Genomic DNA, 479056 nt, shown 5'->3' on the forward strand with positions numbered 1-479056 from the left:
TCTGTGCCTCCGTTTCCCCATCTGTAAAATGGAACCGTGATACAGCTGTGAGGAGTGCCTCAGAGAGAGGATGTTTAATTCGGCCAAGACATGGTTTACTCGCCTGTGCACGAGTCACAAGTGGGACAAGGCAAGGAGGGAAGACAAGAATGTGTTCGCTAGGCTAGGAGGGAGGAGGAGAAGCTTCAGCTGATCCGGTGAAGCCTATCTGCTTGTTAACGTGAGTAAACTGATTTGATCACGGGCAGCTGGTGGGAGGGCTCCCTGGGCTTTCGGCCCTAGGAAGGCTAAGAAGAGGCCTCAAAAGAAATCGGTTTGGGAGTTCCTGTTGTGGCTCAGTGTGTTACACACCCAGCTAGTATCCATGAAGATGAGCGTTCGATCCCTGGCCTCACTCAGTAGGTTAAGGATCCCGCATTGCTATGGCTGTGGTGTAGGTCGGCAGCAGCAGCTCCAGTTTGACCCTTATCCTGGGAAGTAACATGTGCTGCAGGTACGACTCAAAAAAGAAATGGGTTTGTTTTCAAGGATTCTCCAGGAAGCTACGAGGGTTGAGCTGTGTTGGCCATGTGGCAAGCTGCCTTCCACCCCACCGCCTCTGGATTTCAGCCAGATCCTGCTTCCTCGTTAGAATTTGTCACCAGCCACCTCACAGTCATTGGGAAGATTAAATGCGTAAGATGCTGACAGCGGGGCCGGGCCGTCTGCAGGCAGTGAGTGCTCTGTGTACGCATCAGCCGCCACGGCTGCTGTTCTTGTGGCTACTCTGGGGAGAGGAGACGGGACAGTGGACGGAGTATCTGTTGGGGATGGGGGAGGGGAGGCTTCCAGGTTGGATGTGAGGCCTGCGATTGGCAGGGGTGACAGCAGAAGAGGCGGAGGCGAAGGGAGTCGGGACGAGTGTTTGTGGGCCAGAGCCAGCCCTTGAGCGTGGGAAGTGTTCCTGCCCCTGCGAGAGACGGACGACGCCCTGAGCTGCCCCCACCAGGGTCCCTGCTCAATTCAATTGCAGCAGAAGCTTTACGGTCCCAGCCACCAGGGAGGTGAGACCCTGTGCCCGTTTTGCAGATGCTTAGAGAAATTAGGGACAGGCTCTTTCCAGCGCCGTGCCCTTCCCCTCCCAGGGGCCTTAGAGAGGGACATCTGCCCCTCTGGGGGCTTGCCTGATGCATCGGGATCGGGAAGGGGGGCTGGGAGGAGGGCAGTCGATGGAAGGACCTTTTGCAGGCAGCATCCTGAGCCTGGGCAGCGGGGCACACTGGCCTCCAGTCTTTATTTGGGGGTTAGAACTCCCAAAGGGCTGGGGCAGGATTTAGAGGAAAGTAGCACCTCTTTCTGCCGGGGTCTGAGGAAAACCGGGGTGCGCTTGGGGGCCCACAGCCCGTGCGCCCCACCAACTTCCTCTTCCTCCCTGGCTGGGCCTCATGGAGCCCCCTGCGTACAAGAGGCAGGCTGGGGTTCCAACATCCCCAGGGAAGGAGAAAACCTTTGGCAGCCAAAAGACCCTTGGAAATATTCCAAGTGCAAGAGAATGACCTTGCTCGCTTCTCAGAGGCATGCATGCTACCTGGTCCCCAAGGAGACACTGAGATGGAGTTCAGAGAGCATGAGGCCCATCAGGGGTGACACCAGCAAAGACAAAGGGACCAGAAGCAGGACCCAGCAGGGACTAAGTCTTGGTCAACCAAGAGCCAAGACCCATGGAAGGGGTCCCATCCCATCTAGCTCCCACCGGCTGGGCACCGGGAAGGGCCTGGCTGCAGCTGGAACACTATAGCTGGAGGCCATCAGCTGCTTGTGTGCCTCAGAGGTGGCTTCTTGCAGAAGGACCCCAGGGGCACCGCCAAGGTCGAGGATTCACTGGCACCATAACTGCACGTGTTGGGAAGCCCCGCCCATGTTTCCTTCAAAGTGGACAGATTAGAGTTGTGACTGGAAAGCAAAGTTGAATCTTCCTGGTGCCAGCGATGTACCCCCCAGGCATGCATGTTTGCATAGAATCCCCTCTCTCAAGAACATGTTCCAAGGCTGCTTAATGTCTCCCTCATTGCGCTCACAGTCTGGGGTTCCAGAGGCCCCTCAAGGACAAGGATAAGATGGGAAGATGTTGTAACATGGTCAAGGCCACTGCTTAGTGGAGGCAGCTCAGGGCCCTCCTCCAGGGACAGGGCAGGTGTTGGGGGGTCCACCGAGGCCCAGCATGCAGAATGCAAAGCATGGGAGCATCAAACATGCAATTCCCAGGACCTTCCTTGAAATCGTCCCCCAGACAAGTCCCAGCCTGGAGCCTGGGCCTCTGCACTTTTAACATAGCTCCTGGGTGGAAGTGGTGCCCCTGACATGGGGGGACAGCCACAGGGCTCTGAGCCTGCAGAGCCTCCCTGTCCTGTGCGCAGCGGGGAAGGACCGTGGGCCTGTGAAAACCAATCCTGTCCTTGTGGGCCCTGAGGGTGTCAGAAACAAGGAAGAGGGAGCCTCTTTGGGTTTGCATGTTTTATTAAGATAATCAGTTGATTCTTAAGTTATTTCTTTGTTAATCAGAAAGCATCTCTGTGGAGAGAACAAGCACAGTCTGCGTAGATACGTAAAATATATCAGTCACTTTGCCTCCCCCGAACGTGAGCTCCGAGTCACCCCTCAGCCCCCGACGAGGAAGCTAAAGCCCCAGCCTCTGCTCCACATTGCAGGGGGCGGCCTGGGGAGTGGTGGGGGCGGCCCCATCCACTGGATCCATTCAGCTCTGACAGCAGCTCCTTGGCCACATCAGGGTCTTCTGGGGCATTCGTCCTGGGCAGCCCCGAGCATCCTGGCTTATCCTCTCCCTCTCCCGACCTGCATGTGTAAGGGGCGCCCAGCAGCACTGGTCCTGGAAGAGTCATCACAGGAGGGGCAGGAGGCCTGAGTGAGGGTGCCCCCCCCCCACGGAATCTCTTTAAGCTGTCAGCTGCTGGGGATCTTGGCGTAGGGGCTGTGGTCATTTCTGAGCCCTTCCATGCCTCCCTGGGCACCTGGCTCGAGCGCTCTGGCGAACAGGGATGAGGCTCTGGACACAATGCTCAAAGGCCTCAGTGCAGACAGCTCTGCCCTTCATCCCGCACACTGGGGCTCAGGCCCTGGGCAGCTCAGGCTGGTCCATCCCAGGCTGCTCCCCACGCTTCCAACACTAGCCACGGCATCAGTGTCCACTGTCCGACAGAGGCTGCCAAGCCACGGCTCTGGGTGTTCAGCTGCACACAGTTCAAAGTCCGGCTCCGGAAACAGCCCTCTCCAGGAGCATGTGGTGGTGCCTGGATGACACCCCTCTGCCCTCACATGCAGCCTGGGAGCTGGGGCAGCGGGGTGGGGGGCCCAGGTGCTAAAGAGCACCCACCTCCAGCCAAGGCTGGGACACCTCCCTCCTGCCAGCACTCAGGGTGTCCCCCGCTTCAAGGGCAGCCAAGGACACACGTCTCCTTCTCTCCCTGCCCATGTCTCCTCTCCCTGCCCATCGGGACAGCCACTGCCTACCCACCAGGTGCTCCTCGTGGGCCAGCAGCCAGGCCCCCGCTGCCTCATGCTGTGTAGGTGCTAATAAGATAGTTGTGTTGATTAGTTGGCCATGCAGACCAGACAGGATGCTGCCGGGGGAGCGGGCCAGGCAGTCGGCCAGGCCTCCCACCTCCCTCCGGCCCCAGCTTCCGGCCCACCGATCGTGATTGCAGAGTCCGTCCTCCGGCAGCAGGGCTGGCCACCCATCAGAGCGCGGCAGGGCCCAGGAGGCTGGGTCCAGGGCACTGGCACAGCTGCAGCTGCACGCTGGCCGTGAACCAGCGGCGGGGCCGGCCCAGGCTGAGGTGCAGGGTGGTGCGGAAGGAGCTGCTGGCGTGCTTGGGGAAGATGATGGTGGTGCTGCGGAAGTGCAGCGCGCGGGGCCGGGGCTCCAGGGTCAGCTGGCTGCGGTAGCTGCGCCAAGTGCAGTTGGGCGCTGCCACGATCGTCTCGCTGTAGGCGGTGACCGTGGGCACCGGAGCATAGAAGACCTTGTCCCGGAAGTGCTTCTCTGAGGCATACTTGACCTCCGAGTTGCAGCTGAGGAGGGCGGGAGGATGCGGGTGAGCCCAGGACCCCCACGTGAACAACATGGACCGCCCAGGCTCTTCGGAAATGCCAAGGTCAAAAGGACAAAGAAGGGCTGAGGGACCGAGCCGGCCTGGAGGAGACTCAAGAGGCATGATGACTAAGTGCCACTCGTGACCCTGGCTGGATCCTGAACTGGCATAAAAATAGGCCCTAAAAGGACATTTGGGGGCCATGGGTGGAATCTGACTGGGCAGTGGTGGTGTTTGCACTTTAGCTGTCCCAGTTTTGGCAAGTGGACTGTCATTATGGGAGAGGATGTCCCTGTTCTTAGGAAGGACACCAGCTGGAGTATTTCAGGGTTCAAGGTCAGCGTGTCACCAACATCCCAAATGGTTCAGAAAAAAATGTTTCGTGTCTGGAGAATGAGATCGCGAGCAAATATTCAAGCCAACAGGGCAAGACGAGAAGAACCAATGAATCTATTTTATGGGAGGTCCCTTGTATTCTTTTTTGTTGTTGTTGTTTTTGTTTTTGTTTTTTAGGGTCGTACCCATGGCATTTGTAAGTTCCCAGGCCGGGGGCCAAATCAAAGCTGCAGCTTCAGGCCTACGCCACAGACACAGCAATGTGGTATCCACGACATGTCTGCAGCCTACACCACAGCTCGTGGCAACGCTGGATCCTTAACCCACTGACCGAGGCCAAGGATCAAACCCGAGTCCTCATGGATACTAGCCGGGTTTGTAACCTGCTGAGCCACAACGGGAACTCTGTTCCTTGTACTCTTCCTGTGATTTTTCCATAAATTTGAAATTTTATCAAAATAAATTTCTCCCAAAGTAGCCTCAGCACCTCAAGATAAGTGACCCACTCCCGAGGGACCTACCGCGCCTTGTCCCCCAGCTCTGCTCCCAGAGAACTGCACTGGAAGGAAGAGCTCCAGGGAGGGGGCGGGGACTTCACCTGTCCCATCCTGACCGCACCCTGCAGGTGATCCATCTGGGAAGGGAAGCCGTGGTCCTCAGGGCCCAGGCAGCTCTTGCCACTCCTGCTGGGACCTCTGATAATAAAAACTAAAAAGGAGAGCTTGTTGGGAAGAGAAACCTATAAAGTGGACCTGTTTTTTTCCGGGGACCATATCCAGAGCCAGAGGAGCAGGAGGCAGTGCGCGTCACCTCCTGGCTGCCCAGGATGACATGGACAAATCCATCCTGAGAGCCCCGTGGGTACGCGGGTGAGACCCAAAGACCCGAGACTCCATCTTCTGGAAGCCTGACCCCCAGAAGGCTTCTCAGGAGGGCAGATGGCTGGAGGAAAGCTGTGGATGGGAAACGCCTGAACACAGAAGGCCAGGTGCCACCTGAGATGCCTCCACGTGGGAGGGCACCTAATACACAAGTGGGCTCCTTGGGAGATAAAGGTGCGAAATTACAGTCACCTGGATGCAGTGTTCACACACTCTGAGGGAAACACTGAGTGGGAAAGAGGGTCCTGGTTTGCCCATAGAGTTTGGTTACAGATCCCTAAAAACCTGGCAGGACGGGAGGGGAGAGGGAGTTGCATTAGGTGTGTGAGGGGTTATGTTGATTGTTTTCCAAACTCTCTGGGTGATTGGATTTGAAATAAAAATCAGGAGTTTCCTGATGGCTCTGCAGGTTAAGGATTTAGCATTGTCACTGCTGTGGCTCAGGCCACTGCTATGGTGTGGGTTCGATCCCTGGCCCTGGGACTTCCAGGTGCCTCAGGCACAGTCAAAAAAAAAAAAAAAAAAAAAGTAAAATAATAAAATTAAATCAGCCCGGTTGGAGGTGAAGGTTAGTGTGCAAATAAATGGCCGAATGTGAGCCTGGGACGGGGGATGGGGGACAGGGGACAGGGGACAGGGAAGGCTGCCTGGGAACAGAGTCTCTTCGAATCATGGCTGTGCCTCCTCAGGGTGCGGTGCCCAGAGGGGCTGCCTAAGGGAGGGGAGCCCCCTAGCCTGGCCTCCCCTACCCTCTAGGGGGTCAGGACCAGCCCCTGCCCCACCCCCACCCGGCCAAGCAGCCCCACTCACCGGATCTCGTGTGTGGGTTCAGGGTTCACTTCGATGCTCTCCCCAAAGAACACAGGCAGCATCCGGGGCCTCATCTCTCGAGCCAGGGCACTTGGGGGGAGGGCAGGGGGCTATGGGGAGAGTCAGGGACACAGGGTCACAAGAGCAGCCTTTCACCACTGCAGCCTCAGCTCTCTGCCGGGCAAAAGGGTCACCCTGCACCCTCCAGCCCCAGCTTAGTCTGCTTTGTGGGAACCATCAAGAAGCCCACCCCAGCAGTTCCCACTGTGGTGCAACAGGATCAGTGGCATCTCCGCAGAACCCGGACACAGGTTCGATCCCTAGTCCAGCACAGTGGGTTAAAGGATCTGGCACTGACAGTGTAGGTTGCAATTTCAGCTCAGATCTGATCCCCGGCCTGGGAAACTCCATATGCCATGGAGCGGCCAAAAAAGAAAACGGAGGAAAAAAAAGAAAAGAATAAATAAATAAATAAATAAAAAAGCCCATGCCTGTATCCTTCTGTGGAATCCAAGCACTCAGATGCCTATGGCGCCCCACCATGCCTGCCCCCCAGTTCCCAGGCATCGCAATAAGGGGACATGGTAATGGCCTCTTTCTATACTGCTCAGCGCACACCAAGCCCCCCTTGGTGACAGGCAGGTCAAAGCTCTTGGAGGGGCTGTAAAATGCACTCGTCCTTGGAAAGGGTGCAGCTCAGGGCTGGAGGCAACTCCTCGAGGGGGAGGGAGGGGATTCCTGCCACACCTGTGCTGTGACACATCTGCAGGGGGAGGGAACACAGGTGGGAACATCTCAGGAAGGAGGGTGTGGGCACTGGGTTTTGCCCAGCACCTATTTGTGCCTCCTCAAGGACAAGGATAGGTTTAGGCATGGGCCTGTGACTTGAGTTGAACCGAAGAGGCCTGCCCAGGTTTTCTGAGTTATGGGGAAAGCCACCTTGAGGTACCTAATCATGTGGTGGTTGGGCCGGGGGAGGGGGGGCAACTTGACACCACTTGAGTAAAACCTATCCAGAAGTGAAGTAATATGGAGGAGAGCAGGGGTCAAAGATGGCAAAAGGTCAAGTCTTGCCAATACCGACAGCCTGGATCAATCCATGCCTGAAGCCAACTTAGTCGTGAGCCCCAGCAAATTCACTTTGTGGCTCAAGACAACTTAAGTTACTTTTCTATCACTTGCAACCAGAAGACTTTCATCAAGGTGGAAAAAGAGAATACTGTGATTAAAGGCAGCTATCTATAGCCCCCTTGGGAAAGAGCCCCTTCAGGTATATGCAGAGAAATTGCTTCCTGCTCCCCCTTCCAAGTCAATCCCTGAAGTCCACACCTTGGGGCAACAAAGAGTCAAAGACCACTGCCACCCAGTTCTCCTCTCAGGGAAGTGGCAGGAGATCCCCCATCCTACCCTGCAGTCCACCCCTCAACCCCAGGTTCAGCCCCAAGCCACTCTGAGCTGAGGTAGGAGAAGCTCTTTATCCCAGACTTAGCCCTCTGGGCTTCTTCTCCCCTCCCACACTGTCCCAGGAAAACCTTCAGCACCCAACCATCCTCCAGTGACACTAAATCCACAGGAGGACCCAGAAAAGCAAGCATTTTGAAGGAGAAATCTGACACGTGACCGGACCAGGAGCCTCTCCAGAACCTTCTAAAGTAGCACTTGGCAGAATCCTCAGCATTCGCCGTGACTTCTTCCCATCAGATAAGGCTCTACCCTGACCGCAAGCCCGGACTTGAGCTGGGGAACCTCACGTCTGCAAATCAGCCCTCAGTTTTTCCTTCTTTTTTATGTCCTGTGTGGGCTCGCAAATACCAACCCATCATCAGCCAGTCCCAGCTCTCGGCCTCCACCCACACAGCGGGAAGCATACATCCCAGCCCCCTGGGGGATAGGGGCACATGACAAGTTCAGCCTGTGATGCGTGTCACCTCCAGACCAAGGATTTCACTGCCAGTGCAAGACCCTTTAGAGTTCCCTCTTCCTTTGGAGGCATCATTCACGATGGTGGCTACTTCGCCAGCATTTGACCCTCAGTTCCTCCCAGAGGCAGACCGCCCAGGCTCCACATCATGGTCAAGCCATGATGACCATTCAGTGAGAGCCGGAAGGAAACCTCTACTGTCTGACCGACGTGACTGCTTTGGAGATGTTTGTTACATAGCATCACATAGTGAAACTAACCTATGCAAGTACAGCAGCTGCCCCATGCAAGGCCACTTATTGCCCTGCCTCTGCTCAATCACCAAGTGCTCAATCAGCTCAGGAGACGTGGGGTGTGGGTCCCTCATCCACCTCGTTCACAGGGCCTTCCTTGTCCTCACCTAGATCACAGCAGCTGATGTTTTTTAAGTTTTATCTGCAGCAGGCACTTCTCTGAGCACACCATATTTTCACTCATTCAATCATGGGAGGGAGCTGTTACTGGTATCCCCATTTCATAGATGTGAAACTAAGGCTCAGAGTGGCTAAGTAACTTGCCTGAGGCCACACAGCTAGGAAGAGGCAGAGCTGGGTGGTTTTTCGTTGCTGCTGTTGTCTTGCTTTTTGGGTTTTTTTTGGCTGCCCCGTGGCATATGGAGTTCCAGGCCAGGGATCAGATCCAAGCTATAGTTGCAACCTAAGCCACAGCTGTGGCAATGCTGGATCCTTAACCCACTGTGCTGGGCTGGGAATGGAACCTGCATCCCAGTGCACCCAAGATGCCACCAATCCTGTTGGGCCACAGCGGGAACTCCCAGAGCTGGAGTTTAAACCTTGGTGGTCTGGCCACAGACTCTTGACCCTCACCCATGCTCCTCTGTTCCCTCTCCTACCCACAGGACTTGCACTGCAGCTCCAAGTCCTGTCCTGTCATCTCCTGCTCAGAGCAGGCTTGCCCTCATACACAGGATCAGGGAACTACCCACACAGGACTCTGCCCGTCTTTCACCAGCCTTGGCCATGCCCCAGGCTGCCTCTGCGCCTTGGTGTATGCTGTTCCCTCTCTCAGAAATGTCTTTCTGATCCTTCTCACTTGGTCCTAGTGCAACAACTCAGTCCCCAGCTCCCTGTCTTCCCAGTCATCTTCTGCGGGGTCCCTGGAGATCCCACCTGCTGGCCTCTATGGCCGTGACCCCTTTGTGTGTCTGTCACCCCCAGACTGTGAGCTCCTTAAGACTCAGGACCTGATGACCTCCTTGGCTCCAGGGCCTGGTACCTCGCAGACCCCATGCTAGCCAAAGGAAGGACCTCATGAGCAAAGCAGCACCCTGCCCCCCAATCTGTGAGCCCCCCAGGCCAGGTCCACACCTGTCTTCAAATTTGGTATCAGCCTATGGACATGGTCACCACAGCCTCAGATGGTGTCCCCAGTACAGGGACAGAGGAAGGACCACAAGAAGAGAAGATCCGAGACTTGGAGAAAGAAGGGGGGTCCCCACAGGCCCCCAGCAGCTGTCCTCAAGGTGGCCCCCTCTCTCCCTTGCTGGGCGTGGCAGGTGGAAGAATGACCTGAAAGCTGTGCACATCCTAGTCCCTGGAATCCAGAAACGTGTGACCATATAGGGCAAAAGGGACTCTGCCAACGTGGTTAAGGACCTTGAGATAGAAGACTGTCCTGGATGTTCCTGTGGGCTCGATGTCATCACAAAGTCCTTGTAAGTGAACAGGAGGAGGCAGGAGGGTTGGCGGCAGAGAGAGACTGAAGATTATGCTGCTGCCATAGGGAGGGAGGAAGGGGCCGCAGGCCAAGGAGTGTGGGCAGCGTCTAGAAGGTGGACAAGGCAAGGCTTCTCCCCTAGAGCACCGAGAAAGGACGTCTTTGCCAAGATCCTGGATTTTAGCCCGTGAGACATAGTTTAGATTCCTAACCTTCGGAACCATAAGATATTAAATATGGGTTGTTTTAAGTCATTATGTACGCGGCCATTTGTTACAGGGGTGATAGGAAGCTCATGCACGGTGGGGCCGGGGCAAACAACTCCCCTCTTAGGGCTGCAGCCTCCTGTCCCCATAGTGGGGCAACAGGAGCACACACCCCCCTACCCCCCACACCAGGTACAGTTAGGACTGAGTGATTCAAAGTGTATAAGCGTGTGGACAGTGCCGGGCATGGAGCGAGCACTGTGTACAAGTCGGCTTCTATCATGAGCACGGTTCACAAAGGTTCAAGGGGTGGGGATGGGGGTCCTCTGGGGAGAGTATAATCCACACCCTTGACCTTGAGACAACCCTGTTCCTACCTTCCAGAGGCAAGCACATATCATTTCAGGAGATTTAAATTTAAAAGAAAATAGTGACAAGATTCAGGCACTTCCCGCGGCTTCTGTGGCTCTATTAAATCCCCACTGACCTCAGGTGTAAAAGCCCACAAGCTGATGTTCATACAGGATCATACTCTCTCCCCAAAGACTATCTGAAGTACAGCATGTTCTCACATGTGTGCAGGGGTTTGCTGAGCACCTACTATGCGCTGGTCACCATGTGGGTTGGATGAGGCACGGTGCCTTTCAGGGCTCTTCTTGCTCAAGAAGGGGGTGACATGTGGACATGAAGAGGAGAGAGGATGATGCAAGCATGTGAGAGCATGTGAACATGGATGCTAAGGTTTTCGGGTGTCTCTTCTCTCCCAACAGGTACAAGGGCTGGAGGGAGGGACGGGCCGCCTGCTACCGGTTTTTATCACCCCCCACCCCCGAGGAAGAATAATTCCCAAGCTCAGGAGTAGGGAGGATTTCCTTGGGAGGCAAAGCATTCCGTGCAGAGCTGGGTACCACCATCCCTCTCAGGTCCACCCAAACCTCCCACCACAGCTCGAGGGCACATTCAGGGCCCCCTTCCAGCCAGATCTCACTCTACAACTGACTAGCTGCCAGCAGAGGAGACAAGGCTGACCTCACAGGCTGGGCCAAGAAGCTGGAGCTCTGGGCACAATTTTCCAAAGAGCCCCTGGTGGAAAAAACATCTAGAATCCACCCCCTGGGATAGGGGAAGCAGCTGAAAACCCAGATGCAGGCTGGCATCCAGGGGCCTGGGCGACAGAACAGCTCCGGAAGTCATTGCTGAGGCCCAAGGCCGGACGCAGTGTGGGAGATGGTGGAAGCTCCTGGCTGCCCCACAGCCACGGATATTGCTCAGAGCCCAGCCTTGCAGCTGCAGCGCTATCTTTTTTTCTTTTCTTTCCTTTTTTCTTTTTTTTGCTTCTTAGGGCCACACCCACAGCTTATGGAGGTTCCCAGGCTAGTCATCGAATCGGAGCTGTGGCTGCCAGCCACAGCCACATCAGATCTAAGCCACATCTGTGACCTACACCACAGATCACAGCAACACCGGATCTTTAACCCACTGGGTGAGGCCAGGGATCGAACCCACAACCTCATGGTTCCTAGTCAGATTCATTTCCACTGCGCCATGATGGGAACTCCTGCAGCGCTATCTTAACATCAAAATGGCTGGGAGCAGGCCTGGAAGGCACACTGCTGACCTCACAAAAGCAGTCCCAGAGCCACACTGGACAGATGCTTCTCAGAGATGGGGTCACATTCTGATTGGAGCCACCAGGGTGGGGGCAGGCCAAAGAGGGGGCTCAGGCTCCCGCCCAGGGGACCCCCTGCTGCTGCTGCACATGCTAGCCTGGTCTGGGCCATCTGTAGCAAAGGAAGCCCCCAGGCACACTTCTCCTCCCCACCCCCCAATCCTGGGGCAGCCGCACCCCAGCTCATTTCCCCAAAGGCCCGGGTTCTTGTTCTTCTCTGAAAAGGACCTAGCAAGAGACATCACCTCCAGCCACCTGCTCACTGTGCCTCAGTTGGCTTATCTGTGCCGTGAGGCTGTGCCATTGGTGAGGCCCACAGCCCAGATTCCCAGGGTGCAGGCTGGGCAGTGTCCTCGGGCCCCCTGGGGGGCAGGAGCAGGGGCAGATCAGCTGAGTCCCTGGTGCAGAGATGTAGAGAGCTGAAGGCCAGACCCCTGTCTCCCAGACACTGTGCCCCACACCTGGGGTGGCAACACAGCTGGACCAGCCTCCAGCTTCCAGCCCCTTCTAGGGACCCGGAGAGCCCTGTTCCAGCCTGGCTCCTTAGAGGCAGCCGGACCCAGGGAACAGTGGGCAGCAGGCTGCCCTCCGCCCCCAGGCCCCACCCACCTCACCCACTGAGTCATGTGCCTTCCCCAGGGTAAATACAGGATGGCTGCAAGTAAAGATACATTGTGCACTCTGCAGAGCTCCCCCTTTCTGGCTGAGGTACAGGGCTCAGCCCAGAGGACGGCAGAGGAAGATAAGCCCTTGCTGTGAGAGTTCCGTGCCACCCCGAGACGGCCCAGCCTGACCCAGGGTCTCTGCTGGGCTGGCAGGGACAGGTAGAGACAATACGGTGGTGTTCGTGCCCCAGCCTGGGTGACGCACAGTGCCCCCCGCCACCTGCCACAGCGTGGGATGTGTCTGAAGCCCACACTGGGACCCTCAGAGCCTCCAGTTTTCCCTTCAGTCAGGAAGTATCAAGCTCCCCCTCCATGGAGGGTGAGAGGCAGGAGGAAGGGCCAGGGAGACCACACACTGGTACAGGGGAGAGACACCCTCACCAAAGCCACAGGGAGCCTTTGTAAGGACTGTCCATCCGTCTATCCATCCATTTATCCATCCACCCATCCACTCTTCTGTCTATGCATCTGGCCCTTCTCAAAGCCACTGACCTTACTGGCAAGAGATGGCTTTTGCTGCGATTGAAATTAAACTTAACTTCACTGTGCATTGAGATTAGAGACCAAAAGTTTCCATGCTGGGCTAAGGTTGACGCTGAACTTCACCTACGAAGCCATGAGAAAAGCGACCCAAGGAGGGCCATTTAAGCCTCAAGAATTCTCATCTTTCTTTCTTTCCTTTCTTTTCTTTTCTTTCTTTCTTTCTTTTCTTCAGCATATGGAAATTCCCAGGCTACGGGTCAAATCAGAGCTGCAGTTGCCAGCCTATGCCATTGCCACAGCAATGCGGGATCTGAGCTGCACCTGCAACCTACACCACCACTCACAGCAACACCGGATCCTTAACCCACTGAGCAAGGCCAGGAATTGAACCTGTGGTCGTCATGGATACTAGGTGAGTTCTTAACCTGTTGATCCACAACAGGAACTCCTCTCATCCTTCTTATGAAAGGCCTTGGTGGCAAATCAGGGTAGGGAGGGGGGAACTCCAAAAGGCTCTTTGCCCATCCCCAACATGGTACTACAGAGGAGGTGACCGGGGCCAGGCTGAGGGAGCCCAGGAGACCCCAAATGGCACAGGCCTGGAGTCTAAAACTCAAAGCAATGAAGCTGAGCAAACACAGTACCAGAGATTGGAGACAGGGCTGAAGGACTGAGCTACTCCCCAAGACCATCAGACAGGTGGACCCAAGTGAGCAGGATGGTGGTGGGTTGGCTTGTGACCCCCACACAAAGTTATGTTCAGGTCCTAACCCCTAGAACCCATAAAGGGGACTCTGTTTGGAAATAGGGTCTTTTCAGCTGTGATCAAGTTCAGATGAGGTCCCGCTGGGCGGGGTGGCCCTAATTCAACATGGCAGTGTCCTTATAAAAAGAGGGAACTTTAGACATGGGAAACAGAGAAGGAAGAAAGCCACGTGGGATGGAGGCAGAGGCGGAGGGATGCGTCCACAAGCCAAGGGTGGCCAGTCACCACGAGAAGCTGGGACAGACGCATGGGAAGGTCCTTCCCTAGACTTTCAGGGGGAACGGGCCCGGCTGACATCTGGATCTCAGACTTCCAGCCCCTTTGTGACATATCCGTTCCCCCCACCCCAGCAGGGAGGCCAGGAGTCCCCAGGGAAAAAAGGAGAGTCCCTGTCAGTCCCCACCTGGTGGCATTTCCCTAGGAAAGTGGTTCCTGCTTGTTCCCTCATCCCCGGAGTACCTGGCAGGTGTGAGCCTATTTGTCTTCTTTTCACACGAAAGCTACAGGTAGATCGTCTCAGACAGGTGAGCCTTTCACAGAGATGCGGCTGTCAGACGTGTTGCCGAATTTCTGCTGGAGGCCACTTCATCCAGGATCAAGCAGACAGGGGCTGAAAGGAGGCGCCAGGGTTTCTGGCTCCTCGTGGTCTCCCTTTCTGCAAACAGGCTCCACCCTCCTCCACCTGACACACCTGGCTCTCTTCCACCTGCGCTTGCTCAGGCACCTTCGCTGGTCAGGGATACACCTGTGAGCCTGCAAGGGGACCATGCCGGCTGACCCCTGTCTCCTCAGGCCATCTGTCCATCCATTCATCCATCCATTTCTCTTTCCAATTGTCTGTCCTTCTGTCTGTGCATCTATTCATCCATCCTCCATCCATCCATCCATTTATTCATCCTCTGTCCATACCTTCATCCACTCGACCATTCATCCATCCCCCATCCATCCATCTACCTATCCATTTGCCTGTCCATCCACCTATCTACCCATTTATCTCTCCATCCATCCATCCACTCACCTGTCCATCCGTCTATCCATCCATTTATCCATTCATCCACCTGTCCTCTTATCCATCCATATGTCCATCCACCCATCCATTTACCCATCCATCTGACCTTCCATCCTTCCTAATCCTAGGCACTAACTCCCTAAATTCCTAACTCCCTTCCTTCTCTGGCCTCACCCTTGGGAGGTGGGGGTGAGCAGGCATGGTGACAGCCAAGATCCTAAGAGGCAGTTGTAACCAAGATTTCAAAGAGCTGGGCAGCCCCAGGAAATTTTTAAGGATGGGGCAAAGACAACTCACTCCCCACCACGAGTTCTACCTGGACGTGGTCCCCCAAGGGCTCCTCTCAGGATCTGGGTCCAGGGAAGCAGTGCCTCATCCTTAGGGCAACTCTCCAGTGTGCACTCAGAAGCACACTCGATGTATAAACAGACCCTGGGAGATCGGATGGGCTGACAGGAGCAACACACGATGCGGCCCAGGACACTGGATACGAGAAAACCCAGGCCCACACCTGAGGAGGTGACAGCAAAGACTGGCACCTCCTGTCACCACTCCACAGTGGGCCAAGCCCTTCATCAGAGATCAGTGATGTGTCATCAGCTCACCCGCCCCCATGGTGGCTGTACCCTCAAACATGCACCCCAGAGAGCACGACTTGAGATCCCAAATGTCATCTGTGAGCTCCCTGGGGCAGCACAGTGGGACAGGGCTAGTTCCCCAAGCAGCCACATTAACTGGAGGAGCTAGGTGTCTGCCACACGCACTCACTCACCCTTCCTGGGAGCACAACCCTTTCTCCGCAGTGCCCCCTGAGTCCCACAGCTTGGCTGGGCCAGACAGGGAGGAAGGACACGGGCTGCTTCCCCAATCTGGAGCTGGCGGTCCCGGCCCGGGTGCTCGAAGGTGGCACAGACTTGTCTTGTTCACAGCTGTGGCCCTCACCCTGCCTGGCTTAAATATTTGTGGGATAAATGCGGCTGACAGGCAAACTTCTGCTGGCCCGGCAGGCAGCCTGGGCCAGCGGTGCCCTGCAGGAGAGCAGCCTTCCCAACCCCACCCCCCGCCCATGGAGCCAAGCCCTCCACAGAGCCTGTTCTGCATGGGCACCTCTCAGTCAGGTCTCTGATTTGGGTTTCTAATTTAGGGGGTATGGGAGCCCTTGGAGCCTTTTAAAAAATAAAAATAAAACAGTCACAAATACATGTTTAAAAGACCAGATGGAATTTTACTTTCTGCCCTCAGCTTGGTCTGCAAGTCCCTGAGCTGGCCTCTGCCAGCCTCACCGTTGCCACTCAACCTCGCTATCTTGCTCCTGCCTCAGGACCTTTGCACTTGCCATTCTCGTGAACTGACACACTTCAGCCCCAAAACCACAAAGGTCACTCTCTCATTTTTTTCTGGTGTCCATTAAATGTCACTTCCTGGACCACCCTGTCTAAAGGAGCTCCACCCTCACCTACTTTTTGTCATAAGGGCATTTAACAATCCACCTGGTACTCTAGCACATATTTAAGTTGGCGACTGTCTCTCCCACTAGAATGCCAGTTCCAGGAGGGCAGAGACCTTGAGCATCTTGTTCACCGCTATGTCACCCATGGCTTAAAGCGGTGCCTCACATATAGTAAGTGCTCAGTAAGTACTGGTGTGACGAATGAGTCTCAGATCACCATTTGGTGTGGGAATTCCTAGGAACATTACCATCTTGGTTCCAAAGAATGAGCAAGAAAAATTTACGGTCAAGGTAGGGTGGGGGTAGGGGGCTCATAACACCCAGCCTGGTCCTCAGTACCTTTAAAAATGTCTTGGGGTGCAACATCCCAGCCAGCCAGTTACCCTACATCCCTACATCCAGGGGGTACTGTCCGGAAGGTCAGTCCAGTTTATGAAAACAAAGTGGGGGACACTGGGACCTCTCCGAGGGAGTGAAGCGTGAGCAAATTTAACATGCACGTCTAGCATAATAAAGAGGGTGACAAGCTGGTGAGGACCTCAGTGGCCTGGGGGTGGGGACAGAACTACAGCTCACCCCCCTGGCTGGGGCACGTGCTCCCCACTTTGACTGGAAAGGCAGTGCTGGGAACTGGGTGTCAGAGCATAGACACCTACCCCAGGTTGAGACTCAAGAGTCATACAGCGTGACACACAACACAAAGGCGGGCGGGGGGCAATGCGAACCTGGTCCTGTTTGCCACCAGCCTCTTTCTGGGCATTTGAAACCATCGGCTCCAAGATGCAGGAGCGGTTTCTGTCCCTTTGTGCGAGGTCGGCAGCCCATATTTTGCCTCTGTCTGCGCCTGGAATGCGTTCTCAGTGAGTCATCTGCAAGCAGGGCGTCGTTAAACACCAGATTAGCAACCTTTAACAGGAGTTAACCAGGAGGTGGGGCGCCCTGCGTGACAGTAACTTAGGTGACCGGGGCCCCTGCTGCAGGCCCAGGGGCTAAGAAGAGGTTGCCCATGGCAATTGTTTCCTCTCTTCTTATTAAAAACGTCGTCACCATGGAGTTCCCTGGTGGCTCCAGCAGTTAAGGATCTGACATTGCCACTCTGATGGATGGCTCGAGTTGCTGCTGTGGTGTGGGTTCAATCCCTGACCTAGGGACTCCTGCATGCCATGGGTGTGTGTGGGGGGGGGAAGCAACATCTCCAAATCCAGTGGATTCCCAGGCATTTTTTTTTTAATTAAAAAAAAAAAAAAAAACTCACCACTCAGGTAGTTAATTCGCTACACAGTGAAAAGAAGGATGATGTTAGGTTTAAGGGTAGAGACTCCAAAGCCCAATTTCCTGGGTTCGATTCCAGCAGGGCCACTTACCCACCTTGGGCAAATCATTAACCTCTGTGCCTCAGCTTCCACCTCTGGAAAATGGGTGTAATAGAGCACCTACATACTTCATAGGGATACTGTGAACATGAAATGAGTTGATGAAAGGAAAGAGCTCAGAACAGTTCCTAGCACCTGGAAAGGCTATTTAAATACAGATGTCAGGACTTTCGCAGAAACAGTCCCGGATTTTGCCTTGGAGCCAAATTAAAAAGATCAGAGACAGTGCCACTCCATACCTGGCATCTAGTTAGCAAGGAGGGGAAAAAACTAAAATCAACTAGGACAGCCAAGACAAGTAAGCCAGGCACACTGTTCTTATGGCTGCCTCTGGCTGGCCTGGCTGGCAGAAAAAAAGCAGCCAGAAAAACCTTCTATAAGAAGGATTCTGGGTCAGCTGAAGAATAAAGGGGAAGGCTGGTCCCTTGTCCCTTTCCTCCAAGCCCCATTGTGTGGGACACCACAGGGATTTAGTCCCAACGTGAGCAGCCCAAATATCCCCCATTCAATTGTGCCAAGTCCAAGACATTCTTGCAGGAAGGCTGGCGCGTTCAGACAGCAGGATCAAGTTCACTGCAAACGGCCTGGGTCACATCTATCAATCCCTGGAAGTCCCAAATGCCTCTCTCGCCCCCCAGCCTCCCTAAAGAGAAACCAAAGTTCAAATTCAACACATGATTTGGGTCTAAGACACGGAGTTCCCAAACTTCGCAGCACACTAGAATCACCTGGGGAGCTTTGAGAAACCTTGACGCCCTGTCGCAGCTTCTACCAATCAGATGATAATGTCTGGAGATACAAGGTGGGAATGGATATTTTTTAAAGATTCAGAGAGATTTCAGGGCCCACCCAAGTTTGGACTAAGGAGCAAGGGGCACACAAGTGACATTCCTGTCAATAGGCTGGAAGCAGGGGAACCATTTGTTTCTACTATTGGGAGGATTTCCAGCCGGTGGAAGAAGCAGTTGCTGCCCTGTGAAGTGCCAGGCGAGCATTGTGGGGCGGGGGGTGGGGGGGGTGGGCATGAAAGTGGAATTGGGCTGGAGTTGTGCTCGTTTTTTTTCACCCAGCAGGAAAGATGTTAAGGCGCCTGGAGAGCGGGGGAAATGCCCCTGGGATCACAGGCAGCCTCCCGATTTCAACTTGTCCTTTCCTCAAGTGGTCGGAAGGTTCCCCATCACACCCGCTTGGCTCCTGCCCGCCAGGGAAGGGATGGAGGTGGGGAGAACCCACTCTCCGCCCAGCCACCAAGCTGGGCAACCTCCCTAAGTTCACCTGAAGGTCCCACTAAGTCTGACAAGAGGTAATATCGAGTCTCCTGACCTGGGGTTCCAGCCTTCCCCAGGCACCGCCTCAACTCCACGTCAACATCCCTCAACATCTCAGGACGGAAGCATTCCTGAGTTTGGTTAAAAAAAAAAAAAAAAAAAAAAAAGGCTTTCACGTTGGCAGCACCGGAGAACAGTAAATAGGGTTTGGACTAGTCGGGGAACCTGGGTACACTGTTTCCGCCTGGGGTTCCAGCCCACCTAGCCTGGAGCCAACTCTGAGAATTTCGGGCAATCCTCGCTCCCTCCCTCTTTTCCTGCTGACGGTAAGACCCACTCCTTAGAGGCCCACAGCTGGGAGTCAAGTCTCCAGGTGCCCAGGTCAGGCGGGACCACCGCCACCTATGTGCCCTGATCCCCATCGGGGATCGCAGTTGTCACCTGGGTCATCTTCTTGTTGGTGGATTGGGGATTGGAAACCGATCCCGGATCCCAGGGGCACCCCGTCTGGGGGGCTAGTCCTGGTCGCCTTTCCGAATTAAGGCGCGTGCTTACCGCTCTGACCTCGCCGGGTCCCGTGGGCTCCGAGGAGGCGCCGGCGCCCCCCGCGCGGGCGTCGAGGATGCCAGGCGCCTGGGAGTAGAAGGGCGGGCTGGGGCTGGGGCTGGGGGGCAGCCCGGAGTCGGGGCTGTCCAGCAAGCCCTCCCGGCTCTTCTCCTTGAGGCTCTCCTCCATGCCCTGCAGATGCAGGTGGCCCACCATGTCTGGGGGGCGCGGGGCGCAGGCCCCCGGTTCCTTGGGGGGCTCCTCCACCGCGCTCCGGGGCCCGGGGCAGGCGGCGGCGGGGCAAGGGCTGAGGGCCCGGGACCTGCGGGCAGAGCCGAGAGGCGGCGCGTCAGGCCGGGAGCCCCCCAAACCCCTGGCTCCTCCGCCGGCCCCGCTGTGCGCGCCGCGCCCAGGAGGGGCCGGCGGTCCCGCGCCCCGATCCGTGCGCTCGGCCGGCCTCCGCGCCGCGCTGCCACGCCGGGCCTGCCGCCCGCCCGCCGCCACTGGTCGCACTCCAGCCACGCCGGGCCCGGCCTCGCCTCCGCTTCGCGCTCCTGCGGCGCGGCCCGGCCCAGCCCGAGGCGCACGCCGCCGCCGGGCCCTCTCAGCACCTTCCCGGCCGCGCCTCCTTTTCTAGGCACCTCCTCCTCCCTCCCCCCACCCCCGGCCCACCCCGCCCCCCGGCTGCGCGGTGGGCAACCGCCCCGTCCGGCGCCTCCACCCGCCCGCGCCCGGGGGACTGCACAGCCCGGCAACCGTCCGGAATAAATAAATACCCCAGTGGCGGCACCAAGGGGTGACTTTGGGGTCCCCAAGTCATCCCAAGTAACAGTAGTACTGACAGTAATGTCCGATGTGGCCATTCGAGGTTTCCTCCAGCTCACTGAAGTCGGAGTAAAAGAATCTTCAGAAACCTCTAGAAGATCTGTAACTTACAACAGAGGGGGTGGAAACAAGATGCTTAAATGCTCGCCAGGCTTCAAGATTGCTTCCTTAGTCCCTCTCTTTACAGCTGGACGGTGGGCCCCTCGGTTTATTTTCTAAGACACCCACCTAGGCCCTGGGTACTTGTGTCTCCCCCCCCCCCCCCCCATGGATTATCCAACACCAACAGACTGGGCCTTTGGGGTGGAAAGCCTTGGGGGGAAATGGGGCTGCAGGAGGTGACAAGAAACATTTCCTCAGGTCTCCAGCATCTGGCTGTTTCCCCAGCTTGTTCAGAGCAGGTTCTTGCTCATTGACAAAGTTCTCACCCATCTTTCCCAGCCTTTCCTTCCTCCCAAGGGAGAAGTATTTGCTTCTTGAAGACTGACAAAGAGGTCCTTGCATTTCTAGCTCCCACCCACTCACCCATTCAGACACCTGCCCCCACGACCCCCAGGTGATCCAGCCTTTCTTTTTTTCTTTGGTTGCATGGGTGGCATGGGGAAGTACCTGGGCTAGAGATCAAACCCAAGCTACAACAGTGACAATGCCAGATCCTTAACCTCTAGGCCACTGGGGAACTCCTACCCTTCCACTCTGAAAGCCGGGAATCCAGGGGCACCTGCAGATTGTTTTGAAAAAAGCAAGAATGTGGGAGAGGTTCATATTCCAGCCAAGGGAGCAGAGGAGAGGGGAAGGCTTGAGAGTGTGGACAGATACACTAGTTTGGTTTCTCTTTGGTGTCTGCTCTCAGGGCACCACCTTAAAGCAGGTGCATTCTGTCAGGATTGATGAAGCCCCAACTGTGTCCCCAGCCCTGGGTCAACCTCAGAACCACCCAGGAATAAGATAGCCTGGCTCTGGGGTGCCCAGTCTGATGAGGGGTGTAAACTCATCAGTAAGCACCGCTGTGAGGGTCATGGAGGAAATTAACAAGGCACTGCAAGCCACAGTGGTCCGAGGGACAATTTATTGATGGGATTTTCATGGAAGCCAGCTCTGAGAAGGTGACTTTTTTGGAGGGGGGGTGCCCATGGCATACAGACATTCCCAGGCCAGGGATTGAACCGGAACCACTTCAGCGACCTGAGCCACAGCAGTGACAATGATGGATCCTTAACCTGCTGAGCTACCAGGGAACTCCTGAGGAGGTGACATTTTAAGATGAATCTTTAGCAGCCACACTGTGACCTGAAGAAAGAGAGTTAGCCTTCCAGGTGGGGGGAACAGCAAGGACAAAGGTGCTTTCAGTAGCGAGAGTGAGGTACATTCCAGGAAGGGACAGAAGGGAGGGCCAGCTTCCTAAGAGTTCAGGGGAGCCAGAGAGGGGCGTGTTATCAGGAGAATTTACAGCCCATTTCCATATCAACCAGGAAGATGGAAGTCTGCTGTCCAAACAGAATTAACCACAAGTTTGAATATCTGGAGCATTCTGGGGGAAGAAAAAAAAAAAAAAAAAAAAAAAACCCAGAACAACGGACTCCGTTTGCTTCAATTCTTAGGCAAGACAGGGCTTCCTCAGCTGTTGAGCTACTTGACCAGAAATACAGGGCAACTCGTGATCATCTCATGGGACAAAAGTGGGGGGCTGTGCTTTTCAGAACAGGAACACAGTAAGATTCACTTTCCCCAAATGCTCACCCACTCAAACCCACAGAAGAGAGCTTGCTTCAACAGCCTGCACTGCTGGGCAGCCCTGGAGAAATGCCTTGGATGAGAACTGATTAAAGTGAAGCAGGCAGCACCATCAAGCAAGGGCTGGTGGGGTGCTGGGGGAGGCATGGGCCACAGGGCTGCCTCATTGAAGGGTTATCTTGACTTGATTTAAAATGTTGACACTTTTATCACATGGAATTTTTTGCATTAATTTTGATCTTTAAAACACTGCAGTAGGAGTTCCCTCTCTGGCACAATGTGATCGGAGGTGTCTCTGTAGCCCCAGGAAGCAAGTTCAATCCCTGTCGACCTGGTATGGTGGGTTAGGTTAAAGGATCCGGCATTGCCCCAGCTGCAGGGTAGGTTGCAGCTGCTGCTGGGATTTAATCCCTGGCTTGGGAACTCTGTATGCCACAGGGTAGCCAAAGAAGAAAAAAAAAAAAAAAAAAACATTGCAGTAAAATAATATTTGCCATGATTTCCATGTTTGGGACATTGCCTTAAATTTTTGTACTCCAGTTGAACACCCCACGCTCACCCTAATCCTGGCCCCCGTGTGCCATTCACCCTTATCAGGGGTGCCTTCATGACCATGTCCACTTGGGTTCTGGAAGTTTCCCTGCGCCCACACACAACTTCCCCCGAACTGGGCTTCCTCTGTGTAAGAGTGTTGAAGGTGCATATATGTCCAACGGCAGGAAAAACATGACCGAGCTACGCATGTCAGACACCCAGTTAGTGGCCCCCAGGAATGACCCCAGTGACCATGACCTCTGACCTTTTCGGATCCACTGCCCCATGCCGCAGGACTGCCCATTGACTGAAAGCTGGTACTGTAAAAGCTTCTATTTCTCACTATTCCAGATGGTCTGCAAATGTCAAAGAGGGGAATAAAGGCTGAAATTTCCATAAATTAGATTGAGCCAGGGGCCAGCGGGTGGGTGGGCGGCTGTCTTGGCTGGTCTCTGGAGGAAAGGGGGCTTGAATCTCTGTAATGTGAGGCCAGCAGAGTGGCGGGGGCGGGGGGGCAACGCGGGCTTGTCTTTCAAGATCTGAGTGCCTGCTTTGGGCCAAGTGCTTGGCACCAAAGCTGAGACCTGGAGTTCCTGCTGTGGCTCAGCAGGTTAAGAAACCGACTAGTATCCATGAGGATGCAGGTTTAATCCCTGGCTTCACTCAGTGGGTTAAGGATCTGCTGTTGCTGTGGCTGTGGTGTAGGCCAGCAGCTGCAGCTTGGATTTGACTCTTAGCCTGGGTACTTCCCTATGCCGAGGGTGCGGCCCTAAAAAAACAAACAAAAAAAAAGCTTGCAGAGACCTATATGTGGTGCTAAGGGATTTTTACTTCGTCTGCTGGGGAAGGGCGAGTCTCTAGATTGTAGGAATGAGTTGATGCAAGTAGCTTCTGAAGTTGGATTAAAGAGGGGAGAGTGGAGACAGAAATTGGATGGAGAAAGTCAATATTTAACTGAAAAGACGTATTAGGGTGCCCCAACAAGGCGTCTTGAAGCGTGTGTCCCGTGCTAGAGAGGAGAGCATCCCTGTACCATGTACTTTTGGGAAGGAAGACATTCATTGAGGACCTCATGAAGTCACTGGCTTCTAGGAAAAATTCCCCGGGGTGGTCCCAAGCTCCAAGGGGCTCATCAGGCACCCTGGGCATCAGGGGGACTTTCCCAGGCTGCTTTGTGAGGGGGGAGCTCAATGCTGGAGAGAGAAAGGCCAGAGGATTAAGGGGAAGGGCACAGAGAAAAAAAGGCTTTTTCATGGAAAGCCATTAGCCACTTGTTCCAAGAAACTCTGATGAACATTCATGAAGTAGGGCTGTGCATTCAGGGACAGCTGACAAAGTCCCCTGCACACGCACCATCTCGCACTGGAATCCCGCAAACACTCCTGACACTCAGGATGCTTGTGCGTTAGTTACTTCTCTTCTAAAATAAAGCAGATTGTGAAGTTCCCATCGTGGTTCAGTGGTAAAATGCCCAACTAGCATCCATGAAGATGCAGGTTCCATCCCTGGCCTTGCTCAGTGGGCTAAGGATCCAGCATTGCCGTGAGCTGTGGCATAGGTTGCAGAGGTGTCTCGGATCCTGCGTTGCTGTGGCTGTGGTATATGCTGGCAGCTGCAGCTCCAATTAGACCCTTAGCCTGGGAACTTACATATGCTACACATGTGGCCCTATAAAGCAAAAATAAAATAAAATAAAATAAAATAAAAAAATAAAGAAGATCAATCCATGGAGTCTCAGAGAGGTAAGTGACTTGCCTGAGGTCACACAGCTAGTAAGTAGAAAGGCAGAGTGGAGGTCCCGAGGATGGATGTGGCAGAAAGCTGCCAATGGGTCCCAACGTATATAGTGAAATAGGGGAAGCAAGACCGAGGTCCCAATTCTGATAACAAGGTACTTCTGTGACCTGCACAGAAAGTACTGAAGCAACAGCCCATCTGGGGATCATGCTGAAGACCCCAAAGGCCCAGGCTGAGTTGAAAGCAAAGATCTGGAGTTCCCTGATGGCTCATCAGGTTAGGGATCTGGCATTGTTCCTGATGTGGCATGGTCACTGCTGTGGTACAGGGCAAGGAGCTGTGAGTGTGGCCAAATAAATAAGTAATAATAATTTTTTAAAAAGCAAGCAAAGATCCACTCATATGACATAGTGATTGCACATAGATCACCCCCGCCTTGCCACCAGCACTGGAGTTCCCCTGGGACAAGGCTTGGTACTCCTGTGTCCCGCTGGGCTGTGCACACCATACACATCAAGTCTGAGTAATTGTACTTACAAGAGGCACCCAGAAGGGCCCTAGTCACTCACACTGTGGTCCCTGGGGAGGGGGTGGCTGGTTTACTGAATCAGATCTATGTGGCTGCCATAGTTGCTCAATGGTTGACATCATGTTCTGGAAAGATTGGCAGAATTTGGAGAATTACTTTACCTTTAGACATGAGAAAATGGAGACACAGAGAGGGTAAGCATTTTGCCTAAACTCACACAGCAGAGTACATTCTTAAAATCCTCATCAGTCTCTTTCTTGGTTATCATTCAGGAGTCTGTCTATAACAAAGAGCTCTCCCTTTGCACTGGCCAAAGTTAAAATCCACCAAAAAGCCCCCTTCTTCCCCCATTGAGAATGTGGGACTTGCAGACAGGTCAGAAATGCATGCTGTTGTTTCAGAAGCTTCCGGCAGATTCCAAATGGAGGGCTTTTGCTGGCAGGAATTGGGCACACCCCTGGGTAGGGCAATGGGGCCCATGGGGTGCAAGTTCTCACAGCTATAAATACTCACAGCTATAAATACTCCCTGTCCGCCTCCCAGGATCGCTCCCATTCAAAGGAAAAGGGTCTTCCTGCTGTCAGCTTGCTCAGCTGCCTGGGTTTGAATCCTGGCTGTGGGTGATTTGGGAAATTTGCATACCCTCTTGTGCCTAAGTGTCCCCATCCCTTAAGTGGGGATATCAATAAAGGGATTAAATGACGGTTAAATCCACAGGGATTAAACATAACTCGAGTCTACTTCCAGGCGCACCAGTGCCAGGCTGAGCCCTCGGCCCCATGGCAGCGAAAATTCTACAGCTTGCCTGACCCTGCTGTTATTGTTTTTGTTTTTTGGGGTTTTTTTTGCTTCAACAGTATCTTTTTATTTTTTTATTTTTTCCATTATAGCTGGTTTATAGTGTTCTGTCAATTTTCTACTGTACAGCAAGGTGACCCAGTCACACATGCTTGTATACATTCTTTTTCTCACATTATCATGCTCCATCATAATCACTGCACCTCACTTTACTCTCCAGTTAAAGTGACCAAAGTAGTTAACATATTAAATATATACATATATATGTATAATCAATATATCAACATGTAATCACTATATTGAGTATATATAAATATACATGCATATGCATATATGTATTTATTTTTTTTAAGAGAAGGAGGTGAAACATGAGCTAAATCCTTATCTTTTATATATGTAAAGGGCACAGATACCATCTGCCTCTAGGGAATCCAGGAAATAATAGTAGTCAAACATTATTTGGCATCACGTCTGTGACCTACACCACAGCTCATGGCAACACCAGATCCTTAACCCACTGAGCAAGGCCAGGGATCGAACCCGAAACCTCATGGTTCCTGGTCTGATTCGTTAACCACTGAGCAGCGACAGGAACTCCATGATTTTTTTATTTTATTGAAATGTAGTTGATTCACATGGTCGTGTTAATTTCTGCTGTCCAGCAAAGTGATTCAGTTATACATGCGTAATACACATATGTATATATTCTTCATCATATTCTTTTCTATTATGGTTTATCACAGGATGTTGCATACAGTTCCCTGTGCTCTGTAGTACGACCTCGTTGTTTATCCATCCCATATATGATAGTCTGCATCTGCTGACCCCAAACTCCCACTCCATCCCTCCCCCTTGGCAACCACCACTCTGTTCTCTGTGTCTGTGAGTCTGTTTCTCCCATTAGATTTGTTCCCAGGAGCACGGGAGCCAATGGGATAGGATTTCGGTGAAAGGCCCAGTGCGGTACAATGACATTTGGGCTGTGTATCCACAGCCAGTGGGTGCCCTGCCCATCCTCGTTGGCTGGTCTGGCCCAAGAGACTTTTCCGTAGTGCCCTTGCTCTGTCCCCAACAGGAGCCACGGATGTCCCCACCGGGACATAGCCCCACCACTGACTCACCTCTTCATTTTTAGCAAGTCCCCTGTGAGCCTGAGGCTCTGTCTTTGCCGGGCAGCTGTCTGTCTGGGGGTCAGGGCCTCCCCTGGCCTCATTGCCCTCGGGCCTGTGCACCGAGGGCAGAGAACAGTGTCCATGCCTGGGACCAGCCCCTGACAACCTGCCCTGCTAAGAGAGGGAAGTGGGGACAGAATGGGTCCAAAGTGCGTCTGGACTCGAGACTGCGTCCTTCGGCTGACCTCTGAATGCGTGGGTCTGGAACAGCCTCAGGCTTCCCAATGCCATGAGCAAAATAATTAAACCTCTGCTGTCAGGGTCTGTGGGCTGACTTCCCGGCTTGGAATTCCTGCTGCTCTTCCCTGTCTCCTTCCAGAAGGAGGTTGGTTGACTGCATGGCTTCAAAGCCATGTGCACAGGCATCTGCAGCTGAAAGGGTTTGCATGGCTGTTACTGGTTCACACCTTCAGGGTTTAAGGAGCTTTTAGCTGAAGAGGCCTTTTCTGCCAGCTTCTCCCAAGCTTGAGTAAACAGAAAACCTATTTATGTCTTCAGAGCATTTAATTAAGGCAGGGCAGGGATAAAACCAGTGACAGAGTGTAGTAAAAACGCAGACCTTTAAGTCAGGAGAAGGCTGCCCCAGCCCAGATGCATGTTCTTGGGGAAACCAGGTCCCCTTCCCGTTTTTGCTTTAAAGAATAACTTTAGGAGGAGTTCCTGTTAAAAGAATAACTTTAGGAGGAGTTCCTGTTGTGGCTCCGGAGGTTGAGAACCCGACTTGAATCCATGATGATGTGGGTTCGATCCCTGGCCGTGTTCATTGGGTTAAGGATCCGGTGTTCCCACAAGTTGCAGGGTAGGTCACAGATGTGGCATTGCTGTGAGCTGTGGTGTAGGCTGGCAGCTGCAGCTCCCATTCGACCCCTAACCTGGGAACTTCCATATATCATAGGTGTGGCCCAAAAAGAAAAAAAAAAGTAATATAATGAAAGTCCAAATACCCTTCTCCTCCATGCCTTGACTGTTAACATGTTAACACATACGGCCTCTGTCTTTCTCTCTCATGTGTGTGTAATAACCATTTTGTCCTCAACCATTTCAAAGTTAGTGGCAGACATCATGACCCTTAACCCCCAAATGATACCTATAAGAGTACAGGCGATCTCCTACATAACCATCACAGTGTGAGTGAACCAAGAGAACTTAACCTTGGTGCCATGATAATCTATAACCTTGACTTTAATCAAAATCCCCCCAATTATACAACAATGTCTTTGTTTTGGGTTTTTTGTTTTGTTTTTTTTTGTTTTGTTTTTTTGTCTTTTTACCTTTTCTATGCCTGCTCCTGAAGCATATGGAGGTTCCCAGATTAGGGGTCTAATCGGAGCTGTAGCTGCTGGCCTACACCACAGCCACAGCAATGCCAGCTCCAAGCCGCATCTGCTACCTACACCACAGCTCACTGCAACTCCAGATCCTTAATCCACTGAGCGAGGCCGGGGATCAAACCCGCAACCTCATGGTTCCTAATTGGATTCGTTTCTGCTGCACCCCGACAGGAACTCCTACAACAATGTCTTTGAAACTGCTTTCTTTTTCAACCCAGGGCCCCAGCACAAGATATACTTAGTTGTCACTGTTGGGGACAATTCTCCATGGCTCCCCTGTATTTCTGCACATCTGGCAAGCAGAGGCTGGGGCTGCCCTTTGTCTGGACGGTCATTTCAAGGATGTTTGTGAGGAGGGCAGCTTCAAAAGGTAGAGACAGTATCTCCTTCCAAGACAAAGTGTAGGCATGCTTACTGTCCCATATAAGAAAGATAATAACTCCCTGGTCAGGGAGGGGTGAGGGGAGAAGATCAGGCAGGCCTATTGTCCTTTATGAAACATTTGGGCTCAGAGTTCCCATCATGGCTCAGCGGTGACGAACCCAACTATTATCCATAAGGATTCAGGTTTCATCCCTCGCCTTGCTCAGTGGGTTAAGGATCTGGTGTTGCTGCAAGTTGTGGCATAGGTCACAGATGCAGTTCAGATCTGGTGTTTCTGTGGCTGTGGCGTAGGCCGGCAGCTGCAGCTCCCATTCGACCCCTAGCCTGGGAACCTCCATGTGCCTCAGGTGCAGCCCTAAGAAGAAGAAGAAAAAAAAAAATCATTTGGGTTCCTTTGAGCCAGTGTCCCTCCCCTATAACGCAAGGCACTGTATATGCAGGTGTCACCTGGCCTTCTTTAAGTGGCCCCGTGGGACTTGGGGCTTGAGAAAAATGCTGGCATTCTGGCCACTGCTGAGACTGTGGCTAATAACATCCTTTGTCTCTGACCTTCTGCCAGCACCCAGGTGACTGTAGCAGAAGGTTAACTTTCTTCTTTCTTTCTTTCTTTCTCTCTTTTTTTTTTTTTTTGTCTTTTTAGGGCAGCATCTGCAGCATATGAAAGTTCCCAGGCTAGGTGTCGAATCGGAGCTACAGCTGCCAGCCTACACCACAGCCACAGCAACACTGGATCCAAGCTGCATCTGCCACCTACACCACAGCTCACAGCAATGCCAGATTCTTAACCCACTGAGCGAGGCCAGGGATTGAACCCACAGCCTCATGAACAGTAGTTGGGTTCCTAACCTGAGCCACAAAGAGAACTCCCAGGCTAACTTCTAAGCTGGCTGGGAGGGTTAAATCTCAGATCCTTTTAGTCTTTGACAGTCATTTTCAGACTAGAGTAGAGGTCACTTCACACCCTCTGTAGTGGTTTCTCTTTGGCCCTTTATTCTAGAATAATCCTGTGCCTTTCTTTGTCTCTCTAGACATTGATGGTTTCAGGGCATTCAGGCCAGTAGTTTTGGAGGAAGTCCCACGATCTGCATTTGTCCGATTGCTCCCTCGAGATCAGACTTGGGATAAACACTTCCGCAGGAATTTGAGGCTGTTGACCTTGTGGCACCGACAGCAGGAGAGATGTCAGATCAGCCTGTCCCCGTTCCTGACGGGGCTGACGGCGTGTCCCTTGGCTGAGGTGGTGTCCACCCCGATTCTTCATTGTAAAGTTATCTTTCCCCATGTCATCCATCAGGAATCTGTGGGGAGATGTTTTGAGGTCACAGGAATATCGTGTTCCCTGACAAGCCTTAACCTCTGCAAACTTTGGTTGATGCATCTTCGAAGGGCACTGTGCTGGGTGACAGCCCTGGGTACAGTGATAATAATGTTTTCCTCCAGCCACAAAGATGACCCAACCCGCAGAGCCTAAAATATTTCCCACCTGGCCCTTTGGAGAAAAGGTTGCCAACTCCGCCCCCGCCCCCCCACCGCCGCAAGAGTGGCTGGTGGGGCCTGGAGGCGAAATTCTGAGTCTGTGAGGTACCATCAGTAAATCCCCTTTAACATGTTCATCTTTCTCTACCACTTTTGGTACCATTTTTCTAGGGGTTCATGGTTGTCTTGCTCTCAAGCCACCCTTAAAATTAAACACCAGGAGTTCCTGCTGTGGCTCAACAGAAACCAATTCGACTAGCATCCATGAGGATGCAGGTTCGATCCCTGGCCTCACTCAGTGAGTTAAGGATCTGGTGTTGCCCTGAGCTGCGGAGTAGTTTGCAGAAGTGCCTCAGATCCTGAGTGGCTGTGGCGTAGGCCGGTAGCTGCAGCTCCAATTCAACCCCTAGCCTGGGAACTTCCATATGCCATGGGTGTGGCCTTAAAAAGCAAAAAATACATTAAAAATTAAATAAACACAAATATCTTTAGGGTTTGATGTACGTGGAACCAGGGCCCACGCCCAGCTGGCAAAAGCTGTGGAAGCCGCCCCTTCCTCATGCCTCTCACTGGATGAATCTAACCGAGGCAAACCTGGGTTTTCCAAACAGGGCCCACCATCCAATTCGGTTTCAAATTATTTTCTCCAACTAGACAATGTGATGTCACCTCCCCTGGTGGCTATGTCTGCCTGAATCCATAGTGCCAAAACATCACTTCTTGATTTAGAGGGTTTGGAGGATGAAAAAGTTCTTATACTGAGGAAAAAGTCTTCCAAAAACCACTATGGCTTTTCAAGAGCTAGTATGGCAAACACTCATTAACTGGACAGTCGTTCTCAGCTGCCTCTGAATAAGGAAGCAGACAGGACATCTGTGTGTATTAAACAAACAGAAGACCAAGTCTAGCCTGGTTAGAGCCAAAGAGCCCAGGGTAGCTGAGAGACGTCGTGCAGAGGAGAGAAGAAACGCTTCACCAGCTCCTGCCAAACGCCGAGCTATTTCTCTTCACCTCAGAGAGACTGAGGGAAGAAGCAAGGCTACCAGGGGCCCTCCATCCCCGACCCCCCAACCCCAACCCGGAGAGGGTCCTGGGGTGAGCCCACTACAGAACAAGGCAAACAAATACCATTTCTATTCACTCTCCAAGGAAGATACAAGTCTGAGCAGATTTCCTGGTGGTGTGGTTTTCAGCTGAAAAGTGGAGACCAAGGGCATCAAGCAGGAAGCAAAGGAAAGGCTCTGGGTTCTGGGCGTGATGCCAGGGGATCCGGCGAGGCGGGGGCAGAACCTGGGTACAAGATTCCCAGGAGGGCATGGCTATGGGCAGAGGGAAGGCTCAGCCATGCTCCCCATGCCATCATGAGATTCTGAGGGAAAGGGAGAGGGCTTCTTGTCACCACCCCTTCCATCAGTGGTTATTAACTGAGTACCTACTGCATGGGGGATACAGCTGTGGATAAGTCAAACTTGGTTCCCATTCTGGAACCCTCCTATGCTGATGGTAGGTATGTAAGTTAGCACAACCACTATGGAAAACAGTATGGAAGTTCCTCAGAAAACAACAACAACAAAAAATAGAGCCACCATATGGTCCAGCAATCCGACTCCTAGACATGTATGCAGACAAAACAATTCAAAACAATTGTTCATAGCAGCACTATTCACAATAGCAAGACTTGGAAACAATCCAAATGTCCATTGACAGAGGAATGGATAAAGAAAATGTGGTACATATACACAGTGGAATAGTGCTCAGCCATAAAAAAGAAAGAAATAATTCCATTTGCGGCAACATGGATGAAACTAGAGATTCTCATACTATGTGAAAAAGTCAGAAAGAGAAAGACAAATATTGTATGATATCACTTATATGTGATAAAATATGGCAAAAATGGACCTATGTACAAAATAAATACAGACTCATAGACATAGAGAACAGACTTGTGGTTACCAAGGGGGAGGGAGGAGGATATGGGAAGGACTGGGAGTTTGGGGTTAATAGATGCAAACTATTCCATTTAGAATGGATAAGCAATGAGGTCCTGGGAACTCAGGATACAGGGAATTATACCCAGTCTCTTGGGATAGACCATGATGGAAAGGAATATAAAAAATATATGGGTATAACAAAGTCACTTTGCTATACAGCAGAAATTAGCACAACTTATAAATCAGCTGTACTTTAATTAAAAAAAAAAACCTTGGTCTCCATTCTTGCAGAATTTCCAATTGGGATTGGGGGTGGTGGGTAAAGAAGATAATTTCAGAGAGTTATGGATACTACTCAAATACAGTGGGATGATAGGATAGGGAATAACCAGGATGGAGCTGCTATAGATGGGGTGGTGAGGGGCGTCAAGGAAGCTCCTTCAGAGGTGAGTCTGAATGGTGAAAAGGGGCTCTAAGTAGAGCCTGAGGAAGGGCATTCCTCAGAGGGGGAATGGAAAGTGCAAAGGCCCTGAGGCCACCATGAACTCAAGGTGCTCTTTCTAAAGGGAAGAATGTAGAGAGAGACACAGAGAGAGGAGTAGGGGAAAATAACAGAGACTAGAAGACAAGAGAAAGGAGATGGAAGGGGAAAAGTGAAAAAGACCAGTTTTGAAGGACTGGAGGTTAAAGACAGGAAAAGTCATGGAGCGGGTGGGGAAGAAAGCCATTGCCTAAAAAATGAATCAGTGCATTAGGGAGATGGGGTACATGTACAGCCTGCCCGCACTGCCTCTGCTCCTTCATGATCCCTACTTGTCTCTATGTGTGTGGACTTGGCATTTTTGCTGGCTTCATGTGTATTTAGTTCTCATTTCCCCAACTGGATTCTAAACTTCCCAATGGCAGACAGCATGCCTTAGACTTTTTTCCCCTTTCTGTCCAGCACAGTGGGGTTATTAATTATTGTTTGAACAAATGGATAAATGGATGGATAAATGGATGGATGGATGGATGGATGGATGGATGGATGGATGGGTGGATAGATGGATGATGGATGGATGGAGAGATGGATGGCTGATGGATGGCTGTTTAGATAGATGGATTCTCAAACTAGACTGTGTCTGCAATTAGCCATGTTTATATCTTGCCCGGGTTGGATAAATATTTTGCACACATACATACAGTCACATAGAGCACAAGAGTAAGTAAGCACACTCACTTAAAAGAACATCTCTGACATTTCAGCTTTTCTGCAGTAAGGATCAGCAAGTTGGCAAACTGATGCCAGGAGGCTTAAGAAGAGGTTAAGACTATCTGTTACATCAAGGTGACCATGCTGCTTTAGCTAGGCACACAGCTAAGTTTAGCAGAGACAAACAAGAACATGTAGGAAATATCAAAAAGAGGAGGAAGAAGTAGTAAATGTGGCAAGATTGCTAATGCTTACCAGTTTTGAAGTTCCACTCTTCTGCCAGGGGACACAGCTTCACTCTATATACCCCAGGCTTCTGACAGGTGTGGAGTTGCGTTCTGGTCACTGGAAATTGGATGGGAGCCATGTGCACTACATCTGGGCCTGGCCCATAGATCATCTCCTGTGTTCCTTCTCCTTCAGCCAGTGGCTGAATGGAAAGGACTCCAAGGGCCAAAAGGAGGGAAGAGCCACAGGATGGAGGGATCCTGGGTCCATGAGTGACTGCCTGGAGAAGAGCTTGCTAGCTGACACTGTGTAGCCGCTGAGATTTGGGGGTTGTTTGTTACATCAGCTCGTGCTGCCTGTCCTGACTCTCACGGAAGAGATGAGGAAGATGAGAGATAGGGCTCTTCCTTCATTCAGAAGAATCCAGAACTCAGTGGTATCCAGATGCCAACTCTTGGGATAAAGCCCAGGGGCATGAAATGACTCTCCCTGTGACATGGATGTGATGGACAAGCCCAGGGAAAAAAGAACAGAAGGGCTCCATTTCCTACAGGTAACAGGTACCAGAACAGGAGCATATGAAGTCAAGTTACCTGATGTGGAGGCCTACAAATATCATATTTTAAAAACAAGAAAAAAAACTGGAAGATAGAGATAGATGATAGCTAGCTAGCTAGCTAGCTAGGCAGACGCATGATAGGAAAAACGTTTGAGTAGAACTTCATTTTGAAAAATAAATCCAAAATGATAGAAATCAAATATAAGCTAAGTTCATTTCCATTTACTAAAGGATTGTAACTCTGCTCTAATTCTTAGAGCAGATAGATGATCAAGAATGATTTTTTTTCCTTTGGAAAATGTTTCTCCAAAATGTTTTTTTCCCAAGAAAATTGTCTAAAAGCACTATTGACATCTTTCCCTTTGCATTTGACCTTCTTGCAACTCCTGTGGTTCAGAGATGACTTTTTTTTTTTTTTTTTTTTTTTTAAGTTCAAGGGTTTAGTTGCCATTTCCAGAGGCTTCATTCAGTCCTTCCAGATTCAAGTCACTGTCTCACAGGCGAGACATTCCTGGGTGAAACTGGGATCGGCCAGTGTCCTTCAGGTGACCGCAGATACCAGATACTCTCGTCACCAACTTCGCATAGCAGCTGGCTCCCAAGGGCATCTCTTTTTTGTTCCCTACAGGACACACTAAGCAAGTCCTCTGTACCATCTTGCAGGGCAAGCCCCTCCTCGGAGCTTAACTGGCCACCTTGACTTTGGAGCCACTTGCTGATGTGAGCAGAGATTAGCATGCCGAGCCTAATTCTTCTGGGAGGTTCCCAGGCTGCTGTTTACCCTGATTCCTGGCCATCCACCGTATTTCCTACTACTGTTTTTCTAGCCTACTTAGCTATTCATGGGGAAAATATCACAGTGGGTAGGAAGTTTTTGCTCAAAAGCCAAACAAAGAGAAGAAAAACAAGGGCAAAGGGAAGGCAGCGTATTAAAAAAACAGACTTTGAGAAATGCCGACCGCTCTTGTTAGGCAAGTAATTTCCCAGGGTTGCTTAACTGTACAAGGAAACTCAAGAGCTGCAAAAATCATCCAAGCTAAAGAAAACACAGTCGTTTCAGATGGACTTTCTGTACGTTTGCTAGAGTTTGCCCACGGTGAGGCTCCTGGCACCTGCCAGGGTTGAGGGAGGAGACGCTGCTTAGAAGCCAGCTGGACAGAAAGCTGGACATCTGGGAGATTCTCAGTGTCCTTCCTCTTGCTCGGGCTCTGGAAGTGGGTTTTTTGTAGTCACTCTGGGTGCCTAGGTTTCTAATCAAAGAGGAAGTGGAGGGTGAGGAAATGTTTTTCTTGGTAACAACAGCGGGGTTCATCTCACCACTCGGGGCTCTACTCAGATGTCACCTCCTCTGAGAGTTCCCTGACAGCGCAGCGGGTTTAGGATCCAGTGTTGTCACTGCAGCAGCTCGAGTCACTGCTGTGACGTGGGTTCGATCCCTGGCCTAGGACCTTCCACATGCTGTGGGCACAGCCAAAAAAAAATGTCAACGCTGGGTGGATACCATCCTTGACCATTCTGCCTAATCTCCCCCGCACCCCAGTCATTCTATTCTGATACCGTTTTGTGGCCTTCACAGAATGTTTTACCACCTAAAATTATGAGGTTCACTGTTTTGTGTCTCCCATGCCAGCAGGCAACTCTGGGGAGGAAGGAATTTACCTCTTTTATTCACCAGTCAATCTTCAGCATCTGGAAAAAATGTCAAGCACGGAGTAGATAGTCAATAAATGTTTATTGAATTAAACTGAATCCTTAAGTTAGAAACACAGAGGAAGAAATGATAGAAAACATCATTGCATTCCAGAAGGATTGGACTCTACCTCCTGGGAGTTTCTTTACAGAAAAAAAAAATACATATGCATATTTTTTCCATAGGTGATTCAATAAATGCAACTCTTGTGCAAAGCATGGCACGAAATAACCAGGGTTATTGTCAAAATATAATAGGATAATTGTGTAAAGTACTTCATGGAGTGTCTGGTATGTTGTGAGTGTTCAGTGAATACTGGTGCTTAATATTAACTCATACTGAGCTCAAGGTCAACTAAGTTCTGTCTTTTCCCCACGTGCTTTTATAAATTCACATCTTCCACTTCTAGTCCTTCTGGGTTTTTGAGATGTGGTTTGATCTCTGTATAATTCATCTTGTTAGGCTCTGCCAAAAATATTTCATCATTCATCAGACTATTCTTCCAGGCTTCGTATAATTTTTGAGTGTGATCAGCACATCTTTGATGGTCTTGTGAAAATCATTAATAAAAATGTTGAGGGGGATGAGACAAGGGCTGAGTCCTGTGGCATACCATCAGAGACCTTTCTGCAGGTCAGCATCAGCAGCATGTAATCAGCCCTCTTTGGTTCATCACTCTGATGGTTACAAAACCATTTGATCATGTTCTCATTGAGCTCACATTTCTCCATCTTGTTTATGAGGAATAACCTTTGCCATGCATTTCCAAAATGCAGTTATAGCTACAGAATTCCTCTGATTTATCATGCTACCCACCTAGGATAATTTATCAAATAAGTAAAAGGCATTTGTCAGGTATGATTTATTCTAAGTGAACCCATACTGGCTTCCAGAGATCACTCTTTATTTTATAAATTCAAAGTTATCCTATTAGGAACTGTATTAGTCAGCTTAGGCTAAGCTATGCTACAGTAACATATAGCCCCAGATCTCAGTGGCTTACAACAACAAAGGTTTATTGCTCACACTGCATGTCCATCACAGGCTGGCTGAAGTTTTTCTCCACATCACTCTTCATTCTGGGAACCCATGCTGAAGAAGCTATCATTCTTGGGACATGCCAGTCTTGTGGTAGAGAGAAAAGCAAAGTAGAGGACCTCACAGTGGTTCTGAGGGCCTCTGCCCAAGAGCGAGACACATTTCTTGTGCTTACACTCTATTGGCTAAGACAAGTCATGTGATCGAACCTGGTATCAGTGGAGGAGGGATATACAGGGGCATAAAGAGGGGGCCCAGGAGTTCCTGCTGTGGTGCAGTGGGTTAAGGATCCAACTGCAGCGGCTCAGGTTGCTGTAGAGGTACAGGTTTGATCTCCAGCCTAGTGGGTTAAGGATCCAGTGTAGGTCACAGCTGTGGCTCAGATTCAGTTCCTGGCCCAGGAACTTCCATATGCCAAGGGTGTGGCCAAAAAAGTTTTAATTAAAAAAAATAAAGTGGGGGGTCCTTAGGGAGGGGTAGAGATATTTTGAACAATAACACAATCTATCACTCTTATCAAGAGTAGAATTCCCCTCTGACATCTTTATAAAATTAGGATTTTCTCCTAATACTATAGTATCTGGAATTATCAAACTAACAACAGTTGAATCCTGTCATAAATCAACGTTCTGAGCACTCAAGGGAATGACTTCGAGATTTAAGTGAGACTCTGACCTGCTGCGTACACACAGGGGTGGGGACCCAGACGTTATGGCAGGTGAGTTGCTTTCCATTTCTCCACCCACTTGCTGAACCAGAGATCTGAGACTCACCCTCAGCTCTTTTCCTTAACTTCAACTTCAGATCCTGTAGCCTTTCTCCCAAACATCTCTGGGCTCTGTCCCCTTGTCTCCAAGTCTTTGGCAACACCCTAGTTTAAGATCAAATCTCCCCTCCTCTGGACTCATGAAATCACTTCCTAAATGGACTCCTGGTCTTTTCTCTTGATCCCCTAACCCATCTTCCACCAGCTGATTGAGGGACCTTTTGAAATGCAAGGACCACCATGTCCCTCTCTCTTTTTTAAACTTTCATTGTTGCCTCTTTACAAATGGGCTACAATTCAAACTCCTGAGGGGACCGGGTAATGCATAGTAAAGAGCAGGAGTGTCACATCAGCTTCTCTTGGGTTGAAAGCTGGGATGCCCCCTGCTAACCATCTGTGTCATCTCTGGCAACTCTCTCCACCTCTCTGAGCCTCTGTTTCCTCATCTGTAAAATGGCAATACTATCAGTCCATACTTACAGGTTTCTGTGAGCATTAGATAAGATACCACATGGAGAACACTTAGTAAACTCTCAATAAACAGTAACGGGTACTAACATCACAGTTTGAATATCATGAGACCCCATTCTAGCCACTTCCTCTCTACCCTTGTTCTCCTGCTCCTCCCACCCTTGTGCTGCTGTGTGGTCCCCTGAACACACTATGCCGTTTGATGTCTTGGGCCTCTGATAGATGTTCCTTCTGCTGAAACATCCTTCTTGCTAGGAAAACATTGGGAGCATGGCAGGGGGCAGTGTCCAACTCTTAGAGCAGTTTTGCTTGTAACCTCCAGACCCTGGAAGCAACCAAGAGGTCCTTCAGTGACTGAATGAATACAGTGGTCCATCCAGACAATGGAATATTATTCAGCATCAAAAAGAAATGAACCACAAAAGACATGAAGGAAACTCAAAAGCATATTGCTAAGTGAAAGGAGCTATCTGAAAACAAGGCTATATGTGGTCTGATTCCAACCATATGACACTCTGAATAAGGCAATGGAGACAGTAGAGAGATCTGGGGTCATCAGGAATTGGGGGAGGAGAAAAATAGATGGAGCAGAGGGGATTTTTAGGGCAGTGAAGCTATTCTGTGTAACAGTATGAAGGTGGGTACTTAAACTTGTTTTAAAACCCTTAGAACCACACAACAACAAAGAGTGAATCCTAATGTACACTATGGGTGGTAGTTAATAACAACAGGTCAATACTGATTTATCAGTTGTAATAAAGGAACTGAACTAATGCAAGATGTTAATAATAGGGGAGGCAGGTGGGGTACTTTCTGCTCTCTTTTCTGTAAACATAAAACTGCCCTTTTTAATAGTTTATTATTTTTAAAAGATGCCTGCTCTACCTAAGGAGTCTGGGTTTGAATTCTCTCTCTGCTACTAACAATACACGTCAGCATCTAACACTTAGCCTCTCCGAGCCACAGTTTCCTCATCTGTAAAATGGGGATCATAATAGCATCTACCACATAGGGTTGTTGTGAGAAGAGTGAATTGGTATCTCAAATGTACCTAGAGAAAGTTCCCTGGTGGCTCAGTGGTTTAAGGATCTGGCATTGTCACTGCTATAGCTCAGGTTGCAGCTGTGGCATGGGTTCGATCCTTGGCCCATGAACTTTTGCATGCCACAGGTAAGGCCAAAAGAACAGTACCTAGAACAGTAGTGTTGGGTAAGTGCTAAGTGTTATTATTATTGCCATTATCACGTGGCTATAGTAGAAGCATCAATGGCCATCGTAACTTGAATTAATGGGGGAAGAATAGAACTGGTTGGGGTGCCACTCACCCACACCTCAAAGCAGACAGAACCCCAAGATGTCAAGCACTCCCAGTTCTCTCCACCTGAAAAAATGATTAAACATGCACACGATGCCAAGTTCCTTCCAGGCTAAGCCAGTTGAGAACCCCTGATCTCTGGTTCTCTTCACCAGGAGAGTAGAGCTTTTTCAATCCTCCTGAGGAGAAGGTCTGAGGTTAGGGGGCTCCAGCACCCCATTCCCTTCAGCCAAAGAGGGCCGAGCTCTTGGTTACTTCATAGCGACGTTCCCAAAGGATGTTCCTGCAGTGGTGGGAAGGGCAGAACCCCAGGGAGGACTCAGGGTGAGCCGGCTCTGGCACCTCAACCCAAGATGGTGGCTTTGCACCCCTCTTGTCTGCTTCCCCCCGTCACATCTCCTCACAGGCTTCACCCAGCTCCGTGCAGGTGCAATGGGTCTGCTCCCACCTCAGGGCACCCCACAGACTTGGGGCTGCTTCCAGTGGGGGTGGGGGACGGGGTGGGGGTGGGTGAGCAAGGAGGTGGTTTTCACACGTGAACTGCCCAGCCCTTGTGTGTGTGAAACCCAAAGTCGGGGGGTGGGGGGGCAGTTCGCATCCACGGGGGAACCCCCCCTCCCCCCCGCCGTGGGGGCAGCTCCTACGGAGGAATGCTTCCCGTTCCTGTCCTCCTGGGGGCAGGTCTGAGGCTGCATTTCATAAGCAGGTCTGACAGGGCGGACCTCCAGCTGATAAGGACCTGTGTGTCAGTGGTCTCTCCTTGCCTCACTTCTGTTCCCTGGGGCCGCAGCAGTGAACAAACCATCTTCTTGCAAGCCTGAAGCTCTGCTTTAGGGCTGAACCCAGGCTAAGACACTGGCTGTCTTAAGACACTGACACACTGTCAGGTGGTACCAGATCCATCCTCACCTCTTAATGCATATGAATGTGGTGCGTAGACACACACACACACACACACACACACACACACACACCCCACCTCCCAACACAAACCAAACCACATCCACAGGGAAAGGATTTCCCCAGCAAGTGCCTTCAAGAATCAAAGGAACCAGCTCCCCTGGGGCCAGAGTCCCATGTGCCCTGGGCTGTCCACGCGGCCCGAGGCAGTGGGCGTGCAGTCAGCAGGTCACGGAGGTTTCTGGAAGAGAGGTGGGGTGAAGTCTGGCGGAGGAGCCGCAGACGTGCGCCCCTAAATTACGCTATTTTCCTTTTCCCAGCAGAATGAATGCAGCCTCAGACAGATGCTGCCCCGCAGCTGTTTGTGGTGGGGGCCCTGCAGCAGGCCAGTGACTTTGAAAAGGGGGATTGGAATGGAATCTGACAAAGGGACCACTGTCTTTGAGGGAACTTGACATGAGCCCAGCCAGGCTGAGCGGCGGGAGTTTGCACAGCTGCGGCTCGAAGCAAACATGTACTTTGAGCTGACCTGGGCCCGTGGCTTTCGCGCGTTAAACCTGACACTTTCCAGATGGACGGCGCCCTCCCTCTGGCAGCATCCACGGCACGTCCCCGGGTCCACATGCACTCCCGACTCTGCCCTGTCAATGCCACATTGTGCTGGAGACCCCGGGCCTCTCCCGCCCACACCGCACCCCGACCTGAAGGTGGTTCCCCCCAGGCTGAGCTGCAGATTTACCAGCTGGATTTCCAGCTAGTTCAAGTTCAAAGTCAGCTCCACAGCCACTGCCACTCTGACCTCCACTGCTTCTTCACGCCTGGCTCTGGGTTGGGTGGTGAGGGGAGGCCAAGCAGCCTTTCCAGAAAGTTCTTTTCAGCTCGCCTTAGGGTGAACCTCAAGATCTCCAGCACCAGCAAGGGGGCAGCTCAGCTGGAGTTTGGGGGTGCAGGAGGGTATCTGGCCACTGTCTCTCAGTACTGTCTGGGCTGGAAGAAAGCATGTGATACATGGACATGGGCAGCCCAGTGGGGATCCCAGCAGCTCTGGGAGCTGGGGCAGGGGGGTGAGGGGCAAGGGTTGCAAACCCCAGGCACGGCATCCATTCTGGAAGTTACTCCGCTCAGCAGTCCTAACTGGAGGCTGGGGGGCAACAGATGCCCTAGGGCGCTATGCTGAGTGGCAGTGGTGTGTGGGCCACTTGAACATTCTCTTAGGAGGATATAGAACACATCCATCACCCAGAGGGCTCCCTTCTGCCTCCTCTCAGTCAACAACCCCAGAGAACCCTCCAACTGGACTTTTATAGTCACTGATGACTTTTGCATAAAGATGAACTAAGATTCATCTTTATTTTGCCTAAAGTCAGAGGGAGAGAGCACCTTAGTAAGATGTACATGGTGTCATATAATATGGGCTCTGTTGTGTCTGGCTACTTTCATGCAGCATAATATTGTTGGGGTTCACCCATGTTGTTGGTAGCACTAGTGGCTTGTTCTTTTTCCTTACTATATAGTATTCTTTTGTCTGAATACATCATAATTTGCTTAGCCATTTGCCATGAATGTTTGTGTCTCTACACCCCCTAACATTCCTACTTGAAATCCTAACCCTCAATGAGATACGAGGAGGTGGGTCTTTGGGAGATGCTTAGGTTAGGAGGGTGAAGCCCTAATTTTGGGATTAGTGCCCTTAAAAGAAGAGACACAAAGAGTTCCCTGGTGGCTCAGCGGGTTAAGGATCCAGTGTTGTCACTGCTGTGGAACTTCTGCATGCTATAGGTGCAGCCCCCCTCCCCACCAAAAAAGCAAGAAAAACCAGGAGAAGGCTCTCGCCCAGATCCCAATCACACTGGCATCCTGATCTCAGACTTCCAGCCTCCAAAACAGTGAGAAATAACTGTTGAAACCACCCACTCGATGGAATTCTTCTACAGCAGCCCCAACCGAGACAATGACCAGATGAAAATGAGTAGATCTGTCACGTGGTGCATTCAAAATGTTAAGGGATGCCTGCCAAGGTCCAGAGATCGATTATAGAAGTCTATGAGGGAAGCTTGGGAGGAGGTGGCCAGGGCAGAGCACATGTGGGGTTTACAGCCAGCGGTGTTCTGGGCGGGACATGGGGGAGTCCAGCGCAGGCGCACAGCTCTGGAACCTCTTTGGGAATCCCAGCTCTGTCCATTTCCTGACTGAATGGCCCTGGACACTTCATTTACTGTTTTCCCCATAGATGGGCTACAATCAGCACTGACCTTGTAGAGTTGCTGTGACAGTTAAACAGAGTAACATACATCAGGTGCTTCAAATAGTGCCAGGCACAGGCAAGAACACAAATATTGTTATGTTATTACCAGTCCGCTAAGATCTGGCTCAGAGACACAACGAAATGGAGAAAAGTCTTCTTGACTACCCTCCATTTGTTTCATTTGCGCCCTCCCTCCCCTCTTCTCCTTGGCCTTTTCTTCCATTTCTGACACAGTGGAGGGTGAGGCGATGGGGAAGGGGTGGGCTGCCTCAGACCTCGCTGTCTTGTGGATTATTGGAACTGGTCCGTCCTGAGCTGCACCGGTGCTGGCCCCACTGGGAATGCTGATTCAGCAAGACGTTCAACCCTGGAAAGACGTGGACTAGAATCCTCCCCTTTAGCTCTTCTCCTCTGGGAATGAAGTGAGGGTCTTCCGTTCACTTTGGTGGTCGAGATGGACCATTCACAGAAGAGACTTTGAATCTAAATGGGCTGTTTTGAGTCAGAGGAAGTCAAAGAATTAAACTGGGGCAAATCATCTTAATGTCCGGAGAGTTTGATTACAAATTTCTTGAGTAAAGTCTTGCTCCAAACTGATGTCAGGGAAGCACCATCCTGTCATGCCCCTAACACCACTGTCTCAGTTACTGGTTGTCACAATAACGCCAAGTAAAACACAGTCACAACACCTCATCGAGCGGACGGCTGAGTGTCTTGGCTGATTTCAGCTGGCCTTTCGCTCACATGTTTTGAGGTCAGCTGGCTCTTGGCCGGTCTAGATTGACCCTGGTGGGCTAGCCCGGGCACATTCTTCAAGTGGAAACCTGCAAGGCTCCTTGAGGTCTAACCTAGGAACTGCCTCACTATCACATCTGCCTCATTTCTTTTTTTTTTTTTTTCCGTCTTTTTTAGAGCCACACCCACAGCATATGGAGGTTCCCAGGCAAGGGGTCTAATCAGAGCTACAGCTGCCAGCCTACACCACAGCCACAGCAACTCAGGATCTGAGCCATGTCTGTGACCTACACCACAGCTCACAGCAACGCCGGATCCTTAACCCACTGAGCGAGGCCAGGGATCAAACCTGCAACCTCATGGTTCCTATTCGGATTCGTGTCTGCTGCGCCACAACGAGAACTCCCGACATCTGCCTCATTCTATTGGCCAAAGCCCAGAGTTAGAGTAGGAAAACACCACAGAGTTCTAAAGCAAAGGGCACATGACCTAATCACCCAAAGACACCCCACCCACCCCCTGACCTCCTAACACCATCACCTTGGGGGTTAAGTTTTCAGTCAATGAACAAACATTCAGTCCAGAGCACTCATGGTGAAAGGGGGTGTCTGGATCCTTCAAGATTATCATCAAAGAGGATCTTTATTAATTGAGGCGGGAGTTGAGCCTTTTATCTCTATGAACTGCCTGGGAAGAAGGAGGAGGCTCCTTGTAACTCGACACAGTGGTCCTGGGTCCCCCATTGGCTGTGAGACCCCTGGTTATAAGTCCTGAAGCTCTGCTCATTTCATTCCACAGAGTGGATTCCCGGTGTGGGTTGGATCCCTGTCCTTCCAGGGAGACTTTGTCCCTGAGTCCCTGGGAGACCACTATCCCAGCTCCCTGCTCCCACGCCTTTGGATTCTGCAGATCTGATCTCACTTGCATCTCCCTGTGGACCGCTTCAGACAGCACTACTCTCACACTCCACCTGTCCAGCTGCCTCTGTGGCTCTGAATCCTCCCTCTGTGGAGCTGGTGGGAAAAGGGAGCTCTTGGGAGCCCTGGAGAGACATTCTCTGAGCCCTGCCTGAGGACAGCCCCCCACCCCTATCCCACCCCAAGTGTGAGCTGGTGTTTTCTGGGAAAGAAATGTGCAAAGAGAAGTTTGAAGCCGTGGCTCTCAGACTGGGAGAGACCGGGTTGGCTGGCCCGGCGGACACTCCCAGCCACGGGGGAGACACTAAGGAAAGGTCCTGAGAAGCCAGGGTCCAGGCTTGGACAGCCGTGATAGTGAGCTTCTGTAGCTGGGTCGTTGGAAAAAGGCAGCCCGATTAAACACTGAAGTTCTTTCAAGTGTAAGCTGGTGAGATGAATTCCCATGAATTAATACACACTCATGTGCACAGACACATACACACACAGGGGGACAAATTATTGGCAGATAAGAGCCCTGAAGTGGATTGAATTGTGTCCCCAACAAGGACAGGCCCTAATCCCAGGGACCTGTGGATATGACCTTACTTGGAAATAGGGCCTTTGCAGCTGTGATCCAGGGAAGATGGGGTCACCCTGGAGTAGGGAGGGCCTAATTCTCATGCCTGAAGTAGAGAAGGTCAGGAGATAGATGCACAGAGGAGAAGAAGGCCGTGTGCAGGCAGGGCAGAGACTGGAATGCCTGCCAGCTGAGGCCCCCAAGGGTGGCTGGCACCACCAGAAACTGGGGGAAAGGCTGTGTCAGAGCTTCCCAGGAGCCTTCAGAGGGAGTGGACCTCTGATTTCAGACTTCCAGCTTTTGGAACTGTGAAAAAATAGATTTTGTTTTAAGCCACCTCGTTGTGATAATTTTGCTGCCCTATGAGGATAATACAGGGCCTTAGGAAGGGCAGGAAAAGAAAGAAGCCACTCCTATCTCCTGGCTGCCTCTGCTCATTACTGACCTTTGAACAAGTTTATCCCCATTTTGCAGATTAGGAAACTGAGGCACAGGGAGGCTGAAGGCTTGCCCAAGATCACATAATGAGTAAGGGACAGAGCCTAGGTGTGAACCCAGGCTGTTTCCCAGGCTTGCGCTCTAACCATTACCCCACACCACCACCCTCAAATTTGTCATCATAGTGTTTTGCTTCCTGTTGTAGTGATTTTTTTTTTTTTTTAAAGAAAGCAAATCTGTTCATGTCAGTTCTCTCCTTAAAGTCTTCAAAGGTTCCCCGTGGCTTTCAAGCTAGGGTGTCACCTCCATGGCATGACAGGTGAGGCCTTTTGCGATCTGGCCTCTGCTGACCCATTGCTGGTTATTTCTTCTCCCAGTCCTCTAGGCAAGCCTCTGGGCCTTTGCACAGGCTCTTCCCTCATCCTGGCAGTCCCTTTCCATCTGGCTAATTGGTACTGGTCTTTTAAGTTTTGGCCCAAAGGCCACTTCCCTCCTCCACTGCCACCTCCACTGCCCCAACCCTGTCTCCCCCACTTCAGTGAGGCCCCACCCTCCTTACAGTGTTTAGAACTCTGTATCATATCTCGAGCTATCTCTTTGTGACTCCATTTTGCCCATCAGGCTAGCGGCTCTTTAGGGCAAAATAGTAGTTTATCCATCTCTGCACCCCAGGAGGCTGCACGGTTGCTCCAAAAGGTTTGTTGATGCCTGAATCAATGCTCTCCAGTCCCAGCATCCCTCCTGAGTGCTCAGCTGCTCAGAAGGGGCACAGAGTGGAGCTTGACAGAAGCTTGTGGCTGGGAGGGAAAGCTGGCCAATCGCCAAGAGCTCTCCTTGAGGCCCCAGTGGCGGGTCTGCTTTCCCCCTAGGTCTGCTAGAAGCACTGAAACGTGGACTTGTTCCCACTCAGGCTGCAAGAGGAACCACGCCAGTCACAATGTCCATCCTTGGAAAGGATCGCTCCCTGGGGCTGCTGTAACAAGCAACCATGAATGGGGTGGCTCAAGACAGCAGCAGGGATCCTAACAACAGCTCCCTCCGAAGCCCTTTCCATCGAAGTTCAAGGCGCTCCTACCCTATGCCTTGAACTCCCACTCCCAGCTATTATCCAAGAAAGCCAGGCGTGGATGTTCACCCCAAGCTTTGTGTGTGAATGCTGAACAGCAGCTTTATTTGTAACAGCCTGAATCTGGAAACAACCCCAACATCCACCAACAGGTGATGGATAAACAAACGGTGTGGGCTCACACCATGAAGCCAGCAATACAGATGACCTGGGCACACACAGCCAGCAATACTCAGAGTTATCATTCGGGGGAGGATGGGAAGGGGGGATAGCTAGCCACAAAAAGACCATGTAATTCCATTCACGTGAAATTCTAGAACAGACAAGACTACACTTAGGTGGTGGGGGTCAGCCTGGTGGTTCCTTCTGGGGGGATTAACTGGAAGAGGCAGGATGTTCTCTGCGGAGTGGGGGAGGGGATATTCTAGATCCTGACTGGAGTGTTGGTTACCCACGTGTAGACCCCTGTCAGATGCACCCGAGATCTGTGCATTTCATTATAGGTAGATGACACCTCACTTTTTAAAAAGCTCTTCTCAGGAATTCCTGCTGTGGTGCAACCGGATCGGTGGCATCTCTGCAGCACCAGGATGCAGGTTTGATCCTTGGCCTGGCACAGTGTGCTAAAGGATCCGGTGTGGCCACAGCTGCAGTGTAGGTCGCAACTGTGCCTCAGATCTGAATATGCCATGGGGCAGCCAAAAAATAAAAAAAATAAAAAAATGAAAATCTCTCTTCGGAGGGAACCAGAGACTGAAGCTGTGTCCTTAGGGCATGGCTCCTCTCCCTTGATCCTGTGCTCATCACAGCTACGGGCCAAGGTCTGGATGCAGCAGACAAAGCTCTTGGCCTCTGGATCCCCCAAACCCCACGCACCTCCTGGCCCTCACTCCCCTCCCACGCTCTTATTCCATGGCTTTGGGGATACAGTGAACAGACTGGGAGGCAGGAAGTGGGTTCAAATCCTGAGCAGGGTCTGCTGCCTGCTGCCCCAAGTCTCCTGGCATGGCCTCTCCTTCCAGCCTAGGATTGAGCCCCTAGACCACGGGAAGGGCAGATTTTCCCAGCCTGGCACCTACAGAGGGATGCTCTGTGAAATGTGTGTAAAGATGATCGGTGTTAAAATCCTGCTCTCAGTGAATTCACCTTCCTCAGTACAAACCAAAAGGCTGAGCTATTTACTCTACTGTCACTCCTCTAAAAATGAAAATCTGAGTAAGGTCCGTACATGAGTTCCTAGCATCTCACCCATGTGGATTCCCCACACTGAGATGTGCTACAGGGGTCGGAGGTCAGCCTCGCCGGAAGCTGGGTGAAGGCTATGTGGGACTCTCTGTACTTTTTTAGCCACTTTTTGTGGGTCTTAATAAAATGAAGAATAAGAAAATGAGAAGTCATAATAAAATGCAAAAAGAAACAGCAACAGCAGACTCTCTGGGCAGCTGCCATGCCTGCTGTCCAAGGAAGGAATCTTTTATTAGTGTGTGTGCTTACATGTCAGTTTGTCTGTCTAGGGGGTGTGTTTCTCCAAGCTTTCCTCTGTCTAAAAGTACCAATATTTCATGCACATGTGTAACACAGGGTTTCGGAGCAGCAGCTTCCACATTTCTGAATTTTTTTCTTTTTTTGGCCACGCCTTTGGCACGCAGAAGTTCCCCAGGCCAGGGATCAAACCCGAGCTGCAGCAGTGGTCCAAGCCATAGCAGTGACAACACCAGATCCGTAACCCGCTGAGCCACCAGGAAATTCTGACACCACCTGGTTTTGAATCTCATATTGACAGCTTACTATCTGTGTGTTCTTGGGCAAGTTTTTTAATCTTTCAGTGCCTCAGTTTTCTCCTCTGTAAACAGGTGCTCAGTGCCTGCCTCCTTTGGCTGTGATGGGGGTGCATGGACTTCTAATAGTTGTTAAGTGCCTGGCATTTGGCAGGCACTCCATACATGGCATGTACTGCTGAAGCACGATGGTGGCTTCTGGTCAGTCCTCTGGGAGCTGAGCGTGACTCAGTGACATCCTGTGTCCCCAACTTCATTCGAGTCCTCAAGGAACATGAATAAGGAGACTGTCTTATGTGCCTGTGCTAAATTCCCAGAGTCATGACCCCCGTGCCTATAGAATTACCCATAACCCAGCCCACCACACCCTCCTCTGTGTCTGTAGTCTGAAAAAACCTCCAAAAATGTGTGGTTTGGGGGACAGAACACTCAGTGGTGATTTCCAACCTCTTGAAGGCCCCTCTCTACTGGTTTGACTGAATGTGCCCACTTTCTCTCCCCTCACAAAAGTTTCATAGGCATCTGTTTGGGGGTTTTTGGTTTCTGTTTTTTTGGGGGGTGGGGGAGCTGTACCTGTGGCATATGGAAGTTCCCAGGCTAGGGGTTAAAACAGAGCTGCATCTGGGACCTACACCACAGCTCACAGCAACACCAGATCCTTAACCCACTGAGAGGCCAGGGATCGAATTTGCATGCTCATGGATACTAGTCAGATTCTTAACCCACTGAGCCACAACGGGAACTCCAGACCTCTATTTCTTAAAATGAAAATTATTTTGTTTTCAAGCACCTGATAAAGAAGTGGGGGGGGGGGGAGCTGCCACCACATAATCAAGGGAAGACTCACTGATGGAGGGGAGCTGATTAAGGAAGTTTGACCCATTTTAGCAGAACCCAAGCCCCCTGCCCCAGCCCCATATGCAAGGAAAGACCCAGCTCAGAACTGAATCCGTGGTTGTTCCCAGCTTTGGCCCTGCCTGTTCTCCTGAGCCATGGGGCTGTGATTCCAGCCCCAAGCCCCGACTGAGGTGATGGCGGGGGGGAGACTTGGCCTTGGAAGGGCCCCCATCTCCCTTCTCCCTGGTGGCTCCCCGCACAAAGCTTCCTTTGATTCTCCACAGCCTGGTTTTCTGGTTTTTTAACAGGAGGTGGGTTTTTTTTTTTTCTCCTTTGGCAGCGTGGAGCCGAAGTGTTTACACTCGAGGGGAGGGGCCGGGGGTTCTGCTCTCCTTCAGTGCCTGCAGACACTCCCGGAGGAAACGAAGGGAGGGAAAGTCAGAACAGGCTGCCTCCGTTCCGATGCTGCTGGAAAAAGCAGGCCAGGAACAGCATGCTCTCGCTTGGTCTGAGCAGATCTGGGGTGAATCTACCCACAAATCCTGGGACCTGAAAGGGATGGAGACCAGGAGAAGACAGAGTAGCCTGGCAGCAAGGTTCTCCTTCCAGCTCCTCCGCTTACACTGAACCTCAGTGGCCTCATCTGTGAAATGGGGACAAGGATGGTACCTACCACCAGGGCTGCTGAGGGGTTTAATGTGTGCCCCACCCAGGGCCTGCCGCGCAGAGACGGCCCAATAAAGCAATGCTTTCACCCCAGGTGTGAGAATGGGTGCTTCCTGTGTCAATTTTATATTTTACATTTTTTTACCTGTTGCTCTTTTTTTTTTTTTTTTCTTTTTAGGGCCGCACTGTCAGCATATTGAAGTTCCCAGGCTAGGGGTTGAATAGGAGCTGCAGCTGCAGGCCTATGCCAGTCACAGCAGCTGGGGATCTGAGCCATGTCTGCGACCTACACCACAGCTCATGGCAACACCAGATCCTTAACCCACTGAGCAAGGCCAGAGATTGAATCTGAGTCCTCATGGATACTCATCGGGTTCATTACCGCTGAGCCACAATGGGAACTCTGGAAAGGTGTTGCTCTATTATTAGGAACAAAACATTAGAAGCAGGAAGGGACAGAGGGGGAAAAAGGATGGAGAGGAGGAAGGAGGGAGGAAGGAGGAAGGGACCCTCTTCCTGCAGATGCTCATCGGGGGTGCCAGGGGCAGGGGTGTGGGGTCTGGGTGCTGACAGGATGCCCCTTACCATGATGCACTGTGCCACAGTGACATTCCCAGCTTCCTTGAGTTCCCACTGTGGAGGGGGCAGTTCCAAATATCACGAGCAGAAAGGCCACTTTTCCCCCATCTTAAAATAAAGTATACATGACCCGAAATTTACCTTTTAAACCCTTAGGTGTGCAATTCAATAGCACTCATACATCCACCATGGCAGGCATCACCACTGTCTATTTCCAGGACTTTGTCATCGTTCCAAACAGGAACTCTGTCCCTATTTAGCAATAACTCCCCACTTCCCCTTCCCCCAGCCCCTGGAAACCTCTAATGTACTTTCTGTCTCTATGGATTTACATCTTTGGGGTATTTCATAGGAATAGAGTCATATGATATTTGTCCTATTGTGTCTGGCTTCTTTCACGTGACATGAGGTTTTTCAAGGTGCATCCACATGGTAGCCTGTGTTAGGGCTTCTTCCTTTTTTAGGGCTGAATTGTATTCCATGGTATGGGTGGAGCCTCCTTTGTTTACCCAGCCGTCCATCAATGGACACGTGGATTGTTTCTACTTTGGGGCTGTCGTGAAAGAAAGGCTCTACTCCTGAGCCCTACAGCGTTCTCAAATCCCCCAACAGTGTGTTGGTTGGTTTCTCACAATGAACACGAGGATGAGTTTATTTCTTATCCCCAGAGAAAGCTGCCTCTTCATGAATAAGCGTGACATGCCAGGGACAGGGAGTGAGCCAAGAGCTTGGAGAAAACAGGAGAGAGCCACGAAGACAGGTGTCGAGGAGAAGAGAAGGCATGTTGGGGAGTCTGGGGCCTGGGGCTGCCTCGGAGATGTTTATATTCTGAATTCCAAATGCTTGGAATGATTTCTGAATATAAGTTCCCTGGTGGGAGAGGAAGGGAGGTCTTTGAATAAAAGACTCTTGAAAAACATTCAGCTCGCTATCAGAATGGAGGACCAGGAGAGGCCTGGGGGTTGGGAAGAGTGAGGGAGAGGGAAGGGTGGAGATCAAATTTCAGACTGGTTTCAGCTTTATCTTTTTTGCCCTGTGACCCAAAACCGAGTTCCTTGGTGCTAAGAGATTTTATCAACATGGAGCGACCCACTGGATGCTTTACCCTTTAAATCCTCCATCCTCCAAAGAATCCGGGGCCTCATCTATTGATTTTTTCATCCCTCCCACATTCTTTTTCTTTTCTTCTTTTTCTTTTTTAACAGCCGCACCTGTGGCATATGGAAGTTCCTGGGCTAGGAGTTGAATCAGAGCTGCAGCTCGTGGCCTGTGCTGCAGCTCACAGCCACATCATGATCCTTAACCCACTGAGTGAGGCCAGGGATTGAACCCCCATCCTCCTCGGACACTATGTTGGGTTCTCAACCTGCTGAGCCACAACAGGAACTCTTGGATTTCGCTTTTTGAATCAGCATTAGAGTCTGTCTTGGTGTCGTTGAACCAACTCATGCTTATTTTCACAATGAATACCCACTTCATTCCTTCTCTCCTTTGTTGTATGTTCTGTTTCAATAAAACCTTGCAAATTTCCTTTCTTTAATACCCTTGATATGGAGATACTATTTTCTTCTTTTTCCCTCTAGTGAAGTGAAAGATGGAAAACAGTGTCAATGGTACTAATGTGAGCCTTTAAATAAAGAGGATTCAGGTCTCTCTATGATTATCAAGATCTGGGATGACATGGCAGCCATGAAAAAGGAGACGAATGACATTAAACTATAGTTTCTACTTTCTGCTGCCTGATCCCTGTTTTTGTGTGTACGTAAACACTGATTTGAGAATATAATTTTCTATTTTTAAACATCATGAGATTTTTCTTCCAATGATCATTTTGGAAGGCAGCTATGCTCACCACTATACCACCAATGCTCACCAGTGATCATTTTGGACAGATCTGATTTGGTTGGCATCATAGCTTTGCCAGTTACTAAGACACTGTCACTCAACTCTCCTGACATCCTCTTATCTGGTTATCTTTTCCTTCTGCAACATGGACAGACTCTTGTTCCTTCTCCATCATGGTGCTCTTTCTTTCATTTTTTCCAAAGCATTGTCTTAAGTAACCATCATAGTCTCCCTTTCCTTAAAACGCCCCCTCCTCTTACCCAGATCACTTTTTTTTTCTTTTTAGGGCCACACCCGTGGCATATGGAGGTTTCCAGGCTAGGGGTTGAATCAGAGCTGCAGCTGCCAGCCTACACCACAGCCACAGCAATGCAGGATCCAAGCCGCATCTGCAACGTATGCTGCAACTTGCTGCAATATGCATGTACTCCCTCCCCAAGCGGCCTCCTGACTTGCCTCCCTTCTCAGTTTGGGGAGGGCACGGCCCCTTTTCTGGTCTGTCTGCACATGCGTTGGGCATTTCCAGCCTAGGGTGGGAAATGGAGCAGGTCAGGGGTCCTGCATGCCCTGGTCCATTCTCATGAAAGATGTGAGGATGCTGGAGGTGTGGGGTGTGTGGGGGTCTGTGGGCAGCTTCGTGGACTTTCTGGGTGGAATTCGGCTCTGAAAAACCCTTGTTTTTCAATTTCTGGCACCTGAGGTTGTGAAATAATGGCAACAGCAACAACAAAAACTGCTGAAAAGGTGCTTCTGGTTGCTAGGAGGGGCTGCCTGACTCATGAATTGCTGATTAAACCCAATTAGACCTTCAATAATAATAATAATAATAATAATAATGGATGAGAACTTTATGAATGTTACCTCATTGAACTCTCACAACTCAGCGAGGTGGGGGCTATGATTATCCCCACTTAACAGAGGTGGATGCTGAAGCCCTGGAAGGCGGAGGACGCACAGCTGGTTTGAAACACAGGCCTGTCTGATGCGAGCTCCTTGCTCTGCTCTTGACAGCTCCCTCACACTGCCTACCATGGTTTCAGGAAACTGGTCTCAATCTCGGGGGCCAGACCACCAAGCCCATCCAGGAGAATGCACAGCGGTCAGCAGCCTGACCTTCACTCGGAGGGATGAGCCAGTGTGGCAGTTCCCAGCCCAGGGCCCCTCGGCGCCCGCCTGGACGAATGGTCCTGGAAAGTGGTCCACGTCAGATCCCGGGAGCTCTGCATGCAGCTTGGCCCCTTGGGTCCATGCCCTGCCTGGTCTCTGTATTCCCCCACTGGGGTCCATCAGGAGCCGGACCTGACGTCCAAAAGACCCAGGGGCTTGTGTCAAAGACGGGTTCCTCGCTCTCCAAGCCTCTGTTGCCTGACCACATCTTCTGGGGAGGCACACAAAAGTGACGGTCACAAGAACACTGATGGACGGACCCCTGGGGATAAGCTCCACTTGATCATCCTTTTACTTTTTGTTAAAATTGAGATGAAATCCAGTTAATGGGCAGTTGAACAAGTCAGTGGTGTTTAGTACCTTCACAGTGTTATACAACCATAACCAATCTCTAGTTCCAGATCATCATCGCCACTACAAAAGGGGACCCCCGTACCCTCTCCACCCCTCCCCCAGCCCTTGACAATCGCTAATCTGCTTTCTGTCTCTGTGGATTTGCCTGTCCTGGACATTTCATAGATATGGACTCATACAGGCGTTCCCATTGCAGCTCAGCGGGTTAAGAACCCAGCATAGTGTCCATGAGGATGGCCTTGCTCAGTGGGTTAAGGATCCAGCATTGCCACAAGCAATGGTGTAGGTATACACGCGGCTCAGATCCAGCATTGCTGTGGCTGTGGTGTAAGCCTGCAAGTGCAGCTGCAGATTCAACCCCTAGCCTAGGAACTTCCGTATGCTGCAGGTTGCAGCCCTAAAAAGAAAAAAAGAGAGAAAGAGATGGACTCATGCAACCTGTGATCTTTTGTGTCCGGCTTCTTTCACTCAGCATCATGTTTTAGAGGTTCATCTGTGTCGTAGCCTGTGTCAGCGATTCATTCCTCTTTATGGCTGAATCACATACCACTGTGTGGGTGGACCACATTTTGTGTAGTCATTCGTCCATTGATAGGGTGGCTGTATTCACCTTTTGGCTGTTGTGAATAATGCTGCTGTGACATGGATGTGTGTGTGTGAGCACCTGTTCTCAGTTCCTTGGGGCTTAGACCTAGGAGTGGAATTGCTGGGTCACAGGTTGTGTCATCCTGCTATTCCTGTCCACATGCCTGGTGGTCACTCTCTTGCCTGTGTCTCCAACAGCCAACCAAGCAATGCAAAAATCTTGTAAAAGAGGCTGCAAGGTGAAATAGCACACCTGAACAAAAATGTAGGATTTCAGCGTTCCCGTTGTGGCTCAGTGGAAACAAATCTGACTAGCATACATGAGGGTGCAGGTTCGATCCCTGGCCTCGCTCAGTGGGTTAGGGATCCATCATTGCCATAGGATGTGGTGTGGGTCTCAGGTGAGGCTCAGAGCCCATGTTGCTATGGCTGTGGTGTAGGCTAGCAGCTGCAGCTCTGATTCGACCCCTAGCCTGGGAACCTCCATACGTCATGGGTGTGGCCCTAAAAAGACAAAAAAAAAAAAAAAAAGTAGGATTTCATGAAGCGGGTGAAAGTAATGCTGGAAAATGGCCCTCTTCCCACTCACAGCCCCTGGCAAAGGAGGATTTGTCAGGAAGACTGATCAATAATTATAGAAGAGAAAATTGATAAGGATGATGCCATGTGGTGGTCTTAGCAGTGCCCCAGTGGCTCTGGGGACACTGATATCATGCTGGGCACTTTGAAAAGAATCTGCTTTATGGTCTTGCTGTGCTGAAGGGAAGAGCATTTTATTATGCTACCACGTGACGTTGCCAGAAAAATCACCCACACCTCCCAAACCCCCGAATTTTAAGATTCAGTGCATTATTATGATTATCATCTAATAAATATTTAAAACCTTGTTTTGTTTTTCGACATAAAGTCCCAGGCAAAACCTCCTTCCTTGGCTCTTCTCTATTACATCTGGTTCCTGGTTTATGGGGCTTACTCCAAGTAACTTTGATTGCTACCAGTTTTCTTTGGCTAACATGAAACCAACAACAACCATAATAGTAGCTGGACGTTTTGAGTACTTTTTCTGTGTAAAGCCTGATTCCAAGTGCTTAACCTACATCAACTCATTTAAAGCTCAAAGCAATCCTATGAGGCAGGTGTTACTGTTACACCCACTGCACAGATGAGGAGAGAGTGGCTCCGAAAGTCACACAGCTTGAAAGTTGCAGAGCCGGGCTTCCAACCTAGACAGCTCCTGCTCTAAACCTCAAGAACAAAACTGTACATAGTAAATGCCCAATAAATGGGAACTATAGATCTATGTTTAACGTGTTGCTGTGGGTCCCCCCGCAACCCCCAGCACCCCCTCCTGGCACCTGTCTCGTGGGTGCCTCTGAAGGAGGGTTGCCAGATAATACAGGACACTGGGTTTGATTTGAATTTCAGACAAGCAATGAACATCTTTTTAGTATAAGTGTGTCCCAGATGGTGGATATTTGGGTTGTTTCCAGCGTGGCTTTATTAAGCATAAAGGTATAAGTCTGTGCGGATGTATTTCCATTTATCTTGGGTAAATACCTACCAGTGGGATTGCCTCTCCACCAGCTGAGAACAAGAACAAGAGTTCCAGCTGCTCGTGTCTTTATTTTTTTGGCTGTGCCTGTGGCATGCAGAAATTCCCGGGCCAGGGATCAAACCTGTGCCACAGCAGTGACCTGAGCCACAGCAGTGGGAATGCTGGATCCTTAACCTGCTGAACCACCAGGGAACTTCCACATCTTTTAAAATTAGCTGCTTTAGGAAGTGAGAGATGATAGCCCTCTTTGACTTTTGCTCCCATCCGCCTTCTCCCCCAGCCCCTGCCTTGTAGCCCCACTCAATGCAGCAGCAATTTGATACCTGGATTCTTTGATTGTTCCTGGTGGGCTGTGTTTGGGTGGATTCTCACATCCATCCAAACACAGCCCACCAGGAACAATACGAAGAGTAGAGCACAGCCCGGGCAGCTAAGCACAGGAAACATTAAGGAGTCTGCTCTCCAGATGAAGGATGTGTAGAAAGAAAGACCTGGACCTTGATCCTGTGCCATAGCTCAAGGAGCTGCATTCTCCTGGGAGGTAAACCCTGGAGTGAGCCCCAAACAACATGGCTTGAGGATGTGTCAGAAGCTGATCTGTGCTGAGGGAGAAAGGGGAGCCAGAGAAAAAAACGCCCGTGACCCCCTCCCCACCCAGGTGGCAGATTCACGTGTGAGTGGCACTCGCCCTGCTGGCGTTGGCACTGGCCAGCCTCTCCCCAGCCACGGTGGCCTCTCTGTTTTCTTCCGCCCAAAATGAAGCTAGTGTTTACCGAGCATTTAGTACAGCCAGGTCTCTGCTAAGGGCCTCAAAACCAAGATTCCACTTAATCCTCTTCCAGTCCCCAAGACTGATACCACAATTGTGTCCCTGTACAGATGAAAGGAACAGAGGCGCAGCATGTAGTAAATGCCCAAGGTCATCCTTGGCCAAGGTCATCCTGCTGGGGCTGGGCCTTCTGTCTTAAATCTCCTTTCTAAACCACCTCCATATTCTATATGTCCTCCTCACCTTCCTCCCCTGCCCCCTCCTCAATGGAAGTTGTGACCCCTGTTCAACCCATTGTGGTGCAAAGCTTACGTCCAAGAGTTAATGCCACAATGCTATCACAATCAATAGCTTGCCCGTGATCAGTCACTGGGGACAAGAACCCAGGGTCTCGGTGTCTGTGCCTGCAAAGACAGGACCTTTGAGGGTCAGTATTTCTTTTTTTCTTTTTTATTACCATAGTTAATTTACAATGTTTGTCAATTTCTCCTGTAGAAGGTCCAGATTTCTAATCTCACAAGCCTGGGAAGGTAGGATGTCAAAGTCAGATTTCCAACGGGATGAGAGTTGACTTTGCTTTCTCTCAGATTTGGGAATAGAGGCAGCAGAAAAGGCCAGCACTCAGAAATGTGTACTGCATAGAACAAGCCATGTCACAGGGAGCTGGTGGCCTGCCTGCGGGTCCCTCTGGCCGGCCACAAGAAAGCCAGATAAAGGTGGAAGCAGACTTGGGAGCTGGTTAACAGCGCCCATGTCCACACTCCGACCCCCTAGTTTCCACATACATGGGGCCTTATTTCTCTTCTTGGAAACATCCCAGAATCCTCCCAAGCTGGGTTACCGCGTCACATGACATGTCCTGCCTTCATCTGCTCTCCCACAGTTATAACCACGCAGTCCTCCTGTCTGCCTTCTTCAGGTGCCTTGGCTGCTAAATCACTCACCCCACAGTAGCCTGGTTGTGTCGTTTACAAAGGCCAGCCTGCTCGGGGGTCTTTATGCACTGGGTCACCATGAAGCCTTTTACAAGAGAACTGGAAAGAATTTCTTGGAGGGAAAAAGGCTGGGGGCAGAGTCATAGTAAAAACTAGCTGAGGTCCCTCCCCCAACCCCCTCTCCTTTCTTCAATCCTTAGGCAGTTAAATATATAAAAGCACTAAAGACTGCGTGTTTCTGAGAGATCTTTCTTAGTTACGGGCCCAGGGCCAAGGGGCGTGCTGCAAATTTTCCCTTATAAATTACTGCATTATAACATGAAGTCGGGATGGCGGAGCTGCTGGGCTCGCCGGGTCTTCCACGCAGCATTTGTAACTTAAGATTTTATAAAAGGTTGGAGCAAAGGCTTAGTTCATAAGGATTGGCATGCAGCAGAAACTACTCCAACCGCAGGCAAAATGGCCACTCGGAAAAGAAATGGACACCAGGTTTTCAATCCTGCTATCTTTTTTTTTCTTTTCCATTACAGTTTATTCCAAGATATTGAATATAGCTTCCTGTGCTCTAGCAGGTCCTTGTTTTTTGTTTGTTTGCTTGTTTTGTCTTTTTAGGGCCACATGTGCAGCATATGGAAGTTCCCAGGCTAGGGGGTCTAATCGGAACTGCAGTTGCCAGTCTACACCATAGCCACAGCAACGCGGGATCCGAGCCGCATCTGCAACCTACACCACAGCTCCTGGCAACACCGGATCCTTAACCCAATGAGCAACTTGTGTCTTTCTAGTTGGTGAAATAAAATGGGGATTTTGCCAAAGATCAATTCCAACTCTTAAGAATTGAAACTTCTAGCTATTAGGGACTCTATGCGAATTTACTTTTTTGTCTGCAGTGGCCTTGTAAAAAACATTTTTTTTGACCAGGTGAAGGGAAATACTGGTGTCTGTTAATAGCCTTTGTGATGGAAGGAATTGTTATTAAGCACTGTTGATGCTGCTCTAACCTCTCTTGGAGCTGGTTCTCATTTCTCTATGTCTTTCACACAAACTTCTCACTTGGTCTCCTAGGCACCTCCATGGGGTTCCTACAGATTCAGGACATGTGAATTTTGATGCATCACCTCCCTTCTCAAGACTTTTCTTCCCCCTGGATTCTCAGTCCACCAGCTCCAGCGTCTAGTTCAGTCCCAGGTGGTGGTCATTTTACTGCTGAGTGTTGCTTGTTCATCCTTCTCACACCTACGGCCATCTGCTGATTTAGACTCCTGTCATCCTTCCATCACAGATGTCTAATCAGAAGATGTATGCAATTAGCTTACTGTTCTAATAGCAACCTCAAAATCTAAGTGGCTTGACAGCAATGAAAATGTGTTTCTCATGCATGTCAACACAGGATGGTCTTTGCTATTGTGATCTGGGGACCCAGACTCTTTCCATACTATGGCTCCATCCCAGCATCCTCCACTGGATCCTCCTCATCCAGCTGAGAGAGTGGAAAGAGCTTGGAGCTTCTCCAGGTTTTAGGGGCCAGGCCTGGAAGTGCAGGTATCATTCTCGCTCATGGTCCATTGGCCAGAATTAGTCACATGACCCTGCCTATGGGGCAAAGGGTTCTGGAAAATGAAGTCTTGTGGGGGTGGGTTCAGGAAGGAAAGGAGCACAGGGATATAGGGGCTGCTGTCACCAAGCCCTCAAATTCACACTCTGCTCCACAGAGTGACTCATGGAAGATGCCAGGATGGACAAGACACACTTTGGTGGCTTTCTTATCACTTGCTGGACACCAACCCAGTTTCTTTTTTCTTTTTCCTTTTTAAGGCCACACCTGTGGCATATGAAAGTTCCCAGGCTAGGGGTCGAATCTAAACTGCAGCTTCAGTCTACACCACAGCCAAAGCAACATTGAATCTGAGCCACATCTGAGAGCTACACCACAGCTCATGGCAACGCCAGATCCTTAACCCACTGAGCGAGGCCAGGAATCAAACCCGCATCCTCATGGACACTAGATCAGATTCTTAACCTACTAAACCACAATGGGAAGTCCTGACCCAGTTTCTTAAAATGGCATCTCCCAGCCCACGTCCTGCCTCTTTGGTTTCTGTCCCAATATCTCTGATACCTCCTCCCCACCCACCAAGTGTCTCTCAGTCTCTCTTCCCTCACAGCACAGCTGGGCCACCAGCATCCAGGTGATCTTCACTGCCCCACCCACCCTCCCTCTCAGCTACCCCCCCCTCCACCTCACTCATTTGGGGATTCCACCCCCTCATTTTGGGGTTCATCTTAGAAGTGGACCATGACTCTGTGTCTCTCTTCAGAATGAGAGCGCCTGCATCCTGCAAGGCAAGAATGGTGCTTGATTTTCGTAAGATTCCCTTCCTTCTGCCTAGCACCCAAAACCCTTAGTCAATGCTACTAGAGTAAAGGAAGGCCAAGCTAGGGGATGCACAAGCCAGAGCTGCTGAGATGACAAAACAAATGGATCACTGCGTTCAGCATCACCTTCCAGATCCACTCTCACTGCAGGCTCCCGGAGGAATACCCTCTTTGTTCAAGTTTCTGAGATTCTACTTGTCTTCATTTCTAAATGCAAAATTTGAAAGGCTAGTTGCTGTTTGGGGAAACTTGGTGAGGTGGGGAGGGGGAATGTGCTTTTTCTTCTTTGGGGCCTGGGACCTTCAGACTGGAGATGCTGGGATTTGCTGACAGGGCCTGGGATGGCTCTTCCTCCCTCACATTAAGAAGCCAACTACGAGAAACCAACTTGCTTGGCTTGTCTTGCTGAAATCTTGTGGCCTGCAGCCTTTGGAACGGGGTTTATGTATTCGTTTAAATTGGATTCTGGCACTTACTTGTATTTGTTCTCTCCATAAAGACCTTTTTTATTTGGGTCCCAGAGAGCTGTTTACTGCTTAGCACATGTGGCATAAAGAAATGACTGGATTGGAGATGCTTAGTTTGCTCTCCAGGGACTGCAGGCTGGAGGGGAGCCAAGATGGGGCTCTGCCCCCACAGGGCACCTCCTGCCTCCAGACCAGTGGGAAGGGCTCCATCCAGATCAGAACAGCTATTTGCAAACAGAAATGTCCTCAGGCCCCGCCTTCCAGGAGGTTAGAGATGAAGAATGGACACATCTCCAGGAAGATACAATTTCTTAGATACCAACTGGGAGAAGGCTGGATTGCAGTACTAAAAAGTACTTAAAATTTTTCCTAAGTTTATTTTTCATTTAGTTTTTGATTCTAAAGGGTTGAGAAAGGTGAGACTGGGTAAGAGGCATGGTGAGATACAAGTCATTGGCTAAGTTTTAAGATGGTTTTGGCCCAAGAGTGTGGGCAGAAGCTGGATTTGCCAGGGGTCCTGGAAGGGGTAGATGAGTCAAAAGTGGAGGAACGACCATACCATCCAGAAATCATTCTCTCTAGTATTCACCCAAAGGGGATGAAAACTTATGTCCACACGGAAACCGGCATATGGATGTTTAGAGCAGCTTTATGCATAATCGCCAAAATGTAGAAGATACCAAGCTGTCCTTCAGTAGGTGAGAGGGCAGGTAAACTCTGATACATCCAGACAATGGAGTATTATGCAGTGCTACAAAGCTAGCAAGCCATGAACAGACAAGGAGACAACCTAAATGAACATTGCTAAATAAAAGATGTCAATCTGAAAAGGCTACCTACTGGATGATTCCAAGTCTGTGACATTCTGGAAAAGGAAAAACTATGGTGTCCGTAAAAAGATCAGCAGTGACAAAGGGTTAGAAGAGAGGGAGTGATGAGTTGGCTGAGCACAGAGGGTTCATTTGTTTGTTTTGTTTTTTTAGGGCCACATCTGCAGCATATGGAAATTCCCAGGCCAGGGGTCAAATTGGAGCTGTAGCTGCCAGCCTATACCACAGCCACAGCAACATGGGATCCAAGGTGCCTCTGCAACCCACACCACAGTTCATGGCAATGCCAGATCTATAACCCAGTGAGTGAGGCCGTGGATCAAACCCTAGTCTTCATGGATACTAGTCAGGTTCATTACCACTGAGCCACAACGGAAACTCCTAGAGGACTTTTAGGGCAGTGAAAATGCTCTGTATGTGACTATAATGATGGATACAAGTCATTACACACTTTGTCCAAACTCATAGAATATTAGCAAGGATGAAAAGAAACAGGGGAAGTTAATTATAATATATTTAATTTAACCCAAATCATTCAAACTATTATCATTTCAACGTGTAATAAATGTAGACATGTTATTAATGGGCTGCTTTACATGGTGTTTCCATCCTAAGCTTTTGAAATGTAGTGTCTTTCACAGTGTGAATCAAGTACTCAAAAGCCAACTGGGGCCAGAGCTACCATGTTAGTGAGCCAGGGGCAAAGAAATGACTTCTTTAGAAAGTACAAGGCCATATGTGTAAAAAAAGAAAAAAAGAAAAAAAGTCACTTGGTTGGTTTCAGGTCCAAGACTTGTTATATGTTTTTTAAAAATAAACTTTTAAATTTGAAATAACTTTAGACCTACAGAGACGTTGCGTGGCTGTGAATCTTGAACTCCCAAATCTTAACATTTTTGACAGAGTCTAGCATATTCAGGGCACAAGAACTTTGGGGTCTTGAGAGGTCAGCTCTAGGCTGATTCAATGAGTCTGGTGATCTCAATCAAAATTCCCTGCAAATTGTTAGGGGTCCCGAGACTCCATGGAATGTTCTGGAGTTGATGATAACATTGGGAGTTGTAAAATTTCTAACTTCTGATTCATCTTTCTAATTATACCATAACTTCCTCTCTGGGTGAACACTGGCAAACATTGACTCCTAAGGTGTGGCTGGGGAATGGGCAGAGGACAGAGGGCAGCAAAACAGCATCAATGGCTGCCCTCGGGGGGCCTGAAGTGTCTGCTGGCTTCCCACCGACCATGGCAGCAGAGATCGAATGCAACCCCCAATGTAATTTAAAATTTTCTAGTAGCCACATCAAAAAAGTTAAAAGAAGCAGGTGAAATGAATTTTAATAATAGACATTATTTAATGCAGTACATCTGAAATAGTATTTCAAAATGCTACACAAAAATCTCTTAATGAACTATTATTCTTTTTTCTTGTACTAAGTCTGAAGTTTAACTCCTTATGTACAAGTCAATTTGGATGTTACGTTTTTCACGGGGAATTTGCAACTTTTGTTAATTTTACAATTTGTAAAAAAAAAAAAAAAAAAAATTTAATTTCACAAAAATACATGGCTGACAAACTAGAGTCACCTACCAAGGCTGTTCCAAACATACCCAAGAAGATTCCTAATACTGCATTAAGCATCTGTGTTTAAATTTAAACTGGATTGGGAGTTTGGGATTAGCAGATGCAAACTATTGTATACAGAATGGATAAATGACAAAGTCCTACTGCAGAACACAGGGAAGGAACTCTATTCATTATTCTATGATAAACCATCATGGAAAAGAATTTAAAAAATAAATAAATATTGTAGAGAAATAAATAAATATTATGGAAAAATTAAGAAATAGGTTAAAATTAAACTAAAATTCAGTGCCAGAGTTCCTGTTGTGGCAGAGCAGAAACAAATCCAACTAGTAACCATGAGGTTGCAGGTTTGATCCCTGGCCTTGCTCAGCAGCTTAAGGATCTGGCATTGACATGAGCTGTGGTGTAGGTCACAGACATGGCTTGGATCTGCTGTGGCTATGGCTGTCGTGTAGGCCAGCAGCTGTAGCTCCGATTAGACCCCTAGCCTGGGAACTTCCCTATGCCACGAGTGTGGCCCTAAAAAAGGCAAATAAATAAATAAATAAAATTCAGTTCCTCAGTTGAACCAGTCCCATTTCGAGGGCTCACCAGGCCCATGTGGCCAGAGGCTACCATATAGGATCATGGCTATGGCCTCTCCTGTCACCACGAAATGCTATATTCTGCTCCAGCTCCTCTGCCATCTTGCCTCTAAAGCCTCCCCAAGCAGCACTCAGACTTGGTTTTCTCCTCATCCCTCTTCACTTGCTCTGCTCCTTTCCCCCAGACAGGCTCTGCCAATATGGTTGGCTTAGGTCAATGGCTTCCACTTCAGAGATGGAGCCTTGTCTACAGCAGGACTTGCTCTTGTTTTTCTAGATCCCAGTCAACCTTGGCTCTGGTGGAAAAAGGCCCTGATGGAGCCCGTAGGCCTCCACCGGCAGCAGTGGCCCTTGGCAACGCCAGGGGCATTTTCAGCACAGAAGTTGATGAGGGAAACCATTCTCTCCGGTGATCTCTTGGCTTTTTTTCCTATCCCTCACTTTGGCACTTGAACCACAAGCCACGGCTTCCCCGGCAATGGCTCTGAGTGTGTTTGTCTTGGCATCTGGGGGATGAGAGCCCTCTGAGCGTTGGTCCTGCTTCTATTCTTGGTGACTGACAGGGACTCACTCACTGACTTCTGGGTCTTTTCTAAGTGCGTAAATGAGAGTCAACAAATACATCAAAGGAAAAAGGAGTTTTAGAAAATGTATTTGGGAACAATTTCAAATATGAAATAGAGCTTTTGCTCAGCCACAAATACTTTTCCTGGAAAATATGAGCAAAGCCACGAGAAGATTGAGCTTCCTGGCAGGGGCCAGCCCTGACCCGTCTATTTCCTGCCTGGTGGACACTGCACAAAGGGGTTGGTGCTTCGGCAAGATAGGGGTTCCCTACTGTTTTGGAGAAGCTTTACTTCCAGCAGGGCTTGTGGTGCCCTTAAGGTCTTTCAAGCACTGAGGTAGTTTAAAGTTGCCTCATTTATGTGATAGTGGGGGTATGGTGATGGCAGTGGTGAAAGTGCTGGTGATAGTAGTGATGGTGATGATGGAGGTGGAGGTGGGGGTGGGGAGGGTCGTGATGCTGGTGATACTGATGTTGGTAATGTAGCCAAAGATGAAGCCTCTGGACACCTACACCAATTAAGTCTCAGAGAGGAAGGACAGCTTTATTGCTTTGTCGGGCAAAGGAGGACACTTCAGGCTAATGCCTCAAAAACCTACGTCCTGTCTTGAGAGGGGATAGCAAGGGGTTCCTTCATAGGTTTAGCTCAGAAGAGAGTGTTATTTATTAAGGTGTCCATAGCATTCTTTATCAATAGATCATTTCAGAGTCGTCAAATCTGGTGTCAGCCCAGTGATTGTTTCCAGTTCTCTTCCAGGTTATCATCCCTTGACTTTCTCTCTGGAATGAGGATGGCTTACAGGGAATGGGTGTTAGGGAGTGTTTCGATTACAAAAGAAAACACTAGGTACAATATAACTCTAATGTGAAAGTAACAATTGTAAAAGAAAGCAATTAAGCAAGGAAGAGATCACTTGTGAAAAGTCAGACACTAGGTGCAATATAACTCTTAACTAGAAAGTAAACGTTAGTAACAAGTTCGTGGCTAAGGCAGGACCCAACATCATGGAGACTCTTTTAACTAGGTTTTAGCTGTAACAATATGTCCTAATCCTCAACTCTTGAGTCAGCCTTTTGAGACCAAGGGGAGGCCTGGGAGCCTAAAGGAAAGGACTTTTACTTCAAAACACAAAGATTTAGGGTCTGGTACGTGGTTTCGGTAACAGTGGTGAAGGTGATGGTGGTGATAATGGGGGTGGTGGCGGCAGTGTTGATGGTGCTGACGGAGTTGGTAATGAAGGTGGTGGTGAGGTCCACGAATTGTCCACAAAGATAGGTAGTGTCTTTCATGTTTGTATAGCTCCAACTCAGAATTCAGCTCGATAAATGCTTATTGAATGGGAGGGAGATACTGTAATTAAATCATTGGCTAGGAAAAGAGAATTGCTCAGAGGTACCAGCAGACTAAATGGGAAACCAGGCATAGGTCTAGAGCCTTAAGTTAGGAAAGAAAATTAAAGTCTAACCAGGTAAGAGAGAGAGAAGTCGGACATTTACACCCCTGTTCCCAATACCCAGCTGATTCATCCAACCACACTCGGCCTTGAGCAGGGGAAGGACACAGAACACATGGAATTCCAGCTCATGAGGTCATCGCAGCAGTATCTCAGGGTGAAAAGTCATCAGGCAAGCAGCTAGATGCACAATTTGAAGGTTGGTAATTTTCTATGATTACTGAAGGCCCTGGAACGCACACTTAATTTCATCGGTAATTTCTAAATTTTCTAGATTTGTTTATCACGTCCATATTTTTGCTATATCAGTGGACCGTCTATACCAGGGATCAGTGAACTTTTCCATAAAGGGCCAGATGGTCCATATTTTAGGCATTAGGGGCTGGATGATCAACCTTGAAACTACTCAACTCTGCTGCTGTCCTGTTAAAGCCACCAGAGCAATGACGGGCGGACATCATGTGTCAATGATGGGAGTGGCAAAATACCAATAAAACTTTATCGAAAAAAACAGGCTGCAGACTGGATTTGTCCCAGGGCCATAGTTTGCTGAGCCCCAATGCATACTATTATTTACAAAATACATTAAGGACTCACCGTAAGAAAAAAGAGTACAAAAATCTAAAATGTTTTTCGTGTCAGTCCTATAAATGGAAAACCATGCCATGTGTACACAACTACAAAAGTAAATTCAATGAGAGCAAAACAAGGTTATTAAATCCTAATCAGGAGGGTGGACTGGGTAAGATTTGCAGCCTGAGGCCTAACCTTTCTTGTTTTGAAAAAAAAAAAAAAGGAAATTAGAAAGTCTTTGAGCAGCATTAAAGACTCATTAGTGCCAGGTTGGGTTTTTTTTTTTTTCCATGTAAGAATCAGCTGGATTAAAGAGCATTGGAGGGGGATAACTTTCTCATAATGTGACTTAATCTCATTTAAGTCTGTTCAATTTTCCACCTGAAGTCATCTTCTCCCCAGCAATGACTGGTTCTGAGAAACCCCGGTTTCCTTGGTTGTTAAACTCTGACAGTGAGAACCCTGCCTTCCATCTCAAACTCTCAAGGCTGATTGCCTTTCCCAAGAGGCAGGAGGCCCCCAGCAACAGGACAGGTGCCTGAGGGGCAAGTTCTGCCAGGATGTAGGCTCTGCCCTTTCTGATCCTGTGCAGAAAAGGCAAATAAACCCTCCCACTGAGTTATTATCTGAGATGGGCTCTGCTGGGGAGCCCTACTCTAAGGATGACCTGGGACAGACCTGCCCTGGCACCTAGGGGACCACACCAAGTCCAGCCTGACTCACCCGGCTCCGCCCCATTGGCACCTTGCTCTATGGGTCGTGCTGGTGAACCAGCCATCAGCCCATCTCCAGACGGCCAGGGGCTCCGCGTGGGAGGTGGTAACCCAGCAGCAGGGGCTGTAAAGCCTGAGCCCTGGGGACCCAGCTGATCCCAGGGCAGGAGGGACCAGGGGTTTTCCATAGGCAGCCCTGAGGTCTTAAGCTCCAGCCTCTCATAGGTAATAATCGAGGGATGCAAACCAAACAAGGCCCCGGGTAGCCCAGTGGAAGCGTGTTAGCTCAGGAATTATCAGCTGCAATCACCGGGTGGGAGTCAGACACACTTGATTCAGAGACAGACTCAGCTGCTGGGCTCACACGCACTGCACAAACAGGTGGAGGTGGAGGTGGAGACGCGTGGGCACCGGGCCTGACCCCACCCTGCCTGGAGCCTGGGAGGCTCCCTGCAGGCCTTATGGGGCTTGGGAAACCCAGTAGTGAAGATAACAGAGGGCGACAAAGGATGATGGGCATGGGGCCCAAGCAGGGGTCCCGCCTTCTCAGATCCTGGTGCTTCACTCTCATCACCCTCGTGGGACTGGAGAGAACCAAGAGGGGAGCAGGGGCTCTGGAAATGCCTGCCTCCCTCTCTCCCAGGGGGTGGTGTGACCAGGGGCAGCCCCATGCTGGCTTCCAGGGCTCCCCAGTGGGTGACTGAACCTCAGTAGCCCAAGCAGAGATCTGCCTCCTTCCCATCCCCATCTCATGGCCCCTACTTCCCTCTGGCTGCTTCCTGGGTTCACCTTCCATATCCCTGTCCCCTGACACTCAAACCCTTGTCTCAGAATTGTAATGGTTTCATGCCTTATGTTTAAGTCTTTCATTTTCTTTGAGTTGATTTTTATGTATGGTGTATGAGAAGGGTCCAGTATCATTCTTTTTTTTTTTTTTTTTTACAGCCATACCTGCGGCATGTGGCAATCCCCAGGCTAGGGGTTGAATCAGAGCTACAACTGCCAGCCACAGCCATAGCAATGGAAACGCCAGATCCAAGCTTCATCTGCAATGTACACCTAAGCTTGCGGCAATGCTGGGTCATGAACCCACAGAGCAAGGCCAGAGATGGAACCTGCATCCTCATAGATATTGTGCTGAGTTCTTTACCCGCTGAGCCACAACAGAAACTCCCCAGCTTCATTCTTTTGCATGAGGGTGTCCAGTTTTCCCAACAGCATTTATTAAAGAGACTATTCCTGGAGTTCCCACTGTGGCATAGTGAGTTGAGAATCTAACTGCAGCAGCTCCAGTCGCTGCAGAGGCTTGGGTTCGATCCCCAGCCTGGTGCAATGGGTTAAAGAATCCCAATAGTGTAGGTCACAGCTGTGGTTTGGAGTCAATCCCTGGTCAGGGAACGTCCACTGGCTCAGGTGCAGCCATTTTAAAAAAAGAAACTAGGAGTTCCTGTTGTGTCTCAGCAGTAATGAACCCAACTAGTATCCATGAGGACATATGTTCAATCCCTGACCCTGCTCAGTGGGTTAAGAATCCAGCATTGCTGTGAGCTGTGGTGTAGGTGTGAGACACAGCTTGGATCTGGCATTGCTGTTGCTGTGGTGTAGGCTGGCAGCTACAGCTCCGATTTCACCCCAGCCTAGGAGCTTCCATATGTTGCAGGTGTGGCCCTAAAAAAAATTTTTTTAATGAAAATAAAAAAGAGAGACTATTCCTTCCCCATTGTGTGTTCTTGGTTCTCTTGTCAAAGATTATTTGACCATATTTGTGTGGGTTTATTTCTGGGCTCTCTATTCTATTCCATTGGTCTGTGGGTCTGTTTTTATGACAATACCCTACTATTTTGATGACTGTAGTTTTATAATCTAATCTGAAACCAGAAACAGTGATGCCTCCAGCTTTGTTCTCTTTCTCAAGATTGCTTTAGCTACTTGGGGTCTTTTGTGGTTCCACATGAATTTTAAAATTACTTTTTATTTTTTTTCTATGAAAATACCATTAGAATTTTGATAGGGATTGCACTGAATCTTTTGATCGCCTTTGGTGGCATGGATATATTGACGATATTAATTCTTCCAATCCATGAGCTAAAAAGTTTCTGTACAGGAAAGGAAACAACAAAATGAAATGGCAACCTAGGGAATGGGAGAAGATATTTGCAAACCATATAATTGACAGTAAACTAACATTCAAAATATATGTAAGAAACTCATACAACTCAATATCAAAAAACAAAACAAAAACAAAAAAACCCACAAACAACCTGATTAAAATGTGGACAAAAGACCTAAAGAGACATTTTTTCAAAGAAGACATACACATTGCAAACAGGTAAATAAAAAAAGTACATCACTAATTATCAGGGAAATGCAAATCAAAACCACAATGAGATGTCACTCAGACCTATCAGATGGCGATTATCAAGAAGACAAGCAACAACAAGTGATGAGGATGTGGATAAAAGGTAACCCTCCTACACTGTTGGTAGGAATGTAAATTGGTGCAGCCACTATGGAGAACAGTTCTGAGGTGTCTCAAAAATTAAAAATAGAACTATCATAAGATCCAGCAATCCTACTTGTAGATATATATCTAAAGGAAATGAAAACAGTATCTCAAAGAGATATCTGCACCCCTACACTCATTGCAGCCTAATTGACGAGAGCCAAGATATGGAAACGACCTTAGTTTCTGTCAAAAGATAAAGGAGTGGCATATATACACACACGTATAATGGAATATTACTCATCCATAAAAAGGAAATCCAGCCATTTGTGACAACGTGGATGAACATTATGCCAATGCAGAGGACAGGCTAAGTGAAACAAGTCAGACACAGAAAGACAAATACTGTATGATCACACTTACATGTGGAATCTTAAAAAATCGAACTCACAGTGACAGGATAGGATGGTGGCTGCCAGCAGCTGGGGGTGCAGACCCAGGGGTGGGTGGGTTTTGGCCAAAAAACTTTTAGTTCTGAGTAATTTCTGGATAGCTGATGTACAGCATGGTGACTACACTAATATAGTGTATGCTTAAAATGTGCTGAGAGAGTAAATCTTGTGTTCTCACCACATGCTCGAAAAGATAATTACTGGAGGTGATGGGCTGTGTTAATTAGCTTCATGTGGTGATCATTTCACAGTGTATACATATATCAAAGCATCACATTGTACATTTTAAATATACACCATGATTATTCACCAATTATACCTCAACAAAGCTGGAAAAAATAGAATAATTTTTTGGAGTTCCCACTATGGCGCAATGGGATCGGCCGTGTCTTGGGAGTCGCTGGGATGCAGGTTCAATGCCCTGCACAGTGGGTTAGGGATCTGGCATTGCTGCCACTGTAGCTTAAGTCGCAACTGTAACTCTGATCCCTGGCCCAGGAGCTCCATATGCCGTGGGGCAGCCAAAAATTAAAAAAAAAAAAATTTTTTTTTAAAGGAAAAAAAGTAGAGTAATTTCTTAAATCCATAAAAGCTCATACTGTATGAATTTGTTTATATGAAATTCTAGAAAAGGAAAAATCACAGTGACAGAAAGAGATCCAGGGTGGCCTGGGGTTGGAGGTTGGAGATGAAGTTTGACTGTAAAGGGGCACAAGGGAACTTTAGGGGTGATTGGAAAGCTCTAGGTGATGACGCCATTTGGTATACCGTTACCCAAATCTCTCAAACTGTACTCCGAAATAAAGCCCAAGAAAGCTGGGGAGATAAGTCTCAGAGCACAGAGTGGGGCTACAAAGAGAGATGCAGAGTAGGGGCCATTCGTACAATGCACTGGGGAGGAGAGGGCGTGCACCCTAAGATCGCCTACCAGTGCCAGAGCCCCAGAATGGAAGGGCTTGGAGGAGGGCTGGGTGGGCCCCCCTGGACTCTCTCCCTCCCCCCTCACAAGCACCCTCTGTGGTCCCAGAGATGGTAACCACATGCATGTTGCAGGCAGGGCTGGCCCACTGGCTGGGGACTCAGAGCTGGGCACACACAGAGCCCCATTCTTACCTGGAAACCCTACCTGCTGAGATCAGAAGGCTTCTCGGTCCAGCCTGCCTCCCTGGGAAGCGCAAATGGGGCATGGGCCTGCATACCCTCCCAGCCCCCTTCTCTAACAGATTCAAATAAACAAACCTTCTGGGTGTCTCAACTCCTGCAGGGGTCCTCCTAGTGCCCCTGTCTCCCAGACCAGCAGCTCCAGCTCCTTGCTTGCTTTTGGCTCCCACCTCCAGGGAGCTGAAGCTGTCTCCCACCTTAAAACATCTTTTCCTAGGCTTTTAGCTTCCTGACTCTTCTCCCATGTATGCCCTCTTACTCCAGATGTAACAATGTTTTGCTCCCTGCCCCAGGTCCTGGATCATAAGCAGAAGGACACAGAAGAGCAGTATCACCTGGCCTCCGCACCAACACCTGGACCAGAGTCCAAACTCTCAGCTTTATGGCCTAGCATTCCCACTGGCATCCCCACTGTAGCACAACTGGATCAATGGTATCTGCAGTGGCAGGGACATGGGTTCAATCTCAGGCCTGGTGCAGTGGGTTAAGGATCTGATACCGCCGCAGCTGCAGCATAGGTTGCAACTCTGGCTCGGATTCCATCCCTGGTCTGGGAACTCCATATGTTGTGGGACAGCCAAAAAAAACAAAAAGCCCCCAACCCCTGTAACTCCTTGGCTGCCAAACATCCCTATACCTTATGCTTCCTTTCACAATGATGATGAGTATCCACTGAGGGCCAGGATGTCAGAGGACACACCCGCTCCCACCCCTCAAGGTTGAAGCTTGCTCCTGTGGGCAGAGAGAGCTTTGAGGAAGAGGTTGCAGGAGAGGCCTGAGGCCAGGGGAGTACCAGGCAGGGGTGGGAGTTGTGCCGGGGAGGTGGGGGTGGGAGGTGGCAAGGGGATTCAGGCTGCTGTCAGCAGCATCTGCTCTACGTTCTTCTGCAGCTTGGTCTTTCCTTCCAACACTCTTTGAAATAATATTCAAGTTCAGCAAGATGTAGCTCTAGTGACCACCATTCCATACACTTTTCTTTTTTTTTAGCCTTTAAAAATACACATACCACAAATGAGTCTATCTACAAAATATACTCCCAAACATAGAGCACAGACTTGTGGTTGCCAAGGGGGAAGAGGAGGGAGTGGGATGGAGGGGGAGTATGGGGTTAGTAGATGCAAACTATTCCATTTAGAATGGCTAAGCAAGGAGGTCCTACTGTATAGCACAGGGAACTATACCCAGTCTCTTGGGATAGACCATGATGGAAGATACTATGAGATACTAGTAGTACATATATATAAGAGAATATATATATGAGATACTAATACATATATATTCTTTTCCTCATAGGATCTTGACTCAGTCAAGATATGACTTGGTCACTATGCTATACAACAGAAATCGACTCAACACTCTAAATCAGCTAATAAAAAATAAATTAAGGGAGTTCCTATTGTGGCTTAGCAGAAACAAACCCAACTAGAATCTATGAGGACAAGGGTTTGATCCCTGGCCTCGGTCAGTGGGGTTAAGGATCTGGCATTGCCTTGAGCTGTGGTGTAGGTCACAGATGCGGCTCAGATCCCACATTGCTGTGGCTGCAGTATAGGCTGGCAGCTGCAGTTCTCATTCAACCCCTAGCCTGGGAACTTCCCTATGATACAGATGCAGCCCTTGAAGTAGAGAAAAAAAAAAAAAATTTTGTTTTAAATACACATACCATACAATTTGCCACTAGTGGCATTTAGTCCATTCACAATGGTGTGCAGTCACCCATTTGCTCCCTGCCCCAGGTCCTTGGATCATAAGCAGAAGGACATAAAAGCGCAGTATCACCTGGCCTCTATCTAGTTCCAGAACATTCTCACCTCTATCTAGTTCCAGAACATTCTCACCACCACAAAAGAAAGCTCATGCTCATATATCTGGTAAACAGTCACTCCCCATTCGCCCTTTCCCCAGCCCCTGGCAACCACCAAACTACTTTCTTTTTTTTTTTTTGTCTTTTTACTTTCTATCTCTATGGTTTTACCCCTTCTGGACAATTCGTATAAGTGGAATTATATAATATGTGGCCTTTGGAATCTGGCTTATTTCACTTGGCACAACAATTTCAAGGTTCATTCACATGGTAGCCTGTCAGTACTTCATTCCTCTTAATAGCTGGATAATATTCCATGGTATGGATGGAGCAAGTTTTGTTTATCCATCCAGCTCTTGATGGACATTGGGTTGTTCCCACCCTTCGGCTATTGTCAATAATGCTGCTATGGACATTCGGATACAAATTTTTTTTTAGAACACTCATTTTCAGATCTTTTGGACATACATCCAGGAGCAGAACTGCTCCTATGTTTAACCCATTAAGGACCTCCCAGACTCTTTTCTAGCTCAGCAGCACCATTTTACACTCCCCCCCAGCAATGTTCTAATTCCTCTACATCCTCACCAACTCTTGTTATTTTCTACATTTTTCGTCTAGCCGGGACAGGGGTATGGAGCCTAGTAGTCCTTTGTATGAATCTACCAAACGATCATGCCTTTCCTCTGTTGGACATTTAGGGTGTTTCCGATCTGAGCTGCTACAACCACAGTGCAGTGAACACTTTCCCACATGATGGCCTGGCTTGTGTTTCTTCACTTTGGATTAGCCCCTATATCGCTCTCCTTTCAGAAGAACTTTCCTATCCTTTCACATCCTTCCTGCCTGGTGGGTTCAGCGCAAGCCACAGTCTCAGCACCCACCACTTAGACCCACACTGTCCAATCATGCAGCTACTAACATTGTGTGGCTCTTCAGCACTCACACTGCAGCCAGTCCAAACTGAGATGGGCCGTGAACATAAAACACGCACTGGATTTCAAAGATGGAATGTGAAAAAATGTGAACTATCTCATTAATAATAATAATAATAATGTTTTATTTCATTTCATTTTATTTTATTGTCTCTTTAGGCCCGCACCTGTGGCATATGTAAATTCCCAGGCTAGGGGTGGAATTGGAGCTGTAGCTGCCGGCCTACACCACAGCCACAGCAACGCTGCTGGATCTGAGCTGCGTCTGTGACCTACATTGCAGCTCACAGCAATGCCGGATCCATGACCCACTGAGCAAGTTCAGGAATGGAATCTGCGTCCTTATGAACACTAGTCGGGTTCTTTACTGCTAAGCCATGACAGGAACTCCAACAGCAATGTTTTATATCCATTAATAGTGTTCTGTTTCAATCACATGTTGAGACAAAAACGTGTTAAATATGCTGATATATTTATAAATAAAATGTATCTTAAAATTAATGTCACCTGTTTTATCTCACTTTTTAAAAAATATGGCTATTAGGAGTTTCCACTGTGGCTCAGTGCATTAAGAATCCAACGGCAGTGGCTCAGGTCACTGCAGAGGCACAGGTTCAATCCTGGCCTGGCATGGTGGGTTAAAAGGATCCCTTGGAGTAGGTTGCAACTATGGCTCGGATTCAATCCCTGGCCAGGCACTTCTATATGTCATTGGGTGTGGCCATTGAAAAAATGTGGCTACCAGAATTTAAATTTAAGACATATGGCTTGCATTTGTGGCTCACATTTTATTTCTAGTGGACAGCACTGTTCTAGATTATTCATCTGCCTTGTCACGTGTTCCTTTCTTCTTCTTCACCTGGATTGTGAACTTCTTGAGAAACAGGCCAGGTCTCATTCACTTTCCTTTCCTCTAGTGCAGAGCAGCTTTGCAGATGGTGGGAATTTGGGCAGAGGCAGGTCTTTCTAAGAGCCAACTGGACCATGTCCACACTGTTCCAACACCGGCTCTGTCTTTTCTTCACATCCTTCAGGATTTGGGTTGATTTTAGGATAAAGCAAAACTCTTCAATGTGGCTTCCAGGCCCTGTGGTGTCTGGCCCCTGCCCACCTTTCCACACTCCCATCAACCCCTGTGCCCTGATCGCGCTGGGCATCTTTCCTACTCATCCCTGCCACAGGGCCTTTGCACATGCCAGTCTCTCTTCTGGGGATGCCCTTTCTCTCCTTCATCACTTAGTATCTTTTATTCATCCTTTGGATCTGAGCTCAAACAGACTAGACTGATTCTAATCCATGTTCAGAACTACAGGTAGCTCCCCCACACCTGAAAAATCAGTAAACTCTAAAATGCATCTTCTTGATATACAGATGGCCAACAAACATATGAAAAAATGCTCAACATCGCTGATTATAAGAGAAATGCAAATCAAAACTACCATGAGATACCACCTCACACCAGTCAGAATGGCCATCATTAATAAATCCACAAATAACAAGTGCGGGAGGGGCTGTGGAGAAGAGGGAACCCTCCTGCACTGTTGGTGGAAATGTAAACTGGTACAGCCACTATGGAGAACAATTTGGAGATACCTTAGAAATCTATATATAGAACTTCCATATGACCCCACAATCCCACTCTTGGGCATCTATCCGGACAAAACTCTACTTAAAAGAGACACGTGCACCCGCATGTTCATTGCAGCACTATTCACAATAGCCAGGACATGGAAACAACCCATTGACAGATGATTGGATTCAGAAGATGTGGTATAAACTGGAATCTAATATCCAACACAAATGAACATCTCCTCAGAAAAGAAAATCATGGACTTGGAGAAGAGACTTGTGGCTGCCTGATGGGAGGGGGAGGGAGTGGGAGGGATCGGGAGCTTGGGCTTATCAGACACAACTTAGAATAGATTTACAAGGAGATCCTGCTGAATAGCATTGAGAACTATGTCTAGAGACTCATGTTGCAACAGAAGAAAGGGTGGGGGAAAAAATGTAATTGTAATGTATACATGTAAGGATAACCTGACCCCCTTGCTATACAGTGAGAAAATAAAAAAATTATAAAAATAAATAAATAAATAAATAAAATGCATCTTCTTGAGTTAATCTGATGTGCCCTGTGTATCCTTGATCCTGCTGACCATCCATGCTAGCTGGAAGAAGACATGTGAACTGGGGGATGTTATACCTGGTTCTCAAGTGTCTTCAAAACGAAATTTCCGTCCAAGAATAACATTGGTAATAAGATGCCTCTCATCAATTTTACGGGCTGCAAATACCTTCCACTTAGACCCTGAGGTAAGTTACAGGCCTGAGCAGACCCTGAGAAGCTGCCAAAAGATTTCTTAGGTGCTCTTCTAAAAATGTCTTTGTCCTTGACTTTGGGGCTGGCAAAGAGCAGGGGAAACAGCCTGCAGCTTCCAGCTAGGACAAGACCCAGGCTCTGAGGTAGCGGTCAGGGTAAGCAAGCTCACTCTGGGCAGCCAAACAATTGCCACTGTCCAACATTGGGACATCCGAGCCACGGTGGGGATGCGAGCTTCTTTCTGGCCCATCAAGCATGCCAACTTTTAGTAGAATGGATGCCAGATTTCACATGGACACAAAGGAAACTTTTCCCCTGAGGCCTAAGGATACACAGAGGAACTGGTGTCATTTCTGTAACTGAAAGCGAGCAAAAAGGACATCACCCCAAATCAAGTCTTGGGGCAACATTGGGCCACCACAGTGCCCTGTGTCTCTCTCTTTTCACACTCACTAATTCTTTCTTTTTTTTTTTTTCTTTTTCCTCTTTTCTTCTTCATAGGGCCTCGGCCTGTGGCATATGGAAGTTCCCAGGCTAGGGGTCAACTCAGAGCTGCAGCTGCTGGCCTACACCACAGCCACTGCAACACTGGATATCCAAGGTGCACCTGTGACCTACACTGCAGCTCACAGCAATGCCAGGTCCTTAATCCACCGAGTGAGACCAGGGATTGAACCCTAATCCTTACACACACTATGTCAGATTCTTAACCCACTAGTCACAATGGGAAAGCCCACACTCGCTGCTTTTTAAAAATATCTAGTTGAAGCAGAGCATAGACAGAAAAGTGTACAAATTCCCAATGCGTACAGCTCACTGAATTTTTATCAAGTGCACACACCCATGTAACTAGCACCTAGACAGAAGACCAGCACTTTCTGGGCTTTTTTTGTCTTTTTTTTTTAAGGTCCACACCCACAGCATAGGGAGGTTCCCAAGGCTAGATGTCAAGTCAGAGTTAGAGCTGCCGGCCTACATCATAGCCACAGCAGGATCCGAGCTGCATCTGCGACCTACAACACAGCTCACGGCAACGCCAGATCCTTAACCCACAGTTAGGCCAGGATGGAGCCTGAATCCTCACTAGCCAGATTAGTTTCTGCTGAGCAAAGACAAGAATTCCCAAGACCAGAACCTTCTTAGTTCCCCAAATGCCCTCCTTGGGCCCCGACCCAGTTCCTCCATACCCGATAGAACCACCACCATTGCCTCCTAACTACATGGACCTAGACCAGCTTCCAGCTTCTAAACTCCATGCAAAAGGGATGCCCTGCTCAGCATCATGTCCATGAGTCTCCTGCATTGTGTGCAGCAGATGTTTGCTCATCTTATATCCGGCCCCTCAAGAACAGACCCCAGTTGTCCTGTTCACTGGTTGATGGATCTCTGGATGATTCCCAAATTGGGGGCTGTTTCAAAGAGTCCTGCTCTGCACATTCCAGTATGTGATGGGTGAACAGAGGTGCGCATCTATAAGAATGACTGGATCATAGGGTAGGTGTACATCGAACCTTATAAGAAACTGCCCAACAGTTTTCCAAAATGACCACGGCACTTACATTCCCACCTGCACCACAGGAGCGTTCCAGTTGCTCCACTTCCTCACCAGTCGCTTGGTATGACCAGTCCTTTTCATTAAACCAGCCTTTCAGCTGTGCCCTGGTGGGTTTGAATACTCAACATCCGTGGCAGAAAATCCAAGGACTTGAAAAGTTTAGGGGAGACCAAGATCACTTCCTTGGTGTACATGGTGGGGGTAAAGGTGGTTAGAAAGACACATGGGAAAGTTTTTCTTGTGTGTTTGTCTTTAATTATTATTACTTTTCTTTTGGGCGGCACCCATGGCATGCAGCTGCAGCAATGCCCTATCCTTTAACCCACTGCACTGGGCTGGGGATGGAACCCACACCTCTTCAGTGACCCGAGCTGCAGCAGTGACGACACTGGATTCTTAACACGCTGCACCGCCAGGGAGCTCTTTGTCTTTAATTCTTAATTTACTCGAGTGGGTAATATACTCACACAGCTCGGACCTGGACAAGTGTACAAAGGCGTATGATGAATAAGATGTGTCTCTGAGTAAAGCCCAGAGGAGGCCAGCTCCCTGGCTCTGTCTCATCCCCAGGCTCCCAGAGCCCAGGTGGTGGCTGTCTCTCTAGGGAGACCACCCGGGTAGGTCAGGCGAGCTCTCAGTGGGGCACCTTGCCACCATCCCATCCGTCCTGATGGGTTCATGGGAGCCGTCCCAGCCCGAGGAGGGCAGGCTCATTCTCAGCTCATAAACTCCCTCCCTGGCATTTACAGTCAGCGTTTGATCTTTCAAAGGAATCTTCTCGACTGCTCACTGAGTTCCTCATTTCACAGAATTATTAATGGTCTGTGCCACTTACTATGACTCCATCCACTTTATTTAGTTATTTATTTATACAGACATATATTTTTACCAACTTCATTTGGAACCCAGGTGATGAAAACGAAACAGGCATGAGCTCATGAGTCTTGGCAATCGTGGGGGCCTTGGGGACTGTGAGCTGACAGGCGGCCCTGCCTGGGTCAGCTTCTTTGGGGTCCCTTCTTTGGCCAGGGTGGGTGGGAATCTGGGATTCGAGTGCCCAATCAAGAGGCAGGCTGGCAGGGGCTAACAGCCTGGACTTTTGGGGGTGAAGCACATGGACTCGAGTGCATGGATTCCCCACGACCTCTCTGTGCCTCAGTTTCCACATCTGCCAAATGGGACCATCATGAGGAGTAAACAAAATGATGTGTATAAAGAGCTTAGAGCAAAGTCTGGCCCTCAGTTTGGGCCCTATAAGAATTAGCTGCTATTATTAACAATGTGGAGGACAGAGCTAATGAAATCATAGCTCTTAGCCCGCCAACCCTCCCTGTTTACCAGAGATCAAGGACACTGGACTTTCAGTGCTAAGCCTGGGAAAGTCCCAGCAAACCAGGACAAATCAATCACCTGACAGAGCCTTGTCACTGTCTGAACCAGCAGAACCCTTCTCCTTATTTCAACGGAAAAGATTGCTTTGGATGAGGTTGGGAATTAGGGCTTTTCAGTTCCTATCACCAAGAGGACCCAGTACCCCATGGATGCTGCACACAGATGTGTAGGGTGTGCAGTGAACATCCTGGGAAGAGGAATGCTATACATAAGTGACTGCATCTCCTACAGTTGTTGTGCAGTGTACAACATCTACCACTGTATGTGACAGCCCTGACCAGGGCTCACATTCTGGGCATTTGGAGACAGTCAAATATCCACTGTATGATTATGTTTAGTCATTCATTCAACACATCACTCTTGGGCATGTTTTAACTGCCTGGCAATGTTTAGGGCAGTGGAGTAAGAGACACAATCCCTGGTCTCATGAGGAGAAGATACAGAAAATAAACAAGTAAACAAGATAATTTCAGAGTGAGAGCTGCTATGAAGACAAAATGAAATAGATTAATAGGATGGAGAATAACTTGAAGCTGAGAAGGGCGGTATTAATTAGGAAGGCCTCAGGGAAGGTCAAGGGAAGCCTCTCTAAGGAGGGGACATTTGGGCACAGATTTAAAGAATGAGAGGCGCCTAGATCTTGAAGAACCGAGGGAAGGGTGTTCTGTGTGGAGAGACAGCAAGTGCAAAGGCCCTGAGACAGGAATTGCCCCAGACACAGCCCGATCCTGGAGGGTTTTTATAGGATTTATTCTAAGTGTGATGAAAAGCGTCCTGAAGGCATTAGCATTTATGGTCGGCTTGCAATGGTCCCATTACTTGAGCAAGCCAGTGTGGGTCTCTTTTCTTATTTTTTTTTATTTTATTTTTTATTTTATTTATTTATTTATTTTTTTAATTTTTTGTTGTTGTTGTTGTTATTGTTGCTATCTCTTGGTTCTTGGGCCGCTCCCGCGGCATATGGAGGTTCCCAGGCTAGGGGTTGAATCGGAGCTGTAGCCACCGGCCTACGCCAGAGCCACAGCAACGCGGGATCCGAGCCGCGTCTGCAACCTACACCACAGCTCACGGCAACGCCGGATCGTTAACCCACTGAGCAAGGGCAGGGACCGAACCCGCAACCTCATGGTTCCTAGTCGGATTCGTTAACCACTGCACCACGACGGGAACTCCGGTCTCTTTTCTTTGCAACAAAAATAGCTGAAGTAGCACGGTGTGCTGGAATATTAATATCACTCCTCAAAAAAGAATCCATTTTCAGATCAAATGAGGTCACATGGAATCTTCATAAATGAACTATGTCAGATGAGCTCCTTGGAGAATGACCTTCACCATATGGCCTTTCATCCAAGATTATTTCAAGAAATCATCATAGGAATTCTATATTTGCATTTGCTCTAAAATGGTTATAAAAAGCACTGTAACTTGATATTCTTTATATAAAGCCCAATATAAGAAATTTATTTTAGAACTTGGTATCAGAAATAAACCAAAAAAATCTCCGTTTCCTTCTTTCTATAATGAGAGAGATGATACTTCCTGTGTTTCCTTTTTTGACCTGGCTACTGGGAAGCTCAGGGCTAGAAACTGCTAATCCTTTCCTTGGGCCTATCATGCTGTTTCTGTTATACTAACCTTTTAAATTTTATTTGTTAATGATATTCTTTGTTGTAAGCTATCTCCGTCTTTTTATTTGGAGAGAAGTGGGAAGAGATGTAAATAAAGGCTTTATTCATCCCAGGTTTAAGCCTATGCAAAGTCTGGTTGACCTAGTTCCCTAAGACCTAGGACTTGTAAATTCAAACATACCTAAAGAAAAACAAACACGAATTTCATTTCTTACAATTAGCTTGGGGTTAGAAAGGAAAACAAATATATCTCCTGGAATAGTTCATAATTCACCCAGGCCCTGACATTTGCTGCTGTCTGCGGGCTGAGACAAGCCCACTTTATTCCTCACACCGCCTCCCTGGGTGGCGTCTGTGTCCCAGCGCAGTGACGTGACCCTTCTAAGAAAGAACGGCAGACCCAGCAAAGCAGAACAGAAACCATTTTCAATTAAAAAGTCACTCATGCTCAGGCTGACAGATCACCCGAGCTACTTCTGACAGCCTGGTAACCAGTAATTTTTCCACTTTGCAAGGACGATTAAGTTCCTTCAAATGGCAGCAATGTGAACCGGGCCTATTAACAAGCTCCTGTGTCTGTGCGGTTTTGCTGGGCACTTTCTCCAAAGCCAGGGCCAGGCGAGACCCATCACTGTGCCCGCTCATGAGCCCTGTGTGTTCAAGATCACTCACTGAGATGGTGAGGCCATGGGTAGCATTTCCCCTGGCCCAGTAGGGACGTGGACCCCCACCCAGGCTGCCCCTCTCCTGCAGCCTCTCAATTCTCACTCCCAGGAAAGGAAAAAGCACCAGCAGTTCCAGTCACACTCCTAAGGTTGCTGATCTTTTCTCTTAAAAATGCCCCCCTCTGCGAGTTCCTGTTGTAGCTCCGCAGGTTAAGAACCCGACTAGTATCCATTGAGGATGTGGGTTGGATCCCTGGCCTCACTCAGTGGGTTAAGGACCTGGCGTTGCTGCGAGCTGCAGCGTAGTTCGCAGATGCAGCTTGGGTCTGTGTGTAGGCCAACAGTTGCAGCTATGTCTGGGCCTCTAGCCTAGGCACTTCGTGTGTGTTTTTTTTTAATGACTTTTATTTTTCCATTATAGTTGGTTTACAGTATTGTGTCAGTTTCCTACCACACACCAAAGTGATCCAGTCACACACACACACACACACACATACATTCTTTTTCTCACATTATCCTCCATCGTGCTCCATCATAAGTGACTAGGTATAGTTCCCAGTGCTAAACAGCAGGATCTCATTGCTTATCCATTCCAAAGGCAATAGTTTGCACCTATTAACCCCAGATTCCTAGTCCATCCCACCCCCTCCCCCTCCCCCTTGGCAACCACAAGTCTGTTCTCCAAGTCCATGAGTTTCTTTTCTGTGGCAAGGTTTATTTGTGCTGTATATTATATTCCAGACAGAAGTGATATCATATGGCATTTGTCTTTCTCTTTCTGACCTACTTCACTTAGGATGAGTCTTTAGTTCCATCCATGTTGCTGCAAATGGCATTATTTTGTCCTTTTTTATGGCTGAGTAGTATTCCGTTGTGTATATATACCACATCTTCTTAATCCATTCATCTATCAATGGGCATTTAGTTTTTTTCCATATCTTGGCTATCGTGAATAGGGCTGCAGTGAACTTACTAACCTGGGAACTTCCATATGCTGTAGGTGCGGCCCTAAAAAGATATATATTCCAGTATGCAAACCACTGGTGCTTATGAGTTAAAACAGACCAGCCCTTCTCAGAGTGTGGTCCCTACCCTAGCAGCATCTCTTGGGAATTTGACAGAAAGGCAGCTTCTCTAGCCAACCCCAGACTTGCTGAATCAGAAGATCAGGCATGGTCCTGCAATCCGTGTTTTCTTCACAGGCCTCCAGGGGCTACTAATGTGTGCTCAAGTTTGAGCATTGCTGGGATGGAGCAGAACATCACTGGTTCATTCATTTTGGAAGGTTTGAGACTGGTTACGCTAACCCATGCACAGAGCCTGAGATGAGGGTTGAGAAGGGACAGAAAAGACAAAGCCTTAATTCTGGTCTTCAGTCTACTTTACTCCTATTGCTTCTCTCTGCATTTATTAAGAGGAGAAAAAAGCAGGGGAAGTGGGAGGAGGATCTGAAGGGAAGGAGAAGGGGAAGAGGACAGGATATCAAAGAATATGCAGCCACTGAGCTTTAAAACCTCCTCAGACAATAAACAAAAGACAAATGATTAAACAAGAGAATTACAGACATAGCAACTGTTAGGAAGAAAGGGAAAAGGAGGGGAAAGACTGCATTTCATCAAACAGTGGTTCTCACTTAGGGTGAGTGTGGTCCCCTGGGGACACTTGGTTACTCTGGCCTCCCTTCTGCTCTAATTTATGTCTTTTGAATTGTTTGGAAGGAGAATGAAAGGACTGTAAGAGCAAGAGAGGAAGTGGGGAAACTACTGGGAGGCTGTCGCTGTTGCCCAGGTGAGCAGTGATGGTAGCTTTCAGGAGAGGGCTAGGAGAAGATGCTCCTATTTGTTGGGGTCTCCAGGGCAGAGAAGAATAACTTGCAAGTTCATTTCTGAATCCCATGGGCTTAATGCTGAGGGTCTAAATCTAGAACTTGCTAGTTCATCCAAAGCTGCCTTTTGGTGAAAAGTCATAGATTTGCCTGTGCATGACATAGGTGGATAAGAAGCCTGATTTCCTTCTTGGGTTTTCACAATGGAGTAAGAGCCCTGTCCTTTATGCATCTGCTACTCTGGTAGTGGCAGGAAAGATGGAGAACGGAGATTAGAAAGAGAGAATGGTCAAGGTTGCCTGATGCACTGGATGTGGGGGTATAGGAGAGGGTTCCAGATGAGCCCTGAGGGCAGCAGGGGTGAACATGAACCTATAAGGCAGCCCATATGCCACAGACTGATGTCTGGGGTAACAGATGAGCATGGACTGATATCTGCGATAACAGATGAGATGGATAAGACGAAGGAAACTTAATAGTAGATCCCCTTGAAGAGAACTCACTAGAGTCACAGCTCCTGTGAGTCATTCACTCTGTGGGGACCAGGAAACTCAGCCATCCTCACTGGAGCTCAACACTCATTCACAAGGTGACCCTGAGGGAGAACAGGGTCCCCTTCACATGCCAGGGAGGGTGCCAAGAGCACCCTCCTGAGTTTCACCAGCATCCAACACAGACTGGAAAGCCAGCATGGCTGTCTGGCCCCTGCAGAGACCATGGATGAAATCCAGCCATCATCCGTCATCTGTAATATCTGGAGATTAGGAAGCCAGCGAGGGCTGCGTGTGCTTTTCACATTCATCATGCAGCACAACGAGGCCCCCTCTGAAGCCAACAATGGCGCCAGGAGAGCTTTCGTGAAAAGACGTGAGCAATCGAAATTTTCCACTCCTTTCATTGCCCTAAAAATCATACGTATGGGTTCTGGCCCACATTTGAACTTTCCAGAAGAAGGCGATTATTGTTTTTCTCTTTTGTTTTTCTTGGTTACCTGCTGCTCCGTCTCTGGGCTGGGCTGTTTTGGAATTTTTGCAGAAGGATTTCTAAGCACGTGTGACAATTCTGGTTTGCGGTGACGATGGATGTGCTCAGGAGAGAAAGTTCCATGCCAAGTGTGGTCCTCCTTAGCCCAAGCTGGGCATGTGTTGGAATCAAACCACAAAGGATCTCCTACAGACCATCCAGCCGGCTGCCGTTTATCCTCTGTGTCAAGTCGAGCCTGCGTAACTTTCACATTCTCTTCACTCTCATGCCTTGTAGCTCAGAGAGGGTAAAGGACTTTTCTGAGGTTACACAGCAAAACAATTTGCATACCTTCCTTAATTCTAGTCTTTTGCACTAAAGAAGGAGGAATATTTCTTCTCCAAGACCTCAATCAGTTGTTATTTTACAGATGAGTCTGGTAACAATGAGAACACTTCCAAAATGGAATGGATTGCTTTTGACTTAATGAACGCTTCCTTGATAGAGAGCAAGGGTATCACGGAGGGCAGTCAATGGTGTGCTAAAGTTCCTGCAGGTCCCTGGAGGCCATCCTGTGCCTCTCACAGTGCCACCCCCAGTGACATCTCATGGGTACCTTAAGATCATCCATGGTGACAGTAGTTACACCATGGAAATTGGTAAATGCTACAAAGCAAGGTTTTTTGTTTTTTGTTTTTTGTTTTTTGTTTTCTCAGTAGAGGCAGCTGTTCAACTAAATTTTACCAGCACACTGCTAAGACTAACTCATTCATTTACTCATTCAGGCCACAAACCCTGATCAAGCATCTACTGTATGTTTGACACTGGGCTAGATATGGAGTCTCAAAGAACTGATGGAAAGTCTGCTCTTTACAGAGATGCATGATATGGAAACAGAGGTACATAGCCTCCCCCTCACCTTCATTCAGGAGGCTCCTTCATTATTGATAGACAACAACCAAAAGAGTAGAACTAGAAGAGTTCTGTTGTCCTGCACAGCTGTAGGAAGCCACTTAGCTCACCAAATGGGTGTTTCCCCCCAACCTTCTCCTCCTATAACTTACTACAGGAAGAAAGAAAACACAGAGAGCCCTCAGTCAGAGCACTGGGTAATGATGGCGGGCAACTGGACCTGAGGGGAGACAGGTAGCAGGGATGCGTATAATGTCCTGATCTAAGTATCACATTCAGTGAGCACTAATTACATGCCAAGCTCTGTACTGCGTGCTCTCTGTGCTTCATTAGCTCATATGATCTCTACAACAGCCTATAAGGACAATGAAATAGACTATCACTGTAATAGATGTTGCTCCTCCCTCCAATTTCCCCAATCCCCACCCTCACTCCCACTCCCTGCACCCACCATGGAAGAATAATACATTCCCACCCTGTTGAACTTAAGTGTGGCCATGTGACACATTTTAGCCAATGAAATGTGAGTATCAGGATGTGTTTCACTTCCAGGTGAAAGCTTTAAGAGACAGTATGTGCTTTGTCTCATAATACGTTCCCTATTTCAGGAGGCTGGCAATGTTCCAGATTGAAGCTCCACCCATCTGGTCTTGAAGTGAGGTTGAAGTGGGGGAAAACTCTCTACCTCCCAGAAAGGATGTGGGGTAGTAGTGAGATGTAATCCTCTGTTGTAAGTAACTGAGATGTTTAGGGAGGGTCTCGTTTGTTACTGCAGCATAACCCAGCATGTCCTGACTGATACAAGGCAGGTAATAATTCATTTCCCACAATATAGATGAGAAAACTGATACCCAGAGAGTCTCAGGTATATATTTCCCAGCTCACACAGCTAGCAAAGAATAATACTGGAACTTGAACCCAAGGAAGCTGATGCCAAAATCTGCGCTATTAACCATGATGCCATGAAACAGTAGGGAAGGAATCAGCCAATAATTTAGGTCTAACCCTGATTGACATTTTGGGTCCTAGCAAAAAACCCAAAGCTCATTGCCCCGAGTCTCTTTCCAATCCATGATTCCCCAAACCCATGTTTATTTTAAAAGGAATGTATTCCATATGTTTCTAGCCCTCCTTCACTTAAACCACTCTAACTACATTTGGACAGAGTTGGATATTCGGAGAAACTTCTGGGTCATCATTTCTTTTTTCTGCAATAAGAGAAAGTCAGATGTTGCCTAGAGGCAATGTGACCCAAGCAGGCTCCTGAGGGTGAGACAGACAGTAAGTTTTCTCCACCCCCTTCTCCATCCTCTGCAGCTTCAGAAATGACAGGAGAAGAAAGAATATTTTCTGAAAAAATCTAAAGAAGCCAGAAGTGTCACAGATGGCTAAAGGACCATACCTATTTTTCATAGGGCATGGGGAAAGTATAAAATGGCCTGGAGTGGAATCCTTGTTTGTTGATTCCATGAGAGGTACAAGGTCTTTATCCCTGACTGTCTTTTTTTTTTAAATTAATGAATAGTTGATTTACAGTGTTGTGCCAATTTATACTATACAGCATAGTGACCCAGTCATACATTTAATAGGTGGAGGTGGAGGGGGAGGAAGAATATATATATATACACACATTCTTTTTTTATAATAATTTCCTTCATGTTCTATCCCAAAAGATTGGATATAGTTCCCTGTGATGTACAGTAGGACCTCATTGCTTATCCATTTTTTAAACTTTTTGCAAATTTTTTTTTTTTTTTACAGCCGCATATGTAACACATGGCAGTTCCTAGAGCTGGGGGTCAAATCAGAGCTGCAGCTGCTGGCCTGTGCCACAGCCACAGTAACACTGGACTGAGCTGCATCTTCGACCTACACTGCAGCTTGCAGCAACACCAGATACTTAACTAATTGATCGAGGCCGGGGATCAAACCCAGATCCTTACGGATACTCGTTAGATTCTCAACCCACTGAGCCACATCAGGCAATCCGTTTGTCCATTCTAAATGTAATGGTTTTGCGTCTACCAAACCCAAACTCCCCGTCCATCCCACTCCCTCCCCCCACCCCCTTGGCAACCACATGTCTGTTCTTTATATCTGTGAGTCTGTTTCTGTTTCCTGTCTTTTAAAAAAGCAAATGGAAGGTGAGGGATGCTGAGGATCAGATGAAGAACAGACCGCAGCTCTCAGATTGGTTGGTTACAGGGTTGAATGGAAGGCCCTCTAAAGATATATCAACATCCACACCCTTGGAGCCTGGAAAATGACCTTATTTGGAAAAGGGGTCTTTGCCCATATAATTAAGTTAAAGATCTTCGAAAGAGATCATGCTAGATTATCCAGGTGGATCCTAAGAGTTCTTATAAGTGTTCTTATAAGAGAAAGGCCTGGGGAGATTTGAGACAGAGAAGAGGAGAAGGCTGTGTGCAGATGGAGATGGAGGTGGGAGGGGTGCGGCCACAGGCCAGGGAACAGCAGGAGCTGCTGCTGGAGCCTTTGGAAGCAATGCAGCCCAGCTGACACCTCGATTTGGCCCCAACAACCCTGATTTTGGACTTCTGGCTTCCAGGACTATAAGACAACACGTTTCTGTTGTTTTATGCCACCAAGTTTGTGGCAATCTGTTATGGAAGCCCTAGGAAACTAACACTTAGGGCCTCTTTATGTTCTTAAAACTTACTGAGGAGTTCCAAAGAGCTTGTTTTCTGTGTGCCTTGTATCTGTTCATACTCATTGTATTAGAAATTCACACCGAGAATTTTTCTTCTTTCTTTCTTTTTTTTTTTTTTTTTTTTTTTTATGGCCATGCCTGCAGCATATGGAAATTCCCAGGCTACATGTCAAATTGGAGCTGCAGCACCGGCCACAGACAAGACAACACTGGATCTGAGCTGCGTCTGTGAGCTACGCCACAGCTCCTGGTAATGCTGGATCCTTAACCCAGTGAGCGAGGCCAGGGATCAAACCCAAAACCTCATGGACACTATGTTGGGTTCTTAACCCACTGAGCCACAACGGGAATGCCAATCCTGAGAATATTTTTAAATCCATGTGTTAATTCATTTAAAAATAACAATAACCTAACTATTATATGTTGACATAAGGTATTTTTTTCAGAACAAATAAGTTTTCTAAAACAAACCAAAAATAGGCAGGGAGAGGAGTGGTGTTTTTTCACATTTTGCGACTTTAAAGACATCTTTCATTTCTTTTTATGCAAAGAAAATCCAGATTTCTTAAAGCCAAAGATAGCTGGATTCTTATCTCTGCTTCTGCATCCAATCTGTTTCGATATGTTGTTCTGGTTGAAGTATGTGAAAAAAATCCTACCACACATGGATATGTTTTTGAAAGGAATAAAGAAGAATTGTAACAGCCTTTTTAGATCTTTGTGGATGTGCTGTGTGGCCTCTGGAAAGCTCCATCGCACACTCACAAGAGAATGAGAGCAATAGAGGAAATTCTCTTAGTATCATTATAAAAATAGCATTGGGAGTTCCCATCGTGGCACAGTGGTTAACGAATCTGACTAGGAACCATGAGGTTGTGGGTTCGATCCCTGGCCTTGCTCAGTGGGTTAAGGATCCAGCATTGCCGTGGGCTGTGGTGTAGGTTGCAGACATGGCTCGGATCCCGCGTTGCTGTGGCTGTGACGTAGGCCGGTGGCTACAGCTCCGATTCAACCCCTAGCCTGGGAACCTCCATATGCCGCAGGAGTGGCCCAAGAAATGGCAAAAAGACAAAAAAAAAAAAAAATAGCATTGATGTCGTGGCCCTCAGGAAAGGGTTCCCTCAAAAGTTCCTTGGACCACACTTTGAGAATCAATGCCATAGAAGTAGGACATGAAAGGGAAGGAAAGAAAGTAAGACTCTCCTACATAAGCTGGATCAGCCAAGAGAGGAAAATGGTGCTGGTTTGAAGGCAAAGCCCTCCTTGCCCTCCTCCCACGGAAGAGTGCAGGCTTGGAGCCCAGCCACTGGGAAGGGTATTGTTCCTCTAGCAGTTCTGGTAGGGAACGTCCTCAGTATTTGTTTTGGTGCCAAGACTCATGAGCTCTGCAACCTTCTGCTATATGTGGCAGGGCAGCCAAGGTTTCCGAGCCCAGCTGAGACCTGTGTCCCAGGTCAACGTGGCAGCCTGGAGTCCCTACCAAGACAAAACAGGGTGACAACACCTGCCTACTCTCCTCCACAGAATTAGCAAGAGGGCTGCTGAGATGCACAGGTGAAAGGGCATTCAAAAAACATGAAGGTTCCCACACGTAAATGAAGCTCCCATTTTCAATCCACAATAAGGGACACAAAGTTTCATGGTTGATTTTGGTGTTGTTTATCATACCAAACAACACCATACATATACACACACACACACACACACACACACACATTTTTTTTTTTTTTTTTTGGTTGTGCCTGCTGCATATGGAAGTTCCCAGGCCAGGAGTCAAACCTGTACCACAGCAGTGACCCGTGCCACCTCAGTGACAGTACCAGATCCTTACCCTGCTGCACCACAAGAGAACACCTGGTGTTAGTTATTTTGCTTCTCTGGATAAATCACCAAGTAATTTTACCTTGGTTTCCTTATCCATAAAACAAAGCTGGTGATAAGTCATCTTTCTCCTTCCTCTTGCAAGAATCAAATGAGATAAAATATGTTGAAGTGTTTTGAGGAAGACAACAGAGGAATGAAAAGCCCCCCCTCCCTTCTTTTCAGGAACATCTGTGGCGGCCCTAGCGTGTATGTGCATTGATACCCAGGGAGTACCAGGTGCAGAGTTGGAATGTATGCAAATTACATGCAAATAGACACCTCCTACAGACCATGTTCTTCCACCTGGGAGTCCTGGCTTTTACCTAGCAGCATCACAATAACATGCTCTTCCAGAACAATCCGACTCAACCTGGGGGCGCCCAAGACTCCACCCACTTGTAGTTCTGTGCGTGGGTGTCATCAACCCTATTTGTGACATGGGATTCCTGTTGGAAAAACCAGAAGCAAGTTGTGACAAGACAGGGATATCAACCTCAGCTCTGGGGAGTGGTCTCTCTGAAAAAGCATGGAGCAGGAAGGGGAATTAGGGAAGGTAACATGGCGCTGTGCCAAGCCAGCTTGCTGCTCTCTCCTCACACCCAGGATTTATCCTGCTTAGAATTCTGTCTCTGCTAAAACCTGTTCCAGGCTCCAAACCTTCAGCAGCAAAAGCATTAAAGAAGAGGGGAAAACAGGATCACCAGTTTTCCCCCATGGTCAGCTCTCCAGATCTCAGGTTGACAAAGTGGGTCTGGATCCACCTTTTTAACACCCCAACAAGCCCTTTCCCAAATCAGAGCTGCCAATAAGCTTCCATCAAATTAGCATGTAGAAGACTCCAACTCAAGACCTAGTGGAACTGGTCTTGTGAGGTCATCACATTGACTACAAGGAAATCTGATTTTATGGGGGGAGGAGGAAGCTGGTCCTAATGAACAAGTTATTTAGTAAAAGAAAAAAAGAAAGGAAAGGAAAAGAAAAAGATCCATAAAATGCACAGAGGTCAATCCACCCATGAGCCAAGATCCTTCAGACAGAAAACCCAACGGTTTTAGGAAATAACTGGTTACAATTCTTTCAGAGCTTTGACTGTGTACCAGGCACTGTTCTAAATGCCTTATGTGTCTTACCTAATCTAGCCTCTGAGCAGAGAATTTTCATGACTGCAATTAACAAGAATATGATCACAGTGGGACAAGGCACAGAGCAGGGTAGAATCCCCAAAATAAAGAAATTCAAATCATTACAGAAGACAGTCAACATATGAGACCAAAGAGGCAGAGAATCAATAAAATGGAAGATCCTAAAAGCATAGACAAAGATTCAGGAAGAAATGTACAGAGATGAGAAGAACGGGAGAAAGGATGAAAGTTCTCCACTTCCCAAGTAGAAGAGACAGATTTCCCTCAAGGATGGCCCAAAGCAGGATATTTCTGAGAATGTTCCTGCTGTAATGATCAAAGCCAGAAGTTGGTCCTCAAAAAACATTAAAGAAAGTGATGATGGCTAGGAAAGTGGTCCTAACTGACACTATTCAAATGTGATTGCATCAGAAGGATATTCTTACCCTTGCAGATTTTCAAAAAATTAACCACCTAAGTACCATTTCATCCAACATCAGTGGAGAAGGCATCATCAAGAACTTCAAGGACAAAAGAAAGGGGAAAATATTTTTTAAAACTCTTGTCTGTGTCAGAAAACTTTGTATGAAGACCAGAATAGTTTAGACAAAATAAATAATGTAAACTAGGATGAAGTTTGAGGTTAAAATGGTTGATGAAACATATACATCTAACTTTGTTCCCTCCCAAAACCTCACTAAAACTACAAGAAAGGCAGTTTTTGGGGGTTTGGTTTTGGCTTTTTAAAAGCTTAACCCTTCAAGCAGAAAAGGAGAGGGGAGGAGGGAAGAGCAAGAACATTTCGGAAGCTGAGAGGGGATGGATGAGTCATAACTGACTTAGCAGACTCGAAAAAAGCCGAATCCTAAACCAACAATGGGAAAACCTGAGAACTAAAAAACCATGTTTCTCATGGGTGATGTTCAAATGCAGGTATTTGCCATTTAAACATATTAATTATCATTGAAAAAAGAAGTTCACAAATTAAAATCATTCTAGGAATGTGAGATTGAAAAAGCCTACTAAGAGAAAACAAAATCAATTAACCAGCAAGAAAAGCAAAACTGCTATAACAATAAATGTAAATAGTCCAGATTCACCTATCAAAAGCAGTCTCAAACTGGTCATTCACAAGAGACACAAAAAACAAATAGAAAGGCAGGAAATAATGGCAAATGATTTTCAATCAAATTCATATAAAAGAAAAGGGAGTAATACTCAATAATGCAATGTATAAAACAAAATATTTATCAAGATAAAAATTGATTATTATTAAAAAGTTATAGTTTCTAATGAAATCAAGATAAAGATTCATGAACTACCAGCTAAATAACATTAATACAAAATAAACAGCATAAAGACTAGTAGTAATATGGGGATGAATTAGTAAAAAGGAGTACACTACAGATCTGCAAGTTCATGAATAAATAAAAGAAATAAACAATAAATTGGCTGCATAGAATTTGGAGACTTGTTAAACTTATACCATACAACCAAGAATTAGACCCTCTTTTGAGAGTTCATAGTTCTTATACAAAAATTACCCACAAAGAATCAACTTATGCAATAGAAACCAAATACTTTGTATACAAATGTTCAATGCAGCATTATAAAGTAAAAAATTTGGAAACCACCTGCATGTCCCATCTGCATGAGAAGAATAGTTTCTTAATTCATGGTCCAGCAAATGATGAATATTATGGAGCCATATAAGGCCATTTTGAAGACCATATGGAAACCTGGGAAAATATTTGCCGTGCCAAGTTAAAATATCTGCATACAAAATGTTATGGACATTTTTATTTCACAGAAGTGAAACAAAATGTCAAAAAAATTAGCTTTATATAGGGTGATCAGATTATCATTGCTTTACTACATTAATGTTATGGTTATATTGCTTTTCAGTTAAAAATAGATACAACAAGATCAGTCAAAATAAGGCAAAAATCCAGGGAAAAGAAAATAGAACCTCCTTACCTGACCTGATCTTCTCTCAGTAGGTTTTTGAATGTTTTACAACCCCTGACGATGGATAAGGATTTGGCACAAGAGATTATCTGTATTGTCTACCCCTTGGATAGGTCAAAACTTGCTGATAGGAATTGCCACCATGGTGCAGTGGATTAAGAATCTGAGGTGCAACTCAGGTTGCTGTGGAGGTGCAGGTTTGATCCCCTGCCCAGTGCAGTGGGTTAAAGGATCCAGCATTGCTGCAGCTGCAGCATAGATCACGACTGCAGCTCGGATCTGATCCCTGGCCTGGGAACTTCATATGATATGGGACAACCAAAAACGAAAACAACAACAACAACTTGCTCATAAATACTCCCTCTGGGAAAGAAATTAAATAACTTAGTAGATCCCAAACCAACAGGTGCAAAAAAGAGAGATCCATTTCCTCCAATCCAGGGACCCAAATAGCTTGAGGACCCTTCTGAGCTAATATTTTCAGCCTCCCCCTCCGTATCCTTGTGTGTGTGTGTGTTTTGCACATGCACACATAGCACATACTGGAAAGGATCTCTGCTTCTTTGTATCCACAGCCTCTGCCTTGGGGTCTCTGGTCTAATCCCCATCTATGCAATTCTTTTTTGGATTCCATTTGGCAGGCTGGAGAGTTTGATGATGACAGAGGAGGTTCCCTGGAACTGTTGACCTGTTGGGAAAAGAGCACAACTTTCCAGTGAAGGCAATGAAAAATGGTCCTTCTGGAAAAGGGGGCCTGTGAATATTTTGACATTTTCTTACAACGAAATGTTCTCCATAGACAGTGAAGAGGTGAAGGGGTAAGAGAGAGAAAAGAAACAAATGTTTGGCACCCACTGTTTTTTGGAACAATGTTCGAAGCGCTTTCTCTATTCATAAGAAAAATCTACCAATTCTGACAAATCCTTTTTGAAGGTGGACTCGGTTTTTTTGCAAACAGCCTCAAGTAATTCAGAGCTCAGTGTAGTGAATAAGTGTGGTAATTTATCTTGTTAATGATGTCATTATTAAAGCAGGTATAGCTCAATAAGATTGATTTTCATGTGTAATTTACAGGCTGCCTTGAAAAGGAATTTATAAAGTAATTTTAATAACAGTGCCATTGCTAGAATAAGCTTAAAGCAATCCAAGGTATTACTTTGAAGGAAAACACTTGTTTGAGTTAAAAGACTTCATTTATTTGTTCAAAAAGTTTGGATTTATTATTTTATAGGTTATTTCATCCTTTTTAACACAGGAAAACATGCTATTGGTTTTTCCCTAATTTGTTTTGTTTTGTTTTGTTTTTGCTTTTTTAGGGCCACACCTGTGGCGTATGGAAGGTCCCTGACAGCCACAGCAAGGGAAGATCCTGCGCTTCAGCTTGCGGCAACTCCAGGTCCTTAATCCACTGAGTAAGGCCAGGGATCCAACCCCTCATCCTCACTTTACTAGCCAGGTTCATAATCCGCTGAGCCACAGTGGTAACTCCCAGTTTTTCTCCAATTTTTTTTAATGTTTTTTTTATTATTTTTTTATTTTTTTTGGTCTTTTTGTTATTTCTTTGGGCCACTCCCGCGGCATATGGAGGTTCCCAGGCTAGGGGTTGAATCGGAGCTGTAGCCACCGGCCTACGCCAGAGCCACAGCAACGCGGGATCCGAGCCGCGTCTGCAACCTACACCATAGCTCACGGCAACGCCGGATCGTTAACCCACTGAGCAAGCGCAGGGACCGAACCCGCAACCTCATGGTTCCTAGTCGGATTCGTTAACCACTGCACCACGACGGGAACTCCTTTTTCTCCAATTTTAAAAGTGATACATGGAAATCATACATTGAAAAATACAGAAGAGCATAAAGAAGAAAAAAAATGACCTGAATTATTCTCCAGAGAGAGTCATAGTTAAAATGCAGATGTGTATCACTTCGCTTTTTTTTTTTTTTAATTTATAGACTTTTTATTGGGAGAAGAAACTCTGTTTTCACAGACTTCTGCTACCCAGATGGAGAAGGGCTCATGGGAGGTAGAGCTAGGTGATCCCCCTGAAGGAATCACAGAAGGCAGACAGCCATGGTGGCCACGCTTCATGCATCTTGGTCCATCTACCAGTGGGATGACGGGAAATTCTTCCACACCACATTTCGTGCCCCAAATCACGTGACGATCCAGAGCCTACATGGTAAGGGCTTTAATGAATCCCGAATGGAAGGTTCTGGAAAAATGTAATTAGCACAAAATAATCGGGGGTAAAAATTGGTTGTCGGGGGAGTGTCAAGACCATGTTGACCCCTCGAACTTTCTGCAGTGATGGAAGTATTCGACATCTGTGCTGACCAATATGGTAGCCACTTGCCACCTGGGGCTCTTGCAATGTGGCCAGTGAAACTGAAGAACTGGGTTTAAAATTTTATTTGATTTAAATGTAAAAAGCCACTTGTAGCTAGTGGCTATTTTATTAGCACAGCTCTATGCAAATACCCAGGCCAGAGGAATCGAAGAAGAATGTCAGAAAATTATTAGGTTGGGGATTTGCTTTCCTGCTGTAGGTGCCTCCCCTTTCAAGTAACTTGACTATGAAAATGGCCCTTCTGAAAATGTTCCCTTCTGACAGCTTTCAAAGAGCAGAAAGATTTTACTTAGAGCTACTGCTATGGAAAATGTTCATTTGGACTTCACAAACAGTGTTTTCCCCAAGTTGGACTCATTATTGAAGTTTAAACCCATGGAGAGAAGAAACGAAACAAAAGCTTTAAGTGTTTCTAAAAATGTATGCCAGCTCCAGTTCAAACAGACAATTGAAATATCCAAGTGACAAGGATGACACCCAAAGCCGAATATTGATGGCGTTAAATTCTTGTTTTGCATGAATCTTTCTGATTTTCATTATGGAGGTTGCATTTCATTTCCTTTGAAGGAAGAACAATACTGAGAGGAAAAACAAAGCCATGTCTTTCTTTAACCGGATCCGGACCTGTTTTTCTGGGTTTGGGTGGACAACTTAATAAGGAATTCAAAGCTGAAATAATTGAGGCTCAGATCCCAAATTTCAAGCTAGAAACTAGGTTCACCCTAAAACATTTCTTCGTGGGTTGAGGGAATGTAGATGGTGGGTGATGGAGCAAAGCCTCAGAAAACGAACACGGATGGCTTGGTTGAAAGTGGGTGCTGAGTTTAAGTGCAGCTCCTGCTGTTCTTAGAGCCTCTTAATATCCTTTGTTGAATTATCTGTGGTTGGTCTCACTAGCCTCATTATCTTCTGAACATGAAAAACAATAAGGTCAGAAAAGCCACGTGAAATAGACAAGAGAGTCGCATGGATTCTAAACTCAAGAAAAAATTGAATCCAAGCATATGACTTTCCACTTTCTGTGTGTTCTCCTGGGGCCAAAGAGCAAACTAGGGTGTTGATCTGAATCTGCAGGTGGTTATATACAGGAGGGAGGCTGGCAGATGTTTTGTTGGAGGAGGGGATGAAAATGAACTTGGAATAACTGGCTGGCATGGATTTGGAGTCGCTGAAGTCAATAGATTTCTGGTGCCACCTTGGAGGACTTTCCACTGGGCAGTGTGTATTCTGCATGGGGCCACTTCACACAAGGTGACATTCTCTGTTTACAGGGCAGAGGCCAATGTCTCCAGAGCAGCCTGGGCAAAGTCCAGGAAGGCAGGGCTTCAGCTCAGGACACAGGTTTTCCATCCCCAGACCAGCTCAGAGCAAATAAGGAGGTGACCTCTTCGGGGCCCTAAAAACCCACCCTACCCCTTCTGGGGCACCTCCCTGGGGTACTTGATAAAGAGATCCAGAAAATGGGGAGAGAGTTTTCACAGAAGCAGCATCAACTAGTGCAAATGCTAAAGCATACATCTCTAAGCCAAGTTTAGAGCATTAAAATTAATTAGAGAGGGTTTACCCTAGTAATTTGCAAAATTTATTCTCCTAGATATTTAAAGAAACTCCAAACAATAATGCCTTAAATAACATCAACTTATAATAGAAATCTGCAGTCAGGCAATTTAGGATTGCTAAGTTACCCCTTGATGTCAAGGACCCAGACTCCTTCCATCTCATTTCTCTGCCATTCTTTGTACTGGATTTCTTCCTCAAGATTTAAAATGACTGCTTAAGCTCCAGCCATTGCATCCTCATTCAAGAAGACAAGAAGGAATGAACAAATATCAGAGTGCTTTCTCCTTTTAAAAATACTTCCTGAAAACTACATGTAATTCTTCCAATTGAACGTCATTGACTAGAACTTAATCACTCAGCCATATCTGACTGCAAGGAAGGCTGGGAAATGTAGTCTTGATTTCAGATATGCCCAGCTAATAATTAGTTCTTATACTGGCAGAAGTGATACTTTGTTACTTCCAAGGCTATGTTGTGGAAGAGTGCACCTTCCACCTGGTTTTCTTTGGATGTTTGGTTTTGGGAACCAGCTGCCATGCTGTAAGAAAGCCCAAGCAGCCTGGTGGAGAGGCCACGTGTTTAAGTGTTCCAGCTGAAGAAAGTCCCCACTGAGGTTTCAGCCAAAAAGCAGCATCAGCTCATAGAGACTTCAGGTTATTTCAGACTGAGCCATCAAGTCACTGCCAATCTTTAAGTACTCCCAGCTGGAGCCCCAGACATCAAGGGCTAGAGATAAGCTATCTTCCCTTTAATTTCCTGAACCACCAGCTTTGGGGTAGTGTGCTATGCAGCAAAAGTAACTGGCAGAGAGGGCTACAGAGTTTGCCTGTTTTCCAGTAAGTGGGCAAGAGAGGCCTAAAGAGTGTGAAGTGGGTGACTAAAACAGAGAAGGAGGTCACTGCAGTGCCTCGCCCAGGACCCACCTCAATCCCTCCCTCCAAGGGAGAAGGAGCTACCCATCTGGTTACAAGCCCTGACTCAGCTAACAGGCATAACTGATGCTAATCCCTTCTCTGATACCATATCCTATGTGAATAGCACCCCGGGGCAGGTAGGAGACTCCCAGGACATGACCCAGACCTGCTTGGTTATAATTCCATTTAATGTCATAAAAGTATCTACTTCTTATCAAGTGAGCTTGTCAGGGTGTGTCTCTCTGGAATAAAAAGGATGGATTTACTGAGTGTAGGGGAGAAAGGGGAAAGCTTGGATTCACAGGGTGTGAGGGGAAAGGGAAGGACTCGAGGTGGGGACACAAGGAGAAGGCTGTTGCACTGTCCAGCTGAGAGACTGAAGAGTTTCCAAATGTGGGCAGTGTCAGAAAGGAGGTTAGGAAAACATTTAGGAGGTAAAATTGGCAGAGCTTAAGTGTTGGCTGGCTGTGGCAGGGGGTCAGAGGTGGGTGAGGAGTTTGGGATAATTCTGATATTTCTGGTTTGGGTAGGTAGCCATGACGTGAATTTTCAGTATAGAAAAGTTGATGAGTTTGTTTTGGGATAGGTTGAGTTAGGTTCAGCCAGCCAGATGGAGATGGTGTTTGTATGTGCGTGTGCACATGTGCACATGAGCCTGTGTATATTTGGGTGGGATTCTTCATCTGGGAAGGGAGGGGGTCAGATGTCAACATGGTGGCCAGAAACATACTGGCCATCATTTGAAAGAATACATCAAAGGCTTAAAGAAATGAAAGTGTCACTTTCTAGGGTGGCTCAGCACATCCCTAGGCTGCAGGTAGAATTAGGAAAATTAGAAGTTGGGGTGGGAAGGGACAAAACAGGCTGTACTTGATTGACAGCTCTCCCTATCCACACCTCCCTCTCCACACCCCTTGGTAAAGTGACTCTGCAGTTTCTCCCTTCAAGAGGTAGATTCTCATTCCTCTCCCTTTGAGCTGAGCTCAGCCATGTGACTTGTTTTGGCCAACGGGAGGTGATGGAAGTGCTGTTGTTAGTCTGCTGGAGGAGGAAAAACCATATGGAACTGAGTCTGGCCATCTGAACAAGGCCACATTCAACCAGCCAGCCCCCAGCTGACTCACCAGCTGCCCATAGATATGCAGAGATCAGCTAAGCCCAGCCCAAGTCAGCAGAAGTGCCCAGCTTATCAGTGAACTCATAAGTAATAAAAAATGACTGCTACTTCAAACCACAATGTTTTGGAACGTTTTGTTACACGGCTTATGTATAACTGATACAACAACCCTGGGAAATAAGTGGGGGCAAGGTCTGTATCATACATTGTTTACTTGGAAATATTATACACAAAAATGAGAAGCCAGCTAAGGGCACAAGCAGTAGTCATCCTTTCCTTGCCGCCTTCCTTCATACTCCTAGGACTTTGGTGGGACCTCAGAATTGAAAGGACAAAATGGCTAGTGGGGGTTCTAAACCTCAGCACCACTGACATTTTGGGCTGGATGACTCTGTGGTGAGGGCTGTCCGGTGCACTGGAGGTTGCTTAGCAGCATCCCAGCTTCTACCCACTAGATGCCAGTACCATGCCTCCCCCCGCCCCAGTTGTGATAACCAAAAATGTTTCCAGGCATTGAGAGATGTCCCCTCAGGAGTAAATATATCGCCCCCAGCTGAGAGCCACTGGGCTAAAGAATTCCAGAAAAACCATAAGACCAGCCTTCACAGAGCAAACTGGTAAATCAAGGTCCCCAAAAAGAACATCCAGTATGGCTGCTACAAGAGAATTACACATGCATTCACACACTGTTGCATTCACAAGCAATCACTGCATGCCTGCTGCATGATGTACTAGGGGCTAGAGATCTCAGGCCGTGTCTAGGGGGAACTCATAATCTAGTGGGACACAAACAGACAAGTGCAAGCCCTGAGAAGTCTGAAAGAGGCATTTAATGCACATTAGTGGGAGGCATTCAGGGATAACTTCCTGGAGGGAGTGGCTTCTCAGCTGAAAGTTAAGCATTGAGTCACATTTCTCAAGGCTGAAAAGGGGAGTGTTTGATTTTGGTTTTTCGGGTTTTTGTTTTTAATTTTACTAGAGTATAGTTGATTTACAATGCTGTATTAGTTGCAGATGTGCAGCAAAGTGAATAATCAGTTATTCGCTTTGCTGTACAATATTTTTTCCCATATAAGTTATTACATATTGAGTAGATTTCCCTGTGCTACACAGTAGGTCCTGGTTGGTTATCTATTTTATATTTAGTGGTGTGTATATGTTAATCCCATCCCCCTAACTTATTCCTCCCTTCGATTTGTTTTCCAAGAGGGGAGTGTTTGAAGTATGTGAGAAGGTGGCAGAATCTACATGGCAGATTCTGTAGGGAACTGGGTATAACTGGTGTGTGGCGTGAGAGGAGCAGACTGGAGCAGCATCTTCAGGGAAACATGGCATATTCTTCTGGGGCATTATGATGCTTGACCGCTTCCAGCCACGCATCACTTCCCACGAACCTGCCACGGGACAGACAGCAGACACGGGCATCTAAGTCTCTGCAACAGAGCTGAGCCAGGCCCCAGGGAGGGATCCGCCCAGCGGCAGGGTTCAGGCAGAGGACCGAGGAAACAAGGCCCCACTGTGGGCGCTGCCGCCACTCCTACAGGCTGGCACACGGCTGCATCTGTAAGTAGTGAAAAGCGACATTGTGGCTGGGCTGGGCAGGAGGGGCTCTGAGTGCCCCACATCCCTGCCTTCATCCTACCTTGATCCAAAATACCCATCATGCTGAAAGAGAGTCTGACTCCCTTCCAGCCCGGGTCTGTCTCCAGGCAGGTAAACGGAAATGCCATTCATTCAGCAAATATTGACCAAGGGCCTGAGTATACAAGACCCTGTATTAGGTGTGGCTGAGAGTGTAGTCTTGAGGTTTATTAGGAGGCAGGCTGATAGTGCAGGGCATTCAATAGAAAGTTCCAGAAAATGTTTATTGTGCCTCTGCTGTGTGCCAGGCACTGTATTAGGGATCCAATGTTGAACAGACCCAGAAGTTTCCTGGCATCATTGTGTTGACATTCCAGCAAGGGGGACAGAGGGTAAACCAGTAAGTCAGTAAACAGGATCCTTATTAGGTAGCGGTAAGTACCTCTCAGGAGACAATGAAAGGAGATAATTAGGAGGATTTTTTTTTTTTCTTTTTAGGGCTGCACCCATGGCACATGGAAGTTCCCAGGCTAAGGGTTGAATAGGAGCTACAGCTGCTGGCCTGTGCCACAAGCACAGCAACGCCAGATCCGAGCTGCATCTGTGACCTACACCACAGCTCGCGGCAACGCCCGATCCTTAACCCACTGAGCAAGGCCAGGGATCGAACCCGGATCCTCATGGATCCTAGTAGTGTTCATTAACCACTGAGCCACAATGGGAACTCCCAATAATTAGAAAGATTTGAAGGCAAAAGAGTTTTGGAGGGACAGCCAGACAGCCTCTCTGATCAGGTGACAGGTGGGATTTGACCAAGGGGATTCATTCATTCATTCACTCAAACTTATGTTTCCTGGGCACTGCCAGGGGCCAGGCATGGGAATATATCAATGAATGAAACTGACAAGATCCCTGTTCTCATGGAGCCAGCATCCTGGGACTGATAAGAGCTAAAGAAATAACAATCACTCTATGAATAAATTATATTAAATGTTAGAAGGTGGTGAAAGGTGATGAAACAAGAAAACATGGAGCAGGAAAAACAAGATAGCAGTACAAAGGCTAAGGGCTGGGGCAGAAGAGAGCAGAGAAGGGAGGAGCTGGTCAAAGTGAGCCCCCAATGGATGATATCTGAGCCCAGAGTCAAAGATGGAGCCCCATGGATATCTGGGGAAGAGTGTCCCAAGTGAGCCCAGGTGACTCACGGAACTGTGACTCACAAATTGTTTTTAGCCATTAAGCTTGGGGATGCTTGTTACGCAGCAGTAGAGAACAGGAAAGCTAAAATAAGCTCAGTGCCTGGCCCCATACCCACCTCCTCCTGCAGTGCTGGACTATGTCAGCTCTCTGTTGCATGTAACCAAATGCCTCATATTCTCAGGTCAGATATCCTTGACTTCTTTTACATTGAGGACCTTCTCTTTCAACCCACTGCAGCATCTCCTCACTGAGCCCATGTTCCTGACTGTGTTGGCATCTAGCTCCTCCCCACCTCTGGAGTATCCCCCAAAGGCCTGTGCCTCCCTAGCCCCTCATTGCTTCCACTTCTTCCTTTGTGGACCTTTTCCCTGCCCCTTTCAAGGCCCTTGGAGCCCCGGCAACACTACCTCTGTTGGTTGCACTTTGGAAATCTTCAGTCTCACCTCCTTTTCCATTCTCACTGCTCCTCCTTGGGAGCAGCCGTCTTCATCTCTCCCTGGGTTATTGCAACAACATCCCTGTCTCCAACCCTTGCAGCCTGGCTTGAGTCTTTTTTTTTTTTTTTTTTTTTTTTTTTTTGTCTTTTTGCCTTTTCTAGGGCCGCTTCCCGTGGCATATGGAGGTTCCCAGGCTAGGGGTCCAATCGGAGCTGTAGCTAGCAGCCTACACCAGAGCCACAGCAACATGGGATCCGAGCCACATCTACAACCCACACCAGAGCTCACGGCAACGCCGGATCCTTAACCCACTGAGCAAGACCAGGGAGCGATCCCGTAACCTCATGGTTCCTAGTCGGATTCATTAACCACTGCGCCACAATGGGAACTCCTTGAGTCTGTACATTTAAGGCACAAATGTGGATGACTGAAGGGGTACAAATATCAGAGCATCCCTAAGTTCCCCCATGAGAGGTCCTTCCTACTCTTTCCGCCCCCTTCATCCCAATTCCCCAAAGGACTGTGCTACTCTGAAGACACACAGGTGCTCAAGTGGTTCAGGCTTTCCCACTGGTTCTCACATATGCACAAGAGAGCCCCTTGCCTAGAATCCCTTCCCCCACTTTGCCTTGGGGTGTATGCCATCCCCTCATCAGACATCACCACTTACTGTAAAAATCTTCTCTGATATCATGAAGAATCATTCGAGTTCCCTAGTTGGAGCTGCCAGTGCATCTTCATTAAAGTACTGATCATATTGATTTGTCCCTGCTCTTTACTTGTGAGTCTATCCCATTATCAGACTGTGAGCATCCTGAGAACAAAGCTACTGGCTCATCCATCCAAAGCCTAATGCAACATCCAGTATAGGGTAGATTTATCTAAGTGAGAAGTCAGCAAACCACAGGCCACAGGACAAACCCAGCCTGCTCCACTGCCTGTTCTTGTACATGAATGAAGGATGGATTTTACAGATGAACGCCTGTCATCAATTTGGTGATAGGGAACACTAATTTTGAACTCCAACTGGGCAAAATGTTATCCCCCCCCTAAAAAAAATCCTTCTCATTAGTAGATTTGTATCTAAAGCATTGTACTTGATTATGATGATTACATTTTGAATCTTATCAATAAGAAAATTTGTGGAAATTTGTTCTATTATTATATAAGAACCTGCATTGTATCCTAGGTTTGGCTTCATGGCTCTCAAAGTTGAACATATTTACTAGCTGCCTCTTTTACTGACATAGTGTGTTGACTGTGTTGTGAGACTTACATTTTCAAGTGCTACCTGGTCATCTCTGAGCCTCATAGCACCCCAAAGGCCTGAATGCCCCTGTCTCCACCCTGACAGCTGGTCATCAACCTAATGGATTTCACCCCCTATCAATCTATGAAATTATTCAAACCATCCCATCCTCCCATGGAAACCATGAAGCATCTCACCCTCTTGTTGCTATGAAGCCTGACGCCCATATCTCTTGCTGGTTCCCTCTGCCCCTGGTGGTGTGTGGTGTCCTTCTCTCCTTTACCAATGGGGTATCTAAGAGGTCATCAGAACACTGATCCTTGGCCTGAATGAATGAATGAGTGAGTGAATGAATGCATCTGCCTGATTCCATTTCCCTGTCCATCCCCCTTGCACCATCCTGCCTCCCTGTGCCCCACTCCAACTCATCAGGCCCCTCATCCTCCCTCTCTGACACCCAGCCTCAGATTTCACACCTCCTCCTCCTCTTGCCCCTTCTACACCATCACACTTCTCCTGTGTGTCCTCTTGCCTGCAAGAATAAACGACCACATCCTGCCAGCTTATTCTTATAATCTTGAAAGCTCACCTCAGCCCCTCCTTTGCCCAGACCACTTGATCCAAGAAAAAGAAGTGATTTTTTTTTTTTTTTTTTTTTTTTGAGCATCCTGAGGTTGGAAGTATTCGCCGGCTGGTCTGTCTGGATGCTGCATCAACAACCTTCATGCTCTTATGAAAAGCCCTGTATGTGAAGGTGGGCTGGGGGTGCTTTTTTATAAGGCAAGGCTGCCAGTTTCCTTCTTATTAGAAGTCTGATGGGTTTACATGACACCTGAGAAAATAAAGTAAGAACTGTGCCTGGGGCATGTTGATAAAGCAACCTGAAGGGGAAAAAGCCCCACGAATGTGCCTCAATCCCAGGGAAAGAACTTTGGACCCTTTGTGTTTCTTTATAGCCCGCAGCCAACTCAAAAGCAACAAACAGAAAAGTCTCTTCAGCTTCGCTCAGTCTGAGAAAACCCAGTCCACTGCAGTGTTTATTCTGGAGCAAATGTTGAAGGGACTGTTGTCTGAAACTTTGCAAATGTGGGCATTTGTCAAACATCTTCCGTGTCTCCCTGAAAGAGCCAGGGCTGTCCTGCGTAGGGCGTGTTGTGCGTTTGTGTGGGTAAAGCAATTCAAAGATAATCGTCCATGAATGTACCTGAATCATGGGGACAGGACGTTGGACCCTTTGGACTCTGCATGGACGGGTGGGTGGAGGGGGTTCAGGAGCCATGGAGAGAGACACTTCTACCCTTGTTCTCCAGCAAGCCTCTCAAAGCAATTGGCTCTCACATTCAGCAAATATCAGTGAGCAGAGTTGACCAGATGACCCTCTGAGGTTCTGGTAGAGAGAGGCCAGGATAGATGCTGGCTGAAGGTGGCCCAAGCTAGGGATTCTTGTCTAGATTACAAAGAGGGTGAGTGGCATGCAGGGAGCATGGGCTGGATCCCATGCGGAGAGAGGTACCAAGGGCCAGGCAGTAATTATTCAGTGGCCATGGATTCTCTCCCTCCCAGTATGCATGCCCCTTTGCAATGTTTGCAATGTGACTTTGTCCCTCCTCCCCTGCAGAGGGTCTACTTCTTCACCCTCTTGAATCTAGGCTGGACATGTGACTTGCTTTGACCAACAGGATGGGACAGAAGGGACGCCATATTGGAGCCTAGGCCTTAAGAGTCTTTGCAGCTTCCTGGCTTCTCGGAACTCAGCCATGCAAGGAAGCCAATTTAGCCAAGTGGAAGGTGGGAGGCCACGCGATGGAGACCCAAGGCCAGGGCCAGCTACCTGGGAGATCCATGCATGAGGCCATCTTGGACCTTCCAGCCCAGGAGATTGTCCAGCTGAATGCACTTGAGTGAACCCAAATGAAACCAACAGGGAATCTCTGAGCCAACCCCAAAAAGCATGAGAAATTTCTTTTAAGCCATTAAGTTCTAGGAGTGGCCTATTACACAGGTCTAGATAACTGATACAAATGGAGAGTCAATCAGAGAGTGATACACTTCAGACTACTGCTGTCCAATAGACATATACGATAAGCCATTTTTGTAATTCTAAATTTTCTAGGCATCCCATTAAAAGGGGTAAAACGAAACAGGTGAAATTCATTTTAATAATATATCTTATTTACCCCAATGTATCCAAAATAGCATCATCACTTTCAATATATGATCGATATAGAAAATATTACTATTGGGTATTTTCCATTCTTTTTTTTTTTTTTATTCTAAGTCTATGAAACCCAATGTGTACTTTACAGCATGATTCCATTCCAACTAGACACACTTCAAGTGCTCACTGTCACATGTGGCTTGTGGCTGCCACATTGTAAACACAGCTTCCAATGTGAAAGATGGCTTGGAAGGAAAGAGACTAGAGGCAGGATGCCAGTGGGGAGTTCCGAGAGGCTCCGACAGAGATGATCAGGTCTGAACTGGGGCCCACTGGGATGGAAAGGAGGTGAGAGGTTCCAATGACATTCCAGAGATGGAAGTTGATGGCTATAGGAGGTTGAATGGTGGCTCCCCAAAAGATGTGTCCACCAAGAAGCTATGAATGTGACCTTCTTTGGAAAAAGGGTCTTAGCGAATGTGACTAAGTTAAGGACTCAAGATCATCCTGGATGAAGGTGGGCCCTAGAGCCAATGACAAATGTCCTTATAAGAAGAGGAGAGAAGAGAGACACAGAGGGGGGAGGGGAAGGCCACATGCAGATGGAGGCAGAGGGTGGAGGGATGCAGCCCTGGCCAAGGAACTCCCAGAGCCATCAGAAGCTAGAAGAGGCAACAAAGGGCCCTCCTCTTGAGTCTTCAGAGGGAGCACAGCCCTGCAGACACCTTGATTTTGGACTTCTGGCCTCAAGACCTGGGAGGGAAGAAATTTCTGCTGTTTACAGGCCATCAAGTCTATGCTAATTTGTTATTGTAGCTCCCAGGAACCAGACATTGGCCTCTTAGATACAGGTGGTTAGCAGACTCCCAGACTTCAGGGTGGACAAGCGGGTGGAGGGCAACGTCATAGCTGGACCGAGAACCGTGGGGGCAGAGTGACCCGGGGGAGGGGGAGGAGGCAGGGTGGCCATGGAAATAAAAACAGCCAATGTTCAGCCAACACGGGGTATGGCGGGCACTATTTTAACTGCCTTCTTTTTATGAGTTCCATTCGTTCCCTCAAGAGCCCTATGAGGCAGATGCATCTCTAGTTGTCATCATATAGATGACCAAACTGAGTCACAGAAAGAGTACCTCAGCAGAGGTCACCTATCTGGTAGCTGGAGGAGCCTGATTTGAACCCCAGCTATGTAACCTCATTTCTGCAGGTGGCCATGGATAGGGAGGAGGAACCAAGACAGAGGCAAGCAGATCCTGGCTCCCCTTCGGGCTGCCTGCCATAAAGGACAATTGTACCAGTACTGATATTCAGATGTTTTAGGTGGATGAGCTGTCCATCATTTTCCCTGTGTCCACCCACCCAGAGGTCATCTCTGAATGACCAGGAGCACCACAGGACACACAACCTCCACGGCGGCCATCAGAAATCAACACAGTCAGCCCCAAACTGAAAGCCAGGCTGCGTTTTCCATTTCCAAAATGCAGGCTGCTCCCCGGCTTGGCTCCCTCCAGGAAATCCTGTTTGTACTATTTCGGGAAAATTGATGGCTTTTTTTTTCCCTGGGCCTTCCAGAAGCCCGACAGATGGTCTCAGATTTTCACGCCGTCTCCCGGGTGGCGTCTGAGACATCATCTTGATGATTCTTTCTACCGTCAGGCATTTCAACCAATATGCGTTGCTTCAACAAATATTTTTTGAAAGCCCACTGTAGTATGCAAAGTATCGAGCTAGGTCCTGGGAGATGAATCAAAATGTATTTATTGCACTTGTATTATGTTCTGGGGCATGTGGGAGCCAGCAAGATTGTAAGGGAGTTCCTGTGCCATTCTGTTGGGAGGGGGTTGGGGCCCCCCCAAAGAAGCACATTTATGTGCTCAGTGCCTGTTACTCCATTAGACATGCATGCCCTTGGAACACTTCTATAAGCAAGATCAGATTAAAAGAAATAACCATGGGTGGAAGCCTTAAAATGAGAAAGAGTCACAAAAGAACAAGGAGACCATTTGCCTTTGTGAGAGAAGTGTGTTTTATAAAAGAGGGGTTTCTCAAACTTGCTGGAGACTTAACTCCTTATCCTGTGCCCAGGGTGTGTATTGGGGTGGGGGGCACCAAAGAAAGCAGATACGACCCCAAAGGCACAGACTGCTTTGTGGCGAAGATACTATTCCTGCTCTCAAGGTAACTGCATTAGAGGAAAGTCCAATAGAAATGACAAAAGTATTCCATGGCAATTGAGCAATAGACCCTGCATGGATTCTGCCATAATAGCTGTGATCCATTTTTGGCAGAAAGAGGGCTGGTTCTAGGTCCCACAGACCAGATCTCACAGGTGAATGCCAGTGCCACCTGTGCAGGAGACATCACTTAAGTAAATGCTCTGAGCCTCAGTTTTCCTATCTGTAGAATGGGGGCAATAATGGCACCAACCTCATAGAGTTGGGGTTGAACGCGATGATGCTTGCCTCCCTGGCCCACAGAAAGTTCTCTGCTAGCGTCTGCTTGTAGTTGGACAGGTCAAGACTGGTCAAAGGCAACCTCCTCCTTTGGATTCCATCTAGGATCCAGCTTCCTGGGGGAGAGCAAACTTCTGTAGCAGAGTAATACTGTAGTCTAAGGAAAGATGGTTCCTTGACATATGGAACAGACCATAGCCTGTGTTAAATTTCAAGTTCAACAAGCATCCTAGCTCACTTCAACCTGACCCTTTGAACATGATTAGGCAGAAGAGATCAGGAAGTGAGGTGTGCCGGTTGCCTGTGCTGGCCCCATGGGCCCGATCCAGTTCCTGAAGCTGACTCTTCTGCCACCTGCCTCAACGTCAGATTGGCGCCAGGAGATGCAGAAGCTTCTCCCATCTTGCGATCTGCTTTAGGAAACTCCAAAGGGCTTTTGTGTATGTGTGCGCACGCACGCACACAACATGTTAGATTTATTTTTTAAGTGGTTTTCCCCCAAAACGTTAAAATTTTTTTACTGTGAACATATCCAAGCAGAGAGAAGAACAGAAATACATCTACTCTCCAGAGTCAACAATTGTTCACATTTGCACTCTCCCTCTCTCTCTCAATATCTCTCTCATTCCCTCTGACTAAACCATTTTAAAGTAAATTACAGGAGTTCCCATTGTGGCTCAGAGGGTTAAGAACCCAACTAGTGTCCATGAGGATGTGGGTTCAATGTCTGGCTTCACTCTGTGGGTTAAGGATCCAACGTTGCCATGAGCTGTGGTGTGGGTCACAGATGCGGCTCAGATCCCGCATTACTGTGGCTGTGGTGTAGGCTGGCAGCTGCAGCTCCAATTCAGCCCCTAGACTGGAAACTTCTATGTGCTGAAGGTGCGGGCAAATTAAATTACAGTTAAATAATATGGCACTTCAACTTAACACTGTGGCCTGTATCTCTGAGAAGAAATAAAAAGATTCTCCACACATCTGCATTTCCTCTATCATACATAACTTAATTAACAATAATTCCCTAATCACCTAATACCCAGTCCATGTTCAAAATTCCACGATCTCTCACAATTTATCTTCCCCTAAGATTCTTAAATGGGGTCTGGACAAGCAGACACAGCAAATAAGGCTGATCGGCCATTGAGGCTCATTCTGGATCTGATGTTTGCCTGAGCGGCCAGGAACTGTCCACCGGGGTCGACTTTGCGAGGTAATGACAGGCCACACCACACCACAGGCCTGGAGACTCGGAAAGACAGGGGAGGATCATTCTATGTTTCTTTACAACTTTAGTTTCTGGGAAAACCGTATCTTGGCCCAGCCCACTGGCTATGAAACTGGACCCTTTGGTTTCTGTTTTAAATTAGGAAGGTAGAGTCCACAGTAAGGGGTGCTTTTCTTTCCCTGCCCCGTAAGAATCCAAACAAAATTCTTTGGTTATCGACTTTCTTTTCTGTGGCTGAGCGCCCCGGCCCACCACACCCCTCTCTTCCACCACTCCAAATGGCTGCTCCCCAGGCAATATACCCAACATGCAGATACACACACACATACATGCATGCATGCATGTACACACACACAGGAGTGCACACCACACATGCGCTCATGCGTTGCACACAATCACACACACTGAAGGCACACACATGCATGTGTGCATTGCACACCTATACACATACACATACATACAGTGCGGCCACACATGAACACACAGCCACATACACACATGCACATATGCAGGCATGCAGTGAACAATCACACACATTTGTGCACACTTACGCACACATAAACATACATGCATACCTGTGATAGGGATGGAGGAGGCACAGGTAGTTGTAGAAGTCCCAATAGAGGATCATAGATAGAGAGGGAAATCTAGGGGGTGTTGGGAGATCACTGTAACTTAATAAATTGCTCAAAAAAGCCATCAGCACAAGGCAGATTTGCTTGACTAGTGGAGGTGCGAGAATTGCCTCGTCATTGGGTGGGGGATGGGATGAGGCCTGCATTCAGATTCAGATCTACGGAAGGAGTTTGAGGACCGCCCCTCTGATGATTTGAATACACACCTTACCGGATGCCAAGGAGGAGCTACTACTCCCAGAAAGGAAGAGGAGGTCTTTTCTGACCCCCCACTCCTCTTGGAGGATAAAACTGTAGCCCACCAGGTCCTGGGGGCAGAGCCTCCTTGCCTGCCCACTTGCATCTTTCACAAGCGTCCTATCTTAACAAATCTATTTCTTGCCTATCACTGTCTTTTGTGGAATTCCTTCTGTGCGGAGGCTTGAAGAACCTGAACCTCAGTGAATCGCCCAGACACTGGGTGAGTGATTCTAATTTAAAACCGTGGGTTCAGATCCCAATCTGGGTTTAGGCTGGTTCAAGTCCTGGCACATGGGTTCAGGTACCAATCTGTGTTCTGGCTAGGTTCAGGCCTTTAGCACTGTCAGTTTCACCTGTACACACAGGTGAAAACACACACAGGAGTGCACACCATACATTCACACATGCACGATGCACTCATACAGTGCACACACAATCGTAATACTGAACACACACGCACGCGCACCTGTGCACACCTATGCACACACACGCTGAACACACCGGTCCTTCCGGTCAAGGGTGAATGGAAACGCCAGCTCCCAGAACGAGCCTTCCTGCCTCCTCCCTCCTCCCCCAACTCCACCGCCTCCAGGTCTACCCCCAGCCTTTAACAAGCACCCCACACACCCCACCCCCACTCCCTCCCACACGAAGGAAGTTTGCAGCCAACCAACCGCTGCTTGTAAACAAGCTGACCTGGCATGCCCAGCTGGAAGAAACAGAAGTGGGAGGGACTCCCTGGGTTCATGGGCCCCGTGGGTTCCCTGGGCCTCTGCCCTCTCCTGCACCACCCCCCTCACCAGCAGCCCACTAAAAACAAGAGAGAGAATGTAAGTCCCGAGGTGCCACGAAAGTCCCATAAAAGAGGACTCATGAGGCAGACAGTGGGGGTGGGGAAGAGGGTTTAACGAGAGGCCCGGGCTGGGGGCGGGATGGGGGGGGGCGGGTAATGTGGGCAGGGAAAGAAACTTGAGGCTACACTTTTAACAGGAATTTGATTCAAAACAGTAAAGATCTTTCTCTAAATCAGCCTACAGGAAACACTGCAAAGAATAAGTAATTCAGGCGCGTGGCCTAACAGGCGAGGGAGCCTCAGCAGCCTCAGGTATGCTGTGTAATCATCTTGCTCTTAGCGGGGAGGAAACAGGGGGCCCTGCAGGGAGAAGGGCTGCTGGCAGACAGGGACTATTCCAGCCCCTTCCTGAAGCCAAGCCACAAGCAGCTTCCAGCTCTCAACTCCGACAGGTTTGCCCAAGAGCCTGGGCACCCATGGGATCCAAAGCTCCACCACATGGTCAGGAACACATTTAATAAGCACCCAACAGGCACAGGACCCTGAACTGGGCCCTGTGCTTGTGCTTCCAGAAACAGAAGAAACTGCGGTTCAGGCTCACAGAGAACCTATAATTCAATGGGGAGTGGCGGGGGGCACAAAAAATATATAGTTATTCTCTTTATTCCTGGAAGTTCTGTTCATAAAGTCACCACAAACACTGCATTAGCAAGCACCACGCTGTTACCGACCAGGGATCTTGGCCTCCTTAATCAATGGAAATAGGTAAGAGGCCAGAGAAGAAATTTGGGCAAGCCATTATTCAGGGCTGCAGCCGAGAGGAATGAAAACAACAGGTTCCCTTGTGCACTCCCCTGGGCAGGGGTGCGGGGTGGGGTGCTGGTTCCCTATATGGGCTGAGGGTAGGGACAGGCCCAGGGGTCAGACTGGAGATGGGGCTTTGGTGATCTGGTCATATATTTCTTTCTTAGTCAGTTAAAATAAGAAGGCATGTCTTTTTATTTCTTAGTGCCAAGCAGAGCGGAGATCAAGACAAAGGCCCTGCTCTCCTGAGAGGGGCATTCTTGAGGTGGGGTGGGGGACAGGAAATAAACAGGCAAACCAATACATTATATACAGAGGAGGAGAGGTCTGCCATGGATAGAGAACTCAGGGCAGGTTCAGAGCTGAGATTTTTCAGATGAGAATGAGCAAGCCCTCTAGAGCCCTAGGGGAAGAAATTCCAGACAAAGAGAAAAGGAAGTGAAGGGACAAGCATTCTGCATTCATGGAACAGCAAAGCCAGTGGCCTGGAATGAGTGATGCAAGATAAACTTAAAGAGGTAGGCAAGGGCAGACACAGAGAGGAGTTCGGACTTGATGCTAAAAGCAAAAGAAAGCCAGTGGTAAATTTTAAACAGAGGTTGATGCAATTGATGTTTCTGAAAGATCATTCTGGCTACAATGAGTAAAATGGATTATGGGGGGGACTTTGACGGCCATCTTTTGGGGTCAGCAATTTTGAGGCTGATCATGTAGGGCTGGGATACAGGAGTAGAGCAATTCTAAGAGACATCTACCTTCCCCACCTGCTGCCCACCCTCTCCCAGCTGCACATGCCCAGCTCATGAGAATCAGTAGCTGGAACCAAGCCCTCAGGTTACTGCTTTGTTTGGGAGCGAAATAAAGAAAGAAGTGAAACGGCTTGGCCAACTGGGCTCCAGTGGGGCTTGCACAGCTGGGCCCGTGGGAAGCAGGGACACAGCAACTGTGAGGGGTAGCGTCAGCACTCCCTTCCTGGGCCAGGGCTTCCCTGGCGAGGGCACTTTATTACGCGTCCTGCCAATGGGTTTCTGGCAGTGGGAGTCCACTGTCAGAAGGGCTCCAGTCCCACTTAGTGGAGTTAGGTGGAGAGAAAAGTTTGTCTCAGTGTGTTTTGCTTTCATCTGGCAAGGCAGCCTCGGCCTCATAAGGAACCCGAGGTTGTGGAATTAATTACAGCCAATTACCTTGCATATAATACTCAGGTTCCAGCTTGTTGAAAGCCTCTTAGAGGTGGGAGAAATTCACAGGCAAGCAGTCAAGAAAAGGCTTCCTCCCACTAATCTCACGGCTCAGCCTCCTGTGAGTACACCCTTTAACTCCAACATTCTTCTTTAAATGAATATGACCTCCTCAAATCACTGTCTAACCCCACCCCCAATAAGGATGATTGCACTGAACACAAAAATAAGATTCAGACCTGCTTAAGTTTAAATGTTGTCTATATTCGCCTCCTAATATCTGTGCTTAAATGAATGACAGAAGATCTTCAAAATGGACCTAAATCACAAGAATATATAAAAGGTGCCTTGCACCATCAAATAGCCAAGTGATAATAGTCATAAACACTACCATCTGCAAATAATGATAAACGTGTCTTCCTTTCCCTTACTTGATCCCCTTTCTAATATTCCTGTCTTATTGCATTGGCTTATTTGGCTTATCCAGAACATTCAGTAATGCAGCACTACCAGGCATTCTTGTCTTGCTCCTGATTTTTAATGGGAATGCCTCCATGGCTTCACCATTTAATATAATGCCACCTGTGATGCTTATGATAAAACATCTTTATTATATTAAGAAAAATATTTTTGTTCTAAGTAGTTTAAAAAAAAAACTGGTAATTTATCTTTATTTTTTAAATATGAAAGGTAGCAAGAAGGATATATGGTGAGAAAGTATTTCTCTTGCCTTTATCCCCAGACACCCAGTTCCCCTCTTCACAGGCAAACTTTATTAGTTTATTTATTTATTTTATTCTTTTCTTTTTAGGGCCACATATGGAGTTCCCAGGCTAGGGGTCAAATCGGAGCTATAGCTGCCTGCCTACACCACAGCCACAGCAACATGGAGTCCAAGCTGCATCTGTGACCTAGACCATAGCTCACAGCAAAGACGGATCCTTAACCCACTGAGCAAGGCCAGGGATGAAACCTGCATCCTCATGGATACTAGTTGGATTCATTTCTGATGAGCCACAATGGGAACGTCTTCTTTTCTTTCTTTCTTTCTTTTTTTTTTTTAAGTTTTTTTCCATTTTTGGCCACACCCACGGTGTACGGAAACTTCCCAGGCCAGGGATCGAATTTGAGCCACATCTGTGACCTATGCCACAGCTGTAGCAATGTTGGATCTGTAACCCACTGCGCTAGGTCAGGGATCGAATTGGCAATGCCACAGAGAGGAGCCAATTATTAACCCACTGTGTCGCAGCAGGAACGCCTCCTTTTTACTTTTTTAGAGATGTTTTGTGCTTATACAAGTCTCTAGGGTTGCCATAATAAAATGTCACAGAATGGGGGGCTTGAACAACAGAAATGTACTCTCTTACAATTCAGGAGGCTAACGTCTGAGACTAAGGCATGGGCAGGGTTTGTTTTTCCTGAGGCCTCTCTCCTTGGCTTGGAGACAGCTGTCTTCTCACTGTCTTCTCATGGCCTTTGGGCATGTGCATCCCTGGGGGTTTCCTTTTCTTATAAGGATACCAGTCATAATGGTTTGGGCCCCACTCTCATGATCTGCTTTAAATTTACCTCCTTAAAGACCGTTTCTCCCAATACAGTCACCTTAGGGGGTTAGGGCTTCAACATATGAATGGGAAGGGGGTACAATTCAATCCCTAACAACAAACAAATACTAATACGTGTATGTGGAGGGGGCATGTGTGTGTGGGTGTATTCCTTTTTTTCCACCTTTTACATAAATAGCAGTATGCTATTCACATCACGCTTTTTCTTTTTCTTTTTTTTTTTTTCTGTTTCGACTGCCCCACAGCATATGGAATTCCTGGCCCAGGGATCGGATCTGAGTGGCAGTTGCAACCTAAGCCACAGTTGTGGCAATACCAGATCCTTAACCCACTGTGCTAGGCCCAGGGATCAAACCTGCATCCCAGTGCTCCCAAGACACCACCGATCCCATTGCGTCACAGTGGGAACTCCACATCCTGCTTTTTAAATATAACACCGTATCTGGGAAATCTAGCCACACCAGTACATAGAAAGTTTTCTGCTTTTTAATGGAGTGTAATTTATGGAACCAGCCCTTTACGAATGGACTTGAGGTTGTTGCCAATGTCCTGCTTTTAGGGATAAGTTGCCTGTGCAGTCTTATCCATCATCATGCATGTCTCTGTGGGATAAGTTCTAGGAGGCAGGCGTACGTTGGCCATGTTGACAAATGTTAACACCCAGCCTCCCCCGTGTGGGTGAAGCCCCTGGCTTTCCCACCAGCAGCACAGGAACATCCCCGCTGCCTCACCCTGCCCACAGGATGCTCTCTCACGTCCGGTCTCTACCAACCTAATGGTTCCCATTCACCTGTCTCTTCCTTCAGAGGAGGCCAAGAATCTTTTCACAAGTACCTGGGCCATCTGAACAACATTTTCCTGTGGCTTCTGTCCGTGTCCTTTGTCCTTTTCCCAGTGTGTCACTGTCTTCTGCTTATGGATCTGTCTGAGGCGCTGACCCAAGGCAGGGCGCCGTCTTCAGTTTGCAGATCAGGATCTCTTCTCAGCTTTGGTTGAGTTGTTCTGGGTTTTGCTCTGGTTTCTTCCTCAGGACCATCCATCACTCATTACTTGACTCACTTTTCTGTCATTCATCCGTCTCACCTTCTCCGCATGTATCCTTTCCTCCTGGCGCTTAGGGGAGAGCCCCAAACTTATCCTACGTAGGTGTTTTTAGTGACAGGGAATAGGAAATCCCCTTACCAGTGACTCAAACAATCAGGGCCTCTGTGATCTCTGAACAAGAAGGTCAGAGGTAGACCATTTCAGGATTAGCTAATTCGGTGACACAGCAGCTCAGACCAGGTCCTTCCCTTCTCCACCATCTTTGGTGGATGGATGGAGGGTGTAGTTCTAGGCATCACATGCAGAACAGGGACTGTCCAGCAGAAGAGCGGGGCAGGCCTTCCCATGGGACTCTTTAGTAAGAATAAGGGGACTCTCCCCAATAGTCCCCCACAGAGGCCACCTCATGAGTCACTGGCCAGCTGGGCATCCATGACCAAGCTTAAGACAATCATTGATGAGGGGGAATGACACCCTGGTGGTTGGCTTAGACCAACCAAGAGTCACCTCCTGGGGCTTGGAGGGGCCAGGGCCTGCCCCCCTTCCCCCCAAAGCACACAGGGCTCAGGAGAGAGAAGGTAATATAGGTTCTGTTCACATGGAAGAGGTGGAGAGTATGGCTCTTGGCCAACAACCACCAGATTCTGCCATATTCCTGCACATCACTGATTCAAAGTTCTACTCTTTCTATTCTGTTTTCTGCTGCTTCCAGTGTCAATGTCCATTCTTTGGGTATATTTTTAGTTCCCTCAGGATCTTTCTAGGCACACCTGCCTCCTTTACTCTTTCTGCCTCATCTCTGCCCGCTCCCTTTCCTTACAATCCAATGACATTTATCATCTCATGTTTACCTCATTTTAGGATCACATTGCCTTGGCTTATATTGTGAACCCAACATAAAGGCTTTCTACAATTCACTTCCGTTTCCTGCAGTAAATCTTTTTTAAATATGTGTTTTTCTCCTTAGGGGTGAGCTTCCCCATCTTTCCTATTGCAGGATGGTTTCATCCAATATTAGGATTTTTTTTTTTTTCTGGTGCTTTCCTTGGATCAGATGTCGGCTCAGGTCTGGCCTTCGGTGGGCTCTGGCTTTTTGGTCCCCCTCTCAGTCCACCTGGTTGCTATTAGAACCCTCATTTCAGATCCTTAAGCCCAAGCCTTGGCTGTTAAGACCCAAACTGGAGCCAAATTCCCCACGTCTGGCAGCGATTTTCCTGGAGGGGCTCTGCTGGCTGAGGAGGCATCTTCCACTTCTGCCTGGTTGCCTGACGATCCAAAGGGAAATTTATTCATAGATAATTTGAAACAGTCTGAAGTCCTTCCAATGCCAGATAGAGTGCATAAAAAATCCACACGCCCCCAAGGGTAGCATTCCCACCACTATTCCTGTCTTCACCCTTCCTTTCTTCTAACTTGAAGTCCCAGAAACCGATGACCACCATCCGTCTACTACTGCCTGGGGCCAGGTTCCCTGCTGGGGATTCATGTGCCCAACTGGGCAGGGAAGGGAGGTGCCCAGGGAGGAATGGAGTGTAAAATGTCTCTGGTAGCCCCCAGAATGCAGCTGGGGGTGGCTCCCCTCTCCGTGGTCAGAAAAAGCCCTAAGTCATTGAGGTGATCCATGCAACGATGGAACCCACCCACTGCCTTTCTGCTTGGCCCTGCCATCTTGCCTGATGGCGCTATTTATGCTTTTCCCCTTGAGATCGATGGACAGGAGCCAGTTATTCCTCGTTGTCATGACTGTTGCAATTCTTTCTAATTCTGCAGGAGCGAAGAAAGCAAACCGGTCCCTCTGACTCTACACGCCTTTTAGTTTTTGTCTCTCAATAGTGTATTGAAGCATTTCCCCCCTTTTGTTTGTTTGTTGTGCTAACATACTAGAAGAAAAAAATAAGTCACCAGGACCTTTGTTTTTCTCCATATGAATCTCCAGCTGGTTCCTATTCTGGGATCCCATTCCTGCCAGCATAACCAACTTCTGATGGCTTCGCAGGCAAGGCTAGTGGCATTTTTTGTTCCATTTACAAAAAAAAAAAAAAAAAACTCAAACAGAAGCCCCCAAACCACCCCCCACCCCATCCATAATCCATATGCATAAAATCCCAAGGATGTCCCTTGAGTGGCTCTCACAGTCACCAGAAGGACAGAATGCTCACACCCATGACAGCTTGGCGGCAGCTGCAAGCTTGTCATTTGTTCCGTACATCTTGGTGGCGCCCTCCCCAGCCAGGACCATCTTGGCTTAGCGTGGCCCCATCGCTGGGTCGGGTTTGTTTCCTCTTTCCCTTTCCTGTTTCGTGCTGGAGGATTTTTCAGGGCCAGCCGATCAGGCCAGGTCCACCCTGGTGACCTCCGGGGGTACACCTTCTCATGGGAGCTGGTCACTCTGGTGCATGCTTCTCTAGGACCAACTGAAGCGAGAAACTGCCTCTGAGCCAGTCAATTGAACACTTTTTCTCCTCCTTAATCAAGCTCCCAGCCCAGGCCCCCTGGTGAACGTGTATCTCTGCAGAAGGGAGCTCTAAGTGTTGTGCCAAGGGAGCCTGGCTGCAGAGGCTGAGGCAGGGGCTGTAGATGCCCTTCACATGCCCTGAGGGGCTGGCGCAGCCCCCCTCCCTGCTTCGGGTTGCTCAGTGGGTGTGCATCACCAATGATGGATATTTTGATTGACAATGAAAAGCAACATATCTCATTTCCATTCCAGCAAAAATGAACGTCTTTAGAGAATTTATAATGTGTGCATATTCAGATTGCTTTAGGAAGCCAATGCTTTTCTTTGTTTTCGGCTGTGGATTTTTTATTTTACTCTATTTTCCAAAAGTCATTGCCTTGTTTTCTTGTAGCCCCTTATGAGGTGAGCATTAGGAACTGAATGTTTGTGTTCCCCCACAAAAAAAAAAAAAAAAAATTTGTATGTTAAAGTCCTAACTCCCAGTGTGATGTATCTGGAGGCAGGGCCTTGGAGAAGTTATTAGGGTTAGATGAGGGTTGGGCCCCCATGTGTGATTAGTGGCCTTACAAGAGAATAAGAGAGAAATCCATCTCTGTCTCTGTCGCTCTCTCTCCCCGCTGCCCTCAAGTGTAGGCTATATGAACACACAGTGAGAGAGTAGCTGTCTACAAGCCCAGAAACCGGTCCTCACCAGACACAGAATCTGCCAGTGCTTTGATGCTGGACTTCCAGCCTCCAGAACTGAGAGACAAATGTCTGTTGTTGAAATCACCCAGTCTGTGGGATTTTGTTATAGCAGCCTGAGCTGAATAGGACAGTCAGAATGACAGGTTTATGCTCGTTTTACAGATGGAAAAACTGAAGCCTAGAGAGGTTATGGCTTATCCAAGAATATGTCTCCATTTAGCATGAAAGCCAGGATAGAAACACACATTCCCAGTATTTCTAACAGAACTCACTTCCCTGGATCACATGACTCAACTCTATTGAGACGCTGCTGATTAAGGGAAATAACTCCCAACAGGACACTCACTGGTCACCTTCCATGTCCTAGGAGCACCAATCAGCACTTTCCCACCGGTTTTCATCTTCTACAAATTAGAACTCAGAAGATCAGAGAGGTTAAGTAACTGGCTCGAAGTCACACAGCTAATAAGCAATAGGGGTAGGATGTGAATGCATGGGTGTCTGAACTAAGTGACGCTTTCTCCCTGAGCCACCTGGGTTTAATGAGGTGGATGGATTTTGGAGAAAGGAGATGAAAGAAGTCAGAAGAAAAGTAGGCAGTTCAAAAAATCTAATCACTGAGCTTCAGATCTCTGTCTGGAGTTGAAACATCACACCTGCCACACTGAGCCAAGTGGAAATTCTCTACCCAACTTTCCACACCAGTTTTCAAACTGACCCCACACATACTGAAATTCTATCCTATACAAGCATAGTTGTGCGAAGGCATTCAACACCATCAGGGGTTAAAAGAAGTAGAGAATTCTTGGGTTTTCCTTCCTCAGCAACTGGTTCTCAAAGAGGTTTGCTTGTCTTTGTTCTTTTAACAAGAATCTAAAAGGTTGATTATTTCCGTGTTTCATTATGAAGTAATACAGACTGATTTTTCCCTATCTCAATTATAATCATTCTTTATAGTGATACTGTGGTTATGGTACACATGCAAAGTGCTTTCTTATGTTCACACTCATCTCCATTAATTCACACAAGAACCCCAAGAGACAGCGCTTTGCACCCGAGACGTGTATTTGGAGAAGCTGAAGTTTAAAGCCATTCTGGGTGAATCAACGAAGCTGGGATTCAATTCGTGGTCTTATAGCCTCACAAGACCCAGGGGGCCTCCTTCTCCAGGAAATGCTCCAGGATCTGGATAGAGCCAGCTTCCTGTCTTTGCTCCAGAAATGCTTCAGAAATATATTCAAGCATCACTTCTGACCCAGCAGAGAGCTCTGATGCCCTAGACGTGAGGCTGTGAATTGGAATCCAGGACAGGGAAAGGCCCACATCCCGATGCTGACGGCAGTGACTGGGATGTTTCAGCCCCAGCAGGTGGTGCACAGGGTGTGCAAGGCTGAATGGTGGCTCCCAAAAGACGTCTACACTCTAATCCCCAGAACCTGTGAATATGTGACCTTACATGGCAAAGGGGACTTTGCCACTGGGATGCAGTTGAGGATCTTGTGGTGGGAAGATGCTCCCGGATTATTTGGGTGGGCCCAGTGGAGTCACAGAGGTCTTTATGAGAGGAAAGGAGGGGGCCAGAGTCACAGAAGGAGAGGTGACGACAGAAGTGGAAGTTGGAGGGATGTGGCCACGAGCTAAGGAACAAGGGCAGCCTCTCAAAGCTGAAGAGTTAAGGACGGGTTCGCCCTTAGAAGATTCCAGAAGGAACCCTGTGCTGCTGACCCCTTGGTTTTAGCGTCATTTCTGTCTCCTGACTTCCAGACAGGGAAGATAAATTTGTGTTATTCTAAGCCACCAAGTTGTGGCAAGCCATTACAGATGCAGTAGGAAATACACACACATGGTGTTATGGGTTGAGCTCAACCATACTCTCCCATGTCCACTGGTTGAGTCTCCACGGCCCAGGAAACTGACCCATGAAAGGGACAGCCAGTGCCAGCTCCCATCAGGTGACATGTCCCATTCAGAAGTAGAAATATTTCCAGTCCAATCGACCAGCGGCTTGCCGGTGGAGATACAGAGCCCTGCCTTGCAGGCCAGGCCTGGAGGCCAGAAATCAGTCATCTCCCCTCAGGCAACCCTTTCAATCCATTTCACATTCATTCTTACGAGAAAATATTCCCCCCTTGGTTTTTCCACGAATGTGGCAAGGCTTCAGTCCAGGAAACAAAAAAATAAAAGTATCACACGATTTTCAGAACGCCAGAGCAACTAATTAAATCCAAATTTTCACAGAACGTTAAAAGTTGAACACAACTCAAAACATACTTGAGATTCGGAGTGGATTTCAAATGCTTTCTGAGAAGGGAACAACCATGATGTGTGTTGGGGGGAGACTTTTCTTTAGATGGTTCTCCCTAAATATACAGAGGAAGCTAGAATGGAATGGGCCACAAAAGCAAGTGGGAAACTGTGGGGTTTTCGGGGGAAGGGAAGAAAAAAATTCAGGGTTGCCTCTGGATTCTTAGTAATCCCGGGCCTAGACAGACACCGTTGGATGCAATGAGTATCAGGAAATACAGCTTGGAATGCGGAACCCGGGCAATTGGAAACCCGGCATGAATTAGGCAGCGAGGAAGGGGTATCGCTCATTTGCAAAGTGCAAAGTAAAGAAAAGAGAATGCTTTTTTCACACGGGGAGCTGGCTCACAAGAGGCATTGGAGCCGGGGTTTTTCTCTCTGGAAAGAATATCACCAGAGGTTCCTTTTACTTTGGAAAGGAAAAACAAAATTATCATCTCCAGGTGTCTCTCTCCCATGAATGAACGATCTCTCTGGAGAACATTTAACCTTGTAAAAAATCGTGCCCATGGGAGCCAATGTTTAGGAGCTATCATATAGTGTGAATGCTATTGAGCATTTATTAAGACGTACACCAGCTACTATGACCATCTGTGTTTGGGGCAAGTTAGTCAACCTTTCTGTGCCTCAGTTGCCTCATCTGTATAATGGGACTGTGCCTACAACTGCCTCCTGGGGTTGTCGTGGGGACTGGACCAGATAGAGCAGGGGAGAGACTAACAGGGCATGCGTGGCTCACCATGGGGGCTCCAACCTGTTGGCTGTTACTGTCATCAGCTCTCTGGGTCCCCCTCGAAAAGAGAAGAGCCAAGTCATGCACCACCAGCCATAAGCGACCCCTTCTGTTCTTGGCTTTGCTCCCATTCAGCAAACATCATGGAGTGCCCACCGTGTGCCAGGCTGAGGATACCCCGGGGAAGATGCCTCCCACAAGGGGATAAGGTGCCAAGAGTCAATAGTATAGTGTGCCAAGAGGGACCAGCCCGGGAAGGGAGGCCCCGTGCAGCCTGGGGTGGGGGTGGGAATGGCCCATCTGCCTCCCTCCTGTCCTGCTTCTCCTCCTCCGTCCTCTTTTTTCCCCTATTTACTACCTACTTACTGTGTACCTGCCCTGAGGCTGTGGAAAGATGAAAATTACTCATAAAGAAGATAATAATACCCCACGTGTACAAAGCCCTTAGCAATCCCAGGCAATGTTCTCAGTCTTTTGCAGGGATTAATCCATTTAATCCTCACAACAAACCCTCAAAGTAATTACTGTTATCCCTGTCCTTTTACCAACTGCGGCACAGAGAAGTTGAATAACCTGCCCTGGGTCACACAGCCGGGACACTACACTCTATAGCTGAGAAAACACAGGACCCTCTTTGGGGGGCTTACACAAAAGCAGTGAACAGAGGTGACTGTGAGATCAAGGCTCACATGGGCCCCAGGGGCACAGGGCAGGCAGGGGTTACCTCAGGGAAGCTTCTGGAGAGGTGAGAGCCAGGGCTGAGTCTGGAAGTGTGAGTGCGTGTTCAGGAAGAGAGGAGGGGGCGCTCCCAGGAGGGGAAGACTCTTGAGCTTGAAGCTGAGGCATCTGACCCCCTGGCACCCTGGAGTAAACTCAGTCTCTGCCCTGCATTCACTCACAAACACTCATGGGGTGACAGTGTGGGTGTGGCGTTGACAGTACCACGTGCTTTCTCCTGTGAGGGACTCCGGGGGTGCCAGGCTCTGTTCGGGAATAAGTTCAGGGGGATCTTCTGCAGGGGAGGCATACATGATGCTTGTTTCTAAAAAGATGGATGTGGCTGCCTGTGGAGGATGGACAGGAGGAAGACAGAAGTGGGGAGCAGGGGCAATGCTGCCATTTCCAGGGCAGAAGCCCAGGGACTGCACCAAGGATGGTGGAGTGGAGACTGGTGTGGTTGGATGTGGGGCCAGGGGTTCTGAGGAGAAAAGGATGAGGTCTGATAAGGTGGAACTACAGAGCAAGGGAGGATAGGGGGGTGGGGACAGGCAATCTGGATTTTATCCTGATGGAGGTGAGCTGGGAGTATCATGGAAGAAAAATGGCATGAACCACTCTGTATATTAAAAACATCTCTCTGGAGGAATAAACAGTACAAAAACTGTAGATTTTATATGTACTAGGATCTCACTCATATAAAAGTTTAATACACTATAAATGTAGCATTACAAATCAATACAGAAAGAAGGAATTAGTCACTGGTGCTGGGACAATTGGTTAGTTATTTGGGGAAAGAAATAATGTTTACTCCTCAACATCATAAACCAAAATAAGATCCAGATGGGTGAAAGAAGTAAATGCAAAAGAATAATAATAAAGCTCCAAAAACAAGCAGGAAAAAAATCAAGGAAAATACTTATTTGATTTCTGGATGGGATAGAGTTTTTAAGCACCAAACAGTGAAAGAAATCTTGAGATTGATAGATTTGACTACCTTAAAGTAAACCCTCTGAACATCAGATAATGTTATAAATAAAATTTACAAGCAAACACACTGGGGAAGAATATTTGCAACACTGATGATGGATCAATGATCCATATCCTTTGTATATAAAAAGTTCTTAAAAACAAACAAGAAAACAGGCAATCACTGTAACAGAGAACAAGAGACATTTGTAGAAGGGGAGCACATGTTTAGTAGTTGTATGAAAAAGGTTCACCTGTATAATTAAAGATATGAAAACACATACAAGTAAAACAATATTTTTTAAAAGTTTGCCAAACTGAGAAAAATAAATAAATAATAATTTTTAAAAAATAGTGTCAGGGAGGATGAAGAAAAATGGGTACTCAGACTGGTGGGGCTATAATTTGGCCTCTCTGACAGAAAAAAAAAAAAATCTGGTAACAGCAAAAACCCTAAAAATATTCTTACACTTTGGGTCTAATAATTCCATTTCTAGAAATCTGGTCTCAGGAAACAATCAGAGACATAAGCAAAGGTTCATGTAGATGAACTATGCTGAAACATAGTAATGTTAAAAAAGGAGAAATAATTTGATACCTCCCAGAAGGAGAGTAAACGAATAAGGTGTGTTACGTTCATGTGTTCGAAAGTTATATAGCAATTAAAATCAAGTTTCCAAAGAATATCTAAGGACATGAATAAGCCTTAATAACATTATGTGGGAAAACTGAACATCATAAAAATTCTATATGGTCCAGTAATTACATATTGTATAGGCTATTACATAGTATATATAGTATATATAAAATTACACACAGTTTTTCTACTACATATAACTATATAGTATATTATGCTAAATATCACATATTAGATATGTTGAACAACACAGGGGTTGGGGCGCCGGGCCCTCCGTGCAGTTGGAAATTCGCATATAACTTATGTCTGGCCCTCATATCCACCATTCTACAACCTCCTATTTAAACAACCACAGACCCATGTAGAACTGCAGTACGTACCATTGAAAGAAATCTATGCAGTTCAAACCCATGTTGTTCAAGGGTCAACTGTACTATATTATACATATGTTACATAATATGTAGTAGATACTATGTATACATATTAGTGTCTGGTCTACAGGGGGCTGTGTTCTGGCTGGGTTGTTATTGTTATTATTATTGAAACCTCTAGAAGTAGAACCTCCAGAAGCCAGCAAAGCCAACTCCAGGGACATTGATGTGGAGACACTCCCCCAAGCCCCCCCAAACTAGCCCAATCCAGTCTGCACCCAGAGAGCCGCTCAAGATGGCAATGGCCCCAAGAGGAAACCAAGACCTCCAGGGCACCACCTAGTGGTGACATAGCTTATACCCACACATATGCTTAAGCACACCTCTCATTTGCAATTCAAACTCAGGTACATCTTTTCTTTCTTTCTTTCTTTCTTTCTTTTTTTTTTTTAATTTTTGCACCACAGTGGGAATTCCAGGCACATCTTTTAAACCAGCCTCAATGGCTCTAATGAACACCTGAACACCTACTGTGAGTGGGCGTTGTGCTGGTCAGATGGCAGGATTTCAGCATGTGCTTAGTAAAAGGAAATTCTGTTCTTAACTTTCTAATGTAAGAGAAGCAGACACACTGCCAGAGCATAAGGACATTAAAATAAATAAGGGTATTATAGTTCCTGTATTTGGGATTTTCAGAGGACTTTCCTTTGCCAATATTTCCAGTGGACAGGTTTCAATACCTGAGACCTGTGGCCACCCTGTAGCCCATTAACATTTACTTTACTAATCTAAACACCCCTTAAGAGAAGGGGCGATGTATGTATAGTCCATTTCTAGAGCCTCAAATGCAATGCAAGGCACATAATGGAAACTCAATAAACAGTTGGTATTACCGTTCACTTATTATATAAACACAGATCTGTGATTCCATGTGCCAGGGCATATTAGTTACCTCTTACTGTGTAACAAATTACCCCATAATTTAGTAGGTTAAAACAACATTCAGTACTTGTCTCACCCAGTTTGGGAGGGTCAGGAATTTGGGAGTGGCTTAACTGGGGTCCTAGCCCAGGGTCTCTCGTGTGAGTACAGTCAAGATGTTGGCCAGGGCATGGTCATCTGAAGGTTTGACAGGGGCTGGAGGGTCCATTTTCAACTTGGTGCCTTCATGGTTCTGGCAAAATAGTGCTGGCTGTTGGCAGGAGGCCCCAGCTCCTCGCCATCTAGACCTGCCCCCAGAGATGCTTGAGTGTCCTCCTGATGTGGCAGTTGGTTTTCCCAGAGAACATGATCCAAGAGAGAACAAGATGAAAAACGCCTTGTCTTTTGTGACCTGGCTTTGGAAGTCGCACGTTGCCATTTCTGCATTGGTTACACAGCCCGGCCTTATTCAGTGTGGGAGAATATGAGGAGACCAGGGTCCCTGGGGCCATGCTGGAGGCTGGCTGCCACTCAGAGACGACAGTGGGTCCTTCTGTATGTTGTTTCTAATCCTCACAACACTGCTTATATTGCTCTCACTCCAGGGATGAGAAAACATCTCCAGAGTAGTTATGTGTCTTACCCAAGAGCAGGAAGTTCCAAACGATAGACACTGTCTTTCTAGGAGAGGCTCCAGAGGAAGGGAGGAGATGTGGGATGTGGGGAGTGAGGGGTTCGGATTCCAGCTGGACTGCCCAGTGGTGAAACATCGCTTTTCCCTGGCCAAACCGTCTCCCCCTCCACTGGAAAAAGAAAAGTACCAGCTATATACCATAACACCCTGAAATCGTTATGTTAAACCTCTCCCTAGTTTAGATCCTTTCTTGATACCCAACCCATATGTAAAAACTGCATCTTTATAAAGACATGAAGCTCCCTAGGCCAGGGGTTGTGATGCTTGAGAAGTTAAACTTTTAGAAAGGAGATATTATTGGATTTAGGTGTGAAGGTTCTGCCCTGTGGGTGATTCTTTCCCACATTTCAAACAACTGCCTAAATGTATTAAATTAAATTTAACGTAGATGAGCCACTTTAAAAGGAGAAAGCAGCAAGATTTTGGAAGTTAGAATGAAGACCCAGGACACTGAGTTCTGAGGCTCTCTCCCCAGCCAGCCCCATTTCCCATCTCTGAAACTGGAACCACAATCATAACAAGGATAACACCACCACCAATAATAATAATAACACATATTATCTCATGTGTGTTTCCCCATAACCTCGAAAGCCAACGTAATTACTTGCTCTTAATTGTACAGATGAGGGAAATAAGACTCCAAAAAGGGTAAACAGTTTCCTCAAAGTCACATGGCTCATTTTTGAAGCAGAGTTGAGCTAGAACCTGGATGCTCTACCTCTCAATCCTGTGAGAGTTCTCACGGCTCCCAAAATTCAAAAGCCAGCAGAATGATGAACCACAGAGGCGGGGTGCGGGGGGGGGGGGCAAAATTCATTGTCAGGATGTTTGCGATTTCTCATTAGAAGAGTTCACTATTTCTTTCCATTGTTTTTCATTGTGGGTGTTTGGGGATTGGATTTATTTTTCCTGATGTGAATATGAACCACCTCATTCAGATACACCCAAACCTAGCTTCTTGGAACTGCACAGGAAAGCTGCCCTGAACCTGCCCCCACGCCCTCCAGTTTTTCTCTTCTTTTTTTCCAGCTGTGGCTGCAGCCTGAGCCACAGCGCCTGCTCTCCAGCAGCTGGGAAGCCCTATCAGAGGGTACATTTTTGGGAATCCAGCCGGCCAAGGCACTGTATTATTCTATCCTCAGCAGGCGCTTTCCCTAGAAGTCCGGCCAAACCTTTGTAGGCTGCCCTGAAGGTCTAGCGCAGGGCTGGAAGAAACAACTGAACAAGATGAAGGCTAATAAAACAGATTCCATCTTAAAAGATGGCCAAATGCTCCCGGGAATGGCAGAAACTGGGAGCACGGAGATTTCTGACAGATGCCTCTTGAAAGAAAATAGCACATCATCACTGGAGTACAAGGAATTTCCTGGTACAATCATTGGAAAAGTGGAAAGAGGTCCCAAAGCCACAAGCTGGAGGTTAGAAAGAGCAGAAACAGAGAAAGCCAGGAACCTGGGGCCAGCTGCTCAGGGCCACCCAGCCTACTGCTCCCAAGGCTAGTAGCATGCATCCCGGAACCGCACAGGGCTACCTGCTTCTGGAATCATCCGTCAGGGGACTGAGCTAGGTGTGCTTGTGGGTAACACTGGAAAGTTGCTCTCATAGTCTCTCTCAATAAATAGCAGCTTCGTTTACCACCTCTGAGCCTACGTTGTCTGTGCTACCGCGTCTCCACTCTGTGTCTCCTCTGTACCAGTCTGGGATGCCCCTGTGTGAGGTTCTAGCCTCTCAACATAGCGGGCTAAAAGGACTTGTCAACTCCAAACACTCTCTGACATAAACGACAGCAACATCTTCTCAGATCTACCTCTTAGAGTAATGACAATAAAAACAAAAATAAACAAATGGGACCTAACCAAACTTCAAAGTTTCTGACAGCAAAGGAAACCCTAAACAAAATGAAAAGACAACCCACAGAATGGGAGAAAATCTTTGCAAATGAAGCTACTGACAAGGGATTCATCTCCAAAATTTATAAACAACTTCTGCAGCTCCATACCAAAAAAACAAACAACCTCATCAACAAATGGACAGAAGATCTAAACAGACAGTTCTCCAAAGAAGACATACAGATGGCCAAAAAACATGAAAAGATGTTCAACATCACTCATTATTAGAGAAATGCACATCAAAACCACCCTGAGGTACCACCTTACACCAGCCAGAATGGCCATCATCAAAAAGTCTCCAAACAATAAGTGCTAGAGAGGGGGTGGAGAAAAAGGAACCCTATCACACTGTTGGTGGGATTGTAAATTGGTGCAACCACTGTGGAAAACAGTATGGAGATTCCTCAGAAAACTCAAAATAGAACCACCATTTGATCCAGCAATCCCACTCCTGGGCATCTATCCAGAGAAATCCATGACTAGCAAAGACACAGTTACTCTGATGTTCATTGCAGCACTATTTGCAATAGCCAAGACATGGAAACAACCTAAATGCCCATCGACAGAGGAGTGGATCCAGAAGGTGTGGTACATATATACACAATGGAATATTACTCAGCCATTAAAAAGAACGAAATACCAGCATTTTTAGCAACATGGATGGACCTAGAAATGATCATGCTAAGTGAAGTCAGCCATACAATGACACACCAACATCAAATGCTTTCACTGACATGTGGAATCTGAAAAAAGGACAGACGGAACTTCTTTGCAGAACAGATGCTGATTCACAGACATTGAAAAACTTACGGTCTCCGGAGGAGACAGTTTGGGGGGTGCGGGGATGTGCTTGGGTTATGGGATGGAAATCCTGTGAAATTGGATTGTTATGATCATTATACAACTACAGATGTGATAAATTCATTTGAGTAATAAAAATAAAATAAAATAATAAAATAAAAGGACTTGTCAACTGCATCAATCCCCTGACCAAGTTTAATGGTTATGAGTGAGCTCTCCATTTGTGGGGCTCATATTGAAGTTAAAAAGGGCTGGCTGTTCCAGCAATCCCACTCCTGGGCACATATCCAGGGAAGACAAAATAACAATAACCTATAATGGAAAAGAATCTGAAAGAGAATGTGTGTGTTTGTGTGTGTATAACTGAATCATTTTGCTGTATAATTGAAACTAACACAACATTGTAAATCAACTATACTTCAATAAAAAGTTGCTTATTTTAGAGGAAAAAAGGTTTTGGCCAGTATTTATTTTCTATCATTTATTTAACCGATATTTATTGAGCACCTTCTGTATGCCAGGTGCTGGAGAGGAAGCAGTGAAGAAAATGAACAAGATCCCTGCCCTTCTGGAGTGGACATTCTACTGGGGGAAACAGGTAAGATACATAAGATATCAGTCAATTATACACTCTGCTAGAAGAAAAAGTAGAGCAGGAAGCCTGGGTGGTCAGGACGAGGCTCACTGAACAGGTGACACTGGAGTAAAAGATTCAGGTTCAAGAAGTGTGGTAGACGTATCTCAGCCCCAAAGATGTCCACCTCCTAGTCCTGAAACCCATAGATGGCAATGTCAACAGACCTCATGTGGCAAAAGAGACTGTGCAGGTGCAATTTTGTTAAGGATCTTGAGATGGAGAGACAATTCTGGGTTACCTGGGGATGGGGGGCAGCAATGTAATGACAAGGTTACAATGTGTAGATTTGATACACTTGTATATTGCAAAACGATCACTGCCATAGCCTTAGCTGGCTCCTCCATCACATCTCATAATTATGATTTCTTTTTCCTGGTGAGATAATTTAAGACCTACTGTCTTAGCAACTCCAAGTATAAAACAGACTCTTTTTAACTATAATCACCATGCTATACGTTAGATTCCCAGCACTTATTTGTCTTATAACTGGGAGTTTGTGCCCTCTGGCCAACATCTCCCCAATTCCCCTAACCGCCTAGCCCCTGATAACCACCATTCTACCCTGATTCGTAGAATTCATTGTGTTTGGCTTTTTATGATTCCACGTATAAGTGAGATCATGCAGTATTTGTCTCTGTCTGACTTATTATACTTGAGTATAATGCCCTCAAGGTCCATTCATGTGGTCACAAATGACAGGATTTCTTTCTTTCTCATGTCTGAATAATATTCCATGGTATATATACACCACATCTTCTCTAGCCACTCACCCATTGAGGAACAGTTAGGTTGTTTCCATATCCTGGCTTTTGTGAATCATGTATCTCCCGTGTTTTAAGCACAGCATCTAGACACAGGAACTGACCTATGTGAAGAAAAGAAGTTGTTTCCTGTGGCTTCCCCATCTCTGTGATGTTTTCAAAGTTAGTATCCTACCCCATTATATTAGTACTGCTATCAGGATGCCTGAAATTCCACTGTTTGACATTAGTTCCTTTAGATACAATCTGCTATGCACTCATTCACTCATTTAGCAATAAACAAAATAGGTGTGTTTGAGAAAGACAATGAGGCTGAAAAGTTGTAACTAGTGCAGTGGGAAGGAAACCCAGAGAATGGAGTCCCAGAAGCCAGGGAAAGAAAGCATTTTAGGAAGAAGGAGTGATTGACAAATGCTGCTAAACTGGGTAAGGTAAGGACTGAGAATTTACCTTTGGCTTTGGTAATCTGGATGTCACTAGAGACCTTGACAAGAGCTGTTTTTGTAGAGTAATTGAAGCAAATGCCTCATTAGATTAGGTTCAAAAGAGCCTGGGAGTTAAGGCAGTGGAAGCAGTGGATATAGACTTAGACTCCCATGTGCAGGTCTGCAGGTTGTGGACTGCACAACTCAGAGGGGCCCTTAACATGGGCCATGATGTGAATGCTGCTTATTGGAGTTACCCAGCTAGACAGCTCTGTTACAGATGGATCTTTCTGGAATTTTTGCTATAAAGGAATGCAGAGAAGTGGGGCAACAGTAGCAGAGGATGTGGAATCAAGAAAGAATTTTTTTTTAAGATAGGAGCTATAATGGCAAGTTGGTCACCAGTAGGAGTGACTTAGTGGAGATTAACAAATAGATTGAAACCAAATATCCCATAAGATGTAATGACTTATCAGTGACAGATGGGGGGATTACTTGAACACAAACTACAAGCAAACAAAAGTGGAGGAAAGGGAAGAGACCAAAGCCTGGAAGGAGAGAACCAAACTCAAAAGGTTCAAAGATGAACTGCATTGGTCGCCCTGCTTCTACTTTAATATGGGTTAATGTCCTTGGAAAGGGAAAGCTTAACACAAAAGGATGCATCTCTAGTAGCTGAATTCCATGCACAGTGGCACCAGGATAAGAGAGAGAAAATTTGATAGGTATATCAATTAGGAATCCCTTTGGCTGCAAATAACAGAAAACCCAAACTCTCAGTGGACTCAACAGGAAACAAATTTATTTCTTCCTCACTTAAAAGAATCCTGTAAACAGCAGCCAAAGACCAGTATAGTGACTCCATGATGCCATCAGGGACTCGGGTTCTTTCTACATTTCTGTTTGATTCTCCTAGCATGTAGCTTCCATCTTCAAGGTCATCTCATGGTATAAAATGGCTGCTGGAGATCCAGCCATCAAGCCTAACTTCCAGATCATAGGAAGGGAGAAAGAACAAAAGGGGCTCTCTTCCCAGCTGAGTCAGCTCTCCTTAAGAACACTTCTTGGAAGTGCCATGCCACATTTCCAAGTCCACTGATCAGAACTCAGTCACAAGGGCATATAGAGCCACAGGGGAAAACAAGAAATGCATTTTGTGGTTGGGCACATCATCCAGGGCTCTTTTTCTGAGGAACAAGGAAAGAATGGCTATTTAGGCAGGCAACTGGATGTCACTGACTCAGAGAGTTTTCCCAGAGCCATTCAAACGATGCATCATTACTGATACCGAGGTTAACCTCAGGCCAACCACAGGTGGAAGGGAACAGGAGGGCCGTGATCTTGAGCTTGGATAGGATAGAACACTCTCACTGAAGTGTGACAGCTCCATGTGGGTGGAGACATAGCTACTGCTGGGAATCTGTTGGCCCTCACAGACAGGCTTTGAGCTCCCCAGGGCACCCCAAAGCCACATAGGGCTCATGGCATTAACCCTGGGATGCTCAGGGGCTCCTAGATTTTCAGAGTATATGAAACAAAATCCAAGCCACTGGGCCAGCTCCCATGTCCTGATTGGTGCATCTTGCCTCGTCGCAGCCTCTGAGCTTTGACAGAATATGAATTCCTTCCTATTGCCTTAACTTTCCGGCTCTGGAAATGGTGGGTAGATGCTGGGGTCCCAGAACATGCCTTGTGTGACCCAGTATTTCTCGCGGCTGTGGAGCTGACATCAATTCACAGAAATTTTTTTTTTTTTTTTTTGCAACAGGCTTCTCCCTTCCTGTTGAGATGCTCCCCAGATATCACAACGGAAGGAGACCTATGGGTTCAGCCAGGAAGAAAGGGCTGTGGGTAAGTCAGACCTCATGGCTCCTTCAAACACTCAGAGGCAACATTAATCTGGACACTTGGATCAAAGGCCCAGCTCCCCTTGCCAGGCCACTGGTAAACTACATGGCCAGAAAGTGTCTCCGGACGCCGAGACCTACTGCTCCATTTTGTAGGATGAAAGCCCAGGGCTGGGAAGGCTCATGCTTTCCTCGGCAGACTTGCTGTCTTTCTTGCAGCTACAAATTTAGAAGCAGCATTTAATAAGAAAAACAGAAGCCGCAGGAAGAAGGAGGCCCTGGAAACAATATACGTTGCAAAAGCCTTTGCGTCTCAGCTGCTCCCAATTAGAAGACACACGATTGTCTCGAGGGCAGGAATCCAGTGAAGGGCCAGTGGACCAGGAATTAAAGATCAGTGATGACCACATCTGAACCCACTCCCCTCCAGCCCCCTGGAATGCTCTCTGCAAACCAGGGCATGGATGCCCCCCCCACACACACACAGCCCCTCCTCTCCCCGACCTTGGCTGCTTTTTCTTCCTCCCCTCCTGCTCTCTCCTCCTCTTCTCATTCTTTCTTCTCTCTGTCCCATTATCGTTTCTCCCTCCTTTGTCAAGCTGCTTATTCCTCTTAGAAGACATCCCTTAAGCATCGTAGAATGACTGTGTGGCCTGTAAGGTTAAATGCATCTCTGCTTAAGGCATTGCCTGTTGAAGAAAAGAACCTAATTATAACAACAGCCACTGCTTACTGGTTGCTTATTACGTGCTGAGCACTGTCCTCAGCACTGAACAATCATTAGCTCACTTGTTCCCAGAATGATCTCATATAGCAGGTGTTTATGTTACACCTGCTGAATAGAGAAGGTGGCATTTGGATGAGAAGGTTTGCAAGAAAGAGACTGAGTGACTTCTTCCTGTTTTACTGTTTCTGTGGGGGGCTCCTCTTGACAATTCCCATGAGGTCCTCGTAAAGAAGCTCTTTTCCTTCAGAGAGGCTAGTGAAGGCGTGCGCTTGTGATTTATAAGAAGGACAGCAGAACTTCTCATTTTATAGGCAGGCAACAGTGGGCTAAATAGCATGGGATTCTACGTAGATGCAAATGGCCAACCCATTGTCCCACCTGTACCTCTGTCCCAAGTGATTTGGAGTCATGGACTCAGTAGGCATGCGTTTCTTTGGAAGTAACAGAAAGCCCCCAAAAAGTGCTTCATTGATAAAGATATTAATCATCTCCCTTCCTGGGACATCCAGGGGTAGAGTGGTTAGAGTGTTGGTTAATTCCACAGCTTACTGACGGCATTGAGGGCTCAGGTTCTTTCTATCTTTCTTACTGTCATCCTCAATGTCACGCCTCATGGTCTTAAGGTGGCTGCTAAGTCTCCAGGCAGACATCCACACACAACATTTGGAGGTGAAAAAGGGGGGCAGCTCCTCCTTGTATCTCTTTATAGGAGCTACGCATCCTTGCCCAGAAGCCCCCAGGGACTTCTCATACCTCATTGGCCAGAACTGGTCACATGATCTGGTCTAAGCCAGAAACTGGCAAAGGGGATGGAGCCACAAGTTTGCATCAGTGGATCAGGATTTACCCACATCTGGATAGGGGAGGGGTGGGCCTGGAAGAGGCACGGCTGTTAGGTTGAAAACCAATACATTCCTGCTTCTGGACACGTTACCATCTACCCCCTCTCTCTCCCCCTTACAAAGTGTTGTCATGACAGTGACTTCAATATTCAGCTTTTTTGCAGGCTGGGAAAACTACCTGTTCTAAATGCAAAACATGTGAAATTCATCTTTTTCCAATTCTTTTGGTCTTTTGCCTTGACACCCAGAGCTTTGCCTTGCCAGTCTGTATCTGATCAAACACCAAAAATGATACAGTTCAAACAAAAACGAGCCCAAATTCCTGGCTCACTTGATTCAGAGATAACCACGTACAGACTTTCTGGGGTTTTCTGTGATGGATTTTGAGCTCTGCCTGTGTTTAGAAAAGATTGGTGTCACATATAAGCAATGTGGGGTCAGGCAGAGTTTAGGCTGATTCAGCAGTGGGTCTGAAAGGGAGAGGGAGCCAGAGGGAGGTGGGACAAGAGACCGAGATGGACAGATGGACAAGACTGAGAGAGATGGACAGACAGAGAGAGAATGGGTACTGGGCTTCTTCCCATGCAGTGATGTGGAAATATTCCTCCAAAAACAGGGACAGCTGAACCCTTAAGATGCAGAACATTTCATAAAATCCCCAATTGTGTCACCATATCATCCCATAATCAGTCCTAAATCCTAGACCACAGGACCACTTGTGCAAAACCTTGCAACGAGTCCTGAATAGAATTCAGCGTGTTCAGACCCCCACTGCCAAGCCTGGCACTGCTACAAAGTAAGAGTAAGAAAAATAACCCCCACGTGATGAGCCTTCTCATGTGCCAGGCGCTATCCTCTGTGTTTCATACTCCTCACCTCATTTTTTTCTCCCCAAGAATGCTGGGAGATGGGTGTTATTTTTAATGCTTGTTTTTCAGATGCTCTAACAGCTTGGTGAGGCTGTTCTGGGACCTGCCTGAGACGCCCACCTAGTATGTGGCAGAGCCAGGAGTTTAACCCAAGTCCTTCTGCCTCATGATAATTATTTGCTTGTTTTTAAGCTACAAACGCTGTCATGACCATTCTAAGACTCTTACCAGCACTGAATTATTTTGTTAACATGGATGGTGGTGGCAACGGGCAAAGATTATTCTAGAGGCTGATTAATAGCATGATGATGATGATGATGAAAACTCTAACCATCCAGTAAATGGCCACACACGGAAGAAATGCAGAAGACTGTGTGAAGCCACTAGGAAAAGAAAGGAACATGGGAACATTTCTTTGGGGAGAGAACGGTCTTGCTGACAAAGATCTCAAGAATCACTCAGTCCTTGGAGTTCCCTGGTGGCGCAATGGGTTAAGGATCCAGTATTTTCGCTACTGTGGCTCAATTTCACTGCTGTGGTGAAGGTTTAAACCTTGACCCAGCACTTCCACATGCTGCAGGCATGGACAAAAACAAAAAACAAACAAACAAAAAGACTCACTCAATCAACTATACGTACACAAGAGTTCACAGCAGCTTTACTCAAAATAGCCAAAACGTGGGGAGAACTCAAATGTCCATCAATAGATGAACAGATGCCTCTTGGTCTACCCAGATAGCAGAATATTATTTAGCCATAAAAATGGATGAAATTATGATACGTTCTACCATGTAGATGAACCTCAAAAAACATAATGCTGAGGAAAAGCAGCCAGACACAAAAGGTCACAGACTGTATGATTCCACTTCTAGGAAATATCTAGGCAAATTCAAAGAGATAGGGAGCAGGTTGGTGGTCACCAGGGGGTGGGAGGTGGGGTGGAAAGGGATGGAATGCAGAGCAACTATTTGATGGGTACAGAGGTTTCTCTTGGGGTGACAAAAATGTACTGGAACTAGATCAAGGGGATGATTAGACAACATTATGAATGTACTAAATGTCCCGGCATTGTTCCATTGAAAATGGTTAATTGTATGTTATGTGAATTTAACTTCATTGAAAAAAAAAGAAGACAAAGAAAAGAATCAGCCATCCTGGCCTTATAATCATCACATTCTGCTCAGAACATCTGCAAGGGCCACAGCCTCTGTCCTGCCAACAGCTGAGATGAGAGCTGATGCCCCAAAAAGCGCCAGTGCTGCCATCAGTCACGCTTCAGGCAGGGGCTGTCTTGATAAAGTCAGACAGCTATGTGCAGAGGAGCCCAATGCAATCATGCCACATCGCTTTAATAAACCCGGATATAATTCTGATGGCTTAAGGCCTGCAGCACCGGACCAGGGAAGCAGCAAACACCACCACAGAGAGGTCTGACTGTCTATCGGAAAGGCCGGCTGACTCTGGGTCTGCCTTGGGAAACATCTATGAAATCAGTTACTGTTAGAGAAAAATGCAATCATTAGGTCTGAAATCAGCTTTATCCTTCAGGAGGAACAGAGATCATTGAATTGGCCACGTGCTCCCTCTGACATAGGTCACCTTTTAGACAGAGCCTCGTGTGTCCAGATTTGAAAGTTCATTGTGCCGGGCCTGGGGTGGGGGTGGAGGTAGGGGAATCTGGTTTCTGTCTGCTTGGGACTGGGAGGGTGGGGGGCAGGTAGGGAAGAAAGGGGATTGGGCTGCAGTTACAAGGCATGAGCAGTTCCCAGACATGAACATCCAAGGTACCTCTCTCAGAGAAAGAGAAAATTGCTGTGACCCTGAACTTTTCAAAAGCTGGGTGACTCTGTCAGAGTGTGTATGAGAATACTGACATCTCAATGACAAAGCCATCCTGGAGTCTAGCCTCCAGATTTCCGAAGGGGCGAGGGTACATGGGCTTCATCTAGTGGAAGGAAAGGGAGAACTCCAGGCCTCCACGTGAAACAGAGAACTTCTGGAAAGTATCTGGATCTGTCACTTCTGCAGGACCTACCCTCCATCCACCAGGAAGATCATGAGTGCTGTCCAGAAGGACGGCCAGCAAGCTGGCATCACCCCTTTGGAGGTGGTACATGGTGATGTGACAAGAGACAAAAGGCTTCTGACTCCCAAAACTTCTTTCTTTGGTTTGTCTCTCTAGCTAAAATGTCGCTGACTTACCACCCATGCCTGGATCAAGCTGGGCTTCACCTGCTGCTTCCCAAAGCCTTCCCCATGGTCTTCCTTGGCCCTGTCAGCCCCTCTCTGCAGTCCACCACTTATAATAATTTTCTTTCCTCATCTGTGCAAAAGGCATAATTATGGCTTCATTCTTATACTCATTTATCTATTCCCTGGAGGTTTCCCCATCCTGTTCCACTGGCCTCTGCTGATTCACCCTCCCCTCCCTGAAGGCACCCTTACTGCCACTTTCCCCTGTACTGGGACCCCCAGCTTTACCCTTTACCCACAGTAAACATATGGGCCTCTTTCCAGTTAAACACATGTACTGAGAATCACTCTTATCCAAGTATCGAGTTGAAAATTTTCACATTATTTTCACATTTATATGAGAACTTTGGAAGATGTTAATGAATCATGTTTCATCGACAGTGTGGAATATTATGCAGCTGTTAAAAGTATGCGAGGGCCGTGTGTTGACCTGAAGACATAGCTGTTGTATTAAGTTAAAAAACAATCCGCATACCAAAACAGACAGACAGACCAATGGAACAGAATAGAGAATCCGGAAATAAACCCTGACACCTATGGTCAATTAATCTTTGACAAGGGAGGCAAGAACATAAAATTGGAAAAAGAAAGTCTATTCAGCAAGCATTGCTGGGAAACCTGGACAGCAACATGCAAAGCAATGAAACTAGAACACACCCTCACACCATGCACAAAAATAAACTCAAAATGGCTGAAAGACTTAAATATACGACAGGACACCATCAAACTCCTAGAAGTAAACATAGGCAAAACACTCTCTGACATCAACATTATGAATATTTTCTCAGGTCAGTCTCCCAAAGCAATAGAAACTAGAGCAAAAATAAACCCATGGGACCTAATCAAACTGAAGGGCTTTTGCACAGCAAAGGAAACCAAAAAGAAAACAAAAAGACAATTTACAGAATGGGAGAAAATAGTTTCAAATGATGCAACTGACAAGGGCTTAGTCTCTAGAATATATAAACAACTTATACAACCCAACAGCAAAAAAACCAATCAATCAATGGAAAAATGGGCAAAAGACCTGAATAGACATTTCTCCAAAGAAGATATACAGATGGCCAGCAAACACATGAAAAAATGCTCAACATCGCTGATTATAAGAGAAATGCAAATCAAAACTACCATGAGATACCACCTCACACCAGTCAGAATGGCCATCATTAATAAATCCACAAATAACAAGTGCTGGAGGGGCTGTGGAGAAAAGGGAACCCTCCTGCACTGTTGGTGGGAATGTAAACTGGTACAGCCACTATGGAGAACAGTTTGGAGATAACTTAGAAATCTATACATAGAACTTCCATATGACCCCGCAATCCCACTCTTGGGCATCTATCCGGACAAAACTCTACTTAAAAGAGACATGTGCACCCGCATGTTCATTGCAGCACTATTCACAGTAGCCAGGACATGGAAACAACGTAAATGTCCATTGACAGATGATTGGATTCGGAAGATGTGGTGTATATACACAAAGGAATACTACTCAGCCATAAAAAAAAAATGACATAATGCCATTTGCAGCAACATGGATGGAACTAGAGACTCTCATACAGAGTGAAATGAGCCAGAAAGACAAAGACAAATACCATATGATATCACTTATAACTGGAATCTAATATCCAACACAAATGAACATCTCCTCAGAAAAGAAAATCATGGACTTGGAGAAGAGACTTGTGGCTGCCTGATGGGAGGGGGAGGGAGTGGGAGGGATCGGGAGCTTGGGCTTATCAGACACAACTTAGAATAGATTTACAAGGAGATCCTGCTGAATAGCATTGAGAACTTTGTCTAGATACTCATGTTGCAACAGTACAAAGGATGGGGGGAAAAATGTAATTGTAATGTATACATGTAAGGATAACCTGACCCCCTTGCTGTACAGTGGGAAAATAAAAAAAAAAAAAAAAACAATCCGCAGCATATGATCAAGGTTAACCTCATTAATAACAGGTCAATCACATGCACTTCTGATATGAGGTGATGACAATTTTTGTGTGTGCAGCCACACCTGTGGCATACTGAAGTTCCCCAGCCAAGGATCAAACCCGAGCCCAGCAGTGACAAGACCAAATCCTTAACCACCAGGCCACCAGGGGTCTCCAGGTGATGAGAATTTCCCTCTGTGTTCTTCCTCCCCCAAACCTATCACACAGACTAAGCAAGAAAAATAAAGCAAAAGCACATTGAGGGGCATCCTACAAAATAATTGATTGGCCAGTATTCTTCAAAAGTGTCAAGGTCATGAGAGAGACACAAGGACTAAGGAACTGTCCAGATTGAAGGACACTAAGCAGACATCACGACTGAATGCAGTGTGGTGTCCTAGATGGGGATACTGGGGGAAAGTGTTGATATGGGAATGAAAGGTGAGGTTCAGGTAACAGTCAGGTATTAGAGTTGGTCTCTTAGTTTCGACAAATGCACAACAGGAGGAGCTGGGTGAGGATTATATGGAAATTTTCTGCAACTTTTCTGGCAATATAAACCTATTCCCAAATGTAAAGATTTTTCAAAAACAACAGCACGTTGTAATGTGAACAATATCCTCTCATTTGTTTTTAAAAATAAACACCCATAAACATGCCCATGGGTATAAACGTGGCTTAGAAGGACACATGCTAAACTGTTACTACTTGTTACCTGTGGATGGCGGCGGGGGGGGGGGGGGACTGAATGATGAGAGTTAGGGGGTTATTAACATCTTTATATTTCTATGTTACATGAGCTGCTGCAATGAACAACCTGTTTTTATGCCATCTGACCTGTGGCAGAGAGTAAAATATGCAATTTTAAAAAATCTAATAAAGTTTGAGGGGAAATACTTGCTTCCCTGTCTCCAAAAGCAGTAGCAGAAAAATATTTACTGGAGCTTTAACAAGGAGAGCCAAATTACCCCCTCCCCCCACCCCTGAAAGAGTCTGTCTCTCCAGACACACAGTGGTATTTCCACTGGCCCCATTAGGCAGTTAAACTGGATGCCAAATATGAGAACCATTATTACCCAAAGTTTGGCAGCTTGTAAATAATAGCCCTCAGTTGTATCCCACAAAGAATTTTATATATTAAGAGAGGTTTAGGGGAAAATGTCCACTTCACGCTATCCACAAAACCCAAAGGTGTTGACTGTGTTTTTGACTCATGGAAGGCGGGGGGGGGGGGGGGGGGCCCTCTGGCAGGAGGTGGATAGTGCAGGATAAAGCAGGGAAAGTAAAGAGTGACAGGCTCTAAGAAGAAGGTGGAGCGGGAGGGGACCAAAGATTAGGAAGCCACTTATGACTCCTGAGAGGAGAGACTAAGCCAAACTGCAGAGCATCTGGGAAGAGAAAGGGGGCAAAGATTCTCCTGAGGAGAACCCACTGAAAAAGGGTTATAACTCAGAATGTTAAGTTGGGTGGCTGGATACAAGATAAATACACAAACACCAGTAACCATCTTTTATGGTGGCCTCAATCAATCTCACAATGTCAGGAACCAAAAAGATCCATCCACGTCAGCAACAATATTGAGGCATAAAGTTATAGGAAATGCCTGAGGCATAAAGTTACAAGAAATGCACAAGATCTATGTGATGACATTTATAGGTCTTTCCTGGAGAACATGAATAGGCCAGAAAAATGGAAAGACTCATCTTACTCTTTGGGTAAAAAGGCACAATGTTGTAAAGATGTTGATGTCACCTCCACTTTAATCCAGAACTGCAATGCAATTCCAAGCAACCTCCTAAGAGGGTTTTTACAAAAAAAAAAAAAAAAAAACTTGAAAGGCTGATGCTAAAATTCATTGAAAATGGAAAGCCATGAAATTGTATAAAAGAACAGCCCAGGAGATGATGAAATATATTAATCACCAAAAGATGTGATCTTAGTACGTGGAGGTGCAGCTGTTAATTCCTTGCCATTCCAAGCATCTCATCTCCCCCTCTCACTCCCCAAGAGCACCCTCAATACGCAGGGCTTATGTGGGATTGACCTCAACCCCACCTCTAATGTGGGGTCTGATTGGCATAAGCCAGCCTGCATGTCCCATTCTCCAGCCTCGGTTCTGGGTTCGAATCAAATCAAAGAAGAACCACTTAACCTAATTCTGGAGTAGTTGTTCATGTAGACGCTCTTTTTCCTGATGCATGGAGCCTTGGAAGTTCCTGCAGTCAGATCAAGATGGCACCAACTAAGAGGACAGATCTGACAAATGCAGAGAGAGGAAGTAGGTCCTTGCTATGTCATCCAGGCTGTGAGATTTTGCCTTGACCAAAGCTGTGGACTTCTCAATTACAAGTCAATAAATTCATTGAATTGTTTTAATGCATTTAAATTGAATTTTCAATTGTTTCCAACTAAAAATGTCTTCCCTGCTGCAATACAGATTGAACACATGGACAAACATAGAGTGTCCAGAAAAGGATAAGAGAGAGAGAATTTGTGTGTGTGTGCAAGAGAGAGAGATGTCCCAGGGAGGACGTGTGTTTCTTCTGCAAGAGTGGTTCCTTTATTTATTTAGTTTTTTGCTTTTTAGTGCCAAACCCAAGGTGTATGGAAGTTCCCCAGCTAGGGGCTGAATTGTAGCTGAAGCTGCCAGTCTACACCACAGCCACAGACGCACTGGGTCCAAGCTGCATATGTGACCTACGCCATAGCTCCAGCAACGCCGAATCCTTAACCCACTGATCAAGATCAGGGATTGAACCCACATCCTCATAGATCCTAGTCAAATCCATTCCACTGCACCACAATAGGAACTCCAAAGAGTGCCACCCTCATCAGCACCACTTTGGGGATTTCTGAAATGTAGGCTGCAGGCCAGCAGACTTAGGATGTCGAATCTGCATTTGTAATGAGCATCCCAGCCATTTCTTAGGCATGGGGAAGTTGGAGAGCTACCAGAAAAGAAAAGTGTTTCAAACAGTGGGTTCTGATCAATCAGTGGGTTGGGAAATCAATTTAGAAGTTCTGAAGCAGTATTTTTTTAATGAAAGAATTGGTTGGGGTGGGATGGAATTGAACAAAACAGAACATGCAGAGAGTGTCACTGCAGAAAAGCTAAGTACTGTGTATGGAATTTTGTTTCAGTTACACAGATGCCAAGATGAGATCCAGCTGGCATTCAGCATTACCACCACACTTGTTAAAATACCAAAGTGCATTTCTACTTGTTGGTAGACAGCTGTTGCCTGCCCGTGTGCCCTTCTGCTGCCTTGGGACACCTTCTCGCCACCACCTCACTCAGATTCAGCAACAAAAGGGTTAACTTCTGACACAGCAGGAGGTTTCCAAGACCTGGCTCAGCTTTAAAACCAAATTCTGATGGGTCAACCTCCTGGCCTTACCAGATGTTAAATATTTTGACTCTCACCTCTGTACATGTGTGTAAGCGTCATGCACTAGGATATTAAAATGGACCGCGGTTGTTGAGAAAGTTGGAACAGCATGGTCAAGGGCCAAGGGTTCTCAGTGGACCCTGGTCATGAGAGGTTGAGCATGCATCTACCTGGCCAGGCTTCACAAGGCACAGCAAACAAGGAATGGCCTTCGCTTCTTTCTCACATATCTGATCTGAAAACAAACAGTGAGAGGTGTGTAAATACACACACTGAACCCACCATTGGAAGGGCAGGTGGCGAGAACACTGGATCGAACGGGACAATAATGACGTCCAATTTCTGGTCAATCCAGAGGCTGGGAGGAAACCAAGAGAAGATGGGCAAGTAACGCTGTTTCCCTGGTCCATCAAATCCCAGCACTGATGAAAACTTTAAATATATCGGCTCATCGAGGGCTAAATAATAGATCTTATGTTTTGAGATAAGATTCAGCAAGAGCCAGCCATTTCATGAATTCAGCATGGCCAGTATCATTTAAAGCTGAGACTCCTTATAAAGTCCGTTTCCCAAAACGCCACCCAACTTGTGACTCTCTGTCTTCCTCTTCCACTTGCTCACTCTCAACTCTCAGCAGTAGGTTCTGCAGATCAAGATCCACCTCTTTTTTATAATTTTTTAAAATTTTTATTTTTTAATTTTTTTGGTCACACAGGCAGCATGAGGACGCTCCCAGGCCAGGGATCAAACCTGCACCACTGCAGTGATCCAAGCCACTGCAGTGACAACACTGGATCCTTAACCACTAGGCCACCAGGGAACTCCAATCCCCCTCTTTCATCTTCATGTCCAGACTCAAGGAGTCTGGAAATAAGTATACAGCCTTGAAATCATCACCATGATCGATGTCATCAACATACCCATCGCTTCCAAAAAGTTTCCTCCTTCTCGCTTATTTTAGGTGTGTGAAAAAAACACAACGTAAAATGTATCCTCTTAGCAAAATTTTAAGCATACAATATAATGTTTTACCTGCAGGCACTATGGTGTACAAGAGATCTCTAGGACTTATTATTTATTCATCTTGTATAATTGAAACTTCGTGGAGTTCCTGTTGTGGTTCAGAGGGTTAAGAACCCAACATAGTATCCATGAGGATGCAGGTTTGATTCCTGGCCTCACTTGGTGGGTTAAGGATCCAGCGTTGCCACAAGCTGCAGTGTTGCCACACATGCAGCTCAGATCTGGCATTGCTGTGGTGGTGGCATAGGCCTGCAGCTGCAGCTCCGATTCAACCCCTAGCCGGGAACTTCCATATGCCACAGGTGCAGCCATAAGAAGAAAAAAAAAAGAGAAAAGAAAAGAAACGTTGTGCCCTTTGACAAATCCTTCTGGTTCCCTCCTCCCTCCAGCCCCTGGCAACCACTATTCTACAGTCAGCTTCTAAGTCAATTCTTTTTGAGTCTTCATATAGGTGGTATCACGTGGTATATGTGTCCTGTTGAATCTGGCTTATTTCACTTAGGACAATGTCCTCCGGTCTCATCCATGTTGTGGCGAATGACAGGATTTCTGTCTTTCTCATGGCTGAATAATATTTCATGTATGTATCTACCACATCTTCTTGATCCACTGTCAGTGGACATTTATGTTGCTTCCATGCCTCGGTTATAGCAGATAATGCTGCAATGAGCATATAATGAGAATAACGCTGCATCTTTGAGATCCTGATTTCAATCCCTTTGGATATGTACCCAGATGTGGGATTGCTGAATATTTTAAATATTCTGAGGAACCCACATACTATTTTTCATTGTGGCTATACCAACATTTACATTCCCAGCAGTGCACAAAGTTTCCTTGTATCCACATCCTCATCAACATTTGTGGTTTCTTTCTTTTTTTTTTTTTAATAATAATAGACATCCTAATAGGTGTGAGTGGTTTTTCATTATGGTTTCACTTGCCTTTCCTTGATGATTAGTGATGTTGAGCATCTTTTCATGTACCTGTTGGCCATTTGTATATCTTCTTTGGAAAAGAAGCCTTTTCCCTATTTTTAAATCAGGTTATTTGGGGGTTTGCTATCAAGCTATAGGAATTCTTTAGATAGTTTAGATATTAACCCTTTGTCAGAGAGATGGTTTGCAAATACTTTCTCCCAATCTGTAAGTTGTCTTCTCAGTTGGTTGAGTGTTTCCTTTTGTTGCAAGGATCCAGCTGTTGACAGCACTTTAAAAAATGCTTCCCGGAAGACAAGCAGAATGAAGCTTACTGCCTTGCTTAATTTACTCCAGGGAATTCCTCCAACCACATCTCGATTCAGCTATATTCTTCTGCTCCTCAACCTTACGGCTAGGGATTTACTCCATAGGTGTGCTTAAGGTGACTGGTTACCTTTGGGGAGAGGGTCTAGGTGGGGAAGGAATAGGATTGTCAGACACAATACAGGATGCCTGGTTAAAATTGAACTTCAGATCGACAAATTTGTTTTAGCATAAGTGTGTCCCCTGCAATATGTGGGATATACTTAGGCACATAGACACACACAAAAAGATTGTTTAAGGACCTACTGTATGGCACAAGGAAATCTACTCAATACTCCCTAGTGACCTGCAAGGGAAAAGAAACTGAAAAGGAATGGATATATATATATGTAGAACAGAATCACTTTGCTGTACCCCTGAAACTTATACAACATTGTCAGTCAACTATACTCCAATAAAAGTTTTTTAACAGTTATTTACCTGAAATTCAAATTTAACTGGGCATTCGGTATCTTAATTTGCTAAATCAGACATCCTAGGAAGGAGGAAGGAGGGTCTTCGGGAAAAGGAGAGGCATTCACTTTCCATGCTGCACTTTTCTGTACTGTTTCAATTTTCCAGCATTATAAAATATAGGGGGTTTTCTGTTCTTTTATGTAAGCAGAAATTACACGAGACCTGGATCATTTCTGCGGATTTGCCTTCTTCTTAAGACTTCAGATTTTTACACGTTTCTTAATGGTTGAAGACATCTTTTAGGATTAAAAAATTCAGCTTAGTGCAAGTAGAAAAAGAGTGATCGAGAAGCACTTTGCAGATTAATGGATGGGGAGAGGAAAGGGTTAAAGTTAAATATGGAAAGTGACCTGAAAGTCGATGGCTGTTTGAACAGTAAGTAAATGAAAAGAAAATACCAGAATGGGAAGCTGAGCCAAAACATGGCAAGAAGTACAAGTGGAAACAGCAGTGGGAGTCAGCGTCAGGTGGCTGCGTGGAAGAACTCTGCGTCTTATTTTTAACCAGCCCTGACCATTCCCAGGTATTTATTTTAGCATTACTCTTATATGATAAACTACATATCTCTCATTCCTATCATTCTGGTTTTAACACTCTTATTGCACAATCCATCCGCAGAATGTGGACAATACTGAATAATTTACCCTTTGCTTTTGTGACTCTGGAATTCACACATTTATGAATTTAAAATTTTTTGCCCTAGGCTGAAGTAAATATTTTCTCTGTCCTTGACAGCCTGTCAGTCCCCATCAGGCAACCGGAAACTTTCCCCTGCAGGTTGGACAACTGTCCTTCTGTCCGCGGGGATCTGCCAACCCTGAGGCAGACCCCCTGAGGCAACTGGGAAGGTTGGGAGAAGATTTTCCATGAAATCCTCCTGACGTGCCATTTATCTTTCTCAAAGCTTCTTTGGAAAACATCCTTGTGAAAACCAAAAGGAGAGTCATTTTGTAAACTGTGAAATGTGGCACACACCATGCTGCTCAGGAGGAGGCTGCTCTCGCCGTGCCAGGAATTCTGGAAAGTTCTGTCTGCCTCTGGTCGTTTTGTTTTTTCTGTACGCTGGCCCTTGTGGTTGGGAATTCACAACAGCACAAAAGGAGCTTTCTCAGAGTGAAGAGGAATAGCCCAAAGGCCCGGATAACAGATGATGGTAATGAAGCCGGTGGCCACAACAACATGAGGTGCCCGTAAGGTGCCTGTCATTTGGGTCAGGACGCTCACGGCCATGTCCCTGGGAGCTGTGGGGTTGGATGGCCCAGCCTGGGTGCTTCCTGATGAGATCTGAGTCCAGCTTGTCCCCAGCTCTGAGGATGAGGCTCCCTCACATTTCTTCCAGCTCTGATTTTCTTTCTTTTTAAAAAAATAATTTTTTTTTCTGCACTCATGGCATGCAGAAGTTCTTGGGCCAGGGTTGGAACACGAGCCACAGCAGTGACCCAAGCCACAAGAGTGACAATGCCAGATCCTTAACCACTAGGCCACCAGGGAACTCCTCTGGTTTTCCTTCTTCTTTTTGTTTTTTTGTTTTTTTTGCGTAAGTGCAGCATATGGAAGTTCCCAGGCTAGGGATCGAATTGGAGCTGCAGCTGCCAGGACCCAAGCTGCATCTGTGACCTATACTACAGCTCATAACAATGCCAAATCCTTTAACCCACTGAGCAAGGCCAGGAATTGAACTCGAATCCTCATGGATACTAGTCAGGTTCTTAACCCGCCAAGCCACAATGGGAACTCCTGATTTTGCTTCTTAAAAAGACACATTGACTCCGTTCCTTGGAACTCAGAGCTTGGCACAGACGAGGCTGATTCTGCCAGAGACCTCCAGGGGCCCAGAGCTGAGACCCAGCAGGAGGAGGCTCACCTGCCAGACCTTCTGTAGCCCAGCTCACCTGCAGAGGGATCATCCTCTCTAACACTAGGCACACTGGCCCTCTGGTTTCATCATCAAATGACAGGCACTTGAAAAATGATGGAAAATGACCTCTGGGTTGACAGTCAAGACATAGAGAGGAAGGGCAGAACCTGAAGCTAGGTGGCACACGTTCGAATCCTGCCCCATCATTCCTGCCTGTGATCCCAGGGAGGGGCTGGAACTGTTCCAGTTCCATCTGGGAACTGGGGGTAGAACTAACAGTCCCTGTCTCAGAGGGTGACAGATTCTTTGACGGAGGCAGTTGGAGCAACAGCACTTTCTAGGGGCCATGTGGGTGTGAGCTGTCACCATTCTTAAAGTCAAACAGATCACCTTCCTTGGCACACCTCCACAGAAAAAGTCAGAGGAAAGTGGGATGGTTTCCACACTGGGCTCAGCAGAGGAGCACTTCTGGTCTGCTGCAGGGTGAGGAAACTGATTAAAACCCATTATTTCCTTTGGTTCCATTCATGGCTCTCTATCCCCTTCTCCTTGGGAGGCAGCCTCCCACCCTTGGAGGCTAACGAAAGAGCAGGGGAAGACTGTGGTGACCAATTTGTGCCCCATGCAGCTAACGGGGGAGGAGAACAGCCTCGGTGACCCGCACAGGATTTCCACTGTCAATTCACCCAGTGCAGCTCCCAAGGGCTGAATGAGAATGACAGAGAAGCACTGGAACCAGAAACCATGTGTTCTTAAGAAGGGGTTGAATGGGGATGAGACTAAGGTGTGCAATAGTTGTACCCAACATAGGAGGCATTTTGACACCTGCAGACAGAAGCAGGTAAGGAGCATCTATATAATATGGTGGTTGGTTCCAAGCCTAGGTTCTTGAGCCAAAGGCACTGGGTTCAAACCCCAATTCTCCCACCTTCTAATTGCATTATGTTGGGAAAGACTTATCCTCTCCAACAACGCTGCCCGGTAGAACTTCCTGCAGGGGTAGAGACGTTCTGTACCTATGTTGTCAACACAGTAGCTACTCGTCACCTGTGTATGAAACACTTAGATGTTGGCTAGGCCACACTTTAATTAATTCATGCTCACTTTATTTTAATTAATTAATTTTAATTAAGAGAGATGTGTTGTTGTAGCCTCTAGCCACATGGGAATAATTTGCTTTTGTTTTTGGGTTTTGTTTTTTTTTTGCTTTTTTTAGGGCCACACCTGCCGCATATGGAAGTTCCCAGGCTAGGGGTTGAATCAGAGCTATAGCTGCTGGCCTACACCACAGCCACAGCAACGCAGGATCTGAGTCACGTCTGCGACCTGCACCACAGTTCATGGCAATACCGGATCCCCAACCCACTGAGTGCAGCCAGGGATAAACCTGCGTCCTCATGGATACTAATCAGGTTCGTTACCACTGAGCCACAATGGAACTCCAGGGACTAATTTTTTTAATTGAAATATATAGCTGATTTCCAGTGTTGAGTTAGTTTCAGATGGATAGAAAGGTGATTCAGTTATACATATATAACTACTATTTTTCAGATTTTTTTTCCATTATAGGTTATTATGAGATATTGAATATAGTTCCCTGTGCTGTACAGTAGGCCCTTTGTGGGGCAAGGTGAGGAAAGGATTCTCCTCTAGAACTTCCAGAAGGAAAGAGCCCTGCCTCCACTTTAACTCAGTGAAACCCATTTCAGACTTCGGACCTCCAGAACCACAAGATAATAAATTTGTGTTGTCTTAAGCCACTAAGTGTGTGGCAATTTGTTACCGCCGAGGCAGGAAACAAATATAATCACTGGCTTGCTGATTCCGTGAAAAGATTGCCTGTCTGGCCCCGATGAATCTCCAGCAGCGTCCCCTTTGGATTTGACTGGTCAACGTCATGGTTAATCACAAACCTATAAATCAAATGGAGGCGGGGGGGGGGGGGCCTGAAAGACCTCTTATTTAAAATGTCTTTCCTGCAAGAGAAAGATCTGTGTTCCATTATATTTTCAAAGTCCCATTTATGCGTTTTAAGTCAGCTCTTCTCTAAATGGTACAGAGCACATTTCAGCCCCCGGCCCGCACCCCTTAGAGGATTGTGGGGTTAAAATGAACATAAATTGACAGTGGGTATATATTTTCCCTTGGAGTGAAGTATCTCTTTCTTTGCCAAACCGCATCTCCATTTCTGAGGCACCCTCCAAGGAAATAGGGCCATTTTTGGGTACACTGGATGCCGCAGATCTGGAGTGATGACAGAGGGGGGCGCTGTAGCCAGCTCCAGGGAATCTGACCAGACCCTGGGGAAGAGGGAGGGTAAACCCAAGATGACTTCTGACTTTTGGTTATGGACCTCTCCAGCTCCCCCACATCCCTCACCACAGAGGCATTCCTTCTTCTCTCCCCAAAAGTATAACCTGGCTTCCAAGAAACAGGGAAGGAAGATTTTGTACCAGATTCTGCGTGGTCTGATCAAAGATGCTGATGCAAACTTTTCTGACAAAGGAGAAATCATACTGCCACCCTCTCAGGGTGAGTCTCATTTCTAATGTCCATGCTGGAAAGGAGATCCAGGTCCACAATCCCTTACCAGCAAATCTGAAACCCAAATGGGTCTGAACACCAGAGGTTTTCTTATAACTCACTTGGCAGCAAAACTTGAGCTGACTCAAGTTGACATGGTCTTTGTTTATCCAACTTAGCGTGGCTATTCCTACAACTTACTGCAGGAAAAAATGCGGAGTTCTTCCCCAAATCCTGCTGCTGCTGCTGCTGGGGTTTCCATAATATGCAGTATATGTAACAGATTACTTTTCAAAATTCTGAACAATTTCCGATTCCCTAAACACATTTGATTTGGGGTAACACAGAGGTTTAGGATAATGGATTGTGAATTTGCACTAGATTTGCATTTCTCACTGCATTAACATTTTCCCTCTCTTATTACTCCTAGGAACCTAAAATTTTAAAAGCATCTTTTCCCTCGATAATATTTTTAGTTTAAAATAATGTGCAATGATCCAGCAATCCTACTCCTAGGCATTATCTAGACAAAATTATAATCCAAAAAGTTACATTACATGCACCCCTATGCTCCAAGCAGCACTATTAATGATAGAAAAGACATCAAAACAACCTAAATGTCCACTGACAGATGAAAGGACTAATATGGGGTACATATATACATCATGGAATATTACTCAGCCATAAAAAAGAATAAAATAATGCAATTTGCAGCAACATGGATGCAAATAGAGATTATCATACTAAGTGAATTAAGTCAGAAAGACATATAATATCACTTACATGTGAAATATAAGACATAATACAAATGAACATATCTACAAAATATCTACAAAACAGAAACAGACTCACAGACAGAGAACAGGCTTGTGGTTGCCAGGGGGAGGGATGTAGGGGAAAGGTGGATTGGGAGTTTGGAATTAAAAGATGCAAACCATTATATAAATGATGGATAAACAACGAGGCCCTACTGAAGAGCATAAGGAACCCTATTCAATAGCCTGTGATGAACCATAATGGAAAAGAATATGAAAAAGAATGAATATATATATATATATATATATATATATATGCACAACTGAATCACTTTGCTGTACAGCATTAACACAACATTGAAGTCAACTTCAATCAAATTTTTAAAATAAAAAATAAAATGATGTGCAAATTTCAACCTTAGGAAAAGGCACTGTGGGGAGTCTGGACCAACCTGCTTTTCTATCCATGACTCCAACACTTTGCAATGAGGTGCCTGGCCTAAGTCCTCACCCACCCCCAGTGACATTGCTGAGGGGTGGGGGTACTCTAGTCAGTTTAGTCTTTGTTGATGCACCAAGCGCAGCCACCCTATAGCACTCGGCACACTTAACAGCCAGGTTTCCTAGAAACCAAAGGGGAAGGTGCAGTGAGTCTCTGTTCATCAGAAACCAGGCCTGATCCCCAAACCTCTTACATCCATGGATCCTCCAGCAGGTGCCAAATTCTGATCACCTCCATTTAGCCCCAAAGCCTTTTATTTTTTCAACCAACTGGCTGCCTAAAATGTAACAGAAGATAGCCCCTTGAGCTACCCTCAACTCCCCATCAGTCTCTGAGGGACACTCTCGTTTCTCCCAGAAGACAGCTTTCGCTTCCAGCTGTGTGGGAACCCAGGGCTGCCCACAGGAAGCTGAATTTGTGCCATCTGCCTGTGCCAGAAGAACCTTGTTTCTTTGGCACACTCAATTGGGTGTCTTTTTTTTAAATTACTTAATTAATTTTGCCTTTTTTTTTTTTTTAGGGCCGCACCCATGGCATATGGAGATTCACAGACTAGGGGTCTATTTGAAGCTACAGCTGCCGGCCTTCACCACAGCCACAGCAATACCGGATCCAAGCTGGGTCTATGATCTACCCTATAGCTCACAGCAACACCAGATCCTTAACCCACTGATTGAGGCCAAGGATTGAACCCGCAACCTCGTGGTTCCTAGTCAGATTCATTTCTGCTGTGCCACGACAGGAAGTCTCCAAAGATTAAAAATAAAATCTGCCCAGTTGCATTCATTGGGCAAACCAGGAGGGAAAGTTAACTAACCAGATGATTCAGAGAAAAGAGTAGACAGTTGGGTAATAAGTGGAGTCCAGGGTTTCATGCAGAGTCCATGATTCCATCCCAATCAAGTTCACCATGTAGCTATTCAACTAACCAGAGCTCTCCCTAGCTTTACCCTCTTTCCTGTCCCATCTATTCAGAGGGGGGGAAATATTTTCACCAGGACAGAAACTGACTTTGGGCTATCCCAGAAGCTGACCCCAGGTCAGGATTTCAGTGTAGGAAGTTTCTTTGGAAGGTACAAGATGTGGCAATAGGGAATGAGCAAGGAGAGGAAAGAAAGTCAATGCAGGATCTGTCATTTCAAGCTACCACTGTGGGCTCAACCTCCCCAGGAAACCTCTGGGCAATGGTACAAAGCACATGCTCCAGAATAATACCTCCTGGAAGGGACGACTCTTCCTTAAAGCCACAGTCCAGTTAATACAGGTAAAACATTGATAGGAAATAATTAGGAGCAGCTGCAGCTCCAATTCGACCCCTAGCCTGGGAACTTCCATATGCAGCAAGTGTAGCCCTAAAAGGATGGGAGTTTCCATTGTGGCTCAGCAGAAACCAATCTGACTTGTATCCATGAGGACACAGGTTCAATCCTTGGCCTTGCTCAGTGGGTTAAGGATCCAGTGCTGCCGTGAGCTGTGGTGTAGGTCGCAGACGTGGCTCAGATCTGGCGTTGCCGTGAGCTGTGGTGTAGTCTGGCGGCTATAGCTCTGATTCAACCCCCGGCCTGGGAACCTCCATAGGCTGCAGATGCAGCCCTAAAAAGACAAAAAAAATTAAAAATAAATTAAAAATAAATAAAAAGATGAAAGAAAGAGTAAGAGAAAGAGAGAGAAAGACATGAAAAGAAATGAAAAGAAAGAATTATATGAATAAAATTAAACAATACATTCATAAATGCCCAAATTAATGAAGGAAATATGAAATCACCATTTGGCAAACCACACTAGTAATCAATGCAGGCAAGACCACCAATGGATGCTAAAATGGGGCCAAAGTTCGAGCAGAAAAGGAGTATTTGCAAGGTCTCCAAGCATCTCCCCCAAGAGCGCTGTTTCTTACAGAGGAAAAATGGTAACAGTACAAGGGGGAAGTTGCTAGGCGCGACCTCCATCAAGTGACCAAGGTTAACATCACCAGCAAGAAGGCTTCTCCGCATCTGCCTCAGCTCTGTGCCCCAGAGAACCAACCCCAGCACCCCACCCCCACTGCACCATCTCCCCCCCCCACATTCTTGCCCAAAATGTACCTCGTTTTAAAATGTATCTCCTTTTAAATCCCTAAATTTAAATGGAGATACATTTTAAATACACTGAAATTTAAATGCATCTTGGTTTTAAATACAGGAAAACATCAGACAAACCCAAACCAAGGGCCATTCTCAGAAATCAGTGACCTGGGCTTTTCCAAAATGTCAAGGTCAGGCCAGATAAGGAAAGCCAGAGGAACTGTTGCAGGCTGGAGGAGACCAGAGAGGCACCCCCAGCTCACTGCCCTGTGGGATACCAGAAGGGATCTTGGAACAGAAAAAGGACATTAGTGGGAAAACTTATGAAAATCGAGTAAGTTTTGTTGTTTGGCTAATAGTATCATATTAACATCAATTTCCTAGTTTTGCTCTATTTCAAATGTGTAAGATTTCAGCATCAGGGAAGCTGGGTGAGGCGTATAGGGGAACTCTCTGTGCCTTTTTGCAACTTTTCTGTAAGTCTAAAAAAGTTATTCCAAAATAGAAATTTTTTTTTTTAAAAAAAGAAGCTTTAGGCCACTTGAGAGAGGAAAAAGCATCTATACATCGATTGCCCAGAGCCATTGCTTGGGGGCTTCAGGGAACAGGTGGTGATCCCCCAGCACTTCTGGCTTGATGGATGACCTTGTGGTTCAGGCAAGAGGCTTCAGATGGTGGTGAATGGAGGTGAACCAAGCTGATGAGAGATAGAGGTGGAGTTCTGGCAGCAGCATCTACAGATGTTCACTCTGAGAGGCAGCAAGGGGCACCGTAGGGGCTTTGAGATTAGATGCCATCTCTTCAGAGTTCCCACTGCAGCTCAGTGGGTTAAGAACCTGACATAATCTCCATGAGGATGCAGGTTCAATCCCTGGCCTCACTCAGTGGGTTAAGGATCTGGCGTTGCTGTGAACTGTGGTGTAGGTTGAAGACCCAGCTTGGATCCAGTATTGCTGTGGCTGTGTTGTAGACTGGCAGCAGCAGCTCTGATTCAACCCCTAGCCTAGGAACTTCCATATGCTGTGGGTGCAGCCATAAAAAGAAAAGAAAAAAAAAAGTTTCCATCTCTTCCTTCTCTGGTGGCAGAAGAGATCCATTTCCAAATAACCATCCAACACTGCCTCTGCTCTTGCTGGAGGGGCCTGGTGATCTCTGCCCTCCCCAGTGACAGATTTTTCTCACCTTCAGGATGTCTACATCAGTGGGCAGAGAATGGAGTCTTCCTGGTATTTTAGAACAAAACTCAATGTAAAGTTCAGGAGGTAACGACTGGTAAATTTTAAGAAACACACATGCAAAACAAAACCATGTCTTCACAATGCCATTTAAGCATGTAAGTCTGACCCAAATTTAAATGAAATGATTTGTGACAAGGAATCAGTCTTTCTTTCCACTGTACACAAGAGAATCTATCATTCACTTCACTGTAGAATCTACAGAAAGTAGGCACACTCTGCTGTCAGCCTTCCTCAAACAGCATCTACAGGCTTCTGGCTCCCAAAGTTATAGGCTTTTCTTAGGAAAAGTCACCTCTTTGGTGGATCTGATGGTCCATTTATTTTGGAAAAGAGAGGGAGGTCCTTATACACACTCCCAACCTCTGTTTTAAATTATTGCTTCAGGTCTTCCTGCCAAACCTGTCATGTATAAAGGGACTCATGGCTAAGTGTGTAAATAATTTTTAAAATTCCACTGGTAGTGATTTGGAAATAAGAGTGTTTTTTTTTTTTTTCATTTTCTTTTTTCTTTCTTTCTCTCCCCACCTCCCCCCACCCCCCGCCGCCGCTAGGGTTACTAAAGAATTTAACATTGTTTTAATTTGGAACACAAGTTGAGTCTATTAAAACCTCTTGTGCCCTATATATAAGATTCGTGCTTTATATCATCATAAAGCTTTAGAGTATTAAGTAATCGATTTAATTAAACAAGCAATATTTTTGGCCTCAGGCCCCACCCTGGATGTGAAAAGGTTTTATAAATTTCAAAGAATGTGGAGACGTGGGATCAACATTATGGACCTAGAAAATCAAGGTCCTCACTCATGCAAATGTATGGATGTGTCGCCCAGTTTAGGTAAATTTGAGTCTTTTAAATGCTCTCATTTTATCATAGTAGGATTTGACCAAACCAACATCTGCTGGTTTTGCTGCCCAGCATTCATTCTTTTTTGGAAAATCTCCCAATTTCCCTCTAGGAAGTCAGTCCCAACTCTGATAGTATTCAGACGGGGTTCCATGCAGGGATCCAGGGACCCAGGGCCACAGTGATTGGTCTAGCGGGTGGTCATGTGATTCAAGAGGGGCCAATGAGAAGACACTGGGATGTTGACGGGAATGCTAGGACCAAGGAGCTCACTCTGTTTCCTTGAAAGCACTAGATCTGGGGCTACAATCTTTCAATCTCCAGGGGTGAGAGTGCCAAGGACCACCAGGAAGAGCTCAAGGATGGTCTCAACATGGAAAAGATGGGGCCAAGAATTTGAGGGAAAGAGAGAACCAAAAACTGCATCCTGAGGATATTGTCGAGACCCCCGCTTCCAACTGTTCCCTAAAGTCCCAGCAATTGCACACCAGTGAGACCAGAAATTATTTTTAGTGATTCATGCAGTTGGGGTTTCTGTCACTTGCAACCAAATTTGTCTGGGTAATTAACAAAGCAGAGCCCTGGTAAATTTAAAATTAGTACTGAGATGTATGATGTCAACTTCTCTCTTCACCACAGATGCTGCGTGAAGGACTGTGAAGATGCTCTCAGGGCTGGAGGTTAAGGGCCCTGGGGTCTGATGCAGGAGTGACTTTGGACAGTCACTTCCTCATTCTGGGACTCAGTTCCTAAATAAGGAAGTGACATGGATCAGGTGGTCTTTCAAAGGCCACCTCCAGAATGGTCTAATCTGTGATGTTAGGGAATGTAAAGAGAAATCACAGACCTCATGATACCTATACACATGCACGTGTACGCATACACACACACATACACATACAGTGGCATACACATGCACGCATAGACACACAGAGATACATACATGCACACATGCATGCACACATGCATACACACATGCATAAACACACACACAAAGTCTCCTTCCTGATACACTCCTTATTACACAGATTACTCAGTCTTCCTTTGTAGAATCCACTTCTCTCTGGAGTCTAAAGACCTAAGGGTCCATGGGACCCTACAGTGGATCAGGGAAAATGGGGCACAAAAGCAGAGGCACCAACTTGCTTACTGGATTCACACAAAATCCTCAACCCCATTTTAGAACACCAATGGGAAGAGCAGAGAAAGTGGGTACACATCACATTCCACATAAATTTCTGGGATGCTTCTGTAGAAAGCTAAAGAAACTTCAAGAAAAAGAGTTCTCCTTCATGAGCAAGAGAATAATTACAGCAATAGCAGCATGGGTGAGTCAGTATCTTTCCAGGTGTTTTCTGGGTTTTCTACCTCTTTCCATGTTTGTAGAGCCAACTCTAACTCTAATACCTGCTCAGATTTTAAATCATTATGCAAGGAGTTCCCTGGTGGTCCATTGAATTAAGGATCTGGTGTTGTCATTGCAGCAGCTTGGGTAGCTGCTATGACACAGGTTCCATCCCTAGCCCAGGAACTTCCATATGCCTCGGGCATGGACCCCCAAAAAAATCATTATGCATATCAGGATCTCAAAAAATGCAAGTAGGGCATTAGAAAAACCCAACTCCTGATTTAATTTTTTTTTTTTTAGGGCCACACCTGAGGCATATTGAAGTTCCCAGGCTAGGGTCAAATCAGAGTTGCAGCTGCCAGCCTACGCGGCAGCCACAGGAGCACCAGTCCTGAGCCGCATCTATGACTTACACCCCAGTTTTCAGCAATGCTGGATCCTCAACCCATTGAGCGAGGCCAGGGATTGAACCCACATCCTCACAGACACTGTATCATATTCCCACTGAGCCACAACAGAAATTCCCTGATTTTTTAACTGAGGAAAGTGGGGATAGAAGGATACTCTCTCAATTGCATACGCGCATGCGTGTGGACACGCACACACACACACACACACAGAGCAGGTACCAAATGTTGGGTTACATCATGTATTCTGTACTGCAAGGAGCCTTCTGCAAGCTCAGACTGACCCCCTAGCCTGCAGTCCATCCTCACTCACGTCCCCTTAAAGCTCCCTGCTACCCATGCCTCAGGTCTATGGACACTCATACCAGCAAGATGGATTATCCCAGGCTCAGGGCATCTGGACAGGGGGATCTGGGGTAACAGAAGTTGTCCAGGACCAGGGCTGGGATGAGGGTGAGGCAGAAGAGGGCCTCACTCTCAGGCCCACCCTTGTGTTTGTGCTCTCTGGGGGGAGGGCACAGCCAGAGCCAGCTCCCTAAAGCCCAGGCCCAGGGCAGTACCCACCCACCCCCACCCTCTCCCCACCCCAGCCAGGCTTAAAGGCATTGCTGGCCCTCCAGACACCACCACCCTCTACCCTATGACCCTCATAAAACATGGTTTGGAAACTCCATCCCTAAAATATACATGCCAACACTTACCCCCCACTGCATCCCCAAAATACCCTCTCTGGAAGCCCTGTTTTCGGTTTTTTGGGCAGAAGCAGCCCTCCCTCTGTTCTCCCAAACAAAGTGCCTTTTAGAACCGAATGCTCAGAGCACAGTGGCTTCCCGCTACTTGGAAAAATAGAATCTCAGCTTCCTGTGTCACAGCCAGCTTCAAAGGCATGGGGGCAAATCGATTTTTCCAGGGCTTCATTAATTGTCCCGGAGAAGCACTTTCATCTCTTCTGTCCTCTTGTGTTTTCAAAGCTCTGTCTTTCTGGGCACCTCTGTCCACTTTCAGAAAGTGGGGAGGAGCCCTCTGGTGCTCAGGGCTGACACAACCTGAGGTTTCAGGAGGAAGGGATGGGGACCAGGGTGATGCTTGCCAGGCACTGCTCCCACCTAATGCAACTCATCATGGCGCCTGGGGCTTGTAAAATTTTGTCCTTCCCAGGAACATGAAGCTCACTCCTCTGTTCACCTTATTTACCTGCACAGCAGTCAGATGAAGGGATAAGGCATTTCCAACAGCAAGACTGGGTGCAGTCCCCAAACCTTGTGTCCTTCATTCAGGTCTGGCCTACACTGTCAAAACCAAGGGGGGCAGGACTGCACTGCTTGGGGGTCAAGGCAGACACCCCACCTTCCTCTGGCATTTGTTCACAGGCTGTTCTGGGGAAGGCTCAAATTGAGTCAAAGAAGCTGTTTTTCTTTTTTTATGCTTTTTAATGACTGTACCTGTGGCATACAAGTTCCCAGGCTAGGAGTCAAATCAGAGCTACAGCTGCTGGCCTACACCACAGCCATAGCAACACCAGGTCCAAGCCACATCTGCATCCTACACCACAGCTCTCAGCATCACTAGATCCTTTACCCACTGAGCGAGGCCAGGGATCGAATCCATATCCTCACAAAGACTAGCTGGGTTCTTAACCGGCTGAGCCACACTGAGAACTCCAAAGAAGTCATTTTTCTAAGCCAAATACCAAAGTCAAAGATCTAAAACAAAACTGTCCTGTGGTGGTGGAGAAGGGGAGTGATACTTGGCTTGGAAGAGGCTGTGATGAGCAGACCCAGAGAAGACAAAAGAGAAATACCCGGGCGTGAAACGGTCCATATCTTCATTTCACCATTTTTAAGGGAGCAGACAATTATTTCCACTGGAACCCACAGAGGTCTGAGATCCCCAATTTTCCTACAAGGCAGGAAGGAAATTGAGACTTTTAGTTCTGGTTCATTCATTTCAGCTCAGAATCACTCCCTGGCTGGAAAACTCCAGTGGCTTTTCCTGGTTGAATTTCTATGCGTTCATTCCTGCCAGCTCCCCATGAATTTAGCTCCAGATCTTTTTGTTTTTTCCCTTCAGGCCCCAAACAATTGTTGCAAAATTATTCTTCTGAATTTACGATGCCTCCACCTTTCAATAGGCTTCCAGCAGACACTTCGGCTCTGAAAAAAGGACTGTTGTTTCTAGACCTTTGTTAAAATTCCTTTGCCACAATTTATGGACTTAAGGGGAATACTTCTTTAAAAAAATTTTTTATTGAAATACAGTTGACTTACAAGGTCATGTTAATTTCTGCTGTACAGCAATGTGATTCAGTTATACATATACACATATCCATTTCCACATAAATTATCACAGAATACTCAGCAGCGTTCCCTGGGCTACACAGAAGGTCCCTGTTGACCATCCATTCCATATACCCTCGTGTGCATATGAAGGGGAATACATTCTTTATTGAAATCTCCAGTGTACCAGGGACTGTATCCATATTTGTCCCTCAGACTTAAAGATGCTGTGTTCCTTTAGGGAAGGAACAGGATATATATGACTGCCCTGTGGTGGATTATTACATATGCTTCAGATCGGCATATACTCCAAACGCCGAGACCGCAGACACATCCACTCATGGAAACCCATAGGCTGCCAACCACCGGCCTTCATAGCCCCCTATCACCCACCTACATGGGACATATCAACTCCTAAACGGCGGTGTGCTGAGTCGTGGCGCCTGACCCCCTGAAGACAGGTGCATGATGGGAAAGTCATACTTCATTTCATACTGACTCTTCACTTCCTTGTTAAAAATATCAAATAGGAAGAGTCTTTTTAGAGGGAGGGAGGGAAGGAGGTGGAGATGGGGTCAGTCAGGGTAGAGCCCAGATGTGTTCTGCCAACAACTGCTATTTTCTGGAACAGGAGCTTGGCCCCTTCATACTGCTCTGTATATCTGTCAATCATCTTTCTCCACATTGCACGTTCCCTGGCAGCCACCATCTACATACAGTCCTGTCCAATCTTCGGAAACTTCCTTTAAAATATTCTCCCTGTTCTATTTTTTTTTTTTTTTTTTTTTGTCTTTTTTTTTTGTTGTTGTTGTTGTTGCTATTTCTTGGGCCGCTCCCGCGGCATATGGAGGTTCCCAGGCTAGGGGTCGAATCGGAGCTGTAGCCACCGGCCTACGCCAGAGCCACAGCAACGCAGGATCCGAGCCGCGTCTGCAATCTACACCACAGCTCACGGCAACGCCGGATCATTAACCCACTGAGCAAGGGCAGGGACCGAACCCGCCACCTCATGGTTCCTAGTCGGATTCGTTAACCACTGCGCCACGACGGGAACTCCTTTTTTTTTTTTTTTTTTTTTGCTATTTCTTGGGCCGCTCCTTCGGCATATGGTGGTTCCCAGGCTAGGGGTCAAATCGGAGCTGTAGCCGCCGGCCTATGCCAGAGCCACAGCAATGCGGGATCCGAGCCGCGTCTGCAACCTACACCACAGCTCACGGACAACACTGGATCCTTAACCCACTGAGCAAGGGCAGGGACCGAACCCGTAACCTCATGGTTCCTAGTCAGATTCGTTAACCACTGCGCTACGACGGGAACTCCCTCCCTGTTCTATTTAAATGTTAGAAAGTCACAGCTTCCCTGGCCTGGGAAGAGAGAGCTATTTCAAAAGAGTCATATCACCTGTCCTCCAAATATTCAACGTCTCCCCAGCTAGCTATAAAACAAAGTACCTTTGTAGTTTGTACAGTGACAACACATGCACATAGTTGGTCGGCAAGAGATTGGTTGATGTGATTTAATCTGTGTGAATTTCCTTCTCCAGAAAAATGGGCATAAAATGGTTTGCCCAGGAAGTTCCCTAATGGCCCAGTGGGTTGAAGATCCAGCAGTGTCACTGCTGTGGCTCAGGTTCAACCCTTAGCCTGGGAACTTCCACATACCTTGAGGAGGCAACCTCCCCACCCCGCCAAAAAAGGGTTTGCCCTGCCAATCCAGCACTGCAAGGGGGAGCAGAGAGGCCATTTTCGTGACTTTTCATAAACCACTGACCTTCAGGGGGTACCTTTTGTCACTAGCTCAGTCAGAGTGTTGTCCAGGAAGTTACTGCTGCATAATAAATGGACTTCAAGAAAGCTGGGGAATATTTGCTTTTTTAAAGAGGAAAGAAACTATCCACAGACAATACATAAACTAATGAAGGATCTTGATAATCATGTTAAAATTGAGGGAGTTTTGGTCCCAAAGCAATGGAAAACGAATGAAGGATTTTTAGGGTTGTTTTTTTTTTTTAAAGCTTTATGTGTATTTTCTTTTCTCTCAACTAAGTCACGTATTGACCTACCAAAATGAGCTGAGGTTGCATTTTCTTGCAGAGTTAATTCGTTAAAGAAGAGGTGTTGGTAATGTTACAGAGCTGGGGTGTCACATTTTGGTGGTCTTTACAACCTTGGAGGAAGGTCTCAGAAATAAAAGTCACACATTCCAAGGGATCAAAGAGGATAACGTATGGAAAAGTACTTTTTCAAAGTATTAAAACACAATTCAAAAGTAAGTTCTTGTTATTAGTCAAGGTTGGGAGTCCGGAGGGATTCCTTGAATAATTAGCTAATTGGTCTCACATTTCTCACTGTGGATTTTAAATTTTGTTTTTCAGTATTTGGCTCCAAAGGTTTTTAAACTATTCTCTTTCATGGTGTTAATTTTTCCATTGTCTAGACAGTTGGAGAGTCAGACAGGATTATCAGAAGGAAAGAGGCAATTTATGACCAAAAGTCAACCTTCTCAGCCGATGGAATTTACATACTAATGACCACTGCAGCGGCTGTCATAAGAAAACTTTAAAAATGAAAACTTTTCGTGTGTGTGCATTTCTGGAATTTGGCATTGGGTAGACATTCTGCATTTTTAATTCACATAAAAGACCTTCTAATAAAACCACAGAAGAAAGAGATTGATGAGGGTGTACCTAGGGGGTGGAGGGGGGGATCTGGGCTTCATTTTAAAGGATACATCAACCTCCTGAAACCTCATAAGGAATAAAATGAATTCTAACGTCCTTATTAAGATGAAAAGGGACACAAGGAGTCATGTGGCCACATTGCTTTGACAATCAAAAGGCAGAAAATATGTCCATTAGAGTTGGGTCATAAAACCGAGTTGAGAGTAGAAGAAATGTCAGAGGTTACACTATATTATGCATGTGCTCCCTCCCACTTCGCCCTCAAATGGGTGTCCCGTTCCTGTTTGAATATTTCTTTTGATAAGAGATTCATTCACTGACTTCTTAGTTGGAATAACTTCTTTCTACAAACTTAACATCTTCTTTATGGAAGCTTCTATTCCTTAGTCCCAGATCTGGCCTCTGAAGCCAGTAGAAGCCTCCCAGGTAGAATATTCTTTTGCTTCCCTATTTTTAATGAGGATGATCCCTTCAAGGCCACAAGGTGGCTGCTCCACCTCCAGCCTCAAGACTTTGGTTGAAGCAACGCAGAAACCAAAAAAAAAAAAAAAAAAAAATGACAAGGAGGCAGAAACCAAAAAAAAAAAAAGAAAAAAATGACAAGGAGGAGTAGTACTTATATAAGGAAAGCAAAACCATCCTAGATGTCTCCATTAGATTTCCACGTAGAGCTCATTAGCCAGAACTGAGTCCTGCAACCACCTAATATATAGGTTCTTTTTTTTTTTTTTTTTTTTTGCTTTTGCTTTCTCTTAGGGCCACACCCATGACATATGGAAGTTCCCAGGCTAGGGGTCCAATTGGAACTGTAGTTGCTGGCCTACGCTACAGCCACAGCAATGCCAGATCCTTAACCCACCGAGCGAGGCCAGGGATTAAACCTGCCTGCATCCTCATGGATGCTAGTCAGATTCATTTCCACTGAGCCACGATAGGCACTCCCTATAGGTTCTTTATTTAGACAGGGGGTGTTGACAAGAAATGTGACACTGTGTGTCAAGAGCCTTTAAAATGTTCTTAACTTCGATTTGGCCATTTGCTTCCAAGCAGCTATTCTTGGACAAAACTTTGAGGAAAAGGATGTTCGTTCCAACACAAAAACCTAAATACTCAGGAAACTGCTAGAACCAACCAATGACATGAGGTAGGCATTGAAAATTCCTTGCAAGGTTATTAGAAACATGGAGGAGATCTGTAACAGAACTCAGTGAAACATCCATTAAGAAAAGAAGAGATGAATGAACTGTCTACTCAGAAAATTTTCTACTCATATGGCTTATTTATGTATTCATAAATTGAATGGTACTCAGCAACAAAAAAGAAAAAAAAAAAACCTTACTGATTCATGAAGCAGCATAGATGAATCTTAAAAAGATAATGCTGAGCAGAAGATGATAAACATATGGACAAACCAAAAACACAATTTGAAGTTCTAGAACTTCAGAACTAACAAAAATGGACATCACAACAGTGGCTGCCTAGAATGGATAAAGGGGAGCCTGACCAAAAGGGTTCAAGGGGCCTTTCTGGAGAGTTGGAAATATTCCAGATCTTGACTGGGACAGAGGTTACACAGGTGAATACACGTGTAACATTTACCAAGTGTATACATTTGTTAAAATCCAGCACCCTATACCTTTTAAAAGGATACATTTAGTGCTTGCGTCAGCAGCACATATACTAAAATTAGAACTATACGGAGAAGATTAGCATGGCCCCTGTGTAAGAATGACATGCAAATTTGTGAAGCGTTTTGTATTTTTTTTTGCAAACGGTGATAGGGAGGGAGTGGGATGGACAGGGGTTTGGGGTTAGTAGATGCAAACTATTCCATTTAGAATGGCTAAGCAAGGAGGTCCTGCTGTACAGCACAGGGAACTATATTCAGTCTCTTGGGATAGACCATGATAGGAGATAACATGAGAAAAAGAATGTATATATAGAATGTGTATATATGTATGACTGGGTCACTTTGCTATACAGCAGAAAATGACAAAACACTGTAAGTCAACTATTCCTTAAATAAAATAAAATAAATTAAAATGATACATTTATTAAATGTAAATTATAGTGTAATAAAGTTGCTATAAAATAAAATTTAAAACTAAGGGACAAAATCAGGCAATCTTGGAAAAACAGTATTGACTAAATTAAAATAGGCAGAAAAAAAAAAAGCCAGAGGACACAATATCAAAGAGTTCTTGGTATGGGGTTTTATTTGGGGCTGATGGAAATGTTTTGGAATTCGATAGGGGTATTGGTTGCAAACTTATACAACTCAACAGCAAAAAAGCCAATCAACCAATGGAAAAATGGGCAAAAGACCTGAATAGACTGTTCTCCAAGGAAGATATACAGATAGGCAGCAAACACATGAAAAAATGCTCAACATCGCTGATTATAAGAGAAATGCAAATCAAAACTACCATGAGATACCACCTCACTCACACCAGTCAGAATGGCCATCATTAATAAGTCCACAAATAACTGGTGCTGGAGGGGGTGTGGAGAAAAGGGAACCCTCCTGCACTGTTGGTGGGAATGTAAACTGGTACAGCCACTATGGAAAACAGTTTGGAGATAACTTAGAAATCTATACATAGAACTACCATATGACCCCACAATCCCACTCTTGGGCATCTATCCGGACAAAACTCTACTTAAAAGAGACACATGCACCCAGATGTTCACTGCAGCACTATTCACAATAGCCAGGACATGGAAACAACGCAAATGTCCATCGACAGATGATTGGATTAGGAAGATGTGGTGTATATACACAATGGAATACTACTCAGCCATAAAAAAGAATGACATAATGCCATTTGCAGCAACATGGATGGAACTAGAGACTCTCATGCAGAGTGAAATGAGTCAGAAAGACAAAGATAAATACCATATGATTTCACTTATAACTGGAATCTAATATCCAGCACAAATGAACATCTCCTCAGAAAAGAAAATCATGGACTTGGAGAAGAGACTTGTGGTTGCCTGATGGGAGGGGGAGGGAGTGGGAGGGATCTGGAGCTTGGGGTTATCAGATACAACTTAGAATAGATTTACAAGGAGATTCTGCTGAGTAGCATTGAGAACTATGTCTAGATACTCATATTGCAACAGAACAAAGGGTGGGGGGAAAATGTATACATGCAAGGATAACTTGATCCCCATGCTGTACAGTGGGGGGAAAAAAATAAATAAAAATCGAAGGAAAAAAAAAGTATTGGTTGCAAAACATTGTGAATATATGAAATGTCACTGAATTGCTCACCTTAAAATGGTGATTTTGTGCCATGTGAATCTCACTTCAAGTTTTGGTTTTGGCCTCACCCACAGCATGCAGAAGTTCCTGGGCCAGGGATCAAACCTGCGCCACACCAGTGACAACACTGGACCCTTAACCCCCTGAGCCACCAGGGAACTCCTTCACTTCAATTTTTAAAAGTTAATCACAGGAATGGCTAAAGGGAGCAGTGAGAGAGCTGGCTTTACCTATCATTTTTATCATCCTTCCCTTCCACTATGCCCTTTGAATTTCCTACTATGAGCTCGTGTTAACTTTATAATATGAGATGACCAGACAACTGATGATTAAACAGGGACACGCAGGAGTTTCAGAGAGTGGATGCAGAGCTAGCTCCCAAGGGAGATTTGGGCACAAAGGAGATGGATTTAGTGAGAATCTCCTGTTCTCCTGCTTCTTACAGCCGAGCTCCCTGCCACCCATCCCAGCACTGGATTAAGGGACCTGCCCTTACCCATAGGGACCTTCTGCCTCACAAAGGCCACTGGAGAATTTTCTGATGATGTACAAGGTGAGATGTACATTTCAAACATTTTCCAGGGAAAATGGAGATGCAATGGCCTGACTCCCTGCCTGGATATCAATGACCAGGCTGCTCAGTGGGGACTGTCCAAGCTGTGTGTGTCACTGGAGGTCTGAGCAAAGTTGAGGCTCAAGGAGGTTGAGACTCCATTTTTTTTGTTGTTGTTGTCTTTTTAGGGCCTCACCTGCAGCATATGGAAGTTTCCAGGCTAGGAGTCAAATCGGAGCTGCAGCTGCCAGCCTATACCACAGCCACAGCAATGCCAGAAATGAGCCTCATCTGGGAACTACACTGAAGCCCACCACAATGCCGGGTCCTTAACCCACTGAGCAAGGCCAGGGATCAAACCCACATCCTCATGGATATCAGTCAGGTTTATTATTCCCATACTGAGCCACCATGGGAACTCCTCAGCTCCATATTAAGAGATTGGGGGTTGTGCCTTGGATGGTCTTCCTGGGGAGAGTCCTTTGTAAGGGGTCTGTGTGCCTGAGCTCACGACTCCAATCTGGACTCGGTCCAAGCAGCCTTCAGTGGCAATTGGCTCACAGCAGAAACCCAACAGGGAAGCAGGCACCAAAGGCAGCTCTGAATTCCTGACTCTTGAAGGCTTTGGGTGAAGAGGGGGGTACAGCCTTGGTTAGGAACAGCTCAGTCTCAGCAAGCCTTCGCCCTGCGGTAAAATGTGAATTCCTACAAAGGCATATTGTGCGAGCTACGGGAAGTCTTTAAGGAGGCATCAATCTTGTGTCAGCCAGAGATGTTTATCCTGAAGGCCACACCATGTGGCAGAGAGCTGGGGAGTCACAGGCAGCCGTATTCATCCTGGAGCTGGGTGAAGGGGACAGTGAGCCAGGAGGAGGCTGGGGGCACCAGCAGAGCCCACAGGCCAGAGCCATTCATGACCAGCATCCCTGGGCTTATCTGGAGGGATGGATGAGAAGCAAGAAGATAAAGAACAGGAGTCAACTTCATTAGCCAGGGCAGCACCTGAATCGAGGACCAAGCGGGTGGCAGGAAGTGAGGACCTGGGGGCAGTGGGTCAGAGCACTGAGTGAAACCTGTCCATGGCTTACAGAGAAGCACAGGGTGAAAACTATGCATGACAGGGAGCATACGGGCCGCTCCAAGGGCTTTACTCCTGAGTGAAGCCCTGGCAGGTTGGTAAGAAAAATACAGCCTTATGCGCCCCCGCCTCTAAAGACAAAGACACTAGGTTTATCCTCCTGTCAGTGAGCCAGGGCCAAGAAGTAAAACAGAGAGCCATCCCATACACAGAGCCAGCCACTAAGGCAGGTAAAGCAAAGAGCAGGAAGGCCAGTTAGTAAGTCCTGCTTGTGGATGCCTCTGGGCTAATACTGGAGAGTGATGAGACCAAAATATAAATGGAACAAGAAGGGGGATCCTGGCATTGGGACCAGATGCCAAGAGTCAGATGTTTGAGACCTTCTTTCTCCTTCCTCCACCTCCCATGGAGGCACCAAGACAACCGAGGTGCCAGAAGCTCTGAGTTCCAGCGCCATCACTGCCGTCACTGTCACGTGACACTGGGCATTTAACCCTCTGGGGTCCAGGGTCCTCAGTGTTAGAATTCCATGAACATCACATATCTGAGCCTTTCCTAACCCATCAAGGGTCCAAAGGCAGGTGCCGCTGTGATGACCTGTCCTTGGTGCTTGGCGTCTAGTGCTCCCATAGGAGACAAAAGAAACCTCCAAAAAGATCTTTGGTCTTTGCAAAATAAGACGCATGTTTTCTAACTCAAACGCAGCACCTTTCAGCCAGAGAGCGGCCAACAGGCTTGTGTTTTGAGAGCTGGATTTTTCCATTTGGGGGGCACCAAGGTTTCTTTGGAAAGAGAAGTGTCCTCGTTTTACACGCCCGGCTCCAAGTAATATATTGTTTCAGTTTGACTGCTGGTCTCGTTAGCCAAAGCAGACTGAACCACACAAGAGAGGAGAGAGGAGAACAGTGGGGGAAAACAGAGGGACAGAATGGTTGAGGTATTTCCTGAAACGAAATCCAATCTGATTGAACTTAAAAATAGCAGGAAAATCAACACTTCAGTGACTAACTTTTTTAAGTCAGGGTTTGGGGAGTAGAGGGAAAAAACCTCTCCCCTGAAATGCCAAGATCTTATTTGCCAGAATGATGGGCCGGAAGCCAGTGAAAGGAATACAGACTGTCTGTCCTGAATTTTTGGTGGCAACAGGAGAGAGAATGGGGTTTGGATTTTGAGGAGCAAAAAAGGGAAACAGGACTGGGGCTTTCCTGTCTTTCTTGGAGAGGGGAGCAAAAACTCCCAGCTGGGAAGGATTATTCTGTAGTGTTAACAGCTGGAAGGCTGGTTCCCCCCATTAAGAAAGTGTAAGGGGATTCTAAACAGAGGCTAGAGAATGGAAGAGACAGTCAAACCACAGGAGGCTGTGCAGTCCCCAATTTATCCCATCAGATGAACCAAGGGGATGGTGCGACCCTACCATGCCCCCCTCCTCCTCCAGGTGAAACAAAGATGAAACACATCCCCAAGGAGTGGTCAAGAATGAGTAATAGGGTCAAAAATAAGAAAGCAATGGTGGTGATTTTTACTAAGCCTCTGTCTGAAGCTGAAACAATAGGAGAAAAATGTGATTTCACAGCATGCATGAGAGATAAGGTAGGAAGGAGGATTTCAAACAGGAGACGCACATCTCTGTCCGTGTACTGGTTGGAGATGGAGTTCTGGGGGTACCTCTCACCCCTGATAGGGGAAGTGACGATTTGCAAAGGATGGTCCAGCCCCTAAAAAATTGGAGGGGGGAATTAAGAAAATATGAATCCTTTCTGGCTGGGCAGGAACAGACACTGGAAAAATAGGTTGATGAGGGTCAGAGAGCACAACATGGTTATTTGTGTCCTTGATTTTGCATTTCTTTGGAATCTGGGTTGCAGTTACCTTTATCTTGGCATTTGGGGATCTCTCAGAGTGCCACCCCAGGTGGCCTGTGTATTGTCTGTGGGAGCCCAGGCTCCATTCCTTGGCATGTGTTCTGCTCTACTGCATTTATTTTCCTCTAGCAGCTCTCATTTTCCCTCCCGCAGCAAATACTTTCTCCCCTTCCTGACTTCCTACGGCACCTGTTAGCTGCCTCATCCTCTGGGGCACCCAATTCTATTTCATTTGCGCTTTGAGGCACGGTTTGGCTAAGTGTGCTAATTGTTTAATTTATTTCTCACCTGTTCCTTCCTTCTACCCCTCCCCCCAAGGTTACCTCCTGCCCAGCTCTTAAATCTTCTTCTCACCTCCCTCGGTGAGTTCACCTTCCATCAATTCACCCTCTCAAATCTCTCCCCTACATCCGTTCCTGCGCCTTGGATTATAAATTACCCAGGTCTCCCCAAGAGTGTGAACAATGATCCTTGGCCCCGTGTCTTTCCTGGTTTGCACTGTCAACCTTTGCAGAAAAGCCTCAGTTTCCTTATCTCTCTCCTTGGCCCTCATCCCTTACGATGGCCCTTTCTGCTAAAATGATTCTATCTGTGCTTCCTGGAGACGTTCTGGCCACAAAACCCTGGATGCCCAAAGCCAACCTTGGAGTCACCTCATTTTACAAACAAGGAGACAGAAATCCACAGGGGACTAATCCAAGATCACCCCCATATCTGGTGGCATAGTCAGCTCCCACCTGGCATTAGCACGAGCCACAGATGCAGTTATTAATTTTCTAGCAGTGGCATTTTAAAAAGAAAAAAAAAAGGTGAGATTAATAAATTGCATCATTTAACTCAAGATATCCAAAATCTTACCATCTCAACATGAAGTCAACGGAAGTTATAAATGAGGTCATGTTACATGCTTATGTTTGTCCTGAGTGTCTGAAATCCAGTATATGTTTTACACCTGCAGCCTACCCAGATTCGGACGAGCCCCATCGCTTGCGCTCCAGGGTCACGTGTGGCTAGTGGCTGCCAAGTTGGATAGCCCAGCTTTAGACCTCCAGTGCCAGGCATCTGTTCCAGGGCATTCTCCACCATGCCCCATTCAGAGAGGCTCCTGAGGTCTCTGCTGTCACGCCTCCCATGCCTCTTGATTCTGGGCACCACCACCATCTGACTTGCCCGCAGCGAGCCTGACCTTGCATCCCTTGGGTTTTCCTTTGCATCCCTCTTCCTGCTCTGGCTCTCCCTTCCTCTTCACACTCCAAATCCAGGCATCCCTCCAGATAAGTCTACTGGAGTCCATGACGGTAGTAACAGTCTTCTCATAATCATCTTCAAATCACCATCATCAATGTTATATCAAATTGTGCACTGTTCCAAGTGCAATAGTTCATTGAATACTCACAACTACGCCAAGAGGTCGGCATTATGGATTCGTTCCTTTTGCTGCTGTGACAAATGATCCCAAACACAGTGGCTTAAAACAACAGAATGAGATGGCCTTGGATTTTTAGGGTTAGTAGATGCAAACTATTCCATTTAGAATGGATAAGCAAGGGGGTCCTGCTGTACAGCACAGGGAACTATATCCAATCACTTGTGAAAGAACATGATAGATGGTAACATGAGAAAAAGATTGTATATATGTGTGTGGCTAGGTCACTTGCTATGCAGCAGAAATTAACAGAACATTGTAAATCAACTATAATAAAAATTGGAAAAAAAAAAAAAAAAACAATGTATTATCTTGCCATCCCCGTAGTTAGAGGTCAAAGCCCGGTCACACTGGGCTGAAATCAGAGTCAACAGGGTGCCTTCCTTCCCGGAGCCTCTGGGAGGGGATTCATGGCTTTGCCTTTTCCAGATCCTAGAAGCTACCTGCATTGGCCCTCTGTTCTGTGTCCAAGGCCAGCCACAGGGAGTGGCCTTCCCCCATGGCACCACTTGAATCTCCTCTCCTGTCTCCCTCTTCGTTGGTTCCACCTGGACAGTCCAGGATACCACCCCCATCTTCAAGTCAGCTGCAATCTTAATTCCCCTTTGCCATGTGATCTCGGGTCCCCGGGACTAGGACATGGGCATCCTGGGGTGTGGGAGGGGCATTATTCTGCCTCTCACTCTCCATTTTATGGATGAGGAAAGAGAGGTTAAGTGACTCATACAAGGTCACCTAGCTGTAACCCCCACTGACTTTGAAGGCTTTTTTTTTAGGGCTGCACCCTCGGCATACGGAAGTTCACAGGCTAGGGGTCGAATTGGTGTTGCAGCTGCTGGCCTACACCACAGCCACAGCCACAGCCACAGCCATGTGAGATCTGAGCTGCATCTGTGACCTGCACCACAGCCCATGACAATGCCAGATCCTTAACCCACTGGGTGAGGCCAGGGATCAAACCCGAATCCTCATGTATCCTAGTCGGGTTCATTAACTGCTGAGGCACGACAGGAACTCTGAGTTTGATGATTTGACAACTTTCAGACCCAGGCCTTCCCTGTCACTCCCACTGCTGGCATCCTGGTGTGGGATCCTGTACCTTAGGCTTCAGGAGACGCCAATCCACCTGCCAAAGGCTTTCCTTCCGCATCCCAGGATTGTTTACAGCTATTATTTCCTGGGTGCCTTTTGCTGTGTTATTTAAAACCAATGGATTCATTCAGAAAGTGGGAAGGTTCTCAGAAGAATCATTTTTTGAAATATGGTCCCTTGCAAAAATTCAGATGTGAGGTCATGCTCTCCACCCCAACACACACAGGGGGTTCCAGTCCATCTCCTCACCTTTGCCCACCCTGACAAGGGCAGCCTTAATTGAAACATGCCTCAGAAAGGCTAGTTCCAATCAAGGTAACCGTTCTCGCCCCAGCCAAGAAAAACACCAGCTCTTGTTTTCAGATCATTAAGCACTGTCTCCCCAGTAGCTTGGTTTCCTTCGTTTTTATATACAGACTATTCAGAAGGAGAAAGAAAACCTCAAATCCATTCACCCACTACAGCTGAATGTTCCAGAAAGGTCGATTTGGGACAAATCTCCCACAGGCTTCCCCTGACTCTGTAGCCCCTCCCTTGGTTCAGAAGACCCCCGAGCCCCGCAGAGATGGATGAATGATGCACCCCACTCCCCCTCCACCCCCAATGACTGACACTGGCTAATTCCTGGTGAAGGACACAGAGGCCAGTGGAAAGGGAGCCAAGAGCAATCACAGCACTTTCCCTGAATCCACCTACTGGTCTGGTCCTCAGTCCTGCCTCCTTACAGACTGCCCCCAACTTCACTGGAAGATAAAGGTCACAGTGAAAGGTTGAAGGAGCCAGAAGCTGCACCCGCTCAAATTCCTGAAAACTCACAGACCCACCTTCTACTCACTGGAACATAAAAAACAGATTCCATCTTGTGATACTGTGATTTATAATAAGAAATCTGTATTTGCTCTTCGTCCCTGTTCCTGGTACAGAGCTCCGAAAACCCTTGGAATTTCCTAGGTGATAAGAAAGATAAAAGTATGCTTGTCTATTCTTAACCAGCCTCCCTTGACCACAGTTTGTGCTAATGAGGTGACTTTTGGAAAGCCCCAAAGGATAGAGGCTTGTTGCCAAGGGAACCAGCCGTTTGGAGGGGTAGACTGTTCAGTTGCACCTCCTGACCTTTAATCTCCAAAGAGGGGAAAGGGGCTGGAGGGTGAACTGATTGCCACTGGCCAACGATTTCATCACTCATGCCTGTGCAATGGAGCCTCCATAAAAACCCCAAAAGGACGGGATTCAGAGAACTCCGGGCTGGTGAACACTAGGAAGTGCCCGGAGGGTGGGGCACTAGGAGCAGGCAGGGCAGCTCCGAGTCCCCTCCCACAGACCTTGCACTGGGCATCGCTTCCATCTGGCTGCTCCCCAGTTGTACCCTTTTACAATAACCAGTAATCTAGTAAGTAAACTGTTTTCCTGAATTCTGTGAGCTGTTCCAGCAATACTGGAGCTTGAGGAGGGGCTTATGAAAACCTTCGATTTATAGTCAAGGGCACAAGTGACAAACTGGACTTGTGACTGGCATCTGATGCTTGGGGGGGGAGGCGGTCCTGTAGGACTGAGTCCTGCACCTGTGGGACAGGTAGACAGAGTGAGAATTTGAGTTCAATTGTAGGATGCCCAGCAGGTGTCAGAGCTGGAGAACTGCTGGGTGAGGGGCACCCCATCCCCACCTGGTCACAGAAGCATGAGTACTGGGAGGCCACGTCCAGCCCCAGGACCAGGCTGAGCAGCCCTTCCACACCTGCAGGGCCTCCTGCCAGGCTGTGTGCAGTGCTGCTCGCCTGCAATTACCCACGTCACGGGAGACTGCTTGTCTGACAGACGCCTGCAGATGGCCCGGGAAATTCATTTCAGGCCGCGGTTGGAACGGCTTTCTCATCAAATCTGCAATCAGCGCTCTTCACCAGGAGCAAGGTGGGCCCGTTTCAATTTCATCTCCTTTCACTTATTAAATGAAAATAAATGGCAGCCACAAGAGACAAGGTGTGGGAGAGCACTTCTAAGGGTGCCCAGCAAGATCAGGAAGGCAGGTTACAGATTCTTTTCCCCTAGGCCCACCGTGTAGGAGGACCCAGGCCCAGGGGATGCTGTGGAAATCAGCAGATGAGAAAAGACAGCGCCACCCTCTGAGAGAGTATAGATATTAGATGCATGTTCTTTAAGTTAGAAATCCTGCAAATGGGATAAACTTACGTGAAGAAGTGAGCATTAAAAGTTGAAGGGTTTAATGACATGGAATTAGACACAGATATTACACACATATCCATGTCCTGGTTTTGCCATCGTGCTATTGTTATGGAAGATGTCACTACTGGGGAAGCCACACACAGGGTACACGGGGTGGACCATACTATTTTCACAACTTTCTGCAGAGTCTATTATTAGGGCAAGATTTTTAAAAATTGTTTTAAGAGGAAGGGCTTGTCACTGAAAGGGGGGTAGATGGAGGGTATAGGGGAGAGGAAGAGAGAGATTGAGAGCAGAGAGGTAAGAGAGAGCCCTTGCCTATATCACTGGGTAACAGGGGACGCAGTCAGGTGGGGCGCTGGTGGGGAAGCTGGCTGGGGCTGAGGCCTTGGTTTTGACGGGCCCTGCTCTATTCTGCTTCTGACTAGTCTGAATTAAAAGCTATCTCCAAGAAGTGCTGGGAGGGGCAGATTTCTCTTTATTATTTATTCTAGACCTGTACTCAGTGGAAAAATGCTTTCGGAGGCATTCCCTCAGCTCCGGGGCCTGTTTTATTTGGAGAACAATTGGAAATGATGAGCAGCATTAAATGCAAATTCTCCCTGGCAGCTCCTCGATGGAGGCGGGGCAGGATGTATTTCCCCATCTGCGAGCCCACATGCAGGAAAAGTCTGAGGTGCCGGCCTCGGCTCACAGAGTCAACAAGGCAACCGAGCTACTGGGTTTCTCTGTTATTTTCCTCTGAGGAATCAGCATTTTCCAACCTCAAGGTGGGTTATTCCAATGGCTCCCAGCCTGACTTCCAGCAACGCTGATCCTGGAAGATTAGTTCCAAATTCTGCCATCTAAGGCGAAATATTTGAATGTTCTCAGCAGAAACCAGGTTTATTTGACTTTAAAGAACACAGACCATGGTGATGGAGGTTGGTGGGAGTGGAAGGGGGTTGGGTCTCATCATGAGTGGTGGAAAATTTATGCCAGAGCTCCATTTCTCATTTTCTTAAAAAAAAAATTTTTTTTTTTAGCCAAAGAGACATATATTTTCCTGACAACGTGGAACAGAAAGAGGCAGCCATTCCCCAGTGATAACTTTCAGATCATATCCACAAGGTAAATAAAGCATAAATTAACCAATTACAATAAAATACCGGATAAATGCCTTTGACAACTCTGAATTTCCCAGGAAAATGCTTCCAGCTGTGACCCCTGACTTGTGATGCACGGGCTGAACGAGGCCTGAGTTTGCTTATAAAGAATGGAGTTGTGTCTCCATCTTCATGCTGCTAGGGGCCTTCCAACTTCCACTTCAATGGAATCAAAACAAAGCGTTTTAAAAGTCACTAACGAGGCATTCCCGTTGTGGTGCAGCGGAAACGAATCCGACTAGGAACCTTAAGGTTGCAGGTTCAATCCTTGGCCTCACTCAGCAGGTTAAGGATCCAGTGTCGCCATGAGCTGTGGTTTAGGTCGCAGACAGGGCTCAGATCTGATGTGGCTGCGGCTGTGGTGTAGGCCAGCAGCTGTAGCTCCGAATGGACCCCTAGCCTGGGAACCTCCATAATAAAAAGGCAAAAAAAAAAAAAAAAAAAAAAAAAAGTCACTGACAAGCAGGGATAAACCTAGATATTCCCAGGGCATCCCATTATGACACATCAGAAATCTGCTTTTAGAGTTCCCATCATGGCTAGGCGGTGGCGAACCTGACTAGTATCCATGAGGATGCAGTTCAATCCTTGGCCTCACTCAGTGGGTTAAGAATCCAGCTTTGCCATGAGCTGTGGTGCAGGTCTCAGACGTGAATCAGATCCCGTGTTGCTATGGCTGTGGTGTAGGCCGGCAGTTGCAGCTCCAATTTGACCCCTAGCCTGGGAAATTCCTTATGCTGCACCTGTGGCTCTTAAAAAAAAAAAAAAAAAAAGAAGAAGAAGAAGAAGAAGAGAAGAAGTGTTTGGATATAGTTCCTTGTGCTATACAGCAGGACTTCATTGCTTATCCCTCCAAATATAATAGCTCCTGGAAGTGTCAAGCTAGTGTGTTTCTTCTGCACTGCAGTTTCCTTCTGTGACCCCAGAGCTACAGTTAAGTTTTGTTACAAATTATCATCTTAACAAATGCTGGAAGGGTGTGAAGAAAAGAGAAGCTTCCTACACTGTTGATGGGAATGTAAATTAGTACAACCACTATGGAAAACAGTATGGAGATTCCTCAGAAAACTAAATATAGAACTTCCATATGATCCAGAAATCCCACTCCAAACTATAATTCAAAAAGATACATGCACCCCTACATTCATTGCAGCACTATTCAAAATAGCCAAGACATATCCATTGAGAGAGGAATGGATTAGTAAGTATTGGTATATATATGCAATGAAATACTACTCAGCCATAAAAAAGAACAAAATAATGGCATTTGCAGCAACATGGATGCAGCTTGATCCTCATACTAAGTGAAATAAGCCAGAAAGAGAAAGACAAAAACCGTATGATATCACTTATATGTGGAATCTAAAATACGGCACAAACAAACCTATATACAAAACAGAAATGGACTCACAGACATAAAGAATGAACTTGTGGTTTCCAAGGGAGTGGGATGGACTGAGAGCCTGGGGTTAGTAGATGCCAACTGTTCCATTTAGAATGGAAGGACAATGAGGTCCTACTATACAGCACAGGGAAGTCTATCCTGTCTCTTGGAATAGAACATAATGGAAGATAGTTTGAGAAAAAGAATGTATGACTCAGTCACTTTTCTGTACAGCAGAAATTGACACAACATTGTAAATCAATTATACTTTAATAAAAGAATGTTTCACAGAGGAAAAAAAAAAAAAAAACAGCTAGTCCTAGCCATGCTCTGCAGCATCAAAGAGACGGACATGCTGGTCTGATTCGTCATGAGATGGTGAGAAATGATGGTTAAAGAACAGAGTCCCAGTGTGGACAGAACCCCCGGGGTCCACAGGGAAGGATCTGTGGCACCTGCCAGCATTCCTTGGAAAATTCGCAGAAATTAGGGAGAATGAGGAACCTAGTGAAAGACCAGATTTCCTGGGTGAAGTGGATGGGAACTCAAACTGGTCGCTGAGGCACAGAAATACGCTATCCAAACCCAGAAACCTCAGGGACTTCCCTCCTTCCTCCCTGCCCTTCTCTTGTTTTCTTTCCTGTCTTGTTCCAAAAAGGATTTGGGGCAGCTTACGAGGCAACATACAGTGCGTGATGGTGGATTATGAGGAGATGAAGAAACAAAAAGAGATCCAGTCCAAGAATGAGGCTCCTTCAAGACCCTAGCTCAAATGGCCCCACACACTTGAACTAGCAGATGCACAAACATGCCTCAGAGTTTTCCAGAAGCCACGGTAAAAATGAAAATCCGGTTACACAGCCTAACTCAGTGTCCTAATGAAAGGTGGGGTGATTGCTCTGTGCTCTCGGGTGTTCTCAAAGAGGTGACCCGAGATGCCAGGGTTGACAACCCCAAACACCCTAAGTTTGGACACAAGGGTGATTACGGTAGTGCAGCTTCTCCAGCAACCCTGCCGTCATCCCATGTATCTCATTCCCTGCAACTCAGTCAAGCGATAATTACAGATGAATACACAGTGACCCTTAGTCTGCCAAGTCAGGTGAGGTACTTCTAAAGCATCTGCCACACCACAGTTCCCAGAGAGCACTCGGTGCCTTAAATCCATCTAGTGTTAGATTTTAGACTGACTAGAGTAGGGGTCTGCAAATAGCCAGAGGGCTAAATCCCACTAACAACCTGTTTTTATAAATAAAGTTTTATTAGCACACAGTCATGCCCATTCCTGTCATTCATGTACTGTCTGTGGCTGATTTTTCTTTTTTCTTTTTAGGGCTGTACCTGCGGCATATGGAAGTTCCCAGGCTAGGGGTCGAATTGGTGCCACAGCTGCCGACCACAGCCACAGCAATGCCAGATCCAAGCTGCATCTTCGACCTACACTGCAGCTCATGGCAACACCAGACCCTTAACCCACTGAGGGAGGCTAGGGATCGAACCCACATCATCATGGATACTAGTTGGGTTCTTAACCCACTGAGCCACAACGGGAACTCCCGTGGCTGCTTTTGAGCTCCAAAGGGTAGAGGTGAGTAGGTGCAACAGGCTATCTGGTTTGAAGTTGTAAAATAATTACCATCTTGCCTTTCAGAGCAAAAGCACGCAACCCCTGGTCTAGAGGACTGGAAGGACCACATGCCTTTCAGATCAGCCCTCCATAAAGACTGTTCCAGCCAGGTTCCCAATAGATGTGGAATAGTGGTGAGTTCAACATTACACTTCCTGGCAAGTAGCCAGTGAGCATCACTTGACAGCGACAGTTAGAAATGGGACCACGTGCCTGAGTCAACAGGGTGGGCTGACCTTGAGAATCCTGACAAGTACCTGTGTAGGAACCTGTACACTTCCACTCAGTGGTGAGAGAAGAGAAAAATCCATGTGCCAAGTTCATCTTTAAAAATAACTTTTGGCTACATGGGACAAGAATCTGAATCCACGAACGGACATGTGTACATGTGTAACTTCATCACTTCATGGTACAGCAGAAATTATTGCAAAATTGTAAATCAACTATACTTCAGTAAAACTTTTAAAAATGAAAAGGAGTTCCCATCATGGCTCAGTGGTTAACGGATCCGGCGTCGCCATGAGCCGTGGTGTAGGTCCCAGACGCAGCTCGGATCTGGTGTTGCTGTGGCTGTGGCATAGGCCAGCAGCTACAGCTCCGATTAGACCCCTAGCCTGGGAACCTCCATGTGCCGACAAAAAAAAGACCAAAAAGTAAATAAATAAATAAATAAAAATGAAAAGAAAAAAAACTTTCATAGTTCCCACTGCGGCACAGTGGGCTAAGGATCTGTCATTGCTGCAGCTGTGGTGTAGGTCACAGCTGTGGCTGTGGCTCAGATTTGATCCCTGGTTTGGGAACTTCCATATGCCATGGGTGTGGTCAGGAAAACAAAAAAACAAAAAAAAACACACCTTTCATCCCTACTCATGCACAGATCATCCAGCTCTCCAAAGCTCTCATTTCTGTTTCACAGAGGATGGCCATGCTGATTTTAGCACAGAAACTTTTTAATGCATCCAACCCAAAGCCCTGATGGACAGCTTAGCACTGAGGTAGGTGGTTCCCTGTGAAAAGTCTCAGCCCCTTTGAGGTGCTGTCCAGAGGCCCTCCACCTACCTGAGTTTACCTGCAACTGAGTGAGCACTTTCGGTGCAAACAAACAGCTCCTCTCTTCAAATGCCTGCCTCTCCCCTTCTCATCTTCCCCAGAGCTTCCCTGGGAGATGCTCAGGCTGTCCTCAGGGTAGCCTGGAAGGGCTGGGGATTTTAACGCCTCCAGGGCAAATTGTTCTAATGAAGAATGAGAGTCATAAATTGGCCCGCCAGCCTGCCTCTCAGTGGGACAATTCTGAGACTGGTCCATGCAGTTTTAAAGGGGACCCCTTGCAGGACTGATAACCAGCTCTTAACATATTTTGGGTTATCTTCCTTCCCAGCCCCCTCATCTGTGCTTCCCAGAATCACCTCCTGGATAAACTACCTGCCTCCAAGTGCTGTCTCAGCATCTGTGTCTGAAGGATCTAAATGAGCCTCATACCCTCCAAATATAGTTTACAAATTATACGATGGATTCATTAGCTCATATGACCCACTCCAGAGGATTGCTATTCATTAGCTGGTTAAAAGTTGGAAAACATCCACCAAAGTTAAGAGCATGGGCTTAAAAACATGAATAAAGTTGAAATGCTGCTCTGATTTGTTCTGGAAAGAATTATAGAGAGGGGCCAATTGTCTGCTAAGACCACTTGAAGACAATACCATGCCCTGCAAGTTAAAAAAAAATAATCTATATGCAATCTCTATGGTGGTCTTCCCATACTGTATGACAATTTTCTGAATATATATCTGTCTCCCCTGCCATGTTGTGAGTTGTAGGAGGGGACACAAGAGCCACCTCTCTTTCACAGGGTGAGAAGGTGTCCAACAGATCTGCCATGGAAAGTGGTCTTTTTGGAATTCCTCTTGTGGCTCAGAGGATTAAGAACCCAACATAGTGTCTGTGAAGATGCAGGTTTGAACTTTGGCCTCGCTCATTGGGTTAAGAACCACACACTGCAAGGTGTGTAGGTCGCAGATGAAGCTCAGATCTGGCATGGCCGTGGCTGTGGTGTAGGCCGACAGCTGCAGCTCTGATTTGACCCCTAGCCTGGGAACTTCCATATGCCACAGATGCGGCCATAAAAAGAAAAAAAAATGTGAATGCTTATGAGCGGGACTGTTACAATAATCACTCTTAACTATTATCCTCCTCATTGTGCTGATACCTATTGCTAGACTGCCTCCAAAGTTTAGATAAAAAAGAACACACTTTCACTAGGAACTCATTCACTGCAACAGCATTGCATCATATTTTATTTTCTTCTCTAGGGATTTGATCAGAAGAAATGTGATTTGAACCTGCATTTCTTTTAATCCAATTTAGGTTGACCTTTTTAAAGGTGTTTTCCACATGTGCCATGGTTTATATGTGTTTGTCAATTATCTGCCCACATTCTTGGCTCGTTTATATGAAGAGATCTTGGTGCATTTCTAATTATTTCTGCACTTGCATATTCACTGAAATGTTCCTGATGTGAGCACACCTGTTCTTTGCCAGGTGGAATGGAGGCCCCGGGGATAGATGGAGACAAGGGAGGCGTGCATGGTGGTGTCTGCACCTCCTAGAGCTTCCAGACAGGAGGAATAAACTGATGTTCAATTGGAACCTGTCACAGGTGATAGGGACCTCAAGAGCAGCTGTCAGAGGGATCGCCCCAGCCCGGCATTGGAGCAAGACTGCCCAGAAAAGGGGGTGCTGAGCTGAGAGATGTGAAGGAAGGGAGACACGAGAAGAGTCCTGAGAGGTGAGACCTCCTCAGCAGAAAATCAGGGCTGTGTTTTTATATACAGAGTAGAGTTTTATTACCACAATCACAGAAACATGGGTTTTGCTACAAAATATACACACGTGCTTCCAATTCTTGGGCCACTAGGTACACTAAAGAAATAGCATCACCATCATCATCACCACCACCACCGCCGTCATCACCACCACCGCCATCATCACCATCATCACCACCACCAGCTGGTTCTTTCTCTGAGCCATGCATGATCTCACATAAAGACAAATACTCCCAGGGAGATGGAGCCTTAAGCTGCACCATCATCCAAGGTCTGTTCTGCTTTCTCTCCATTTTGCTCTAATTGTCTCAGTCAATGTAGTGTTCCCTTGTGCTTCCAGCCTTCTCAGAAATACAGCTTTTTACTTCTATGTTACACCCAACCATCTATTTTAAGATCACTCCAATGACTGGAGACCAGCTCACACTGGGATTTCTAGGAAATATTTACTATTGGCTGTGAGGAAAGGCCAGGGCTTTCAGCTCAGCATACCAAGCCAAAGGCTCCTGCTTTTCTTGACAATCAAAACACTGGTTGGAAATCTGACTGTAAGGTTTGCTTTAGGTATGCAGTGTTAACTCCCTGTGTTATAAGCGTCCATATAAATAAAATTGGCTGTCCCACACTGTTGATCAAAGCCCCAGATATGCAAAGGTTCCCTCCTGAAACCACTTCCAAGCCTCCTGAAATGTTCCAATCAACATAGCAAAATATTCCAAAGATTCTCTCAACTGAGAAAACATGATGACCAAAGGCAGACGGGGTGATATAAAAGAGGTGGGAACGGGGGTCTGAAGGCCCCAAATTCTCTTTTCCAAATAGACCCAAATTCATTCATCTGCAGAATCCTCCAAAAGTGAGAAGGAAGATAGAAGCCCTCTCCCTAAAAATGGTAGTGGATTTCCAAATCAGAACACAGGTGATTCAAAGGAACACGGATGAGGAGTTTCTGTTGTGACTCAGCAGGTTAAGAACCCGACTAGTATCCATGAGGATTCGGGTTTGATCCCTGGGCTTGCTCAGTGAGTTAAGGATCCAGTGTTGCCACAAGCTGTGGCATAGGTTGCAGACGCAGCTGGGATCTGGCATTGCTGTGGCTGTGCTGTAGGCTGGCGGCTGCAGCTCCAATTTGACCCCTAGCCTGGGAAATTTCAATGCTGTAGGAACAGCCATTAAAAAATAAAAAGAACATAGAAGAGTGAGGGTCTAGAGCAGAGGGAGGGTATTTCCCCTGGGGTCAGTATGTGCACGTCTACATACACATAGGTCCATGTACATGACAGACATAGACACATATGTATACATATTCATGAATGTATATATTAATGTCGATGTGGGTATTGTGCATATATGAAGAGTTTTCCTTGCTAGAAACAGAATCTTACAAGATAGATAGATAGGGAGATAGGAAGGAAGGAAGGAAGGAAGAGAGAGAGGAAAGAAAGAAAGAAAGAAAGAAAGAAAGAAAGAAAGAAAGGAAGAAAGAAAGAAAGGAAGAAAGAAAGAAAGGAAGAAAGAAAGAAAGGAAGAAAGAAAGGAAGAAAGCAGGCAGGCAGGCAGGCGAAAGAAATGGAGGGAGGGAAGAGGGGGGAGGGAGGAAGGGAGGGGAGAGGAAGGAAGGAAGCAAAGAAAGAAAGGAGGAGAGAGGGAAAGAAAGAAAGATAGGTAGGTAGGTAGGTAGGTAGGCATGCTTGTAAAATTCTGTTTCCAGCAAGGAGAACTATTAGTAACATCTAGTATGGGACTCTTATCAGAGGTCATGTTATCCAAGTTCTATAATCTGCCTGCTCAGACTGACCATGTGTGAGAAAAGTCAACCTATTCTTTTTTTTTTTTTTTTCCAGCTAAAGAGGTCTGTTGCTAAAATGTATAATAACAACTTTGACCAAAGCTCTGATATTTTTAAGTGGTTTTCACACACATACATTGTATCATTTAGATCAGGGGGTTGGCAAAGCCCTTCTCTGAAGGGACAGACAGTAAGTGGCTCTGTGAGCCAGAAAGTCTCTGTCAAAGTTGTTCAACTCTGTCCTAGGAGTGTGATAGCGGCCGCAGAGGCTGGATAAATGAGTGGACATGGCTGTGTGTCAATAAAACTGCATTCACAAAACAGGAGCCAAGCTAGATTTGGCCCCAGGACTGTTGTTCATCAGCCCCTGAGATAGATGCTTTCAGGGACGGGTAGGTCCTCTTTTAATCCCCATTTTACAGATGAGGAAACCAAGGCTCAGAGAGGTTGATCCTCTTTGGCCAGTTAGGTCAGCATCAAAGCCAGACGCTCAGACCCCAAAGCCCATGTTCTGTTTCTACCATATCATGTTTCAACATCTGTGTCTTAAAAGTAACAAGTGAAGATTGGGATGGTGTTTCAGGGGGAGACAAGAGACTCTGGGCAGGCTTTAATTTGTTTCAAGCTACTCCTTTTTCCTCATGGTAGATGGGGCTCTTGGCATGGCTGCTGATGGAAGAAAATAATAGACAAGCTTCTCTCAAGGGCACTGCTGTTAAAGGATGAAAACTCCAGTCCTTTGAAGAATGTCAACCAAGGAGAGGAGGCAGTCTCGTGATGAAAAATAAATGAATAAATACATTCCCAACTTCAAAACCGGCAATAAGAACTGGCATCCACTTTGACATATAAATGTTTTAATTAAACATTTATATTTTGAGATAATTATAGCTCCCTGCACAGAAGAAATAATGCGGAGATTCCCTCCTGCCCTTTACCTGGTTTCCCCCACAGTGATTTCTTGCAAAACTGTATCACAGCCACAAGATTGACAAGGATACAGTGGAGACACAGAATCTGTCCATCTCACAGGATTCCCCCATGTTGCCCTTTTACAACCATCCTCCCTTCCAGCCTAACCCCTCCTTAACTTCTGGCAACCACTCATCTCTTCTCATTTCTATAGCACTGTCATTGCCATCAAGTCCTGCAAACAGACTCATACAATATGCAGGCTTTGGGGACAGTTTTTTTCCACAAAGCACAATTCTTTGGAGGTTCATCCAGGTTGTTTAAGGTATCAGCTTTAAATTTAAAACATTTTTTAATTAAAACAAAACTTAAATTGAAATATACTTGGGAGTTTCCACTGTGGTACAGTGGTTTAAGAACCTGACTTCAGTGGCTTGGGTCGCTGCAGAGGCTCAGGTTCCATCCCCAGCCCAGAGCAGTGGGTTAAGGATCCAGCGTTGCCACAGTTGTGGCATGGGTTGAAGCAGCAGCTCGGATTCAACCCCTAGCCTAGGAACTTCCATATGCCACAGGGAGTGGCCAAAAAAATTTTTTTAAATGAAGTATAGTTGATGTACAACATGGTATTAGTTTCATGGATACAGCAAAGTGATTCAGATGGATAGATGGACAGATAGATGCATAGATAGATAGACACAAATTTTTTTCAGATTCTTTTCCACTAGAGGTTATTACAAGATATTGATATAGTTCCCTGCACTCTACTGCAGGACCTTGTTGTTTATCTCTTTCATGTACAGTAGTGTGAATCTGCTAATCCCAAACTCCTAATTTATCTCCCCCCCTTTCCCCTTGGAAATGGTGTGCTTGTTCCATGTCTACGAGTCTGTTTCTGCTTTATAAATAAGTTCATTTGTGTCATTTTTTTTAGATTCCACATATAAGTGATATCATATAATATTTGTCTTTGACTTCACTTAAGACGATAATCTCTAGGTCCATCTATGGTGCTGCAAATGGCAATATTTCATGGAGGTGCCTTCAAAAACTAAAAACAGAGCTACCGTACGATCCAGCAATCCCACTCCTGGGCATCTATCTGGAGAAAACCATAATTTGAAAACTATGTACCCCCATATTCACAGCAGCACTACTCACAATAGTCAAGATTTGGAAGCAACTTAAGTGTCGATCAACAGATAAACAGATAAAGAAGATGTGGTAATATATACAATAGAATAGTGTTTGCTCCTTTTTATTAGTTTGTCCAAATGCTGGCACGTTGAACTGTGAGGTCACCCCATCAGCCTCCTTCCCCACAATGTTCTCCGCGACCGTGTGAAAGCAACAACATCACCACTATTTTCTCTTGTCTCCGGCACATACCACACAAAGAGTTCCTCTCTTTTCGTTGCAGCCTCTCCTGACCTGCCAGTGTCTTTCCTCAGCCTGAGAACATCCTGGGGTCATCTCTATCTGGAAATCACTTCATTTGACCAAGATGCCCTTTCCAGCTAAGAGTGCAGCACAGAGATTCCAGAGAAGGAGAGGAAGGATGTGGTGGTGCCGGGAGCCTCTGGACAGGGTTGGCGGGCTGGGGACAGGAAAGGGGAGGCTTTGTGCTTACTGGGGAGAAATTACTACCTTTTGAAATGTGGGGCCTATTCAAACTGTACCACTCCACGCTCCCTGCCCTGCACAAGCAGCGCACCCCCCCCCCGGGGAGGGGAGATATTTTCCTTAAAAACATCATTTTTCATGTGCCACCTACTATATTGTTCTTGGCTGGGCCCAGGTTTATTTAATCTGATCCCAGGTGTTAGACATTTTATCTGTTGCCCAATTTTTTGACACTATAAAGACTGTCATAGAAACTCTCTTTGTACTCACATCTTTGGCCACATCAGTGATTATTTCCTGAGGATAAGCAAGTAGCTGAAAGCCAGTGACCCACCAGATAGATTCCTAAAAGTGGACTCTTTTTTTTTTTAAGGGCTGCACTTGCAGCGTATGAGGTTCCCAGACTAGGTAAGGGTTGAATCAGAGCTGTAGCTGCCAGCCTACACAACCACAGAAACGTGGGATGCAAGCTGCATCTGTGACCTACACCATAACTTATGGCAACACCAGATCCTTTAAGCCACAGAGTGAGGCGAGGGATTGAACCTGCATCCTCATGGATATTATTCAGGTTCATTACCACTGAGCCACTATGGGAACTCCTAAAAGTGGATTTGTGGATCAAAGAGGCTTCCTATCGCTGGTACCAAACTCATCCTATATAATATATATAATATATATAAAAGGCAGCCCTTTTCCCCAGACAGCCTCCCAGCTTTGTGTGTTTTTAACCCTTGTTCATTTACTAAGTCGACGCATATGGTCTAGTGCTATTCATTTGCATTTACTTTGTTATTGCTGAGTTGAGGATTTCTTCAATTTTTCATTTGCAATTACAGTTGGCCCTCTGTATCCACAGAGCCTGTGGCTGTGGATTCAACCAACCACACAGATGGAAAAATATTTTTTTAAATCCAGAAAGTTCCAAAAAACCAAACTTAAATTTGCCACATGCCAGCAACTATTTACATTTGCAGTAGGTGTTACAAGTCACATAGAAGTGATTTAAAGTATTCAGGGAGTTCTCGATGTGGTTCAGCGGGTTTAAGAACCCAACAAAATGTCCATGAGGGCACAGGTTTGATCTCTGGCCTTGCTCAGTGGGTTAAGGATCCGGCGTTGCCGTGAGCTGTGGTGTAGGTCACAGACATGGCTTGGATTCTGCGTGGCTGTGGCTCTGGTGTGGGCTGGCAGCTGCAGCTCTGATTCCACTCCAGCCTGGGAACTTCAATATGCTGCAGGTGTGGCCTTAAAAATAAAGTATATAGGAGTATATGTGGGGGTTATACGCAAATACTTGGCCATCTTATACCAGAAATTTGAGCATCCACAAATTTGGGTATTCACAGGAGGTCCTGCAGCCAGTGCCCTGTGGACACCAGGGGAGTGTATAATGTCCAGTTACGTTTCCTTCCACCAACTGTCATTCATAATCTTGGTTCATTTTTCTTTTAGGATCCTAGTCCTATTCTTATTAGTTTGAGTACTTTGTGCATTTATGGTCATGACTCTAATATATTTGAACAGCCTTTACTTTCACAGTTCATCTTTGGCTTTTCATTTTCTACAGGAAGAAAAGGTACACACATATATATGAAAATTTTAAAATGTAGGTGGTCAACCAATTAATTTCTTTTCTTAGGGATTCCTTCCTATTGTTATACTTGCAAGGAAAGAACTTCCTTATTCAGAGGGTACCTAAACACCATCACCCATATTTTGTTCTAATGCATTCTCGATTTTATTTATATATGTACTTCCTTGATGCAATTAAAACTTGTTTGAGGGAGTTTCTTTTGTGGTTCAGCGGGTTAGGAACCCAACTAGTATCCGTGAGTGTGAGGGTACAATCCCTGGCCTTGCTCAGTGGGTTAAGAATCCGACGTTGCCACAAGCTGTGGCACAGTTCACAGATGCAGCTCAGATCTGGTGTGCTGTGGCTGTGGCGTAGGTCAGCAGTTGCAGCTCTGATTCAATACCTAGCCTGGGAATTTCCATACGCACCAGGTGCAGCCCTAAAAAGAAATTTTTTTTTAATTATCTGGACTATGGGATGGGGTGAGACTGTTGACTGATTTTTTCCCCCCAAAGAGTTCATTTTCTCCTAAACTAACGATTTCTTAACCAAGCTATCCTCCCTCCATCGTTTGGGATTGCTTCCTTTAATGCAATTAAACATATCAAGTGACCCATTTTTGAGTTCTCTATTTTGACATTTGATCTGCACGTTTATTCTTTTTTGTCCTTCTAGGGCCGCACCTGCAACAATATGGAAGTTCCCAGGCTGGGGTAAATCAGAGCTGCAGCTGAGGCCTATGCCACAGCCACAGCAACACTAGATCTGAGCCACATATGTGACCTGCACTGCAGCTTGTGGCAATGCAGGCTCCTTAACCCACTGAGCAAGGCCAGGGATCAAACCCACATCTTCACAGAGACTACACTAGGTTCTCATCTCTCTGAGCTCAGTGGGAACGCCTGCAGGTTTATTCTTAATTTAATACCATTCTTTTTTATTATTAGAGCTTTATTTTTTTAAAAAATGTTTACTCTTTGGTATGTTAATTCCCCCTCCATTATTTCTATTAAAAATTCCCAGCTACTTGCCTTTATTCTTCCTAAGAAGCTTCAGAATGATTTTGTCAAGTTCCTAAAACTCTAATATGCTAGTTGGTTCCACTGATCCTGTTACTGAGCCAAACTTGGGTCTGCTCACCCAACAAGCAGCAAAGCCAATCTACTGATACGGGATGTGGTGAAGGAACAGTGTTTATTGCAGGTGCCAAGTGAGAAGAACAGGCAACTCATGCTCAAAAGACCCAAACTTCCCAAGGGCTTTCTGAGAAGGGTTTTTAAAAGCAACATGAGGGCTGAGGGTCACAGGGTGCCTGATCAGCTCATGCACAATTCTCTGGTTGGTAGTGAGGTAACAGGGTGACATTTCAGGAATCTCAATCATCAACCTTACTTCAGTCTGGGGGCTACGTGCTGGTGGGCAGCATGCAGTTAACTTCTGCCACCTGGTGGGGGTTTTAGTATCTGCAAAATAACTCGAGGATATGGCTCAGGATATTATCTAAAGTCTCTGAGGAGGAACTAAAGGTTCTTGATTTTGTTTTATGGCTAAACTATTATTATTTTGTCTTGCTTGATTGCTTTTCTTTGATTCTGCATGTTCTCCTTCTCCAATTGAATGTGCTCTTTGGGACCTTGGGGAAGACCTAGAAGGCTAAAGCTTTTCTATAACCAAGAGGCAAGGGACATGGGGGTACGTCAAGCCCCACAGGGACCTGCTCAGTCTCAATTCTACCTCCCCAACATCTTTTCTATCCATTCATTTCTTTTTGCTTCCACTGCTTCTCTCCAGGTCTGCCTATTGCTTTCCTGGTAAATAATTTATTTTTCTCCTAGCGGACTTATAAGTTGGTTTACTTAGGACACCCAGAGGCCCCTGTTCAGGAAATCAGCTGGTACTTACAACAGTGGCTTCGACTCTTAACTCCACAATCAGTGCTGTCAAAGCACCAACAGTGGCAAACTGTATTATCGTTCCAAAATGTCTGTTGTCTCTCCCCAAGGAAGGATTGTACTTTCTTACCCTGCAGATAACAGCCTTTGTCACACGAGTTGCTTTTGCCAGTGAAATAGATGCAGACGTGACATGTGTCATTTGCTAAACCAACTCCATGAAGTACCATCTGAAGCCCCTGCAGAATGTCACATCTCCCTCTTAACATTTGGTATGTGCTTTCCTGGTGACTGTGACGGGCTTAGCTTTCTGTTACAGCCATTTGTGAGCCTGTCGGCTCCTCCCTAATCGGATATAAAATACTTGATGGCACAGGCCGTGTCTGAGTCGCCCCAGTATTCCCTGTGGCATCTGCCGCGCTCGACCACGGCAGGTGATCAACATATGTAACTGTTGAATCAAGGGTGGCAGACATACTTCTGGTTTGAACTGTAAAGTAAAAGTTGGGATGGTCTTTTCCCATTCCTCTTCTCTGGCCACCCTGAGACCCATTCTAATTCTAAAAATAACCTCGATGGTTTGTCAAGGGGAGCAGTCCATGTGCCTATAAATCCCATCACTGCCATTTATACCTATGTTCCACTTCTTTCCACCATTCATTATATTTTTCCAGTCTTTACTCCCAGCCAAAGGAAAATGGATTTAAAAATAGGCCAATGAATTACAGGAAACTTCTTGATCCTAGAGAAAAAAAAAAAAACAGTGAGGGACACTTCAAAGGAAGTGGATGGAGTGGCTGCCCCGCCTGCTTGAGGATGGGAGGTCCTATGTCGTATGTGTTGTGCTTGGCTGCCCCCTTGCAGACACTCGCCATAGCGATGGGCCAGCCTCCTCCAATTCTAGCTGAGAGATGGGGAGGGTGGCTTTGAAGAACTAACTTACCCAGGGAATGTCTCCTGAAGCTGTCTGCACAGGAAATAAGCACAAAGGGAGAGGGAGGAGAAAGAAACCTGCAATGGATTTAGTTTATTCTCAACTGACACATCACGGGAAACATTCGGAGTAGGAGGTGGGAGTTTTCCCTTCTCTGCTTCCTCTGTAACCTGCCTTTATTTTGCTAAGAGAAGGCTTTTTTGCTCACTTTTCCTTGATCACCATCAGGCTCTGCTTTAAGCCAGAGACTTGTTTCCACTCCACTTTCTAGAGCTGCAGAGATGTTGACTTTTAGAGCTGGGAGAGGACTAATCAATTGTTGACAGGGCTTTCTCATTTTCTGGAGGGCAGGCGGCCTCTCATCTATTTCAGATCTTCCATTAGGGATTTTCAACTAAAGCAGGACTGCAGAATTCTATTTATGCTCCCAACCAGAGCCCTGAGAGGGGGATTTCTGAGCTGGGACGGTGCTTTCTAAGCTTGAGGCAATATTTGAATGACCAAGGACACCTAAGCAGCAATGAGGTGTCTGTAGGGATGGTGAGGGGACATTTGGGGGCCCCTCACATGCATTTCATAACGCTCTTTACTTTTCAGACTGTCTGCACAGCTCACCTCCTCCTATACCACAAATAAGGGAAGGCAAATATTTTTCTCACTTAAAAAAAATGGAATCTTTGGGAGGTGAAATAATTTGCCAAAGGCGGTCCATCACGGTAGCGCAGGACTGGGATTCAGCTTTCCACAGGTGTATCTGCAGTATCCGTCCCTGTTCCTGGCACCAAGCTCCCAGGGAATTTCCTGAGTGGAGAGCCAGGAGGGTGTCTTTTGTTATGCTAATGAGGTGACTTGTGGAAAGCACCTGAGGTTGAGGGCTGGTTGCCAGGGGAACCAACCGAGTGATCGATGGGTTGGAACTTTCAATCCCATATCCATCCAGGAAGAGGAGAGGGGCTAGAGGTTGAATCGGTGGCCAGTCATTTAATCAATTGTGCCTACCTCATGAGGCCTCTGTACAAACCCCAAAGGACAGGGCTCGGGGTCTTAGAGCCCAGGTGGGAGAACACAGGGAGACGGAGGGAGAGTGGTGTGCTCAGGGCACAGGGAAGATCCCCGCCCTTTCCCCAGACCTTGCTGTATGCCTCTCTTCCATCTAGCTGTTCCTGAATTATATCCTTTGTAATAAACCGGTCATCTAGTAAGTAAAATGTTTCTCTGAGTTCTGTGAGCTGCTCTAGCAAATTAATGAACCCAAGGAGGAGATGATTGGAATCTCCAATCTGTAGCCAGGGGTCAGAAGCACAGGTGACACCCTGGACTTGTGACTGGCATTTGAAGTGCCTGTAGTGGGGGTAGGCTCATGGGGCCAAGCCCTGAACCTGTGGGATCTGATGCTGTCTCCAGGTTGGTAGTGTAGAATTGAGCTGAATTGTAGGACACACAGCTCATGTTGGTGCATCATTTGCCCTCGACCAACAAACATACAAACGTGTTAGAACTGAATCAGAATAGACTGGCAGTGTCATTTAACTCCACTCTGGACAATGAGAAAATTAACTTTTCAAATCTCTCCCCTGTTCCTTCTTCCAACCTCTAATAGTTGTTAGTTGTATATTTTTTTAGCTTTGTCAAGATTTATAAATATTTTCAAAATAACCATCCCCTCTCAAATATCTTATTTCAGTGGATGATTCAGTGCTTACCACTATTTGTAATACTACATTTTCTCTCTTCCTGAGTTCTTTGTTTTATTTCTAGGTGGTCTAATTTCAGTAAGAATATTCCCTGCTTGAGAACATCTTTCTGTTGCCCTTATAAGCTAAGGACAATGTGGCTAGGTATAAAATTATTGAGTCAAAGTTCTTCTCTTAGGAGTTTTATGAACATTGCTCCAGTGGGTTCCTGCACTGATGTTGTATTAATCCTTTTGCTACAGTGTTTCCATTTTGCCTTGGCTGGGTTTTACCTTCAAACAACTTTTTACCAAAAAATAAAGAAAACCTCAGAAACATTGGATTTCTCCAAAATTTGAAAAAAACAGCCTATTGCCTTTATGCACTGATATAAGGAGAATCAATAACCAGAAGAAATCATCAGATACATACAATACATTAACTGTTATGGAGAATAAAGTAGGCAGGATGGTGAGAGAAGCTTCATAGATAAAATGATCTTTGACCAGAGATTTAAATGAAATGAGGGGTCAAACCATGCAGATATTGGAGTTCCCGTTGTGGCTCAGCAGTAATGAACCCAACTAGTATCCAAGAGGAGATGGGTTCAATCCCTGGCCTTGCTCAGTGGGTTAAGGATCTGGCTCTACCATGAGCTGTGGTGTAACAAGCTTTGCTGTGGCTGTGGCATAGGCTGGCAGCTGCAGCTCCAATTTGACCCCTAGCTTGGGAAATTCCATGTGCTGCATGTGCGGCCCTGAAAAGACAAAAACCAACCAACAAACAAAAGACATGCAGATATCTAGGAGAAAAGGCATTCTGGGCAGAAGGTATAGCAAGTACAATACCTGAGGCAGAACTCTGCTAAAAGTGTTTAAAGACAGGGAGTTCCCGTCGTGGCGCAGTGGTTAACGAATCCGACTAGGAACCACGAGGTTGCAGGTTCGGTCCCTGCCCTCGCTCAGTGGGTTAACGATCCGGCGTTGCCGTGAGCTGTGGTGTAGGTTGCAGACGCGGCTCGGATCCCGCGTTGCTGTGGCTCTGGCGTAGGCCGGTGGCTATGGCTCCGATTCGACCCCTAGCCTGGGAACCTCCATATGCCGCAGGAGCAGCCCAAGAAATAGCGAAAAAGACGAAAAATAAAAAATAAAAAAATAAAATAAAGACAAAGATGCCAGTGTGGCTGGAGCAGAATGAGAAGGGGAGAGTGGTGATGAGGAAAAAATCAGAAGATAGCAGGTGGCCAGATCAGCAAGGGCTTTATATGCCTTGGGTTTCACTCTGAATTATGTTAGGGAGTCATTGCCCATCCACTCCTCATGGTCCACTCACCACATATCAGCCAGAATGATCTTTCCAAATCCTAAGTCACATCATGGTGCTTACATGACACCTTGGCTGGGTATAAAACCCTTGAGTGACACATCCTTTTCTCCCCACTACCTGGAGAGAATAAATGAGCACCCATATGAACCAGGAATTATTCTCAAAACACTCCTCCCCTCAAAACTCTTCCTTAGCACCACATCCAGTGGGGGCTCCATGTGTTTTAATCACGCATCCCTAGGAGGAAAAAAACAGGCACAGCATTGATTGCGTCCTCTGGGAAGTGGACACCAAGACCCAGGGAGGAAGGTGAGAGGCTCATGGGGGGGTGGGGGGATGACGTCTGTGACAGACAAAGGGGAGAGGAAGCAGGACCAGGTCAAGCAGATCTGAAGGTCTCAGCCAACCCCAGGGCTCCAGAGCAAAGAGTGCCCATTTAATAGGTCCCACATGGGGCAGAAATGGCCAGACCCTGTGTTCCTGCTATGCCTGGGCATTTCCTGGGGGCTGCTTCTCAAAAGCAGAGATGGAGCCTAAATGCATGTGTAACACCTGTAGGATATCAGATAAGTACTCCCGCACTGGAACAAGATCTTTCTTGAAGGGATCCATAGTGGCCGTGTGCACACACGCATGTGTGTGTGTGTGTGTGTGTGTGTACACACAACACCTGGGCTGCACTAGGAAACACAACCCCCTGTGCCCACAGCCCTGGTGGAACCCCCCTTCCTCCTGCCTGAGTCCCAACAGCTGCTTATTCCTTAGACCCCATGAGCTGCAGGCCCAAGAGAAGGGACATGGCCATGAAGGGGAGCTTATTTTTTCTGTGCATTTGCTTGTTAAAAATGGGAGATGGTGCAGTGAAACCCCATTGCTTCAGCTTTTACAACATAAATCCACAAAAGTCCGTGTCAAACTTAACCACATGGTGAATGTGTCCTTCTTTCTGTCCTAGAGTAAAGCAGAGAAGATCTTTTGGATTCCCCCCCACCTTTTTTTTTTTTTTTTTGCTTTTTAGGGCCACATCCATGACATATGGAAGTTCCCAGGCTAAGGGTTGAATTGGAGCTGCAGCTGCCAGCCGTCACCACAGCCACAGCAATGCAGGATCTGAGCCACATCTGCGACCTACACCACAGCTCACACCAACGCCAGTTCCTTAACCAACTGATCAAGGCCAGGTATTGAACCCACATCCTCACAGACTGTGTTGGGTTCTTAACCTGCTGAGCCACAATGGGAACTCCAAAGATCTTTCAGATTTTAAGAGAGGAAAAACCAATATTTTGCAAAACTATCTCCAATCTGGCTCTCCAAGCATTTCCAATCCCCAACATGGGATCCATTCCAGGAGGGCAAGGGAAATGTCAAGCATTCAGCTTCCACAAGAAGCACAGACACAACTTCCGGCCCGGTGGTTCCTGAGAAGCACAGCTCCTTTATCCCCCCAGGTGGGGGTGCTCCCAGGACTTGGGAGCCCCCAGGTCACTTCCCAGGTGCTGGACAGCCACAGAACTGTTTGACTTAAGTGCTCTCTGCTCTTTGCAAACATAGGATGTGAAGCCAAGAAAAAGAGATTAAAGGGAAGGTGGATGTAAAAGCTTGGGAGGAGAGGTGAATAGTTTGATCGCAGCACTATAATTTTACAATATTATAGGCAACACTGTGCTCATCATTGCTGGAGGACAAGTCCCTCGAGAGCAGATTTTTGTCTCTTTTGTTCTTTCATCTTTTCAAAGAACCTGTGGCAGGGCTGACTTCAAATGCTGCTTGCATTAATTCTGCCTTTCTCCTAATATTTAAGTTTCATGGAGGAGCTGAGGCATCTATCATAAAAACATGAATTAAGGAGCATGGAGAGCTGTTCTTTTTTCTTCGCTTGTGCTTTAGAAAGTCTGGATCCTCTGTTTCTGGGGCAGGGCTGTCATCCACAGTAACTAGGTAATGTGTTTGATCGGCCTCTTGTCGAGCTGGCAGCAGAAGTGGAGAGAAACCAGGACTGTGCAGATGAGCACAGAATGCCTGATGTACATATGCACTCTCTCCTACTCCTGTTTTTAGGACTGAATCCTAAGCATGGCCTAGAACAGTAGTTCTCAACCAGGGACATTTTCCTGCCCTGGCCCCGCCCCAAGACATGTGGCCATGTCTGGAGATGTTTTTTGGTTGTCAAAATCTGAAGGATGCTTCTGGCATCAAATGGGTGGAGGCAAGGGATGCTCCACGTCCTATGGTGCCCAGGACAGCCCTGCAGCAAAAAGTTACGCACCCCAAATGCCAGCAGCACTGAGGCTGAGAAACCTTGGCCTTGAGTAACACAATATACTGGCAACTTGTTATCCTTTTGTCTTGTTGCATTCTTCAACTTAATGATGCAAGAAGCAAAACCCACAAAATACACACTCACTGAAAGAGAAAGCCTTTGGGTTGGCCCTTGGGGCCTGTGGCATTTCAAGACGACTGTTGCCAGTGACAGGAGTGGCGAAGTTGGGGGTGACCGTTGAGTAAGGCACCTGGACTGTATCCTGGATCACCTGGGGGCTGCAAGCTCAGGCAGAGGTGATGAAGTGCTGGTTTTCCAAGACCTTTCCACTCAATTATGCCTGGGACCTTTTATAGAACATGCAGTGTTTCTGTAGGGGCACGAGTGTGTTTCCAGCAGCTGGGGGCCCTCATCCCTGGCACGGTTACTGCTCACTGCACAGAGGGCTGCAGGTATTGCTCTTCCATCCCAGGCAGAAGGCCAAGAGGGAGGGCAGGGTGGTCCCTGACGTGTCCTCGACCTGGGTGCTCTCTGCACTTTGCGAACTTAGGATGTGCTAAGGGAGGGGAGCTGGTCTCTTGGCAGATACGACTTCATACTTAGAGATACAGGAACACCACCATCCCTACCCACTGCAAATTTGCAGACCTGGGAAAAAGTAATGCCTGAAAGGGAGCTCCATGGTGGTCTAGTGGTTAGGACTCGACACTTTCACCGCTGCAGCCAGGTTCAGTCCCAGGTCTGGGAACTGAAATCTCACATCAAGATGCTGCACATCATGGCTGAAAACATTTAAAAAAAAAAGGAATGCCCAAGAGCCAATACTCAGTGGTATAGCCTATGTTTATCATCATGGAGACAAGTCTTTCTGGAAGAAGAATTCTGATGAGGACTGAGACAGAACTTTTTATCAACCAGGAGACCTAGGCCACCCACCACAGAAGAGAGACTTGTCTGGGTTGCCTTGAGGGTCCCAATATGGGGAAAGACTCAACTCAATCTGAATTCATCCATCCTACATTCACTCTCTACTCATTGATGATGAAAAAGATAATTAAAGTAGAAGCAGAAGACAATTAAGAATTAGAAGCATTTCGTAGTCACTGCTAACTTTGAGGTCTTACACTGACAAAGCTGGTGTAACCTCATTACTGCATAGGCCACGAATTGAGAAAAGCCTCTGCATTTTGACTGTCAGGCTTCCAAGCATCCCTCCTAAGGTTGGGGGTTGGGGGGTGGTGTTGTGTGGATCCTGCTTCAAGGCGGGGCCCACCAGCCTTAGCGAAGGCGGAGGCACAGCTATTCCTGACTCCTGGAGCCCAGGTGCAGGCCCATGGCTAAGGTATGACCACCTGGATACTGTTTGGGGTGAATGGTGCCCCTCACTGTGAAGCTGTGACCCCTCACTGTGACCTTACTTGAAAAACAGCCACCACCGGACATCAATACAGACACCCAGGCTTAGGACCTTGAACCTGAGGATGTGACACAGAGCCCAGTGTCAGCACCCTGGCTGTCCAGGTAAAACAATACTGCCTTTCAGTTCTTATTTCCTTTTCCTGCCCCACTGGGAGCAAACGAAATCTGGTTGGTTTCATCCATTTTCCTTTTTCATTCTTTGGAAATTTCCATTTCCCCACCTCAAACAGTTCCACGGATGAGGATGTTTTCCAAACAGAGGATTAGGTTGTTCTAACCTACTGCAGACTCACCAGGGCCAGATCACAGGGCAGCTGAGCTGGCAGCACAGAGAAATGAACCATAGCTGATGCCTTCTGACTGTGGGCTCCAAGGCCGAGTTCCCGGACACTTCCCAAGTGCATCCTATCTTTGCCAGTGCTGTGTTGAAAATGGAACTTGTTTCTAGGTGTATACACTACACCCTCATTCAGTTTGTTTCAGAATTCTGTTGTGGGTTGATATATAATGGAGAAATGGTTTTTTTGTTTTTTTGTTTTTTTTAAGGACTGCAGGTGCAGCATATGGAAGTTCCCAGGCGAGGGGTGGAATGGTAGCTACAGCTGCTGGCCTACACCACAGCCACAGCAGTGCCAGATCCGAGCCACATCTGTGACCTACACCACAGCTCATGACAATGCTGGATCCTTAACCCACTGAACAAGGCCAGAGATCAAGCTTGAGGACTCATGGATACTAGTCAGGTTCTTAACCCACTGAGCCTCAACAGGAACTCCCAGAAATGGATTTTTTTAAGTTGGGTAAGCCCATAAAAAAGAAGCATTAACAGGCTCTTTTGAATTTTCTTGGATCAAGCCGTGGGCTGCTGATTCCTTCTTAACCACATAACACAAGAAGTTTAAGGACAGACCAAACAGCATGGGTGAGTTGGAAACGTGACTTCCTTTTAATTCATGAAGCAGAGGGAACTTCCCTCCCACACCAAGCATGGCTTAAAGACTGTCTCAACCAGAAACATGGATGGCGGATTCGGACGCCAAGTGCTACGACAGCCCTGCCCCCCTCCTGAAAGGTCACACTGCTATCATTCCCATTCTACAGTCAGGCAAACTAAAGCCACATGGTCTGTGTGAGATGGTGCTGGATTCAAATTCAGAACCTGGGCACTTAACTGCCCCTTGGTGTAGAAAAAGGGAATTTAAAAGATACAATGGGAAGAGGAAGAAAAATATAAATTTTCAGGGAAACCTTTGTACCTTAAATTTAATAAGGTGTTGGGGAAGTCAATATTTATGTAAATCAGTGTGTGTGTAAATCAGCCTATTAACTGGGGACTGTGCCATGACCAAAGATACCACCTTATTCCAATGCTTATTCCAATGGCCTCAAAGCACTTTATATTTTCATTTTATTTTATATATCTATTTTAACTCACAGGTATCATCTCTTTGGGCAAAAGTATAAAAAAAGATCACTTAAATCCTTTTTTTGTCTGCCCATTTATTTCAGTAAATCAAACAGACTTCTCCCACTAACTTATAATGTCAAGGAAGTTTTACATTTGTATAAAATTGATTTCAGGCTTCATCTGCCTTCAAATACATTGTTTTTCCATTTTACCACTATCATGCTCTGACTTAGGTAATATGAATACCTCCCACTTGAAAAAAAATATAGACTAGGTGTTCCCACTGTGGCACAGTGGGTTAAGGATCCAGCGTTGCGGCAGCTACAGCGTAGGTCAAAGCTGTGGCTCAGATTTGATCCCTGGCCTAGGAACTTCCATATGCCATGGGTGTGGCCAAAAAAAAAATAGATTCGTTTTCCACTTTAGAAGTATTTCCCACTTGACATACTGCAATTTGCATTTGTAAGAGACCCGGCTAATGCCTAAGGCAGCACTCAGAGTCTCCTTTTCCAATCCTGAGCTGGGCCCCACTGAGCCCTCTTCTCCCAAGGCCTCATCCTTGGGCTCTGTCTTCTGTCTGCTGGTCCACTAAGCCAGTTTAGCCAGAATCCCAACCCTTGATTTTTCCTCTTGGTCGTTTCCCATCCTCCAACCCACCCCATCATTGACTCTAATTCCCCCGCTGTCTGGGCCAGATTCAGAGTTGAGCCCCATCTCACCCGCACTGTGACAGTCTTAACACCTTCAGTCCTAAATAAAGTCTTCTGTACCATTTTAACAAATGTCAGAATGACCTTTTACTTTCTTTTCTTTCCTTTCTTGTGTGTGTGTGTGTGTGTGTGTCTTTTTAGGGCTGCACCCATAGCATAGTGAAGTTCCCAGGCTAGGGGTTGAATCAGAGCTGTAGCCACTGGCCTATGCCACAGACACAGCAACACCAAATGTGAACACGTCTTCGACCTACACCACAGCTGACAGCAACGCTGATCTTTAACCCACTGAGCGAGGCCAGGGATCAAACCTGCATCCTCATGGATGCTAATCAGGTTCTTAACTTGCTGAGCACAACGGTGAACTCCCAGGCTATTTTTTTAGCAGGCAAAACATCTCACCACTGACACTACGTGAAAGCATGTAAGTGAAGGAGTATTCATATAATGCCAGAGGTTTGACATTTAAAACCAAAATTGAGAATAAGAGTGCTCTGAGAGCATTACAAAACATGCCTCCTTCCTCCACTCTCCCAGGGGGTCTTATTTACGCCCTCAGAATCCAGAGATGATTCTCAGCCACTGTCCCCATGGCAGCCCAACATAGGTCCTATCACCTCCAACTGGACCGTCACACTGCCCAGCACCCCCTACTGCCCCTCCCTCCTCTCCAGTTCACCACCACTGGTCACTGCCCAGGAACCCCACCACCCATGCACTCAGAATGGTGAGTCTGTTCCAAACCTCCTAGCTCTGGGCCTCCCCAATCCCTTCTAGCTTCCCTAAACACATCCTAAGTTCCTCTCCACCTTTGCTCCTGACACCATGACATCCTGGAAGGTCCCAATGCCAGCTCACACCCACCCGAGTATCTAAGACTGACACCTGTTTCTCCGACCTCAGCATGGGCAGAGGTGGGTTATAGCTGCCTGATCTTCCCTATTGGGTGGGAGCGTCACTAGCTGGGAAAACGTTTTATTTCTTTGCCACTCACAGTGCCTAGCCCAGTGGATCAGACACCGTAGGTATTCAGTAAATACTCATGGAACAATTGAACGTCACCGTTTATTTTCTGGAAGGACATTTTATCCCTGGTTGCCCAGCCTGACAAACCTGTCATTCGAAGCGAGCACGCGCCCTCTTGTGGCCTTGGGCTTACAGTACATCCCAGAAAAGAGTTCAATTACAGGGTTCTGAGATTTACTCCCTGGGGGTTTTCTTCCTCCTAACCGTAGGCTGGGGCACAAAAAAAACAATGCCAGTCCTGACCCTAAGATATGCCTTAGAGAATTTAGCTCCTCCTCACATCAACCAGGTAACAGGAGCTATGGATTCATCAGGGCATTTGATCCCTCCCGCTTGAGATGAGGAGACATAAAAAAGCCCACCAACTGACTGCAAGGTGGGAAACTTGACTGGATCATGACTAAAACAAATCAGCATTTAGAGATATTTGGGAAAATCAACAGCAGCCACAAACCTGCGCACAGATATCCACTACAGCTTTATTCGTTAGCGATGGGAAAAAGAAACAGCTACCAAGGAGTCACACTGTGGGATGCTGTGCGGCAATGGAAAGGAGGGACTCTTGAGGCGTGCACAACATGAGGAAGATGAACGCTAAAAATCATGCTCTTTAAAGAAGCCCACACAAAAGTACATGCCACATGAGTCTTTTTTTTTTTTTGGCTGCACATGGCATGCAGAACTTCCTGGGCCAGGGATCAAACCCATGCCACAGCAGTGACAACGTCAGATCCTTCACCACTAGGCCACCAGGGAACACCTTGTGATTCTGTTTAAGTGAAGTTCCAGGAGAGGCAACGGCAGGAAAAATTGGAATAGGGGCTGCCTGTGGTTGTGGGGCTTGACTGGGGGAATTTTCTGGGATGATGGGAATATTCTGTAACTTGATAAGGGATTTGGATTACACAGATGTATGTGTTCATCTTAACTCACCAAATATTACAGTTGAAAAATGGGTGTCTGTCATTACACATGTAAATGTTACTCCAAAAAGGAAAAAAAAAAAAAAGTACTGAACAAATGATGCCTGTGCTGAAGTATGGGGGAGAAGAACGGTGAGATCTGCATCTTGATGTGAAATGCTTTGAAAAACCAAGATGAATTAATGGACATACAGAAGGCTGGCTAGCTGGGTAGGTACGTAATAAAAGCAAACAGCAGAATGTTAATTGTAGAACTAGGTGGTGGCTATAAAATTCTTTCCACTTGTCTGTTATTTAAAAAAAATTATAAAATTTCAGGAGAAAAGAAATTGGGGGACATCTGAATACAGACAGAGCATTAGATAACTGAATAAATATTGTTCATCTCTTATGTATGATGGTGCTGCTGTGCCTAATGGGAAAATGTCTTTATTTTCAGAGATGCGTATTCAAGTATTCAGAGGTGAAGTGTCATAATGTTCAAAATGCACTTTAAAATACTCCAGAGGAAAAATGAAGCTAAAATTGCAAACTGTTAATTAATAATTGTTACATCCATGTGATGGACATATGACTGTCAATCATTCTGTTTTCCCTCTTCCAAATTTTTCATAATAAAAAGAAGGCACACCCTCTCAAGGAGCTTGGGCTCCAACCATCGAATTGCAGTCCTGTCCCTTTTCTCTGATCTGCTCACATCGTTATATATTTCCTTTTAAAAATGAAGTCCATGATGACAATGAAGAAAATCTGCTATGAATTTGCTAGTCTGGTGATGAGCACCAGGTCAGAAGGGAAATGGAAAGATAACGAGCGAATAAGAAAATAAAGGACAAACCAGGAAGCAAGTGATGAACAAGGAGAGGACAGGTGACTGTGGGAAGGAGCAAGTTTACCTGTTCTTAATACACACCCAGCCCCCAGTACTACCTGTCTTGATCCCTGGCATCACCCACTACTAACAACCAAAGTCAAGACCTAGACACGGTTCGCCCCCATCCCATCAGCCACCAAGTCCAGGGCCCTCTGCCTCCCACATCTCTCTCCATTCAGGTACCTCGGGCTCCACAATGACCTCATCTGTAAAATGAGCACCATGACACCTATTTCCTGAGCTGTTGTCAGGATCAAATACAACAGCATCCTGTGTGTGCCAAAGCTGGAATGCATAAGTGTGTGTTTCTTTATTTCCCTTGCTTGTCCCTCTCTGGCACATCCGGCCTCTCCCTACTCTCAAAACATATTGCTCAGATACTTCAAATTCCAGCAATACCGTCTACTTACAGTTTCCCAAATACACGTGATCATGACTTCGTGCTACAGGTCTTCATGCAAATCAGCAGCTCTCAAAGGGTGGTCCCCGGGGCAACAGCATCAGCATCAGCATCCCCTGGGAACTTGATAGAGATAAAAATTCTCAGGAGCCACCCCCTACCCATGAAGCAGACATCCAGGGTGGGGTTCAATAGTCTCCACAACTTTGCAAGCCCTTCAAGTGATCCTGATGCACACTAGGTTTTCAGAGCCACTGATGCATACCATCACCTCTGCTTGGACTGTGCTTGTTCATTGTACCTGTCGAACTCCTATACATCCCTTAAAGCCCTCCTGGTAAGAAGCCTCTCCTGGCGCCACGGCCCTGCATAGGGTTACTCATGCTCACCTCTGCATTAACACTGTAACTTTAGTGTACTTCTCCAGGTGTTCTCTGACACTGTGCTATAATTAGTTGTTTGGATGTCTCTCTTACTAGGCTAAACATATGTGGCAAGGAGTGTGTTTGGTGTCAGTCTCTGGATTTTCAGCTCTTAGCAAGATGCCTTTCACTTAGACACTCAAGGAATGTTCACCTACTTGAGCTGGACCAGCGGCTCAGCTGATTGTCTAGGTGAAGGAGGTAATTTCCTAGTGGACAAGGTACATTTGAGATTCAGGAGAGCTGGCGGGTGTTTTCTTTAAGTGTGCTTTTATGTTATTTGAAAATCATATATATCCATCCTTCAATTTCATTTACAGGAAGAGTCCAATACTGACAATGTTGTGACACCTTTAAATTCCTTACATGCATTTTCTGATCATCTGCTGCCGTGATTTCCCTCCAAAGAAGGTGGCACTTTGCTGTCAATTCACTCCAGCAAATAACATGTTATTGTGATGTGTGCACCCTGATGGTGGAAAAGACGGGCTGACATGCCTTGTGCCGAAGGTGCTGCTTTTATCAGAAGTGAGTATTTGGCCAGGCTAAATTCTCTGCTAATAGTAATGATGGCCAATATTTACTGTGTGATCCCTCTGTGCAAGGTACTGAATTCATTTCCCTTCAGCTTCACAAGGGCCATGTGTAAAAGATTCAAGTCTTATTCCCATTTTACAGATGAATGACCTGAGGCACAGAGAGGTCAAGCAACTTGTTCAAAATCACACAACTAGGAAATAGGGGAACAGGATCAAAGCCAGCAAAGTGCCTATAAATCCTCTCCCACAGTGATGGATTTTTGTTGTTGTTGTTGTTTTTAAACTCCTGACTCCACATTCTAAGATGCCTTTCCTTTTTATGGTCACTTTTTTCATTGTGGTTAAATATATATAATATTTACCATTTTGGCCATTTTGAAGTGTATGGTTCAGTGGCATTAAGTATATTCACATTGTTGTGCAACTGGTCCCACCATTCATCTCCAGAACTTTATCTTCCCCAAACAAACTTTGTCCCACTAAACACTAACTCCCCATTCCTCCTCCCCCAGCCCCTGGCATCCAATCTACTTTCTATAAATTCGACTTCTTTAGGGACTTAATATAAGTGGAAGGATAATATTTGTGTGGCACTCAGCACAATGTCCTCAAGGTTCAGCTGTGTTGTTGCATGTGTCAGAAACTCCTTGATCTTCAAGGCTGAGTAGTAACCCATGGTGCTTATTTGTTCATCTGTCACTGGGCACTTGGGTTGGTTCCACCTTTCGGCTATTGTGAATGACACTGCTATGACCATGGGTGTACAAATATCAGTTAGAGTCCCTGCTTTCAAATTTTGGGGTTAGGTACCCAGAAATGGGATTGCTGGATCACTCCAAGATCCCTGGATTTGGCGTTAGCTGTCCTTCCTCACTTTCGCAAGTCACTAAACACTATTTTCAGTGTCCTGTGCATAAAATGGAGATGGAATGTCTTTCTCCTTTTAAATTACTGTTACCATAACAATGATAAGTATATTAAGACAGAGTTAACTTCTAAACTATAAAAGTGGTTTATACGTTCTTTCTATTGTTGTCTAGTGGGAGAGAAAAGGAGGCAGAGAAAGAAGAAGGAATATTTTTTAGCCACCCATAAGCTCAGAAGCTTTTCTTTCTTTCTTTTTTTTTTTTTTTTTTTTCTCTCTGAGGGCCGCACCCACGGCATATGGAGGTTCCCTCGCTAGGGGTCTAATCAGAGCTGTAGCTGCCGGGCTACACCAGAGCCACAGCAACGCGGGATCTGAGCCACGTCTGCGACCTACACCACAGCTCATGGCAATGCCGGATCTTTAACCCACTGAGCGAGGCCAGGGATCGAACCCGCAACCTCATGGTTCCTAGTTAGATTCGTTTCTGCTGCCCCATGACAGGAATTCCTCAGAAGCTTTTCTTGTTTCTAAATTAAATCTACCCCCCTGGGCTGCTGAGCCTTCTAACCATCTTTTTAACATTCTTATATTTTTAGTGGAAATTTCTTTGGTCAGATAATGGTCATTGATGAGCCCCCCCAGGAATATGAGAAGGGGAGATAATGTTAATCTGCTGACATATGTGCCTGTGATTTTTAGAGCCAAAAAGAATTTCTTTATCAATAGGCTGTCTTATCAGAGATGATTCTTGGCATGCTTCACCAAGCAGTTGTTCAAGAGTTTTTTAAAACGTTGTAATTTGTAGTATGATTTACATGTAACAATCTGAGCCCTTGGAAAGAAACCTATTTTTTCAATCCATGGCACAAACGAAATAATGGTTTGTAACTTAACAATGCAGATACTAGACTATCAATTTTCATTTTACATTATCCTGAAGAAATTGCCTGAGGAAATCACATCATGGTTCTACTTTTTATACAATACTACCTCTTGAAAAAAAAACCCACAAATTTTTCTTAGCATTATTAATTATATCCTTTTATCTTCTAAATAAGTGATCATTGAAGGACTAGCCTTGATATAGTTAATAGAACTTGGAAAGAATTAACAAAAAACTTAAATATATGAAGCAAAGTAAATGGATTTGGGACATGAGGCTCAACATTTAAATTGGACAAGAAAGGCATAAATTGGAGAGAGAAAGGGTTAACACTCAGGACAATGACATTTTAGGATATGCATACTAGTTGCTTTCACAGCATTTGGGGTGAGCCAAAAAGATGTTTTATGGACCAAAAAAAAAAATCTTTTAAAAGTAATTCAGAGAACAAATGGAGGATGGCAGTTTTGTGGCTCTTCCCAAGGCCGGAGAATGTTTAGCAAGTTGTATGGAGGTCAGGGACTCTGAAAGATAATTAATTACAAAGAACCTGTATTACAGCCCCTGACCTGCCTCTTTTGACCACTAGAGAGGGCTATCTGTACATTTCAAGCCTCATCACTGCTTCATTTGCAAAGTGAAATGATTTGTTAAAATTGTTACTGGACCCCAAATAACCAAGGATTTAAGTTTTGGCCTCTGAAGCCATGTAACATAGTACTGTCAGCTTTTTAGTATTCAGCAGTTCTTATTTCCTTTTGTAAAATAAATTTGGCATTGGACTCTGCCATGCTGATGAAATGTATCTGGGTTGTTTCCTTTACTTAGTTATGTTTTTAAATGTATCATTTAGAAAGGTGAAGGAGATTAAGAAGTACAAACTTCCAGTTACAAGCTAAATGATTCACAGTGAGGAAATGTACATCCTGGGGGAATCTATTCAATAATATTGTAATAACTTAATACTTATGGTAATCATTTTGCAATGCATAGAAATATCCAATGGTTGGGATTTCCCTTTGTGGCTCAGCGAAAACAAATCTGGCTAGCATCCATGAGAATGCAGGTTCGCTCCCTGGCCTCGCTCAGTGAGTTAAGTATCCGGCATTGCCATGAGCTGTGGTGTAGGTAGTAGACACAGCTCCAATCTGGCATTGCCGTGGCTATGGCGTAGGTCAGTGGCTACAACTCCAATTGGACTCCTAGCCTGGGAACATCCATAAACCATGGATGTGGCCCTAAAAAAAAAAAAAAAGACAAGAAAGAAAGAAAAGAAAGGAAGGAAGGGAGAAAGAAAGTAGAAAGTAAGAGAAAGAAAAAGAAAAAGAAAGGAAGAAAGTAGAAAGAAAGAGAAAGGAAGAAAAAGAAAGGAAGAAAGGAAGGAAAGAAGGAAGGAAGGAAGGAAGAAAGAAAGAAAGAGAGAGAGAGAGAGAAAGAAAGAAAGAGAGAGAAAGAAAAAGAAATATCCTAATCGCTACATTGTACACCTGGAACTAATATAGTGTTTGTTGTAGGTCAGTTATACTTCAACAATAAATAAATAAATAAATACGTCAACTCTAATAAAGCCAAGAGCAACACTTTTTCCAGTTAAAAAGCAAATAAAGCAAATTGCTCTTCAGTCTTAGAGGTTTTTTGTTTCGCCAAAGAAAACCAAATCTTTCACTATTTTATGGTCTTAAAAAAACCCCAAACGAACTACACAGAGAACATAAACTCTAATATTTAATTATCTATGAGTGAATCGGCAACTTTTAGATTACTATTTCTCACAAACTACAAACAAACAAAACGCTCCAGGTTGGCTTTTTTCCACCAAATGATTGGCTTTTCCCCAACCACCTACGTAACTCACATTTGCTAAAGGAATGTCAACTAATTGGATTATATTATCCAAATCTAAATCATGAAGGCAAATGAAATGGAATGAATTCCAAAGCAACATATCTATTTTATTATTCCATGCTCCAGGGGGGATTATCCGAGTGATTGCTTCACCCCATCAGTGTGCATGTTAAAATTGCGTCAATACTCAGAAGCAATTATCAGAGGGGCCGAGGGACATTGGGGACTTGTGCGTGTTCTCTGAGAGTGTGAAAGAAAGAAGAGATAAGAGCCCCTGGAATGACACAGAGCTGAAGAGGACCACCAGCCATTTTGCTGCAGGGATCCCTCTCAAAGCCTTCAAGTGTGCTCTGTAGTGGGGACATGAGGTTGTCAATAGTCTGTCTCCCAGGCCTCTTGCAGCCCAAGTTTTTTGTTTTGTTTTTTTCTTCTTAGGGCTGCACCTGTGGCATATAGAAGTTCCTAGGCTAGGGAATTGAATGGAGCTGTAGCCGCCAGCCTACGCCACAGCCACAGCAATGCCAGATCTGATCTGCGACCTACACCACGGTTTGTGGCAATGCCAGATGCTTACCCCGCTGAGCAAGGCCAGGGATCAAACCTGCATCCTCATGGGTACTAGTCAGGCTCTTAACCTGCTGAGCACAACAGGAACTCATTGATTTGTAACTTTTAAAGGGGCAGACACATGACATGTGGTTCTTCATTTGTACCCTTGCTCCAAGCCCCATGGTCTGCTATGGGCCAGCTGGACACCCAGCTGAGCAGATGGAGTCCCAGTCTGAGTACACAGGCCCAGAACCAGGAGCACAGGGGCATCCCCTGCTGGGTACCTCTGCTTCTGCCAAAGCCCACTGCCACCACCATTGCTTCCAGGCACAGTCAGGGGCACTGGACCCCACACTGCTCATCCAGCTCTGATGGGCAGTGCCATCCTTTCCGCAAGATCCCAACACCCTGGGGACCACTGCCCCTTCTCTGGGGGTGGCAGTAACGACAGCTGAGACCCAGTGGGCACTAAGCACTGGACACCGAGCTGAGGATTGGACGTGCATAAGCTCTGGTCAGCCTTGCCAACCATCCTATGAGGGACAGACTCTGGTTCATTTGTTCCATTTTGCAGATGAGGGGATGGAGGCTTCGAGGTGAATGGAATTCATCAAGGTCACAGTTAGACACAGACTCTGAGGGACTCTGAATCCAGGGAGCCTGGGCTCCCAACCACCTCACATCCACCTCCATGGTGTCAGGTCCTGCTACCTACCCCTGCACGCCCCACCCCATGATTCTTCTCACTTACGTCGCTCAGAGCATGTCATAGAAGGTATTTTGTTGGTAAGTGGCTAAATGCAGGAGGAACCCTAAGGTGTCAGCTGAGCATCTCCCGGGCACATAAAGCCTAGTACCACCCTCTTAGGGTTTCCACCTCTTCCCCCTTTGAATTATTCCAAAACACTGACTTAGAGAACCCCAGGGCCCCTGAGCTGCATGCCAGTGGGCTCTGCAGTCCACTGCTCTGGCTCCGTCCACCACCTCAGTGTAGCACCAGGACAGGTATTGACCCTGGCAAAGACAGCTGGCCCCAAGTTGGTCCAGTTCTGTGTGCCAACCTGGGAAAGGTGGACCACGTGGGCAGGGGCCCACACAGCCTTTCCCAGGTATCACATGCCCAACTCTGGATCTGACTTGTTCTTGTGAACCCAGGACCTTCCTCCCTCTCCTGCTCTCCAGGAAGCATGCCACCAGGGCGTGCAGCCTCTCTTTCCTGCAGAAACCAGAAAGGCCTCCCTGATCTCTGTCCTGCCCAATGGACTCTCCACCCACCTGCTCAGGAAAGCAGCCTTGTGCTTGAAAAACATCCTGCACTCCCTGAGGGTACCCCTTTCCTGAACACTATAGCCCCTTCTCATCCTTCTCTAGGGCAGGGGTACCAGGCTTGGCAAATGAAAATGCAGGGCACTCAGTTAGATGTGAATTCCAGATTAGCAATGAATAAACAAGGAATGAACTTTAGCATCACTAGGTTAAGTATCTGAAATTCAAATGTAACTGGGTGTTCTGCACTTGATCTGGGGAACTTACCTAAGGGCAGCTCCTCAGGCCCCAGGGGTCTCTCCTCTGCCCACCCCCACTGCCTGAGGGGGGGAGGTATGTGCTGCGTGTTACGTGTTATCCTTATTTTTCAAAGTGATTCAGTACAATAACAGGTGAGAGGAATGACGAGAACATATATAATGATCTCAATAAAAGCCCCCAGCTTATAAATTCAAAGGTTTGATTTACCTTTTTTATCTAATAGATGAATTTAAGGCTACAAAGTTTTCTCTCATTTTGGTCCCATCCAACAAGGATGTTACACGACCCCATCACTGCCATGCATTTCTGAACAGTTTGTACTTGTCCTGATTTTCTCTTCAGCCATCCACTTGGAGGGGAAAGGGAGGTTTCGCTTGTTTCTTTAAATCTTCAAGTGGAAAGAATTTTTGTCTCCTCGGCAACTTTTAGTATGTTATAGGCAGAGGATGTGGCCTGTGGGATTTCTGCATTGTGGAATCTGGTGGCATAACACAGTTTTTATAATGCTCCAGGAGGGTTTGTTGGCACAAAGTTAAGATACAGCTGATACATCAAGTTTGTTAGCAGCACTCGGTTTTTCTGTCTTATTGATTGAGAGATATCTGAGACATGAGGATTAACATACTCTGTTGCAGCTAGGAATTAATTTTTAATTATACTTCTGAAAACAAAAACTGTATCTTTCAAAACTATGCTTTTAGCCAAATAAAGGTACATAACTATCTACCTTAATTATTCCTTTTATAAACTGATTTTTTTTTTTTTACCTTGCATTCTACTTTGATTGGCAAGCCTGCTACCACAGGCTTTCTTTCTGTTAACATTTTCCTGGTTTGTTTTTCCAGCTCCCTTATCTTCAACCTTTTTTGTCAACTTTTTATTTTAGGTGGTCTCTCATAATCAATCTGTACACATATTTGTGGTGAAGTTTATCAATCAACTTGAAAAATGTCCATAAAGAGCAGAATTTAACCCATTCACATTTATTGTGATGAAGGATAATGTTTAAATTTACTCCTGCCATCTTACTTTATACTTCCTTTTCTTTTTATTTCCTCTCCTGATGTTTACTGGATCAACTGAGCTGTTCTGGTGTGCAAGATGTAGAGAATTCATTCCTCCTGGAACACTACCTGCTGTCAACAGTAATGCTGTGTGGCTCCAGGAAATATGGCCTGCCACTAAGTAAATCAGCCAAGATCTTCAGCTTCTTCTCCACAGGACATCAGGGGCAGGACACCCTTTGGACTAAGTCTCTGTGGATCTTGAGCTTACCTCAGCAAGGGGGGTGGGGGGTGTGCAGGGGTAGAGAAGCACCCAGGTATAAAGGACATTTTGGGGACAGACAAGGATGCAGGCTCAAGGTGACTGATTAACCATTAAGAGATTTTCCCTTAACTTTGGACTCCAAGCAAGTGAAGCAGGGCCCAGAAATTAAACATGGAAGGACATGACACCAAGCAATATGAATAGGTTTATTTGGGAATCTAAACACAACCCACAGCAGGACCAGGGACCTCATTCCAATTTTACACAAGCACTGCCTCCCTTGCCCCTCAAGAGACAGACTCAGGTGTGGCTCCTGAATGAGGCCAAAGCTTCCCACTTCCAGACAGTTCCTCTGTCCTCACCTCCGAAAACTCTCACACCTCATTCATAAGACCTCTCTTGAGCCCATCACATTATACTGTAACACAGCTTTGCACTGAGCCAATTAACAACATGAAGCTTGCGTGTTATGCCAACAGCCTTTTTTTTTTTTTTTCTTCACAGCACAGGGTTACTGTTCTTCCAATTATTACACCATCACTTTCTGTTCATCCCAGTGACCCAACACTGTTCTGACCCCTTGGCACAAGGTCCCTGCACGATGAAAACTGTGTGGTTCAATCAGATGGTTTTCCTCAAATGCTGCTCTTTACCTATGAGAGTCACAAATTAAATGGGAAAGCCCACCTTCCTGGAAAAATGCATATACTCACAGATACACAAAACTCTGCATATAAGTTAAGAAGGTCCTTGGAGTTCCCATCATGGAGCAGCAGAAATGAATCCAACTAGGAACCATGAGGCTGTGGGTTCGATCCCTGGCCTTGCTCAGTGGGTTGAGGATCCCGTGTTGCCATGAGCTGTGGTGTAGGTCACAGACACAGCTCGGATCCTGCCTTACTATGGCTGAGGTATAGGCTGGCAGCTGTAGCTCCAATTAGACCCCTAGCCTGGGAACTTCCATATGCAGCAGGTGAGGCCCTAAAAAGACAAAAGCCAAAAAAAAAAAAAAAAAAAAAAAAAAAAAAGAAGAAGAAGAAGAAGGTGGTCCCAGACCTCTCAGACACCCATCTCCAGTCCTGGGTTTAAAAACTCTCCAAATGTGACACTCCCACCATACTCCAGGATGCAGAGAGGACCTGGGCCAAGACCAGCTTTAAGAGGAGGAGTGAACCCATTTTCAGAAGCAGTACTGGCTAAGTACACACAAAACTGGCTACAAAATGTTTAAATTCACCTGAAAATGAGTAAGAGCAACGTATATATGCTATTACACTACCAAAGTTTTCATTTGCATATGCCTACATCTGAACAATAGAAGCACTTTGGTTTAAGGGTCATATTCCCTTGAGATCGACGCTGAGTTCCTGTGGACACCTGCAACAAACACTAGGCCCTGGAAGCTCTGGATCTGCTTCTTAATATTTTAAAATTTAACATGAGCGTGATAATGTTTTCATGTCCTTGCGATCTCAGAATTACTTCATGCACACCAGGAGTGGGACCGAAGTGGGAACAACTGGAGGCCTCCCGCCCCGCAGGGTTTGGGTGACCCTGGCCTGTGGCGCTGGAAGTGCTCCCTGTAGATTTATGCGTGGTACTTAAGCTCTGCCCTACTTTAGCCTGGACACACCACCTGGCCCTTCCACCAGTTTCTGTGAGAAGTTCACTCAGACCAAGCATCCCAAGACCCTACAGAGGGATTCTGTGGGCCATGGGGTTCGTACAGGCAAGGGTGCAACCTCACAACACCCTACTCTGCTAGGTCTCTGTGCTCCACTCCCTTCCCAGTTCTGCTCTGACTCCACTCTGGGAGACTCCGGTTCTTTGCTTTCTTGCTATGTGGAGTAATTCAGCACTCTCCAGGCCACACCCCAAATTTAGGTGTCCAAACCCATCACAGTGCTCAGGAGAAAAAAGTAAGTCCAAATAACATGACCCATCTCCCTTAATAGGCAACCAGGATTAATAATAATTTTTCTGTTGTATCACTAAAGGCTAGGCACTTTCACGTGTTTATTAAGTTCTCTCAAGTATCTCACAAGCTAGGTATTTTCAAAACCATTTTACAGATGAGAAACCTGAGGTTCGGAGAAGTTGAGAAACTGCCTAACGTCACAGAGGGAGTGCCATGTCACCTCTGTGTCTCCTATCCCTCCTGACTTCAATCCATGGACCTTCGCTTGGCAACACTACTTATGTTTGGCTCCTGCCCCGTGATGGCTGCAACCTCTTTCTCTTCTCTTCCTAGGGGTTTGAGTGCATATTGAGTACATTTTCCATCTGCTTCTAATATTTGCTTTCACCTATTTTTTCTTCAAATTCCTGAGGATAACAGCAGGTTGTACAGACAAATACTGCTTAATAAACTTTTTAGGATGAGAGAACCAAGAGCTGGAAGGCATCATATGCAAGCACCAGAATCCCTACTGCTTCCTCCAGCAGGCCTCCAGGCAGACCATGGCACACTATGGGCTGACTGGCAAGAGTTCTTCCTTAAGATACAATGTGCCATTTCCTCAGGCTCCTCTTAGAAACCGTGACGTCAGACCTGACTGCTTTCTTACACCCTAACTCCTGGCAGGCACAAGAGTGACCCAGTGGGGGACACTGACCCCATGCGACTTCTCTTCCCCATAGCACTCACATCGACAGGGCTTTTTGCATTGCTTCTGCCTCAATGGTGGCAGTGGAGCATGGACTTGCCCTAGATGCAGATGGACATCAGAACCACCATCCGAGACTGCTGTGTAGATCTGGACTGCCACTGCTTAGCTGAGATGTGCCAGGCCTCAGCAGGGGCTACAGCCATCAGGGACCACGGCAGGGCTTGGAAAGTGAAACAAAAGCCTATGGGCACCAGGCAGACAATATTAAACTACCAACATGGGTCACACATGGAACACGAATTCATTGCCAACATTTAAAAATCATTAGGAGTTCCCGTTGTGGCGCAGTGGTTAACGAATCCAACTAGGAACCATGAGGTTGCAGGTTCGATCCCTGGCCTTGCTCAGTGGGTTAAGGATCTCGCATTGCCATGAGCTGTGGTGTAGGTCGCAGACACGGCTCGGATCCCACATTGCTGTGGCTCTGGTGTAGGCTGGTGGCTACAGTTCCGATTCGACCCCTAGCCTGGGAACCTCCACATGCCTCGGAAGCGGCCGTAGAAAAGGCAAAAAAACAAAAACAAAACAAAAAAATAAATAAATAAAAATCATTAAATCTTATGTGCAAATCTGGATTCCTGGTTTTTACTTAAAAAAGCAGATGACATGGGGCCCTTTAGGCCTGTATTCCACTGTGGAAACACAGCTACAGCTGAGCAGGCCCTGTTCTCTCAGGGCCATGAGCTCATTTGCCACAGACCTCAGGACTGTTCTTGGTCAAATGCTGGGACAGGGTGTCCACACAACTTGGCTTGCTGGGCCAGTCCCAGTTAGGCCTGCTGTCCTTGTTTAAGTATTAACAGCACCCCCACCCAACTCCATTATATGGTTACCTAGACCTAACATGCAAGCCAACCCCCACCACACACACACACACACACACACACACAACCACTGAATCCACACAACTGCATGTCAAGCACAGAACCCTGTTATAAAGTGATTTTATTAAATTGATTTGGACATACTGTAGGTCAAATAATATTTTCTGAAGATAACAATTATGGACTTTAAAGCTCGACATAAAATTAGTAGCTTCAAAAGTGTTAGTCATATTCCCCAGCAACAGCATGATAAAATAATTCAACTATGTAGAAATATAGAACTCTAGGACTAGCTGGAAACTCAGAAATCATTTCGCCTAATATCCTCATTTCATGAGTGAGAAAACTAGACTCAAAGATTAAGCGATTTGCCCAAGCTCACATACCTAATAGTAATAAAGCTAGAAATCAAACCAATTTTTCCTAAAACTAAAATTCTATCAATGATATTTCAACTGGCTCTCTAGCAACTAAAAGTTTAGGCTTTTCTCTAATGCTCCACACTACTGTGACGTGAGAGGGTGTTAAGACACTACAGTAAATCATAGTCGAGGAATTCGGGCCTGGAAGGGGCTTTATCAAATAACTAAGCCAGCCCTCTTGGCAACAAGGAGAAACCGTCTGAGAAGCGACTTCCCAAAGGCTTATGTTAACAGAGACGTCTGGATTAAAATTCAGACGGTAACAAACTTACCCCCAAATCCCATCTCTAGTTTCATGGCTCACCCACTGCATGATGTGCTCCTTTTAAATCTTTATGCATTGAGATTTTAGTTATACAAAAACCCCTTCCAGTCAATCAGAAGAAATTAATTCAAATATGGAGAAAATCAAGCTTTCAGTATTTCGATGACTATTTTGGGTAGTTTATTTTCCAACCTCTCAGACAGTGGACAAATACCGCTAACCTGATCACCCATTTCAGAGCTTCAAAGAGCCTTAATTTTCCCCAAAGACTTCCTGAGCAAAAGGACTACATGTGGGAAATCAATGAAAACAGGAATGAGAAGAGAAACAAATTTAAAAATTAGTTGCTTTTTGTTGTCATTGGGGACTTTTGGTCTTCTGAACATTCCTTGAGTTCCTCCACATGAGTTTTTAATATCAATGTAGCCCAAAAAAAAAAAAAAAAAAAAAAAAAAAAAGGCCTATAAACGTCAGGATACTGAGCAACTCAGTACCTCTCCCCTCCCCACTGCTCCTACACTCGGCACCTGGCCCCCTCCTATCCCCCCGAGGCCCAGGCTCTGCCAGCCCCAGCGCCGCCCTCAAAGGCCTCCCTGACCACTACACCTAACGCTGCCCCCCGCCCCCACCCCCCACCACTCTAAATCCTCGCCCTAGTTTATTTTCTTCATAGCACTTAAATCACTATCTCAAACTACATTATTTATTTGTTTACTTGCTTATCGCCTGTCTCCACCACCAGCAGTAAACTCCGCGAGAGCTGGGCCCCTGTCTGCCTTACTCAGTGGTATTCCCAGCACCGAGCCCAGTGCCTGGCACCTAGGAGGTGTTCAATAAATACTTGTTGAATGAATGAGCAAAGAAAAGAAGGATTAACAGAGACATTCGTGCCTACAAAGGACCTATCATGATATGTAGCCCTCAATGAAGGGGCATCGAGGACTGCTACACGTCACTGCCCCAAACCACAGAAACAGTCTAACCGTTACCGGCGACCCCTGGGACCACCCATCTCTCCTGCAGCCTCCATGTTGCTAAAGCAGCCCAAGAGGGCAGCTCTAGATGGAGAGGTGCTAAAGCAGCCCAAGAGGGCAGCTCTAGATGGAGAAAAGTTCTAACTTTGCTCGCTCCTTCCTCCCTATTTACATTCAGCTATTTCCAAAAAAATTCAAGTTAAAAAGATGCGATGTAGCCACTAGAAAATTAAGTCAGACTAACACAGAGACACAGTGATTAGTAGAATTCACAAAATTAAAAAGTTCAAGGGCATGTACGTCTGCCAGTGATTTCTCTGATAGGCAAAGTGAATGGAAATTATGAATCATCTAAAATGAAATTTAATGCCATCTAGGAAGGGGTGGATATTTATGGGTATTTTGAGGACATACAGATTGAGTTTAGAAATAATGGGATATATGGACAGATATGTAAGAGGCTGAATCAAGTGCTAACCTCAGAAATACCAGAGCACTACCTAATGGGAGCTGGCCATTTTCAAACGCAATCACCAGGAGGCTTGTATCAGGAGAAGGAAGGTCACAAGCTCCCAGGATGGGGGAGTATGTGGGGTAACGTTCAGGTAAAACATAGACAGGAGGTGACTCAGGAGGCTGGGCAATGATCATGGTTTCCTGTGTAGTACTTCAACTACTGAGGCATGGTGCCAGAATCCCAGGAAACGCGCACCCACGACTGGGACCTCACAGCCTGTCCTGGGCAAACACTCGGAGGGATTCCAGATTCCAAGTCAAGGTGTGGAAGACGCTTGACACAAATTCAAAAAACCAACCTCACACATGCCTCTTGGAAAACGATGTTCTGCTGGGGCTTGCTGTAAAAATTTCTTGGGTCAATGTAGGTATTTACAGGGTTTCCTTCCTAGTGGCACTTACGGGTTTTAAGATTTTTAGCTCTTAGCAAAACGCTTATATAACTGATATCTTGAGATGGTTTCTCTCCTTCGTGTGTACTCTCTGGTGGATGCAGAGGCTGGTGCTCTGGCTGAAGGCCTTCCCACACTCATCGCATTTAAAAGGCTTCTCCCCGGTGTGCACTCTCTGATGGATGCAGAGGCTGGAGCTCTGACTGAAGGCCTTCCCACACCCACAGCATCTATAGGGTTTCTCCCCCGTGTGCACTCTCTGATGGATGCAGAGGCTGGAGCTCTGGCTGAAGGCCTTCCCACACTCATAGCATTTATAGGGTTTCTCTCCTGTGTGGACTCTTTGATGCATGCAGAGGCTGGAAGTGTGCCTGAAGGCCTTCCCACACTCTTCACATTTAAAGGGTTTCTCTCCGGTGTGGACTCTCTGATGCATGCAAAGGTTTGAACTATTGCTAAAGCCCCTTCCACACTCACTACAGACATAGGGTTTCTCACCCGTATGAACTCTCATGTGAATTTGAAGATGTGAGCTCCAATTGAAGGCTTTGCCACACTCATAACATTTATAGGGCTTCTCCACTGTGTGGATTTTCTTATGCCTATTAAGTTTCGTTGTGGTACTAAAATCCTTACCGCAATCATCACATTTATAGACCTTCTCTCCAGTGTGGTCTCTCCAATGAATATGAAGTTCTGATATATGAAAGAAGCCCTTATCACACTTGTCACATTTATGGGGCTTCTCAGCAGTGTGAATTTTCTGATGCATAAAAAGATCTGCTCTCTCAGAGAAAAATTCCCTACACATGGGGCACTTGTAGATCATGTTTCCTATTTGGTATCGTGATTCAAAGGAGAAGATTTCCTTATAACTACTACAGTTACAGGGCTGCTACTTCACAGAGTCTCTCATTTGGCCATTTTGCCGTTTATCTCAGGCTTGCTCTATTTGGGAGGTTTAAGGGCAGCCTAAGCTTTTCCCTGCCTGTCTTTCTATGGAAGGTTTCTTCCTGCATAGTGTTCCTCACTCAGTATTATTACGAATTATAAAGTGACATTTACTTCCACATGAACTCTATGACTCACTAACACAGAACTTTCTTTTAGATCCTGAGCTGTCAACATTCCACAGCGCTCCCAAGTTGCAAATCTTGGCGTTTTTTAAGCCCTTGGAATCTTCCTCTTGCAGAATAATCTCATACTTCTCACTTGCAGAAAAAGGCCTGCACAGCGTCCCCTGGAGCAGAGGGAAAGATACTGCGTGCTGGTCTTGGTCCCTTGGAGCCCGCCCTTGCAGAGTCACAATGACATGCTGCCTCCTGCACATCAGACAGGAGCCCTCCCAGGAAGCAAGTTCCTCAGGTCCAGGTGTGTCAATCTTTCCCTGTGAGGATTCCCTCCACAGGTATCACTCCAGTCTCCTGAAACAGAAACGTAAATACATACATTGAAAATGCTTTTTTGTCCAGAAAATTGTTGGTTCTGTAATTAATTTCATCTAAATGTGACAACAGTAGCACAGACCTTTCTTGATATTGAGGATGGAGCTCTTATCTTCCAGAGAGATGTGTCTCTTGGATTTGCAGGTCTGAAGAAGAGAATTTGTAGATATCATGCTCCTGTTCATAGCCCAAGTACATCATCCAACAACAACCACTTACTGTAACCATCTGAGCCACATCATGGATATACTACTGAAAAAGAAAAGAAATCCTCAGACGACCTATATGCAAGTATGAGAAGCAGCTGTCCTGCATAAAGGAGCAAGAAGGAAAACTTCAACTCACTCCACTTTGAACTTCAGAAGGAACAATGTTGCTGCTACTGGAGCTAAAACACAATATTGAGCAGCCTTTCAATCCAAAGAAAGAATAAATATACGACACATGAGTATCAAATGTCATTCCCTTGCTTAATTGTCCTCAATGGTTTCCCGATCTACTTAAAATCCAATCCTTAACCTAAGGCCCAAGGTCCCACATAACCATGGTCCCACCCTTCCCGACCTCACAGGTGGCTTGATGTCAGCTGCCTCTCCTCTACCTAAAGAAGGCCCCTGGGAAGATGCTATTTTAATCTCATACCTGATTCCTTCAAAGCACAGAGAATTTGTAATTATCTTATTGTTCCCTGCTTTTTGATTTGCTCCTGTACTAGGATATAAACACCAGGAGGGAGGAACTCTGTGTTGCTCACTTTTATATTCTGGGGAGGTATTCAATTAATATTCGTTCAAAGCAACCACAGAGTACTTTATGATACCCCTCTCTCCTGCAGGCATGCCCTGCTTCATCCTGGCACAGCGAATAAAGGGACATTGTTCAGTGCCTTATTACCAGACTTTTGATAACCAACATGGAGTAAAATACACACCAAATAGGAGAGGAAATACAAGAACATCCCAAATATTCAATCTGAAACCTTTTGAGGTTTAGGATGTCTTAGTCATATTTTCATGTCCTGTATTTTATACTTAATAAGTGATGCTTCAATTAATGAAATCAACAGATCTTTAAAAAAATCACTCTCAATTATATGTTCCATACAAAGGCAGGGTACATGAGAGACTAAAGAGATTTCTTTTAACATTAAAAGTGCAAAATAATTGGGATGGACATGCTATAAAATTTGGTTGTGATGACTGTTGTACACCTTTAAACGTAATAAAATTCATTAAGTAATAAAAAATAAAAATAAAATTGCAAAATAAGTTGGACTGTTTCTAGGTGGAAGTGTTAGGAAAACGAAATTCAACTAGATAAGCAAAATTTCAGCTATATATATATCTATATATATAGAGAGAGAGAGTGTGCCAATGTCTGAAAAATTACATATCCTTTGACCTAGTAATCACACTTCTAGAGATCTATCCCAGGGGTGTACTGACAAAAATAGGAAATGACTGATGCCCTAGTTTATTCAGTGAGGCAGTACTTGTCAGAGCATATCTGCAGGCAACCCAAGGCCCACTGGGGACTGGCTAAATCACCTATGAGACTTCCTTACAATGAAACACTGCTTGGCCGCTTTAAAAAGGAATGAGGAAGAGCATTATGTACCAACGTAGAACGAACCCAGGTAATACTGTTCAGTGGAAAAAAAAAAAAAAAAAGCATGGAATCAAATAATATTTAAAATATGCTATCTTTTGTGTAAAAAAGGAGAATATGAATTATTTACATATTTCTTTACATGAGTATAAAAGTAAACATGGAGAAGGATAATACAAAATGAATTTTTATTGAAATATAGTTAATTAACAATGTTAGTTTCAAATATACAGTGATTCATATACACATATATAATCCTTTTCAGACTCTTCCATTACAGTTATTGCAAGACACTGAGTAGAGTTCCCTGTGCTATACAGTAGGTCCTTGTTGTTTACTTATTTTATATACAGTAGTGTGTACATGTTATCCCAAACTCCTAATTTATCTCTCCCCTCTCCCATCCGTTATCCCTTTTGATAACAAGTTTTCTATGTCTGGGAGTCTATTTCTATTTAACACAGAAGGAATTTAAAGGGCTATCTACAGGGGAAGAAGTAGAAAAGGATGAAGTAAGATTTCTCTAAATGTAACTTGTTACACAGTTTTGACTTTGGAAAATAGAAATGTTTATATTTTCAAAAAATAAATAAAAAGAAAAACAATCCCTAGATTTTTAGAACAAAATGAAGAAAATGAACTTTAAGTTTCAACTTGGTGACATATCCACAAATTTTTTTTGAGTACAGCAGACTGACTATACACACTTAGAGGGGCATTCTGTTGAAAAATGGAGCCGCAAAGAAGTCAAATCTCTTTCAATAGTTTAGCTCAGTTATAAAAATGTTCGTGTTTTTATAAAGTAGGATAATATAAATAAGTTATTATGTGAATGCTGTTAGGAGCCAAGATTCAAGGTAAAAGAAATGAGATACAAATATAATATCAAAATTAAGAGGGAAATTCTATAACATAAAAATCTGATAGAGAAGTATCAGTTTGAATTCATACCTTTTTTTTTTTTTTTTTTTTAACCTCTGTCCACCAGAAAGTCCTGGAAGCAATGACAACCAACAGCAATGGTCCCTTCCCTCATATTTCCTTTACCACCAAATGGCACAGGGATCCTTGCCGAAAGGCTGGCTTCAAGGCCAGAGCAGTGCTTTATAAAATGAGCCTGGGACATCTTGTTATGCCAGAATGCAAGGGAGTCAAGCCAAGAGAACACAGATGCCAATTTATGAAGAGACTCCCATCGGCCAAAAATGGGACAGCTAAATATCAGAAGGAACAATGAATGCAATCCATTGAAACACACTAAATATACAAACCCCCATGAGTTCACAATGATTCAAGGGGTGGGCAGGAGCTGAGAGAAAGAGAGGGACAGAGGCAGAGAGACTCAAGGCACCAGACTAAACCAACCAGACACCAACTTCACCTCTTCTGAAACTCAGCAACTAAGAGGAAAGAACTGAGCATCCACCCTGTCCTTCCTGTGAGTCAGCTTTCTGGATAACACAACAATCCAGCAGTAAATGTGCAGCCTTAACAACATGCCCGCTTCAGACCACGGTAAGAAATGGGTGCAGTTTCAGAAGAAAGGCTGATCAACTTTTTCACATGTTCAGGATCAGGCTGTCAACCCCTGAGCCCACTGACCAATGTTAGCATAACTCCAAGAAGAACAACCAGCCCTTGCGCCTCCTGAAGCAATGCAACAGGAAGCACACAGCATCACCTGAAATGTTCTTGCCAAACACACCTCTAGGACTCATTTTTATTCAAAAGAACTAGGAGGGAGAAAGGAACTACCAGGACACAAGCAGAACAGTATCAAAATGTAGCCAGGCCACAGGACAACTGCCCATTTCTACAACAAGTAAATGGTATACAGTGAGGGAGGGGCAGCTCTAGATTAGAGACCTGAGACATAACAATCACATGTAACTTGAGGACCTACCTTCTTTGGAATCTGATTCAATAAGCCAGCTGCTAACAGGGACAACCAGAGAAATATGATTAGGGACTAGGTTTCAGATTGCACAAAGAATACTCTTCACTGTATCAGGTGCACTAATGCCTTTGCAGTTATGTTAAGCAAACGTCTGTATTTTTAGGGATGTATACTTAAGTCTGTAAGAATGAAATGACATGATGTCTAAGATGTGTCTAAAAATGCTTTGGCCAAAATTACAAGTACAGATAAAGCAAATGTGGGAGAACTATTCCATCTAGGTCATGGATAAATGATGAATAAAATAGTCTTATCTTCTTTTACATATGTCATTTTTCAGGAAAACAAAACTGGTTAATGCTGGGAAGACATTCCTTTTCTACTCCTTTTGCAAAAACAGACAGATCCCAGAACCAGGCGCACCGCATAGAGGTGGAACAACTAAACAGACACAATCCTGCAATGGCTATGACTTCCCCCCAATCAATCCTGAGCACGTGATGATGTGTATACCTCAGATGTCACTGGAGAACTGAGAGAAGGGGACAGTGACATTCAGAGGACAAGGGGAGCAGTGCTTATTGGGCTGGGAGAACAGAGCTGTTGCCCTTTGAGGACTGATCAGGCCATGCACTCCCAATTCTACACACAGATTCAACTCCATGTAATCAGGAGGTAATGGTCTGAAGCACCACATCTGCTGCAGTGGCCTTGATTTTCCTCGCAGGCAGATATGTTTGCAGGGAGAGGAGCTCACTCTCATCATACCTGCAGGCAGCCATGGTCAGGAGGAAGTTAGAGAGTGGAGATAGAAATTTTCTCTCCAAACTTCAGCCTGAATCTGTTGTAGAACTTGATGATAACAGTCCCTTACCCTGGGAAGGAGCTCACGACGCTGTGCTGGGGAGGGAAGACTGAAGGTGAATTTTAAAGTAGGATTATTTAAACATACTTCTGTCTATGCCTTTTATATACTACTCTCTTTTACACAGTCCCTCTCCTAAACAAGACCCAGTCTCCAGAAGGCAGGTGTTGGAGAACAGGGGAGTGGGTCAGCCAACACTGAGAGTCATCGTCCTCTGGGGCCCTGTTGCTGGGCCAATGGGAGGTGTCACTGTGGGCTCCCAGAGGAAAGCCCACCACCCAACACAGAGGCACAGGTCAGCAAACAGCGACCAGCGGATGCTCCAGAAAGCTGACTCAGATCTGGACTGCGCTCCGTACAGGCTGGCCATGAAATCAGGACTTGTCACCCTGACTCAGCAGGAGAGAAATCAGTTACACTTGTTAAGGAGCTGGCAGCCAGAAGCCTCACCCTCAGACTCTGCACAAATGCATCAGGCTGGCTGCCGTTGCATGCTGAGCTGCAGGTTCTTCTACAGTATCATGGCTCCTATAAAGCATTAAGTATAAATAATCCCACTCTACAGTAGCAGACTCTTTAATACATCACTTAATCTATGTCCGCAGAGATCAAACTAACTTCCTATTCAAAACCAGGTATGTCAGAACACATGGTTTACAGTTCTGTCCTGCACATTTTCTAGGAAAGACAAAAATGAAAAAACAAAACAAAACAAAACAAAACAAAAAAAACACAGGAAAGAAGATATGCCTATGCCGCCAGCCCCAACCAACACCCCCACCAACAATAACTGCAATGGGTTGAACTGGCCACATGCTTTGTCTTCCCCATATATATATAGCAGGTAACCGTGCCACAGGGCCTGGAGAAGATTCTCAAAGATAATCAAAGTGCCTTAGTTCAGAGGACAATGTCCTAGAATTGTCACTACGAAATATAAAAAATCCAAATCTTCTAGGTCTCAATCACTGGGAAGTGTTAGGAAGATTCCTGTGTTTCCAGTTGCCCTAAGACATGCTGGTTCATGCCATGCTTGTTTATAGAGTTTGATACATAAGTGATACTCAGAGAATCCAGCCCACCCAGAAACAGGCCTAGAAAAAGGTGTTTTGAGGTAGCAGTCCTGGAAATTGAACTCAGATGCAGGATTGGAACATGTATGCATGCAGGCACACATTCCATAAACATTTAGCCCCCAGTATTTGTCAGGCAGCAGGGGCTAAGCTCTGGAGGATTCTAGGGTAAAGATAACAGCTGTAGTTCCTGCCCTCATGTGGTTTATGGTCTGAGAAGGGAAGGTGACAGCTCTAGCATCACACAATTGGTGCTGTGGCAGAGCAGGCCCCTGGGGACACAGCCGCACAAATGACAGGCATCCTAACTAGTCTCCAGATGATGAGGAAGATGTCTAGTAGGCTCTGCTTTTACACTGAAACCAAAAGGATTAACTTAGTTAGCCACACAGGGTAAAAGGGCAGAGGGGTCTAGCCTAGGGAACAGCAAGTGTCTAGAGATAACCAGGATGGCAACCTGTAGGAGGTGAGAGTTCAGCATGTAGACGGCAAGCCAGCAGCTGGGGGTGGGGGTGGAGGGGGCCTCTGCACTCTCTTAGCTCCACCAAATTATGGCTTCATGTATATGGGCAAGGACGTCTTCTTAGAATAAAACTCTTAGGTTCGAAGTCAAAGGGGAGTGGGCAGCACTGGAAAAGAATGTTCCATCTGGAAATGAGATTAAAATTGGGCCAGGGGAGGCTCTCTAACTGATGTGCAGCTTGAGCTTGAACTGTGGCCAAGTTGGCCACAGGAATCTATCTCCCTCACAGCCTGGCCGTGAGGAGCGTGGCCCATGCCTGCAGGGCCAGGACAGGGCCTGCTTGTGTGGCACAGACAGGAACAGGTCAGGGTGCCCCACAACACATGCACACCGAACTCCATTCTCTTGTTCCTGCCACTCTCCTTCCACAGCAACCACAAATGTAACATCTCCCCAAACCATCATAAACCATCAAAGACTCACTTGCTAGAGAAGTCTCCAGACTACATGCCCTCTAGGGGGCCAAGGATAAGAAAATGCTCCACCCTCATCCAGAAGTCCTTACAGCCAGAAAATATTTCGAAGAAAAAGGATTCCACTTGTCCTCTCTACATATCAAAGCCTGTGAAACCTGCCATCAGTCCAACAGCTTGCTCCTGAGAGCATGAGTCCCTGCAGCCCCAGCTGCCTGCATGCCTTCCAAAGCCCAGCCCACTGAAGCCGCCTCTCACCTGAGAAGCAGCAGTTTCTGCCAACCGTGTTACCCTACAAACACATACTCTGCAGCTCTCCCACTTACTACAGTGCAACTTTAAGTAAGTCATTTAAGCCTAAGACTCAGTTACCTCAAACATAAAGGGAAATGGTATTTACACCTCTCTCTCTCATGGCTATTATGAAAGTGAATGACACAATGCAGACACCTCAGCTCCACAAACACCCCCTTTGTTCTTTCTTCACCCTGCCTGCCATCCAACATTGGGAAGACACGCTGTTCACCAGAGGGTGGCTTCAAGAACCTGCAGTTGTCCCATCACCGCCCCACATCCACCCTTTCCTGACTGCACCCTCAGTTCCTGTTCAGGAATCACCTCTCCCTGTCTACGCAGCAGGAAACCAGGGTGCCCTATCCTCCCCTGGTGGAAGCCAAGCCCCAGACCCACCTTCACACTCCCTAAGCAGTCAAGAGAAAAGGAACAGATCCAGGCTCAGCCCATCAGACTGCCTCTGCTCAAATCCCATTCTTGTTGCTAACAGTGCAGCCCCAGACCATTTCCTGAACTACCTGAATACCGGCTTCCTGACCGTAAAACCGGCCTGTACTACCCCCCTCCTCAGATCACTGTGCAAACAGTACATTTCCACCATCGTCTCCACCGTAACAGATTTTCCTCATCTCTCTATCACGTCCCAAGTGAGAAACACTTCCTGAGTAAGGGAGCTGAGGACCCTCCGACTCAGATCCCTGTTCTCCACATGCTTATCACAATTGCTAAGAATAATCTGCTGACTGAAGGCCATCTAGATATAAGCTCCACAAAGGCAGGAAGTGGGTCCTTGTGCCCACTGCCCGAGTCACTAGCACATAACAACACTGTGTGTGTCTCAAAGGCTGCACTCAAATGTGCGTTAAAGAATTAATAACCCAGGTGGGTAGCCTATTAAATGGTTTCAGGTTTTTATTTACACCCTTTCTTGAGTTGGGGGAAATACTAATAAATATTGGCTACAGGATGACAAGGAAATTCTTTTCCATAAAGACTCCTTTTATCCAATTTTCTAGCTCAGAATAAGCTGGGTTTGCCATGGCATCCATCTCTTTCCTTCTTCCTTTTTTTCTGTCCCCGCTATCCACAGAAATTTTAAAGGTATGCTCTTAAACATGTCCTTCACATTCTGTTTTCCTTACCCACACCAGGTTTAAGGCTCTTAAACACAGTAAGCAGAAAGCCTGACAAATGGCCTGGTTCATTTTAAAACCATGTTCCAGCAAGGGGCGTGAAGACAACAGACACCTTCAGGGGTCAGATAGGATATATAAACGTGTGCTCCTGTCCACTTTAAGACACCAGGGACTACTGGGCCCTTCCCATCTACTCCCCCTCAAAAGCATTCATTCCTACAAATATAGGGTCAGCAGGCTGAAATCAGTCCAACAGCTGCAAGCTGAGTGTCTTGCAAAGAAACACAACTTGCAAGTGTGGGATACTGAACAACTTATCTAACCTCAGTAAGCTCAGTTCCTTCCAGTTACTGTCATAGACCAGCAGTTCTCAAAAATTGAAGCCTCTGGGGAGTTCCAAAACCCATATAAAACAAGATCAAAATGATATTCAAAATAATACCAAGATGTTGTAAGCTTTTGTCAAATGTTGTGCTGATGTTTGCACTGAGGATGTAAAGCACTGGTTGGTAAACCTGCTGACTCCTCACACAAAACCCTATGGCAGAGGCACCAAACAATACCAGTAGTCAAAGTATTCTTCATCTCCATGAACACACAGCTTAAAAAAGTTTCACTTAAGAACATCCTTAAAGCAGCAATATAAAATTAGGAATTTTATTAAATCTAGATCCTTTTATTATTTTACATTTATAATTATATTAAATATATTATGTTTAGTATTTGTTACATTGATATTAAATACATACAAATATATTTTAATGTGTATTTAGCATATTCTAGATTAAAATGGGAAGTATATCAGGTCACATACCTAAGTGCAATGGCTGCCTCAAAGAAAAGCACTTGTGTAACTGCCTGAGCTACAAGCTCAACAGACTCTTCTTTTTGACAGACATCATTTTCACTTGAGTGACTACACACTTGCTATGCAGACTTGGGTACTGGGCAGAGATCCTCAGATAACAGGAAACTGATGGTATTTATTGCCAACTGTCAAATCCGAGTTTTCATGTGAAAACTGGGATTCTGGAAAACTCTTGTCACCATGAGCTCAACAGCTTCCTAATGCCTGAAGACCTTTCTGATGAGACTGACAGCAATACCAAGTGCGGTTTTTTCGTTTGTTTGTTTTTGTTTTGTTTTGTCTTTTTGTCCTTTTAGGACCACACTAGTGGCACATAGAGGTTCCCGGGCTAGGGGTCTAATCCAAGCCGTAGCTGCCAGCCTACACCACAGCCACAACAACGTCAGATCTGAGCCACGTCTGCGACCTACACCACAGCTCACAGCAATGCCGGATCCTTAACCCACTGAGCGAGGCCAGGGATTGAACCGGCAACCTCATGGTTCCTAGTCAGATTCGGGTTTCCACTGTGCCATGATGGGAACTCCTAACTGCGAATTTTTGCCATTACCCATAATGAAACGTATGAACATATGAAGGATCTGCAAAAAAAAAGGTAAACAAATGTGGTCCAAATGACCGCTGTGTGAGGTAATAAATCATTGTGGGCAAAAGATCTGGTCAAAGTGCGAGAGACCAGGGGATTTTCACAGTGTACAAAAAGTTCACTGACAGGATTTCAGACTGCACACTGCCACTAACATGTAGGAACCTAATACTTGTCAAGTTTTGGTATCGTGTCACAAATGAATTCACAATTGTCTGAAAAGGCCACTGCAATGCCTTTTTCAATTCCATTGCCTGCAAGGCTGGATGTCTTTACTTCAACCAAAACAACATACTGCAAGAGACTGAACACAGAAGCAGACGTAAATATCATCACACTTCTATTAAATTTATTTGTTTCAGAAAATAGCTGTTTTTCATTAAAATGTAATTTGTGTTAATGTGTAATGATTCTGTCATTATTTTTAAATAAAATAATAAATATTTTTGAAAAATTTTAGTCCTCATTTCTATTAGAAGTATCGATGCCTATAACCCACACAGACAGAAAGCTCTTTGAGGTGCTTTATAACACTTTTTAAAGTGTAAAAGGATCCAAAAACCAAAAGGGGGCTGAAATTTCATCTCAAAACCCACCTTTTTTTTAAAAGCTGAAAGTATGTGAACAAACTGTAAGATGAACACTTACCTGTAGTTAGTAATTTTCATCATCAGCCATCATTATTCTGGATTAAGAAAAATGCCCCCCAAATTTCTCCAAAATAACCCTAAGTTCAAGTTTTGTACATGAGAAAACCAAAAGATGAACACTATAAGAAAGAATTCTCTACCAGACAGACATTTTATAAAGGATTCAGAAATTATCCCATTAGGCAGCAATCCACTAACGTGTTCTTGCAAGACTGTGATTTCCAGTCCAAGGCCATGCGGTTCTATCTTACATTGTTGCGCCAGACATAACAGATGTGCCTATTCATGGAGCGAGAACATGGAACACGTTCTCAGCTTGACTAGGAATTCCTCCTCCTTACAAACCATCAGGAAATATCAGAAATCAGCTCGCTCAGATATTAATTTGGCAGCAGTACAACACCAAGGTACCTCTGCTTGGCCCTTTTCTACAGGCCTTGGCAACAGCAAAAAAATAAATGGAAAAGGCTGTCCTAGTCCCTGGTGTTTGCCTGCTGCCAAGGGACAAGGCTAGGAAGTTCAAGGCCACCACTCCCTGCAGGCCACAATGATCTGGGCATAAAACAGAGGCAGTGTGTACCTCCTCGCTGATCTCACTACATCTTCAGAAAATTCAAGTCTAAACTACACATAATAAGGTGTAGGAGACCTAGATACTCAAGCTCCACAGGCTCAGTCCACTTAATCTTTGTTCAGCTATTTGTCTCAGAATAACTTAATTATAGCACTCGTTGATCAGGACTGTGAAGGCCAAACCCACTCCATTCTGCTTCTATGTCACGGCTGGTCCTGGGATAGAGGACATTAGTGACCTGGAAGACACCAATCCTGGCTGCCCAGGACAGGATTGTCTCCAATAGGCCCTTCCTACTTCCCACAATTTTTCTCCTAGCTCACTCCTCAAGACGCCAGGGCTGCTATTCCTCATTACAGTCCCTCTGGACGTGTCCTGGGCCACCTCAATGGTGACAGGTCCTAGACCTCTCACCTTGGTGGCTGGCTGGCAGGAGCCTCTGAAGGATCCACCTGGCTCCCCCCACATACCACAGCACTCTCAGGCCTCCAGCTAATCTACCCCCCCACCAACACTTCTTCATCTGCCCTCGCTGTCAACCCTCCACAAGGCCCAAGCGCCAGGCCACTTTCTGAGGCCTGCCTCTCCCTCACAAAGGTGAACACAGGCTTCCTTATCTTTCTGGGCTCACTTCAGTAGCAAGAAGTTAGAGAGGGGTCAAAGCTGAGCGGGGAGTTCCACTGACAGTGGCTCAAGCATGCATCTTTCTCCTGGGCCTAAATCTCTTGCAGCCAAATCCCTCTATGCCAGAATGCCCAGCCTCAGCAAGGTCCAGGTTTCTACTGACACAAGGGTCCATTCAGGTGCTTATGCACTGCACCTAGTCACTGGAGAAGCATGCACTTCTGAAAACCAAAGTGACCTCAAAGCAGGGCTGCTGAAACAGTCCACCATCATGGGCCACTGGCTGTCATTCATGTAGCAACTACTCAGTAACATGCCTTAACCCCCATTCCAGTGCCCCCTACCTGATCAAGCAGCATTTCCTGAATATTTCCTAATATACTGATAACCACCTGCCTCAGTAATTTATAGTGACAGTTTATAGGGACAATACTTGAGAGTACTGAGGTCAACTTTTTAAATTGGTCAAAGTAGGTTCTGACTCTGAGCAGGAGTCTCCAGCTAAACTTTAATGACAACAGTAGGTTTTAGGTCCTTTCTGATGCCTTCCTCTCTGATCCTCTGCCACCAGTTGAAGAGAAAAGACTACGATCCAGGAGGACTCCTGAGCACTAAAAGGGAACCCCTGACACTGGATCCTTCAGGCACACATCCAGCATCTCCCATCTTGTCCCTGCCCTTGACCATGTTTCCAGCTTGGGCCCCAGGTGTGTGGATTCCTCTTCCCCTGCCCCCTGTTCCTGCCCACACTTCCATTAGCCCTATACACTACAAGGCCTAGGTGCCCTGGCCTCCACCCTAACAAAGTTCAATGGTTAATGACATGGACTCTGGGTTTAATGAGCTGCTTTCATTCTGTCTTCAGGACAACTGCTCTTCCTCATTGACTCCTAATGGAAAAAAGATGAAAGATACAAGAAACCACACCTGACTTTTCTTTAACTAGAAATTACCTCAAAGAATTAGATCTGGAAAAGGGCAACAAAAGGGATGGAAGGAGTGATGTCAAGTTTTCTTCTGAGTCTGAGAAGGACAACCTCATGTGTGATTAAAGTGATAAAGAATGACATAGGTACCCATTCCCCAGCTTTCCTCCAGCCAGGTCCTCCCATAAAAGTGACCTATGGAATACTGTAGCAGGATGTGGGCTTCAGCTCTGCCACTTGCTATGTGACCCCGGCTGCTCTCAGACTGATCTGTAAAAACATGGATAATAATGTCTACAACACTTTGCTGTGATAATTAAAGAAGATAATAAGTGTGAAAGTACTTATCAGAGTGTCCACAGCATAGCTGAAGCCAAATAAACATGAGTTTCCTTATTTCCCTTATTTTAATTAGTGCATGACACATTCATGCATTTGCCAAGAGTGTCATTTCACAGGCAGAGGCTTCCTGAGATCCGATGATGTATCTCCCTGTAATTAGGGTTCCTCCTCTGCTCAGAGTCAAACGCTGCTTTCACACCTTCACATCTGTCTTCTGCGCCTCTCTGTCTCTACCCAGCAGTGTTTCCCTCTTGACCGTCTATTCATCGAATTGTTTTAAAACACATCTGACTACGGTGACACTTCCTCACACTCTGGACTCCACCAGGACCTTCTTCCTGCTCTCCAGCACTGTACACAGAAACACCCGAGGAACGGGGTAGAATGTGTTTGCTTCTGTGATGGCCCCTACGTGAGTACTACAAACAAGCTCAAGTTTATCTTATCTATCTAGTAAATGTGTAACATCTATATACACTAAGAATCATAATAACCAGGTGGGTGGAACACTGGGCTTGCAGTAAGAAGTCCTAAGTACAAATCCTTGATCTGACCCAACAGCTATGTGACTGCATGTCCCTCATTCTCAGCCTCAGGTCACGCATCCATGAAATGGACAGAAGGCCTACTGTCAGTCATGCAGCTGCTCACTCTCACTCACATCACGGGGCTTACAGGCCTCAGTCTCATTATGCGCCTAGGAAGGAGCAGCACTGAGAGGTCACTGAGAACAATCTTTTCAGGACACAATAAGGACTCCTAGAGAGTCAATGTACTTCAATTACAACAGAATGTAAGATGATGTACTCTTGCCTGCATAACTGGCCTTTTCCTGTCCCTCTGCTCTGGCTGATTCACCTGGTTCTGTCTTCCTCAAGGGACCAGCCTTTCACAGTTGGGCCAGGGGATTCTTCCCACTCTGGACCCACAGGAGCTGGGTAGGGTAGGATGGGAGAGGAAGTGCAGCACGCCCTAGTGCACAATGAGAATGACTCTCTATCAAACTTGATTCTTCTTCATACTGTTGGAGCAGTGAGACCCAACGGGACAAAATCTACATTCATGCCTGGGAGAAAAAGGCCCAGGGACTGGAGATCCCAAGCTACCCTCAGGGAGAAGTAAAAGAAATACCTCAAAGGGTATACAGGGCCTGGCTTGACTAAGTAAAGAAAGGGGACAGACTGGGCCCAGGAGACCTTGTCAGATATGAAAAGTGGGTTTTTTGTTTTGTTTTGTTTTGTTTTATAATTTTTTTTTTTATTTTCCCACTGTACAGCAAGGGGGTTAGGTTATCCTTACATGTATACATTACAATTACATTTTTTCGAAAAGTGGGTTTTTAATAGGACGGCCCTGAGGACTGAGAGGAGCACAATAGTGGGCAGGTCAAAAAGTTAAGAGATGTGTGATTCTGTTTCTTTAATGCATTTTTTTATTGTGGTAAAAAAATACATATATATATAAAAAAATTTACCAGAGGAGTTCCCGCCGTGGCGCAGTGGTTAACAAATCTGACTAGAAACCATGAGGTTGCAGGTTCGATCCCTGGCCTCACTCAGTGGGTTAAGGATCCGGCATTGCCGCGAGCTGTGGTGTAGGTCGCAGACGCGGCTCGGATCCCGAGTTGCTGTGGCTGTGGTGTAGGCCGGCGGCTACAGCTCCCATTGGACCTCTAGCCTGGGAACCTCCATATGCCACTGGAGCTGCCCTAGAAAAGGCAAAAAGACAAAAAAAAAAAAAAAAAAAAAAATTTTACCAGAGTTCCTGTTGTGGCTCAGCGGTAACAAACCCAACCAATATCCATGAGGATGCAGATTTGATCCCTGGCCTCACTCAGTGGGTTAAGGATCCGACATTGCCGTAAGCTGTGGTGTAGGTCGCAGATGTGGCTTGGATCTGGCATTGTTGTGACTGTGGCATAGGCCGGCAGCTACAGCGCTCATTTGACCCCTAGCCTGAGAACTTCCATATGCTGCACTGCGGCTCTAAAAGGACAAAAATAAAGTAAAATGTACCATCTTAGCCATTTTTCAGTGTACAGTTCAGCAGTGTTAAATATGTGCACATTATTGTGAAATATCTCCAGAACTTTTTTATCTTGCAAAACTGAAACTCTAAATAACTCCCCCTTCCATTCTACTTTCTATTTCTACAGATTTGAATACTTTGAATACCTCAGACTCTGCTATTTTTATACCTGGGTCACAACTTGCAACTTCTTTTGTTTGGCAAACCAAGGCAATAACTATGTATGGGGGAGACAGATTTGCAGAGCAGGCTCACTCAGGAAGCACAAAATGCCAGAGCAGCTAACTTCTCATGGCCAAAGAATCATACAGCGATAACCATAATCCTAAAATAGGATAAGCTCTGGCGATCAGAATTCAGGGTTAGCACGGAAAGAAACGCATCACCACCCCACTCTCAACAAACAGTGCAGAACTTCAGCACTGAGGCTTCTGACTTGGTAGGACTGTCAGGGGACTGGGATTGGTATCATTTTGGGACACGTATGCTTCTAAAGACTGCTATCAAATTTGGCCAGTGGTCTCAGCAAATACTCATTTCCCAGAACTCTAGGTAGAAATGTGCACAAAACTGAACTGGAAATACAAAACGCGTGAACACTTCATCATTAGCTAGGTCCATGAAGCCCACGCCTGACACAGCCTTCCACAGCTCGGCTGGATCACACAGAGAACTCCTTTTTCCCCTGTTAGGGGTAACCTTGAGCTTGAGACCAAAGAAAAGTCTGGGCAGAACAGGAAGTCATAAAATACTAGCCTGTATCTGAGGTCTCTCCATGCATAATGAAGAAGGCTGGCTGAGGGGAGCCAAGTCAGCACAGAGAGAATGCAGTCCAAAAGAGACAGGGAAGAGATCATCTGCTGCTGTGCCAAGGGGTGCTTGCTCCAGCTTCCCAACAGGGCAGTCGCCTGGAAACCAACCCAGCACATGGGGAAAGAGAGAAGAGAGAGCTGGTCAGGAGCAGCCCTAGCCTTACCACCCTGGAGAAAGAACACCATATCTTCTAACTGTGCACAGTAACTACAGGGGCCACGGAAACATCCCTTACCTCATCGAGTCAGTGTTCTGTGTGTGGCGGGAAAGTGGAACCAGGCAGGGAGTGGCCTAGAGCTGAGATCTCAACTGCTGATAGTGAGGGAAAAAGACAAGAAGTGGGACTGGGTGCTCCTCTCTCTTGCTTCCCAGCTATGCACAGCAAGAATGCAAAGTTTTATCATGAATGTGAATCACAGCAACCCAGACAGCGTGTTCAACTGGAGTATTCTGGATTTAAGCAATGACCAAAGAAAGAGGAACAAATACTTGCCCTATGGAAGATATATGTTGCCTTCTTGAGTTGACCTGAAGAAGGAAAAAAATTACTAAAAAATGATGACAAATCCTAAGGCTCAAAAAAGAAAACAAAGGGCAAAAAAACAATGGCTCTCAAAATCAAGTTTGCATGGAGACTGATGTAACAGTCCCCAGCTAAGAAGACTTTCAGGAATTCACATTTAAGGAGAAAGCTGTTGTTCAGGTTTTGAGGGAAAATACCAGAAACTTGTGGAATAACGAACTTAGCTTAAAAACAACTTTTGATATCTCAATGGAGATAGGAACAATGGGAAAAGAAACCAGGAGGGCATCAGTCCAAAAACCAGGTTTCTGGTCAAGATGACAGAGGAAAATGGGACAGATAGAGTGAAGCTTTAATAACCAATGGCTTACAAGAAATTAAGAAAATCAAACTCCAGACGAACAAAGAGGAACTCCAGATGAGACAAAGACATTTCTGCTATCTTCAGAGTTAAGGAAAGCTGTCTAAGATCTAAAGAACTCAAAGCCAGACAGAGGCAAGTGTTTAAGAAAAATCATGAGGTAGGGGAGACTCTTCCTCACTGAGTCCCAAAGGGAACATGCTTAGAAAAACTCCAGGGACAGTTTTGGTTGAGAAATAGTTGAGGGGGTTCTCCATTTAGAAAAATTGGTGAAACAAGGGGAACACTTACCACAGTGACAGAAGTCAAAACCCCCAAGACATTCCAGAAGAAGAGGCAGAGGCGGGGCCCACAGTGGCTGAAGGGCAACAAAAGCCTTGGGATCCTGCTGGATTAGAAACACGCAGAGAGAAAAGTAGAAGGTTTGTATTATGGAGAATTTAGGATCACAAAGTTTTTCAAAGAACTGGCTATTATAAATGTGAGATACCAGCTCATAAGACAGGTAGACCCATTTATATTTAGGATTTTCATAAAAATATGGAATTCAAAGTATGTAGGGCCAAATAGAGGATGAGTTTGAGAAAACCTGAGAAATTCTAGAAAGGAAAATCCAGGCAAGACTGCACTTCACTCCAAGATATAGAAATCCTAGTATCAGAAACAGCCTCTCGAGAGGAACTTTATCCAAATTGAGTTTTAGGTTCATACTGGATACTGAGCAACTGATTTGGATTGGCTGGAGTCCTAGAGAGTCTAAAATTCATACTGTTTTTGTGATTTATTTTCCAAATGAGAGAACACTGAAGGAGCAAAGACTGGAGTCAGGTTGAACAGGTTTATATCCTAGTCTTACCACATACTAGCTGTGCAACCTTCACCTAAGAGGTTAAGAATGGGGTTAATGGAGAAAATAAAAGGCACCTGACCTTGTAAGGTAGCATTATAAGGTTGTTTAAGGAATAAATACATTAGTGCATGACAAGTATTTAAAACAGGGCCTAGAAAATGTTAAGGGCTCAACAAAGATTAGCTATCATTACCATATTTTATTTTCTCCCATTTACTTCTTCCCACCTCTGCTATATTCTAAAACTGCTAGGAGTAGCCCTGGGTATAGATTTCAGGATTGATTTTTAAGTTTGGGGAACATCACTTTTCCTTGGGAAGTCTGTCAACATATTAAAGGAGTTAAGTATCAAACTGCTACAAGGTTGATATTCGGATGGGACACTGAGTTGTTCTAAACTTGGAGAACCTGGGGACTGTGGTAAATTATCTTATGTCTATATACTTCCCCAGGATTCTGGAGGAGGGAAACATGTGAGCGACATGAGGACAGAGTTATCCAACTTGGCTAACAGCTATCTGAAGCAGCTCTACCATTTCAGCAAAAATCACTAACATTAGAAATAGAATCCTACAGATTGCCTTGAGTGACCCTGCAACATCTGAGACTAAATAAAATGGGGAGAAAAAAGAAAAGTGAAAATGCTTTCAAGTATATCAAGTATATTTAGGGGTTTTGGTTTCTCTATGGGAACAAAAGCTTGACTCAGAATGAAGGTTGTTAGGAGGATATACTTTAAAGGGCAGAAAATTTCAAATGGTTTTGATAGAGGGCCAGGTTCCTTCTTCCTTACTGAACTACACATGCCAGTCATGATGCCTGTGAGTCTGCAAATCCTACTAATGGGAACCGCCACAGCTTTAAGGGGAGGCCCAGCTGCCACAGACCACATGACTGCTCTATCTCACCTCACCACAGCTTCTTAGACCAAGTGCAGAGTTCTGACTCAAGAGCTTAACAGTGACCTCTGCTGTGGCCTGGAAAATAATAAAAGATGCATCAAAGCCACATTCCCAGTCTCTCTCAGGAACCTAACCAATACAGAGAAATGAGGTGAATGGCCATGAGAGATGAAGCTGAAAGTTTACGATGTACAAAAACACTGGAGAGGTCATAAGCAATCACAGCAAACCAAAGCCATGAGGAAACAGACTCTCTAAGTAAGGTAGAGAAAACAGACAGGATAGGGAAAAAGAATAAGCTAGAGAGCAGCAAGAGGAAAAAGACATAAAAAATAGCTGCTTTACGACCCCACTATTGATAGAAAGACTGCTTGTCCCCAAGCTGCTTTAGTTAACAACAGTTTTCTGGTCCAGGCACATCCTTACACCACATCCCATTTTCCAAAATGGAATGGACCTCTGCTCCCTGCAACAAAAAAAGAGCTAATTAAAACAGTTACTCCAGCTCCCTGGAGGGTGGAGTTTTTCCAGGAGGCAGTCTGTGCCTCCAACAAACAGATTCCTGGCAAGTTCAACTCAGTCAGACATGCCCAGGTATCTCAGCAGAATGGGGGGGGGGGGGGTCTCATCCCCTAGGCCCTAGGAGTTATGAGCATCTCAAGGGCCTTTAAAAATGTCTGAGACCTGAAAAGAAAATTTTACTGGATGTAATGGAGTTCCTGTCATGGCGCAGTGGTTACTGAACCCAACTAGGAACCATGAGGTTGCGGGTTTGATCCCTGGCCTTGCTCAGTGGGTTAAGGGTCCAGCATTGCCATGAGCTGTGGTGTAGGTTGCAGACGCGGCTCGGATCCTGAGTTGCTGTGGCTGTGGTGTAGGCCGGTGGCTACAGCTCCGATTCAACCCCTAGCCTGGGAACCTCCATATGCCACGGGTTCGGCCCTAGAAAAGGCAAAAAGACAAAAAAAAAAAAAAAAAATTACGGGATGTAAAATATGAAAAGAAAATCATAAAATCAAAGTTAATAAATATTTAATGTTTACTACTGGTCCAAATGAGGCTTAACTAACAGTTCCGTATAAGCTAATTTTGTGTGGGACATGGGTACTTTTAAAAGATGTTTGATATGTTCTGTGGTAAAGGTTGCCAGAGATAAGAGTGCTGAGGCCTAAGGTCTTCAAACCAATTCTGCGGAAGCTGACATGTTTGGGCATAAGCTGGAGCCCGCCCACTCTTATAGAATTTTACACTTTAAATTTTATGTCATAGCACTCGAAATTGAATAATCTGAAGTTAGAAATCAACCTTCACCACTGAAATTTAAGCATACTATTATTTTAGCACTCCTGAACTAGGAGTCTATTATCCTTTGAAATGAAATATTTTACAAAAACAAAGCCAAAAAACTACTAGCCATCCTGTTAATTTCACCAAAAAGAAGGAAAAAAAATGTTACTCACGATTGCAAATGGTCCTGCACATGTCAGAATAATCAATAAAAACTGGTCACATGTACTCTTTCCTTTTGCAAGAGACCCGTCAAAATGTCATGAATAGACCCAAACATTCTCTTTCATTTGGCCAGATTCTCAATATGTGAAAAATAGGAGTTAGCAGAGAAGTTATACAAAACAAATCTTGTACCTGTCAAAGCAAAAAGGCAAGTATAATTCCCTTTCTGTAGCCACTGTTGACTAGGGCTCTCAAACTCCCCATCTGCTGCAGCTACGCCCAATGCCTTCTCCCCACCTTCACTGCTAGGCTCCCGGCAAACCTCTACCTCCTCCTTCCTCTGAAACACCCACTCCCCCTCGACACTCACTGCCCACTTCTGCAAAAGTGCACTTCTGCAAAGACTGCTCTCCAAGCCGTGATCACCTCCTCGTCAGATCTCAAGGCGTCGCTCATGTTACACTCTTGGACTCTGCTTCACACAGGTCTCCCTGGTGGGGGTGGGGGGTTCCCTGCACTTTCTCACCCCTCTTCAGGCCTTGCTGAAGGCATTGATCTTTTTTTTTTTTTGCCTCTTTTTTTTTTTTTTTAAGGTTCTTTTTAGGACCATGCACACAGCAGATGGAGGTTCCCAGGCTAGGGGTCCAATAGGAGCTATAGCTGCTGGCCTACACCACAGCCACAGCAAGGCAGGATCTCAGTCACGTCTGCAACTTACACCACAGCTCACGGCAGCACCAGATCCTTAACCCACTGAGTGAGGCCAGGGGTCGAACCTATGTCCTCATGAATGCTAGTCAGGTTCGCTAACCACTGAGCCATGATGATCATTTCTTTTATTCCTTCTTCCTAAACACAAGCATCCGCTAAAGGTTATATTCTGATTCCTTTTTTGTTTTGTTTGTTTGTTTGTTTGAACTCAACAACCTGCTTGGCTTAAATGAGAACCATTTCAGGATGACAGGTCCACATTCTCTCATAACAGGAGTATTTCCCTATCCTCCCACAATGAACTGAAAATCACTACTGCGCCATATTCCAAGTCCCTATAAAAGGCAGCATCTTCCCTCAACAACTCTCCCAGGCCAGGAACTTTAAAGTCAACTCTCTCCCCATCCCCACTCTACCTATCTTCAGCTGATCTCTGCTTATTTTCTCCTCTCAGCATTTAAATCAATGCAAAACTTCTTCTATCTTAAGGAGAACGAGTATTTGAGCTCACACCTTCCCTAGCTGCCATATGTTCCCTCCCTCCATTTCTCCACCCAGGCTTCTTAAAGATACTTCCCAATTTCTATCGCTTCATTTCCCATTCACTCCTCTACCCAGCACTGAACCCAAGAACATTGCTCACTATCTTGTAGGACACTCCCTTCTGTGACTCCGAGGCTTCCATGCTCTACTTTCACTACATAAATTCTCAGTCTGCTGGGAGGCTCCTGCTCCTCCCTAAATACTAGCATTCCTGTGGGTGCCCTCTTGGCTCTCCTCTGCTCCTTATTTACATCCCTACCAGTTCAACTGTCTAGTTCACTGGTTCTCTACTTCACCTGTTTAAAAAAAATATTTTGTAGGGGTCTGTTTTAACTGTTCACAATGCCTCCAGAGGGCACTCAAACACTTGCTCAGATCCACTTCATGGATCTTTACACTAAGGCATTAGAACTTGAAACGAATTTCACAGTGTATCACTACCTCTAACTAGTTGCTAAGCACCATGAAGATTTGTACAACCTGCTTTTTGCAGGTTCCCTGATCCTAATTGTGAGTCTGGGGGCTTATCACAAGGTCCTAGTACTATCAGAATATAGACATCCAGTAATGTTACTGAATATTGGTTAAATGAAAATCTGACTTACATTTGCTGGCCAAAGTCAAGTACTTTGAATCCCTAAAATATTTTTAAATCCTATCAAACTTATTAATCCTACACATGTGTTTGAAATGCACATCTAAAAATAATTTTGAAGGCCTGAGGAACATAATGGAAGTTACTCTGAAGAAAAGGGGTTCAGGTTATTTTTATGAATTGTTTTACCTAAGAGGCAGAATTCATAATCTTTGGAACAGAAATTTGCTCTGACCATACCAAGGGCTTCCTCATAAGATCTGTCACAAAATTATAGAAGGTACTGCAAAATAAGATGTGGAAATAAAGCTATGATTATTTTATGAACTTGCAGCATATGAAAAATAAATGAGCTCTAGAATAGCTTTACTGAATTTCTTATAATATATCAGGTGACACAAGAGCAGTGCATATTCTAGAGTTAGAATAAAGGCGTACAACTACTTTAGTGTTAGAAAGCAATACAAATTACTGCTTTTTAAAACTAAAGCTTTGAATTATTCTAATACAAAGTTAAATAAAATCTCTCTTCTTCCAATTTCTGCACATTTGAGTATTGCCATAGCCACTGGTTAGTCTTCCATCTTTCAAGTCTTCCAATTTGAATTAGCCATGGTAATTCTTTAAACCTAGGCTAAATGACTTCGATTTGCCAGCTTACTCCTTATCCCTTTCTCATATCTCTGAACCATTTAAAGCTGCTGCCCCTGGCAGTCCTCAGAACCGCTTCAGCTGCCAGGAGGCCACCCCTCCCGGGCACCCTCATCTGTACCCTGAGCACCAGTAGGTGAGTCTGCTCCTATAGGCTCCACAATGACACAACCAGCTGTGCTAAACCAATTAGAGTCTCTTCTCTGCAAGTTTAGAACTAGGAAGTGGAAAGTCTGGGTCTATAAAGTGACCTGGCAGGGACAGTGACTCAGGAGAGACCAAGGTAGAGGGAGCAGCTGCACTAACTCCTGTCCAGTTTTTCAGATACTCATGGGCCTCAGACAAGAAACCACCTTGGATGACAAAGTCGCCTCCTCAGAAATCCCCCTTCTCTTATGCCATTTCAAATGTGTTTTCTTTTGACCAAACACTTGCCTTCTCACTAATGAAGTCTTTTGCAGGCAATCCCCCCTCCCTCGTCCTTGGTGGACCAGCCCCCAGCTCTGCTCTAGCTTCTCCTCACTCTGCTCTACACATCCTCGTCCATCCTTGGCTTCCATGCCAGCTGTGTGAGGACACTGAATGATTTTCCAGCCTCTATTTAGACTTCTGCTACTTCTGCTATAGACAGTGTCCCTTCAAAATTCAGATATTGAAACCTAAAGCCCAGTGTGATGGTGTTAGGAGGTGGGACCTTTAGGAGATGATTAGGTCATGAAAGTGGAGCCCTCACAATAGGATTAGTGTCCTTATAAAAGAAACCCCAGGGAACTCCCTCTCCCCTCTGTCACCTGAGAACAGAGCAAGAAGCAGGAATCTATGCACCAGGAAGCAGGACCTCATCAGACAGTGAATCTACTGGCACCTTAATCTTGGATCTTTTAGCATCTAGAACTGTAAGAAATAAATGTTTATTGCCACCCCTGTCTATGGTATTTTGTTATAGGAGCCCAAATGGACTAGGACAACTTCTAATGGCCAGGTGGCACTTGCAGATGGATGTAGACCCAGGGCACCACTCTGCGTAGGTCCTGGCCCACCTCTGTGTAGAAAGGACCAGTTTGGAAACATCAATGGAAATCATTCCAACTAGATAGTAGTACTGACAATACCATGACTGACTGTAGGACCACCACCTACTCAGAGTCAGAATCTAGTCCAAAGGGCAAATACACTTTACCCAAAGTCAGGGTCATACAGTTTTGAATAACTCTGTATGAAACACATCAATAGTCCAATCTAAGCTAGACAGATATTCCCCAATCTTAAACAATTTATACATGCATAATTATATTCCAAGAAAAATTTATCACACTAAACCATTACTTTTAATGCTGGATTTATGTATAGCAACCCAGTCATTCACATAGCAAAGCAGGTATTTGCAGGATAAAAAAATGATTCTTTGCAAATTTTCTCAGGAAGAACCTGCATGTCCTACAAGCCCTATATACTCAACACATCCAAAACTCAACCTGTCATTTCCCCACTAAGGCCAACTCCATTCTCAACTACAGTAAATGCGTCCACAAGTCCCTCAACTGCCTAAGCCAGAAACCTGGTTATCATCTACCCTCCTCCCTCTCACAACATCCTGTCCACTCTGTCTCCTAAATACCTCCTGAATTTATCCACCTGTCTCACCTCCATTCAGCTGTCATTCAGGCCACCAACGTCTTCCCTTGGAACACTACAAAGCTTCCAGGCTTGCCTTCCTCTCATCCATTATCCACTGAAATATAATCTTTCTAAAATGCAAAATGGGTCTTATTACTTCAACTAAAGTTTTTCAATGGATTCCATTAACTTTCAGTATAATTTCTGAATTTATAAATATGGCTTTTAACCTCACAATGGCAGGTACTATTTACCTCTCCTGGTTTCTCTCTCACCCCTGCCCACTCTGATTCTAGCTCCAGCCAAATAAAACTGCTTTAGACTCCCAGGTCTTCTCATCCGCTCCTTGGCCTCAACCATTCCCCCACTCCTCGTGTTCCTTCTACCTTGGGGCCCTCACATCTGCTGTTCCCTGTTCACCTTTGGGTCTCACCTTAGGCACCACTTCCTCTAGACAGCCTTTCCTGATTTGCACCCCTAACCTCAAATTTGGATTATGTATGGTTATCTTATGTGTTCCCAGAGCCCTTCCATGTCAACGACATTATCTTGGCTTTGTCCTCCACTAAACCACATGTTACTCCATGTCCACAGTAACATGTGGCAAGAGAACAAATCCATACCCCTTAAGGATAACCTTTCAGTTTCATCTATACTACATGCCCCAAGGAACTGTGAGCTCCACTCTGCTGAGTCACCTGAAGGCCCTGCATAACAACCATGTTCTCAATACTTCTGCCCTTGGTCCAGCTAGCTGAGTCCTGCTCATCCTGACTCAGTTAAATGCTACTTGCTCTATGACCAGATCTGTGTGCTAGAAACAGAGAGTTAACAGAGTCAAACCAAGAAATCCCATGGTCCAAGTTTAAATTTCTGCATTTATTCTACAGTATAAAATGAGAAATGAGAACTATTATTATTTTGCACATTGGTAAGAAACAATTTTCCTCCAAATACTGGAAGCAACAAAGTTCATTCAAACTTATTCCAAATGAATCACTCAAAAAATGTTTAGCTATTAGGTTTTTGAGTATATTTTAGAGGATACTTTAATATATGATAGGGCAAATCTATTTTTAAAAGTGTACATATCTATTAACCATGCTGCTAACACATTTCCTAGATATGATGTACTTTTTAAAAGTGTTTCATTACAGGTGAAATAAAAAATTACAGATGTAATAAAATACTGGAAAATAAAAAGCAAAAGATTTAAAATCATCCAAAATCCTACTGCCCAAAGTCCACAATTTTTAAGATTTTCTTTTAATTTCTTCTAGACATTTTTCCATCACAGAGTTTTGTGGAGGGCTGTTGAAACTTTTTTTTTTTTTTTTTAATCTTTTTCCCTTTTCTAGGGCCGCTCCCATGGCATATGGAGGTTCCCAGGCTAGGGGTCTAATTGGAGCTGTAGCTGCCGGCCTACACCACAGCTCACGGCAACGCCAAATCCTTAACCCACTGAGCAAGGCCAGGGACTGAACCCGCAACCTCATGGTTCCTAGTCAAATTCATTAACCACTGTGCCACAACGGGAACTCCTGTTGAAACTTTTAATTGAGAGTTTTAATCATATCATGTACACAATTTTGCATCCTATTTTCTTCCACTTAACATTGTCATGAGTATTTTAATGCTTTTTCTTCATAAACATTTTAATAGCCAATAACATATTATCAGGTAGATGTATCATAACTTAACCATTCCCCAAATGCACCCTTAAAAATAAGCCTACAATACACATCTTTTGTACCTAAAGCCTCTCTGTATTTAAAAATATGTTTTTGGGCATTCCTGTCGTAGCTCAGTGGAAACAAATCTGACTAGCATCCATGAGGATGCAGGTTCGATCCCTGGCCTCACTCAGTGGGTTAAGGATCCGGTTTTGCCAGGAGCTGTGGTGTAGGTCACAGAAGAGGCTCAGATCTGGCATTGCTGTGGCTGTGGCATAGGCCAGCAGTTATAGCCCTGATTTGACCCCTAGCCTGGGAACCTTCATATGCCTCTGGTATGGCTCTAAAAAGAAATAGATAAATAGACAGATAGATAGATAAATAAAATATATGTCTTTGATGGTTCCTAGGTGGTTGCTACATCAAGGAATATGAACACTTTTAAGGCTCTTGATACATATGGCCAATGTAACATAAGATTGTTACATTTCTGCAACCTCCTTGTAAGTACTAGGTATTAAATTTTTGTAATCTCAATCAGGCCTTTATTAAGTGAGAAACTGTAACATCTTCGTTACAAAAGTAAATGTTCATTGTTTAAAAAAAAAAAAAAAAAAAAAAACCTGCAACAATCCAAAAGCATGTGAAATACAAAATCAGTCCCAGAAATAAAAAAATTGTCTCCCCTATTCTCTTCTCAGAAGTTGTGACAATTAAATGTTTTCCACATTATCTTTCTAGACTTTTCTCTATTTTTATTGAGAACATATACACACCACTACACACTATTGTTTTCATATCTTACAAAAAAACGGAATTAAACTTGCTCTAAAATATATTCCAGACATCTATCCAGGCTATGTCAATATATACAAACTCAAACGGAATTAAACTTGCTCAAAAATATATTCCAGACATCTATCCAGGCTATGTCAATATATACAAACTCACCTCTCTTCAAAGGCTACAAAGCATTCCATAGTGTATTGGCACTAAAATCTTCCTGTGCTTAGCTTTAGCTTTTCCTCACCATGTGATGTTTTTGCAACAGACTTCATTCACTTACACCAACCTGTATCCTCTTATTAGAGTATCATCAATTCCTTGAAGTGCATCTGCTAGATTGAAGCATATAGGTTTTGTTTTGTTTTGTTTTTTGTCTTTTTAGGGCCACACCCACTGCATATGGACGTTCCCAGGCTAGGGGTTGAATCGGAGCTGTAGCCACCGGCCTACACCACAGCCACAGCAACTCAGGATCCAAGCAGCGTCTGCAACCTACACCACAGCTCATGGCAATGCTGGACCCTTAACCCACTGAGTGAGGCCAGGGACCAAACCAACAACCTCATGGTTCCTAGTCGGATTCATTTCCGCTGCACCACGACAGGAACTCCATATACATGTTTTTAGATTTTGTTAAGTTCAACCAAATGGTCATCTGAAATAGCTGAATCAATTTTAGATTTCCAAGAATGTATAAGATAGCTTTTTCCCCTACATCCTTGGATAGCTTTTTAATTTTTCCCTTGAAAGCCAATCCCCCAAAAGAAAGCTGTTCTAATATCCACCTTCCCAATCACAAGTGAGATTGAATTCCCAGTAATTGCTCTGACACGTTCATTTCTCTGAGAACTCCATTCATTTCTTAATTGTATCCATTCTATTATCCTTTATTTGTTTACACGTTATCAAAAAAATTTTCCCCAGTCTGTCACCTTGTAATGTTTCTTATCAATATCAAATTTGATAACAGTCAAACTTCAGTCTTTTCTTCATGATTCTGGGCCTTGGTCTTATCTAAATGATATAACCCCAAAACTTATTTTCCAACACATCCTCCAACATAAAAAATCCTCTTATATTTCCTTCTAATACTTTTACAGGTGCTTTTGTCTTCAAGTTACTTCTTTAATCCAAATAAAAGTCATTTTGAATATGGTTAAGTAGAATCTTTCTTTCCAAATAGTCATTTATCCCTATACAATGTTATCGAACAACCATTGCTCAAATGTTTCAAAATACCAACTTGATTATATAATAAATTCCTACATATAAATGGGTCTGTTACTGGAGTCTATTTTGTTCCATGTACCAATTTGTGTATTCTTGTGCTCACCATCTACATTACTGCACCATTACAGTATGTTTTGATATCTGGCACAGGAAATCCTCCATCACTATTTTTCCACTTGAAAAGTTTCTCGACTACTCCTAGCACATTTAGTCCTCTGGAGAAATTTTAGAAGCAATTTATCAAGTTCCAAAAATAAGTTTCCATTGGATTTCAACTGAAACTATAGTTTAATTTGTAGAGTATTGTAGTCTCTATAAAGACATCTTCCCTTTCAGAAACATGTAATGTCTGCCCATTTATTAGGTTAGCTTTTAAATTCTTCAGGTAAAGGGTTTTTTTTTTTTTCATAAAACTTTTGTACATTTGTGCTTTACTCTTAAGTATCTTCTATTCTGCTACTGAGAATAGAATCTTCTCTATAAGAGTAATTACAAATTACACTTCATTATTCGTGAAATTACACGTCTTTTCACATGCTGAAGAAAATGAATTTATACCCAGTTAACTATCCACATTCTGTAACCATGTGTATACATTTTCATTATTTTCCTCGTTGGCTTGTATGAGTTCTTTACATGTTTAAGATGTTAACTCTTCACTTATATTTGTCACAAATATTTTCCAACTTTGTGCTTTGGCTTCTGGTCCTAGGGTTTTGCTCTCCCTTTCTTCTTAAAGAAGTTTTAATGTTTACATAGTAATACATTGATTTTTTTTCTAATAACAGATTTAAGTGCTCCAATGGGTGCTGGGACCTATGTCTCTTTCTTCTACAACACCTGCACAGTGGGTACTATTTTCCTCACTTAAATTCTAGTTCACTATGTCTAGTCACTTATGATGGGGCAGATAATGGGAGAAAAAAATAATGTGTACATGTGTGTGTAACTGGATCACCATGCTATACAGCAGAAAAGTGACAGAACACTGTAATCCAGCTATAATGGAAAAAAAAAATCACTATATAAAAAAAAATAAAATGAAGTAGTATAACACCCCCCCAAAAAAAAATTCCAGTTCAAGTATGTCTGACTGCAAAGCCTGTGCTCTGTCCACCTCAGCATGCAGATGTTGAATATTTACCTCCACATCTTCCTGATTTGGAGGGTATCCATGATGGCTTATCATTTATTACCTCCCCATACTCAGTTTATTTTGAGGCTGCTGAATAGGTTCCAGTGACCTGTACAGATCCTCTAAAGCCAGGATGACACTGCTTTAATGAATGTGGCTCTACAATTTTTAAGCAATCAGATAGGTCTCATCCTACCTCATTACTCATTATTCTGTCCAGTTCACCAAAAAACAATACCAACAAAAAAAGGAACTTTATAATGTTTAAACATCACATCCAGGAATATGGCCTCTCCTTCCACTTAGAACATTCTTTCATACTTTTTTTTTTCTTTTTTTCTTTTTTACGGCTGCACCGGCGGCATACAGAAGTTCCCAAGCTAAGGGTCGAATCAGATCTATAGCTACTGGCCTATGACAAAGCCACAGCAATGCCAGATCTGAGCCATGTCTGCCACCTACACCACAGCTCACAGCAACACCAGATCCTTAACCCACTGAGCGAGGCCAGAGACTGAACTCACATCCTCATGGATGTTAGTCAGGTTCGTTACCACTGAGCCACAATGGGAACTCCATTCTTTCGTTATCTTTCAGGGTATTTTCTGGTCTCCTGTAGGCAGACTGCACTTGTCTCAATGTGGTTGAGCTTACCTGTTTCACATTTTTGTTTCGTTTTTTGCATTTTAGGGCCGCACCCTTGGCATATGGAAGTTCCCAGGCTGGGGGTTGAATCAGAGCTACAGCTGCTGGCCTACACCACAGCCACAGCCACTTGGAATCCGAGCCATATCTTCAACTTACACCATAACTCATGGCAACACCCGATCCCTGGCCCCACTCAGTGCATCCTCATGGATACTAGTCGGATTCATTTCCACTGCACCACAAAGGGAACTCCTACATACTTCATATTTTTGTTGCATTTTTTTTTTGCCATCAGAGACTACTTTTTTGTTTTTCCATTTTAGTTTCTGCCATATTACCTTTAGTGTTCAAACAGCAATGAATTTCATGTACACATTGTGAGCCCCATCACTTCAATTTTTTTGTCTAATAGATTTTTCTGTTATTTTTTTTAACCATTACTATCTACAAATATTCTCCTTTTCACTTTAGAGCCTCACCTCACTCTTATTACATGTATTCTTGCTTTGAAAGAACTTACAAAAAATATGTTAAATATTCCAATAATTAGTTAGGGTAATTTAACATATATGTATTTTTTCATTAAAAAATGTTTTTATGCTTACTTTTTAAAAATAAGTGATTTATTTTTAAAATCAAATATCTATTTTGACATTAGATTAGCTATTAGTCTGAAGTCAATATGAACTGGAAGGGGAAAACTACCTATTTTCTCAGCAGGCCTCTGAAATGACCTATGTGGTCTCCCCACTTCCACTCTCCACCCCCACTACACCCCCACATTCTGCATGTAGCAGCTGGAGTGGTTGTTTAAAAATGCAAATCTGATTATGTCATTTCTCTGCTTAAAACCCAACCCTTGAAATGGTTTCCCATTTCACTCAGGATAAAATAAAACATCCGTAACCTGCCCTACAAGACCCTACACGATCTGGCCCCCTGCCGAGCCACACTTCCCCTCACCCACCATAATCTATCCGCAAGTCATTCTTTCAGTTCCTGGAATGGGCAAAGCTTTCCCCCTTCGGGGCCTTCCCACATGCCATTCCCCTGCCTGGAAAATTATCCCCCTCCTCACTCTACACCGATGCCTAGCCAGATCTCAGATCAAATCTTATTTTACAAAAAAAGCCTTTCCTGGGCCCTCTCTCTGCAATCTAAAACGCAGTCCACTTTTTATACTCTCTCATAGCCAGTGCTACTTAACTTCCATAGTAGATACCAGTTTGTGATTATACGTGCAGCTGCGTGATTGTTTTTAATTTCTGATCCCCTATGCGCCAACAGATAAATCCCAAGAGAAAGGGGACAAGTTGATTCTGCCGGCCACACTACAAGCATTCATATATGTCTGAAAGAAAAATACTAGAAAGCCCCTAATTGTATCTCTTACATCTTAAAACGATACCCATCACATTATTCAGTCAATATTTAAACTGTGAAAACTCTGATACTGCCTGCAAATTCAGTAAGAATCCATTTGACCCAAAAGACAGAAAAGCTATTCTGAATCTGCTGCTGCTACAGGAAAATACACACAAATTTATATCACTAAGAAATTGTTTTGTTTACATATTATGAAAGTTGTACGTAGTGTTCAATTTGCTGATACTTAATTCACAATTAATTTATATACCTTATTTTTAAGGCACACAAAACACTATGAAAAACGTGCTTTCTAAAATATTCTTTAAGAAGTCTAATGTATTAACAGTACTTGATAAAAATATAGCAAAATCAGAAATTAAACAACATTCAAGTTGGTTGTATATTCTGTAATATACACATTTAGGCAAAAATGAAAATATAAATTATACTGCAAATATAAAAATCCTTTTGGATCACAAAGACTAATAAAATCACCATTATATACCACTTTATACTCTACAAAGTACTTTTACATACTTCATATCACTGAACTCAGTGGAGTAGATAGGGCAGGTATTATCACCATTTATAGAAAAGAAAACTGAGGCTTAGAATGATTAAGCGTCCTCCCCAAGGTCACAGGACTTTAAAGTAATAGAGTCATAATTACAATGGGAGAAGGGTGGAGGCTCCCACATGGATATTTCTTAACCAAAGAGAACTTTCATCATAAACACTTAGTCTCTGTAATTAGCATAGGTCTGTGCTCCCTTCACTAAAATTTCATTTCAGCAGAGAACAATAACCAAAAAGATGTTTTAAATATAAAATTAAAACATAAATTGCCACTGGCCCAGGAAATGGATAGATAAACTATCATATACTCAAACTATGGAACATGATGCAGCAGTTCTGAAAAATAAGTGAATGCATTATATGCTAAAATGGAAAGATAAGAGTACACCAGTACTTATTAAAACAAAGATAATACAAGTACACACTCAGGTAAAAACGCTTTAAAAGATCTAAAATGATCTAAACAAATATGTAATAGTTATCTCTGGAAATAGAGGTTGGTAGTCAAAGATTTAAGCCATCTCTGTGATGACTTTTACAAAGACTTTTTACTTTGCTAATTTAAAACAAACTTTTTAAAATTTAAATTAACCTATGGGTTGAACAAGGTCATTTTCCTATTCTAAAAAGCTGTGCATCTATAGAGCAAGTAAGGGGCCCCTCTAAAAACAAACAAACAAAAAAGACAAAATATATAAACAAAAAGTTTGATCCTTGTAAAACAATAAACTCTCCCACAAAACATTCCTTTAAAAAAGCAAAAGCTTAGAATTAAAAAAAAAAAAATCTACTCTCCTTTGTTGCAATAAGACAACTAATAAACTACCAACTAGAGAGTACAGAACAGGCTCCTCCTAGAGAGATTTAGCTGTTAAGAGTTCGGCAAAGAAGGTTTCACAAAGGAGCTGAGTTTTGAGGGAAATGAGAGGTGACTTGGCAGAGAGATGCGGGAAGATTAGGCCAGATGGGGAAATGTCTGGGAGGTGGATATACTGAGTTAATCAGAAGCAGGGCACAGGAAGAAAACTGGAGTAAAGTCCTGAAAGAGAGAAGGATTCCTTTGGATGTGGGAGGTGAGAGGGATCTCAACTGCGCTGCCATCCAGTTTACCTGGGTGAGAATCCGGCCCTCGTTATGGTCAAACAATGGAGGCGTCCAGCGGCAGCAGCGTTGTGCGCTGGGTGCGCGAAGGGTTCCTCATCACCTGAGTAGGATGCTCGCCTGGCTCTGCTGGGACGCGAGGCGCTCTAAAAAAAAACAAAAAACAAAAACAAAAAACCACACATACACACACACAACATCACACCATGCAGCGAGGCTTCGCCGCCGCACAGCCCGGCTCCCAGATCCCACGGCGCGGCCATTACCGTCTCTCCGGGGACCCGCCTGGAAAGGCTCCAAGGCGCGGCTTCAAGGGTTTCTAAAGCTGTTTTGCTCCCCCTTCCCTCGGCTCCAACAACAATGGAGCTCGGCTCGGGAGTCCGGTTCCCGCGGGGCCTCCGCCCGGCCTCGCCCCTGCCGCTGCCCATCCGTCCCCGCGCGCCCGGCCGCCATCTGTGACCCCCTCTCCCCGCTCTCAGGCGCTGCGGGCCGAAGCCGGCTCGCCGAGGCCCGAGGCCAGACTGCTCTCCCTGGCGTCGGCCCGGTGGCCGCCAAGCCGCCCGGCTGCGCGGAGCTGCTCTGACCTTTCCCGATGCCCGGGGACCGGCTCCAGCTCCAGGCCCATCCTAAGTGATGGGTTGTTTTTCTTTTCTTTAATCCACTCATCCTCCTTCCGACCCCGAGCCCGTCCCCCGGCCCCCCCGCCCCCGCAGTTATCCAGAAAAGAAATAAAGAGACTACAGCCCGGCCACCCGAGAACTCACTCCAAGTGAGGGGTTGAAGCGCCCCAGGCCGCGGACTCCGCGCACCCACCCTCCCTCTCCTCAAGGGACACCTCACAGGTGCGCCTCCGAGCCGCGCGCGCGCGCTCCGCACACCCAGACGCCTCCGGGGGACAGCGCGCGTGCGCACGCACGAGGCCGGCGAGCCCCGGGGGAGCGGGGGCCGCACGCATGCGCGTCGCCTGGCCCTCGCCCCTTCCCTCCGCCTTTGCCCCCGCCCCCGTCGGCCGCCCGCGCGCGCCCTCCCCCCAAGCCCAGGCAGGTCCAGGGTACCCCCACACACACCCCACAGCCCAGAGCGCGCACGCTCCCGCTCGCCCGCCTAGCTCCTCCTTCCCCCCGCCCTACCAGGGCCCCGCGTTACCCTGGGCAACCGCAGTGCAGCCGCACCTGAGCTGTGCGCCTGCGTCCCACCCGCCAGACCCTCCCTTCCCCTCAGTCGGTACCCCAGCCCCGCACAGTTTCGGGAGGGGGGCGTCGCCCCCTCCTAGCAAAGTGAGTATCGATCGGTTTCCCCCGCCCCTCCCGCAGACACAGACCCGCAGTCTCCCCGGCGCCTCGGCAGCCCGCCTGGTCAGCGCGGCCAGGCCTCGCCGCCCGGGCCCCCGCTCCCAGCTTGCACCGCGGCGAGCGCTCGGGTGGGAGCCGGCGAGATGCGCTCGGCGGGCGGTGCCCACTGACCTCCCTCGGCGGCCCGGCCGGGGCAGGGCTGGAGCCGGGAGCCAGCCCCGCCCGCCGCCCCGCCCATGGGCTACCGGCCCCCGCTGCCGCCCGCCGGGAGGACCGAGCCGAGGCGGGGAGCTGCCTGAAGGACCAAGCCTGCCGCGCCCGCAGGTGAGGCGGGGCCCGAGGTGTGACCGAGTCCATCCCCGCTCACCTGGCGGTACCTGCCAGGAGGCTCTCTGGGCGCCAGCGGGGGCCGGAGGCACCTGTCGGGGCAAGAACTCATTTAGATAATATTTAAAGTCCTCACTGCAGGGGGAGGGCTGCTCCCATCCCACCCCCACCGCTCAGAGGGTAGGGAAGGGTGTCCCTTTGAGGAGACATCGCCGGAAGAGGAGAACGAAGAGGTTGAAAGAAGGACAAAAGTGAGGCGCAAGGACCCCCTCGCTGGCTACCTGCAGGGTCTTCCAGTCCATTATGGGGCGGGCTATGCCCTTGCTCGGGCTTCAGTCCAGGCTGCGGTCCCTCCCTACGGCGCACCCAAGCCAATCCGAAGGGGGAGAAGAGAGCAGCCTAGGGGCCGTTCCTGCCAGTCCCGGGGTGGGATTGTAGGATGAGGGATCCGCATTGCAGGTGCACCAGGAGCGCCCAAGGGCCTGGCCCTGCTTTGTCTGGGATGCTGTGGGGAGGAGGCCGTCGGAATCCACATCGCCTTTTTAAAGCGTTTTTACCACCCAGTGGATGTTAGAGACTCTCCCAGATAAGTTGCATTGTCTCCTGTCCTGATAACCCTTTACGTAAGTACTCTACCTTTACAGCCCTTTCCTGACGCTTTGATGTAGGTTTTAGTTTACCCTAAATAACGATTTGCTTGTGATTCATGACACTGAGTATAATGCAAATATGCAACAGAGCTCCAGGCTGGGCTACTGGGCTGCCGTCCGCTACAGCGAGTTACTCTAGTTCATTTAACACGTTTTCATGTTGACCTGTATTAACTTCAAGCTTTGGTATTCAGTGTGATCTATTCCAATGATGAAGTGGCCTAAGAGGAGGTATGATCGCGCTCTGTAATTTAGGTGCAGCAATCAGTCTTACAACAAAATACAAGCTGCCAGACTGTAGTATGGTAATATAGTACGCATTTCCAGAAACCTACCTGTAAGAGTGTTAAAGCTAGAATTGCTGTTTTAAGACTTTTAAGTTTGATACTTATTTGAGGAGTATTGTTATTGTTTTATTAAATGATTTTTTTGTTTTGCACAGTCAAGATTGCCCTGCATTTTCTTGCCATTGAATTGTAATGGAGAAAAATGCTAACCTTTAAAGTGACCTTTTTTTTTTTTAAATCTCCAAAGATGTTTTGAACTTATGTATTTCTTCTAGCTAAACGTTCACCTTATGTGAAATATTTATGGAATAAGGATTTAAGGCTTGTGAGATGTAGATTTATCTATGTGTGTTTACATATATGTACACACTACTGGAAAATCTTAAAATAGCTTTTATTATTCCTCTGCATCATGTCATAATTACTCAGTAAATTTAGTTTGGGTATATGTAAAATCTAAAGTACTGGACAATAGTTTTTGTGTATCAGGTTTTTACTGTAGCACCATGTAAATATATCAGTCTAATCAGTAGGTTTCTTGGAAATTAGATTTTTTATTGTTAATTCTTTTTTTAAAAATGAATTATTTTTATTTAACGACAGAAAATCATTCATGTAGGTCCTTAACTCTCTCATCTGTCATTCATTGGATAAATTCATTTTAACATCATCATTACTTATTTGATGGAGTGCACTTGCAGCAATACTGATGTTAACAGCAATGTTAAGGCTTTTAAGAAACACTTGCTTTTATATTATATTCGCTATTTTCTCCTATTTCTGTCAGGGGAAGGCATGGGCCTTTTTTCTTTTATCTAGAGCAAGGTTAGCCATAAAAAGTTAAGACGTCATGGGCATACTGTTTATTAACTGAGATGAATTATATCTACTGAATTGGGTATCCTTAAAGGGCAGAGACTAGGCACCTTTATATGCCTCACACACCAAGGGCGCCATAAATGTTTGACTCAGATCAACGTTCCAGACTAGTTAGGTAGGTGCTAGCTTAATGACACCAATTTTCACGTCTCCAGCTTTGATGTTTAATCCTGCAGAAAGGTTGGGCAGGAAAGCAAATGTGTCCTCGTTGTCTTCAGCTATTCAAGATCTGTTGTGTAGCAGAGGGATTTGGTGTATTTAGAGTATTTCCCCAGTTCCTATACTTATGGGAAGACAAACTTCACTCTGACATAAAAGCGCATTTTGCTTATGATTAGAACCTCCAGTGGAAAGAAGAGACTGCTGCTCTTTCCTTTGGAGTGTGGGGAGAAGCTGGTTCCCCATTGGGCAGGAATGGCTCCAGGAGATACCACACTGGTGTGAGACAGGCCTTCCCAGAGGGGCACCGAGGGACCCAGGGGCAACTGGATTGGAGGGCATTGTGGTTCACTCTATTTTATTTCTTACTCTGGCTTCTGCAGTTGTGGGCATAATGACATCCCAGACACCTGCCTCAACCTTTGGAAGATTTTTACTGAGGTAGAGGCCAACCTGATATCGAGATGATTCTGATGCTACTTTGCATGGGGGGGGGGGGGGCTTTACAGGTAATAAAGCACTCTCATATTCAATGTTTTATTTTTAAAGACTCTTCTTAATTATTTCTTCCTTTGGCTTTTATTTTCTATAATAAACATCTAATCAAGAGGAAAATTATCCTTTTCTAAGAAGGCAAGAAGAGGAGTCTTTTTTTTTAAGCTCTTTTTAAAAATGGAATGTCATTCTTTTGAGAGTCAGCAGGTTGTAAAGGTGAATAGATTTTGTTTTTCTCAGCTGAAATTATTTTTTTTGAAAGATACTCATTAAGGGCTGATTCTTGTGCTTGCTCTGCATTTTAGTTTCTGTTTATTTCATTACTCAAACATGACTCAAGTTTCACAGCAAAAAGTCCAGTCATATCCACCTACAGTAAGTTGCTTTGGACTTTTTTTTTTTTTTTTTTCAGTATGTCTGCTTTGTTTTTAATTACATGCTGGCAGGTAAAGCAGCTGAAGAGAAGCAGACTTACAGTGGATGGAAAAGATTAGATGAATTGGAGCTTTGTATTTGAAGAAGAAAAAGTTTGTACTAAGGCAAATGTGGGAGTGATAATTTATCAACGATAGGAACGAAGATCTATCTGTTATAACAAAGATTAGGCTGTTGACTGTTAATCACAATACATGTATTAAGTGGGTCAGCAGAGTTAGGACTCTGTCTGTGGCCAAGGACCAGAGCAAAGCAGAGCCTCCAGTGACAACAGAGAACCCAATAAATGCTGTCTGCACAAGGATTTAAGTGGAGCATGATGGTAACGAGGCCAGTTGAGTTAAACCAGACTCTGACCTCTCCCATTTAGGAAGAAGCTGGGGTAGGGGGGGAGGAACAGTTCTGAATTAATGTGTACATGTAATTAACTTTTAAAACTTTTTAAAAAACGGTTCTTCTCTTTTCCTCTATAGTAAATGAGTCTGTCCCATACCTTTGTGTCTATTATCCACCAGCCGAATTTGGATGTGACAAGGATTAAGTAAGATAGGGATTTTTCATTTTGTTTAAACCAGGGATGCATCATTTATTTATCCTTTATGCATGAAGGGGCAAGATAAGAAGATCGCGTTCTTCTGACCAACCAAAAAAATAAAATAAAAAAATCTTACAAGTATTTATTCCTCCAGGGAAGAAAAATCACAGATGCTACTTTAAATCTTACGACCAGGACAACAAATTATCAAGTAAGGCAACCAGTTAGAAAACAGCCTTTTTAGAGGAGAAAGATTACATTTTACAGCTCCTTGCCATAATCTCTGAGGGCATCTCACAGATCTCTTAAAAGACTTCTTTGTTAATAAGAAAACAGGAGTTTGTGTTTTTATGCAAGTTTCCACACTGGAGCAGACTGAAACTTTGGTGATTATCCCGGCTTACCACTTTATCAGAAATAACAGTTTGAAGCAAGAAGTCTCTAGTCCTCTGGAGCTAGAGGGAAGAAGTGTCCCCTCTTTTTGAGATTCTTTCTACTAGCCAGATTCTTAGGACTGAGCAGTGAAATTCCATCGATTAGCACAGAAGAGCAGGCCTGAGATGCTGAAAGCTTACAATAAAAGAGAAAGAAAAAGAACACTTTTAATAAATGGAATTTGGGGCATATAATGATGCTCTGCTGCTACAGTTTTTCTCTTTATTGCCTCTTTGACAACACTTAGCATGTTAAATTTAGATCCACGTGAGATCCATTATCTTTTGCTCTTCAGATTTTTTCTTTTTTTTTTTTTTTAGTTTTTTTCTTTTTTTATGTGAGGCATTTCTTATGTGACATTGCTCACTCATTGCTGCCACATATAAATTAGAATTCCCAGTATCATTACAATGCTGTTGCTCTTAACGTTGCATGTTCTACCTAGAAATGCGTGATCTTTGGTGTAACATCGGTGTAAAAATACTGGCTCCCCAAGATACAGTTCCATCACTGTCATAACTTAAATTGAGGAATCGCCATCTTTTTCTAATAATGTCTAATCTGATTTTTCTACTGATGAACGAGTGTAGGAGGCCAGGATCCTACAATACCCTGACATTTTAGCCTTTGTCTCTTCAGCTGTGACACACATCAACCCAGGTAAAGGGTATTTCTCCTTCAGTGGCATGTGGGAGAAAGTCCAGTTTTTTAGAAATATTTATCTTGCACATTGACGAGAAAGATGAAGGAGGGTTTGTTGGTTTGTTTTTGAATGTTATGTTCCCACTGATAAGGCTGTAGCAGGGGTTATTAGGTAGGGCCTGTCCTTTTCACGGAGGGCTCAATCTTTGTCCTTGATAGTGAGTCGTCTTTATCTTTTGGTTAAGTCCTGGTGACCAGACCAGAAAATCCTGGTGGAACAGAGCAGCAACTTTCAGCCATTGAGGCACTTGCTCACTTGGGGTTCCAGAATTCTCTTGCATTCACCCTCTCCATTTCTCAGTTCACTTAAGCATTCAACAGGAAAAACAAAATCTCATACTGTCCAGTAACAGGAAGAAAATTATTATATTCTTAGGCAAATATTACATGCAGCCCCTTTCTTCTAAGCAAGAGAAAGAAAGGAAATGTGTATATTCTGACCTGGCACAGGGAAGTGAGTGAAGCAGTGCCTCTCTGCACACCTGCCTCACCAAGAGTTGAAGATAAGGGGCAGAAACTCTCTCAAACAGGCCCCATCATAGTTACTCACTGACAGCTGCCTTTCCTCCAAGGCCACTAGCCCTTTGTTATAGGAAGGAGCCTGCATGGGGCCTGGTCTTGTCCCTCCTGAGAGCTCCATCACCCCCGGTTTACTAGCAACCCCAGAAACCAAAGGGGAGCAGACTAAACCTCAAGTCAAAAGGGGAAAGGCCTGCCTCAGATTAGATTGACTAATCCCTGGTCTCTCAACCACAACACTGTGACCTTCGAGGCAGGACCATTCTGTGTCTTGGGGGCCATCCTGTGCATTTTAGGCTGCTTAGCAGCACCCCTGACCTCTACCCACTAGATGCCAGAAGTGACCGTCCCCTGGCTGTGACAGCCCACCACATCTCCTGTCCCTGCCAGTCTCCCCAGGGGCACCACTGCCTAACTCAATCAGCCCCACAAATGAGCTTCACCAGCAGGGTGTTTTCCCTCCAGTACTGATTACCTGCACTTGTCTCAAGTCATGACATTTATACACTAATTCCATGTATCCTTTGGCCCAAAACCTAACTGTAGGTTTTATCAGCTTTAGAACAGTAACTATGTGGATTCTCTGAGGGGGAAAAAAAATCTTACGTAGAGACCATTCCAAGCAGGCTAGTCAGATGGCGGAAGCAGGCCTGTTCCTCAGAAGACCTGATGGGAATTACCTAGACCACTCCTGGCTGGCTCAGCAAGGAGACTCCATCCTCCTCTCTCTCCTCCCCTTCTGGTTAGCCAACTGTTGATTTGAATGGGCAGACTCAAACTCCATCTGAATAAAGGATGTGTCAGTCAGTGTCTGTACTGAACTCAACCTTCTGTATGAAGAGAGAAATTCCAGGCCCCCCTCTAACTAACCAGGAAACCTTAAAAATTGTCTTCAAAAAGGGGATGTCTTTTTTCCTCTTTAAATTGTATTGCTAAGGAGTTTCGGTCGTGGCGCAGTGGTTAACGAATCCAACTAAGAACCATGAGGTTGCAGGTTCGATCCCTGCCCTTGCTCAGTGGGTTAAGGATCCGGCGTTGCCATGAGCTGTGGTGTAGGTTGCAGACACGGCTCAGATCCCATGTTGCTGTGGCTCTGGCGTAGGCCAGTGGCTACAGCTCTGATTCAACCCCTAGCCCGGGAACCTCCATGTGCCAAGGGAGCGGCCCTAGAAAAGGCAAAAAGACAAAAAAAAAAAAAAAAAAATCGTATTGCTAAGATGATAATATTATCAAGGCCACCAACTGAAAAGGCAGACTTTCAAGGGCATTCCCATTGTGGTACAGCAGAAACGAATCTGACTGGGAACCATGAGGTTGCGGGTTCAATCCCTGGCCTTGCTCAGTGGGTTAAGGATCCGGAATTGCTGTGAGCTGTGGTGTAGGTCGAAGACGCAGCTCGGATTTGGTGTTGCTGTGGCTGTGGTGTAGGCCGGTGGCTGTAGCTCTGATTCAACCCCTAGCCTGGGAACCTCCATATGCCTTGGGTGCGGCCCTAAAAAGAAAAGAAAAAAAAGAAAATGTAGACTTTCAGAAATTAAAAGTGACATTTTTAAGTGAGTCAGCAACAATCTCTAAAATCCAGATGTCTTCAAATATACGTTTGGTAATACAACAGAAGTACACATTTTTATACATGTTTCCACACTGAAGAGCAGAGTAAGCTTGTGATTCTTCAACAGAACTAGCTGCCTAATCCAGAATAGTGTCTGCTTTTCTGCAGCTTTAGAAGTGAAGAAACATTTTCTCTTATTCTGAGTTTTTTTCACAAGCAGCATTCTCGAGAATAAGCACTAGAATTCACTGAGCAAAAACAAGTAGACCTGAGAGGCTTAAAATTTAACATGGGAAAGGAAAGAGCAGAAGAGGAGTTTTATCAGGTGGAATATGGAGCAAACGACGCTCTGCCTGTGTGGAGTGTACACTCCTTTCATCTTCGCCTGGGGAGAACAGCAGAGTTCATGGCCAAGGGCGAGGACCCGGAGTTATCCTGGTTTAGGATGAAGCTCCACTGGCCACTTGCTAGCTGTAACTTTAAAGAAGTCATGTAACCCCTTGAGCTTGTGTGTTACTGCGTGAAACAGGAGGATGTCTGGTCATCAGAGGGTTTATAATGGTGTGTCACTGGGTCCAGGGCCGTTCTGTGTTCACGCCGATTCCCTGGAGCTACAGGATGTGTGGCTGTGCCCTTCCCTTCCCTTCATCCTGCATCATCCCCCCACCTCACCCCAGCCTCAGTTCCCTCTGATAGAACATTTGCCTTCATTGGGCAAAAATTCCACTTTGCCCCATTTCTTCTCTTCCATCTCGGTTTTTCTGAGTGGCTTTTAATAAGCAACTCAAATCCAGCCCTAGCTTTTCTGACTTTATTTTCTGCCACTCCCCAGAATGTTCTTCCCATGTCAGACAATATAATGGTCTCACTGTGACCTCTGAAACTTCATTCACATTTACCTCTTCGTGTGTAAACCCTACCCATCCTTAAGCGTCAGCTCCAGTCCCTGCCTCTTCAGAGCCAGACCGTCTTGGTAAACTGCAGTCCTTAGCCTCTCAACACTTATTAGTCACCTCCGTGTGCCTGGCAGTGTGTAAGGTACCAGGAACGCTAAAATGATCAGGACACAGTCCCCACCTGCCAAGGTTGTGCACAGCCTCATACGGAAGCCAGGCGGGTAAGGGAGAAAGAGCCTCAGGTGCTGTGGCGGGTTGCCCGTCCCGGCCCCTTACTTGGCATCCCCATGAGGGTTTAATTATACATTGTTTTCTTTGTACTTTGGTAGCTGAGTCTCACATCCCCAGTAAGCTGCAGGCACGGGACTCAGTACACAGCGAGCCCTTTGGAATACATGCTGGCTTGATCTTTAACCTTGAGTGCATATTTAAATGGAGGCTTTGTTGCCCAGCCTGTTATAAGGGGCCTTGTAAACTTCAAAAGATAAAAGACAAAATCAACGGTGATGCTAAGCTCCTGGCAATCACCATAACCTCTTGTTGACTAGAGTGGTTTCCAGGCTTATAGAACTCATGGAAGAGTGCCTTTTTAAATTAGGAAGTTCTAAAATGAAAATAAGGATGTATCCTTTGAATAAAGTTAGCTTTATGGAAAAAAGCTATTGCCCTCTTTTTTCTCATTCTGTCACGGGCCAGGAGGAGCATCATCAAAGCTCAGCATGAGCATTTCCTGCGTTTCTAAATCTCTGCCTCCACTGAAAAATTCAGAAACCTGAACCCAGCCCGGTTCACATACAGCAGAGCCACCTCTTGGGCTCGTTGCCACTGTCAGCTCCAGGAATTCACGCTGTCAGCCCCTAACGGAAATAACTGCCAGGTGTAAAGAAGCAGCACCCAGTGAGATCCTGAATGTCACAAAATCTGCAGAATGTCCTGAACAAGCCCACATTGTCCCTCCCACTGAAATTAAACTTGATTTCACTTGCACATGGCTTGATAGTTTGCTGGCCTTTTTATTTGCGAGCTTCCCGAAGGCATGCATGAATGAGTTCTCCTTCTTCTCCAGCCTTATTCCCATGCCAGGCAGAGAAGAATCTCCAAGTTCTGTCATACACTGCCTAATGCTGGGGTGGACGGCTAATGGGAGGGGTGTCAGGAGAAATTACCACCAATTCTCTTTGAGGGAGGACCTTTTCTGAAAGGGACAGCTCAGATTACTAACAGGAGGCATTCCTTGGTCTGGGTGCCGGTTTTATAGCAGGGGACAGACAGAAAGCCCTTGTTCTCATGGAGCTTACATCCTAATTCTGTAAGAAAGATCAGTAAATGATCTAATTTTAAATAGTGATAAATGCTATAACAACCTAAGACCCAGGTGCCTTAGACCAACCCAGATGCTGTGCAGGGTAGAGCTGGGGGAGATGGAACAGACTGTCAACCCAGCACCATCACCATCAGCAAGCCCACTTTAAATTGCAGGGGTCACACCCTAGAAGAGGAGGGGAAAGCCAGCTGAAAAGCATCGTTGGGCACGCACATCACAGCTGTTTCACTCAGATGGGAGCTGCTTCACATCCTCCCACAACCAGCAAGAAGAGTGCCCCATGTGATCTGAGGTACCATCCTTCCCATTATGAAAAATGGGAGGAAAAACAAATTCCGTGTGCTCCCAGCTGACCAGTAAAGTCACCAGAGATGGATCAACCAGAAGAAGCTGAAACACCCAACCCAAGAATTTTGGACTTCAAATGGAAAATCTGGGTGCCCTAAACCAAAATTGCCAAGTTCCAAAACTGTGGCCACATGGTACGCTTATTTTTTTTCTTTTTTTTTTTTATTACTCAAATGAATTTATCACATCTGTAGTTGTATAATGATCATAACAATCTGATTTCACAGGATTTCCATCCCACAGCCCAAGCATATCCCCCCACCCCCCGGTACGCTTATTTTTAAAGGTAAATTAATGTGGGCCCTAAAAGAGTGTCATGAATGGAAGATTATAATTAATCCCATTGTGAGAGCATGAGGTCAAACATGAGAGGAAAACAAAGACCATTGTACAAATGGAAAAAGTGACAAAAGTGCAAAAGAAAAATAGTGTCAACGTCAAGGACAGTGAAGAATCACAAAATACTGAATTGCATCCCACTCTCTGAAAAATCCAAAAGAGTATAAGATGCAGGGGTTGTTTTCTTTCCCCAATTTCTTCTGCTCTCCTCTCACAATGACAGATAATCTACTAACTACAGTTGCCCTACCTCTAATTTTATGTTTTCATTTATTTCTGTGGGGCTAATATACTGAGGGCTCATTTATCTAATATGACCCAAATCTGATTGCAAAGACAAATCCTGAATTACATGCATAGCACCTGAGTACCTTGCCTTATTCTCATGCTCGTCAGCTTCATCCAGATCTCATTGTTGCCTGTTCATTTTCAATGCCAGACCTTCTTAATGGATCAGTGTTTGGTGTGGAGTTCTCCTCCCCAGGAGCTTAATGCACAACTTACTAAAGAACTAGAATATAGGATTCTGGGAATTCTCTCGCTCCCTGACACAATAAAGAATCACTGTGAGTAGAAAGAACTTTATGGGAGTCAGCCTGAAATGTCATCAGTAAACATGCCTCATTTATTCTACACAGCACAGGAAGCTCACAGAAAGGAAGCTTTTTAAGAAGTGGATAATCTATGTTGGGACTCTCAGAGCAGTAGATGGAAGATCAAGAGGGCTAGTAGCCTCAGGTGGACATGCCACAGCCGTCAAAAAAGCTATAGCAAATGAAGATCTAGGTAAATGCCTTTTTAAAAGAGTAAGTGTGTCTTCTTTTAGAAATATTTGTGCTCAAGATGTTACTCCTAGGTTAAAAAAAAAAAATCCCATGAAGTTATTTTATGAGTGATCACCAGAGGATATGTAATTGCTAAAATGGAATGCTTGGCCCTGGTGCCTTTTGGTCAGTGAATTGATTGTCGTTGGACTGTTTTAACAATTCCAAAGGTCTCTTCTATCCTCCCTGTTTAAAGTCCTCTGAAATTACTTGTATGGGCCCATCTTGTAGAAGGGCAAGTCAGAGGAGGTTATTTGTTTCCACTTGATTGCCTAACTAAATTACAATGCTGTCCAGGATGACATGGCTGGGCCTAGGCAGAGCTCCTTCTACTGTATCACAAAGGTAGAGTCTTTTCTAAGTGATCATCTTCTTAGATGCCCAGTAAAGACAGCTAAATATGTTCTATTAGCACTAATGAAACAGTTGACTTGCTTAGTTTATTGTAAGTAATAAAGGGAAATTATGGTTAAAGTGTATAGAGCTTCAGTTAATATCTTTCTTTCCTTAAAACTTATGCAATAATGAGTCAGGCCTACAAAATGGATAAAAGAAGCCCCATCAGTTAAGCCAGTTAAAATGGCTCACCTGTTTGGCACACCATAGAGAGATTTTTAAAGCAAGTAAATGTGTCTTCTCAGCCTCAGAAGGATTAGCATGAAGCACGAAGATTTACGAAGTAGCTCCTTTTTCATTAGTGTGAAAAGACAGCTTGGCATTTGGGTCACCGTACCTTTTAGCTATCAACCAGCAGACAGTTAAAATCTGCAGTAATCACAGTCAGGTGTAGAAATGGAAACACTAATCAGGTATGACCTGCTGCTTTTGCTTTCCATTTAAAGGAAAGTATCACTAGGTAGAACTGTTGGTGTGGTAAGTTGTGAGATTTATATGTTCCTAACTTGTTGGCTCAGGATCATCTTGGTAAATGACAAGCTTGTTAGAAGCTCACAAATGGCATCTCCATTTAGTTGCAAATATTTTCCGCTCTAGCTGCTGAAATGAAGCCATTGGGTGATCCCAGAGGGCTGTCATCTGGAGGCCACCCAGAAAGGGCAGGAGGAGGATGCAGGGAGAACAGGAAGGGCTGAGCAGAGCCACCGCAGCCCCATCAGCCACTTGGCTACCTTCTTCCCTAGAAGTAACTTCCCTGAAGTAGGAAGTTCCAAGCCAGCTGCATACTGGCCCTATGCCTGGACAGCAGCCCCTCCCAACTAGGAGATGGGGTGCTGGCACTCCTGCCTCCTGGGGTCTGCCACAGGGTACAGGCATTTGGGCCATGAAGTCACCCAGTTTTCCAGGAGGCCCCAGGCACTCCCAAAAGGCACTCTATGATATCAGACTGTGGGAGCTCATACATTTGTCCACTGTGGCCAGCGCAGTCCACTTAGAAGCAACTTTAGGCAGCCTGAAACAGACTTGCTTTCTTCCTGAGATGTTTCTGCACAGAAGGGCTGAGCCCCTACCAGTGTACAGACACTTGACATGGTTTTTAAATAGAAGCCAAGTAGAAACTCTTGGAGTATGAGGTAATCAGACTGCAGAGAAACACGGTTCATAAATCCATCACGTAGGCCTCCAGTGACTGCAGACTTCCCAGACAACCATGTATCGTATTTCCCCATCTAATTGCCGATCCCTCTAATCACATCTATTACAACTTTAATGTTAGGCTGTACATTCTTTCAGAAAGAAATGGCTGTCAGTGTCTAAAGAATTGTTGATGGGCCTTATATTTTATGATGGATAATGTCAGAGAATTGCAGGAATGTATAATGCCTGGGGGTGGGGAGGTACTTGAGTCCTATCATGATCACTTTCTGCATATCTCAGGGACACTAAATTGTTGCTACTATAAAAATTGCCTTCTCCTTAATTCTTCTTGGTTCTGGTAAAGCAACCTAAGACTATCCTAGAACAATATAGTTAAAACATATAATACCACTTTGCTAGCGGTTATACTTTTTAAGTGAAATTGCTTTATAATTTTTTTCTGACTATAAATTATTATATGTTCATAATTATAGAAGCTTTAGATATTACCAAAATGGATTTTTTTTTTTTTTTGGTCTTTTCTAGGGCCGCACCCAAGGCATATGGAGGTTCCCAGGCCAGGGGTCTAATCAGATCTGTAGCCGCTGGCCTTCGCCAGAGCCACAGCAACTCCAGATCCGAGCTGCGTCTGTAACCTACACCACAGCTCATGGCCACGCCGGATCCTTAACCCACTGAGCAAGGGCAGGGACCAAACCCGCAACCTAGTCGGATTCATTAACCACTGCACCATGATGGGAACTCCCCAAAATGGAATTTTTTTAAGTAAAAATCACTCATAACCTACCATCTAGAGATAAATGCTTTTAATGCTTTGTTATATATATTTGTATATATAACAAATTGAGAAATATTTGTATTTTCTCTACTTATATCTACAAAAATATGATATATACAGCTTTTAATATACTATTGATTTAACCTATTATACATGTATTTACTTGTCATTAAATACATATCTACATTATCATTTTTAATGATATCCTAGTTTAGATTACCATACTAACCCCTCATTGGCAGACACTGGCAACCACTTTGTAAGGTGGTTATCTTGCAAAATCAGTTGAAATGGCTCACCTTTTCTACTGGAGTTCGCTTTTAGAGACCATCTCTTAAAAGATGATGCATTCTGCCTACCCAGACAGAGAACAGAACCCCACCAAACACCTCCACCCAGTTTTCGCATTCAAATAAGTGCAAATTTAATTGTTACCACCTTATCACAATATACCAGAGGTATGCTAAGTGTTTTATCTAAGATATCTCACTTTATCCCCAACTACTATGTTCTGTAGGTGCTGCTATTGTGCCTCATGTTATGGCAGAAAAAGGTGAGGGCGCAGGCCGCAACTCAAATGTGGCCAAGTCCGAATCGGAGCCCGAGCTCCTGTGCTAAGGTGTTGACTTCCTGTTGCATTCTAAAAATTATCCTGATTCTTTAAGAGTGATAATAAATAAGATTTTCTTGTCACTTTAAAAAATTAATTGCACCTTTTGTTTTCAGTGTTTGTTTGTTTTTTCTTCCAATGGTGTTCATTCTTTTTACTGAAATATTTCTGGAGTGATTGTAGTGTGCTTACTCTTCCTTAAAATTTTGTCATTTTTCTTGGTGCCCTAACTCTTGGGGATTCTCAAACAACTTCCCAGTTGAATTTCTTAAATACACATACAAGTAGAAATAACAGGGTCGTACTGCTTAAAACAGTTTCTTTATCCAGGATTGTGAATTCAGAATAAGTCAGGATTCATTTTTCAGAGACGATAAGTGTCTTTTTCCTAAAAGCAGTATTTTGGATTGAGAGTTGATGGCCTAATTAGCCTTGGACATTTTTTTAGCTTCTTATAGAGAGTACTATAGATTGTTTCAAAGTAGTAAGGAGGTTTTATTGTCCCTTAGGGTGCCTGGTTCTGCCTGACTCTCATTATTTACTTCCCTGAATGGCTCCTCTCCAGTGAAACTGGAAGATAAAGGTCAGCAGAAAATGCTTCTGTTTGCTTTTATGTTTCCTTCTTTGGAAGTTACTGGAATCCTTTGCTAGCTCACTTCCACACTTAGGTGATGTTCAGGCTATGTACACTAGTGTGGGACTAAGTAAACAACTTGGAGATATATTTATATATTGACTGATATTTACATACAATAATATAGCTAAAAATAAATAATATAGCTAACATTTACTGAGCACTTACTACATGCCAGACCCCGTAAGTGACTGCATTTAGCCCTTAAAACAACTCTATGAGTTACATATCATGGTGGTTTAGGTTTAGGTGACAAGATAGGGTTCAGATTTAACCCCATGGAGTTCCCATCGTGGCGCAGCGGTTAACGAATCCGACTAGGAACCATGAGGTTGCGGGTTCGGTCCCTGCTCTTGCTCAGTGGGTTAACGATCCGGCGTTGCCGTGAGTTGTGGTGTAGATTGCAGATGAGGCTCGGATCCCGCGTTGCTGTGGCTCTGGCGAAGGCCGGCGGCTACAGCTCCGATTAGACCCCTAGCCTGGAAACCTCCATATGCCACAGGAGTGGCCCCCAAAAATAGCAAAAAGACAAAAAAAAAAAACAAAACAAACAAACAAAAAAAACAGATTTAACCCCAAACACAGTCTGGCACCTCAAGACTGGCCGTTCTGCTCCCTTTTACCCCACTGTGCTAATAATAAGCAAATCTTCTGTGGGCCACAGGTTCTTAATCTTGAAATAAAGTGACAGTAGAATCGTTGATTTTGAAGGTCTCTTCCACCCTCAGCATTTCCTGCATCCATGGATCTACTTAGGACACCACTGTCCTGCTGTGTACCATCTCTTCTCCTCTTACATTTAATCATTGCACTTGCCACCTCTGTCCTCTGGCCAACTTTCATTTTCTCCATGACAGTGCTTTTGGCTGAAGGACACCAGGGAGGCACTGAAAGTTCCCATGAAAAAGCCACAGAGGTCCTTGTGCACCAGGCGCTCTGACGCCACAGTCTGTGCAGAGCCAGCCGGGCCCCAGGCTCCGCAGAGCACGCGCTAGGAGCAGCACAACTCCATACGCTCTGATCCTCTGTGGCGTGAGAACCAAATGTGAATGGGTTATAACTTATTCATGACTAGAGTCTAAAATAGCTTGTTATAACTAATTCGCAGCACCATGTGAGTACTGGTGTGCTATTTTTTTTCAGATTCTAAAAATCATTACCCTATTCCCACCAGCTGTGTGTTGAGCGAAAAGATAAGTCTACTTTTGATTGCCCAGAAACAAAGAAATTTCCTTTCTAAACCGTGAGACCCTTTCCTATCAAAGATATTCCATTTCTTTCAGTCTAAGAAATGTGGTCCAGGGGTACTTTAAAATATTGCTCCAGGCATGTGAAGAAATTATGGGATGAGGTCATGTTCAAATCAGTGCTGCTGCAGTGCTTTTTGATTAATGCCATGTAATTCTTGTTGAGATCTCCACTCAGCACCATCAGGAAGCCATATAGAATTATCTGAAGCCCGTACCGTAACACGTGGGTTGAGACATGAAGGAAGAATGGGAGCTGATTAGGCAGCAGGGTGGGAGGTGGTTTGCCAGGAGCACTGCGGACAGAGGGAAGAGATGTGCAAGAAGCCGTGTTGGGAGGGTAATGTGACAGAGTGCAGGGGGTGTGGGGCAAGGCTGGGGAGGGGCAGCAAGCAGGCAGGGCCTCTGGGGCCATGGGGCTTGGTCCCAAGAGCATCCGAGGGATGTGCAATACCATCAGGGCTGTGTCTGCAGATGAGGATGTAGACACGATCTGTGTGTGCTTAGGAGAGTGTCAGAGAAAAAGAAAGGGACGTGTTCCAAAGGGGGAAAGATGAGTCTGGCTTGGTTCCTCCCTGCTGTAAGTCACAACTGTTTCTGGCCATTGGTGGCCGAGCTGAGGCACTGCTTTTGGCCTGGGTGTAGCCTTAGTGCTGACTCAGCCCCCAGAGGGCTCTGTTAGCCTGGCCTTGGAGAGGACAAGAGAGTGTGGCCCTGGCTCTTGGCCTGGGCACCTGCCAGGTCCCAGGATGGGGACATACAAGCCATGCACTGGTGCCTCGTTCCTTCTCCCTGAGCCAGCCCAGCTGCTTCAGGAAGGCGCTGGCTGGGCCCACATGCCCTCACCCAACTGCCTGGAAAACTGCTGCTAATAAAAGCAAGACCCGTCGGTGAGTCTTTTAGCCATCTTGGATGGTCAGCAGAGCCTTTTCAGTTGTTGACTGACTCACTGGGAGCATAAGGAGCCGTGGGTCCTGCCTCCAAGAGCAGTGTTGGTCCAGGCAGGTCACAGCACCCTGGCTTGGTAATCCGCTGGGGGACGCTGCAGCTCTTCCTGGGCCAAGAGTCTCTTGCAATGGACGGTGCCTACTCCCCCCACCACCCCCGTTTCAGAGCATTACTGGTTTGATGTAGGTTTTTTGGAGAGCATCTGAATTTCTGCATGAAACTGAAATCCACCTTCAAGATTCTCACCCATAGGACTTGAGGGCTAGGAGCTGCTACAAGGCTCAGATGCAGCATTTCTTGATTTATGTGTTCGCTTGTGGGTAGGATATTCCTGTTTTTCCTCACAGGGGTGTTATAAAAACAAACAATCAAAAATGATGTAAGTGGTGGGAAAGCACTCTGCCTGTGCAAGTGGAGATGGTCCATAAATAACATCATGATGTCATCATTTGTACATTGAGGCCTGAAAGGGAGGAAAGGACATTACTTTTGAATTAGGATGAGAACTGGGCATGAACTGCTGACAGGCCACTTGTCCTCCTGCTGATATAGAGCAGATCCAGTGTGGTCGGGGTCCTCACGTCTCTCAGAACCGTCATTAAGAGCTTGTTATCACCACGAGCGGATGTTAGTACCCCTCCCAGCTCCTGGAAACTGTCTTGGCCAGATGCCCATCTCTCTAGAATCTGTTAACTTGCTGAACATATAAAGAGTAAATTCACAGAAATTTAACTCCTAGTGAGTTTGCCACAGGAGAAACTGTGGATGTGGCCTAACCTCCTGATCAAGGTCAAGGTAACCTGTTCCACAGGTGGTCTCACTCTGAGATGCCCATTCCCTTTGTTTCTGCTAAAGTTCTGTGGGAAGAAAGCAGGCAGTGTCCCCATTGGCTGGGGCAGGCTTGCCCTCTGGCTGCCAAACCCCATCCTCCGCAGTGAGGGCTGTGTCTCCAAGGGAAAAAGAGGGCCCACGTCTAGGCCACGCCACCTTTGACTGAGCAAATAACTGTAAAATTGCCTTTGGCTCTTAGTAATGCTGAGAAACAAAATGGGATTGCCTGGAGACAAAAAGCTGCAATACAAAGAGCCCACAATGTGTAGCATGTGCCCTTTTGACACAGAAAGTGCAGCGTTTTGCAGCCAAGCTTTATGAATGTCACCCTCCATTACTGGCTGACACGGCTGAGCTGGGCTGAGTGCCTTTACTCAAGCAGGACACATTATTCATCTGCAGCAGATGCCTGCATTTTACCTTCATCCATCATGCTGACCCTTTTAGGTAGGGGTCACAAATGCTCCTTCACGTTTCTGACTTCCATAGTGTCTTAGACATTCTGAATTAAGATTCCTAGGACCAACTCCATTCCTGCAAATGAGCTGCATCTCTCAGCTGTGTCTCCTTGGCCTAAACAGGATGCTTCGTTCACATCAGCTTCTTGGGAAGATTAAGTCATTACAGTGATTCCACATTATCAGTAGCCAAGGATACGTAATTAAAGCATCACCACCTTTTTCTTTTTGTATGGCTGTACTCATGGCATATGGAAGTTCCCAGGCCAGGGACCGAATCCAAGCTGCAGCTGAGACCTACACCACAGCTGCAGCAATGCCAGATCCTTTAACCTACTGTACTGGGCTGGAGATCAAACTCTCACCTCCACAGTGACTGTAGCCGCTATATTCGGATTCTTAGCTCACTGGGACACAGTGGGAACTCCAAGCATCACCTTCTTTTAAGGAGCAGCAACTCTGTCCTCAGGAAGTCAGGGACCCTGTTTATCTTTTTCAGGTAATGAGAAAATAATGTAATTTGGATCCCATTTGGAGATGTGACTTGTTTCCTCAGACCTGAGTGGACCTGTCTGGTTCACATACATCCAGCAAGCAGAGAATACCCGCCACAAATGTCATCTCCTCATCCAGGCCTTTTAAGTCAGCAAAGAATGTGGGGAAAGGGAGAACAGCATCCAAACAGAATATCACAGGGCTGCAAAACCCTTGTCCTCTGACCATCAGAGCACACACACAGCCGTCGAAGCTCCCTTGCTGGCTTCGAATGTTATATGATCACACCCTTCTGTTCACCCTGTGTTCCTCCTTCCCCAGACTGCTGCCTACGGTAATGGGAAGCTTCAAGGGTACTCTCTTATGATGGTGAATTAATAATGAATTACAGATTTAGTACAATTCAAGTCACTGACTCATCAAGGCAGTTAGAATGTGACTATTTATTTAAATCATATTAAATTTGTTACAAATAAAATTTAATACCACACTGTGAGGGGACTGGGGTGCCTGCTGTGGCCACGCTTCCACTCCCCCCACCCCGCCCCTATGGCAGATCATAGAAGCAAATACTTATTTCTGGGTTTGGGAACACCTCATTTTGTACTATTGGTGCTGGATGAAACGTTTTTTGCAATTTTAATATGTCATGCTTTCTTTGAGCAAGGCAGGCCTGTAAGTTATGTCAGAAGCCCATGGAAAAAAAGGCTTTTCAGCCCTGAAAGCCTTGAGCTCCCCTGATGTCACACCCACACTCCACAGCCTGGCACTGGGGCCACTGGTTTAGCAAGTGATGACCGAGGGCCTCCTGGGAGCCAGGCACTGTGTGACACAGCAGTAAGATGCCTGCGGTTTGTGCATGGAGATGGGAGGCAGTTAACTAGAATTGTGGGCAAGCGGTGAGGTACCAGAGTACATGACTTCACTCAGCCTGGGGGCCAGAGCTGGTGACCTGTGACCTTGTGCCAAGAAGTAAGGGACATGTAGATATCAGCTCACAGGAAAGGTAGGCCAAAGGGAGGACCTGAGAGGAGTGTTCTGGGCAGAGGGGCCCAAGGTAAGAAAAGAGCGAGGCCCAGCAGAGGACCAGCTGGCACCAAGGGCATAGGGGCTGGTCTTGGGACCCCCTGAACCAGCCTGACTCGGCAGTGGGCCCCGTGGAAGGTTCTGTTAAAACCACTCTGCTACTATGTGGAGATGGAATTGAGGAAGCAAGAGAGGCCAGAAGGAGGTTTCTGCAGGCATTCAGGTGAGGGGTGATGTGGCTTAGGTGTAGAGACAGAGAAAAGCAAGTGGATTTGAGAACTGTTTTCCAAGTAGGGTCACTAGGACGAGGTGGTAGATGCTGGAGTCCACCATGTGCCCAGGTCCGTTCTTTACCTTTCCAGACCAAGTCCTGGAACAGGTGTAAGTTGTTCTTTCTCACCAATGGCAAACCCCCAAAAGGAGTGCAGGTTTGGCTCTGTCCTAAAGTAAAAGGCAAGGTGTCTCTTCTAGAGTTGCCACTTGCAGAGCCCATTGTAGATCCAAGGAATTGATGCCAGACCGACCCAGGGTTGCTGAATGAAAGTAAACATACGCATCTCTACCAAAAGGTCCTATCTTTGCCTCCAACTGAGGCTGTTCAGCTTTCAGACACTCTGCCGCCCTTCATGGTTCAGGCTCTGGGCTTGCTTTGCTCCAAGCTGGCTCCTTTGTTAGGTCAGCATCCTCCCAAGGCCATGTGCTGACCTTACAGTTTGGGGGCCTCAGGCACCGTGGGTTTCCAGTTAGAATGAGCTTGTAGCTACAGCAGAGAAACAATTCCAGTTGTGGGAAACTTTCCTGCTCCTGCGGAAAGGCTGCTCTTAGCTCCCCCAAGGGAAGCTCTGGTTGATGGGAGCTCTGGCACTATCTGCAGCCAGATTTTATTTAGATAGAGTTCAAGGCCTGAGGAAATCTGATCTTCCTTCCATAGAAATGACTATTTATTCAGGTCGTTCCTCCTGTTGGATTCTGAGTTTGCTTCATCTTTTCTGACTTAAACTGCACTTCAGTGACCATCTTCACAGCTATATCTTCTCACACAGGAGTAATTATTTCCCTCTGGTGGATTCCTAGAACTGGAATTGCTAAGCCAGAAGGAAGATAAATCCTAAGGCTGCAGATACTTTGCCAAAGCACTTCCTGTGATAAGATGCAGTGAACACTCCCACCAAAAACCATGCTTTCTGCTTCCTCTTCGTCTCGGGTCTCTCTCATCAGCTTCTCCCCAAGGGGAATGTCCTTCCCAGGACATGTCAGTGTAGAGCCCTCTCAGGCTTTGTCTGGTGCATTCTCTGTCCTTCTCTGCATCTTCACTTCCCACTGGAGCTGCTTTCTTGTGTGAACGAAAATGTGTATCCTGGGTTCTAGGTATACACTATTCTTAGCTCCAGAGCTGGGGTGTAAATATTGTCGTGCTTACAGATAAGAGTATGACTGGTGTTGCCAGGCATGTGTCACCTCCAGAGCAGACCCTCGAGCATCCTGCTGCCTTGCCACATCCCCACTGGAAGCCCTCTGAGAAGTGGCTTTTCCTCTGGGGGCACTCGTTGATCTAGCAGATTAGGAAAAAGCACGCTGAGCTCTGTACTCACAAGAATAATTTATAGGCAAGTAATCCACATTTCATCCTTAGCATTTTTCAGTGCTGCGCCAGGCATCTTGAATTACTCTGGTAGCTTTTCCAGAAAGGCCGATTGCCTTCACCACATTTCTCGAGTTACAGTAAAGGCCGGGAGGCTGAGGCCCCGAGTGAGTAGCTGATGACTGATGATGGAGGCCTCAGTGGAGGGGGGCGGGGACGGGGTCTGCGGACAGACTCCAGACGCCTTCAGTCACCTTGTGGCCCTGAGAGATCACTCTCATGAAATTCCCCAGAAAAGGATTTGGGGGGCTGTCAACTCTGTGAAGTGCAGGGGTCGCTCTGAAACTCCCCCCTTGTCTTCCCCCTACTCCTGGCCTGGCAGCTCTAGATACAACTACCCAGGCATCCAGTTTTTCCAAGGAGACAGCCGGTGCTTCACCTCTTCGGAAGTCTTTTGGGAGTGATTTTGGCCTCTGTCTGTTGAAGTTGGGTAGCCTATGGAGAGGCTAGGATTTAGAGTTGGGAGCCCTGGACTCTATGTATTCCCTCTGCATCCAGAGCAGGGCCTCACACTGCCCTCCACCCCAAAAAGCCAAGGAGGGCAGGCAGCAGGCAGCGTCCTCTTCCAGCCTACCCCCTTGTGACCCTCACTGTCAGGCACAGCCACCAGGGTCTTTGTCTCCCCGCAGGTCATCTGGATGTCAGCATGGCAGCCACAAACCTGGAGAACCAGTTGCACAGTGCACAGAAGAACCTCCTGTTCCTTCAGCGGGAGCACGCCAGCACGCTCAAGGGGCTGCACGCTGAGATCAGGCGGCTGCAGCAACATTGCACAGGTACGGAGGTCCAGCGACCTCCAGGGACGGCGGGTGGGGGTCAGTCCCAGGCCTGCCAGGCTATAGAGCAAAGCAGAACCTGTCATCAAGACAGTTTTAGACTGGCTGGCTCAAAAGCTGTGCCAGGTGAGTGAGAAGGGGGATTTTCTTTCCTCTCTCTGGTTAACCCATCATCACTGGAGTCCATTTGAATGCCTTACATCATCCTCTCTGCCAAATCCACATGCATCAAGCATAAAGCTGTAAAGCCAGTTCTTAGCCTACTGAGGACTTGAAGGATCTAAATACAATGGTTAGAATTTAAAATTTACCAAAATGTAATCCACAGAGCAAACTGCTTGCCAGTCGTAGCTGTTGGGATGTGTATTAGGGAAAAGAGGGGTTCCCGCTGAACCTCTGTAAGGGCAGTGGCCACTGATGGTTTCTGCTGTCCTCATACTTGGCTCTAATGTTGCCAGACTTTGCTCTATTTGGGCAGGACTCACAGGCTGATCATGGGAATTGGTTCTGCATTTTTAGAGCTGATGAAGATTTTGAAATATACCATAATCACACAAAATTAATGTATATGATCTCCTTTTTAGATTTAACGTACGAGCTGACACTCAAAAGTTCGGATCAGACAGGTAAGAACTCCCTCCCCAGAAGCTGGTGGTGTTTCCTGTTGTGGCCCATGTTGGCACCATCTGTTTTCACTGATTACACACAAAGAAGAAAACACACTTGCTGTGAAAAGTCGCACGTGTGCCCTGGGCCCTCTTGAGAAAAGCTGGGAGGGCAGCTTGGACAGTGGGAGAGGGCATGGGAGGGACAAGTGCTTTTATTTTCTTTTGACTGACATCTGTATTTGGAATGCCTATTATATGCTTTTTTGGGTTTTCTGATTTTTTACAGTGGCTGTGCGTTCCTTCTGTAATCAAGAAACACATGTAATTTAAACTGGGAAGAAAGGGGAGAGGGAGCAGGGTCCTGCCTCCTCTGTGTCTGTCAAGCTCAGCACAGGACCCGGCACCAAGCACATGCTCCCTACATACTGGTTGAGCGAGGGAGCAAATTGCTGGATGGCCCCCCAAGAACCACTGAACACCTTTCCCTAGACTCCAGTCAGAAATGCTCCCTTGAAACCAAAATCATCAGGGACTCCCACAGATATTGGCCTGATGGCAGCTGGGGCAGAGGAGCTAGAAACCAGGGCCTCTGTGGCCTGTCCCAAATATCTTGCTTCCCAGTTCAGTGTGAGGATTTAGAAAGTGCAGAAACCGCATTTGAGTCAAGATGACCTTTTCGTTTCTTTTTTAAAATTTACAGCCGCACCCACACCATAGGGAAGTTTCCAGGCTAGAGGTCAAATCAGAGCTGTGTCTACGACTTACACCACAGCTCATGGCAATGCTGGATCCTTAACTCACTGAGCAAGGCCAGGGACCAAACCTGCATCCTCATGGATACTAGTCCACCCATGGGTTCTTAACCCACTGAGCCACATCAGGAACTCCCAAGACAGTTTTTTTGAAACAAGCTTCACACTGGAGGTTATTAATCACGAATGTGTCCATTTCCTTGTGAAACACTAGGATGGTTTCCCTGAGTCGGAGTGCACCATCAAGCAGTGACTTTCCATTTGTATCACTCTATCTAGTCTTCCAGGAGCCAGGACCCCTTTCCGTGTGTGATAGAGGGGGGCCTGGAGACGGGGGAGGGATGCCAGGTGCTCCCTCCACAGACCTGGGGCCAGGAACTGGGCCTCCAAGGGATTCAGGAGACAGGATATCCACCTCCTGTTGGGGACCCTGGCCCACATCCTTGCCATTCATGTCACCAAAATCAGTCCGTCCTCACTCCTGGTTCCGTCTGGGCCCAGGTTAATCTGAAGAAACACCATTCTTGCCCCATACGTGGTCCTCCAGGCGTGGTTCTTAGCCGTAAGTCCCAAGCCCACCTGCCCACCAACCCAGCCCCTCATCTGGGCCTCATAGTAACCACTGCCTCTCATGTGGAGGCAGAGTGCAAGCCTGGCAGGTGGGCCTCAGGTGGTGGAAATCACTGCTTTACAGTAACACAAATGCTAGTTCAGCCTGATCACCAGGGCCTCCTGCCTTCATGAACTACCCACCCAATTCAGCCGCCCTGCATGGGCACGAACTCAGCCCAGGGAGAGTCTTGCTTAGGGGCTGGTTATGACCGGCACACCCTGGGGTGGGGGGTGCAAAATGGCCATAGCCTCTGTGGTATTAGGGGCAGGCCGAGGACCGAGAAAGGGCCTGAGCTTAGGCCCAGGACGCCACTCTCTTGAGAGATGCTGAGTGGGGACCCATGTCTGAGGAAGGGTGGCACCCTGGCATCTTGTCTGCTCGACTTCAGAGCTTTTGTGCTTTAGACATGGAGAAAGTGCAATTTGGTCTTTCCCAACTGTGCTTTGAATGGAGCAGACAGATGGCCCTGCTAACAGTTTAATCCTAAGCCTTTGGAAAGGCCTAATACTCTAAAATTGCCCCTTTTAATAACATCAGCATTTTTGAAATTTGGGGACATCCTCTATGAAGTAGGCCAGGGAATGGAGCTTGATGGTGCTCCAAAGACTACCTGATCTATCTCCCCCGCCCCAACCAGCTTTCCTAAGGGGAGAGGACCTGCCTTCCCTGTGGCCTGTGGTGCCCCATCTTGGGCAGGCGCACCCCATCCACCATCCCCGCGCCATGGGAGGTGAAGCAGGCCTAGCATCCTCCCTTCCCTGCACAGAGAAGGTCTCCCTGCCCCCCCAGGGCCTGGCCACCCTGCTCGGAGGGTTCTTACTCTGCTCCCTCGGCTTGACCTTCTAGGAGACGGATCTTGTAGAAGCAGTGAACTCAAGAAAAGATGTGAAGACCTGGAGGCTCAGCTGAAGCTGAAGGAAGAGGAGAACAACGAGCTGCTGAAAGAGCTGGAGCAGAAGAACGCGATGATCGCGGTGCTGGAGAACACCATCAAGGAGAGGGAGAAGAAGTACCTGGAGGAGCTGAAGGTGAAGAGCCACAAGCTGGGTATGCTGACCAGCGAGCTGGAGCAGCGCGCCAGCACCATCGCCTACCTGACCTCCCAGCTGCACGCCACCAAGAGGAAGCTCCTGAGCTCCAGCGGGACCTCGGACGGCAGCCCATCAGGCAGCCCGGTGCTGGCTAGCTACAAGCCGGCCCCGCCCAAGGACAAGCTGCCCGAGACGCCCCGCCGCCGTATGAAGAAGAGCCTCTCGGCCCCGCTGCACCCCGAGTTCGAGGAGGTCTACCGATTCGGGGCCGAGAGCCGGAAACTCCTTCTGCGGGAGCCGGTGGACGCCATGCCCGACCCCACGCCGTTCCTGCTGGCCAGGGAGTCGGCCGAGGTCCACCTCATCAAGGAGCGGCCCCTTGTCATCCCGCCCATCGCCTCGGACCGCAGCGCAGGCGAGCAGCACAGCCCCGCCCGCGAGAAGCCGCACAAGGCGCACGTGGGCGTGGCGCACCGCATCCACCACGTGACCCCGCCGCAGGCCCCGCCCGAGGTGGAGACGCTGGCGGTGGACCAGGTGAACGCAGGTAAAGTGGTGAGGAAGCACTCAGGGACCGACAGAACTGTGTGAAGGCCCCGGGCCGCCCTGCACCCCGGCTGTCGATGCACTGTGATCACTACTAGGAAAAACTCATCCGCACCTTTTCCTTTCTTTTATTTTAAAAAATTCCCATGCATGCCAAATTTTTTCAGACCTGTCAACAGATTATTCTCTCCCTGCTCCTCTAGCCCTCTTACTGACACCACAACACGATCGCGTCCCTGCTGCAAAAATCCGTATTTACTAGTCGCTGTGGCCAAACACCTGTGTGCTGACTCGCTTGCTTGCAGCCCCACTGCCGTGTAACCTCAGTACGCTCGCGGACAAAGCACGGGCCACAAGCTGCGTTACTGCTCGACGTTCAAGAGCTCAGATAGTCACACGCCTAATTATTAAGTCGGAGCAACACATAAGAGACCTTGATCTCAGCCCTCCGGTTTCAGGGCAGCCTGTCTGGAGCAGCCCTGCTCCCTCCTGGAGACCCGGTAACCTCCTGACACCCCCTCCCCGGTCGGCACCGATAACCGAGCAGCTGTATGTGTTATGTCACAGGAACTAAATAAGATGACGTTACTCCTCATTATCACCACGACCTGAATGTGTGCTCATATTTTTTGTTAGTTTATCCAAAATGTTCAAGATCCCAACAAACTTTATTTTCTAAACCTGCCTTCATTCTGTTTTGTGTCTTTCATTAAACCACCAGAGGCGGGCCTGGGGGAGACAAGTGGGAGGGGAGAGAACTATCTGCCGCTCAGACAGTGAGCTCACCCAGGGGTAGGCCCCGCTCTGGGTGGGGGTTCCCTTCCACAAAGAGGGGTTCCCTGTTAATCTCTCACTGCCCAGAACTGTCCCATAGAACGTTCTGCACTTCAGAGATTCTGGCAAAAGCCGCTGTTTCCCGTGGTTAGCCCCGCCCTCCTGTCTTACACTGTCGCTCAGCTCAGCCCTATCCCTCCCTCACAGAGCAGAGCCTCTTCTTACCTCCAGCAAGGCCTGCCTGGCCAGGGCTCCAGACCAGCCCAGTAGCCGCTGATCCTGGAAGTTCTAAGTCTGCACCCAACCCGCACAGACAGGCAGGTTGTGGGTAGGAGCTCATGCAGGAGTTAAACACCAAGCTCAGCATCCTCACCCGCATGCTGGTAGCCAGTGCCAGAGGAGCTGGGCAGGAGAGTTCTGGAAGGGGGAGTCTATGGGTGACTCTGGCCACCTCTGCTCCTGGCAGGGGGTCCCTGCTTGACCCTGCCCAGCAGCCTTGCCTTCTACCCCACACCCCAGCACACAGCTCTTGCTCAAAAGAGGCATCTGCTGCAACAGACCTGGATTATCAAAAAAACACCTTTGACAATTTATTGAATTGTCAAATTATTAGAAATCTCAGTTGTGTCGTTGACAATGCTGGGCATTTTTGCTGAAGTGTTTCCTCTGAGAAGAAAAGAAAATTCAACATACCTTAAAATGCTCTTTTTGAATTTACTTTTTGAATACACAGAATCCTTTAAAAAAATAGTTTAACAAAACTATTCAAGTTAACATAAGAGATTAAAATAGCTAGTTTCAAATGGAAAGTCAGTGTCAATCCCTCTCGTGCCTCCAGAGGTCCAAGAAATGACAGATGATGGTCAGTTGTATTCCCAGCACATCCATCACCAGCCGAAGACATAATGCACAGTGCTGTGTTCTTCACCCCGAGGGTTAATCAGAATTCAGGGTGAGGCACACCCCTTGCAGGACCCAATGAGAAATGTGCTTTGTGGTAAAGAGATCCGCTTCAAAAACCAAGCCAACCCCCATGGCGTTCCTTCTCGTGGAGGTGGTGTAGACAGGCGTCCGGAAGGTGTTCTGCACAGGAAAGGGGTGTGAGGTGCCCACGTGAGCAGAGGAGGGCCCTTGTCCCCAGGGGAGGGGGAAAGCCAGTCTAAGAGCGGTGTCTGCAGACACTCATGAAAAGCAGGTCAGGCAGAGCAGGAGGCCCCTGCTGTCCACACCAGGCATAACTACCGTCTGATCCCAGCCATGCCCGCAAAATTTCACAAGAAGGGAGGAGCCCCTCCTGAAGCTGATCTGACCACAGCCTCCAACTTTGAACCCCGGCCTCCCATGGAAGGCGCTGCACACACGCATGCACATGCATGCACTTCCCCCGACATGACTCAAAGGCTTCTCCCCCCGCCCCCAAGAAAGGTTACAGGCGGCACCTGTACTGAAAGGCGAGTCTATTGGAAACCACCTGGTGTAAACTCCAGTCAGAGAAAGAGGGGAAAGGGGACAGTCGTCGGGCTTTCACCTGCAGTTTGAGACGATGCGCTTCAATGGGGATGATCTTCAGGATGGGCAGGTCAACAACCAGCACCTTGGGTTTGCTCTTGATAAGACATCCTTTTTCTATATCCCAGTCAGCACCTTCTAGATACAGCCCTGAGACAAAGCATCCTAGAGGCACCGGGAAGAGAGCAGGACTTACATGGGGGCATCTGCCATTCTGCTGTGCAGCAGCTCTAGCAAGTGCATTTCGGACAAAAAGGTAACTAATTCATTCTCCTTCCCTAGACACAGCAGAGGAAGCCATTGTTTCTACCCTGCCCCCTTTCCTTTGTAGAGGAACAGCCCAGATGGGACACCCCACAAACCCCACAACCCTCCCTAGGGCCGCAGTGTCATGAACAAGGACTGGTCGCCTCTCCCCAGCAATTTGGCATCCAGGCCCACAGACTTAACAGCCTTGGGCTCCCAGGCTACAAAGATGAAGCCCCCAGAATCAGCTGGCACCACTGCAACCCCAAGGCCCCCAGAGCCCAAGTGATTGTGGAGCAGGGAGTCAAAGCCTTGCAGACAAAGTGGTCTCTGGGGAGGAGGAGCAGAGAAGAGCCCTGCCGCTCAGCCCAGAGAGAGTGGAGGCCCCAGCACTGCCAGCCCCTCTGAGACCTCACTGGCCTCCAGCCAGGACTGAGTGTTTCTGGATGTTCCCTGAAAGTCCCCTCCCCCAGGCTAGCTCAAGAGGGCTTTGGGTGCTCCCAGTTAAATGCACCCAGGAAAAAAGCAGTTTCCAGGCGCAGTCTGCATAGTTGGTAACCAGCGTCTAAGGGACCTGAGGTTATAGCACAATTGAATGGTTCCAACCTAGTCTGTCCTGCTCTCAGGCTCCCACACCCCTGGGCTCTCATAGTTTCCAGGAAAGCCACTTGGCTGGCGATCCAGTTCTCTGTAAAAGCTATTTCTAACCTAGGAGCCCACTTCCCACAGATGAGCAGGGTGAGTGGCTTAGCTCTCCCCTGACATCAGCCCAGAAACTGGATGAGAAATGTATATACTCACCCTCGGAGACGCCAAGACCCACGTGGGTAGCACCCAAACACAGCCAGGATTTGTAGCAGTCTGACTTTCAAACATGCCTGGCCCTTCTGGGCCCATGCTAGGCTCACCTCTCTGGATCAGGGCCAGCTCAGGGAGGGAGACCCTCCCTGAGCCCTCCCTGAGCAGCTGTGAATCCACAGGGAGCTAGCCATACCTTGTCCTGCCCGCTCATTCACTTCGTCTGCATCTTGGAACTTGGTCACTTGGGTGAACAAGGTGGAGCGGTCCAGTGGCCAGCCATTCTTCCGGCAGGTGGCCTGCACCAGGGCCGTGAGGTAGGATTCTGGGATGTGCAGCCCTGAGAGCCACATCACACTGGGCTCGCTCTCGGTGACCTGGAGCAAGGGGAAGGCAGCTGGTGGGAGCCATCAAATGCCAGGGTCAAAGCTGACCCAAGCTGAGCTCATGATAAAAGATGTAATTCACCTTAGTGACACAAAGACGATGTCGGGACAACTGGTGGCCCATTGGGAAAAACAAGATGGACCACTAAACTCCAGATAAGCAAAGATTTAAACATAAAAAGAATAAAACCAAAAAACTATAAAAGCAAATCTCCATTGATTGCTTTCAGAATCTTGGAGTGGGGAATACAAAACCCAGAAGCCATAAGAAAAGACTGATCTATTTGACTACATTCAAATGAAAACCCTCCTATGGAAAAAATACCACAAAACTGAAGAACTTATGACAAGCTGGGGAAATATCTGCAACGTCAGCAATTCACAAAGGGGTTATTTTCCTTGATGTACAAAAAGCTCTTAAAAATCAATTTTAAGCAGCAGGTTAAGTATCCAGCATTACTTTGTTACTGCAGTGGCTCTGGTCACTGCTGTGGCACAAGTTCGATCTCAAGCCCAGGAACTTCTACATGCCCCTGGTGTGGGTAAGGCCAAAACAAAAAAATTTTTTTAAAGGTGGAAATCTCAGAGTTCCCATTGTGGCTCAGCAGGTTAGGAACCCAACTAGTATCCATTAGGATGCAGGTTCGATTCCTGGGCTCGCTCAGTGGGTTAAGGATCTGGCATTGCCATGAGCCGTGGTGTAGGTCACAGATGCAGCTGGGATCTGGCATTGCTGTGTCTGTGGTGTAGGCTGGCAGGTGCAGCCCAATTCAGCCCCTAGCCTGAAAGCTTCCATATGCTGCAGGTGTGCCCCTGAAAAGAAAAAGAAAAGGTGGAGAATTTAATAAAAATGAAATCAAGATACAAAGACAATTCACAAAAAACCACAAAATGTCTGTAGTCATGTAAAATACACTCAGCCACACCATAATTAAAGAAATGCACATCAAAAATATTTGTGGAGTTCCCATCATGGCACAGCAGCAGAAACGAATCTGACTAGGAACCATGAGGTTGCAGGTTCGATCCCTGGCCTTGCTTAGCAGGTCAAGGATCCAGCGTTGCTGTGAGCTGTGGTATAGGCCGGAGGCTACAGCTCCAATTCGACCCCTAGCCTGGGACCCTCCATGTGCCATGGGTGTGGCCCTAAAAAGACAAAAAGGCAAAAAAAAAAAAAAAAAAAAAAAAGCTGAGCTTGTTATTTTTCCTTTACCAGGGAGACACAGAGCCAAAATATTAAGAGCACACTGTGGTGCAGAGAGGTGAGGAAAAAATCATTCTTGTACATCGTGGTTTCAACTTCCTAGAAAACCATTTGATAAGAGCTGTCAATTTAAAATGCACACACTCTGACCCAACTCTCTCATGGTAGGAATTTGTCCATGGAATATAGTGATATGAATAGCAGAAGGCATGTGCACTAGAATGTTGTTATGTACTAGCAACTCCCCCGCCCCCCCAAAAAAAACCTCCAATGGTAACCACCTAAATATCCATCAGGGAAAGGCTGTGGGATACCTGTGAGCTGGAACAGAAAGAATGAGATCTAGATGTACTTAGATGGAACAATCGCCAAAACAGACTCTTGGATGAATAAATCACATTGTGCATAGTAGCTTTTTAAAAAGAGAGAGAGAAGGGACAAAAATACAGATATGCTTGCAGAGTCAGAGACCATTTCCAGAACACCCAATCAGCTACTGACAGAAGGGCTGCTAGGGGCAGGAGGAGTCGGGGATAGGGGTGGGGGTTTGAGGGGGTCCAGGCTGAACCCTGAGCAGCAAGCAATGATGCCCTCTCACTCACCCATGTCGTGTACTGGCTGAATCTCTTCAGGAAATAGAGCATCCAGTTTCCCAGGGACTTTAAGGTATCTGGGGCCAGCTTTCTCCAGATATTAGGGATTTGCCCCAGGAAGAGTGACCTGGCTACATCATCTAATTCGCTGCTCATGCCAACTTCTCCAGCCAAAGCCTGTTTGCACAACCAAGAGCAGTCAGGCAAGGAAACTGGGTGCTACCCTGAGGCAGGCCTCTGCCCTTGAGCAACAGGCTTACCCTCTGAAGTTCAGCCAGAGACCTGGACATCCGGACGACCAGCTTGTTGAAGCGCTCCAGCTCCTGCAGGAGCACCACTGAGGTGGGGGAGATGCCCGCCCCCAGGTGCTTCCTGACCACGTCCAAGTCGAAGACTTTGGGCATCTTGTTTTCTATGTCCTTGGCCACGTGGCCAATGTAATCATCTCGGCTGATGCCAGTGCTGGACTCCCCTGAAAGCAGGACACTTTTTAGAGACAGCGAGAGCAAGGCACCCAAGGGCAGGATGGGGGCATCCTGCACCTTCCAGTCCAGGAGAGGCACTGGCCATATGGAAACTGTCAGAACCCAAACCAGCAGCTGGGGCCAAGGCCCTCCATTCCCAACCCAGTGAGCCCCGCCCTCCGCGGTGGACGGTACCCGTCTGAGGCTGAAGCTCTAGCAGGTGAGCCCACATGTCTCGAGCCGCCTGAGTGTAATATCCAATCTCAGCATTGGAGTGAAGACCAAACACTTCGGGCGTGTTGGCCAGTGGGAGGGCCTCGATGGCTTCTGTAATCAGACAGAACAGAGGTTACACCACCCTGCCACCCCCAATTTCTGAGGCCCACAGCCCCAACATGCCCAGATACCTTAGACCTACTTTCTACTTCTTAGAAGGTGACATGTTTTAAAAAGTAGGAATTCCAGGAGTTCCTATTGTGGTTCAGCAAGCATGGACCCAACAAGTATCCATGAGGACACAGGTTTGATCCCTGGCCTTGCTCAGTGGGTGAAGGATCCAGCATTGCCGTGAGCTGTGGTGTAGGTCACAGACGCAGCTCGGATCTGGCATTACTGTGGCTGTGATATAGGTCGGCAGCTACAGCTCCGATTCAACCCCTAGCCCAGGAACTTACACATGCCACAGGTACGGCCCTAAAAAGCAAAAAAGTAATTAATTAATTAGTTAATTAATATAGGGATTCCACACCACAAAGCCCAGTCCAGCTTTATGTGCATCTTTTATGAAAAGGGCTCAGTGACTGTCCCAGGGACCACTCTATCCTTCCAGGGAGAATCTGATCTGTTTATCATCATTCCAGGACAGGAAGTCTGAACTAACGCCATCAGCTCTGAGGCCAGGAAGAGCCCTCTGGGCCCCCGTAAAAGGCATAAGTGAACACCCTTGACCAGCCCAAGGGTCCCCACCAGGAGTGGGCTCAGAAGAACCATCAAGCCGACCACAGAAAACAGAACAGGATGGGCTCCCTTAGAATAAAACATTTCAAACACATAAGTCAGGCTTGAGTTGGGCAATCTGTAGCTGAGGAAGCGCTACGTGGAGACTAATTGGTTACAGAGCCCAGGAATTGGGAAACTAGAGGGCAGTAGGTTGGAGTGGGGTTTAAGTGAGAGCATCGTGGCAGCCACAGTAGTGAGCTGGCCTGTATAGGGCGCTTGCCATTTGGCCACTGGTTCTATTATCCTGAGAGCACTGACTCCAGTACCAGACTGCCCTGGTGGACCTTGGACACAACTGTCCAATGGTTACTCATCTCACCCAGAGTAAAAGCCAAAGTTCTTAGAACTGAAGGCACGGCCCCTGCGTCTCACATCTCCTGACTCTCACGACTTGTTCAGCAAATGCTCACCTGAGGGCCTACCTTTGCACTGACTCTTTTCGCTCCTGAGTCTTCTTCCCCCTCTTTTCGCTCTTGCTGTCTCACCCTCAAATCTTTGCTCAGTTGTCCCTTCTCAGGGAGGTCTACCCTGGATACCCAATTTAAAACAGCAGCTCCCCTAGCTCCTTCACCCTGCCATTTTTTCCTTTTTTGTCTTTTTGGGGCCGCACCCACAGTATATGGAAGTTCCCAGGCTAGGGGTCCAATCAGAGCTGTAGCTGCCAGCCTACGCCACAGCCACGCAACGCCAGATCTGAGCTGCGTCTACAACCTACACCACAGCTCACGGCAACGCTGGATCCTTAACCCACTGAGCGAGGCCAGAGATCAAACCCTCATCCTCGTGGATACTAGTCAGGTTCGTTATCACTGAGTCACAATGGAAACTCCTACTGTGCTGCTTTTTCTATAACATTTATCATCTTCTAATTACCATATAATGTACATATTTATTAGATTTATTATCTTCCTCCCTTCCGTAAACTACAGACAAGGTGCAAAAGGCAAGGGTTTTGTTGTATTGCCTGATGTACCCCCAAGCATGAAGGAACATGCCTGTCAGGGAATGTAGCCACACAATAAATAGATGTGGATTGGTGAAAACACAAACAAACAAACAAAACCATGATCTGAGATATCTCACCAACAAATCTTTCCTTGACATCTCCCGTGGGAATTTTGTAGTCCACCTCCTTGTTCCGGAAGAAATGGAATGGCTGGAAAGTGTCGAAAAGGAAGTCCCCCAGGTACTCGTCCATGTAGATGGTCAGGATGCGCCGGTCAAAGCTGTCAATGGCCCGTCCTCCATACATGACCTGATGTGACAGGGAGTGAGAGCTGGTGGGACCCAGCACCTTCAGGGAAGACCCCAAGGCCCCAGGCCCAGCGGACAGCCCCGGGTCACGGCCATATGCACCCTTGGTGAGACTCTGGCTGCCTGGCCACAGCACACAGCTCGGACAACCTCTGGGCCACTATGCACAAGAGGGCCTGTGTGCAGACTCATACAGCCCAAGACGGGAGCAGTTCCTATGAAGTGCTGGGAGCCAGTGTGCAGTTAGAAAACTGCCCCAGACAGAGGGAGCAGGCAAACAAGACAACCCAAGAAGCCGGCAGCCACTTTGGTCTCTGCAATGGTGATACGGCTGTTTGAGCCACGTGCTGGCGGCAGGGGAAGCTTTCCCAGGAGCTCTGTATGAGGTCATGGCCACCAGAGTGGACCTCCAGGCCTGCTGAACAGGGACTCGGCTGCAAGGACAAGCCTAAGGCATCCTAGGTGGGGAGCATGACTCCTGCGGTGACGCGTCTAAAACCCAGAGGTGAAGGTCGCTCCCTTAGGACAAAGAATAACGAGTGATGCCCCAGGGGTATTCACAGAGACCCAAGGGCCTTCGGTGGACGAATGGGCAGCAGTGCAAGAGAGGAGTCCCAGAGGCCTCAGGGACCACAGACCAGGGGCACCAGACCACAGCCCAGCTCGCCTGGGGTGGGGCAGCCCGCAGAGGGTCCCCAGGTGGCTCCTACCTCTCCAATTAGGTACTTGAGGCTGCCCCACGGGATCCGAGGGTCATGCTGCTGGAAGGCTTTTGTTAAGTAGGTGTTCAGGATTTCCATGCAGACCTTAAAAGAGGAGGCACAGGCCTGGGTATCACACATGCACAAAGTCCTTCATGTTCGGACTCTTTTCTGAAAGCCTGCGCGGGAACAACTAACGGCGGGGGCGCGTCTCCCTGGGGAGGCAGCAGCTGCATCTTCACCTGAAAGTCAGACTCGTTGAAGTCATAGTACACATTCCACCCAATCTTCCCAAACTTCCTCCTCTCCTGCACCACCGCGTGGAAGAAGGCCAGCACGTAGACCAGGGACTTGAAAGCGGGGTGCGGACACTGGTCCAGCATCTCGTGAGAGATCTTGAAGTATGTGGCTCTCATGTTGAGCTTCAGCCCATTGGGTGGCTCGGTGACAACCTGCCAGGAGAGAAGCCTCATCGTGATGGGAAGCCTGGACCCCCCCAGCAGGACTCTGGAGAAAGAGTGTGCAGACGGAGGCGTCTTGGCTTTCCCTGCATCCTTACAGAACCGTCCTCCCTATTCCCCGAATAGCAAAAGCCAAGGGCCCAGGAGTGAGTTAAAAAAACTAGAGGTCACAGAAGTTCCCAAGTGGTGCAGCAGGTTAAGGATCTGGCCTTGCCACAATCTTGGGCACGGGTTCCATCTCTGGCTGGGGAACTTCCACATATTGCATTTGCAGGAGAAAAAGAAAAAAGAAGTTAGGAGTTCCCTGGGGGCCTAATGGTTAAGGAGTCAGTGTTATCACTTCTGTGGCTCAGGTTGATCCTTTGCCTGGGAACTCCTACATGTTGAGGGTGAGGCCAAACAAAACCCCAAACAACAAAAAGACTGGATGTTGTTCCAGCTCTCTCCTTAATGACCCCAGGAAGGTTCTTTAATCCCTCTGTGAACCATGAGATCCTCAAATGTAATATAGAAGTAGTTAAGTTTCCCTCTCCTTGTCCAAGAGACACAGAGATCACAAAACCTTTCCCCCAAATGTCTCTGGAGACAAAATTAGACAGGACATGTCAACCCCTCAAAACTTTTGCACACAAACCCCCGCGTGCTGCAGGCTGTGGGTGGGCCGGTCATTAGAGATGAAAAGGAGGTTTAGTAAATGTGAGGTCCATGAAGACTAACCCAGAAATTGTTTTGGTACATGCAGAAGTGAAAGCATGGGCCTGGGAGGCATCACTGTCACCTCATAATTGTCACCCTATTCAGGACAGTGCTGGAGTTCCTTGTTGGCTCAGTGGGTTAAGGACCTGGCGTCATTGTTGTGGCTCTGGTTACTGTCACTGCTCAGTGTGGGTTCGATCCCTGGCTCAAGAGCTTACGCATGCTGCATGAGCAGCCAAAAAAAAAGGGGGGGGGGAATTTCCTGTTTGGGACAGTGCTTATCTCTGAAGGAAGGAGAGGTGGAATTGGGAAGGGGGTGTCCGTGGGGTCCCAACTATATCCAGTCCTGGGTTTACTTCTAAACATACACACACATACACCCACAGCAGAATGGGAGTGAGCTGAGGAACTGAGCTGGGGTCCCGCAGCCAGACCTTCAAGGACTTCTGCAGAATCCCAATGGGGAAGCCCTTGGTGGGGTCGGTGGTGAGCCACAGGCGGAAGTCGGGGTGGGGCTTGGTGATCCTCTCCAGGGACTTCTCCAGATCCTTCAGCCACTTAACCAGGAGATGGCAGTTCTGCAGCATCAGCCACTGACCACGAGCCACCGCCGTCTCCAGGAGCTGCAGTGCCACCTACCCCCAGGCGAGAGAGGGACGAGCTGGTGTCCCAGAGCCACAGCACCATGTGTTCCCCAGAGCCTCCCCTCAAACTCCCACAAAACTAGCAGCCTCTGCAGCAGAAGCCACAAAGGAGCCAGCAGTCCAGGAGCTACAGAGGGAGCCTTCGAACGAACAATCCTTTAGGATTCCTCCAGGGCCGCCCACATCCACTGGACTGCACTCACTGGCCTCCCTCAGTCCCCAGAGCTCCAACCTTGGACACGGTGGCACCAGTACCCTGACCAGTTCCCTGGCCTTGCCACTGGGGCAGTGACAGCCCTGATCAGCAGTAGGCAGAGTGTTCTGCCTATGGTTCCTCTGGAAGTATTATAGCATCTGGTATTACATATGCCAGGGCCAAGGGAGATAATGAGTGTGTGTGAAAGGACTTTGAGAACAGCAGAACCTCACGATGCAGCAAGGTCAGGCAATCACAGAGAGCTAGATCTAAAAACTATACTACTGTCCACATGGGTGGAACATTCCATTGCTCCTCCGGAAAACAGAAATGCATGGAGCCCGCGTGTGGATCGGAACTCAGGGAAACTAACAGGGCCCGGGACCTCACCTGCATTTAGGGCTTGTTCCTTCCAGCAACAATTTACCTTTTCTTGACCTTGACCCATGGCAAGGAATTTGAGGCGGTTCCCTCCAAAACCACTGCGCTCAGCTAATTTCATAAGGTCACTGGCAGGGTCAGAGCCAGGACTCAGGATAAACACGATGGGAGAGTTGGGGGTGCTCTGCTCAAAGATGGCTTCAAAGCTGATCATCGGGGGCTGCACATACCTGGGGAAAGAAACCCGACTGGAAAACGCTCCTGGGAGAACAGCTCCAGGCAGGGGCTAGCTGGTCGGACCCATGCTCTGTCCCCTGGTACCCAGAACCTTCTGACTGTTCCTCTGATATCACTCTTTGCACAGTCTTCCCTATTTAAGGATCTAGTTTTTTTTTTTTAATTATTATAGTTGATTTACAATGTCCTGTCAATTTCTGCTCTACAACAAATTGACCCAGTCATACATATATGTACATTCTTTTGCTCATTATCTTCTACCATGTTCTCCCACAAGTGATTGGATATAGTTCCCTGTGATTCTCATACTAAGTGAAGTAAGTCAGAAAGGGAAACACAAATACCATATGACATCACATATGTGAAGTCTAAAATATGGCACAGATGAACCCATCTACAGAATAGAATCCAGTTCTTATGCACCTCTCACACTCTGGATGGGAAGCCCCTGAGTGACAAGGACCCCTCTGCACAGCCTGGTCCATTCAGATTAGATTTAGTAGCCCTGTATGACCTGAGTGCCTCCTGATGGGGGGTGGGGGGTGCCTTGCAGGTGGCACTGAACCCGGAGATCCCATACCAGCAGTTCCTTTAGATGTGTCCTAAATGGCCCACATCTCGTGATTTTTAAAAAAATAGTTGCCAACACGTAGGGATTGAGAGAGTGCATGTGGAAATCCAAATTTCTAGCTTCCTTTGAAGAGTCCGAGGATCTGGGTCCCCACTGCCACCTGGTATCAGTCAGCAGGAGTTAAGGGGCCTCTCCAGTCACAGTCTCCATCCAGCCTCACTCACTCCTCTCCATCACCTGCCAGCTGTGAAGGCATATTTGGGTTTGTAACCCTGAGTTAGCCATCTGGCTTTGCACTCCATTCTAGAGCTTCCAATATGGTAGCCATCAGGCACATGTGGCTATTGAGCGCTTGACTTATGGCTTGTCCCAACTGTGATGGGCTGTGTGAATTCACACAAGATTTTTAAGCCTTAACACACAAAAAAAAGATGCAATATATCTCAATAATTTTATATGTGCATTAAATATGACATATTATGGATAAGTATCATTTTATATATTGCTCTATATTGATATATTTTATGTACTTATGGTAATTGTTATTAAAATTAATTTCACGTGGTTTTTTTTGAATGTGGTTATCAGAATTTTTTTTTTTTTTTTTTTTATGGAGATTCCCAGGCTAAGGGTCTAATTGAAACTACAGCTGCCAGCCTACACCACAGCAACGCAGGATCCGAGCTGTGTCTGTGACCTACACCACAGCTCACAGCAATGCCAGAACCCAACCCACAAGGGAGGCCAGGGATCAAACCCAAACCCTCATGGTTCCTAGTGGGATTCATTTCCACTGTGCCATGACAGGAACTCCTTCCAGAAAATTTGAAATGACATACGTGGCTCACATTGTATTCCTCTTTTTTTTTTCTTTTTGGCCACCTTCCTGCAGCCAGGGATCAGATCCGAGCCACAGTATGACCTACACCGCAGCTGTGGCAACACTGCATCCTTTAGCCACTGTGCGGGGCTGGGGACTGAACCTGCATCCCAGCACTTGGGACTCCACTGATCCCGTTGGGTCACAGTGGGAACTCCACATGATATTTCTCTTGAATAGTGAGTGCTATTCTATAGCGGCTCCCGAATCATGCTCAGAGACAATCCTCCCCTGAGCTGGCCAGCCACTGCCCTCCGTGAGTGCAGGTGGGGACAACGTTTTTAGATACTCTACCGCACAGAAAGGTCCCAGCAAACACAAACCACGCACTTACTTCTCTCCCATTGTTACAGTCACGTAGTCAGTCACTGCCCGATAGACCCGATCCACACGGAAACAGCGCAAAATAAGCAACTTCTGGAAAGGGGTGATGTTGTCATCATAACCCAGGGGGAAGGGGAACTGTTCCAGGGAATCCAGGTCATACCACTGGGAAGAGCAAAGAACATTCACAGTGGCGTTAGCTCAGAAATGGTACAGTCCCCCATCTTTACAGGAAGCTCCCAAATCCCCTGATAGAGCAATGAAATCTACAGGCCACTTCTAGTCAGTTCTGTCATTCTCTGCCCCCCACCCCAACCATGAATGTCAGGAAGGGAGGGGCTGAGTTCTAATCCCTGTTGAGTCCTCAGTGCCCATCAAGAGACATGGTCCACCCATAGATGCTCAAAAAATTTCATGGATGGATGGAGGGAAGGATGGAGGATAGATGTTTGAATGGAAGGATGGATAGAAGGGTGTAGAGATAGACAGATTGACAGGACAATCAGATGGTTCTCCCACAAAACTAACTGAACTAGATAAAGGAGAATTCCATCCAGGGAGTTAGAGGGCACTGACTACACTCTGAATGGCTTATCTTCTCACCAGTAAAGAGTTAGGCTACAGGTTAAGTATGGAGATTAGTGACATCCAGGGAAGGGAAGGAGGAGAAACGGAGCATGGGCTCACCTCCTGCCAGACTGTCACGTGTTTCTCCACATCATCGGGAAGAGACCCAAAGCTGTCTGGAAACATCTCTGATAGAAGAATGATATCCTCCCATCCCTGGTCAGACAGCCAAGCACAAGGCTTTTTTCGTTTGCTTTTCTCCAGGGAAATGTTTCCTAACCACAACAGGAGAAGAGAAGTAAGCAGCCAACCCCAACGTACCAGGAAGAGTAAGCAGCTCTGAACTTGGACTCCTCTCATCCGGGGGGAGGGTGGATCCCACTTTGCAAAAGGCATAGCTTCCCCAGTCACTGTCCGTGACTCTGGCCAGGCAACGCCGCATGACTTCCAGCCCCAGCGCAACCTTCAGGCAGAGACTGGTTGCTCTGAGTTAACATGAACCATCTCTGAGACTAAAACTGTCAACTAAAGTACTTATTAAAGCAGAGCTATTAGAAGCCAAGTTTTAAGGAGAACCTCTGCTATTGCTTGTTTTAGCAAATAAACTCATGTGCCTGTGCAACGTGGGTGCAGGGAGTTGGGAAAGAATGAAATGAGGCAAATTCATTACCTTTTAAGAAGAAATCTAATTCTTCCTGGGGGACTCTCCCCTCTGCTTGTTCTATCTTGATAGTCATATTGAAAGAAAAAAGTAATTTGTGCCTCTCAAACAACCCTGAAGAGAAACAACAGATGGGTCTGGATCAAATAAATTCATTTAAACACTGGGGTTCTTATGCACAACATGCTTAAATTTCAGAGAAATGAAACGAAACACCTCAACTGCACAGTTAGTTGCCTTTAGCCTTCTCAGCATTTGGTGTCCATGAATATCTGCATGCAAAAAATAGGAGCTCAATTTACACGTCCTGCCTCAACGTGCAGGCTGCGGTGACCCTCGCTACGAGCACATCTCTGAGCGCATCTGAAATGGTCACGCCTCTGGGCAGCACTTACCTCGGCCTCTTGGGAAGAGGAGAGGGGACTGACGACCGGGGGAAGGAGGTTCAGAGCCACCTTCTCAATGAGGGGCTGGTCGTTTGCTCAACTCAAAGCTAAAGTTCTTACAGTCGAAAAGAAGCACTAGCAAGCTTTCTACAAAGGACCAGAGAGTAAATAGTTTTGGCTTCGTAGAATAGACAGTCTCTGTCATAACTACTCAACATAGCTGCTGTACTGTGAAAGCTGCCACAGACAATATGAATAGAAATGAGTGTGACTGTGTTCCAATAAAACTTTATTTACAAAACCAGGCAGGGGGCCAGATTTGGCCAACCTCTAATGTAGAATAAGTACATTCCATCAACAGATTTTTATTGATAGGAAGATGCAAAACACTAGAGTCCTTTTCTTCTTTTCCTTTTAGGGCTGCACCTGCAGCACATGGAAGTTCCCAGGCCAGGGTTCGAATAGGAGCTACAGCTGCCAGCCACAGCCACAGCACTGTGGGATCCAAGCTGCATCTTCAACCTACACCACAGCTTTCAGCAACACTGGATCCTTAACCCACTGAGGGATCCTTAACACTCATCCTCCTCCAACGGACACTATGTCGGGTTCTTAACCCACTGAGCCAAATAGGAACTCCCTTTTTTTTTTTTTAACAGAAGAAATGTGTTCCTGGAAAAAAAAAAGTGTAAGTCAAAATATGTGATTTGAATCCTACTTTATAAGTGTCAGGAGGGCTGATTACTTAAATGAGCCCTTTAGGAACAATGGTCCTCAATCTTTTTCCTGTCCAACTGGTATGGGCTGAATTGTGTCCCCCACCCAAGAGTTCCCTGGTGGCCTAGCAGCTAAGGATCCAGCATTGTCACTGCTATGGTGTGGGTTCAACCCCTGGCCTGGGAACTTCCACATGCCACAGTGGCAGCCAAAAAAAAAGGAAAAAAATTATGTCCTCCCCCAAAAGTATTCATCCCTGTAAGTTGAGGCCCTACTCCCCAATACCTCAGAATGTGGACTGTACTTGGCCTAGAAGAGGTGATTAAGTTAAAATGATGCTGTGAGGGTGGGCCCTCATGCAGTCTGATTGGTGTCCTTATAAGAACAGGAAATTCAGAGTTCCCGCTGTGGCATAGTGGGTTAAGAATCCACTGCGTAGGTGAGGGTTCGATCCCCAGCCCGGCATGGGGTGAGGTTAAAGGATCTGGCATGTCTGCAGCTGCAGCTTAGGTTGCAGCCATGGCTCAGGGATTCATTGCCTGGCCGGGGAACTTCCACAAGCCACTAGTTCAGCCATGAAAAAAAACAAAAAAAAAAGAGGAAATCCAGACTCACAGGCGAACACTGTGGTGCACACGTGGAGCTCAGTGGTCCCAATCAGTGCAAACCAGTGCTCACCTGTGCAGCCGTAGTTATAGATGTTGAATGTCAACGTGTCCATAATGTTCCTTAATCGCTTCATAAGAATGGAGTCAGGCAGAGACTTCTTGAGCGACAGCCCGAAGACCTCCAGGAAGGCGATCAGGGAGTACTGGTACATGGAGTTGACCAGGGCCATCTCCGACAGCACGAAGAACAGGATGGCCCCCCTCCTAGCAGCCGGCCGGTAGCCATCCCGCAGCCTGTCGATGTCCAGGGCGGTCTTCTCCGCCAGCTTAAGCTTCTCTGATACCTAAAGAAAAGCTGCACGTCGCCACTTACAGCCATAACCAGCAAGACTTAGGAAATGGGCAAGAAAGGGAGAAGGCAGAGGTGGGGGTGGGGGAGGTGGGCAGCGGCAAAGAAATCCACGCAAAGCTCTCGGGGATTGGACAGGCACCCACCCTCTTGCAGATGTGGTAGATACTTGTGGCTTGACTCTCTGCTCCCATGCCCCCTTCTCATAACAGTCCCTGGATTTTATTTAGAGACTTACAATTTCTTTTTTTTTTTTCTTTTTTGTCTTTTTAGGGCTGTACCCATGGCATATGGAGGTTCCCAGGCTAGAGGTCTAATCGGAGATGTAGCCACTGGCCTACGCCACAGTCACAGCAACGCGGGATCCTTAACCCACTGAGCAAGGCCAGGGATCGAACCCGCAACCTCATGGTTCCCAGTCGGATTTGTTTCCAATGCGCCACAACAGGAACTCCATAGAGACTTACAATTTCTTCCTTTCATTCATCTGTGGAGCTCTACCACCACTCCAGGAGAGGAGCGTCTAACTCAGGCCCAGCTAATCCACACGTAGCACCACCAGGCCATAGGAATGGCTTGGGGTTAGCATGTGAATTAAGTGACTCTCAGGACCTTTATGATAGGGACAGGAAAAGATTCTCACTTTTCTCTTTCGGCTGGAACCTCAAGGGACATGAGGCTAGAGCCTGCTTGGGACTATGAGGGGAGCTTGGCTCTACAGGGAGGCAGAAAATGAAGCCAACATAGCAGCAGGTCCAGACCAGCAATGGAGAGAAACCAAGTCCTAATGATAGGTTTGAAGTCTTGGATCCAGCCCTGTCTGAAGCCATCCCTGGACTTTCCTGATTTCTTTTTTTTTCCTTCTTCTTCTTCTTCTTCTTTTTTTTTTTTTTTTTCTTTTCACAGCTGAACCTGCAGCACATGGAAGTTCCCAGGCTACAGGTTGGATCAGAGCTACAGCTGCCAGCCTACACCACAACCACAGCAACACCTGATCCACACTGCATCTGTGACCTACCTACACCACAATATGCAGCAATTTCGGATCCTTAACCCACTGAGTGAGTTCAGGGATCAAACCTGCATCCCCACAGACAATCAGGATCTTAATTCACTAAGTCACAACAGGAACTCCTGGACTTTCTTGTTTTTCAAGCCGATAAATTCCCTTCTGACTGGGTTTTCTACCGCTCTTGACTGAGAGAGGCTGACCTGATGCCCAGGGACCCCTGGGAACACCTCTGGGATCCCCCTTCCAGGCCCGATGCATTTCCCATGCATTTCATACCTCCATGGCTTTGGATTTGGTCTCCTCCAGGGTCTGCACCAGCTCCACATTGTCCAGCATGTTCCCTGTGGAGGTGGCCAGTTCCCGCAGGAGGGAGTCCTCCAGGTCCTTCAGCAGGTTCTTGTTCTCGCTCGTCTCCTGGATGAGGTGCTCCCTCTGCTCCTCCAGCTCTCGCCTTTCATAGGCCACCAGCACACTCAGCAGCTGGTCCTCCAGGCCTTTCAGCGTGACTGTGGGGGGACAAGGGGAGGCCCTCACCACTGTGTCCCCAGCGACAAGTGGGTCACTGTGTCTTCTCACCTATATGGCAGTGCCTGAGGCGACTGGGGTAGGGGCAGCATTTCAGGAACATGAGGACCAGCTCTCTTACCAAAACCACCCTAAAACCCCAGGTAGAAAATTCCAACAGAACAAACCTGGGACTCAGATTTCCCGTCGTGGCTCAGTGGGTTAAGAACCCAACCAGTATCCATGAGGATGCGGGTTTGATCCCTGGCCACACTCAGTGGATTAGGGACCTGGCATTGCTGTGAGGTGTGGCATAGGTCATAGAAGTGGCTCAGATCCCCCATTGTGGTGGCTGTGGCGTAGACTGGCAGCTGCAGTTCCAATTTGACCCCTAGCCTGGGAACCTCCATGTGCCTCGGGTGCAGCCGTAAAAAGAAAAAACAAAAACAAAAAACAGGAAAGTTGCTCCCTGGAGGAGTGGACAGCAAGAGCGAAGACTAAAATCAAATCCAAAGCTGCCACATCTTGGGACACCTTGTTGAAAACACACCCAAACTTGGTTAACCTACCTAGGAACCTGGGTGACCACCCTAGAAAATGTGAGACGTGGTGTTCCATTCCTAACAGAAATCAAGTGAGAGGAAGAGGGGGAAATCCAAAAGCACGCCATGCATTTAAATACACAGACAGGAGTTCCTGTCACGGCTCAGTGGTTAACGAATCCGACTAGGAATCATGAGGTTGTGGATTCGATCCCTGGCCTTGCTCAGTGGGTTGAGGATCCAGCGTTGCCATGAGCTGTGGTGTAGGTCGCAGATGTAGCTCGGATCCCACGTTGCTGTGGCTGTGGCATAGGCCAGTGGCTACAGCTCCGATTCGACCCCTAGCCTGGGAACCTCCATGCACCGCGGGAGCAGCCCTAGAAAAGGCAAAAAGACAAATAAATACATACATGCATATATACACAAACAGAGGAGTTGTGCATCAGATTAAGGATCCAGTGCTGTCACTGCTGTGGCACAGGTTCAAACCCTGGCCCAGAAACTTCTGCAAATAGAGAATAACTTCCTGCCTCAACAGAAAGGGATCTCACCTCACTCCAAGTGTGACTGTCTGAGCCCCATGGTCCAGACTCGGCACGTCTCAATATACGTAGCTCATGGCCTTTTAAAGGGACCAAGGGACTGCTCAGTTGACTATGTGAGACAGGACCACAAGAATCATTCACTGAACAAAACAACGTCCGTAAGAACCCTGAGGTCCGACTGCGGCCTCCACCTAAGTGTGGTGCTGAGGTTCTGGGCATCTTTACCTGTGTAATTGATCACCATGGCTTTCCCAAACACGGATGGGCTGTATCTAGGGTTGGCCAGCTTGGTGTTCAGATAGAGTCTGAAATTTGAATCATAGTCCACTTCCTTGTCTCCCAGTATGATAAACTGCCGTCCTTGGGAGACCTTGATGTTTTTTTCTAAGACGTTATCAATCACAGGGTCGATGTACTCGTCCACATCATGGAACAGGAATGGGGTCCCATACTTTATGGACATCTCCAGCTGCTTGAGGAAGTCGGGGTCATTAAAGGAAGCCATCTGGAAGGGAGAGGAAGCCAATGTTGAAAATCGGCCCACTTGCCAAATTGAAGGGGAGAAAGTCTTGGAGGTGGCCATGGACATGTTAGCACCTTGAAGGGAGGCAGAGGGGAAAACAGAGCAGGGAGAGAAGTGGGGTGTGTAACCCATATAAATCCAGAAATCCATGAGGTTCAGGCTCTGAGCAGCCTCTTGTTCAAAAAGCACCAATCAGCAGCCAAAAGTAATCAGGAAAGAATCTCATTACATCTCTAGAAGACCTCAAAAAGGATCCAAATACAGAGCCCACACACACAAAAAAAGTTTGCTTTAATCTTCTCTCCTCTTTTATTCACTTCCTTCCAAATCTCACAACTGCTTTCTTATCACTTTCCTCAAAACATCTGGAAAAACTCTTCCTCTGTTTCAGCCCCTGGGGCCTCCTCTTCTCTTTCTCTCCACCCTTTTTTATTACATTGATGCATTTAGCCGCTCACCCCTTAAGTTGAACCCTCCCTCTTTATGAGATAGGATGGGAATAGGAGAAGGATTAGTGACTAGGAGGGGGCTGGCAATTGCAGAGCTCTCCAGCAGGCTCAGGAAAGAGGGACATCAAGAAACATTCCTGGAGTTCCCATCGTGGCACAGTGGAAATGAATCCAACTAGGAACCATGAGGTTGCAGGTTAAATCGCTGGCCTTGCTTCAGTGGGTTAAGGATCCAGTGTTGCCGTGAGCTGTGGTGTAGGTCAGAGATTCGGCTCGGATCCTGTGTGGCTGTGCCTATGATGTAGGCTGGCAGCTGAAGCTCCAATTCAATTCAACCCCTAGCCTGGGAACCTCCATATGCTGAGGGTGCAGCCCTAAAAAGAAAAAAGAAAAAAAGAAAGAAAGAAAAGAAAGAAAAGAAAAGAAACATGCCTGTATTCATGATATTTGCCCCATTACAACTACAACTACATGTGAATTTTAGGGGCAGAAGTTCCCCTGAACTTAGGATGCTTCCCCCATGTACATACCTAGAAGCCAGGACCAAAAAAAAAATAAGGAAAAGCTGAAACAGACAATCATGAATTTGTCTATCATTTCAGCAAAAAGTAATTGGGCCCCAGCAATTTCACTCAAGAAAATGGAAAACGCCTGCCCGCAAAAACAAACAAACAAACAAACAAACAAAAACTTCACATGAATGTCCATAGAAGCATTATTCACAACAGCCAAAACGTGGAAACAGCCCAAACGTCCATCAACTGATGTAGATAAAGAGATTGCGGTCCATCCATGCAATGGGCTATTATTTAGCCATGAAGAGGAATGAAGAACTGATAACATGCTACAATATGCACAGATCCAGCCTTTGGAAGCAATGTGATTACTATTTAATACACATCTTTGAGACAAAATGTGTCCCACAGACACTTATGGAGGCCCGTGTTAGATGCTGGCTTCTGCCGAGCCCTGGAATTGACCAAAGTCTTTGAAAATGTTGGGCTTGCCAGGCAGGGAAAATGAATTTTGAAAACATTATGCTAAGTGAAAGAAGCCAGTCGCAAAAGGGTGCATTCTGTACCATCGAAACGCTCCGAACAGGCAAATCTATAGAAATAGAAAATATACTCGAGGTTGTCAGAGGTTGGTGGTGAGGAGACAGGAGGCAAAATGGAAGTTTTGGGGATGTGGTGACGGCTAAAGGATATGACATTGTGGGGGTGATAAAATTGATCCTGGTGATTGTTACACACCTGGGTGTGTAATATACAGTAAAAGCCACTGAACTGTATGCTTCAAATGGGTGGATTTATGGTATGTGAATTACAATCGAGCCCCTCCGCCACCTTCCAAAAAGAAAGTGATCAAGAATCTAAGGCCACCAAGCCCACACTGTATGGGGGGGGGACACAAAGATGAACAAAGCACCCTCTTGGCCCTACATTGCTCACAGCCTATAGGGCAACACAAAGGCAAAGAGCAGTGTCAAGTTCACGGTGCTTCAAGCCACCCCCGAGATTCACCAGGGCAGGTGGGGGCCTGAGAGGCCAGGGAGAGGCGGTGGGCGGTGGGGAAGCAGGGCTGGGCAAGAAGGGGAGGACATGGGGCAGGATGTGCCGGCTCCCTACCCGCAAGTTGTTCTTCTCCTCTTTTCTCTTTATCCAGTTGAGGGCCTGCTGCTGGGGGTCGATGCAGAGGGGGAAGCGGCTGGCCCGGGTGGTGAGGATGCCGTTCTGCACCGAGAGCTCGTCGGGGGGCAGTCCCTGGGAGCCCCACCTGGAGGAGACAGTGACAGGGGCAGTGGGGCCTTTTCTGGCCAAGTTGTGAACCAATAGGGAACCTCTGAGTCTCAGGGCACCGGGTGCTCCCTGCTGTCTCCACGCACCCCCGGCTTTGCACCCCCACCTGGGACTCCTGCCACGCCCCCTGGGGCTCCCCCCACAAGCCGGGTCCTCTGGGCTCAGGGTCCCCCTCACCTGCTGATCTCAACGTCATCCGTGAGCAGGCTCTCCAGCCGGAAGGGCTGGCTCAGGGGGATGGCCCTCTCCAGGATGTCACTCTGCCACACCTGGTGGACCATCTCGTCCCGGAACTCCCAGGTGAATGCACCCTCGTAGCTCAGGAACGCGGCACATAGCAGGCAGTCGCCCAGCAACTTCACGCGCCTGTGCATCAGCTCGTCCAAGTCGTTCAGCCACCTGGTACGGGAGGCAGGGGCTGTCGTAAGCACTTGCCTTCAGGCACAACCCAAAAGAACATTCTAGGCGAACCACCCTGACACAAGGAAACACCTCCTGAGAAATTCTTTCCATCGCCCTGCCTGGCAAACCCCATGTTTTCAAAGACTTGGTTCAATTCCAGGGCTTGGCAGAAACCCAGCATCTAACAGGACCTCTAAATGTCTGTGGGGTGCATTTTGTCTCAAAGATACATAGTAAGTGTTGCCAAACGCTTAATCCAAAGCTTATAAGTGGGCCCAGCAGAGCAGGAGCCCTAGTCCTGCTTGGTGACAAAATTCTACCCAAGATAAAAGAAAGCGGATGTTGCATTTGGCCTCTTCTGGTCAATGGCCAATGTCTTCTGGGTTGTAGACCTATTGAAAATGATTTGTTTCCCACAAGCAGACAGTATTTTCCAGCGTTTTCCATGCCATTTCTACAGGTACCAGGTTAGAAACTGTCATCACATCGAGGGGACCTGTTGCGGCTAAGTGGCCCTCTTGCCCGCAGGAATCAAACAGCTCCATGTACGTAACAGTGAAGCTCAGGACTGAACCACCCACAAGATGCAGCAACTAAGATGATCTCCTCCTTCACACTCACCCAGAAGGGACTTGGTGTGTTAAAGATCCTCAAGAAGCAAACACTCCCAGAACCTAGGGCACCTGGCCAGACGCCACAGCGGGGTGGGGGTGGGGGGGGTCTCCCTGTCTCCACGGCTGCACGGCTTCCTCTTAATAGCTACTCAGTTAATAACACTTGATTCCTAATTTTAAATGAATCTATAGGAGTTCCCTGGTGGCCTAGTGGTTAAGGATGCAGTGTTGTCACTGCTGGGGCTCAGGTCACTGCCATGGCATGGGTTCTATCCCTGGTTCAGGAACTTCTGCATGCCTCAGGCATGGCCAAAAATGAAATAAATAAAATGAATCTATATGGATAAGCAATGCGGTCCTGCAGAATAGCACAGGGAACTATATCCAATCACTGCTGGTAGAACATGATGGAAGATAATAAGAGAAAAAGAATGTATACATATGTTTATAACTGGGTCACTTTGCTGTACACCAGAAATTGACAGACCATTGTAAATCAACTGTAATAAAAAATTTTTTAAATAAAATAAAATGAACCTATAAAGTGGCCATTAGCCACCTGAAACATGATAATGGTAAACTCAGAACCTTTTCACAGTTTTCAGATCAAAATGCAGCATAGAACAAAGACTCCACATGGCGAGAAATTCTGCAGATGACGCCCACTCACAAACCACAAAATTGCACTTAGAACCGCTGATCAGGAGGGCTTGTGAACCCAGCTGACCTGACATTCTCAGACCCCAGCCCGGAGATGAGCTTGTCTGCCGCAATCAGCCGTCTCTCCATGATTTCTGCTTCTTCCTGCAGCTTCTGCTTCTCCAGGATGGCCGCCTCGTATTTGGCCCCCAAAGCTTCCAGTTCTTTCTGGATGGCTGCCAACTCATTCTGGATCCTCTCCAGCTCCCGTTTGGTGAGGTAAAAATTCCGCTCCAGCCTGGCCACCTACGTGAAGACAATTCACAGAACGCTGGGGAAAAAGATGGAGTTCCCGTCGTGGCTCAGTGGTTAACGAATCCGAGTAGGAACCATGAGGTTGCGGGTTCGATCCCTGACCTCGATCAGTGGGTTAAGAATCCGGCATTGCCGTGAGCTGTGGTGTAGGTTGCAGACGCAGCTTGGATTCCGAGTTGCTGTGGCTCTGGCTTAGGCCGGCGGCTACAGCTCCAATTAGACCCCTAGCCTGGGAACCTCCATATGCCGTGGGAGCGGCCCAAGACATGGCAAAAAAAAAAAAAAGATGGTCGCGAGGCAAGGCTGATACAGTCACACACCTAGGCTTAGATCCACCTCCAGTCCTGATGCTGTCCACACCCCCTGGGGCCACCATATGTCATCACAAGGCGCACAGCTTCTTTTCTTAGTGACCTCCTCTGTGGTTTGATGCACAAGTCCTATATCCCATTACAAAAAAGATGTCCTGCCTCCAAGTTAGCAGATGGCTTAATTTTCATGTGTACGAAATTTCCAAAATGATGGTTCTAAGTCCAAAACTCAAAAGAATGCTTTGAAGACAATACTGGTCCCACTGTTAGGTTCCAAGTTTTCTGAGTGATAAAACTCTGAGTTATAGAGCAATGTCAAAACATGTCTCCAAAGGATGGACTCAGCCTTATAATTCTCTTTGAATTGTATGTTCTTCATGAAACTTTGGCTCAGTGGTTCTCAACGGGGACTGATTTTGCTCCCCAAGGGACACATGACAATGTCTGGGGATATTTTGGGTTGTTGAAACATGGGGGCAGGCACAATGGCATCTAGTGAGTAGAGGCCAGAGATGCTGCTCAACATTCTAAGGTGCCCAGGACAGGCCCCCCGCCCCCCACCAAGAAGGATCCAATCCAAAATGGCAGTAGATCAAGCTCCCTGGCAGTGCAGCGAGTTAAGGATTTGGCATTGTTACTGCTATGGCTGGAGTCTTTACTGTGGCAGGGGTTCCATCCCTGGCCTAGGAACTTCCGCGTGCTGTGGGCATGATCAAAAAAAAAAAAAAAAACAAACCCCAAAAAACAAACCGGCAATAGCACCCAGTTAAGAAGCTCTGCTTTAGCCGAGAATGATATATATATATATATATAATTTTTATGGCCGCACCCTCGGCATATGGAAGTTCCCTGGCCAGGATTGAATCAGAGATGCAGCTGCAGCAACACCAGATCCTTTATTGCACTCAGCTGGGGATTTAACCTGCGTCTCTGCAGCGACTCAAGCCACTGTAGTCAGATTCTTTTCTTTTTTTTCTTTTTTTTTTTTTTTTTGTCTTTTTGCCATTTCTTGGGCCGCTCCTGTGGCATATGGAGGTTCCCAGGCTAGGGGTCTAATCGGAGCTGTAGCCACCGGCCTACGCCAGAGCCACAGCAACGCGGGATCCGAGCCGTGTCTGCAACCTACACCACAGCTCACGGCAACGCCGGATCGTTAACCCACTGAGCAAGGGCAGAGACCAAACCCGCAACCTCATGGTTCCTAGTCGGATTCGTTAACCACTGCACCACGACGGGAACTCCTGTAGTCAGATTCTTAACACACTGTCCCACAGTAGGAACTCCCCAATAGTGATTTTTACCCCCTTTCATTTGAGAATCTTTCAGAATTTGGTTCTGCCAGTTCACATTATGTCTAAATAAGAGTCCTAATTCAGAGTTTTCATTTATCGGGGGAAAATGTTTATGCAGTTTTTTTTTTTTTTCTTTTATAGCTGCACCTGCAGCATATGGAAGTTCCCAAGCGAGGGGTTGAATCAGAGCTGCAGCTGCCGGCCTATGCCACAGCCACAGCACACCAGATCCAAGCCACAAGCCACATCTGTGACCTCCACCACAGCTTGTGGCAATGCTGGATCCTTAACCCACTGAGCAAGGCCAGGGATCAAAACCCTATCATCACAGACACTGTGTCTGGTTCTTAACCCACTGAGCCACAACAGGAACTCCAGTACAGTTTAAAACCAGAACCTTGCCAGAATTTTTCCAGTAAAGCTGTGGATACATTAATTTTGACTTCAAAATGGTCTCTTGGCAGAAGTGTGTAGGTATCAAGGGTGGGTAATACCTTGTCTCTTTTGGGCTTGATTTCTCTAAAAACATCACAGTAGCCCATGACAGCTTCAACAAATTTCAGCATCCCCAGGCCTGCCTTGCTCACAGCTTCCATTTCCTCAGTCGTGGTATTAAGAGTCTTCAAGAGGCCTAGAGGTCAAAGACACAGGATTTCGATGAGTGGCGAGCTTCATCTTGGGAGAATAAAATGGAAAATAAATTGCTTATGAACAAAGTATGTGGAACAAGTTCCTTACTCTTTGGTAAATCTGGGAGCAGGATCTGGACCTCTCGCCCATGGACGACAGATAGATCCAACCCCAAATGAGTTTTGTGCAAGTGGATGTTTCAGATGTGAGTGGGCGGCACAGGTTACTGCCCCCAGGACGCAGGTGCCTCCATATGACACCCAGCAGCGCCTGGGGACGCAGGGCATCAGTGGGGACCTCCAACTAGGCACCGAGGTGGCTCAGAGCTGGCAGCTAATTGGGATTCATAGGTCATGAAGAGGCATCATCACCTCCACCACACCCTCACCCTGGCAGTAACTGCACATAAATGGGAAACCATCCAATCAAGATATGGGTAGAGAGAGTTCCCTGTTTTGTTTTTTTTTAATGGGTTATAGATTTTTAAAAATTTTTTATTAAAGTATAGCTGATTTACAATGTTCTGTCAATTTCTGCTGTACAGCAAAGTGACCCATAGTCATATATATATATATATACACACACACACACACTCCTGTTCTCATACTATCTTCCATCATGTTCTATCCTAAGTGATTGGATAGAGTTCCCTGTGCTGTACAGCAGGACCTCATTGCTTATCCATTCTAAATGGAATAGTTGGGTTTTTGTAGTTGCTATCTTTTGCTTTTCGTTTAGTTTGGTTTTTTTATTTTTTTGCTACTTTTTAATTTTTTCAAATGAAAATATAATTGATTCTTTTTGTTTTTAAGTGACTGGAAAAAAAAAAAGCATTGATGATGAAGTTGTGAATGAACCATCAGGATAAACAGGGACACGATGAACTTGTATTGCCTTTGACTAACATCATTCCCACTGGCTAAGCTCTGGGACAGGTCAGGAATCAGGCTCAGAGGGAAGGTGGGCACCTGTAACTGAAGAGAGGGCATGGCTGTGGGTGGCGCCCACTCCTGCTCCTCCTTGCCCATCCCCCAGGCAAGAGGCACAAGGGGAGAAGTCCAGGGTAGACCAGTTCTTGGCACTACCATGCCCCATCAGACAAGAGGGACAGTAGACAGGCCGGGCTGGGCTCCATAAGAAAAGTCATGTTCCCTACTATGGAGAACCAGCGCTGGGGCTGAATCAAACATCCATCGGGCATCTGCTGCCCATCCAGCAACCACCTTCCTTGTTTCATGCAACTATGCTGCCATCTTCCCCGGGGACAACTCATTCCCCCTCTCCCATCAGCAAAGCCAAGGGGACATCATTTGAACACAAGGGGAGAGTCTGCCTGTGACGAGCCCCCTCCTCACTCTCCATCCCTGCCCCAAAGACTGAGACACAGGTTGCAACCTAGCTATTCCTACATCTGGCTACACTTACCTCGGATATTTTTTTTAATGGCCGAACCCAAGGCAAGTGGAAATTCCCAGGCCAGGGACTGAATCTGAGCCACAACCATGACCTATGCTGTAGCTATGGCAATGCCGGATCCTTCAAACCCCTGCACTGGGCCAGGGATCGAACCTGCACCTCTGCAGCGACCTAAGCCACTGCAATCAGATTCTATATATTTTTTGGCTGTGCCTGCAGCATGCAAAAGTTCCAGGGCCAGGGATCAAACTTGTGCCACAGCAGCAACCCGCACCACAGCAGTGACAACGCCAGATCCTTAACCTGCTGAGCCACGAGGGAACTCCTCACCTCGGATATTTTTAACTTGGCCCTGGGTGATGGAATCAAAATCAATCTCCATCAGGGACCTCAGGAAGTTCGGGTCGGACATCATGCCTTTGGCAGTTTTCCAGTTGAGCTCTTTGTACCCCTTCATGATGAGGATGCACTCGCAGACGGTCTGCACCTGCTTCGGGGGCTTAGCAAAGGACCTGGGGAGACACGGAAACACACGTGGGTCAGATGCAGGATGCGGCCAGGATCTGGCCTGAACGAGAGTTATGGATAAAAACGTCTCCATCCAGAGTCATTTATTGGGGGTGATGCTGCTTGGAAACAAAGGAAGCCACGTCCCAACACCGACCGGCTCCTAGAGGTGGGCTTCTCCAAGGGCAGGGACAGGGTTTCCCCTATCAGGTGCCAGACCAGGCTCCTGGAACCTGACCAGCATCGGGAATACAGCAGGGTGTCATTAAGTGCAAACCCAGGCCGCCCCCGAGCATCTGAACTGGTGGGTCAGGGTGGAGCCTGAGAATCTGTGCTTTCGATTACACCCTGGGGTGATCCCTCAGACTCTAAGCGGCAGCCACTGTCATTACTGTCATTAACATCATCACCATCCTATTTTCCGTCAGGACTCAGGTGCTTGGCTAGCCTGTCTGTGTCCACACAGCCCGTGGGGCCTGGGCTCCTTCAGGCTATGGCAATTGATGTCTCCGTCTTTGATGAAGCCAGACTATCACTCTGCTGCTGCAACACACTGACGTCCACACCCTTGGCCCTCCAGGGAACTGGAGGCCCGACAGGAACAGGAGAAGGAACATCAGCATCGGCGCAAAGGCCTGAGAAGGAGCGGGTCACACACTGTACCCCGTGGGGGCACCAGGCTGCCAGCTGCCTGGCCAAGTCCATAGAAGCTACATGAGTGGTACAGACACCATAGCCGTGAAGGTGACAGAATCAGAAGGAAAACACTGAAGGAGCTCCCTGGTGGCTCAGCGGGTTAAGCATCCAGTGTTGTCCCTGCCGTGGCATGGTTTTCATCCCTAGCCTTGGAACTTCCGCATGTCACAGGTGCAGCCAAAAAATATATAAAATTTAAAAAAGAAGAAGAAGGAAAACAATGAAGAAAAGGCAAAAGAAAGGAAGAGAGGAGAGAAGGAGGTAACAGAGCCCCCTCCGGGGCATGGCACAGCCAGGGGAGAGGCCGGGGTGCCCCAGAGGAGGAGAGGGAGGATGGGGGAGAGAGACAGAGACAGAGAACAATCCGACCGCATAGCAGTGTGGAGACTCTCTGAACCCCAAACCCCCACCCCTCCTGGCCCTGGACCCCAACCCACTGGCCTGCAGACGAGGAAGCCACACAGCACAAGGACAAGCCAGGGCAATGACTCCAGCATAAAGCCCAACAATTAAAGTAATGATCCTGAGTCACCAGCGAAAGGTTCAATTATGCCAGCGTTAGGTGCTTATGAAAACGGTGATGCTGTCAACCGTTTTTAAAAGGCTCCCTCAGGGTCGATGAAGGCCAGGCCCAGGCCATGGCTCTCTGAATAATCCGAGGGGGAGAGAACCAGTGAGATATTTTCCAACACAAGATGGAAAAAGCCTCGGGGCAGGGTGGGTCCTGAGCCCTTGGGCAAGTTAGGAATGATCCAGGGTTCTCAGTGTTCCCCATCTATCAAATGGGTTGAGGAGCTGGAACCTTCCATCTCCCCAAACCTTTGAATCTATGAAAATGAAGTTCTCTGGAAGAAAAAAAAAAAACAAAAAAACAAAGGCGTTCCTTGGTGGCTCAGAGGATTAAGGATCTAACATAGTCATTGCTGTGGCTTAGGTTAGATCCCTGGCCTGGGAACCTCTCAATGCCGCAGGCATGGCCAAGAAAAAAAGAAAGAAAGAAATGGGGGAAAAAAGAAAAAGAAAAAGAAGTTCTCTGTTTACAAACCAGTCCCAGGAACCTCGTTTATACAGAATACAGTGCTGTACTGCCAGGTAACTGAGGGGTCCCAAATACTAAGGTCACAAGTCTGAGAAATGAAAACATTTCTGTTTCAAGTGGTTCCTGTCTTTTATCACAAAAGAAACCCAGGCAGAGAGAGAGGGGATGACAGGCTGCCTTCCCTGGAGGAGAATAACCATTACAAACCCCACTCCCCTCCTCCCCTCACTCCACCCCAGACAGTCTGTCTCTGCTTCTCCCTCCAGCCACGCTCCTTCCAGCTCCTGCCGCTAGCCTCCATCCAACATTTCAGTTCAAATGTCGCTTCCTGGGGTTCACCTTTCCTGACTGCCCAGCCCCCAGACAGGGTCAGGTCCCCCGTTGTCCACAGTCATAGCAGTAAAGACCCTCCCCTACTAACCCCCTACCAGGCGATTTTACTGTATATGTGAGATTCCCATGTGCACACCCGAGCCTCCCCCAGACCATGGGCTCCATGCAGCAAAGACCCCCTGCCTGGCTCGCTGCCCCTCAGCCCCAGGGCCAGGGCAGGGTGGGTGGGCGGCAGGCGCTCAGTGACTATTGAATGGAGGAAAGGAAAGAAAGTCACATCGCAGGCCAGTCACAAAGGGAGCCTTTTATACACCAGAGAAACATTCACCTCTAATCTTCATTCCTCCTAATCTTTCTGCCTTAACACTTAATGATTTCTACGAAAGGGATTGAGCATTAGAGAAAGGAAGTGCTATTTAAAGAATTAAAGGATTATGAAGTTGTCAGGACGTTGGTGCTGGCTCATCACCCTTAACATCCAAATGGCCTAAACAAAGCCAGATTGCAATCCTCTAGAGCCAAACTCACATCAAACCCAAGGGAAAACCCCAAAGAGATCAAAGATTTAAACATAAACAGCTAAACAGGAGGAAACCTTGGGGAAGTTATTTTACAGTTTATCAGAGGCAAGGCCTTTTAAGAATGAGGTAATATCCAAAAGCCACAAAATAAGACTCTGCTAAAACCTGCCACATGCGAATAAAAATTTACGTACGGCAAACACAAACACAAACCTCCTAAAGTCAAATGGCTGATGACAAACTGGGAAAATTATCTGCAAGTCGCATCACTGAAAAAGCTAATCTCCCCATTATATAACAAGTCCCTTGGGAGTTCCCTGGTGGCCTAGCAGTTAAGGATTTGGCATTATCACTGCTGTAGCTCAGATTCAATCTCTGGACCAGGAACTTAAGCATGCCATGGGCCTGACGAAAAAAAATTTTTAAAAAAAAGCTCTTGGAAACAGACAAGAAAAAAAAAAGCTAGAGTAACAACAGCAATCCAGCAGATTGCTGGACAAAGTACATAGGGAGTTCACAGAAAATGAAATATACAGGACACTAACACATATTTTTCACATATGAAAAAAAAAGCCAGCCTCACTCATCGTAAGGGAAATGCACACTAAAACTACATCAATACCGTTTTTCTTCTATAAAACAAGCAAAATTCCAACTGTTTAGTAGTGCCCTCTGTTGGTGAGGCTATGAAAAAGCAGGCACTCATATGGATGGCCATGGGGCTATAAATTGGTTCCAACTCTGTGGAAGGCACAAGGCAACAGCTTTAGACCTAGCAAATGCACACACCTTTGAACCCAGCAATTCCACTTCTGCAAATGCATCCTTCCCGTGGTCTTTCCCAGGTGCAGAGTGAAGTAAGGCAGGGTTATTCTTTGCTACACTGTTTCTAAAGGCAAAGGACTGGAAATCAGCTAAAACACAAACTGGGAAAATCACAAACTGGGAAACCACAAACTGGGGCTGATGAAATAAAGGATGGCATGGCTCTCCAATGAAATGTGATGGGCTACTTTTCAATATTGAGAAAATTCCCATACAGCAACATGCAAAAGATCTCCAAGGTGTCCAGTAATGTTAAACGAAAAAGCCAAGACCCAGAAAAATATGTACAGTGTATTGCCAAGTACATATATCTTTTTTTTTTTCCGGTCTTTTTAGGGCCGCACTTGCGGCATGTGGAGGTTCCCCAGCTAGAGGTCGAATTGGAGCTGTAGCCACCGGCTTGGGCCACAGCCACAGCAACACTAGATCTGAGCCGTGTCTGCAACTTACATCGCAGTTCAGATTCTTAACCCACTGAGCAAGGCCAGGGATCGAACCGGAATTCTCATAGATACTAGTCAGGCTCATTACTGCAGAGCCACAATGGGAACTCCAACCAACAGTATTTTAAAAGGAAAAAAAAAAGAATATACAGGTATCCCTTTTGCTACAATGCTTAGAATCCAACGTTGGGAACTGAAGAGTCATTAGTGTATCCGGTGGCCTTGAACATGCACAAAAACCCTGAATGGACATATGAGAAATAGATACATGGTATGGGGGAGCAGAGCTACGCTGATGGGGGACAGGTGAGAGGGGGCCTTTCAAAGCATGTCATTGTGATGATGGAACCGTGATCCTGGCTAATGTTTACACGGTACTGACCATGTGCTCAACTCAGTTCTGAGAGCTCTTTACATTTGATCCTCGTAACAAACCTGGTGCTATAAGAACAATTTATTATCACCCACATTTTACTCACCAGGAAACTGCAGCACAGAGAGGTGAGGTGACTTGCCAAAGGTCACACAGCCAATAAAAAGGAAAGCCATGAATGAAAATGTTCCCTGTTCCAATAATGACTTTTTTAGGTGGTAGGCCACTTTCACTTTCTCAGGGGTGAACTGGGCACCCCTCTGACATCTGCGTCAGGGGTGGTAGAGGCACCCTGTCTAACTGCAGGGGACACATAGCAAGCTTTCCATCTTGTCCCACAGAAACCCCCCCTTCCTCCCACCTTGGAGTGTTGAGGGGATGGACTCACAACCCCTCCTTCCAAACACATCCCCCTCAAAAAAATCCTTCTCAACTCTCTACCCTCACAATGTTTTTATGCTGCTGACCTGGGAGCAGTGGCCCAAATCCATATAAGTGGTCGTTGGACATTTCCCTTGAAAATGTGCACGCAGCTGGTCTCTCCCACAGCTCAGCTGCGTATGCATTTCTACTTTGCTGTGGTACACCAGTCTAAACTTCCAACATATACTACTGCAGTTAAAACATCCACCTGGAGCTCCCATTGTGGCTCAGCAGGTTAAGAACCCAACTGGTATCCATGAAGATGTGGGTTTGACCCCTGGCCTCAACCAGTGGGTTAAGGATCTGGCATTGCCATGAACTATGGCATAGGTCACAGATGAAGCTCAAATCTGGTATGGCTGTGGCTGTGGTGTAGGCTGGCAGCTGCAGCTCCCATTTGACCCCTAGCCTGGGAACTTCCATGTGCTGCACATGTGGTCCTAAAAAGAAAAAAAAAAAAAATCCACCCTTAGGGAGTTCCCTGGTAGCCTAGCAGTTAAGGATTTGGCCTTGGCACTGCTGTGGCTTGGATTTGATCCCTGGCCCAGGAAGTTCTGCAGACTATGGGCGTGGCATGAATGAATGAGTGAATGAATGAATGAATAAAATGTCTACCCTCATACCTTCATTGGAATCACACCACAAAATCTCTGAAATCATGACCTCTTGCATCTCCAGATAACCTCCCGAGAGTTACTCAGCCCCTGCCCTGGAACCGGCTGAACCTTCTGTTCCAGTCCACGAGTCTCACCAATGAGCCGACAGCCAGAGCACGGCCTTGGACAAGGGATGCTGCTCAGCCCTTAGGAAAAGAGCGACGCTCAGATGAGCAGCACCATCTCGCCAGGAACACAAAACAGAGAGTCAGCTTGCACCTGGACACAGAAGTCTCTCTCACATGAGACCTGACTATGTGGCCAAAAGGATGGAAACCCGTCAGGAAACGAGGACAAGATGGGGCATGAGGAGAGGAGAGAGCTGAGGTTCCTAGTCCAGGGATAGTGTGAGGGGCCAGTCTGCACAAGGACGGGGGCGGGGTGGGGGGGTGCTGGCAGACAGGACATGGTTTCCTCCTGGATCCGCCCGAGACACTAAGCTTACCAATGAGAACCCTTTACAGCGCCCTAGGGAGGCCATGTCATGGGAGTGAGAAGCTCGCCCACACCCCCTCCAGCAGGCCCCTCTTCCTGACACCAGGAGAGCCCCCCAGTGGTAGGGGATGGAGTCACTTTACAGATTGACTTGCATTATGCCAATAAAGACTCACTCTCCCCACCCTCCAAAGCCCATGTGGCTAGAAATGGATGAGGGCATTTCCCAGGTGCTCTCAGCCTGTGGTACCCCTTGCCCAGCCAGGGCCCTCCTCTTTCAGGACAGACACTTGTGTCACATTCCCATGAAGAAGACCCACTTACACATCTCCTACACAGCACCTTCTGGAACCCAGTCTCCTTCTATCAGTTGGCCTGGGTTCAAGGCCAAGAGGCTGTTCTACCTACTGGTTAGGGAGCGGGGCCTGGGGCAAGTCACCTCACCGCCCTGGCCTGACTTCTTCCCTCATCTGCAAATGAAGATGACAATAATCCCCACCATGGAAAAGGGCTGGGCACAGTGGCCGGCGCAGAAATGCCAAACCACCTTGGTTATTGCAATTACTGTCAGGCATGAGGCTGGTGGCCAGGCACACTTGGAGATGGCAACCTGTTACCTAATCTCGGTCACATCTGATTTGTCCAGCTTCTGCAGCTCCAGCTTGGCGGCTTCCAGGATCGGCATGACCTCGGCAAGGGCTGTTTCAGCCTCCGTCTTCTCCACCGCGATGATCTTGTTTTGCTCCTCTATCTCCATGGCTTTTTCTTCCGCCAGTTTCTTCTTTTCCTCCGCTGTGGATGGAAGGAGGAGGTTGGTGAAATTCCTGGGCAAGGGGCATGGGCAGAATGGACCACTGCTATGGGGCCAAAGCAGCGCAACCCCCAGAGGTGGGTGCTGGGTGTAGGGGGTCAAGTGAGCTTCCTCCAATATGGCGGCCTTGCGTGTTCCCACTGGAAAGGGAATCCCCATGGCACCTGGCATCCCCAACATAGGGACAGCTGCTGCGACTCTGAGCCTCCTTGACTGGCCCACCTGCAACCCACCTGCTCCATCCCACAAGATTGGCCCTGCTTGGCCAGGGTTAGCTGAGGACGCCAGGCTGCCCTCCCCACCCCACTGGCTCTCCAGGATCTCTCTGCCTCTGCATCACCTCTGTTCACCCCGCCCAGCTCAAAAGCCACCCTCTTCAAGGCCACTCTCCATCTCGTCATGCTGTTTGTCGGCTTCATGACACTAATCACAATCTGAAACGTCATCTGATTACTGGTCGTTGATTGGCTCCACTCAAGAAATGTAAGCATCTCCCTGAGGGCTGGTACCCCAGCATTTAGAACAAGGCTTGGCTCAGGGTAGAGGTCGGGGGTTGAACAGTACCCTCCTCAAAATCACGGCTGCCCAGAAACTCAGAACGCCAGCTTCTTTGGAAAGAGGGTCTTTGCAAAAGTAATTAGTTAACACAAGTCATACTGGGTTAGGGTGTGACCAAGAAGGTCAGTGGAAGATAAGGCAGCAGAGAGGGAAGAAGGTCATATGATGATGGAGGCAGAGATTGCAGGCATGGGTCCACAAGCCCAAGACTGCCTGGGATTGTCAGTCACCACCAGAAGCTAGAAGAAGCAACGGGGTTCCTCCCCTAGAGCCTGTGGAGGGAGCAAGGCCCTGCCAAGATCTTCATTTCAGACTTCTAGCCTCTGGAACAGTGAGAACAAATAAATATCTGGTTTGTTTGTTTATTTATGTATGTATCTATTTTCTTCTTAGGGCCACACCTGTCGCATATGGAGGTTCTAAGGCTAGAGGCCAAATTGGAGCTGCAGCTGCCAGGCTACACCACAGCCACAGCAACGTGGGATCTGAGCTGCATCTGCGACCTACGTGGCAGCTTGTGGTAACACCGGATCCTTAACCTACTGAGCAAGGCCAGGGGTTGATGCATCCTCATGGATACTAGTCGGGTTCTTCACCTACTGAGCCACAACAGGAACTCCACAGGCTGGGGTCAATTTAAACCAACTCAGTTCACTAGCTCATTGAGGATGAAGGACAGCTGGTAGCTTGAGCTGTCAATGCTCAAGCTACCAGCTGTGTGGGTCCTGCCTATGATAGGATCCGAGTGCCTATTCCAGGGGGGCTTGATGCTTCTGCAGAAAAAAAGAGCAATGGAAGGGTCAAAAGATGCCAGTTCCCAGAGCTCCCTGGTGGCTCAGTGGGTTAAGGATCTCACATTGTCACTGCTGTGGCTTGGGTTCAATCCTTGACCTAGGAAATTGTACATGCTGCGGACATAGACGAAACAAACAAACAAACCAGTTCTTACAAGTGGCTTCCCAGGAATGTCCCCCAGTGAAGCCCTGTCCTTTTTTGGGGGATCCCCACCCCCAGAGCTGGCCCTGCACTCACCTATGGCGGTGTTGGTGGCGATCTCCTCCAGCAGGGCCTCGCAGGCAGCTGACTTCTCTGCCAGCACGATCTTCTGCTCGGCCAGCTTCTGGTTCAGCTCATCCAGCTGGATGGTGGCCTCCTTCAGCTTGTCCAGCCCCCCCTCCAGACGCTTGCACTGAGCTGAGGAAAAGCAACACAGGCTTTTACGGTCAAGGGGGCGCTGTTCCCAGCACCCCAAGCAAGTATGCCAGTGCAATGCATCCAGCTTGGGCTCACTGGGGCAAAAATCATTTTCATGAGATGTCAAGCATCCATTGCCATTTTGGGATGGCATCTCCCAAAATGAATATATTTCTGAAAACAGCTCTTCGTTTGGCCAGCAGCCAGAGGCAGCGTATTTATAAATGGCATTTTCCAATAGAGCACAATGCTCTAGTGCAATGAAAATTGAGAGCTCGTAAGCGCATGGCCTAACCCAGAAAAATTAAAATAAAACATGCCAGGGCCCTGCCCACACAGACGAACCACTCTTTGAAATGCAAAATCCAAAATATGCTCTGCTTTGCCTCAATCCTGAGTATGCTCCAGCTTGCTAAGAAGCATCTGCTTCAGCAAAAGATCAGCATTTGGATCCTTGCTCGTAAGTAATAACCATTCCTGTTAACTGTCCCATTCTCAGGTCTTACCTATATTATACTGCGTTTTCTCATCCAGCAATTTTGAATATGTGTTAATAAAATCAAGGTAGTTCTTGGGAGTTACGTAGTTGCTGCGTCTCAGTTTCTGTAGAAACTGTTTGCTGAATTCGCCCACCGATTCGTGGACCAAAACAACATGTTCTACCAGATCTTCTATATTTTCGACAGGGATCATCGGATTAGTCCCTGCAGAGGAAGGAATGGAAAAGTGTGGCTCTCAAAGAAAGGAAATGAGCAGTTCCTTAAAAAGTTAACTATGGAATTCCCATGGGACCCAACAAGTCCACTCCTGTGTTCCCAAAAGAACCGAAAAATGGACTTTAGCAGATTCTTGGATGCCAATGTTCATAGTAGCACTACTCACAGTAGCAAAAGTGGAAACCACCCAGGTGTCCACCAAAGGTTGGATGGATAAACAAAACATGGTCTCTCCATGCGTGGAATATTATTCAGCCTTAGAGAAGAAGGAAATTCTGACACATGGCACAACGTGGATAAGCCTGGAAAACGTGCTAAGTAAAAGAAGCCAGACACGAAAGGGCAAATGTTGCATGATCTGACTTACATGAACTATCTATTGACTTACACGAACTATCTAGAATCAGCAAATTCATGGAGACATAATCAGAGGTTACCAGGGGCTGGGGGTGGGAGAACAGAGAAGTGAGTGGTTAATGGGGACAGAGTTTCAGTTTTAAAGACGAGGAAGGTTCTAGAGGTGGATGGTGGTGATGATTGCACAGCATTGTGAATGTAATTAGTGTTAACACTGCACACTTAAAATGGTTAAAATGGAAAATTTTATGTTACATATCTTTTACCATAATAAAAATGACAGGAAAATGTTTTAACAAAAAAGAAAGGCAAGGAGTTCCCATGGCAGCACAGCAGAAATGAACCCGACTGGTATCCCTGAGGATGCGGGTTCGACCCCTGACCTCAATCAGTGGGTTAAGAATCCAGCATTGCCAAGAGCTATGGTGTAGGTCGCAGAGGCAGCTCAGATCTGGTGCTGCTGTGGTTGTGGGTTAGGCCGGTAGCTGTAGCTCCAATTCAACCCCTAGCCTGGGAACTTCCACATGCCGTAGGTACGGCCCTTAAAAAAAATTTTTTTTTAAGTAAAAGAAAGAAGATCAGCTATCGCTTGTGAGTGGCTTTTCTGGACCACAGTACAGATTCACACTCTGGCAATTTCTCTAACACAGAAAGCCAATTCTCTTTCCCTACTGGTAGGAAGGTCTGTCTCCCTAAAGGCTGAGGCACTTATGTGAGAAGCACCTGAGATTCCAGGAGAGAAATCCACCCAGTGTACCAGGCACATGTTGGGCACAAGGTAGGCCTTCCTATACATCTGCTGTAAGAATTAATAATCACTCCTGGTGCCAAAATCACCTTGCTCAAATTATCTCACAGATTGCAAAATACCATCACCTCAAAGCAGAACATGAGGAAGACTGGTCAAAAGTATGCATTCATCCATATTCTGCCTTTTTTTGCCGGGGGGAGGTGGTCAAGGCACATGGAAGTTCCAGGCTAGGGGCCAAATCAGAGCTGTAGCTGCCAGCCTATGCTGCAGCCACAGCAGTGTGGGAATCTGAGCTTCGTCTGTGACCTATACTGCAGCTTATGGCAACACCAGATCCTTAACCCACTGAACAAGGCCAGGGATCAAACCCTCATCCTTATGGATACTAGTTAGGTTTGTTACCACTGAGCCACAAGGAGAACTCCCAGATTCTGCATATTTGATCTCAAATTATACCAAGGGGTCAGCAACCCACAGCCCATGGCCCAATTTTATGGCACACATGGAAAGCTTTGCCTCACAAGTATCCATACCTAATGGGCAGATCCATACCTATTCATTCCAATAATGGTAATATCTTCTAAGGGAAGCAATTCTAAGCAAATTCCACTTGGTATGATTTATGATACTGAACCACTGAATACTGAAAGCAAACCTAAGTGCTAATACCCGGAGATGGCAAACAAGACTGTGAAAGTTCAGGTGCATCTACATGAGGATTGGCAACATACAGCCCACAGGACAAATCTGGCCCGCCGACTATTTTTGTAAATAAAGTTTTATTTACACACAGCCATGCCCACTCATTTACATATTGTCTATGGCTGCTTTCCTAATGCAATGGTGGAACTGAGCAGTTGCAACAGAGACCATACAACCCACAAAGCTGAAAATATTTATCTGGTCCTTTACAGAAAATTTGCTGATCCCTGAGTTATATCATTAGGAAAGAGGCATTCTCTTAGCCTCCTTCCCCACCTCAAACTGCAACCTGCCTATAGAATAGGACTAGTTACGTATTTATTAAATACATATTTATAAGGCTGACACTATTTACACGGTCGGCCAGTGTCATAAATCTGCTCGAGTTAGGTTTAGATAAAAAGTTTTTCCTCAAAGATAAATAGGCTTGCTTTCTTATTTTGAAGACTAAAATTAATAACCAAGGCCTTAGGGGTTTGAAATTTTAAAGCAAATGCAGCACTGAGGGATAACTGGTTTACCAAAAGGTCCTTCAGGCATCCTTGGGTTTAGGGATTAGCACACTTTTTCTACCAAGAGCCAAACAGTAAACATTCAGGCTGTGTGGCCCGTACAGCCTCCATGGCAATTACTCAACTTTGTGGATGCAGCATAAAAGCCAACAGACAGTATGTTCATTAACTGGGTTCCAACAAAACTTCATCTACCAAAGCAAGGGGTGAGTGCAGGCCAGGGTTGCTAACCCCTCCTTTGGTTGATACCTAGTCAATTTTTATCCTACATTGTCCTTGTAGATCCCTTGAAATCTCTTTGGACTAAAACACTACGTACACCCAAAAGACACTAATACACTAAAACACCATTTGTGACCATGGGCGTTAATGACGAAGGAATTGGCTGGACCAAAATTCAAAGTCAGAAGAAGGATGACAAACTGCTTTGCTGTACTGTTACTGTGGTCCCTGTATGAGTTGTCACTTACCTAAAAATGACTTAGCAACTGCATGCAGAGCTTGGGAAGGCCAGGGCATGAACCAGTCAATACCAGTGTTATTTACTAGACCTTGAAAAGAAAAGGAGATAAAAGAGATGATCCCTCTGCAACTCTGAGACACTCAGAGCATGGATACAATCTTTGGTACCCAGCAAACTGGTGAATGAGCTGGATGTGTCAAAATAATGATCGAAAGCAGGATTTTGAAACAGACTTACAGACATAGAGAACAGACCTATGGTTGCCAAAGGGAAGGGGGAGGGAGTGGAACGGACTAAGAGTTTGGGGTTAGTAGATGCCAACTAATCCATTCAGAATGGAGAAGCAATGAGGTCCTGCTGTACAGTACAGGGAACTCTATCCAATCACTTCTGACAGAATATGATAGAAGATATGAGAAAAAGAATATATATATATATATTCTTTTATGGCTGAGTCACTCTGCTGTATGGTAGAAACTGACAGAACATTGTAAATCAACTATATTTTAATTTAAAAAATATTTTTAAAGCAGGGTTTCTCAGCCTCAGCACTATTGACATCTGGCTAGTCAATCATCCGGGGTGGGGCTCTCTGTACACTGTAGGATCTTTAGCAGCATCCTGGCCTCTATCAATTAGATAGGGTTGTCTTTTTTTTTTTTTTTTTTTTTAAGGGCCGCACTCGTTGCAAATGGAGGTTCCCAGGCTAGGGGTTGGATCAGAGCTACAGCTGCTGGCCTATGCCACAGCTACAGCCATACCAGATCTGAGCTGCATCTGTGACCTACACCATGGCTCACGGCAATGCTGGATCCTTAACCCACAGAACGAGGCCAGGGATCGAACCTGCGTCCTCATGGATGCCAGTAGAATTCATTAACTCCTGAGCCACGACAGAAACTCCACAATCAGATAGAGTTGTATACTCCACTGCTCCCAGTTGTAACAGCCAAAAAATGTCTCCAGGCATTGACAACTGTCCCCTGGGGGAACAAAACTGCTCCCCACCTGAGAACCTCTGTTCTAGGGGCAGGTACTTCCACCTTCCATGAGTCTGCCAGAATATTTCCCAATGGAAGGGAACAGGGAGCCCTGCCTCACCTCCTCTGGGCCTTGTACCTGGGACCAGCGTTTCCAGGTGTTGGAAGACATCAGCCTCCTATCAGCAGTGCCAGAGCCTTTTGGCAACTGTGAGAGGTGGCTCGGGGCTGATCCTACGGGGTAGGGTCCAAATTTCAACCTAATGTCATGTGTCACTTTGCTGGTGGAACCTCAAGGTATGTGTCATTCCCTCCTCAAGGCATGAGCCCTGCTGAAGGGCGAAACCAGATTTGCAGCCTCTGCTCAAGGGCACCTGGGAAATTCCTGCAGCGGGTCCTCAGAGTGTCCCCCACCGGCGACATGCCCAGGACAATATGCAGGTTATTTGCACTCTTGTTCACAAAGTACTGCCACACAGACTCCTTGGCCGGGCCCATCCCTTGCTTCAAAGCCTCTTGTCCAATCTGACTGAGGACTGACTCCTTTTCCTCTTCTGGAAAAAGCGCCGGCACGATTCCTAGAAAACAAAGACAAGGGTCTTTTTTTTTTTTTTTTTTTTTTTTTAAGTCTCTGGGTTATTATCTCTCTGGGCACTGACATGGCAGAAGGATAGCGTCACAAAAGAGTAGTAGATGCCAGATCCAAAAGCCAGGGCCTGGGTCCCGACTCTGAGCCCCAAGGCTCACCTGGGAGGGTTAACATGAGTATCAAGGCAGGAGTTCTCAACTAGGGACAATTTTTCCCTCCCCAAAAGACATTTGGCAGTGTCTGGAGACATTTTTGGTTGTGCCTGTGCCTGTGCGTGGGTGTGTATGTGTGTGTCAGGGGTGGTACTAACAGCATCTAGTGGGTAGAAGACAGGGATGCTCCTAAACATCCCATAATGCCCAGGACAGCACCGCCCCCCCCCCCCCCGGCAAAGAATTGCCCAGTCCCTAATGTCATTCGTGCCAAGGGTGAGACCCAAAGCCTTCGTGCTGCAGCAAAGCATGAGGGCTTCAGAGATACTTGACCTCGATCATTTGGAATACTATTAAATGGGCCCACCAGACCCCACTCGGTCTTCATAGAAAACACAACATGAGCTCTGCAGTGGGGGTTACAGAGAACAGGGCTGACACTTACATTCACGCTTAGGAGCTTGTGATCCACCTAGAATATGCTGCTGACCCAAGGGCATGTGTGCTAAATGCCAAGTAGGCAGCCTGGACCACGGGTGCCCCAGGCATTGAGGAGATAGGAAATCTCCACCATCAAGGAGGCTTTTGGAGGAGGGAGACCTTGCAAGGCACCAGAGCTAAATCTGGGGGGAATGTTTTCTTGGTGGCAACTGGAAAGTGACATTCTGCTGTTTGTGCCCCCAATCCTCATCCATCCCTCCATTCCTTGTCATAGGTCCCTCTTTTCCTCTGGAGAACTGCTTCCCATCCATTCTAAGTCTGGATGTGGTGTTGCATCAGTCCGACTAAAGTGATTGGCTGAAGGACAGGCATGTGACCTGAGATAGCCAATGAGAGCCCTGCCTGGCACTTAGGCCACACCTCCTGGGAAGAAGAAATCCTTACTCATTGGGCTGAGCAAAGAGGATGCAAGCCTGCAGCTTCTAGTGCCATTTTAAAAAACTACTTTGGGAGAACCCAAGAATGTAAATAAAAGAAAAACAGTAAAGCCAAGAATGGGAGAAGGGCCAGTTCATGATGATATCATTTGAACACCCAAATTCAACCCCGACTTTTTCTGTTTCAAGAATCAGTCTTCATTTCCTTCATTTCCCCTTAATTTCACATTAGCCAGTTTGAGTTGAGCTTCTCACTTGCAACCATGGAGGATGAAAAGGGAGGGAGAAAGAGAGTGTGCCAGGTATGGGTAAGCTGCATAGGCAGGATGCAAAGACTATATCCAAGAAATGAGAAGAGAAAGGCAGCTAGACTGCTGAGAAAGAAATTGGTCCATAGAGACCCAGAGCAAAGAAAATACAAATGCAACGTGCAGAGAGTGGATCTTAGGAAGCGGGAAGATCAATACAGAGATGTCTGTGAAAAGTCAAGGTCAGATATGATAAGGGTCTGATTTAGACGATAAAGGGAATGCAAGGGAGGGAGCAATCTTCAGAGACAAAAAAGAATTCACAAATGTGGGAGAGGTTAGGAGTCGACACACTCTGAGGTTTAGGCCTGATGAAAGTTACAATAATTAAATAAATGGAGGCATGCAGGGGAGAGCCCCCTCAAGACAAGAAACAGCAAGATTCTGGCTAGTTGGGCTTTGGGGGGTTTTGTTGTTTGTTTGTTTGTTTTCTTTTTTGGCCACCCTGAGGCATATGGAGTTCCTGGTCCAGGGATCAGATCCAAGCCGCAGTTGTGACCTATGCCACAGCTGTGGCAACACCAGATCTTGAACCCACTGTGCCAGGCCAGGGATCAAACCCACAGCCTGATGCTCCCAAGATGCTGCCCATCCCATTGCACCACAGCGGGAACTCCTGTGGGAGGTGCTTTAAGAAAGTAATGCTTGGGGAATTCCTTTGTGGTGCAGTGGGTTAAGGATCCAGCGTTGTCACTGCAGTAGCTCTGGTTGTTACCATGGCTTGGGTTCGATCTCTTGCCCAGAAACTTCCACATGCCACAGGCCAAAAAAACCACAATGGTCATGCTTATTTATCAGACCGCCTCAGTTGAAAGCTGAGCGGCATCCAGGTACCTGAAGTGAGCATGTTGTTGATGAGCTCCAGGAAGCCCTCCTCGGCCACATGGGCATCCGTGAACAGGAAGATCATCATCTTGTTCTCAATGCCGAGCTTCAGGTAAAGGTTCTTCAGATCTTCCCGGAAATTGTTCTCAGAGTAGCCCCGGCTCAGGAGGATCTCAAATACCTGCCGACACAGAGCAGAGCACCCTCATGAGACCACCAGTCTGCGGGAGGGTATCATGTTCAGTGCAGACAGAGACAACAGTTCCCAGCAGCGCGGCTCGGGGCCTGAAGGCACCGTCGGGCTGAGCCACTGTCCAAGAGGGACCAGGGACGGCAAAACTGGGGGATCTGGGCCATTTTCACAAAATGCGATTGAGAAACGCAGGACCCAGAGAACTCTGACATTTCTTCTTGTCCAACCATGCTGGACATTCTGTGCAGGGCACACGTGTGCGAGGTGAGAGTGTGCAAGGGAACAGGCCAGTCCAGAAAGATTAGGAACAGGGCAGAAAAAAGGGGTTCGGGGGATCAGGGAAGGGACAGCCTCAGTCACTGAAATGAGTCGTTTGAGTTACAGGGAGGGAGGGAAGGCAGAGCACTGGCCAGGCAACAGAGGAAACGGGTGTGTGTACCGTCACAGTGTGAGCTCAGTTATAACTAGATCAATTGTGGAAAGATGTATAAATAAACCGAAGAAAGAAAGAAAACTGAAGAAGTCAATTTCAAAATCTTACGTTCAAAAATCCTCTTACACACAAAATAGCTAAAAGTGGAAATAAGGACACAAATGTAAGCCACGTCTTTTCTGTTCAAGCATTTCCTCCGGGTCAGACGCGTAACAGTTTAACTGCGACCAGCAGCCATCGGTTTTGAAATGGCTCGTTTTTTTGGCTGTGCCCGAGGCATGAAAAAGTTCCCAGGCCAGGGATCAAAATCAGGTCGAAGCAGTGATCCAGGCCGCTGCAGTGACAACGCCAGATCCCTAACTGCTAGGCCACCAGGGTACTCCAACTCAGCTCAGATTTATGGTAAAGATCCCTCATTTCCTCCTTCCTCTACACCTCAATTCTCACACACACACACACACACACACACACACACACGTGTTCACACCTACAGTCACACACACAAACTCAAGGCCGCATGGATGCCCTTTGGCCAAATATGACCTGGCCTCCAGTTCTGCCTGACACCTGCAGACCCCGTTCATCCTCCCTGAGCCCAGCTTTCACACATTCCCTCGGCAGTTCCCGGCGCCCCCACAAGAAGAGCTCTCTCTGGCCCCACTGGCCCCACACCTATCCTGGACAGGAAAGTCGATAGAGACAGAAAGCAGATCAGTGGTTTCTTAGGGCTGGGGGTTGGGGAGACAGGAAGGCAGCGGGCAATAGATGAAGGGCTTGGGATTTCTTCTTGGGAGGATGAAAACGTTCTAAAATTGAATATGGTAATGGATTTGCAACCTTCTGAATACATTAAAAAACACTGAATAGTACATGTTAAATGGATGAATTGTATGGTCTGTGAATTTCACCTCAATAAAGCTGGGTTTTGTTTTTGTTTTGTTTTTCAGAGTCTAAAAATGGCCTGGATCTGTGTGTGCTGGTTGCACAGATACAGCAACCAACAAAACTGCCGACCCTGAATGCTGGGTCCACAGAGGTTTGTGCCAAGCCCTCCTCTACACAGATGCATGTCATAAAGCACAGGATTTGGGAGTTTCGATTGTGGTTCAATGGGTTAAGAACCCAACTAGGATCCATGAGTTTGTGGGTTCAATCCCTGGCCTCGATCGGTGAGTTAAGAATCTGGTGTTGCCGTGAGATGTGGTGTAGGTTGCAGACTCGGCTCGGATTTGGCATTGCTGTGGCTGTTGTGTAGACTGGCAGCTCCAACTCAACCCCTAGCCTGGGAACTTCCATATGCCATGTGTGCAGACCTTAAAAAATAAAAAACAAAAATAAAATCACAGAATTTGTTCATCTTTGACTTTCAAACTTGATTTGACATACTCTGCTCCAAAAACAATAGTTAGATGCTTCAAATAGGCAGTTAAAATATGACTCTCCCTCTCAAAAAAACCCATTATACACTCTACGAAAACACTGTGTAATGATCTGCTGTAGATTGTTCCAATATTTGCAAGAACTACCAACTGCAGAAATTGGCGTATCAAACCCTTTTCTGGGAGGGGAGTTCGGCTCACCTCGCAGCCGGCTGTGAAGGCAGCCAGCCTGGCAAGGGACTGCTTCCCAGAGCCCCCGACCCCGACCAGCAGGGCGTGGCCACGGTCCATCCGAATGATCCGGTGGACACGGGTCAGGTGCTCCAAAGCATCGTCAAAGAGCACCAAGTTCATTTTGGTGTTGCTTTCGTTATACTCTTCGAGAATTTCCTGGGGAAACACAAGAATTTCCTGAATTAAAAAACAAATTTTTTCAAGGATCACTGGCTTTGAAGAGCCAGACTCTCTCCTTTTGGGCAGGAGATATTAAGTACACAGGAAAGGAGATCCTGCTGTGGCTCAGTGGTAACGAACCCAACTAGTATTCATGGGGACACGGGTTCGATCCCTGGTCCTGCTCAGTTATGCTGAAACTCAGAAGAAGTAGCTTAGATCTGATGTTACTGTGGCTGTGGTGTAGGCTGGCAGCTACAGCTCCAATTCAACACACCAAGCCTGGGAACTTCCATATGCCACAGGTATGGCCCTAAAAAAAAAAGAAAAAGAAAAAAAAAGGAATGGAGGAGAGATTTTTCTGAGTATCTACTGTGGTTGATATAGTTAAATCATTTGTGCTTATAAGACTAGCTTTCTTCACCAAGATTTCGATCTACTGGTCTGTGGTTGGCCAGCAGCAAGCCAAAGCTGATTACAAGGCTCAACTTGTGGGTTTAAGGTGAAACTGAATATCAACTATACTTCAATTTTTAAAATTTTTAAAAAGGTGAAAATGCATATCAGGGCATCAGGTGAGTGGTTCCCAAAGCTGGCTGTGCAGTGGAACCCTGGCACTCGCCATGGGCTTGATGAAGGGAAACACATAAGGACGGGCTCCAAGGGTCTAGGGGTTTAACAAATCCACCAGGCCATTTCCATGCACCACTGGACGTGGACACCATGGGGTGGGACACAAGCCCACATTCTGAACCTAGAGACAGAGGCATGGGTGTTCTTCCCGGTTCCATCTTCTGCGCAGCCATCAGTGTGCTCCTGGGAGAGGTGAGCCCCAGCCGCACCTGGAACAGAGCTTTGGCTGCCTCGTAATCCTGGATGTCTTCATAAATGCGCATTTCCTCCTCGTGCAGAGCCATCCGGAAGTCTCCAAATAGGATGGGATCCCTCATCACTGCCTCCACGTCATCATTAAAATGCTCCACGACCAAGTTTCCTATATGCTCTTGGACCTTTACAACATAAGACCACGTCAGGACTCACACTCAACACCATGTATGTGCTAAAACTTGTCACAAAAAGAGCACACGTTAGGATTATTTGAAGTAATCTGCATTTGACTTTTTTTTTCTTTTTGCATTTGCTACAAGGTGCTTAATAATCCGCCCCCCGCTTACCTGTTGATTTTTCATCGTTAGTCTCTATTTTTCTGCAATGTCCCATGTAAAAAATACCTTGGGTTTTTCGTTTTGTACTTTTTCCTTTTACCCAGAGAAGAATTTTGTGGTTAGAGTTTTTTGCATTTGCTGGTACATTTTTTTTGGGGGGGGGGCCACACCCTCAGGACGCGGAAGTTCCTGGGCCAGGGATCGAACCCACGCCACAGCAGCGACCCAAGCCTCTGTCGTGACAATGGAACATGCTGTGCCACAAAGGAACTCCTGCTGGTACATTTTTCAAGGCACTCACCAGCTGCTTGTCTGTTTCACTGATTAATCGATCGTGGAAAACTCTCAGACACTCGTTCCTCCAGACTCTCACCATCTGGGTCACTGTCTGGAACCTACAGGATGGAAGGGGCAAAATCAGCCTCAAAGTCATCTAGAGAATATCGGGTGGAATGCCACTATTTTCAGATGGCTATACAGGGTGCAGAAAAGACCAATATTTCTATCATCTTTTTCTCTCCCTGGTCTCCCATAAGGAAATTTAATGGAAGCTAACGACTTAAGCGTAAAGACCATAGAGTTGTCATTTAGAATGCGTCCTTCTGCAGGGAAGAAAAAGAACATAGGAGTTTCCGCCGTGGCTCAGCGGTAATGAACCCAACTAGTATCCATGAGGACTTGGGTTTGATCCCTGGCTTCATTCAGTGGGTTAAGGATCCGGCGTGGCTGTAAGCTGTGGTGTAGGTCACAAATTTGGCTCGGATCCCATGTTGCTGTGGCTGTGGTATAGGCTGGCAGCTGTGGCTCCGATTCGACCCCTAGCCTGGGAACTTCCATATGCCGCGGGTGTGACCCTAAAAAGACAGGGAAAAAAAGAGAAAGAGAACATTGTCGATACATGAGGTAAATGACATGAGAACCTGATATGACTCCCACTTGCTGAAATATATGAATTTAATACGAGCATCAGGATCACAGGCAGCTCCTTTTTCCAAGAAAAGGAGCCCCCGTTCTGGATCTTTCTCTGGTTTCTGGCCAAGAGCCCTCACTCCACCCTAAACACCTAGGGCTGTCCTCTCCTGAATTTCAAGGGTACCCAAGAGCCCGTGTGGGTACGTGAAAAGTTTCTACTTCATTTTTCAGTATTTTGCAGATTCATAACCTGAATCCACAAAATTGGACTATCCATACAGATCCACTTAGGTGAAAGTATACGTTCATGTAGATATATAAATAAATCTAGCTTTTATGAGTAAATTTCTATACCCAGACTTAAAACCCTTCTGTCCTCTGTACTCACTTCTCCCAAAAACACATCTAACATCACCTGTTGGCAACTGGAAACAATTCAGTTGCATGAACTGGATGAATGAAAGGGTGACTGAAAGGCTCCACGTGGGCAAATTCCACCTTGAGGACTGAGAACAAATGGTCAGCACTGCAGTCCCACTGAGGAGTTAGATAGCTCCATCCATGTGGCCACACATCTGCCCCTCTTGGCTCCATCTGGCTTCAACTCAAGGGCTCAAGAGGCATCACATCTTAGAGTTCCCGTTATGGCACAGTGGAAAGGAATCCAACTAGGAACCATGAGGTTGTGGGTTCAATCCCTGGCCTCGCTCAGTGGGTTAAGGATCTGGCGTTGCTGTGAGCTGGGGTGTAGGTCGCAGATGTGGCTTGGATCTGACGTTGCTGTGGCTGTGGTGTAGACCAGCAGCTGTAGCTCCAATTAGACCCCTAGCCTGGGAACTCCATATGCTGTGGGCATGGACCCAAAAAGCAAGGGGAAAAAAAAAAAGGCATCAGATCTTAACCAAGTATCTGACTCTGTTCTTCACTTAATCAAATAGACACTGGGTAATTAATTGATACACTGATTCACATCACATTCCTTGACAGCTCCTCTGTCTTAAAAGTGTGAGAAAAACCACACAGGATGGGGCACATTTTAGTGAGAAAAAACAAACTCACCGCCCTGGGTTAGTGAGGATAAGACCATTAAAAACCCTCGAGAGATCTCGAAGGTTAAAGATGTAATGAAACTTAGATGGGGTGGGAGGCAGATCTTGAACGATGTTTTTGTAAAGTGCCAACGTGCAGGAGGTCAGTTTGTCACTCACAGCCACGATGCTCTCATGAAACACCTACAAAATGAAAAGACACCCATCCCCCAAGTATCTGTCAGTGGACGAATGGATAAACAACATGTGGTCTATCCACACTATGGAATACAACTTGGCATAAAAAGGAGTGACGCACTGACACAGGCTACAATGTGGATGAACTCCGAAAACATGATGCCGAGTGAAAGAAGCCAGACACAGAAGATTACATATTGCATGTATTGCATTTATAGGAAATACATACATAGGAGTTCCTGTTGAGGCTCAGCGGGTTAAGAACCCATTGAAGTGTCTATGAGGATGCAGGTTCAATCCCTGGCCTTGCTCAGTGGGTTAAGAACCCAATGTCGCTGCAAGGTGCGGAACAGGTCACAGAGGCAGCTCAGATCTGATGTTGTTGTGGCTGCGGTGTAGGCAGCAGCTGCAGCCCTGATTCAACCCCTAACCTGGGAACTTCCAATATGCCACAGGTGTGGCCCTAAAAAAAAAAAGTATATCTATGGAGTTCCCACTGTGGTACAGCAGGTTAAGGATCCGGCATTGTCTCTATGGTGACACAGGTTCAATCCCCAGCCTGGTGCAGTGGGTTAAGGATCTGGTATTGCTACAGCTGTGATTCAGATTCAGTCCCTGGCCTGGGAACTTCCATATGCCACAGGTATGGCCCCCAGAAAAGGTATATTTATATATTAGCTTATTTTAATTATAATTAAATATATTATCATATATATATATACATATATATATATATATTATGAGCACATAGGTATAAAGATGAATATAATCCAGGATGAATTATATTCACTCTATTCTTATGGTTTTGAAAAAAATGAAAACATGTTCGCGGGCCCCTAAAAGCACGTGGGCTGTAGGCTTTCAGCTTGCTGGGCCAAAAGCACACATTTCTACCCAACACAAGGCCCTCTGGTTCAGACTTATAATTAAAATCAAGTTACCGAGGTATGGCCTTTGAGGATGGAGGAATAAATTAAGTGCAAAGACTCCTCCGAAGGAAACAGAATATTGAAGACACCGAACAGTGAGATAAATCTGGGATCAACTTCGTTGCGGCCTCCTCCAGCCTTCCCCATGGCAGCCATAAAGCCAAGGTCTCGGATGCTTTTACAGTTCAACTCCTTCCCCCGGTCATACAAGCAGCCTTTCTCCAACAGCAATTTCAGCAGAGCAATCGGCTGCTGTGTGCCATACTCATCCACCTTGATTATTTTTTTAAAGAAAAGAAAAAACAGTGGTATCATAAGGCAGAACTCAGTGATGCCTTTGTTGACCATCTGAACTAAACCTCATCACTCTGCATACCCTCTCAGAACACTCTGGTGTGAGTTCCATAGGGCTACACAAAGTTGGCAATTCTACATATTCATCTGTAATTTTTAAAAACATCTGGGTCCTCTCTAGACTGTAAGCTCCATGGGGGCAGGAACTACATACATTTTGCTCATCACTTCATGGCACCAGTCCCATAGGAGGTGCCGAATAAATATATTAATTGGATGGATGGATGGACAGATAAACAGGTGTGTGGAAGGATGGCTAGATGCATAGAAACATGCGTGGACGGACGCAGGCACACATGTATGCATGGATGGATACATGGCATGGATGAATAGATGAGTGGATGGATGTGTGGGTGGATGGATGGGTAGATGGATGGATGAGTGGATGGATGTGTGGGTGGATGGGTGGATGGATAGATTGGTGGGTGGGTGGATGGATGGATGGGTGGATGGATGGATGACTGGATGGGTGGGTGGATGGATGGGTGGGTGGGTGGATTATTGGATAGGTGGGTGGATGGATGTATGGATGGATCCTGGTTTTGTAAACAGTCAACCTGAAAGACAGATTTTTCAAGATAAAAAAAAATGTTCTGCAGAAATGATATAACTTTAAATCCCAGTACTAAGAAAACTTTGCCCCTCTCAAGCTCTGGTTTCAGAAACACACTCATCCTGCATGCTACAGTTCGCTTTCCTTGGTAAATCCAGCACAATTCTTAGGAAATGCCTGCCCTTATATTTCCTAGGTATACGGAGCTGAGAATAGTATTACTATCTAAAGTACAGCTCATTTGGAAACCACTTACTCAAACATTTGCTGAATATACTTCAGAGGCTGCCTGCTGCCTGCTTTACTCCTTTGAAACACTAAGGACCACAATCAGTAAGGAAAAAATCCCTCTCTTTAAGAAGAGCTTTCCAGGAGTTCCCTGGTGGCTCAGGGGATTAAGCATCTGGCACTGCCATGGTGCAGGCTCAACCCCTGGCCCAAGAACTTCAACATGCTGTGGGTGAAGCCAATAAAAAAAGGGGGTGAAACCAAAAAAAAAAAAAAAAAGAGAGAGAGAGAGAGAGAGAGACTTCTAGTCACATTGTCCCCTAAGCTGACTCCTCATAACCTGGGCCTTGCAGATGTTGTGCAGCATAAAGATAGAGGTTCTTACTCTCACTCATTCCAGGCGCACACACAGCCTCAGAAACACAGCACACGGCACCCTGCCCCCGCCCGCGGAACCTCAGCCCACCTTGGGCATGTTCATGTCATCCATGAACACCAGGAGGCGTTTCCCCATGGGTGGGCCGTAAGTGTCTTTGGTTCGTTTTTCCACATTGGCTTCTAAGTTTCTTTGGATATCCATGGATGTGGTGCGGGAGGAGAAATTGACCATCAACACGATCTGAAACAGACAAAGATTATCCCAAAAGGTTCCTCTTTTCTTCATGGTACCTGCAGGAAATGTTTGATCATCAGCTACTGCCTATTTTGAAAATACACTGGTATCAGAACTATTTTATAACTCAATATGAGTCTGTTCTTCCTTACTTTTTTTAGTTCTAAAGCAAGAATTCCTCTTTCCTTTGGGCAGGTTGTATGAGGCAATAACTACAGACAATGCGTGTGACAGTATGGATTGTGGTGGAGGGGGTGAAGGAGGACTTGGCTTTGCACAGTTCTAACCAGGTGACCTCAGAACCATCACTTAACCTTTCAGAGCCTCATTTTTCTCACCTGAAAGATGATTTTAATGACATCTACTGGGGAGTTCCCACTGTGGTTCAGCAAGTTAAGAACCTGACTCATATCCATGCTTCAGGGGCAGTTATAACATTTAAAAACAAAACAAAACAAAACAAATGCCCTACAGAACTGAGCGGGTGCCTCGATCTGGTGACAAGTATATGACAGCTGGACATCCTGAAAATCACAGGGGAGATAGAGTCTTCAGTCAGTTACAGAACATTAAGTAAAACTCGTTGAAAGCCAGAAGAGTTGCAGGGCCATGTGAGCAGGCGGGCCACGTAGGACCACTCTGAATCCACAGGAGAAATGCCACCCTCCTTCCTAAGGTCTCCATGCAGAGAGCACATTCTGCACAATCATGTTTCTTGCATTCACTTTCATTTTCATCTCCCCACCTAACAAGATCGGGCCTTCATAGCCTTGTTCACCATCACCTGCCCTGGCACACCCAGCGGGCTCAGTGCCCCACAGCTGTCAGGCCCTCCCACGTTTGCCACATGGAAGGAAAGGAAAAACCACAAGATGGTGACGAGGAATGTGACTGCCAGCCCCCGGGATGCCCCTCCATCACCCTCACCTCCATGTAGTCACACCTGGCGTAACCCCCTCCCATGCGGTAAGGAGGTGGACCACAGTGGTTCCTATGTGACCCACAGCAGGTGGCAGAGGTGATGCTGTGTCATTTCCGGGGTCACACCAGGCATGGTAGCAGCTGCTTTGCTCTCTTGGACATTCCTTCGCGGGGAAGCCAGCTGCTATGTCAAGAGGACACCAGCAGCCCTTGGGAAGGTCCACGTGGTGGGGAACTAAGGCTGGCCATCTCGGAAGAAAGTACTCCAGCCACAGTCAAGGCTTCATACAACCTTGCAATCTCATGAGAGAGCCTGAGCTAGCCTGAGCTAGAACCTCCCAGCTAAGCCACTCCCAGATTCCTGACCTGCAGAAACCATGAGCTAGGGTTTGTTGTTGTGAACTGCTTCGTGTTGGGACGATCTGTTACGCCGCAGAGATAACAAACACACACACTGACTTACATTAGTCTCTTCATTCAGGTTCTTAAGGAAGTTCTGGGTCGTGGCTGTCTTGGAGGTGCCAGATTCACCAACCAGAAGGACAGGTTGCCTAATCTTCACCATTTGCTCCAGCGTCCAGGTAGTTCGGGTTGTGTCCACTGTATGTACTAAAGAATTTAGTTATTTAGTTATTTAGTTATTTTGTCTGTTTGCCTTTTCTAGGGCCGCTCCCACGGCATACGGAGGTTCGCAGGCTAGGGGTCGAATTGGAGCTGCAACTGCCGGCCTACACCACAGCCACAGCAACACGGGATCCAAGCCACGTCTGCAACCTACACCACAGCTCACGGCAACGCCAGATCCTTAACCCACTGAGCAAGGCCAGGGATCGAACCCGCAACCTCATGGTTTCTAATCAGATTCGTTAACCACTGTGCCACGACGGGAACTCCTGTATGTACTAAAGAATTTATGAAATGCCAACAAGGTATGTCTTGGGTAACCTGGAGTTTCTCAGGATCCTATAAATCCCATAAAAAGCATTGGCCAAAACCTAAGTGGTGACCTTGAAAATATATATGTGGGTGAAATCTCAGGAGTACCTCATTACCACAAAGATTATTTTAATAGCTTTACAGAGATATCCCTCACATACCATAAAATTCACTCCAGTTTTAAGTGTATGATTTGGTACCTTTGATACACTCCTACAGCTGTCCTCATCGGCACCTCCAGGTGCAGGCTACCCAAACGGTTTTAATATCCAGTTCTGATTTTCACTCAGGATATTAAAACCTTCACTTCTCCACAGATTAGGTCACTCACTTATCTGCAGGATTTGGTTTCCTGAGCAACAGCTTCTTCTGAAGAGAGCATAAAGCCTCACAGTCAGGTCTGGCTCATGCCCACAGGGGTGGTTTTTAATCCCGATTGGTTCCTGAGAAAATAGGTACATCTGCCTCTATCGGAACCCCAGACCCACCAAAATCAGATGTTCAGTTTGTGAAATTCTTCAGCCTCTGTGTTAGAGCCAAATAGCCAGAGGTGCTTGTGTAAAATACAGCTCGATACACAAGGTCCACAGTCCCCGACTTCTTGAGGCAGCAACTATTACAGAATGAGGCCCTATTCATCCCTCTTTCTCCCCTTTCTTCACTCATCCCCATGCCCAGCCAGTTCTATGGGAGGGAGGGAGCCCCGGCAAAGGGAGGGGAAGCAGAGAAGCACCCCACCCATTCCACTCTCTGCCCCCACCTATCAGGATCCACCTGCCCCCACGCGCCCCCCCACCGGGGAGGAGCTGAGAGGCACAGATGGCCGAGGATGCTCACAGCTAGCAGCACATGAAAGGAATCAAAAGTCCCCGCCTCTTGGCAAAGCCCATGGCTCACGTTCCTCAGTTTCTCTCAACTGGCATTCCAGGTGGGTCTCAGTACCACAAGGACCACAGGATCTTTTTCCCCTCCTCACGGATTGAGAACCACACACTCTTTTTTTTTTTTTTTTTTTTGACCACGCTCACATTTGGAAATTTCCGGGCCAGGGATTGAACTGGAGCCACAGCAGTGATAACGCCAGATCCTTAACCTGCTAGGCCACCAGGGAACTCCAAGGGTTCTTAAACTGAGGGTTCAGTTCTCACTTACCCAGGATGTCAGTAAATTTCCTCTCGTGGGAATGAACATACTCTGGAACTAATTTATTCCACGGTATCCATTTCTTCTGTGTGGGATCAAAATGAAAGTCATACAAGGTTGAAAGGTGACCTGTAATAAACAGCGGTCTGTTTCGCTTCGATCGTGCACATGGAATCACAGAATCAGCTCTGGCTCATGCTTGACATAAACTAATGCTATTTGCTTCCTGGACAATAACTTAATTGGGTGCTTTCAATGAATGCTACTCATTCACTGGTCAGATACTTACAGGGTACTGAGTATTTTGAATGAATGCTCCCCGTCCACTGGACAGAGACTCACTGGGACTACAACAGTGGGGCAGACGATCCTGGCCCCTATGCTCACGTTGTTGGTGGGTTGGGTGGAGGTGGGTAGAGACAAGTAAACAGGCAATTCCACTGCAGTGCTAAGTGCTGCGATGGGCAAAGCACAGGTGCAACAGGCACCGCTTGAAGGCATCTAGCCAAGGAGAGCAGGGAAGAGATCTGAGGAGCAGCAGGTGTCACTGGTAACCTGGGGGCCCCTGGTCCTTCCCAAAATCATCATCAGCCTCCACCCGCACGTTCTGTACTGTGATCATTCACCCCAGGACTGCTCTGCACACCCAGCTTTAGGCAAAGTTCCCTCACGCACCTCTCTCCCAAACAGACTGTCACAGGCAGGCCCCACCAATACAAAATTTTACAGCCACCCCTGCAAGGAACGCTTCCCAAAGGAAATCCGAACCAAAAGGAGACCTGGAAGATGAGTGATCTTGGGGCAAGAGAAGTGGGGCAGCTGGGAGGCTCTGTCAGAGGAAGAGGAGAGCATGAGGGGGACCGGGCGGCAACAGGGAGGATGGAGGGATGGAAAGAGTTACGTGGGCAGGGAGTGGAGGGGCAGATGAGATGAAGCCACACCCTGAGGAGCCTGTGGGGCCATCCAGAGGTAGTTGTTCTCCACCATGCAGCTTCTGGGGAGTCCACGACCTGAACCCTTCTATGGGAGACGTGATCAGACTTGCAAAAGATGAATACGGCCATGATAGGAAAATGGATTTGAAGAAAGTAAGAGTAGAAACAGGGAGCGATCTATTACTGCAGCTCCTGCTTTGTCCAGAGTAGAGGATAGGAACAGTGGTGTGGGGAGAAATAAACGATTTAAGAGGTATTTCAGGTATAGAGAGGATGGGATGGAAATGATGGGTTGGGAGGGAAGAAAGCATCAAGGTCACGAACGTGAAAAACAGAGATAGAGGAGTTCATATCGTGGCTCAGTGGTTAACGAATCCGACTAAGTACCATGAGGTTTCGGGTTCGATCCCTGCACTTGCTCAGTGGGTTAAGGATCCGGCGTTGCCGTGAGCTGTGGTGTAGGTCGCAGACGCGGCTCGGATCCCGCATTGCTGTGGCTCTGGCGTAGGCCGGCGGCTACAGCTCCGATTAGACCCCTAGCTTGGGAACCTCCATATGCTTTGGCTGTGACCCTAAAAAAGGACAAAAAAAAAAAAAAAAAAAAAACAGAGATAGAGAGATGGATGGACAGATAGATATGGATGGTATATGATAGATAGATAGATAGATAGATAGATAGATAGATAGATATGGATGAATTGATGGATAGGTAGATAGAGAGAGATAGATAAAGATGGATGGGTGGATACATACAGTTAGAGTGACACACAGATAAGATACAGATGATAGACAGAGAGAAAGAGAGATTTAACTATAACTGAGTTAGGGAACCCAGGAGAAGTCTCAGCAGGAAGGAGACTGGAGGTCAGAGCTGTGGGCAGGGGTGGAAGGGCTCAGTGAGGACACAAAGAGAGAAAAGAGGGTCCAGGACCAAATCGTGATGGGAGGGAGGAGCAGAGGAAGGGGACTTGACCAAGGAGATTCTGCCGCACGGCCAGGATGGAACAGGATGGAGGAAGAGTATTTCAAGAAGGAAGAAAGCAGCCAACCATGGAGAAAGGTCAGGGAAGCATGGGCCAGAAGAGCCCATCAGACTGGGCAACGAGGAGGGAGTGCATGTGCTGGCTGGCGGCAGTTAGTTGTGTGGATGGGAGGTGGGGAGCAGGGAGTTGAGAACTAATGGGTTGAGAGAGGAAGTAGCTCCAGATAACCCTTCAGGGTGGGTGGCTTTATTTATTTATTTTTTTTAATCTTTTATTTATGTGTATATTTTTTTCTACTGTACATCATGGTGACTCAGTTACACTTACATGTATACATTCTTTTTTCTCATATTACATGTTCCATCATCAGTGACTAGACAGGGTTCCCAGTGCTACGGAGCAGTATTCCATTGCTAATCCATCCCGAAGGCAAGGATGCGTGGCTTTAAAAGGCAGAGGCAGAGAGACAAGCTCTGGAAGAGGCTCGGTTTAGGAAGGTTTTCCTAGATCACAGCTAAGACCTAACGGGACAAGCCTGGTGGAGAGGGACAGATGGAATATATCCCGGAAAGACAATACTGGTGAAGCCAGGAGCCCAAGATGGGGGTGAGGAGGGTGAGGGAAAGGGGCCGCCCTCAAACAACGGGGTGGGGGGGTTTCCAGCTCAGCTGGGAGGGCGTCTCCTCCCCTCTGAGAAAGGAGCCGGGAGAAGATGGGAGCTGGAAAAATCCCTATCTGACAATGTCCATTTTTCCCGCTGAAGGAAGAAGAGGGGTCATCTGCAGAGATAGGGGAGAAGACCAGGTGGAGATATGGAGAAAAGGGAGATGACCTGCCCCGGTAGAGACAGGCAGGAGAGTTCAAGTCAATTTACGGAGGCACTGGTCTTCGTGGCTGTGTGATTTTCTCAGCATCACTCGGCCTCTGGACAGGGGCTTGGGTTTTCTCAGAGGGAATTGACAGAAGGACAATGAGACAAGAGAGTGGAGGATTTTAGGCAAGAGCAGATGAAGTGATTGGGCAACAGAAAAGAATTCAGAAAGTTTAGAAGGTGGTGGGAAGAATAGAAGGTGGGGGACAGTCCCCACAAGGCCAGCTAGGAACACAGGTGCCAAAGTCACAGAAGCTCTCTGGGCAGGGAGTGGAAAGTATGAATTTAAGATGCAGACAGAAGAGTGTCAGGGTGTCGTGAGTTAGGATGAGGTCCAGGGACCCAGATGCTACAGCTTCGTACAGTAGGCATCTGGAAGTGGGTTGTCTACAGGGCCATTCAAGTCCCCACAATGAGGGCAAACTGGGGGAGAAAGACCAGACCAGGAGCAGCATCGTCTCTGCATGAGGGGATTACAGACGGCAGCAGCAGCATTCAGCCAGCATGCTGGGCAGAGCTGGGAAGCAGCCCCCTCAAAGGAGACTCGAGATCCTGAGAAAGTGCAAGCAAACTAACACCCAAAAGAGCAGGGACTTGTAAAACATCTTTTATTTGCTCAATATCTGTCCATGAGAAAGACCTGCAATCATTTTACTTTGAGCTTTAAAAAGAACAGCCCAGGTAATGATTACAGAACACAACTTAGGTCTCCCTGCTGAGCCATATTTAAACGTCACTAAGAGATGGACAAAGAAGGATCCTGGTGTTACCTATAGTTCTTGGAGAATGCAACATTTTCACCATAGATGGTGCTTTGAGGATGCATATTTTTCATGCAAAAATTTAAACCTTAGGAGTTCCCATTGTGGCGCAGTGGTTAACGAATCCAACTAGGAACCATAAGGTTGCAGGTTCGACCCCTGGCCTTGCTCAGTGGGTTAATGATCTGGCATTGCTGTGAGCTGTGGTTTAGATCTCAGACGTGGCTCGGATCCTGTTGCTGTGGTTCTGGCCTAGACCGGCGGCTACAGCTCTGATTAGACCCCTAGCCTAGGAACCTCCATATGCCACAGGAGTGGCCCTAGAAAAGGCAAAAAGACCAAAAAAAAAAAAATGTAAACCTTAATATAATGATTTCTCACATGAATGATCTACAGATACACAGGTGATTGTCTACAGTGCAAAAAACTCAGGAATATAGCAGATGAATTAAGTTGTGGAACTTTAGAGAGATGGTTCCAAAAAAAGAGAGAATCCCGAAGAAGTTCAAAGACATGGACAATGTGAAAATTTTAAAGAGTTTAAACACAGTGAAGGGAGCAAGTGACCAAGCTAGAGGGAGAAAAGTTTCAACCCATCAAAGAAGGCCATACAGGGAGTTCCCACTGTGGCTCAGCAGTAATGAACCTGACTAGTATCCATGAGGATTCAACCCCTGGCCTTGCTCTGTGGGTTAAGGATCCAGCATTGCCATGAGCTGAGGTGTAGGTGGCAGATGAGGCTTGGATCTGGCATTGCTATGGCTGTGGCAAAGGCTGGTGGCTATAGCACTGATTCGACCCCTAGCCTAGGAACTTCCATAAAAAGACAAAAAAAAAAAAAAATAAGGCCATCCAGGAAATCAAAATTACAGTGAGGGAGCACCTCACATTGATCAGAATGGCCCTCCATTAAAGTCTACAAATAACAAATGCTGGAGAGGGTGTGGAGAAAAGGGACCCCCTCCTACACTGTTGGTGGGAATGTAAACTGGTGCAACCACTATGGAAAACAGTATAGTGGTTCCTCAGAAAACTAAAATAGAATTACCAGATGCTCCAGCAATCCCACTCCTGGGCATATACCCAGACAAAACAACAATTCAAAAAGATACATGCACCCTTATGTTCATAGCAGCACTATTTACAATAGCCAAGACTTGGAAATAACCTAAATGTCCATCCACGAATGAACAGATTAAGAAGATGCGGTACATACACACATTGGAATACTACTCAGCCATAAAAAGAATAAAATAATCCCATTTTAAGCAACATGGATGCAACTAAAGATTATTATACTAAGGCAAGTTAAGTTGGAAAGAGAAAGACAAGTATCATATGATATCGTTTATCTGTGGAATCTAAAATATGGCACAAATGAACCAATCTACAGAACAGACACAGACTCATAGTCTGGGGTTAGGAGATGCAAACTATTCCATTTAGAATGGATAAGCAATGGGGCCCTGCTGCACAGCACAGGGAACTCTATCCAATTGCCTGGGATAAATTGTAATGGAAAGGGATATCCAAAAAATAATGTATATACATGTATAAATAAGTCACTTTGCTGTACAGGAGAAACTAGCATAACATTGTACATCAACTGTACTTTAATAGTAATCTCTTTTTTAAAAGGCCACCCAAAGAAGCTGGGCTTCTGCTATAGCAATTCATGCATCTGACCTCCTGACGGTACCACCAGGTGCTCTAACCATGGCACGTTTCTCTCCAGAAGCAAATAACCTGGAAAACCCATATAAGCATACATATGGAAAAGCAAGGCCATGTCCTTCTCAAAAGCATTCTGAGCAGGAAAACAGGTTATATTTGGTACCTACCTGGCAGTTCCCCGGGACTGGCCCAAACTCCATCCGTATCAGCAGTGGGCAAAGAAGCAATACGTTTAATACATTCGTCAAATTTAGCCCTTCCATCCTCGAGGAGGGAGGCGCCCAGAGAACAGTACAGAGCCTCTAAGAAGTAGCTCTCCAGAAGATCAGGGTCCTCAATTTCTCCTTCTAGTAATGCATCCAGCATCTTGGTTAACTGGGTTACCTGGTTCACAGGAAAAACCCTGGCTCAGGCCATGTATTCCACAGACATCCCCACCAGGGTCAGTTCTGGTCAGAAATCCTGGGCTCTCAGAGTGATGGGAACTGTAAGACCCGCCATATTGGTTTGGACAGATGGAGTCCCCATACCTTGTCTTGCACTGGGTCACAAAAGGAAGCAGGATGTCCTTCTTATCAGTATTGGCAATATTAGAGCTTCCCCATTTGGCATCTTTGCTTCCCTTGAAAGCCCACTGTGGGTCCATCTTTAGGGAAGAATTCCTTTCTGCTAACAATGATCATTTCTTACCATATTTAGGTCTGTCTGAGGAACGATTGTCTTCAGCTTCTCTCCTTGTCTTCCATCCACGATTCCTTCCACTATCATATCAATGAGATAGGGCACATATTTCTCAAATAGTCTCTGCAAGTCACCTTGCTCCACCTATAACAGAGAATGCATGTTCAAGTGTTCCTTTATTTAAAAGGAAGTTAGGGGAGTTCCCGTCGTGGCTCAGTGGTTAATGAATCCGACTAGGAACCATGAGGTTGCGGGTTCAATCCCTGACCTTGCTCAGTGAGCTAAGGATCCAGCATTGCCGTGAGCTGTGGTGTAGGTCGCAGACATAGTTCGGATCCCATGTTGCTGTGGCTGTGGTGTAGGCTGGAGGCTATAGCTCCAATTCGACCCCTAGCCCGGAAACTTCCAGATGCTGCAGGAGCGGCCCAAGAAATGGCAAAAAAAGACTAAAAAATAAAAATAAATAAAAGAAAGTTAGTGGAAAGCTTTTCTTGTTAAAAAAAAAAAAAAAAAAAAAAAAAAAAAGAAGACAGGGGGTGAGAAACATTTTCTGATGAATGATAAATTCGGCAGGTGAGTAAACTCTTTTACAAGTGCCTTATATTGGTGTTCCTGCTGTGGTACAATGGGATCGGAGGCATCTCTGCAGCACCAGGACACAGGTTTGCTCCCCAGCCCGGCACAGTGGGTTAAAGGATCTGGCATTGCTGCAGCAGTGGTGTAGGTCAAAATTACAGCTCAGATCTGACCCCTGGCCCAGGAACTCCATGTGCAGTGGGGCAGCCAAACAAATAAAATAAAATAAAAGTGCCTGTTGGGGCTGCCCTGCCACATACGGAGTTCAATCCCTGGCCCAGGAACTTCCACATGCCATGGGTACAGCCAAAAAAAGAAAAGGTTCCATTTGACAGAAAAAGGACTGATTGTCTTAGAGCTCAAGTGATATGGCTTCAGTCACCCAGCAAAGAGTGCAAAGCAGTAGAAGGTCCGTCTCCCTACCAAGGCACTGATGACCACCAGGGATGGGTGGATGGTCCTTCCCCACATGGCAGTGGGCCTCAAGTGGTCCTATCATGTTTCCCTTGCACTTCCTTTCTCTGGGGTAATTATGTCCTGGTTTCCAATTCACCATCAGCCTAGTGATCCTTCTAGAGACACATCCTGTGTCCCTTTGAGAATGTGGTCATGGTGTCCTGCGTGTCGTCAAGCCACAACTCTCCGGTGACTGTCACATCTATCTGCACTTTTCAGTGAGGTTGATCATTAAGACAATGCAGTCATGTGACTCATCACAGGGTTTGAGGTCAACGGAAACCATTGGATCTCAATTCCAGGACAAACTAACTCCTTTGCACAGTGCATTCATCCAACTGAGCAAAACAGGAGGAGCTGGGTACCTCCTGGAGACAAGCCTCTCAAATGCTGGGCTTGGCTGGAGAAGGGGTTGTCAACCCATAAGCCGAATCTGGCCCTACACCTGTTTTTGTAAAGAAAGTTTTATTGGTACGTAGTTGTGCCCATTCATGTACTGTCCCTACTTTCACACCACAATAGCAGGCTGGAGTAGCTGCAAAAGAAACCATAGGACCCACAAAGCCTAAGGTATTTGCTTTCTACCCCTTCATAGAAAAAAATGTGTCAACTTCTGGTCTAGACTAACAAAATCACTACCTATCCCACCAGCTGTGAATTGTCTGGAAATCTAATAAGCGTGTCTTCCATGTTTTCATCCAACCTAGAACTTACTGTATTAGAACATTAAGTGTTCGAGAAGATCATGGGCAGGTCAAGGTCAAGGTCCTGGCCTTCAACTACAAACATCCCTCTGAGTTAGGCTTATCCAACTAGCCACCAATACTAGTCACTTTAAGTCATTTTGGAAATAACGTTCACCTTGTTTTGTATTTGATTAACCCATTTTTTCCAGTATGGTTGATATTTCAAGTTTTTAGGATCCACAAAAACCATTCCACATCGAGACACAGTCGCAGGGGAGGCATACTGTAAATCTCCAACCTGGAGAAATAATCAAAATTAGTGTTTCCTACCACTATAAGCAATTAGAATACATGTTTAAAAGCCCTTGCTTGTACGAATTTTTTATAACTGCATAAAACCCAAGTCATATCCAGATGATGAGGCTTCTAATTGAACACCTGGGTTTGTCATCGGAAGATTATGCATCTCTGATGTAGCACTTTTTAGCTTTCTTTACCGTAAAATTAATGTGAAAATTAACATGCTATAGAATATCTGGCAAAAATTTTAAAGCATAAAGAAGAAAATAAGTTATCCAAACTACTACCACCAAGAAACAAACACTGTTTTGAAGTGTTTTTTTCTTTATTATCTTAGTCTTTTTTCCTAAGTTTTTAAACATAATTGAAGTCAGATGATATGAAACAATAAGTATGCATCTAAACCAGCAATATTAACACACCTGTCTCTCTTTATTTGAAAAAAAGACACTGTGCTGTCAGCCAATAAGATAATGAGGGAGTTCCCATTGTGGCACAGCCGAAACGAATCCGATTAGTAACCCACATGAGGTTGCAGGTTTGATCCTGGCCTCACTCAGTGGGTTAAGGACCCAGCGTTGCTGTGAGCTGCAGTGTAGGTCACAGATGCGGCTGAGATCCTGCATTGCTGTGGCTGTAGCGTAAGCCGGCAGCTGTAGCTTTGATTCAGCCCCTAGCCTGGGAACCTCCATATGCCATAGGTGCGGCCCTAAAAAAAAAGATAATGCTATGTACAAATACTCATCCAGTGAACAATTTTGCACGCCAAGTTAGGAATGGCAATATTAAGCTAAGTCTCAGGACCACAACTATGAAAAATGTTTGGAGGATATGATAGAAAGTTTGAAAAAACAAATGAAGATAAAGCAAATAGTGCAAGAGAAAATGAAAGGCAACTACAAACTCCAGACAAGAAAAAATAGCTCTAAAAGAAAGTAAATGTATTACAGTGCCTGGATTTCTTGCTTCACTAGCAAGTATATCACAATATACTAGCTGGCTCTACAGTAAATATTTCCTTTTTCATAGTGATGTACATATGCTTACTGGTTGAAGTGACTGAGTGATATAGCATTCTGAGGAGGGGAGGTGGGCAGATGGTATAAAAGATGAACCCTCAGAGTTCCTGTTGGGGCTCAGTAGAAATGAACCCATCTAGTATCCATGAGGATGAGGGTTCAATCCCTGGCCCCATTGAAGCAGGTTAAGGATCTGGCATTGCTGCAAGCTGTGGTGTAGGTCACAAATGTGGCTCAGATCCTGTGTCGCTGTGGCAGTGGGGTAGGCCAGCAGCTGCAGCTCCGATTCTACCCTTAGCCTGGGAACTTCCATATGATTCAGGTATGGCCCTAAAAAATAAACAAACAAATAAATAAATAATGAGCCCTTAGTTTCCTAGCAGCCAGTCAATAGAGAATGTATGAACTAAATAAAGGAAGAAATAGCATGCAAAGTGCAATATTTATAGATACTAGGGAAACCATCAGAAGAAACAACTCAAGAGTGAAAAGTAGTTACTTCTGGGATACAATGAGAAGGGATGAAGGAATAGGTAGAGAACAAAAAGTTGTCCTTATCATAAATTCGTCTGCATTGTTTGAGTTTTCCTTAGTCATCTACATTTATAACAACTTTAATAAGCATTTGAAATGGAGTTCCCATTGTGGCTCGGCACAAACGAATCTGACGAGTATCCATGAGAAAACAGGTTCAATCCCTGGCTTCGCTCAGTGGGTTAAGGATCTGGCATTGCTGTGAGTTGTGATGTAGGTCCGAGGTGTGGCTCAGATCTAGCATTGCTGTGGCTCTGCATAGGCCAGCGGCTACAGCTCCGATTCAACCTCTAGCCGGGGAACCACCATGTGTCACGGGTAAGGCTCTTAAAGAAAAATGTTAATGAAAAGAAAGACATGTTCCAAATTACTTTTCATCACTACTTGCCTCAAAGAGCAGAGCACAGTGTGCTTGAAGTCGAATACGCTCTCCATTGGCCAAAGTCAAGAGCTTGTTGTCATCCATCACCGAGTTCATGTTCTCCACCCACAGAGCATCCACATCACCATCAAATAAAATATACCTGTGGCAACAGGAGAAAAGTGAGCCATGAGTCCTAGTAAGCCTCTTGTTGTGAACTTGGTGTAACCTTCCCATTTGTGTTGAATGCCTTTCCCCAGGGTGTTCTAACCAAAACCTGAGACAGAGCATCCTCCAGAGATGTGACCCAATAACACAATATCATTTATTATATTTATATAGGTTACTATATATGTGTATGTATATGTATGTGTATATATATACATATGTATGTATATGTATGTGTATATATATACATATGTATGTATATGTATGTGTATATATATACATATGTATGTATATGTATGTGTATATATAAACTGTTTGAGTTATATAAACTATTTGAGTTAGTTACCAACATTTAAGAATCAGGAAATTTCACAACAATCTGGATTTCTTGCTTCTCTGGCAAATGGGGAGGTCTGACAGTACAGACCTGCCTTCCTGCCTGGGAAGTTGCTGCCCACTGAAAAGAGAAAATGCCACAGTCCATCTCATTCTTTTCTTAAATCTGAGACGGAGCATCAGTTGCTGGTTTTGAGGTAAACCTAATTCTCTTATGGTAAAGTTAAAAGGTAAGTATTTCATATACCCATGTGTAGTGGATTGCATGGTGGCCTCCCAAAAAAAATAGTTCTACCCTGAACTTTGAGTGTGAGTGAGTGTGACCTTATTTGGAAAAAAAGGTCTTTGTAGATATAATTAAGTTAAGGACCTTGATGGAATCATCCTGGATTTCCTGGTGTGGTGGCTGGGTTTGAGGGCTTGGATTCAGTCACCACAAGTTCAAATCCCTGGCCTCCGGGACGAGTTCTTCCCTTCCCTTCCCTGGACCTCAGCTTCTTCCAAGGTCAGCGGGGCCTGCTGCAGTCGAGGTGACTGAGATAACACATAAACAGCACCAGGTCCTTTGTGAAGAGAGCCTCCAGCATCTGACTGTAAGTGTGTTTGTCTCCAAGCATGAAACTACACTACTACACATCCTTTGTTTATTCGTGAGGTTTAGCTGATTTCATGATGAGTCAACCCAGGCTCTGCATTCCTTACAAAAATACTCACTTTCGGAGTTCCCATCATGACTCAGTGGTTAACAAATCCCACTAGGAACCATGAGGTTGCGGGTTCGATCCCCGGCCTTGCTCAGTGGGTTAAGGACCCAGTGTTGCTGTGAGCTGTGGTGTAGGTTGCTGAGGTGGCTCGGATCCCGCATTGCTGTGACTGTGGTGTAGGTCAGTGGCAACAGCTCCGATTGGACTCCTAGCCTGGGAACCTCCATATGCCACGGGCGTGGCCCTAGAAAAGGCAAAAAACAAAAAACAAAACAAAACAAAAAAACTCACTTTCGCTCCTTCTTATCCGTCGGCTTATTGATCTCCCTGAAGATGTTGGACAGCACCCCATCTGTCCAGTCTCGGGTGGTGGGGTCCAGGATGCCATAGAGCTCTATGACACTCATAGCCTTGGGGTTCAGGACATACAACTTGGTCACCAGCCCGAGCCTAAATCAAAGAAGAGGCTTCAGCCGTGGCTCAGGCAGACTAAACACACTAAGAGAACAACCTAGGCCACCCATGTTGGGGATTTGATGTTTTGGATCCAAGCCAAAATTTAAAATGTGATTCATGCAAATTCTGCACTGGGCTTCCCACTCCTTGTTAATGGCTTATACTAAACGCAAGGGAACCACCTTTCCCCGGAATCGTGGCCCCGACATAATTGAGGTCTGAACTGATAACTCTGCTTTGACTTCTGAGGGCAACAGACGCTAACCATGTATATTTCATCATATATTTACACATACATGCATACAGCATATTTATGTAAAGAGGTCACAATTAGCCTAGGGTAGAGGAAATAACAGACATCAGGATGACATAAAACCTTTGAACTCGATGTTCAGTCCCTCGTATTGACAGAGGACATCTGCTCTATGTTGCTGACATCATAAAAAAATTACGTAGACAGGGCATTTCCCACTATAATGCCTATAAACTCCTGCAGTGCTGTGGGATTAATTCATCTCCCGAAAGCTACAGTTCATACAAACCCTAGTTCATAACAAACTAATAAATAAATAATAGTGGCATGCATTTACTCACATCTGTATGTGATCGCTCTATACATTATATAACAAGGAATTAAAGAAAAAGCTACAGGGTGGCTATGGAATAACCCTCTTAAAATCAACAATCGGGGTTCCCATTGGGGTTCAGAGGGTTAAGAACACAACACAGGATGTAGGTTGGATCCCTGGCCTTGCTCAGTGGGTTAAGGATCCAGCGTTGCTGCAAGCTGCATAGGTTGCAGATGTGGCTTGGATCCAGTGTTGCTGTGGCTGTGGCTTAGGCCTTGGCCGCAGCTGTTTCAACCCCTAGCCTGGGAACTTCCATATGCTGCAGGTGTGGTCATAAAAAGGGGAAAAAAAAATCAGAGTTCCCGATGTGGCACAGCAGAAATGAATCTGACTAGTATCCATGAGGATACAGGTTTGAGCCTTGGCCTCGCTATAGCCTGGGAACCTCCACGTGCCGCAGATACAGTCCTAAAAAAGAAAAAGAAAAAGATGTCAGTAAGCCTTTGTCCACCAGTTTACTCATGAGAAACAAAAGAAGAAAAGACAGTCACTTACTCAATGAGATTTTATAGACTATCTGGAAATGATTAAGTCACAAAGATTATAAAGCTTGAGTTAGATTTTTGCTGGACTATCAGTATGGCATTGACATTTTCTGGAATGCAGTTGTTGCTTAGGAGAAAAATAAAAAGTCAGAAAACCCATTTTCAGTATAAGGCTATCAATTCCCTACAGGGCTCTGTGATTTTCTGTATTAGGGTGTGAGATGATTTTTTTTTCCCCATCAAACAGCACTGCTCCTGCAGGGCTGGTAATGATAAGGCCTTTGGGTAGGGGACGCACTTGGCCACTGATTCTATAACAGTGTTGCATAACAGTGCAGGTCCTGACTGCCTTTAAAGGAGCAATCTGAATGCCAGGAAACAGTAACTTAATTTCCAAAGCCTTTTTTTTTTTTTTTTTTTGCTTTTTAGGGCCGCACCCACACCTCACTTGCGGTATATGGAGGTTCCCAGGCTAGGGGTCAAATCGAAGCTACAGCTGCCGGCCTATATCACAGCCACAGATATGACCTACACCACAGCTCAGAGCAACACCAGATCCTTAACCCCCTGAGCGAGGCCAGGGATCGAACCCGCCACCTCATGGTTCCCAGTCGGATTCGTTTCTGCTGTGCCATGATGGGAACTCCCTCAAAGCATTCTTATAAGATAATTTGTGAAATACTCATCTCACAAATAAACCTATTTACAGTCTGATGCACAAAAAAGATAACAGTTTTTGCCTTCTGAAATGTATTAGTTAACTCAGTAATGTAACAAGACACTCTGGGCTTAAAGAGAGTGTTTGGAACAAATTTAACCTCCCAGGAAATCAGACAACAAATTGGGCATAGGTAATAAGAACACCACCACCGACCTTACCACAAAACTGCCCCGGCGACCAAGCCCTCCCCACGGATGCCATACTCACTTGGTCTGGGCCTGACACAGAGCGTTAATAACCACAGACTTGCCGCCTCCCGTGGGCCCCACCACCATCGTCGTGTGGCGGGTCAGCATGGTCTCAAACATCTGAACCACCTTATCCACCTGTGGAACAAACATTGGCGGCTGGGTCAAAACACATCTTTAAAAAAATTTTTTAAACAGCTTTCTCGAGCTAGACTGTGCATACCCTACAAATTACCCACTGAATTGTTTCAACAATTCAATGGTTTATAGTGTGTTCAAAAGGTTGCAAAACCATTACCACATTCCATTTTAGAATATTTTCATCACCCACCCCACTCCCCAGAAAAAAACTCTGTGCCCGTTGTGTCTCTCAAGCTCATCCCCACCCCACCGCCGGCACCCACTAATCTACTTTCTTTCTCCATGGATTTGCCCATTCTCGACATACAAATGGAATGATATAAATGGAATCCTGCAGTATGTTGTCCTGGATGTCTGGCTTCTTTCACTTAGCATCATGGTTTCAAGGTTTATCCGTAAGTGCAGCCATGTCAGTGCTTCATTCTTTTCATGGCCGAGTAATATTCCACTGTAGGGCTAGACCACATGAGGATGTGGATTCAATCCCTGGCCTCACTCAGGATCCAGCACTGCCGCTAGGTATGGTGAAGGTTGCAGACACAGCTTGGATCTGGTATTGTGGTGGCTATCTCATAGGCCAGCAGCTGCAGCTCCAACTGACTCATAGCCTGGGAACTTCCATATGCTGCGGGTACGGCCCTAAAAAGAAAAAAAAAAGAAACAGCCACCTCCAGTGGAAACCATCAGGACCAGGATAGGTGCAGAGAGCTCTCATCTGTAGTCAGTGTCTGCTGCCCCAGCCTGAGGCCTCTGGGTAGCCAGGGCCCCAAGGTGGGCCTTGTGGAGGCAGCCGCCCTGATACTGAATCTTTGGCACTCATATTCTCAACAGAATACTTTGGCAATAATATGTGGCTTATAGACAACATATACAACCTCACAGTTTTCAGATGATCAAAGTTCTACCTGTAATATCTAATTTAATTTTTTTTCTCTTAAGTGTGACCCTAGTGGGAGAAAAGGTGGGGTGGGAAAAGAACAACAGATGGTTGGGCCCCAAAACAAAATACTTAATTTATCTGATCACATTGTGCCAAACAATTGGAAAGTGGTGTATCCATGCAGTGGAATATTACTCAGTCTTAAAAAGGAAGGGAATTCTGCCACATGGCTGGGCCTAGGGATGATCATACTAAGTGAAGTAAATCAGACAGAGAAAGACAAATACCATATAATATCACTTATATGTGGAATATGAAAAAAAAGATACAGGTGTTTCCATTGTGGCACAGCAGAAATGAATCCAACTAGGAACCATGAAGTTGTGGGTTTGATCCCTGGCCTCACTCAGTGGGTTAAGGATCCAGAGCTGCCATGATGTGGCATGACGTGGCTCTGGATCCTGCATTGCTGTAGCTGTGGTGTAGGATGGCGGCTGCAGCTCTGATTTGACCCCTAGCCAGGGAATCTCCTTATGCCTCAGGTGCAGCCCTAAAGTAAGTAAGTAAATAAATAAATAAAAGCATAAATAAATAAATAAAAATTTTAAAAGATACAAATGAACTTATTTACAAAACAGAAACAGACTATGCACAGACTTAGAAAACAAACTTACGGTTACCAAAGGGGAAATGTCAAGGAGCAGCATGGATTGGGAGTTTGAGATTAACAGATACACACGACTATATGTAAAATAGATAATCACCAAGGACCTGCTGTAGAGCACAGGGAACTCTACTCAGTAGTCTGTAATAACCTATATAGGAAAAGAAGCTGAAAAAGAATCTGAAAAATAATCAGTGACTATAACCAATTCACTTTGCTGTACACCTGAAACTAACACATGGTAAGTCAACTATATTCTGATATAACATAAAAGTTAGTTTTTAAAAAGGAAGGGAATTCTGACATACGCTACAACACGGACAAACCTTCAGGACACTGCTGAGCAAAACAAGCCACAAACAAAAAGGACAAACACTGTACAATTCCACTCATATGAAGTCCCCAGAGGAGTCAAATTCATAGAGACAAAGTAGAGGAGTGGTTACCAGGGGCTGAGGGAGGGGGGATGGGGAGTTACTGTTTAATGGGGACAGAGTTTCAGTTTTGCAAGATGCAAAAGTTCTGGAGATCTTGCACAATAATAGGAATATACTTAACACTGCTAAACTCTACTAAAAATGGATCAGATGGTAAGAGTTCTATTATATGGATTTTACCACAATTTAAAAAATGAGGGAGTGAGAAATGGTTAAGGTGGTAAATGTTACACGTATTTTACCACAATTTTTTTTTCTTTTTTTTTTTTTTTTGCAGCATATAGAAGATCCCAGGCTAGGGTTCAAATTGGAGCTGTAACTGCAAGCCTACACCACAGCCACAGCAATGCTGGATCCAAGCCAAGTCTTTGACCTTACACCATAACTCACTGCAATGCCAGATCCCTGACCCACTTGAGCAAGGCCAGAGATTGAACCTGCATCCTCATGGAGACTAGTGGGATTCATTTCCTCGGTGCCACGATGGAAACACCCACACAATTATTTTTTTTAATGGCTGCACCACAGAAGTTTTTTATGGCCAGCATATGGAAGTTCCCAGGCCAGGGATCGAACCCAAGGTACAGCTGAGACCTATGCCACAGCCATAGCAATGCTGGAACCTTAACCCAATGTGCCACAGCAGGAATGTCCACAATTATTTTTAAATGAAAAAAAAAAAAAAAAGGCAAGGACCCAGAAAATGTCAGTGACGTCTCATCTTCAGCACCATTTTACCTGGACAGGTAAGATGACGTAGCCATTTTCCTGGAGCACCTGTTCTACAGCATCATTGAAATCCGGGTAGCGAACCCGTGGGCAGTCTAGTCCGGGAAACAGGTCGGAAATTAGGCCAAGGAAAAGAGGGACGTCCTCAAACACGAACTTGGGTAGATTCATGTCTCGAAGGGCCCTCATTAGCACCACGTCCTGGATGGAATAAAACAGGGGTGTCTTCAAAGATGTTTCCAAAAGCCCCCAGGGCTAGTCTAGAAATCCTCTTATGAAATAAAAAATGAAATCTTACACTAAATATGAAACATAAAGCACTGCAAGCACATTCTCGAGGGAAACACACAAGCCTGCTGCCCACAATGCGGCACAGACTGAACTCTTTAGGAAGGAGTAAGTCCTGTGTGAAAGAAACATGACTGCCTCTCTGGCTTTTATTGCAAGGAGGGAAAAACGGATATTCATGCTTCCTCAAGAATTTCGTTTACGCCCACCCCCTCCACCCCACCATCCTGCAATCGTAGATTGATTATTATCACTGAAGCATCACAAATGTTGGTGCCACGAAGATCTTGAACTGGACCTTATGGTAACACGCCAAGGTAGAAGAAAATAATATAATGAATAAGAGCCCAAACGAAGGTCAGACACCTCAGTAAAGTGACAGCTAAGAATAAAACCTTTCCCTTGAGAACTCTGCTCCCCATCACCTCCAGCCCAGCATTGATCAAATACACGAGAACCAAATGAAAACCCACAGAACTTCATGCACGTGGCCCCTACCTCCCTCAGTTCAGGAGAACCTCTCTTCAGCTCACCAGCCATCACCAACACTGATTTCAGGGCTCGGAGGCCAAAATCATAATGATGCTGCTTTGAGAGCTGTTCCCGGGCCAGCTTGTACAGAACGGTCATCTTTTTGGCCAGAGTCTTTGGTGATAAAAGGTAATGAAAAATAAATGAAGAAAATGCCCTGAAAGCACCAGAACATCATGACACAAAGAAAAGACAGTAGATGACATAAAGATGTTTAGATGAAAGTGCTCCATAAACAAGCAAATCTTGCCTCTAACAAATAGCAAGATGGGTCCTCCGTGTTTTTGCTTTGTGTGTTTTGTTTTAGGGCTGCACCAGTAACATATGGAAGTTCCCAGGCAGGAATCTAATTAGAGCTGCAGCTGCTGGCCTACACCACAGCCACAGCAATGCAGGATCCAAGTCACCTCTGTGACCTACACTGCAGCTTGTGGCAATGTCGGGTGCTTAGCCCACTAACTGAGGCCAGGGATTGAACCTATATCCTCACAGAGACAATGTCAAGTTCTTAACTGAGCCACAACAGGAACTCCAGTTTCCTGGTTTTGATTTTATCACTGCAGGAAGCTGGGAGAAGGGGCACTGCAACTCTCTGTCCTATTCTTGCCACCTCTTGTGGGTCAAGTGATGTAGAAATAATAAAAGATAAGGAGTTCCCATTGTGGCTCAGTGGGTTATGAGCCCAACTTGTATCCATGACGATGCAGGTTCGATTCCTGGCCTCACTTAGTGGGTTAAGGATCCGACGTTGCCATGAGCTGTGGTGTAGGTCACAGACGTGACTGAGATCCCACCTTGCTGTGGCTGTGGTGTAGGCCAGCAGCTACAGCTCTGATTCAACCCCTAGCCTGGAAACTTCTGTATGTCTCGTGTGCAGCCCTAAAAAGCAAAAAAAAAAAAAAAAAAAAAAAAAAAAAAAAAGGGTGGGGGGAAGAAATAAAAGGTATGATTTTTTTTCGGCTAAGCCCGTGGCATGCAGAAGTTCCTAGACTAGGGATCAAACTCAAACTGCAGCAACCCGAGCCACAGCAGTGACAACACCAGGTCCTTAACCTGCTGAGCCAGCCTGGAACTCCCAAAAAATTGGAATTTGATGAAGAGAGAAAGGGAAGGAGAGACGAAGCAGAACAATTTAAAAAGCCCCACAGAACAAAAACCTCCCAGACCCCTGTCTGAGAGCAGATCCAGGTGGAGTGCAGGGCTGGGGGGGTGCAGAGTTGGGGGGGTGCTCACTTTGGCCCAGAGGAAGCCCTCGGAGAACAGCATGATCTCACAGATCTGCTGCAGGTCCGGCACGATCACCACCACGGGCCGAAAGAGGGCCTTCACTGACTCGGGCAGCTCTGTGCGGCCTGCGTAGCCGGGGTTCATGGTGATAAAGATGCCCATTCTTGAATCCAGGGAGATCTCCTGCCCTTCAAACTAGAGGACAAAGAGAAAGGAAGGAGGGGTTATGCTGCTGGCCAGCCCATCCAGGAGGAAGGAGGCTCGGGAGCCATGTGCCTACGAAGCAGACACTACCCATCTCTTCCCTGTTCCCTGTGATAAATGCAGCGTCTTCATGCTTCTCGCCTGAGTGTTCTGGGGGGCAAGGCTCAGCCGACCCCCAAACTCTGATCCTAATCAAGGGTCTGTGGACCTGAGAAGGCTGATGTTGGGAAAGTGTGCGGCCTGGGGTTGATTCAAGGCGCTGTGGGCCCCCCTCGCCACAGGTCATTTACCCTCTCTGCGTCTCAGTTTGCTTTTCTGCAAGGTTGTGGCAATTAAACGAGACAACATATTCCAGAGCCCCCGCCCCGCTGCTTCCCACAAAGTGGACCTTCATTCGTGTTGGTTGTCACTTCCCTCCCCATTTCCACCTTCGTGTTGGTCTGGCGGCCTGGATGTCACATGGACCCTTCCTTCAGAACCTCAGCTCACATCTTCGAGAAACCAGCCTTTGTCCTCTAGGTGCTTCATGTACCAACCAAGGGCAGAAATCTCTCCATTTTGAGTCTCTTTAGCCTATAGGCGAATTTCAACTGTCTTAACTTTCCCTCCTACTAAGATTTTACTATTTTCTTTCTTTTTTTTTGGTCTTTTTAGGACTGCCCCCATGGCATATGGAGGTTCCCAGGCTAGTGGTTGAATCGGAGCTGCAGCTGCTGGCTTACACCACAGCCACAGCAACGCCAGATCCAAGCCGCATCTGTGACCTACACCACTGCTCACGGCAATACTGGATCCTTAACCCAGGGATCACACCTGTGTCCTCATGGATGCTAGTCAGATTCATTTCCACTGAGCCATGATGGGAACTCCTATTTTATTTCTTTTAATGGTCCACCAGCTAGACAGAAGACAGAAATTTTTTTCGTTAATATTTCCAAGTGGTTATTCTCAATCTTTATTTTGCATGATGAGAACTCAAGGGCATGTTTAAAATGGGGATCCCCAGCCCCATTTGCAGAGAATCTGACATCAGATGTCTAGCTGATTGCTCAGGAACTATAATTTTTTTTTCTCTTTTTTTTTTAGGGCTGCATCTATGGCATATGGACGTTCCCAGGCTAGGGGCTGAATCGGAGCTACAGCTGCTGGCCACAGCCACAGCCAAAGCCACAACAACACCGGAACCTTAAACCACTGAATGAGGCCAGGGATCAAACCTGCATCCTCATGGATACTAGCTGGCTTCTTAATCCACTGAGCCACAAAAGTAACTCCAGGAACTATAATTTTTTTATTTTTATGAGGCACCATCTACCTCAGTGACAAGAGGGCAGCCCAGCAGACAGCTGATACTCCCTCAAATGAAGGCTGCTATCTTTTTTTTAACTAAATAAATGAATATTTTTAATAACACGGATGTTAATTAATAGTATATAATAGGGAGTTCCCGTTGTGACTCAGCAGGTTACAAACCTGACTAGTATCCTTGAGGATGCCGGTCCACTCCCTAGCCTCGCTCAGTGGGTTAAGGATCTGGCGTTGCCATGAGCTGTGGTGTAGGTTGCAGACGCGGCTTGGATCTGGCATGGTTGAGGCTGTGTTGTTGGCCGGCAGCAACAGCTCCAATTAGACCCCTAGCCTGGGAACATCCATATGCCGTGGGTGCAGCCCTAAAAAGCAAAAAAAAAAAAAAAAAAAAAAAAAAAACACGAAAAGAAAAAAAGGAAAAGGAAAAGAAAAAGAAAATAGTATATAATAAAAAAAGACTAATTAATAACATATTTGGAGGCCACAGTCTCCACCCCAAACTTGCAGGGAGACCTCCCTTACCCACTCCTCAATATTCCACCTGGGTCCCAGATCACCCTCTAGAGATGACGGACAGGACTGCTCTTGAAAACACTGCTTCTAGAAACCCAAATTCATTGCAGGTTCAATGTGCCTTCCGTGGCAATAGCTCAGCCCTAAAATGTTTCAGAAGAACTAAGTAATGGAAATCCATCCAGAACATTTACCAGCAACCTCAAATGTCTAAGAGTATCCAGTTTACATAATCTCTTGATCATGAGCCACACTGAGGTCCAGGGAGAAAGAAGGTAGGATGTCAGGGCTGCAGAGGTGCCCTCAGTGTAATCCTCACCAACCCAAGCCGAACTTGGGTCCTGAACTTCCCAATGAGGCTCTGGAGGGCCTTGGAGGATGCACAGGAGTTTCCAGGTAAAGGAGAAGAAAGGACAATTCCAGGCAGATAGGGATGTGTATGATGTCCCAAGGCCGGGTATGTCTCTGCAGCAAATGACATGAAGTAATAAGAGTGCAGGGCACATAGGGACAAGGACAGTGGTCTGAGGAACAAAAGAGCAAGTTGGGACCAGAAGGACCCTGTGTGGGAAAAAGGCTAGCCACTCTGGTCCCTGTTGACAGAGAACTCGCTCTTGGCTGCCAAAATGACATAAAGTCATGTTTCTCCAAATTCTGATCCAGTTTAACCTGATGTATTAACACAGACTTCTCAGATTTGAGTCTACAAATGTATTGCTGGATGGGGAGAGATTAGTAAATTCTCAAAAAAATTTTTTAATTTGCCTTTCCACTTGAATGACAACCTTAACGACCTTGCTCATTATAATTCCCTAGCTTTACCAGGAAGGAACGCAACATTTCTTGTTCACTGTGATGAAAATTTCTACTGAAGACATTTTGACTGAAAGGATCATTGATTTTTTTTTTAAAGGCAATTTTTTCTCAAGTTTGGGAAATTGCTAGGAATATTTTTTTTGACCTTGACCTTGAAAGGGGGTCTTATACTTCACTTACTTGTGTGCAATGCCCTACGAATCTATAACTATTAGTCACATGTCTGGAATTATTTTGAAGTTCCTAAAATACCACAATTTTTAATCATCAAAGATAATGAGGGAGTTCCCTGGTGGTCTAGAGGTTAGCATTAGGCACTTTCACTGCTGCTCCTGGGTTCAGTCCCTGGTATGGGAACTGAGATCCCACATTAAGCTGCTACACACCACAGGAAGGAGGAAGGAAGGAGGAACAGAGGCAAGGAAGGAAGGAGAGAAAGAAAAGTATTTAAAATCAATTGCTCTAAAAAAATTATTTTTAATTTTTAAAAGAGGCTGATAGGAAGTGCCCTTGTGGCCCAGCTGTGGTACAGGCCATAACTGGGCATGTGTTCAATGCCTGGCCCAGGAACTTCCATATGCCATAAATTCAGTCAAAAATAAATAAAATAAGAGATACTGATAATATGAGGAAACCCAATTATCTCCATTTTGAAAGTAAAAGTCAGGCAAATCATCTGAAAACAGAAAAAAAATATATTTTTTCTCTTTAAGGCCACACCTGTGGCATATAGAAGTGGCTAGGGGTTGACTCAGAGCTGAAGCTGCCAGCCTACACCACAGCCACAGCAATGCTAGAGCTGAGCTGCATCTGCGACCTACACCACAGCTCGTGGCAACACCGGATCCTTAACCCACTGAGCGAGGCAAGGGATCGAACCTGCATCCTCATGGATACTAGTCAGGTTCTTAACCTGCTGAGCATAATGGAAACTCCCCACCATCTGATGTTTAGAGGAAACGCCACATGTTCCCATCCTGGTGGGCTTCACACTTATCCTCACCTGGAACGTGGTCAGCTGATGGATCAGAGCATTTCGGATCGTCTGAATCTGAGATGAGATGACTGAGAGCACAGAGGCATCTATGCGATTAAACTCGTCAAAGCAGCCCCAAGCCCCACATTGAGCAAGGCCCGAGAAAATCTTCCCAACAGCCTAGGATGACAGAAATGTCAGGACAAGGGCAATTTTCATCTTTAACACTGCAAGCAGTCCATTTATGGATACAATTTTCTAAAGTAAAGGGAAATGAGGATTATCAGATTGGCACAGGAGCGGTCAGCCAGCCACCCCATCAATCGATCTTCCTGACAAGACTTTCAAGGCCCCCGATGGGCCAGCTCCCACTCACAGGATTTCATAAATTCAAGGTTTTAAGTAAAAACTCAGATTTCTGGCTTCTCTTGAGATGCTGGAAAATCCAGCAATACTGGGTCCTCTTTTCCAAGTGCAACAATTGCCCTAAGCTGAACAGTGGCTCCCCCTTTAGATGGAGCTTTGCTCTTCAGTTAGCCACAGTCCCCAACACTCTCTATTGTCTCTGCTTGCTGCTTCACTCACTTACATTATCTACCTGACACTGGTGGGCATTTAGTTTGAACTTTTGCTCTCCATGCTGGTAACAAAGAGATACATCCAAGTTCTGAGACTGTGATGGTGAAAGCCTTCCTACCATAGTTCTCCATCTGTCCCTGTGTCATTTCATGGAAGTATGAGGCAAAGTGCCTTCCTACCATGTCCCACTTTTAGCTCTCTGCCTAAGAAGATAGAACGGGAAGCGATGCCAGAGCCTTACTTTGTAATCCATGCCTTCGCCACAGTTGGTCACAACACAGAGCAAGCCCAAGGCTTTGGCCAGGTCCTTGGTGGTCTCAGTTTTGCCAGTACCTGCTGGGCCAGCAGGAGCTCCACCCAGATACATGGACAGTGCCTGTTATGAGTCAAATGCAAAACATACGTTGTCTGCTTCATGGAAGGAAACAGGTGTCAATTCCCAGTCTGTGACAATCTCTGCAGAACATACAAATAGCCATGGACGAGGTCACACTCACCTTTTCTGAGAGTCACCAGTTTTGACTTTTTTTTGTTTTTTTAGGACGGCGCCTGCAGCATAGGGAAGTTCCCAGGTGAGGGGTCGAGTTGGAGCACCAGCTGCTGGCTTACACCACAGCCACAGAAATGCCAGATCCTTAACCCACTGAGTGAGGCCAGGGATCGAATCCGCATCCTCATGGATACTAGTCGGATTCTTAACCTGCAGAGCTACAACAGGAACTCTACCAGTTTTAACATTTCTACATTTCTCTAGTGATCTCCACGGACTCCCATCCCCCATTATACAAGGACCAGCATACCAGGGACAGAGCAGTGAGCTGGAATCTGTCCCCACCCTGAGGACAATGCCCAGAAGTCCCCAGAATTGAGGCTCATGGACACACGGACATCTTTGCAGAGGATTCATTTTGACCAAAGTAAGATTTGGTCCTTTGTCTGCAGATCCTAGGAGCTGACCTCTAAGCCCTCGGAATGTCCTGCCTGAGAAGACTGTCCTTGTTTATCTGGGTTCTTTGGGCCATACAGGGCAGTCCCACAGGGCAATTTATGGTGGGAGTCATGGGCCACATGGTACCGTCAGGTCAGCTTCCAGAGGGTATGGAGACTAGGGTCAACCACTCAGGTGGTCAGTCACACCTGCCTGACAAGTCGTGGGTTAACACCCCGGCCACCAAGGCTTGGTCTGCTTCCCTGGGTGCATGCGTCACACATGCGGCCACAAGCTGTTGCTAGAGGAAACAGTGCTGTCTGCACTCTCACCCTAGAGAGGAAAGTGAAGCTTTGAGCTGGCCTCCCTGGACCTTGTGCTATGCTTTCTCCCCTTGCTGATTTTGAGCTGTAAAAACCATAACCATGGGAGTTCCTGTTGAGGCTCAGCAGGTTAAGAACCCAACAATTATCCATAAGGATGTGGGTTCAGTCCCTGGTCTTGCTCAGTGGGTTCAGGATCCCCCGTTGCTGCAAGTTTTGGAATAGGTCGCAGATGCAGCTTGGATCTGGTGTGGCTGTGGCTGTGGCTGTGGTGTAGGTCAGCAGCTGCAGCTCCAATTTGACCCCTAGCCTGAGAACCTCCATATGTTACAGGTGCGGCCGTAAAATAATAATAACAACCATGACTATAATGGCTTTACTGAATTCTGTAATTCCTTTTAGCAAACTATTGAACCCAAGTGATTTTAGGGGCCACCTGAACTTGCAACAGCCCAATCCTGAAAGGCGGCAATTACACAGATTTTTTGCAAAGGATGACGTCCCTTACTCTCAGTGTTAGTGTCCTGGGGCTGCCACAACCAAGGATCACAAAACCGGCTGGCTTAAAACAACAGAAATGTATTACTTCACAGTTCTGCATGGGAAAAAGTCTGAAATCATGGTGTGGGAAGGGTGACACTTCTTCTGAAGGCTCTAGGGGAGGGAGCCCCCTTGCCATCTCCAGCTTCCAGTGGCCCCAGGCATCTCCTGGCCCGCAGCTACCTCCCTCTGGTCTCTGCCTGCGTCTTCACATCCTCCTCCCCAAGACTCTGCAACCTCCTCATTTCTTACAAGAAAACCAGTCATGGGTGTGAGGGCCTGAATCCAGGATGTTCTCCCCCACAACCCTAAACTAATTAAATCTGCCAAGACCCTATTTCTTTTTTCTTGGCATTTTTTAAGTTTTATTAAAGTATAGTTGATTGACAAGATTGTGATAATTTCCGCTGTACAACAAAGTGACCCAGTCACACACATACACATATCCATTCTCTCTCAGATTCTTTTCCCACACAGATTATCACAGAACACTGAGTCGAGTTCCCTGTGCTCTACAGCAGGTCCCCGCTGGCGACTCATTCCATATAACTCAGTGTGCATGTGCCAATCCAAACTCCCAGTCCATCCCCAAGACCCTATTTCTTTTCTTTTCTTTTCTTTTTTTTTTTTTTTTGGTCTTTTCTGGGGCTACACCCAAGGCATATGGAGGTTCCCAGGCTAGGGGTCGAATCGGAGCTGTAGCCACCGGCCTATGCCACAGCCACAGCATCTCGGGATCCGAGCCGCATCTGCGACCTACACCACAGCTCATGGCAATGCTAGATCCTTAACCCACTGAGTGAGGCCAGGGATCGAACCTGAAACCTGGTTCCTAGTCGGATTCGTTAACCACTGAGCCACAACGGCAACTCCAAGACCCTATTTCTAAATAAGTTCACATCTGAGGTTTCTGAGCGGACATGAATTTGAGGGTCAAGCCAGTACACCATCCCAACTACCACTGTCTCACGTAGAGAATAGCACATAACCCCAGGTGAATGATAAGCACCAGAGGGGCCAGGTCACCAGTCACCTGAGTGAGAGTCAGGTAAATCCGGTCTGTGAGGGGCGTGATGACCAGCCTCCCGTTCAAACCCATGTACTCGTAGCCGTAGCTGAAGGTCCCTGTGCACTGGCGGATGTTCAGCTCATCTGGTTCTCGGTCCCAGTAAAACCGCAGCTGACTTTCCCATTCAAACTCCCGGGCCTCGAGGATGCTGGAAAGTGAACAACGATGGAGGGGGTGGTGGGATAAGGAAAGAGGGAGGGATGAGGCGGAAGAGGAGGTGGACCATGCACAAGGAGAGATGCTGAGAGAGGCCAGAGGATGAAGAAGGACAGGTTTTGCCATGCTAGTGGCCCAGGTAGGTCCCTACCTGCTCCGTATGAAAGAGTCGACTATATCTCGGGCATGCACGTCGATGATGAGGATGGTGTTGTACTTCTTTCTGTCGTTTCTGCTCAGGGACATGGTGATCCGAGTGACCAGCTCATCGATCTGCTGGTGCATCTTCCGGCCGTAGTTCTTCATGGCCTGCTTCTCCCCTTGCTGCACTTTGCGAAAGACATCCTCCACCTCCCAGGTCCACCACACCTGGCTGGCCGCCAGCACCACCATCCCTTGGTACAGGAGCATCCAGTCCACCCTAAAGGAAAAGCACATCTTTACCGAGATTTTCCCAGGCTTGGGACCAAGAGTGGTCCCAAGAGGAATGTATTTCCTTCCATCAAAAGAGGGATGGAAAAAGAAGACGCTGTACATATATACAATGGAATATTACTCGGCCATAAAAAAGAATGAAATAATGCTGTTTGAACTACCTTAGGGCAAACTTTTTTTTTCTTAAATTATATTTCAAAAAAATGGACCCAGGGCCGTTAAGTTCCAATCCAGTAAAAGTGACTGTGAATTTTTAGTCCTTATCTTGATGATGTATAGTGAAAGGCAAAATAAATTTGAAAGAATGCTTAAGGAGTTCCTGATGTGGCTCAGCGGGTTAAGAACCTTACTAGTGTCTATGAGGATGCAGGTTTGATCCCTGGCCTCACTCACTGGTTAAAGACTCAGCATTGCTGTGAGCTGTGGCATAGATTGCAGATGCGGCTTGGATCCCACATTGCTGTGGCTGTGGTGTAGGCAGGCAGCTGTGGCTCCAATTCGATCCCTAGCCCAGGAATTTCCATTTGCCACCAGTGTGGACCTAAAAAAAAAAAAAAAAGTTAAAAAAAAGAATGCTTAAAACAATGAAAAGTATTTGGCTTTAACGTCGTTTTAAAATTGTGTGGTTAGAGTCCTCTGGGTGGCCTCTTGGTTAAGGAACTGACATTGTTCCTGCTGTGGCTCAGGTCACTGCTATGGCATGGATTCCATCCCTGGCCCAGGAACTTCCACATGAAAAAAAAAAAAAAATTTGTGTCGTGCCTCTAACACCAAAATAGCCTGTACAACTATGGTCCCTACACACGAGAAAGATGTAACAGGTAAGGGAGGTAGAGAGGACAGCAGTGAAGTGATGCACAAAGACGGACCTTGCAAAGGACAACAGACCTAAAGAGTCACAAATCGGGAGATGCGAAAGCACTGCCACCCAAAAAGTTCCCAGACCAGGAGCGAACACCTGGTTTCTGGTGGGTCACTAAGTTCTCACATTTGAGCTCAGAATCCCCTCGGAGCTTATGAAAACTCAGATCCCTAGGCCCCATCCCCAGAGTTTCTGATGGGGCAGGTTTGGGGAGGGCCCAGGAATCTGCATTTCTAACACGCTCCCGGGGGCTCTGATGATGCCAGTCTAGGGACCAGCTTTGAGAAGTACTATATGAGGTGACCCTTAAAGGACAGCTATTTATCAGCTAATTTAGCTGGAAGAAAAGAAAACCTCACTGAAATATCAATCGGTCTATTCCAAACCCTGAAAATGGATCCAGTACGACCATTAATATGATAAACACACAACCACATTTACAATCCTACCTGGTTCTGTCTTCACAGTATCTAAAAATAGCCTCTTTGGTAATTAGCCTGTTAGTCCTTCGCATTTCATTCAAAACTGCCGTCATCCAGTCCTCCACGCGCCCCTCAGCCCGGATGATCTTCCGGAATTCCATGACCTCCCCTTCCGCTGAAATCATGGCAGACACCAGCTTTTCTCCACTGTCCCCGTCATTAAACCTCAGCAGTGCTATGTTGTCATACATCTGCAATAGAGTGGGAGAAGCCACCCTGTAAAACCTTCACTGGGTTCTGGAATCAGAGAACAGCCTGAGGTGCCTCATCACACATCAGACCTCCAGGATGCCGGCGACAGCAACAGAGACTGCATGCTGAACAGACATCCAATCACCCAGTGACAAATGTCCACTGGGTACTTTTGTTTATCCTGCACTGTGCAAAGATCTGTGGTGGGTTACACAAAAAGAAAGAAAGAAAAGACAGATTCCTTTCCCACACTTGAGAATCCAGGGTGTATGCTGGGATGGAGAGGTATCTGGACTTAAGGACAGGCTGAACACAGGAGGGGCAGAATAGCCTGGTGACTAAACACCCTAGGGCTGAGGAATTAAGAGACCAGTGGTTGAATCCCACCCCTCACCCCCCCAGCACTGTCCAATCCAGTGACTTTGAGCAAGTTGCTTCTCCTCTCTCAGCCTGGAATAAACATAACTATGGCACCCACAAAATAAGGTCGACAGATCAAATCAAGCAAGGAAATGCCAGCTCATTACTTACTAGGCATTTGGTGACTATTCCCATTGTTACTAATCAGAATAATATTCAGGAAAACGAGTCATTTAGGGCCCATGATTTAAGATAAGGCACTCTGAAAATCACAGACAGAAGGAGAGAAAGGCAACAGGCTTTGAAGAATAAAATCAGCGGTTTGCAAAAGGGGCTACCAGTGGAAAAAAAAAAAAAAAAGTGTATCTAAGAACACATTTTTCTGTAACAGTAAAACATTTGTTGATGAAAGCAGAAACAGACTATAAGCCTCCCCTTAGAGAACGGAAAACATGCAATCAAAACTATGATTCTTAAGAAGGAAATCAGCATTTATTAAAGGAAAAGCATGGCATTCAGTACTTGATCCTTAGCAATTTGTTTATTTGGAATAAGGAATTGCTCTGCAATGCTGGTTCTCCACCACAGATGATTTTGCCCCAAAGGCACAGAGGTTTATGTTTGGAGACATTTTTTGGTAGTCACAGCCAGAAAGGGATGCTTCTGGAATCCAGCAGATAGAGGCCAGGGATGCTGCTGAATATCCTACAATGCACAGGATAGCCCCCCACTCCTACTCCCCAACACACATACACACACACACACAGAAAAGTTATCTGGCCCAAGACAGCAACTGTGAAGGCTGATAAACCTTGCTCTGGGTTGATACTCAATATAGAGCTTTGATTTGCTGATCAAAGATTATTTCTTGCCACCGCTCTAGCTCTCTATCACAATATTGGAGTTCCTACTGTGGCTCCACGGAAACAAATCCAACTTGTATATGTGAGGATTTGGGCTCGATCCCTGTCCTCACTCAGTGGGTCAAGGATCTGGTGTTGCTGTGAGCTGTGATGTAAGTTGTAGACATGGCTCGGATCCAGCATTTCTATGGCTGTGGTGTAAGCCTGCAGCTACAGCTCTGATTCGACCCCTAGCCTGGGAACCTCCATATGCGGTCTTCAAAACAGCAACAGCAACAACAAGAGGCAGTATTGTCTGTCCTCTTTCCTACCATTCAGTATCGCTCACAGAGACACAGAGGTTTATGCAAAAGTATGATAACATGGGTTGGAAAGAATGGCAACAAAGCCATGATGGCTGCCTCTTGCAAGTGGAAGAATTGTGAATGGGGATGGGACATGTTAACTTATCTCTACAACTTTATTTTACAAAAAAAGAGACAAAGCAAATGTGACTAAATGGTAACAAGCTTGTCAATTCTGACTGGCGGATAAGATTCTTTAGCCAAGTTCATAAGGCAAGCACTGTACTAAAACTTTACTCATTAACCATTTAATCTTTAGAACAACCCCACTAAGGCAGGTTAACTATTGGAGTCATCTGCATTTACAGATGAGGAAACTGATGCCCAGAGAGGTTAAGTAACTTGCTAAAAGTCACACAGCAAATCCATGTAGAGCCAGGATTTAAATCCAGATAATCTGGCTGTATATTTCGTGTACTAAACAACCATCCTGTGTTACCGCTCTGCTTATTATATTAATATATTGGTCTTTGTGTATTTTTTCTTTAATTTTATTGGAGTATAGTTGACTTACAATGTTGTATTAGTTTTAGATGTACAGCAAAGTGAATCAGTTATACATATACACATATCCATTCTTTTTTCCCATATAGGATATTACAGACTATTGAGCAGATTTCCTTACGATATACAGTAGGTCTTTGTTAATTATCTATTATATACACATACGGTAGTGGGTATATGTTTTTCCCATCCTCCTAATTTATACCTCCCCTCACAACGGTTTCCCTTATGGCAACCATAAGTTTGATTTCAAAATCTGTAAGTTTGCTTCTGTTTTATGTGTGTATTTCTGTACTGTTTTAGTTTCTCCAAAAAAACCAAAAAAATGTTGTTTGGGGAACTGTGGAAAATGAGCAATAAATAGCAGCTGTGTGCTGATCTAACCTCAAACTAAAGTTGATTTCATCAGATTTATGCCTCAAATAAAAACCCCAGCAGCATTTCACAGTCTTAAACCTCTAGGCTGAACTGAACAGTGTAGAGGACTCAATAAAGCTAACTGCAGTTACAGAGCTTGCACAGGCGCTCCTGTGGGAGCCCTCGGGGGCTGACCTTGATCATGTGCTCCTGGACGCAGAGGGGGTCGCTGTTCCCCAGGATGCTGAGCAGCTCGTCATCAGAAATGAAGAAGAACCTGGGGAAGGCGTTCCTCTTGGAGTCCAAGTAGTCGTTCAGGCTCTTCTGGCATTTCTCAAGGCCCTCACTGATGTTCTGCAGGTCACTGAGGCGGTTTGGGGCCTCACAGCATCTCTTGATCACAGGATCTTTCAAGGTCTCGCCCATGATCTAGACAAGGTCAAGAAGACAAAGGTCACTCCAAGGCAACAGGAGTCCTGCTCTTTTTTTTTTCCTGGCCATGCCCAGGGATTCAAGTTCCCAGGCCTGGGATCAAACTTTTGCCACAGCAGTAACAATGCCACATTTTTGATTGCTTGGCCACCAGGGAACTCCAGGAGCTCTGCTCTTGTCCCTGGTGGGCATCTGCCAGGGTCTATGCATGAAAAAGCAAAACCAATAAATCAGAATCATGGCCTTCAGGGAGGCCAAACTGGCAAAAGCTCTTGAGTGTTTAAATAAGCACCTTCTAATGTACTATAGACAACTTATTTCTAATGGGTTTTTTTTCCATCGTCCTGCGGAAGGTCAGCTGCCCTGGTAGATTTTCCTGTCTTTGCTCACTGTGTCCCCATGAGCCTACATTAGTGTCTGCACATAGCAGGCCCTCCATCAACATTTGCTGGATGAATGAAGCCAGCAATTCCACTCTGAGCAATCTGTATACACCAGAATATTCCCTGCAGCACTCTTCATAATGGCAAAAAGAAAGAAAAAGAAAGAGAAAGAAATAGCCCAAGTGTCCACCAAGAGGGAATTAGGTCAATAATTTGCCATAAGTGACAATTTAGATGTTTATTGAAATGTATGAAAAAGATGTTAAATTTTTTAAAGATCATATCGATAACAATGGTCTTACTTTGTAGAATAATTATTTATTGGGATATATGATATATATTAATATAATATACGAAATAATACATAAACATAGGAATAAATAAATTCTAGAAGATAGTGCTGAACAACTGAAATGGTTATCTTGGGCATGGGGTTGTGGGTATATTTTTCTTTTCTTTTTTGATTTTTTTTTTTTTTTTTTTTTTTTTTTGGTCTTTTTAGGGCTGCGCCTGCGGCATATGAGGTTCCCAGGCTAGGGGTCGAATCGGAGCTATAGCTGCCAGTCAACACCACAGCCACAGCAGCACCAGATTCGAGCCGCATCTGCAACCTGCACCACAGCTCACAGCAACACTGGATCCTTAACCCACTGAGCGGGGCCAGGGATTGAACCTGTGTCCTCACGGATGCTAGTCAGATTCGTTTCTGCTGAGCCACAACAGGAACTCCTCTTTTTTGCTTTTTTATGTTTAAATTTTTCTATAATAAATAAATATCCTTCTATTAAAAAAGCTTGTGCAGGTGGATAAGAAAAAAAATCACAAGCTCTAATGGATAAAGGAGACCCAAACATGAGCTGGCTGCCCATAACTGAAGAATACAGCAGCATTGCTGAGTAGAAAAGTACTCAGGCTCTGAGGTCAGGTGGGCTGGGCAAAAATCCTTGCCCCACTAACTGCTAGTAGCAGGGACCACTGGTAAAATCTTTTCTGGAAAGGACTTTAAAATAAACATGGTCTTTCATGGATAATTTACTTTTAAACAATCTGTTATAAGATATTCACCCTAAATTTGGAGTAATCTTTAGGCACAAACATGCAAATTATTTATGAAAGGAAAAATTTCGCTTCAAACAAGATGTCCAGTTACTAGACAATAATCAACTAATGTCAAGCCACTCACTGGAACATTATATAAAGGCATTAAAATAATTTCTCAGATGGTTTCATAACAAGAACTGTTCCTTATAATATGAAAAGAAAATTGTAGGATGAAATTTTACAAAATATCATTACAACTTGTGTTTTTCAACCCATATACACAGAAAAAAGATAAAAGAAATATATGGAGGTACTGGCACAAAGATAGAAATATAGATCAGTGGAACAGGATAGAAAGCCCAGAATTAAACCCATGCACCTACAACCAACTCAACTATGACAAAGGAGACAAGAACATACAAAGGAGAAAAGACAGCCTGTTCAATAAGTGGTGCTGGGAAAACTGGACAGCCACATGGAAAAGAACGAAATTAGAACACTCCCTAACACCACACACAAAAATAAACTCAAAATGGATTAAAGACCTAGATATAAGACCAGACACTATAAAACTCTTAGAGGAAAACATAGGCCAAACACTCTCCAACATAAACGACTGCAACATCTTCTCAGATCCACCTCTTAGAGTATTGACAGTAAAAACAAAAATAAACAAATGGGACCTAACCAAACTTCAAAGTTTCTGACAGCAAAGGAAACCCTAAACAAAATGAAAAGACAACCCACAGAATGGGAGAAAATCTTTGCAAATGAAGCAACTGACAAGAGATTAATCTCCAAAATTTATAAACACCTCCTGCAGCTCCATACCAAAAAAACAAACAACCCCATCAATAAATGGGCAGAAGATCTAAACAGACAGTTCTCCAAAGAAGACATACAGATGGCCAAAAAACACATGAAAAGATGTTCAACGTCACTCATTATTAGAGAAATGCACATCAAAACCACCCTGAGGTACCACCTTACACCAGCCAGAATGGCCATCATCCAAATGTCTACAAACAATAAGTGCTGGAGAGAGTGTGGAGAAAAAGGAACCATATCACACTGTTGGTGGGATTGTAAATTGGTGCAACCACTGTGGAAAACAGTATGGAGATTCCTCAGGAAACTAAAAATAGAACTACCATTTGATCCAGCAATCCCGCTCCTGGGCATCTATCCAGAGAAACCATGACTCACAAAGACACATGTACTCCAATGTTCATTGCAGCACTATTTGCAATACCAAGACATGGAAACGACCTAAATGCCCATCGACAGAGGACTGGATCAAGAAGATGTGGTCCATACACACAGTGGAATATCACTCCGCCATTAAAAGGAATGAAATACCGGCATTTGTAGCAACATGGATGGACCTACAAATTATCATGCCAAGTGAAGTCAGTCAGACAATGAGACACCAACATCAAATGCTTTCACTGACATGTGGAATCTGAAAAAAGGACAGACTAAACTTCTTTGCAGAATAGATACTGACTCACAGACTTTAAAAAACTTTTGGTTTCCAAAAGTTCGGGTGGTGGGGGGATACACTGGGATTGTGGGATGGAAATCCTATAAAATTGGGTTGTGATGATCGTTGTACAACTAAAAATGTAATAAATTCATTAAAATAAAGAAGAAATATGTGAAGTTCCCATCGTGGCTCAGCGGAAACCAATCTGACTAGCATCCATGAGGACGCAGGTTCAATCCCTGGCCTCGCTCAGTGGGTTAATGGTCTGGCGCTGCCATGAGCTATGGTGTAGGTCACAGAGGCGGCTTGGATCCTGAGTTGCTATGGCTTTGGTGTAAGCGGGCAGCTACAGCTCCAATTCAACCCCTAGCCTGGGAACCTCCATATGCCACAGGTGCAGCCCTAAAAAGACAAAAAAATAATAATAATAAATATGACATATTAAAGGTGATGGATTTATGGAAGATATATTTCTCCTGCTTTTCTACATTTTTCCAAGGTTTTTAAACAGGTACTACTTTTATAATGAAAGATAAATAATATAAAAATGTTTGAGTGCCATATGCCAGTGACTTCAGATCAAACAAATTTCTACCAAAAGGATTAAAATCATATATGATGATAGCACAAATTCAAAAGTTACCAATAGACAAAATACTACTTACAAATACATAAATAAAAGTATCTCAGGAGTTCCCTGGTGGCCCAGTGGTTAAGGACTGGGGGTTGTCACTGAGGTGGCTCAGAGTCAATCCTTGGCCTGGGAACTTCTGTATACTGTGGGAAAGACCATGAATAAATACATACATAAATAAATGAAAGTATCTCAAATCCCTGTCCTCCTTTGTGGACCAAAATAGAAGCCAGTCACTTGCCCTTTTAAATACTCTATCAATGTTGTCAAACTTCTTTGCCTCATCTGGAAGTTGTGATCTGATGTCTCCACCGATAAAGATGCTTTCCAGATACATCCATTTCCTCTGAACCAACATCCAAATCTGTAAATACACAATGTTATCATCAACACACATACCTCAAGGTGTGTTTGGCAAAATCCCACTCTAACACAGAACAGGGAGTTCCCGTCATGGCCCAGTGGTTAACGAATCCAACTAGGAACCATGAGGTTTTGGTTTCGATCCCTGGCCTTGCTCAGTGGGTTAAGGATCCGGCATTGCCGTGAGCTGTGGTGTAGGTCGCAGACGTGGCTCAGATCCCGCATTGCTGTGGCTGTGGTGTAGGCCAGTGGCTATAGCTCCAATTAGACCCCTAGCCTGGGAACCTCCATATGCCAAGAGAGCAGCCCAAGAAATGGCAAAAAGACAAAAAATAAGTAAATAAATAATACAGGACATAGTTAACCAACTCAGGTCAAAACACTTTCAGGGCAGAGTTCCCACTGTGGCTCAGTGGGTTAAGAACCCAACATAATGTCCATGAGGATTCAGGTTCGATCCCTGGCCTTGCTCAGTGGGTTTGGGATCGGGCATTGCCATGAGCTGCAGAGCAGGTTGCAGATACGGCTTGGATCTGACGTTGCCATAACTGTGGTGTAGGCTGGCAGCTGCAGCTCTGATTCAACCCCTAGCCTGAGAACTTCCATATGCCACAGGTGTGGCCCTAAAAAGAAAAAAAAAAAAAGGAGTTCCCTTTGTGGCTCAGTGGTTAAACCTGACTAGGAACCATGAGGATACAGCTTCGATCCCTGCCCTCATTCGTGGGTTAAAGATCCGGCGTTGCCATGAGCTGTGGTGTAGGTTGCAGACACGGCTCAGATCTGGCATTGCTGTGGCTGTGGCTGTGGCCAGCAACTGTAGCTCTGATTCAACCCCTAGCCTGGAAACCTCCATATGCTGCAGGTACGCCCCCCCCCCCAAAAAAAAACCACTTTCCACAGAGTGAGCACATACACTCCTTCCCAAATACACATGGATGATGGAGAAAGCAGAGCTAAATATTCTAAAGCCACACTCAAAAGCAGAAGAAACTCTCCATACCAGCCTGGGACAGGGAGGACACTTACAGTTGTGAGCAGGGGTTGGAACCCTGTAAAGGAACAAAGGAAAGACTGCACAGGAGCCCCAGAAAAAAGCTGATCCAAATGCTCTGGGAGCCACCATTCCACCCTGAGGCACAGACCCAAAAGAACTAAAAGCGGAGTCTCAAAAATTAGTTGTACACAAATGCTCGTATGCAGCACTATTCCCAGTAACCAAAGAGTGGAAATAATCCAAATGCCCATCAACAGGTGAATGGATACACAAAATATGGTCCATCCACACCACGGAATATGATTCAGCCACAAAAAAGGAAGGAAGCACTGACACGGGCTACGACATGGATGAACCTTGCAAACAGAATGCTGAGTGAGAGAAGCCAGACACAAAGGGCACATATTATATAATTCCATGTATATTAAATACCCCAAATCAGTAAATTCATAGAGACAGAAAACAGACTGATGGTTACCAGAGGATAGAGGGAGGGGAAGTAGAGAGTAACTGCTTTTGAATGGGCACAGGAATTTCTTAGAGATGATGAAAATGTTCTAGAACTAGATAGAGAGGGTGGTTGCAAAATATTGTGAATGAACTAATAAACACTCCTGAATTGCGCATTTTAAAAAAACGGGTAAACTGGGTGTTCCCTAGTGGCTCAGCAGATTAAGGATTCGGTGTTGTCACTCCTGTGGCTCGGGTTGCTGCTATGGCATGGGTTTGATTCCTGGCCTGGGAACTTCTGCATGCCCTAGGCGCTGCTAAAACAAAGAAACAAAGCATAATTTTATGTTATATAAATGTCGTGTCACTTAAAAAAATCTATACTAATGAAGAAAAAAAGCAGTAATATATACTAGCTAACAGCTTCCACAAAGAAAAAGTAATAGACAAAAAAACATATTTTAAAAAGCAAGTGAAGGAGTTCCCACTAGGGCACAACGGGATCAGTGGCATCTTGAGAGTACCGGGACGCAGGTTCAATCCCCAGCCTGGCACAGTGGGTTAAGGATCTGGTGTTGCCACAGCTGCAGCTTGGGTCTAGACTGCAGATCTGATCCCTGGATGGGGAGTTTCATATGCCGTGATGTGGCCAAAAAAGAAAAAAAAATTTAAAATAATAAAATTTTAAAAAAATTAAAAAGCAAGCGAAGGAAGCCCAGGCATGATGGGGGTGAGGACCTGGACCACATCCTAGACAGGGAACCAGGCCTGGCATCATCCCATCCCACCCCACCCCAAGCCCAGGGTGCAGCAGGTACAAGGCACTTGCCTGTGGCCTGGGGAGGAAAACAAGGCAGCCACATAAAACTGGTGAAATGACCCAGGGTTGCTCACAGAGGGCTGGACACAAAGGAAGAAAGCCCCAAACCACCTAATATAAGAACTTGTCTGGTGCTGCCCAACAGGATGGGTCATGTTGAAGAAACTGCAAAAACACATATTGAAATGAAGCAAGCACACGCCAAAAAAATTTCATGTAAGATGAACTAAAAAAAAAAAAAAAAAAAATTAAAATCACACAGAGAAAAACCCACTACCAAGAAAGTCACAAAAAAAGAAGAAAATTCTGGCCTGAGAAAAGAAAAAGTAGAAGGAAATCAGAAAAAGAAAGGCTTTAAATATGTTTAGATTCTTCAGTGTGTTACAGAGGTGAAAGTATTCTTGCAATAAGAACAGGTAATATTAAACAAGAATAAGGACGTTACAGTGGGAAAATAAAATTAAAAAAAAAAGAAAAAGAAAGAATAAGGACATATGAAAAAGCACTGATTAGGAGTCTTGCAAGTTAAAAATGCATTTGTCGAAATAAAAACTGAGATTGACTCCTCTAATCATGCACCCCTCCCCACAAATAAATCAGAGAGAAAAAGTATGAAAGAGGATCATTAGTTTCTGAGCACAAAACATTCTCTTTGTTCTTTCTCACTATGGACTACCGCCTCTCCATCTTTTTTTTTTTTTTTTTTTTAGGACTGTGGCATATGGAAGTTCCCAGGCTAGGAGTCAAATCGGAGCTGCAGCCGCCAACCTACACCACACCCAAAGCCACACCAGATCTACGCCATGTCTGCGACCTACACCACAGCTCACAGCAACACCGGATCCTTAACCCATTGAATGAAGCCAGGGATTGAACCCACATCCTCATGGATACTAGTGGGGTTCATTTCTGCTGAGCCACAATGGGGACTCCTCTCTCCATCTTTTGTGTCTTTTTTTCTTACCTCAATGACTTCCCCTATTAGAGAAAGCGTTTTTTCCCATTTGTGAACAGTCTGGAGAAAAGGCCCAACAAATCTGCTTCCTGAGATGCTTTGCAGGTTGAAAGTGTTGTCATCCAAGCACTGGATAATGTCATCCACAGACCCCAAGATGTAGCCTCGATCCTGGATGCCTTTGTAATACTTGACCACAGTAAATTTCATATTTTCCCACGTGTCCAGGATTTCCTTCACAGCCTGGTCAGGGATAGGAACAGAATGGTCCAGGTAGACGAATTGAATAACAAAAAAAAAAGAACCGCAACCCAACAGCAGCTTCCTGAGTTTGCCCTGGATGAACGTCTCAACCCAGAGTTCCCAGCAGTGTTCTGAATCAGCAGAGATTCTGTCCTGGGAATCCTAGTCATCACTTACCCAGCACTTGTGTCAAGTAAGCACATGATACACATGATCTCCTTTAGTCCTCAAAGCACCAGTGAGGGAGGGATTATTATTACCCACCCTTTACAGAGGCGGGAATTGGGGCTCAGAGGGGGGATCGGCTTGCCAAGTTCACTCAGCTACTGAATGCCAGAACCAGGGTCTAAATCTTCTCATCTGCCTCCAGTCTGCATCCTCATGAGATCCCGCCCCAGAGTTTCCTCTACTATTAAGCAAGAAAATCAGATTACAAATTAATATGCCTATTTTGTATTTCATTTTCAAAAAATACTGTCAATATTTGTGTATGTGTATGCACATACGTGTATAAGCGTGCACGTGTACATACCATATGTGTATATATATGCTTGTGAATATACACACATATGCTTGTATATACGTGTATGTGTGTGTGATATATGTGTATTTGTATACATGTATATATGTGCATATGTGTGCGCACATATATTTATGGGCATATTACTCATGTATATAGTATTGTATACGTACTGTGTTATACAGTGATGTGTATGTACATATATGTCTGGATATAGGTGTATAAGTGTACATATGTGTACATGTGTATGTGCATTTTATTTTTTTATTTTATGATTTTTATTTTTTCCATTTAGTTGATTTACAGCATTCTGTCAATCTCTACTGTACAGCAAAGTGACCCAGTCACACATATATATATACACATATATATATATATACATATGACATATATATATATTCTTTTTCTCACATTATCCTCCATCATGTTCCATCACTACTGACTGGATACAGTTCCCTGTGCTGTACACGGGATCTCGATCTCATTGCTTACCCACCTCCGAATACAATAGTTTGCATCTATTAACCCCAGACTCCCAGTCTATCCCACTCCCTTCCCCTTGTATATGCATTTTAAAGTGGTAAAGGATATGCATTAAAATGTTAATAATTTATCTTCAAGTGTGGAATTATGAATGGTTTGTTTACTTTCTCAGTTGTCTACCTTGAACACCTATTATTTCTTTAATAAATAAGTTGAGGAGTTCCCGTTGTGGCTCAGTGGTTAACGAATCTGACTAGGAACCGTGAGGTTGTGGGTTCGATCCCTGGCCTTGCTCAATGGGTTGGGGACCCGGCGTTGCCGTGAGCTGTGGTGTAGGTCGCAGACGTGGCTCAAATCCTGCACTGCTGTGGCTGTGGTACAGGCCAGCAGCTACAGCTTCGATTAGACCCCTAGCCTGGGAACCTCCATATGCCGTGGGTGCAGTCCTAAAAAGACAAAAGACCTAAATAAATAAATAAATAAGTTGAAAGTGAAACTGCAATTAAGAATCTAAAACATTTAACTAAGGCAGAAATTCTATTTCTAGAACCAATAATTCCTTCCTCCTCAAACAGAACAGGTACCAGAGCAAACAGGTTTTCTCTTTGAATGAAAAAAAAAATTCTCTTTTTTTTCTCAACTGTTCAACTGTTTCATAATTAAAAACAGTCCCACCTTCTCAATGGCTATCTCCTTGATGGCCGATGTTACGATTTCATTAAGAACATCCTTGTGTTTGTGAAGCTCCATAGCAAACATGTTTTCCAAGGTGAACGTCTCCGTCATTTCAAAAACCACACCCGTTTTCTCCATAAGCTCTTTCCAGTGCCTAAAGGTGAATCCACATTAATACCTTTACATCTACCAGTTCAGCGATGGGTTTAATTAGTCCCCCTTCAACGACAAGGTAAATCCCATGATAAACACTTCTTATAATGAATGTGGAAATATGAGGCCATCACTGGAATTACATGTCCAAAGTTTTCCAAAATCCCACTGGCCACAGGTATTTAATCCAGGAAACAGTATCCAGTAAGACATTTTCTTAGACAACTAGTCTTAACTACCACCTAAGAAAAGACACAACTTTTCATGTGTTGGTAACTGCTTCTGCACAGTCTTTAGGGTGCGTGATCATGACCTGTCTCGGATCACTCAGTCTGTTTGAGACCCTGGTGTAAATTACCAGCACTAATGTGTTCGATAAACATTCAGAAAGTGGTAAATCTGTGCAGGCAGTGGGGGTTTCCAAGCATCTCAAAGGCAAGGCCCCCGCCCTCGGAAACACTGCCATCTACTTGGGGGAGACTGTGACCCATAAGACAAAGCTATAAATTATTATTATTATTATTATTTTGTCTTTTGTGTTTTTAGGGCCACCCTCGTGGCATATGGAGGTTCCCAGGTCAAATTGGAGCTACAGCTGCTGGTCTACACCACAGCCACAGCAATGCCAGATCCGAGCCGCATCTGCGACCTACACCACAGCTCACGGCAACACCGGATCCTTAATCCACTGATCGAGGCCAGGGATCGAACCCCCAACCTCATGGTCCCTGGTTGGAATTCGTTTCTGCTACACCACGACTGGAACTTCAAAAGCTTGTTGTTCAACATCAGATCTAAGCAAAGACATATTTTACAATAAAAGCTCTTCCCACAAACCTGTCTCGTAGAGCCTCGTGCTTCAAGTCAAGAAGTAAAGGAATTGAGTCTTTGAATGCCTTCATTTTTGCTTCCAGATGGTAGGCCACAGATAAGTTCCGGACATGCCGGGGCAGCTTTCGGAGGGATTTGAGAAAACCTTCAATTCCTTCCTGGAGAAACTGAACGTTCAGGTTGATCCACAGAGTCTGAGACCATTCTTCTTTTGCAACCTGGAAAATGAGCAGGAAATCATCCCATTAACAAGAGCCCTCTGGAAACTCAAAGGTGGTTCAACCAGGAGCTCGCGTTCCCAAGCCTCGGTCATGCCCACTTCTTTCCAAATATTATCACCCATCGCCCCACAACAACCTCAGATTCACAAGGAAAGATCAATGCCTAGGCTCTGAAACACAAACGAAAGCCTCCAACACTTTTAGGCCCTCGAAAGAATAACGCTGTATCTGAGAACGTGTGGAATTCAAAAATATGTCTTCCTTTCCTTCAGGGGAAGGGGAGAAATAGGCTATCAGAAAACAGGGATCTTTTTTCTTTTCAAGGCCTTACCTGAAGCATATGGAAGTTCCCAGGCTAGGGATCGAATCAGAGCTACAGCTGCCAGCCTACACCATGGCCACGGCAACACCAGGTCCAAGCTGCCTCTGCAACCTATACGGAATCCTTAACCCACTGGCAAGGCCAGGGACAGAACCCACATCCTCATGGATATTACTTGGGTTCTTAACTCACTGAGCCACAATGGGAACTCCAAAAAACAGCTGTTTTTAAATCAGGGAGTCACCTGTGTCTTAAAGCATATACTTTATTCAGGCATTGTCCTTTCCTGATAGAAGCAGTTAAGGTTACAAAATACCTACAATATAGATAACCCTGCTTGAATATCATGAAGAAAAGACTTAGTGTTCTAGTTCCCTGAGATTTAATGTAAAAAGTACTGTCTTGCGTAAAATTTACCATCTTGGGAGTTCTCTGGTGGAGCAGTGGGTTAAATATCTGGCATTGTTACTGCTGTGGCTCAAGTCACTGCTGTGGCATACATTTGATCTCTGACAAGGAACTTCTGCATGCTGTGGGTGTGGCCAAAAATATATATATATCTATCGTGGATAGTTGGCATTTGTACCCTGTGATACCTAATTCTGACAGAGTTGCTTGGTCATGAAGCACAGTCAACAGGAAATTATGTTATTTGATGAAATATGTGAATCATAATTGTTTAAACACAAGATGTAAGTGGCATTACAGGATGCAATTACATTTTCTCATTTCTCTTTGCCTTCTGCAAAGTTCGAACATTTCTAGATAATTTTGAGATGTCTCCCAAGATCCATGACCTCCTTTTTTGCAAAAATTTAATGAGATAAATTAGAAAGAAATCCCAAAGAAATTAAAGTACTTCTCGGAGTTTCAACCCCTCGATATTCGGCCAGCCAATCATAACAAGGCCTTCCCTTAACCTCCTTCCATGCCTTTGTCCGACACTCTCCACTGAGGGCACTTGCTAAAACCATAACTATGGCTAAGTCCATTCCCCCACGTTTATCAGTGCCTGACACTAACACCAGGGCAGCCAACCACGACTGCTGAAAACACTTGCCTGTTGGCCTCAGTCTAAATCCTAAGGAGACCCTGACAGCACCACTGGTCACTCCACATCACCTTGGCCCTCTTGCTCCCCATCCTTCTAGACGACTATTTCACCCCTGCTCAACCAGCCAGCACCCCCACTCAGGTCCTTGCTGCTGATGAAACTGCTGTGCACGCCCCTGGGAAAACCGGAGCAATCAGAACAGAACATTCAATGTCTCCCACTAGAAGTATCTCTGCACTTGGGCCTTCATCACGACTCTGCCTGCCTCATTTGAAGCCACCTCTCTTTTTCTTTCTTTCTTCCCTCCTTCCTTTTTTGGCCACCCCGTGGCATATGGAGTTCCCCAGCCAGGACTCAGATCCGAGCCGTAATTGCAACCTATGCCACAGCCATGGCCACGCCAGATCCTTAACCCATTGTGCTGGACCGGCTCATTGAACCTGCATCCCAGCGGCTCCCAAGATGCGGCCGATCCTGTTGCACCAAGGCAAGAACTCCTCTCCCTGAAGGGGATGAAGCTCAGTGGGCCTTTAGGTCACAGTAAAGAGATTTTGTGGCCTGAAGGCCTGCTGAGCTGCATCCCCTTCGAGGAGACAGAGTCCAGGGGTAGACGTTTACCTTCAGTGCGTCATAGAGCTCATAAATCATCTTCAGGCCACTCATTTCCTTCTGCACTTTCAGCAGCTCTGGGTACATTGTAATTGGAAGGTCGAAAAGTTTCTCAGCATTAGCCAACTCCTGACGGTTCTTTTCATGTCTCATCAGCTCTTTTTCAAAAGTAGCTAAAAGGTCTACTCCTAGTAAATAAGTAAATAAGCAGATAAATGAATGCATACCATTTTAAGGCAGACAGACTTAAATAAGAAATCTTGGGAGTTCCCTGGTAGCCTAGCAGTTAAGGACACGGTGTTGTCACTGCTGTGGCTCAGGTTTGATCCCTGGCCTGGAAACTTCCGAATGCAGCAGGCACAGCTAAACAAACAAACAAACAAAAAATCATGAACAATATACCAAAACTATCATCTCATCCATAGAAGCCAAATTTTGGAAGCCAAATTTAGAATGACCAGACTTTATCTTGACATCATTCTAACTAAAACCAGAGGGCTGGTTACATCTGCAAACTCCTCTGGTTGGAAAATTCTGTCTCCTAGGAGTTCCTGTTGTGGCTTAACAGGCTAAGAACCCAACATAGCATCCTGAGGATGCGGGTTTGATCCCTGGCCTCTCTCAGGATCCAGTGTTGCCACAAGCTATAGTGCAGGTCGCAGATATGGCTCAGATCCAATGTTGCCATGGCTGTGGAGTAGGCTGACAGTTGCAGCTCAGATTACACACCTGGCCTGGGATCTTCCATATGCCACAGGCATGCCCAAGAACGAAAGAAGAAAAGAGGAGTTCCCATTGTGGCTCAGTGGTAACAAACCCGACTAGTATCCATGAGGATGCAGGTTTGATACCTGGCCTTGCTCAGTGGGTTAAGTAAGAATCTGGCATTGCTGTGGCTGTGGTGGTCACAGACACAGCTCAGATTGGCATTGCTGTGTCTGTGTTGTAAGCCGGCAGCTGCAGGTCAGACTGGACCCCTAGCCTACGAACTTCCATATGCCACGGGTACGGCCCTAAAAAGAAAGGAAGGGAGAGAGGGAGGAAATCCTGCCTCCTGAGGATTCTAACCCGAGCTGCATATTAGAAGCCCCATGGGAGCTTTTCAAAATCTCAACATCCAGACCACCCTCCAGATCAATGGAATAAGACTGTTTGGACTTGGTCCCAGGTGGTTTTTAGAGATCCCCAGATGAACCCAGTGTGTAGGCAACCACCAGTGGAAGCACCAGTCCATCCTGTCTTCCCACAGATTTTTTTTTTGGTCTTTTTGCTATTTCTTGGGCCGCTCCCGCGGCATATGGAGGTTCCCAGGCTAGGGGTCTAATCAGAGCTGTAGCCACTGGCCTACGCCAGAGCCACAGCAACGCAGAATCCGAGCCATGTCTGCAGGCTACACCACAGCTCACGGCAACGCCAGATCCTTAACCCACTGAGCAAGGCCAGGGATCGAACCCACAACCTCATGGTTCCTAGTCGGATTCGTTAACCACTGCACCATGACGGGAACTCCCCCCACAGAATTCTTAAGCAAAACATATTCAAAGACCTCAGTAAGACCAACGTGAATATTCTTACCACTATCAAGATCTTCACCAACAGAACCAGGGCCTTCACGATAAAAACGTTTTGCAAAGTCCTCTATCTGCTGTCTGTAGTTTGATATTTCACCTCGAGTAATCTGAGAAAGGCAGGGTTGCATTAATTGAGTCTACTGGATATTTTTTAATACCTTTACTCAGAAAGTGAAATATTTCAAGGTACCTCTGTGAATGTCCTCTTTATGCCCCCCAGAGCATGCTCCACATTCACCGAATCATTAAACAGATTTAACCACATGCTCTCAATCTTGTCAACCAGTTCTTTCTCTGCATCAGAAGGCTAAAAAAAAAAAAAGAACAAACAATAAAGGATCAGCTGTTTGGAAGTGAAATTTCTGGTCAAAGCTACTGCCCCAGGATTTCTGCATCCAGTAAAGGCTAGGTCATTTGAACCCACATAAAAAGCTGGTTGAATGATAGAAATTAGAGTTTTATAATTAAAATAAAATCAGGAGAAAATCATTTTCTTTTAATTTAAAATTATTTTATTTTATTTTGTTATCTTTTTGTTCTCTCCCGTGGCCTGCAGAAGTTCCCAGGCCAGGGAATACACCAGTGCCACAGAAGTGGCCTAAGCCACAGCAGTGACACGCTGGATCCTTAACCTACTGTGCCACCAGGGAACTCCAGGAGAATTTTTTTTCTTTCTTTTTTTTTTTTTTTTGCTTTTTAGGGTTGTGCATGTGGCATATGGAGGGGAGGTTACCAGGCTAGGGGTCCAATCAGAGCTACAGCTGCCAGCCTACACCACAGCCACAGCAACTCGGGATCCAAGCTGCATCTTCGACCTACACCACAGCTCATGGCAATGCCGGATCCTTAACCCACTGAACGAAGCCAGGGATTGAACCCAAAACCTCATGGTTCTTAGTCGGATTCATTTCTGCTGAGCCACGATGGGAACTCCAGAAAATACTTTTGTTTAACAGATAGATAACATAGGTAGATAGACAGAGAGAGAAAAATAAAGCTAGAGTATAAGCCCTTCATAAAGTAAAATCCAGCTTCAAATCAACTTCATCTCTGATTAAAATAGGTTATCTTGGAGTTCCCACCATGGCTCAGCAGAAACGAATCTGACTAGCATCCATAAGGAGACAGGTTCAATCCCTGGCATTACTCAGTGTGTTAAGGATCCGGTGTTGCCGTGAGCTATGGTGTAGGCCACAGATGCAGCTCTGATCTGGTGTTGCTGTGGCTGTGGTGTAGGCTGGCGGCTATAGCTCCAATTTGACCCCTAGCCTGAGAACCTCCATGTGCAGCAGGTGCAGCCCTAAAAAGACAAAAAAAAGGGGCCGGGGGCGGGGGGTATCCTGACTTGCTAACACACCCAGCTGTGCTGTCAGAAGTAAAAATAAATCTCCTCTGATGAAACATAATATCATCTGGAGCCACCAATTCTCTCTCCAATTTGTCATGTTTGATGTCCAGAACTCAATCAGAAATAATAGGATAAGACTACAAATGACTTGAAGGAAACCAAGAGATACACAGGCAATATAAGCAGACAGTGATGGGGTCCTAAGACACAGAATTTTAAATAATTTTACTTAATAAAGAAGATAAAAGAGGAGTTCCTGTTGTGGCTCAGCGGTTAGCAAATCTGACTAGGAACCATGAGGTTGCAGGTTCGATTCCTGGCCTTGCTCAGTGAGGATCCGGTGTTGCTGTGAGCTGTGGTGTGGGTTGCAGACGCAGCCTGGATCCCAAATTGCTGTGGCTCAGGCATAGGCTGGTGGCTACAGCTCTGATTAGACCCCTAGCCTGGGAACCTCCATGTGCCTCAGGAGCGGCCCAAGAAATGGCAAAAAGACAAAAAAAGAAAAAAAAAGACAAAAGATAAAACTGGAAATTTTGACTTTATGTTGATTATAAAGTATACATTTTGTATACTGTGCATTTTCCTTTTTCTTTTCACCTTTGCAGGACACTAGGGAACTAACTTATTATCCTGAAAACATGCAAATACAGGGCAAGGATCAAGGATTTAACCTGCCCTTGTTCCAGAAACTGTGTCTCAGGGTAAACAGATAGTTTTTAAGAAAAAGTATCTCCTTTTTTTAGTTTCTATTGCTTTTTTATTAAAGTATAACTTACCTACAACACTATGTTTGTTCCAGGGGCACAGCATAGGTATTCGTTATTTCAGTACCTAACAGTTTGTACAGTGCATTTTTCCTTTTCTTTTTCCTCTCCCTCTCTCTGGCCATGTCTCTGGCATATGGAAGTTCCCAGGTCAGGGACTGATGCACTTTTCTGATGATAAGACCTCCAGCCTTCAGCCAAGGTTAATGCTCAGTGAAGGTGTTCAAAGCACTCAAGCAATAAAAATGCTGAGATACAAATTTTATGCAAATACAGGCTTATAGTAGTTATTTGTTTCTCCCTTCTAGTTTGTTTCTCCAGCAGAAACTTTGCGTGTATTATGTGATGCACAGCGTGCAAAATTTCACACACAATTTCAAGGAGATCCCAGACCCCCTCAAACTCATCCATGGCATCTAAAACTCCTTGAAATCCACATTTCACCATTCTAAACAAAAACAATTGAACTATTATCTTCTACCAGTTTCTTTTATCATCTTATCCCTCTCCCCTTATCATTTGTGCAACAGCTCTTTATTTATTAAAGAAAATTAACATGCAAAAAAAGAAAGGGGATTTCCTACTGTGGCACAATGGGTTAAGGATCCAGCATTGTCACGGCAGCAGCCCGGGTTTCTGCTGTGGTGTGGATTTGATCCTTGGCTCACAAATTTCCACACGCTGCAGAGGCGGCCAAAAGAAAGAAAGAAAGAAAGAAAAAAGCAGAGAGAGGGAGAGAGGCAGGATGGAAGGAAGAAAAGAAAGGAAGAAAAGAAGGGAAGGGAAGGGAAGGGAAGAGGGGGAGTGTCCGTTGTGGCTCAGCGGGTTACGAACCCGACTAGTAGCCATGAAGATGTGGGTTTGACCCTGGTCTCGCTCAGTGGGTTAAGGATCCAGTGTTGTCATGAGCTGCAGCATGGGTGGCAGATATGGCTCAAATCTGGTGTTGCTGTGGCAGTGGCGTAGGCTAGTAACTGCAGCTCTGATTCGACCTCTAGCCTGGGAACTTCATATTCTGCAAGTGTGGCCCTAAAAAAGCAAAAAATAAAAAATAAAAAAAGAAGAAAGAAAGAAAGGGAAGAGGGAAGGTCAAAATGGTGTGCAGTTATAGCCCGCTCTACAAAAAAGAACTATTTGAGCCATGCAAGATCAAGAATTGATCAGTGTGGTAATCTAAGAATTCCCACTGTAGTGCAGTGGGTTAAAGATCCTACTACAGTGGCTTAGCCCACTATGGAGGTACGGGTTCAATCCGCGGACAGGTGCAGTGGATTAAGAATCCAGCATGGCTGCAGCTGTGGCATAAGTCACAGCTGTAGCTGGAATTCCATCCCTGGCCCAGGAACTTCCATAGGCCGCAGGTACAGCCAAAAAAAGAAAAAAAAAGACAAGAAATAACCTCTAGGAGTTTCTGTTGTGGGTCAGCGGTAACCAACCTGACTAGTATCCATGGGGACGCAGGTTTGATCCCTGGCCTCACTCAATGGGTGAAGGATCCAGTGTTGCCGTGAGCTGTGGTGTAGGTCCCAGACATGGCTCAGATGCCCCATCCTGTGGCTGTGGCATAGCCCAGTGGCTACAGCTCCAATTAGACCCCTAGCCTGGGAACTTCCATATGCCGCAGTTTGGGCCCTAAAAAGCAAAAGAAAAAAGAAAAGAAAAGAACGAAAAGGAAAAGAAAGAACAAATGAACGAACCTCTAGGTTGTCCTTATTCTAAATAACCCATGGGGTTGCCTGACATTTAAATTTTCATTACTTAAAATCATAAACAGGAGTTCCCGTTGTGGCGCAGTGGTTAACGAATCCGACTAGGAACCATGAGGTTGCGGGTTCGGTCCCTGCCCTTGCTCAGTGGGTTAACGATCTGGCGTTGCCGTGAGCTGTGGTGTAGGTTGCAGACGCGGCTCGGATCCCACGTTGCTGTGGCTCTGGCGTAGGCTAGTGGCTACGGCTCCAATTCGACCCCTAGCCTGGGAACCTCCATATGCCGTGGGAGCGGCCCAAGAAATAGCAACAACAACAACAACAAAAGACAAAAAGACAAAAGACAAAAAAAAAAAAAAAAATCATAAACAAATCTTTGGCAGTATATTTGAGAAGTATTCCTGAAAAGGGCCTTAGAAGTTAACCCAACCATAAAATGCTTAAGATGAGAGCTCGCTTACAAAGAGGCTGTACATGGCCATGGTGCGGTACCGCTCCTGGACCTCCCGGTATCTCAGCTCCATCACTAAAGATTTACTTCTAATTTCTGCAATTGTGGCCAGGACAAACTTGAGATCTTCCAGGGTACTGGGGCTCTTCTTTAGGTTTCTGGCCAGGAACTATAAAAGAAAGTTCGAAAATGGATAAGCAATGAGGTCCTGCTGTACAGCACAGGGAACTCTGTCCAATCGCTTGGGATAGAACATGATGCAAGATAATACGAGAAAAAGAATATATATATAAGGGATAACTGGGTCACTTGGCTGTACAGCAGAAACTGAGACAACATTGTAAATCAACAACAACAAAAGAAAGTTCAAAAGGACACCAGCTAAGCATAAGGGGAAAAAAATCCAGTACCAAACGAAGTACCCTGACCACCATGAAAAGCGGTTTTAGAGAAACTCAGCGATGCGCTACCTCCATCTCTTCATGCAGGTTATGGAGCTCCTCTCTGGCTGACTCATTGAGGAGTCGTCCGAGCGAGAACACCCAGGACTTGGCGTGTTCCTGCACGGTGTGCGCCAGGGGTCCGAGTTGAAGCCGGACGCAGTGCTCGTCCTTGATCAAAGGGTGGTGCATCACTTCGGAGGTGATCCGGGAATAGAACTGCAGCTTCTCATCGTAGGCAACGCAAGGGGGCTTCTTGGCAGCAAATTTCTCCATCACGATGGCTTTGTCCAGTTTCCAGAGGGGTCGATACCGCTTCCATTTCTGCAGGTACTTCATAAGGTTGATCAGAATCCTGTGCACGTTTTGAGGGATCATAACGGCTTGCTCAATTATCTGGGGGTTCTGTGAGATGTCGCTGTAAAAGCTGATTATAACAAGTTCTTCCTCCTCTCCCTTCTGAGGGGGGCATTCTATGCAGCTGCCGTTCATCCAGCGAACAAAATTCTGGCAAAATAGGAATCAGGGGAAGAGAGAGTCCGTTGGGATATATTTTGCTTCCTACTATATATTACAGTCAGCAATAAGTCTTTTTTTTTTTTTTTTTTTTTTTTTTTTCATTTTTTTAGGGCCACATCCGCGGCATATGAAAGTTCCCAGCCTAGGGGTCGAATAGGAGCTGTAGCTGCCAGCCTACACCACAGCCACAGCAACACTAGATCCAAGCCGTATCTTTGATCCACACCACAGCTCATGGCAATGTCACATCCTTAACCCACTGAGCGAAGCCAGGGATCAAACCTGCATCTTCATAAAGCATGTTGGGTTCTTAACCTGCTGAGCCACAAGGGGAACTCAATGATTCCAATGGTGCTGTTGCCTGAAGGAGGGAAAATTGGGGCAGGACCAGATGGTGAGGCAGAAAGCCAAGAATTCCATCCTGGACATCCAAGTCTAAGGTCCAAGGGGAGAGAGCTGGTAGGCAACTGGCTAGAGAAGTGTTGTGTAGTAGAGAGGTCTGGGCTGGAGATGGAAATGGGGTGATCGCCTCCACAGAGCTGGTCTTACCCAAGGGAAAGGCTGCAAGGATATAGAAAGAAGACAGAGAAGAAAAGGGAGCCTCAGCCAGCCTTGGAACACCCCAAATTTTAGAGATTCACAGAGGAGGGAGCCGGGAAGAGACTAAATCAGTCAGTACAAAGGACAGGAGTTCACATTGTGGCTCAGCAAGTTGAGAAGGCAATTAGTCAGTATCCATGAGGATGCAGGTTCGATTCCTGGCCTCACTCAGTGGGTTAAGGATATGGCATTGCCTTGAGCTGTGGCATAGGTCACAGATGCGGCTCGGATCCTGGGTTGCTGTGGCTGTGGTTTAGGCCGGCAGCTGCAGCTCCAATTCGACCCCTAGCCCAGGAACTTTCATATGCCGAGGATGTGGCCTTAAAGGGAAAAACAAACAAACAAACAAAAACAAGGACAGAGTGGAGCCCGAATTCTTGCACTGCTGCATCCCCAGCTGTCCACAGCTGGAGGACCCGACCCTCTGAGACGAGGCGCCACGCATCAAACCACACGCATTCGGCCCTTACCTTGGTGACCTCCACGCAGTTTCGGACACAGTGCATGCACAGTTTGTCGATCTCATTGGCATTGGGATGCAGGATGATCTCAGGCGCCGTCAGGATAGTTTCCGTTTGGAACAGAGGGACGTTTCCAAGGATTAAAGAATTAAAAGACTTCAAGTTCCTAGGAGGGGTTCATAAAACAGACTCAGTCCTCAGCAGGGTGAAACAGACCCAACTGCGGAGGGTATTTAATAATGATCACTCCAAAAGCTGTCTCCTGACTCTGGTTCAGGAGAAATGAACACTCATGTCCTCACTCTCCCCAGACCCGACTCCATCCTTTCCAAGATCAAATAAGGGGTGACACTGGGGCAGACAGTGGTCTTCTGGCTCCCCCCATCCGCATCCCACTTCTCTGGCTGTAACCCCTACAGCCAGAGAGAGTGTTTAAAACGTGCTGGAGTTCCCTGGTGGCCTAGTGGTTAAGGATCCGGCATTGTCACTGCTGTGGTTAAGATCCCTGGCCTGGGAACTTCTTTATGCTGAAGGCATGGCCAAAAAAACATAAAAAATAAAATAAAGTATGAAACTCCTCTCTGTCTCTGTGTTCCTCTGTCTCTGTCTCTACCTCTCTGTCTCTCTCTTTCTCTGTCTCTGCCTCTGTCTCTCTTTGTCTCTGTCTCTGCCTGTGTCTCTCCCTCCCTCTCTCTCTCTCTCTCAGAGCCTCCCATTGCTCTCAGGATAAAATGCAACCTCCTTCCAGGCTCCCTGGGATCCGGCCCCTGCTGCCCCCTCAGCTTCCTCTCCCTCCCTCTCCCTTCGCCGTCTTCAGTCCTTCCTTCTGTTCCTCCCACTTGGCCTCTGGGTCTTCACACTGGCCACTGTCTTCTCCTGAAATCTCCCCCTCTTTCAGTTAGCTCTTCAGGGTTCAGCTAAAACATGGCCTCTCCGTGGCCTTTCTTGACCATTCTATTCCCACAGCCCCTCCATCCTCTCCCCAGAACATTATTCTGTTTTATTTCTTTCACAGAAATCATCTGTTTCCTTGAGTTTTGCATCTATTTCATAGGAGGATGGAAAAGATCCAGAAAAACAGGGACTTTGTCTGGTCCAGTGGCTGGCACACGGCAGGCTCTAATAAACCTTGGCATGAATGAGTGAGTGAATGGATGGATTGATGGATAGACGGGTGGATGGATGGAGGAAGGGAGAATGGAGCATACCATAAAGGGAAAGACTCAGGAGAAAGCCCTATATGAGGTGCTGCTTCAAGAATCTAAGATAGAAGCAACATTGAAAAATAAATGAAATATGTCAAAAACAGATTTATTTAAAGGATTGACTTAGTGAAGTTTGTCAAATCTGTGTCCAGGAAACAGGAAGACCAAAGGTCTTTATTTTATTTATTAATGCATTATTCCAAAGTGGATTCTAACAGCTCACAAGGACACTTTAACTATAGAGACTATTAAATCAAAGTGGGATAAAATAAGAAAAGAAGAAAACGCTAATCAGGGCAGCTTAGTGGAGTGATTCTGGCCCGAGTTCAAATCCCAGCTCTCTTCTTACTAGATGTGTGGCCTCAGTAGGCCAATCACTTACTCTCCCAATAGTCAGTGCCCTCTCTAAAATGGGGATGAGAATCATTAAAGAACATAATATGAGGCTGGTACAGAAGATGCCGTCACACATGTAAACTTTTAAATTAGAGAATCAAGAATGAGACTAGGAGTTCCCGTTGTGGCGCAGTGGTTAACGAATCCGACTAGGAACCATGAGGTTGCGGGTTCGGTCCCTGCCCTTGCTCAGTGGGTTAACGATCTGGCGTTGCCGTGAGCTGTGGTGTAGGTTGCAGACGTGGCTCGGATCCCGCGTTGCTGTGGCTCTGGTGTAGGCCAGCGGCTACAGCTCCGATTCAACCCCTAGCCTGGGAACCTCCATATGCTGTGGGAGCGGCCCAAGAAATAGCAACAACAACAACAACAAAAAAGACAAAAGACAAAAAAAAAAAAAAAAAAAAAAGAATGAGACTAAACATGTAAATCATAAATACCTATACACTTGCTGCATTCAGGCTACAAATTTAGTTCTAACCTTCCTAGTGGCCATGGAGAAAAGGGAAATCTATGAAGTCAACAATTCATAGTGTCCATACCATTTAAAAACAAAACAAAAACGAAAAAAGAAAGAGGAAAAAGAAGAGGAGAAACACTTTCTCAGGAGGCTAAGATCAGAAGGGAACTTAGATTTCGTCTGAGGTCCTTCATAGACAAGATGTTGTGTGACGATGGAATTCCCATCTTGGCTCAGCAGTAACGAACGGCTATCCATGAGAATTCAGGTTCGATCCCTGGCCTCATTCAGTGGGTTAAGGATCAGGCATTGCCGTGAGCTGTGGTGTAGGTCACAGATGCCACTCAGATCTGGTGTTGCTGTGGCTGTAGCATAGGCCAGCAGCTGTAGCTCCAATTAGACCCTTAGCCTGGGAACCTCCATATGCTACAAGCGAGGCCCTAAAAAGACAAATTAAAAAAAAAAAAAGAATTGTAGGAGTTCCCATTGTGGCGCAGTGGTTAACGAATCTGACTAGGAACCATGAGGTTGAGGGTTTGATCCCTGCCCTTGCTCAGTGGGTTGCCGTGAGCTGTGGTGTAGGTCGCAGACGCGCCTCGGATCCCATGTTGCTGTGTCTCTGGCGTAGGCTGGTGGCTACAGCTCTGATTGGACCCCTAGCCTGGGAACCTCCATATGCCGCAGGAGTGGCCCTAGAAATGGCAAAAAGACAAAAAAAAAAGACATTGTGTGATGAAATGAACACCACCCTTAACAATATGGAGATAACAGCGACAGTGATGAATTTTGTAGGCTGATTTCTAGAATGACCCTTAGCCAATGTAATGCAGTCCAGGCACTCAACTCTCAGCCTGTCTGAGCTGTAGGGCTACCGTCTATGAGCTCCAGGAGGGAAGGGCAGCCTCCTCTGTGCCTGAGGCCGGCACACACAATAAGCACTTAACACATATGAGCTGTCCATTCTAGCCAGGGGGTTACTTTAGATCATTAGGAAGAGTTAATGCATCATAAATCAAAACTACAATGAGGCACCACCTCACACAGAATGGCCATCAATAAAAAATAACGAATAACAAACCCTGGAGAGGGTGTGGAGAAAAGGGAACCTCCTACACTGTTGGTGGGAATGTAAATTGGTGCAGCCACTGTGGAGAACAATACAGAGGGTCCTCAAAAAATAAAAACAGAGTTGCTGTATGATCCAGTAATCCCATCACTGGCAAACAGACAAAACTAAACCTAGATAAAACTATAGTTCAAAAATATACATGCACCCCTATGTTCACTGCAGTCACACTAGCCAAGACATGGAAATAACTTAAATGTTCATTGACAGATGAATGGATATAGAAGATATGGTATATATATACAATGCAATACTACTCAGCCATGAAAAAGAATGAAATAGGAGCTCCTGTCATGGCTCAGCGGTTACCGAACCTGAATGGCATCCATGGCCTTGCTCAGTGGGTTAAGGATCCGGCATTGCCGAGAGCTGTGGTGTAGGTTGCAGATGCAGCTTGGATCCCGCATTGCTGTGTCTGTGGCATAGGCTGGCGGCTGCAGCTCTGACTTGACCCTAGCCTGGGAACCTCCATATGCTGAGGATGTGGCCCTAAAAAGACAAAAGACAAAAAGAAAGAAAAGAAAAGAAAGAAAAAGAAACAATGCCAATTGCAGCAATAGCGACAGATCTAGCGATTATCGCACCGAGTGAAGTCAGACAAAGACAAATATTAAATGATATCACTTATATGTGGAATCTAAAATATGACACAAAGGAACCTATCCATGAAACAGAAACAGACACACAGACATAGAGGACAGACTTGTGGTTGCCAAAGCGGGCTGTGGGGAAGGGATGGAGTGGGAGCTTAGGATTAGCAGATGCCAACTATAATATAGAGAACTGATAAACAACAAGGTCCTACTGTAGAGCACAGAGAATTATATTCAATATTCTGTGATAAATCATAGTGAAAAAGAATACATATTATAATGAATCACTTTGCTGTACAGCAGAAATTAGCACAGCGTTGTAAATCAATTATATTTCAATACTTTTTTTTAAAGAATCGATGCATCATATATCCTTCAAATCAGCCTCTCTCAATGTCAGTGAGGGCATTGTCTAGAATTTTGGCACTGAGTGATGGCAATTCTCTGTTACCAATTCAACACAGACACATGTACCTCTTTCAGACAGTGGGGAGCGGGGTAATTTCCTTTTCTGGATGTTGAGGAGGCCCAACAAGAACATAAGTCAAAACAGGAAGTTATCCTTCCATCCTATGAGTGCCCTTTGGTCAGAAAGCAAACTTACTGTCCAGCTGATTTTTATTCTGTACCTTGTGGCCCCTATTAACTATTCATATGTGTAAGATATTTTAATCTAGGCATTCCATCTTTGAAATATGCAACATGAAGATTAACTTACTTCAGGATGAGCTTTGTCAAGACTTCGTAAATTCTATTTTCCCAGTATTCATAGTAGGAGGCCAGCCTGGGGGCCTTGCCTGTATTGGTATGGATGACCAACCCCTCGACTTTGGTCAGTAAAGGCCCAATGGCAAGATACCACCTGACCATGTGGTCCACATCTTTGGCTCTTTCTCGTTCAATGTGCTCAAAGAATTCCTTGACGCCTGTAGTGGGAGACACCTGTTACAGCTGTCCATGAACAAGGGAAGGACAGTACTCAAAAAGCAGCCCAAGCACTAGGGCTTCTATCTTGCAAGTACAAAAGCAGCCTCTAACCTTGACCGAAAGCAGAAAATAAGTCAACACCACCCAAAGCAAGATGCATTCAAAGCAAAAAATACACAACAACATGGGAACGAATGCCAAGTGAGCATGTGAGGTCTTTGGGCACTCTTGCTTGTCTTGAATCACTTGTTGAGCAGTCCCAGGTTCCTTATGGACTAGTCAACGGCCCCTTAAAATATCCTGTTTGAACAAGTAAGTGTGAGCCCATAAAGACACAATTCACTTTACTGTTACAAAGTTACTGACAAAACTACTACTGAGGAGTTTCCATTGTGGCTTAGTGGTAACAAACCCGACTAATACCCATGAGGATGCGGATTTGATCCCTGGCCTTGCTCAGTGGGTTAAGGATCCAGTGTTGCTATGGCTGTGGCATAGGCTGGCAGCTGCAGCTCTGATCTGACCCCTGGCTTGGGAACTTCCATATGCCTCAGGTGCGGCCCTAAAAAACAACAACAACAAAAAACCTACTACTGATATTCATGGACTCAGGAATTTGTAAAACTATATAAACAACACATAAAACATGATGAAAAGTAGCAATCATCCATGATCTTTTCAAGTAAAGGCCTGAGATTGTGAGGTATGGTTTTATTCCATCGGTGCATGTGTGTGTGCCACCATGACCAAGAGGTTTTTCCCTTTCCTTCCATAATCAAAGAAACAAGAAGTCAGCTCTACCTGGGAGTTCATCCTCACTTTTAGGTGCTGGATATTTAAAGAGATTAATGGATTCTATTAAGGTAAGTCTGGAAGAAATGTCGTCTGCATTCTTATGAATCTGATGGACGAGGGACTCGAATTTCCCAATGGCCTGTTTGCATCGAGTTATGTAGTCAGCAATTCCTTTAGAGAAAAAGAGAAAGAACCAAAGAAAGATAGTTGGCTTTCAACTCTTCTCTTCCATAGTCATCTCACCAAATGTCTATAACATTAATACCAGCACCCCTTCACAGAAGGACCCTGCTCACTCCATCCCCTTGGATCTTGGAGGTCAAAAAGATACACTCAGTTCCAGGGGCTGGAATAAGGAGTCATGTGTTCAGAACCAACCAAACAATACATTTCTTCTGTTCACATTTTAGCATAATCATATCTCAAGCACTGTGGGGAGAAAGAGGAGGTCCAATCCTCTTGTCTTCTCATTGCCATGGCAACCCAAGCCCTCCATGCCACGCCACCCTGCCTACAGTCTCCTTGGCCCTGTTGCTGAGAAAAGTAAATGGCAAGAAAGTGAACGGTAAACCTGGGTTAAGCACTTCTGATCAGTTCAGCTGTTGATACAAGCGAGAACTGGATAAATCTTTAGAGATCTATGATTGCACTGGGTGAGAAAGGCCAGCCTCGAAAGGATTATATATTTTACATAACACTCTTAAAATGATTGTAGGTCAACTATACTTCATTAAAAGTTATGTTTACACTAAAAAAAAAACTTAAAATGACAGAATTATAGAAATCAAGAACAGATTAGTGGTTGCCAGGGGTTGAGGAAAGGATGCATATGGCGAGTAGTGGGTGTGACTTTAAAAGAGTGAAATGAGGGATCACGGTGTTATGGAAATGTTCTGTGTCTTGACTGCGTCAAAGTCAAAATCTGGACTGTGGTTTTGTACTACAGTTTTGCAAAAATTGCCACTGGGGAAAAACTGGGCAAAGTGTACACAGGATCTGCCTGTATGAACTCTTACAACTGCATATGACTCTAATTATCTAGAAATTAAAATTTCAATTTGAGGGGGAAAAAAATAAAAGGTTACTTTATTCTTGGAGGAGAAAGCTTTGGGTCAGCTGAATGTCAAAATACACCCCAGTTATGGGATCTTCACCCCTAACTAGAGCCTTAAGATGAATTTTGCGTTCCACAAAGTGTGCTTTACGGATGCTCAAAACATATTTGCTAACCATTACACAAAAATTACAGTTCAATGAAGACAATCCAAAAGAATGATTCCTCTATTGCATCCCAAAGTGTACAAGGCAATAGATAGATATGAATTATATTACCTAGTGAGTTCCAGTTTAACCTCTTATATCCAGACCTAAACACTCTCACTAATTCCTGGGAATGATCATCAAGGAGATTGGTCTCGGCTTCATTTAACGTTCCTATGAGCATGTGATAATGATCCAACATACGCTGTATCCCATCTGTGTATCTGCATGTTACAGGAAAGTCACTGACATGAAAAAAGTGCCATAGCATTCATCAAAAGCTTAATAACATTACTGATCAGTTACAGAAGACCATTAACCAGCATAAAAAATTTTAACAGCGTTCCCTGGTGGTGCAGCAAATTAAGGATCCAGCATTGTCACTGCTGTGACTCTGGTCAGTGATGTGGTAAGGGTTCAATCCCTGGCCCAGGAACTTCTGCACACCACAGGTGTGGCCAAAAAGAAAAAAATAAATACATTTAAAAATAAAATAAAATAGAGTTCCCTTGTGACACAGAGCGTAAAGGATCTGGCACTGGCACAGCAGCAGTTTGGGTGGCTGCTGCGGTGCAGGTTCAATCCCTGGCCAGGATCTTCCAGATGCCACAAACGTGGCCAAAAATTAACTGATTAATGAATTAATTAAAATAAAATAGAATAGTACAGAATTCCTGCTGTGGCACAATGGAATCTACAGCGCCTATGGACCACTGGGGATTACAGGATCTGGCATTTCCACAAGTGCTGTGCAGGTCACAACTGCAGCTCAGATCTGATCCCTGGCCTGGGAAATCTATATGCCACGCTGTGGCCAAAAAAGAAAAAGGAAAAAGAAAGGAAAAAAAGGAATGCCACTCTTCCCACTAACTTTCCTTTTTTGGGAAAATACCAGTCACTTTTTTTTTTTTTTTTTTTTTTGTCTTTTTTAGGGCCGCACCTGCAGCATATGGAAATTCCCAGGCTAGGGGTTGAATTGAAGATGCAGCCACCAGTCTACACCACACCCACAGCAACAGAGGACCCAAACAGAGTCTGTGACCTGCACCACAGCTCACTGCAACATCAGGTCCTTAACCCACTGAGCAAGGCCAAGGTGATCCTACGTCCTCATGGACACTAGTCAGGTTTTTTACCACTGAGCCATGACAGGAACTTCCAATTTTAAAATGTTATTTAGGTTAACATGAAATATGTTCATCATTGTTACCTTTAGATGAATGAATAAATACACGTTTTAAACATTTCCTAAATTTCATTTTTAATGTGGCAAATATTGGTAGTTATAAAATCCACAAAAAGTGAAAGCTTTGGCGTGGGATAAGGGGGTTCTCAATAATTTTTTTTTCTTTTTCTTTTTTTTTTTTTTTTGGCTGTACCTGTGGCACATGGAAGTTCCCAAGCCAGAGATCGAATCTGAGCCACAACTGTGATCTTTTTTTTTTTTTTTTTTTTTTTTTTTGCTATTTCTTGGGCCGCTCCCGCAGCATATGGAGGTTCCCAGGCTAGGGGTTGAATTGGAGCTGTAGCCACCAGCCTACGCCAGAGCCACAGCAACTCGGGATCCGAGTCGCGTCTGCAACCAACACTACAGCTCACGGCAACACCGGATCGTTAACCCACTGAGCAAGGGCAGGGACCGAACCCGAAACCTCATGCTTCCTAGACGGATTCGTTAACCACTGCGCCATGATGGGAACTCCCTCAATAATTTTGATGAGTGTAAAAGGGTCCCAAGACAGGAAAGGTTTACCATTGATTTCAGAGAAGAATCTTTTTACCTAAGAAACTTGTCCTCCTGGAGGGCAATGTTCCTTGCTAATTCGGGGACAGGGAAGCCCAGCTGTTCCAAGTACTTTGTTTCATTAATAATCTCCCTGAGAGCAGGTGAAAAGTTGATTGCAAAGACAGCCCCCCTGTCAGAGTTGGGGGCCTCATCAGCAACAGCAGAAATCTGTGGACAAGATGATGTTTCATAAGTGTGGGGAGGGTGGTCCAAGGAGCCATCAGGTCAATACAACCCAAGTTAAACATGAACTTGAAAAGGATCTGTGGAGGGTCCTTGCTGCCCTGACAGACTGGGGAGCCGGCTGGAGCTAGCTAGAATACATACTTTGGTGAACAGAGTGCTTAAAGAATTCAATTTAGCTGCCCGAATTCAAAAATCAGGCAACTGTAGGGAGCTCTCTGGTAGTCTAGCAGTTAGGACTCGGTGCTTTTATCATTGCAGCCTGGGTTCCATCCCTGGTCTGAGAAATGAGATCCCATATTAAGCTGCTGCATGCCACAGCCAAAGATGATAACAATAATAATAATAATAATAATAATATAATAAAATATTCCAAAAAAAAATTTTTTTTTTTTTTGTCTTTTTGCTATTTCTTGGGCCGCTCTTGCGGCACATGGAGGTTCCCAGGCTAGGGGTCCAATCGGAGCTGTAGCCACCGGCCTACGCCAGAGCCACAGCAACACGGGATCTGAGCCGCATCTGCAACCTACACCACAGCTCACGGCAACGCCGGATCATTAACCCACTAAGCAAGGGCAGGGACCGAACCCGCAACCTCATGGTTCCTAGTCGGATTCGTTAACCACTGCGCCACCACGGGAATTCCCAAAAAAATTTTTAAAAAAAGAATGCAACTGCATAGTTCCCATCATGGCTCAGCTGATTAAGAACCCTACCAGTATCCAAGAGGATGTAGGTTCAATTCCCTGGCCTCTCTCAGTGGGTTAAGGATCTGGCGTTGCCACAAGCTGTGGTGCAGGTTGTAAACGTGGCTCGAATCCCAAGTTGCTGTTCCTGTGGCTGTGGTGTAGGCCGGTAGCTGCAGCTCCAATTCAACCCCTTGCCTGGGAACTTCATATGCTGCAGGTGTGGCCCCCCAAAAAATAAATAATGCACGCAAAAATCCAGAATTCTGGCTTCTGTTGAAAAATTGGAAAAGCTGATAAAAAAAAAAAAAAAAAAGGCAAGAATAGCCTGGAGTAGGGAGCATCTACCCCTTTGGATAGAACCCAAGACGTCCAGTTCCTGATCGGCCCCCCACCAGGCCTCTTCATGCATTTTACTACCTCGTCAGAACTGCAGAGACTGAACACCTACAGCCAACAGAGGTCCCCCAGGTCTGTCCTCCCTCAAAGCGAGTGTTTATTCAAGAGCACCCACTACGTGCCAGGCCCTACACTAAACGTGAGGAGGGATCACATGAAATGACACTTTTCTACAGGTCTTTTAAAAAAGGGGTTCAACTGTCTGCTGTTTCATACACGGTCCACCTAATACATCGCACATTTATGTCACCAGATCCAGCTCATTTTATAGACAGGGTCACGGAGGCTCAGAGTTAAGCCAGTTCCCCAGGGAGTCGGGAGGGCTGCCTGACCCCAGCCAGACCAGGATATTTTGCTGCCTCCATCTCTTCTCCTTCTGCCTCTCTTCCCTTCGTGGCCAACCTCCTCCCTTCTTTGCCTTTGATTTCGGAAATACATCTCAGCTTCCTGAGTCTCCACCCGTTAACCCTCAAGGAAACAAGAGACACCATCACCTTCCACGGCCGCTGGAATCTGGGACAAGGATCTGGAAAGACGCACCTTCGTCAGCAGGCTCTTCTTCATGAGCGTCGGCAGGATCAGCTCTGTGGTCTCTCTCCACTGCTCGTACTTTCTATCTTCGTAGTCCTTCATTATCCGACCCACTTCCAAATATTTTTGCTTTACCTAGCAAAGAAGGCAAGCAACTGTCATTTTGTCCCAGGAAAGAACCTTTTCTCCTCTCTCTAAAAAAGAAAAAAAAGTCTGGGAGTTCCTGTTGTGGCTCAGTGGGTCAAGAACCCAACATAGTGTCCATGAGAATGTGGGTTAGATCCCTGGCCTGGCTCAGTGGGTTAAGGATCTGGCGTTGCCAAAAGCTGCGGTGTAGGTCACAGAGGTGGCTTGGATCCAGTGTTGCTGTGGCTATGGTGTAGGCCGGCAGCTGCGGCTGCAATTCAACCCCTAGCCCAAAAACATCCATATGCCACAGGTGCAGCTGTAAAAAGAAAAAAAAAAGGAAAAAAATATGTTGACATGTTTTGCAAAAGGAAGCAGGCAGATGGGCACAAACGTTGGAGAGCTTGTCTACCATGGTACGGGCTTGAAATCTAGACTGATTAGTAGGCCTCACAATCCTCAGCTTTCAGGCTGCATTTGGTGCTAAGAATGAAGGAACTCAAAAGAATGACCAGACTTCCTGGCATGTGAATACCATATGAAATTTTAATGTTAGTGCCCATAAGTGAACTTTTATTGGAGCGCTGCCACACCTATTCACGTACATGTAATCTAGGGCCACTTTCTTGCTACAACAGGCCGAGCCGAGTAGTTGCAACAGGGACTGTATGCCCTGCAAATGCCTTAAATATGTACTCTCTGAACCTTTAAAGAAAAGGTTTTCCATTCCCCGAAAGCTATCCAAGGGTTTGGGTCTTTTACACACTAGCTGCCTGGACTCCTTGCTTGGCAGCTTAGAATAAATTCTGCACTTTCCTTTACCAAAGAAAGAAAGACAGAGGGGGAAAGAAAAAGAGAGAGGGAGAGAGGAAGGAAGGAAGGAAGGAAGGGAAGGAGGGAGGGAGGGAGGGAGGGAGGAAGGAAGGAAAGAAGGAAGGAAGGGAGGGAGGGAGGGAAGGAGGAGAGAGAGAGAGAAAGAGAGAAAGAAAAGGTGTGCCACCCCTGTGATATAAAAGACAAAAATGCAGGGGTCAGGGAGGGAGAGTATTATCAGGAAGATGGTGGTCACCCTCTGGAGAGGCTGAAGCTCAAGTTCAGGGAGAAACCCATGTGACGGCCACCTGGAAGTTGTCAGAGGTAGGTATGGAGATGTGGTCCCCAGGAATCACAGGGAAGACCTTCGAAGTTGCAGACAGAGATTTGAAATGGAGCTGCTTCTCAGGCAAGCAACTCTGAGTAGCCTGCTCCATGCCGGCAGCCACCTGGATTTAAGAATTCTCCTGGACATGACTGGGGAGGTCACCTATCTCAAATTAAACCGTGAAATTCAAAAAGGGGCAGTTCCAGCAGAGGCAACTTACTTCTTGTCCTCGTTCACTGTCCAGTATCTCCTCTACTTCTTGAAATCTGAGGATGGTGTGCTTGATCCGGAAGAACAGGGACCGTTCCCAGTAGATGGCACCTGCCACTGGGGGGTGATTCTTGTACAGCGGTGGGTTGTCAAGGTTCTGAACAAAGATTTTGTTAACTATGTCAATCTGCAAAGCAATCAAACAAACAAATGTCTTCTGTAAGAGCCTCAGCATGTGAGCCAAGAAAAGATTTACCTTGAGTTGTATCTTTAAAGAACTGAACATGGGAGTTCCCGTCGTGGCTCAGTGGTTGACGAATCCAACTAGGAACCATGAGGTTCCGGGTTCGATCCCTGGCCTCGCTCAGTGGGTTAAGGATCTGGCATTTGCTGTGAGCTGTGGTGTAGGTTGCAGATGCAGCTCGGACCCCACATTGCTGTGGCTGTGGTGTAGGCCTGGGCTATGACTCCGATTCAACCCCTAGCCTGGGAACCTCCATATGCCACGGGAGCGGCCCAAGAAATGGCAAAAAGACGAATAACTAAAGTAAATAAAGAAGTGAACATGGAACATGAAGAAATACTCTATGCTACAGAGTGGTGCTTTTACTACCTATCATTTCCTATTTTTCTTATACTCTATAGTAATTTTTTGCTTGGTTTAACAGAGGCAATGATTCAAACAGCCTCATAATTACAGACTGTGTACAATCATTTGGCCAACTTATTGGAAACTCTAAAATTTGTTCTGGACATGATGCCAAGCATGCATCGTGTGTTGTGTTGTGTGTGAGTGTACATGTGCCACTGAAATTTTGTGATTATTTATTATGTAATTTTTTAACTCAATGACTTTTATTTATCACATTTATAGTTGTACAGCAATCACCACAACTCAGTTCTACAGCATTTCCATCCCAAACCCCCATACTACGTAATTTTTTTTTTTTTTGTCTTTTTGCCATTTCTTTGGCCACTCCCACGGCATATGGAGGTTCCCAGGCTAGGGGTCCAATCGGAGCTGCAGCCACCAGCCTATGCCACAGCCACAGCAACGCAGGATCCGAGCCACGTCTGCAACCTACACCACAGCTCACGGCAATGCTGGATCATTAACCCACTGAGCAAGGGCAGGGATCGAACCCACAACCTCATGGTTCCTAGTCGGATTCGTTAACCACTGCGCCATGATGGGAACTCCTACGTAATTTTTTAATTTGTATTTTTTACAGCCACACCAGCCACATCTGGAAGTTCCCAGGCTAGGCATTGAATTGGAGCTGCAGCTGCCGGCCTACACCACAGCCACAGCAACACCAGATACTTAACCTACTTAGCAAGGCAAGGGATCGAACCCGCATCCGCATGGATACCACGTAGGGTTATTAGCCTGCTAAACCACAACAAAAACTCCTATAATTTTTTAAATTGTGGTAAAATATGCATGACATAAAATTTACCATCTTTGGAGTTCCCACTGTGGCTCAGCGGGTTACAAATTGGACTGGTATCCATGAGGATGCTGGTTCGATCCCTGGCCTCGATAAGTGTGTTAAGGATCTGGCATTGCTGTGACTGTGGCATAGGTGGGTAGCTGAAGCTCTGATTAGAAACCCCTAGCCTGGGAACTTCCACACGTTGCAGGTGTGGCCCTAAGAAAGAAAAAAAATTAAAATAAATCTAAAAATAAAAATAAAATAAGCATTTTGCAATCTCATGCAAGTAACCGGGTGTCAGAGGGAAAACGATACCTGACCCAGTGATGGTCCTGATGCCAGAACCTGTGAATATGTTATGTTACCCAATAGAGAAGAACTAGGTATGGGAGTTCCCGTTGTGGTCGAGCAGAAACAAATCCAACTGGTATCCATGAGGATGTGGTTTTGATCCCTGGCCTCGCTCAGTGGGTCGGGGATACGGTGTTGCCCTGAGCTGTGGTGTAGGTCACAGATGCAGCTCGGATCCTCTGTTGCTGCGGCTGTGGTGTAGGCCAGCAGGTGCAGCTCCAATTCGACCCCTAGCCTGGGAACTTCCATATGCTGCGGGTGCAGCCCTAAAAAGCAAAAACGAAAAGAAGAAGAACTGGGTGGCAGAGGGAGCTAAGGCTGCCAATCAGGAGATTACCCTGGATTATCTGGGTGGGTCCAATGTACCAAAGGGTCCCTACCACAGGAATGTGTACCTGACATATACTTGACCTTGCAGGACCTTGTGTCGTGCGCAAGGACTAATACACCTATTGCTATTGCGATTACTAAGACCAGCAGATTATATTGTACTTCATAAATTCTTACTGGATTTCTCCACTAAACAAACCCACTTCGTTCTGGTTACCTGACTTGGTTAGACGACATGCTTGTTTGGGGAAATGCCACAGTTTCTCTGAATTTAGATTTGAAAGACAGATGACATTTTGCCAAGTGTATTTTGACTGCTACAGCAGCCATAGATTTTTTTTCAGTTACCTCTTTGCAATACTGTGCCAGAATATCGTTAAATTTCATCATCATTTGTCGATTAATGGCCTCCCGTGAACGAATGTGTTTAAATTTTAAAAGCATGTCAAATGCTGCTTCAGCCGATCGAAGGGTCTTAAAAGATTCGTCAATAAAATTTTTTGCTTCTTTCTCAATAACCTGCCAAAAAAAGAGTCAAGAAAAAAGCCCTTATGACCTTAGAGTTATCCTGCAAAAAAATGAAATGGCAAGAAAGGAGAAAAACAAAACAAATCAGTGCCCTGAACAGGATTTCCATTGTGCTTTAGTGGAAGTGGTGTCCAGTTAAAAATGGCAGATGGGCTGCATTGGTTTTCTGTTCTCTCCCTTCCACCAGTTCAAAATGACAGAAAAGGAATTTTTTAAGTATAAATCAGATAGATAAGGAAATGGGAGAGTACACAGCAGCAGAGGAGAGAGTCGAGGAGTTTTTGGAAGGAGAGAAACTGACTTTACAGAAGGTAGAGAATTCTGGCAATAGGGGAACAGATGGGAGCAGCTGTTTGTCCCCATGGAAACCTCTGGGAGGCTGAGCATTTGGAGGCACCAGGAAAGGGAGGGGCAAACAGAAAAGCCCTTCACCCCACACAGTCGAGCCACTCATTATGCATCTCTGTCCCCACCCCACTCTATATAGAGTGGAAGGTTAGGTCTAGAAAAATTAAATCAGAATGACACTGACAGGGATGGAGTAGGATCATTACACAGGTAGCTGTAGAAGTCCTAGTTGTAGAGCAGCTTGAAAAATTAACAATGCATATGTAATTAACCAGGCAAATGAAAATAAACGCAATGATTAACTCCAGGAAAAATGAAGGGTTGGACAAGAGAGGTGGCATGGTCCTGATGAGCTTCCTGGCTCAGCAGTAAAAATATTTGCACAGGCATAAGGAGTAAACACTGACCATTAATTTAAACAAAAGTTATTTAAAACTGTGTTAGATGACAGAGAGGCAAAGGGCATTAAAAATAAAACAGTCAAATTTCTTTCTACTCTGAAAAGTAAAGAGGTAGAATTCCTGTTTGGGCACAGCAGAAACAAATCCAACTAGGAACCACGAGGTTTCAGGTTCAATCCCTGGCCTCACTCAGCGGGTTAAGGATCTGGCGTTGCCGTGAGCTCTGGTGTAGGTTGAAGACGTGGCTTGGATCTGACGTTGCTGTGGCTGTGGTGAGGGCGGCAGCTGCAGCTCCAATTAGACCCCTAGCCTGGGAACCTCCATATGCCTCAGTGTGGCCCTAAAAAAAAAAAAGAAAGAAAAGTGAAGGTGTCTAAAATTGATTAAATCTGATAAATCAGTAAGTAACCACATTGATGTATTCTTTAGGAAATATGGAGGTAAAAGAAACATCTAGAATTGTGAAAAATGATAGCAAGAATAGGGATGGAGAGGAGTCAAACATGGAGATGCTTTTTCTTATCATGAGCCTTTTAGCATTACTTGACTATGTAACTTCGACATTCAATTTAAAAATAAATAACATCTTGGAATAGAACAGGATGGAAGATAACACGAGAAAAAGAACGCGTGTATACACACACACACACACACACACGTGTGTGTGTGTGTGTGTGTGTATGTACATGCATGAATGGGTCACTTCGCTATACAGCAGAAACTGGCACAACATTGTAAATCAACCACACTTTAATTTAAAGAAAGGAGGAAAAGAAAAAAAAAATAACATTCTGAAGTTCCTGCTGTGGCCCAATCAGATCAGCAACATCTCTGGAGTGCTGGGACACAGGTTCAATCCCTGGGCCAGCACAGTGGGTTAAGGATCTGACATTGTTGCAGCTGTGGCATAGGTGGCAACTACGGCTCACACCATCTGCTCCCTGGCCAGGGAGCTCCATATGCTGCGGGGCCACCAAAAGAGGGAAGAAGAAAAAAAAAAAACACTTAAAATAGAAGCTGAGGATAAATTGGACACAATTTAAATGGAGCTGTTTATATAACCCAAGTAGAGCTGAGGTTGCCATATAAAAGATGCTCTGGGGTTATCACAACACTTACTTAAAATGGGGGTGTTACTGATAGTGCTTCCCATGCAGGCTGAAAAAGTGAGCATGATGGGCCATCCTACGCACACAGTGTGCAGTGAAATCATATTCTTGTCAACCAGCACTGCCTTCCTCATATCTCAGCTACAACCTCAAATATCATCTCCCTACCTCCTGTCACTCCCTAGCCAAAATCAGCCTATGCTGGGGCCTGAAAAATGCTCTTCAGATATAATTCTGACTATATCACTCCCTTGGTACACAACCTTCCATGGCTCCCCACTGCTTACTAAATTAAATCCCATTCTCTCTGGCCGTCCTGCATCCCCTCCAATCACCAAACCACCTTTGTAGACATGCTCCTGTGTCTAGCTGGATTTAAACTTATTCCACTTGCAGAGTAGGAGACAAGGGAGGCTGAGGAACATTCACTTTTAACTAATGCTCTTCTGTACTTTTATTTGTGTACTTGTTTTCCGTTGCGGTCATGGCAGGCAGAAGTTCCCAGGTCGGGGGCCAAACCCGAGCCACAGCTATCACCAGAGCCACAGCAGTGACAATGCCAGATCCTTATCCTGCTGAGCCACAAGGGAACTGCTCCTCTGTATTTTTATTAAAAAGGCAGGTATCCCTTTTTATGGCTCAAAAAAAAAAAAAAAACCCTCTTAATCATAACTAAATAACCCAACAGATTTAACATGAGGGAAACATGGTGTCTTTGCCCAACAACAAATCGAAGGATGTGTTACTTGCCAGGACTTCAATCTTGAAGTCGTCCATGACATATTTCCAGTACTGGGAGCACTTGATGCTGAAAGGGTCAAAGGTCAGGTTCTCCATGGGGGTGACCAGGCTGTCCACCCTGCCCAGGACATCATCGATGCGCTTGGGATCCCCTGTCACTGCTTTCAGCTCCGGACCAAAGATGTTGTAGAATTCCTCTATAACCTGTGCAATAAGAAACACGAGGAGGTGGCCCCTTGGTTCTCTCGCGATGTCCGAATGAGACATCTGGCTTTGCCTGAGGGCAAGAGTCATGTCACACAGGTAACCTCCTCCCAGTCCAAGCCCTTTGGTACCATGCCCACCACACAAAGGACAAGATCCCAATGCCTGGACACGGCTTACCGCATTTGCAGGTTCAGGCCCACTGTACAAACGACAAATTCCAGGTGCCCTGACATAGCTTACCATGTTTGCACACTCAGGCTCCCACCTATTCCACCTCCTCCCACACGGCTCTCCCCCTGCCGCCCTGCAGCCACCCCCAGCCTCTTTGAATCCCAGGTTCCTTCCTGTCTCAAGGCCTTTGCACTTAAGAGTTTAAAATGCCTAGGTAGCTACTGCTCATTATTAAATATCCCTTCATCATGTCCAATGCTTTAGAACAGGTCAGGCCCCAGTGCTCACTTCCAGAGGCCCCTCTACTGTTCCTTCCGTCGCGCTCACCTCAGCTGTAGCAATGGATCTGTGTGACTGTCGTGTCCACTATCATTCTCTTCTATTAGACTGTAAGCTCCATGAGCCATAGACTCTATATCGAAGGGGCCAGCTTCATAGATGTGGGACTCAGGAGTCCAGGTTCCAGAGCACCAGGCTGGGCCTAAGGTTCTGCCTTTTTTTTTTTTTTCTCTTTTTAGGACCACACCTGTGTCATATGGACGTTCCCAGGCTTAAATCAGGGCTGCAGCCACAGCAACAACAGATCCAAGCCATATCTGCGACCGAAGACGAAGCATGTAGCAACACCAGATCCTTAACCCACTCAGTGAGGCCAGGGTTCAAACCCACATCTTCATGGATACTACTCTGATTCTTAACCTGCTGAGCCACAACAGGACCTCCCAAGGCTCTGCTCTTACCATCTTGAGATTCTTGATCATTTTATTTATGAATTTGTGTTTGGTGAAGGAAGTCTGGTGGGACAGTCATGCACACGTGTGAGCAGAGGAGGTGAGAGCTGGGTGTGTGCTGTTCACAATACATCTGCAGACACACAGTGTGAGGCCCTGCGAGCAGAGAGTACCGTGAACCCATGGTGCTCAGGAGGTCTAGGAGACTCAGAGTCAGTACAGGTAAGTGAGTTGCATCTACGATAAGCAAACGAGGACACCAACAGCTCAGAGAGGCCAGTCTCCCTTCAAAACAGAGCTTATTAGGAGTTCCTGCTGTGGCACAATGGGATCAGCAGCATCTCTGCAGTGGCAGGACGAAGGTTCAATCTCCAGCCCAGCACAGTGGGTTAAAGATCTGGCATTGCCACAGCTGCAGTGGGGGTGGAAACTGCAGCTCAGATTTGATTCCGGATATGGCCCGGGAACTCCAATTGCCATGGGGCAGCCAAAATAGGGAAAACAAACAAACAAACAAACAAAAACAGAGCTTGCTTCCAACGCAGAAAGAAAGCAAAGAAACATTCTAAGAAACACACCTGGCCAATGAACTCTGCCTGCCATATTGTTTCTCACTCTCATCCTTCCCTGTATCAGCCAACTGCTCACACTGAAAATGACAACGCAGAAGGAACAGTGGAGGTAGGAAAACACACAACTCCTTAACCTCTCAGCCTTCCTTCTCCACCAGGGAGCTGAGGCAGAGACCTCTGGCAGAAGGGGCGCCCATCCAGAGGTGAAATGAAACCACAGTTGTGTGCAGCGTTTCCACTGATCAGTAACAATGAAATACATCTGCACTTGAGAGTTCCAAAATACTAAGAATTCCCTGGTGGCCCAGCAGTGAAGGATATGGTGTTGTCACTGCTATGGCTCGAGTCACTTCTGCGGCATAGGTTGGATCCCTGGCCTGGGAACTTCCAAGTGCCATGGGCACGGCCAAAAAATAAAAAATAAAAATAGCTCCAAAATACAAACTGTGTCATTTCAGTGATTCCACACACCAGTTAATGCCCTTCTATTTGCATTTTAAGCCAACACTGCATAAGAAAAGATGAATGCTAAAATCCATGCTAATAATTTAAATGTATAATTTTCCTTTACTGTTTTTTTACTTTGCTGCTGTTATGATAAAGCCAAGCCAAGGCAAGAAATAGCTGAAGAAGTGGAAAGGCTTTATATTGCTATACTTTTCACAGCCTTTTTTTTCTTGCTTACTGAACAAGGAGTCCACATCTCTACTGGGCACTGTGGCCATACAGCCGGCCCTGGCCTTTGCTCACCATCATTTCTCTAGCAGGAAGCACAAGTGCCTGGCACGTTGTGAGTTCTTGATAAATAGAATGAATGAAAGGCTGGACCTTCATGAGACAAGGCCTGGCTAGTTCATCCGATCAGCCCCTAAGCTCTTTGTACATTCATTCACAAGGCGGGGGGCGTTGCAGGGGCGGGGGGGGGGGAGGGCGGTTCAGATCAAAGGGAAGCACTACCAGACAGAAGGGTAGTCACAGCAATGTCAGGGACAATGCAGCTTCAGGAGAAAGAAGAAGGTCTCAGATCACCTGTGAGGAATTCTGACATTTAATGGAAAGGTAGAGGAGGATGACTTTGCAAAAGACACCAAGAAAGAGTGGCCAGAGTCAAAAGAAAACCTCCAGTATGGAGGTTCCTCAAAAAACTAAAAACAGGGAGTTCCCGTCGTGGCACAGTGGTTAATGAATCCAACTAGGAACCATGAGGTTGTGGGTTCAATCCCTGGCCTTGCTTAGTGGGTTAAGGATCCAGCGTTGCTGTGAGCTGTGGTGTAGGTTGCAGACACGGCTCGGATCCCACTTGCTGTGGCTCTGGCGTAGGCCAGTGGCTATAGCTCCCCGATTAGACCCCTAGCCTGGGAACCTCCATATGCTGCAGGAGTGGCCCAAGAAATGGCAAAAAGACAAAAAAAAAAAAAAACAAAACTAAAAACAGAACTACCATATGATCTAGCAATCCCACTCCTGGGCATCTATCTGGAGGAAATTGTAATTCAAAATGATACATGCACCCCAATGTTCAGAACAGCACAATTTAAAATAGTCAAGACATGGAAGCAACCCAAGTGTCCATCCACAGATAAGTGGATAAAGAAGATGTGGTGTATATATACACAATGGAATATTACCAAGCCATAAAAAAGAATGATATGTTGCCATTTGCAACCACATGGATAGACTTAAGGGTATTATGCTAAGTGAAATAAGTCAGACAGAGAAAGACAAATACTGTATGATATCACTTATACGTGGAAACTAAAAACTGCAACATACTAGTGAATATAACAAAAAAGAAGCAGACTCACAGATACAGAGAATAAACTACTGGTTACCAGTGGTGGGGGGCAACCCAGGGGGTGGGGATTAGAGGTTCAAACTATTAGGTATAAAATAAGCTACAAGGATACATTGCACAACATGGGGGATACAGCCAATAGTTTGTAATAATTATAAACGGAGTATAATCTTTAAAAATTGTGAATCACCACACTGTATACCTGTAATCTATATGATGTACATCAACTACACTTCAATTTTTTTTAATTAAAAACAAAAGCAGGTGGAGAGGGAGGGATGTCACACAATTCAAGGGAAAGCGACCAAGGGCTGGTGTGCTCTGGTACTCTGTTTGCTCTTGCAGGTGTTTCTCCAGCCAGACCCTCTCTGATTCTCACCTGACATGGAGCCTGGAGACCCACCATCAAAAAGCCAAACTGCCTTCCACCATGCAAATCCCAGCTCTGACCACCTGCACATGCACTGATGAAAGCACACCCCAGACTCCCCACCTGCAAGACTTCGTAGAGGTCCTGGCAGATGGTGGCCATGTAATCTGTTCTCTCAAACAGTCGTTTTCGGTCAAACTCCCATCGAGCTTCTCTCCCCGAGGCCTCGATCTTGGCCCTAATGTCAAAATAGGCCTTTTTCCACATGTTGAGGGTGTTCCTGGCCTCCAAGGTCTTGTGTTGTGCGCTCGCTCGATTTTCTCTGGGAAGCAAAGAGATGCTGTGATGAGCAGGAGGGCAGAGCTGCAGTGGGTCTGAGTCACCACCCAAGAGAGGTGGGGGGCAGGTTTCTAAGGGGACAGTTCTTTTTTGCTTTTTTTGTTTGTTTTTCTTTTTAGGGCGGCACCTGCAGCACAGGTACGTTCCCAGGCTAGGGGTTGAATTGGAGCTGCCGCTGCTGGCTTACACCACAGCCTCGGCAATGCCAGATCTGAGCCGTGTCTTCGACCTACACCACAGCTCGCAGCAAGGCCAGATCCTTAACCCACTGAGCGAGGCCAGGGATGGAACCCACATCCTCATGGATACTAGTCAGGTTCATTTCTACTAGGCCACAACAGAAACTTCTAAAGGGACAATTCTAACCAAGGAGCAGAGCCTCTCTGATGTCACAGAAAGCTTCATCACAGAAAGTTTCTGGGGCCAGCTGCTGCTCTGCCAAAATCGGCAAGGGTGCAGGCAGGAATTCCAGACTGCGTGGCACAGGTTGACCTTCGCTGCAGCTGCTCCTACCCACCACAACATGCAAAGCTTGGGCCACCTGGGCAGCCTTCTGTCTGAGCTCGAAAGGGAGCAGGTAGTACTGAGTCCCAGGCCAGAAGTCAACAGTGGGGACTGCAACATAGGAGCAAAGTGAAAATACTGAGATTTGCGGACCTATTTCACTTATAGACATTCTTTTTTAAGAAAGTAGGAGTTCCCTGGTGGTTCAGCGGGTTAAGGATCTGGCATTGTCACTGCTGTGGCTCTGCTTACTGCTGAGGTATGTGTTCTATCCTTGACCTGGGAACTTCTGAATGCCATGGGCAGGGCCAAAAACAACAAAAAAAAGGAGTTCCCATCGTGGCTCAGCAGTAATAAACCCAACTAGTATCCATGAGGATGTGGGTTTGATCCCTGGCCTTGCTCAGTGGGTTAAGGATCCCGCATTGCCATGAGCTGTAGCACAGGTCACAAACAAGGCTCGGATCCCAAGTTGCTGTGGCTGTGGCTTAGGCAAGCATCTATAGCTCCAATTTGACCCCCTAGCCTGGGAACCTATATGTCACAGTTGCAGCCCTAAAAAAAAAAAAAAAGACAAGAAAAAAAAAAAGATCTTCAACATTTGATCCTCAGAGGATTTGCCACCTATGGGGTCTGGGCTCTGGGAGTGAGGTTCCCTCATACCACTGGCCTCAGTCTCTCCAAGAATAAATAAGGAAGACAGTCTTGATTAATCCACTCTGTGGAGTATTATTTGGCCATAAAAAGGAATAAAGCATTGAAACAAGCTACAACATGTGAGAACCTTGAAAGATGATGTTGAGTAAGAAGAGGAGCCAGTCATAAAAGACCACGTGCTGTGTGATTCTATTTGTATGAGAGCATAGACTAGGCAAACCCACAGAGACAGAGAGTAGATCAGAGGTTCCCCAGGGCTGGGGGTAGGGTTCGGAAGGGAGGAAGTGACCATTAAAGGATACAGGCTTTCTTTCTGGGATGAAGAAAATAGTCTAAAATCAATGATGGTGGAGTTTCCACTGTGGCACATGGGATTGGTGGCATCTCTGGAGCACTGGGACCCAGCATCGATCCCTGGCCCGGCACAGTGGATTAAGGATCCTACGTTGCTGCAGCTGTGGCATAGGTTGAAACTGCAGCTGGAATCTGATCCCTGACCTGGGAACTCCATATGCTGTGAGGCAGCCAAAAAAAGAAAAAAAAAATTTTAATTAAAAATAAATAAATATGGAGTTCCCATTGTGGCGCAGCAGTTAACGAACCCCGCCAGCATCCATGAGGACGCAGGTTCGACCCCTGGCCTCGCTTAGTGGGTTATGGATCCAGCGCTGCCATGGGCTGTGGTATGGGTCGCCAGCATGGCTTGGATCCCATGCTGCTGTGGCTGTGGCTGTGGCATAGGCCGGTGGCTACAGCTTTGTTTGACTGGACCCCTAGCCTGGGTGCCTCCATGTGCCGTGCAGGTGCGGCCCTAAAAAGACAAAAAGACTGAGAAAAAAAAAGGTAGTGAAAAGATATAACCTCAAAGGCATGCCTCTGCTGTCAAAAAAATAAAAACAAATAAATAAAATCAATGATGGCAAATATACTAAAAGCATTAAATTGTCCACTTTAAATGGGCGACTTGCATGGTGTGTGAACTACTTTCCCCAAGGCTCTTTAAGGTCTTAGGACAAACGTAGGGGCGTTCTTCTTTACTTGAACAGAGTCCGCAGATTCACCACTCTGCAGACTCTCTCCGCGATCTCCCAGGCGATGCGCTCCATGAGTGGGATCATCCTCTCGTCTTTGTTGTAGTGTCGGGAGATGATCCACACCATCCTCAGGGCGCTCATCATGGACGGGATGGTTTCCAAGACGACGTGGAAGTTAGACCCGTGTGTAATGTTCTAACCGAGAGACGTGGGCAAAAGAGAAAGGCAAGCAACCTTAGCCTTGGGGCAAACAGTGTGATAAAGCGAGAAGTGTGCAGGAAGTGTCCCTCTTCTTAATCAAAAAAAAAAAGGTCCTTAGGGTGAGAGAAAATGTGTAACAAACCAAAAAGTGTGAAATAGGTCTGTATGTGCTGACATGGAAAGACAGGTAAGATTTACAATTAAAGTAAATAAAGCAGGAGTTCCCATTGTGACTCAGCTAGTTAAGAACCCAATGTAGTGCCCACAGTGCCCATGAGGATGTGGGTTGAACCCCTGGCCTCGCTCAGTGGGTTAAGGATCTGCCGTTGCCATGAGCTGTGGTGTAGGTCGAAGATGGAGCTCAGATCCTGCATTGCTGTGGCTCTGGCGTAGGCTGGCAGCTGCAATTCCAATTTGACCCTTAGCCTGGGAACTTCCATATGCTGCAGGTGTGGCCATAAAAAGAAAAAATAAGTAAAAAATAAAAAATAAAGTAAATAGGAGTTCTCGTCATGGCGCAGTGGAAATGAATCCAACTAGGAACCATGAGATTTTGGGTTCAATCCCTGGCCTTGCTCAGGGGGTTAAGGATCCGGCATTGCCGTGAGCTGTGGTGTAGGTCCCAGAAGCCACTCAGATCTGGCATTGCTGTGGCTCTGGCGTAGGCCAGCAGCAATAGCTCCAATTTGACCCTAGCCTGGGACTCTCCATATGCCACGGGTGCAGCCCTAAAAAAAAAAAAAAGACAAAAGACAAAAAAATAAAAATAAAAATAAAGTACAGCAATTTGCAGATGTGTATGTGAAGTATGAGTGTGTGTATACATATTATTTATATATAATTATACTATATTTTGCGACAAGAATGCCACTGAATGAATTGAAGCTGGCATTCTAGAGGTGCACTTACCAGTGCCAGGATTTCCAGAGTTTGAGAAAATGGGTGTGGCAAGAAATGAGGTGTTTGCGACAGCACTCAGAACGTCTAAAAAATATACGTATTTTGGGAGTTCCCTAATGGTCTAGTGGTTAGGTTTCAGCACTTTCACCACTGTGGCCCCAGTTCAATCCATGGTCTACAGAGATTCCACATCAAGCCACTACATGCCATGGCCAAAATATATATATACTTATCTTAACGCCTATTAGAAAAATACATAACTGTATATCAAAGCTATGACTACGCAGGTTTTATAATTTAAGATGAGGCTAAATTACACACACATACACACAAATAGACATAAATACATTTAAAGTCAACGTAAACATGTTTCAAACACACAAAGGGATGGCAAAAAATCCAAAAATGATACGTGAGTGAAGGAAGCTTGGCTCTCACTGATCTTTGCAAGCCACTCATTTTGCAGAGACGATCAACAAATCCCAGAGGAGGAAACGGTGTTGTCACTAACATCAACTCAGTGGCAGATTCCACTTGGCCCTCAAGCCCTCAGACTGGATCGATTATTGTATCACTTATACAAGAACATATACATAAGTTCTGTGTGTACCATTGTACAATTGTTGTGCAGGTACAGTTACACTCGTACAGTCTGGACAGGTACCACTTGTACAATTGCTTTCCCTATGCAGCTGTTGATGTGCTAAGTGCTCTGCACGACTAAGTTCATTTGAACCTTCCAGCAACCATTTGAGGTAGGTTCTCTCATGATGCCAGTTTTCCAGAAAAGGAGACTGGCTCAGAAAAGTCGCCTATGCAGACATGGAGTGCTCGGGACCTGGGCCGATGCTTCCATGGTGCTTCACTTTGGAAAAAGAGTTAGGTGGTATCTCAGACAGTTAAACATAGACTTATCATATGAACCCAGAAATTCTACTCCTGGGTTCTTACCCAAATGAACTGAAAGCAGAGATCCAACAGATATCAATGCACCCATGATCACAGGTGCCTTCTTCACAACAGCCAAAAGGTGGAGACAACCCAAATGTCCATCAACAGATGAATGGATAAATGAAACATACAATGGAATATTACTGAGCCTTAAAAAGGAATGAGATTCTGACATATGCTACCACATGCATGAATCTTGAAAACATGATGTTGCGTGAAATAAATAAGACACAGAAGGACAAATATTGCAGTTCCCGTTGTGGCTGAGCAGGTTACAAATGTGACATGGTATCCATAAGGCAGGTTCAATCCCTGGCCTTGCTCAGTGGGTTATGGATCTGGCATTGCCACAAGCTGTGGTGAAGGTTGCAGATGTGGCTCAGATCCCATGTCACTGTGGAGTAGACCAGCAGCTGCAGCTCCAATTGGACCCTAGCCTGGGAACTTCCACACGCCATAAGTCGGCCCTAAAAAAAAAATGACAAATACTGTATGGTTTCACTCATATGAAAGAAACAAATTCATTGAGACAGAAAATAGAATAGAGGTTACCAGAGGGTGGGGGAAACCGGAGTTGTTGTTCAAGGGACAGAGAGTTTGTCAGGCATGGTGAAAAAATTTTGCATATAGACAGTGATGATGGGTACCCTGCACTGTGTATGTACTTCATGCTACCAAACTGTACTCTTTCAAGTGGTTAAAGTAATAAATACTATGTGATATATAGTTTACTACAATTTTTTACATGCTGAATAAACAAAAGGAAGTTAAATCCATGGGACATCTAGTTTACAGCGTTGACTTTCTTTCAACCAGCATGACTTTCTGCACCCAGCTGCAATGCACCCAGCATACCTTGAAATGACGTTCCACCGTAGAAAGAAACCGCACATTATCTGAAGCCTCCATGTGGAACTTGAATAATTCTGTTAAGACAGGCTGAAGGTTGGCCACAAGCATAGAATCTGATTCCCTGATCACATCCAAGACTTTTCTGACTACTGGAAGCTTTGTTTGTTCGTGGAGCGCACTTAGGGTGGCATTTCTTTCTCGCCAGAATTCAATTTCAGCCAGGGGACCATTACCCTGAGAGGTGACAGGAGCACACAAACAACATCATCATTAGCGGAGAGTGGACACTTGTGGTCATTCCTCCAAATTCTCCAGTTAGGGCCCAAACCATACAAGTACTTCAGGGTGTGGGCACCTGACCTAGGATGGTTCAGGATGAAACTCAGGACTCTAGTTGGGACTGCTAGACAAAGACATTTCATGTCTCTCTAACAAGGTGATACCAGGGTGTGGGGCCCAAAACCACTATGAGTTTTGGGCCCCACACCCTGAAGGAAAACAGCCTGTGACGGAAGACCCCCTCATAGAGGAGATGGGAACCAAGAGACATGCAGAGAAACACGGCTAAGTGCCAGAGTCCTGATTAAACCATACCTGAAACCAGATCTACCTCTGGAATTTTTGGTTACCTGAGCCAACAAATCCTCTTTCTTATTTCAGCCAGCTGAGTTGGGTTTTCTTTTTTTTTTTTTTTTCATTTTAAAATGTTTTATTTACCTTATTTCCACAGCAGCCCTATGAGGTGTTTCTCTCTGCCCAACATCTTACTGAAATGCAGCTCCTATTAGCCCATCTAATATACTTTTTTTTTTTTTCCCACTGTACAGCAAGGGGGTCAGGTTATCCTTACATATATACATTACAATTACATTTTTCCCCCACCCTTTATTCTGTTGCAACATGAGTATCTAGACATAGTTCTCAATGCTATTCAGCAGGATCTCCTTGTAAATCTATCCTAAATTGTGTCTGATAATCCCAAGCTCCCGATCCCTCCCACTCCCTCCCCCTCCCATTGAGTTGGGTTTTCTGATTGGTTTGTTTTTTATTTTCCAGTCCAAACATCCTAACTGATACACAGTATTATCTTTATCAATCCAGGGAGTAATGAAGTAGAACACAAACCTCAGAAAGCCTAGGCATGATATCTTGGGTAGGTTTACTTTGATATTTTTAAGGAGATCATGAAACAGAAAAAAGCTAGATCACACAGATCCCCAGACTCTCAGCTTTTTCTTGAGAAGGCAAGCATGAACTGGATGGACCAGGGGTCTTCAAAAGCACTGCCTGGGTTACCTGAGGTGTTTTTTTCATCTGGCCCTCAAGGGCTGCAGATATCTGATTCAACCAGTTTATCACACATTGCTCCAAAATTTCAACAGTTTCTGGGTCAGCTGCCAGGTCGGACACATCTCCCTCTATGCTGATGCTTGGCATTTCTAACTTGATCTCACCTAGTGGGATAAAAACAGGAAGTCAGCCACTGGCTTAAGAAAAATCATTATGGACTCTAGTGTTTCATCAGCTGGATCTTCTCTCCAGATATCAGTATATGGTCTAGTATATCTTTGTCCTAGTATGTCTGTATCTCATTCTCTTCCATCAGACTGTAACTAAAGCATTTAGATAATTAGATCAATGTTCCAGTGTTAAACTCAATCAAAATGATTTAGTTATTTAAGACACTCCTGAGTTTACAACTTAGTGACTTCAATTTAAAAACTGAAGGATTTCTCTGGTGGCCTAGTGGTTAAGGATCTGGTGTTGTCACTGCTGCGGCTCGAGCCACTGCAGTGGCGTGGGTTTGATCCCTGGCCCGGTGCAGCAGGTTAAAGGATCCAGTGTGGCCACAGCTGTAGTAAAGGTCACAGCTGCTGCTCAGATTCAATCCCTGGCCCAGGGATCTTCCCCATTCCAAGGGTGTGGCCATTAAAAAAATAGTGGAAAAAATTATCAACAGAATTTTTCAGACTGAAAACCTAGGTCTTCAGACTGAAAATATAGAGTGCTCAACAAACAGAATCTTGGAGTTCCTGTTGTGGTGTAAGGGAAACGAATCTGACTAGGAACCATGAGGTTGCAAGTTCGATCCCTGGCCTCACTCAGTGGGTTAAGGATCCAGCATTGCCATGAGCTGTGGTGTAGGTCATAGATGCAGCTCGGATCCTGGGTTGCTGTGGCTGTGGTTTAGGCTGGCAGCTGCAGCTCCGATTAGACCCCTAACCTGGGAACCCTCCATGTGCCGGGGGTGCAGCCTTAAAAAGAAAAAAGAAAAAAGAAAAAAAACCTGAATCTCATAGAGTAGGTAGCAAAATGAATGGAAAAAGAACCACACAAAGGTCCATTATCATAGCATTTTAAAACACTAAGGATAGGAGTTCGCTGGTGGCTCAGTGCATTAAGCATGTTCACTGGTGTGGCTCAGATTTGATCCCTGGCCTGGGAACTTTTGCATGCCAGGGATGCAGCAAAAAAAAACAAGCAAAACGAACAAACAAAAAAACCCTCTAGGGATACAGAGACAATCCTAAAAGTTTACAGAAAGGGAAGGGGGCAAAAAGATAGGAAGAGAGAAAGAAAAAAGAAAGAAGCAAGGAAGAAAGGAAAAAGGCAGGCAAACCTAAAAAGTATCCACTTTCTCATGAGAAACACTGGATGCTAGAAAATGATGAAAAAAACTATTCAAATTTCTATACTAAAATTATTTTAAATATAGACTTCTATACCTAGACAAACTATTCACTAACTGTGAAGACAGAATAAAGGCATTTTCAGACATGTAAGTTCTCATAAAATTACTTCCCACACACCTTTTCCAAAGAAGTTACTTAAGGATGTTCTCTCACACAATGAGGGAGCAAAATCCAACTAAGATTCTCAACCTAGGATCCAGGAAACATTGAATCTGGGGTGACAGCTATGTGTCATGCTGACAGAGCATCTAGCCCACTTTACAACAGCAAGCTAGAAGGATGTCTAATAAGAAAGAGGAGAGGCTTTTGCAAAAACAAAAACAAAGAAGGTTGCACAAGATGACTTTTTTTCTTTTTTTGCTTTTTAGGGGCACACCCAGGGTATATGGAGGTTCCCAGGCTAGGAGTTGAATCAGAGCTACAGCCACCAGCCTACACTACAGCCACAGCAACACAGGATTCAAGCCACATCTGTGACTTACACCACAGCTCAAGGGGAGGCAGAATATTAACTCAGGTATTCAGTGTAGGAACATGGGCTCGGATACATTCTTTTGATACAGATATTGATTAACATTTGTGGCTTAAGGGCTCTAGGCAGTAACACCTCCACAGGCCTTGTTTTATCATAGGAAATGCACATTCCCCACAGGCTTTGTCTACCATAGGAAATGCAAATCTCTAGCCCATTCCTCAACTGATACAAAAGGAATGAGAGGAATGGTGACTTAATCTAAGGAAAGAAAAGGACAAAGAAACCATAAAACGTTCATGGGACATTTCTTACCCTAGAACCCCTTTTGGACAAAGACTGATATGGGTAGTTTAGCACGGCCAGTGGGAGAAAACCACATCTTTCTGGACCCCACGTTGGTGCCCCTCCCCACTTTTAAGAGAAAAAAAATCTCTATAGGACAATAGAGAAGGGGGCCCTTCTCCCACCTCCCAGCAGCCCTGGGAGCTATTTGCTTTTCTTTCATAAAGACTTTGCTTGCTTGCTGCCTGTGTGTTCCCAGAGTTCATTCTTCGACTGCCATGAACAAAAACCCAGATTCCAGTATCAACCCGAACACTGGATCCTTAACCCTCTGAGTGAGGCCAGGGATCAAACCCGTATCCTCATGGATCCTAGCCGGGTAACCACTGAGCCACAAAGGGAACGCCAAGAAGACATTTTAAGTAAGGAATGGCAATTGGAAATACCAGAAGAGGAGGAGAAAAGCTGCATAAGAAGGAAAACTTGGAGTTCCCATTGTGGTGCAGTGGTTAACGAATCTGACTAGGAACCATGAGGTTTCGGGTTCGATCCCTGGCCCTGCTCAGCAGGTTAACGATCCGGCGTTGCTGTGGCTGTGGTGTAGGCCGCAGACAGGGTTTGGATCTGGCGTTGCTGTGGCTCTGGCGTAGGCTGGCAGCTGCAGCTCCGATTAGACCCCTAGCCTGGGAACCTCCATATGCCACGGGCGTGGCCCTAGAAAAGGCAAAAAAAAAAAAAAAAAAAAGAAGGAAACCTTATCCAAGAACACTACTCTGCTCTGTAGTAAACAACATTCCCATAGCTATAATGATGTAAAAACAAGGTTCACTACATAATGAAAAGAATAATGCAATTCTAAAGGAAGCTAGCAGGGGGAGCAGGGAGACAAATCCTCATCATCATAGCAGGAAATAATACTAACAGCTACAATTAAGGAGAGACAGCAGCTCAGCACAGCAGTATCAGCATTGACCATCAATAGAAACACATAAAGAATTAAAGACAGCGGGGAGTTCCCATTGTGGCACAGTGGTTAACGAATCCGACTGGGAACTATGAGGTTGCGGGTTCGGTCCCTGCCCTTGCTCAGTGGGTTAACGATCCGGCGTTGCCGTGAGCTGTGGTGTCGGCTGCAGACGCGGCCGCGTTGCTGTGGCTCTGGCGTAGGCCGGGGGCTACAGCTCCGATTGGACCCCTAGCCTGGGAACCTCCATATGCCGCGACAGCGGCCCAAGAAATAGCAAAAAAGCCAAAAAAAAATTAAAGACAGCGCCAACTCATTTGTATCTATTAGTACTATTTAATTTTTTCAAACTTTCTGTATATATTACTTTAAGAAAATATAATGCATATGTATTATATTTATTAGGTATTTGTTACATAATTATGTATATGTTTATTAATATGTTTAATGGAAGCACACTTGCTATAAGCATACAAATATAACATACTTATATTAAAAAGTTACTCCAGGAGTTCCCATCGTGGCTCAGTGGTTGGTGAATCCGACTGGGAACTATGAGGTTGTGGGTTCAATCCCTGGCCTTGCTCAGTGGGTTGAGGATCTGGCATTGCCGTGAGCTGTGGTGTGGGTCGCAGATGTGGCTCAGATCCTTCGCTGCTGTGGCTCTGGCATAGGCCAGCGTCTATAGCTCCAATTGGACCCCTAGCCTGGGAACCTCCATATGCCACGGGAGGGGCCCAAGAAAAGGCAAAAAGACAAAAAAAAAAAAAAAAAAAAAAAAAAAGTCACTCCACAACAGATTGCCTGACATTTATGACCTTACACATATTACAGAAAAAGGGTAAAAGAGCTTTTTGAATCAACAGCCAATAAGCTACAAAATGCTATTCTATTTTTCTTTTTAGGGCCTCACCTGCAGCATATGGAAGTGACCTACGTCGCAGCTTGTGGCCAAAAAGTTATTCTTAACTGTCCCATAAATAAACACAAATTTCTTCAAATTATGGCCCATGGTTCAAATCCAACCTGTTGCCTGTTTTTGTGTGGCCCCTGGGCTAACAGTAGCATTTACAGTTTTCACTGGTTACATTTTAAATGATTATATAAGGACCTATATTCTAGCTTCAGTTTTGCTTCCTGGCCTTCAAAGACTATAATACTTACTGTCTGGTGCTTTAAGAAGTTTAGAGTTCTCACTGTGACACAATGGGATTGGTGGCATCTCTGCAGTGCCAGGATGCAGGTTTGATTCCCAGCCTGGCACACTGGGTTAAAGGATCCAGTGTTACTGCAGCTTGAAATTGTGGCTTGGATCTGATCCCTAGCCTGAGAACTCCATATGCCATGAAGTGGCCAAAAATAAAAAAAAAAAATTTAAAAAAGGAGTTTCTCTTGTGGCTCAGTGGAAATGAATCTGACTAGTATCCATGAGGACGCAGGTTTGATCCCTGGCCTTGCTCAGTGGATTAAGGATCTGGCATTGCCACGAGCTGTGGTAAACAGTTCACAGATTCGGCTTAGATCTGGCATTGCTGTGGCTGTGGTGTAGGCTGGCAGCTACAGCTCTGTTTCAGTCCCTAGCCTGGGAACGTCCATATGCTGCAGGTGTGGCCCTAAAAAGCCAAAAAAGACCAAAAAAAAAAAAGAAAAAAGAAAATTGAAATCATATCAAGCATCTTTTCTGACCACAACACTATACGACTGGAAATCAACAACAAGAAAAAAATAGTTGGGTTCTCAACTCACTGAGCCACAATGGGAACTCTGGGAAGAGCACTCTAAAAGAGAAGAATGAAAAAAACATTTCCAGAGCATGTTATAGAGTCTGCATCTCTATACGTGTTTCATTTCCAACAAAGAAAATTCTCACGAAGTGGGGACGTGTTCAGTTTTACTTTAAAGGGAAGAGAAGTTTTTTTTCCCCAAGAATAGCAGCACTATCCTGCAGCCCCAAGGAGCCCTGGCTGATTAAGGCTCTGCTGTTTGTTTTTTTTTCTTTTTTTTTTTGTCTTTTTGCTATTTCTTGGGCCGCTCCCGCAGCATATGGAGATTCCCAGGCTAGGGGTCCAATCGGAGCTGTCGCCACTGGCCTACGCCAGAGCCACAGCAACGCAGGATCGGAGCTGCATCTGCGACCTACACCACAGCTCGCGGCAACGCCGGATCGTTAACCCACTGAGCAAGGCCAGGGATCGAACCCGCAACCTCATGGTTCCTAGTCAAATTCGTTAACCACTGCACCACGACGGGAATTCCTCTGCTGGTTTTTCACAAGGCAGGACTCTCAAAAGTAGAAGCAGCAAACGGGGCTCAATCTCCTCCCTGAGACAGCCTCTCCACATTGCTGGACTCCACTCAGGGCAACAGCCTCCTGCCCAGCCAGGCTCTGGGGTCCAGCCACACCGCCCACCCCATCTAAGGAGGTGTCTATCAGCTCCATCCTACAGCAGTTGTTGTAGGCCCATTATGAGTGGGGCCCTGGGCTGTGGACACAAAGAAACTAAGCCAGGACCCAGCCCTTGATCCCTTCTTGTTCACGGAAACCCCACTCTTTCCAAGTTCCTTTCTTTTTGTTCAGGCTATTATTCTCTCTGCTGCAAACGCCCTTGCTCTCCAACTCCACCTAACACTTTGCTCATCCTTTCAGATGAGGCCAAATGCTGCCTCATTCAGGAATTCCTCTTTGATTCCTCCCCTCCACCCCCATTCACTTCTCCAACATGGTCTCCCTCTTCCAAGTCCTGAAGACTCTAACAGCTTTCTTAAACCCCTTATTCTGCCATAGTTCTTAGGCACTGGATTATAAGATCCTTGAGGAGAAGGATTCCTCCTTGTGTTTCTTACAATGACCAGCTCAGTGTCTTTCATATCATGAGCAGGTAAACAAGAACGATCATAAATTAAAACAAAAGATCTCCTGGAGTTCCCACTGTGGCATGGTAGGATCAATGGAGTCTCTGGAGGTTCAATCCCCACCCGGCACAGTGGGTTAAGGATTTGCCTAGGTCACAGCTCGGATCTGGTTCCTGGCCCAGGAACTCCAGATGCTTCAGGGTAGCCAAAAAAGAAAAAATAAAATAAAATAACTTATCAAAAAACAAACAAAAAAGATCTCCTGAACTCTTAAATCCTTCTCAAAGTAAACTCATCATGCCCAATTAAGGAGGAGAAGAGTCAAGCCTCACCTTCGAGTTGTTGCATTGTTCTTTGAATACTATTTGCAAATTTCTGGATGTTCATTAAAAACTCATCCCGTATTAACTGAATGCTGTGATATTCTACTGCTTCCCCCGGCACGGTAGGTAGGTCTGTGTCATACTCAGTAGTGTCCAAGACCTCTCCAGATGTGAATCCAAGGCTAGCTTCCTTGTGCTGACTGAAGGACAAGGCTGGTAAGAAAACCTGAAATGCCAAGTTTAAGAAACTAATCACACCAGGTCACGTTCAATAATTCATGCACTTGGTTGCCTCTGGCTTTGAATTCATTATAATAGGAAGTAAAAATACAGCAAAGTAAACTATTCCAGCCCAGAGCACAGATCCGAAGGAAGAGAAACTATGTTTGACTTCAAAGACCGAAGGGTAAAGAATTGGAACCAAGCCTGAAGTGATTACCCAGAAGTAATACCGTATTTCTTTAGCTGCTGCCGGCCACAAGGCAGCTGAGTTAGAAACTATGGCCCAGGGAAGGAAGGGCTGTGTGTTAACCCATCAGCTCAGCTCCAGGTTGGAGTGAGGGTTAAAATAAAGAAGATACTGAGCACACGGTCTCTGGGAAATTTAGCTGAGAAAAGAAGCATGAATTTATGAAGTCACTTGACTACAATTACGCAACTTACCCTCACATAGATCATGACATACCAATGCCCATGGGCTGGTTGCTTGGTTGGTTGGTTGGTTTGGTTGGTAGGTTGGCTGATTGGGTTGGGCTCTGGTTTTTAGTTTATTTTTCTTAAAATTCGTTATACCTATTATGACTTTTTTCATCTACACGTACTTCCAATTTATTGAACAACCCAAAATGTTCTGAATTTCCAGCCGGGATTTTGCTGACTGTACACTCATGGTAGAGTTCAACTAGCTTCTCATACACTTCCTGCAAATTGGCAGCTGCATCCAGAGGCTGGATCAGAATCCCTTTGGCAAGACTACTGGTGTTTTTTCTATCAGAAGACAAATAATGTCTTCTTTTTTGATATTAGCATCCATTGATGTTCAATGCCTAGATCCCTGAACCCAGTGGGAGCTGCACAAGTGAAATAGTCTCACTTTAAAATTTCTTTTTTTTAGGGAGTTCCCTGGTGGCTCCATGGGTTACAGATCCGGCATTGTCACTATGGTGGCTCTGGTTACAGCTGTGACACGGGTTCGATTCCTGGTCCAGGAACTTCCACATGCCATGGGTGTGGCGAAAACAAACAAACAAACAAACAAACAAAACTTCTTTTTTTATTTTATTTATTTATTTATTTTTTGTCTTTTCTAGGGCCGCTCCTGTGGCATATGGAGGTTCCCAGGCTAGGGGTCTAATTAGAGCTGTAGCTGCTGGCCTACGCCACAGCCACAGCAATGCCAGATCCAAGCTGCGTCTGTGACCTACACCACAGCTCATGGCAATGCTGGATCTTTAACCTGCTGAGCGAGGCCAGGGATCAAACCTGCAACTTCAAGGTTCCTAGTCAGATTCGTTAACCACTGCGCCACAACGGGAACTCCCCATAACTTTCTTTTTTTAAAAGCTGAAACCCTTTTATAAAGAGACCCTTATCTTATCCACTATTTGATTATCCAGTGTATTTCATATAGAGAAGGCAAGAGTAAATGCTTGGATCCTTCCTTTTATTTGCCTAATTTTCAAAACAATAAATCCCATCATGGCTCAGCGGAAACGAGTCCAACTAGTATCCATGAGGATGCAGGTTCGATCACTGGCCTTGCTCAGTGGGTTGGGGATCTGGCGTTACCGTGAACTATGGTGTAGGAAAACAAAACAAACAAACAAACAAAAAACCCAATAAATCAGTTCCCAATCATCCTGACTCCTAGTTTTCCTCCTACCTCCATCTCCTTCTTCTATATTCTCTCCCTTAATTGTTTCATCCAGTCTCTTTATTTGACACCATCCCCATGCCAGTGGTTCCCATGTTTTAAAGGATCTCTCTGGTTGGCATGTGGAGTATGTTTTGTAGGGGCAAGAGCAGAAGCTGGGAGGTCTATTAGCCAACTGCAATAGTCCTAGCGAAAAACAATATTGAGTTCTTCCTGGCCACTCTATCCAAAACTTCAAAAGCCCTACCTTTACCACCTGCCAACATTTCCTAACCCCCTTCCCAGCTTCATCTTTCGCCTTAACTCTTTTCCCTATCTAACATGTTGTGTATTTTCTCATTGATCTTGTTTAATGTAAATCTTCCTGGCTAGGATGTAAGGTCTGTGAGGTGGAGACCTTGACTGTGTTGATCACTGCTACAAACACAGTAGGTGCTCAATAAATATTTCCTGGAGGATCCCCTTGAATTCTCCCCTGAGGTCCAGGCTTATACACCCTCCTTCGCACCTCAGCTTGGAGGTCTAAGAGGTGTCTCAAACTTAACAAGTGCTAAAGAGTTAGGGTTTTTTGCTCCAGACCCCTCCATCCCCCCAGCTCAATAATGACTCCACCATCCCCTTGGTTGCTCAAACTCAAATCCTAGGAGTCATTCCTGAGGCTCTCTTTTCCTAAACCTCCATATCAAAGTAATCAGCAAGTTCTGCTGGCTCCATCCCCAACATATTCTTCATACTATCTGCTTCCCTCCCCTGACTCAACTCTGGAGCCTAAACAACCATCACCCTCCACTTGGACACTTCTATGACCTGCTCTTAGGTCTACCTGTTCCTTAAGCTCTTGCCCCTATAATATGTTTTTCACACAAGAGCCAGAAGAAAAATTCAAACCAGATTATTTTATTCCCCTGTTACAAACCTACCTTCCTTTCCACCCTTCTCTCACTGCTCTCCAGCTGCATTGATCATCCTTCTGTTTCTAGACCAAGATAAGTCTGTTCCTACCTCAGTACCTTTGCACATGCTGTTTTCTCTGCCCAGGATGCTCTTCCTCCAAGTCCTCATGTATCTGATGCCTTCACCTCATTCCTCTCTCAATTTAATGCCATCTTCTCTGAGAGGTCTTTCCTGACCACCTCAGTACCACCCTATTACATATCCCTAATAATGCGTCATGAGTGGACTAGCCTGATTAAGGGCTTGTCTATCAGAAAGCTCAGATGGCACCTTCCCAGCAAGACTGTCCCTTAGCACTACTCCCCCTCCACACACATATACACACACAGTCCATTTCTATCATATTACTAAGGTTTATTTTCTTCCTGCCACCTGTCACTACCTGATACTTTCTTGTGTGTTGGTGTTTTGTGTCTTTCCCCCAGTATAAGCTCCTGGAACACAGCGATGTCATCTGTCCTGCTCACTGCTCTTCTTGGGCCCATGACAGCACCTAGAACCTAAGAGCTGGCCTGCTACCTCTTCGTGGAATCAGTAAATCAAATGGCTTTTTTTTTTTTTTTCTTTTTTTGGTTGCACTGTGGCATATGGAGTTTCCGGGCCAGGAATCAAATCTGAGCTTCAGTTGCCACCTATGCTGAAGCTGCAGCAATGCCAGATCCTTAACTCACTGTGCCAGGCTGGGGATCACACCCTCATCCCAGCAATTCTAAGATGCCGCCAATCCTGCTGCACCACAGCGGGAATTCCAAGATGGCCTAACTCTTAAAAAAGTATTAAGATTCATTTTTCTGCCCATCTTTACCTGACATATAATATCCTTCAGGAAGCCAAGCACATTCGAATTTATAATTCCATACTCCAGTGTTTCAGGCATAATTTCCATAGCTTCCTTCATGTCGGTAGCCTCAGCGATGGTCTCTAAATAGGAACAGATTTGGGGCATGAGATGAGGGGTAAGTGGACACAGTTAATATTTCTAAGTGTACGGGAACCAGCTCCTCTCTCCCAAGGAATGTTCCAGGCACAGATCGGAATACTCGCTCATTTCTATTCAAGTGAATCCCTCTGCTGGTGAGAAACTAAAGCAAATGCTGATGGTCCCTCTATGGCTCAGGAGTTCACAGGAACAACACCCCAGGGCTACACAGAGGAGATGATCTGGTTGGAGTGTCTAGAGTTGGACAAGGATAGAAACAATTTGGGTTTTCTAGAAATATTTGTTGGGTTCCTTGCTTGGTCTGTCTCCCCACTCCCAGCAACTTCTTGATTCATCGCCAAAGCACCTTGGGGTTTTTAAAGACATGTTTGGGAACAGTCTACTCCTCACATAACTTTTATTTAACATGCATTCACTCCCTCCCCACTCCTCACCCCAACCAAAAATCAATCAGCACCAACCAAGGCGGTAGACACTTTAAAGGTTCCTTGGTCACATAGCCAACATATGGAAACAGCCTAAATGTCCAGCAACAGATGAATGGATTAAGAAGATGTGGTACATATACACAACGGAATACTACTTAGCCATAAAAAGAACAAAATAATGCCATTTGCAGCCACATAGATGGCACTAGGACTCTCATACTAAGTGAAGTAAGTCAGAAAAAGAAAGACAAATACCACATATATCACTTATATCGGGAATCTAATATAGAGTACAAATGAACCTATCTACAGAAAAGAAACAAACTCATGGACATGGAGAACAGACTTGTGGTTGCCAAGGGGGAGGGGAAGGGAGTGGGAGGGACTGGGAGTTTGGGGTTAGTAGATGCAAACTATTGCATTTGGAATGGATAAGCAATGAGATCCTGCTGTATAGCACAGGGAACAAGATGGAGGCTAATGTGAGAAAAAGAAGGTATATATATACATATATGTGTGTATATATATATATATATATATATAGATATATATATATATACACATATACATATATGTATAACTGGGTCACTTTACTGTACAGCAGAAATTGACAGAACACTGTAAATCAACTACAATAAAATTTTTTTGTAAAAATAAAGATCTTTTGAAAATGGAGCTGGAGGAATCAGGCTCCCTGACTTCAGACTATACTACAAAGCAACAATCATCAAAACTGTATGGTACTGACACAAAGACAGACATATAGATCAGTGAACAGGATCGAAAGCCCAGAATTAAACCCATGCACCTACAGTCAACTAATCTATGACAAAGGAGGCAAGATATACAATGGAGAAAAGACAGCCTGTTCAATAAGTGATGCTGGGAAAACTGGACAGCCACATGGAAAAGAATGAAATTAGAACACTCCCTAACACCACACACAAAGATAAACTCAAAATAGATTAAAGACCTAGATATAAGACCAGACACTATAAAACTCTTAGAGGAAAACATAGGCCAAACACTCTCCAACATAAACGACAGCAACATCTTCTCAGATCCACCTCTTAATGACAATAAAAACAAAAATAAACAAATGGGACTTAATTAAACTTAAAAGTTTCTGCACAGCAAAAGAAACCCTAAAGAAAACAAAAAGACAACCCACAGAATGGAAGAAAATCTTTGCAAGTGAATTGACTGACAAGGGATTAATCTCCAAAATTTACAAACACCTTCTGCAGCTTAATACCAAAAAAATGAATGACCCCATCAAAAAATGGGCAGAAGATCTAAACAGACAATTCTCCAAAGAAGACAAACAGATGGCCAAAGAACACATGAAAAGATGTTCAACATCATTCATTATTAGAGAAATGCAAATCAAAACCGCTATGAGGTACCACCTTACACCAGCCAGAATGGTCATCATCAAATAGTCTCCACACAATAAGTGCTGGAGAGGGGATGGAGAAAAAGGAACCCTATTACACTGTTGGTGGGAATGTAAATTGGTGCAACCACTGTGGAAAACAGTACAGAGATTCCTCAGAAAACTAAAAATAGAACTACCATTTGATCCAGCAATCCCATTCCTGGGCATCTTTCCAGAGAAAACCATGACTCAAAAAGACACATGGGAGTTTCCATCGTGGTGCAGTGGCTAATGAACCCAACTAGGAACCATGAGGTTGCAGGTTCAACCCCTGGCCTCACTCAGTGGGTTAAGGATCCAGCGTTGCCGTGAGCTGTGGTGTAGGTTGCAGACACGGCTCAGATCCTGCATTGCTGTGGCTCTGGCATAGGCTGGCAGCTACAGCTCTGATTAGACCCCTAGCCTGGGAACCTCCATATGTCGTGGGATTGGCCCTAGAAAAGGAAAAAAATAAAATAAAAATAAAAATAATTTAAAAAGGACACAATGAACTTCTTTGCAGAACAGATACTGACTCACAGACTTTGAAAAATGTATGGTTTCCAAATGAGACAGGTTGGAGGATGGGGGGAATACACTGAGGGTTTGGGATGAAAATGCTAGAAAATGTGGTTGTGATGACTGTTGTACAACTATAAGTGTAATAAATGTATTGAGTAATTAAAAAAATAAAGCAAATAGCACAATAAGGCAAGTCACATGAAGTTTTTGGTTTCCCAGGACAAATGAAAGTATGTTTACCCTATAATGTAGTCTGTGAACTGTGTGATACCATTACGTCTAAAAAAAAATGTACATACCCTAATTTAAAAAGACTTTATTGCTTAAACAAAATGTTAACCATGACCTGAGCCTTCAGTGACTTTCAATGGTAACTTCAAAGACCACTGACCCCAGGTTACCATCACAAATTGAGTAACAATAAAAAAAAATCTGAAATATTGCAAGAATTGCCAAAATATGACACAGAAACATACAAATAAGCAAATGTTGTTGGAAAAATGGCCCAGGTAGACTTGCTCCATTCGAAAATGCCACAGACCTTCACTCTGCAAAAAAATGCAATATCTGAGCAGTGCAATATATAGTCTGCCTGTACATAACTTTGCCTTATGTGTGTTTCTGTTTAAAGACACCTTTTTTAGGGAGTTCCCGCTGTGGTGAAGTGCAAATAAATCCGACTAGTGTCCAAAAGGTTGCAGGTTCAATCCCTGGCCTCACTCAGTGGGTTAAGGATCCGTTGCTATGAGCTGTGGTATAGGTTGCAGATGTGGCTCAGATCCTGTGTGGCGTAGGCTGGTGGCCACAGCTCCAATTTGACACCTAGCCTGGGAACCTCCATATGCCTTGGGTATGGACCTAAAAAGCACCCCCCCCCAAAAGAACATGTAAAAGGTTAAGAGTCTCGGACATATACACACTCACACACACTCACACTGGAAATATACCTTTTGTATTTCTGAGAAAAAACACCACATTCTGGTCCAGAAACTCCTCAGGAACAGGAGTGCAAAGCACATGGAGGTAGGTCTTCTCCACGATTTGCTTAACAGTCTTCTGAAACATGGAGAACAGAAGAGTCACACGGAGATATATGCGAGCACGCAAACAACCTAAGATTCAGGTCAGCTCTCTTCTCTATGCTGCGGCTGAACTCGCTTCCCAGCAGACCACACACAGGAGCTAAGATACACCCAGACTCTGAATGCTAAGCCTAACTCTTTCACTAACTGGTCACGGCAGCCACACTTGAATAAACTAACCTGGGAAACAGGCAGATAGAGCTTTGCTGGGCCGTTAATTGCAACAAACTTGAATCTGTTGTTGTTTCATTTGGTTTGTGAGGAGGCACGTTCATGGAGCCCCTGAGTATAATTTCATTTAGCACAGCTCAGGCCAAATGCATACATCCTCGCTTTACACTCCACCCCTGGGATCTGCACAGTAAAGAGTTAACTCAGCAGGCCTGGGCTGGCCAAACCCTGCACGTTCCAGAGGTTCTCAAGACCAGCCCTGAACCAGCTCCTGGGTGATAACCTTGAAGCCCTGGGGACATCCTGGCTGATGTGAGTGCCTCTGTATACCTGGGGTCTTGGGTCATACTAGATAGTTTTTTTTTTTTTCTTTTTAGGGCCACACCCGTGGCACATGAAGGTTCCCAGGCTAGGGGTCAAATTGGAGCTGCAGCTGCTGGCCCACACCACAGCTACTGCAACATCAGATCCATGCCGAGTCTGCAACCTACACCACAGCTCATGGCAACGCCAAATCCTTAACCCACTGAGCGAGGCCAGAGATCAAACTGGCAACCTCATGGTTCCTAGTCAGATTCATTTCTTCTGTACCACGACAGGAACTCCCATGCTGGATAGTTTATACCAACAATGTGCTTTGTGGTAAAGGTCTGGTTTTGTTAGCCTGGGACTCTGGGTCACATTGCATCTGACCTCTGGCAGAGTGGGGGAGCTGTAGACTAACTGTGGACCCTGCACACGTACATAAGTGACCCCCAGTAAAAACCCTGGACACCAAGGCTTGGGTGAGCCTCCCAGATCAGCCCAACTTCCTATGTGTTGTCGCACATGGTGCTGAGAGCTACTGGCACCATTATGCAACCCCACTGGGAGGAGAGGAGAGCCTGTGTCCGTTTCCTCCTGGACTCTGCCCTCCATGTCTCTTTCCCTATTGATTCTAAACTGAAGTAAACTATAACCATGAATCTAAAAGCTTTTCTGGGAGTCCCTGCTGTGGCACAACGGGATCGGTGGCATCTCTTGAGCCCTGGGACACAGGTTTGATCTCTGGCCCGGAACAGCAGGTTAAGGATCCGGTGTAGGTCGTGAATGCAGCTTGGATTCCACCCCTGGCCCGGGAACTCCATATGCTGTGGGGCGGCCGAAAAAGAGGAAAAAAAAGAATGAAAGCTTTTCTGGGTCCTGTGAATACTGGGGCAAATCACTCAATCAGAGGGTGACCTCAGGGACTCCCAACACAGGATTCTATCATCTCTATTCCAACGATAAGTTCCTTTATATGAACTGTGTCAGTGATCCAGACTCACTCATATTTTGTTCAATCAGCAAGTTATCAAAAAGCTGTACATATATATTTTACAAATGAAGCCTTGACTTACATTTGGAGAGTTGTGCTAGAATTTTGATGGGTGCTCAGGTGGAAATTTTGTTTGTTTGTTTGTTTGTTTTTGCTTTTTAGATTCGTACTCACAGCATATGGAAGTTCCCGGGCTAGGGGCTGAATCAGAGCTACAGCTGCCAGCCTTTGCTACAGTCAAAGCAATATCAGATCCCAGCCACATCTGTGACCTACACCACAGCTCATGGCAATACCAGATCCTTAACCCACTGAGCAAGGCCAGGGATTGAACCCACATCCTCATGGATCCTAGTCTTGTTTGTTAACCACTGAGCCATGAAGGGACTGCCTCTTTCTTTCTTTCTTTCTTTTCTTTCTTTCTTTCTTTCTTTCTTCCTTCCTTCCTTTCTTTCTTTCTTTCTTTCTTTCTTTCTTCCTTTCTTCCTTTCTTCCTTTCTTCCTTCCTTCCTTCCTTCCTTCCTTCCTTTCCTTTCTTCCTTTCTTCCTTCCTTTCTTTCTTTCTTCCTTTCTTTTTTAAGGGACACACCTGCAGCATACAGAAACTCCTAGTGGTCCAATTGGAGCTGCAGCTGCCAGCCTATGCCACAGTCATGGCAACGTGGCATCGGAGCCACATCTGTGACCTACACTGCAGCTTGTGGCAATGCCACATCCTTAACCCACTGAGTGAGGCCAGGAATAGAACCCAATTCCTCATAGATACTAGTCGGGTTCTTCACCAACTGGGCCACAGCTGGAGCTCCCTCAGTTGGAAATTTAACGTGTGTGCATATGTGTGAGGGCATGGAATCCCCATTACCCCACCCAAGAGGAGAAAGAGCCATGTGTACCTTGATGGGGGCATTTTCCTCACTCCCTTGGTTCATTTCTTCATTCTCGATGCGGACAGAGGGCTGGTTTGCAGAATATGTTCTTAGATGCAAACTCTTAGCTGCAAAGCATGATTCAGAGAGTGAGGTGAAATATATGGAAAACGAGGTTTCCTACCATCCCCGACCAGACCTGCCTCTTGCAGGACAGCATATTTTGTTCAATCAGCAGGTGATCAAAAGGCTGTATGCGTATTTTTTACAAATGAATCCTACCATAGCCTTGCTTTTCATTATAATTAGGAGAAGTGTGCTGCAGTCTTGATGAGTCTTCAGCTGAAAATTTAATGTGTGTGTGGGTGTGTGCATGTTCTAGCCATGGTGCCCAATGAGTGGCTTCTCTGAGATTTTTTTCCTTTTTGTTTTTCCTCTTCCAGTTGCACCCGTCGTATATGGAAGTTCCCAGGCCGGGGATCAAACCCACACCAGAGGAGCGATCCAAGCCACAGCAATGACACGGAGGTCCTTAACCTGCTGAGCCACCAGGGGACTCCAAAAATGGGTATTTTATGTTGTGTGCTGTACTGGCTATAACAGTGTCCCACCCCCAATTTGCATCTACCCAGGACCCCAGAATGTGATCCATATTTGGAAGTAGTGTCTTTGTAGATGTAATTAGTGAAGATGACGTCTGATAAAAGAAACATTCACATACTGAGATACAGGGAAGTCGTTCCGGCTCACACATGAGTTAACTTGGATTTTATGCTAACTAAAATAGCCTGTTTGTGGCCTATCAAGTATATATTGCCCATCTGCCTTAGTTACTAAAGAAATAGGCATACTGACCAGAAGTAAAGAATGTCCATGTTAAGAATGTAGATCAGAAGTTCCTGCTGTGACACAAGAGGATTGGTGGCATCCCTGCAGCCCCAGGATGCAGGTTCAATCCCCAGCCCGGCACAGGGAGTTAAGCTTGGATCCCGTGTTGCCTTAGCTGTGGCAAAGGTCACACCTGCAGCTCAGGTCTGATCCCTGGCCCAGGAACTCCATATGCCTCAGGGCGGCCAAAAAAAAAAAAAAAAAAAATACAGATTAAATGCCCCTCTTCCTGGGACACCAACACTGGGACCCGTACGATAAGACTCCCTTCCTGGGTGCCAGAGCCACACTGTATGTGAAGTACATGCACATGTGGTTCTGTTTGTTGTTTTTTTTAAACTTGAAGAAATACACCCTTGACTTGTTTACTGTTCACTGTTGTGGGGCTTTTCCTGGGCCAGGGACTGAACTCACACGCCACAGTGACAACACAGGGTCCTCAACCTGCTGAGTCACCAGGGAACTGTTAATGTTCTTGTTCTTTTTTTTTTTTTTTTTTTTTTTTTTGTCTTTTTGCCACTTCTTGGGCCACTCTCGCGGCATATGGGAGGTTCCCAGGCTAGGGGTCTAATTGGAGCTATAGCCACCGGCCTACGCCAGAGCCACAGCAACGTGGGATCCGAGCTACGTCTGCAACCTACACCACAGCTCACGGCAATGCCGGATCGTTAACCCACTGAGCAGGGGCAGGGATCGAACCCGCAACCTCATGGTTCCTAGTCGGATTCGTTAACCACTGCGCCACGACGGGAACTCCCCTAATGTTCTTGTTCTGACAAAATATAAAATTGTGCTGTAAACCCTGCTTCTCCAGAGCTACTCAGAGTAACCTGGGAAGCTGGCTTCCAGGCTAGTCCTCAGTTTGGCTCAAATAAACTCTTTTCTGTTTTTGTTATGGATTGCTTATTATTTTTGTCAACAGGTCAGAGTGGAGAGGGTGTTCCCTGAATCCAGCAGTTGGTATCTTCATAAGAGAAAGGAGGAGATTCTCACACACACACACACACACACACACACACACACACACGGAAGACGGCCACACAACAACAGGGGCAGAGATGGAGGGATGCATCCACAAGCCCAGGATGGCCAAGAAAAGCTGAGAGAGGCCAGAAAAGATCCTCCCACAGGGCCTTCTGAGGAAGCACAGCCCTGCCAATACCTTGATTTTGAACTTCTGGCCTCTAGAACTGTGAGGGAAGACACTGCCATAGCTCTAAGCCACCAAGTTACGGCAGCTCCAGGTAACACACAATGAACCTATTAACACCCAACACTTTCTCCTTGGACTTCATACCCAGTCTCAGCTTCAGAAGGTAAAAAGTAGAGACTGATTCTAGTCCAGGCAGGCGGACCCCTCCCTCCAGGTGAAAGCCCTCCCCCCAACCCCTGGGCTCTGCTAAGCCCAGCATCGCCGCCCCCCGATTCCAGACCTGATGCTCTATCCACTGACTCTGCTCTTCGAGACTCAGTCTCTTCTTCCTCTTCCTCCTCAGTCGGGCCAGGAAAGTTGTCTTTACAGCCACATGAAGCAAAGGGAAAAAAAATAAAACATGGAAGTTCCCGTTGTGGCTCAGCGGAAATGAATCTGAGGACACAGGTTCGATCCCTGGCCTCGCTCAGTGGGTTAAGGATCTGGTGTTGCTGTGGCTGTGGTGTGGGCCGGTGGCTACAGCTCCGATTTGACCCCTAGTCTGGGAACCTCCATATGCCGTAGGTGTGGCCCTAAAAAGATAAAAAAATAAAATAAAATACAACGTAATTGTTCTGTGGTGTGAGATATGGGGCATCACTTCTCTCCTTGGTGCTGAGGGCTGGGACATGGCCCGGGGGGAGTCGTGCACAGCAGTCTGTTGGAGGAGGTGATGGAGATGACAGGATCGCCAGCTGACCCGAGAGCTGGCCTGGGCGTCGGAGGTCCCTGCCTGGTCCTCAGGATGTCCACTCTGCCCACTGTGCCCACTGTGGGAGCCGTTTCAAGGATGTACCTGGAGAGATCTGGTATTGAGCCCTCTGGATGGTGTGGGTGCCTGAACCCCAGGAAGACCTCCTATAAACACTAAGATGCCAATGAGCAGACAGTGAGCTCGTCCAGCCACACCCAAACCACCACCACATACTCATCTGCACTGGCTGCCTCTTTCTCTGGTCTCTCCTTGCCCTCTGGTCTGGGGCAGTTTGCGAACCAACGCACAGTCCCACGGAAATGTTTCAGTTACTGGAGACAGCCGCACCCACTAAACCTGTAGGTCCACTCTGATAAATGTATGCCCCAGAAATACAGAAAATGTTCAAAGGCAGATGCACACTGTGACATTGTTTGTAAAATAAAATACTGTAGAAAGATAAATGTCTATTCATTAGGGAGTGGATAAATAAAATATGGTTCATCTATGACTTAAAATCTATAAAGTTACATAGATCCATAGGTACTGATGTGAAAAATTCTCTAAGATACCTTTAAGGAAGAACAAGTCACAAAATACTATGACCTATGACCTTATTTATGATTTTAGTTCTATATATATACCTACATATCATCATTATATACACACCATTATACAGAGAGACATAAATGATGATAGACAGATCAATTGATTCAGGAAAAGATCTGGCAGGATATATACCAAATTACCAATAGTAGTAACCTACAAGAATGGGATTAGGGCTTAGGGGAGAGTGAAAAATTACTTATTAACTTTCTATTTTCTAGTTTCTCAATTCTATGTCATGTGAATTTTCTTTTTCTTTTCTTTTTCTTTTTTTTTTTTTTTTGGTCTTTTGTCTTTTGAGGGCCGCACCTACAGCATATGAAGGTTCCCAGGCTAGGGGTCTAATCAGAGCTATAGCCACCAGCCTACACCATAGTCACAGCCACAGCAATGCTAGATCTGAGCCGAGTCTGTGACCTACACCACAGCTCACAGCAACGCCGGGATCCTTAACCAACCGAGCAAGGCCAGGGATCGAACCTGCAACCTCATAGTTCCTAGTTTCCACTGTGCTACGACGGGAACTCCCTCATGTGAATTTTCAAAAGAACACTTTCCAGTAATGCTTACTGGAAGTAAATATCAATTACTTAATACTGTATCTTTTTTTTTTTTTTTTTGTCTTTTGTCTTTTGTCTTTTGAGGGCCACACCCATAGCATATGGAGGTTCCCAGGATAGGGGTCAAATCAGAGCTACAGCTGCTGGCCTACACCACAGCCACAGCAACAGGGATCCAAGCTGCATCTGCAACCTACACCATAGCTCATCACAACGCTAGATCCCCAACCCGCTAAGCGAGGCCAGGGAGGCCAGGGATCAATACCTGCATCCTCATAGATACTAGTTGGATTCGTTTCCACTGCACCACAAAAGGAATTCCAACATATTTTTAAGTATACAAAATCAGGGTTACTAAAATTTGGTACAATTTGGTACTGTTAGTGTATCTTTGTAACCGTAATTTCACTTGGTTGGTGATCATGAAAGAAATTCAAGGTCTCTATTATAAAGTAATATTCAGGTCCAAAGGTCTGCCACGGAAGGGAAGGGGGGATAATAAATTAGATTCCAAACGTTATGAGGGTCATCTCTTTGGGTGTCACTTGCAACTTACTATTGTTTATTTGTGGGTTTGGATTTTTCTACCATGAATAGTGTATTATCTTTTGCAAAGAACATATAACTAAAATAAATGCATATGCCTAATACCTTTTTTTCTCTCTTTTGGCCACCCCACAGCATATGGAGTTCCCAGGCCAGGGATCATATCTGAGCCACAGTTGCAACCTATGCCGCAGCTGTGGCAATGCTGGAACCTTAACCCACTGTGCTGGGCTGGGGATCGAACCTGCATCCCAGTGCTACAGAGACCTAGCCAATCCCGTTGCGCCACAGCAGGAACTCCGACTACTACCCTTTTAGGAGGAAAAAAAAAAGGTTCTGCCTGGCAAACCATTCCATCCTGTGAAAGGCCCTTTGGGAGATCCAGAAGTTTTGTGAAGATGTGAGACTAGCACAGGAGGCTGACACTCATGCGACACACAACACAAACCCCGTCTGTCCATGACAACAGCTCTGATGCTGGTGCTCCTGCTAGAGGAGAACTTATGTGTTTCTCAGTCTCTTTCTCTGACAGGCACCTGAGTGTCTCCTTCACTCTGTCCTATCTTCCCCGTCCCCTACACACAAACACCCCATCTCCACAGGCCCTCTTTGTGTCCCTGGGCTGGACCAGCCATCTCCACAGAGGGTTCTGGGTGACCAGTCACTGTCATTATTTTTATTTGAAATGCTAAATGGTTCAATTGCTAAACATGTACATTGTCTAAAATTTTTTAAAAACCTTGTTCTGTCATTATTCTATAACAGCATGTGGGGAGCCCAGGAAGATGTGAAGGGTGCTCCTCTCCACCTCCAGAGACCCTGCCACCATCAGGGAGGGTGAGGATGCAGTGTCCCTCCCAGCCCCAGGGCCATTTCTCTATCCATCTATTGTATGTCATTGCACAGTGACTTCTATTCTTCTGAGTCTTTACTGACTCTGTGACCCATGCGGGTGAGTTTCTTAACCCTCTCTGTGCCACAACTTGCTCATCTGTAAAAGAGGGGTAATAATACACCCACCTCATGGGATTAATAGTTGATATAAGCTTTTGGAACTTTACCTGGTACAGAGTAAGCGATAAATGACTGTTTGCTGTGATTATTCATTCAAAGTCTGACTTTCCAAGTGGACTGTGAGCGCCTGCCCAGTCCGCCCAGTGCCTGGACTACGCCTGCACAGTGGGCGACCATAAACATTTGCCGACTGCACTAGAGGCCAAGAGCAGCGGGTGGGCTGGGGGTCTGCACTCCTCGCGGGCATGGGGAGGGAACCGGGCAGGTGGGGAGCCGCGGGAGGGCGGCCGCAGGGCTCACCGATCGCCACCTCCACCTCCACCTCCACCTCCTCGGGCACCACCTTGCGGTAGAAGAAGAGAGTCGAAGCGCCCTCCTCGTCGCTGCTCTGGTTGAGGAAGTGCAGGATAAGGTCCTCAACCTCGCCGTCGTTGCGGTTCAGCAGCTCCTCGAAGAGCTGGGGGTCTCTGATGCCGAAAGCGGTGTACAAGCGGTCGCGCATCCACAGCACCCTCAGGTCGTCCATGGCACCTCAGGGCCCGAAGCGCTTGGGCCTGGGAGCCGAGCGCCCGGCGGGCGTCCGTAGTAACGGCGCCCCTGGCAACGGGCGCCCAGGCAACGGCCGCCGCGGGCGCGTGGTCACACATTCCCGGGGCCACACGGTGCTCAGGCCCGCCTGCACCTGGATCCCCGCGCTCGCAGAGGCGCGAACCGAGACACTGGATTGCGGCGCGGAGCCCCCTGGGGAAGGAACGGGAGCCCCCGCACTCGCGCAGAGGGGCGCCAGCGGCTCTTTCCCGGTTGGGCGCCCTCTTCCTCCTGGGAGGACCGAGGTGAGCAGGGTGGCCGCACGCAAGCCCCTGGGGCAGAAAGACGTTTTGAGCTTGTGTCAGACACCTTGACCAAGGGAGGTGGACTAAAGGCCTCGCGGAGCGACAGGAGCCTCGGAAGCGCTGGATGAGCAAGGCCTCCAGTGATTGTCACCGCCACCCTGTCTGGGGCTTCCTGCCCATTTTGTAAATATAGAAACAGAGGCGTGAGAAGTGACAAGGTCACCGCAAAGTTGGATTCAAGGCAGAACAATAGTCTAAGGTCTCCGTTTCGAAGGGTGTTAGAAGAGCAAATGCACAGCCAAGAGTTCCATGAAGGGTCAAGTTCCTTCTGGTGTGCCAAGATCAGGGAAGCGGGAGTCCCCAAAAGGGACACTGGCTACAGGATCAGAGAAGAATGAGCCCAGGGCTTAGGCTTTCTAGCCGAGCTACAGCATAATAAAGCAAAACACCCACGTTTCAAAAATAGAAATATGTTTATTTTTCAATAAAAGGAAGTTCAATACTGATAGGAAGATGTAAATTTGTCTTTTCATGCACTTGTGGATCTTTAACTTGTTCACTGTCATCTCCCCTCACAGTTAAGTCCCTAGTTTATTAGGCTGACCTTAAGAACCTAGCCTTCTCATTGGAATTTCCTATCAAGGAACAAGTGGAATGTTCTAAGTATTAAAATTCTAAACCAGAGTTCAGCTTCAATGGTCTGTCTGGCTGTTGGAAAATTATTACTCCAAACTGTCTTATTTTCACCATCTTGAATTAAGATTTCTTAATAACCTTGCTGGAGATACACCAGATGGCATGCAAGCAAACCTGGCTTCAGATTTTTAATAAAGAAATTTGTTTTAAAATGCAGACTGCAGAACAGTTGTAGAAGTTATTTTTTGTTTCTGTTTTCCAAAATGGATCAGGCCCTAAAATGTCTGAATACTGAATTCATAAACAGAAGTGTTAACCTCTGCTGTAAACATCCTACCCTTTATTAAACTAGTGCAGAATGAAAACTGAGTTCAGAATGCTGTTATAAAATACCCATTTCAGAAACGAGGACAGAGTGGCATTCAGTGCAAGATGAGGCTCTACAAAGTCCTGGCCACAATGAATGGCCAAGTCCACAGGCTCAGTGTAACCCCCACTGAACCCACCGAACCCCCAATGCACTTCTTTCTTAAATGATTTCACCCTTGCAGGATGATCAAACTCTACTTTGCTGCAGAAATCCCTTGGATTTTTATTTTAGGATGAACACCTGGATGTAAACTGGAAAATGTGGCAATCCCTACATTTTATGTTAGGAAAATAAACAAGTATCTAGCATCCCCCAGATGAGTGACCCATTTTTCCTCTGGACATTTGCTATCAAGGGAATGAAGTGATATCTTAAAAACTTGTATACATAATAGTTCTTCCAAAGGGCTTACAAATAAAACTGAGTAATTGCTCTAGTAACATGACATTGGAATCAGTATCTTTATAAAGAAATGAAATTTACCATTGTGTCTAAAAGACACCATCACACTATAATTCTAGCGAGTTCTTTAACAAAATTCAGGACTAATAATTCATCTTTTATATATCATTACATTCTACACAACTACTACACAGGTTTCAATTGAAAAATGACTCTTCACTCTGTTCTATACCCTGATAAAGGTATTAACTGACATTAAAAAGTAGCCCCCATGACAATTACCAGTGGGGAGCAGTAAAGAATTCTAGCGGATACTGTGTGTCCCTTGTGTACTCATCAGTTAACAGTGCCCTGAAATCATGGGGGGGGGGGAGGGTCCTAGGGATGAATCAGTTACCATTTAATTACAACAGATCCTTGGAGTAAAGTCATAAAAATAAGAACTTGTGAAGGACAAGTTTGAAACCCGGAAGGCATTATTCAGATTTCGTGTTCACCCAACAAAAGTGTCCAACCTTACACCTTCCTGGGGAACCTTCACTTTGAAAGCAGAACCATGTTCAAGAGTTTCATCAGTATGGTTTTTTGTTTGATATTTTAATGAGAAGCAACATCTCAGCATAGAATCTTTACTCCAATTAAAAAGGTTTCACGTTAGAATCACAGTTATGTCATGATGGTCAATTCATGCCTCTCAGCAAACAGGCTTTGAAGTTACCTGAAAAGATACGCTTAAATTCAGGGCTACTATGATCTGAGCTTGTAAGGAAAACTCCAAACTCTCTACCACCAGCCAGGGTGAAGGGTTAGGGAGACAAGTGGGCCTTTTCATGTGTGTTACTCAAAATGTTAAGAAAGTGAAAATACCACATATTTCTTTTTGAAAACAATTATCTAAAATCAATTACAGGAAAATAGGAAAAATGACCATCATTCATAAGAATACAGAAAAGATCAAACTGTTCAACAGGACTGACCCAAACGTCAACTAAAACGATGAATTTAAACTAAAGGTTATACATTAGTGGCTTGGTAAGAATTGGTTTTCAACTGATCTAAATTGTTTTTTAAAGTTTAATTCTAAATGCCTTTATCAGATTTGTATTTATAATTAGCATAAAAGTGAAACATAGCAATACTGTTCTCAAGGAAAGGTGCAATCTCTTCATGGTAAAACATCTTAGTTCATATTTAATATAAAAATATACAAAATACTACTTTTCACCTTTCCTTCACTCTGTATAAACCCCTTTTGGTTCAGTAACATCAGCCAAGCTGGTCACTGAGTTTAAATCACATCCATATTACATCTTCTACAGTCACACTGGGTTTTAAGGCTCAGTATACAGTTTATCTCCCCAAATATACAATTATCATAATTGGTTTTATGTGAGGATAACAGGATAAGAGTCTTTAAAAAAATATACAAGTGGGATAGCCATTTGTTGTATTTTATCCCATTTTCTCCAATTATTAAAACAAGAAAAATTGTAGAAACAATTCTACTTGTAATTCTAGATAGCATACGATAAAAAAAAGCTGGCATACTTTTAATCGAGCAAAATAAATGTGAATCTTTGATTATCCATCATTAAATTTTTTAAAAAACTACTTAACTTCAGCTGTTGGAAAATACTACTTGACAACTTCAGGTGACAGAATAACTCTGTTGCTTTTTTTGTTTGTTTTTAAATAAGGTGAAAAGGGATTAAGTATCTAAGACCATTTTCAATGAGCCATTCAAAATTGGCTTCTCTCCCCCAAGCCTATATTTTTAAAAATAACTTTTACATAACTTTTTGGCATTAACTTATATTTGCTCATCATAAAAACTGAAAGAAATTTATATATCTGAAATTGAGAAACTTTACAAAATATTTAACTTATGAGGAAGAGGTATATCTTACAGAAGTATTTGGCTATCTCATAAGGCAATCAATGAAGATGGAAGTTTTCCTATCATCAGTTTAACATGAGTGAAATTCTGTAACATGATAATTCTCCATTAATCTGGAACTTCTTGGACGTGGCAATATGATCATGCCACGTTGTCACTGAACTTCGAAGAAAGTAATCTGAATGAAAAAGGAACAAATTTGGTGCCTGCACCAATGTAGAATTTGTTCTGAAATTCAACCCTAAAAAGAAAAAAAATTCCATGTATTAATGAAAGAGTGTGAATAGCATTTCCTACATTTCTTAAGACAACATTTATAAGTTAAACAAAAAGTTTCTGTGTTTCTGGAGTTGCTTCATTCCACATACGCTCTTGGCACAAATACATTTCCTTAGATAAAATACACACACACACATACCAGCCCTATGTTGGCTTTCTCATGAAGGAAACACCCCTCACACCACCTCCTCCCTACAGACACCCGAGAATTAGGAAACTCCCTCTCTTTCTTGGTACCTAGACACACAGACAAGTAGTCTTATATATATGAATGTAAACCATTAAGAAATATGGAAGAAGTATGTTTTAATAAGATAAAGCAATCCAGAGTTCCTGTGTGGCTCAGTGGGTTAAGGACCCCAAGTTGTTGCTACTGTGGTGAGAGTCTGATCCCTGACCTGGGAACTTTCGCATGAAGTAGGCACAGCCAAGAACAAACAAACAAAAGGCACAAACAAAGATAAAGCAATCTGTCAGACCTATGGTAAATCCAAAGTATGAAATATACATAAGTATTCAGCAAGCATAAACTTGCTTTTACCTGTTAGTGATAACAGTTCGGAAACAAAATACAACTTTAACTCAGAGGATCTGAATATGGATCCCAATACTGACAAGGGAAGAACTAGGCTAAATTATAAATTACAGGAGTTCCCGTCGTGGAGCAGTGGAACCATGAGGTTGTGGGTTCGATCCCTGGCCTGGCTCAGTGGGTTAAGGTTCTGGTGTTGCCATGAGCTGTGGTGTAGGTCGCAGACTTGGCTCAGATCTGGTGTTGCTGCGGCTGTGGCGCAGGCCGGCAGCGATAGCTCTGATTTGACCCCTAGCCTGGGAACCTCCATGTGCAGCCGGTGTGGCCCTAAAAAGACAAAAAAAAAAATTAAAAATAAAAAAAATAAATTATAGAGAGAGCGCACTTTGGAATTGTTATTATATATACATCTGTGGGGAGAGGATAGTTTATTTTAAATAACAGTTCCAAAGCTAAATCCCAAACTCACCAGTGGAGGCGTATGGCGTGAAGAAATGCAGAAAGCCCTTCCATGATCAAAAGGATGAAAATTGTCAAAACTGCAAACAGCGCAATCACCGGGAGCAGCAGAAAGACCCCATAAACCGTGTCTACGCGGAGCCCCACGCGCATCAGCATGGCCCACAGGACGTCAGATAACTCTGCAAAGGAGTTGTTCTGCATTGTTACCTTCTGTTTACATTCGATGACTTCAATTAGACTGGGATTCCTTCTGACAACTCTGAATAGTTATCCCTAAAATACACACCTGTATAATACACATGTAATGTGCTTCTTGCGTAAGTTAACCAGCAACTTGATCATCTCAAGCACTGAGGAAGACTTGACATTCCAGAGAAATCAGAGGCCTGCCAGTGAGAGATGCTGACCCAAATGGGGGACCAGTTGGCTCTGTCCCAGTGCAGTGCTGGGCCTGGCAGGGCGGAACAGACCATCAGTCCTGTCTCTGCCACTAACTGACCAACTCAGTGACCCTCACTAGGCTTCAGTCTCCTCCTCTGTAACAGGAAGATGATGGACCACAGCATTCCCTCCAGCCTGAAAATTCTAGCCATGTGGCTATGCTTATAAAAATATCAATGTAACAATTAAAACAAACAAACAAACAAAAAACTCTTGAAGTTTCTGCTGTGGCACAACAGGATCAGCAGCATCTCTGCAACACCAGGACACAGGTTCAATCCCCAGCCCAGCACAGTGGGTTAAAGAATTCAAAACTGCCACAGCTACAGCGTAGGTCAAAGCTGAGACTCGGATCTGATCCCTGGCCCAGGAACTCCATATGCTGCAGGGTGGCCAAAAAAGAAAACAAACAAACAAAAAACTCTATCATCTAGCAGTTTTCCCAAGTACAGTCTTTGCACAGCAATGCAGCATGACAATGACCATGCAATTGAAGTCGTTCAAAGCATCTTTAATGGTCAGTAGGAAAAACTGCAATTATTCTGGGACCTTTAAATTGTTTCTCGAAACATTAAAAACTCTTACTGTTGGTTATAAATGCATAGAGATACGAAAACAATAGCAAATCTGGAGCGGCGTGGCGCAGCGGAAACAAATCTGACTAGTATCCATGAAGACGCAGGTTTGATCCCTGGCCTTGCTCAGTAAGATTATGGTTCCAGTGTGGCTGTGAGCAGTGGTTTAGGTCATGGACAAGGCCTGGATCCTGCGTAGCTGTGGCTGTGGTATAGGCAGGCAGCTGCAGCTCTGATTCGACCCCTAGTCTGGGAACTTCCATATGTTGTGGGTGCGGCCCTAAGACAAAAAAAACCAACAAACAATAGTAAATCTATTCTTCAAACATTAGAAATATTGAGTATTACATTGCTGGGGTGAAAACACAGATTAAGATGGCGGAATAGAAGGGCTGGAGCTCAACTTCCCTCCTAAAAACAACAAAATTCACAACTAAAGACTGAGCACACTTCACCAAAATGGACTAGAAACCTTAAAAAAGATACCCTACTCCAGAAGAAAAAGAGGAGGCCACATCAAGAGGTAGGAGGGGCGATTTTGTGATATAAAAAACCCCATACCTCCTGGGTGGGAAGCTCCACAAACTGGAAACTAACTGGTTCACAGAGACTCACCTACAGGAGTGAGAGTTCTGAGCCACACATCAAACTCTCATGTGTGGGGATCTGGCACAGGGAGAAAGAGCCCCCGGAGCATCTGGCATTGAAGGCCAGTGGGGCTTGTGCGCAGGAGCTCCACGGGACTGGGGGAAACGGAGACCCCATTCTTAAAAGGTGCACACAGACTTTCATGTGCACTGAGTCCCAGGGCAAAGCAAAGTCTCCAAGGGAATCTGGGTCAAACCTGACCGCAGTTCTTGGAGGACATCCTGGGAAAACAGGGGTGAATGTGGCTTGTTGTGAGGGAAGGACATTGAAAGCAGAGCTTTCAGGAATATTCAGCAGCATGCCTTTCTCTGGAGGGGGCCATTTTGGGAAAATCTGGCCCCACCCAGTCTGTCAGCTGCTGAGAAGCCCCAAGGCAAACAACAACCCAGGTGGGATCACAGCTCCACCCCTCAGTAAATAGGCTTCCTAAAGACCCCTCAAGCACACAGCTGCCTCTAATCCCGTCCAGAGACTAAGCCCCACCCACCAGAGGGATTAGAATCGGCTCCTCCTACCAGGGGGGAGGCATCAGCCCCTCCCATCAGGAAGACTACACCAAGCCCCCATACTGACTTCAGCCACAGGGGGGCAGACATCAGAAGTAAGAGAGGGGAGTTCCCGTCGTGGTGCAGTGGTTTATGAATCCGACTAGGAACCATAAGGTTGCGGGTTCGGTCCCTGCCCTTGCTCAGTGGGTTAACGATCCGGCGTTGCAGACGCGGCTCGGATCCCGCGTTGCTGTGGCTCTGGCGTAGGCTGGCAGCTACAGCTCTGATTAGACCCCTAGCCTGGGAACCTCCATATGCCGCAGAAGCGGCCCAAAGAAATAGCAAAGACAAAAAAAAAAAAAAGTAAGAGAGGCTACAACTCTATTATCTGTAAGAAGGTCACCACACCAAAAACCTATAAAAATGAAAAGACAGAGAACTATAACTCAGATGAGGGAGAAAGAAAAAACCCCAGAAATACATTGCTGGGGACTTATCGAGGGGTGATTTGAACAAGGCTTGTCTTCTCATGTATCTTGGGCAAGGTGGGTTCCCTTACACAAAGTATGTATCTTTTCTAATACTCAGCACTTTTTCCTACTTTTTGAAGCTTGGATCAGCTTCCAACATAGAATGCTTTGCACCTTCCCTGTCCTAAAATACCTCCTAGAGTTCCTGTGGCATCAATTCTGAGCCATCTGCACCTTCTGCACTTCACCAAGTCCTGGGGCTGGGAACTCATGCATTCCATGGGTGTGGCCAAAAATAAAATGACCATTGTACAACTATAAATGTAATAAAATTCATTGAGAAAAAAATGTTTTTTTAAATGTCCCACGATCCCCGGTGAGTTAATTAACCGAGGTGCTGAGGGGTGTCTTGGCACAGAGTTTAGGAACGGCAGGTCTAGGCAAAAACTTACGTGCGTGAGCCAAACTGAGCGCCCAGAGCCTCAGGTACGAAGCAGTGTTGGAGATGCAGCCCAGACAGTATTCGATGGAATGGATTACTTGGGTCATTAATATTTCTCCAAAATTAAACTGAGAGAGATCACACAACAGGGGTTAGATTCCATACATGACAGCCATGCTTCCACAAACTAAAAGTCTGCTCCACTTTCAGGACTGCAATGAAAGAACCGGCTTCTGGAAGAGTGGGGAGGACGTGCTGGAAGGTGAGGAGCAGGGAGTCAGGAGATTTGTGCTCTGCCCCTCGCCAGCTCCTCAGCCTACAGAGTTCCCAGCCCTCCTCCCCAGGCCTCGGTGTCTTCAGCATAAACCAAGGGCGCTGGACCAGTACTGTGAGGCCACCACCCTCCAAAGAGCTCAGCAAGGTTCTTGAGCTACCCTTAGTAATGAAAATAACAGACATCTGCCAACCATAAGCCTAGAAGACTGTGCATGTGCGCCTGTTTAATAGATAAGAACATTCTAATACAAGGCTGACAAGGGGAAACCGGTCTCTGATGGTGAAAAGGCTGTAGAACATTGGGCAAGATGACTCGCATGTTCTCTCCAACTCTGCTTTTTGTTTTGTTTTTTTAACTTAAAAAATTATTAACTGTCCCAAATTAAACACTAAATTACAGAATAAACCCAAAAGGTTGTATAAGAAATTGTCTTAGTCCTCATCTGACAACCAAAAAACTTTCCAAGAAAATAAAGCAGTAGTTCTCTGCAGCACAGTGCGTTAAGGAGCCAGTGTTATCACTGTAGCGACTAGAGGGGCTGCTGTGGTGTGAGTTCGATTGCTGGCCTGGGAACTTCCTCAAGCTGCAAGCATGGGAGGGAGGGAGGAAGGAAGGGAGGAAGGGAGGAAGAGAGGGAGGGAGGGGGGAGGGAGGGAGGAGGGGAGGAAATAAAGCAGACCTGAGTAGCAGACCTGTTCTGTCTGCCAGCACTGTGCTTCCCTTCTGTGGGAGGGGCTGTTCTCCTACCTAACCCTGTATCCTCAGCCACAGTTGTTATGGGCTGAATTGTGCTCCCTCCAAAATTCATTTGTCGAAGCCCTAACCCTCAGTGTGACTGTTTGGAGATGGGGCCTTTAAGGACGTGGTTAAGGTTAAGTGAGGTCATAAGAGTGGGGCCTGACCCAATGTGACCAGTGTCCTCATCAGAAGAGGAAGAGACACCAGAAAGGCACACAGCACAAGGGCCACGTGAGGACATGGCAAAGAAGGTGGCCGTCCACAAGCCACGGAGAGAGGCCCCAGGAGAAACCAACCCTGCCAACTTCTTGATCTTGGACTTCCAGCCTCCAGAACTGGGAGAAATATATTTCTAGTACAGAAATGCAGCAGCCCATGCAGATTACTATAGTGGTCACTGGTAGGGGGGATGGCAAGCCACCCCAGGCAGGCCAATCACAGCACTTCCTTGGGATTTTCCCTCATAGGAACAGGCGGTTAAGAGTGCTTTCCTCAGCATCCCTCGTGTGGCGCAATAGGATCAGCAGGTTTGATCCCTGGCCCAGCACAGTGGTTTAAGGATCCAGCACTGCCACAGCTGCAGCTTAGGTCCCAACAGCAGCTCAGATCTGATCCCTGGCCCGGGAACTCCATATGCTGAGGGGTGGCAAAAAATGAAAAAAAAAAAAAAAAAAAAAAGTGCTTTTCTCTGAAAAGACTGAAGAAGCCCAGTGCTCACTGTGGTCATGATTCCATCAGCATGGGGACAAGTGGCTTCAGGATATGAAGCAAACTTGCAAAGAAACACCAACCCAGGCTTGCTGGGATTGGAGAGCCAGACCCCAACCCTCCTGGGGCTCACTCTGCCCCTGTCCTGGTGTGGGCCAGTAGATTCCCCCTGAAGCCAGTGAGCAGGATCTCATACAACCACGAGAAAGTTCCGACAGACACAAGACTCTTCTGAAGGCAATGTTCAAGGCAACTTACGTCATTCAGTGTTACAGCCTGTAAGGTTAACACTGTAAATCCCATTGCAAGACTGAGAACAAGGAAATGTTAACCTAAAATCCTTAGATCATGATGATGACTGTATGACCAGAACAGCAGGTGGAAAGCTTTGAGAAACAGTTGTTGTGCTTTGGGTTTGTTTTTTTAAGATGATTATTACCGCTCTTATAACGGCAATCATCTCTTCGAAAGCTTGGCTCCTTACCTAACGTTACCAACAGTAAGTGAAAAGGTTACCTCTTCACACGTCACCTCTCTGCGTCCATCTTCCATTTGGTTGCTTCCCTCTTCTATGTCTTGGCTTCCCAGCAAAGACACCTCTTCTTCGCTATCTTTCCTTATAAGTGTGTAACCACTCTAAAAACAACCCAAAGAATACACAGTCAGTGTCTAAAACCACAAGGTTTTGACAAAATCAAAGTTAGAGCCCCTTTGTTTTTCTTAAAGATTCACCTCTTTTATGAATAAAAAAAAAAAGTCCATTAAAAGAAAATGAGCATGTCATACTCACTAGGATGGCTATTATAAAAAATAAAATAAGTGTTGATTGGGGTGTGGAGGAACGGGAACTCTTGTGCATTGCTGATGGGAATGTGAAACGGTACGGCCACCGTGGAACACAGTTTGGTGGCTCCTCTAAAAACGAAACAATTACTATTTCTGGGTATACACACAAAAGAACAGAAAACAAGGATTCCAACAGATATTTATATATTCATGTGCATAGCAGCATTTTTCATAGTGGCTGAAAGGTGAAAACAACCCAAGTGCCTATTAATGGATGAACCAATAAGCAAAATGTGGTCTATTATTCATACAATGAAGTATTATATAATTATTCAGCCTTAAAAAGGAAGGAGATTCTGACACAGGCTGCAACATAGATGAATCTTCAAGAAATTTTGCTAAGTGAAAAATGCCAGTCTTATATAAAAAGACAAATGTTATGATTCCATTTATATGTGGTTCCTAAAGTAGCCAAATTCATAGGGATGGAAAGTAGAAGGGTGGTTGCCAGGGGCTGGGTCAAGGGGACACAGGAGGTTAGTGCTAGTGAGTAAAGAGTCTCAGTTCAAGAAGATGAAAAAGTTCTGGAGATGGTCTGAGGTTAATAGAGGCAAACTACTGCATCTGGAGTGGATAAGCAATGTGATCCTGCTGTACAGCACAGGGAACTATAGCTAGTCTCTGTGATGGAACATGATGGAAGATAATGTGAGAAAAAGAATGTATACACATATGTATGACTGGGTCACTTCACTCTACTGTAGAAATTGACACAGCATCATAAATAAACTATAATAGAAAAAATAAACATCTTAAAAAAAAAGTTCTGGAGATGGATGGTGAACATGGTGGCACAATGTGAATGTCCTTGATGCCACTAAACTGTTACTTAAAAATAGTTAAGATGGAAAATTTATCTTATATATATTTTACCACAATTTTTAGAAAAGAAATAAAATGAGAAAAGAGACACAAGGGAAAACAGTCTGGAAAGAAACTTAACAAAGGTTAACACTGGTTATAACAGTGGGAAACCTTAAGGGCACTATTCTCTGTATTTTCCATGTTTCCTATAACTTAGTTGTGATATTTAAGTTAAAAAACACTTTTTAAGGAGTTCCCGTCGTGGCGCAGTGGTTAACGAATCCGACTAGGAACCATGAGGTTGCGGGTTCGGTCCCTGCCCTTGCTCAGTGGGTTAACGATCCGGCGTTGCCGTGAGCTGTGGTGTAGGTTGCAGACGCGGCTCGGATCCCGCATTGCTGTGGCCTTGGCGTAGGCCGGTGGCTACAGCTCCGATTCAACCCCTAGCCTGGGAACCTCCATATGCCATGGGAGCGGCCCAAGAAATAGCAACAACAACAACAAAGAAAAAAAAAAAAAAAAAAACACTTTTTAAAAAAATCAAGAGGCAAGACTAAGGAACAAAAATGCTTTAATGGGAGTTCCTGTTGTGGCTCACAAGATTAAGAAGCCCGCATAGTGTCTGCAAGGATGTGGGTTTGATCCCTGGTTTCGCTCAGTGGGTGAAGGATCTGGTGTTACTGAAAGCTGTGGCGTAGGTCACAGATGTGGGCTCAGATCCAGTGTCGTTATGGCTGTGGTGTAGACCCCAGATGGGGCTCCAATTCAACCTCTAGCCTGGGAACTTCCATATGTCACAGGTACAGTCATAAAAACAAAATAGAAAAAAAAAAAGAAAACGCTTTAATGACAAGCTGAAGGATTTATTTAGTTCAGCCTCCTGATAGGTTAGAGGTTCGAGTTCCAGGGGGACCTGTTCTCCATGCCCAGGCACAGCAGGATCTTTGCACCAAGCTTCTGCAGAACAGACCACACCACAGTTCTCAATAAGGAAACTCTGGCTTTTAAATCTGCACCTGGGGCCCCAAGGAAGGTGTTTTCTTTCACAACTGAAAACACACTTAGATTACCATCCACAAACTTGCATCCAAATTCAGGCTTACCCTGCTGACCCCAAAGCAACTGCGTCCATTGTGTAGCCACCACAAAAAGAGTGGCTTTCCCAAGAAGAGTACGGGGACAGACAGTGCCGTGACGACCAGCAGCAGCCTCTGGACGTGCTCCTGTTGATGCAGAAGGGGAGGGAGTCAGCTAAAACGCAAGGCATGCTAACAGTGTTGGCACAGTTAAATGAAACCAGTAAAAATCAAGCAGAATGTCTATTTATTAACAGGGAACGGAAAGTGAACACAAGCATTTGCTAGGGGGTCTTCCCCTTTCGTTTCCTAAACTCAGGGCTGATGTGGGTGGCAGCGCACAAAGGCACAATGATGGAAAAGCCATTTGGGAAGAGGACTGGTGGGCTATGGTCCAAGGGTCAGTTCTCTGCTGATCTGGCTTAGTCAGAGGTTGGCTTTAAAGAAACTGAGAAAACGGGGGGCAGCCCCAGGAACCTCCAGTAATACATTCTCTTCCCACCAGTTTTGGTGGCTTCAGCATGGCAGCAAGTCTGGATTATAGAGCTGGCCCAGAGCCCCAAGACGGCATTCAGAGCCAGATGGTGCCCTCGTGTGATAACACACAGAGGAACAGAAATCCCCTCAGTGCTGGGAAGCCTGTGGGAAGCAACTTTAATCACTCTATGGATCAAAACAAAAAGGCCATCGGGGACTTCCTCTGAGTTCCTAAGAGTGGGGGGAAAAAAAATGATTGCTTACCTGCCCTGGATAAAGACCACTCGTTTCACTAGCCGGGAATAAAAACATGTTAATGAACTCAATCAGAATGCTAGGAGCAACTCTGGAGGTTTCTGCTGAATAAACCAGCCACTTATAGACAATCATAAATATAAGGTATCCAAACATGCAGAGCATGAAGAGAAGTTCTGGGATGGAAACCAAATAAATATTGAACTTCTTCCTGAAATGCCTAGGGGAAAAAAAAAAAGGAATCGATCAGTCCATGAACAAGACTGAACCAAGATAAGAAGCAAAGAGTAAATTAATCTTAAATTCTTTGTGACCAAGACTATCTCAGCCTAAGCTGTCTTATGGGGATGGAGACCCATCCATGAAGAAAAGAGAATTGAGGGCAATAAAAATGACGAGGGAGTTCCCGTCGTGGCGCAGTGGTTAACGAATCCGACTAGGAACGATGAGGTTGCAGGTTCGGTCCCTGCCCTTGCTCAGTGGGTTGACGATCCGGCGTTGCCGTGAGCTGTGGTGTAGGTTGCAGACGCGGCTCGGATCCTGCGTTGCTGTGGCTCTGGTGTAGGCCGGTGGCTACAGCTCCGATTAGACCCCTAGCCTGGGAACCTCCATATGCCGCGGGAGCAGCCCAAGAAATAGCAACAGCAACAACAACAACAACAACAACAACAAAAAGACAAAAAAAAAAAAAAAAAAATGACGAGTATCTGGAGTTCCTTTTGTGGCTCAGCGGTAATGAACCGGACAAGGATCTATGAGGACTCAGGTTTAATTCCTGGCCTCACTCAGTGGGTTAAGGATCCAACGTTGCCGTGAGCTATGGTGTAGATCACAGATATGTCTCAGATCTGGTGTGCCTGTGGCTGTGGTGTAGTCTGGCAGCTGCAGCTCCAATTCAACCCCTGTCTGGGAACCTCCATATGCCGCAGGTGCAGCCCTAAAAAGACAAAAAAAAAGACTAGTGTTTCATTATCAGATCCAGTTAGAGAAAAAAAAGACATAATCTCATACTCTTAATATACCAGCTCTAAGAAGCAAACAAAACTTTTTCTAATTTATCAAATGAAAAACGAATATGACAAAAATCACTTCTGGAAATAAATACGAATTTATATGTTGTGTGTCTCCCTCACTTGAATGTAAACTCCATGAGGGTAAAAACCTGTTTCTATCCTCCTCGCTGAGCAGCACCAGGCACATTCTATGTGCTGAACAAATAACTGCAGAATAAATGAATCAAAGTTGCTAAAAAATTATCAAAACAGAATCATATCATACAACATACCACCATACTGGCTGCCTTTAAGACCTATATCAGGAGTTCCTTTCATGGCGCAGTTGTTAACAAATCCGACTAGGAACCATAAGGTTGCAGGTTCGATCCCTGGCCTTGCTCAGTGGGTTAAGGATCCGGTGTTGCCATGAGCTGCGGTGTAGGTCACAGACGCAGCTTGGATCCTGCACTGCTGTGGCTCAGGTGTAGGCCGGTGGCTACGGCTCTGATTAGACCCCAAGCCTGGGAATCTCCATATGCCTCGGGAGCGGCCCTCGAAAAGGCAAAAAGACAAAAAAAAAAAAAAAAAAAAAAAAAAAAAAGAGAGACCTATATCATCTACCATCAAAAAGCCAAGTTTAATATCAAGCATGGCTTATAAATAATGGTTTAGAAAAAAATCTGTACTTACAAGTGGTTAAATATTCCAAGAATGACTCCAAAAGTCATGTGAATAATTCCTAAAATCACAGACATTTTCATTTTGAAAGAGTTTAGGAAAGTGAGACGATTTGTGGCCAAGTTCCAAATCTAAAGGCAAAAAGACAAAACAAAACGAGAAACCATTAGCAAAAACAGGAAACACTGGAGAAAGTTCTCATTTTAAATTTAAAAGCAGTTATAAATTTTAAAAGAAAGCAACATTCAGACTTTCTTCTTGATGCCTTTGACCTGAGAACCATTAATTTTCTTAAGCCAGGGCCATCAACTGTATTTAATATAAAGTTCAAAGAAAGCCAAAAGAAACAACATTGCATTTAGGGATTCATGCCTAGGAAGGAGTACTAATGAAAAGCAAGGAAGAGAGAAGAGCAATGGAGTTCCTGTTGTGGCTCAGGGGAAATAAATCCGACAAAACCATGAGGTTTCGGGTTCAATCCCTGGCCTCACTCAGTGGGTTAAGGATCCGGCATTGCTGTGAGCTGTGGTGTAGGTCGCAGATGCCACTCGGATCTGGTGTTGCTGTGGCTAGCAGCTGTAACTCCAATTCAACCCCTAGCCTGGGAACCTCCATATGCCTTGGGTGCGGCCCTAAAACAAAGACAAAAAAAAAAAAAAAAAAGAAAGAAAGAAAAAGCAAGAAAGCAAGCAGAAAGGCAGCGAGTGGTTGAGCTGTGCCCCACAGGCCCCAAGGCTGAGTCCCCAGGGCTGCCTCAACCCACACCCACTCCAGGTTGCCCTCACCGATGACTTCTCTTACTCTTTGAAAAAATAATTTCTATAGTCCCCACTTCAGGGAGATTCGAAAAAGGGAAAACAGGGCCTAGTTGGACAGAAAGACTCATTTTTTTAAAGTGAAAATTCAATAGGTTTTTTTGGTTTTGTGGGGTTTTTTTGGCTGCACCTGCAGCATATGGAAGTTCCTCCAGCCAGGAATTGAATCCGAGCCACAGCTACAACCTGTGCCAAAGCTGATCCTTAACCTGATGCAACATAGCAGGAATTCTGAAAATAAAAGTTTAGAATGAGCTATTTTGGGCTGGAAGTGAGGTAAAAGGAAGGACAGTCAATTTGACTGATTTAAATAGTGGGATAAGCCTGAAAACAATGATCACTCAGGGAAGTGAAGAGTGAACAAGAGAGGTGGAGAGAGAAAAGAAAGCAAAGCAGCAAAATGGGAAACTATCGGAGTTCCCATCGTGGCGCAGTGGTTAACGAATCCGACTAGGAACCATGAGGTTGCGGGTTCGGTCCCTGCCCTTGCTCAGTGGGTTAACGATCCGGCGTTGCCGTGAGCTGTGGTGTAGGTTGAAGACGCGGCTCGGATCCCGCGTTGCTGTGGCTCTGGCGTAGGCCGGTGGCTACGGCTCCTATTCAACCCCTAGCCTGGGAACCTCCATATGCCGCGGGAGCGGCCCAAGAAATAGCAACAACAACAACAAAAAAAAAAAGACAAAAAGACAAAAAAAAAAAAAAAAATGGGAAACTATCAATGGTACAATATGTGAAAATGTACAAGAGGAGGAGCTCCCCAGTGGTGCAGGAGGTTAAGGGTCCACAGTGTTGTCACTGTTATGGCACAGGTTCGATCACTGGCCTGGGAACTTCTGCATGCTTTGGGCATGGCCAAAAGATAATGTACAATAGGAAAGTCTACCTCTACATAGTAAATTTAAAAAAAAAGCTTGGGGGAATTCCCGTCATGGCTCAGCGGTAATGAACCCAACTAGCATACATGAGGATTCAGGTTTGATCCCTGACCTCAGTCAGTGGGTTAAGGATTCAGTGGTGCCACCGTGAGCTGTGGTGTAGGCCAGCAGCTGCAGTTCCGATTCAACCCCTAGCCTGGGAACTTCCATACGCCACACCTGTGGCCCTAAAAAGCAAAAATACATATACATACATACATACATACAAAGCTTGGTATAGAACTATCTTTGGGAGTTCCCATCGTGGCTCAGTGGTTAACGGATCCAACTAAGAACCATGAGGTTGCGGGTTCGGTCCCTGCCCTTGCTCAGTGGGTTAGGGATCCGGCGTTGCCGTGAGCTGTGGTATAGGTTGCAGACGCAGTTTGGATCCCATGTTGCTGTGGCTCTGGCATAGGCCGAAGGCTACAGCTCCGACTGGACCCCTAGCCTGGGAACCTCCATATGCTGCGGAAGTGGCCCAAGAAATGGCCCAAAAAAAAAAAAAAAAAAAAAAAAAAAAGGCCTACAAGAACTATCTTTGGAGTCAAAAAGAGGGAGAATAAGAACATATATTTGTGCTTATTTGTTAATTCATAAAAAAATCTTTGGAAGGAGACACAGAAAACTAACACCAGTGGTTCCTGTGTGGAGAAGGTAGGAACTAAGGGGACAAGGACAGGACAGGAGGAGACCTCTTACATAGAGAGAGGATGTCCACAGATCTATTTTGAACTATATGAATGTAATGCAGTTTTTCAAGTTAAATCGAAGCAAAAAGAAGACAAATCATGCCCCAATCCCCTTCTCCCCCACCCACAAAAAAAAAAAAAAAAAAAAAAAAAAACCACTCTTTCTTCTGCTTTTTTTAGAAACATCTCCTTCCTTAAAACAAGGCCATGGGAGTTCCCACTGTGGCACAGTGGGTTAAGAACCTAACTGCAGCAGCTCCAGTAGCTGCAGAGGCACAGGTTCAATTCCTGGCCCTGTGCAGTGGGTTTAAAGGATCCTGCGTTGCTGCAGCTGTGGTGTAGGGTCACAGCTGCAGCTTGGATTTGATCTCTGGCCCAGAATTTCCATATGCTGCAGGTGTGGCCATTAAAAATTAAAAAAAAAAAAATTACTATAAGGGAATCTGGCTCCAAAGTGCTGTACCTTAAGAAAATTGTACATTTTTTTTAAGTCTGCAATTACATAAGACTTAAGGTAACCACCTTTAATAAGTTATGTTTTAGAGACGAGAATGAACAGTTATGAACAATGAGGAGAGAGCTACCTCAGAGAACTCAGATGAAGGAATGCTGGACTTTTTTCATTGTTATACATAATTGCATCACATCCCTCCAAACCCATTCTGTGGTGGTTTCTTTGCAACCCCGTCTTTTTTGGCCGCACCCACAGCATGCTGAAGTTTCAGGGCCAGGGATTAAACCTACACCACTGCAGTGACCATGCCAGATCCTTAACCTGCTGAGCCATCAGGGAGCTGCTCTAAGCTCTTCTTATAAGGGCGAGATTCCTCAGGAAGAGGGAAACACTGCGGAGCCTTGCGGGAGTGGGGCTGGGGGCACCTCTGGCCCTGGAGACACTGCTTCACTTGCCTTCTCCCAACACCCTTCCCCTTCAAACAGTGACCTCAAGGAGCAGCATGATAAGCTTAAGCTCCCTTTTGGCTCTAAAAATCCCATACTACTTTTTAAATCAATCTACAATACAATGCACATGTACAAAGAAGAAATCTAAGAAGTGTACATTTCATGGCTTCACAGGTGTCACTTTTCACTAGGATCGAACAGGTCAGAAAATAGGGTAGGATGCAGCCCTAGCTCTCTGGGCTTCTGTCTGGGGACTGGCCCTGGCTTCCCCAGGGGCCAGTCAGCTTCATCTGTACAGCAGCCTGACTGGGAACACGCAGTGAGCCGCTGGCGTCCAGGCAGAAACCCCAGAGTACCATCCCCGTGGGGTTTGGCCACCTGAACTGCACTAAGAGTCTGAAAAACCGCAGTGACAGTTAAAACTAGGCGGCACCACCAAGGAACCCAAGCCCATGGGGGTGTGGGTGGGGTGCACTCACTGGATCGATGCCAAGAGGGTAGGGGCCTCGGAACACTCCAGGGACACTCGGATCCAACTGCAAGACCCTATTGTGCCTGACGACGCTGTCACTGCAAAGAGAGGCAGAGTGAGAGGGCTTCCAGCGAGGCGGTGATGGGGCCTTGGGGGAAGGCTCTTCCACCCAAAATACCATCTGACAGCAGGACACGTACTTCCACAGAACCATCTTCTTCTGCTCTGCAGGGCTGTGGCTGGAGCTATACATGGCGGACACGTTCCACCCGGAGCCAAAGAGGTTGACGGACTTGGAGAAGCAGTCGTTATAGATGAGGCCTGTGTACACTGAGAACAGCCCCATCAGCAGGAGGATGTACCGACCGTTGAAAAACATCCGAATGATCTGTGAGGAGCAAAGCCTGGTGAGAGGAGCAGGCCCACCGGACGGGGCGGTGGTGGTGGTGGTGGTGGTGGTGCAGGGACATGCCCATGTGATGGAGCTGGTTTGCACGTGTTCTTTTTTATTTTATTTTTTATTTTGCTTTTGTTAGAGGACAGTTTATTTACAGTGTTGTGTCAACTTCTGCTGTACAGCATAGTGACCCAGTCATACATATTTATGCATTTTTTTTCTCATACTCTCTTCCATCATGTTCTATCCCAAGAGACTGGATAGAGTTCCCTGTGCTGTACAGCAGGACCTCATTGGCCATCTATTTAAATGGAATAGTTTGCATCTACTAATCCCAAACTCCCCATCTTAACCACTCCTATCGGGCTCCCCAGAGGCGAGCTTGCTGAATGGAGGCCCCATCCTACAGGAAGAGGACACCCCTATGTCTCAGTCAGGCAGGTAACAGTTATCGCCAAAAACTAAACCTTTTAAAAATGTCACTTTCTCGTTGCTGTGGCTGTGGCATAGGCCAGTAGATGCAGCTCTGATTCAACCCCTAGCCTGGGAACCTCCATATGCTGCAGGTGTGGCACTAAAAAGCAAAAAATAAAAAAATAAAAATTAAATAAATGGCTTTTTTCAGAAGGTAATCACTACTAAGGCTGCCCAACCAGATATAGCGAGCCAGCATGCTTATGTGTTTACCTCCTGTGACTGACTGAGTCTGGGATGATCTTCATTTAACACCAACAAGAGGGCGAATAGGAACATCACAAAGCCATGGCCGAGGTCTCCAAACATCACAGCGAATAAAAAGGGGAAAGTGATGATGGTGAAGAGAGCTGCGGGAAGAACAAGAGATTTCTGGTTCACAGCAAAGGTAGAAAATTCTAGTTAATTCAAAATACAACCATGTACAATGATCTTGACTTCCTCCCAAATTCTCCAGAGAGAACTAACAGGTTAAAATGAACATTTTATACTAAAAAAGATAACGAAACAGTAAGAATGAGCCTATTTTTCCAAATATCTATTACATTCCTCTATGGGAAAAAAGCAGCAATGATGTGTACAGTGTATAAAATACAAAGGTTTGCAAATTCAGGCAGCCAACCTGGGTTCACTTCTCGGTAGCTCCCAACTCCATAGGCATCCACGATGTTCTGAAATCCCTCGGTGAATTTGTTTGTCCGGATTAGAGTTGGGGGTGTTTCTTTTGTTGGGATAGTGTTCATAAATGAGGGGATTGTAGCACCGCTCTCTCTCTTTCGCATATAAAAAAGAGGGAAAGAAAAAGGAAAAGAAAACAATACTGGAGTTGCCATTGTGGCTCAGCGGAAACAAATCTGACTAGTATCCATGAGGACAAGGGTTTGATCCCTGGCCTCACTCAGTGGGTTCAGGATCCGGCGTTGCCGTGAGCTGTGGTGCAGGTCCCAGACGCGGCTCAGAACACACGTGGTTGTGGCTGTGGTGTAGGCCGGAAGCTACAGCTCCAATTCAACCCCTAGCCTGGGAACCTCCATATGCCGCGGGTGTGACCCTAAAAAGCAAAAAAAAAAAAAAAAAAAAAACATTACCACCCAAGAGCTCTTTCAACAGATTGTGATCACATGCTATGGCAGAGCTCTGTGCTGCTATGTGAGACAGTATGCATCATCCTCCATGAGGTTCAAGGATAGCAGGAGAGGCTGTTGCAAAGAACTGGGGAGGTTCCAGGAGGGCAGCACGGGAGGAGGGTAGGGGGCATCTTGCAGAAGGAAGGTTGAATGAACCAAGTCTTCGGGGTGGGAAAGCAAACAAGATGAAGGGCTGGCTGTGACAGGTGTGACATGAAGAAACCCAAATTTTGCCATACTGATGATGACATTTTGCTTTATTCTTGTCTATTTTTCAGTTGTATTAGGTAATCTTGCAGCTGCTCTAAATTCCTCTCGAACATTTTTTTTTTTACAGCCACACCCGAGACATATGAAAGTTCGAAGGCTAGGGGTTGAATTGGAGCTGCAGCTGATGGCATATGCCACAGCCACAGCAACGCAGAATCCAAGCCACGTCTGGGACCTACACCTCAGCTCACGGCAACGCCAGATCCTTAACCCACTGAGCAAGGTCTGGAATCAAACCTACATCCTCATGGATACTAGTCAGGTTCTTAACCCAGTGAGCCACAATGGGAACTCCCCTCTTGAACATTTTTTAAGCAATAAACCACTAAATTCTAGTTTTATGTTGATGATCCTGAGACTATTTATGTATTCCCGTCTTTCTCAGCACTGGGTATTTTAGGTTTGTGCCATCAGAAAATTATGTAATGAGACAAGGTAATTAACCAAAACAACTCCTATGAAAATTTAAAATTTGTTTTCTTAACTGTCACCTGAAGTATGTAAACCTATTATTTCCAGTAAAGAAGTAAGTTTTTTTGTTTTGGGGTTTTTTTAATGGTCACACCTGGAAAATGCAAAGCACATGGAAGTTCCTGGACCAGGGGTCAAATGAGAGCTGCAGCTGCCAGCCTACGCCACAGCCATGGCAACACAGGACCATTAACCCAGTGAGCCAGGCCAGGGATCTAATCCACATCTTCACAGAGACAATGTTGGGTCCTTACCCTGCTGAGCCACAAAAGGAACTCTAAGAACTAAGTTTTGATACAAAAAACACCCTCACAGAAACGTGGGGAACTGACCTCCATAAGGCCATTAAGAGCAGAGATTGATGGGTTCAAGAATATTTAACAAAAAAACTTCTGCATGACCAAAGCAAACAAACACCAAAAGACAAGTGACAAACTGGCGAAAATATCTGTTCTGGTGACACAGACCAGGAGCCAAAAAAATTAGTAAGAATAAGACCAACAACCCAGTAGAAAATGGGCAAAAAGCACATCAACAGAGAGTTGACCAAAAAAATGAAAATTCAAAGGCTGTTAAACACACACAAAAATACTCAATATCGGAGTTCCCGTCGTGGCGCAGTGGTTAACGAATCCAACTAGGAACCATGAGGTTGCGGGTTCGGTCCCTGGCCTTGCTCAGTGGGTTAACGATCCGGCTTTGCCGTGAGCTGTGGTGTAGGTTGCAGACGTGGCTCAGATCCCAGTGTTGCTGTGGCTCTGGTGTAGGCCAGTGGCTACAGCTCCGATTAGACCCCTAGCCTGGGAACATCCATATGCCAGGGGAGCGGCCCAAGAAATAGCAAAAAAAAAAAAAAAAAAAAATACTCAATATCACTCAAAATAAGATATTGGTATTGCCAGCAATATTTGTCAAAGCTGATCCAGTAAGTCCATGCTGGGAATTTACCCAAAGATCCTTTTGTGCACATATGAACCATCAAAGCTCCAGTGTTAGTCACTACACTGGTATTCATAAAATAGGAAACCACCTCAATGACTGGGGAACTAGTTAAATAAGCCATAGTAGATCCTTTCAATGTAGTATTCAATCGCAACAATAGAAAAAAAAAAAAAAAAAACAGGGAAGTTTTATTATAAGAACAATCTTTTGGGAAGGAAAGAAATTCCTTCCCTTTATGTAATCCTATCTGCTCATCTAAGATTAAGAAACTCAAAGACATAAGAGAACTAAAACAAGGGTTATCTCTGAGCAGAGGAACTAGACATATGAGGCTATGGTAGGAGGAAGCCACTTCACTGGATCTTTAATTTTTTTATTTTTATGGCCACACCCATGGCATATGGAAGTCCCCAGGCTAGGGGTCCAGTTGGAGCTACTGGCCTAACCACAGACCCAACACCACCAGATCCAAGCCTCTTCTGTGACCTACACCACAGCTTGCAGCAATGCCGGATCCTTAACCCATTGAGCCAGGCCAGGGATCAAACCCGTGTCCTCATGGAGACTTTGGCGGGTTCTTAACCCACTGGACCACAATGGGAACTCCGGGACATTTTATATTTTTTAATATGTTTTTGACTTTTAAACCATGTGATTAAATCACTTGCTCAAGAAAGCAAATTAAAAATACATATGCAGGGAGTTCCCAGGTGGCCTAGAGGTTAAGAATCCAGTGTCGTCACTGCTGTGGCGTGGGTTCAATCCCTGGCCCAGCAACTTCCACATGCCAGTGCTGCGGGTGTAGCCAAAAAAATAATTTTTTAATTTGAAAAAATAAAAATAGGAGTTCCTACCATGGGAGTAGCAGAAACGAATCCGACTAGGAAACATGAGGGTGCGGGTTTGGTCCCTGGCCTCGATCGGTGGGTTAAGGAACCAGCATTGCTGTGAGCTGTGGTGTAGGTCGCAGATGCGGCTCAGTTCTGGTGTTGCAGTGGCTCTGGCATAGGCCAGTGGCCACAGCTCCAATTAGATCCCTAGCCTAGGAACCTCCATGTGCCACAGGTGTGGCCCTAAAAAGACAAAAAGATTAAAAAAAAAAAAAATTTTAAATACACATGCAAATCACTTGGCTGTACAAGTGAAACACTGCAAATCAACTAGACTTTAATTTTACTTTTATTTATTTATTTTTGTCTTTTTGCCTTCTCTAGGGCTGCTTCCCGTGGCATAAGGAGGTTCCCAGGCTAGGGGTCTAATCGGAGCTGTAGCCACCGGCCTATGCCACAGCCACAGCAATTCGAGATCCAAGCCACGTCTGCAACCTACACCACAGCTCACAGCAACACTGGATCCTCAACCCACTGAGCAAAGCCAGGGATCGAACCCGAAACCTCATGGTTCCTAGTCGGATTCATTAACCACTGCACCACAACGGGAACTCCTATACTTTAATTTTTAAAATGCAGATGAACACACACAGCCTCGAGTGCCTGACTCTGCATTAATTCCAGCTTGAAAGACCCCAGTGCCCCCTCCTCCTCTCCTTCATCTCCCTGATCTCTGGAGCCACCCAGAGGCCCTGGCGGGGAGGGGACGGAGGACTCACCGAGCCCTCCTCCAGCGCCCGGCGCAGCTCATGCAGCTCAGCCTGGGGACACCAGACCTCAGCGATCAGGCACTTGTTGGTCACGTCGAAGCTGCACATGTTCAGCATGTGGTAAATGGCTTTCATCTTCTTCACCTGGATGACGCGGCTGTAGACCGATTCGGCGGCTTTGCACAGCACTTGCCTCAGATAATCCTCAGTTTTGTGAAGTACCTGAGTGAGGACAGAGACAGACCTTCAGCATAGTGGCTGCTTTGTCTGCTGGGCACCCAACTTCCTCTGGAGGACTTCCTCCTCAGTGATGAGGGTGATGCCTGGCACCTGCCTCCCTGGGGACAGTTCAAGAAGCAGTTCAGCCCTCGTCCTCCAGGCCCCAGGGGCTGCCTCTCCAGGACAGGACCCAGGGGCCAGGAAATGGGTAGAAGTCACAGTCACTGTGGCTGCACAATGGCCTGGCTGGAACCAGAGTCCTGGCTCTTACAGAGTCCCAGCCGTGGCCCCCGCTCCCTATCAACCCTGTGCTCCACCAACTCTCTTCCCGCTCCAGCCTGCCAAGAAACCCCCTTTCGCTCAAGTGAGTCAGAGTTCACTTCTTGCCAGCGAGGGCTCTCACTGACCTTAACAGAAACATGAACAGTGCTGGCAAAATTATAGCCACCACTTTAAGTAGGGCTTGCCTGTCCTCTCTGATGAAGAATTATACTCTGACAGATCAAAGATGACTAGATAATCTTTCTAAAAGCCCCATCATTTAGCAACCATTCAGGTCTCCAACAGGCTGATAAAATGAAATTCCCATGAAGAGGAAGGAGGTGACATTCCAAGCCCCCTAAAACATCTTGATTTGTCCACAACCAAAATTTCCCTTTTTCAGCCACCCTGTGGCATATGGAAATTCCCATGCCAGGAAGTGAATGTGAGCCAGAGCTGCGACCCAAGCCATAGCTGGGGCAACGCTGGGTCCTTAACCCATTGCACTACAGCGGGAACACCCACAATCAAAATTTTTCACATTAAAAGAGAAAGTAGGAGTTCCCATTGTGGCTCAGCAGTAATGAACCGGACTAGTATCCATGAGGTTCTATCCCTGGCCTCCCTCATCAAGTGAAGGATCCCTCATTGCTATGGCTGTGGCGCACGCCAGCAGCTACTGCTCCAGTGACCCCTGGCCTAGGAACTTCCATATGCCGAAAGTGCAGACATAAAAAGCAAAAAAAAAAAAAAAAGAGAGAGAGAGAGAAAATAAATGGATTTGTACATGTTTTGGAACTCCTGAATAAGGAAGCCAGTTTCTGGTTTACTCACAGTATAAAGATCTTGAATGCGGGTGTTGAGTCCCTCCTGAATCTCTCTCCGCTCCTCAGCAGTGTTGGGGTAGGGGTAGACGTGGCAGTGGTAACTAGAAGACAGAATTCAACTCAGCACCACATCCACTAGAACTGTAAGAAGCTACATCAAAAACTGGAGCTAAATGCACTCCACCACCTGGGCATATTTCCTTCCAACATAAAATAAAAGCAGCCTTCTGAGAGAAAACAGTGCAGACCCAGGCGCCCAGCCATGGTAAGGCCTTGCCCATGGACAGTCAGCAAATTTCTACTGAATTCAACAGATTTAGTAAACTCTCCTGGCTCCAAATTCCATTCCTGCCCTTAATGATTCCCAGAAATCAAAAATGGTCCTGATTCCAACGTTCTGAAATTCACCACCACCCTTGGATTGCGAATTACCACACAAGTAGGAAACACAAATCACAAAGAACACACAACAATAATTAGCTTTAAAAAAAGAAAATGAAGGAGTTCCCGTCGTGGCGCAGCGGAAACAAGTCCGACTAAGAACCATGAGGTTTCAGGTTCAATTCCTGGCCTCGCTCAGTGGGGTTAAGGATCTGGCGTTGCCGTGAGCTGTGGTGTAGGTCAAAGACACAGCTCGGATCCCGCTTCGCTGGAATTCCCTGTGGCATGTGGAGGTTCCCAGACTATGGGTCTAACTGGAGCTGTGGCCTACACCACAGCCACAGCAACACCAGATCCAAGCCAGGTCTGTGACCTACACCACAGCTCACGGCAACCCCAGATCCTTAACCCACAGAGCAAGGCCAGGGATTGAAACCGCAACATCATGGTTCCTAGTCAGATTTGTTTCCACTGCACCATCACGGGAACTCCCTCTCCACTTCTCAATGCCCCCTCCCCAGGCTGCAAAGAAGCTAACCGCAAAGGGCTGGGCAAAGCATGAGCCATATGCCCCATGATGCCAAGTAAGACTAGGAGTAGCTAAAAGCAAAAGAAAGGCACTGAATATTAAAACTAGATTCCTTCTCTAACTGATCTTGAGCCCTAATTCCCAAGGGAAAAAAAAATCAAATCTGGGAATGTGGTTAACATGGTGTCTACCTTTAAACTATTCTTAAGAGTTACATGGACAAGAGACAAGACAAATGCCTTAAAATGCAGTATTACAGCAAAGGAAACATGGAACAAAAGCCAGCAGCCTCTGCACCCACTGTATTTCCCCTAGAACAGTGACATATTTAAGGAAAACTAGAAGTTACCGAAGATACAGAAATAGATGAAATGTTTCTTTTTCTTACCAATCACATATCTTCTTAACCTTGTGGCCAATCTGCTCTCCCCAAAAGGATATCAAAAACACATACCATTTTATGACTTGTCCCTACAAAGGATAAAGATAACTGTTACTTCTGTGTGTAGGACTTTGAAAATTCTGGCAGCTCACACTCTGTCAAAGAGTTCGTTCATTCATTCATTCATTCATTCATTTGTTCAACAAATACTGTCCATCTTCATTATCAAGATTCCATAACTGCAAATTCACCCCAGAGATCATCATAATCCCAAAATCAATACTCACAGCATTTTGGGGGTCATTTGTAGACATGCAGAGACACAAAAATTTTGAGTCACCTAACATGTATATTCCAGCTAAGGTCAAATGAGATGACCCTCTGCCCTCTTGCTTCAGCTCATACGTACACAAATGTCCTTTTGTGGTCTGTTTAGTTTTTCATATTTTTGTGCTTTTAGTTGATTTCACTGTTCAAAATGGTCCTTGGGCGTGGTGCAGAAGTGCGGTCTGGTGTTCCTGCATGCAGGAGGCTGTGACGTGCCCTTACTTGTGTCCCATAAGCTTTGTTCAGACATGAGTGCAGTTAGTCATGAGTTCAATGTTAATGAACCATCAATATATATTAAGGGGGTGGGGAGAGAAGATTGGGAGATTGGAATTAGCAGAGGCAAATTATTATACATAGGATGGATAAACAACAAGGTCTTACTGTACAGCACAGGGAACTATAGTCAATATCCCGTGATAAACCATCACGGAAAAGAGTATGAAAAAAGTGTGTGTGTGTGTGTGTGTGTGTGTGTGTGTGTATAACCACTTTGCTATACAGCTGAAATTAACACAACATTGTAAATCGACTATACTTCAATAAAATTTTAATATATTAAATAAGGCTTTTATATTTTTATATTTATATAATCACGTAAAATACTTCATATTTTATATTTACATATAGTTAATATTTAAATATATATTAAATAAGGTGTTTAAGTAGAAACACATACAAAACAAGGTTATGTATTGATTGGCTGACAAAACCTTGTGACCAAAGGCTTTCAGGAACCTAACCTCCTGTTTCCCGTAGGAGCAATGGTTCACCGAGACTATGCAACGTAACTACTACAAATAACAAAAACTGACCATGGGAGTTCCCATCGTGGCGCAGTGGTTAACGAATCCGACTAGGAACCATGAGGTTGCGGGTTCGGTCCCTGCCCTTGCTCAGTGGGTTAATGATCCGGCGTTGCCGTGAGCTGTGGTGTAGGTTGCAGACGCGGCTCCGATCCTGAGTTGCTGTGGCTCTGGCGTAGGCCGGTGGCTACAGCTCCGATTTAACCCCTAGCCTGGGAACCTCCGTATGCCGAGGGAGCGGCCCAAGAAATAGCAACAACAACAAAAAGACAAAAAAAAACAAAAACAAAAAACTGACCATATTTGCAAATATTCTACAAATAAAACCAAACAGGTTTTGGCCTATTTGCCAGACCCTGTTCCAGGTGCTAGGAATATAGCAGTGAGCAGAGACAAAAATCCCTCACCTGGGAGAAAAGGGAGGCGAGGGAAGCTTATATTCAAGTAGGCAGCCAGAGACACAAAGAAAGGACAAAATATGACCAATGGAACAAGGGCTATAAAGAAAATAAAGCTGGAGGGGTTGACTGGGAGCTGGGAGGAAAGACAGCTGAGTGGGGCAGAGGCAGAGGAAAGGGCAGGAGCCCAGGTGAGAGACTCCTGCAAAATGGAGGTGTTTCAGGTGTAACTACTCACCTCCTAGAGCCAGAGAGGGGACTCAGGTAGTGAGAAGCCAGATTCTCTTCCTGTTTTAAAAATAGAGCCACCTGGAATTCCCGCCGTGGCGCAGTGGAAATGAATCCGACTAAGAACCATGAGGTTTCAGGTTCAATTCCTGGCCTCGCTCAGTGGGGTTAAGGATCTGGCGTTGCCGTGAGCTGTGGTGTAGGTCAAAGACACAGCTCGGATCCCGCTTCGCTGTGGCTGTGGCGTAGGCCAGCAGCTGTAGCTCTGATTCGATCCCTAGGTTGGGAATGTCCATTTGCCATGAGTATGGCCCTAAAAAGCAAAAAAATAAAGGGCGACCTGCTAATGGACTAGCTTCAAGGCATGAGGGACCAAGAGATGAGTCAAGGATGCCCACAACGCTTTTGGCCTGAGCAGTCAAAGGACGGAGCTGCCACTTATGAGATGGACAAGCCTGAAAGGGCAGCTTTGAGATGGAAGACTGGGAGTTCAGCTTTCAGCACCAGGTGGAAATGTCTTCCAGAAACTTCAAAGATACGAAGGAGCCAATTAAATAGACGTCTGGTATTCAGGGGAGAGATCCAAGCCAGATATCCACACTCGGGGGGGGGGGGGGGCGGTATTTGAAGCCATGAAATTACATGGGATCCCTAAGGGCAAAGAGGAGAGAAGCAGTCCAAGAATGGAGGCCTGTGGCAGAGGGGACAAGGGAACAGGCTGGGGAGCCTTAGGCTAAAGCACAGGCAGTTGAGTCCTAAAGGCAAGGACTGTGGGGAGACTGTGGAGGAGATGGCTGATGTGGTCGGAAGACTGGTTACACTGAACAAGCAAGTAAATTAACCCTGCAATTCATGAGCTACATTGAGAATAAGGGGAGATAGATTGCTCACTGTCAGAAGAGAGGGAAAAACATAGAGAAAGAGTCAACTGGAACTGTAGGTTATAGTGTGAACAAATGGTTTTATGATATATATGCATAGGGAGATGCAGAAGTAGTTACAGCTGCGTGTGTGCGCTGCGTGTGTGTGACCATGTTTCTTTTGTCTGTTTGTTTAAGGCTGCACATTCGGCATATGGAAGTTCCCAGGCCAGGGGTCAAATTGGAGCTGCAACTGCAGACCTGTGCCACAGCTACATCAATGCAGGATCCAAGCCTCATCTGCAACCTACACAACAGCTCAAGGTAACACCAGCCACTGAGTAAGGGATCAAACCTGCACCACAGCAGTGACAACAACACCGTGTCCTTAACCACTAGGGCACCAGGGAACTCCCCCCCCCAAAAAAATTTTTTTTTTGGTCTTTTTTTGCTTTTTAGGGCCGCACCTGCAGCATATGGAGGTTCCCAAGCTAGGGGTCTAATCAGAGCTGTAGCTGCCGGCCTATGCCAGAGCCACAGCAACATGGGATCCAAGCCAAGTCTGCAACCTACACCACAGCTCACGGCAACACCAGATCCTTAACCCACTGAGCAAGGCCAGGGATTGAACCCGAAACCTCATTGTTTCTAGTCAGATTCGTTAACCACTGAGCCATGACAGGAACTCCTATGGTGAAGTCTTTCAAAAAAAAAAAAAAGAACGAATGGTTATTTTAAAAGGTAAGTATGGCTCCTTCTCTCTCCAGCCCCTCAGCTTCCCTTCCTGAATAATTTATTCCTAAAGTCTTAGATGTGTGTTCAGGATGGACCAGGAGAGAGAAGCGGGGGAGCAACAGTGGCCCAGGGCAGAGTCAGAGCCCAAACAAGGTGAGGAGGTCATGCTGTAGGGGAACTGTCCAGGCTGCATGAGAAAGGTGTGCATGCCAGGGCGCCACCCAGGCTGGGGGCTGGGGAACTCGGAGCTCCAAGCAGGGAGAAGAAGTGGGGAGCAGAGATACGTGTTTGATGGGAAATTGGTTACATGCAAGGAGACTGAACAAATAAGTATATTAACAATACTGGGGGAGTTCCCATCGTAGCTCAGTGGTTAATGAATCCAACTAGGAACCATGAGGTTGCAGGTTCGATCCCTGGCCTTGCTTAGTGGGTTAAGGATCTAGCATTGCTGTGAGCTGTGGTGTAGGTCGCAGACTCAGCTCGGATCCCATGTTGCTGTGGCTGTGGCCTAGGCCGGCAGCTACAGCTCTGATTAGACTCCTAGCTTGGGAACCTCCATATGCTGCGGGTGCGGCCCTAAAAAGACAAAAAGACAAAAAAAAAAAAAAAAAAAAAAAAAAAAAAAAAAAAAAAAATACTGGCAACCAAGTTTCTCACCATTGAAGAAAGAAGTTACAAACTCAGAAATGGAGAAATGCAGGATGACCCCAGTAGTGCTGAATTGGAATTGAATGTAAACTCAATTTTCCTATGTACACACAGGTACAGAAAAAAAGTTGTGTGTGTCAGCCATGTGCATGTGTGCATCCCAGAGGGCCACTGACAGAGCTGGGAACAGCAACACCTCAGTCACAAAGAGTACACCTGGAGACCACATCTTGGCTTTTTTTTTTTATTATTATTATTATTTTAATTTTTCCCCCCCACATCTTGGCTTCTAATCACCATTCTCTGCTAAAGAGAACCAGGCTCCTTAGAGAAACAGCTGATTTTAGAGCTGTATGAGGGGAATCACGATGAATCTGGACATACCATCATGCAAGAAAGCCAAGAAGGGTTCAAAAAATGACGGTAATGTGTGAAAAGAAATATAAAAGCCAGTTGAATGGTCTCCAATGGCCAAAACTTGAGAATTTGAATATCAAAATAAAGAATTACAGTGACAGAGTATAAGTCATTGAATAAAACAGGAACGAAATTAATGCCCTGAAAATCTGATGAGGAATAGAATACTTCCAGAGTTTCAAAGCACTTCCTCAAAAACATGTATTAATTACAAAGGAAAAGGAGTAACAGCTTCACAGTGGAGAAGCCTAGAGATATGACCATCACCAGTAATGGGACAAATGAACTGTGTGACCAGTGGGATGCAGCAGCACTTCTGTCATATTCCTGACAAAGCAGCATAACCTGAATCTAATCATGAGAAAACATCAGACAAACCCAAATAGAGGGGCACTTTACCAAAAAAAACTGGTCTGCAATAATTTTTTTTTTCTTTTAAGGGCTGCACCTGCGGCATACGGAAGTTCCGGAGCTAGGGGTCAAATGGGAGCTGCAGCTGCTGGCCTAGACCACAGCCACAGCCAACCCTGAATCAAGCCACATGTGTGACCTACACCGCAGTTTGTAGTAACACCAGATACTTAACCCACCAAATGAGGCCAAGGATTGAACCTGCATCCTCACAGAGATAATACCGGGTTCTTGACCCGCTAAGCCACAATGGGAACTCCTGCAATACTTTTTTTTTTTTTTTTTTTGTCTTTTTTTTTGTCTTTTGTTCTTGTTGTTGTTGCTATTTCTTGGGCCGCTCCTGCGGCACATGGAGGTTCCCAGGCTAGGGGTTGAATCAGAGCCGTAGCCACCGGCCTACGCCAGAGCCACAGCAACGCGGGATCCGAGCCGCGTCTGCAACCTACACCACAGCTCATGGCAACGCCGGATCGTTAACCCACTGAGCAAGGGCAGGGACCGAACCCGCAACCTCATGGTTCCTAGTCGGATTCGTTAACCACTGCGCCACGACGGGAACTCCTGCAATACTTTTTAAACGTCAAGGTCATGAAGGTCAAGGTAAGACTGAGAAACTGTCCCAACATGAAGGAAACCAAAGAGATGTGACAATTAAATCCAAAGTCTGATTCTAAACTACAGCCTCTGCTATAAAAGACAGTCTCCAGACGACTGGTAAAACTGAATGGATGGAATCTGAGATTCAAAGGGTAGTGACGTAACCACATTAATGTCCTGGTCCTACTACAGTCGTGTGGGACAAAGTCCCCGATTTTAGGAGGCACAAACACCCAAATGTGCCCAAGGATGGCAAGGTGTCTGGTGAACAACTTACTCTGTACTGTGCCTCCAGTTCTGGGGCAAGTCTGTCACTGCTAAAAGGTGATGGTGACATTACTCACTGTTTCAGGGTCTTCCAGGGGCTCATCCAGCTCGGCGTAGGTCACGATGGTGTACCCTTTGCAGACCCTCCACAACATTTTTTCAAATGCTTCAACTTTTCCTTGGTTAATTAGGCCAGATACAAATCTGTGAGACAAGAAAGGCTCTAGTCAAGTAAAAGCAATGAAATATTATCAAATGGCATTAAAAAGATGAAGACTTATTTTTATGACAAAATGGTGACAATACTCTGAAAGCCTGCCAACTGCAAAATATCTAAAATGTGGGATATGATATTTTTGAAACATCCTCTTCAATGGTTAGCTGAGCCCATAATTTGGATAAATTCTTGGAATCCAAAAATAGAACAGGACCTCACAGCTATATCCTGACATATTACACTGATCCAGAATCTTTTTTTTTTTTTGTCTTTTTTGTCTTTTTTGCCATTTCTAGAGCTGCTTCTGTGGCATATGGAGGTTCCCAGGCGAGGGGTCGAATCAGAGCTGTAGCCGCCAGCCTACACCAGAGCCACAGCAACATGGGATCCGAGCCGCGTCTGCAACTTACACCACAGTTCACGGCAACGCCGGATCCTTAACCCACTGAGCAAGGCCAGGGATTGAACCCGCAACCTCACTGTTCCTAGTCGGATTCGTTAACCACTGAGCCACGACGGGAACTCCTGATCCAGAATCTTAAGGCCCTGAGTTTCAAAGCCAACATGGGAGACTGGGTCTATATCAGGGAAGAGATGGAACTGAAGCCCCAAACCCCTAAAGTTAGGATTCTTGTCCCCAAAAAAGGGTTACAGCTTAAGTGAATGGGTGGACTAGAAAAAATCCACCTTGCAAACTTGTTTATTTCAGCTTTCATTTTTGAGAGAGGGGGAGAATCTTCCTTCAGAATTTACAACAATGGTTAGAATTCACTCAGGTTTATGGATGAAATTTACATTATATACATAGTGAGAAAGCAAACAGAAAAACAAACAAAAAAAAAAAAATCTCAAATTGAGAAATTAATGTAAAATGATTCCAGGCTGGGAAAGTGCTCTCAAGTACATAACATATGGGTTGGTTTTTTTCTTGGCCACACCCACAGCATGTGGAAGTTCTATGAGGGAATTTCCATAACATTTATAAAAATAAAGTTCTCAGAGTTCCCATCATGGTGCAACGGAAACAATCTGACTAGGAACCACAAGGTTGCAGGTTCGATCCCTGGCCTCACTTAGCAAGTCGGGGATCCGGCATTGCTGAGAGCTGTGGTATAGGTCACAGATGCGGCTCAGATCTGACGTTGCTGTAGCTGTGGTGTAGACCTGTGGCTACAGCTCCAATTAGATCCCTAGCCTGGGAACCTCCATATGCCACAGGTGTGGCCCTAAAAAGACAAAAAAATTAAAAAAAAAAATAAAGTTCTCTGCAGCTCTCCTGTGGCTTAGTAAGTTAAGGATTGCTGTCACCACAGCAGCCTGGGTAACTGTTATGGCATGGGTTCAATCTCTGGCCCGAGAACTTCTGCATGCCATGGGCACAGCCAAAAAAAAAAAAAAGCAGCAGCAGTTCTCTCTGAAGGACTACATCCTCAAATTAAACATGATTGAATTCCTACAGATAAGGAATAGAACTTCATAATAAAAAGAAATCACAAATCATATGAGGAAGTTACCATTAGTTCAAATCAAAAGAAAGAATAAAGAGTAGAAAAAGACACTTAAAATACAATCGATAAATTAACCAACTCAGTTTAGCCCCTATGTTTCCACCAAACAAGACAGGACTTGATGTTTCAATGACCAATTATTTTAGGCTTACAGAGTACCAATGAATGGCATAAATGTTCCTTTTTTCCAGCTCATTATCCCAAAAGAAGAACTTCCCATCTAAGTGACTCAACTCAATAGATACAGGAATACAGTGTTTTCTTAAACAAGTTCTCTCATTCCATCACTGGCTTTCAAATGGTGCCTGTTCTTCCACTCTCTGGGCGCCTCTCCTACTGGCAAGAAGGACAGTTTTAAGCTCATCACACCAGTTGTCACCTACCCCAGTTTTGCTCCCAGCCTCTGCATACAGCTATAATCCAACAAAGAATCACTCTCCAAGGGAGGGAATTCTTCATAAGTGGGTTCAAACTGCAAAGAGACATGAAACCAAGTGGGTCTCACTGAAAACGCTGCTTTACTTCTCAAGTCATGTTTCCAACCAAGTTTGCAGAGCCTCATAAACAACTCAGATCTGGGTGCCATGGTCCCAGGACTACTCAGATATGTGACTCACTTCTGACAAATAAAGAGGATAACTTCCCCGTCCCTTATCTGTAAGCTACCTGAAGGCATTTACACAGAAGGATAATTTATGTCATTGCCTTAATCCAAGACAGATTAACTTCATCAGAGGTTACCACTACACAAAGTGAAACTGAGCTCAGAAAAGAGATATACTTCTGCCCTGATACTCAATTGATTATAACAAGGAGTGGGTTTTTTGCCCCCCCTTTTTTTTTTTTTTTTTTTTTTTTTTTTTTGCTTTTTAGGGCCACACCAGTGGCATATGGAAGGTCCCAGCTAGGGGTCAAATGGGAGCTGCCCTGCCAGCCTAAACCACAGCCACAGCAATGCCAGATCTGAGCTGCGTCTGCGACCTACACCACAGCTCTCAGCAACGCTGGATTCTTAACCCACTGGGCGAGGCCAGGGATCAAACCCACATCCTCATGGTTATTACTCAGGTTTATTACCACTGAGCCACAACAGGAACTCCAACGTGGACTACTCTTTTTTTCTTTTTTTTGGCCATACCTGAGGCATGCAGAAGTTCCCAGGCCAGGGATCAAACCCACGCCACAGCTGTAACCAAAGCCACAGCAGTGACAATGGTGGATCCTTCACCTGCAGAGCCACAGAGGAACACCAACATGGACTATTCTTTGTTCTTATGAATTAAGAGGGTTTGTTTTTAACTTCCTTTACTCTTAACAATTGGAAAAAAACAAACAAAACTAAATTTTAGAGTTTGACTTCCACTGTTTAATTTTTTCTCATGATCATAAAAAGAGTTTTTTCATTGCAAACTAAAGCATTTTACAAATAGGAAGTAGTTATTGCTATAACCAATCAACATAGAAAAAGGCTGGGAGTTCCCGTTGTGGCACAGCAGAAATAAATCCAACTAGGAACCATTAGATTGTGAGTTCGATCCCTGGCCTCACTCAGCTTTAAGCCTTTTTCTTTTTTTTTTTTTTTTTGTCTTTTTGTCCTTTTAGGGCTGTACCTGAGGAATATGGAGGTTCCCAGGCTAGGGGTCTAACTGGAGCTACAGCTGTTGGCCTACACCACAGCCACAGCAACACCAGATCTGAGCCACATCTTCGACCTACATCACAGCTCACGGCAACGCTGGATCCTTAACCCGCTGAGAGACGTCAGGGATCAAACCCGAAACCTCATGGTTCCTAGTCAGATTCATTTCCTCTGCGCCACAATGGGAACTCCCTGAAGCTTATTTTAATGTCATATAAAATAACTGAAAAATAAAGCTCAGGGAGTTCCTGTTGTGCCACAGTGGCTAACGAATCTGACTAAGAACCACGAGGTTGAGGGTTCGGTCCCTGCCCTTGCTCAGTGGGTTAAGGATCTGGCGTTGCCGTGAGCTGTGGTGTAGGTTGCAGACGCGGCTCGGATCCCGCGTTGCTATGGCTCTGACGTAGGCCGGCGGCTACAGCTCCGATTCGACCCCTAGCCCGGGAACCTCCATATGCCGGGGGAGCGGCCCAAGAAATGGCAAAAAGACAAAAAGACAAAATAAATAAATAAATAAATAAAATAAAGCTCAGATCAAAATGTGCCTCTTTTAAAATCAACACATTGGGAGTTCCCTGGTGGTCTAGTGGTTAGGACTCAGAACTTTTACTGCTATGGCCCAGGTTTAATCCCTGGTCGGGAACTGAGATCCCACATAACCCATTGCATGCTGCAACTAAAAATAAAAATAAACACATCCACGGGAATTGCTAACAAAACCCAAAACCTAATGGGAAATTTTTAGAAGGGATGCACTCCCCCCCCCACCCCCGAGTGTGCCAATACCTCCACATTTCGTTTGACGAAGGTTTTGGTCACTCGCAGCATATGGGTGTACTCGATCAGCTCCAGTAGGTTCTTCCTCAGTTTCTCTTTATTCTTGGTGACTTCTCTCAGTTCAACTTCCAGCTTCTGCAACTGCTCCTGAAACACAGTGGCAGCTGGGTTAGTTCCAAGCTTGGTTCCTTTTCTTTTTTTTTTGTCATGCCCATGGCATGTGAAAGTTCTAGGGCCAGAGACTGAACCCAAGCCACAACAGTGACAATATCAGATCCTTAACCCACTGAGCCACCAGAGAACTCCCAGGCCTGGTTCTAATCAGCAGGTTTCCACTGAGCCAGAACAGGAACACCCGAGACTACCTTTCCTTTTATCTGCAACACAGAAAACTCTTAGATCATCTTCCCCAAACACATCTACTCCTAATCTCTAGCCTAAGAGCTTCTATGCAGTTGCACTTACACAATTAGGCATAAAAATTCTTGAGAACAATTTTTTTTTTTTTTTTGCTGTGCCACTGCATGAATTTCCCAGGCCAGGGATCAAATCTGTGCCACAGCAGTAACCAGAGCCACAGCAGTGATGCTGGATCCTTAACCCACTAGGCCACCAAGGAACTCCACAGAACAAATTTTTTCTAATAGTTAATTACACAGAGTACCTGTTGTGGCTCAGAAGGTTAAGAATATCTGACTAGGACTTCCCGTCATGGCGCAGTGGTTAACGGATCCAACTGGGAGCCATGAGGTTGTAGGTTCGATCCCTGGCCTTGCTCAGTTGGTTGGGGACCTGGCGTTGCCGTGAACTGTGGTGTAGGTTGCAGACTCGGCTTGGATCCCGAGTTGCTGTGGCTCTGGCGTAGGCCGGTGGCTTCGGTTCGGATTAGACCCCTAGCCTGGGAACCTCCATATGCCGCTGGAGCGGCCCGAGAAAAGGCAAAAAGACAAAAAAATATATATATATCTGACTAGTATCCATGAGGATGTGAGTTCCAACCCTGGCCTCGCTCAGTGGATTGAGGATCCAGCATTACTTTGAGCTGTGGTGTAGGTCACAGACATGCCTTAGATCTGGCACTGCTGTGGCTGTGGAGTAGGCTGGCAGCTGTAGCTCCGATTTGACCCCTAGCCTGGGAACTTCCACACGCAGCACCTATAGCCCTAAAAAAAATTAAAAAATTAAAAAATAGTTAATTACATACCAAATACTTAAATACTAAAACCACAGAAGCAGAAATCTGTAAATCAACACAGACTCAATGAAAATTTGTATTCAAACAAATCACTTAACATACTCCATTCATTACCTTATAAAAACGAATAGTCAGTAATGACTGCCTGAGTTATGACATCATAACCCACATACCCAACAGGCCAAACCAGATGACTGCTCCCATCTGATTGCATAATTCTCTCTAGAGTGCGTTCATATACCAACTGCTAAGTGACTACCTCCCAGAAAAACAAAGAGAGCAGCCTGCAATGGAAAGCTCGTAGTTACACAGCACTGATTATTTTAGGGCAGCTGTAAAGTGCTCTAGTTTATTTCCCAGTGTGATGAACTAGCAGATGATTAGACCAAAACCTCAACAGATACTTCACCGGGGTGGGGAGGTACTAATGAACAAGACCAGCTGAGGCACCCCTGACCCCTGAGATACTGGGCTCAGGGAGAAGGAATCCTATTTTCTGCCCATGGGGAACAACCTATTTCGAGCTTCTAAAAATGGCAGGGAGAAGGGTCAGAGTGAATTTGGGAAGCATGTGAAGGGCACAGGGCTGAGGCCCTGAGGAAGCAGGGAGAGTAGAGGAGGCGCGCTAAGGCCCAGAGAAGCACAGAAGACCCTCAGAAACATTAGGTGACCAAGAACCAGATGTGACGACCTAATTCCTGTTCATCTCTGTTCAATACCACCTGTCTTATATTTTATAAGGAAACTGAATTACTGTTAAAATGTATCACAGGCAGGGTGGGGGGAGGGAGCACACGCGCCCTCTCCCTCCTCCACGGCTGCCGCCTCCTTCTTCTGCCGCTCCTGGTGCTGCTCGTGTGCTCGTTCCGTGCGGACCTGGTACCTCTTTTGTGAAGCGGCAGCTGAGGAGACTCCGGCGCTCACCCTGGCCGATGAAAAGCCCAAGGAAGGAGTCAAGACTGAGAACAACGATCTATTAATTTGAAGGTGGCGGGCAGGATGGTTCCGTGGCACAGTTTAAGATTAGGAGGCATACACCACTTAGTAAACTAGTGAAAGCCTGTTGTGAACGACAGGGTTTGTCAATAAGGCAGATCAGATTCCGAGTTGACGGGCAGCCAATCAATGAAACAGACACACCTGCACAGTTGGAACTGGAGGATGAAGATACAATTGATGTGTTGCAGCAGCAGACAGGAGGTGTTTACTAAAAAGGGGAGCTGTTACTTTACTCCAGAATTCTGTTCCCCCAGACCAAGAAGACATTCTCAGTTAGAAAACCACAATTTGGTTCTACCACATCCTGACTACTACAGTACAGTTTTCTCTATTCTTTCATTTTCCCTTTCCCCATTCCCTTATTGCACATAAAGTAACTGGTATATGTGCACAAGCATATAATATATTTTTTTTAACTAAATGGCCAATGGTATGTTTTAATTGACATCAAATGGAGATGGGATGGGGAAAAATACTGGTTCTGTGAAAAGGCGCCTTTCTCCATTACTGGCATGCTCATTCATTTCGTATCTTTATATTCCAGTAAGTTATTTTGCTCTCACTGTTTAACAAAAAAAAAAGAACAACATAAAAATCCTTGCATATCTTGTTCCATTGGAGAATTTTAATGTTTTTATTTATCATTGTAAAACCAAGGACAACTTTATAACTTTTTTGTACATAGTTGTTACATGTAGGGCAACCTGTCTTTAAGTAGGGATAGATTACTCTAAAAGAAATGAATCCTAGATAGCTTTCCCTTCAAGTCAAGCGTCTTGTTGTTTAAATAAATTTCTTGTTTAAAATGAAAAAAATAAAATAAAGTAAATAAAATAAAATGTATCACAGATAACCGTAACATAACATAGCTCTTTAATTTTCATTCCATGGGCTTGAGATGAAAGGCAGAAAAGCACCAGACAATATAAATAGGTAAACAAACAGTATCTGAGATGACTAACTTGAAACCGCTTCTTCAGAAACAAGTTACCTGCATTTCGAGAACTTGTTTAAGAGGTGGTGCGAGAGGACTAGTCTCTCCCTCTGGAAGGGGAATGTCAGCTCGATTAATTTCCTGCACCAAGTATGCTGTGGAGATAAAAGTTAAACAAATTAGACTCAGAAACCTACTACAGGACATTTCAGTTACAACATTTTACGTCCCAACTCTTCCCAGGTCATGAAGAAACTAATGCCTACATGTACAAAAATCTTACTTGTCCCAAGTGAATGATAGAATGTCATTTGCAAGCCTGTTTCCAAAGATCTGCGAAAGAATTCTGCCTTGGGGGATATAGCCTGCAACAGCAACCTGGATAAACATTTTCTGAAATTCTCCACATCCTTCATGTCTAAAACTCTAAGGAACTTTGGAGCTACCTACAGATGAAGCAGAAGGTCAAGGACACACTAGGAAGTGTTGGAATAATCCAATGAAGGACCTAAAATTGTCCCCACTAGAGACATCAGTGCGACTTACCTGAAGACCCCTCCTTTAGGAGGAAATAAACATCCATAAGGAAAAACACCACCTCTATCAGAAAAAGGAAAGACTACAGGGCAGAAAGCCAGGATCTCCTGAGTCCCCAGTTAGACGTGATGTTCTGACTCAGAACAACTTACACTGCCTTCCCTGCTTACGTTAAACACTAGATTCATGAAACTAATAGTCAGCCAGCAAAAATTAATGTCTTTAGTTTACATTTTTAATCCCATGAAGCATTCTTTGTGCTTAGGATAAAAGTCATAATACCTGGTAAAGTCATTACCAGATATGGTATTTTAGAGAAGTGTCATTAGTTATTTTATTGGAAAGAAAGAAAGGAAAGGAGCTCCCTTGTGGCACAGCAGGTTAAGTATCTGGCACCATCACTGCAGCAGCTTGGGTCGCTGCTGTGGTGTGGGTTTGATCCCTGGCCTGAGAACTTGCACATGCTGCGAGCATGGTCAAAAACAAAAAACAAAAACAGGGAGTTTCTGTCCTGGTGCAGCAGAAATGAATCTGACTAGTATCCATGAGAATGTGAGTTTGATCCCTGGCTTCACTCAGTGAGTTGGGAATCTGGCGTTGCCATGAGCAGTGGTGTAGGCTGGCAGCTTCAGCTCCAATTGGACCCACAGCGCGTGGGAACCTCCATATGCCGTGGCTGAGGCCCTCAAAGGACAAAAAGACCAAAAAAAAAAAAAAATGTGGAAAAATAATATAAACCTACATAAGAATGATTACCTGAGTGGTGAGAATATAGACAACTTTTTTTTCTTTCTGCTTATCCAGTTTTTCTAGCTTTTCTAAAGAGAATAAGGTTTGCTTACATAAAAACAATTATTTATTAAAATTAAAACTCACCCAATATTCGCTCTAGCTCTTCACACCTCTTCACTTCACCAACAAATTTTCTTTGGAAAGAACTCACATTCTGGTTGAGCTGAGGAAAGGATGACAATTTTGCTTTGAATTTTCTAAAATTTAAAAATAACTTTGACTTTATAAATATTATTAAAACGTATTTTGGGGGAAAGCACATCCTCAGATACTACTGAATGGGAGTATAAACTGACACAACTTTTCTAGAAAGAGATTTGGTAACTGTTATTAAAAAAAAAAGCCTGGGAGTTCCCGTCGTGGCGCAGTGGTTAACGAATCCGACTAGGAACCATGAGGTTGCGGGTTCGGTCCCTGGCCTTGCTCAGTGGGTTAACGATCCGGCGTTGCCGTGAGCTGTGGTGTAGGTTGCAGACGGGGCTCGGATCCCGCGTTGCTGTGGCTCTGGCGTAGGCCGGGGGCTACAGCTCCGATTCAACCCCTAGCCTGGGAATCTCCATATGCCGCGGGAGCGGCCCAAGAAATAGCAACAACAACAACAATAACAACACAAAGACAAAAGACAAAAATAAATAAATAAATAAATAAATAAAAAGCCCGAAAAATATCCTCTGGCCCAGAAATATCCCATGAAGAAATTCAACCTAAGGAAAAAACTACAGGTACAGATAAAAATTTATCTAGAAGAGTATCAACCTCAGGGATAGAGAAAAAATGATTAACAACAGAAAATTGGTTAAAGAAATTATAGTCTAGATCCACACTGTGGAACAATACTCAGAAGTAAAAAGGAACAAACTGGAGTTCCTGTCGTGGCGCAGCGGAAACAAATCCGACTAGGAACCATGACATTGCGGGTTCGATCCCTGGCCTTGCTCAGTGAGTTAAGGATCCGGCATTGCCATGAGCTGTGGTGTAGGTGGAAGATGTGTCTCAGATCTGGTATTGCTGTAGCTGTGGCATAGGCCAGAAGCTACAGCTCTAATTAGACCCCTAGCCTGGGAACCTCCATATGCCACGGGTGTGGCCCTAGAAGGACAAAAGACCAAAAAAAAAAAAAGGAACTGACACATCAACATCATGGAGAACTCTCAGAAACATAACATAAATGAAAGAAGACACGAAGGCCCCATGTGTATGATTTCATTTCTATGAAATGTCCAGGAGGGAATTCCCATTGTGGCTCAGTGGGTTAAGAACCCAACTAGTATCCATGAGGATGCAGATTCAATCCCTGGCCTCATTCAGTGGGTTAAGGATCTGGCGTTGCCACAAGCTGTGGCATAGGTCACAGATGCGGCTCGATCCAGTGTTGCCGGGTCTGTGGTGTAGGCCTCAGCTGCATCTCCCATTTGACCCCTAATGGCTATGGCCCTAAAAAGAAAAAAAAAGAAAAAAAAAAAAGGTCCAGGAAAGGAAAACCCAGAGGCAGAAAGGAGATAAGTGATTGCTGGGGTCTTGGGGTAGAAAGGAGGATGAACTATAAGTGAGCATAAGAGGCCTTATTGGGATGATGTGATGTTTCAGGACTGGATTGTACCAATGGACACACAAAACTTTCTAAAACTCAAAGAACTGTACACTTGAAATGGGTGAATCTCATGATACACATCAATAAAGCTGTATAAAAATTATGGTTCAGTAATGTAACTAATTATTATGCACTTATTAAAAATTATGTTTTGGAATTCCCATCGTGGCTCAGTGGAAACGAATCTGACTGGTAAACATGAGGACACAGGTTCGGATCCCTGGCCTTGCTCAGTGGGTTAAAGATTCGGCATTGCCGTGAGCTGTGGTAGAGGTCACAGACGGGGCTCAGATCTGGCACTGCTGTGACTATGGGGTGTAGGCTGATGGCTACGGCTCCTATTTGACTCCTAGCCTGGGAACCTCCATATGCCTCAGGTGTCGCCCTAAAAAGACAAAAAAAAATTTGTTTTAGAGTTTCCTGGTAGCCTAGCGGTTAGGATCGGGTATTGTCACTGCTGTGGCTCAGGTTACTGCCGTGGTTAGGGTTCAATTCTTGGCTTAGGAACTTGCACATGCCAGAGGTGTGATCCCAAAAAAGAAAAACTATGTTTTAAATATATATATATTTGATTATATTAAAAAATAATTTAAAATGTTAGGTATGGGAGTTCCTGTCGTGGCACAGTGGTTAACGACTGGCCAGGTGGAGGAAGCTACTTTTAGCAGAGTATCTGCAGGTTTGGCCAACTCAGGCAGAGGAAGGCTCAGATTCTCTCCTATGGGGAGAGGAGGGGTGTTTAAAACAGTGGCTCCCGGAGTTCCCATCGTGGCGCAGTGGCTAACGAATCCGACTAGGAACCATGAGGTTGTGGGTTCAACCCCTGGCCTTGCTCAGTGGGTTAAGGATCTGGCGTTGCTGTGAGCTGTGGTATAGGTCGCAGACGTGGCTCTGATCCTGTGTTGCTATGGCTCAGGCATAGGCCGGCGGCTATAGCTCCAATTGGACCCCTGGCCTGGGAACCTCCATATACTGCAGGTATGGCCCTAGAAAAGACCAAAAAAAAAAAAAAGTTAGGTATAAGGAGTTCCCTTGTGGTGCAGCAGGCTAAAGATCCAGCACTGTCATTGTTGTGGCTCTGGCTACTGTTGTGGCATAGGTTCGATCCCTAGCCTGGCAACTTCCACATGCCATGGGCATGCCAAAAAAAAATTTAAGTATGATAATGGTATCGTGGTTGTTGATTTTTTATTGTCCTTACCTTTTAGAGATACGTATTGAAATATTTATGAAATTATACATCTGGGATTTGCTTCAAAATGATCTTGTCTGGGAAGAGCTGGGGAGGGTGGAAGAGTGGCCATAAGTTTATATTATGGGTACATGAAAATTGACTGTTCCCATATACCCTTCCCTCTACTTCTTATTACACAAAGCTTAAAACAATAAAAAACAGGAGTTCCCGTCGTGGCTCAGTGGTTAACAAATCCGACTAGGAACATGAGGTTACGGGTTCGGTCCCTGGCCTTGCTCAGTGGGTTGAGGATCTGGCATTGCCGTGAGCTGTGGTGTGGGTCACAGATGTGGCTCGGATCCCGCGTTGCTATGGCTCTGGTGTGGGCCAGCGGCTCCAGCTCCGATTAGACCCCTAGCCTGGGAATCTCCATATGCCACGGGAGCGGCCCTAAAAATGGCAAAAAGACAAAAAAAAAATAAATAAAAATTTTAAAAAATTTAAAAAACAATAAAAAACACTGTAAAAAGAATATTTAATAAAATGAGGAAATTAGTCAAGATTTGCCTGTGAAAAAAGATTAAAGGTATTATCAGGGAGTTCCTGCCATGGTGCAGTGTAAATGAATCCAACTAGGATCCATGAGGATTCAGGTTCGATGCCTGGCCTCACTCAATGGGTTAAGGATCCACCCCTGTTGTGAGCTGTGGTGTAGGTCACAGATGAGGCTCGGATCCTCCATTGCTAGGGCTGTGGCATAGGCCAGTACCTGCAGCTCTGATTCGACCCCTAGCCTGGGAACTTCCATATCCCACAGGTACGGCCCTAAAAAAACAAAAACAGAAACAAACAAAAAGATATTATCAGTGTGGTCCTAATTTTGAAATATATATATGTATGTGCGGTTTTTTTTTTTTGGCCACACCCACAGCATGTGGAAGTTCCCAGGCCAGGAACTGAACCTATGCCACAGCAGTGACCCGAGCTACAGAAGTGACAACTCTGGATCTTTTACCCAATGAGCCACCAAGAAACTCCAATTTTACCATTTTTAAAATGACAGTAATTATTCACAGGGAAAGGCATTTAGGGTAAGAATTTTATCTTATCTAGCATTGTACCGGGCAACTCAAAAAAGAGAAGTAGAAATAGCTTGTCCTGAAACTGAACAACCTGACAATGTCTAAGCTAAAGGCTCAGTTCTCATTCAGTTTTTTTAATTTCTTTTGTAAAGAATTAACCAGAAGAAAGATAAAAATTTGAATTTCACTTCTGTATGTCACATTTGCATTCATTTCTGGAAGTCACACTAATCCAAAGTAGTGACCACTTTCAAGTTCCTAATTATTCAGACACAGTCTACCTCTACAGAACTAAGAATGGGCTGAGGAAGCCATGCATCAAAACCTGTCTATAAATGACACAGCTTCTCGGTTTCAATTTTTCTTTCTTCAATATCAAACACTAGGAAATTCAAATTGGACACTATGCTTTCACAAATATAACCTTCATGAAGAGGCAAATTTCTGTGGCAACAACAAAAACATGATTGGACTTGACATAAGCCATCACAGTCTTACAAGGTACAATGTTTCTTTTCTGTTGCATGGTTTCTATACAGTTTTGCTTCTGTTTTCTTTGTCTTTTTTTGTCCCCACCCCTTCACCTGACAGCATATGGAGTTCCAGGGCCAGGGTCAGATCCAAGCCATAGCTGCGACCTATGCCATATCTTTTAACCCACTGTGCCAGGCCCAGGGATCAAACCTTCGTCCTGGCACTGCAGAGATGCCACCAATCCCATTGTGCCACAGTGGGAACTCCTGCTTCTGCTTTCTTTGAGGGAGGCAACATCACCCCAATTCCAGGTTAATGCTTTGAAGTACATTTTAATGAAGATTCAGCTGAAGACTAACATTTAATCTAGGAAAACTGGCAGAGGATGCTGGGTGCCATTTTTAACCAGTGTCCACACAAGTTATCATCCCACGCCAGCATCTAATAACAAAAAGTGAACACAGTTCTTAGACTCTAGGCCCTTAACAAAGTGAGATGTACTTTCCCCGTCATTGGGTCCTACTGGTTAGTTGAATAATCTTTCTTTCCCAGGTCTCCTCTTTGGCTGTCACTACAGAAACCCTTGCCTCCCCTCCCTTGGAAGTTTTACTAAAAGGGAAGGGGGAAACTGTTCAGCCTGTGCCAACCAGGAAACACCAATGTCAGCAGTCCCACCTGGTGAGCACAAAGTCAGGAAGACACTTCAGAAGAGAGCAGAAAAAGAGTCAGGTGTGATGGAGCTTTCTGCACTAGCACCTGTGCTGCCTGACGGTCACTCCACACACATATCTGAGCTCTGAGACATAACACCACACAAAGAAGAGCTCATTTTAACATTTCAGTTTTTTCTTCTGGAAAAAGATGAACTGCACTTTCTTTTTCTCTCACTGATTTTCAATTTAAAAGGATCCCAAATATCCTCTACTACCTAAGCAATGGCACTCAATGAAACCTGAATCTTTGCAGTAATTAGAGCATTTGTTCAAACCTCTAAGATTTAAGCATGAATTAAGTCTCTTGGCCTGAGTACTAACAGGATGGAAGAAATTTCCCTGTTATAAAGAAGGGAGCCTGGGGAGTTCCTTGGTGGTGCAGCAAGTTAAGGATACAGCGTTGTCACTGCTGTGGCATGGGTTCAGCCCTTGGCCTGGGAACTTCCACAAGCCGTGGGCATGGTCAAAAGAAAAAAAAAAAAAGAAAGGAGGCTGCTTCTCTCATAACTGTTTCCTGAATCTTTCAGAAGGTGCTACTCACAGCTCAGCATAGCACCTGCCAGGAAAGTGGGCACCACGTGCTGAAGCCCAAATGGCTCCAGGAACCAGGAAGAGCTCACCTGTCACTCAGACATTTCTCTCTGACCTTGCAATTGCCTTGTGAGGCCAACCCAAGGATCAATGATATCAGATCTCAGGCACGGCTGTTCCATCTTGAAACCAAGGAGCCCTCAGAAAGATGAAGGGAAATTACAGGATTTGAAAGTTGGGTCCCAGGAAATAAAATGTTCACTCAAGTGACTTTCAGTTCAATTAGCCAGCGTTAGGTCCTGCTTCATAATCCCCCTTTCGCACTGTTCTTTTCCTTCCATGGCACTTATCACAGTTCATAATCAGAATGTGATTCTGTCTCCTCCTTAACTGTCAACAATAAAAACACAGGGACCTTGTCCACCCTGCTCACCCCTGAGTCCTCAGCACCAAACTCCGAATCGGACCAAGCAAGCACTCAATAAAAGCTTGTTCATTCACTCAACAAATGCTTATTAATGCCCACAAAGCCAGGGACTGTACTGAGTACTGAGGAATCAGGAATGAAAAAGCTCAGGCAAGGTCCTTAAATGGGGGGGGAGGTGTGAGAGTTTTCATGGTGGAGACAAACAATAAACAAGTAAACAGATACATAAACAAAAGTGTTTATTACTACTTGCTAGGGAGAGTTCCCATTCTGACTGCACTCCTGTTCCTTACTAGGCAGCGGTATGTACATCATCAGTGAACAAAAACACTCACCCTCAAAAATCTTACCCTCAGGAGCCTACACCAAGTTCATTCCCAATTCAGGCTCCAACTCTTCCTGTTCCCTCCACCTGGGACCTTGTTCCCCCAAATTTTCCCAGGGCGGGCTCCTTCCCATTCAGGTCTCAGCCCAAGGACACCTCCTTCAAGAGGCCTCCCTGATCACCCCCACCGGAATCACCATCTCACCACCTCGGTTTACTTTCTGTGTAGCAAACATATTCCTTTTTACGTATTCTTTTGCTCAATATTTTTCCTCTGCCACCTCTGTAAGTTCTAGAAGGGCTCTGAAAGGCCTCAACAGATTTGTTCTCCTGGTTAGCCCAGTGCCTGGCACAGAGTCGGCGCTCCGAAGCATCAGATGGTCCGACCCGAGCTGATGAAAACAACGAGGAGCGTTCCTAACTAACCCCGCCAGAGCGGCTGCGGACCAGACATCCGGCGACCCTGGGCTCCAGCCCCGCTCTGCGGAAGCTCAGGCCGGATAGTGGACCTCAGCTTCCCCGCCTGGGAAATGGGGAGGACGGGGCGTCCCTGCCCAGGCATCCCCGGAAAGAAGGCCCGAGCGAAAGGCGCGATGCGGTAGCTTCGCGGTCCCGCGTCTCCCGGGCGACACTCACGTCTCGGAACTGGACCAGGCCCTTCTCGCCCAAGGCGCTGAGGCACTCGTAGGCCGTGCCGGACTGCAGGAAGAGCTGCGCCAGGCACATGGTCTCGCTTCGGAACAGGGACCCCATGGCCAGCCGGGCTGCGCCCCCGCGGGGCCCGACGGGCAGCGGGCACTCCGGGCTGCGCGGGCCCGCACGGTCAAGCCGGTACGGTCTGGGGCTCGGGCTCCTCCTGAGGCCTGGCCGCGGCCCCGCACCATGGGGCTACGGACTGCAGCAGCTGCCCCAGAACCTGCCACCGCGGCCGCCGCTCCAGTCGCCGCCACCGCCACCCGCGAAGCCCCGCCCCCCGACTGCAGCCGGTTCCGGTTCCTCCCCCCACCCACCTCCCCCACCTTGCCGGCCGACCAATGGCGCCCGGAGTTGCTGCTCACGGCTGCGGCTGCGGGGCCAACCGGCGCAAACCCCAGTGGCACTGGGGAGGCTACCCGAACCCTGCCAGACCCAGGCGGAAAACAGCCGGTCGCTCTGCGGTTGGGCGCTTTTAAAAAGGAGTTTTACTGAGTTTAAATGCCATGAAGTTCACCCAACTAGAGCATACAATTTTGTAATTTTTAGTAAAGTTACAGCTGTGCAGCCATCGTCACAATCACTTTTAGAACATTTCCATCAACCCCAGAAGTATTCCTCTTGTTCAGCTGCAGTCAGTCCCTTTCCCATCCCCAAGCTCCCGACAAGCTCCGAGAATCTTTGTCTCCAAAGATCTGCCTATCAACGGAGTTACAATTTCAAGTGGTGTTTGCGGCTGGTTCCTGCCTTTCTGGCTTCTCTCTGGGTTCCTGGCCTTTGTGAGGACCTGAAAGCAGAGTCTGATGCGCGGCACTGTAATCCTGCGGGCTGCTCTTGCCTTTTACGATCTTGCGCACAGCAGCTGCAGTGATCTCTGACAAGACGAAAATCTAATGTGAGCCTACGTAAATTTTTCCGGCACTTCTCACTGTGTTCTAAATAAAATCCAAACTTCTTACCCACGGGTGTCTAACCTCTGCCTTCCCCAAGCTCTGTTCTCCTCCCGCCCCACCTCCGCACCTGCCTTCTTTCGCTTTCCAGGTCCGTGCACTTGAACTTACTGACCCCTCTCCTCCCTCGGCCTCGAACACCTCTTCCCCCAGACCTTCTCAAAATTAGCTCCTATTGGGAGTTCCCGACGTGACCCAGAAGAAACGAACCCGACTAGTATCCATGAGGATGTGGGTCCAATCCCTGGCCTTGCTCGGTGGGTCAGCGATTCTGCGTTACCCTGAGCTGTGGTGTAGGTTGCAGCCGCAGCTCGGATCCCCTGTGGCTGTGGCGAAGGCCGGGCAGCTGTAGCTCCAATTCGACTCCTAGCCTGGTAACTTCCATATGCAGTCTGTCTGGCTCTAAAAAGAAAAAAAAGCTCCTAGGTCAAAAGTCCCTGGCTCTGAAAGGTACTTCCTGACTCCTAGCAAAAGTAGACCTACCATCCCATCCCACCATAGCCCTGTTTTATTTTCTTCATAGCACCTATCACTGAAATTATCTCATGGGTGTTTATTGCCAGTTTTCCCCACTAAACTGTGTTGTCTGGACGGAAGAAAGTCTGCAGCCACCCCCAACAGTTCACCCTCAGGGGAATTCAGAATGGAGAAAAACAGGATACTAGCCCTAGTTAAGATGCATATCAAAGAAATAATTTTGATAAGCTCAGACTCGAATCTCCCCATACATATATAAGCGCTAAAATCATTAACTTGTGGTGTGTTTTTTGTGATTAGCAGTAATCTTTTTTATTTTTTTATTTTTTTTTTTGCCTTTTTTTCACTGCTGAATGTATGACAGATAGAAGTTCCCAGGCCAGGAAATTTAAGTAAGGGAGAGACTGCCTTCCAGGCTATATTCCTCAATAAATGCCCTGAATGAAACATAACTTTCAGCTTTTAGGTTGTGCTTTTTTCTCCAGTTGACAGCTCCACCAGACAAGGGACACAGTCTTGGTATCTGCAAGTCCCAGCGCATAGTAGCCTCTCAATAAATATTTCTTAGATGCATAAATGCATGTATAAACTTAGAAAAGTCAAAACCATATAGCATGCCCCCCAATCCTGTTCTAACTGCTAAAGTAAGTTTTTCCCCTTCATAAATATAAAGTCACCCTAACAAAAGCCCACAAAATCAGGTCAAATTACTGGTTACTGGAAAATTTTAAATTTACTTTCTGGGGTTCCCATCATGGAGTAGTGAATGGAATCTGACTAGGAACCATGGGTTAAGGATCCAGCGTTGCCGTGAGCTGTGGTATAGCTCACAGACACAGGTTGGATCCATCGTTGCTGTGGCTGTGGCGTAGGCCGGCAGCTGTAGCTCTGATTAGACCTCTAGCCTGGGAACCTCCATCTGCCGCAGGTGCAACCCTAAAAAGACAAAAGACCAAATTAATTAATTAATTAATTCACTTTCTAGAGCTAGTTATACTAACTTCCATAGAAAGACTGAATTGCTGTAGTTAATCAGTTAGCATTTCCTTTCCTTTGACAAAAGATAATTTTCAACTCCTAGAGAGTGTAATGACTTTAACCCACAGAGATCCACATCAAAGAAAAAGCAGCACAGCTGGGGAGAAAGCAGTGATTCCACAGAGTAATACAAA

At 46.0% G+C, this 479056-nt stretch overlaps 7 protein-coding genes, 3 long non-coding RNA genes and 1 other non-coding gene across 67 annotated transcripts; 4 read left to right on the forward strand and 7 right to left on the reverse strand.

The window, feature by feature from the left end:
* Positions 1–2478: 2478 nt before the first annotated feature.
* On the reverse strand, positions 2479–201552 carry RFLNA (refilin A). Of its 9 annotated transcripts, XM_084996324.1 has the most exons (7): positions 20030–20084; positions 19197–19509; positions 18697–18772; positions 16726–18162; positions 14001–14294; positions 6116–6225; positions 2479–4068 (listed from the first exon to the last, which is right to left on the reverse strand). In XM_084996324.1, the coding sequence occupies exons 6-7, from the start codon at positions 6187–6189 to the stop codon at positions 3735–3737; spliced, it is 408 nt and encodes a 135-aa protein (XP_084852450.1). In that variant the 5' UTR covers positions 6190–6225; positions 14001–14294; positions 16726–18162; positions 18697–18772; positions 19197–19509; positions 20030–20084; the 3' UTR covers positions 2479–3734. The 9 variants fall into 9 exon arrangements, with proteins under 9 accessions (XP_084852450.1, XP_084852448.1, XP_084852449.1 ...); XM_084996322.1 differs by lacking the exons at positions 14001–14294; positions 16726–18162; positions 18697–18772 and adding exons at positions 24587–24671; positions 199485–201552 and having other exon boundaries at positions 19964–20118; XM_084996323.1 differs by lacking the exons at positions 14001–14294; positions 16726–18162; positions 18697–18772 and adding an exon at positions 22546–22582 and having other exon boundaries at positions 19964–20112.
* LOC146396538 (uncharacterized) lies at positions 18766–42580 on the forward strand. Its single transcript, XR_014827383.1, has 2 exons — positions 18766–18967; positions 40118–42580. It is a non-coding gene; the product is annotated as an uncharacterized LOC146396538 (long non-coding RNA).
* On the reverse strand, positions 35331–157237 carry LOC146396539 (uncharacterized). The gene is made up of 2 exons (XR_014827378.1): positions 157140–157237; positions 35331–39180 (listed from the first exon to the last, which is right to left on the reverse strand). It is a non-coding gene; the product is annotated as an uncharacterized LOC146396539 (long non-coding RNA).
* On the forward strand, positions 161951–162057 carry LOC146396540 (U6 spliceosomal RNA). Its single transcript, XR_014828624.1, has one exon. It is a non-coding gene; the product is annotated as a U6 spliceosomal RNA (small nuclear RNA).
* A 9420-nt stretch (positions 201553–210972) lies between the features above and the next one.
* LOC146396541 (zinc finger protein 664) lies at positions 210973–214608 on the reverse strand. The gene is made up of 2 exons (XM_084996327.1): positions 212653–214608; positions 210973–212614 (listed from the first exon to the last, which is right to left on the reverse strand). Exon 1 carries the CDS (start codon positions 214265–214267, stop codon positions 213482–213484), a length of 786 nt encoding a protein of 261 aa, XP_084852453.1. The 5' UTR covers positions 214268–214608; the 3' UTR covers positions 210973–212614; positions 212653–213481.
* On the reverse strand, positions 210973–248803 carry ZNF664 (zinc finger protein 664). Of its 23 annotated transcripts, none has more exons than XR_014827330.1 (9): positions 248726–248803; positions 248147–248536; positions 246835–246971; positions 231279–231372; positions 230597–230631; positions 230339–230412; positions 230047–230198; positions 214966–215029; positions 210973–214862 (listed from the first exon to the last, which is right to left on the reverse strand). XR_014827330.1 is itself a non-coding variant. In XM_084996305.1 (7 exons), exons 1-7 carry the CDS (start codon positions 248744–248746, stop codon positions 214815–214817), a joined length of 906 nt encoding a protein of 301 aa, XP_084852431.1. In that variant the 5' UTR covers positions 248747–248803; the 3' UTR covers positions 210973–214814. The 23 variants fall into 23 exon arrangements, 12 of the variants coding, with proteins under 12 accessions (XP_084852431.1, XP_084852430.1, XP_084852433.1 ...); XR_014827328.1 differs by having other exon boundaries at positions 230339–230415; positions 231279–231375; XR_014827334.1 differs by lacking the exons at positions 210973–214862; positions 214966–215029 and adding an exon at positions 232746–232814 and having other exon boundaries at positions 230059–230198.
* CCDC92 (coiled-coil domain containing 92) lies at positions 247959–274057 on the forward strand. Of its 13 annotated transcripts, none has more exons than XM_021072230.2 (7): positions 247959–248441; positions 248904–249067; positions 257468–257794; positions 258638–258785; positions 269676–269822; positions 270407–270448; positions 272642–274057. In XM_021072230.2, the coding sequence occupies exons 3-7, from the start codon at positions 257792–257794 to the stop codon at positions 273415–273417; spliced, it is 1116 nt and encodes a 371-aa protein (XP_020927889.1). In that variant the 5' UTR covers positions 247959–248441; positions 248904–249067; positions 257468–257791; the 3' UTR covers positions 273418–274057. The 13 variants fall into 13 exon arrangements, with proteins under 13 accessions (XP_020927889.1, XP_084852414.1, XP_084852409.1 ...); XM_084996288.1 differs by lacking the exon at positions 248904–249067 and adding an exon at positions 262275–262348 and having other exon boundaries at positions 247959–248102; XM_084996287.1 differs by lacking the exon at positions 247959–248441 and adding an exon at positions 262275–262348 and having other exon boundaries at positions 248957–249067.
* Positions 274058–274846: 789 nt separating this feature from the next.
* Positions 274847–428899, reverse strand: DNAH10 (dynein axonemal heavy chain 10). Of its 13 annotated transcripts, none has more exons than XM_084995971.1 (79): positions 428448–428899; positions 424969–425049; positions 422675–422775; positions 420179–420284; positions 416730–416845; positions 413107–413323; positions 406804–406961; positions 405511–405741; positions 402608–402798; positions 400193–400391; positions 396233–396427; positions 393445–393615; positions 390990–391166; positions 389512–389637; positions 387699–387871; positions 385990–386141; positions 384664–384828; positions 383654–383861; positions 379168–379324; positions 377609–378085; positions 377149–377307; positions 373060–373176; positions 372874–372976; positions 371308–371486; positions 369099–369310; positions 368109–368262; positions 366197–366430; positions 362847–362969; positions 358825–359058; positions 355977–356200; positions 354382–354651; positions 354039–354222; positions 351456–351590; positions 350663–350815; positions 346825–347013; positions 345559–345705; positions 344782–344973; positions 341941–342059; positions 339734–339892; positions 338262–338397; positions 336196–336318; positions 334312–334446; positions 333789–334005; positions 328407–328526; positions 326782–326927; positions 325251–325403; positions 323662–323922; positions 322554–322726; positions 320884–320977; positions 320259–320426; positions 319225–319413; positions 317028–317199; positions 314641–314844; positions 313294–313374; positions 310292–310489; positions 309624–309785; positions 307840–308014; positions 301302–301483; positions 299420–299556; positions 297096–297313; positions 295530–295751; positions 295182–295329; positions 292807–293086; positions 291267–291496; positions 289700–289973; positions 287928–288032; positions 287378–287532; positions 286701–286855; positions 284725–284908; positions 283892–284092; positions 282543–282752; positions 282310–282405; positions 281429–281600; positions 279542–279673; positions 279143–279354; positions 278892–279059; positions 276896–277076; positions 275675–275820; positions 274847–275229 (listed from the first exon to the last, which is right to left on the reverse strand). In XM_084995971.1, the coding sequence occupies exons 1-79, from the start codon at positions 428671–428673 to the stop codon at positions 275083–275085; spliced, it is 13776 nt and encodes a 4591-aa protein (XP_084852097.1). In that variant the 5' UTR covers positions 428674–428899; the 3' UTR covers positions 274847–275082. The 13 variants fall into 13 exon arrangements, 12 of the variants coding, with proteins under 12 accessions (XP_084852097.1, XP_020927878.2, XP_084852099.1 ...); XM_021072219.2 differs by having other exon boundaries at positions 420179–420287; XM_084995973.1 differs by having other exon boundaries at positions 428195–428899.
* A 535-nt stretch (positions 428900–429434) lies between these two features.
* ATP6V0A2 (ATPase H+ transporting V0 subunit a2) lies at positions 429435–476739 on the reverse strand. 3 transcript variants are annotated; one of them, XM_013982778.3, is made up of 20 exons: positions 476401–476739; positions 469532–469610; positions 468176–468273; positions 465000–465137; positions 462958–463046; positions 460927–461053; positions 455159–455241; positions 453868–453961; positions 452563–452775; positions 448766–448916; positions 448357–448493; positions 447473–447660; positions 447280–447370; positions 443489–443607; positions 441813–442023; positions 441099–441218; positions 438862–438981; positions 436633–436750; positions 433566–433737; positions 429435–432526 (listed from the first exon to the last, which is right to left on the reverse strand). In XM_013982778.3, the coding sequence occupies exons 1-20, from the start codon at positions 476515–476517 to the stop codon at positions 432427–432429; spliced, it is 2565 nt and encodes an 854-aa protein (XP_013838232.1). In that variant the 5' UTR covers positions 476518–476739; the 3' UTR covers positions 429435–432426. The 3 variants fall into 3 exon arrangements, 2 of the variants coding, with proteins under 2 accessions (XP_013838232.1, XP_084852288.1); XM_084996162.1 differs by having other exon boundaries at positions 448766–449163; positions 452329–452775; XR_014827261.1 differs by lacking the exons at positions 429435–432526; positions 433566–433737; positions 436633–436750; positions 438862–438981 and adding an exon at positions 439315–440443 and having other exon boundaries at positions 440773–441218.
* SUMO4 (SMT3 suppressor of mif two 3 homolog 4 (S. cerevisiae)) lies at positions 467112–467396 on the forward strand (the record flags this gene model as incomplete). Its single annotated transcript, NM_001112677.1, is given in 3 exon segments — positions 467112–467157; positions 467160–467178; positions 467181–467396. Coding segments are annotated over 3 exon segments (281 nt in total), but the record flags the coding sequence as incomplete, so codon positions are not given.
* A 183-nt stretch (positions 476740–476922) lies between the features above and the next one.
* On the reverse strand, positions 476923–478628 carry LOC146396542 (uncharacterized). Its single transcript, XR_014827371.1, has 2 exons — positions 477618–478628; positions 476923–477331 (listed from the first exon to the last, which is right to left on the reverse strand). It is a non-coding gene; the product is annotated as an uncharacterized LOC146396542 (long non-coding RNA).
* Positions 478629–479056: the final 428 nt, after the last annotated feature.

Source organism: Sus scrofa, chromosome 14 (assembly GCF_054392235.1).
Source record: "Sus scrofa isolate SSC_HxYL_T2T_F1_AM1 chromosome 14, Sscrofa_HxYL_maternal_Yorkshire_Landrace_v2.0, whole genome shotgun sequence".
Classification (NCBI taxonomy): Eukaryota; Metazoa; Chordata; class Mammalia; order Artiodactyla; family Suidae; genus Sus; species Sus scrofa.

Excerpts from the sequence above, each read along its gene's own strand:
- LOC146396541 (XM_084996327.1), bottom strand. The coding sequence starts at position 214,267 with ATGATCTACAAGTGCCCCATGTGTAGGGAATTTTTCTCTGAGAGAGCA.
- DNAH10 (XM_021072219.2), bottom strand. The coding sequence starts at position 428,673 with ATGGACGACCTGAGGGTGCTGTGGATGCGCGACCGCTTGTACACCGCT. Across the intron at positions 359,059-362,846 it reads TTGATAGAGTATTTAAAAGG|ATCATGGGCGAGACCTTGAA; the intron begins GCAAGTGACTGG and ends GACCTTGTCTAG. Across the intron at positions 336,319-338,261 it reads ACTGTGCTCTGCTCTTTGAG|GTTGGAGATTTACAGTATGC; the intron begins GCAAGTAGTGAT and ends TTATTTCTCCAG.
- CCDC92 (XM_021072230.2), top strand. Across the intron at positions 258,786-269,675 it reads TATAGCAAATGAAGATCTAG|GTCATCTGGATGTCAGCATG; the intron begins GTAAATGCCTTT and ends GTCTCCCCGCAG. Across the intron at positions 269,823-270,406 it reads GCTGCAGCAACATTGCACAG|ATTTAACGTACGAGCTGACA; the intron begins GTACGGAGGTCC and ends TCTCCTTTTTAG.
- ZNF664 (XM_084996304.1), bottom strand. The coding sequence starts at position 248,746 with ATGGACTGGAAGACCCTGCAG. Across the intron at positions 246,972-248,146 it reads AGGCGCCGGGGAGACTGCGG|AGCGCCTCGCGTCCCAGCAG; the intron begins GTCTGTGTCTGC and ends GTTTTTTTTTAG. Across the intron at positions 231,376-246,834 it reads AGGGCCGGATTCTCACCCAG|CAGGATCCCAAGGCTTTTGT; the intron begins GTAAACTGGATG and ends TTTCTAATCCAG.
- ATP6V0A2 (XM_013982778.3), bottom strand. The coding sequence starts at position 476,517 with ATGGGGTCCCTGTTCCGAAGCGAGACCATGTGCCTGGCGCAGCTCTTC. Across the intron at positions 447,661-448,356 it reads GACTCAGTCAGTCACAGGAG|ATCATTCGGATGTTTTTCAA; the intron begins GTAAACACATAA and ends TGCTCCTCACAG. Across the intron at positions 432,527-433,565 it reads CACGCCATACGCCTCCACTG|GGTTGAATTTCAGAACAAAT; the intron begins GTGAGTTTGGGA and ends TTTTCTTTTTAG.
- RFLNA (XM_084996321.1), bottom strand. The coding sequence starts at position 20,007 with ATGACTTGGGGACCCCAAAGTCACCCCTTGGTGCCGCCACTGGG. Across the intron at positions 19,510-19,963 it reads CCCTTGGTGCCGCCACTGGG|GTCCCGGGCCCTCAGCCCTT; the intron begins GTATTTATTTAT and ends CTCTGCCCGCAG. Across the intron at positions 4,069-6,115 it reads GAACCCACACACGAGATCCG|CTGCAACTCGGAGGTCAAGT; the intron begins GTGAGTGGGGCT and ends CGCCCTCCTCAG.